General features: G+C 48.0%; 4 protein-coding genes, 1 long non-coding RNA gene and 1 pseudogene across 23 annotated transcripts; 4 read left to right on the top strand and 2 right to left on the bottom strand.

Moving 5' to 3' along the window:
* Positions 1 to 222: 222 nt before the first annotated feature.
* On the top strand, positions 223 to 1,885 carry GPR20 (G protein-coupled receptor 20). The gene has a single exon (XM_036922777.2). It carries the CDS (start codon positions 394 to 396, stop codon positions 1,435 to 1,437), a length of 1,044 nt encoding a protein of 347 aa, XP_036778672.2. The 5' UTR covers positions 223 to 393; the 3' UTR covers positions 1,438 to 1,885.
* Positions 1,886 to 37,935: 36,050 nt separating this feature from the next.
* SLC45A4 (solute carrier family 45 member 4) lies at positions 37,936 to 116,895 on the top strand. 3 transcript variants are annotated; one of them, XM_057497665.1, is made up of 8 exons: positions 37,937 to 38,182; positions 82,275 to 82,904; positions 107,288 to 107,476; positions 109,246 to 109,425; positions 109,994 to 110,997; positions 111,749 to 111,848; positions 112,389 to 112,600; positions 114,936 to 115,088. In XM_057497665.1, exons 2-8 carry the CDS (start codon positions 82,661 to 82,663, stop codon positions 114,957 to 114,959), a joined length of 1,953 nt encoding a protein of 650 aa, XP_057353648.1. In that variant the 5' UTR covers positions 37,937 to 38,182; positions 82,275 to 82,660; the 3' UTR covers positions 114,960 to 115,088. The 3 variants fall into 3 exon arrangements, with proteins under 3 accessions (XP_036778708.2, XP_057353648.1, XP_036778686.2); XM_036922791.2 differs by lacking the exon at positions 114,936 to 115,088 and adding an exon at positions 115,120 to 116,895 and having other exon boundaries at positions 37,938 to 38,182; XM_036922813.2 differs by lacking the exons at positions 112,389 to 112,600; positions 114,936 to 115,088 and adding an exon at positions 115,120 to 115,458 and having other exon boundaries at positions 37,936 to 38,182.
* A 14,308-nt stretch (positions 116,896 to 131,203) lies between these two features.
* DENND3 (DENN domain containing 3) lies at positions 131,204 to 186,295 on the bottom strand. 3 transcript variants are annotated; one of them, XM_057497664.1, is made up of 24 exons: positions 186,090 to 186,295; positions 178,879 to 179,158; positions 177,892 to 178,007; positions 175,627 to 175,769; positions 172,950 to 173,061; positions 168,906 to 169,025; positions 168,370 to 168,588; positions 165,095 to 165,210; positions 159,439 to 159,594; positions 157,878 to 157,974; positions 155,903 to 156,006; positions 155,231 to 155,430; positions 152,950 to 153,471; positions 150,326 to 150,585; positions 149,447 to 149,617; positions 148,090 to 148,219; positions 145,556 to 145,663; positions 143,237 to 143,376; positions 139,590 to 139,750; positions 138,238 to 138,371; positions 133,296 to 133,414; positions 133,085 to 133,222; positions 132,650 to 132,852; positions 131,204 to 132,367 (listed from the first exon to the last, which is right to left on the bottom strand). In XM_057497664.1, exons 1-23 carry the CDS (start codon positions 186,189 to 186,191, stop codon positions 132,652 to 132,654), a joined length of 3,849 nt encoding a protein of 1,282 aa, XP_057353647.1. In that variant the 5' UTR covers positions 186,192 to 186,295; the 3' UTR covers positions 131,204 to 132,367; positions 132,650 to 132,651. The 3 variants fall into 3 exon arrangements, with proteins under 3 accessions (XP_057353647.1, XP_036778718.2, XP_036778729.2); XM_036922823.2 differs by having other exon boundaries at positions 131,204 to 132,852; XM_036922834.2 differs by having other exon boundaries at positions 131,204 to 132,852; positions 133,085 to 133,219.
* On the top strand, positions 182,518 to 186,082 carry LOC118930844 (voltage-dependent anion-selective channel protein 3-like; annotated as a pseudogene).
* A 92,179-nt stretch (positions 186,296 to 278,474) lies between the features above and the next one.
* On the top strand, positions 278,475 to 572,714 carry PTK2 (protein tyrosine kinase 2). Of its 15 annotated transcripts, none has more exons than XM_057497652.1 (36): positions 278,475 to 278,670; positions 308,269 to 308,367; positions 357,493 to 357,813; positions 384,091 to 384,317; positions 394,412 to 394,578; positions 404,945 to 405,032; positions 423,567 to 423,646; positions 425,903 to 425,965; positions 444,235 to 444,289; positions 456,646 to 456,786; positions 457,306 to 457,383; positions 466,727 to 466,834; positions 468,466 to 468,583; positions 474,234 to 474,264; positions 477,837 to 477,889; positions 495,889 to 495,969; positions 497,106 to 497,123; positions 503,352 to 503,408; positions 504,791 to 504,811; positions 505,892 to 505,989; positions 509,042 to 509,126; positions 510,268 to 510,368; positions 512,132 to 512,247; positions 514,048 to 514,148; positions 517,739 to 517,828; positions 520,631 to 520,835; positions 534,029 to 534,140; positions 540,432 to 540,518; positions 543,931 to 544,068; positions 544,838 to 544,969; positions 552,666 to 552,728; positions 561,936 to 561,975; positions 562,301 to 562,407; positions 566,637 to 566,792; positions 568,026 to 568,106; positions 571,441 to 572,714. In XM_057497652.1, the coding sequence occupies exons 3-36, from the start codon at positions 357,714 to 357,716 to the stop codon at positions 571,651 to 571,653; spliced, it is 3,411 nt and encodes a 1,136-aa protein (XP_057353635.1). In that variant the 5' UTR covers positions 278,475 to 278,670; positions 308,269 to 308,367; positions 357,493 to 357,713; the 3' UTR covers positions 571,654 to 572,714. The 15 variants fall into 15 exon arrangements, with proteins under 15 accessions (XP_057353635.1, XP_057353641.1, XP_057353637.1 ...); XM_057497653.1 differs by lacking the exon at positions 357,493 to 357,813 and adding an exon at positions 373,118 to 373,272 and having other exon boundaries at positions 278,477 to 278,670; XM_057497654.1 differs by lacking the exon at positions 495,889 to 495,969 and having other exon boundaries at positions 278,476 to 278,670.
* LOC130682791 (uncharacterized) lies at positions 549,346 to 551,111 on the bottom strand. The gene is made up of 2 exons (XR_008996097.1): positions 551,028 to 551,111; positions 549,346 to 549,767 (listed from the first exon to the last, which is right to left on the bottom strand). It is a non-coding gene; the product is annotated as an uncharacterized LOC130682791 (long non-coding RNA).
* Positions 572,715 to 574,692: the final 1,978 nt, after the last annotated feature.

Raw genomic sequence — 574,692 nt, 5'->3', positions numbered from 1 at the left:
CTGCACAGTCAGTCAGGGAGGTGCCAGGATCACAGCCCAGCCTCAAACACCAGGTGCTTGGCCCCTCCTCTTAACCTGTACCTACAGCTCATCGCCTTTGTCTCCCCCTCAGTCCTGGCAAGAGAGTTCCTTCATGGCAAGGGGTTTTGCCTCCTGCTACTGTGAGGAACAGGCTCTGAGCTTTAGCCTCCTGCAAAAAGAAACTCCACACTGACAAGTGCCAGGCCCAGAGGGTGTAGGGAGAGCAGGTGGTTCAGGGCCCAGCCGGGAAGGAGCGCTGGGGCTCTCGGTGAGCAGTGAGTCCAGCCAGACCAGCCTCCAGGCAGGGCTCCTGTAAGCCTGGGGTAACCTGTCGACCTTCCTTCCAGGCCTGGGGCCGCGCTGGCCACTGCCATGCCCTCTGAGCCCCCCGCAGGGCCCTCGGCCGCGACAGTCCCCAATGCCACAGCAGAGGTGACCAACATGAGCATGCCAGAGACGCCCCTGTTCCACCTGTTTGCCCACATGGACGAGGAGCTGCACGCCACCTTCCCAGGCCTGTGGCTGGCGCTGATGGCGGTGCATGGCGTCATCTTCCTGGTAGGCCTGGTGCTCAACGGGCTGGCACTGTATGTCTTCTGCTGCCGCACCCAGGCCAAGACACCATCGGTCATCTACACCATCAACCTGGTGGTGACCGACCTGCTGGTGGGCCTGTCCCTGCCCATGCGCTTCGCTGTCTTCTACGGCACGCAGGGCTGCCTGCCATGCGCCTTCCCGCCCGTCTTCGGCTACTTCCTCAACATGCACTGCTCCATCCTCTTCCTCACCTGCATCTGCGTGGACCGCTACCTGGCCATCGTGCGGCCTGACGGGTCCCGCCGCTGGCGGCAGCCCGCCTGCGCCAGGGCCGTGTGCGCCTGCGTGTGGCTGGCCGCCGGTGCCGTGACCCTGTCCGTGCTGACGGCGGGCAGCGGGCCCTGCTGCCGCGTCTTCGCGCTGACCATCCTGGAGTTCCTGCTGCCCCTGCTGGTCATCAGCGTGTTCACGGGCCGCATTGTGTGCGCACTGTCGCGACCCGGCCTGCTGAGCCAGGGCCGCCAGCGCCGTGTGCGGGCCATGCAGCTGCTGCTCACTGTGCTCGTCATCTTCCTCATCTGCTTCACGCCCTTCCACGCCCGCCAAGTGGCTGTGGCGCTGTGGCCCAAAGTGCCTCGCCGCACCAGTCTCGTGGTCTACCACGTGGCCGTGACCCTCAGCAGCCTCAACAGCTGCATGGACCCCATCGTCTACTGCTTTGTCACCAGCAGCTTCCAAGCCACGGTCCGCGGCCTCTTCCAGCGGCACACGGCAGAGCGGGAGCCCGGCGGCAGCGCGGCCGGCATGCACAAAAGCTCCAAGGGCTCTGGCCTCCCGCTCGGCCTCTGCACTGGCCCTCGCACCCTCACCCAGGCCTAGGCTAAAGGGCCTGAGGCTCAGTCAGCAGGACCCTGCAAAGGGGTCAAAGGTCAGGAATGGGCTAGGCATGCCAGGTCAAGGACAGCATAGACATCTGCTTTGCCCCTATGGCAAATCAGATTCCCACTGATCAACTGGTGCTGGCTGCCCGGTGCGCTCCACGGGGAAAGACTCTCAGGCCGCTGAACTCGGGCTGATTCGCAGTGTCGGCCGTGAGCTCCAGGCTGGGTGGGTGGGCTGGATGCTGAGTGTCTGCCATCCCTAGGGTGTAGACTGTGGCTGCTGGACACTCAGAGGGGCAGCCAGGAGGCGCTCCCCACCCCCCACCCCCAGGCCTTTCTGCCCCCCAAAGGGCTTCCTAAGGAACAGGGATGAATTTTTTACCGGTAAAGAAAGTTTAAAAGACAACCTAAGGAGGTCCCCTCCTCTGCCCTCCGCCTCGCTCCCCTCCAGCACCCCGTCCAACGCAAGGAAGCTGGGACACAGACACCGTGGGAGCTGGGAGCAGGCCTGGGGGGCGCATGCTTCCGTGGGACCCCTGCAGGCCAAGGGGCTTGTGCCTCTGTGGGATCCCTGCAGGCCCGAGGGGCGCATGTCTTCATCCAAGCTCCCACAAGCCCTTTCTAGTCTGCTATATGAGGGTGGGAGGCACTGTGGGGAGAGGAGCTCTGGGCCAGGGTCATAGAGCGAATGCCTGGGTACTACAAGGCCAGTACTGTGTTTGCCAACTCCTACTGCAGCCCAGGGGCCAGGACCCCGTGGGGTTGCTGGGGTGGGGGATGTTGGCCCATGGCCCAGGGGAGCCCAAGGCTTGCTGGGTTTGGGGGTAACTGAGCCTCCCGCCCAGGGCTGCTTCCTGGGCCTGGATGCCCGAGAAGCAGTGGGCTTGGTCACCAGGATAGCCACCACCGCCATCCCAGCCCTGACTGAGTGCCAGGCTCAGGGCCCGAGCTTCCCCAGCCCCCGGCTCACAGAGGAAGTCCTACCAGAGACCCTGAGCTGCCTGGGGCAGAGGAGGGGCCTGGCTCTGGGGAAAGGAGGGAGCCGGGAGTGGGGAGCCACACGGCGAGAGCGAGACTGGCCCAGAGGAGCAGTGCCAGTGGCAGTCCAGGCAGGGCCTTGTCCCGTCTGGGCCTGTGGACCAGCACCAGACAGAAGAGGGAGGGTCAGCGTCAGGCGTGTGTCCCAGCCCAGCGTCACCTGCGGGCTGTCCTCGGGGGTTAGCAGTCCTAAGGCCCATTCCTGGTTCCCCCTCTAACTCACACAGAGTGTGTGGCCGACACTAGCTGAATGCTGTGCTGGGGCGGGGGGTTGTCACCTGTCCGGAGCAATCCCCTCCTCTGCGAGGAGGGGTCTTTAGGGCAGGTGAGCCAGCACAAGCCTGGGGAAGAGCTGGCTGGTACCTGCTGGGTCCCAGCTCCCCCAGCCCTGCGTCACACCCCTCACCTCATTACTCCACCCTGCTCATGGGGGAAAGAGCCCAGGGGCAGACCTGGGGCCCAAACCCAGGCAGGTGCCCAAGGCCCATCTCCTCGTCCCCAGTCTGAAATCCCACCATCCAACCTGACTTCTCCAGGGACTGCTCAACACTTGGGGGTGGGGAGACTGGGCCAGGGGGCCTCCCACGACCCCAGCCTAAGGGGTGGCCGCCCAGGGGGGAATGGGGGCGGGCCTCGCCCTGGAGAGCCCTTGCTAGGTGGGCCTCGGGATCCCCACTCTTCACCTCTCTTCCTCCTCTCCCTGCAGCTGGAGGGCTGGGCCCTGGGGAAGGGACTCACCCCACGGGACACTGGCCCCCCCTCCTGAGGCCGGCTCCCCCCGACCCTGGCCCCCTCGGTCAGCCTGTCCCTGGTCCTGCAGGAGCCAGTGTGTGAAGGGCCTGTATTCCCCTCCCCACAGCCTCCCCTCCGGGACTTTTTAAGGCCCCGGTGATGTGGGCATGTGTATTTATATCTGATGTAAACAGTCTCCTTAACGAGAAGTCCTCATCCTGAATTAAACCTGCTTATTCCCTTCATGCCCTGGACTCGGCGCCCTGGCTGGCAGGCAGGGGTCACTCGGGCGCCGAGCCAGGTGGGGGTCTACGTGTCCCCCTCCACTGCACTCCTGTCCTGTGGGCAGGCAGGGCTCCGCAGGAGGAGCCGCGACAGCGGGCCTGTAGTTCCACCACCACCGCCCGGGGCAGCTTTGGGGGCCTGGAGGGGAACCCCTGCGAGCAGGGGCTGGGGGCGCAGGTGGTGGGCCTGCGGAGAGGGTGCGCCCCAAGCAGCAGGGTGAGGGTCCATGCCCCGTTCTGGTCCCAGGGCCACCGGCACAGGGCGAGGGCGTGGAGGTGGGCAGGGCAGCCAGAACACCCCCAGCACCCTGGCATAGCACCAAAGGCTGATCTGGGGGGAGACGGAGGAGATGAGTGAGGGGCAGAGCCCCTCTCTCCGGGAACACGGTGCTACCTGTGGGCTCACGAAGTGCCGCTGCGCGGTCCGGTTCCCTGAACCTCCCCATCGGCCTGGGGGGTCAGCACTGTCGCCCCCATTTCACAGATGGGGAAACTGAGGTTCCGGGCACCCAGAAGGGGCTCGGATCTGAGCGCCCGGTTCCTGCCTCACACAGCCCGGTCTCTGCCCTCTGCCCAGGGAAGCACAGGGCGGGTGGGAGGGGGCGGCAACTGGCCGGGCTCATCACTCTCACTGTCTGGCGCCCTCTGAGGCCGGAGGCGTCTGGAGGTAAATATTAAGGTCTGTTTAGATTACGCTCCATTAATAGCAGGAGCTGTCACTGCGGCGCCCGCCCAGCTTCCTGGAGGCCTCTGAGGCGGGGGCAGGAGAGGGGACCTGTCAGAGAGGATGTCTAACCCTCACATCCTGGTGTAGACACCTCACTTCCCGCCTCTGCCTACTCCCGCTCCCCCTTCAAGAGGCTCTCTGTGGACCCCACCTGCCTTCCCCAGCCCAGGGTCAGGGAGACGGGAGGCGGAGGGACATCTGCCAGGCCAGTCACTGCACACGCCCTCCCGCCCTCCAAGTCTGAGGGGTCTGTGCTCCCCAGTTCACAGGGGAGGACGCTGAGGCTTGGCAATGCAGTGGGGCCGCTCCGAGGCTTTGCAAACCCTCCTACACCCACCCCACCTACACCCAACCCCTCCTACACCCACCCCACCTACACCCAACCCCTCCTACACCCAACCCCTCCTATACCCACCCCCTCCTACACCCAATGCCACCTGCACCCAACGCCACCTGCACCCAACCTCTCCTACACCCAACCCCTCCTACACCCAATGCCACCTGCACCCAACGCCACCTGCACCCACCCCCCCTACACCCACCCCTCCTACACCCACCCCACCTACACCCAACCCCTCCTACACCCACCCCACCTACACCCAACCCCTCCTACACCCAACCCCTCCTACACCCACCCCTCCTACACCCAACCCCTCCTACACCCACCCCTCCTATACCCACCCCACCTACACCCAACCCCTTCTGCACACAAACCCTCCTACACCCACCCCTCCTACACCCAACCCCTCCTACACCCACCCCACGTACACCCAACCCCTCCTACACCCAACCCCTCCTACACTCACCTCTCCTACACCCAACCCCACATACACCAAACCCCTCCTACACCCAACCCCACCTACACCCAAAGCCACCTGCACACAACCTCTCCTACACCCAATGCCTCCTACGCCCAACCCCACCTACACCCAAAGCCACCTGCACACAACCCTTCCTACACCAAACGCCAGCTGCACCCAACCCCTCCTACACCCAACCCCACTTACACCCAACTCCTCCTACCCCCAACCTCTCCTACACCCAACACCACCTAGACCCAGTGCCACATATACCCAAAACCTCCTAAACCCAATGCCACCTGAAAAAGGGGCTCAAATTCCTCACCCAGGCCTGCCAGACCCCAGGGACAAGGCACGTCTACCCTTAACTCCCTGACATGGGCCAGCGTTGGGCGGCACACCAGCAGAGAGGAGGGGGCACCCAGGTGCAGGAGGGGAGAGGGGAAGACGGGTGTCGGGGGGATGGGCTGCGGCATCAGGGCAGGACAGGCCTCGGACACGGCCCCACCCACGCACTCCTGCCCAGGCCTTGGCCTCTACCATTTCCCTGGGCCGCCCCCCATTTCCCCATGGCCACCTGCCCCTTGGAGTCCTCCAGGCCCCTCCCCACTCTGCTCTCAGGGTTCCCCACACCCTCACTTCAGGGCAGCTCAGTCTAACAGGCCTACCACCGGCCAGTCTGCCCAGCACCAGCCCAATGCCCCCTTTCAGGTCCCCCCTCGTCTCTCCAGGGCCGGCCTGATGAACTCCAATTTCCCCCCTTTCCTGCCCCCCAGCCAGGACAGACCACACGGCCCAGCGTGTCCCCAGACTGGATCCCTGCCCCACCAGCAGCCCTGGCCCTCGACGAGCCCTCAGGGACTGCCGTTTGTCTCCCCGTCTGCCCAGTTCTCATCTTCTCTGCAGGCCCCGGGGAGTCTGCAGCCTGGCGGCCCAGGTGGGGCGGGTGGCAACTCAGATCCCCCCACCGCACAAGCCAAGTGCGGCACACAGGAAGGCCTCGTGGGGGAGGAGGTGTTGGAGGCCCCTGCCTCCAGATCCTCACCCTGCCTACCCGGCTCCCAGCCCCTCCTGCCGGGCCTCTCCTTGAGGCTGTGGCTAAGAGCTCTTCGAACATCAGGTGCCCCTGGAGCCTGGACAGGGAGCAGGGCCACGGCGTTGCAGCCGCCTGTTCCAGATGAAGCAGCTGAGGACATGAGCCCAGGCCCCAGGCCCGCGCACACCAGTCCCAGCCTGGCTCACGTGCTGCCCCGCTGCTGGAGCCGTGGTGTAGGAGGGGCAGCAGGGCCTGATGGGGCAGGAGTCCCTCCGCGCCCCCGGGAGACCTCAGCCACATCCTTGCACCTCTTAGGGCCTCTGTTTCCTCAGCTGTAATCTTGAGCTTAGAACAGATGGTCCCTGAAGCCCGAGGTGTGGACCCTCAGCATCTAGTTAACAGCAAGGATCTAATGGGAGAAGCACTGTGTATGTTTATCAACTGGCCTGAGGCTCTGCCTCTCCGGCCCCCATACTCCCTCAACTTCCAGCTAGGGGGACAGGGATATCCTGGGCAGACAGGTAGCCTCACAAGACATGGGGTCCCTAGCCACACCCCAAGCCTGGGTCCCAGAGGGGAGAAGGGGTGGGGTGTAAACTGGGTGGGAGGAGTGGGCCAGGTGCACAGTCACTTGTCCTGCTCTGAAACTTCAGGGTCTAGGAAGGTGTCGGCTCATCCTCCTGGGCATGTACCAACATCCCAGCGTGTCACAGGACCCCAGCACCCTAGACCTTATTACACCCAGGGGCCATGAGGGGCGAAGGGCAGCTGACCCCCGTGTGCCCCATGTGTCCAGACTACACAGGTGGACCTGGGATCCTTTTCACGGAGGAGGCCTGGGACCTGTAAGAGTCTTCCTGCCCCACCTACCCCCAGGGGTGCCCCTCCTAGTGGCCTGTGGGGGTCAGGGAAGGCGTTTGAGGGTCAAGTTCTAGTCTACAGGGGTGAAGTCCAGGGCTCTGCATCCCCACTCCCCCCTGTCATCTCCAGAGCTGAGCCCTGAGGGTGGGTCTGGGGGCAGCCATTGGACCCTAATGCCAGAGGCTCGTGGAAAGGGTGTGGCAGCCCAGACAAGGGCAGGCAGGCCAGGGACAGAGCCCAGGCAGGGAACTGGAGCGTCCCACCCACGCCAGGCCCCTTCGGCCACACCAGCTTCTCCAGCCTTGAGCTGGTCACGTGTCGTCCCTGAGACTCAGTTTCCACTTTTGTCACGAGAGGATAACTGACATCCTCTGCCTATAGGTGCAGTGGTGAGAATTAAACGCTAGAGTGTGTGTGTATGTTATGTGTGCACATGTTGTTATGTATATGTGATGTTGTATTGTATGCACATGTGTATGTGTATATGTGTGTTATGTGTACATTATGTGTGCATGTGTGTATTGTGTGTATGTGCACACGTGCATGGTACTGCTACATGTGTAATATGTGTTGTGTGTTATGCATGTGTGCATGTGTTGTATTTTTGTACTTGTGTGTGCACATTACATGTGCATGTGTGCATATCTGTGTGTTGTGTGGTGTGCGCACGTGTTGTGTGTGTTATATGTATGCATGTGGTGTGTGCATATGTTGTATGTGTATGCATATCTGTGTTTGTGTGTGCGTGTGTGTCTTTCCATGGTGCTCAGCCTCAATAATCAGTGATCACGCTGAGCCACATAAACACACGTGCGTGGTCACCAAGACTGCAACCCCTCCATTCTCGCTCACTCCTCTGGGCTAGCCCCATCTTCAAGCTCTCCCCAGCACCTGCACACACCGGGGGCTGGCGGGCAGAGCTAAGGGGGCACGTTCCAGGCTCGGCCTCAGGTGCAGCATTCCTGAGTTCTCAAAGATGCCACGGAGCTTGGGCAAGCCTCCACCCCTCCACCAGCCCCCGCCCGGTCAGCTGATCCACCGGACAAAGGTGTCTGAGGGCCAGGAGCCACCAGGTGGCGCTGCTGTCCCGGGCGAGGCAGCTGAGGCGTCTAAGTCAGCCAGGCTCTGGGGACAGCAGCGACCTTCCAGGTCCCCTCCGCCACCTGACCTTCAGAGGGGCAGCCCCGGAACCAGCAATCCCAGAAGGCTGCTCGGGGGAGCTGCAGCTTCCTGACCCGCCTGGTAGGAGTGACACAGGCAGCCCCGAGCCCCTCTGACTCAGCCACTTTCCCGGCAGCCCCTTGCTCCACATCTGTCTCCTCCCCTGCCAGTGGGGGGCCCCGGTGGGGGTCCACAGAGTGCGAAGCGCAGGTGGTGAGCCAGCCCCTTCTCACAGGCTGTGGGACGAGGCCCGTGTCTCCATGACACACAGGAATGGTGGAATCTCTGAGCAGCTAGGGCCCCACGAGACACGGCCTCCTCCTTCCGGCTGCACAGGCTACATTTTTCAGGTGATTTAGGGGAGCTGAAAGCCCCAAGGCCACACGAGGCCCCCAGGTTAAAAGCCTCTTGGCCATCCCGTGAGGCCAGAGAAGGTCAGACAACTGTCCTGAGTCACACAGCTTGGCAGTGAGCCCACTATGTGGGCAGGAGAGAGAAACACGCCCCAGGGCTGGGACGTCCTGAGAAGCAGCGCCGTGCGTCTCATCCACAGTGCTGGCACCTGCCCCAAAGCCAGACAGTGAGGAGGCAGGAGACAGAGACAGACGGTGGGTGCCAGGGAAAGACTGGACTGGGTATGAGTTACTTGGTGGGCCCTGGCCTCTGGTCAGGCAGAGAGTCAGGCCCTACCTGTACTGGGCACAGAAAGAGACAGTAGACCCTGGCCCAGCAGTGAGGCTCTGATACTGCCCATGTGTCCATGTGCCCACTGTCCATGTCCATGGGGTCCATATCAGGGCAGGTGGCAGCTCCCCCCTTGCTCAGCTGAGGAGGGCAGCCTGGCATGGGTGGGGTGGGCACAAGGTCAACTCTAGTCAGCTCTGCCCAGGGCCTGGATTCCTGGAGAGAGTCCAGTGGGACTGGCCTCCCCCACACCCTCCCCACTGGGTGCCCCAGGGAGCTGACGTCCTGGGGCAGAGGGCCCTGGGCCCCTCTCAGCAGGCCCCTCCCAGAGCGAGGGCCAGGGCCCACTCCTCCCTTCCAGCCTGTTCCCTCCCTCTCACCCACCCCCCACTGGGGGGCCATGCACACCCAGGGCCCCTCTCATTCCCCCAAGCTGCCAAGCCTCTGTTGGGCAGGGGTGGCCACGGAGAGGGACACAGCACTGGAATCCTGGAACCTTAATTTTTTAAACCAGAATCTTGAGATCCTCTTTTACATTCTCCCTCACTGTAGTGGCTCTAGAAGCTTCCATCCACCCCCTTCTTCCCTGCTGGGGCCTTTGCCCCTGCAAGCTTCTCACAGGGATAGCCTCAGACATCAGTGCTTGCCAAGTACCCCCTTAAAGGGAAAGATAAGTGGGGGACCAACCTGAGAGAGGAATGTGGTTCACAGAGGTCCCCAGAACTCCCTGAGACAGCCGTGTGGGACCCCCAAACACGGACTTCTGTCAGAAATCACCAAGCCTTGCCTCCCTGTGCAAATAAACTTTTCCCAGGTCCCCCTGGTGGCTGCAGGTGGCACCTTCCAGGATCCGTGCTGAGAAGGCTGGTGCCGTGCTCCTGGGAACACATGTCCCCCCAGGCCTGGGAGGAGCCCTTGGGAGATGATGCCAGACACCCCCAGAGGGGGTGCTGGGTGTGAGGAAGGGCATTCAGAAGCCACACCTGAGCACCAGCCCAAGCAACAGCAGGGCCACAGGGTGCAGGGGGAGAAGGGAAGGGAGAGCTGGGCAGCAGACTGCTCACCCCTGAGTCCCACCCCAAAGCCTGGTGCCCGGCACACAGTGGACTCTCCAGAAAAATCCAGGCTTGCAGGGCTAGGGTCAAATCCCAGGCCCAGCCCTTAGCTGCTGTGTGACCTTTGGGCAGGTGAGTTCACCTCTCTGAGCCTCGTAAGTAAAACGGCCATACTAATGCTAACTTCTCAGGTTGTTGTGATGAGAATGCAGGGAAAGGGACAGGCATTCAACTTACCACCATTCACATGTTAGTGAGAACAGTCCGTCCACCAGTCATTCAACAGGCATTTACTAGCAAGGTGCTATCTAGCTGATTGGCCCAGAACTAGAGGATGCAGCAACGAATGAGGCACAATCCCTGCCTCAAGGAGCCCACTGCTCTAATTCAGTGTGGCAAGGTTCTGCCAGAGACCCCTGCCAGAGGCTAAGGAAGGCTTTCCAGAGGAAGCGATGCTCAGCGGGTTTTGAAGAATGAGTAGAAGTTTGCCTCTCTAGAAGCAGGCACCGTGAAAGTAGAAGCTCAAAGGTGTGGAGCTGCAGGCCACATGGGAGGGCAGGGGTCAAAGGCTGGGCTGAATGGCAGAAGAACCTCAGGCTGGTAACCTTCTATGGGCCTTAGTTCCCTTGTCTCTAAAAGTGAGGATAAAAGCACTGCCTCCCAATGAGATAATGACTGTGGAAAGTGCCAGGCAAATGCTAATGTTCGCTATTTAATTTTCCATGCTCTTTTTGAAGCCAGGGTTATTTCTGTCCATACTTGGCTATTTCCAGGCCCGGAGCTTGTCCTTTCCCACAGAGGACTCCCTGCTCCCAGGCCATGGTGGAAGGCCGGGGGCCAGGGGCCAGGGCACAAGCAGTGGAAGGGAATCCGTCTTCTGGGCAGAGAGCGCAGACCCCTCAGTGGGGCAGGAGCAGGCTAAGTCCTCTCCTGCCCCAGGTAGCCCAGGGCCCCACGAGCCCAGCTGGGAACTCCTGGGGCACACAGCTCCGGTTCCAAGCCCCTCTTTTCCCAGCGAGGTGGCACCAACGCCTGAGTGACATCAGGGGCAGGGGACAAGAAGCATCTATCTGCATGAGTGATTCCATCAGTGTGCCCAGAAACCACCCACGCTGCCTGGCCTGCAGAGGAGCCTCCCCACTGCCATGGCAACAGCCCTGCTGGGCCCAGTGGCTCCCCACTGACTGCCTAACACCCACCCTTGCTCCCTCAGCCCACCCCCATCTAGAGGACTTACCTGGGCAGTTGGCACCCGGAGAACAAGGTGAATGATTAGGGGAGGGGCTGAGCACAGGATGTCAGGACACCTGCAAAACCAGCCTTCGGGGCCATGCCAGAGCCGCATGGCTGCCCAGGGAGGGCGCACAGGGACCCTGCCCTCCGTCAGGTTCTCTGCTGCTGGCCAGGAAGGCTGGCACCCTGGACAGCCTCCCCCACCCTCCTGGGAAGCCCTCGTCTTGGCCATTTCTCCTGACACTGATTCCCTGAGGACCCTCCTGACAGCCCGTTCCCTTGGGGGGTTCTCCCTGTGGGTGCCATCCTGGCTGCCCATGGGCTCTGCCTCTGTGGAGAGAGCAGGACCCCCTGGGACTGAGATAGGAGGGGCAGGGAAGGGGTGTGCGTGTGAAGGAGGATGCAGGGTGGGGGTTGAGAGAGCGGAGGGGTCGGCTGGAGAAGGTTTGCGGGAGACAGGGGTGCTGCAGTAGCAGCCCCAGGCCCTCCCCCAGGCGCTAGGGCCCAGCCCGCTGAAGCTCCATTAGTGGCCGTTAGTGAAGTCTGCAGGCGAGGGGGTGGGGATATGCATGGTGCTCAGAACTCGGTCTCCAGGGACCCGCAGAGCTTAGTGTTGGAGAATCTTCAGACCCCAGGGCTCTGAGGCCTCGGAATTGTAGAAGTTGCCAATTCTGGACCTCAGGCGAGACCCCCTGCAGGATGTCTCCCCTGCTCCTGCAGCCCAGGGGGCCTCACCCGATCCCTGGCCAGCCCCTCCGCAGCCCAGCCTGCTGCTCTGGCCTCACTCTGGAGGGGCAGAAGTCACCAAGTCAAGGCTCCTGTCCCAAGAGGAGGCCATGCCTGGAGCAGTGGGCGTGGTAGGGAGCACACCAGGGACCCCACAAAAGAGGAGTTCAAAGCCCCGCTCCAACCCAAATGGCTCTGGGCTCCAGGCAGGCCACCTCCCTCTCTGCTTCAGTGCCTCACCCAGCTGTTCACCACAGCTGAAGGGGTAACAGCCAAACATCCATCAACAGATGAGCAGATAAACAACCATAAGATGGAATATTACTCAGCCATGAAAAGGAGTGGAGCACAGACGAGCCTGGGCAACTTTAGGCTGCGTGAAAGAAGCTGGACACAAAAGGGCCCATGTCGTATGACTCCACATACCAGAAACGTCCAGAACAGACAAGCCCAGAGACAGGAAGTACATTGGGGGTGGCCAGGGGCTCTGGGAGGACATGGGGGTGACAACGTAATGGGGACACGGTTCCTTTCAGGGGCATGGGATGTTCTGGAACTAGTTAGAGGTGGTGGTTGCAGGACATTGCGAGCATAGCAAGTGCCACCAAGTCATCCACTTTCACCTGGTTCATTTTATGTCATGTGAATTTCACCTCACTAGAATACCTATTAAAAAGTCCTTAAGTAGGGATAACAGCAGCACAAAGGATTGTTGAAAGGATTAACCACACGTACTGTGCATGCTGTCTGTGACTTGCCGACTGCTCACGAATGGCCAGCTATGGGTGGGGGACATGAGTCAATACGGCAAGTCTTCCAGAGTGGCCGCTGGGCCAGGTGCAGCCCTCACCGCTGGCTCCAGAGGCTTCCACGGAGATCCTAAAATATCCTAGAAACCGGTCAGTAGACTCCACCTACTTCCACGTCACCCCCGGCCCTGTCATTCCTGTAGGGACCCCACATCATGACCTGCCTTCAGAAGGGCCAGGGTACAGCCTGAGGGGTCACAGCCCTGGGACAGCCTGAGCCAAGCCCACCCCTCTCCACAGCCATGCCTGTGGACGGAGCCTGCTACGGGCTCCACGCGACCACCGCCAGGGCTTCGAGGATCAGCCCACCCCTGCTCTGTGATGGCAGCCAGTCAGGGCTCCAGCCAGACCAGCCTTGGCCATGGCTGGCCTTTGGCCCCAGAAAAGCCTGTCTTAGGCTCCTATGGCTACTGTACCAAATTACCACAAATTTAGTGCTTAAAACAACACACACGTCCGGAGGTCAGAGGTCCTACGATCAAGGTGCCCTGCCATTTCCCTCTCCCCCTGCCCCTCCACTCCTCCGTGCCTTGGGCCACAATGGCCCTTCTGCCCCATCTCCCCTCAGGGCCCATGCACGCTGCTGAGCAACCTGCCCCACCACATGGAGTCACATTGCTCCCTCTTCTCCTGCCTCCCTGTCAGACTGGGCTAGGGCCTGGCACCCAACAGACCCCTGACCAGGTGCCTGTGGAGGGGCGTCTGGGCACCTTCCCAGACCCGACCCCGGTGTCCCTGGCCCAGTCCTGGCAAAGGCTTCTTGACTTCCAAGACCTCGGCTGTGCCAGTCACTCCAATAAATTAATGTTCCCATCACTGCTGACTCACAGACAGGAACACCAAGGCCCCCGCAATGGCTGCCCGCCCCCACCTGCCAAGGAGCCACTCCTGGCCAAGTGAGGACAGGGCCATGAGCCTGAGAAGCTGCCAGCTCGCTGCTTCAGTGCTGCCTCAGTGTCCTTCCCGATGGACGGGTCTCCGTGCCCTGGCCAGTCTGTGGACAGGGAGGGGAGGAGCTGTGGGTCCGAGTTCCTTCCCAGCTCTGCCACTGTAGGAGCCGGCAGCAGGCCCCTTGCCCGGAGGCTGCTCTCTGGCCCCCAGCTAGTGCCCACGCCAGTCCCCCAGTCCCCTCCCTGCTACTGCCCCCCCCCACACCCTCACCTGTCCCCTCCCTCGGGAGAGAGGCTCCTGCTCAGACCTCTGGGCCTGGGGGAACCTCAAAGACCAGCCAGAGCTCCTCAACTTAGAACAGCCCAGGAGAGAACCAGCCCCCAGCGCCCAAGTCAGGGAGACCCCAGGGTCAGTGTTCTGGGGGACTGAGAGCCCAAGAATTCAGGAGCGACAGAGTAAGACTCCCAGGTTCTGGAAGGCCCTTAGTTCCCTTTGTCCCTGTCCTGCTCAGGGCCCTGCTGGGCAGGCCTGTGTCTGCAGCCCTCCCTGGGCCTGGGCGGGAGGGTGAGCTGCGCCTGCAGATGGCCCAGCATGACCCCCACTGTGGCAGGGGACAGCTTTCTTGGGCAGAGAGCTGGAGGAGGCACGCTGGGGACTAGCCAGCCTGCGGCTCTGACACGGCTCTGAGCCTCGGGAGGGACCACACCGGGCCTGTTTCCCCTCTAAAAAACGGGGAGAAACGTAGCTTGCACACAGGGCTCAGCGGTTAGGTGAGAGACAGACCAGCACCCTGCCCTGTGGCTGGACCCCGCAGCAGCAGGAGGAGCCCCACTTGGCTGGTCAGTTCCAGAGGCACAGCTCAGGGATCAGAGGCCAGCTCCAGAGGGCCCAGAGCCCACCCTGTACCTCTCCTCACACTGAGACAGAAATGGGAGCAAAGTCATGCTGTCTGGGCCACCCAGACCAGGGCCCAGGAACTTGGGTCTTCACGGATATTTTGCTGACTAAAACCTGTATTTAAAAAAAAATCATATTCTATGAAAATCTCTTTGGGGTATATTCTCATTTTTAACAAATATTTAAGATCTACAGTGGCACACCATGTTTACAAATGTTTTGACAGGAGTATTTTTAGCAAACATTTTATATTATCCCCTTTTGAATGAAAAGCTCCTGGACTCATCTGAGCAGCAGAGAAGGTGGGTAGAAAAGGGTAGGGAGGCGGGTCTCCCATCAGCCATCGCTCACAGACAGATGCTGGCTCCCGGGGGCGAGGGAGGGGTCGTCCTCTGTGAAATGTCAGTACAGACCTCCCCAGTGCTCTCAGATCTGGGGGTGCTCCCTAGCTTCAGTTGTTCTCCCCTCTGCTCTACCCAGGCGAGCGTCCCTGGGAGGGCGGAGTGGGGGCAGTTTTCTAGGTTACAGCGCTCAAACACGTGCTGTAAATATATGCTGTGAGAAGACAGGCCCTAGGGCCCTGCGTTCCCATGGGGTCGGCAGACCCTGCCAAGGACCAGGCTGATGTTCGGGCTGTAGAATGCTACTCTTGGGTCAAGCATTGCCCTCCATTTCAAAAACAGAAGTACTCCTGGGGGGGGAATCATAAAAGCCCCCAACACCCTGGTGATATCACCATGATATCCAAGAGGGCCACAGCAGGGGAGATGCGCGGGCGCTGAGGCTGGAGCCCCGGCCGCAGGAGCTGACTCCACTGGGTGGCAGCCGTCGCAGTGAAGCCAGATCCAGAGAGGGCCCGGCCTTTCCCCATCTCGGTGAGCTCCCTCTGCTGTGTGAGCCAGGGTGAACTGGCCCCCTCTCTGGGCTCTGCTTGCTCCCTGTAGAGTGAGAGAGTGAGCCTCAGGGATGCGCGCTAGAGGCGGCCACCGGAAGCAGGGACTCAGGCACGTCCCCAACCAGGCTCCGGGGGGGCGGGGGGCGCTGTCTGCCTGCTCTGCTTCTTCCCGATCGCCACCCACATTATACGCCGGTCGCCTTCCACTCCTGCAACATGCCTTTGCACCTGCTGTTCCTCTGCACCACATGCCTTTCCCCTGATGAACTCTCACTCATCCTTCAAGGTAGCTTGGCCCCATCTGGCTGGAGAGCTTTCTCCCGCTCTGGGCCTCTCCCAGCACAGGCAGCCCCTGGCCCTGCGTCCCAAGCTCCCACAGCACCCCGTCCTCACCTGCGTCACAGCTCTGAATGTGCTGCATGGTCAGCAGCCAGGCTCTCTCCTGTCTCTCCCAGAGCCCCATGCGCACCTTCTGTGAGGGCCCACGCCCAGTGAGTCCTCGTCCCCACGTGCCTGATTCAGGGCCCGCACAGAGGAGCTATTCATGGAGGCTCAGGCCCGAATACAGCAGCCTCCAACGTGGGGCTCTGAGGGGGACGACACAGGAAGGGACATGGGTGCAGGGTGTGGACAGTGTGGATATCATTCACATGCTGATCTTGTGTCATCCACACAAGACCCCGGGGAAAGGGCCCTTATCTTCATCCAGACTACAGATGGGGAATCCAAGGCTCAGAGAGATGAAAAGACCTGCGCAAGGTCCCACGGGTGTTAGCAGCCCGTCCACCCTGGCCTGCAGGATGCCTCACACCCTCTCCTGACCCTGGCTCCCCAGCACCCAGCTGAAGACAAACTGGACTTGGCCCTCGGCCGAGCACTGCTGCTCATCTGCAGCCCGGCCTGCTGCAGCTTCCGGTCTCCCTGTGCAGAAGCTGGCATGAGCACATGGCTATGTACACGTGTACACATGTGCATATGTTTCTTCGGTCCCCCAAACTCTCTCTCCAGCTGTGCCTGCCTACAACGTGGCCCAGGTGTGTGCCTGAGGGCTGGGACTGTGGAGCAGCCCAGAATGTGCAGGTTGGTCTGGTTCAGGGCCAGCTACATGCGCAACACAGCTGGCAGAATGGAGCCTGAGATTGTGTTATAATCCCCATGTCCCAATCCTTGCCGGCAGGTTAAAACATGGGTAAGAGGACACCTGGTGTGGCTGGCCCTGCTCCTTCAGGCCTCAGGTAGCATGCACCTGTGGCGCTGAACACCTGGCTTCCGATCCCGTATGAGCCAGCTGGACATGATTACACTCAGATGTCTAGCTTCAGAGATGCCCTGATCTCATTTACTTGCTGAGAGCTGACCTGGTCACACACTGCGTCCGATCCTGGTGCACACTGAACCCTAATGTTGATCACACACTGAGCCCCAGCCCCAATCACACACTGACCTTTGACTGTGGTCACAGGCTAAGCCCCAATCCTGGTCACTGACTGCACACTGCGCCTTGATCTCAGCCATACTCTGAGCAATAATCCTGTTCACATTCTGAGTCCTGATCCTGCTCACAAGCCCATCGGCCAGAAACAGTCATGTGGTCCATCTCCAGTTCAGGGATGAGAAGAAGAGGGAGAGGGGAAATGTCATCCTTCTGGGCCTAGAAAAGAGGAGAGCTGGGTCTCTTTTGAGGGGCCAAGCCTGTGAGCCCAAGGGCCTGTCTGCTCAGAGGAGGCACCTCTTCCTAACTCACGGGGAAGACTGTGAACCTAGAGGTGGGTCCCAACACAGCCTCCCAAATGCCTAGGGTCCCACTTGGGCCGTCTCAGAACGCTAATCCTGGCTCTGTGTCTCCCTTGCTAGGAATCGCTGTACAGGCTGGTGTAATATTTATTGTTAAATTAAATAGGACCCAGACTCCGGCAGGATTATCCCACTGAATTCTCACAACATGTATTTTAATTACATTTTGGTATTCCATTTGATGGAGGAGGACACTGAGACTCAGAGAGGTGAAGTGACTTGCCCAAAGGCACACAGCTCATTCAGAGCAGAGTTTGAATCCGGGACTGTGGGACCCCAAGAGCAGCCTTTCTTCCCGTCCGTCTCAGCTGCCTGTCTCATCAGCTTCATTCACCTGTTTGAGGGGCCTGCTGCTGTTTTTAGGGCTGGGTTGGGGGCTGTAAAGATGAATCAGGGTACCCCCCACCCCATCAGCACATAGGCAGGGCTCACTCCTACCTCTGCCACCCACAAGCTGGGTGACCTTGGGCAGATTATCTAACCTCTCTGAGCTGTTTCCTAGTCTGCCAATGGGCCGTTAAAAGGATTTATTTCCTGCATACATAAGAGATGAAAATTTTAAAAATAAAAATAAAGCTCAAAACAAAGTCTGCTACACAGGATGCCCTTAATAAGCATCAGCTGCTGGTAGCATCTCCTAAGTGTTTGCTTAACACTGAAAAATCTTTGAGGGTTATAGAATCAGAGCAATGTTGGGGTTTCAGGCACTGTAACAGGATTCAGGGGAGGGGGAAGCCCTGCAAAGGCCATGCCACAGCTCCTCACTGTCTGCTAGGTCACCAGCACGCTGATTACGGGGATCACAAGGCCCTCGGGTTGGACCTCGCTCTTACTGCCCATTTTATCCGATCAAGTGCTGCCCTCCACTCAGGGCATTCATCATGAGCTCTCGTTTCTGCCCAGCATTGTCCTGAGCATCTCCCAGAGTGGCGTGCCAGTCTCCCATCCCCCAACACCCCTGTCCAGAACCTTGGCTGTCAGCACTGTCACGGCACAATGATCCCCTTGTACATCAGAGTCCTGATGCTGACAACAGGCAGGTGCCAGCTCAGAGTCCACCACTTGCTCCTCACCCTGTCCCCAGCACCCCTTGCTTTGTCCCATGCCTGGATCTTTGGCCACAGTGCCCCTAAGTGTGGGCCCAGGCCTTGGAACTGGAAGGCTGGCCGAGTCTGGCTCCACAGTCCCTGCCAGGCAGGCAGGTAAGCACCATTGTCCCAGTTACATCTGGGGAAATGAAGTTCAGGGGATGAAGAGGGTGCCCCTGGCCCTCCAGGCTCAGGAAGAAAAGCCCGTGGAGCTACTTACCCTTTCCTAAATTTCCAGTCTGTTCCACCTGTGCCCACAGTCCAGCTGTGGTTGAGCCTCCAAAGGCTTGGCGGAGGCCCCATCCCCATCCCCATCCCCTGGTCCAACGCTTGTCTCGTGCAGGTTGAGCAAACACCACTCCGGGTAGTGGGTCCACCTTCCTCTGCTTTCTTTTCCCAAAAGGGCCAGTCTGGCTACAGACAGCTGAGAATAAGGGGGTGGAATAAAGTCTGATATATTTGAAATGGTAAGTAATTATCCCAGTCCCCAGGAGCTGGGGGGAGGGGTTAGGACAGTGGGAAGGTGGGCGCAGTGACACCAGGATGCATCAGGGTCTATAGCTTGTAGCGAAGTGCAAGAGTCCCGACGTGCAGCGGGAATTCTGGAACTTGAGGTGGGATAACAAGTTCTGGAGAATAACCTCCATCCCACCACCATGCTCTCCTCCAGCCCACCTGCCACGCAGGCCGGGTGGCTACTCATCACCACCCACCTGTGCCAAGACCTAGCAGGTGATGCCCCCCTTTTCCCCAACTCAGTTCCGCACTTAGTTCTCAACGCCGCACTTATTCCTGAGTAAGTGGATAATGGAGTGCGTGCTCAGGAGTACGGCCCCGGTGGGCTCTCGGTCTTCCTCGGAACTGGGCAAAGGACTGCGGGACGCAGGAGCTGCGAAGAGAGCACACCCCTTGCCGGCAGGGGTCCGAGGGCAGGTCCAGAGGGCGAGGCTCATGAAGCTAGGCATGCGCACAGGGCGCCTCGCCACCAGGCTGGGCTCCTGGGTGGGCATACGCAGACGGTGCACCGCCTGCGGGCTGAGCATGCGCGCGGCCTTTTCCAGCCCCACCAATCAGAGGAGGCCGGAGGAGCGCGCAGAGAGCGCCTCGCACGTGGGAGGACCCCAGAGTGGGGCGTGAACGCCTGCGAGCCCACGCACGCCAGCCCTCCCGGCCAGCCTGTCAGAAGCTTGGCGGTTCTTGCCTCCTGCATGCCGCAGCCACCCACTTCCCCCTCTCGGCCCCTGCGGTCCTGTGCAAGCTCCTGGCCTCACACGTGCTCCCTTCGCTCTCCCAGGAACCAGGCTGAGTGTTTAAATCAGGACGCACCATCCCTTGCTTAATCCCTTTCCTGGGGCTCCCGTTACCCTTGGGTGAGAAGTCCAGCATCCCCAGCCTTACCCAGGAGGCCTGCCTACACAGCGTTGCCCTTGTCTACAGCCTCCTCTCACAGCAGCCCTGCAGTGAGCTGCCACAGGACGTTTGCACTTGCTGCTCCTGCCCCACCTCCACCTTCCCAATCCACCCACTTCCTCATGCTTCTTGTAGTTACCAGTAGTCACTTCTCTGGCCCCCATCCTTCTGCTATTTGCCCTCCCAAGGCCAGCCATTAGGACCAAAGGCAGTCACAGTTTTGTATTTACAGTTGACCCTTGAACAACCCAGGTTTGAACTGTGCTGGTCCGCTTATACACAGATTGTTTTTTTCAATAAATATATTGGAATTTTTTTTGGAGATTTGGGGCAATTTGAAAAAACTTGCAGATGATGCACATAGCCGTAAATATCTTAAATTTTTTAAGAAAAAATTAGCTATGTTATGAATATATAAAATATATGTACATATTAGTCTAGTTTATAATTTACTACCAGGAAACCAACAGGAGGCTATTAGCAGTTAAGTATGGGGGAGTCAAAGTTGTACACTGACTTTTGACTGTGTGGGGGTCAGTGCCCCAACCGTGCCTGGTTCAAGGGTTGGCTGCACTATACATTCTAGTAACTAGTGTCCGCCCTCAGACTGCCAGGAGCGCAAGGCTCTGTCTGTCCCGTTCCCAGCTAAATCCCCAGTGCCTAGCATAGCCCCTGGCACATTGGAGGTGCTTGGTAAATAGCTGTGGGTTGGAGGAAGGAAGGAGAGAGAAAGATATCCTAAGGCCAGACACTGAGGGCTAGTTGGAGGACCCTGGGTACTTACTCAGAAGATGAACATGGAGCGTGAATGGGTTACTCCCAGATCCAGGTAGAGTTTACACCCTGAGACACAGCTTAGGTGCCAAGGAGGCCACACAGCAGAAATGAGTTGCTGGAACCCCAACTTTCATGACATGGCTGCAGATAGCTCTCTTGTGGGGCCTCACAGGCACATATGTGAGCTCATGGAATTCTTGCCCTGGCCTGTGAGAGAGGGGTCCCGATGCCCCCATTTCACAGAGGAGCGCCTGGAAGTCCTACACAGTGGAGCACCTCACCCAGGCCACGGAACTAGGATGTGCCCCTGACCATATTCTCTGCTGCCCAAGTGCTGGGGCAGAGGCCTGGGCTGGAGATAAAACTGGCCTGCTGCCTGTGTGTGTGTTCCCTGAGAGCCCTGGCTGCTGTGGCCACATCCCTGGGGTGCCCCTACATCCAGGTGCTGTGGGGAGGCCTTTAGGGGTCTCAGGTGTTGGGTGCTGGGCCTTCCTGCCCCAAGGCCCCTGCCTCTTTCAGCTGCAGGGGGCCGCCCTGGCTGAATGCCTGCCAGCGTGTGAAGTGCTTCCCCAAGGAGGCCCGGGGAAGTCCCTGCCAGACGCCTGCTGTGGAGTGCATCAAGGAGGAGGCCTTCCTTCCGGGCTCATCTGCCAGGGCCGCCAGGGTCAGGCCTGGGGTCACCCTCCAGCTGGGACAGGAAGCCTCACATTAGTCTGGAGTTGGGGGTGGGCAGGGGCCGGGAGGCTGACCCAGCGGGCTGGGGACACCAGCTGTCTGGGCTGACACTGGTCTGCTGCACTGCTGGCCCACCAGACACTTGTCAGAGCCCAGAGACAGTGCTGCCTTCTGTGTGAGCTGGAACCAGTCATGTTGGATATATTAGGTTAAGTAACATGTACCATTAAAATAAATTGCACCGATTTCTTTTTCTTTTTAATATCGTGACTACTGGAAAATTTAGAGTGACTTCTGTGGCTGGCACTGGAGAGCACTGTCTGCACCGCCAACAGAGGAGCTTTTCAAATCCAGGTCCGACCCATCCGTTCCTTGCTTAAAGCAGGTCACGGCACCCTAGTAGGAAGTCCTCACACCCAGTGTGGATTTTTCTCATGACTCAGTGCCATTTCTGGCTGCTAGCCCCGCCTCCCATCTACCCCCACTGTGCCACGTCTCCTCTGCCTCCAGGCCCTTGCATTCACTCTGCTGGGAATGCCCTGCCCTGGGCCCTTGTCGTCCTTTGCAGGGTCACCTCTTCCACAGGGCTTCTCTGCCACCGCCCCCGTCTTGGGCTTGAAGAAATGGTATGGTGGTGCCAGGGTCAGGCAGGGCTTGATCAGGTAACTGACTTCTGAGTTTCAGTTGCTCATCTGGAAAGTGGGAGCTCTACCAATGCGGCCCTCCGCCCAGAACCAGGGGGCGAACACTGGCATGGGATGGGGCCCACGGCAGGTGCTCTGGAGCCTTTGGTTGGAGGAGTTAGTGTAGGGGTCACCAAGGCAGTCGCCTGCAAACGGAACCAGTGAATTTCAAGAATGTCTCTAGAGCCTGCATCCTGTGCTGAGCCGGTGGTGGGGCGGCTCCTGTGGGGCCCCCAGCTGCTGCTGTCTGTCCCCACCCACAGGCTCCCTGACCTGCTGGGACTCAGGGTAACCCTTCAGCCCTGCTTTTCTCCAGGCGCTGAGTACTGAACGCAGCGTCTTGGCAGTTGTTTCGTTTCTTCAAGGGTGTGATGTGCTTTTCAATGTTAATGTAATGGTCTCCGCTCACTGGAGGCTAGACTTTGTGCTCAGCACATCATATGCATTAATCTAAATGATCCTAACCTCTCTGTATTAGTCAGCCCCGGCTGCCGTAACGCCACGGACTGGGCGGCTGAAACAGCGGTCTGTCACTGTCTCGTGGCTCCTGAGGTGGGAAGTCGGAGGTCAAGGGGCAGCAGGGTTGGCTCCAGAAGTCAACTGGAGGGAGGATCTGTTTCAGAGGCCAGCTGAGAATCCTCATGGCTTTCTCCCTGTGTACCTGTGTCCAAAGTTCCCCTCCTATGAGGACACCAGTCACAGCGGATCAGGGCCACCCAGAACCCCACCCCACCTAGATCATCTCTGTAAAGACCCCACCTCCTGAAGCTCATCTCTGAGGTCCTGGGGGTTGGGATCTGAACATAACAGTGAGGGGGGACACAATTCAACCCATAGCACCCCCAGCAGGGAAGACTCATGACCCCATTTCACAGATGAGGGAGGCGCAGGCAGGACCCTGCAGGGTTCATGGGCTGCAGTGTTACTGGAGCAGAGGAGTCTCCAGGCCCCAGAGAAGGTGGGTCCCAGCCTGTGGGTGAATCAAGTTCACCAGGGTGGTTGTCGAAGGCAAATTTCAAAATCTGGATTGTTGCAACAGCCTCCTCCTCCCTGACTAATTGGCCATGGGTGCCCACGTACTGAGGTTTCTCCTCCAGATCCCAGGCGATGGTTCCCACAGCCAGGCACAGGTCCCACCCTGCCTGTGGAGCAACCTGGGCACCTTCCCCCTGCCTCCGATCCCGGGGCCAGGGTGCTGTTTTCCTCAGGCTGTGACCCAGGCGAGCCTCCTCTCCCCTCAGTGCACCCACCTGTCCACCGAGCTGTTATGAGGAATGACAGCACCCAGGAGCACCCAGATGGGAAAGCAAATGGTCAGCACCCCCAGGAGCTTTGTGGGGAGTGAGGCACTGGAGACCCCACTGGGGATCGTTGTCTAGCTCTTCTGAGCTCAGGCCAGTCTCTCTAATACTTAAAAAAAAATCCTGCATGGGACTGATGAGCTGCTAACCTGAACAGGCACAGAGACAGGCAGAGCAGTGTTGATCTCGGGGCTGGCTGAGCCCAGCCTAGCAGCCCTTGGTCCCCAGCACCTCTCTGCCTCTGAATCCCAGTTGTGGAGTGGCGCACCCAGGGGAGGCTCTCCCAGGCCTCCCCCAGCTCCCTCAGCCTGGGGATCTTAAGCTGGTCCGAGTGGGCTTTGCTCCCACACTCACATTTGGGTGGGGGTGAGGAAAGCTGTGAGTGAGGGTGCATTTTAGCTCAGTTTGGATGGGGTGGAGAGCATGTGCAGGGCCACATGGCACTCTGGCAGACAGAGCATGGGGCACAGTTGGGAGGGTGGCTCACCACTGACAGTGACCCCCACCCCGGGCACCTCACAGTGCAGATGAGGAGCCTCCCACAGTCACCTGCACCCTCCCGGCCCCACCTAGTCAGGCTCCAGTTCCCCCAGGTGCCTGCCTGGCTGTGATCAGCTCTCCAGCATTTGATATTTTTGCTCATGCTGTTCCTTCATCTGGAACACTTTCCCCATCTTGTCCATTAACAGAGACCAGCCCTTCCTTACCCCCCGGCTCAAACACCACCCACACCAGGTTGCCTCAGTGAACCTGCGTTGGAGTAACACAAAATGCAGCAAGCTCTGGCTGGGCCCTTGCCTGGGCACTACAACCCTGCCCCATCTCACAGGTGAGGAAACTGAGGCACAGAGAACCGAGTCGCTCTCGGGCAGTAGCCAAGAGCTCACATGGACTGCATCAAAGCCCCATGACCTTCCTCCCTGGGCCCTTCACCTCCTGGAGCCAGTTTCCAACCTCACAGATGCTTGACCCTGCCTCACCCTCGCCACCTGGGAGGGTGTAGGGTCAGTGGGGCTCATGGGAGTGGAATCCTGGTGGATGGCAGGCCCCGCACTGCCACGAGAGGCTCAGAGCCAGGCCACGGCAGACAGTGGGGCCAGGCAGCTGGCTCAGCGGTGGGGCTCAGCCCCTCCTCTGGGAAGGGGGACGGCAGCAGCTCTGTTTCGGGTGTTACTGGGGTCACACGGGGGACTCGGGGGACGTTAGGTAGGGCTCAGGGCCAGGCTGGTTGTCTTTTTTACTGCTTTCCCTCCGCTCTTTTGAGCTCAACGAAGGCCTGCGAAGTGATGCACAGGACCACCCCCTGCCCCAAAGAACTCACAGTCAGACAAGGTGGGCCGCACACAGATGCCGTGGTGTGGCCACCAGGGGGCCACACTGTGCAGACCTGGGCCAAACACTCACATTTCCCAATCAGCCTCAAGGAGTGTGAGAAGCTTCCAGAAGGGGCTCTTGTCTCAGGGTTACCGTGGCCTTGGGGACAAAGTGTTTGTGTCTCACCCTGCTGTCTCCATCCTTGTCTTCTTTCATCAAGGGTGTCTCATGTAAACAACCTCTTACACACTACCCCAAGCCCTGTGGCCACAATGCCATCCCATCTTTCAGACGAGAATACTGAGGCTTGGCCAGGTGATGGCCAAAAGCCCAGATCGTGCATGTGGTCACAGTCACACCTGCTGTTGGCAGAGTCCTGGAGAAGGGGCATGGTGTCTTTGAAGAGGTCTCGAGGACAAGAAGAAGCCTCATTCCGGTGACCCCAGGATGCTTCTCTGACTTCAAAGCTGGCAACAATCCCACTGGGATCAGGAGGACCCCTGCCCTGTGTGGCCCCACTGTGTGACTGGGACTTGGTCCACTCATCTTCCCACCAGCCACAGGTGGGCACTATCAGTGTCACCATTTTACAGGTGAGGAGACTGTGTCGGAGGGAGCCCAAGGCCATACAGCGGTGAGTGTCAGAGCCAAGATCCCAGGCGGCAAAAGTAGTGTGGCTGCGTGTGCCTTGAAGAGAAGCAGGCCGGCACCCAGAAGGGAGGGGCTCCTGGAGACCCCTGGGGCTGCTGTGTGGCCCGGGGTTCCACAGGGCACCGGGTGCAGGCACACGGAGCCTCTGCCTGCCAATAGGCATTCTGCAGGGTTCACAGGTGGAGAACCACTGGAGGGGGCGACCTCAGTTTGTGGGGACCCCTCACTGGGTAGCAGGAAAGAGGGTCCTCACTCAGCACCTGGCTGGCTCCTATTTCTCTGCAGCTTCCTAAACCCTCTGGCCCAAGGTGGCTCTCAGGGGATCTGAGCTACAAAATCAGGCGTGCAGGAAAGTAGTGGGGACAGAAAGCAAAGCAGAAGCCTGTGCCAGCTTTCAGGCGTGCTGGAGGCTCCGGCGTGGGGGACCCAGGAGCCTGGTTGAGGGCGGGAGACAACGGGCATGTGTACCATGCATGCAGTGGGGGGCTGTGGGCACTCCCACGGGGCAGGGCATCTGGACTGGATCTGGGGGCACACGAAGGTGAGTGTGTGGCAGCCAAGCGTGGCACATGGTTGTGCATGCATTTGTGCATGCACACTCATGTGAGTATGTTCACCGAGAGGTCTAAGGGCAAAATGTGTACATGTGGATACAGATACCCTCCTCATGCCCCAGGGTACCCGCACCTGACAGGTCTCCCTTGGTGGCATCAGAGAATCAAATGCTCCCAACCACCTTTATGAGCACCAGCTGCTATTATGGGGAAACCAAGGCATGAGGAGGGGAAGCAGCTGTCTGCACAGCAAGTGGAGGGTGGAGGAGACTTGGACATCTGCACCTAATCTCAGCCCTTGCCCTTTGACTTCAACCCCAAAACTAGGGGGCTGGGCCTGCACACAGAGCCCATCACTGCACAGACCCTTTCCCCGGCCTCTATGAGGGCTGACCGCTACCTAAGCTGCAGATGTGGAACTGAGGCCCTGACTGCCGGCATGACCTGTCCATGTCACAGACGGAGCTCTGTGCCTCCCAAGCAGGGCTCCCCAGGACACACCTGCCTCGGGGGCTGTTGGGCCCTGGGTGGCCATCGCTGTACACCCGCTCTCTGGAGACTAAGAAGGGTATCCCAAGGGCCTGCACCCCCCCATGGGCACCGCCGACTCTGAAAGTCCCTTCTCTTAGAGCCATCGGGGAGGGTGGCATGGGCAGGCTCCCCAGGCGTGGGGCACTGGCAGGGCCAAACCAACCCAGCAAGTTGGGCAAGAAGTGGGTGGGCCTTGTTGCATCCCTGCACCCAAGCCCTGCAGGACGAGGGTGACCTTGTTCCTGGCCCTGAGGACAGCCTGGGGCACTGGGCAAAGGGGTCACAGCTCTGCTGTCACCCACAGTGGGGCCAGGCCACTGAACCGCTCTCAGCCTTGATTCTGCATCGACCCGTAGAGACCAGAACATGGGCCTCGGGTGACAGAGTGACGCTCAACAAGCAGGCGTGACCGAGCCCAGCACAGAGGGCATGCTCAGGGCCTGCCAGCTGTGGTTGATTCTGGCTGAAATGACACAATGTCCATGAGATAGCGGGTCGTGCCAGGGCCAGGTGCCTGAGCAGGAGTGGGGGCAGCAGGTAGGGCTCTCTGGGCACCTGGGAGAGGGCCGGGGCATGATCCCCATCCCCTTTATGGCGCACTCACCTCTGAAATCAGGCATGGTGCATGCACATCTGGCCCTTTGCACAGCACCAGGTTCCATTCTTGCTATCCTGACAGGTTTTGGGGTTTGGAGCTCCAGCTCCAGGGTCACCAGTCTGGAGTCTCACCCTGGTTCTGCCCAGTGGCTGGGGTGGATTTGGACATATCACTTAACTGCTCTGGGCCTCAGTTTCCTCATCTGAGCAAAGGGAATAATAGTAGTGCCAGGTCCAACGAAGTGGGCCCTTTGAGGATTGGTTGAGTGGTTGCTGCTGCCCAGCCCTGGCCCAGGGCACCCCAACCCCACCTGCACCTGCTGCTCCAGCCTGTCTGCGGGCTTGGGCCTCCTCCTCTGAGCCCACCACCTCCCCACCTGTGCCTGCACCCATAGCCCTCCCTGCTTTTGGGCCTCAGAGTTCTCCCTTCCCTGAGGCTGGTCCCAGAAACAGACCCCAACCCTCTGACAGCCCTGCTGTCACCCCTTGAGCCCTGCCTCGGGCCAGGGGCTGCCCTCAGGGGTGGGGTCACATGGGTCAGGCTGTGGGAGAGTTCCGGACTAGCTGGTGGCTGGGTTCAGGGGTCGGGGCAGGAGTGTAAAGCAGGGGCAGGACCCGGGGCTTGAAAATGATAGCTGTTCAGCTCTGTGATGGTGGATGCCAGGTGGGCCAGACCAGATGCCAAAGCTGCAGTTCTGAGGCGGGTGGGAGGCCTGGGCCCAGCACACGAGGAGGCCAGCCTCCCAGTCCCAAACACCCCACACAGGTGGCAGAGCAGAGGGCCAGGAGGTCCCCATGGCCAAGGCCTGCAAGCTCAAGGTGGGGAGGAGGCCCCCAGGCTGCAGGACATGGCCAGTCGGTCAAGTACTCAGAGATGAGGCCCCGCCGGCAGCCTTGCCACCAAGTTCCACTGGTTTCCCAGGCCCCCACTGTGTGTCCCTTGCTGTCTGTGGACCCCCAGGGCCGTCCACACACACCCTTGCCCGCTCTGCTGCCCTGGCCTCTACCTGCCCTTTCTCGCCCACCCACCCCCTCCTGCCAGCCAGGCCTGTGGCCTCACGCACTCCCATTCCTTTCCATTGTCTTCTGCATTCGGGTCCACCCAAGGTGGGTGGCCTCTGGGGCAGGGAGCACCCACCAAAGATATTGCTCTGTCCCCTGGTGGGAACAGGCTGGGCCGCCTCAACCTGTGTAAGCCTGGCTTCTAGCCTGAAATGTGCTCTTGGAAAACAGGCGGCCGCAGCCAGCCGAGAGCTCGCCTCAGCAGCCAGATGCCCCTGCTGAGCTGACCAGCGCCCACGGCTTTGCTCAAGCAGGGCTCCCTGCCTGGGATGCCCTCCTGCCCAGTCCCTCAAGGGCAGCAGCCTCACAGCCTTCTCTGGACCTCAGAACACCCGGAACTCCCTGCTGAGCCACTAGATGGCAGGTCCTTTAGGGCAGGGACTGCAGCAGAGAGACCCTGAGTCATGAGCCCCTACGGCTGTGCCTGGCACAGAGCAGGTAATTCTTCAGCGAAAGAGAGAGAGAGATGGATGGGGCTGAACACGCAAAGAGGAGGAACCTGTCACCCCTCACCGTGGGGCTCTGTCTGCCACATCAGCCAGACCAGCCCCAGCCCCAAGCCGAGTCCCATAGTCAGTCACAGACTGAGCCCTGATCCTCACTGAACTGAATCCTAGCGACACTCTAAACCCTGATTGCAGTCCCAGGCGGAACCTGACCTTGCTCGTGGACTGAGGCTTGACCCTTGTCACACCCTGCGCCCTGCTCCTTGCTTCCATTCCGAAACCTGACCTCGGTCAGACATTGAATCCTGACCCTGCTTATATGTTAGGCCCTGATCCTACCCTCCACGTATCACTGGCTCTAATTTTACTGACTGAACCCTGACTCTGTTTCTCTCTGACTGAGCCTGACCCTGTTTCCTAGTCGTGATCCTTTTGCACCTGCCCAACTCCTTCCTCACCGGGCAGCCTGGAGAAAGAGGCTTCTGCTTGTCCCACCCTGGCCAGCTCTGAGCCCAAACCGGAGGTGGATCTGGGAGTGGTGTCTAGGACTGCAGATTACGGGGGGTGGGGGGGACTGAGTGGCCCACTCCTCCCCTGTGGCTGTCCCTCCACCCTTCCCAGCTGGCCGCTGTTCAGTCATCCTCACTGCCCTCTCCCCGCCTCCCGGCGTGCTGTTGAGGGGACGACCCTGGGAACTGGGCCCAAGCACTCTAAGCTCCTTGGAGCTGGAGGAGCTCAGTAAACTCCACAGAAAACAGGCCTCCTGGCACTACTGCCTCAGAAACGGCGTCAGCCCTCCCTGCAGTGGGACGTTCTTGGCTCTGGACTCCAGTCAGCCCGGGAGACTTCTCTTAGGCTCTCCCACCTCAAGGTCAGATCATACCGACCCTGCCCCAGGCAGCCTCCAACAGGTTCCCTCCTGGGTCCAGCTGTTCTGCCCCCCAGTCTCCTCCCAGGGCCAGGTGGTCCCAGGCAGTCCTGGGGCTTCAGGGCTTAACCAGCATGCCCGGCCTTCTCCCTCACAGTCTTAGTGCACAGGCACCTCACAGCTCCCTGCCCAGCCTCCACCCCCTCAGGAGGCCTTCCCGGCCACCCACTGTGACAGAAGCACCCCTGTCCCCCTTCCTCGCCACGTCCCCCATTTTCTTGGTAGTATTGGTAGTTGGGGGGGATGCTGCTAACATTTATTGGTTACTTTTCTCTCCGCTAGAACATAAGCCCCTTGGGAGCAAGGACTCAAGTCTGCAGTCACACAGGCTCAGGGAGACCCTGGCACACCACAGCCCGCCCATATCACCCGAGGCTCGAGGATCTAGCAAATGCGCACGCTGGTGTGGGAACAGACAGACAGCAGAACCAGGGTCAGGCCCACCTGGGCTCCTGTCTGATGAGTGTGCTGTTTCCTATACACCTGGGGAGGCAGGTGAAGCCCTCTAATACTGACCCCTGCACCCTAGGCCAGGGTCACCTGCTTCCTGCCCCCACATGCTCCCGCCTGCTGCTCCTTCATGTGCTGGCCAGGTGTGCACATGTGCCAGGCCCAGCCCGGGAGCCCTGCCCCAGGAACTGACAGGGCAAGGTGGGTCCCACCCTCCTGCATGGCCCAGAGGGTCACAGGACAGGAGCCTGGCGCTAGAGCGAGGCTAAGGGCCCGACAGGTGAGCTGCCTTGAAGCATCCAGGGAGGCCCCTGTGTACTTTGGGAGGACACCCAGTCCCCAGAGGAGACCAGGCTGGCTTCCCGGGTGGATACCCTCAGGGTGCAGACCCTCAGGGTGCCCCCTCCCTCTTCAGGCTTCTCCTCTCCACAAGGGATCTTGCCTGCCCTGCCCCCCTGCACTTCCCCACCTTCCAGAGCTTTCCAGCATCTGCACCCCCTAACTGACCACATTATTTGCTCTTGTTTGTCTCCCCACTAGGTGCAGATTCCAGGAGGATGGGTCGAATTGGTCTGTTTTCTTTGTTGCTGCTTCCACAGCATCCTTGACCATGCCTGACACAGTAGCACCTTGGTCAACATTTACTGAATGAATGAATGAATGAATGAATGAATAGAAATCATGTCGGCCAGCCCATAGGAGGTCTCAGTATTAGCCATTGGTGCAACTGCACCCCCATGTGAGCTCAGGCTCTTCCACTGCCTCTCAGGTCCCCATCTACAAAATGGAGACAAAGACCATCTGACCCCATGGGGTTCCTGTGAGGCTCCAGTGAGACCATGGGCAGGGAAAGGGCCCTGTAAAGTGAAGGTGCTCTGTAGGTGGTGATTCAGGACACGATCAAAGTCCAGCTTTGTTTCTGCTGTGTTGCTGGGGGAGCCAAGGACTGCTGCGCCCTGGGTGGTGGAGGGGGTGCACATGGGACAGGTGCACCCAGGGAAGGGGAAGAGCATCACCAGTGGGAGGAACAGTGTGGGCAAAGGCAGGAGGAGAGAGAGCTGAGCTAGAGGGCCGCGGGGCTTCAGAGCAAGCAGGGGTGGTGTGGGAGTCCTGAGACAAACGCTTGGCTGAGGACCAGGACCTGGCCAGAGCACCCAGAGGTTCGTCCTGCCCTTGTTGACATCCGCAGGTGGGGCCTACGCCAGGTGCCCTGGGTGGGGTGGCCCCACGCATCACCTGCCTTCACCCTTCATTCTGGGAAGTCTTGCCAGATGCCCCTCCCTGCCACCTGCCGTGGGTGGCTGGCTCTCTGCCTCCCCTCCAGGTCACCCTGGTCATTTGGTTCATGGCTGGGCTGAAGGGACCCTGACCCTCGCTCCCTCCCTGTCCTGATGACGCCAAAGGGATGCTGTGGCCCCTCCACACTCTTCCAGGCTGGGTTAACCTTGAGCAGAGGGCACAAGGACACAGAGCCAGGCAGCCTAGGTTCAAATCGCAGCTCGGCCACTTGCCCACTGTATGTATGACACTGGGCCCGCCACCTTCCCTCTCTGTGCCTGCCTCCCCTTTTAGCAGACAGGAGCACTAGCATGCCGAGCACAGGGCCGCTGTGGGCAGGAGGTCCCTTGAGCAGGCTGGGCCCGAGGCCCCGTGCTGCTCGTTCTTCATCATTTCCCAGACTCTCGAGTCCAAGCCAGACGAGCATTAGCACTAAGCCCGTGCACCCATTTTGCGGATTAGACTGAGGCACAGAGGAGCAAAGAAATTAATTCACAGCATAACTTGTAGTCTCCACATAAAATGAAGACTCTGGTCCCCTTGTTCACAAGTTCGTAGGAATCACAAAGTGGCAACAGCAGAGCATTAAGCTGAGCACAGGTTCCTTCCGAGCGTGGGGCCTAGTGTGAGGCTGGCAAGGGAGGGGTAAAGCTGGGACCAGAGCCCAGGCAGGCTAAGGCCCAGCTGCCCCCGCTCACAGACTCCTGGACCCCCTCTAAAGGAGGTCCCTTGGCACCAGTGGCCCTTCCTCCAGCCCTTCGGCTGCCCCATATTTGGGGTATCCCACAGTGATTGCAGGCCACACAGGGGTTCAGACAGGAGGGAGCCCTGTTCTCCAACCATTCCTCAGGCCCACACCAGGAACCATTCCTCAGGCCCACACCTCAGGCCCAGACCTTGAGAGGCTGACACCCCAGCTGTGGGGTATGTGTAGGGGTCTGTGCCTGCCTTAGGGCTAAAGGAGGCTCCAACCCCCCCCAGGTAAATGACCTCCCTTATGACGGTGGGCTGCAGGGCCCAGAAAGCCCTCCTCAGCCATGTGCCTCTTTGGGGGTAAGCATTGCCCCTTGTGAAGAAGGAAAAGCCCTGCGGGAGACTGGGAGAGGGCCAGGCAGCTGCTTGTTTGAAGGTGCTGAGCGGGCTGGGAGGGGCCAGGAGGCAGTGGCCCTGGGACTGGAGGACAGCATGCTGGTCTTTGGCGACCGCAGGATGGGGGCCCCTTCCCCACCTCCTCCCCGGGGTGGGGCAGCTGCTGCCTTGCCAGGCTCTCTGGTCCAGCTGTTTCAAGACATCCCAGCTCTCCCTCACCCTCAGGAAGGAGGCCAAATTCCCTAGCTGGCATCTGAGGCCCTCCAGCCTAGCTGAAGCTGGTGTCTCGTTTTACTGTTTTATTTATTTACTCTTCAGGTTTAATTGCAGAACGTAAGTTGACTATAGAATAAGGCATTGCACAGAGACACACATGTGCCCTCCCCAAGCCAGAGTGCAACCTGCTGCCGCTTGCACACATGGCCTGCCACCCCCAACAAGTCAGGGATCTTCTGGCATCCGCCTTTCCTCTCCACTTCCAGGTGAAAACCTGCCCCAGCTCCCTTCTGGGGAAGCCACCCAGGCTGGCAGGGTGAGGGCTGAGCTGGCTACAGCTGGTTTTCTCTGGCAAGATTGCCCTGTGTGTCTGCAGGCCCCACACAATCATTTCCTCATATGCTCCTCACCCCAGTCCTGTGCTCTAGAAACATTCTGTCCACATCAAAGCTGTAGAGACTAAGGCTTGGGACGGCATGGGGCTCATTCAGGACACAGGTGGTAGAATGGCCTTGAAGGAGCCTGAACTTCCAACGAGACATACCAGTGACCCCAAGTGTCCATATGACCCAGGTAGCTATGTGATCCCCAGTGGCCATATGACACTGGGTCACCCTATGACCAGGTAGCCATGTAACTCCTGGCAGTTGTGTTACCACAGGCAATGGTGTGACCTCAGGTAGCCATAGCACCCTGAGAAGCCTCAAGACCCCAAGAAGCTATATGACCCCAGATGGCCACAAGACCCCCCCAAGAGGTCATACAACCCTGGAAGGCCATTTTGACCCAGAAAGCTGTATGACCCCAAGGGGCTGTGTGACCCTGGGATGCTGTGTGACCTTGATTGCTGTGTGACCTCAGGGGGCTGTGTGACTCCCAGCAGCCATATGACCCCAGGCACGTCTATAGGTCTGGGCTGCCATAGACCCTGGAGGAGCCTTAGGACCATAGGCACCTCTGTGACCCCAGAGAGCCTGTGCTTTCCTACCAGTTCCAGCACCTGGAGGTCCTGTCATGGGTCCATCACCCCCTCGGGGCTGAGGCTGCCCTGAAGGCCCCTCACTGCCCAGGGCACCTGCCAGGCATTGTCCTCTCAGGTCTCAGGTTCCACCATAGGTAACTGGGGGCTTGGCCTTGCTTAATAGCTGGGACCTTCAGGGCGTGGGCATTCCAGGACGTCTGCACCCCACCCTCTTTGAAGTCTGTCCTCTCCATTTTGCTGTGGCCTCACAGAGATTAGGTATTTTCCCCAAGGTCATACAGCCGGGAGTGGCAGAGCTGGAATTCTGCCCAGTGCTCCCCATTCTCTCTGCACACCCAAGCAGGGCTGACAGGGAGGCAGGAAGTGGGGGGGGGGGAAGGGCGGCTGTCAGGTAGACACAGCTGGAAATCAGAGGATGCCTGGGGAACCTGGCCTGGCTCAGAGCAGGTGCACGGAAATACCTGGTGATAAATGCACAAGCTCATTGAGATATTGGAGTTTTGCAAAAGAGTTTGTTTTAAAAAGCATTTGTTGCTTAAAAAACAAAGGAGAGTGAAACCTTCATAAGATTGTATACCAATGATACTTTAATAAAAAAACAATGGAGAGATTTGCTAATGAGCAGAGGAAGTGCCCTCCAAAGAGGCAGCCCCGCTGGGGTTGTGTCAGCTTCGGCTCTTTCCCCTCCTTGAGCTCTCCGACCCCGCGTAGTCTCAGGACAGACGTCCTCATCTCGGTTCTCCAAAGAGGCCAGCAGGTTGGGGAAGGGGCCTGGCACACAGCAGCCCTCAATTAATGAGCGGACTTATTGTCTGTCATCACAGAAAGGCCTGAACCAAAGGCCATTGCCTAGGCCACTAAGGTGGCGCTGGCTCACACTGACGGATACTAACTCATCCATTTCTCACAGCAGGAACTGTCATCCTCCCCTTCCAGGAGCCGAGGGGAGCTGCCCAAGGTCAGGGAGCTGCCCAAGGTCAGGGAGCTGGTCAGCAGCAGGGCCAGGTTTCCACCCAGGCAGGTGGGGCTCTGTCTGTGTCCTTGACCCCACCCTCTCCAGGCAAGGTCCACTCCACTTCACAGATTGAGGTTCATTTACAATGAAGTCAATTTCAAACCCAGGCCCTTTGACCCTCTCACATGTAGGCTGATCATGCCTCCATTTCCCAAACCCTGACATGCCCTGAGTCCTGCCCTTCCCTCCCACCTGTCTCAGGCCAGCGCCCCCATCCTCCACCTGCCTCTGGAACCAGGGGCAGGGGCACTAAAGATCACAGGGGCCTCATGTCTTCTGCTTCAGGTGTACTGAACCAGGGCAACAAGACAAAGATGAAATCCTTTGACCAGCGAAGGCACAGGACAGTGCTGGGCCCGGCCCTCAGCGACGTCAGCTCACTTCAGGGTCCATGGCCCTCCTACGGTCTCTTTCTTTCCATCCCACATGTCTACAGCCCTACTGTGGGCAGTCTCTGGGGTACAGCAGTGAACCTGACCAGGTACCAGCCCTTTGCACAGGGCTCGAAGACCCCCAGGGGGACAGACAATGCCCAATTATGGTGGGGAGTGATTTGCGAAGGGGCAGAGTACCTCAGAGCTCATGGGAGGGAGCCACACATTCCTCTAAGGCAGGACATCTAGGAGGGCTTCTGGCAGGAGGCGATTTCTGGCAACCCTTCAGAAATGGTCAAAGTACAGCCCTGGGGCCAAGGCTGAAAGGAACACATCCCTACCCCAAGGGTCCCCAGCTAAGGGGAGGAGAAGGCATGGTTGCACAACCAGCAGTGGAGATATTGTCGAGCCCAACTCCCCAAAAGTGGTCAGTGTGCTTACAAATGAGGACTCAGGATCAGCTCCATAATTTGATAGCAATTATTAAGAATTTAAAGACAGTGACAGCAATGCTGTAAACCAGGTGTGGAGCTCTTCCGGGCACAGGGCCTGTGCAACTGCCCAGGTTGCACACCTGTGACAGGTAAGTGCCCAGGCACGTTCTGCTCTGGAGCTAGGCTAGAGTCCAGGTCTTTCTGACTCTAGGGCAAGAGGGCATCCCAAGTGTCAAGTTCTTTCCTCACAAGACTGGGGCCCTAGCCAGTCAAGGACAGGGTGAGGAGAAGCCATGTGTGGGCCCTTTGGGCAGCTGGATGGAAGAGCCACAGCCCCCAGCACATTGTCTTTGTCTCCATTAGCTCAGGCTGCTCTAACAAGAGTGCAGCATACTGGGTGGCTCAAAGAATAAACACTTACTTCTCCCCAGTTCTAGACACTGGGAAATCTGAGATCAGGGTGCCCGTGCAGTGGGGCTCTGGGGAGGGCCCCCTCCTGGTTACATTGGTGAGCATGCACAGAGAAAGCAAGCTTTCTCAGTCCCTTTTTATAAGGGCACTAATCCCATCAGTAGGGCTCTACCCTCATGACCTAATTACCTCCCAAAGGCCCCACTTCCAATTATCATCCCACTGGTGGTTAGGGCTTCCACATGAATTCTGGGGGGACACAAACATTCAGTCCACAGCACCCTTCTTGGAAGCGGCAGCTGGATGAGGCTGCAGTGGGTTAGGCTGGGATGGAGGGCTGGCAGAGCAGCTGTGCCCCTGGACCTATGCTTATGTGTGTACATATGCAAGCATACACACATGTACACACATACATGCAACGTGGGGGCACGTGCCCAGAGGTGATGAGCTTTTCCTTAACCTCACTCTGTGCAGTCTCTCCAGATTGCAGAAGTAAAGTAATCTGATGATTCCACATCTCAGGCTTAGAAACAGCCTTCCAAATTTCATCACATGAAGCCTTATACATACACTTTTATATATGCACTCACTTTACTTTCAGAAGCATTTGTGGAGCACCCACTATGAGTCAGATCCTACCTTGGGGTCCATGGATGCAGCATCAGCTGGGAAGCATTCCCTCATCTGTATGTGTTGCCTACTTCACTATGGGACCCTTAAGCAGACAGAGTAGATCTTGTTGCCTTGTAGTCCTAGAACTGGCACAATACATGGCACATAGTAGGCAGTCACTGGTTGGTTGCTGAATGAATGAAAACGAAGATTCAATAAATACCAGCATTTAGTGTTTACTGGGTAAACAAATACTTATTCTGTGCTCGTTGTAACAAGTCCTTTTAAAAAGCATCATTAATCCTCACGACGTGTAAGTCACGTGTTATTAGAAGCCTCCTTTACCAATGAGGACTCTGAAAGGTTAAATAAGGTGTTCAAGGTCACACAATTGGCACAGAAACCAATTGGAATCGCCTTGCCTCCATTCTCTGGCCATAGGAGCCAAAGACCCAACAGAGGAGGTAGACAGGCCGTTATGAACACCCACAATGCATCAGATGATACTTTGGCTCATTATATATACACTACTGATGTTCTTATTAGTCCCTCGCTGAAGTATCACACACACACCCATGTAGCCAGCAGCCAGATCAAGAAACAAAATCTTACTAGCCCTCCAGACAGTCACTTCATGTCCCCTTCCTGGCTCTGTCACCCCTCCCTCTAGAGCGAACCAGTGGCCTGACTCACACCACTACATATATACTTCCACCACTTTATATACATGAAATCCTATGTGCTTTGGGATTTGGCTTTTTTCCCCACTCAGAATGGTTCAAGAGAGTCATCCATATGGCATCCATATTGTGTGTGGTTGTATTATTTATTTTCATTGCTGTCATTTCATTGTGTATTAACACAGTTTATGTATCTGTTCTATCGTTGGTGGGCATTTGGGTCATTTCCAGTTTTTGCTTATTACAAAGAGTGCTGCTGTGAAGAGAAATAGGATCATATAAGGTATGTATCTAGGAGGGGATTGCTAAATTATAGGGCTTGCATACAATCAAATACTTTTAAACAGATGTCCAAAGTGGTTGCATCCCTTTGCATTCCCACCAGAAGTGTATGAGAGTTCCAGTTGCTCCACTTCCTTGCCAACGCTTGATATTGTCAGATTTCCCCACTGGAACTGCTCCTGAGGCTGTGCTGGGTACCCTTTACTTCTGAATCCCTTCAGCAGTCCCATGAGATGGGTCTTGTGATCTCTATGTTACAGAGGACACCCAGGCTCTGTGAAGTAATTTGTCCAAAGCCACTTAAACCCTGGCAAGGGTGCAGAGCTGTCTGACCTTAGCCCATTATATCATCTGTTCTCTGTCAAGATGCCTCCCCCACGCCTAGTTCCCCTGGGTTCCCAGCAGCCCTATTCTAGGGATTATAGCCATTCTGTTTGCAGGGTGACACCAGATGGGTGCTCCTGGCATGGGTCATGGTGAGTGGGAGGCCCAGTCCGGCGCTGCCCAGCTCTCCAGGCCGCTCAGTGGCTGGAAGAGGGGGAGGACGCCGCAGGGCGCAGGAGATGGGAGGGGGGTGGGGAGCGGGAGGTAGGGGATTTGAGGAAGGAGACGGGGAGGTGGAGACCAGCAGAGTGCTTGCTGCGGCACCTGGGGCGGAGCCCGCACTGCGGGTACGGGCTGGGGAGGGGTGGTGGGAAGACGGGGCCCATCGAGGGGCTAGGCTGGTGGGGGGGCGACGCGGCTAGCCAGGCGCCTGTGCGAGCAGCGCGTTTGGCGAGAGGGAGGGAGAGGGTGATTGGGGCGGGGAGGAGGCCGAGCCCAGGAGCCAGTGCAGGGGGCGCTCGGGCGCCCCTCCCCCTAGGAGGGAGGCGGGACTCGGGGAATGGAGGGGCGGGGCATCGGCCGGTGGGGCGGGGGCGTAGCGGTGGGCGGGGTGAGACTCGGCCAATGGGCGCTCGTGGATCAGGCCCCGCCCCTGACCCCCGCGGCGGCTGCTGCATAATCATGAGCGCAGGCCGGCGCTGCGTCAGCGGAAGCGGCGCGCGGCGGCTGTTTCCGACCCGATAAAGCGGCGTTGTCCCAGCGCGCCGGCCGAAGCCTCGCAACGCTCCCTCTGCTCTCGCGTCGCCGCTGCCTGACTGCCCGGCCGGCCGGCCGAAGAGCAGCCGCAGCCGGGCACCCGTCGCTGTCGCCTCCCTGAGCGCCCGGGGCTCCGCGCCCCCACCGCCCCGCCCGGCCCGGCCGCGCCGCCGCCCCCGCGGCCCCGGCCGAGGAGACAGGTGAGCGGCCGGCCGCCCGCCCGCCCGCCACCCGGGCCCGCCTGGAGCGCCCCGCACCTGGGCGCAGGCACCTGCCGCCTCCCTCACCGCTGCGCGGCCGCGGCCTCGAGCCCCAGCTCGCCCCCGTCCGCCGGGGCATCTCCTCCCGGGTCAGGGGATCCCACAACCCCGCCTGGCGCCGCTTGCCCCCGGGACACCCGCCATCCTGGGACGTTCCCCTCTCTCCCCGACTGCACCTGCGCCTCCTTGTCCCGATCTGGGCAGCCTCCTGTAGCGTCCTGGGCCCCCTCCCCGCGGTGTGCACTTTCCCAGCGCCAGGTACCCCCGTCGCACCCCTCGGCATCCCCCACCCCCGCGTCCTCGGACCTCTCTACCCAGAGGGAAGACTGGCGCCTCGCCCCACTGCTCCCGACCCTGTCCTTGCTCCCTCGGCCTCCAGCTTCTGAGAGTTCAGCCTCTATCCCCTCTGCTTGGGCCTCTTCCCGCCAGCTCAGACTCCCCCAGCCAGGGCTCCACACCTCTGGACGCCGAGCTACCCCCTGGGCTGGGCCTGCGTTTTTGCCTTATCTGCACTGTCCTCTGGTCTGTCCCTTTGCAGATACCCTAATTTCCTATGGCCAAGCTTGTCCCTAGAGGAGAGGGGCCAGTACATGTGTGCGTCCAGGCCCACAGCCCCTGCCTTGCACAAGGCTCTGCTTCCCGGCCCTGCAGTCCCAGTCCCTGACGGCTCCTCCGGGTGCTCCTGAGCTTAACCCATTCTTCCCCAAGGTGTGGTGTTTCGGTTTGGGTTCTGGGTGAGCACATTCCAGCTGAGGGCTTTTCTAGGGGAGATATGTCAAAATGGGGGGTGGGGGTGGAAAAAACACAGCCTTCTGATTAGCAACTTGTGATTCCAGAAGGTCGGGAGTGGCTGGGAGTAGTGGGAAGGGGCATTTGATCTCCCAGGGAGTGTGAGATATTTTTGTTTTTCCACTTGGGGCACTGATGGGTTGGGCTGAGCCACCCAGCCCTGTCAAATCTCTCAGCAGATTCCAAGAGGGGTGTTGGGGCTCCTGGTTATTGGGGTGTCTCCTAGCCTAAGGTCTGGGAAGGGGGGAAGGTTTAGAAGATGAGTGAGTGAAGCAATTGTGGGGTCAAATGATTGTCAGAATCGAACCCTGCTTCTTGGTGAAGACCCAGCCTGCCCAGCACCGTGCTTGCGCCCAGCACTCTGTGTCACCCCCATCTTCCTGTTGTCAGCGGACAGGTAGGGTGTTGAGGAACCTTTCATCTCTATTTTTTGCTTGTAGGAGAAAAAGGAAGAAAATAAAACGCTGGAGGGTGGGTCACTGATTAAGAAGTGTGACAAATAATAGGGCATCAGAGACAGTAACCCTTAGCCTTCCTTAAGAAATGTGATTTCCTTACTTTCTGCCGGATCTAAATTACATATTTAAAGAAAGAGTAAGAGTTTGCTGTTTGGGAGAGGTTTTGCGAAGTCCCTTTAAAGATGGGATGAGGCAGTGATTGTGGCCCTGAGCTCTGCAGGCCCCAGGTGGAGAAACCCAGGCGGGAAAAGGAACTCAGGTGCTTTCTGGTGAGCGGGTGGGGTAAGAAAATTACCTGTATTGAAAATCGGGAACTTCAGTGCCATTCGGGCTAATTGTTTTCACGGGCGGCAGTTGTAAAGGAAAGAAGTGGCTCACTTGAGATGCACATTAGGTATTTAGTGGTGGGTTTGTGTGGACTGGGCCTCCCTCTGGGAGGCTTCTTGGGGCCCGGGAGAGTTGCCTGCATCCTGGCAGAGGTGTGCGGCTACTGCAGCCTGGGCCCGCGTCGCATCCTGCCAGCGGAGCCCCGTGGACCGGGTGACCTCCAAGGTGGCTCGCAGCTGTAACGTCCTGGAGCTCTCTGTGCTCTCCGACTTTGCTTATTGGAGAGAAGGGGCTGTCGGAAGGGGTGGGAGGAGCCTGGAAACGGGACCCTGCCCTCTGGGAGGCAAGAGGTCCCGCCCTGCAGGTCTGCAGGGGAGGAGGGGCTGTGGCCGCAGTGGCTGCCCCGCCCCCAGTAGAGAAGAGGAACCAGAGGTGTCTTAGCCGGTGTCTGAGTCGCTTGATGTGCTTTGGTTTTTCTGTGTTCTCAGGGGGACTGCTGGGGGGAGAGCGGAGCGCCGCACTGGCGTCCGGGCTGTGCCGTCATTTTCTGAGTGTGGTGCCCCCTGGTCCCCGTCACCCGCCTACACTCGGTGCCCTCCCTCCCGCGTGTCCTGAGGCCCCGAAGCCCACGCCTGTGTGGCCAGCAAGGGTGGGTGGTGACTAACAGCCGCCTGGCCTGGCTCGGAATGAGGGCAGCTGGTGAGCGCAGTAGGTGGCAGACAACCCCAAATTGCCAGTGCCCTCGCGGGGAACACCCCGTCAGAGCTGGGTCTGTAATTTGTGTAGCCGGAACGCACTGCAAGCCGCGTTCCTGCAGAAGGCGGTGAGGACGCCGCTCCACGCTCGCTTTCTCTGCGTCTCTAGTTCCCAGATTCTCGGATCACAACGTAATTCCGTTGATGAAGGTGCTCTCAGCGAGACCCCATTAGGATGGTTGCCTGACTCCGAGCCAGGAAACATGAGAGCATTTTCGCTTTGCTGAGTGGAAATCGGACCGGGGGAGAAAGCCTCCCAGTTGAAGAGCCGCACGGAGAGGAAGGGGTGGGAGGGACCGTCGGCAGGGCTCCGTGCAGAGACTGCCCGCCCCTGCGCCTCCCCCACCCCTGCCCAGACAAGGTCCCCTTGTTTAGATTAGCTTAATTACCCCACCAAAATCAATGAACAAGGACCTTTTTAAACATGGAGCTTCCAAAATGTGCCTCAAGTGGGCTTCCTTTTTTTTTTAAGGTATCAAATGCTAAGCCTTTGTGAAATAAGGCGGTTTCAGCAAACTGGGAGACTGGCCCTTCTTGCTGTGTGCAGAGGAAGAAGCTTCCCTTCCTCAAACCAGAAGGAAGCTTGCCAAAGTCAGGCTTTACCAGCTCCGCAGTACTCACTTCAGCCCGTTGCCATTTGGGTAGCGGTAACACTGAAAACGTTTAGTGGGGACCCACTAGTGTTTATGAGCCTGCTTCCTTGGCAAGTGAGTTTTAGAGGAGGCATTTTAGGAAGATTAGAACATCCACAGACTTGGAGGACAACAGCGTAGTCCACTTAGTTCTCCTCCTTTTAAACCTGTGTTCCCGCGGTGGCCCTGCCGCAGCCCAGGTACCAGGGCCCCCACCTCGGCCTCGCCGATGGCATGTCGGTGCCCAGAGGCTTGAGCAGTCATTCCGGGTCATGTGTTGAGTGCACTTGTTCTGAGCTGTCCTGAGCTAAGCACATTGCTAGTTTTTGTAGGAGAGATTATGAGAAATGAAACCGAACCCTAAAGCTGCAGACAAAGCCTCTGAGTTCTGTTGGGCTCACTGGGAACCGGAGATAAAGCAGGTCACATAGGGTCAATGGTAGGGTCTGTGGGGGGACATTGTGCTGGGCGTTTTCCCCAAGGGCAGGAAGGAGGTGCTGGCCATCGGAGGTGAGATGCCCTCGCAGCTGGCGGGTTTGCAGTTTTTTTGAGTTACTGAGCTTGGCTACTGTACCCTCCCACCTCTGCTTTGGCGTGAAGCCCAGGTTAAGGGAAGCATTGTTCAGACCTAGGTCGTTGGTGTTTTCATCCTCCCAAACCTGTTGAAGGATTTTGCTGGCAGTCAGAAGAAAACTGCATTCCTGAACCAGTGCCCGAGAGCTGCTTTCTTTTGCCACATCCAAAAAGTGCCTTCCAACCTGGGACTCTGGGGTTCAGCCTCTTTAGAAATCTTGGAGTTGGCTCTTCTGGGGTTCAGTCTTTGAATCCTGGAGCCAGTTGAACTGGCTCCCATTTCAAAGAAAGGAAAATCTGGAGCGCAGAATACATAGCAGACAATAAAGAAGAATCGGAGAGCATGATTACCTGGCCCACGTGTATTGGTCGCTGTACTTGCAGACATCTTATGGCACAATTTCGAGCAATCATTTGGACATGGAAAGGCCAAAAAACAACGTGTGGGCTCCTCATTGCCAACATTTAAGTCAGCATGTTAGGAAAAGGAAAATCCAAAAGAGTATGATTTTTGGTTTGGAATGGCTTGGCAAGGGCCTATTTTTCCATCCGCTATTTTGAGGGGAGGGGTTTCGACATCTATACTGGAGGTGAACTTGTTTAATGAGTACTCTGGACGTAACGGGGTAGAAGGCAGGGCTTTCATAATCATAACTGGCTAAATTAGTAATGTTTCAGGGTTCTATTGCCTTAAAGCAGAGGTCTTGGGACATTTTTGCTCATGCTCTCTAAGAAAACTTTGAAACCTGTGGGCATGTTATAAAGTTGAGATCTAAACTTTTCTTGCTAATTTTAAATAGCTGTAAAAGATGTAATTTATAGTATATTGTAAGTATAGGCCCTTAAAATAACTTCAGTTCCCCTTAAAGGGTATCCGATGTTAAATACTCCAATGATTCGATACCCACCCATCATCCTTTGAAAAACAGGAGCTGACTGGTCTGAACAATGTAGCATGTATGTCTTTTCCTTCTTCCTGAACTGCTGTGTCTGCTCTGTTTTCCCTCATGGAATATTATTCTAATGTCATCTGCTTTTATACTTGAAAGATTTTTAATGGTCATTCTTCACACATCTCTGTGACATAAATATACATAGAAGAATTTATATACATACAAATGTAAGACATTTCTGTGACCATAAGGCTATGTTGATCAGTTCAGAAGAAGTTTTTGTCCCTGTAATATTGGTACAAAATTGGTCACAGAGTATAAATGTATCATTGACCTTGATAAATAATTGCTCAGTGCACAACACAAAAATGCACTGGAAGGCCATGTCATAAAGAGCTGGGTGTGGGGTCCATCTAAGGGGCCTCAAATAGAGGAGCTGTTGAACTGCCCTCCATGCCAGGTAGGGCAAGCTGGACCCTTCCATGAGAGGAGTGCCTCCTCCCTGTGAGGGAGGAAGGGATAGTGCCCACTGGGGGCTGAGACTTCCACCCCTGGCTGTCTCTCAGGCAGTTCAGTTTAGGAATGAGTGTGGAAGGACATTGAGGATCTGTAAATTAAATTCAGTCTGAGTCACACACCTGTGAACCTGCAGACACCTGTGCATTTGCACACATTTTAAGGTGCATCCACTGTGTGGTGTGTGTGTGCTTGGTGGATGGGGGCGAAGCCCTTGCCACATCATTACATTAAATTATGACATCACTGCTCATCTGTGTGTCCTTTAATGGTGTTTTTTAGATGTGCTGTGTACAAGGGCCCAACAGGATGCATCTCAGCACACGTTTTGGTTAGTGGTAGTGTACTTCCTTTTGGTTGGGTTAACATTTAAGCCTGTGGAATTGTGCCCTGAGTTAAATGTTAATTTTCCAGAAAGATGTGTTCGAAGCAGTAAAGACAACTTGGCTAGGATTCTGGAGGGGTTTTTGCCCTGCAGGAATCCAGCAAACCTGCCCTGCTGGCCTCCCTTCTCATGAGTGCCTTCTGGGAGAAGGTGGGCAGCTGTCCACTCCTCTCTAGGGTGAGGGCCCCGGGTGGATGAGAGGCTCGGGGTACAGGAGCCTGCCTGCTTGGGGTTTGCTAAGCCCTGAGACGCTGGGGTGAAGTTGGTGTCTGTTCCCAGGGACTTCCTCCCACCTGTTGGGAAGTCCGGGCCTCATCTTCTCTTAGGCGAGCTGGGAGATGCACACAGAGCATAAACGTTTCCTATTTTTAGCCTGAAAGCCAATAGAAACTTGATATGAAAATAAGTTCAGTAAATAAAAAACAGCAACAAAATACCTTTCACACCCAGAAACAAAATGCTTTAAATGGAGAGCTGTAGAACTTTGTATTATGCAATAATTTTATGACAGATGGGGAGAGTCCAAGTAATTAGGAGTCTCTGGCTTAATCCAGCTTATGAGGACAGAGAGCTAGCTGCTCTCCCAACTCCGTTTGGGTGACACTGGTCAGCGTCAAGCTCGACCTGCCTTCTGTCCTCAGGGCTGGCCATTAAGAATCCACTTAAGAAGGCTTCACCGTGAATTCGGACTTGTAAAAATTCGGGGACAAGTCCTGTCCTCGGAGTATGAGGCTGTACTTTGTACCTAGGGATGAGTGACAATAGGAGTTGCTTCCAGGGTCATGTTCCAGGAACCCTGTGGTTTATCTGCAGAGTGAAGAATGGAACCCGGCAAGGCCGTGCAACCCCTTACCCCTGCGGAGAACAGGATGAGGTCGCTCTAAGGAAGGAGTCTCCATTGATCTCTAGAGCACAAATGAATCCTTATTTATACTTTCTTGGCATTTTGGACCTTGATATGGAAATCAAGTTTTCAGGCTCTTAAAGGCTCATAGAAAGGCTTAGGCTGCCGAGGCAGAGCGGGGCGTGCTGGTTCCAGTGGGGTTCAGTTCTAGGAACCGCACTCATGGGGCTTCACTCCAGTGCGCGAATCTCCCAGCCTGTCATGCTGAGTTGCCATTACGGGTTTTTTTTTCATTTTTTCATACCATTTATGTGAAATCGCCTGCAATAAAAGCCCAGAGCTGGAAGTGCTGCCCTTTTGGCCCTCTGCACCACCCTCTGCTGGATGGAGCCGGGCTTCCTGGCCACGCCCGGGCTGCTGCCCCCTCAGCCAGTGTGCCCTTTCGGAGGCAGCTCTGATTTAGTGCTGGGAATGGTGGGTTGCAGAGTGGAAGCTGTCGGGCTCTTTCATTTTCCAGCGTGGATTTGGTGAGCCAGGTGGGACAGGGAGGCTGAGGGAAGCTCAGGGCTGTTTAAAGCATGGCTGGCTCATTCCTGAATTATTCAGATGTCTGAAGTGTGAAGGGAGGACCCTTGTGCCTTTTATTCTGCAGTAGAAATGTTATAGAGCCTGGCGTCATGCAGGGAACATTTATATCCCAGGCTGGGCCATCCCAGGCTTTGTGACCTTGGCCCAGAAGCCACCTATTGCTCTGAGCTTTGGGTTCTGTGTTAAAACTTGAGGATTTTGGTGAGCGTTTGTTTCTGGCCCACGGCAGGTGCCTAGATGTAAATGTAAAAGTCCTGTACAGAGCAGTCAGCCTCATTCTCTACAGAAGCTGGTAACAGCTGTACTGTATTCCCTAGGATTTACAGAGAGGAAAAGGAAGCACAGAGAGGTTAAGTAACTTGCCCAGTACCACCCAGTAAGTGGCTGAGCCTGGGAGTGAGCTTTGGAGCCCACCCCACAGTATGGGACGCCGCTGCCTATATAAAAGCTGGGTTTATAGGTGTGCTGTGAATGTTTTTTGCAGATTGGGGTATTGTTTTTCTCATCAATACTATGACTATGAAAGTAACTTTTCACAAAATGAAGCGTTTAATACAAGTCATACATAAAATAAAATTGGGACTGATTTTTTACAAGTGAACTAAGCAGGCAGCAGGCATGCCAGTAACTCAGAACCGAGGAGAGAGAGGCTTTGTGCTGCTGGCAAGCAGAAGCATCTACAGGGCCGGTTCTTGGCCGCGGGGTCCCTCCGCCGGTTGTCAGGCCTTGGTTGACTCCTGACAGCAGCCTCCACAGCAGGGAGGCTGTAGCCGATAAGAGGCCCGTGGGTGACGCCTGTTTATGGTTGTGAAGTTTAGATAGCTTTTTGATTAAGTCTTACGGGTCTGGGAGAGTCTGGAAGCCAAGTAAAGGCAGGCCGTGGTTTCTGCCTGGTCATGATACGGTTTTGGAAAATAGCTTCTAACCAATTGCTTGTGGATTTCCCCGTGGTCCCCTCAGAACCCCATCCATCTGGGGATTTATTCTGGCCACACAGTCCGGCTGGGGCTTGGAGCCCTTCACGCTGGACAGGGGCCACAGGCCTGCCTTCCCCAAGGGCACCACTGGCTCCCCTGCAGGTGGGGCTCTGAGGGCTGCAGAGAGTTCCTGCCTCTGTGCCCACCTGTTCTCTTTCCGTGGTAACCCATGTGCCCTTGGCTTTGATAGCCTAGGTGGAGGGGCAGAGGGCAGCTCTGATGTGAATACTTTCTGAACACCCAGTGCATTGTATTGGGCAGGTCTGAAGGGAACCATTTCCAGCTTCTTACTGAGGCCGTTTCTGAACTGGGCGTTATTTCTGGTAGAGTGTGGTGGACGGAGTCACCATTGGAACCTGGTAGTGTTGCGCTTTGAGTGGGTGGGCCTGGGTGCCATCTGTCCTTCCTGTGTATGTGTGTGTGGGGCCTTCAGCCCCAAGGAATCCCACGGGCATCTTCCTCTCCACAGGCACCTGTGAGCATATACCAGGGGCCACCCAGGTCCAGAGTTCTGAATTTGCTGGCCACTGCACAGAAGTGGTGGGGTGCCTGTTTTCATAGACAAGAAAACTGATGCCCGGAGACCTTAAGGAACCTGTCTGGAATTCATCTCACGGCTCAATGTCTCTGCTAAAAAGTGTACTAGTGACAGTGGGAGAAGTACTCCCACTGTAATTGAGAAGTACAATTACAGAAGTAATTGTAGCCTAAGCAGAGAGGTGTGAGCTGAAAAATAATACACAAAGAATGATGATCTGCTCGTTGAACGCACAAGGTCATTATTACCGTCTTCAGGTGAAGCTATTCAGGGAGGACTTCTTTCATTTATTTATTTTATTAAGGTATCATTGATATACACTCTTATGAAGGTTTCACAAGAAAAACAATGTGGTTACTACACTCACCCTTATTATCGAGTTCCCCCCACACACCCCATTGCAGTCACTGTCCATCAGTGTAGTAAGATGCTAGAGTTCCTACTTGTCTTCTCTGTGCTACACTGCAGGGAGGACTTCTTGAAAGGGGAGGCTCTTATAACTGGCTTAGGAAGAAACAAAGCTAGGGCCTGAGGACAGGGTTGCTGCTATGGACAGTGTAGGTGGGGTGGGCCCTCAGCTGCATCTGTTTTAGTAGGTGAGGCAGCCAGGGACGGGGCCTTGCCACAGGCTGACCGACTGGACTGGTATCAGGAGCAGGGGCCCTGCGCCAGAGCCAGAGTGACACAGGTGGACCCCAGGCACGGCGCTGGCTGGTGTGCAGTCCTTGACTTGCTCGGAGCCTTTTGCGCGGGAGAGCTGCTCCGCACTGGCTGCCTGGACTGCATGGGGGAGGCTCTCGTGACCACCCTGCCGGCAGTGGCCTGGTCGATGGAAAAGGGCAGCTCGCAGCCCTGTGTGCACAGGGTGTGCATCTGACTAGATGTGACTTCAGTACATCTGCAGATGGATGGACCGCTCCTGCCTTGCTCAGGCTGTGTGCCCCCGGCGTCCCGCTGCCTTCCCTGTGCCCTCCATCCCCTTGGGCCTGCCCTCGCTTACCAGTGTGGGCGCTCGCTTGGCAGCTCGGAGATGTGCGACCTGTGCTGTTGCAGCTGCTGACTGAGGCCTGTTTGGTCCCCACCCTCTGGACACCCTCGGGTCACCGAGGGAAGGTTGGTACTGCAGACCAGCCTTCTGTCTGGGTTCCATCGCATGAGAGCAGGTGGGAGGGACTTCAGGCGTCCCATCAGCATGTGCTCTGCTGGGTGCCCTGTGGCCTTACACACAGATTCTGATGACATGCTGATGACATTTAAACTTGAAAGAGCACCTGTGATGAGTTACCTCCATTTTTAAAATGAGAAACTCTTATCTTTATTGGTGGGGTCAGGAGACAGGCTGCTGGTCACCTAACTGGAAAGTGGATCCCTGGGACTTCCGGCCTCGTGCCCTTGGGCCAGAACCCACCAGCGGATTGTAGCGAGGCAGCCGGGTGCCGTGGACTGGACCCTGCTGCCTGCCTGAGGCACTCTGACACGGGATCCGCTGCCAGACCTGTGGGCCCCTGGAAAACGGGCATATGATGGTCCTGGGTCTGCGTGGGCCACAGTGAGGACCGTGGTAGCTCAGGCACCACCATGACCCCTGAGAGTGAGTGCCCTTGCTGCCAGCCTGTGCTCCCCAGCTGACTCAGTGTGGCCCCCATGCTGTTGTCTGCATCTGAACCCCTCCATGGTCTGGGGCCTGGGGCCTAGTCCTGCTTCACTCCCTAGGATCCCAGCCCCCTTTGCCCATATAGGACACACCTCTGGGCCTGGAGCCCATGCAGAAAGACTCACTGTGGAGCCTGGCAGGCCTGGTGCCCCTGCTCTGTCGGGGGCCTGGGTCCCTTACCTGCTGTTTCCCCTCCTCCTTCCTCACTGAACCATGCCCTGGGAGACGGAGTGAGAGAGGCCTGCGTGTGGGCTGGCGTGGGAGGTGCTCAGCAAACAGCGACCTCGGAGGACATTCTTGTCTAGTGCTGCCCAGCCTTGGAAGCACCTGGCACCCTACATTCCTGGGTGCCCTAAGGAGTCTAAGAAGCAAGTCCAAACAGGCCATGAGCAGCCCCTCCACACGATGACCTGTGCCCTCTCAAGCCAGGCCTTGGGGGCAGTGACTCGCGGTCTGTGCCGTGTGCAGGTCTCCGGTACTGCTGGGAGGGGGGCGTGCCCACTAACTCCGGCTCCATTCAGTAAGCACTCTCCGTGCAAGATGCAGGTCATCCTGTCACACAGCTGCCCCCACTCCTGTGCTGCCCTGCCCCTCAGCACCTCATTGGCATCGATGAGCTCTTATCGTGTGCCGGGCACTGGGCCGGTGTGGGGGGTAACAGCCAGAGCAGACAGGCCCCTGCCCCTGCGGTGGGAGGCAGGCACTCTGGCCAGTGCTTCCTGATGGCTCACCTTTGGTTTCTGAGGGTGGCCTGTGTCCGGAGCCTGGGCAGGCCCTGCCTGTCCGCCCTGGAGCAATGCTGCGCTCAGGCCAAAGAAGAGAGGAGGGGCTGTGGGCTTGGGCCGCTTCCAGTCAGAGCCCGGCCTGGCTTCATTCCTCCTCCTGCCACAGCTGGTCAGGAGCCCTAAACCAGGATTCCTCATCCTTTTTCAAGTTATTCTTTCTCACTTTTTGATCTTCAGATTTTTTCTTGTTGTTGTTGTTATCATTAATCTACAATTACATGAAGAACATTATATTTACTAGGCTCCCCGCTTCACCAAGTCCTCCCCACAAACCCCATTACAGTCACTGTCCATCAGCCTAGTAAGATGCTGTAGAGTCACTACTTGTCTTCTCTGTGTTGCAGAGCCCTCCCCTTTCCCCCACCACCCACATTATACATGCTAATCGTAATGCCCCCTTTCTTCTCCCCCCCCTTATCCCTCCCTTCCCACCCATCTTCCCCAGTCCCTTTCCCTTTGGCAACTATTAGTCCATTCTTGGTTCTGTGATTCTGCTGCTGTTTTGTTACTTCAGTTTTTCTTTGTTCTTATACTCCACACATGAGTGAAATCATTTGGTACTTGTCTTTCTCTGCCTGGCTTATTTCACTGAGCATAATACCCTCTAGCTCCATCCATGTTGTTGCAAATGGTAGGATTTGTTTTCTTGTTATGGCTGAATAATATTCCATTGTGTATATGTACCACCTCTTCTTTATCCATTCATCTACTGATGGACACTTAGGTTGCTTCCATTTCTTGGCTATTGCAAATAGTGCTGCGATAAACATAGGGGTGCATCTGTCTTTTTCAAACTGGGCTGCTGCATTCTTAGGGTAAATTCCTAGAAGTGGAATTTCTGGGTCAAATGGTATTTCTATTTTGAGCTTTCTCAGGAACCTTCATACTGCTTTCCACAATGGTTGAACTAATTTACATTCCCACTAGCAGTGTAGGAGGGTTCCCCTTTCTCCACAACCTCACCAACATTTGTTGTTGTTTGTCTTTTGGATGGTGGTGATCCTTACTGGTGTGAGGTGATATCTCACTGTGGTTTTAATTTGCATTTCTCTGATGACTAGTGATGTGGAGCATCTTTTCATGTGTCCGTTGGCCATCTGAATTTCTTCTTTGGAGAACTGTCTGTTCAGCTCCTCTGCCCATTTTTTTATTGGATTATTTGCTTTTTGTTTGTTGAGGTAGATGAGCTCTTTATATATTTTGGATGTCAACCCTTTATCGGATCTGTCATTTATGAATATATTCTCCCATACTGTAGGGTACCTTTTTGTTCTATTGATGGTGTCCTTTGCTGTACAGAAGCTTTTTCAGCTTGATATAGTCCCACTTGTTCATTTTTGCTTTTGTTTCCCTTGCCTGGGGAGATATGTTCTTGAAGAAGTCACTAATGTTTATGTCCAAGAGATTTTTGCCTATGTTTTTTTCTAAGAGTTTTATGGTTTCATGACTTACATTCAGGTCTTTGATCAATTTTGAGTTTACTTTTGTGTATGGGGTTAGACAGTGATCCAGTTTTGTTCTCTTACATGTAGCTGTCCAGTTTTGCCAGCACCATCTGTTGAAGAGACTGTGATTTCCCCATTTATGTCCACGGCTCCTTTATCATATATTAATTGACCATATATGTTTGCATTAATGTCTGGAGTCTCTATTCTGTTCCACTGGTCTGTGGCTCTGTTGTTGTGCCAGTACCAAATTGTCTCGATTATTGTGGCTTTGTAGTAGAGCTTGAAGTTGGGGATTGAGATCCCCCCAACTTTATTCTTCCTTCTCAGGATTGCTTTGGCTATTTGGGGTCTTTGATATTTCCATATGAATTTTTGAACTATTTGTTCCAGGTCATTGAAGAATGCTGTTGGTAATTTTATAGGGATTGCATCAAATTTGTATATTGCTTTGGGCAGGATAGCCATTTTGATGATATTAATTCTTCCTAGCCAAAAGCATGGGATGAGTTTCCATTTGTTAGTGACCTCTTTAATTTCTCTTAAGAGTGTCTTATAGTTTTCAGGGTATAGGTCTTTCACTTCCTTGGTTAGGTTTATTCCTAGGTATTTTATTCTTTTTGATGCTATTGTGAATAGAATTGTTTTCCTGATTTCTCTTCCTATTAGTTCATTGTTAGTGTATAGGAAAGCCACAGATTTCATTGTGTTAATTTTGTATCCTGCAACTGTGCTGAATTCCGATATCAGTTCTAGTAGTTTTGGAGTGGAGTCTTTAGGGTTTTTTATGTACAATGTCATGTCATCTGCAAACAGTGACAGTTTGACTTCTTCTTTACTGATCTGGATTCCTTGTATTTCTTTGTTTTGTCTAATTGCTGTGGCTAGGACCTCCAGTACTATGTTAAATAACAGTGGGGAGGGTGGGCATCCCTGTCTTGTTCCCAATCTCAGAGGAAAAGCTTTCATCTTCTCACTGTTCAGTATGATGTTGGCTGTGGGTTTATCATAGATGGCCTTTATTATGTTGAGGTACTTGCCCTCTATACCCATTTTGTTGATAGTTTTCATCATGAATGGATGTTGAATTTTGTTGAATGCTTTTTCAGCATCTATGCAGATGATCTTGTGGTTTTTGTCCTCCTTTTTATTTATGTGGTGGATGATGTTGATGGATTTTCGAATGTTGTACCATCCTTGCATGCCTGGGATGAATCCCACTTGGTCATGGTGTATGATCCTTTTGATGTACTTTTGAATTCAGTTTGCTAATATTTTGTTGAGTATTTTTGCATCTACATTCATCAGGGATATTGGTCTGTAATTTTCTTTTTTGGTGGGGTCTTTGCCTGGTTTTGGTATTAGGGTGATGTTGGCTTCATAGAATGAGTTTGGGAGTATTCCCTCCTCTTCTATTTTTTGGAAAACTTTAAGGAGAATGGGTATTATATCTTCTCTGTATGTCTGATAAAATTCCAAGGTAAATCCATCTGGCCCAGGGGTTTTTGATTACCGATTCAATTTCTTTGATGGTAATTGGTTTGTTTAGATTTTCTGTTTCTTCCTTGGTCAGTCTTGGAAGGTTGTATTTTTCTAAGAAGTTGTCCATTTCTCTTTCCAGCTTGTTAGCATATAGGTTTTCATAGTATTCTCTAATAATTCTTTGTATTTCTGTGGGGTCCATCGTGATTTTTCCTTTCTCATTTCTGATTCTGTTGATGTGTGTTAATTCTCTTTTTCTCTTATTAAGTCTGGCTAGGGGCTTATATATTTTGTTTATTTTCTCAAAGAACCAGTTCTTGGTTTCATTGATTTTTTTCTATTGTTTTATTCTTCTCAATTTCATTGATTTCTTCTCTAATCTTTATTATGTCCCTCCTTCTGCTGACTTTAGGCCTCATTTGTTCTTCTTTTTCCAATTTTGGTAATTGTGACATTAGACTATTCACTTGGGATTGTTCTTCTTTAAATATGCCTGGATTGCTATATACTTTCTTCTTAAGACTGCTTTCGCTGCATCCCACAGAAGTTGGGGCTTTGTGTTGTTGTTGTCATTTGTTTCCATATATTGCTTGATCTCAATTTTAATTTGGTCATTGATCCATTGATTATTTGGGAGCATGTTGTTAAGCCTTCATGTGTTTATGAGCCTTTTTACTTTCTTTGTACAAGTTATTTCTAGTTTTATACCTTTGTGGTTTGAGAAGTTGGTTGATAGAATTTCAATCTTTGAATTTACTGAGGCTCTTTTTGTGGCCTAGTATGTGGTCTATTCTGGAGAATGTTCCATGTGCACTTGAGAAGAATGTGTATCCTGTTGCTTTTGGATGTAGAGTTCTATAGATGTCTATTAGGTCCATCTGTTCTAGTGTGTTGTTCAGTGCCTCTGTGTCCTTACTTATTTTCTCTCTGGTGGATCTATCCTTTGGAGTGAGTGGTGTGTTGAAGTCTGCTAAAATGAGTGCATTGCATTCTATTTCCTCCTTTAGTTCTGTTAGTATTTGTTTCACATATGCTTGTGCTCCTGTGTTGGGTACATATATATTTTTAATGGTTATATCCTCTTGTTGGACTGACCCCTTTATCGTTATGTAATGTCCTTCTTTATCTCTTGTTACTTTCTTTGTTTTGAAGTCTATTTTGTCTGATACTAGTACTGCAGCACCCGCTTTTTTCTCCTTGTTGTTTGCGTGAAATACCTTTTTCCATCCCTCGACTTTTAGTCTGTGCATGTCTTTGAGTTTGAGGTGAGTCTCTTGTAAGCAGCATATAGATGGGTCTTGCTTTTTTATCCATTCTGTTACTCTGTGTCTTTTGATTGGTGCATTCAGTCCATTTACATTTAGGGTGATTATTGAACGATATGTACTTATTGCCATTGCAGGCTTTAGATTTGTGGTTACCAAAGGTTCAAGGTTAGCTTCTTTACTATCTTACTGTCTAACTTAACTCACTTATTGAGCTGTTATAAACACTGTCTGATGATTCTTTATTTCTCTCCCTTCTTATTCCTCCTCCTCTATTCTTTATATGTTGGGTGTTTTATTCTGTGTTGTTTTGTGTTTCCTTTGACTGCTTTTGTGCGTAGTTGATTTTATTTTTTGCCTTTAGTTAGTATTTGGTTGGTCTGCTTTCTTTGCTGTGATTTTTCTCTGGTGACATCTATTTAGTCTTAGGAGTGCTCCCATCTAAAGCAGTCCCTCTAAAATACCCTGTAGAGGTGGTTTGTGGGAGGCAAATTCCCTCAACTTTTGCTTGTCTGGGAATTGTTTAATCTCTCCTTCATATTTAAATGATAATTGTGCTGGATATAGTATTCTTGGTTCAAGGCCCTTCTGTTTCATTGCATTAAATATATCATGCCTTTTTCTTCTGGCCTGTAAGGTTTCTGTTGAGAAGTCTGATGATAGCCTGATGGGTTTTCCTTTGTAGGTGACCTTTTTCCTCTAACTGCCTTTAAAACTCTGTCCTTGTCCTTGACCTTTGCCATTTTAATTATTATGTGTCTTGGTATTGTCCTCCTTGGGTCCCTTCTGTTGGGAGTTCTGTGGGCCTCCGTGGTCTGAGCGACTATTTCCTCCCCCAGTTAGGGGAAGTTATCAGCAATTATTTCTTCAAATACACTTTCTATCCCTGTTTCTCTCTTCTTCTTCTGGCACCCCTATAATGTGTATATTGTTCCTTTTGGATTGGTCACACAATTCTCTTAATATTGTTTCATTCCTGGAGATCCTTTTATCTCTCTCTGCCTCAGCTTCTCTGCGTTCCTGTTCTCTGGTTTCTAATCCATTAATGTCCTCTTGCATCTCGTCCATTCTGCTTTTAAATCCTTCCAGAGATTGTTTTATTTCTGTAGTTTCCCTCCCTACTTTGTCTGTTAGCTCTTGCATTTTTCTCTGTAGCTCCATCAGCATGGTTATGACCTTTATTTTGAAATCTTTTTCAGGGAGATTGGTTATGTCTCTCTCTCCAAGCTCCTTCTCAGGGGTTGTCTCTGTGATTTTGGTCTGGATCAAATTCTTCTGCCTTTTCATGGTGATAGAGGTAGTTGTGGGGAGCTGGCGCATGTGTTGGTTGGGAGAACATCCCTTCTTGTGGCCCTCCTCTCCTGGGAGAACGGCGACCCCTAGCAGCTTGTGCTGGGCAGCTGCACGCAGACGGGGTCTCTGATTCTTGCCCATACGCTGTGAAGGAAGCTCTGTGCGCGGTTGCTGTGGGCGTGGCCAGCCTCAGGCTGCTGCTCTGCTATGGCGGGGCCGTGCCGGAAGGGGAACGGGCGGGAGGCTGTTTATAACCGTGAGGGGCCTCAGAGCTGCGCTGCCGCCCAGGAGGTTAGGGCGCTCGGAGTTCCCCAGGATTCCCAGCTGCTGGGCTGACTGTCCCGGGATGCTTCCGTGCAGCTGTCTGGTCCCTGTCCCTTTAAGACTTTCAAAAAGCACTCGTCTTTCTTTGTCCCAGGGGCGCCAGCTGTGGGGACCCACTCGCAGGTCTTACTGTCCCGTTTCCCTAGTATCCAGCACCCCACACACTGTGTGTCTGTGCTCCCGTGCGGATGGCTGGGGCTGGGTGTTTAGCAGTCCTGGGCTCCCTCTGCCTCCCCGCTCCAACTCCTCTTCTCCCGCCAGGAACTGGGGTGAGGGGTGCTCGGGTTCCGCCGGGCCGGGACTTGTATCTTACCCCCTTCGCGAGGTGCTGGGTTCTTGCAGGTGTGGATGTGGTCTGGATGTTGTCCTGTGTCCTCTGGTCTCTCTTTTAGGGATAGTTGTATTTGTTGCTTTTTCAAATATATATATGGCTTTGGGAGGAGATTTCTGTTGCTTTACTCATGCCGCCATCTTGGCTCCTCCCCTTCTCATCTTCAGGTTTTTATACCAGTAAAGTCTTGTCTAGATTTACATTAATTAGTAGCAAAACTGTTCTATGCATGTTTCTAGGCCCGCATGCTCACACAGCACTGAGGCCAGAGGGGACACCCCGGCTGTTGTGCAGCTGGTGTCACACCTCAGACTCTGTAGAACCATGCAGGTTTCCTTCTTCTTGCTTCTATAAGCAGCTTGCTGTCTTCACAGTGAATTGCTAGTTAGGAGTCAGTAGGGCTCCTTGTCCAGCTTACATGGCATTGCCTTTACGTTCCATTTTCTCTGCAGGGAATGCAAACAACTGCACACATGTGGGCCTGGTTCCCATTTCTGATGGTTTGTGTGCACTTGGGTCTCTACAGGTTGTATGTGCACAGGCCTCTCCCTGAGTGGAATTTGCCTGCCCATCCTGCTGTCTTCTAGTGGAGAATCAGTTTCTAGTCTTGGTTTGATGAATTGATCAAGAATGTCATAAAGTCATTCCTTCATAATAAGTGGAGATCACAGCTCTTGCCATTGCCAGCTTTGGTGGCCCACGGTGGCCCATGTCCATGTGCACCAGTGTCATGGGGGGATGCTGGTCATTTGGTCCCTGTATCTGTTGTGTCTTGCTGTTGGCAGGAAGCAGATGGCTCCTGTGAGTAGAACAGAGTTAGAAAGGGCCATACAAAGGGTAGGGTTAAGGGACACCGGCAAAGAGGGTGACCCCACCTCGCCACCCCAGGGCCTGGCTCCAGCTCAGAGTCTTGGGCACAGGGGTACAGGGGAGGGCCACCCTATGGGGCAGGGAGGTGGGGGAAGGCTGTAGAGAGGGGATAGCCTTCCATGGAGGCCTGGTCATTGGATGGTGACCTGTCAGGGCAGGAGCCCTTGATACCATTGCCTGCTGTGCCCTCTCCTGCTCAGCCCCAGGGTGATTGTGCATGTGTGCGTGACTAGCTTCCTGGCCTTTTGGCCACCTGGCATGGTTCCCTGCTTAGTGGGAACCGATGTCTGTGAGTTTATGGTGATCTGGGTTCTCAGTGAGGTGGCAGAAGGCAGAAATTGCATCAGTCAGCGCAGTGGAGAAATAGGCTGAGTGAACTTCGCGGGTCCAGGGCACAGCTGTGAGCATGCTTGGATGTGTTAATTGCAAGTGGGTGGGCGTGGGCCACTCTGTCCTTTCCCAGGGTTGCAGATAGGCACCTGTTATCTGCAGGACGGCCTTGAAGCAACTTGGGGGCAGTCTAGACCCCCAGTGTGTGCACTGTAGGGGCTCAGTGAGAGGTGGCAATGAAGGGGAGGGAGTCTGGTCTGACGAGCACTGGCACACGGCAGCGCTGCCTCTAGAGCCAGACACGCCTCTCTGGGCCTGAGGCAGGGAGGCTGCGCACAGGCCCCTGTTTAAACCCCCGCCGGAGCACAGATCAGATTAAGGTTTTATCTGGAGCATGGCTTGTGTTTTGGTTATGAAATGTGAGACCATTGTTTTGCTGGCCTGTTTTTTCTGGTTTAGCCTTTCCTCAGCTCAGTCTGTCTTGGGTTACTTTTCAAAATGAATGAGCTAATACCAAATGCAGAAGGTTCAAAACAAGCTCATTACCACCCTGGCAGGCCGAGTGAGTAACGTTTGCCCAAGACTCAACTCCGGATGCCATGGCCTGACCGTTTTATTTGACAGGACGATAGCCATTCATTTGCAGGTGTTCATACTTTTGTCCATTCCTGTGGGATCAGGTCTAGGAATTATGGTGTGATCGTCACTTTCTGACATCAGGTGTTTGAACTCCAGAAAATCATCTGCTCTGATAATCTGGTTCAGCCCTTAGTTCTTCCTAAATTTAGAACCCATCTTTCTATTTTGCTTTGTTCCTGTCTGCCCTTCTTCTTTTGTATGACCCTGACTTCTAAAGGACACTGCAGAAGGAAGATGCGACTTGGAAGCTCCGCAGAGATGCAGTGGCAGCTGTGCCACAGCGCAGGTCCCTGTGGCCGGGTGAGGGGCTGTCCCCCACCTCCCATTTCTCGCACTGGGTTACTGAGTCTCTCGTAGGTCATGGATTCCTTTGAAAATCTAGTGAAAGCTGTGGACCACTTTCTCACAGAAGTGCAATAAGACACCATTTTGTAAATTTAGGGTCTCCTAACACCCATCCCAGGGTGGTCCCCCTCTGGCCCCCATCTCTGCATCCCTGCCGAGGAACCCCTGTGTGGAGCTGCGGCCGCAGACCTGCAGGGGGGCTGCCTGGTCAGCCTCCACAATGCCAAGGCCTGGGTGCACGGCCTGAGGTCTGTGAGCCTGCGCGGTTGGCCATTCCGGAAGCGGGCAGGCTGCTGGCCTCCCTGAGGAGCAGTCGTGGAGATAAACCCCCTAGGGGGGTGGTCTGTGTTTCCTTGTTGTGACCACTGCAGACACGGGGCCCCTCTGTGAGTCCCTCTGGCTTTCCGCCGTCTCGCGTGGCTCTGGGAGTGCAGTCACGGTGACATTGGGACACTCCGGTTTACTTTGTGGGGAAATGTAGGATAGTTAAAATTAGCAGTGAGAGCCGCAGAGAGTCAAGGGTGTCCCAGAGATTAAGCAGCGTCACACTGAGATAAGACTGGGGGTGCTGCAGTGGATCCTGACCCTGAGCCACGCCTCCGGGGAGAGGCCAGCTTGGGGCTGCCACAGCCCGGGAGCCTTGACACCAGCCGGATGGCCTGGCAGAGGACCCCCACGGTTAGCCTCTACCTTCGTGCTCATACCTAATCCCATAGCGAGACGTGTGTGTATGGCTGCATGGAGAGCACCCTGAATTTAAATGTGTTTTCGTGTATGTGGCATGATATTATGTCACAATATACAGATCAGTGCATTATTGTAACACATATGTATGTTAATCACAGTGAGTTTACCTATACAAAGTATTGTGTATAACATATACTATATGTTTTATTTAGTAAAGCTCTTTGGGGGTGATGCCCAATTATCAGGGTTTGGGTTCTCCACTAGTTCATTCTCATGAATGAAGTGAGGGAGGTGGCATGTTTCCCAGGAGCATGGTGATGGAGGGTGTGGAGCTGCAGAGCCAGGTGCCCCTGGCCCCCCTCTGCATCCTGAGCACACGGGCAGAGAGGGTGTGTGGCTGGCTCCTGGTCCAGAGCAGCTGAGTCCCGAGCCCCATTGCTCTGGCTGGGCTGGAGGACCCGGGGCTGCCGGCTCGCTCCCGCACTCAACAGCCAGCCTCTCTCAAGGCCCCTCTCCAGAGGCCGCAGCCACCACAGGCCCCATAGGTGTGTGGCCCTTTCCACTGTGGCTCCTGCTGTCGTGGCAGCCCACCTCTTGGCAGGTCAGCCCCGCTCTCCTAAGCAGAGAAGAGCCTGGAGTCCCACCCGTTTATAGAATCGTGTCTTCATACTCTTCCGATGAAGAGGACGTGGCTTTAGTATGAATAGACCGGTAGTAAAGATAGAATCCTGTGTCAGTGGGAAGCCGTGAGTCCAATGCCACCTGTGGGACGCTGCATGTTCCTGTAATGGTTGGTTGTTTTACGTGGAAGGTGCAGTAAAGGACCGTTTCATACTATGATTTTTGACAAAGCAGGTTTTAATTCTTCCATCGACGAGCACGCACAGCCCCTTCAGCCCAGCACAGCCCTGCTCTTCCTTAGATGGTTCCCACAGTGTGTGCACACTGCCTCGCCTTTGTCCCCGCTGGGCTTCTCCAGGCTGTGACTCAGATCTAACACAGACTGGACCATGCCTCGTGATTCCAGTCAGCGTCCGGCTGCCTGCCTGCCATCTTCATTTGGACAAAGAGGATTCCTGCAAAACAGGACCAGGATGGGACTCTTGCCCCTCCCCTCCGATTCCTGCTATCTTTCCCAGCCTGGGGGGTCACTGTGTTTAGCATCTCAAGCCAGCATGGGAGGACACACCCTGAGCACGGCTACTGTCCCATTTGCTGCGGGCCCAGCAGTTCCAATCCTGCATTTTTGGGCAAGTGGCTTAGTGCCTCAGTTTCTTCATGTGTCAGTGGGGCTGGTAATGGCATTCACTGCTCTGGACTATTGTGAAGACTGAGTTACTCCATAGGAAGAGTGTAGACTAGTCAGTGTCTCACAGGAAGTACTTTTGGAGTTTCAGCCACATTTAACGCACCTACACTAAGCAGTTGAAGATACAATATCTGTGCAGAGACCTTGCGGTTCACAAGGAAGGGGATACGGGGACAGCAGGGGAAACTGGAGGCATCCCGGAGGCAGGCCACACCTGTATGGGACGTTGGAGCGCATGCCCTAGTTCATGGGCAGAGCAGACCCGGCCTTGCAAATTGTGGGGCTGTCCCAGCCAAGCTGGGCTGGCGCAGAGGGAGGCAGGGCCAGAGGAGGCTGGTGGGGGGTGCCCGCAGCTGGCCCGGAGGGACTTGTTTGGCTGCCTGTCCTGGCAGGTGCTGTGGAATCCAGAAGGCTGTGAACAGAAAGCCCCAGTGTGAGCATGTGGTTCTGGCGGGCGTCGTTGCACGTTGGCTGCTTCTGTGTGCAAGCTGGGTACCCTGTGCTGTGCAGGGGGGCCTGGAGGAGGGAGTTGAAGTCTGGGTGGGAGAGCTGAAATTCTGGGAGTGGGGGGTGAGGGGCATCAGAAAGGAGCTGTGGAAATGGCGTGGGCCTGGAGTGGCCTGGGTGGGACCACGTGCTGGCCCAAGAGGGTGGGGACAGTGCCCGGCACTTCATGCCTTGCACCCTCGTGCACTGTGCCCTGGAAGCCTGTGGGCGCCTGTCTGCTGGTGCCACGGAAGCTGGAGGTGCTAGCAGTCCCGCTGGCTGTCAGTCTGAGTGCCTGGCACTGAGTAGCCCTGGCTGAGGGGCCTTCAGCCCAGCAGTGAGCCTGCTGCACCCAGCAGCCCTTGAGGAGGGTGGTGGGGTGAAAGGTGGCCCAGTGAGCCTTTTGTGGCTTCAGTTTTTTTCCTAATAGACTTACGAGAAGCCCCAGAGAGTAACCTCTTTAAGCAAATGCATAAATATTTTTCCTATTTGTAGTTCACTGCCTTTCATTGGCTGTTCAGCCAGCTAGGCCAGAAGGCCAGGGTCCTGGCCATGGGAATGTTTCCTGGAAGATTTTGGAAATCCTGGCATTCCATGAAGAGTATTTAATAGGGACCAGCCCAGGGCTCTGAGAGCTTTGGAGAGGTGGTTCCCTGGGGTCGGGGGTGGGGGTGGGGGGCTGTCCCCAGGGAAGGTCCACAGCCTGCTCTAATTGCCCCAGGTGGAGGACATTCCTTGGTGAAAACACCATTACACATCCAGGTGACCTCACCTGTCGGGCCGTTGGGGCAGCTGAGTCATGATGCTGTAAATTATGTCCTCAAGGAAAGTTTGTTAGCCACAGTTATGTCTTCTCCCTGTTAAAATTAGTCTTGAAGAAAGAGCAAGGTGTGTTGAGTTTATAGTGTGTCTATTACAGGTTTCCTGCCGGCCCTGCAGGCCCTTCTCCTGTAAGGATGATGCCCACAGCATGTGGTTTTAAACTGTAGGATCAAAGCTTGTGGACAGGAAGGTGCAGGTGCTCCGACCACACTGCCTCTTGCTCACAGCCTAGAAATGTAGGCGACCCTTAGGGTCATGTGAGGCTTTGGGGCCTTGCTGCACTGCCTGTGCCTTTCTGATGTTTGGAGTGCCCGGCGATCAAGTGTGAATGAAGGTGAAGCCTGTGGCAGACCAGTGATGCCCTGCTGGCACCGCTCCGTGGCTTGGGTTCAGCTGGCTTCGCTGCCGATGTAGAGAACAGCTCCTTTTGTCCTCCCGATAGTCCTCAGCTTGCTTGGGGGAGGGCAGGGGCAAGAGAGGGGCAGCTGTGTGGGTGTGGGGCCCCTAGTAAGTGGACAGTTAGGCCAGGGAGCCGCCTGGTTGCCGAGGTCGGTGTGAGCAGAACTGGGTCAGGTGCAGAGACTCAGTTTACTGTCCAAATGTGCCCCAATGGGGAAACTTGCTTTTGAACTGGTAGTTTACTCTGTTTTGGAAGAGATCTGAGGTGGGCAAATGGAGAATGTGTTCAGGAGGCTCTCAGTGGTACAAGATAGGTGGCCATGCGAGCCTGCCTCAGGCTGCCAGCTTCCCAGGGGTGCAGAGGGGCTCAGGGAGGGCTGGCTGGCGACATGGGCCGCAAGCCACCCCCGTTCTCCTGCCCTGTGCCCAAGAGAGATGGACAGGAAGAGGGGTCATGAGGGCAGACTCCGGCCTCCCGGGGGTGGGGTGGGGGCATGGGCACGCTGGGGGTCCCAGCACAGGCCCTCCAAGGGCCTGGGTCTTCCTGAGGCAGCTGTCACCCAGGAGAACCCTGGGACAGGGATCTGACTGGGGCTCCCCGGTGGGTAGCAGCTCTCCGGGCCAGTGCGGCTGGACACACAGTGACCCCCGCATGCACCGCCCTGCATGACACACCGCGCCTTCAGGCTGACAGCCTCGGCGGCTTCTTGAGGAGGCATCTCGCGGACTCCTGGCTTTGGACTGACGCTGGAGGTAAACAGCTCCCTCTGGTTCTGGCATATTAAGGATGCCCACATGGAACCATCGCTAAAACCCATCTGGCTCCTCTGGGGACTTCTGTGGGGAAGGCTGGGCTTGTGTTTGCCAACATCCTGGGCAGGAAAGGCTGCTCACTGGGGTTAGCCACCAGAAGTGAGCGTGTCTGCACACAGCCGCCCCTTCCTCCCCCTTTTCAGTGTCTTGTACCAGCTGTCGTGGGCTTCCCACCATGCATCCTCCTTCTGCCTCCCCATCTCGTCTGTTGGTCCTTGTTTTAGGGACAGTATTTTCCTAACGAGGGTGTGCCCAATGTCTTTGGAAAATACCTTAAGTGAGAACAGACTTAGGTGTGCAGTGACTAGATGCAGGCCTCCCAGGAGTTCTAAAGACACGTCTGTCGGGAGCTGGCTTGGTGGGCTTACCCCCAGAGGTGTCTTCAGTCTTCTGAAGTGGGTCCTTCTGCAGAAAATGGGCCACACTCTGGCCTGAGCTGAGCACAAGGCCTGTCACCCTGAGGTGGGGATTCACGGATGGTTTCATAAAAGGTTGTGCGAATGTATGTGAATGAAGGAGAAGCACCTGTAGTCCAGGACAGGCAGGGGCCTGGTGTGGCCGGAGGTGACGGACTCTAAGGAGTGAGGGAGGCAAGGAGGGAGTAAGTGGAAGCCTTTGAGGTGCTGTGGCCAGAGGACGGCCTGCTGAGGTGCTGTGTGTCATCGTTGCTCCAGGGGCTGCTGTCCCCGATGTCAGGCCGGGAATCTCGAGGCAGAGACAGGATCCGGTGTTTGCTCTCGCTGCCCGGGCCCCTGGCACCAGGGAGGGGCCGTCCTGGGGACGGTGGGAGGAAGCGCCTTTTGGAGCCTGTCCGCTTCTAGCCCTGTTTGTGGTCCTGCTCGGGCCCTCGCAGACCACCTGTTCTCTTGGAGTCAGCCTTGCTGAGTTGCTGGGTGCCCAGGTGGGTGTGTGGGGCAGGTACAGCTAAATGTGTGGTTATTTTCTCCCATATGATGCCAGGCTGGGGACAGAAGAGTATCTTGGGTTGGGGGGCCAGCACCCAGGAGCACCCACAGAGGGAGGGGAAGCTTCCTGCATCAGCCCTGCTTACAGAATCTAGACAAATGGAATTTAGGGCTGACTTGGTATTGAATTAGGTTTTTATCCCCCCGGAGAGTTCTGCTATAACCAAATAAACATAATACTTACTTTGGGCCACTGGCCAAATGAGAAATATTTTGGATCTGGTGACCTTTCTGTTTGGGTCACTGTTCACTGTAGAAGGTTTTGACCCGTATTCCATTTCAGAATTGGAAGAACAGCTTATTTTTCAGTGGCAAATAAGGAAAAGAATGAAAGTATCTTGGAGTCTCTGTTTCCAGCGTCTCCCCCGGGAGGAACGTTTTTATAGACACCAGACGTCCTCGCCAGCCCTCGCCAACTTTCCATCTGGGCCGGCGGGGCATGCTGCATGTGGCCCTCCTCCCCCGAGCCCATGGCCTCCAGGTGGCACCTACCCCAGCCTCAGCCGCGATCCGGCCCCACGCTCTGCCCGCTCAGCTTCCCTTGCAGTTGCCAGCTCTCCCGGGACTTGCCTTGCAGAGCACAAATGTCGGCATTGGCGAAGGTCACTGTGGTCACTGGCCTCAGGGTAAAGCAAGTGTCTACAGGCACAGCATAGGTAAAAGCCGGGCAAGAAGGTGTCACTCCAGCCGTTGTTAAAGCAAGTCCTGACTATTCATATCAACAGGAAAACATCCTGTGTCTGATGCTGCGCTCCTGGGAAGTGACGCTGGCTCCAGGGGAGTGTTGTTTGTGTCCCATGCAGCCGGGGCTCTGCATTACTGGGTGGGTGCAGGGCCCACGTGGGTGGTGTCCTGGCTGCTGTGTGGAATGCGGGTGCTTGGAGCTGCCACTCTGCGGTGCTCACCCCACTGCGGTGTCCTGCTGCAGCCGGGGCGGCTCAGCCAAGGGGTCTCCAGGCCAGAGTGCCAGCCGGACATGGCCTGTCTGCTCTGCTGCCCGTCTCCTGGACCTTCAGGCTGTGGAGCAGTGGCCTCAGGACAGTCCCTGCAGCTTTGTGCTTGGGCAGCCGAGAGCCAGCCGCCGTTTGGTGTGGGCCGGGTTGGCGCTGACAGGGATGCCTGGAATTTCTGGAGGAGCTGGGACATTCTAGCTGCAGTGTCAAGAGTGTCCTTGCTGTCTTCCATCCTGCCTTCTTTCCCACCAGCACCAGGGCTCCGGGCAGAAGCTGGAGGGAGGCCCAGAGCTGTCAGGCTGAGAGGGAATCTTCCATGACATTAGAAGGCAGGTTGTTTGGGGGCAGGCTGGCTGCTTGCCTGTGGAGAGAAGTCCTAGGTGCCCCCCCCCCACTTCCCCATCACCAAGGCTCTTGGTATTCTTGGGGTATCTTAGGCTTAGCTCCCCAGGCTCCCAAAGGCTCTGTGTAAGCTCAGGCCGAGGGGTTTCGTTTGGTGAGAGGCTGTGGGATGGGGTAGCAGTGGCCTCGACGAGTGCTGTTGCAGCTGACTGCGGCGGCACGGGCCTCCCGGCGGGGGTTGAACTGCTTCACCCGTGCTTCCCGCACCCGCAGCCTTGGCAGAGATGCCTGCAGGGAGGCGGCTGGGGTCTGCTGCCTCCCCCACCCCCATGCCCGGGCCCCCTGGGCCGGCCAATGTCAGGCAGAGCCTCTTCTGCATCTCCAGCTCCAGCCTCATCCACCCTGTGGTACTTCCAGGCCCTCAGACAGTGAAGAACCTTGGGGCTTAAGGAAGGAAACCAGCTCAGGCCTCGGTCCTGCGGGGGCTCTAAGGGGACACAGCACTCATGCGATGTCATCCCAAACCCACAGGGAGGTGGCTGGCATCTTGGAGGACATCTGTTACATGTAGCCAGGACCTTGGATGTGACCAAATACAAGTTTGGTGATTTGGAGAGGCAAGGAAGGTGGGAACGGGGGAGATACGAGGGGTGAGGTGTTGGGGGAGGAGGAGCTGGGCAGAGAGCGGTGTGCTCCAGGTAGAGGCGGGGACAGCCAAGAGCCAGGGGGACCGGCAGGCTAGGGGCCCAGGGTCAGTGGTCCCCAGAGCACAGCCTTGAGCTTACTTGTGAGTTCTCGTCAGGACAGGTGAGCACACAGGAGGGGCTGCCGGAGGTCTCCAGGCCTGCTCAGGGGCAGGGCCAGTTTCCAGGAGCTCTGAGCATTCCCAGCAAGGGGGCACCTGGGAGGGCAGGAGGAGCCTGTGTCAGGGTCACATTGCCCGTTGTCCCTGTTGCTGATGCCAGGAGTCCCTGGCTTCTCGGGCCCCATTTCTTCTGAGGTCGGGTGAGCCCAGACCATGTCTGAGCACCTTCCCAGTTTTCTGGCCTTGGACCTGAAGCCTGATAAATTTCAGGATGCGTGTCCCATTTCTAAAAGGGTTGCACGCCTGTTCTTTCATTTGCTGTGGGCTCCTTGGAGCCCTGTGAACCCCCCGCCCCAGGAGTCTGAGCTCCTGCTCCTCCCTACAGTGCCACTGTCTGCGGCAGAACTCCCACAGAACCTCTTCCCTCCCGGCCCTGTAGGGTGTTGTTGTGGGCTGAGCCCCTGCAGGGGCAGGTCCTGCTCTCCCAGTAGCTGAAAAATGCCTGGCACATAGCAGTGTGCACAGTGGAGTGAGCCAGTTGTCCCACTCCTGCTGAAGATCAAGTCTAAAACCTCTGGCCTCTGTCCACTGCCCGGTGCCTGGGTCCAGGCTGCCTGCTGCCCTCAGCTGTCACATGGACTCCTCCACCTCTGACACCCTGTGTCTCTGGAGAGGGGTCTCAGTGGCTTTCCTGGGCTATGCCTTCAGTGCGATGGCTTCCCTCCACGCCCTGCCATTCCCCATATTTAGGTGCCTTAAAGGGAGGGACTCTCTCCCAGGCCGTGAGGCAGTTTCTCTGTGTGCGTGTTGCCTGTCTGCTGGTGGGTGAGCTGCTGAGGGTAGCCCTGCGCACTGCCATGCGTCCTGCTCGCCGGTACACCTGTCTGCATAGCTGGCCTCCGTCCTCAGCGGTCAGTGTTCCTAGCCAGGGAGGCACTGTGCAAAATGAAGACAGACGGTGGTGTAGGGTTAAGTCACTCCATCTTCCTCACAGGGGAATTGCAGGATGCACTTTGTTTCTGATAACTGAGTAGAAACACTTACTAACCTAAATTTTAATTTTTCCAATAAATTTATCCCTCTTAGTGATGCCTCTGGGTAAAAATCCTCAGACCCAATGGAATGGAATTACCATTATTAGATTACTCTTTGGTTCTTCTGGGGCATCCCACCGAAAGTTAGACCATGTTCAGTAACTAAAATTCTGTTTGATTGTTTTGTTTGTTTCTCTTATTCATCTCATTTAGGGCTACGTACCTGAATGCTGTATCCTCTGCAATGGAGTTGAACAAAGGATTCAGTTCACCCAGGGAGTTTTCCTCACTCTGTGTGACTGTAATCAGAGGTGTCTCTTGTTCTGCTTCAGTTTTACAGCATGCAAGCAGCAGCCCCCATACCGAGGACTGCTGCATTCAGTTGCCATGGTGATCACCTGCATCATTAATCCTCAAAGCACTCTGCAGGTGGTGGGCCCCATTTACAGATGGGGAAGGTGAGGGCTGAGTGTCCAGTCCCCATTGTTATAGAGACTGCGCTTGGGACTCGACTTCGTTGTTCATTTCCCTGCAGTGAAGTTAGGAAGCTTAACTGGTTTCACTTTAATTCCTGAGATGCTAGGGGAGTGTGTCTCAGGTGGCATTGTTTCAGAAGGGGCAGGGTGGGGTCCTGAAAGCTGGCCCCGTGGAAGGTGACTGAGCTGCCTCTTCCTGAGCCTGTCTCCCTACCTGAACATGTGAGGCTGCATGTAGTAGTCCCTTAGGCCCTGCCTGCCCGCCTGCTCATGCGGCCCCACTGAGTGGGCTGCGTGTTGGGGAACGTCACAGTGCCCCTGTGCCACGGTCAAGTTCCCTCCCAGTACCCGTTGGGTTGGAGCTACTGTATAAAACAGAAGGACCCCCAGGTGAAGTGAAGGGTAAGTAGCATCTGGTGTGTGGTGAGGAATTGGCAGCACAGACTCACTGCACCCAGCCTGGTGTTTGGGGCGGCTGCTGGTGACAGGGTCACGTGGCTTCGGCAGCTGGTCCCTCTCCTTGCTCTTCTGCAGTTGGTTACCCAGGCTGCTTCGTTGTGTCTCAAGAAATTAAGTTTACATCAAACTTAAGCCATAAAGTGCTTTGTTCTCTTTCATCCCAATAGTCATCTTAAACCCTCTGCTTTCACTAACTCCACCTTCAGTCCCTCATGCCTGGTGGTTTATTTGTGGAGGGCCTGGTACCGAGTCCCCCATCAGGACACAGGGCTGCAGCCCTGCCCTCCTTTGCTGGGGGCATTGAGCTGCCCCTTGGCCCCCGTGGGGATTGCCGGCCAGCCGCTTACTACCCTCTGGCTGCTGCTCCTATTTTTTTTATCTCCGCGGCTGCTGGGTCAGCTCTCCCTTCTCATGTAGGCAAGTCCCAAGCTAATATTTATCCTGCAAAGCATCTTAAAAATGCTGGAGGGCTGAGTGTTTGCAGAGAACTTTATCAAGCTTTGAAAGAGAGTTATTGTTACATTGATAAACTGAGGCATTGTTTACAATAGCCAGATTGTGTTTGAACTTGCGACCTTTAATTCAACAGTTAGTTTTTGTTCACAGATGGAATTGTTTTGGACTTTCTTGTAAAGAGATCTTCATCCATGTGGTTTTTGTTGGTTACTGGCTAGCACTGGGCATGTGCAGGGGAGAGAAGACCTGGCACTGGGAGCGGCTCGTAATGCATTCAGGTGTTACTCAGTTTATGATTGGCAGGCTTTTCAGGAATGTGGGCTTTTGTACATGCAGCCCTACCTTTTTATTAATTGTCCCTTTAAAGCTGGAGGCACCTCCTTCCAGAGGGAAAGCTGGCCTCACCATGAAAGAAAAAGTACTGTAACAAGAACGCAGGGACAGTTTAGTTTATGTGTGATCAGGAGATTTCGGGTCTGGAGGAAAACAACACTGATAGTGAACTTACCAGAGAAAATAAAAATCTTTCTGGAGGGTGTTATTTTTTCAGAAAAAGCTACCTCCTGAATCTTTAGAACCTGTTTGTTCAACCAGGCAGCCCTCCAGACGCTTAGGTGGGTGGGTCAGAGGTAGAGATGCCTCCTGGGAGGGTGGGGACCGAGCCCACATCCGTTAGCCCCTGCCTGGGTGCCGTGACAAGAGTTGGGGGCGGAGGCTGGCCTTGGCAGTGGCCTTGGGCAGGAGTGGGTGAGAACTGCCAGCAGAGTCTGGAGACAGAGTCCTGCGGAGTGTCCACAGGGTGACCGCCCTCATTCGGGCATGGCCGGCGGGGGTTGGCCACTAGAGAGGGAGGTCTAGAGGTGAGGGAGACTCTCCCAGGGGCTGGGGGCCCAGGTGAGGGCGTTAGCCTGGGGGAGGGGGGGCTCATGTGCCTGGCCTTGTAGGGGCAGAGGGGCCAAAGTGGGCTGCCCTGAGGCTAGACAGTGAAGTGTGCTGTGGGCACTCAGCAAACAGGCCACCGGGACCCCTGCCTGAGCACAGGCGCCAGCAAGGCCCAGGGCCCACGTAGCCCCTGTGCAGTGGTGTTTGCGGCCTGTGGGGACCTAGTCGGGCCCAGCACTTCCTCCTGGGTCAGCTGACTTCACCGTCTGCTGGTTTGCTGTTCCTTCTCTGCCTGTGTCTCCCTGCCTTTGTCCTCACTCGTGCCCTGAGATGTGTGGGCCGCACTCTGAGCTACTGGTGACTGCAGTGTGCCCTGTGACTTCCTGCTGTCACTACACTGCCACACAGGTTTACATCCCTGTCCATGCCCCAGTGACCCTGTGGGTCTCCAAGTCTGTGCTTAAAAGATTGGCTGAGTTGTTTGGGGATGCACTGAGTTCCTCTTGGAACTTCCTTGTTAATACGATGTTGCAGATCATTTTCCAGATTAGTTCCTCATAACATGTTTTACTTTTTATTATGATTAAGTACACCTAGCATGAAAGTACCCTTTTAGCTTTTCTAAGGGTGTGATTCCATGGCATTACGTATACATTTCCAGTGCTCTGCAACCATCCCACCATTTGTCTCCAGAACTTGTTCATCTTCCCAAATGGAAACACTGCCCCTGAAATTCATTTGTAATGCATCTGAAAATTCATCATATCTAAGGTGCTTCCTGCTGCATGTTTGTAATTTAACACCTGTTGCCAAGATGCTGGAAGCACCTGCTGTCTGGTATCAGGGCTGTGGGAATGCAATGCCCCAAGCCGGCCGGCCTGGGGAGGCAGAAGTGTGCCCCCCCGCAGTGGTTCTGTGGGCTAAGTGAATGACTGTTTGTCTCCAGTAGAGGTGAAATTACCCTATTGAAATCCTGTTCCTTCCAGCTCCTGTGGTGCCTGCTTGTTATAGCACATTCGTTCCTGCTGACGTGCTGGGTTTACAGAAAGTAAATAGTGTATTTATGTACTGTTGAAGGACTCCATTGTGTCCAGAGTAGCTTGGCATTAATTACTTTTGTAAGTTTGGAGACTCATGTGCTCCAGTTCCATGAACTTTTGTCCAGCTTAGTGCTCAGGCATCACTGAGGAGAATCAGTGGGGATGCTTTGTACTAACGCTTGTACCTGTGGCCTCTGGTCGTATTGACATCCCAGTCATTTGACACTGGCACCAGACCTCCAGATGAGGTGAGCCTGGAGGGAGGCGCTCGCCAGTCTCCCAGGCGGTGGCTGCAGCTGGCTTGCTGGCTGTGGATTTGCGCCAACCAGTGTGGGGTGCTGTCTTGTAAGTGGGGCGTTGATTGTAGCCCCCGTGTGGGCATGCTCAGAACTGTCCAGCTCTGCCACACACTCACCTGGAGTGAGGTGCTGGGAACCCCGGACCCCCCACCCTGCCCTGGCCCAGGCTCTTTCCCTGTGGTTTGTGCTGGGGCACTGGCTGGCCGCAGCGTCTACCTGCTGGCTCCTGAGGGGTAACTGATGCCGGAGGGCAGTGCTTAGGCTGGGGGATGGCAGCACCCACATACTGATGAGTTGGAAAGGTCCTCGGTGTTGTCAGCTGAGAAACCCACCTGAGGCCTCCGGCCTTGGGAATCCACCCTGTTTGGGCTGCTGCTGGCAGGGGAGGATGTGCCTGTCCCTGGACAAGAAGAGCTGCTTACTCCCACTGGGCCTGTCAGCTGTTCAGACCTTGGACTAGGGCTCCCCCTTCTTGCCTCTCAACCTGAAGCCAAGAGCAGAGGTCAGTGGCTTCTCTTTCTCCTTGATGGACACCAGGCCCGGTACTGGAGGCTGACCCGTGGGCACCCCTGAGTGCAGCGCAGTGTGGGAGAATCCAGTGAACAAAGCAAGCCGCTTTGTCAGGGACGACTGCTTGACCCAGTCGGTGGGGAGCAGTGCCAAGCAAAATCTGGGCTACAGAAGGGTGAAGATGGGTGCTGCTGAAGGCAGAGCCTGTGATTGTGTTTGTGAGCTGAGGCAGGTGCCAAGGGAAGTGCCATGCCAGGGATACAGGAGGAATGACCAGCCTCCAGGTCCCAAACATGTGGGAGGCATCGGCTGCTTTCCTAGGTAGGACTGTGGAGCAGCCTGTCGCTTTAATGTTGCTGTCGGCTTGGGGAAGCTTTGGCAATGGCTCCTGGTGATCAGCTCGAGTCGGGGCCAGCCCCGTGGCTTGCCGGAAGCTCCCTGGTCCACAGGTGGCTCTGCAGAACGTCCTATTGCCCTCCCCCAGCCGCTCTGAGGGGCTGCTTGGCGTTGCAGGCCTCTGTTGGCACTGTCTGGGCCGCCGGAGATTCAACCCTGTCATCATGCCGCATATGGACATCTTACACATGATCTGTATAGGGCAGCCAGGAAATCGATTTTTAAAGATAATAACTGCTCTTATTCATTAGAAATGAAGTTTTGGTCAGATGGAGGCAGAAAGAATGTTAACTAGGAATCACCCAGAGATCACGCCTTTTTCCTGCATCAGCACTTCTAGAAAACACTTCGTGGGATCATAAGGTACCTGATTTATAACCTGCGTTTTGTACTTAATATTAGGCTGTTTCCATGTCACCAGGTAATGGCACAGCATGATTTTGTGTGTGGATACATCATACTTACTTTATTTTTTAGCTTAAATAACATGTATTTCTCACAGTTCAGAGGGCTGAAGTGTGTCGTCGGGGGCCAGCGTAACTGGGTTCTGGTGAGAGCCTCCCTCCACTTGCAGATGCACCCCCACGTGGCAGGGGGCAGACAGGCAGGCCCTCTGGTGTCTCACAGGGGAGTGTGCCGCCTTAAGACTTCGTCTGAACCTGATTGTCTCCCTACGTGTGCCGTACCTTTATTGGACAGTCTTCCTGGACCATACGTGCTTCTTGTACCCCTCAACATACAAACCTGGGGCTCCGTATTCTCAGGAAGAGGTCTTAAGACCCGAGTCGGATCGAAGGGAACTCACGGGTTAAGGCTTTGACCCGTATTGACCGGGACTGCAGTTTTTCAGAGGTCATTATTTGCAGGTGCCAGGACTGTCTGTTAACTCCACAGGTGACAGTCTTGCTTTAGCGAGACCATAATCCCAGGAAAGTACTGGTTCTGAATAGCTGAGTTTTCCAGATCGTGGGTGTTCGTTGTTCAGGTACGAAACTGGGCCTCTTCACCACTGAAACCGGGGCCTCCAGGTTAAGGGGTTACTTGTCTCCGTGGAGGCGGAGGAGAGATTCTGGGGTTTCTGGTGTGATTCGTGCTGTTCAGGAAACTTTGAGCAGGCACCCATCCCCCTTTCCCTTGTGCACGAGTGTCTCTGCCTGGGCTGAGAAAGTGGTGGTGGCCCAGCCCCATCCTGTCCCATGCGGGCAGGCCCCCGCTGGCCTTTAGGGGCCTCTAGACCGGGGCCAGAGGAACTGCGCTGGGGGCAGGTGGCTGCCCCTGGGGACTCTCTGGACCACCTTTTCCTCGTGGTAAAACCTCCTGTAGGTGAGTGAGGGGTCCATGAGGCTGAAGAGGGGCCTGTGAAGGTGTAGCACCTTCACAGAGTGTTGAGGGAGGTCTTTAGACTTGGTTGGCAACACTGTGCTGTCCTATAAATGGTGCAGACATGACTCATGCCATGGCTGAAGACCTCTGACCCGCAGCCGAGCCTCAGGCGTGTCAGGAGGGTGACTGAAGACTGCTGGGCTTGTTGTCTGTGCTTTTTGTCTTTTTAGAAAGTAAGAATAAACCCCAGGCTAAAGCCACCTATAAATTCTGTTCATTCACTAAAACTTTACCTTTTTTTAAAGAAAAAAAACTAGTTTTGGTTTTACTCTTCCTCAAGTACATTTCATACGTCCCTTCCTCAAAAACACTGCCATTCTGTGTTTTCCTGAGATGCCGCCTGCCGTCGCCTTGCCCGTGTGCTGAACCGCTGAGCCGTGTCCAGTCCTGCTCTTGTAGCGCCGACTCCTCTTTGGCCTTAGGATGAATTTAGAATCTGGAAACTGCTTTGATTTGGTTTATAAGTAAGTACCGTCAAAGGTTTCATTACATTGTGGCAGTCTTAGTGGTCGTCCTTAATTATGCCCCTGTCTTTGTGGTAGGTTCTCAATTATATGTATGTAGTGAGAGGAATTTTTATTGTTTATTACCATTTGGTTGTTAAGAGTGTCCCCTGCAGGTCCAGGCCTGCCTCTCTCTTCCAAAGGGAAGGGCCTGTTCGTACCTGGTCTTGCTGGCCGGTGGAACGGCTACAAGTTTATCCTAGAGCTGCGGGTGGTGGCCACTTGCTGGGCATCTGCTGAGCCAGAGCTTGCTTTGGGGACTTGCCGGGATTCCGTGTGTGCTTGAAGAGTGTGCTGCTGTTGCCCTGGCAGCCAGGCTTTATCCTGACCAGCAGATTAAACTTGCAAATCGATGCTGGGGACATTGACGAAGGGGAGGAGAAACCCTTGCTGCTTTTTAATTAAATAAACAAAAACAGCCCTACTCAGCTGATTGAGCAGATCATGAAAACTCTGCAAGGGTCAGAGGTTAAAACTTAAGTGACAAGTCTTGCCATACTTTAGCAGAAGGCAAATACCACACAGTGTTTTCTTCTGGGGGCAGTTTGTCCCTGTCTCGGTGCAGTTTCCTCCTGAATGAGCTGCGTTACATGTTTTCTGGATGCTGGGGGCTCTGTCTCCTTCGTGCTTGGTAACTGTTTCTTTACAAGATGAGGACCGATTCTGTATAAAGAGATGCTTGATTTCCATCCTGATACCTTAGCCCCTGCAATTTCGGGAGAGTAAGTACATTAATTTGACCTGAGGAGAGCCCACCTGTTCAGCTCCGTGTGCGTGCCGTTTTGCTGTTTTGTCTGGCGCCCTGCTTCTCCGTGGTCCTGAGCCACAGCTGCCCTGCAAGGGAGGGTGGGGTGGCCTGGAGCCCTGGTGGCCCTGGAGCTGTCACATTCCATGTCCACGTGGGTGGTGGGGTGTGTTTGTGGACTGTGGACTCACTGCACAGCTGGCATCAGAGCTGACCAGGGCCTCCCTGGCAGCTGTCAGGGTGCAGCAATAGCTGGGGGAGAGACACAGAGCTTCCCCCAGCTCCTGGTGTGGGTGGGAATGGGCTAGCCTAGCCTGGAGCTCCTGCTGGCTCCCATTTAATTCACCACTTCCGCTGTATGTTACCCAAGAGCTGCAGGTCTGGGTGTTGGGGCAGGCCTGCAGCTGTGCGGAGGCAACCGCTGTGTGCCTGTCCCGTGGCCCTAGGCTCCTGGCAGACTCCGAGGCTGTGTTGACAGTCTGCAGATGGAAGAGTGGCTCCAGATGTGGGTGCAGGCAGAGAGGACCTGGGCCCTGGAGTGGACAGCATTTATCTGCACAGCAGCCTTGCCATCAGCCTCTTGAACTTGGCCTGCGGCTTCAGTGATGGGGAGCCTCCCGGGGGCAGTGCTCCCAGTGCAGCCCTGCCGCTTGTGCTGGGCGAGGACGCGTGTGCTGCAGTTGTGGCACAGTGCCTGGGAAGACTTTACCTGTGCACTTCGGTCCCCTGTGTGCCATTGTTCCTGGGGTCACAGATCGTGCAGTAGGCCGGGGTGATGAGCACAGGTTTCCTGTGCCAGTCTGTGGGGACCAGCCGTGGGGGCAGACCGTTTGGTACTATAAGTCCAGGGAGATGAAATTCTGGGTTAAAATACCTCTAAAACCAAAATCAGTCAAAGGGAGAAATAAAGTTTAAAATCCCTTTATTGCTTCCAAACTGCAGTCCAGGACCTTCTCTCTTTCCTGCTCCAACAGAAGCAAAACTGTCCCTCCCCCTCCCCTCTCAGGTACAGAGAAGCCCTCTGTTGCCCAGGTAACTACCTGATGATATGGAGATGAACTTCTCTCCACCCCTGAGGAACGCAAATGCACTAGAGCTGTACTTCTCTCCACCCTTGAGCGCCTGTTGATACACAGATGTACTAAATAAAGCCAGGTGAGATATCCTGGAAATATTACAATTTTACCCACAGGTAGCTACAATTTACCACAGAGAAAGTGGCCCAACTGGACTATGCACTGGTCTGGCAGGTGGGCAGGTGATGGGGTGGAGGACACCGAGTGTGAAATGTAACATGCAGCACTTCATGCTCCAGGACAAGGTCACACACCAGAGCCACTGAACTTGTGCTCTGTGTCATTCAAGTGTAGTGACTGAGAAACTGCACGTAGGTGCGAAATTGTGAGTTGCTCTGATTTATCTTGAGGGCGTGGTGACTTTAAAAAAAAATTGTTGTCGAGTGTGTGTGTTTTGAAAGTGGGCTTAAATTGCGACATGCCATTTCTAAGGCGTTAAAGCAATCGTCCTGACTGCTTGAGCGTCAACACGCTGGCTTCTGCTCCTACTCAGAAGAGAAACGGGTTTTCTCTGAGCTCTGTGATTACCTTGCTCTCTAAAGGGCAGAATTTCTAAAAGTTCTGTTTTTTTAATGGAGTGACTATGGGTCAGCCTAGTCTTCACCTTCCATGCTCACTATTCATTTCCTTAAAGCCATCTGGGTGCTTATGTGGCAAGGTGCCCTTGGCACGGGGATGGAGCAGGTGGGCCACAGGGTGGCCCAGGCCTGCTTGCCCCTCACTAGAGTGCAGGGTGGGCAGTGGTAGAGTCCCTGGTGTTGGGTGCCCCCATCTGATGGGGCCTGAAGGGAAAGCAGAGGGGCCGGCCGCCTCAGGATCCCGCGCCCAGGGTCTTGTACCCTGGGCTCCGAGCTCTCCAATGGAGAGGCTGTAGCAAGGTCCAGTCTGGCCTGCAAATGCATGGGCTACATTGAGCGGTGGCCACAGGCCCTGCGATGAGCCCTGTGGCATGGCCTCCTGCCCCGGGGAGCAGCCTGGAGCGCAGTGTGCCTGGGACAGGCTGCTCCTGCCCATTGCTGGGATACTAGTCTTGAGAAACGTTTCAATGAGACTGGCTTGTTACAGTGTAGCAGTATGTTCATCCCCTGTTCCCTGGGGCCCTCTTCCAGACTTCCCTTGATTCAGTCTCTTAATACTCGGAATACCTTAGCATGCACACACAGATGTAGTGGGGTCTGATGCATGTCACGTTTGGCTCCTGAAGTGTCTTTGACTATGTCTTGTGACACAGATGGCCCAAAGGCTGGGTTGTTAAAAGACGTAAGTCACATTAGGCCTTCGCTCACTTGTCCACGTGGAAAGGGGCAGGGCCACATCTTGTCAGGGCAAGGCTGGCAGTCGGACCGGCCCAGGTGACGTGCTGTGTGGCCGCGGTACCTGCAGTGAGTCTCCTGCTTGGTCGTTGTGCCGAGAGCGCAGCAGGCCCTTGGGCCCTCCTCAGAGACCTGATGTGGAGGACAGGCCCTTCTCCCCAGTTCTGGAGGCTGCAGTGTCCCAGGTCAAGGTGCCGGCGGACCCACCAGCTTTCCATTGTTGAGGGCCTGCTTCCTGATTCTTTGCCATTTTCTCTTGGTGTCCTTGCCTGGCAGAAAGAGCCTGCCAAGCCCTCGGTGACGTCGGTGTTCTGGATTTTGGCCATTCTAACAGTTGTATGGTGGGAATCTCGCTGTTGTTTTAATTTGCATTTCCCTGATGATTTGTGACGGGTAGCATCTCTTCATGTGCTTATATGCCACCTGTGTATCTTTGGTGAGATACCTGTTCAGGTTTTCTGCCCATTTTTTAATCAAGTTGTTCATTTTCTTACTGTTGAGTTTGTTGTGTATTTTGGATACCAGTCCCTCATCAGATGTGTCTTTTGCAATATTTTCTCCCTGTCTATGGCTTGTCTTCTCATTCTCTTGACACAACATAGATTTTATGTTGGAAATCAATGGGCTTTCTTAAGTGCTTTCAGGAAACAGATTGACAGAATACTTTATTCATTCTTTGTCAAGGATGCTTTGGACTTGAGTCACGTTTACATCTGTTTGTGCTTTTGGTCCAAAGGCTGGTTTTTACTACCTGCTGCTGTTTCTCTGGCTTCCCTGGCTTCTGTGTGGTCCACAGTTTGGTGTTCCTTGGCCACTTGGCAAGTGGGAGAAGAGAGAGTGCCAGTGGTAATGGAGACTTTGTAGAAAACGTTAGACAGGGGTCCCTGAGGGCGCTGACAACGCTTGACAACATTTCAGGAGGAATGTTAGTAATTGTAGTGGGTTTTCTGGCGGCCGGGGATGCCTGTTGTTAAGTGGTGGGTGTACAGATCAAATAGCTGTTGCCACAGGCTGACCACCATAAAGCATATACTGCACACCTACAGTGCCCGGACACCATGGGTGCCTGCGTATGCGTGCGTGGGGGCTGTGAAAGGGGCAGGGCATATTGAAGTCCCATTGCAGACATGCGCTGGCACCTCTCAAACTGTTTTCCAGGAAGCGTAGATCACTGAATTCTGTAATTGCATTACTTTTGAATGTATGACTATTAAGTAGAATCTCAAACTTTAATTGAAGCTTGGGTGCCTGTCAAAAATTACTCTGCAGTTAACTTTTGATGACATCAAGTTTACAGCCAGCTTTTCCACATAGCAAATTGTAGGAAGTCACATGTTTTGGCATCAGTTGCCCTTAAATTAGAAGCAGGACAATAGAGGAAGTTGTTGATTGGAACACTTGTAGTTTCACTTGTCTGAGTGCATCTGCAGCTCACAACCCGATTGTTGTCGCCGGCACTCCCCACTCCCCGCTCCCCGCCGCCGGAGTAGGCAGCGCGCCGAGGCGATCTGTGTGAGCGAGCCTGTCTCAGCAGCTGCTCTGGTCTTTTGAATAGAAGATCCTGGAAGGAGTCACAACTTAAACTTCTCCATGCTTTCAACAAGTCGAGAGGAGGCTCTCAGGAATGCAGAGCTGCCCCACCTTTGGGAAGGAGCAGCCTCATCTTCCCTTGGTTGGGTCAGTGTGTGTTGTCATGTGTTAGCTTGGGCGTTTTAAATTAGGTTCTCAGAAGAACACATTTTAGTGTTTCTGGATGTTACAGCTAAATGCTCTGGCAGTTGTATGAAGTAAAGTAGCTTCCCTAATAAACATTTGCATGCCATACAAAGAGGACTTCACGGCTGTCCCTTGATGAGCAGTAAGCCTGGTTCACAACACCAGCAGGGGACTGACACGGCCAATGCCCAGGCGCTTGGCTGGCAGGAGAGCAGCCGTGGGTCCCGCCCTGCCCGCTGCTTCTCCTCTTCTCCAGCTTCATGTCTCTGCCTGTGGAACCCACTGGAAAGGGGCCCTGCAGGGAGGACGAGTCCGGGAGGCCATAAGGGGAAGGATCTCAGACGCCCTCAAGAGTCTTTGTGCCCAGGAAGGGTGCCCCCTAGGCCCTAGTTCTGTGCCTCTAAGCAAGCGGTTCAGACCAAGAGGGCCCCCAAGTCAGTCTGAAGAGGTTGAATGATCGAGTGGCAAGCAGTGCACAAGAGCTTCGGGACATGACCCTCCATTGGTCCAAGTTAGGGATGTGACATATTTTTGTCACAGATTTGTTAATTTGGCTGTAGCCTTCTTTTCATCCATTATCACTCCGATAGTTAAAGAGCTAGATTTTCAGATTACAATAGAAAAACCATTGGCCTTAGTTGGATGGGAAGGGACATGTAGGGTCTCTGCATGCTGTTGGAAATGTTCTGTGTCTTGACATGATTTAGTCAAAACTGAATGAATGGTACATTTTCACTGCATGTAAATTAAACTTGAAGAAACAAACACTAGCCTTCATTTAGGCAGACTAACCAGTTGGAAAATACAAGGGAAGAGAAAAATTCATGGACAGGGGCCACAAAAAAGATAATTTGGAAGAAGCTTAACAGAAAATACGCAAAACCTGTAGGAGAGCTTTGAAGTTCTCCTGAAAGGCACTGAGGTCTCTCCAATAGAGAGTCCTTCTAGGGCAGGGTGGCATGGGGGCCCCCAGAGGGTGGTTCTCCCTAAGCTAATTTATAAAATTGATGGAGTCACAGTAAACCACCAAAAAAATTTTTCCAGAGCTACTCAAGCTTTTAAAGTTCATATGCTCATATAGTTCTTGCAAATAAACATGCAAGAATAATGAGGAAAATTCTTGGAAAAGAAGAGATGAGAGGGAACTGCCTCAGCAGAGAGGAAACACAGTAAATATTCTTATAGCAGCATGTGTTGAACTTGAGCAGGTAGGTGCCCCAGTAGATCGGAGTTGGAAAGTGGGAAATAGATGGAAACTTGACATATGATACGGGGGAAATCTCAAAGTGCTGAGGACGGGCTTACAAACAGATCACATTGAGACAAATAATGACCCTGGGAAAAGCCAGCAGTAGATCCTTACCTCACACGGTACCCAAGGATACAGATGAGAGAGCGCATAAGTACCTACCAGGTTTTCACTGGGAACTAAGGGCCGAGCCGGATGTTCTATGGCCTGTGTGGGTGGCTTGGCCCAGAGTCTCCATGCAGCGTGCTCAGCACTCAGACTGCTCAGGACTTGCCTATACGTGTCCTACGTGCAGTGGGCTCGGGAGCCTGTCCTTAGAGTGTGTGTGGCTCTTGGGCAGAAGTGCTCGTGCTGGTCCTCTGGTCAGGAGTCGGTTTTGTTACTCAGTTCAGCCTTATTTTGGAAAGTGGCTTCAATTCTCAAAATCCTTTGCTTGCTCTTGGAAGCGTGCTGGCTTGTGTGGGCATTACCTCCCTGGCTTGAGAATGTGCTGTGGATAAGTTGGTAGGGCTACAAGCACGTGGTAGACTTCTGTAATTACTAACTGCTATTTAAAACCAGACTCAGTAAGGATGCTGATGGTATTTGTTGTTTCCATCAATTCAGATGACACTGTAGTTGCCTGTGGAAAATCTGTTCATGTAGCACTGCATTTGCCCAGCTTGAGGAGGGGACGCCAGCTGTTTTAATGCCCAGACTCCTGGAATGGTAGCGAAACCCCACGCCATACTTGTGCCGTTCCATGAGGACTTCCATGAGGCCTGACCCTGTAGCTGGCTACGGCGATCCCCTGGTGTGACTTTCCTGTGCAGAGAACCCGACTGAGTGGTCCACTGGTCCTCACCCTATTCATTTGCTCATTCATTATTGCAGGAACCACCCTGGTCTCCTGCTTGGTGGCCAGGACAGCAGGAGGTGTGAGAACAGACGAAAGCCAGGTGCTGGGGGCAGCTTTCTGCCCTGTGCAGGGTGTGGTACCCAAGGGTGGGAGGGATGTCAGTTCTGAGAGCCTGAGAAGAGTGCAGAGCCTCAGGGTGGCCTGCGCTGAAGCTGGGAGGGGCAAGGGGCAGAGCCGGGGGCTGCATGGCGTTTGCGTGGCCAGAGGGGTGGGTGCCCTCCCTGGGAGTGTTCCTTCCCTCTGCCACCCGGAAACAGCATCAGGAGAGAACTAGACTGCAGCTGAATCACCAGCTGCTGGCAGCAGCGCCCCAGGCAGGGCTGGGCTCCCTGGGTCCCCTCCAGAAAGATCAGCCACGGCCAGGCTGGAGTGGGGCTTGGGTGCACATCGGAGGCCTCCTTTTGCTTCCTTGCCCCACGGTCACTTGGGATGTTTCAGGCATTTGCAGGGAACCAGGGACACTGGAGAGCCGGCCGGAGGGGGAGCTTGCCTGCCACCCCAACAGACCCGCCTGCTGTGACCTACCGGCCCCGCAGCAGGCGTCAGTCCTCAGGGCGGAGGCGGCCCCTCTGCCATCAGGTCTGAACGCCCCTCCGCTTTGCCCAGGAGAGAGGAGACTGCTTGCGGGACCCTGGCAGCCTCCTCACAGCCCTCCGCACGTGTGGCCACAGGCCCTAGGGCTGCGTCCCAACACGCTGGGAGGAGGTCGTGGTGGCTGCTCAGGTTTCACTCTGCCTTCTTGGAAAATAAACTGCTAAGCAATGTCGGTGCTGCAGAGCAGGCCAGCTGACGGGAGGTGGACTAGCTCGTGACTTCCTGGTCCACCTGACCCTAGAGACCTCCTCGGGGTGCTGCTGTCTTGAGCTCACTGGCATTTTCCTGTTCTGCTTTGAACAAGGACTGATTTCCTGAAATAAAGGAGTGGGGAAGTTGAGTTTGCAACATCTGGGTTTCAGCGTTTTTAAAGAAGGCTCTCTTCTTATTTAAGAACAACCTTAGCTTCTCCCCTTTGGCACGGTTGGTTTTGCTTTATCGTGGGGCTGCCTGGGCACTCACTGCAGGTGTTGAGCAGCATCGCTGGCCTCCACCCACCAGAGGCACTGGCGCTCCCACCCCCAACCTGTGATGTCCCCGGATACTGCCCAGTGTCCCCAGAGGCAGCGTCACCCTTGACTGAGAACTGCTGCCTTAGAATAATTCAAGTGTACTTTCTGCAGAGCTTTACTGCCTGATTTCCAGCTGTTGATGAGGCAACTCTCAGCAGAGACTGCGTCATTTCAGGTGTGAGTCCCAGGATGCTGTGGCAGTGGGACAGGGATGGTGGGACAGAGCTGAAGGGTCTGGTGTTACCATTCAGTCATTAGGATTTCTTAGGAAGCTAATTACTGTCGCTCCTGCCAGGAACCCAGCTGATCAACTTAGGCTTTTAAAAACAGGTGTGATACACTTCTTCCCATAAAACTGAGCCACCTCATGGACAGTGACTGCACTGGGGTGTGGGTGGGGACTTGATGATGTGGGTGAAGGTAGTAACCACATTGTTTTTACATGTGAAACCTTCATAAGAGTATATATCAATGATACCTTAATAAAAATTTAAAAAGAAAAATAACAATACATAACAACCTGTCTAAATACCATGTATAAGAATAAAGCTCATTTAAAATACAAAAAATAAATAAATAAATAATACATTTTTAAAAAACTGAGCCATCTTACTTGGTGGGAAAAGGCATTTAAAGTTATTGACCCTATTTTGGTGTTATTCTGACAGGTTAATGGAAAGGAAGCTCATGACATTTTGTCCTGGGACAGGTATCACTAGTGGGGTAGGGATGAAGGACCGCAGAATGCTGGCCCTGGTTTTATACTATTTTATTTATTTTGTGTATGTTAGAAATAGTTTGATAAATCTTTTAAAAAGATTGTAGGAGGGCGGCAGTTTGGAAACACTGGTTTTGACGTGTTAGTTATATGGTGGAGGACACTTGGTAAATTTGACAGAAATCTCAAGTAAGAGTCACGGTGTGGGATGGCAGTGAATTCAGGGGGCACAGGAGGAAGTCAGCGCCAAGTGGAGACCGACCCTCTGTTCTGGTCTCTTTTGGGGAAAAAGGGAGAAGTAGCTAATTCCTTAGGTCATCTTTGGTTGTTTTTATTTAGACCAGTTGTTGAAAACTTTCGCTAAGGTACCTGCATGCAGACCTGCCTTCGTGTGGACTTACTGATGCGCTTCCGGGTGAACAGAAGCCCACATTTGGAGGCCTGAGTCTGGGGGCGCTGCACCCTTGACCTTGCCTTGCTGGGGGGCAGCCGGACCTCCTTTCCAAAGCTTTTCCTTTCTAAGGGGATACTTCTAGTGAAGATCCTAGGCAGTCCAAGGCTTTATTGGAGTGTGTTCATCAGGTCAAGAGTACCCCAAAGCTGGGGCAGGGTGCCATCGCCACCCGGGAATGCCATGTGTGGGTCGGGAGTCTGTAGGCCCAGATGTGGTAGTCAGAGTTTGATGCAAATGTACCTTTTTTCCAGAAGGCTAAACTTTCACTTGATTATCAAAAGGTTTAGAGCCTGAAAAGGTCACGGACCACCTCTGTAGGCAGCCCCCAACATGAATCCAGCTGCCTCTGGGGCTTTAACTTGCCCCCTTCCCGACCCCCAGCCTCCCACCTCCCTCTGCCCTCTCCAGGCCCGGCCGCCTCCACCTCCCCTGTGGGGGGCCCTGTACGTGCTCCCCAGAGCCGGCCTCTGAGCTCACTCTGTCACTTGATGGCCCCCGTCTTATTCTCCCACCAGATTGAAATGCCACCTGGGAGATTCTATAGAAACAAGGACTTGTTTTATTTCCACAGATGACCCAGAGAAAGCACCAGAGAACTGAAGTGGGCAGAGGCCAGGGCTCCTTGGGGTTGCTGGGGTGGGGGGGCTGCGAGCCAGTATCTCCGTCTGACTCTCCGGGGTGGTGTTTTCCTCTCTTGCAGGTCAGCCAGTCACTCGATGGGGAGCAACGGGGGACCTCCTTTTTGTGTCACCTTCCCACCTCTCTGTAGCAAGAAAAGTAACTTCAGCACCACTTCCGTGATAATGATGAAACTGGTATTAACTGAATGGCAATTATGGATTTTTAACTCTAATTCACAGTAAATCAGCCTTATGTATAAAATCCAACCAAAAAGCCTTCTGTTTTGCGGCATGTCTCTTCTGATGGTGAGAAGTCGTGAGCTGTGTGTACAAGGAGGAATATGAGGAGTACCAGTCGGAGGAGCACAACTGAAACAGAAAGAGAAGACGTCTAATTTATCCTTAAAGATAGCAGATAGTATTATTTATATAGATAGTGTGAAAACACATATATATTTTTGGTGGTATGAAAATGGCTCCACAGAATGCCGACTCAGAATCTATGCAAGTCCAAGAGTTCCCTGGGGGCCTGCCGGCCCTGCAGAAGCCGGGGAGCACGGAGGCGGAGGCCCACGAGGAGGCCCTCAGCGAGGGCTCCGTAGACCGCATCCCCGTGCGCCTATGGCTCATGCACGGGGCGGTGATGTTTGGCAGGGAGTTCTGTTACGCCATGGAGACGGCGCTGGTCACGCCGATCCTGCTGCAGATCGGTAAGTGCTGCCCCGCCACTGCCCAGCCCTGAGGCTTGGCGGCGGTGGTGTGAACACTGGCGCGGGGCTTGTGATGTTGGCCGAGAAATGTGGTGGGCCTGGAGCGGTGGTGTCCTGGTCCAGCCTGCTCTGATGGTCTTTCCTCCTGCTGCCAGCTGGGTGTGGGGTGGTCCTCGGACTGAGATGGAACTGCAGGTTTGGGCAAGGTGGTGGTGAGGCGTTGGGGGGCACGCAGTCTGCATCGGTAAGTTCTAGCCCCTCCCCTGCAGGACCGAACGCCACGCCCCAGGCCTCCTGGAACAGGCCACGGGCTGTATCATCTGGGCAGGCCATGTGCCTCCCTGAACCTCTCTTGGGCTCCTTCTTGCAAAGGCAAGGTAATTAATTGAGGTCCAGCCCTGGGTCAGTATGAGGCCAGTGCTTAAAACAGCACCTGGCTGTAGAGAACAGTGAGCCACACTTCCCTTAAAAAAGTCACTGTTGACTTAAATCTGAGTTTATTGTGGACTCATGGTGGCTGAATGACAGGTATTTCCAGAAACGCTGGAATTCAGTTACACTAGGGTTAGCGTTAGGAAGCCTGCTCTGTGAAAACACTGGAATCCCTCCCAGCCTACCACCAGGGGTGTCCAAGGCCCTAAAAATTTGGTCAATGTTTAATTTTCCGTGTTGTCTAAGGAAGTTACAAAATCTGTAATTTTCCAATTTATAAGAGATTGGGTTAGGGAACAAGCTATTTAAAAGCCTCAGTTTCATTCTAGCATTCCATATGGGCAGAGTATTTTTTTTCAATCTACTTATTTTGGTTGTTTTAAGAATGTTTCTTTCTCCAAAGTTAGTGTTTCTTGTTTGTTAAGCGCTAATTAAGCTCCTTTGTTGCCGGTCAGTTAGTTAAGCGTATGGGTCTGGAAATTGTGTTTCCCTTTTTTGTGAACAGAGGCAGCAACCCCAGAGCCCTCAGAGAGCACAGAGGTCATCACGCGTCCCAGCGGGAGCAGGTGTCTAGAAATACATTTAAGTCACAGTAGTAACTGTACCCAGCCCTGCATCTGGTCACTTAATACACTGATATTCTCTCAATATCCAGGTTGCTGTAATTCAACATGCTCTTCCTTTTGTAATCCGTGCTCAGTTTTATTGTCCCAGGAAGGCTCCACAAGGCTGCAGACGGGTTAAGAGCCAGGGTTACAAGGCGTCAGTGGCAGGTGGCATGCGTGTTCTTGCATCTCCTTGTTTATTTGCTCAGGTTCCTTGTATGCACGCCACGTGCCAGAGCACTGGGGGTGGACAGAACACCACGTTTGTCCTTCCAGGCTGGCGTGGAGGCCTCAGCTCAGGTGGCTCTGGATGGGCAGGTGGAGAGCTGGCAGAGGGCACCCTGGGGGAGAGGGGATCAGTGACTTTAAGAACCCAGAAGCCTGTTTTTGTGCCAGAGCCCAGGGAGGGGAAGTCCAGTGGCTGTTAATTTCACCAAACATTAATTATGTCCCTTCAGTGTATAAGGACTTGGGTTCATCACTGCAGTTTAGGTATTACAAAAGCAGTTGTAACTGAGGTAATGTGGTTAGAATTAGGAATTGGGTGCCTTTATTCAGTTTCTAGGCCACTTCTCATGTTATGGGGACAAATGCAAAATGGAGAACCTCTAGTTACTGAGAAATAAGTTGATACAGGAAGTGGAGATTTGGGAGCTTTCTCCCAAATTGTCTTTGTGGTAGGTTGTGTGTGTCATGGACTAAAACCCTAGCACCAGCAACTCCTTGGAGTTTACACTTTACAGGCTGTGAGTCTGGATTTCCATACAACTTAGTACATTTCCTTAACTTAGAGGGTATTGTTATAGGTGAAAGGAACAGACCTTAGTGAGAACAGCTCTTAGACAGCTTTCGCGCATCCAGACACGCGCTCTTGATGTATTTCTCGGGGCTGGGCTTGGGTCACTCTCACTGGGCAACAGTGATCACGATTCTCTAATTTGAATCTGAGCCTTTAATGTTGTCTGCCGTATCATTATTGGCCTTTGTTGATAATTATTGAAGCTGGTAACAAAAAAATACTCTTGCACAATCAGTGGACAGTTGGATTGCTGTGGAACCACCACAATCAGACCAGGATGTTTTCATCATCCCCAACCCCCTGGGGCCTCTCACATGAATCCACCCCTACCCCCGGCCACCACCAACCGGCCTCTGTCCTGGTTTTGCCCTTTGCAGGGTTCCGTATAAATGAAATCATGCAGCGTGTGGTCGGGAACCTCACGTGGCATACTGCTCATGTGACGACTCATCCCTCTGGTGCTTGGACCATACCTCATGCCTTCTTAATGCTGACTGGTTGCCCACTGAATGCACATCCCCCTTTGTCTATTCATCCACCTGATGGACTTCTGTGATTTCCATTTGAAAAAAGTTGCTCTGAATGCTCACCTACCAGTCCCTGTGGATACACATTTCATTTCTCACGAGTAGAGAGACCCAGGGGCAGGGCTGCATTTGCGTGTACATGCAGGTCGCTTGTGTGAGGACATGCCCTCCAGCAGAGGCGGCCCCCCCCCCCACAGCCCAGGCACGCCCTTGTCCCTGAGGATGCTGTGGTGAGCACGCCTTTATGTGCTTAGTGGGCACCCACATCTTTCTTGGGTAAAGCGTGTCTTCAGAGTTTGCACTGATATTTGAATCAGGTTTTGTCTTACTACATTGTGAGATTTTTTAAAAATATGCTTTTGATCAAAGTCCTTATCAGACTTGTTTGCAGATGTCTCCACCCCCCGTGGCTTTCCTTTATTTATCTTGGTATCTTAAGCAAATGCTTCTAATTCACATGAAATTTAGTATGTCCGTTTTTTTCTCTTATTGTTTTTTGTTTTAACTAAGAAATCTTTGCCTGGCCCCAAGTCATAATGATTTTTCTCTTGTGTTTTCTTCCATGTTTTATAGTTTTAGCTCTCACACTGAGGTGTCTGATCCATTTTGGACTAATTTTTTTGTACAGTTGAGTCACAGGCCCTCTCCCCTTCCCTTTGGCTTTGGAAAATCCAGTTTTTCCAGCATCATTTGTAAAAAAAAAAAAAAAAAATATCCTTTCCCTCTGAATTCCACAGCACTTGTGCTGACAGTTAACTGGCCGTCCGAGAGCCTGGTTCAGACTCCGTCCCGGTAACCGCGGCATCTGTCTTCAGCATCACAGGCCTCCACTACGGCAGCTTGGTGTGGCGCACCTTGAGATGAGGAAAGATATGCTCTCTGACTTCATGTTGCCTTTTAAAACTTGTTTTGGCTGTTTTGGGTCCTTCACACTTCCATATAAATTTTATAATTACTGATTTCTACAAGAAAAGCGTGCTGTGTTTCCCAGGATTACATGGAGTCTATGGATCACAGAGAATCGACACCTTCGCAGGGGGTCTTCCCATCCGTGGCGTATCTTCTCCGTGTATTTAGGACTCTGATTTCTTCTAGGACTGCTGTGAAGTTCTCAGTATGTAGGTGTCACACATACTTTGTAAAGTCCATCTCTAAGTGTTTATTTGTATTAATGCTACTGTACTATTTTAACTCCAGCTTCTGATTATAAATCGCTATATACAGAAGTGTGGAGACATTTTCATACATTGATTTTGTATCTTGCAGTCTTGGTAAACTCGCTCATCAGGTCTAGTAGCTTTTAATGTCTGTAAGATCTGTAGTTATGGTCCCTCTTTATTGGTAATAGTAATCTGTGTCACCTCTTTATTTCTTGATTAGTCTGGTTAAAGACTGACCAATTTTACTGATTTTTCAAAGACTCGGTGTTTTATTCATTTCTCTGTTGTTTTTCCCTTTCTTATTTCATTTTATGCTCATTTTTTTTCTTCTGTCTGCTTTGGTTTTAAATTTGGTTCTTTTTCTAGTTCTTTCCTAGTGAATGCCAGACATGGTGCCCTCCTCTGAGCAGTGGGGGACGGACATGGACACGTTCACTGTGCGGTGGCGCTCCCAGTGGGGGCTGAGTGTGCGGGGGCCCCACATTCCCAGTCCCCATAGTAGTTTTTACTGTGGTTCCCAACAAATGATGGAGGTGAGGGAGCTGGTTCCCTCCCTGCTGGCCACCACCACGCACAAGTCGGTGTCGGTAGAGAGGAGAAGTGGCACGCGGCTCTGGGTGCCGTGCCCTGTCGGAGGGACAGCGGACAGGCCTCACCAGCCAGCGGCCGCCCCGTTTGCAGAGCAGTTGCACTCACCTCCTTGGGAAGGGCTGCCGCACCCTCCCAGATCCTTGCCAGTCTCAGGCATCTGGCACGGCACCCTCTGTTGCCCGCACTCAGGACCCAGCCTTCACAGGTCTTGTGGGATTGATGTGATAATGTCGTGGCATGCTGAAGAACAGTGTTGTTTTAATGTGTTTTCTATTTGGATGAAGTAATTCTCAAAATTGAATGTGTCACTAGATCTAAGTAGCTTCTCTGGAGGCCTGATGTGCGTGACAGGTGTCAGGCACCTGAGGGGACCATCTCACAGTGGACGCGCTCGGCTCAGAAAGCCCACGTCTCTTGGGAGAAGTCCACGCTGCCTGGCCTGGGCCTGGGTGGGCTGCTGTGTGCGCTGCAACTTTGTGTCAGTGTTTCAAGATGAAATGATGGCAACTGGGACCCACATTTAAGTTAAACTCAGTCTCCTGCGGTGTCTGTCCTCTGCGTGCCCTCAGGCCAGGGGGCGGTGGGGTGGGGATACTGCGGAGCGCAGCCCCTAGTCCCGTGCTTAGGCTTCACAGACCCCCACAGTGGCCAAAGGCGCGGGGCCCTGCATTCTCCTCCCAGCAGCCCTGCGCGCCGGGCCTGGGAGACCAGACTGACTGACCAGGGAGCAGCCCTGAGCAGGCCGCGCACCCTGTTCTCCCGGGCCCCTGCTGCCATGCCATGGAGTGTGGGCACATGATGAACCAGGTGACTCGCATTCTGGTGAGAATCTCAAGTGTTTTCACTGAATCAGTGTCAATTCCCAGTTCCTGACTCCGAGGCACGTGGTGGTCATTTTTTCGGTGCTGGATCCCACGTTGTTAATCGCAGCTGTTTTTTCTTGTGCTGAGCATCCTCTGTAGGAAAATACTGTGGAAATGTCACAGGCAGGAGCCACATTTGTGGTGTGGTATGAAGTCAGCTGGGCGTGGCCTGTTACATTCCTAGGCTTTCGGAATTAAAAATAATCCCAGTGCTTTGTTTTAGCCCCGTTCTGTAGACGGGCTGGGTTGATGAGAAGAATCTAGGCCTCTCAGGAGTCCCCCAGTTGTCCCTTCTGGAAGTGCAGGATTTTGTTTCTCTTTTGCAGTAAATGTGAGTCCTGGGATTTACTTGGGGTTGCAGGTTATGTCCTGTGATCCTCAGCTAAATGCACACACGATGACAAAAAGACTTGGTAGCATGTGTCTGTTTCCAGGATTTGGGGACGGTGGAGCTGTTCTATTTCCACATCATTCTGGGAAGGCCGGGGTCTGTGTGCCCCGGCCTGCCTGCCTGGTGGCATCTGTTTTTGGCCCTAGAGCTGAGGTTCGGCGGGACCTGCCTGGCCCGTTTGCTGCTGCCTTGGACAGCGCCCTGAGCATCTCTGATAGGGTGTGAGATGGCCACACTTTCCTGAAGAGGAGAATGATTTTGACGAGTTCCAGTTTAAACCCAGATACTCTAAACCAATTGTGTTTGTGAAGTGTGTGCCACAGTGCTCTCAGCTCCCGGCCACCCTCCCCACGGGAGCCTCTGCCACAGCAAAGCTGTCGTCCCAGTTTACCTGGCCGGGTCTGGGGCCTGGATTCGGTTCTCTTGATTCCGAATGACTACCTCTTTCTAAAAGGAGCCTTTAGACTAGAAGTAAATGTCACTCTTCAGTGCATGAAAGGATGTCACCAAATTGCTGGGCTGAGCAGGAACAAAGGCTCAGAGATGGCAGAGGAGGCGGGAGAGCAAGGGCATGGTGGCCGTCGCTGCCCCCACCACCCTGGTTCTACACGCCAAGACCTCTGGTTGGTTGCAGAGGGGCAGAGCGTCAGCATAGAAGAGACATCGCCTCTGCCGGGAAGATGCGGCTGCAGTCTCTGAGCACAGAAAGAAAGCCGCAGCAGGCCGGCTCAGCGCATAAATGCGCCCACCGTGGTTCCGAACCTCACACCGAGGGGGCTTTCCTTAAAATATTTATTTTTATTTCTTGAATCAATAGCATTTTTACCAAGTTCAGAATTCAAAAGTCACAATAGTGTAGTCAGATGATTTCTCTCCTGCTGTCCCCCAACCACCTGGTTCGAACCTTGAAGCAGCTAGTTTCTTGAGCCGCCTTCCAGAAATGTCACGCATCCACAACACACTAGACAAGTGGCTTTGTGCCTTGGCACTGCCTGCAGCCCCGGCTCTTGGAGAGCGCCCAGAGCAGAGAACCCAGTCGCAGGCGGCATCAGGCCTGTCTGCCCCTGGGCAGGCTCCCATCCCCTGCCTGGCGGCTGGGCCTCCTTGGCTCCTGTGCAAGTTTTCCTGGCTGATCTCGGGGCCTGTCCCGCATACATGCCTTCACATCCTGTTACCACTTCCTCACCTGTCTGCAGGCCATTTGTTACAGACTAGATTCCCATATCATTTACTGAACAATTCAGCTTTTACAGGAATTGTAAAAAAAAAGTGCCTTCTTAGGCTCTAGGCTCAACAGTTCAAATAAGAAGATCAGAATAGTACCTAAAAACGGTGCCTTGGCTTTTATTTTGTTCATGCCCGCCCACAGAGGTCTGAGGGAAAAGGGGGCTGCCAGGTAGCCTCCGCCAGCCTGCTCCTGACGCATGCCCAGCGCACAGGCAAGGTGCTCCGTGTCTAGCTGATGAATCTGGCTTGTTAGTCAGAGTCATGGGAATGTGGGGCCTTTCTTAAAGTCTGGGCACCAGCTTGCCTCAGGGCCCCTGAAACAGGCAGCCCTCCTGGGCTTGGCTCCCCAGTGGGCGCGGTCTGTTCCGAGCAGCACTGCTCCCTTGGAAAGGGGAAGTCTGCCTCCCCTACCCCCCACTTACTGTTTTCCTCTGGGCTCAGGAAGAACCCTCAAGGGAGATGGAAAGCTCTAGAAAAGAGAAAAGCGTGTCTGTCCCAGTCTGTCAGGAGTCAGAGCCAGTTAAGCGCTGAGACCCTAGGCTCTACTGTTTGTCCAAAGCAGAAAATGCTGTGGCATCTGAGAGTGAGCAAAGGTGTCTGTCGATTTATAGGGAAAGTCAGATTTAACCTCCCATTCAGGAGGTGGGGTGAAGCTTAACATTCGTTTTGTACATAGCTATTTAATTTTAAAGAAACAGCAGACTTTTCCACTTTCTGCTGTGGCTTACAGTGACCCCCGGATTCCTAGGATATGATTTGCAAGAACTTGAGCTCACTTTTTCTTCCTGTGGGCAAAGCCTACCCTTTAGAAGCCATCTTAAAGAAAACACTACAGCATAAGTACCTTGAGAACGAGTCACTTCCCCCTACTCCCTGGGCTGTGCCAGGAAGTTGCCGTTGGAGGCGGGCACTTGTAGGAACCGGAGTAGGAACCGGAGAGACCCGCCAGCAGCCTCGCCCGAATCCTCTGCAGAATCAACACCTCCTGAAAGCCAAGCAGTGCAGGGGTGGGAGCCCTGGGAACCCTGCCCTTGCCGGAACTCAGCACCCGGCTCCAAGGCCGGCTGCCCTCTTGAGCTGCATGCTCAGTTTAATGTTTGAAACGCAGGTGCCTGTGAGCATAAGTCTTTGGTGAGATTCATGCTGTTTCCAGAGTGAAAATGCATCTCATTCCCCTAGGTGTGCGCGTGTGAGACACGTGCTCACAAGGACGCCGGCTGTGTGGTAACAGCACTTGTGCGTCCTGTACCTCCGCAGGGAGCGTGGTGTTGCTGGACAGGTGACTCAAGAGTTGTGTTGCCGTCTTTCTGCATCTAACTAGGAACTTCAGCAGGAGTGTTTAAAAGCCAGGAAGAAACTGGCTGTTACACTAACTCCTCTTTCCTGGGAGGTAGCAGGCTGTCCAGACACACTAGCCATCTTGCTCAGAACTCCCTTTGTGTATAATGACACGTTGAAACGGTCCAGTGAAGCCTTTGTATTTCGTCTGAGGGTGTTGGTGCCCCAAGGGCTATCAGCAGATAGCGCCCACAGGGTTTTCCGGTTTTGAGAAAGCGGGCCCAGCGGCTAGCTACCCCCAGAGTTTCCCTTGAGTGGGAAGAATTCCTGAGGCCTCTCTGCCTGGTTTCTGCAGCTCATGTGGCACCGCTTATTATGTCAGTGAGATTCTGTAGCGCTGAGGTGGGCCCTGCAGAAACCAGTGGTGTGCCTGCTCCCCAAGGCCGGGCAGCCGGACCGGGCTGCGTGGGCTCTTGCTCCTGCTGACTGGGGGCACCCTGGTTCGCAAAGTGCTCGTGGTGGCGGAGATGGGGGAAAATGATGCCATTTAAGGGACATTGCAAAGAACCTGCCGGCCTTGTCGGTTCTTTGAAGTACTGGCATCCCTGAAAACTCAGGCAAGTGCAGAGGCTTGAAACGGGACTTGGGAGCAGAGCCCAGGGGTAAGAGGCACATCGGCCAGCGCCGACCACACGCTGACCATAAAGTGATGCCCACAGGCTCTCCGGCTCCCAGGGCAGGAGGCTTTCAGGCAGGTGTCACCTGCCAGCACACACAGCATGAGGTGTCAGTGGGCAGGAAGTCCTGTGCCCTTCCACGCCCTTCCTCAGCACTGCCCTCTGAGTGTGTGGGACCCCCCTGTGTGGAGGGTTCATCCCCTGGGCTGAGAACAGGTTTAAATTTTGGGTTTTAACCTTGCATTCAACTCTTGTTTTTCAGTTAAAGAACGGACCAGGCTTGGCTGTTCTCCCCCAGGCAGTTGAGGCTTCTTTGCTGTGCTGCTTCTCTGACAGCTCTTAGATCGCTGGAAGCCACATGGTGCAGGCCTGGAGAGAGTTGTCATCAGGCTGCCCTGGGGTGGGTCTCCCCCAGGACCCACTGTGTGCCCAGTCCTGGGCTTAGCCTGGGGCTTATCTTCAGCTGGAGGGCTCGTCTACCCCTGAGGGCCGGGGGCGCTGTGCCGCCTGATCCCCATGGCACTGTGCTTGGTGCACGTACCCAGCATCCTCCTGGTGCTTGGCAGGGTCGCTTTGGCTGCGCCCAGCTGGGACATGGGGGACACTTGTCCAGCGGTCGGTCCTTCCCTGCAGAGAAAGGGCTGGTTCAGTGCTGTCCTGTCTCCCCCACCCCCAGGAGCTCCACTGAGTGAGGAGAGAGGTGTGCCCGGCACCACCTGCAAGGGCTGGGGGTGCCCAGGAGGATGGTGGCAAGTGGCTGGACCTCGCAGGCCCTGGAAAAGTCTACACAGATCCTGACTGTCCTGGACAGTCTGCACACAAATGAACAAATATCCCAGGTCCTAGAGCATTCAGTCCCACAGAGACAACACTGTGGGGGGGTGGGGGGGTTAGTGTTTAGTGGGGACTGAGATTCGGTTTTGTAAGATGAAAGAGTCCTGTGGGTGGGCGTGGTGATGGCTGTGACCATGCCCAGGGTCATGGAACTGGGCAGTTAAAAATGGTAAAACAGCAAGTTTACACTGTACCTATCTTACTGTGGTTTTAAATCATGAAAAAGAATTGGACGGACCCTGCAGAATACCCAAGTGGATTCCTGCTGATGAGAGACTGAGGAAGCCTGGGGAGTGACACCTGGCCCGTGAGGGGCTGGCAGGCTACCCGCTCTCACCCAGGGGGTGGGAGTCCGCGGCTCACGGGGCGGAGTCCCTGCCCGGAGTCCTGATGTGAACGCCCGGCACCATCAGGGACCTTCCCGTGCCTCCCACACAGTCAGAATTGGCTACAGAGAACAAGTGGTACTGCAGAAGGGTAGGCACGTATAGACAGGAGTTTGTGAAAACACCTGATTTTTGAGCAGAATAATTGAAAAAGTTTTTGTGTGAGGCTGTTTTGTTTGGATTGGGAAGTCTGGATTTCCTCACGTTTCAGATCATTGTATTTTAGAAACAATGAAATGTCAGCTGTCGTCATTTTCCCCAGGGACTCCTACTCCTGTTATTCTCTCATCAAACCCTGACTGAGGGCCTGCCAGCTGCCGGGCACGGCGCCACGTGCCGGAGGTGAGCTGCAGCGGCCTGCGGCCGAGGGTTCTGACAGGGACGCAGGCGTGCGACAGCACAGTTTGGTAAGGGAAGAGGTCTGGGAGCAAATGTGGGAGTGCTGGAGCCCCCGGCCCAGGCATCTCATGGTTCCCACCAGGGAAGGCCTGGAGGGGGGCTGTCTGTTGGGTGAGCCCGCAGCGGAGGGCGTTCCCCGTGCTGTGGGCTCTGCCAGGGCCTGGGGTGAAGGTCGCAATAGACGGCCTGGAAGGACAGTTAGAGCATGAGCCATTGCCTGTTCTGCTGAAGGCAAGCATAGAGCCCAAGGGGAACAGGGCAGGAGGTGCCCCAGCTGGGCACAGAAAGGGGACAGGGAGTCAGGAGGCTGTGTAGAGGTGGTGCTGGCCTCTTGTTGCAAAGAGTAAGCGGGGGTCAAATGAGTTGAGCGAAGAAGCGAGTCGGCACATTCCAGGGAGAGGTGCAGAAAAAGGTGTGGTGAGTTAGGGAAACCATGACTAAATCCAGCATGGCAGGAGCGCACAAGCTTGGTGCGGAGTGGTGTGAGAGGAGATCTGGCCCCTGGTAGGCAAGGGTCAGATCACAGGAGGCCTCCTGTGTCCCTCCAAGGAGGTGGTTTACAGAGAAACCTGGGCGATTCTGCCCTTTTTCAATGTTGTGCATACATACGAGCACTGGTAAAGCGGCAGCAGTTTTTAGAAGTCTTAACAGTGAGCAGTTTTGTCATTAAAAATTAACTCCTTAAACCCTAGACACACATTCATGTAAATTATGTAGTAGTATGTCGATAGGACTTATCTTTAGGTGCGGTATGGGCATTTCTGCCTTTTAAATGAAGAATGGGTATGGCTATGTCTTAGTGCTTGTAAACTATTTTGGGAACATCACAGGAAGAAACTAAAACTTGAACCCAATATGTTGAATCACAGGTGACTTTGTCAGGAAGGACCTACCTGCAGACCTAGATAGAGCCACATCAGCGTGGAAATCGGGACACTGTAAGTTGGAGTTTTAGTTTGAGGTGGTCTGGGCAGGACAGGACGGGGCCCAGGGGTGGCTTTCCGGGCACCTGTGTGGCAGGAAAGGCCTGAATTTCCCAGCCTGAGAGGTGGAGGCAGCAGCGGCAGGCTCTGCTGGGGGGGGCAAGTGGGTACCGAGTCTAGGGAGAGGTGACAGCATCTGACCAGGTCCGAGCAGGGGGCCTTTTGCTTTAAGTAGCCTTGGGCCTGCTCGCGTTGTTCACCAGCACCGATGGGAGCTGCTGCCGGGCGGCTCTGGAACTTCCTCTTCCTCTAGCAACTCCCGTTCTCGCGTGGGCCTGTGGCTCACTGCTCAGCAGTTCCTACAAAGAGGCTTCCGTCCACTGCAGCGTTACATTTTCTTCACCTTTTTCTTTGCTAAGTTGTGACAGCAAAGTGCAGCTTAACCACAGCCAGACGGGAAGTGTGGTCACGTGGCTGCAGTGGGGGTTCTGGGCCTGTAGTGCTTTGCAAGGCCCCTCTCTGAGACGACACTCATCATTTACCAGCAGGCCCCTGTGTCTCTCATGAGTCTCAATCTTTGCCCCTAATGAAGACCGGAGAGGCCTTTGGACAGAGTCGGTGTCTCCCGCTGTGCTGTCCTGTGGCTTGGTGTTGAGCAGTCTGCCGCGGGCCCGGGTTCCTCGTGTGCCTTCCTGGGGCATGCCCGGCCTTTGCCCCTGCATCTCACTGGGAAGTGAGGCAGCACACACAGGGCCCCACAGATGGTGAGACAGCTCCTGCTTTCAGGGGCAGGCCACCACTTCAAGGAGGGCACACACACTCGAGCAGCTCGTTCCACGGTCACCACATAGGACAGCCACCCCAGGCTGTGGCGCGGAAGCCCTGAGAGCCTGCTGCTGGGAGGAAGAGCCGAGCCTGGCACAGCAGAACAGGCCAGGAGAGCCAGCTGCCCTGTGTCCTCAGGTCTGGGGCAGCGTGGAGGCCACACTTGAACCCAATATGTTGACTAAATCCAGCATGGCAGGAGTTCACAAGCTTGGTGCAGAGTGGTGTGAGAGGAGATCTGGCCCCTGGCCTCAGTGGTGTTTGTGGAGGAGAATCATAGAGGCGAGCTGTCCACCTGGTCGGGACCTGGGGCCAGAAAGAGCAGGCACACCCCCTGACCATCTCTGAGTGAGCATGCCAGGCCACACGGGAACCAGTGTGGTTGGTGACAAGCCAAGAGTGGTAACAGGGTAGATGTCGAAATGGGGAATGGTAGGGCCTAAACCGGGCCATGGGGATGGAGCACCACGAGAGTGGCCACCTTCCACGCTGGCCCAGCGCCCCCCTGCCTCCCGGAGGTCCTAGACGAGGCCATGTGTGTACCAGTGCATCTGGTTCAGGAGGGCAGGCGTGCCCGGGGGCCTGTGGCCAGAAAGCATAGCATCAGAACTGGAGCCACTCTCTCCAAGCAGGCCTTCTCTGTCAGCACTGCACCGGGCCGGGCCTGAGCTGCAGGGGGCGGGGGCGGGCAGAGAAGTGCACACCACAGCGGCAGTTCCCCACCCCCACAAAGTAGATATGTGGACCCCAGTAATTTTTACTAATGATTTGTGCCAGTAGTGAGCTACTCCAGATGATAAAATTCCTAGGAAAGCCCAGAGGTGGTGCTATTTTACAGATTTTAGCAGGTGAGTAAATGGACTTGAGGAGGTAGCATGTGGAGGAGCTGGGATTCAGACGCAGGCCTTAGCCTCCGTGTGAAGCCACTGGGCTGCGCGCTGTCCACGTGCTGGACTTGAGAGCCTGCCATGGTGGGCAGAGGGGCCGCAAAGGGGGATGCATGCATTTGGAAGCTTTTTGTAAATACCAAGAATCTTCACTGATACCATGTAAGAGCAACTTTTAGTAAGAGTTTAATTACTCCTTTAATTTCCAGCCCCTTGCTAGTTTTCATTGAAGAGTGTTTTCAAGCCACTTCAAAATCTATCTGGTGGAAGGAGCCAGGGTATGATTAATTATATTAATAATTAATGGATCCCGAAGTTTCCAGCTGTCTGTAGCCCAGGGGCATGCGAGAGCTGGCTGTTAAATTTCCAGGAATTTTGTGAGCAGTGGTTAAGCACATCTGTTATTAAAACTTAATTACACACTTGCAATCACGTGCACAATGAAGGTGATGAATACTCATCTATCCTGGTTATTTCACTGCACCTTCCTGTCATCTGTGCCCCTGAGGTTATTTACATGTAACATCTCTGTACATGGAAGTGTGGTGGTAGGCTCTTCTCTTCCCAGCGCCTTGTCCACCCGTGTCACTTGGTAGTATGAGGTCAGCCATGGGGTGAGCATTTAAAGCCATAGAGATGGCCTGAGACTGCCAGCCCAGCCCAGCCCGTTTTTACCATTGCACGGGAGGGCTCCACGTGGTGGTACACAGACTTTGATCAACCAGCTCATGCCCACTTGAGCATTTGGGGTGTGTTGCATATAGGGTGGTGGTGGGTTCTTTTCCCTTGACCCGAACTCAAGTCATAGACCCAGAGGTGGAGGAGACCTGTGCTGTCCTGGAGTCCAAGCCTTGCATGGGAGTCGGCCCTGTGCAGAGTGTGCCGTGTGGTCATCGCGAGACTCGGAGGCCCGCATGTGGTAGGCAGGTGTGTTCCCCCGGCCCCTCCCGCCCCTGAGAGCCCTGTGACCTTGGCAGTGACCTGGCCTGCCGTCCTCCTCGGCCTCGGCAGCCCAGCCTTTGCCTCCATGACTCAGGCTCCACTTTTCAGCTCTCATCAGGGACGAGCAACTCCTTCCTGGAGGCTCTGGAGCAGCGCTGTCATCTGCAGCTTCCTGCGCCTTCTCTTTTCCTTCCTTTCAGAGGCGACTGCACTCGTGTCTCCATGAGAGGTTCACAGACCAGAACCAGGACCTCACGAGTGCAGCCAGCAGCTCCGGACCACACACCCTGAGAGCGTTTCCTACCTGGGCACTGGGTGTTGCAGGAAGGCTCCCACCTGTGCGCACTGCATTCTTCTGCAAGATGCAGGTGTGGGCAGCCCCAGCAACCGCGGCCTGACCCGGAGCTCCGTGGGTGGGGTCCCAGACTACATGTCGGCCTGCCTCCTGGCACCTTGGGCATTTCCCAGCATTGTGTCCGCACAGGGCAGCTGCGAGAGCAGCCTCTCCTGACCGCACTCCATTTATTTTACAACCTCATAATCCAGCATATCTGGCGTTTGACCTTGGAGATGCGGTCGATCCTCATCTGGGTGTTGGTGAGCCCCACGAGTCGGCCTCATACACCTGCCCTCCACCCACCCTCTGCACGAGATCTCGTCATCCTTCTTGGCCGCCTCCAGGGTGGGGTCAGCTTCCTTATCCTGACTTAGGCCTTTCCCACAAGGCCACACCTGCATCTGCCCAGCAGTGCCCTTGGCACCCTTCAGCCATCTCTCTGTTCACCACCCTCCTGCACCCAGCAGGCACTCTGTGCTAGGATACGTCCTTCAGCCTGCCTTCTGCACGGTCCCAGGAGGCCCTGCAGGTCTTTCTGTTCTGGGTGGCCTAGGAAGGTAAAAAGGGTGATCCTTCGGGAAGGCATGAAAGTATGCCTGGACAGTGAAGACGGAAGCTCGGGGAACTAGCCCAGATTGTAAATCACGACGGGCATCACCTCGTGAGCTGCGCTCCTGGGTCCTGCGAGTCCCCAGTGTGTGATCCACACTGCCCGGAGCTGCCGCTAGCTGAGGTGGTCTGGGCGTGTGCCCACACCCCCTAAATGGCTGCGTCTCGGCAGCCCCTTCTGGCCCTTGGCCTTGCTGGGCTGTGGGATGCTGTGCCAGGTGGCGGGGATGCCATCACAGCGGTGCCCTTAGAGCAGAAGTGCCCGCCGGCATGCCTATAGCATCGTACGTCTGTCGGCTCCCTCCAGGCATTAAGGAAGCATCAGCGTTCCAACCTGGGCGTCTGACTACACAGGAGAAGGCCAGGTGTGGAGCCCCAGCTAGGGGCCAGCTGTGGTCTGAGAGGCCAACCACCGTAGGCATGCTTGGAGGTGCAGGCATGGAGGCTGCTCCGGCTAGCACCCCTCTGCTCCCCACACAGCCTTTCTCACTGTTGCTTCAGGGCTCAGCTTGTCTGGGAGCTGGGCTCAAGTGGGGCCTCACAGGCACCCTCTCAGCTGTGTTTGTTCATGATCTGAGGTCCATCCTGTGGGTGTGGGGCCCTGCCCAGCCAATGCCAGGGGTCATCCAGTGGGACCTTCCCTAGGGACCGAGGCTGCTTCATTTTTGTGTCATTCTGGTAGCCTCCTGAAGGAACACTGGGTACCCTGGGCATGGCCTACAGCCAGCTGAGAGTGCCTGTCAGCAGCTGTAGCATAGAGGACGTGCTGGTCTGGTGCTGAAATGTCCCCTTGGGTCTTCCTGGAATTGGCGATGCAGAAATCGGGCTGTGCATCATTGCCTTCTGGGACACTGCCGAGTGGGCCCCTGGCTGGTGCTGTGGGCTGTGTGCAGGGTCGTCATGTCAGCTTTTGCCTGTGACCTGGTTTCAGAAAGCAGCTGCCCTGGGAACCTTCTTGAAATCATGTGACTGAGCCTTGGGTCATCTTCCTGAAGCTCTGAGCTCAGTGCCCACTGGAATGCTTAAGAGCTCTGTGGCCCCAGAAGGGCAAGGAGGGAAGCGTGTCCGTGGAGCAGCCTACGTGCTGAGCTGTGTTTGTGGTTCTCATTCAGTCCTCAGAACGCATCACTGTGCCCACGTTACACGGGGGACCGTGTGCTCGAGGCCAGTCTGGAGCCCTGCAGCTGGGGGTGGATGGAGTGCTTCTGCCTACAGGTCCCATGCGGCCCTCCGATGCTCACGGGCCCTGTGCCCCAGGCAGTGTGCTGTCAGAACCACCCACCTCACACAGAAAGGCTGCCGTTGTCTCTGCCTTTGGGGTCCCTGTCTAGTGAGAGTTGTGCCGGCCACACGTGTTCCTCACTCCACACACGTTTGCTGAGAGCCTTCCGCGGCAGGCAGTGGGCGCACCCTGACAGGCAGGAGCAAACGAGGAAGGCGGGTTGGGACAGCGATTGGCGCCATGGGTGGGAGCATCTGAACGACAAGGGGAGCAACCCCTGCACAGGGGAGCTTCGCACATGGGCAGTGGCCGTGGCTGGGAGCCTGCCGTTGTCTACATTTTCTAGAAACAGGAGATGGGGAGGGACAGCTGGAACCTAGTGAGGGGAGAGAGGAGTCTGGTGCGTGGCTGGCCTGGCCAGTGGGTAGGCAGGGCCTTCAGGCCACAGGCAGGCACTGGAAGAGGAGGAGGGTGTGAGAAGTCCAGAACATCCTCTCCTTCAGGGTTTTTAGAAGGTTGTTCTGGCTGCAAGGTGGTGGGTGGTGGAGAGATGACGGGGGGCAGGCGACCAGCTGGAGGCCTGTTGGGCTCAAAACCCTGCTCCTCAAAACAGCTCTCCAAGGCCACGAAGGAGCCAGGGGGCATCAGGGTGGGGGCAGAGGGAGTGGTGTGGCAGGAGGGACTGACAGGAAAGTGCTGGGGTGGGAGCAGGGGGCACATGCGGACGGCGGGGAGGTGGGGGTGGCTGCGCTGACGGCGCCTGGCCCTGGGTGGGGACGGGTGGGAGATGGCTCCCGGACTTCTGCCAGCATGACTGGGTGGATAGTGCTGTCTTTTTTCTGAGTTAGGGGACTCCAAAGCAGGTCTGAACCTGGAGTGACAGATCAAGAGGTAGGTTCTGGACACATCAGTTTTGAAGAACCTTTATCTTCCTCAAAGACCCAAGTCTCAGGAAAAGCAGCCCACTCCGTGGGTGGCTGTTGGCTCCTGAGACTGGCTAGGCTGCAGAGCTGTGAGAGGCAGCAGGGGCCTGCAGCTGATGGAGTGAGGCAGGCGCTGCGGGACTTACTATGCGTTTTGTGCTCTTAGGAAGCTTCTGGAATCTCAAGCCGGGAGCCACGCAGTTTCTGTACAAGGTGACATTGCTGTGTCATTAATAAGATGTTTGCTTATTCAGTGTCTAGTTTAAAGAGTGGTGATTGGAGGGCAGAGCAGCCAGAGCTCCAGCCTGCAGTGGGCCGCATGTGTGAGGTGCTGCGGGGAGGGAAGGGCTCTGGCAGTTAGGCACTGGAGAGGCAGGAGGTGCCCCCCACCCCACCCCAGCTTTCCTGAGGCCCAGCGTCCTGTTTGCATCTGGCCAAGTGTGTCCGGCTGGGCTGTGGAGGATCCTCCTTGTTTGAAAACACTAGCAGTGCCCCAGTCACCAGGGTTGGAAAGCCCCCAGTGCGGGGCTGGCGGGGGGTCTGAGCACTCTTATTCCCTGGAAACTAAGCCTGGCCTTAGGGCCAGCGTAGGGGGCTGCAGAATATTGATTTCACCAGAAGAAAGACCATCATGAGTCCACTGGAATTTAACTAATGGAGCCTTGAGCTCAAATGGCACCATTTCTAAACTGTTTTCTTCATCCTGTAACCCATTCTAAGGTGGCCCAGTAACCAGAGAGCCTTCGGGGCTGTCTTCACTAGCTGACCTGCAGGGAGCACCTAGGGAATAAACTGAATGAAGTCAGCCACTTGGCCACATCTGCACACACAGCTCCAGGGGACCCACCCAGGTGGGGACCACACCTTCTGTATCCTGCTCTCTGAAGCTGTGATGAGCAGTGCCGTGTGGGGCACACAGTGGGATGCCCCTCAGCCGGCCCGGGACTTCTCAGGGAAGGAGCTGGGCAGCTGGGCACCCAGGGGCCTGCGTACACACACTGGTTTCCACCCTTCCCACCCAAGAATGCCACAAATTGCTGTTCCCAGGGGAGCCCTAGATCAAAGCATCTGAACTTGACTCCTTTTTTCACCCTCTTCCCTAGCTCCCCAAGGCTCTGGGATTCTGGAATGTTCTTTGCAGCTCTGTGGCCCTCCATCCAGCTGGAGGAGGTGTGCACATCCTCTCGGCCAGGGGCCCTTTGCTCGGGGCCCTGTGCTATCCCTGGACTGCAGGAACCCTTTCCTATTCATGCCCACAGCCTTAGCGAGCCCCTTGGTAATGGGCTCCCACAGGGCCCCTTGACTTAACGTCATCAGAGGTCACTCAAGGCTGTTGAGTGTTTCCCACAAAGAACTCGTTCTCAGGAGCGTAGTGTTATCATGAAATTCTTGTCTAAGAATACAAACATATCTTGATGTGGAAAGCTTTGTCTATTGAAGGAAAGAATGTAAGTTCTAATTCCCACTTCAGATCTTTTGTTAAACATTTATAGGCAACTTTCCCATTCCCCTGGCCCCCTCCCCGCCAAGTACCAGTTTATCAAAAGAGACATCGTATTGAATGGGAGCCACTGCGCGTGACCGAGTGTGGCTGCCGTCGCCTGTGACCTCACACAGCCCCGGAGCAGCAGTGACACACTGAGTGTTTCCTGTGAACGGGGAGCCTTCCTGGTCCCACCATTGTTGTTCAGCTTTTGCCTGGAAGAAAACAAAAATTATTTACTAGGGGCCGGTGTTGTGTTTGTTTAGAGCCTTGCTGGGAAATGCCCTGTCAGAGGCGCCCCAGCGGCTGGCTGGGGGCACCAGGGACGCCGTTCCCACTGCTGTGCCGTGCCAGCTGCCTCACTTCGCCCTGGGGGGGCTGCCCTCGGGGTGAGTGGGAAATGTTCATTGTTCCTGCCGACAGGCAGCTGCTGCCCACTGCCCCCGGCCTCTGTGGTGTGCCCGGCGCTGGGTGCCTCCGACTGTCCCTGTGCCCTGACCATGGAGCATAGGCGCTTGCCGGTTCTCTGCGGACTGGACTTTCCCTTCAGGAGAACTGGGGAGAAGAAAGAGACGCTGCCGCAGGGCTGCCCCTCCTCCTGTGGCCGGACCAGCTCCTGGTCTCTGCAGCCTCTGCTCTCTGGCTCCCTCTGCAGGAGGCCTGTATGTGTAGACACTCTGGGGTGCCCAAGTAGGGGGGACAGATGGAGAACGAAGTCCAGAAGCTGCTGGACTTGGCAAGAGTTTCGCCTGAGGACCAGATCCAGCTGCCCCCCGATCCCAAGCTTTAAAGTCACGAGCCACCAAAGGCTGCTGAGCATGAGGAGCTCACTGGGCATTGGAGTGGGGGCCTCAGGGGGTGGCAGCACATGTGGAGGGACTGGTCCCCAGAACTGAGGCCTAGGGGGGGTGGGGGCCTCCGAAGCTCAGGCGGGCTGAGCACCGACCTGAAATAGAGGCGGGGAAATGGTGCGGAGCATCAGCGGGGGGCCTGCCCAGGTGGGATGAGAATGCCAGGCCTGGTGGTGCCTGGCGGGGGCTTGGGCACTGCTGCCCAGCGACAACCTCACCCAGCACATGGTTTTGGCACTGGCTGGAGGTGGGCACCTATGCTAGCACGCTGCCCACGTGGGGCTCTTGGCCAAGTCTGACACGCAGGGACCAGCTGGGCTGGCAGGTGGTGGCCCTGGTGACCTCTAGTGGGCAGTTTGGAGGGTGCTGTGGAGTAGGCCAGCCTGCAGCAGGTGGGGGACTCAGAGGTGGGGAGGAGTTCGTAGGGGCATGAAGAGGAGACAGAACTGCCCCATTTGGCAGGGGAGATACCCTGGCCCAGCACGGCAGCTGTTAGCTTTGCACAGGCAGGAGGGGAGGAGTGGCGGTGGGCTGGGTCCCAGGGACGCTGGAGCAGCAGGCGGGCTGAGGCGCTGACTCCCAGGCCAGGTGGCTTGCCCCTGTCCCTTTGCCTTGGTCCCTGAAGGATGAGAGTCACTGCCAAACCCCAGGCATGTGCCTCCTCGGCCTCATCCCTGTCCCGGAGCCGGTGGCCCGGAGCTGGAGCTTTCCTGTGTCGTGTCAGTTTGGAACAGTGGACAGTCAGCCCCTGCAGCCTTCCGCTCCCTCCTGAGGCTGGTCAGAGCTCCGGGCAGCATGATAACTGCCAACAGTGGTTTTTCTGGGCAAGTAGGACACAGGTATTTGGGGTGAATTGCTGACCAGCACCAGGCTTGACAAATTTCTTAATGTGTTTCTAAGATTTGGTTTAAATTGCATGAATTGTTTTTGTTCAGTTAGTTGCCTGTTTTCAGAAAGGAATGACAGACATTCCCAGGCTGTACCTGTCAGCCCTGTCCCTGGAAGCCGTCCTCAGTACCATCACTGAAGGCCAGAAGTTATCTGGACAGCTCGGGGCCTTGCCCCCCAGCACAGGCTATCTCAACAGACCCCACAAGCCGCTGCATGAGGCCCTGGTGCTTCTGCTCAGGAAGGTTACCTTTAGCAAGCTTAACACAGAGAGCAGCTCACCAAAAAGCTGTTTGGGGCAGAAGGCGCCTCCAGTCTGCAGGGGACTGCTACCCGGAGTCTCACTGGCTCCGGGATGCTACACTTGAGCTTGAGAAGCTGTTGCGTTGGGACGAGCGTGTTCTAGGCGTGCTCTACCTGCGCAGCCATGCCGGGGCGCCCAAAAGCATAAACATCGCTTCCCACAGCTCTGCTATGGCACGAGCTATGGCAGGATGAGCTATGGCAGGATGGCACCTTTGGGCCCAGGTGCCACCACCAGGCATTTCTGGGGTCTTTTGGGCACAGAGAGCTGTCCCACAGTCATGGCAGGCTTCTGCTCGTTCCAAGGTTCTGTTCACCTGGGAGCAAGAAACTTTGTTTCGGTTGGGGGGCGGCGCCTTTGGCAAAGATTGCTGTCTTCCCTGCCACCTTGCATGGTGGCAGCTTCTCCACACACATCCAGGTTGGAGCACGGACAGGGGAGGAGCCCGGGCTTTGCGCCAGCCAGACTCTGCCGTCCCATGATTGCCAGCCCTGCCTAGGACAGTGTCCTGGCCTCCTGTTGGGGAGGGGATGCAATGGACAGTTGCTGGGGCGGGGGTCAGGGCACATCTCCCACCACGGGGTGGCCTTCTGCACCGAGCCTTGCCCCTCCTCGACCCTCAGGGATGTCTGTGTGAGTCACCGAAGGGGTGGTGCTGGGCAGGTTGCACTGAGGTGATGACTGGCTGTGGCCACGGGGGCACTTGGCCACTGCTTAAGCCTCCCGCTGAGGCCATCTCCAAGGAACAGTTCTTTCCAGCAGTTTTTGCTGCCTCTCCTTTGCAGGGGAAACAGTTACCAGTTTGAGTCCAACCAGGTTAATTGTTTTTAAAATAAAAGTATCAGCACTCTTCAAAGGAATGTAATATAATGTAGAATCTCTGTAAGAAGTCATTGGCAATGTCTAGGGTACAACTCAGTATTATTAGACGTGTGAAAAAAGTGACCTTTACTCAAGAAAAGGCAACAATGTAGACACTGTTATGATGACTCAGGCTGGAATTACACAGTCATGTGTGACCTGCTCAAGGGCATAGAGGAAAGGAGGAGATCGCAATAGAAAGTAGACGCTATTAAAAAAGGATACCGAATGGAAATTCTGGAACTGCAAAGCACAGTATCTGAAATAGAAAATTAACAAGGTGGGGTTTAAGAGCAGATTGGAGATGCTGGCAGAAGGATTCAGTGGGCTGAGGGGACTGGTCAATAGAAATGTTTTAATATCAAGAAGAGAGAGAATGAAGCTGGAAAGGAAATGAATGGAGCTGCAGGAAACAGTGGAAAGGCGTCAGAGGTCTGGTGTGCATGTAAGTGGAGTCCCAGGAGAGAGGAAATTGAGAATGGGGCATAAAAAATTTGAAGAAATAATGGAGAATTTCCTAAATTTGGTGAAAGATTTAAGTCATGGAGTTCAGTGAACCCCAAGCGGGATAAATGTAAAGAAAACCTTGCTTGGACTCATCACAGCCAAACAGCTGCAGACGCCAAGAAAGAACGCCGTGAAAGCTCCCAGAGGGGAAAAGGCACGTTCTGCACCCACAGTCAGATGGGGTGTCACAGCCTTCTCCAGACAGGGAGGCCGGCAGACAGTGGGGGGACTTTGGGGAATAAAAGTAACCCAGAATTCTGTATCCAGCAAAGTTACCTTTAAAGAGTAGAAGTGAAACAGATTTTAGATAAAATCTGAGAGCATTTGTCATCAGATCTCTCTAAGAAATGCTGGAGAAACCAAAGATGACTCTTGAGGCTCCCAGGATGTGGTCCAGGTGAACAATCAGGTCTTCAGGGAGGAGGGGAGAGCCCTGGAGGTAAGCACACGGACGGGCGAGGACAGAAACCAGGCGCACTCATCTCACTGCAGAGAGTGGGTTTGTCAGGAAGGTGTGGTAACGGGGCAGACTGCAGGCTCTGTGATGAGGAGTCTCCAGGCATGACTGGGCCACTGCAGCCAGACTGGACCAAGGCAAGGTCAAGGGTCAGCGTCTCCAGCCCAGAGGTGGATCAGCAGGGGTCCGGGTTGTATCGTCCAGCTGGCCCTGCAGATGCGTCTCACGGTTTGATTCAGTTCGGGAAACGTGAGCCCCTCTGTGGGTCCTGTACCAGGCAGGGAGGAATAACCCAGGCCCTGTGTTCAGGGCTGCACCGTTTCTTAGGAAAGCATACAGGTTGTTCAGAAGGTGTAGAAATAGAGCAACAGTGGTGTGTGCCCAGGTGAGTGGGAGCCACAGGCACATGGGGGGGCCTCCTGAGTGGGTGACCCCTCAGAGTTCCAACAGGAACCAGGCAGGAGGCAGGAATTGGTGAGGGGCGCCCAGGAAAGACAGCACTCCGTGCCTGAGCAGAAGGCCAGGACCCGAGGACAGAAGGCAGGCACGGCAGGGAGTCAGTGGGCGTGCGCACGCACACCTGTGCTGCAGCTGTCACCAGGCCAGCCGGCGTTTGTCGGTCAAGTTGTAACGTGTTTAACAGTCTCAATAATAGTAAGATTGAACCTGGGCATAGGGGTGCTCTCTGTTCTCTCTGAAGCTGACTTCATCACACGCCCCAAGTGGTTTCGTTAGGAGCCATTTTGGAGGAACTCGGGGCTTGACAATGTGTGTTACTGGATGTGGCTAGTGTCAGTGTGGCCTGTCCCCACTGCCTGACTGATGATGAAAGACAAAGCAAGCAGGCTACCATGGAAACCACAGCTCACTGACGGGACCCTCAGCGGGCTTCTCATTTCCTGAAACATTATGTGTTCTGCTGACTTGAAGTAGGAAAGAATTCACCCTTCCTGCAGTCGTATGTGTGTAAAGGTGAAAACAGACACCTTATATTCCAGACTGTTTTAGTGGGCACATCAACAAGGATTTTGAAAGGTGCTTCCCTCCTCTTACGAAGTTTATCTTCCTTAGCAGTCCCACCGAGCCCCATTTCCCGGCGCCTTCAGCCTGCAGAGTGCTGGCCAGGTGACTGCCGGCGCGCTAGAGTGCCTCTCACGAGTAAGCCTCCCTCTGAGGGATGCGGGTGGGTATCCAAGCCTCTGGCTGGGCGAAGTATCACCACCGACCCTATCCAGATCGAGAATGGAATGTGCCGGCCCTGCCCCTCCCAAGGCCACTCGCAGCCTGGCTGCTGCCCGCAGAGACCCCTTAGCCCCTTTGGATGTCAAAGAAATGGAACAGTGGTGCGTGCGTGTGCAGGACTCAGCCCGTGCGTGCCCGTTTTGTGTTGTGCTCCAGCGCACGACTGTGCTGGACTCAGCTCTTGGCTCCCTGGCGATGTGCGTTGGGTTTGTGTGAGGGCAGCAGCACGGGTGTGCGGGGTGTGGACTTTGAGACCAGGCAGTGCTGGGTTCAAATCCTCGGGATCCCACATTCTCACTGTGACCCAGGGTGGATTACCTGGCCTGAGTCTCAGATTCCCTGTCCATAGGGTCAGGAAGAGTATATGAGAGTGATCATCAAGTGCCAGGTACGATCCCTTGGTTCCAGCTGGGGGCACGCTGGGGCTCCCCTCCTGCCACCCCTCGGCGCCTCAGAAGCCCACTGCCGGATCGTTCAGCATGTCAGGGGCTGCATGGCCCCTCCCTGGGACCCCCATGATGGATGCCGGCCAGTGGAGCCTGGGGTGCTGGCCGTGGTCCTCGTGCTCTCTGAACTGCAGTCCTTGTCCTGCCCTTGTTCTGGGTGACAGCTCAGAGCCTGCTGCCTGTGGGTTGATATCAAGTAGTCTGGGAGACCCTAGGTCCAGGTCTGCACCGGCAACAGGGTCTCAGCCTTGAGCCACCGCCACCTATGGGTGCCTGCTGTATGTGGGCCCTGGCTAACACCCTCCACATGTATGCAGCCTGTCTGAGATCCCTGTGCATAGTGTGTGCCTGTGGGCCTGCAGGTAGGAACGTTCACCCTGAGGACTCTTAACAGCACGCGTGTGCACACAGTGGCACCCTGTCTGTGCCGCCGGAGCAGACTGGGGTGGGTGGGTCTACAAGCGTGGGCGTCTGCATGCCTGCACCTGATGGCCACATGTCTTGCAGGCCTTCCGGAGCAGTACTACAGTCTCACCTGGTTCCTGAGCCCCATCCTCGGCCTCATCTTCACACCCCTCATCGGCTCTGCCAGCGACCGATGCACCCTGAGCTGGGGCCGCCGGCGGCCCTTCATCCTGGCCCTCTGTGTGGGCGTGCTCTTCGGCGTGGCCCTGTTCCTTAATGGCTCTGCCATCGGTAAGTGCCCTGCCAGCTGTGCACCCAGCAGAGTGTGACGTTGAGGGGCTCGGGGTGGCGTGGGGCTCCCGCGAGCCCAGCCCCCCTCGTCCCAGAGCCAGGCCCCACGTGGGAAAGCCGCAGGAACCTGTTCCCTGGGAAGCGCTTCCTGTTGTGACCCGTTTGTTTTTAATGCGTATCAGACACCACGTCCTGTTTCCAGCATTATTTCACAAATTATCTTTTCTTTCTTCTCCTTTCTTAGATTTGGCATTGAAAACATCCAGACTTCGTTCTATACTTGTTTTTCTTTTTCATTACTAACGTTTTGTTTTGCCTTTTTGTGGTGGTGTTCTTAATGAAAGCGACCATATGTGGGAAAATAGTTTTTGCCCTGAGGGTGCCCTTCAGAGTGTTAAGAAACAAAACCTTGCTTTCTGGCAGTGACATTTCGAGACCGGCTGGATCTTGGTGCTGCTCCCTGCCAGCTCACCCCGTCTGCGCCCTTCAGATGGAGGTCACAGTGCTGGACGCTCAGCAGCGGCCGCGGGTGACCTAGCATGGCAGGCGCCGCACTCGGCATCTGGGGGCCTGTGTGGGGACGCGCCGGAGCCAGGGGACTGCTGTCCCTCTCTGGCTGTCCCCTGGCCCTGGGGAGCAGCTGCCCCTTCCTGCTGGTACCTGGGGAGAATGGCGGCTTTCTCAAGGCTGTCCTCAGGGTGGTCCCATCCCGGTCGGGGCTTTCTGCTCAGGGTCAGGGTGGCCAGCAGAGAGCTCTGGTCAGAAGCCCCCTGCCTTGCACCCCATATGGGGTGGGTTTGTCTGCATGCCAACTGCTCTGTGGCACTTTGGGGCCGGCCCAGACTGTGGGCCCATGGGTGGCCGAGTCTAGTAAACCAGCTGTAGCTCAGCTTCTGGGCTTAATTAACAATTCAGCCTTGGATTCAGAGATGCTTCCTGCGGCAGGTGGGGCTTAGAGTGTGAACAGCTTCCTTTGGGGGTGCACAGCCTACTTACGGAGGAATTGTGCAAAAATTGAGGCTGTTTGCCTCTTCCTCTTTAGATGACATACTTCTGGACCTGAGCCGCTCAGACAGTTAGACTGGACAGCTCCCCGTGGAAGAGATGGGTCTAGGCCTTATTCCCTTCAGAGGCCGACCTCCCACAGAGAGGGAGTCGGGCGCAGGGCTGGGTGGATGCCGCCCACGCAGTCTGCCGCGCGGGATTGTGAGTGCCGGCCCTCCAGGGTTAATTCTCTGTGAAGCAGATTGGAAAATACACACATGCTCAGCAAGTAGCACCAATAAGACATTCAGGGTCGTCCTCGGGAAGGCCTGTGAAACCATGGTGTGTTGGCGGGGAGTGTGGCTTCCCCAACGTCAGCCTGGGGTCCTGCACGTGACCGGGTGGGTGCACCCTCCCTTGTGAGGCACCAGCGCGGAACCCCACACGCAGGGCGTGCTTGTTGGTGTGCGTGGTGGAATGTGTCACCGGTCACACTCCCTTGCTAATGCTCAGGCAGTGCCCCTGACACAGCCCCCGGCCCAGGCAAGGTGGGTAAAGTACCACTCTCCTCGTTTTAGACGCAAAATGTAAAGGTGAGTCAGCACTTTGAGGTTCATTGAATGTGATTAGGGAGGAAAAGCCTTGCAGACAGCAGATCTGGAGACAATGTCTCCTGTGCTGAGTCTGTGCCCAGAACGTGCCCAGACATTCTGATTGTCACCGGCCCCCCGGACGGGACCTGTGCTCAGGTCAGCCGAGACCCGACTGCTGCGTGTCTCCGTCAGGTCTGTCCCTCGGCGATGTCCCCACCCGGCAGCCCATTGGCATCGTCCTCACGGTGCTGGGAGTGGTGGTCCTGGATTTCAGTGCCGATGCCACCGAGGGGCCCATCCGTGCCTACCTGCTGGACGTGGTCGACAGCGAGGAGCAGGACATGGCCCTCAACATCCATGCCTTTTCTGCCGGTGAGAGCATACCCGCCGCCTAACACCCCTGCCCTCCCCTGGCTTGTCTAGGGACCACCGGCGTTGGGAAGCTGCTCCCAGGGCGAGCGTCCCCACGTCCCAGGGCCGGCCCCCCGACGATGTCCCTAGCATCCAGGACGTCCCCACAGCCTGCTGGGGCTCCACCTCCGGTGCCGGCGGTCGGGGCAGTGAGCAGGCCCTGTGCCAACCGCTTCCTGCAGCCGGCCCCTTCTCATCCATTGGGAGTGTCGCTTTCCTGAGCACAGGGGATGGCAGTCAGTACCACGAGGAGTCAGGGTAGCCACTTGTGCCCCATCCTGATGGTCGCCTGTTCCTAATTTACAGCGCAGGAATCTCTGAGGCCAGACAGTTTGCTTTCCTTTTCCGATCGTTTCCTCACTGTCCATCCCCAAATCTTGTGTCCCAATTCATGATGACGTAGCTAGTGCTGGCCCTGCTCCCACTTGAGGGTGAACTCCCCGCTAGGTCTTTCCTGGCCTGCCTTCCATGGGGGGTCGAGGTCCCTGCACCACTCACTGGCTGCTTCTGTCTCCTCCTGCCTGCCCAGGCCTTGGCGGGGCCATCGGCTATGTGCTGGGGGGCCTGGACTGGACGCAGACCTTTCTGGGCACCTGGTTCCACACGCAGAACCAAGTGCTCTTCTTCTTCGTGGCCATCGTCTTCACCGTGTCAGTGGCCCTGCACCTGCTGAGCATCGATGAGGAGCAGTACAGCCCCCAACAGGAGCGGAGCGGGGGGGTGGCTGCCACCCTGGCCCCCGCCGCCCGCCACAGCGCCTTGTTCCCCGACGAGGTGCAGTCGGAGCACGAGCTGCCCCTGGACTACCTGGACGTGGACATGGTGCGCAGCAAGAGCGACTCGGTGCTGCACGTGCCGGACGCCACCCTGGACCTGGGGCCTGAGCTGCTCTTCCTGCACAACATCGAGCCGTCCACCTTCCACGATGCCTCCTCCCCCAGCACCCCGCGCAGCACCAGCCAAGAGCTCGCCGAGGCCAAGCTGCCCTCACTGCTCAGGGAACCCGCCAAGGAGGATGAGACGCTGCTCGATAATCACTTGAATGAAACCAAAGTCCCGAATGGAAGTGGCTCCCCACCAAGAGATGGCCTCGGCAGCTGCTCCAGGGCCGACGGGAAGCCCTCGGCCACAGCCGGCACCATGAGGCGGCGAAGGCACATGTTCCGCCGGCAGGCCTCCAGCACCTTCTCCTACTATGGCAAGATCGGGTCCCACTGCTACCGCTACCGACGGGCCAACGCCGTGGTCCTCATCAAGCCCTCGCGCAGCATGAGTGACTTGCACGACCTACAGCAGCGCCAGCGGTGCCGGCGCCGGAACCAGAGCGGGGCCACCACGTCCAGTGGGGACACGGAGAGTGAGGAGGGCGAGGGTGAGACCACCGTGCGGCTGCTCTGGCTGTCCATGCTCAAGATGCCCAAGGAGCTGATGCGGCTGTGTCTCTGCCACCTGCTCACCTGGTTCTCCGTCATTGCCGAGGCCGTGTTCTACACTGATTTCATGGGCCAGGTCATCTTTGAAGGGAACCCCAAGGTGAGCCCCGGGCCCCGTTCCTGGCACTGGGGTGCAGGCTCGGCAGTGGTGACAGCTGGCACATCACAGGGTGGCCACTCCCAAGTCTGCTTCCTGCCACCCGCTGGAGCCCCAACACCCATGTGATACAGGGGTGGGAGGCGGACATGGGCAGCTGGCCAGCGCGTGCCCCGTTCGTGTGGCCAGAGGTCCATGGTGAACAGCAGAAACACCAAGGGCTTCATCCGGGGCAGCAGCGCTCTGAGGCTGCCACCAGGCATTGCTTCAGCTGTGCTGTTGTCCCACCTGCCCCTGAACTTGGTGGCTTCAACCAGGGACCTATTCTTCCTCGTGGCCGGGCTCAGCGGGGCGCTGCTGCTGTGTCCCGTGGTACTGGCCAGCTCACACCTGCGGCCCTGTGGGCGGTCGGGCCATGGAGCCACGGTGGCCTCACCATGTCTCAGGCCGCCTGCTCTGGCCCTCCCCTCGCCTCCTGGTCTGAGTTCCTTCATGTCCCCTTTGTGCTCCAGGAGGGCAGAGGCGGGAGCTTCGGGTCAAATCAGCCCAGACCCAGGGGAGGAGTGAGACTGAGGGGCAGCAGACATCTGCTCGGAGCCTGAGCCGATGGCCTGGTGGCCTCTTCAGTGTGGAGCTTATCAGCTCTCCTGGCACAAGCAGGTCACATGCAGTCGAGATATAAAGTGCTCTCTTTTGCCCAGAGGGTTGGCACATGGTCCCTGCCCCCTGAACCCTAGTGTCGTTTCTGGAACAGGCCCCCTCCAACTCGACTGCCTGGCAGGCCTACAACGCTGGCGTGAAGATGGGCTGCTGGGGCCTGGTCATCTATGCAGCTACGGGTGCAGTTTGCTCAGGTGAGTGACAGTGAGCCAGAACCACACAGCCCAGGAAACTCTCAGCGCCCAGGTACGGGCGAGGTCATCCTGCTGTCAGGCAGGCCCTGGCGACTAAACAGGGCCACCCGTCAGGGACAGAGGCTTGGGCACACGTGTGTCCTCATCTTAGGGAAAGGCCACCATTGCCTAATGCCAGAACTGGGTGTTCCATACCCCTGCCTGCCTGGGGGCTCTTCACCAGGGAGTTCTGACCAGGGGTGGGCTCAGGGCACCACAGGACTGCAGGACCTGTGCCTCTGAGCCCAGGACGGATCTGGCTGTCGGAGCCAGGAGGGCAGAAGAGGTGGCGTGGGTAGCTCGGGCCCTACGTGAGGGCACGTGGTACCTTTGGGGCCTGCCGACAGAGAGGCTGCGGGAGCAGTCAGCTGGGGAGAGACCCTCCCTTGAGGCACAGTTCTGTCCTGGGGGGTGTGGGTCAGGGCGACAGGAGAGGAGCGAGCACACTGCTTGGTGGGCTTGCCCGTCGGTCACTGTCCTGTGGCCATGCTCTCTCTGCAGCCCTGTTACAGAAGTACTTGGACAACTACGACCTGAGCATCAGGGTCATCTACGTGCTGGGGACACTGGGCTTCTCCATCGGCACGGCCGTGATGGCCATGTTCGCCAATGTCTACGTGGCCATGGTCATGATCGGCACCATGGGCATTGTCTCCATGAGCATCTCCTACTGCCCCTACACCCTGCTCGGGCAGTACCATGACACCAAGGAGGTGCGTGTGCAGCAGCTGGGAGCTGGGGGCTGGGCGCAAGGCAGCGGGGCACAGGGTCACCAGCTGGGAGCATACCCCAGGGCACATCATGAGGCACACCTGGCTCCTCCGCTCAGATCTAGGCATGGCTCCACGCCTTCTGCATGGGGGCATGCGAGACACAGATGGCCCCCCCGGAATGGCCAGCAGCACTGCCACCTCCCTGGCTCAGTCGAAGGCATGGGCTCCTGGCCACAGAGGGCCTGCACCTTCAGCCGCCCCCTGCTGGCTCCTGTCTGAAGGCTTGAGGTGCACTTCCCAGGCTTGGTTTGCAGGTGTGGGAGGCTGCCTGGCCTCTCTGGTCCCCTTCCCACTCAGCCACGCCCCGAAGGAGGGGATGTTGGACCGGCACTGTCCTGTGGGATAGAAGGCAGATCACTTTGCAAGGCCACACTTCAGTAGCTACATTTAAGAAGTGAAAAGACAGGTAAACTCAATTGTAGTAGAATATTTTATTTAACTCAATATTCAAAATTGAGGTGTTTTGCATTCTCAACCAAGTCCTTGAAATTCAGTGTTAATTTTATACCTGCAGCACCTCTCAATTCAGACCAACCACCTTTCAAAATGCTCAGTAGCCAAATATGACCCTTCAAAGGGAAAGAAACACAGAAAAGCCTATGTCTCTTTCTTTCTAAACCTAAACTATGTTTAATTTTCTAATCTCTTACACAGTCATTAAAGCAAAATAAATTTGCTGTGATTAGGTGCCTACCAAATACCAAACTAATGAATATCTAAATAATACCATTATTTTTTAAGTAAACTTTTTAATCAAAAGTATAACATGACTACAGAAAAGTACAGATTGTAAACAAACAGCTTGACAGATGTTTGGGGAACATTCTTGTAAAACCAGTGCAGACCCAGAAACAGCACGAGGGCTTCTTTGTCCTGACTTCTGACCCCACATGCCTGTCTCCCCGGCATTTGACCTGATGTGACTGGAAGTCTACTGCTTGTCCTGCACCTCCTGTCTGGTTCCCCTGTGCTTGCACATGGCATGCCATTCCTTTCCACATCCCACTGTGCGGCTGCCATTTGTTCATTATCCTGCGGCTGCTGGCGTTCAGGTTCTCCTTGTGGGGTCAGTGCCGATAGGGCTGCAGGGGGCATTCTCGCCACGTCCGCTGTGCGCTTGCAGCCCGGCTGGGGTAGATTATGTGTGCGCGTGTTGCAGTAGAAGCACATGACTTTGTTTCCCCATGTGGCCCTGTGCTGCTCATTGTAAGGGCACATGTTCCCCACCCTCACTGCCACACCATCTTTGTCAAAAGCCGGGTGTCCCTCTGTGGGGGCAGCATCTCTGGTCTCTGTGTTCTCTTCCATTGGTCGGTCTGTCCTGGGACACACATCCCACTGTCCTGAATAGTTTTATCATCAGACCTTGGAACCTGCTGTATGAGTCCTTCTACCTTGTCTTCGAGATTGTCTTGGCTGTCCTTGACCCTTTTCATCTAAATGTTATAATCAGCTTCTGGGCCTTTTTACTGAAAACACGTTGATTATACAGTGTATAGATCAAGTCAGGGAGAGTCACAAACTAGAGTACAGGCATACCTCAGAGGAGGTGTGGGCTCGGTTCCAGACTGCTGCCACAGAGTGGGTCAGAGGAGCATTTCGGTTTCCCAGGCCATATAAAAGTTAGGCTTTACTATGCTGTAGTCTGTTAAGTGTAGAATAGCATTATGTCTCAAAAATAATGTACATACTTTAATTAAAAGATACTTTATTGCTAAAAATTCTAACCATCATCTGAGTTATCAGCAAGTCATAATCTTTTGGTGGTAAAGGGTCTTGCCTTGATGTTGACGGCTTCTGATCAGGGTGGTGGTCTCTGTCATGCATGGGTGTGGTTCGTAGCGCCCCGGAACAGTTACAATAAGAGCAGCAAAGATTGCTAATCACAGATCACCAGAACAAATACAGTATTAATGAAAATAATTGAAATATTGTATGAATTACCAAAATGTGACGCAAAGTGAGCAAATGCTGTTGGAAAAATGGTTCCAATAGGCTTGCTTGACAAAGGATTGCCACAAGCCTTCAGTTTGTATTAAAAAAAAACAAAAACCAGTATCTGCAAAAGTGCAGTAAAATGAGGTATGCCTGTATTAAGCCTTCCTATCCATAAATACCAGGTATGTCCTTCTCTTAGTCCCAATAGCATGTCTGTAGATTCTTTTGCACTTTCTTACCTACACAGTCACATCATCCATGTATAATGACTTTTATTTCTTCCTTTCCAATCCTTAATATGTTTTATTTATTTTCCTTGCCTTATTGCAATGGCCAGAACCTCCAATACAGTGTTGAATAGAAGTGGGACGGGGTCGGGGAGACAGGCTGAGTGGTCGCCAAGCAGCTGAGTGGAAGGCAAGTTCTGTTTCCGGACTTCTGAGCTGATATTCAAACCACGGGAATACTGCCTGATGGCCCGACTGCCCGTGGTCCTCACCACATGCTCTCTTCTCTTGCAGTACGTTCACCACAGCCCCGGGAACTCCAAGCGTGGCTTTGGCATAGATTGCGCCATCCTCTCCTGCCAGGTCTACATCTCCCAGATCCTGGTGGCGTCCGCCCTGGGGGGCGTGGTTGATGCTGTTGGGACTGTGCATGTCATCCCGACCGTGGCCTCCGTCGGCTCTTTCTTGGGCTTCCTCACAGCCACGTTCCTGGTGATCTACCCAGAGGTGCCAGAAGAAACCAAGGAGGAGCAGAAAGGCCTGTCTTCCCAGGCCTCCGGGGAAGGCGGGGACAGCAGCGAGAAGCCCACCGTCCTGAGGCTGTCCCGGAAGGAGGGCCTGCGGGGGCCGGTGGAGACAGAGTCGATGGTCTGAGCCGCGCGCACACATTCCAGCGGGGCGGACGGGGCAGGCTGGCCGGCCTTGCTTTGCTGGCAGCACGAACCAGAGTTCTTCCACAGAGGGAGGGGAGGCCCCATAGTTGTAGGGTAGCTTTGAGCCACTAGGCAAAAATACCATGCTAATTACTTTTTCCATGAGTAAAACAATCATTTGAATTTTTTTTATTTGAAAATCTTTTACTTTCAGCTCTATATTTTATTCTGCATGTTTTTTAAATTGCAAACCAGATTTACAGTATAGACAATAAGCAATTTAGAAAATAAGATTTTGCATTTCCAAAGCTATAATTGAAAACAATACCTGGTGTCCTTTGCTACATCTCACCTGAACACTTGAGGTCCAGTGACGTTTCTGTCAGGTTTTCCCTCCGGACACCTCCAGGTGCTTGGGTGCTCGGTCAGGTCACGTCACAGCTCGCTGGTGCTGCAGCTGTTGGAGACTATTACGATTATTTAGGAAAAAATTTTTATAAACTGAAGCTTTCTTGGAAGAGTAGCATCTGCTCCTCTCCTCCGAGTCCCCGGGCAGCAGTGGGGGCTGCCACGCACCAAAGCTGGGGGGAGGCAGGGTCCCGGTGCCTCTCCTGGGTAGGAAGGGCGATCTGCAAGGGCCGGTCCCAGACACCCCACCCCGGGGGCACCAGGCAGGGACGCCACTTCAGGACTGGCGATCTCCATGCGTTCACCACGTGTGCGTGTCTGCGTCTGGGCCCCTGGCCCCACCGTCTTGTCTGAGGCTCCCGGAGAGGTTCTGGACTCCTCCATTGCACTTTGATTTGACTTAAGACCGTTTTTTGGGGAACTGTGAGGGCAGAGCTCGGAACTGCCTCTTGAGCCCCACCACCAGGCCTACCTCGGGCATGTGTGGAGCAGCAGCCCACACATGTGAACACACGCTGGAAGGCTTCTGAATGCTGACCTCTCCGCCTGCTCACCCTGCCTGGCGCCGCAGTCAAACAGGTGCATCATGAGGACCGCATCTGGGACAGGAGGGTCCGTGCGCCCAGCAATTCAGCACAGCATTCCCGGCTCCCAGAGAAGCCGGACTTGGGCTTTGGGGAGGTGCACTCATCAAATGCTGCGGCTACTGGGAAATGTCATTCAAACCACCACCTCTTCACAGCTGAGCGGTTTCTGCTTTTCTTATTTGGAGCCATCAGGCCAAGCTTACTGGTGTCAAGGAGCAGGTGGCCTGCGCGTCACCAAATGAGGTCAGACGGTTGTGATATTTTGCTGCCTCAAGCCAGTGTTTTCTTAAATAAAGTACTTTAAAATGCATGAAAATCATGCTGCAATATGGTCACTCTAATGCAAATATATATATATACATATATATATATATATTTCAAGATGAAATTAAGCAGTTTTTAAATAAATTACTTGAATTTTCTGGGTATCTGAAGGAATGACTGTGTCTAATGTCCTTGACCTGCCTCTGTCTTGCCATGTCTCTTAGCTGCTGGTGGCACTTTGTAGGCTGTGTTCTGTGTCTGGGGACCAGGGGCACCTGTCCACCTCAGACACATTCCACAAGCTGGGAATCCTCCCTGGAAGCCCAGCATCCCAGAGAACCAAGATATGAGCGTTTTCCGTACCTATGGAAAGTTGAGATGGCCGTGTGAGTCATGTGCTTGGCCAGGGGACATCCTTCCTCCTGACAGCCTCTCTGGCATTCCCACGCACCTCCAACCGCCCCCTGCCCGCGTGACCCACCCCTGGGCGTCTGCTCTGCCCACCCTCCCACCCCCAGAGGGCACCCTTGGCAGGTCACATAGGTGCAGCCCGGCCCCCTTAGTGGCTTCGTGAGGGTCCTCTTCTGCTCTGGTTCTCAGGACCACCGTCGGTCTCAAGTACCTGCCTCCATTTAGCTGGCCTAGTCCTCCAGGGGGTCTCCTCACTGCTGGGGACAGGGAGCCATGCACGTGGAGAACATGAGACGGGTTGGAACAGCCCCAGCCAAGATCTGAAAGGCCCCGACCACATCCTGCCCGAGCGGCCACCACTCTGGGGCTCGACCATGGCATGTGTAGGAAGCCTGTCCTGGGGCGGCCTTGACTTTAGGGGCAAGGACCAGCAGTGGAAGAGTGCATTAACCCTTGAGATCCCAGTCTTAACCCTGTCATGACCTGAAATAGCAAGGACATCAAGGCATGCCGTGTGGGGACATGGGTGCCAGGACCTAGGGGTGCCCGGCGCCCTGTGCTGCTCACAGCACAGCCACCGCATCACTCCCCGCCCCAGCACCAAAGTCAGTAGATGTGTTTTGAAGTTTCCAAGATTTTAAACCTTTTTGGATGTTGCTGACCGAAGTCTGCTTCGCTGTGCGTCTGGTCAGTGTACAGACCCAGAAGCCGGGGCACGTGCCCTGTGGTTTGGATCTGAGGGTGACCCATGGTCGAGCTTCGGGGGCTGCGCCCGGGCCGAGCACGGCTCCAGGAGCCCTGAGTAGCAGGATCCTGGCACCCAGACCTGTCCTTGCAGTGAGGTGGTTTCAAGGTTGCACTGACTTGAGGCTTGGGGTGTCATCACGTTATGTCTTAAGCTGAGAGGAAGGGCTGGCTATTGGCACAGCAAGGTTGTGATGGGCTTGGGCGGGTCTGTTTTCAAGCTCTGTGCCGGACCAGTGGGGGTGCAGGAGAGCTGTCTGGACACGTGTGCTGCCTGGTTACGTGGAAGCTTCTCTGCAGCTGGGCTCGTGTTGGTTGCTGTGTGGCATAAGTGGATTTAAGCACAGACAGGGTGACACTGGTCTGACTGGCATCTTTTGTTCCCTGTAGAAGTCCACTAAGTAAGGAACCTTCTCAAGATGCCCCAGCCCTACGTGGCGCAACTGACCTGCACAGGCGTGTGTGTGGTGGCAGGGACGTCAGAGGCTGTGCTGTGAGGCCAGGCAAGCCTGCCTGGCAGCCTTTCTGCCCTGCTCTGCAAGGGGGTGGCATAGTGATGCTCTGCGGTGGTAGAGGGGTGGCACTGGTGGCAGGTGGCTTGCACTGAGCATGCCAGACACCATCACTGCCCTCAACACAGGCGGGGCCCTGCAAGGGCCAGGCCAAGGAAGTGCTGGGACCAGCAGGGTCTGTGCCCTGAGGGTCAGAGGCTCCAGCAATCCTCAGGGGCTTTTTTTTTTCTCATTATTATTTTTTTTTTTATTCATTTCATTATCATTAATCTACAATTACATGATGAACATTATCTTTACTAGACTCCCCCTTCACCAAGTCCCCCCCACAAGTCCCATTATAGTCACTGTCCATCAGCATAGTAAGATGCTGTAGAATCACTACGTGTCTTCTCTGTGTTGCACAGCCCTCCCCGTGCCTCCCCCCACATTATACGTGCCAATCTTAATGCCCCCTTTCTTCTTCCCCACCCGTATCCCTCCCTTCCCACCCACCCTCCCCAGTCCCTTTCCCTTTGGTAACTGTTAGTCCATTCTTGGGTTCTGTGAGTCTGCTGCTGTTTTGTTCCTTCAGTTTTTCTTTGTTCTTATACTCCACACATGAGTGAAATCATTTGGTACTTGTCTCTCTCTGCCTGGCTTATTTCACTGAGCATAATACCCTCTAGCTCCATCCATGTTGTTGCAAATGGTAGGATTTGTTTCCTTCTTATGGCTGAATAATATTCCATTGTGTATATGTGCCACATCTTCTTTATCCATTCATCTACTGATGGACACTTAGGTTGCTTCCATTTCTTGCCTATTGTAAATAGTGCTGCGATAAACATAGGGGAGCACCTGTCTTTTTCAAACTGGGCTGCTGCATTCTTAGGGTAACTTCCTAGAAGTGGAATTCCTGGGTCAAATGGTATTTCTATTTTGAGCATTTGGAGGAACCTCCATACTGCTTTCCACAATGGTTGAACTAATTTACATTCCCACCAGCAGTGTAGGAGGGTTCCCCTTTCTCCACAGCCTCGCCAACATTTGTTGTAGTTTGTCTTTGAATGGTGGCCATCCTGACTGGTGTGAGGTGATACCTCATTGTAGTTTTAATTTGCATTTCTCTGATGACTAGAGATGTGGAGCATCTTTTCATGTGCCTGTTGGCCATCTGGATTTCTTCTTTGGAGAACTGTCTGTTCAGCTCCTCTGCCCATTTTTTTATTGGATTATTTGCTTTTTGTTTGTTGAGGTGCGTGAGCTCTTCATATATTTTGGATGTCAACCCTTTATCGGATCTGTCATTTAGGAATATATTCTCCCATACTGTAGGGTACCTTTTTGTTCTATTGATGGTGTCCTTTGCTGTACAGAAGCTTTTCAGCTTGATATAGTCCCACTTGTTCATTTTTGCTTTTGTTTCCCTTGCCCGGGGAGATATGTTCATGAAGAAGTCGCTCATGTTTATGCCCAAGAGATTTTTGCCTATGTTTTTTTCTAAGAGTTTTATGGTTTCATGACTTACATTCAGGTCTTTGATCCATTTCGAATTTACTTTTGTGTGTGGGGTTAGACAATGGTCCAGTTTCATTCTCCTACATGTAGCTGTCCAGTTTTGCCAGCACCACCTGTTGAAGAGACTGTCATTTCCCCATTGTATGTCCATGGCTCCTTTATCGAATATTAATTGACCATATATGTTTGGGTTAATGTTTGGAGTCTCTATTCTGTTCCATTGGTCTGTGGCTCTGTTCTTGTGCCAGTACCAAATTGTCTTGATTACTGTGGCTTTGTAGTAGAGCTTGAAGTTGGGGAGCAAGATCCCTCCCCCCACTTTATTCTTCCTTCTCAGGATTGCTTTGGCTATTCGCGGTCTTTGGTGTTTCCATATGAATTTTTGAACTATTTGTTCCAGGTCATTGAAGAATGCTGTTGGTAATTTGACAGGGATTGCATTGAATCTGTATATTGCTTTGGGCAGGATGGCCATTTTGACGATATTAATTCTTCCTAGCCACGAGCATGGGAGGAGTTTCCATCTGTTAGTGTCCCCTTTAATTTCTCTTAAGAGTGACTTGTAGTTTTCAGAGTATAAGTCTTTCACTTCCTTGGTTAGGTTTATTCCTAAGTATTTTATTCTTTTTGATGCTATTGTGAATGGAACTGTTTTCCTGATTTCTCTTCCTATTAGTTCATTGTTAGTGTATAGGAAAGCCGCAGATTTCTGTGTGTTAATTTTGTATCCTGCAACTTTGCTGTATTCCGTTATCAGTTCTAGTAGTTTTGGGGTGGAGTCTTTAGGGTTTTTTATGTACAATATCATGTCATCTGCAAATAGTGACAGTTTAACTTCTTCTTTACCAATCTGGATTCCTTGTATTTCTTTGTTTTGTCTGATTGCCGTGGCTAGGACCTCCAGTACTATGTTAAATAACAGTGGGGAGAGTGGGCATCCCTGTCTAGTTCCCGATCTCAGAGGAAATGCTTTCAGCTTCTCGCTGTTCAATATAATGTTGGCTGTGGGTTTATCATAGATGGCCTTTATTATGCTGAGGTACTTGCCCTCTATTCCCATTTTGTTGAGAGTTTTTATCATGAATGGATGTTGAATTTTGTCGAATGCTTTTTCAGCATCTATGGAGATGATCATGTGGTTTTTGTCTTTCTTTTTGTTGATGTGGTGGATGATGTTGATGGACTTTCGAATGTTGTACCATCCTTGCATCCCTGGGATGAATCCCACTTGGTCATGGTGTATGATCCTTTTGATGTATTTTTGAATTCGGTTTGCTAATATTTTGTTGAGTATTTTAGCATCTACATTCATCAGGGATATTGGTCTGTAGTTTTCTTTTTTGGTGGGGTCTTTGCCTGGTTTTGGTATTAGGGTGATGTTGGCTTCATAGAATGAGTTTGGGAGTATTCCCTCCTCTTCTATTTTTTGGAAAACTTTAAGGAGAATGGGTATTATGTCTTCTCTGTATGTCTGATAAAATTCCGAGGTAAATCCATCTGGCCCGGGGGTTTTGTTCTTGGTTAGGTTTTTGATTACCGCTTCAATTTCTTTGCTGGTAATTGGTTTGTTTAGATTTTGTGTTTCTTCCTTGGTCAGTCTTGGAAAGTTGTATTTTTCTAGGAAGTTGTCTCAGGGGCTTTTCTTAAAGGTATCTGTGTGAAGAAGTGGGTCTCTGGCCTCCCCGAACCCCGAAGTAGAGCCCTGGGGGAGCTGCAGGAAGGAGTGGCACTGCTCTTCTCTCCAGCCCCGCGGGTGCCTTAGGCCTCTGTGGTCTGTGATATGGGGGGCGTGTTTGGAAAATGCTCTGAAAGGGCCCAGCTGTCTCCCTCCTGTGGCCAGCAGTTCATGTGGGGACAGCGAGGGCCTGTCACAGACCAAGTTTGTAAAGCACACCGGTTCACACCAGGCAGACCCACTTCAGGGAAGACCACCACATTCCTTTCCCAAGCTCCTGGCTTCTTCCTAAGCTGCTTTCTGTCACTAGCCCCAGATCTGTGCATGAAACCCGGGGTGGTCGCTGCTGGAAACAGACACACGCCTGTCTCTTTGTGTTCCATATGCAAGCCGCTGCTTTTGAGCTGAACCATCCATCTTTCCCCGAGCCTGGGGCCTGGGGGACTGCCCCAGGGTACCCTTCCTGAATGCTCCTGGTGTGTGACTGTGGGGGACTCCCCAGGAGTGTTGTCGGTTCAGCATGGCCCTGGGACACGCGGCCAGTTTGGAGGCCCAGCCACCGCTGTGCTCTGAACCCTCAACCTTGAGAGAGAGCCCCTGGGCCAGCCCATCCCCAGGAGCGGGCTGGACCCCGGAACCTCCAAGAACGTGGAGTGCCCACCCCCACCTGCCGCTGGGCTGTCAGAGGCACATGTGTACCGTGGACCAAGACCTCCTCGTGGGGACAGAACAGTCCATTTGTCAGCAGTTTACTTGTCACCAGAGAAATTCCCCAGGCGTCTTGGAACAAAGTGATTTAGTTCCCCTGTGGACTGGCCACAGGACAATTTTATCGGCTAATGCAGTTGGGCCACCATAGTAGCTCACTGATTTTAGCAGCGGTGTACGTGTGTGTTACGTATTGTTGTATGCAGAAAGGGGATTACAAGGAGGAGAATACAGCACAACTTAGTCTTTTATTAGGTGGGCGGCAGTGCTGCATGTGTGTCTGTGCGTGCAGCCCTTGGTCGGCGTTCGGCTCTGGTGACGTAGCTGTGTGAGCCTCCGCTTCCCTCGGGGGGGGCGGTGTACGCGGCCTGCGTGCACGATGCCCTCACCTCCATGCAAACAGCCTGGACTGAGACCAGGGTCCCCGTGTCTGCCTCTGAGTGTGTGGCTGAACCTGAATAAACCTTGCCCTACCAAGTGACAGCATGGTGTCTGTCACTGCCTCAGCTCTTCCCTCTGCTGTGGCTGGGCTGGGCCCCAGGCCCCGTCCCTTCCCTGCTGGAGCCTGGGTGGGTCCAGTGGGGGGAGGGCAGAGACCTGGCTGTGACCAAGGCTTGCCAGTAGGAGTGAACTAAGTATGGGCTCTGAAGTCTCCCCAGAGGCCTCCCCTGCTCACAAACCTGAGGGCCCATGTGTGAACCCCAGCACCAGCCTCCTTCAGCCATGGCCCCTCTGCCTGCCAGAGGTGAGGGCGTCTCAGCTGGCTTCAAAAGGGAATGATGCACCCCCCCTCATGCTGGCAACCCATCACTGGCCCTCCCAGAGCTGGACCCCAGGCCCAGTGTGGCCCAGTATCCAGCAGGCCCTCCCAGGGACTTCAGAGTGTAGGCCTGGGTACCTCCAAGCAGGAGACCAGGAATGGCCCAGCTGGGGTTAGGCATCGGACGTGTTCCCCATGGCCTGGGCAGGGCCCCACACTGGAGGCTGCTGGCACCCCCACCACACCCGTTGGCAGCAGAGGAAATGAAGAGGGTTGGAATGTGCCAGGTCGCAGCTAGTGAGCTCTGAACCCGGAATGGGTTACCTTGTTCAAATCCTGTCATGGAGGAGCCACTTGGGGATGGAGGTGGGAGAAGGGGCTGCCTTGGACGGCCAGGGAGGTGGGGGCACAGGGTCACCATGGGGCCCAGGGGCTACCCTGAGCATTGCTGCCGAGCCCCTGGAGCTGGGTGGTGTGCTGTGACAAGGCCGCCCCCAGGCAGATGCGGGTGCACTTCCCTGTCCGGATGGGGTCCATGCCATCCCCTCCTGCAGCCCGCAGCTCACCGACACAGGCACCTCTCCCCTGGTCCTGCTCCGAGAAGCAGGTGCGGCAGGCCCTGGCTATGGAGTAGCCGCGAAAATGAGAGGCCCCACATGTGCTAATGCAAAAGCAATCTTTCTTCGCAAAAATTGGATGTTGCATACTAAGCAGAGGTTGCATACGAAGTGGGGGTTGCAGTTTACATTTTTTGTTTAGCAAAAAATTTGGTTGGTTTTCCTTCTTTGTACCTGTAGGTCTACAGTATTCTTTTAACACTATGTACAGAGGTTTTTTGTTTTGAGGGGTGTTTTTATTAGAAAATAGAAAACACTTCACTTAATCTATTTTATCTGGCATCTACCTGTCTACCATCTATCTAAAAATGCAACACTAATTTGCCTTTCTGGGAATGCACTTTAGGATTTCACAGGGAAGAATGGGACATAGGTCGATAAGGGGAATTTATTCACAAAGTTAAATTCTTAATGAGAAATCCCATGTTTGGCCTTTAACTCAGTCTAGAGGGCACACTGGCTTTAATTAAAAGTCTTTTATTTTCCATGTGCACGGTTCTTACAGTTATTTTGGTCACCCAACAAAATGGAGAGAAGACTGTATTACAGTTTTTAGATCAGGAAATAGCCCTGAGAGATGCCAGGTGGATATATGTTCTGTTCCAGGCCTTTGAGAAGTGATAGCACACACACACACACACACACACACACACACACACACACGCACGCACGCACGCACGCACACGCGTCGTCCCAGTGGACCACACGGGAACCCTGGAAGGGTGGGAAGCAGAATCCCTGGAGACAGGAACCCAGTAGGAGATGCTCACGGAGTGCTTCGGAAGCAAGGGGTCGGAGAGGTGGACACCTGAGGAGCAGGGAGGGGAGGCACTGACCCGCCCATGCCCGTCTGCTGGTGGGTGATGGTGCCCAGAGTGAACCTAGGCGGCCCGGAGGCTCTGACTTAGCCAGGTCTACCCAGCACAGAGTGAGTAGAGATGTGGCAGCATCTTAATTTAAGGACTGTGCATTGGCAAAGTCTCGTTTAGGATTGATCATGATTTTTTTTTCTTCCTGTTTGATTTCAATGTTTTTTTTGCTTTAAAAATTACCTTGAGACAAGTAGGGACTCTGGGGCATCTTACTCCGCTGATGTACACCAACAGCAGTGGCATGGGGGTGGGGGGGGACTCGATAATATGGGTGACTATAGTAACCACAATGTTTTTCATGTGAAACCTTTATATATATGAGTGTGTATCAGCGATACCTTAATTTAAAAATTAGCTTTAAGGTATAACTTAAAACATTAGGTATACAGTTGGGTGAGTTCCGCTAATGCAGTTTACCAACCCTTGCAACCACCATATACGGTTCCTCTGAAACTAAACTGCACACAGTTACAATACAGCCCAGCAGTTCCAGGGGTGGACGCAAGAGAAGGAGACCGTGTCCACACGCCCACGTCACCCCGCACACTCCCTTTCCGTCACTGTAGTTTTTGCCTTGAGTTTCACCTAAACTAATCACACAGCAGCATGCATTTTTGTGATCAGTTTCTCGTTTTGCATAAACTTTTGAGACCCATCCACATTACTGCAGGTATCAATTTGGTCTTATTGGTGATTAGTATCTGCTAACCGATATGCTAGCGTTTATTCATTCAACAGTTGATGGGTATTGGGTAGTTTCTGATTTGGGTCATGATGAATGAAATGGCTATGAACATTTGAGTAAGACTGTAGAAATGTACATTATAATTTCTCTTCAATAAATACCCGAAAGGGATTTTGCCAAGTCATGTGAATGTTCGTAACTACACTAAACTGCCCGACGCCTCCCACTGGGGCTCTGCCACTGGGCACCCGCAGGGCAGTGCCTGGGCCCCTGATCAGCGTTCCCGTCAGCAGTTTCAAGATCTTTAGCTGTTCTAGGGCTTGGCAATAGTGTCTCACTGTAGTTTTAATGTGTATTTCCTTGGAGGTTGGCCATCTTTTCCTGTTTATTTGCCATTTGTGTATCTTCAGTGAACCATCTAAACTAATTTTTGTCCAGTTTTTTAGTTTTGTTTTTCTCACTGAGTCTTGAGAAAACCCTTTACATTTCGTAGAAATTTTCTCCCAGTCTGAGGTAAAGAAGTCTGCCTTGTTCTCGCTTTCAGGACAGTGTTCAGTCTGCTGCCACTAAGCACGATGTTTGCTGTCAACAGCTGCCCTCTATCCAGTTGAGGCGCTTTCTGTTCCTTTGCCAAAACGTTATCATGAGTGAATGAGGAATTATGTCAAATGCTCTTTCTGGATCTACTGAGATGAATGTGGGGTTTCTCTCTTCCAGTTTCTTAGTGTGGTGAGTGAGGTCAACTGGACTTGAATGTTGTACAACCTTCCATTCCTGGAAAGAATCCCACTTGGTCATAAGGTAATTACCCTTCTTATGTATTGCTGGATTTGATTTTCTAAGACTTTGTTAAAGATTTTAATGTTTATGTTCATGATGGAAACTGGCATCTTTTCTTTGTAATACCTGGTCTGGTTTGGGCAGAAGGTAATGTTGGTCTCATAAAATGAGACAAGCAAGCCCCGCTTCATTTTTAAGGGGAAAATTAGCATACAATTTGTATAATTTATTCCTTGTATGTCTGGAGAAATTCATCAGTGGATTCTCTATGTTTTCTTCATGTGGAAGTTTTAAACTCTGGATTAGATTTCATTATTTAAATTTAATAGTAAATAAGGCTATTCAGGTTATTTCTTCTTGAATGAGTTTTGGTTGGTTATGTCTTTCAGATAAATTTTCCATTTCACCTAAGTTGTCAAATTTATTGGCATCAAATTCAAAATGTCCCCTTGTCATCTCTCTTGACCGCTTCCAGCTCAGTCCACCCCCTGGAAGCAACACCGACAAGCATCCCACCACCGCGGATTCGTTTTGTCTGTTTTGAACTTCATGTAACTGGAAGAATAGTTTGTAGCTTTCGTGTCTGGCTAGTCTTGCTCACAGTGATGCTCCTGAGAGTCACGGACATCGCTGTGCACAGTCCGGCCTCCTCTCCCTGATGCCTGGTATTCATTCCACTGTGGGGATGTATCACATCCTTTTTCCAGTTGCTAGGTGTTTCCAGTTTAGGACTATTACATATAAAGATGGTGTGAACATTTTCATAAACGTCTCCATAGACACGTTTTCATTTCTCTTCAGTGAAACACTATGTGAAATTGAGTTGTAGGGTAGGTACGTGTCTATAAGAAACTGACAAACAGTTCTCCCAAAGTAGTTATGCGATTTCTATTCAGAAGTGTATGAGAGTTATATTCATTCCATATCATCTGTTTGCTATTGTGAATCTTTAACATTAGCCATTCCAGTGAGCATCAGGTGGTATTTCATTGTGGTTTAATATGTATTTCCCTGATGACTGATGATTTTAACCACCTTTTCAAAGTGCCTATCCTTATCTCTTCATTGGTGAAGTATCTTTTGCCATTTTTTAATTGAGCTGTTTGTCCTTACTGTGATTTGTGGGCATTCTTTATGTATTTTGAACACAAGTTTTTGCCGAAGATAGCATTGTAAAAGTTTTCTCCCAGTCTCTGTTTTCTCTTTTAGCTTCTTAATGATGTATTTTGATGAAGTCCAGTTTATCCAATTGTTTTCTTTTGTATTCAGCATTTTGTGTCCTCTCTAAAAAATCTTTGTCTATACCAAGATTGCAAAGACACTCTCCTATACCTGTTTCTAGAACTTAAAGCTTATGATCTACCTTGAATTGTTTGTGAATATCAATTTAATTTTAACCACCTAAAATTGTGGTATCAGGGTTGAGCTTCTCTTTTCCATGCATTTATTCAGTTGTTGCAGCACTATTTGTTGAAAAGACTTCCTTATGAATTCTTAGAATTTTTGTTGAATATCAAATGTACACTTGTGTCAAGACACATTGTGTTCCACTAATCTGTTTATCCTTATACAAAATTCCACACCCTTATAATCTTAATTATTGTAGCTTTTTAGTAAAGCTTTCAGTCACATAGTGAGTCCTCCAGTTTTTCCATATATATATGGGAAATACCTGGTAGAGTCAAGATAACCTATATATAACCAAATTGTCAGTATATACACACACACACACACACACACACACACACACACAGATGATGTTGGGATAGGGATTAAAGTGAATGCACTGGGTTAACTTGGAGAGAACGTCTCTACAGTATTTAATTTTCCAATCCATGAACATGGTATATCTTTTATTTAAGTCTTTTAAAATTTCTCTCAGCAAAGCTTTGAGTTATCAAGTGTCCAGGTTTAGCACATATTTCATTAATCTATTAATCTATTCCCTATTCCCATTTGATGTACTTTAATTCTATTGTATTTTCCAATTGTTTGCTATTAGAATGTAGAAATGATTATTTTATATTGACCCTGTATCTTTAAATTTGCTTACTCTAGTAATCTTAAAAAAACATTACTTAGAATTTGTATACACAATTGTGCTGTTTGTGAAGTAAGATAGTTCTGCCTGTTCCAGTCCAATCTTTTATTTTCCCTGCCTTATGGCCATGACTAGAACCTCCAGTCAAGTGTGGAATAGGAAGGATGAAAGTGGACGTCCTTGCCTTGTCCCCAATCTTAGGGAGTAAGCAGTTCGACTTTCCCCATCAAGCTCGCTACAGGTTACTTGTAGATGCTCTTAATCAGTTTGAAGACATTCCTTTCTATTCTTAGTTTGCTGAGATTTTTATCATGAATGAGTATCTTATTTTGCCAGATTTCTCTATCGAGATGATGACCATTAAGGCTTTTATCCTTTGTTCTACTACTATACTGAATGATACAGATTGATTTTCAAATGTTAAGTTAACCTTGCATTCCCAGAACAAACCCCACTTGGTCGTGCTGTATTACCTTTTAAACTACTGCTAGATTCAATCTGCAAATAGTTTGTTCAGGAACTCTGCATCCGTGTTCCTGAGGAATATGGTGCATGACTCTGTCTTCCTGTAAGAGCTTTGCTGGGCCTTAGTACAGGGTCATGCTGGTCTGAAATGAGCTGGGAGGCTTTCTCCTCTTCAGATGGAGTTTCTCTGGAGTTCTCTTATTTCATCATTAATGAAATCAACTGGGCCTAGGATTTTCTTTGTGGGAAGATTTATGACTAAAATAAATTTCCTTAATAGATAAAGGACTACAGAACTTCTACTTCCTCTTGCACTGGCTTCTTAAAGTAGTTTTTAAAGAAACACGTACATTTCAACTAAGCTGTCAAATTTATTGCCATTAAGTTGTCCTCTCACTGCTGATATTGATAACTTATGTTCTTTTTTTTTCCTTGACCAATCTTGCTAGAGTTTATGGATTACTTTAAAGAACAAGTATTTGGCTTTGTTGTTTTCCATTTCACTGATTATTGGTCTTTATCATTTCTCTTCTTATTTTGGATTAAATGTGCTTTTACTTTTCTATATTCTATGATGGAAATGTACTAATTTTAACCCTTTTTTCTAATAGAGGCAGTTAAAAATACAATTTTTCTTCTAAGCACTGCATTAACTGTATCCCACAAATTCTGTTTTCTAATTTCCCTTGTGATTTTTTTCTTTGACCCTTCGATTATTTGGAAGGATGTTTAATTTTCAACATAATTTTCATTTGGTGAATTTTAGGTGATTGTTGCTATTGATTTCTAGTCTGTGATATGGCCTGAGGGCATATCCTGTAAGATTTCAATCTTTTCAAGCTTATTTTATGGCCCAGCACATGGTCTAGCTGGACGGACACTCCTGTGTGCACTTGGAGAACGTGCTTGCCGCGTAGCGGGCCTGCAGGGCTGTCTTCTGTAACAGGAGGCCACGGCCATTGGCAGTGTTGACCTTCCAGATCCTTGCCAGTTCTGTTACTTGTTCCATCGGTTAGTGAGAGAAAGGTGTTGGAATCTCCAACTACGGGTGTGCATTTGTCCCCCTGCTCCTGTAGTCCTACCAGGTTCGCTTCATTGACCTTGGTTCTCTATTAAGTACATTCACATATGGGATAATGTCATTTTCCTGATGAACTGGACTTTTAAGCATTATTTGTAATCCCTGTTTGTTTCCTGGCTGATACCAACAGCTATACCAGCTTGTTAATGCTTACTGTTTGCATGGCATACTGGTTTTCATCCTTTTGTCCCATTTGTATTTTGATACTTAAAGTGCATCTCCTGTAGGTGACATGTAATTTGGCATCTCCCCCAGTGTCGTCTTGGTGTCTTCTCTTCTAAGGACACTGGTCATTGGATTTAGGGTCCACCCTAATCCTGGGTAATCTCATTTTGGGAGCAGGAAGGTCATGATCTGCAGTTAGAGGTGGTTCCCGTCCTTAGAGCCACTGGGCAGCCCACTGCAGCAGCTCACACACCTTTATTTGCCCTTTCTTGATGTTCTCACAAGAGCCCAGCAGGCCCAGCTGGGGATGGGATGTACTCTGAGCTCTGGCAGGCCTGGCGGTGGGGCGCTCTGCTCTTTCTCCAAGCCACCCCCATAGGAAGGAACCATCTCCACCTCACAGGGGGTCAGGTCACATGGGCGGGTCTCCAGCTATGCCTGCCTTGGGCGCCAGCCCCCCTGCCTCATGCAGAGCCCCAGGCTGCCTCTGTTCCAGGGCACAGAAACCCAGAGCTCCCGGAGTCCTGTGCACGCTCAAGGTCACACGGCAGCTGAGCTGCAGCAAGAGTGAGAAACCAGCTCTCAAGTGTGCACAAGCCTCTGCCTCACCTCTGGGGATCCCAAGGCATCCCTGCAGGAGACAAACATCTGCAGGCGGCAGACAGTGGGCACCTCTGCCTGGCTTCCAGTCATGCTTTTCCCAGCCATGTGGAGGAAGCACTCCACCTTCCTACGAATCTTCTAGAAGTGGACAAAAGTCACGCACTTTTAATTCAGATGTTACAATCACATTCAATGCCAAGAACATCATTTGAGAGCAGTAATGCATTCACGTCTTCTGAGAACAAACCATAAAAATGGTGCCCTGTGATCATCTTTATGACTTCAACAGTGATAATGGGGATGGGGGCTTTGATTGGCACTGTGGAGTGGCACCAGGACCCAAAAGCAAGTTTTCTTTCCTGTTGTATGAAACAGCTGGAGAGCTGAAACGGTGTTAGATTGGCTTCTAGTTCAAGATAAACGCTTTTTTGGTACCAGTTTAATTCAGGTTTCTGAAGCTGAGGCAAGGAAGGCATCATCTGTGTAATGAATTCTGGCACATTCGGGGTCTTCCCATGACAAATCATCCATCCTGGAGGAAGTGCCGATGGTATGAAAGCGCCCTTTGCGTTCCCACAAGCCCCACGGGCCAGCCACTGTGTGCAATGCCCTGCCTGGCCTGCTGCCCTCTCCTAACCCCACTGCTTACCACTCCCGTGTTCAGTATATAAATGGCCATTTCCTAAAAGCACTGTTTTCAATGCAATCACTGTCAAATGGATCAGGATGTTCACAAAAGGAAATGAACCACAAGCAAGTCCAGGTCCTGCATTATCGTAAGGATCTCTCCCACCAGTTAACACTGCGTAAAGTAAGGAAAGTGGACAGTGTTGTTTACTAAACTGAATTAACTGAAACTAAAAAAATTCTTTATTATTGACAAGGGAAAATACCTGGTTACCTGTGGACTGGCATTAAATAAGGATGTGTATGCCTTTTACTGTAACTTTTCATGTGTTTACAAAAGCAGAATCCAACCTTCCCCCCTCTGCTGCTGGCTCCGCTTCCTTGCAGACCCTCCAAAGCACAGACCTGGGGGACCAGGCGCCTGGCTGTCCTCCACACTGCATTCCGAGAACACCCTGAAACGTCCCATCTGCACCTCCCAAAACGCTTGGCCCGCTGCAGGACCAAAGCCGCTTCTGGAGACACTGAAGAGGCTCTGGGAAGGTTGGCCCTGCCGGGGGGCCAGACAGAAGCCCCTCAGGAGACCTCTCAGGGTGAGCCAGGCCTGGCATGGTGTCTCTGTCCTGGAAACCCAGGGCAGGCCCAGCAGCCCCTCTGCAGCTGAGCTTATAGTGGGGCTACAGGCCGCGGGCCCCCACGTGTGCTTAGCAGGGTGCCCCCCACCACCACATCCAGCAAGCCCACCCGGACATTCCTTTGCTGAGCAGTTAGGAAATGAAATCTCTATGTAGTAAATATGTGCAAAAGGTCTCCTCTTACCAATATTTAGTTATTTATAGCCAGTAAGATCATCTTTGGTTGATGATAAGGCACTGCCTACAAAAACATGGGGTGTGCACACAGGAGCAAGCGTGGCTGGAATGGACATCATATCTGGCCAAGGGGCTTTATGTAGCAGCAACTTTACTGGAAAACTAGGTCACACATCTGTGATCTTTGGCTGAAAAAGTCTTCCTAGGTGTCTTCATTATAAAAATTCTACACTGATTAAAAAGAACAGAAGACAGAGCTCACGCAGCTGGCCCAACCCCTGTCCAGACAGCCTCGCTGTCCAGTCAGTCACACTGATGTCCCCCTCCCTGGGCAGGCCTTGGTCACCTGCTCTGATGGGGGACAGCAAGGGCAGGTGCAAATGTGTCCAGCCACAAGCGGCCACTTTAAAATGCCCTTTTCTGCAAGCCTGGAGCTTCATGCACATTTGTTCAATGAACAGAGTAGAGGAAAGGCTAAACCAGAGTCCTGAGGTCTGCGGTCACGTGTGATTAGGCAGCGTTGCTCCCAGCTGGCTGCGGTGCTGGTCCCTGGACGTGGATTCTGGAATTTTCTAGACAACACACAGGGTGACTCCTCAGCAGAGGTTATCACAAAGCTGATCCAGCTGCCTGCCTGAGACACACCCAACCTGAAACACTGTTGGTACAGTTTGATCAGGTGAGTCCAGGAGAGGAAGGGCCTTACTGTCGGTTTCTTAACTGAAGCCGGAAGCCCATACACCTGCAGGGGTCCCCCACCCTTGGCTGACTGTCTCCCGACCCCACCCCACTGGGATGGCCGGCTGCAGGCATGCAAGTCTCTCTCAGCACAGCACTGTTCACAATTTACCCACAGTTATTCAACTTTCCAGATGGCGATCTTTCCTTCCTCACTGCCTGACCCACTCAGCACGTATCTGTCCTCCGCCGAACAGAGAGTCTTCACTGCGTCCAGGTGGGCCACCAGCTCCTTCTCCACCGTCTTCCTCTCAGCATCAATCACGTAGATTTTACCTTTTGATTTCCCCTGCGACAGCCCTGTGCCGCCCACCCAGATCTGCCGAGGAGAAACGGGGCATCAGCCACACAGCCTCACTTAGCCTGGGAAAGGGGGCCCCTTGTAGGTGTGCTGAACTTGACCCATGACCTGGGTGGGGTGATAGACCCCCAAACCCAGGTCCCTCCCAGACAGGGCTGCCAGCCAGGACAGGGCCTCTGGTGGACAGGGCCAGCACAGGACCCGAGCCAGATGGGCACACTATCTGGGGAGGCAGGGCACCTCGCCGTACCTGCCTCTTCACCCTGATCAGGCAGCTGACTGCAGAGCAGTCCTGAAGGTGGATCCTCGTCGGGGGCTGGGCCAGGTCCTGCAGGCTCCAGACGCAGATGTCCTCGCAGCCAGCACGCGCCACCCAGAGCTGCTCCTGCTGCAACAGAAATGACTATGCGGGCGCTGGTGGCCTGGGGCCATGCGTGTGGCACCGACGGGCACTGGGATACCTCGGGGAGGAGCTGGAAGCTGAGGAAGGAGGTGCTCTGCTCTTTAAAGTTCTCATTCAGCTTCAGTTCTTGATGAAGAAGTCCATCCGTTGTTACGACCACAATACTGTCGCTGGTACCTGCAGTAAAAAGCAGCCGGAATGAGGGACAGGCAGCCGGGCTCATGGTGTAGGAATGAGATGCCTGGAAAAATCACAGAGACTGACAGGGCCCCCGGCTCCCTCCCCAGGCTCTGGCCAAGATGCTGGCATGTGGACCTGGAGAGCCACGTGGTGCTTCCAGCCACTCCCCACCTGTCCCTATGGCCATGCTCACGCCACAGAGCAAACCCCTCGCTGAGGCTTCACAGGACACGGCTGCCTTCAGGGTGTTCCCTGCACAGTCATTCTGGATGTTCTATCACTGGAAGCAACGGTGCCCTGACCCCGTGGGTGGCCACAGAACTCAAGGCGGCAGACCTGCGCCTGTGGATGCGTGTCGGGCACCGCGCTCCATCTGCTCCTGTCGGCCGCTCGAGGGAAGCGCTCTGCAAGCCGACAGTTCTGCGCCGTGAGAGCTGCAGCCACAACGCTGGTGCCCAGAGGGCTGCACAACCAGGTCTGCGTGGCAGGCAGACCGCGGGCGCCAGCGGCTGTCCGTCCTGGTGTCCTGGCACATGCCCCATGCCCAGACGCTAAAGCCGGCTCACCAGCATCGTGGGGACAAGGACGGACAACACAGCCTGTCTGTGGGGAGTGCTGGCCACACGGATGGGCCTGCGGCATGCCAGCTGGTTTTCAGTCACGGAAAGCAAGTGCCTGCCACATCTCCCTGTGCCCGTGCCCGGCTAAGTGGGGCTTTTCCTGAGACCCGACGGGCGAACACTAAGCATTCTGCAGGAAGCTCTTTATCCAGATGCGTGTGCCACTGTCTGCCTGCACTAGCCAGCAGCCCCTCCAGATGCTGCTGTGTTAGCAGAGCACAAGCTCTCCCCACGGGGCACCTCTGCCCCTGGGCCCGTGGGGCTGCCCGCGGCTCCAAGCTGCTCCAGGCCCCATGAAGTGCACCAGACACACTAAGCCCACCTGGCCCCACTCGCAGAGTTCAAATACCGACTGTGGTGGTGCAAACATAGGGGTCTGACCACTGTCCCTGACGTAGGCCCAGCTCACAGGGGAAGGGGCTCCCCTCTGGTGGAGGCGAGGCCCCCGCCTCACATGGAAGAAAGACCTGGATCCTGTCCGGGCAGTCCTCGTGGAGGTGGCCCTCCCCTGCTGCCCCACTGCCCACCCCCGTTCACACCGCGCCTGTCTGGGCCAGCGCTGCCACAGGGCTACCGCTGCTAGCCACATGCAGGTCAGCACTGAGGAGGGGGGATTCGCCTCTTGCAGTTCTTCGCTGTGAGTGGCCTCTCCCACGGGAAGGGTGGCACTCCATCTCACCTTCCACGTGAAGAGACTCCGAGGGCATGAGAACGAGCCCACAGCGACCAACCGACTGGCAACAAAGCCTGGATTTGAAGCCTAATGCACCCCAAGGCCACAGCCTGAGCCACGGGCACACGTATGACCTCACAGATGCGAACCCCTGACCACAGATGCAGGGAACAGGGCTCCACTTCCTTCCTAGGAAACCCAAGCTCACATCCTGAAGGGCACTCCGGCCGGCGGCCCGAGCCAGGGCAGCATCCCGGCCAGCCCTGGAATAGCACGGCTGGACTGGCAAGTCGGGGGCCCCCAGCTCGCCTCTCCATGGGAGGACTTAGAGGCACTGCCCAGCCCACCCCACACGCTCCTTCAGGCTGTGCCCACAGACATCTGGGTGGGAAGGGAGAAACCCAGTGGGATCCCAACGTCCGGACCAATGAGATCTTTGAGTGACCAGGGTTTGCCTGCTGACATAAGGACTCTGAAAGTACTGAACAGGCAGTTCTTTGTTACCTGGGGAAACCCTACTTTGCTCTTGCATTTCTCATTGTTCAGCAGGAAGACAACTTACCGTTTTCTATTACCTTGTGAAATAAAAGGGGCTCCAGCCTTACAGCACAGCTGCCCACCCCCATTCTAACCTTGGTGGTCCCCCCTGCTGTGTTCAACGGGCCCTTCTGAGCCCAGGGTTTGGTTGGCTCTGTGAGTACACAAGGTGTCCACGGGGGGCACCCCCCCGCCCCCCACCCCACAGACTCATCCGACCACTGCAGACAAACCAAAGCTGGTCTTTGAAGGCAAAGAAACCCAGCAGGCTGCCCCAGCACTGTTTTTCCCAACAGTACTTCCAGGTGTGTGGGGCACCGAGCAGCAAAAGTCACAGCAGGATGTGGCCGTCCAGCTTGGCTAAGGCTGCCAGCATGGCTGGAAAGAAGGGAAGTACCCCCAGATTTTATGTATAAATTCTCCTCAACTCTGGCTGAATCCTAAGCTGTGTGTAACACAAGGAACTGGACTGTTCAAGGTGAGATGTCAGTGCCTCAGGGCCAGAGAGAGGAGTTACAGAGCTCTAACTCATCTCGCTGCAAAGGGCTGCATATACCTCAGGCGTGCCCTTAAAACCCCAAGAGGGTGATGCTATTGGAGCAGAGGCACAGCAGAACTAGGGGTCACGCTCTAGGATCGAGGTCAAAACTGACATACACTCACTGCAAAAAAGCCCAAAGCCAAGTTTCTACACACAATCAAGATGCCCAGCCAGTAATTTAATGGCCTTCTAGAACAAAACATGATGCCCTTTAAAGGACATAATCCAGTCTCCTTGATCTGTCACCAACATGCACAGTACCTAGTAAATCAAACCCTTGAAGCATAAGATGCGACTGAAAACCAAGAGAAGAAACAGCAGACAGAAGTAGAGCCACAGATGATCCCATGTCCAGCAGACTAGGACTTTAGACCAACAGTTACAAATAATTGTTAAAACTTAAAGGAGGAGAGGGAGGGGATGGGTAAAGAGATGAAGAAATTAGGGGAGAAATGGAAATTTTTTTTAAGTTAAATAAATAGAGGTTCTAGACCTAAAGTGGAAATTTGTTTGATAGATTTAACAGCAGATGAAGAAAGATGCGTATCTTAGCCAGACTACAGCCAGAGAGGAAAGAATGAAAAGATGATAGCTGTGCCTGTGACCTGTGGGCATCACTAAATGGCCTGGCATATATAATGAGAATCCCAGGAGACGTGCAGAGGAAGAGATACTGGAGGAGAGACTGGTTCGAAGTGTGCCCCAAATTCATGAAAGTAAACCAGAATCAAGGTAAACACAAAGGCCTTCCTAGCTAAGCACACTGTAGTCCAACTCACAAAAACCAAAGACTGAACCTTACAAACATCCAGGGAAACCGGAGACCTTATGTTCAGCACAGCACTAGGGGCTGGGGTGGGCTTCTTACCAGGAACAAAGCCAGAAGACAGTGGGGTAGTATTTCTAAAGCATGTGGGAGGAATAAACCCTCAGCCTAGGATTGTGTACAGCAGACTCAGAGTGAGAATCACCACAGGAAATTCCTAAGGCTGAGGGCAAACGATGCCGGAGGGAAGCCTGGATTTTAAGAAGGAATGGTGCTCACAGGAATGGTAATTACATGGGCAAAAATCGTTTCATTTCCTTGAAAGACCATTGACTGCATGAGCAAAAATTTTATGAAGCTTCTCACAGTTGTAGAAATAAAATGCTAACATCTGACACCAGCGCAGGAGCAGAAAGGAACACGGACTAACTGTGCTGTTGCGAGCGGCCTACATGATAGCAGAAGCAGGGCAGTGGTTAGGGCCGAATGTACAGCCAAAAAGACAACAGAGGAAATTAAACTGAGTATAAAAATAGTCCAAAAGAAGGCAGAAGAAGAGAAAACAAGAACAGATGGGGAAAATGGAAAAGAAGTAAGGATTATACCCACCATGTCATTAGTGGCACTAAAAGTGAGTAGGCAGGGAAAGGGTCTGAGCAGACCCTCCTGCAGAGAGGACACAGAGACTGACGCCACCATGGGTCCCGGGGCAGCGCGGTCAGACCCGTGGGACCACATCACAACTGCCGGGGCTGCTGCAGCACAACCCCGATCCAGAGTGTCGGGGAGGGACAGGAACCTCGCACGCTGCTGGTGGGAACGTGGTGCAGTGCAGCCTGGAAAAGGGCCTGGCGGTTTCTCACGTGGGTCAGCCGTTAACCCGCGTCCGCCCACGGGAGAACAGCTAACCAAACCGTAGCGTAGTCTTACAGTGAGGTACTGCTCAGCGATAAGATGAACGAGCTGCTGGTACGCAAGTATCAGATGGGTCCTGAGCACACTGTGGGCTGGGGAGAGCCGGACAGAGAGCATGCACTGTAGCATCTGCCCCCGAGCGTCCAGGAACAGGCACACAGATCCACGGCGACGGCACTCGGAACCCTCGGAGCGCGCCTTTGGTGGGGCCACAGAGGCACGGGAGCTCTCAGCTGTGTGCACATGCTCGTCTGGGCCCTGGATGGCCCCCCACCCCCGCCGTATGCTTTCACCAAAACAGCAAACTGTGCACTGATGCCTGTGCGTTGTAACATGAAATATGCTTCAATTAAAAAATATACCTGTGACCATTACCCGTGTGCCCTGGCACACACCAGGGAGACCTCCGTGTGTGGTCCACTGCGGCAGTCTAGGAGGCTCAGAAGTGCAGAGCCTGCATCACCAGGCACGGGCCCACAGGGACCTCCCGGAAGGAGCAACGACGGCTCAGGGGCCATCCGGGCTGGGTGTGAGCAGGGCAGTGACAGCCACCATGAGGAGGGGCTGGCACATGCAGGATGGCAGGCACCCCGCTGGCTGTGGGACAGAGGCCCAGGGGTGGCATGCCAACTGGGGAGGCAGCCCACTCAGGAGGGGAGCATGGAGTGGGGAGCACGGAGTAGGAAAGTGGTACAGCAGCGGGAACGGGCTTTCAGCACAGGGCAGGGGTCAGGTTCCTGCTTTGATGGTGGAGGGCAGAGGACTTACAGCACCACAAGTGGCCGCTGTGCAGTCTGAGGGATGAAAGCCGCCCGCTCGGCAGCTGGAGCCTGCTGGTCACCCGCAGCGTGCGCACGTTCCACACCAGGACCGTCCCATCCGCACTGCACGAGTACACCTCACTGGTGGTGCAAACACACGCATTTAAATTTTGGCTCCTGAAAACTGTACACTTTAATCCAGAGAAGAACAAAGTTACCGTCAGACACAGCATACCCAACATGGAGAGTAAGTGACATGCAAACACTATCACGCCGCGAGAACAAGGCTGAGCTAGGAACAGCCCAGACGGCAGGAGAGGCAAGTTCCTGAGGGCGCCCCTCATCTCCCAAGCACGGTTTGCTGTCTGCGCCCCTCCACACTGGTGAGTGGAGTGTGAACATAGGGACTACTGGCTAAGGTCTGGCCTCTCACACGGGTGCTCCCCAGGCAGGACAAGTCTGCACCAGGGGGCTGGCGGCTGCAGGGGAGGGGCTGCAGCCAGTGTAGCGTGTCGCTCCCTCCCCGTCTGACCGTCATTTCCAGGTCAGCACCTTACATCCTCCTGAACCGCCAGGCTGAGCACAGAGGGTGCCGTGACACCGGGGGGAAGGGGCAAGGGGGGCAGCTTGGGGGCCACAGGAAAACTTCAGAGCCATGCCCTCATCCAGGGCTGGGGCGGCCCGTCCCCACACTCTGAGCCTCTCAACACTCTGAGCTTCCTCAACAGAGGGAAATGGGGACCCACCTCCCCCTCGTCTCCCCTGGGCACCTGCTGTGGGCCAGGCTCTGTTCTAAGTGTGGGGTGCACAGCAGAGAGCGGAACAGATACGCTGCCTGCCCACAGGGAGCTGACAGTCTTCATATGGTAAAGGAGTGGGCGAATGAGGCAGATGCGCTGAACGGGCTGAACGGTGCCCCAGAAAAAGCCCTGCTGGGGTCCAGGCCCCAGTCCCGTGAGTGCAGCCTTATTTGTAAGTACGGCCTTTACAGAAATCTGGTTAAAATGAGGACTGCATGGCAGACCGAATCCACTCTGCCTGGCACCTTTATAGGAAGGGGACATGTGGACAAGCAGCACACAGGGGGTGGGGGACACCGTGTGAGAGTGTCTGCGGGCCAAGGACTGGGGGCCAGGCAGGAAGGCTGAGTGCCAGCCGCCCCGACGAGCACGCTTACCTGGAGCTGGTCTGCAGGAGACGCCCCTCTGCACCCATGACCGGAGACAGACGAGAACCTCAGCTGACTTACTCTAGTGCTACCTGGCCCCTGCACGCGCTCGCCCACAGCCACGGGAGCCCTTCCCTCTGGAACCAGGCCCCCCAGCCATGTGGTCCCTCCCCCCAGGGACGCAGCCACACCTGGGCGCCCGCGTCCTGTCCCGCACAGCCAGGCCCGTGACGCTGGAGCGGTGGTCGGTGAGCTGCTTGTTGCAGGACATGCTGTGGGTGCTGATGATGTAGATGACTGAGTCCTCTGAGCCGGCCCACACCTGGTTCTGCTCCACCATCACCATGCAGTTCTGACGGGAGCAGGAAAACGAGAGCCACGTCAGGCCTCCGTATTCGTGGCCAGTATGTCCTATAAAGTCACCGCAAGTACTGAGTCGGCAAATCCTGGCCCTGCTCCATGGGGACATCCTGGGGTAGGTCCTGAAACCGGAAATTAGGGGTTCGAACTCTGAGGAGTTACAAAAGCCCCCTGTCACATGAATCTTGTTTCATGTTCAAGGTGTTTTTGCTTAAAGACATCGCACACGTACCATAACGCTGAATAGCACCATGCCTGAGCAGAGCTCCTCTTTACAGTTTCCTTGGCGAGGCCTGGCACAGGCTTCGTGCGCTTAGAACGCGAGCCTAGACAGCACCTCAGCTCTACTCCAGAGGCCAGAATGTGAACAGCGTGTGCTGAACAGGCTGCGGAGAGGACACTTCCTACAGTACAGACTCAAGCAGCACGGCGGGCATGGCCTCGTCCACCCTCAGCCAGGGGCTGCTCGGCCTCCCTGCTAGTGCACATGCGTCTGGATGATCGTGAAAGCACGGTGAAAACTGGTTTTGGAGTTACAAATACATTTTAGCAAGTAGGCAAATTTGGAAATATGGAGCCTGCGAATGCCGAGGACAGACAGCAAACAAGACTGCCAGGGATCTGAGGCCAGAGTCCCAGGGAGCCCCACAGCGATTATCTATAGACTTTGTGAAACTGGAAATTAGGGGTTCGAACACTGAGGAGTTACAGAATCACATAGTATGTGGAACCCAGCCCCGTTGTCTGTCCATCATAACCCCACCGCGTCACTAAGACGACGCTTCTGACACCTTCCCTACCTGACACTTGCCAGTGAGCCACTTCATTTTGTTTTATGACCATCTTTCCTGTCCTCACCTATGATGTGGACATTTTCCTGGTAACCGAACAAATGTCTCCAATTTGCAAATACAAAGTTTCAAAGAGTAAAAGGTCTGTGGGTTGAAGGGCCGAGGCTAGTCTAATCCAGACGTGATCAGTGTGGTCGGTGGTGAAGCATTACTTCAAGTCAGAAGAAAGATCTTATAAAGAGGGATGTTTCTAATTTTACCGTGGAGTATTCCCGTAAGTTAGAAAAAGATGCTAACTTGCTAATTCCAGAATGAATGAATCATTTAGAAAAGCACTTTCTTTTGAGGCATCTATTTGAGAATGAGTGTAATTTTAGTTTGGTGGCCCCAAGAAATTGTAGATTATTCAGAGGCAGCATTTTCTTGATATAATTATCCAACTGTCTTGTTCATTGGTAAAAAACACCTCTGTGAAACTAGTAGGTATTTTCATGTAATTGAGATAACTTGTTGCTTTAATTAGATGTTACCTTGCCTCACTGGGGGACAGTAGCGATGGCCAGCAAATGCAGCTTTTTTTTATTTTACTTCAACTGGGGTTTTAAAAGTTATTCTTGAAGGGCCCCCACCCATAAGATGGCGAACCTCCTGCTTCTCTCCCGGGTCCTCGGTTCCCGCCGGCGCCACCTGAAGCCCAATCACCCCTTGCCCCCCTAATCCCAGCACCTAGCCAATAGCCACCAGCCCCGTAGAAGTGACACCTCAATCACCCCATGCCCCTTCCTATATAACCCAGCACCTTTCCCCAATAAAGCGGAATTCTCCGGTGAATTGCTGCTGTGTGTCGCTCCTTTCCTTTCAATTCTATTATTAAAGTCTTTGTGATGCTAGTAACTGGGAATCAACAGAAGAAAACTAAATTGAGAATGACTTCCTTAACTTCTCCCTGTTTTTCTGTTTGGTCTAAAGCATTATTCGATTTCTGTATATTTCTTCACTTAATGGATCTTGGATTCTATTGCTTCATCACCTGAGGCTCATTATTTGAATATGGGAGAAAATGATTTAAGGACTTACTATCTTGCTGACATGTAAAGCCCGCCATGCAGGCATTTAAGAGTGACCCCTATCCTCCCAGCAACGTGTGTTTGAATTCATAGTATGTGTTTCACAGCAGTTTTGAAAGCATAAACTGTACCACAGATTGTCACATTGTTTTTAGATGATGGAACACAGCAGTCGAAGCTGATGCTGACTGACACTTAGGTATGTGAACTTCAGGAGATATTAAACATGAAAGAAACAGTTTTGTGTTAAAGGAGTTGGGCGTGAGGATTTCTCGAGCATGACCCCTTGGGACAGTGACTTTTTATACCCTCAGAGGGTCTTAAACAGGATGAAGCCCACCAGAGGGTAGATGTGAAAAGTTTTGAATCACAGGATGACATCGTAATAAAAGATGCCCCGAGTCACTGAGTTGAAGGTGAGGTAGCCCTGCCAGAAAGGCCATACCTCCTGGTCCCAGGTTACCTCCTGCCTGGAAACACCAGCATTCACGTAGAACATTCCAGCGTGGTTCATTTTGAGGCCCTGGTGAGTGGGGGTAACTGACACATGGGATGGAATATGGGAAGTGGTTTTCACAAGGCAGTGTCAAGCCTCAAGAAGTCTCCAGATAGCAGTGAGCTGACGTCCCTAGAGCATATGTCATGCCATAGGTCTGACGGTCACAGGTCTACAATACGACCCTGGATTTGTGGGCGTTGTGGGGGGCGGGGGGAGTTGTTTTGCACAAATGTAGTTGACTTAAAAAAGCAATCAGTCTAGGGGCTCTCTTGTCCCCTCCTGGCGTGAGCCGGGAGCTCTGTCCTGTCACTTTATTTCTAAATAAAAGCCTGTACCTTGCTCTCCTACCTTGGGTGTTTGCTAAGTTCATTCTTCAACTCTGCAAACAAGAACCCCGGCATCATCAGACCGTGCGATCAATCAAGTGGTGGGCCCTAGGCAGCCCCTTGCCTCACCTGGTCACTCCCACCCCCTCAGGTGCCCTGACCCCGGGGCTCTGCAGGGAGCTGCATCCTCTCACAGGCTACTAGTCCCAGCACCTGCTCCCTGGTTTTCATTTCTGCCTTCCTCACGCACCCCTGCCCTTATTTCTATCTACGTGGCTTCTTTGTAGCCTGGTGCCTGGGAACAAATGGCCTTCCCAGGCTTCCGTCCCTAGGGATATCCAAAAAAAAAAAAGCAATCAGTCTGAAAGCTCAAAGAATTACGATTTCTCAACCACGAGGTAATCCTATCAAGCAAATCTGATTTACAGTGTTCATAGTTTCCAACCGCAAATATGTTAAAATAATTACAAGTGTCTGTTTTAGGTCACGACACGTAAATGTGAGAATACAGCGCTGTACTTCACTTTACAGAAATCCATTTTTGTGTTTCAGAGGGCAGAGTGGCTAAAACCATTACCTACTCGCTTGAGGACTTTTAAGTAAAAGACAGAACAAGCTTACATTTAATTTAAAAACTCAAGATAAAAATTAAAGACCCATTATTTACCGAATTGCTTTCCAGATACATGCTGTGGACTCGCATGGAACCTGTTAGCCCGTACTGCATACAGACTGACATGTTCATCATTTTCCCAAAAGCACAGCTTAGCCTGGAAGCTCACACTGCTCACTCACCAGTTTGGAGGCGCCCACTTTGATGCAGTGCTGGTGAGCGGTCCAGGAGGAAGCGTCGAACACGGCCACTTTACCTTGGCTTAGAGCGCACCACAGCTTTGGGTGGGCGTCTCCAGCCCTCTCCGCTGGGTCAAGATGCCCTGGAGAGGCAAGAATGCAGAAATATTTAACGGAAACCCTTCAACACAAAAGCATGTGATGCCTGCCGTCACTCAGACCCCGCCTGGGTACCGGCTGGGGGCCTGGAACACAAAGGTGAGCACACGGGAGCCGCGGCGCCTCCTGGAGCTAACAGCCTTGGGAGCAGGCTGGCTCCGATCAGAGAACCGTGCCCTCCAGAGGGTGCCCGGCCAGGGGCTCAGCATGGAGACTGGGGCAGGAGCCCCGGTGCTTGGACAAGGCACCCCCCCAACCCCGGGAGCGCAGGCGAGAGTCCGACTCCACACCTGCACCGGCGTGTGGGGCTGTTGCCTCTCATTTTGGCCATTCTATGGGTATGAAGTTTTTGGCTTTTTAACTGTGGTTTGATTGCATTTCCCAAAGTGCTTGTGAGGCTGATGCTTTAACTGGCCGTGTGGACATCCTCTGCTGTGAGCTGTGTGTGTCTCCTGTCATTTGGAGTCGGGCTGCCTTGATCCGTAGCCCTTCTGTGTCTGTTGGTAGGAGCTCCTCCTCGTGTTGCCAATAACCTTTCCCAGTCTGTGGCTACCATTTTCATTCTCTTCTAAGTGTCTTTAAAATCCTTATTGTAGTCAAATTCATCAATCTTTTCTTTATGGTTGGTATGTTTTTCATATAATTTTTTTCTTTGTCCTGAGGTCATGAAGACGTCATCCTAGACTATCTCCTAGGAGTTCACATGCTTCATTCATTCGCCCTTGTTTCGGCCTCTGCCTTCACCTTTAGAGTTCAGTCCGCTTGGAAGTGACGGTGTGTGATCGGAGGCAGGGCCAGCTTCACTTTCTCCAAGCGGATGCAGTGGCCCAGCGCCATTCACAGTAAAGACTGTCCTTCCCCTGCACGCCTGCCGTGTGGTGGCCACCCCCACCCCACCCCGCCCAGCCATGGATCAGGGAGTATGGATCGGAGAGTCTCCCAGGACGTTTACTCCGTGGTCTCCTGGCCCCCTAGGGGCAGATCCTGCCCCACCGAGATGCACCCCTCAGCCCCACCAGACCCAGAGGCTCCGAAGGGGCCGCGAGTGCCTGAGGGCCGGTCCCCCGATCCCTGGGCCCCGTGCCAAGGGGCCTGACCGGTTTTCCGTCTGACTCCACAGGGCTGGCCGGAGCTCTGCTCAGCGGAGCTTCTCGGCCACATCTTCCAGAGCTGGCAGCCGCCCCACAGGAGGGCCCCCCATCCACACGGCGGTTCTTTACTTTGGCCCCTCCGACGTTGTCAGAGGACGGCTGGCCTCGGTTCCCTAGCCCATCATGACAGGCAGCCCAGGTCTCAGCAGTTTTAATCTACAGGAAACGAATTCAGATTTAGAAAGAATCACGTATTCAGATGCCACGATGAAAAGTGTCCTGGTCTGGGGGTCGCCACCTAGCGAGCTGACAAGCCGTCCTGGTCGAACAGACGAGGCGCGTGCCAGGGTGAGTGTGCCCGGGGCCCCAGGACGGTCTCTCAGGAGGCAAGGCTGTCCTCCGGCGGGCAAGCGGCTTTGCGGCAGGGCGTCGATGTGCCATCTGAACTGTGGGCTGCCGGGCTGCGAGCTGAGGCTGTGCGAAGCCGTGACCCCGAGTGCGGGCGAGGGCGGCGCCCCGGGGCACCCCCTGGCAGCGGCTGCCAGCACCGGTGAGGCCGCAGCAAAGCCGCAGGACCTCAGGCTCTTCGGCCCGGAAGCACGTCTCGGCTCCCCGTGCTGCGGGCCCTCAGAACCACCCTGCGGCAGCTCTTCAAAGCCACAGCCGAGTAGCGCCCAGGCCAGTTTCAGAGCTGCGACTTGCGGGCCGTGCCAGGCCCCTCCTGGCCCTCACCCGCCCGCGGGCCGGGGAGCCGAGAGCTGGGAGGAGGGCTGCCGCCCGCCCCAGTGGGAGGCCCCAGGCCCCCTGTTTTTAGCATGAGATCTCGAGGGGTGCTTTCCTGCGGTGACCACGGGATCAAACACCCACATGGGGGCAAGGCAGGCGCAGCCCTATGAACCGACGGCTCACCGGGGGGCCTGCACGGCTCGGGGTCTCAGAAGGCAGAAGCCCACCGGGTGCCCTGTCACCCTGCACCAGCCCATGTCCCCCTCCGCACCCGGGCTGACTGCACCCAATCCGAGCGCAGCACGCCGCCGTACACGGCAGCAGCCAACGCGGGGGCGTCACCTACCCGGCGTGTACAGCAGGACGTCCACGGCCCGCGGGGCCGTCTCTCCCGCCGAGGGGTTGATCCTGTGCTTCAGCGTCTCCGAGGTCGTCTTTGGAACTGCCATGGGCGCTGGGGGGCAAGCACACCGACGGTCAGCCTCCCGGGCCCCAGGGGGCCCACGCAGCTCCGCAGCCTCCTACGTGCCGCGTTCATTTCTAGTTCTGAGGTAGGACTTCCTAATTGGTGAAGAGGGGTTCTCTTTGAAACCCGACCTCAAAGCAAGGCCGTGCCTGTTCGGCGTCCCTTTTCCCACTCGCGTCTGTTGAGCAAAGCCCTGGCGGGGATGAGCATTTACAGGCATCGGGCCCTCTTCTCACGAGGCAGATGGACGGCCTGACCCTCCTCACACCCGGTCCTTCCGTGCATCCTGGCAGGGAAGATGCGAGCCATCTTTCAGCTGAATATTCCCAGGACGAAACTGGAAGGACTGACCCACAAACGCAGGTCCTGGCTCGGACGCCGGACGTCTGGTCGCAGCCACCGTAGGGTGTCTGTCCTGTGCTCTGCAGGATTTTTAGCGGCATCCCTGGCCTTACCCAGTAGATACCAGTAGCCCCCCCAACACGAGCAAATATGTCTCCAGGCGTTGCCAAATGCCTCCCCTCAGGATGGGGTGCAAAACTTCAGAACTCTAATTTTAGGCCATCCATCATGAACTAGCCCTAAGCTTTAAACTGAGCCCAGGCTGTGCACCTTTACCTCGTGAGGCTTCACAGCAAACAAGGGATCAGAACAGAGCTCAGACCACCCCTGCTTTGCAACAGGTGGATGGCAGTTACAAGTGGCTGTCATTTTCAGGTGCCACCAGGGTGTCTCTACCATTTACAGGGGAGTTAGAAGGCTTCTCTGTGAACTCTGACAAAGATTAGGTATGAGTTTGGAGTGATGCAAACAGCTGAAGTGTAGTGTTTAATTTTGTTCCTAATTAAGGGAAAAAAAACAACAATCAACACCTGTTTCCAGGACTGCTGACGAGAGCTATCCCAAATCCTCCCAGCAGGTCTTGTTAGTGAAGCATCCTGACCGCTAGGAGGAGAGAGGGGGACAAGGGGGGAGGTGGGGGGGTCATGATGGGGGTGGGGACACAAGAGGGGGGTGGGACATGGGTGTGGGACACGGAAGAAGATATGGGGTATGGGACACGGGGCGTGGGACACAGGGTGTGGGGACACGGGAAGAGGGGTGGGACCAGGAAGCATCAGGGATCTCAACAGTGACAGATGTGAAAAAAAGCAAAACATGCTCAAGTGACTGAACATGTAGTTGAGGTTTGTTTTTCCTAATGCTGGGAAAAAATTTAAAAACCAGAGTCTCCTAGCTGTGTATCCACAAGAAATGAAAACATCTCTCTAAACCAAAGCCTGTAAGTGTTCACAGCAGCATTATTAGTAACCAAAGAGCAGAAACCATCAGAGAGCCGCCCGGCGGGGGAGTAAACACACCCTGCAGCCACTCGGGGATGCTGTCCGGCCGCAGAGAGAAGTGCGGTGTGGGCTCTGCCGCCGGGGGGACCTCTGACACGGCGCTAAGTGAAGGAAGCCTGCCACAAGACGACACACACCGTAGGATCCACCTGCGTGAAGAGCCCAGGGCGGGCGGCCCCGCCAGGACGCACCGAGGAGGTCGGGGCTGCTCAGGGGCTGGGGGCGATGACAGTGCTCTAGAATCCACGGTGCTGACGGCTGCCCTTTGAGTGGGTATGCAAGTACTGACCCACTAACTGGCGGTAATGTTAACAGTGGCAAGTCCCCTACATTCCCCACTTCGTTATGCAAATCAAAGGCAAATAGTTTTAGGAGGTCGCTTAAGAGTCAAAACAAAACAGAAGTAGCCACAGTGATGCATAAAGTTACCCTTATCCATCGCCATTTCCTTGACCTGAGCTCTCCACCAGCCTCTGTACGGTTCCCACAGTGGAAGCCAGATTTAAAGTATATGAAGGAAATCAGGGAACTCCCACGGGGAAAACTGACCAAATCAAGAAAGGACGACAACAATCGGGACACCCAGGGGCCTCCCCTCCTCCTGCAGCGGCGACACCCAGCTGTCAACAGGCCCGCTGTGCACAGGCCCCTACAGCTCTCCCAGGGGGGAGGGGTGCCTGCCTGCGGTCGGGGTGACCATGCCCCAGGGACCGTGCCAGAGAGTCCACGGGCCACTCAACAGCCTTCCACAGATTTCTATTCCACTCAAACCAGCAAGTGGAAACTCTGTTGTGGCCATGAAGAATCATGACAAACGCTGTCCAGCGTAAAGTGGACTGTCACTCAGACGTCACAGCTGTGCGGACCTCCATGTCCCTGCTTAGCAGAGAGCTCCGAGGTGTGAGAAAGGGAAGACACAGGATGACATGTGACATTCATATGTAAATTTGAAGGCATCAGAGAAAAACGTTTGAGAAATTTGGGATCGGTTCTAATTGATAAATTAACAACCGGATAAAAATCAGGAGGTATTTAAGACCCGTGACTTTGTCAAATAGGTGCTTATCTTACTTTCAGTCTTCATCTTATCAAAATATGATAATTTGGAAGCAGCATAAATGGCACCAGGTGACTGCAGTGTGCCGACGACGGCGTCCATCAACAAGACGTGGGTCAGCGCCTGCTGGACATACTGAGGGTCCTGCCGGAGAGACAAGTTCCACTTTAACAAGACCAGTCACTGAACTCACTTTACTGTCAGCCTCTATTACGATACGTCAAACACTGCTTTTCTCATTTTTATTTTTTTAACAATATTTTAAAAGATGCATGTTTTTCCAAAGCACTAGGAAAAGTTTAGATTTGATGTCATCATCATTTTTCTCGGTTATGATAAATGTTGTCATTTAAGCCAGAGGTCAGCAAACATTTTTGTAAAGGGCCGGGTAGTAAGTACTAGAGGCTCTGTGGGCCATATGACCTTCACTGCGACCACGCAGCTTGAAGGCAGCTGCGGACCTGTGTAACTAGTGGGCGCAGATGTGGGCGACAAAGCCTCCCGTACGGGGCGGTCTGCAGGCAGGGTTGTGCTAAATAAAGCAGGGCGCACAAGACCAGACGGCTAGTCCAGAGGTCACAGAATGCCAGAGCATCAGGAAGGACCCGGCACCCCTCCCCCTCCCAACAGCAACCGCGCTCAGTCAGTGCCCACACCTGGGGCCCCTCCCGCAGCGGGATTCCCGCCCCCAGGGGAGCTGTCCTGCCGCCAGGCAGGCTGGCCTAACGTCTGCCACCGTCGGGGGTGCTCCTCCCACACCCTCCGGAGGTCCCATGGGCAGTACCTCTAATGGTGAGAGTCCTGTTACAGGGCCCCCTGCCTCACCTGCCACTCAGATACCCCGCACTACGCCCCCCACCCTGACCACTTTCTGACTGCCCATGGTGTCCTTCACGTCTGAATCTTAGCTTGACCCAAAGTACTTGAAGGTACAGAAGCCCCTAGGTTATAAACGTAAACCCGCCGAAGGAATCTGACATACCACTTGCCAACACACTCATCCCGTGAAGTGGTGGAGTGGAGAGCCACAGCGGGGTTTGTCTGGACAGCCACGCACACTGGCAGGGCCCGGCCACCACCCGTCCACTGTGGCATGCCACCAGAACGGAGAGGGCAGAGCAGCCCCCCTCTCGGCCCCCCCCACCGCCCTGCCGGGGACATGGTGGCCACCCCCTCACCCCCCAACATGGCCCTGCTGGCTTGCTCACCACGGCCTCCCCAAACGCCCACAGGCAGACCCCATCTACTTCCACTCATTCTGCTCCCAGGACCCCCGAGTCCCCTGAGCACCAAGGGCTGAGCATCACTACAGGGGCAGGTGTGCGGCGAGACGAGCTTTGGGCGAGAAGGAAGGGCAGCCCCAGGCCCCACCTTGTGGTCATCGGCCAGCTTCCGTCCGGCCCACATCTCCTTCACCAGCAGGTGCCACAGGTCACACTCCGTTTTTAGATTAGCTTCAAAGGTTTCTTTCTTGGACGCCACTTTGATTTTTAAGGTGGGTATTCTCAGGAGCAGAAAAGCTACTGTGGTGCTTCTGACTTCCTGGAAGAGGCAGAGAAAGACGAAGGTCACCGCAGTGACACCCCGAAGGGCACAGGTTCGCGAGGCAAGGCCGCAGCGAAGGACCCGGCCTCCGCTGTCCATCCTCATGAGCCACGGGCAGATCAGGCTCGGGGCTGCGAGGGCACGCGGCCAGCGCCCTCCATGAGGGTAGGCCCTGAGGGATGGGACGCTGTCCCCGGGAGCCCAGACAGAGCCCCTGGTGCCGGGCCCAGAGCTGGGGCAGGTCGGGGTGCAGCAGGGTGGAGGTGGAGGGTCCCAGCAGGACACGGGAAGACCCTGGGTGACCCAAAGCTGAGCCGTGTCCCAGGTGGGAGGAGAGGAACGGGGCCACGGGGGTCTCCATGTGACTCTGGTCTCAGAAACATCAAATGGAGTCAGAGCTGCAGGCCTTCCTGGCAGACCAGAGGTTCACGCTGTCAGCAGCTACGCAGGTGGGGGGGGCAAGCTGAGCAGCCCGCGGCGGGATCCGGCAGCCCAACTCCCACGGGGCCCCCCCAGCCTCACGGCCTCTCCTTTCCTCATTCAGTCTAGACGCCACTAACACGCCTCTTGAACATAAGGCTTAAGATGAGTCACAGCGACAGGGCAGATTTCCTCCGTGGGGAAGGGACCACCTTTAGAGAAGAACAGGTGTCTGACGCTGTTGCGAAGCGAACAAGGTGTGCCAGGTGGCCGTGAGCCTCTCACCTCTATGTTTCTGAAGGTGGAAATCTCCACGTATCCAGGTCTCCCTTCGGTGAGGAGGAACAGGCGCTTCTGGGTCAGAGCGATCTTGCCCACGCCACGGTTCGTCTTGACAGAGCTCGACAGCTTATAGACACACTCATTTTTATCCAGGTGTTCCACCACCGACGAAGGCAGGCTGACCTCTTGGGCCTCCGCTTCTGCCTCCTTCCAGCAGTTGTAGAACTCTCTGAATGTCTCCGGGTCGATTTGTTTCTGTTGTCCTTAGAGTCACAAAGAAAAAAGAGATCCCTCACAGCCACATTCACAGCGGAGTCGGAGCTCGCGCTACCGGGAGGGGCCGCGCGCTGCCCGACGGAGGCAGCAGGTGGCGCCAGCACACACTCCCCGGGTGGGAGAGCCGGAGAGGCACTGGCCAGCCCGGCGCCTGATCTGGGCAGGGCCCGTCTGCCCTCTCCAGCCGGGCTCTGGGATTCGGATGGCTGTGTGACCTACGCCAGGTCGTCACACCGGCTTAGAATGCAGGTGGGAGCGTCGGACAAGGGCGCTTCTTCCTGGTGGCAGCCTCCTGGGGCCACGAGGGGAGCCAGTCCTTGGGCGATGCTTGGGGACGCTTACCACTGGGCCAAGACTCGCCTGAAGCCAGCTATCAGTATTCTTTGGTTACATGAGCAAATTCCTTTATTATTTGTAACCAAGAAGACCTTAACTGAAGCAGTAACCTTCCCAAACAGCCGATATTTGTGGGCTCCAGAGGTGCACAGACACCAGGTGCGAGACCCAGCTCTGCTCAGGTGACTGACGTGACTTCAGGCAAAGCGGTAGCCCCGCTTCCTTATCTGTGAACAGAGGTGGGGCCCCCACCTGCATGCACCTGCCAGCCAGTCAGCCCTTTCCCACCCCAGTGTTCCCCTGTACCCCAGTGTTCCCCTGTACCTGCTCCTGCCTTGGCCCTGCTCTGCTGCTCCACATCCTGCATCCATCTGTCCTCTCTCTGCCCTCCATCCTGCACAGGAAGACAGCCCTAAATGGCCCTACCTTCAGGGCCACCCCTACTCGCAGCCTGCTTGCCTGGTGACCTTTCTAAGACACAGTGTGGGCTCTTTCTCCCTTGTTCAGGGATTGCAGGCTCCTGCTCTACACCAGGCCCCACATTCCTCCGGGACCCACCTTCGCCTGCACATCCCCACATTCCAGGCACACCAAGCGTGTCCTGAAACAGGCCGGGTTGCATGGCTCCGCCCACACCAGACCACAGCGCTCAGGCCAGGAAACTGCCCATCCTTCAGGACCCGAGGAAACACCTGGGCAGCCTTCCCTGAGAAAGTTGTTATTCTGACCAGGTGGCTCCCAAGCCACGCACACACCCCTTGCAGCGCCACGGCAGAAGTCTCCAGCTGGTGGCAGGCCTCTGGGATAGTTCTTTAGCGTCACTCATCTGTACTTCCTAGTCAGTTTATTTCCTAGTCAGTTTACGATGACTGCATATTTGCTTAAAGCTTTAAAGTCACTGGGTCCAAACAGAAACACAATGTGAGATATCCATATGTACCTGTGTAATCAGTCACTGAAGCAGCACAGGTGTACACCCTGGTGGACAGGGCCTGGGTCCCCCGAGCTGGGCAGCCAGCACCAGAGAGGGCGCAGGTTGTGCACCTGACCTCACACAGCTGTTGGCGGAAATGCCACTCAACGTAGCCATCTGCCCAGCTTTGAGCCTGACTTCTTGGTGGTTCTGGGTGACCGTGCTCCCATGAAAGCATTTGCCACCTCAGTTCTCACTGGACCACCACACAAGGAAAGGTCTACAGGGAGAGGCACACACCCGTTACTCCCCAGACGCTGCAGTCGAGGGCTGACCCAAGTGTCCTGTCCCCTCTGCCACTCCGGACAAACCCTCCTGGTCCCGGGCCCTGGCAGAATCGCTGAAGCCACACAGAGCAAAGCATGTCAGCAGAGCCGGGACAGCACCCTCACACAGACGTGCAGGGCCTTGGACATGAGGCGGCTGAAGGTTGCCAGAAAGCCCCGGTAGTGGAGGGCAGAGAGCAGGGACACCCCTGCAGGGAAACTGCGCCACTGCACTCCAGCTGGCTGTGGACACGGCACCCCCAGGCTGCTGCAGAACTGAGCAGTGCAAACCCGAGAGGCTACCGTGCACACCCACGGCCACCCACACGCACCTGTGGCCACTGCACACATCCACAACACCCATTCTCCATTTGTCTCCAATTCTGCACAAAAATGCCAACTGCTCACTTGGCACCCTGCCACCCACACTCCAGCACGACCCCTCCAGCCTGTGTTAGGGCGAGGCGGTGTCTGAAGCATCCAACAGAAGCCACAGCCCTGCGCACAGGGGAAGAGATCACAGGGACAGAGCCCAGCGGACAGGGGAGGCCCTGCGGCAGCTTCCTGGTCTCCTGGCCCCAGAGAGCATGGTTTGTGGGGGGGCAGCCAGGGCGGGCATCCACACGGTTCGCAAGGCTGACCTGGGGTTGGGCGCCCGCTCCAGTTCCTGCAGACGCCCAGAGAGGTGGGCAGCCCTCACTCACCCACCTCCCCAGACCGCTGGCTGACTTGTCCTTAGGCGTGTAAGTCACGCGACCCCGGCGCCTGCCTCTTACCCACGGTCAGTGCCTCAAACAGCCGGTTTATGGTGCGGGCGTCCTTCACGATGCCCGATTCCTGAACCCTCTTCACAAAGTCGTCCAGCCGCATGTGCGTCTTTGGGAGCTCAAAGTTCTTCACGCGGTCGTCGGCCTTGGGCGCCTCCCCTGGCTTGTCCGTGACCTCGCTGATGAGCCGCCTCAGCTCGGGTTTCTGCTCGGCCTGGGCGCGCTGGGGGGCCGACAGGGACCCCACGGTCCTCCTCACGAGATCGGCAGGGAAGATCCTTATGTCGGTTTTGTACAGACTCTGGAAATCCAGGAGGGCTTCCAGCAGCTGCCCCTCCATCAGGTGGATGAAGCCGCGCAGGTAGAAGTACCTCGCCAGGAGCACCGAGTTATCGGGCGCCAGGAAGCTCATGGCTTTGCTGAGCAGGGAGATGCAGTCGGCGTAGTAGGCCTGCACGCACTGGCTCACCAGGGGAAAGTGCACCTCCGGGATCTTGAAGGTGTACGTCGCTTGACGGGTCACACTAGGGTCTGAGGAGTTAAGGCAAGGAAAGCATATCAGCAGCACAGACCTAAAAATAAACACGGGTCCCCCACCATCAACGCGTCCCGCTCAACGTTTCTGTGCCTTGGGTGCACCGCACAGGGAGAACCTGAGCACCTCCCCCAGAAAGCACCAGGCCTCCAGCTGAACGGGGGCCTCACTTCGCTTCCATGGCTCCCGGAGAATGCTGATTAAGTTTACTTCCTAAAACTATTCATGCTAACTTGAAACATTTGGTTGTGAGTCTTTACGGAGCACTAAGCTATTAACCTAAGCCAGGGAGTCTCGGTAGGCACGGCTGAGTCTACGCAGTCACTGGCTCGTTTACCCATCATTTACATCGAACAGCATCTCTGCGAGGTGGGCGCTGTTGTCACTCCCATCGTACAGACGTGCAAACTGAGGCTTCTGCTTGTCCAGGCACACAGCTATCAAGTGCCAGAGCCAAACCTCAGCCAGGTGTGTCCCATCAATCCCTTCACCAAATACCACCTGAGGGCCTCTCGGGAAGCCAGGAGACCACAGGCCAGGCCTGCAGGTCGCAGTTCATCCTGGCAGGTGGGGTCTCAGCCAGGAAGCCTGGATGGGGCGGGAGGGTCCTGGGAGGGGCAGGGGGGCTCCAGGGGGAGGCTCAGAGGGCAGAGAGCAGAAGGCATGCCCACCATAGTGAACAATGAGAGGAGGGGGCATCCCTGGGTTTTACAGAAAAGCAGTGAGCTCAGAGGGGTGACGCAACCCGCCCAGGGTCACACAGCCATAAAGTGGCTGTGCAGGGGACTTGGACCCAGCAACGGCCTCCAGGATGTTTCCCGTCTTCAGGCCTTTGTTTAAACCCAGGGCCCTTCCCAGGGCCAGCACGGTGCGCTGCTCATTCGGCCTCCAGCTGTCCCTGCATTCGGCAGGAGGCACCGGTCAGCAGCCACAGGGGGCCCATGTCTCCCCACCACTTCTCCCACCCCAGGGTCAGGAACTGCAGGGTGAAGGGCCCTGAATATAAATAACTGATGTCACATGTGATGTGCTTTGCTGTGGCTCCCATGGAAATGAGACATGAGCAACACACATCGAGGCGTGTTTTAGAGCCATTTCTGTGCTGAGGAGCTCCAAGCCAACATGTCACAGGTCAGCCGCACCTCTCAACACAGGAGGGGCTCTCGCCAGCCCCGCCTGGAACACGCCTGCCCCAGCGCGCAGCCTCAGTGTTCACCTGATTCACCTGCTCCTCTGCTGACATGTCGCATCAACACCCAGAGCCCCATCGCCACCCCGGACGCTGCTGCCTTCCTGCCAAGACCCTGAATGACCCCAGGTGCCATGTCTATCACCTCCCTTCATCCCAGCAATGTCAGCTCCTGGGCTCCTTTGCCCCCAGGACCTAGAAAGAGCTTGCACTCACTGGGGGCCTCAGAGTCAGCGTATCCCATTAGACGGTGGTATCTGGACACAGGTATTGTATGTAAGCACATAGATACATACGTGTACACACACACACACACATATGTACAGGTGAAGGACACCAAACCTGTAAAGCTATTGTCTTTAGTGGTGAGATGGGACGATGGAAAACACGGATAAGAAACAATTTTCTATAACGGACAGTTTGCAAAATAAATATTCTAAAAATATTTCAAATTATTAAACTGCTAAAAAAACCCAGTCCTTTCTAGGGATATGGTTTCTTTCAATGACTTGCAACATTAGAACCAAGTTCTGGGGGGGAAACAGCAGAGTAACAGGTGATTTTACCAACTATGCTGCTCCCGTACTCCACAGTGTCTACTTCCCGAAGTGACAAGTTCCTGGGCAGCAGGTCGGGCACCGTGATGCCCTGCAGGTTGGGCATGCTGACCACCATGCGCCTGTGGGCGACTTGCAAGGGCGAAGGTTTTCGCGAGACCATTTTCTCAGTGGTTGGTCTTCTTGGACTTATGGGTATCCCATTTATTCTGGTGTGAGAAGAGAAACCAAGGCTTTATCTTACAGATACAATAATGATTGGAGAGTGAGCCTCGAGTGGGCATCATCCCTGATGTGACTGGCATCCGATGTTCTCGTGCACACATGGATGACAGGGCATGTCCGAGTGTCCCCACGTGTAGCTGGAGGCTGAAGGAGACAGTCTGTGCCCCCAGAAGAAACCACGGCATAAAGGCCGTGTGAGGAGTGTCAGGAAAAGCACCCCAGAGGAGGTGGGCAGGAAGAGGCCTCGAGGACAGGAGAACACGTGGCAGAGAGAGGGCAGCCTAGCCCCGGGGCCTGCGGCCTGGCGAGCATCCAGAGCACCCCAAGCAGAAGGACACGGAGGGGCCCACTCAGAGATTTCTAAACAGGGAGCTTTTCCCCCCAAATAAAACTATGCTCCCGGGAGCACGTGGGGCCCCAAGGATTGGTGCGTCCGAAAAGCAGCGACCAGAGTACCTGTCCTCCTCTGCCTGCATGTTAAGGTCCGCCTGAGCGAAGGCGTCCATCCTTCTGCTGAGCCGGGCTTTGAGAAAAGAGTGAAACATGTAGGTGCCCAAAACCTGGAACAGACGACAGAGGCAGGTCACCACGATGGGCGCGTTCCCCTGGCTGCAGGGCTCCTGCAGAGCTGCAGCAGGACCTCAAAGCCTCTCACCAACACTGGCCTCAGGACAGAAGCTCCTACACACAGGTAGCTTTCTGATTCCTCGTAAGCCACCAAGACCCTCCTCCAGTTCCTCACCAGCCAATCAGAAGAAGTAGGCCACTCTTTGCACTTTGAAAATCACAGAAAATTCAAAAGCCCAAACCACCTTCCCCCTCACAACAGCGGCAGCAGTGATCTGAGTTTCGTCACGGACTCTTTCGCCTCTGGGGACCTCAGTCCTCGAGGCCACACATTCTGTCTGCTACCGACTGCTGCTGGGCAGCCCGGCTTCTCTGATACCCTCGGCTGCTGGCTTCTCATTTCAAAAAGTGAACTCCTGACGGCCAGCCTGTTTCCTTCGTGATTCCTGTGTGTGGGGAGCAGCCCAGCAGGAGAGGGGGGCCAGGCGTGGGAACACTGTGGGCATCACGGGAGGCAGGTCACAGAGCCAACCAGAGGGAGGAGGCGACCCAGGAGCCCAGGCAGGCCTGGCACATCATTCAGCAGGCCAGAGCTGTGTTCCGGACATTTCTCTGACCTGGTGTCCCCACCCCGCAGCCTGGAATCCTGGGGCTCCTCTGCTGGGCCTCCTTGGGGTGGGGTGCATGCTGACGACACCTGACAGGCACCACTCACAGTGCTGATGGCCATTCACAGGCACAGGCACCTGCCTGGGTCCGCAGGAGCGGGGGAAGGCAAACCGGAAATGTGGGAGGACGCCACAGAGGCGGTGACACAGACAGGCGAGAAGCCAGTGGCTGCTCCACTTTACACCTGCATTAGGGGACTCGCACTACCACGTGGCCAGGACGGCTCAGATGGGTCCCCAGGCCCTTCCCCTACATAGCCTACAGGGAGGCTAGGGGAGACCGCCCCTGGACGAGGCGGCCCAGCTCTGCCTGCAGGCGGGATCCGGGGTGGGGAGGAGACCCCGGGCGAGGACACAGCCCAGAGCTCTCAGGCCCGGGCCGCCGGGAGTCACGGGCAGGGTTCCAGAGGGAGGGCCTCCTGCAGAGTTCTGGAAGTCTGCACAGGGCGCTCACGCTCCTGCTGAGCTGAGGCACATGTGGTGAAAGCACACAGAGCAGGCAGAGACGAACGAGGAGCTCCCCGACTGCCGGGAGATGGGTGAGCCCGGCACAGCCCACGTGGAGTCGCCTGCAGCCCAGGGTCACTGTCACACAGTGGGAGGCCAAGCCAGCCTCAAGAAAAGGCTGCTGTCGCCCACCAGGAAGCGTGAGAACAGCCCCACCGACCGAGCCCTGCATGTGGCTGAGTCACCTGCCAAAACAAAGTCCTGGAACGCCGACGCTCATGGACAAGAACTGAAACCCCACACACACACACCCCCGGAGCATCCGTCACAGGGACAGAAACAAGGGTGCCACCTCCCAACCCTGGAGGCGACTGGCCAAGAAAAGGAGCAGAGTGCCAGCACAGGCCAGCAGGGCAGACAGCCCCGGCGACGGGAGGGCACGCCAGCTGCTTGGGGTGATGGCAGGTTCTAGATCCAGACGAGGTGGTTACCCGGGCACAAACAGTTATCAAAACTGACAGCACTCTATATTTACAATGCGTGCATTTTACTGTGTGAAAATCACACTCTAAAAAGCTGATTAAAAAATGAGAGATGGCCAAGGGATCAGAAGGAGCCACACTGAAACAGACTTTGGAAAGCTAATACACTTAATGAGACATTGACAGATGCCGAGAATACTCCATGGTTTAAATACAGAGAAGCATAAAGGACAGAACACACACACACAAACCCCACACGCCTCCTACCTGTTTATAGAACAGCTGGTCCCCTGGAGCTCTTGTTTTGAGAAACTCTTCACTATTAAATACTCTGTGTTCATAATTCAGGTGATTCTTTACTTCCCTGACAAAGAGAAAGACATCCTACTGTTGAAATACATAAAAACATATTAGCAGACAAATGATGGGAAGTACGCACTTTGCAGAGCCCTGTTCTGCAGACAGATCATTCTGACCCCGAGTGGCACGGTTTGGGCACATTTGGGGCAGGCTGTTTTGTTACTTCGAGCACAGCTCTTCCAGAAGGAACATCACTGTTGTCTTCTCTCCAGGCCCTCCAGCTCTTTACACCAATGGAAATGCAATAATCAACAACCACTTGTACAAATAAAATGTAGAGTCCAGGGTGCTGACGTGAAGGGGCAGCTGCACTCGAGGGCTGTGCTGCTCGGCAGCCGGCCTGACCCCCACGGCCCACTTCACCTCTTTGCATCCCATTTACTTACCTGTAAATCTCTGGGCACTTCGGCCGACCTGTGGTCTCCCAGATCTAGATTAATGGTCTGAAATCCAAATCAGCAACCTTACAGGGCATGTTCAGTATGTAACACATCACTGTTTTCCTTCGGTCAGGAGGAAAAAAGTATTGCATCGAAGGGAGATCAAGTTTTATAATCTATAACCATATTTTCTGCTTTTCAATGAATTCACCAAGCTTGTAAAGTGTCCAAAAAAAAAAAAACTTGTTGGTGAGCTTTTTTTTAAAGAAAAGGAAAACATACTTACATCCACACAAATTACACTGTTTTGAGAAGAGATAACACAGCCTGTGTGTAATACACTCCATTTTTTCCTAGTTATTTGCTTTATGTAAGTACATACACCAAAAGAATGCAGCCACTAAAGTCTGGGACTTGGAATAGTCATGGTGCCATCAGGTCAGCTAGCAAGGGTCTAAGCTCGCAGGTGGAGGGTCCCTGCAGTGCCTCCCCGCAGGCTCGGGGAGAAGGCAGCGGGGAGGGATGGGGCAGACCGAAGGCTTCTTCCTAAGACTAACTTCACCAAAGTTACACATTCTCATACGTTCCTTAAATGACTGTGTATTTAGGCCAGAAATAGCAAGTCAGTCACTGAAATAAACACACTTTACTAGCTCCTTAACCGACTCTAGCACGAATGTAAGCTCCCGATAGCGCACGGCAGACAGCAGACAGCAGACAATGAAAACCACAGGAATCCGGAGAAAGAAACATCTGTCCGACGGGCTGCATCCTGAGAGCCCCAGCCCAGCGGCTCCCCCGGGGGTGGACTTCATTCCCGAAATGGTCTGTCCACCCCCCACCCTGGACCGCCTGGCCTTCCACAGCACCATCACACACAAGGGGTCACCTGCAGGAGAGGCCTGGGCAGGGTCTGAGTAAGTACAGGCTCCTGGTGACCTGCCGATAGGCGACCATCACAAGGAAAGAACTGGCGGTGGTGGGGGCGCCTCTCGCCTCCTGGTTCCCTGAGCTTCGGGGGCTGCACCACTGTGGAGCTGCGAGTCGGCTGGGCACCTTTCACAGACACTAGAAATGGCCCCACATACCTGAGGATGCTGACCAGCAGCTGCAGGGTGATCTGCTGTATCTGGCTGTTGAGGCGCTGCTGCCAGGCCCGCCTGCGGGCTCGCCCACTGTTTGGATCCGTGCTGGCACAGAGGTGGGCAAGGTCCAGCTCATGGTGCAGCTGCAGGCTCTGGACCCTGGAAGGGGCACACAGACGCTGACCACAGGCACTATGTTACGGGACCAGTTTACTGGCAGGGAACGCTGGGAAGGGCACTCGCTCTCACCAGGCAGGTCGGCACTTTCAGGAGGCTCAGGTACCTTTCCTTAACTTTTGGGGGTCATAAAAAGGCATCCACCTCCCAGCGTAAATAGCTTATTGGTGCAGAAATCACAAAGGCCTTGACTTTGGACCATGCGCATTTTTATCACGGCCGAATCATTCCACCCGCCTTGCTCTAACTGGGCTTCCAGGACAGCCAAGAGCTTCTAGCTCGGGCCACCTCTCGGCTGGCAAGGTCAGGGCTGCCGCAGAAGGATGGTGCCTCTCCCCAGCAGCTTCCTGTGCCCACGCCCTGCAGGCAGGACCTGATGTACCAAGCGTCCTGTGTCACCACTCTTGACCCACCAGGGGACGGCCACTTTCTCTTCGGGAGGCACTTGGAGACAGGGATCCAGCCACCTCTGTAACCATGAGCCAGCACCTAACAGAGCCCAGCCTCCCAGCACCACCCACAGCCACACCTTCAGACAAGACTCTGGAAGGGAGGCAAACAGGTCTGCAGTTTTGTTTTGTTTTGTTTTTTTAAAGACCATTTATAAACAAATATCTAAGCTTGGATTGACTGTTCTGAAGAAATGGTGAATAAAATGTTACAGAGACCAGTTTACAAAGTTAAAAAGTTTTTGTTAAGAAACCATAACTTCTAAAAATCAAGGAATGCACTATCTCCACTGTTCTAAATAATTCTTTTATTATTTATCTGTTAATGAAGAGTTTCCTTTTTCCTGGCAAAAATTTGGAAAACTTATAACTGCCAGTTGTAATATTCTGCTCTTAAACACATTTTGTTATTGAGTGAGATATTTCTGAAAGCTGGCTTCTCTTGTTTTCTTTTGACTGACTTTTAAGTTGCTTAATTGCAATATGTGTTTTGTCTCACAGTGATTCTCAATAGTCTGCTTCTTGAAAAAAGAAAGAAAGATACTTTTTCTTTGCAAAGAACAAAACTAAAAAAAAATTCTTTTGGAAATTTCAAATATGCGTGAGAGATAGAACAGTGAATCTCCATTAATCTGTCACCCAGTTTCATCATCTACCAAGATTTTGCCCTATTGGCAATATTTACCCCTCCTTTGTTTTCCTTTGATAAAGTATTTAAAGGCAAACTTTGCACATGGTGTTGTTCCACTCATACATCTTTCAATATCTTTCTCTTAAAATATAGACACAATATAATCACAGTCTTGCTACCGTATCTGTCAGAATTCCTGATATTATGTGATAGCCTCTCCACAATCAGGCTTCTCCAGTTGTCACTAAAGGTCATTTGACAGTTGGTTTCGATTGAATCAGGACTCAGACAAATTCCATATAGTAATTTGGTTGTTCTTGTCCTTAAATCTCTTTTAATCTGAAGTAGTCTTCTTGCTCCTTCCATTTTACCTTCTGACTTGATGCAGAAACTGCGTTCATTCCTTAGAATGTTTTCCTTCAGATTTCTCTGTTTCCTTTGTGGTGATGTCTAATTTGTTCTTCTATTCCTTTCTTTCAGTAAATGAGAGCTGTCTCCAGGCTTGTTTTCATTCTTTTGCCTGTTTTGGCAAGAACACTTCATGGGGGGACTATGTTCTCCATGTTGCTCGTTGCCTCCCATTGTGCAGCACATGGTGTCTGCTTTTCTCATTTGTAAGGATGTGAAGATTGATCACTGGTTCTGATGGTAACAGCCTGTCTCTCCATTGTTCTGCTCTCCATTGTCCTTTTACCTAATGCCTTTATCCATTGATGATGTTGGGTGGGATTGCAAAATGTTGATTATCTAGTTCTACTTTTACTTTCCCATCAGTTAGCTTGAATTCTTTGGCAAAGTTAACATTTCTCTTCTTAAACAGACTATATAGTTAGCATACATGTATTTCTTCCAGGAAAGGTAGAGTAAGCGTTTAATTATTTGCTTTAATTGCCAACCATCACTCCTTTAGCCCAAAGTCCAGTTTACTGTTAATAATTCCTTGAAAAACCCATAGCTGGCTGTCAGGCAAAGTTACTCACTGACCAACCTCCCCTTTGTCAGTTACACCCAGGCAGCTGGCGCTTGATTTAAACATTGCCGTCGGGTTCTTGAGCCTAATGGATCGAGACCAACCCTCTCTGAAAAGGTTTCTGAAAGCATACTCCAGGTCAGATTGCAAACCTGAAAAGGTGTGCAGATTGCGCAGCCAATGCGTTAAGGTTTGTTTTCATAGCATGCCGACCATCTATGTGAAGTGTTAAAGTCTATGTCACACTCCTTCATGGTTCTTCACAGCTTGAAACCACAGATTTGCTTATCATTTGATTAATGTTTTCTCCAACTAGACTGTCATGTCAGGAGACAGACTGGGTCTGTCTGGTCTCCTAGTTTAAGCAGCCACAACATTTTTGGTTTTAAGAGACAGAAACTCCAGTTCACTATAGTAACAGAAGGAGAAATTATTTGAAAGGTTGTGGGGTATGTCCTTGCTTGACTGATACTTGAAGAACCTCCAACTGCTCTAGGGATTTCAAGGACTTCAGTGAGGCTCAGATGTCTTCAGCACTCTGCGTCCTTTCTTCTTGCCTCTGATTGACAGCTTTGTTCTCCCAAACACTTCCATGTGGTGGTAGTCATGACAACCAGCTGCGCGAAGAGATGTTTTAACATCAAGACTCTGGCCCATCCTGAGATGTGTGTTCATTTTTAGACCAGTTACCATCTTCAGGGAAGTGGGTATTCTTGTCAGGTCTGCAGTTTTAAACACACAAATAAGCACGCCCAGCACATATCCCTCCTGCCAGTATTTCCAGAGCCCCTGCTACATGCCAGGCACTGTCCAGGTGTGGGATGAAAAGCAAACATGCAAAGTCCCGGTGTGGGGCTTGCATCTGAACAGAAGAAACAGAAAAGCAGAAAATGCACACACTGTGACGTAACGGGGAGGGGAGGCAGGGAGACGGCTGGGAAATGGCCAGGCTGGTGGGTGGAGAGGCCCGTGCCAAGGACCCTAGACCTGGCAGGTGAAAAGCAGGGCCCACAGGCCCATAAGCAGACGGGGTGGGTGCTGGCAGGCTTGCTGGGCCCAACTGGCTGGAACAGGGAAGCTGCCGCTGGCACCAGGATGTCTCAGCCGAGACCAGTGCAGGTGACCACTCGCTGGGGGCGGTGTGAGCCACCGCAGTGCTCTCTCTCAGCCCCTGCTGGCCACTCACCCGCAGAACACAGGGTGCCACGGGGACTGGGCTTCAGTGAAACGCCACCGAACTGGGGACAATCCATCAGCTGACGGCTGTCCTCTGCCTGGAGCCCTGCTTCCCTCCCACCTGCGCATTCAGCCAGGCAGCCTGAGCTGGCCTCTGCCCGTCAGCGGCAAGGGTCCCTGTCCCTGCCCCCCCGGGTAGGGAAGGGCAGGGAGGACACAGCCAACATACTTCTGATCCAGCTGAGGCAGAGACTGCAGAGAGGGTGACAGGGAGCAGGATGGTGGGCGTGGAGCACACAAGTACGCAGGTTTCACCTTCTAAGTTCATGCAGGCAGACATTCCTACCAGGAAGAGGGGCGGGGCTCCTTGTCCCTCCAGCCAGACACCACGTGTGAGTGGACACTGGCCGTGCCTGGGTCACAGTCTCGGCCTTTTATAGCCACGCCCCTGACTGCACACGGGCTAGTTCATGTTTATAAAACAGTCTCCCAGGCGAGACAGTAAGACACAACACCCACCATTGTGGGGTCTAGCCAGTGGGAATACAACCCGCTGTGCATATTCTCAACTGCTGACACTAACCATGGACAAAGCGAGACCCCCGTCTTACTGGGGACGCCCCACCACGCGAGCACTTGACAAGTGGCGCCAGACGCTGCCAAGCACCAGCCCTAGACCGTCACACTCCCAGAGTCAGGCGGGACACCCATGCTTATCAGAAAGTAAACAGGCAGCAGGAATGCAGGTTTCGCCTTCGAAGTTCATGCAGGAAGACATTCCTACCAGGATGCCTTGCGCGGGTCCCCTGAGCACAAGCCAGCAAGTGGCCACAGAGGAGACCCTGTGCGCCCCATGCCCACGCCCGCCGGAGGACAGGCCTCGCATCTGTGCTCTGGCTGTGCGGCCTCGTGAATTTTTTTAAGATGGAAGGCACAATAAAGGTTGCACTTCTACATAATTTGAAGAAACCATCCAGGCAGAATAGATAGCAAGGGGTTATGGGTCGAGTTGTGTCCCCCAAATTCATATGTTGAGTCCTAACCCCCAGCACTGTGCATGGAGAGTGAGTCTTCACAGAGATGAGTAAGGGAACTGAGGTCACATGGGAGGCCCTGACCTACTCTGCCTGGTGCCCTTACGAGAAGAGATCAGAACACAGACCCGCCCAGAGGGACGAGCAGTCGAGGACATAGGAGAATATGCCACCTGCCACCAAGGAGCGAGGCCTCGGGGGAGCAGGCCCTGCCCCGGCCTGACCGTGGGCCCCCAGCCTCCAGCACTGTGTTTCAGTGGTGTTTGTGTCGGCTGTCCCCAGCTGACTAACACAGAGTTAAGTGTCAGAGATCAGAAAAGGGAAGCCTGCAAGCCTGTCTATGGCTTGCCCATCCTCAGGGACTTCCTCGGCTCCCTCACCTGATCCCCCAACAAGCAATGAAGGGAAAGGTCATTTGCTGATGCGCTTCAAATGGCATCCAGGCATCTCCCAGAACAGCACAGCCGCTGTGCGGGGAACGCCGCGAGCAGCCTGCAGGCCAGGCCCAGGACCTCGGGTATCCCCGTGCAGACCGCCAGGCCGTCTGCAGTGCCAGGGAGGCCTGAAAGCAGGCTCTCCCCCACTATCAGATCGGATTCCCAAGGGGACAGTGCCTGCGGAGCAGCCCCAGGGCCCATCTCGCCAGGCTGAGCGGGTCGTCGCCCTCCTCCAGAGAAAGCAGCCAGCCTGGCCCTTTGGAAGAAGTCTGCTGATGCCTGATCAGGGCCAGTGAAGCCTAGCAGTAGGGATGGAGCACCAGGAACGGTGTGAGGTGAGACAGGAGAGTCAGAGCTCCAACGGAGCCCCGGAGGGCGGAGGGACAACAGGACAGAGGCGCTCACCCTCAGGGCCGGCTGACGGCTCCCGGCAGAGCGGCCTTGTCTGCTCTGCGCCTCAGCCCACTGTCCTGCCCCGGGGGAGGGCGTAATCGAGAGCTCGAGGGAGGCAGGGGAGGCAGGGGCGGAGCACGTCCCAGACCTGGGATCCTGGGGCACAGTTGGTGCGGGAGGTTTCCCGGGGCATGTGTCTGCCACCTGACTCTGTGGGATCGTAATCAGTATTTAGAAAAGATCAGAGTGAAGACAAATGACTTTCATTTTTAAACATTCACAAGTAATTTCCAAAATGATAAGTACACAAAGCACCTATCAGCAACATAAGATTGGAAAAGAGCCTGAGAACTGAAGAGACACTGCCACACACACACCACTTCTGCATTTACCTCTGAATGAACGTCTGCGCTGCCGCGAGGGGGACGTCAGGAATGCCGATGTCATCGTCACTGGAGCAGCTGATGCTTCCATTATCGATATTTATCAGAATTAAACCATCAGCTTCCTACAAAATAAGTTTGTAAAGATTGATGTAAGACTCTAAATTTGCATATGTGTTTGAAAACACATTTTGCAATGATGAAAATAGTGTTACTATTAATTAAATCACCCTATGTAATATGCACACAAAGCCTTGTAATATCTCTGCTAAACCATGCAGTACATACCTTGAGTTAGGTTAACAAGATAAATTTGATTAAATAACATTTCTCTGAGTCAGGATTCCAATGCATGCTGTCAGGCTCTCAATTACCCTGGTGCAAACACACTGCACATACTACTTGAGGGAGCCTGGAGAGAACATTCCAGAACTCCAATGAGAGCACCCCTGACTTTCAACACATAGCGTGTCTACTTAGCTGCCCAGCCAGCTCCACCCCTCTAAGAACTGGTGACCACACACACTTGGCATTTTTGAAATATATATGGGTCACTTGAAAGGTCTTATCTATGACAAAATACACATAAGTCACACACTTGAGTTCTGTAATCCAACAGTTCCCGGAATGTGATGCTGGTGCCCCTCTGAAGGCCTCCATTGCCCACTTCATCCCTGATGCGCAAACACACAGACGGCCACCTGGGCAGGGCGCACGGCCTGCCTCGTAAAGCAGCAGGCCGAACATTTGCAAGTCTGGCACAAACACCCTACAGGGCACCTCCAAGATCCCAGTACCACTGACGAAAACCTCCAAACCCCAAAGCCCACACAAGTCTGCGGCTTGTCCTGAAATCTACCAGAACAGGTAAATCCCTGAAAAGGCTCCCCTCCTAACTGCTGGCTGGAGCTGCAAATGTGCCCAACAGGTTCCCTTCCGGAGGACCTGAAACAAGATGGCTTTCTCCCTAATGACTAAAAGAAGAGACACAGTTTTAAACCTCAGAGCATGGCCTGCATTTTCCTTGTTTGCAAAGCAGAGGGGGTTGTGTTTTTCCCTTCCTTCCATAAAGGGCTGAACGGCCTCTTCCCGGTTTGTCGCTTGGTGAGTCACTCACTGTGGCAAGAACAGGGAGAAGCCCGGCTCCTCCGCAGCAGGGGCCCTGGGCCAAGCACAGAGCTCCCCACTGCTCCAGGGATTTGCTCTAAAATGCTCCGGGGCCAGCGGGGCTGCACCTGATGACTGATGATGGCAGAAGTCGGGAGACAGCATGCATGCCTCTCATTTTTGTGCTCACTTAGAAATTTTCACAATGAAAAGCTACTTGGAACTGCCAACAGCACACGGAAAGGTCCTCACCCTTGCTGTCACTGGGGAAACACACATCCAAATTACAAGATACCACCTCTCACATCCCAGGATGGCTAGAGTCAAAAACAGATAATAACAAGTGCTCATAAGGAGGTGTAGAAGTCAGAACTCTCCTACATTGATAGTGGGAATGTAAAATGGTGCAACTGCTGTAAAACAGCGTGGCCACTTCTCAGACCCTTCAGCACCGGGCAACCACCTGGCCCAGCCGTTCCATTCCTAGGTATGTGCCCGAGGTAAACGAAACATATATCCACACAAGAACTTGTACATGAATGCTCACAGCTGCATTACAACAGTCAAGAGGCAGAAAGAACTCAAATGTCCACCAGCTGATGAAGGGATAAACAAAATGGCAGATTCATATGATCGGAACCTATTCGGCAACAGAGATAAAGTCCTGCTACTTGCTCAAAAATAGTATGCTACACGAAAGACGCCAGACACAAAAGACTACATATTGGATGGCCCCATTCACATAAATAACACGTATATGGAACAGACACACCCAGAGACAGAAAGGAGTCATGGTTCCAGGCGTGGGGGGAGGACAGAACGAGGTGACCACCAGTGTACACAGGGTTTCTTTGTGGGCTGATGAAAATATCTAAAACTGGTTGACACACCTGTATGAAGTACGAAAAGCCACTGAACTGTCCATTTTAATAGGGTAAACTCTGTCATGTGTTCCTTGTGTCTGAATAAAGCTACTGTAAAAAACCAAACGTGCTCTGCCTGCTGCAAAATCACAATATTTACTACAAACCCATGACATCAGCCCACCATCTAAATGTAGGCCACCTCCAGCCATCTTTACAGAACAGCTGCCTCTTACTAAGCACTTACTGTATGCCACGTGCTGTCCGACTCCTCCAATCCTTGCCCTATTAACGATGCTGGCACACTGCACGGGTCCACTTATACATGGACTGTTTTCAATAAATACTGTACAGATACTATAAATGTATTTTCTCTTCCTTACAATTTTCTTAACATTTTCTTTAGCTTAACTGTAAGAATACAGTATACAACACATATAACATGCAAAACACGTGTTCTTCAACTGTGTGTGGCAGCAGTAAGGCTCCCGGGCAACAGCAAGCTATTAGACGTAAGTTTCTGGGGAGTCTGAAGTTATATGCCGATGTTCGGCCGCATGGGTCAGTCCCTGACCCTACAGCTGTTCAAGGATCAACTGTATGCCTTCTTATGACTGGGACACTGAAGGGTTTAACATGATCCCAGGTCAGTCACTCAGGGAGTGGACAGCCACTGAAGGCGGCAGGACCCACAAGCTGACAACAGACTGCACGTCCACACGTGTCCCGGGAGGAAGGCCAGTCCACGGTATTAATGAACAGCAGAAGCGTCATCAAGAAAAAAGGAAAGAAAAATATGAGACTGTACCGAAGCAGCTCCATCCACCACGCCCCAGCCATGTGCCCAGCACTAGCAGTGGCCGCCCTCGGCTCACAGTACTGCCCAGGAGGACGTGCCAGGCCCACTTCACAGAGGCAGCCACGGAGGCTCAGCGAGTAACTCACTCAGGGCTGCAGACCCAGGAAGCGGTGGGGGCGAGGCTTGAAGCCGGATCCGTGCACTCTGACCCCTGCAGCCTCCTCACTGAAAATGTGCAGGAAACCGTGCGAGCTGGGGTGAATTTAAGTGGACTGAGCGACACGGGGTGCTGGCCCTCAGGACGCCACGGCCATGAACACCACCCCCCAACGGCCCACCGGGAATGGCACAGGGACAAGGAGATGCTCCGCCATGTGCGTGTGGCGCCTGGAGCACGAAGGCACTGTGACTGCCCTCTCCCCACGTCCCTTCAGGGCACCACCAAGTAAACACCCAGCAGTTTCGCCAGGCGCTCACAAGAACCTAACGTTGTAACCCCAACGGCGACGCCTCACCTTGCTGACCTCCTCAAAGTGGTCGAGGTGGCAGCCCATGAGGAAGGACGTGGGCGCCATGACGAAGTCCAGCATCTGCCGGGACAGGATGGGCACAAAGGGGTGCTGCCACTGCAGAGGGTGCAGGTAGACCATGAAGCACTCGGCCACCAGCGTCAGCAGCGCCCAGCTGCGGGAGAAGAACACGACCCGCTGCTCCGTGAGAAGGCAGGTGAGGACCTGGGGGGCCAAGGAGACCATGTGCACACTCCAGGCACCCCCGCAGTGTGCCACCAGCAAGACCAGGAGCCCTGCAGGTGTCACCCTGCTCTCCCTGCTCCACCTGCCAAACGAAGGCCACCCTGCCCCACAGAAAACCCTGTTCACAAACAGTGTACACTGGCAGTGGACATCAGCTTTAAGCAAAACAATAAACATCCCCGGTACACTGCACCCTGTGGGGCATGCCTGCATGTGACTCCCCTCTGATACGACAGGAGCTCTGATGCCCCAGTGAGACGGCAGCATGAGGCACTCTCAGGTGGGGGGGTGCCTACCTGCAGCACCTTCTCGGCGCTGAGGCACAGCAGCGGCAGGTGGAGGTCCAGGTCGATGATCGGGCTTTCGGGGTCCGCCCTTGAGGGAAACACGATCTGTAGTGGTTTCATGTTGAATATCTGCCATGGCCAATTTCTATAATTAGTTCCAGTGGAGGCTGAAATGCACTAACATTCATTATTTGGACACAGAAAGCACCTGACTTAGAAAACTTTTTTGAAGATGCGTGCTGTCGCCTTCTAAGTCACAGAATAACCAAACAGTCTAGAGACACAGAGCTGCCGAGTATGGTTCATACATAGAGTGCTTCCCATCTTTTTCAGCCAAACTTCCTTAAATTCTTCCATTAATTAGCAAACTGTTTGTTGGCAAAACAAAGAAAAAATGACACCTAGATAATACGTCCCAATTAGCACAAATTCTACATCAAGCCTGTTCAAATTCATCTTAGCTGGTATACATTATTCTCAGTTACTACTTATGTATTCTCTAAGTATTTTCAATTTAATAGAGCTCCTTAAAAACATTTAATTCACAAAAATTTGAAGAAAGGCACTTGATTTTTCTAAATGATACTATTTTAAGATGACACTTCAAATTCGATACCCACAGAACAGGCTCCATGTTCAAGGGCGCAGCAGCCCCTCCACAGAGGGGCCGGACCAGGGGCCAGAGCTAGGGCAGCAGGCTGGTGCCCCCGGGGCCCGCCCAGCCCTGGGCCGCCCAGAGCGGGCAGAGGGGAGTGAGCTCAGTGGGGGCACAGCACTGGGGAGAAGGAAGGGAAGGGAGAGCCCGGGCCGGCCACCCGCGGGTGGGCGGCCCTCCCCAGAGAGACAGAGCCCCGGGGTGCGGGCTGCGGGGGCTGCCGAGCGCCACACTCACTGCTCACACATCCTCACGGTCTGCCAAGGCATGGTTCTAAGTGTATTCTCATGCCAAAAACATACTGAAAACAACAGAATATGCTTTCCGATAGCAAGGACGCTTCCAAGGGCCTCCCAGCATACCTGGGGCCTCTCTGCCTCCTTGTCACCCATTTGTCTACAGAAGTAAGACCCATGGAAAGGCAGGCGGAGTCACTCAACAATGAGAGCCTATATTTTCAAAAATAAAACAAAATAGAGTTAAATGTCCAAGTTGTGATGAACTATTTATAAATGTGAAGTTTAATGAAAAACCCTCCTCAACATTTCAAAAGTAAATGTGCCTGCCAGCCGCCCAATCAAAGATAAGAACCAAGCATGGGAGCTGACCACCCGCCCGGGACGCCGGTGAGCCCTGGACGGCTCGGACCCAGGGGTGGTGTTCATGGCATGAAGACGCACACCCTCTGAGATGGGTTCCATTGTTCCACCCACTTCACAGACAGAAAAAGTGAGAAGAGAGGATATCTTTCAGGTAAATCCTTTCCAAATTTCAGCTTGACTGGAGCCCCAGAAAAATAACAAGCTCCAGCTTGACTGGAATCCACATACAAAGCAACATAGAAATGGCTGAGGCACAGTAAGAGGGAAGGTGTGCGTCTCATGGGGCACAGCCAGCAGTGCCCGTGCCTGGGAAGCAAGGGGAATCAGACCGTTAGTGGGCAGCCAAGCAGAGAGGCCCAGGGAAGAGGGGCCCGGATGCCTTTGCTGTCGTGCTGAACTGGGCCCCTCACCCCCGTCAGCGCCGTCGGCGATGACCGGGAATGGGAGGTAACAGAGCTGCAGCAGGGCGCGTGCACGCCGGGCAGACACCAGAACTCAGGGCCGTTCTCTACGACGGCCTCTAAACGGACATTCGCTTCCGCGGGCTCTGGGAAATACTGCCGCACGGGCTCCTGATCAGATGAGGACCTTGGCTTCCACTGACCTCACAGATGTCTTCAAAACAGTAAACAGTAAACACAATATCCCCTAAAACAGATCGTGACCATTATATCAACTCGGACCCAACAGCTGACTGGGCTTCTCAAGAGAGGGTCACTGTGACAAGCTGACCCAGACCCGGCTCATTCAGACCGACTCACCAGACCTTCGTGCAGAGTCGGGTTTAATGGACGCTACTGGCTAATACTGAAGCCTGGTTCGACTTTTCACCCACTCACTGAACAGCTGCTGGAGCGGTCACGTGCCGGCCACGGTAGAAAGCCCCAGATGCACAGCTCCAAAGAGTCTCTGCCCTCATGCAGCTCAGTGTTCAATGAAGAAAACGGACATTGAACAAAAACACAAACACAAGCCTTAACTACAGACTGCGCCGAGTGTGCAGGAGGAGCGCTGGCTGGGAGACGGCTCGGAGGCCTTTCCAAGAACAGGAGGCAGATGGTCCGGGAGACGAGGAGCCGGCCAAGAGAAAACGAGCAGGGTGGTCCTTCTGGGAACAGGCGCAAGAGCCACACGCCAGCACCTGTGAGGGACTCACAGCCACCCATGCGCCCCGAGAACAGTGAGCGAGGGGTGAGCGACCCAACACAGAGCTGCATGGTGACAGGGCCAGGGGCACAGGGCTGGGTGAAGGCACACAGCGAGAACCACTGTGGGGTGTTAGGCATAAAAGGAGAGCCCAACTGGTAGATTTAATAGTCTTTCCAGCCACTGTGCAAACGATGAACTAATGAAAGGTCAGGAGTGGAAGTGGACAGAGCAGTGGCTCCCCCAGTCACGCATGTGGGAGAAGCCGGCAGCCAGAACACGTGGGGGCAGCGGCCGTGAGCACTGGAAGTAAATGCTGGAGGTAGGTCGGTCCCATGGGAGCAGTGGGGTGAGCGTGGAGTGAAGAGAAGGGGGTCAGGAGCGACCCCCAGTGAACTTTCCAACTGGGGATGTGAGAGAGGAAGGGACCAAATAGTAATTCAAGATTTGAGATACAGAAAGCTGGCACCATTACTTATGTTCAAAGGCAGACCCCAACACATCACAGTCACCCCAAAACCACTCGGACCTCTGTGGTGCTCCCCGCTGCATCGGGCACTCAGTGGGCACTTGCCGACTTTACAGAGCAAGAATGCAAACTTTGATGACTTCACTGCACAGTAAAAAGTTACCAATTATCCACATAATAAAGTTGTGTACCTCGCGCAAAACAAGAATCCAATGTTTCCTACACAGGCTTCTGGGAGTGGAGCCACGCAGGCAGGCAACCTGCTCTGCCCTGGGCCTAGAACGTGTCTGGCAGGATGCTCCCCCAACAGACTTCAGGATTTAAGATAATATTTAAAATACACATTTTAAGTTCATATCACATGTCTCCTGATAAACAAAATTAATGTTTCAACTGCCAATAATAAAGTGTAGAGAACCAAGATTTATACATAGAATCCTCCAGAAGGGACTAAGGTAATGAAACCAACTCAACAATTACTATACATTTCAGTGTTTATTTAATGGGTGTCTGATCTTTAAAAATGGAAGCATCCTGTGGTTAAGCTAGTTTGGAAAATGTTGAGCAAAGCATGTTCCTTCACACAGCTTAGCCGTCTGACCTGTTACTTAAAAGGGGGATGTGGGCTGACTTTTCCTCTGACTTTCCTTGACCCTAAAGCCCTCGTGTCGTGAACAGCCAGGAACAGCTGAGCACCAGTCTTCCACAAGGCCCAGTTTGGGAAATACTCGTTTATTAATTAAATACCACAGTGGTGCTGTGGCAACAAAAGATATAAAACCAGATACTTTTCAAGAATCACACTGGATAGGAGAAAATACTAACAAATTAAATATAATTCCCAATATTCCAGACAAATAAACAAAAGGTAAATTTGTAATTCAAGTGAATTCTGTGTGTTTTCCACTTACCAAGTAATGCACTGACATGTTAACTACTAAAAGGCCTATTACTACTCACGCCGTAACTATTTATCATGAGGCATTCCGCAGAATTCAAGCCTACATATTTGACTCTTCACCTTCAGAAAAAAAAAAGCATATAAAATGCCTCTCTCAGGAACTTGATAAGAGTAATTTAAGCAAAGCTAGAACTTAAGAAATAGTTTAAAACACTTAAACCATCTTCATCGTATCACTCTCACTATTAGCAAAGAAAAACGTAATTCCAGATTTAATTACCAGATGCAGCGGTCCAGGTGGCGGACTAGGTATGAGAGATAATTTTGCAGCAAAATCTCTGATATGATTGTCAACTTCAAAATCTTTACAGAACTTCAGATGAGTCAATAAACTGAAATTTAAAAAGAAAAAAAAAAACATGAAATAAGATGTTAGAATCCAGTTATCGTCCTTAGGATTTCTAATCAAAGCTGAAACCTCTGTAAGGGGCACACCAGCAATGCTGGATTTTCCATCAATGGCAGAAAAATCTGGATGTCGGACTTACAGGAGCCTGGCTGCTGGGGACAGAGAGGCAGAGGGGTGGGGGGCGGGGTGCTGCCTGTTCTGCTTCTTGACCTAGATGTTTACAAAGGTGCATTCAATTTGCAGAGTCACTGAAATTGACACACTTTACTACATGTGTCATACTTCAATAGGAAGTAAACATTTCAAAGTGTATGAGAAAATCTGTTTCTACAATGTGTTGACTTTTTACGTATATAAATTTTAAGACACCGTGGGTGAGTGGTTGCCTGGGGACAGAGGGACTGGGAACTCAAAGGGGACATGAGGGACCCTTGGGGGGTGATGAAATGTCCCATATCTTGAGGGCGGTGAGGTTCCTCAGGTTGTCTTTGGTTGGTGAAGCAGCCAAGCATACACTCAAAGCGGGTGGGTTCTACTGAATGTCAATTACACCTCAGTACAGGTGACTTTTAGGACTTTAAATGTGAAACTACACATAAAAGTGTGCACACACATAAAGGAAAAGCCCTAGGAACACTACTTTTCTAAGATTACAAAAGCAGACAGTCTTGTGAGTTCTCCAAAAAAATTATTTGTCCACTCATTTGCCTTATTTGTTCACCTGACAGATATTTTTGACGATTTACTATATATGGCAGGTCCTGGGCTGGCCCCGGGGTCCGGTGCAATGGGGGCCAATGAGATGCAGCTCACCCCTCAGCCAGGGAGTCCTGATGGGGAAGGAGGGGCGCACTAGGCCGGACGCTGCCACCGTGCCTGCCCAGGGCAGCCGTGGAACTGACAGAAGGCCCAGCAGATCCCCCGGTCAGGCAGTCCCAGGGGCTGCCCAGGACCCCCACCTTTCACTCCTCCCAAGGTAGACTGGACACGGCCACCACCCCCAGCAGGAGACAATGAAAAACATGCCCAGCACGCAGAGTCCTCCATATCTGCATCTATTATAAAAATATAATAGCATGAAGATAAGTTTTAAAAGGAAAAAAAATCTGCTGATCTAATTCCCCAAAAGACTAAATACATTCTTTCCCAATTTTTGACATTAGGAAGGCATAGTTTTTACATTATCACTATAGTGGAACGAATTTTTGAAAGCATATAGTTTATGTTTCTTTACGGCACTTATAATTTCTGCCATTGCAGTTCTCTAGCAGAATTTTCTAGTCCTCATTATTTAGCAATGACCATTAAAAGAGAAAAAACTCAAGAAGCATGAAAAATTAACACACTTTTCAAGTTAAATATACGTTTGCAATAATGTCACACAGGAAGATGTCTGCTGCCAATCACACTACAAAAGGTCAGTCACTGAATGAGCACATTTCAGAAAGACCAGGAAGGTGGGCAGCCACCTCCATCCCACCTGCCTGGTAAGGGCGGAAGCCACCTGGCTCTTCCCCATTCATTGCATTTGATAAAGCCTGGGCTAACCCGGGGTCAACTCCCTCTGGAGCAGGACCATGTCAGCTCTGTTCTCCCAGATCTTGGAGGTCTATGTCAAGAAAACACAGACTAGACCAAAACTATGTCCAAACACCAGCCACGTTTTCAAAAATAAAACCTTTCGAGGCTGGAATTTGACTTTCAGCTTGTCAGTCGGATCAGGAAGGGCTCCCGCTCGGTTCACATGGTTATCTGCTCGCCCCTGCGACCAAGGCGTGAGGTCCAACAGGATCGTCCTCTGCGGACAGCCCCCAGGGGCGGCAGTGGCTGTCGTCCAGGTCATGGCAGCAAGAGGAACCTCTGCTGCCTGCCCTTCTCTTTAATCCATCCACCACAAGCTGAGACCACTCCCTGTGAGAACCGGAGGGCAGTGCACACACCCAGTGGGGCTGGACCGTGTCTGTACTGGGGGCCTCCACGTGCCGCAACCACACCCCCAACAGGCCACAATCACACCCGACACCACCACCATCGCCCTCTGACACCACATCCAGACTCCAAGACCACAGCCACACACCCCAAACGGTATCACAGTCACACCCCAAAACACCACAATCACACTCCCCGACATTACAATCACACCCCAGACAATAGGAGTTGCTTGGGTTCAGTGCAACGTTCCCAATTTTTAAAAAATTCTCTACCGCCTCAGGCCCTCTACTCAGTATCAGCATTTAGACAGTAAAAAATTCTACCTAGAAAATGTCGATAAACTCATTAGAGTAACATAGCAGCCTCTGACTTTCTCATCCAGGAAAATAATTTTTCCTGATTTACGTCACCTAAAGCAACAATTAAACCATCCACACACGAACTTCACGGCCAATGGTCTGACTTCATCTTTCCTTTCCTGTCTACCCGTTCCCTGCAGCATCATTTACAAAAGAGTCTGGGTTTTCACAAGAGCTGCCGCGCCAAACCTGGGCCCGCGCGATCCCCCACTGCAGGTGGCGGCCAAGGACCGAGAGGGCGCCGGGTGGCGGCTCACCAGGAGAGGCAGTCCTTGAGGGCGCTGTAGTAGGGGGACCTGGAGACCACGCACACCGCGAAGGGCACGAAGCCGCCCACCACGCCCGGAGGCGGCTGCAGCATCTCCCGGTGCGCGCTGCCGTTGTAAAAGCAGCACTCGTCCTGCGGGAGAGACCACTCATCAGCTCCTGAGCTGGGAGACCCCCCTGCCCACCCTCCGAGGTGCCAGCGTCCAGGCAGGGGGGCTGCAGGGGCTTGGCAGAGCCCTTGCCCCCCACACGCCCGGCCACGCTCCCCCAGGTAGGTTCCCCGCCACGAGGAGCAGTGGGCCTTCCCCTCAAGGCCGAGGAGCCCCACCACGTGCCTGCTCCGCTCTGGGCACTGAGCCAACAGATGGTAGGCCACGTCCCCGCCCCAGGGCGGCCTGCAGCCCGGGAGATGCAGCACCCCAAATCGGACGGTCGGACCCAAGCATAGGGCACAGCTTGCTGTGGGGCCCCCAATCCGGACCCCAGTGGGGGACTCTGTGGGGTGCTTCACAGTATGTACGGCCTGACAATAGCTTCAGCTGAGGACTGTGTGACCTTTGGGTCTTTGTGAGCCAGGCAGGTTAAAGGAGACCCCAGAAACAGCGGCTGCATCACAGTCGCCCCACCACCGGTCCATGAATGCCCACGGCTCCCCAGTGGCTGCTGTGACCTTAGGCGAGTCACTTTACCTCTCTGCCACTGCCTTCTCATCTGTAAAACGGGATACGCTAACAGTTCCCAGCCTCACTTGCCGTGCATATGCGTTAGTGTGGTACTGGACCTGTGGCTTACAAACGTGGGCTGCTGTTATGATTACTACAATCCCTGTTCCCAGGAGGGGCTGGGTCAGAGAGCCAGTGGAAGGACAGGTAAAGGGCAGGGTGGGCCTCAGTCAGAACAGACCAAGTGAGCAGCAGGATACCCAAGAGGAAGGAGCAGTGCACATGTGGGGCACAGGGCACACCCAAAACTGTGCAGGCACGGGGACAGGCAGGAAAGGGGCTGTGCACACCCCAGACAGGGACATGTACAGGGAACAGCCACATCTGGTGATGTAATGCAAAATCGAGCTCTTGCTTTGTTTTTAAATATATTTAATGATAATAAAAATAACATGCACATTTCTCCTTATAACAGGTATTTCACAAATTGCAGAAGTACTTTTCTGAATGATCCAACATTTCTGGGTCCTTCCTCAGCTGAAAGCGTTGGTTATGTGGGGGCAGGAGCTCTGCTCTCTCCTGACTCCCACCCAACACGACCCAGGAGGGAAGCCAGGCCATCACCGCTGGCCCCTCAGCGCACCACTGTCCCAGAGGCAACGGCCTGCACACTGGGCTGCAAGGCATGGACTCCCTGCTCTCCGTACACTGCAGAGGGTGACCTAGTCCAGAAGGGTGTAGATGTGCGCTCAGAGCACGTAAAGCACACAGTGGTACTCCTGCACATTCATAAAGGATGTCTGCAGGTATTTCCCCTACTCCACAAGCATAAGGGGAAGAAACCCATCTAATTAATTACATCTTCGACCTCCCAACACCTAAAGTGATAAATGTTCAGGTATTCTACCCTAAAATAACTGCCCCAGGCTCGAAGGCAACGCAGAGAGAATGCAGGCAGCCCTTCTCTCTGGTGGGGCTTGGGGACCGCCCCCAATGTACCACCAGGGTGCAAGGTCAAGTCCACCAGTTCGCCTTTTGCTTCTGGAAACCCTCAGCGGACACAGGCAGCTGATCACCTGTACCTTCAGGCCCACCACCTCCCTGATGGGCTCCTGCAAAGGCTGGCTGGCTCACACACAGCAGCCCTGCCCAGAGACACTCCCCAGATCACCAACTGCGGTTACACACACCGTGGAAGCTCCTTGGCCGTGAGAAGGATGGCCAGGTGGGCCAGAAGGACCCAGGGTGGGTGAGCTTTCAATATCACACTGTATGTAAGAAGCCAGACATGGAAGGACGCACGCTGCATGTTCCCACTTACATGAAATGTCTGGGGGAGGCAGAACACAGACAAGTGGGGGCTGGGGGCTGGCAGGGGCGACTGCTGACGCGTATGGGGTGTCCTTTTCAGGTGACAGACATCTTTCGGAAACAGACAGTGGTAGGGGCTGCACGGCACTGTGAATGCACTCAATGTCACTGAACTGTACACTTTAAAATGGTTAAAATGGGGACTGTTACGTTATGCATATTTCACCACAATAAAGAAATACCTAAAGCTACTTTCAGAGGCAACCCATGGGAATCACATACATGCAGGGGCCGGTAGTACTGAGCCACCACGCCATACGTTCTGTTCCCACAGACATCGGTCAGCACCAGAAAATGGACACAATCCTCCTTGGGTTCAGAGGCCACACACACGCCCCCTGTAGACAGAAGAGAAGAGAAGAAATCTGATCACCGTTACGTGGTATCCAGTTTAAGGCCTGAGCCACCTGTGAACCAACTTCCACTGCATTCAAGACATTCCTGTGACTGTCAGCTGTGGCATTTTGATGCCAAGATGTGCTAATTCTTGGGATCCAGGCCTGCCAGCTCCACCCACCTCTATCCCCTGGGTCTGTGCTCTGAAGGATCTAGAGAGGAACATGGGGACCACCTGTAGACAAACCCTTACCTAGAGGTGGTGACTTTTTTAAACACAGCAGGAGGCAAGGGGTGTCCAGGCCCATTCCCAGTTTGTAATCCCTGAGCCCAGGAAATGTCGTCGATTTCTCCAGGGGAGCCACCAGACAGGCATTTAGAACAAGCCTGGGTTTCCTACACCAGTTGCTTTATCACCCCTGAAAGCCCGCTGAAACATGAAACCCTGAAAGACCAGCCTGCCCATATGAGGAGCAGGCCTGTTTGGGTAAAAACCACAAGCCTGGGCTTCTGGTCCTCGGAACACAGAAAACAGGGTGCAGCAGGGAGAAGCAGTCTCCAGGTCAGAACCGTGGCAGGCTAACTGACATACTTTTAATCCATCTGCCAAGCCTCTGGAAGACCAGAGTAAATCAAAGCTAAATCCTTGGAAAACACCATGCACAAACTGTGCAACCCAGCCCCTCATCTAGGACTCAGCTTTCCCAAAAGCAGGGAATGCACTAAATCATGCATGCTTGTCATTAGCTTCCAAAGCCCCAAGTTAAGAAAACTCAACCCCATGACAGGCAGCTGGCCCGCCTCTGTCGCACTTTCTTGACTGCCACTTCTAGAACCCAGTGCTGGTCCCCGAGGCCCACGGGCAGGGTGTACCTGGGAAGCACAGCTGCGGCAGGGCAAGCAGGTCCACGCCATTGGGGATGCTGACGTCCGCAGAGTCGGGCCCTCTCGGGGCCACCGGGAGGCCTTTCCTGGGTTCCGCCCAGGGCTTCTCCCGCTTCTTTCTGAAGGAGCGCCGGTGAGCCTTGCTCAGATGCCCACAGCTCGCCCCCGCCACGTGACTGTCCTCCTGACTGACGAAAGGAGGCACAAAAACAGACAGGACCTCCGGATCGAGAGAGGAAAGGCTTCTGACTTCCTTCCTCTGGGCAACCTGAAGAGGCAGGAGTAGTGTTAAAGCGACTCCTTGTCCTGCTGTATCCCGCCCGTCTTGAGCATCTACTACTCGTTTTCATGGTCCCCCCTTCCGACCCGCAAACACAACACCAGCGGTTTTGCTCTGCCACGTGTAAGGCTTCCCCCACCAGTGGCTTGGGACGGTGAGGACCGCCCGGAAGGTGCCGTTGGGAACTTCTCCAGCCCTATGCTGCTCCGGCAAGTCACACACGGCTCAGTGCCAGGTGCCCAGACAGCAACCTGCCCCCCGGCACAGAGCGGCAGCCCAGAGCCGGTCCGTGGGGGTCAGACGCAGCTGCGTCTGAGCTTCGCTCTCAAGGGCTGAGCGTGGGGAGAGATGCAGGGCAAGGGCGCAGACGCGCTGTGCCCCCAGAAGCCCCGCACCCCCTCACAGGCTGTGGGGAAGGCAAGTGCAGCGAAGGGCTCTGAGTGTTGTCACAGTGGACAGACACGTCTGCCGCCGTCGCGCGCTCCACGCCGGCTGGGCACTGGCATGCTGGTTCTGCCCACCGCTGCTCAGGAAGCGTGGGCAGACGAGTGGATTCTGAGAAGAGACGCATCCTTCCTCACGACCAAATGGTCCCCTGGGCTCTACAAAAGGGGGTCATTTAGCTTGAATTCTTTTACACTTCAACTTGATACTAATTTTTTTCAAACCTTTGTATTTTCATTTTCCGTTAAACTAACATAAAGAACATGGGCTCTGCCTTCCATCTCTGTTCTAACTACAGTGCCCGAGTTACATGCTACAGACTTAGGGCAAAGCACGTTCTGCTACCAGAATGACTTCAGATCTTTCAAAGGAACATGAACAATCTGAGAGAGAAGGAAGTGGCTTCGGTGCCAAGCGAGCTGAAAACAGACAAATCTAACACAGTCTCTGGGCACAGAAGGTTTGGGAGGAGAGAGGCAGCCAGGTGGGGTAGGCAAGGGGAACCAACGATCTTCGAGGGACCTCAGAAGGGCACAGGAAGGACACCACTGTCACCAGGAGAAATGAGACCTTGACCGCAGAAAGGAGCAGCTGACATCAGCATTTCAGTAAGAACCAGTGGTACCCAAGGGGAGCTCACCCTTTTAAAAGGCCTTCCAAAGTGACAGCATTTTCTGTCAGCAAATACATCCCAAACTCAATATGCTTACTTTTATGCTATATAATTTGGTTAATTTATACCTGGGGGGAAATTTTAATACCACTAGGAACCATGATCCAACACAGGAAATCCGTATTGTTGTGTAATTAAAAACCTTCTGTGTATCATATATGGATGGCATCCCTTTCTTCAGGTATATGAAACTTTCTAAGATTTTCCTATCCACACCCAGCAGCTCAGACCTAATCAACTGTGAAAATGCGCTGGTCAGTCTCTTCTTCACGTAGAACGTTACATCCACAAAGACCACACTGTGAACAATCTGATAGAAACTACAGTCGGAGGCGCAAATGAGTGACTCCAGGCGACACCCGGACAGCGGATGGGCCCTCTTGCTGACACCTCCCTGAGCCCCCTGCAGACCTTCCTGGCTGTGGCCCCTCAGGGCTGAGTCCTTGCCCCCCAGTCCCTGCTCACCCACCCACCTGCCTGGCCACGTGGAGGTTCTGCGGGCACACACGGGGCCAGGTCCAGAAGTCCTGCTCCCAGTTCAGATCTCTTTCCTGACATGACTACAGCCAACTGCCTCCTGAGCAGGTCCCTATAACCCAGCTTCAAAACTGGATCCTGTGCTGTTTCAGCCTTCTGCCTGCAGGCTCCTGGGCAATGCAGACGGCACAGAGCTGCGGGCTCTGCCCCAGGGCCCCATCAGCAAACCCAAAGCACCCCACTGTCCCTTCAGCACCTGCCACCACCATGCACCACAGTGGCATGCCCTAAGGCTCAGGTAGGCATGGATTCACCACTAACGCTTCCTTCCAGGCTTCTGCTGGGGAACCCTGCCTCCACCCACCTGGTCCAGGGTTCCCTACGGGCATCTCTGTCCACTCTCACAGAGGGGCCTCCCTGTCTAAGGAGCACACATGACCTTCTCTCCCCTGCCCCCACAGGCAGTGTGGCTCCTGCCCTCTGGGGCCATCCACCTACCCGAGCAGACCAGGCCCTTCCGTGGGCCCAGACGAGCCCACAGGCCATCTATGTCCCTCCGCAGGGCCAAAGGGCACTGGTTTCTAGGTTAACATTACTGTTATATGCTCCCACGTGAGTTTCTCACAGGGAAATGACACCCCCACCCACACCCCGCCTAGCGCCCTCCTCCCCCCTCCCCTCCCCCCACCTCCTGGAGCCCCACCTCCCCCCTCCCTCCCCTCTACTCTCCTTCCCCTCCCCCACACTTCCTGGAGGGCCAGCTCCCCACTTCCCTCCCTTCCCCTCACCCCTCCCCTCTCCCCACCTCCTGGAGTGCCACCTACCCCCTTCCCTCCCCCCTCCTCCCTTCCCCCTCCCCTCCCACCACTTCCTGAAGCCCCACCTCCTACCTTCCCTCCCCCACTCCCCTCCCTTCCCCTGCCCCCCACCCCCTGGAGCACTAATGCCATCATCACCTTCCGAGTTGTGTGGCGAGGTGAGGTAGGGTGTACTGTGTTCCTCTGGGTCCCCACACTGAGCACCCAGAACGGCTCTTAGTGGGTGCTGCGCAGCCGCTCTGGGCCCCGGGATCTGTTGGACACCGTCAGCCGGGACTGAATACTGGTCCTCACACTAAAGCCAATAAACTGCTTCTCATTTCCCCTATTTATTTTTAGTCACTTAAAGTAATGGGGCTAAAATTCAGCCAACTTGGCACTCAGCAGTCCATTACACATGTTTTTTCTCAATATAGCCCTGTTGCCTTTTCTAATTTGATAAGCAATACAGTCCTATTTTTTTTACATAACATAAAAATAATAAACGAAATAGTAACAGAAAGGGAAGGCCCTCCCCTTAATTCCATGACTCAAAGGGAACACCTTTTGCACAGTGTGGGGTACATTCCTCCCATTTTTACGCATATATACTCTTTTTCATAAATACAAGCATCCTATCTAACCTATCCCACCAGCTTCGTTTTCCCCTGCCTACCCACACAGTGTGGCTGACTTCCCTGTTCACAGCTATGTGGTGTCTCACTACGACAATTCAATAATGAATTTGCCCCATCACCTACTGAGGGACGGCTGGGTTTCTCTCAAATCTGTATCGTGCTGAATCTGAGCAAAAGTAGCAACGATTAGTCTAATTTGCACATGTCCAACTCTTTAATTAGAGTAAACCCCCTAAATGTAACGCTGGATCTGGATCCCAGTGCTATGTTACTCTCTGGTACATGTTGCGAACGCCCCTCACTCACCTACAGGGTAAGATGAAATCCAGCTCTGCAGCCTGGTGAGTTATTTCTTGCTATTTCTAGATGCTGATTTGCTAACTCCCCCACCCAATAACCACCATTTCTGCCCAAAAAAACCCAGAGCTAATTAAAAAGTTAAAAGCACAACAAACCGGGCGAGGGTGTGGAGAGCGGGCAGGGAGGGACACGCAGGCACTGCAGGGGAAGCAAGCCGCGCAGGCGCGGACGGCGTCGGTGTGAGGAAGACCTTCAGCGTTTCTCTAGCCGAGAGGGGTCAGGCCCTCTGGTTGGAGATATGTGTAACGCACAGACTTACTGTGACCTAGGAAAGGCCACCAAGGATGTCCTCCACAAAGGATATGGGTTTGGCATGGTTAAAATAGACCTGAAAACAAAACCTTGTAGTGGAGTGGAATTTTCTACTTCCCGTCACGCCTACACTTATACAGGGAAAACGTCAGGCAACCTAGAGACCAAATATAAGGTCCGTAACTATGGACTTACCTTCACCCAAAATGGAACACAGACAATACTCTTGGAACAGAAATCTCTTTGGAGAATAAGTTGGCTGAAGGGTTGAAACTGACTCTTGATACCATATTTGTACCGAACACAGGAAAGAAGAGTGGGAAATTAAAGGTTTCCTATAAGCGAGAGTTTCAGTCTTGGCAGTAATGTTGATACAGATTTTTCTGGACCAACCATCTATGACTGGGCTGTGTTAGCTTTTGAAGGCTGGCTTAATGGCTATCAGATGAGTTTTGACACAGCCAAATCCAAACTGTCACAGAATAATTTTGCCATGGGTTGCAAGGCTGCAGATTTCCAGCTGCACACTCACGCGAACGACGGCACTGAATTTGGAGGGTTATCTACCAGAAGGTTAATGAGAAGATAGAAACGTCAATAAACCCTGGATGGCTGGCAGTAACAACACCCGTTTTGGCATCACTGCTAAATACAAGCTGGATTGTAGAACTTCTCTGTCTGCTAAAGTAAATAATGCCAGCCCGATCGGACCGGGTTACACTCAGACCCTTCGACCAGGCGTCCAAACTGACCCTGTCAGCTTTAATCAATGGAAAGAACTTCAATGCAGGAGGTCACAAGGTTGGCTTGGGCTTTGAACTAGAAGCTTAATGTGGTTCTGAGTAAAGCAGATTTGTCCCTGGAGGTGAAGAGAAATGAACCCACTATGTTTGGGCCTTAAAATTTTGTGAAATTTCAGAAGTGTGAACTTTTTATTCTTCCAAAGAATTGTAATCCTCCTCACACTGAAGTCTAAAGATCCCAGGACCATCCTAAGGGAGGTGCTTGAAGTCATGCCTGGAAGTTGTCACATTTGTGCCACATTTCAGTTGAGTTCTGCCGTGTTTTTTTAATGTGTTCCTCAGCGACAACATAGTGTCACGTTACAAAGGAAACTACCCGATCCTCCCGTTTGTACATCACGCCCTGCATGTCCCACCAAAAAAAAAAACACAACCTAATTCATCTGAGTCACAGATTTACTTCAGTTAGATGATATAGAGGCACTGATCTCACAGGATCAGCCATCATTTGTGAAATAAAATAAATACTTTTTAAATGCTCTCGTACTACACGGTCCAACACAACTGCCAGTAGCAGCATGTGGCTATTTAAATCTAAATTAATTAAAGTTATACGAAGTGTAAAATCCAGTTCCTCAGCAGCACTAGCTCCACTTCACACACCCAGGAGCCATATGGGGCTAGCGGCTTCCGTACTGGAAGGCACAGATAAAGAACACTGGTTGTCACCATCCAGAAAGTTCTGCTGGATGGTGCTACTCTGGCAATTGAAAGCTAGGATGCTCACCACAAAAAGCCATTAAAACATGCCTTCACACACGAGAATTATGTTAGTGACCTTTCCACTCCTCTGCAATGGATGTGGTGGATCCCTTTACACCCTGTAGCTGGTCTCCATAGCAACCTAGAAGTGGAGGGGATGTACAGAACCACAGCGGCTCACACGGGGACAGGACGGCATTCTTGACTTATCACTATTCTCACAAAATGCCATCTGAGAAACAATACAAAAAGTTAAGACATTACAGTATCCTAACATTAGGTTGGGTTACTTCTCCTATCTCCAGGCTTCCATGTTCACATGCCACCAAAGAAGAATGCCTGAACCACACAGAAATGGTGATTTTAAGAAGTACAATTAAAAGTTATCAAAAAGCCTGGGACATCCAAAATAGAACTACTATAATAATAAAACTAAACAAATCCTATCTTGGTTCATTGTAACATCAACATATACCTTAAAAAGATCACTCCAGGGGGTTCGTCCTAATTATATTTTCCTGCTCCTTCAACTTGTTTTTCTCTCCACCGTCTGCCAAGCCCCTTACAGAATCGGAGTACAGAATAAAGAAGATAAACATTAAAATACAGAGTAACAACCTGCCCACTCCGTAAGGGAAAATGCTGCAGGCTGTTTAGTCTAGGAAAGTACCACTGTCAGTATTAACACTGATTCATCCTGCTCTCAAGACATGTCAAACATCGGGGCCGCTAATAGTGTCGTAATCACCCAAGAAGCAACCGAAACCAGGTCATTTCCTATTAGAAGAAAAAGGAGGAAATGCATTTGGCAAATGAGAGGCAGGGAGACGACCCAAGAGGGCTGGGAGAGACAACTCTAAGGGCATCTGGCATTACGGGGGTTCAGAGAGCAGGAGAGCCGGAGGGAAAGGCAGAGACCACGCGAACTGGCTCTGCACTGGGCCCGAGTACTGGCGACCGAGGCATTCACAGCCGTCTGTCCTGTGAATCTTGGCGCCATTTAGCTTCTCTGACGGACGTCCGTCCAACCCCGCCGTCTCGGATACTCGAATGCCTGCCTCCGCCCTTCCCTGCGGCCGTCTGCAACCAGCTCAAAGGACGCGCCCGGATCGCCGGCTGGTGAATCGGGAACTCTCCGGGCATTGCCGCTAACCGGGAGAACAAGACAGTCATGCACATCCCGGGCCAAGGGGGAAAGAGCGCCACACGGCGACTCACAAGCAGGCGGGCTCCAGGGCTGAGAAAAAGTGAGAACGAGGGGAAAGAAGAGAAAAGGTCCTGAGTTTGTCGCTTTGGCTACTAGGGTGCAGACACCGGGCTGGGGTGCGGGGGGAGGGGAGGCCTTTACCGCAAGTGAGAAAACAGCTAGGTTTCATCGCAAAACGACGGAATTCAGAATACTGCAAGGCGCTCTTAAACCTAGCACTTAACAGCCTCACTGGCTGTGTCTAGAACGTGGCCACCACCTGGGGGCAGTGGCTCAGTTCTGCCCACGGGAGCGCCCTCGGCAGCGGGCGGGAGCCGGCCGCGCGCCCTCGCTCCGGCGCGTGCTCACCTGGTAGGAGCCCTCGGGGCGCAGGAGCCCGGAGACAAGGCTCGGGGGGCGCGCGGATGCTGCGCCCGGACGCCGCACAAGGCAGGAGAGCGACCCTGAGCGGGCAGTGAGCCGGCCAGGCCGTCCGCGGGCGCCCCGCCCGCTCCGCAGACGCCCAGGAGCGTGGCTCCAGGCCCGGCCTCCGCCGTGGCCGCCTCGGTCTCCCAGCCCGGCCTTACCTGCTCAGGACGGCGGAGGCTCTCCCGGGACGCCCCCAGCAGCGCGCACAGCTCCAAAAGCCCCGCGGGCAGCGCCAGGCGCTGCGCCGCCTCCTCCGCCATGGCCGCCCTGCCGCCGCCTCCAGGCGCACCGGCCGCTTGGCGCCCGGACCCCGAGCAGGGTTCCAGATGCCCGCGCCGTGCCACCCGCAGCCAGCCCGCCGGGCGCGTCGCGAGGCGGGGCGGGGCCTGAAGGGGCGGGCCCGTGGGTGGGGCTCCCTTGGGGCGGTCCCTGCTGGGGCGGGCACTGGGCCCCGCGTGAGGTCGTCACTTCCGAACCTGCCCGCGGGTCCAGACGCGTGCGCGCCATCTGCACGCGCGGTCATTTCAGTCGGCCCCGCCTTACTGGCCGGCCTGCAGTCCCCTCCCCGGGCACTGGAGGAGGGCAGGCAGCCAACACCCCTGCCCGGAGGCGGCAGGGTCCCCTGTTCCCGCCAGCCGCCGGGCCCACCCGGGAGGGCGTGGAGGGACCAAGTCCGGGCGCTCCCCCAGCCACCGCCTCCTCCTCCAGGAAGCCCTCGGCACCCCGGGCCGCGCGAAGTTGACCGCCCGTGGACTGCAGGAAAGGCCGCGCGGTGGAAAGAGCCATTCCTGGTTAATAACCGCGCGGTTAACCTAAGGCTAGCCGTGTCCAGCAAGAGGCTGAGCGAAATTCAGCAGGAAACCGGGCGGGATGGGCGCCGCTGGGATGAGCCCCGGGAGTGCAGGAGTGAGGAGGGCGGGAGGGGACAGGGCTCTTTCCCCAGCAGCCCCAGGCCTGGCCTGATCCTTATGGGCTGTGGGATTGATTTTTTTTTTTTTGAGTCTTAAATGCTTAATACTAGTGTATCAGCCTAAGAAAATAAATAATAACTACAAAGCAATGTCAAATCAAAAGGGGGAAGGGGTGGGCCTGGGTCTGGAGGCCAGAGAAACCATCCTTTCTAGGCAGGTAGGTCCCCACTGACAGCATCCTGCCTCTTGGGATTTGTGGTTCACTTAGGAAGTCACCAAACCATCTTGAGCCCCAGCTGGCTGTTGCTCAGGTCTGAAGGCCACTGGCCTCCGTGGCTTACACTGGTGAGCTGCGGCAAGACCATATCTGCCCATACTTGTGCGGCTCTCTCCACTATGGCCTTGCTGTTGGCGGCCTCTGCAGAGGGCAGGGCAGAGATGACACCTGGGCAGCCTCACTGCCCAGGAGGGGGGCCCGCAGATGCCTGTAGGAGGCATGAGCCACTCCCTGAGACGTAGCAAGGCCTTAGGCTTGCAGAGACCCTGAAGTCTGGCTCCTGTGGGCTTGGGACCGCCAAGCTCCTCAACCGCCCTGGGCCTCTGCTACCTGTTTGTTCATTCACCGCAGGCGTGGTCAGGATTCAGGGAGGTAAACACTGGGCAGCGGCTGCTGTGGAGACCCAGTAAGGCCCAGGTAGCGCAGGCAGGCGGAGGGCTTAAGGAAGGGAGCACAGGAGTGTGGCCCAGCCTGCCTCCAGCTGTGCGGACTACGGGTCCCCCCCCTCCAGCCCTCCCTCCCCATCCGACCACTAGGGAGGGGCCAGACGACCTCCCCTGGACTGCTGCCTCCCCCCTGTCTGCTTCTTGGTAAGTCCCCAGAGCTCTCGATGCAGAGACTTAAAAAGCACGGACAGCCAGCCTTGCCGCGCCCTTGAGGCAGTGCTAACAGGATTGGAGATGGAAGTGGAGATAACCAGAAATCAAAATTACAGGTGGAAAAGCCAGGCGAGGGTCACCTAGAGACAGATGGTGCGTGTCAGGGGACCCAGAGGAGGGAGTACATGAACCTGGTTAACAAGGGGACATCAACAAACACCTCACAGGAGAGTCAGAGAAGCGAAGCTGAGACCGGCTGCAGGACAGACTGCAGGACAAGCAGGCGCAGCGCCCACACACGTGGACCCCCACGGCAGAGACCCTCCCCTCCGCGTGGAGCAGGTGTGCTGCGCGGCCTGGCTCTCAGGACAGCCGTGAAGATCAAATGAGAAAATGGAAATGAAAACAGTTTGTAAACCGTGAAACACTGAGGCAGAACTCAGGGACAAGCACGGCACTGTGAATATACTAAGTGACACTAAATTGTTCTCTTTGAAATTGTTAATTTTATGCCATGGAATTTCAGCTCAAATTATTTTTTAATGGAGTTTATGAGGACTCCAGTCTCAACCTGCAGTATATCAGTACTCCTTTGCACATTTTACCAGGGCGTTAGGTACTGAATAAAATTGTTTTTTAAAATGTAGGGGCTGAGGGGGAAAACTGCATGAATTCTGAAACCCTCTGAGCCCAGCACAGAACAGGCAGATCCCGTGTGGACCAGGCAGGCAGGGGGCAGTGGGGCCTCAGAGGGATGATGACCCTGACAGGCCTGTGGACATCTAGATGGGACACCCTCAGGCTGCTTCTGTGTGTTCACGTGAGTGTGTGTGCGTGTGTGTGCACGCACGCACACATGCCTGTGTTCAGCAGCCTGTGTACTGTCATGTTTAGGTCTGGGCTCTTCCTTCCTTCTCCTGTGGTGGGGAGAGATGGGGGAACTGTAAGAGAGCCAGAGTGCAGCCAGATGGTCCATAACTCTGGGCAGTGGGCATCAAGGGACAAGCCCAAGCCGTCATCCCAAGAGGCGGAAACGTGATGTCACAGCAGAGGGCACAGGTGCTGCTAGACATCCCAGGAGCCGCACCAAGGGAGGGCCACCTTGGCCAATGCCCTCAGACTGCCCCAACCGCCTACCCCTGCCCTAACCAGCTGTAACCCCACTGTTAGAAGTTGTTCTGCTTTAAAAATTTAATAAATAAGAGGAAGCTACATGTTGGTAAATGCCAACCAGGGCTCATGGGGAAACTGCAGTCTCTGAGGTCAGTATTGCGCAGGACTTCGAGAGGCGCAAACAGTGGGCCTGCACACTGGCCACAGATTCCACAAACCCCTCTGCCAGGCCCTGCCCTGGGCAAGGAGGACCCGGTGAAGGGCTGGGCCTGGGCAGCTCTGGTCCCACAAGCAACCCAAACCATTCTAAGGAAAAGCCAGGCTTCAAAACCACGAGGCTCATGCTACATTTTGTCAGTTGCAAAACAGAATAGTACTTCCCTCCCCTCAACAAAAACATATGGTTCTGCTCAACAAACATCTCTGGAGCGCCTGTCACGTGGTGGCCGCTGCCAAGCCCCACATTTCTGGTGTGTGGGGATATTGAATTCAGACAGAAATGACACTCTGCCCCCACATAGACCTGGCACAGCCTGGCAGGCTGACGGACCCCAAGCACACTGCACTCTGTGCACGTCAGTTCCCAGGGCCCATGCCTGTGTCTGGCACAAAGTAACAGGTGCATGAATGAAGAATAAAGATCAATTCCACTGTCAGCTTCGAAGAGGGTGCTATTCAGCAGTGGGTCACTAGCCTAACACTTGGTAAATAAAGTCATAGGAGAATACACACTGTGAAACCATTTAACAGAGTCCAAGCTGGGACAAAACATACATAAGTAAGGAACAGTAGGGGATGGTGATGCCAGGTTCGGGACAGGAGCAGAGGCCCTCGGAGCCTTCAGCGGGCGGGACAGGATGTCCATGTTACAGCGTTTAGGCCCATCCTTTGTAAATGCGAAATATTTTATCAGAGAAAAAGAGAAAGGCAGCGGTCTCGTCTATTTCTGGAACGTGATTGTGTGTAAAACAATGCAATTGCATGAAGATGCTTCCCCTACTTCAAATACCAAGCAGTTGTCCCTGACCCCAATACCCAAGAAATGGATTAGATTTGGAAAAAGTCAGGCAGAGAGAGAGAGCGACAGTGCACAAGAACACATGATTTCAAGGAAAATGGGAGGTAGCCCATCCCTGGAGGTCTGACAGCTGGAAAAATGTCTCGGACCAGGGCTGCTCCCCACTCAGTGGCTGCCCAATCTGAAAACCGACTGCCCCTAAGAGGGGTCTCACTTAAAGAAAAATTCTAGGAGGGGAAGGATGGCGAAAGGGAGAGGCTGAGGGCTGAGGGAGACCCCCAGCCCCTTTGGCCCCTGGCAGCAGGAGCTGCAGACACTTGTGGCTTGGGGGCCAGTGGGAGCCTCAGGGCAGAGCAGCAGGGAGGCGAAGGTCAGGCCGTGGGTCGGGCGGCCACACTCATCCTCAGACAGGAAGCTGCGGTCTGGGTGCTGCTGGGTGCTCTGGTGGGAGGGAGGAGACAGGCAGGGGAACTATCTTAACCATGCACACTGGGAATCAAGACAAATAAAAAGAGGCAGCTGACAGTAAATGGGCGGGAAAGGGGAAGTCAGGTATCAACCTGCTCTTGCTCTCGAGGGTCCAAGAGGGAAGCCCAAGGTTATTCAAGGGTGTTTTCCTCTGCACTTGCTGTTCCTGCTGGCTTGGAGTGCTCTTTCCCCTTTCCTCCCAAATAACTCTGACTTACCTCTAACCAGCTTGGATATCACCTCCTCCAGGAAGCCCTCCCTCACCTGTCTCCCTGTTTTCCCCACCCAGACTGGCCTGGCCCTCTCCACCCCATCACACCTGGTGGGCCCTTATCATGTCCCTCTGACTGTGAGGCCCATGACCTCTGTGCCTGCCCTTGGGCCTCCAGCCTATCATCAAGCCTGATCCCTCGCTTACGTCTGCTCCCGAGCCTCAGCTCAGGTCCCCTCTCATGGGTACTTTACAGGAAATAGGGTCCTGCCCTATGCCCCTGCGGTGTAAAAGGCACCAGCTTTGGAGGCCAAAAGACCCACTACAAACCCCAGCTCCACCCTTCACCAGCTGCTGGGGCAGAGGGCCAAGCAGACCCTGAGAGGGTGGTGTGGGGTTCCAGACATTCCCTGTTCCACCTCACCTTGGACTCTCTCCGCCCTGGGCCCCTCTGCGTGCTGCAAAGCCTGCCCAGGGCAGACAGAGGGGAGGGGCCGGCCATACTAATGACCGCAGTGCCTGCTGATTGCTCACGTGTGGGTGCTTTATGTATTTTCCTATTGATCATCTCTAAAACCCTGTCATCACGGGCCACCTCAGGGCCTGAGGCTCAGCGAGGTAAGCCACTTACCCAAGGGCCCAGAGCAGTGTGGGGACACAGATGTCCACCTGGCAGTCTGCTGCCAAAGCCCAGGCCCCGCCCCCGGCAGGCCTGCTTCTCCAGCACTGCCAGAGCCTCCCAGGCTGGAAGGCCACCCCGCAGGCCCCCCTGCCTCTGTGTGGACCCTGCCTCACCAAGCCCTATCACCCCCGTGCAAGTGGTTCTGATCATACAGAGGGGTCTCAGGGACTCAGAGGGTGCCCCCAAAGCCAGACTGGAAACACCATCTTCCCACTACAAAAGCACATTTCTGAGCATGGGAACAATCTTCTGAGCGTCCTTGGAGGAGCTCTGTGGAGGCCAGTCCTGAGCAGCCCACCAGCCCCCCACAGAGTAGGGCCCAGCCTCACAGAGGCCCCAGCCGGGTAGTGGGGGTGGGGGCTGGGGCTGGGGTCCAGCCCAGGCAGCTCTGGCCTCTCCCTCAAGTGATCTGGGTCCCTCGGGCCAGCTCAGGTCAGAGCAGCCGCTGGGCTCTCCCATCCTGTCTCTGTCCCTCTTCCCCTGCAAAGACGAAGCCAAGCCCACTCCAGGGTGAAGGAGAGGCACAGGCCTGGACGCCCAGCTGCTGCCCTGCCCACTGCTCCATTCCAGCTGGCCACCAACAGAGCCACCGACTGCACGTCCAGTGTGCGGGCACGTGTGTGTGAGTGAGTGAGAGTGGTGGGGCGGGAGTGAGGGCCATCCGGTAGAGCGTGACTGGGGCCAGAGCAGGCCCTGGGACCCAGGTGGCCACCTGGACAGGCCGGGACATCTTCTCAAGCGCCAGAGGCTTTCCAAGAACGGCGGGCAGTCTCCACAGAGGAAGGAGCCGCTCCCACTTCCCGGCCTGTCTAGGAACACTTGCACAGACAGTGGAGGTCACAGGCCTGAGCTGGGGGCTGGGGGGTGAGATTCCTGCAGGGGATGGACACTGACGTCGGCCTTCGGTGAATCCCATCAGAGGATCCGGGAAGGCCTGGTGGGGAGAGCTGGCCAAGGGTGGATTTGTTTTAAAACAACGCAAACTTTGGGCCCCAGACATTTTCACTACCTGAAAGACAGCCCTCGCCCTGCGAACGGGGTCAGAGCTGAGGTTTCTGTTCCAGGAACTCTTTCGTGCCCCTGCAGGGGAGCCTCAGCCTGGAGAAGGGGGGCCGCCAGGCCACAGCACCCTGCGCGCCGCTCCTCACTTGCCACCGGCCCAGGCTGGGGTTCTCCCCTGCCGGGTGGGGCACCATGGCAGGGTGGGGTCTATCTGCTCCCCTTCACACCTTATTTTACTTGCTCTGACTGTGCCCATCACAGGGGGCATGGGACCCTTTGGGGGTCCTTGCAGCTCTACCCCAAAAAGCTCCCCACAGTCTTCGCCTCTGGCCAACCCCCACTGGCCTAACCTTTCTCTGCTCCTCTCCTGCCCAAGTCCCCGCTGCACTGGCTGTTCCTGGTTCTGACCCAGACCTCCACACCTGGCCTTTGGTCAGCACCATCAACCCGGGTCCCATGAGAGTGGAACCGGCTCCAGGCACTGTACACCTTCAGGGCCTCAGGCTCCAGACTGGGGAACTGTGAGGTCAGGGGCCAGCCCGGTCTCCTGCAATGACCCCCCAGTCCCCAGGACATCTCCTTGGGCATGTTTAGCACCCCAACCTAGTTGCATCCCTTCCTGCAAACCTGCCCCCACTGAGTTCCCAGGTCAGGGACCACAGGTTCCCTACTGGCTGCTCAAGCCATGCACCTGGACCCAGCTGCCACCCCCTGCTCACCCCTGACCCGGCAGCCAGCCTCAGCACCCAGCTACTCCTGGGTGCCCATGCCCACCAGCCTCTCCATCCCCACAGCCCCAGCCCCTCAGGCCTGACAGCTCTGCTCCTGTGTCAGCCTGGGTCCCCTAGGGAAGCAAACATCAGATGGGATCAAACAGGCAAGACATACGTCGGGGGGGTGACTGTGAGGTAACAGGGTGCAGGGGCTGGGGGACCTGTCAGGCTCTGAGCTGGAGTGAGTAGCGTCCCCCAGAACCCCAGACTGTGACCTTATTTGGAAAGAACATCTTTGCAGGTGTTATTGGCTGAGCTGAGACATCGTCCTAGATTGGGGGGTCCCTAAATCCAACGATTCCTCATGAGGAAAGGAGAGGCACAGGGGAGAGGCCAGTGAAGACAGGGCAGAGATGGGGGTGCTGCAGCCACCAGCCGAGGGGCGCCCCAAGCCAGCACAAGCAGGGAGGGCCTGGATGGACCTGCCTGGAGCTGTGGTGCTGCCACCCCTGGGGTGCTGCCTGGGGGTTCAGCACATGGTCCATGCTTAATAGCATTGCTTGGGGAAGGAAGGGATGAGTGGGGGAGGGAGGGAGGGAGGGAGAAAGCAGTCCTGTCACCCTGCAGCGCTGCATGTCACAGTGGGAGCAATGCGTTCACTCAGCAGCTAGGGGTCCCCGGAAGCCGGGCCCTGGGCACACAGATGAGCAGGGAGGCCCCAGTGTACGGTCAGGGCCCAGAGCACTGGCAGGGCAGGTGAGGCCCGTTCAGCCCGGTGCTTCCTCCTGCCCCCAGTGCCTGGGCTTCTCCGCCACCCCCTACCCACGCATCAGTGTCTCTGCCTTGCGATGCAGTGGGCATCCTGGCCCAGTGCTGCGCCCACACACGCCCCACCCCACCCCGGGGCAGGATTCCATCTCCCCCCCACCATGACCTGGCACCCGGGAAACTCGCCTTTTTCTCACTCTCATAGCCCACTGCCGTAGCCCCAGGCACCCTGCCACGCTGCCCACACAGGGCCTTGCCAGCCTTGCGGAGCATTCCCTGGGTGCTCAGCTCTGGACACCCTAGCCCTGCACTGCCCAGCACGGGAAACCTGATACTCGTGGCTGCCAGCACTGGCCTGGCCGGCCCAGGTGGGGCCACGCTCTGCATTCAGACAGCAGGCAAGAAGGACAGGTGGCATCTCGACTGATGTGCACATTGATGACATGCCAGCATGGTAATATCTTAGATATATGGAGTTAAGCATATTGTTAAAATTAGTTTCACCCATTTCTTTTCACGCTTTTTTAACGTCCCTACTCAAATTACATCTGTGGCTTGCATTTGCTTTCTTTTGCACAGCACGAGTCCATCTTTGATGGGTCTTTGGATGGGAAGTCTAGGAGACAAATTCACAAGTGCACCTGCGCTGACATTCCTGAGCATCTCCCATGTGTTGGGGCTGCAGAGACAAGTTAGGAGTTCAGCCCTCTGGGACCGCTGTAGGGGTCAGGGACCCTGCACCAGGCCATGCTCCATGGTAGCCGGGAGGCAGGCCTCACACCTGAGCTGGGAAGCTGTTCCATGTGCTTCCTAAGCGTGAGTGTCCATCTGTCCTTGGAGGAGACATGTCGTTTTGGGGTGACTGGTGCAGAGAGGCACAGTGCGTGGAGCCACCCCAGCATGGGGCTTGGTGGCAGCTGCTTCTCCTCCCTCTGCCTGAGGGACTGTCTTGTGCCACTGTGTTTCTGTATAAGTCAAACGGGGGTGGTCATTCCCGGGGTGACCAAGGGGAACACTGAACTGGGGTGGGTCACACACCCAGCAGCCTCTGGGGTCATGGTTCCAAGCCCACCCGACCCCAGACACGGAAGTTGGAGGTAGATTCATGAAGAGGACTTCTATGGTTTAGTAAGTCCTGTGGGGGTTTTCTCACACTCATTTTGAACCTATTTTTGTTAAACCCTTTTTAAAGAAATGCAAATGAAAATGTTAAGTCAACTTGTAATTCTGTTCTTTCCCTTAATGAGACATCTTTCTTTAGACTAAAATTCATTTATGTAAAATAACCTTTCCTTGAATAGACCAAGTGTGTCTTGTGTCCTGATCTCCCCACGAGGCATCCATCCCCAACTAGTCAGAAAGGCTATTCTGTTATTTGCCATACTCGCCACCACCCAATGATATGCTGAAATGGGGGGGCGGAGGGGGGTCAGCTTCCCTGAGAGCACTTTCATTCTCAGCCTGATTTTCACCACTTTCTCTAGAAACCAAGCGCCTGCCCTCTCAAAATCCATATTCTGGCTTAGACTTCCCGGCTCATCCATACTTGATATATTTGACAAATGCTCAATTGATGCTTCTAATTGCATTAAAAAAAAACAACCCAGAGAATCATATAAGTGACATGCCGGGCAGCACTTGGCTTACCCACAACTTGCAGAACTTAGCAGAGCTCTTGTTTTAAATGCTGGCATTTGCAGAGATACCTGTAGATTGGCAGTTGTGCCCTTTGCTGAGTTCCAGAATTATCTCCATGCTTTGTTACCTCGTCCTAACTACACTTGATGAGATAAGAATGAATACCCCACTTACACAAGATAGAGCCCGGAGCTGGTCAGCAGCTCACCGCAGTGACGGCACCAGCCGAGGTGTGCCGGATGCCTACTTCGCTGGAGGACCTCTGGTCAGGCTTCCCCATTGCCTTCCCACGCCCTCGGGCTGGGACTCCCCTTGGGCCTGCTTATAAAACTCAGGCCTGTAGGAGCCCCACGGTGGGTCTGGAGCTGGGAGCCAGGCCCCCATGTCGGCTCCTCCCAAGAGCTCCAGTGAGCCCCCGGCTGCAGGAGCTCCTCTGCTGCCAAAGCGTGGTCCCCACCACTCACCCCCGCCTTAGCTTGGAGCAGCTCTGTTGTCCCAGCTTTCTGGGAGGTCCCCTACCAGCCTCTTGTCCATGGCTACTGGTGACCACCCTCAGGCTGCCCTCCATGCCCAGCCTGGCGCCCCCCTGCCTGGGGCCTTGGCCTGACCTCAACTGCCCTCCTGAGCTGATGCTGTAGCCACAGGGAGTTGGCCGGGGCCCCTAGGAGCAGTTTCCCTGGACAGCCACATGCTAGCAGAGGGGAAGAGGCCCTTGGTGTGGACGAGCAGAGCAGAAGGCCGGTGAGCGCAGCCCCGTGCTCCCCACCCCCTTTGAGTTTGGCAAGGCCTCCCCGCTGCTCTCCCACCGCAGCACAAGACTGAAGGGCATCACCACCCCGTCCCTGGCTGCCCAGCCCTCTCTCCCCGCCCTAGCCACCCTGGCCTCCTGGCGCCCCGTCCACCCGCCTAGGGGTTTGCATATGCTGTTGTCTCTGTCTAGACGCTGTCCATGCATTAATACCTGCATGCTTCCCTCCCTCACTTCCTTCTGTTTTTACTCAAATGTCACCTGTTCAGGGATGTTTTCCAGAACCACCTGACCCAAAATCCCAACCTCCTCGCCACCTCACCCTCCGTGACCGTGCCCGCTGTGGTGTCCTTCCCTGGCTATATCACACTCTCCGCCCATTACTCCTGGACTGCATTTGTCACCTGTCTCCCTGTCCAGAGGGTCCAAAAGACAGTCATTTGAGTCTCTTGTTCTCGGCTGTGTCCCCAGTATCCCTGCGCTGGGAGCACAATAGACCCTCAGCGAGAATTCTCAGGATGGAGCTGAAAGAGTCTCCTTGAATCCTCAAAACAACCCCACAAAAGTCCCTCTCGGCACAATCCTGCCGTGTATGCCTCTTTTGTCCTTGTTTGTTGACCCACTGTGCCTCAGGACTCTCCTTTGGCAAGAGGAAGGCCTCCACTGGGGAAGCTCGAGGGATGGCAGGGGTGGGAACCGTGGCTGTGGGCAGGATGTGGGTGGGCATCAGTCGCTCCCACCACCGCCCGGTGGTGTCCCAACGGACAGGGAGCTGGGAGAGGTCCCCTCCTCGCCTCGCCACTCTTCTGGGCCACTTGCAAACTCTTTAGGTTGGGTCTTTTCCTTACAGTGAGTGTTTATGTGTCTAGACTCAGTGCAGGCGATCCCCGTTTCGGCAACATCCAGAGCATCACAGTCTGGGGCCAGTCAGATGCGCGCCTCCCCTGATCAGGCACGCGTCTCCTCTGAAGGAACACGCGCCTCCTCTCTCTGTCAGGGTGCCAGCCTCCGCCACGTGACGTCACGGGGCACCTTCCAGCCTGGGTGACCTACTGCTGGCGGCCTCGGCCCCACATGGAGCACGTGAGTCCTGTCTCCATCACGGCCGACCCTGTGGCTGGGGCAGCATGATGAGGGCACAGCGCTCAGGCTCGCTACTCCTGGGGCTCCCTTCCAAGGATCCTTCCAAGGATCTCTGGGCAGCTGGAGGTGGGTGACGCAGATCTTCCTTCTCTTTGTGGCCGTGACACCTCTTAGCACTGCCTTCTTGGCCTTCACATCTTTGGCTTTAGCCTTGGTTGGGGGCAGGGGCTTCCTTCTTCACTTTCAGCACCATCTTTGTGAAAAAGGGGTCACTTTATAAAACCTATTTTCATTTTACTTTTTCTGATACTCTGATAACAGTGCCTTATATTTGATTAATGATCACAGGTAATCAAAAAACCACTCTGTGGGGAGAGAGTGTAGGAGACTGTTGGTGTCCTACCTAATATCCGTTTCCCCCTTCTCCCTTATTCATAGAACCTTTATATTATTGCGCCGGCAATGTGCCCAGCAAAAAAGTGACATTCCTCAGCCCTCCCTGAAAATAAGGGTCAGTGAGGAGCCACTGGGTGAGGCTTCTAGGAAAGCTCTTAGGCATTACCCTCTTCCTTCTTCCTCCTTCCTGTTTCCTAGAGCTGGGATGCAAAGGCTGGGTCTCTAGCAACCATTTTGCATTATAAGGTGATAAGGATGGCAGAGCAGACAGATAGAGGGCACCTGTGTCTTTGATGACTATAGAGTTCCACACCAACCCTGGACTGTATAGTGCCAGCTCTTTCTAATGTGAGAGAGAAACAAATTTTTATCTTGCTTAAGCTACTGTTATTTGAGGTTTTCTGTCATATGTTGCCTAATCTACTCCTGATGGCTGCAAAAGGTACAATCCTTATCTCTCTTTTATAGAAAACAGTACTAAGTATCTACTAGGGGCCCGACTCCAACCTGGATTTGTAAATCTACTGTCTCAGTATTCCTCACTGTGCTCTGTGAGGTGGGTGCCATTATCACATTTGATGGGGAGGATACTGAGATCAGAGAGGGCAAATACCCTGCCGCAGTAGATGGCCAAGGAGAACTGAAGCTCTGCTAACTTCAGTTTCTTTCCTGCTCCAGCCCAGATGCCCCAAGGAGCAAATGTTCAGGGGTGGAAATGCAGGCCTCTGCAACAGAGCAGCAGGAAAACAATTTGGGGGTGAGTAGAACCTTCTGACCCCACCCAAAGCCACAGTGTTGAGGGCTTGTCTGTTCTTGGTGGTAACAAATCGTCTGCTCAGGACTCAGTTAAACCCTTTGAGGCTTGGTTTTCTCACCCATAAAGTGGGGTTGGGTAGGGTGGAGCTGGTGTCAGCCATCAAAAGCCCTCCCAGTTCTCACCTCTGGGATTCTAGCACCATCCGCTCTAGGACTTCCCAACTGCTTTGTTTTTCGCCTTCTCCTCCCCAGAAAGTGGGAATCCGCAGAAGAGCTCACCAAGCCCCTACCCAGGCTGGCAGGGAAACTTCTCCGTAGTTTGAGAGCCCTCTGGATAGGAAGGAGCCTGCGGAAGAGGAAGTGTCCCTCTGCGGGCCGCCCTCTGGTGACATGCGCTTCCTTGCTTTGTGCAGAGCCTGCGGCCGTGCCCCTCCCGTCCCCTGGGAGCACCTTGCTCAGCTACTGCTCCGGAAGGGCGCAGACACAGCCCCTGGTTAGCTTCCCGGGAAACAGGAAGCGCTTGTGTGGGGCCCGCGGGCCCTTCAGAGGGTTTTCTTTTCTCTTTAAAGCAGACCTGGCTGCCTTTGGGGGCTGCTCCTTGGTTTCAGATCCCATCCATCAACACATCCCGCAGTGGGGGTGGGGGCCCTCCGTGCAGTGGAGGGAGGCAAGGCTGGAGGGCACTGCAGATGGGAGGCCTCGAGGGGCTTCAGGGAGGCGGAGAGGGAACAGGGTGCAGCCCCATCTCTGCACGTACAAGCCGAGTGAGCCTGGGCACGTCGCTTGCCTCTCAGGAGCTGCACGTCCCATCAGGAAGAGGGAGTCAGATGGCCCCGGTGGCCCTGGGTTGATCCTGGAGCCACCGCTCATCAGCGCCCCAGCCTCAGGTAGATCACAGCCGTGGTCTCTCCATCTGGCAAGCGAACGGGCCGAAGCAGCTTGGACCAGGGTGAAACAGCAGCATGAGCTCGGAGGTCCCTCTAGCTCCAAAACCGTACGTGTTCTAGCTGAATCCAGTAACAAATACACATAAATCTTCCGCTCTGGTCTGCACACAGTAGGCATGCAGTGAATGGAGGCCCTCAGGGCAGAAGCGCAGAATCGCCCAGTGGCAGAGCGGCTGGGCGCCGAGTCAGATGCTCACACACTCACTCACTCACCTGTATTCACTGAGCGTCTGCTATGCACCAGGCCCGGGCGAGGTGCTGACGGACGGACTGCCAGGAGGGAGAAAGGCGCTGTGTCCTCTCTCCTGGACCCCACATCCCAGCCAGCAGAGGCCAACAATCAAACAAATATGTCAGGGAAGTCATCTGGATTGTGTCAAGGGCTGCGATGCAGTGGGGAGTGACCAAGGGAGGGACCCACAAGGTGACCCGAGAGGATGAGAAGGGGCAGGGGGAAGATCTGCGGAGAGGGTCCCAGGAGGAGGGGGCTGCAGGCAAAGACCCCGAGGGGCTGCTCATCATGTCCAGTGTGGCTGGAGACTGATGGGCAGAAGGAATGGGACAAGTTATGCCCAGTGACTGCAGGGCCAGATGACGCAAGGCCTACCAGTCAGGGCAGGGGAGCTGTGTTTATTCTAAGCGCAGTGGGCAGAAATAGGTAGTTTTCAGCTAAGGGAGTGACATGGGTCAGGACATGGCCTCTTCTCTTTACCAGCCTTGCTCTAGACCATCCTTAACCTCTCTGTGCCACGGTTCCCTCTTCTGCAAGATGGGACCATTTTCAGAAACCACTTCCAGTGGTTTTAGTGAGCATGACCTGGGATTAGGCGGGTCATGCGTTACACAGTGCCTAGCACAGAGCAGGTGCTCAATACATGTCAACGTGTGGTTTTGCAAAAATGACTATAGAATCTTTGGCACCCCTCCTGTCGGCGGCAGGAGACTGTATCCCCTCCCCTGGGATCCAGCTGTTTGGTGAGCACGCTGACCGCTGCATAGCACAGGTCACGCCGCATGGCTGCGACTGCCAGGACGTCGCTGGCATGCTGCTCTCGATGCTCCCCTTGGGGTGCTCCCTGTGGAATGTGGCTGCCATGTTGTGAGGAAGCCCAGGCTCCACAGGGAGTCCCACATGAGGGCCTCCAACCAGCAGTCCTAGAGGAGCCATCTTCAAGGCACCCCAACCCGGGTGCAGGCCCGGGGGGAGAAGGCCTCCAGTCGCAGCCTCAGCTGTCTGAACCGTCCCCCGTCTTTGGAGTTGCCCCAGCCAAGGCTGCGGACATAATGGAGCAGAAATGAGCTGCCCCCAGAGTCCCTGAGCACAGCAGCACGGTGGCCGGCTCTGGGTGGTTCGTGCAGCCCCCGGTGGTCAGCCAGCCAGCCATTACACTCATTCCCTCCGCCTGCCCCAGGTGTCCTCATGTGCCAGATGGCCCGAGGGAGTTGTTTCCTCTAACAAACACGCCTTCTGGTCCTTGATCATAGATAATGTAGATTTGTGGTTTGAGAAGTTTTTTAAACAATAGAATTCTTTGTTTCAAATGGAATCTTAGGCAAACCCAAGTGGAACTGGGGTGGGGAGCCAGAGTGACCTTCCCGTGCCCTTCCTGCCATGGCTGCCCTCGGATGGGGCCCCAAGGATACAGTTCTCCCTGGTCTGGTCTTGTGCATCTCTCCTAAAACCGTCAATGACCTCAGCAAGGGCCTTGGCTGTCTGTCACCTCGCCACTTACTTCATGCCCACCTCTGGTCTGCAGTCTGTCCAGGGTGCTGTCACCCTCCCCTCTGGTCCTCTGCCCTTACAAGGAACCTCCACATGGGGCTCAACAGAATTCAGTGAAGTGGTGTAGAGATGGGTCTGAGCCCAGGGCTAAGCATCTGGAGATGTTCAACAATGGCTAACAGAAGAAACTTCTTAGGATACAGTAGGTGCCTGATAATGATTCAGAGTCCCATTTTGCACAGGAGTCAGTTCTGGGGGTAACCAGCCAGGTGCTCCCCCTCCCCTGTCTCAGTTTCCCCTCCAGCGAAATGAGGGGCCTGAGCTTGGTGCTCTGAGAGGCCCTCCGGCACAGAGGCTGCGCTCCCCGCTGTCATACATGGGTTCTGTGGGGTGGGGGTCAGGAGGCACCGGTTCTGGCTCGTCTCTGTGTGGCTGCAGGCAGGACACTTCCCTCCCCCACCAGGTTCCCCTCCAGCTGGCAAGGCTGGGGTCATGCACTCTGACCCTGGGTGACCCTCCTGCATCCGGACTCAGGCCACAGCCAGGGCCATGGGTCTCACAGGAGATGGGCCCCAGCCTGGGCTCTGGCAGCCTGCAGGAGGGCCCAGGGTCGGGCAGGAAACAGACTCCTGTGGGGCCTGGGTCTGCAGCACCCCCCACACCCCACCTTTCCTGGCTGTGGATCTAAGGGAAGGAGAGGCGGCCCTCCAGAAGTCCTGGCTGTCAGTTCATTTCTGACCTGCTCAAGGTTCCTGAAGCCAGTGTTACGCCGCTGGGGGAGCAGCGCCACTGGCCTCTGGTGGATACAGATCAGGGCGCTGTCGGACATCCTGCAGTGTGTGGGGCAGCCCCCACCACAGAGAATTCTCTTCGTGTCAAGGGGGAGAAAACCTGGTCTAAACCAAAGCCCATCCACCCTGCAGAGCCTGTTTCAATTCCACCTCCTCCAGGAAGCCACCCCTGCTCTGCTGTCAGTCATTATTTATTCCTATGGACCTTCAATCAGGTCTTCCAATGTTCTCGGAAGTCGTTAGAGCAGCGACCCTCTCCCAAGGGGAAGAGCATCTACCCGTGTCATTCCTTTATTTGGTCACCTTTGTATTGTAAGATGAAAACCCATCTGCAGAGAAACACCAAACCCAAGTGCAGCCCTGTGACTGTCAGGGAGCAGCCCCCTCACTGCCCTCTGTCCCCCTGGAGCCACCCGATGTGCTGCAGGACAGAAGGGCCCTACGTGCCCTTATAGGACCGCGACCCAAACCTCTACAGACGTAACTTCACTGGGTTTTGTTTTCCACAGCTGACACTTGAATAACATGGGTTTGAACCACTTGGTGACACTTAAAGTGGATTTTTATTATAAATGCATTGGAAATTTTTTGAAGATTTGCAACAATTTGAAAACCCTTTTCTCTAACTTATGTTATTGTAAGAACACAATATATAATACATACAACATGCAAAGTATTTGTTGATCAATAATGTTATCACTAGGGCTTTGGGTCAACAGCAGGCCATCAGGTGAAGTGAGCCGGAGGGCCTGGGACACCCCACGCGGCTGGTCCCCTGCTCCTGCTCCAGCGCAGGCAGCTCACTTTACGATCTACAGGCCCTGGCCCCCTCCCCCACCTTTACCCGGCCCTGCTCTTTCTTGTCTCTGTTACCAGTACCCTGCTCCACTCTGACTTTACTCCCACCCTCCTCCCAGTGTGGGCCCTGTCCTGGTGGTTTGGAGGATCTGCGGGGTCTCAGCCCTGACACCTCCCTGCAGCCGCTGCACACGCCGCCTTCCAGTGGGTGAGTCCAGGCGGCCATCGGTGGCTGCCCATCCTGCCAGGGCACCCCTGTGGCCACCTGGGGCTCTCCTGTCTCAGGTCCCTCCGCTGCCCCAGGGTGACTTGTTGCCTCCCACAGATGTAGGTACTTGATATGCAGGTCTGAAACTCCCTGGGGTGGCCTGGCCTGGCCTACTCACCCTGAAGGCCGGGGCCCACAAAGGTAGGTGGGTAACTTGGGATACTGGGATCAGTAGGATGTGAACCCCTTTCCTGGGTAGAACCTGAAACCCTAGATTTAGCACCACCTCCTTGTATTTGGGGTTCATGGGGTGCCTCTAGCCGAGTTGTGTCATAAATGCTGTTCCTGGTTTTGCTACTCATTCTTTCTTATGCAGGGACTCAGGGGTACTTAACCTGTGCTGCCCTCACAGCCGCCATCCTCCCAGAATTCTCCAAACCGTTGTGTCTGCTCGCCTCTCCCCTTTCAGCTTCCCAGCAGCCTTGGGAGGCTGGGACCGTCTTACCATGTGACAGGCCAGAGCAGTGAAGGAGCTTGCCCAGGGGCCCTGTGCCGGGACATGGCAGGTGGGGTCGGTCTCCTGAGATGGCACCTGCGCCGTGAAGGCACCTGGCACAGGGCCTGACACCAGGGAGCAGCGGCCTCCCTCACGTGCTGAGCACCCACACATGCCAGGTGCTGTGTTGCGGCGGGGGTAAGGAAGGCTCCGATTCTCCCAGGCTGGGGCTCCCACCTCCTGCCTATTCTGCACGCAGTCACCCAGTTGACCACCACTGCCCAGGTTCGGGTCTGCACCGCCTCTCCCGGGATGGAATCATGCGCGCACTTTCCCCGACACCCACCCAAGCCCATGGCAGCCAGAGCCCTCCAGGTCTCCCCACCCTGGCAGGAGCAGGCCAGTGCCTTGGCCCTGTGTTCAGACTCTCTCACCTGCTTCCATCCCTCTGGTTGCAGCAGAGCTAGTGCAGAGCGGGTAGATGTTCTTGAGATAGGAGCTACTGTGGGTTTCCCCAGACTTGCTGCCGCCCCCAACACTTCACAGATCCAGCCCCAGCGGGGCTGAGTGTTAGGAGCTCCTGGCCGGGGAAAGGTGACGGAGCAATTCAAAGGATGGAAGAGCCAAATCCGAGCTGTTTCCCATCTCCAGGCTACGGTAGCGACCTGTGATGAGAGGCAGCCCCTGCCACGCTCCAAGCCCACACCCACACGGTGCTCGACAGAGGGAGGGCAGCCCTGCCCTCACCCCCAACCATGTGCCCTGGGACAGGGGGGCAGGAGGATGGAACCCTAGACAACTTGGAGAAATTGAGGGCAGGGTGGACTAGAGCCCCCACTCCAGGCCCAGCACAGCCTCAGGGAGACCTCTGCATCAGGATGTGGCGAAGCAGGCTCCCGGCGGGCCCCAGAGTGGCACAGCAGCAGGCAGACCTGCAGGAAGACGGAGCACACAGTCATTCCTTGCACAGCTGATGCCCAGATGTGATGGGAATGGGCCACCTCTGTCAGCACAGACAGGGGACAACTGGAGGGTCACATGCAGCCCACAGCCTGGGTCCGCACAGAGCCCAGGACAGAGGGGTGGCCCCGGAGGAACTGAGAGCAAGCCAGATAGTTAGGCTCTGGAGCTCTAGAGCCTGGTGAAGGTTTGCAGAGCTAGAAACCCCCGCTGGTTTAACAGAAGAGTGGGCTTGCTGTGCTTGACAGACCAAGAAGCGGAGTGATGTGCTCAGGTCGCCCAGCAAGATTGTGGGGGCACTGATGTCTGAGCCAGGGATTCCCTGAGCCTAGAACTTAGCCCATGAGCCCCAGGCCACCCTCCTGGCTGGTCCAGATGTGGCAATAAGTTCTGGACAGCCCCAGGGGCTCTGAGGCCAAGAGAAGGTGCTGGCTACTATCGGGAGGATACTTCCTGGGGAGGCCTGGGCCCTCGCTGGAGCAGGGGGTGGGACTGAGGCCTGGTGAGCTCTGAGAGGCCCTGCCTCCCAGGGTTCCAGAAGGGAAGGACGTACAGCCCCCACCCTCCCCTCCCTCCACCTGCTGTAGCACCCCTGGGCCGGCCCACCCACCCTCACACCTGGAAGAGGAAGAGCCGGCCCCTTGTCTCCACTGCCTGAGACGCAGGAGGAGACTGGGAGCCAGGGTGCTCTCATCAGAACCCACCCCACTGGCACCCAGCCTCTAGACCGTGAGGAATAGATGTTTGTGGTCTCAGCTGCCCAGGGCTACCCTGTATTGCAGCAGCGTGAGCTGACAGAGACAGTGGCCAAGCCAGGCAATAAAGCCGGGAAGTCTGAACCCAGTCTGTGACTGACATGACATGAATAGTGTGCAGGATGGTGAAAAGTGCAGAGTCACAGCACAGGGGAGTGTGCATACGTGTTACCTATTTGTGTCTATGTGTACATGTATGTGTGTCCCCGAGGGTGTGTGAGTGTACATACGTGTATATATGTGTGTCTGCATGTGTTGCCGAGCGTGGGTCTTGGGGCTAGACTCTGCTCCCCAGGGGACTTGCCTTGACTCGTTGCACCTGGGGTCCTTCTCGGCACGTGAGGCAGGCTCGAGTCTCCTCTGTCTTGCTCCTCTGGCCCCAGGAGCCACGAGGCCTGGCCAGGCCCTTGGAGACCACGCTGGGCAGCAAGGGAACCGATGAGCACCAGACCTCAGCAAGCACCTGCGGGGCCTCCTGCACGCCGGGCACTGTGCTGGGGCCGTGGAGGCATCCCACTCAATCCTCCCGAGAGCCCAGGAAGCCTTGTCATGCCCACGTGACAGATGAGGACTCCAGGGCCAGAGGAAGTAGGGTGACGTGACTAGGGTCTCAGAGAACAGGTCCCCACCTCAGTGTCCACAACCACCACCACCAAATTGGGAACTGGCTGGCCTGAGGGCACACGGACTGGCAGCCACAGTCTGTGACGTACACGAGATAAATATTATGTTGGATGGTGACCAGTGCAGAGTGACAGGAGGCGAGGAGAGTCGTTCTCCTACTGCCATCTTCCTGCTGAGCCTCCGCAGACGGGCCCAGAGATGGCCCATTCGTTCATCCCTTCATTCATTCTCCTAGACGGGGTGGCAGCGGTGCACCAGCCCAGGAGGGACCATATAGTCAGGGACTCGGGACCCCGGCTCCAAGTCTACATCTGCACAGAGAGAACCGAAGTGCCTCGCTCAGAAGCTGCCGTGGGGCTGGGGGGCTCCCTACAAGCACACGAGCTGCCTCCTACCCAGAAAAACTGCACACCCCTCCCCGGCTGCCCTTTGTTCATCCGCCTCCCCGATATCTGCCAGAGCCTTGGTCCTCAGGGCTGGCCTTCACCACGCGCACCCTGCCAGGCTGAGCCAGGGACTGTTCTGCCGGGGGAGCCCAGGAAGCCCACTGTGTGTGAAGATGAAGCACTTGGCCGCAGAAACAGGCCAGGCAAGAGAGGCAGTGCCCCTCTGGTAGGCAGAGCAGGGAAGGGCCAGGATGGGCAGCTGGGGCCCAGAGAGTGGGCAGTCAGCCCCCATCAGCTGCACACCAGACTCGCCCTGGCGGCCAAGCTTCTGCTCCGGGCTGGATGTAGGGATGTATTTCGTGGGCTCAGCCAGAAAATTTGCAGTATGGACAGCCTCTTTACCCCTGTCTAAATGGCATTCATGAGGGACGCCCTGGAGGGGTGCTATTTGGAGATACCCCAGTGTAGACAGCCACACCGCAACTTGCTGGGGGTGAGCAGGGGATGGAGCCTCAGGCATGAAGCTCATCCATCTCTGCAAACTCTTGTTTTGCTCATGTTCATCCCCGGGGTCTCACATTGCCTGGCACACAGTAGGTGCTCAACAAATAAATGAACAAAGGATATCTGCTGGGGGTGCACAGAGGTGACTTCTTTTTGCTTGTTTTTTTATTTTTCTGCCATAATTATATAGAATTTCTAATACAAGGAAAAAAAAGTTATTTCAAAACCTTTTCAGTCCGCAGGGAAATGAAGGGGCTTTTGGCCGAAAGCAGCCGTGAGCCTCCCCTGGGGCCACACTGAGCAGCATGACATCTACAAGTGGCCACCCTGTGGATGGGTCCTGGAAAGAACCAGGCCGGGCGGCTGGGGGTGGGACTTTCTTCTTTCGTTTCCCTCTGGTTATCACGCTGCTGGGGCAATCGATCAAATTCAGGAAGGTGGGTGCGGTGAGGGTGGGGCTGGTCACAGAGGTGGGCGTGGAGGTGCCAGGACTGCAGAGCAGCTCACTTTGCCTCCCGGAGCCTCGGTTTGCCCGTCTGTAAAATGGGGTGATGGCCCAGACCTCTGGCTGTCGTGAGAAGTGACTGCTGCTCTCCCCGGGCCTGGCACCGCCGTGTGCTGGGACGGCCTCATTTCCTTCCCTTTCTGCTGCCCGGCAGCTTGCAGGGTTAAGCAAGACTTTGCTAATGTGTGTTTACTGTCAGTGAGGTCGGAGCCTGGAGCGCCCAGCCCCCAGGGAGGGACCTTCTGACCCCCCTGAAGCCGGCCTCAGGGCTCTCAGAGGGAGTGAGGGTCCTCGCCAAACAAGGCTTGATCCCCTGGCCTGGGCTGGGTCTTAGCTCAGCCGCTCAGCTATGGGCACCCCCCTACCCATAACGTGGGCACAGCAGGGCGCCCCCCAGTGTTCTTGAGGGGGCTCACTCTTTGGATGGACAGCTGTGCCCAGGGGACCTCAGCCTCAGCCCCTCCCCCTGCGGGGGCCTCCAGCTCTGCCTCCAGCCTCCGCTGCCCTTTCTTCCCTCCCCCAGCCCCCTGGTGGCAGGCCCTGAGCTGCTGTTCTTTCACGAAGCAAACACCCACAACTTGAGCCATGGCAGTGCCTGCTTTATCTCTTCGTGACTTGGGAGAAGAGGGTAAAACTGAAGCAGAACTTCGGAGTTTGGGCCCATTACATGTCAAACTCCTGCTGTGTGCCAGACATCTTACAAATGTAACCTTGTCATAATGTTGCAAGTAAGTCCTCCTGTTCCTGCAGACGAGACCACGTTTACCACACGGTCGCCACAGTCTGGCTCCTGGTAGACTTCAAAAAATATTGGTTGGATGGATGGATGGACAGACGGGACGGATGGGTGGGTAGATGACTGAATGGATTGATGATGGATGCATGGATATGGACGGAAGGATGGAAAGGTGGGTGGGCGGCTGGCTGGCTGGCTGGTAGATGCTGGATGCTGGATGGATGGATGAGTGGGTGGATGGGTGAGATAGGTGAATCAGTAGATAGAGGGGTGGTTGAGTAAATGGGTGAGAGTTTAAGTTGCCTATTCAGAACTTGTCAGTGGCCGAGCCAGCAAGGGTCTGACTTCAAGTCCAGGCTCTTCCTGCTTCTCTGTGCTCTGTGCCTTTCTTCACACACATGCAACATACCTGCCTTCCCTGAAACTAGATGTTAGCAGATCCCACATCTATATCCCTACCCTGTGCCTTCCCCTGACTCCTAGCACCTTCTGTCTTGGGAATGTTGACCACCCCTCTGGACATTGCAAGGGTGGGGCCAGTGGCATAGGCACCAGTGTGTGCGGTCATGCAGACCTGCCCTCATAAGGGCCCCCTGCTTGATTAATGCTCTTCTGTCACCATCATGAAATTGCCAATAATTTATCTTTAAACTTGTGTTTTATATGTGGAGACTGATGGGACAGTGAAGGAGCACATGAACAGTGGAGACCAGGGCAATGCCCATGTCCTGTGTGCGCATGGGCTACATGATGCCACGGGAGAGCAGAGGCTGGCACACCCACTCAGAGAGTCCAGGTGAGCACCAGGTGCGTCACTACGATGACACTGTAGCTCCTGTGGACGACTGCTGAAATGTGCACACCTCAAGGGTGACACAGAAACAGCCGAGCCAGGTTGGGCCAGTCATCTGTTCCCTGCTGAGAGCCAAGTGCGTCCACGCGTACAAACCACCAGGTATGAACTGTGTAGTCTGTGAGTCCTTATACAAGCCAAATGCTTTGCATATAAAACTGGCACTACACGATATAAAGGTGAACAACAAAATTCAGAAGTTTGTTTTATTAGTATTATTAATTATATTAATTTTTATTCAAAATACCAATGAAAAATACTTGCAAGATGGAGGCATGAGTAGAGCAGCGGAAATCTCCTCCCAAAACCATATATATTTTTGAAAATACAACAAATACAACTAATCCTAAAAGAGAGACCAGAAGACACAGGACAACAGCCAGACCACATCCACACCTGCGAGAACCCAGCGCCTCACGAAGGGGGTGAGATACAAGCCGCGGCCCGGGGGGACCCGAGCGCCCCTCCCCCCAGCTCCCGGCGGGAGGAGAGGAGTCAGAGCAGGGAGGGGGAGGGAGCCCAGGACTGCTGAACACCCAGCCCTAGCCATCCGCGCCAGAGCACAGACACGTGGGGTGCTGGAAACTAGGGAAGCAGGACAGTAAGACCTGTGAGCAGGTCCCACAGCCGGCGGTCCTGAGACAAAGAATAGCGAGTGCTTTTTGAAAGTCTTAAAGGGACAGGGACCCCTCAGCTGGATGGAAGCATCCAGGGACACTTAGCCCAGCAGCTGGGAATCCTGGGGAACTCTGGGCACCCTAACTCCCTGGGCAGCAGGGAGCTCAGAGGCCCCTCATGGAGATAAACAGCCTCCCAGCCGTTTCCCCTCCAACGCGGCTCTGCCATATCGGAGCAGCAGCCTGAGGCCGGCCACGCCCACAGCAACTGCAGCACTAAACTCCATAGCGGCTGGGCAAGATCAGAAGCCCTGTCTGCGCGCAGCTGCCCAGCACAAGCCGCTAGAGGCCGCTGTTCTCCCAGGAGAGGAAGGCCATAAACTGGCAAGAAGGGACTTTCTCTTACCCAACACACACGCCAGCTCCCCACAAATATATCTATCACCATGAAAAGGCAGAAGAAATTGATACAGACCAAGATCACAGAGGCAAACCCTGAGAAGGAGATAGACCTAACCAGCCTTCCTGAAAAAGAATTAAAAATAAAGCTCATAACCATGATGATGGAGCTGCAGAGAAATATGCAAGAGCTAAGGGATGAAGTCCGGAGGGAGATTACAGAAATGAAACAATCTCTGGAAGGATTTATAAACAGAATGGATAGGATACAAGAGGCCATTGATGGAACAGAAACCAGAGAACAGGAACGCATAGAAGCTGACGCAGAGAGAGATAAAAGGATCTCCAGGAATGAAACAATGTTAAGAGAACTGTGTGACCAATCCAAATGGATCAATATACGCATTATAGGGGTACCAGAAGAAGAAGAAGAGAGAGAAAGGGATAGAAAGTATATTTGAAGAAATAATTGCTGAAAACTTCCCCAAACTAGGGGAGGAAATAATCGATCAGACCATGGAAGTGTACAGAACTCCCAACAGAAAGGACCCAAGGAGGACAACACCAAGACACATAATAATTAAAATGGCAAAGATCAAGGACAAGGACAGAGTTTTAAGGGCAGCTAGAGAGAAAAAGGTCACCTACAAGGAAAACCCATCAGGCTATCATCAGACTTCTCAACAGAAACCTTACAGGCCAGAAGAGAATGGCATGATATACTTAACGCAATGAAAGAGAAGGGCCTTGAACCAAGGATACTGTATCCAGCATGATTATCATTTAAATATGAAGGAGGGATTAAACAATTGCCAGACAAGCAAAAGTTGAGGGAATTTGCCTCCCACAAACCACCTCTACAGGGTATTTTAGAGGGACTGCTCTAGATGGGAGCACTCCTAAGACTAAATAGATGTCACCAGAGAAAATAAAATCACAGCAAAGAAAGCAGACCAACCAAATATGAACTAAAGGCAAAAAATAAAATCAACTACCCACAAAAGCAGTTAAAAGAAGCACAAAAGAGCACAGAATTAAACAACCAACATATAAAGAACGGAGGAGGAGGAATAAGAAGGGAGAAAAATAAAGAATGACCAGACACTCTTTAAAATAGCTCAATAAGTGAGTTAAGTTAGACAGTAAGATACTAAAGAGGCTAACCTTGAACCTTTGGCAACCACGAATCTAAAGCCTGCAATGGCAATAAGTACATATCTTTCAATAATCACCCTAAATGTAAATGGACTGAATGCACCAATCAAAAGACACAGAATAATAAAATGGATAAAAAAGCAAGGCCCATCTCTATGCTGCTTACAAGAGACTCGCCTCAAACCCAAAGACTATAGGAACAAAGAAAGACTGAAGGAACAAAACAGCAGCAGAATCACAGAACCCAAGAATGGACTAACAGTTACCAAAGGGAAAGGGACTGGGGAGGATGGGTGGGAAGGGATAGATAAGGCCAGGGAAGAAGAAAGGGGGCATTACGATTAGCATGTATACGTGGTGGGGGGGCACGGGGAGGGCTGTGCAACACAGAGAAGACAAGTAGTGACTCTACAGCACCTTACTATGCAGATGGACAGTGACTGTAATGGGGTTTGTGGGGGGGATTTGGTGAAGGGGGACCCTAGTAAACATAATATTCTTCATGTAATTGTTGATTAATGAAAACAAAATAAATTGATTAATTTTAAAAAATACCAATGATATGTTTTAAATAATTTTTTTTTTTAATTCAGAATGACATTAACTAGCAAACCAAAAACACCATGCCAAGCCAGCAGGAGTGAAAGGCCTGGGACGAGCCCCCGCGAGCCCTCAGACCCTGAGTCCAGACACCCCCGGGGGGCAGGAAGACCCGGCTGCTCTTGGCCATTTTAGCTCACTCACAACAGACCACCGATGGTGGCTGGGCTATTCCTCTGTACATTCGTTCATCAGCCTCACACGCAGCCCACCGTCAGCACACCCTGGAGAGGACACTGAAGAGATCAAGGTCAAGATGGAGGCCAGGAAGGTCATCGCAGGAGAGACAACAGCCTGGGCTGCATGTGACGTTAAGAGGCTCGTGTCACAGGCGTGGGCAGTGCAGGAAATCAGAACACAGACACAGAAAGTCCCTTCGCCCTGTGCCTCAGTTTCCCCATGTGAAAACTAAGTGCATCCCCTCCCTGCTCTGACCTTCCAGGCTCCAGGCCTCGACTTCCCACAACCGGAACCCTGGAGCCCTCCCCGCTCTCCCGCGCAGCGTGCTGTGTGCGCCCCCTTGAGGAAGCCAGGGGAAGGGTTCCAGGGAGGGACGCTCGGGCCCCCCTGAAGCCGGCCTCAGGGCTCTCGGTTACCTCCACGCCCCTTAACAAGCTGTTTCTGCCTGTTTGTCTCTACCTACCAGGCGTTCTCCGCAGAGGTAACAACGTGTTCGGCTACACGGGCACGTGCCCCCTGACCCTGACATTTCGCTTCTAGCAATTTAAACACATCCAAGCACACATGCGCGAGACGGTGAATTGACATAGGTATGTTATCCACTGATTAAATAAATGATGCCAAATGATCTAATGGATATAACAGGAATGCTAGGCAGTCCGAAGAAGTGAGCAAGCTCGTCTGGAACTGGGCTGGAGGGAGCTGTGCTGAGTTGTTGTCTTAGCTCGGGTCCCAGCAGCCGTCCCAGATGAGGATTCCTGGGAGAGCGGATGGGGCGCGCCCTGCAGGGAGGGCTGTCAGGTCAGGCTGCGGGAGGAAGCTGGTCCTGACCCTGTAAGGACTCTGCAGGGTAAGTCATGCTCCCCCTCTGGCAAAGGAGCAGGGCATTCATCCCCCCATCTCTTGGTCATTGGCTAAGGGTGGCTCTGGGAACATGTGACTTCCTAGCCACGTCTGACACAAAGCTGACCCTGGTAGCCCAAGGTCAGGTCTACAAGAGCCTCAGGTGCCTGCTCCTGAGAGAGAAAGCACCCCAAGGCCAAAAAGAGGTGCATGCACCCACCTCACAGTCTGAAAGGACTGGGGCAGAGCAGCAATACTGTCTGTTACAGTCGTTATGGGAAACATGCCAGTGTGGAACCACGTGCAGAGATGCCCTCTGGGCCAGAGGAAGGCAACTGAATACATACCGGAACAGCTCACTTCTAGGGAGCACAGTGACTCTGACATGGGTGGCTGCCTTCGCAGGAGGCCCCAGGAAGCAGGGACAGGGGAAGGGACTTACCTCCTTGTCACCCTTCTATACTTTCTCTTAAACATTTCCACCATGTACACCTTTTACCTACTCAAAAAATAAGATGACACTAAAATCAATCTTGCCATGTACATGGATCAGACCACTTAACATTGTTAGGATGCCAACACTCTGAGTTGGTCTACAGATTCTATACAGTTGCTATCCAAAACCCCTGGCCAAGGGAGTCCTTTGGCCCCTGAGGCTGCTTTGCCTACACGTGTAGAGCGTCAGAAATGGCTAGGAACTCACACCTCCCAGAGCTACCTTCTTTGCAGACATTAACAAGCTGATTCAAAAATTCACATGGAAATTGAAGTGACCCAATAGAGCTAAAACAATCTTGAAAACAGAAGGACACACATTCTCTATTTCAAAAGTTACTATAAAGTTATGGTAATCCTGGCTGTGTGGTACTGGCGTAAGGAGAGAGGAATAGGCCAAGGAAACAGAACTGGCAGCCCAGAGGTAAGCCTCCCATTCGCAGTTGGTTGGTTTGGTAAGGGTGCCAAAACGGTCCAATGAGGGAAAGAGTGATCTTCACCCAATGGGCTGGGACCACTGGGTATCCACAGGCAAATGAATGAGGTTGGATCCCCTACCTAACGCCATATGCAAAAATTAGCTCAAAATGGATCACAGATCTAAATGTAAGGGCTAAAACTATAAAATTCTTAGAAGAAAACATAGAGGTGAATCTATGATACTGGAGTCAGCGATAGGTTCTTAACCCCAAAAGTACAGGCAATAAAAGAAAAGAATAGGTAAATGGGACTTCATTAAAAGTAAAAACTTTTATTCTTCAAAGGACACCATCAAGAAAGTAAAAAGACAACCTGCAGAACAGGAAAGAATATTTGCAAGCCATATATCTGATAAAGACTTACATCCGGAGCATATAAAGAACACTTAAATTAAAAAATTTAAAGGCAAATAACGCAATTTAAAAATGGGCAAAGGATACGGAAATGGCAAACAGCACATGGGAAGATGCTCAACATCACAGTCATCAAGGAAATGTAAGTACAGACCTCAATGAGACGCAGCTGTGTCCGTCGGTCCGCTAGGGCTGCCATCACAGGCTGGGCTGGGGGCAGCTAAACAACAGAAATTCACTTTCTCACAGTTCTGGAGGCTGGAAGTCTGAGACAGAGATGTCAATAGGATCGAGATGCGTGCAGAGGAAGGAGAGAGGAAAAGAGAGCCACTCCAGGGCCAGTCACTGAACACATTTATTTAGTCATGCATTCACTCAACAAACATTTACTGGGCAGCCTTTGCACTGACTTGTTCACCAGAACGTGGCCCCAGGGGCAGGACAGAACCTCATCTTTCTCTGGTGGGGCCCCCTGGTCCCCAGGAGCCCCTCGCAGCCCTGGCCCAGGCTCAACGGGTACATGTCCAGCCAAGGTTTGTGACTCAAAGGTGTTTTCCCGGGGTGGGTGGGGCTTGGGGCTGGGAGCATTTGGCAGGAGGGAGGGCGGAGAAGGGGACTAGAGCCCATCCGTGGGGACCACGCTGTGTTGAAATACGTCAGCTGGGGACACAGTCTTGATTCCAGATCCAGGCTCTGCTGCTTTCCAGCGGAGCGGCCCGGAAGTGCTGAGCCCTGGTTCTGTACCTGTGAAATGGGGGCTCCAGGGGGCACTTGTTGGGCAGGAGCTGCCGCTCTCCCTCATGCAGTAACGACACCGGCCAGCAGGGGGCGGACACTGCCGCCTCCGAAGCGGCAGGCGGAGCCTCGGCGGTGCAAAGCCGCGCCCGGTTGATGATGCGTCCTGTAGCCGGCAGGAGGCTGAGTAGGCCTGGTCGCCAGGTGCTGCCAGCTGCTCTGGGAGGCCCCACTCCGCCTCTCCACTGCCCACGGGTGCCCCAGCAGAGCTCCAGAACAGGGCCAGCCTGGGCTGGGAGGCTGCGTGCTGAGCAGGCCCAGGCCCAGGCGCTGGGGACGGCGCTGGGTGGTTCTGGTTTCTGCCCCCAGGGAGGTCACTGTTCAGGGGCTTCTTGCAGAGCCACAAGCAGCGCTAGCCAAGGCCGTGCGGCTCTGATGGTGATGGGACCTCCTGCCTTTCAGATCTCCCCGTGTCCTAGATTGACCCACTCAATCCTCCCAGCAGCCCCTGCTGCCCAGGAGGGAATGGAGACACAGGGAACATCAGGGGCTCACCTGAGGTCACACAGCTGGAAGTGGCAGAGGGACGAGAGCCCTGGTGATGTGGCAACAGCTGCTCTCTCTCCGCCATGCCCTACACCGGGATAGAGTCCCCTGGCATCCTGGCTGGGCAGGGTGATACCCAAGCAGAAGTTGTCAGATGAAAGGGAGAGGAAGGGAACTGCATGAACGGAGGCCCAGAGGCGTGGGCGTATGGGCAGGCAGGCAGAGGGGCAGTTGTTCAGAGGAGCTTCAGAGGAAGGAGGGTGCAGGGGCCAATAGGGGCCAGATGGAGGGGAACCACGGAGGGCTGAGCACAGGACTGGCAAGGTCAGGTCTGCGTTTGCACCTTCCCTGTGGCCTTGGACAGGGAGGCAGGAAAGCCAGCAAAGAGGCCAGCAGAAGGCCCAGGCCACTGCGACCAGGCTCCCCGGCCAGCCTCCCTGTGGGGCCCGTAACAGAAGTCTGCACAGGCCATTCGGTGGAGACTCCAGGAATGCCTCCTCCAGGGAAGCCAGGGTGTGGAACGCCAATAGGACCCCCTCTCTCTGTCCTGTCTGCTTCTCCTGGTCAGGACTTTCTCTCTCTCTCTCTCCCTACAAAGCTGTTCACCACCTGGCAGTAAAAGTGGCCCCTTCACCTCCCCGGTGCTGGTGTAAAAGACCCAGCTTCCAGTATATGCCCATCCCAGACCATCTCACTGTGGCTGGGGGCAGGGTGTGCAAAACCGTGGCAGGTCCCAGTCCCCAAGAACCATGTGGATGTGACTGGGATTAGTGGCTCCCAGAAGGAAGGAGTGGCCCCAGACCTTTGGAGCCAGGAGGCCCTGCCCTGGCCTGGTCCTGGAGGCACTGGGTATAAAAGACTAACTCCTCCTAGTGTGGGTGGATGTTCGTGAGCTGGATGGGACAATCCTAGGCACGCCTTCCAGGGTCAGCTTACTTGTCTCTCTGACGTCTTTGCACAGGACAGCTTAACGGGGTCAGAACAATGTGGGTTCCAGGCCTGCGTCAGTCGCCATAGTAGATTAAAGATGGCCACAAATGCTTTGACATTCTTTCTTTGAGAGGCAGGCCGCTGTCTGCCTGACCGGTAGAATGTGGCAGGAGGGACGCTGTCCTTTCTGCGTCTGGGTTTTCAGAAGGCTTCTTGTGTCCTGCAGCGCGCTTGCTCTTTGGAACTAGGCTGCCATACTCCAAGGAAGCCGAAGCAATAGGATCCCGTCCCCAGCCAGCACGTGGCGGCGAGGGAGTGCGTCAGCTTGGCCGTAGCTGACACCGTGCAGCGCAGGTGAGCCTTCCTTGCTGAGTGCGGGAAAAATGCATGTTCCTGTAGCCAGGATTCTCACCTGGCCCTGGTCTCCTTGCTCACTGCGCATATGTGGGCAACACATTACTACTGACTCTATATAAAGAGCTCTGCCCAGGGCTCTGGGCTGCAAGGCTGCAGGAGAGCAGAGGCTGGAGTGGTGGCAACGCCGAGGACAGAGACTGAGACGGCTGTTGGGGCGGGGAGGCCCAGAGGCAGAGACGGGCTTGCTGCACGCAGACTCGCTCTGAGTGGGTGGGATTCTGGCGCTTGACCTGCCACGGTGGGAATAAAGTTGGGAATAAACCCTCTCACCCCAAGAACGTTCCATTGTCATTTTTCAGTCTACCAAATCAAGAGTGAAGATGCCTGGGGGTGAAACCCATTGGCAAGACAGTGAGTCTTGCCACAAGTGCAGATTTGGGAACAAAATAAAATGACTTATAAAATGTTTTAAGCCCCTGAGCTGTGTGGTGGTCTGTTATGCACCAACAGATCATTTTTTTAAAAACTTAGCACCTGTGTGACCCTGGGCAAAATATTTAAGTTCTCTGAAACCCATCTCCTCATCTGAAAAGTGGAGATAATATGTACCTTTCAGGGTAAAAGTAAAAACACCCAGAACACTGAGTGTGCTCACCCACTGGACCGTGAGCCTGGGTCTGTTCTTGCCCGGCTTGCTGCTGTACCCCACCATCTAAAACCGTGCTGAGTTAGCAAGCCTCCATTTCATAGGCATGGAGACCACGGAGAGCTGAGGACACATGCCCAGGCTCTCGCGCTTGTGTGGCAGAACAAATACTTGAACCCAGGGTGCGGTAACAGTGCAGCCCCAGAACTTTCTCGGCACGGCACTTCTCCGCAAAGCACACTCCCCAAGACAGCCTTCCTCCTTTATCCCCTCCCGTCTCCTGGTCCTGATGCATTGGCTTCTTTTTCCAGAAGCTGCCTTCTTCCTTTTCAAGAAATCAATTTCCCCAAGAATGGCTAAAAGTAATGCTTTCTCCCAAAAGTCGAAGGGCAAATGGGCAGACCCCAGGACCAAGATTGAACTTGACCTGTGACCTCAGGACAGCCCAGCCTCCCTGGCCTGTTGTCCCTGACACAGGGGTGCTGGTGGCCTCCTCCCAGGGCTGCTGTGAAGGTCAACGAGACTGAGAAGTGGCAGCGCTTGCATACCCTAGGGACACAGCCTGGGCCCCTGTTGGGGGCCTGTTCTTCCTTGGCCAGAAGAAAGGCTGCTCCTGAGGGCTTCTCCTCCATGTCTCTCCAGCACCCACCCTCACCTATGAGATGGGCATCCCTCTTCATAGTGCCCAGTACACAGGTGGACCCAGCTGAATCCCAGGCCTTAGGGGAGCAGGAATGTCAGCCTGGCTAGAGGTTTGTCACCATGTTGATCTACAGAACCAGCTTTGCTTCCTGTGAGCATGACTCTCTCGATGTCAGTTCTGATCCCATCACTGGGCATCCCGACCTAAAGGTCACGCCTGGCCACGGAGCCAGCTGGACATTGCCTGGAGCAGCCTCAGCATAGTGTTGACACACAGGTCTCGAATGTCCCAGACCCTTTCCTTGGAGAGATGGGGAATGGGCATGGGCCAGAGCCATGGGTGTGGCTCAGGTCCCTCCGTCTAGGGAGAGGGGGACAACTGCCAGCACCCACCCTTACAGGAGGGCATGGCAGAGAGCTCTGCTCTCAGTCAGTCACTTATCTGGGCCCACGGCAGTCCCATGGCATTGGTGTTATTACTAGCCCCTTGGTACTGATGGGGAAACTGGGGCACTGAGAGGTAAGCAATCTGACCAGGGTTCCAGCAGGGGAGCTAGATCCAACCCCAGGGGGGCTGTAACCCAGGCTGCGGGGTCCTCTGTGGAAGTGGGATGCATTGCCACCCTACCCATCGCCAGGCCTCACTCACGCCCCCTGTTCCCTCCACTGGGTCCTGCCCCCAGACCCTGCCCCTCGCCCTCCCATCCGTGGGGCAGCTACAGTGCCTTTCAGATGACCAACCATCCCCTCCTCCCTTTCCCTGACGAATTTGCAGGCCACATGTACCCCCAGGTAAGGTGGCCCTGACCCCCCTGACCCTCAGCCTCTCCCCAGCCACCAGCAGCTCCCCACACCTGTGGGCACCTACAGGTGATTCTGTGCTCTGGCTACACCTGCCGTGACTTCCCTGAGGTCCCCAGCACACAGAGCTCAGCCTGAAATGTTGACAGGACCCTTCTGGATTGGGTTCCTTCGGGTACCCCCCCACTTCGGAGTCCCCTCCCCTGCACCCATTCTCACACTGGGGATCCTGGCCCACTACCTGTCAATGTCAGAGCCCCCCAGCCCATGTCCTGACCACTCTCTCCCCAGTGACTACACTGCAGCTAGCAGTGCCTTCCAGGGCTGTCCGCAGCTCAAGGGGTTCTGGGGGGCTGTGTGCCCACCTGGCATCAGCACCCCTGTGTCTAACAGGCCTCCGCACTGCCCCTCCCAGACTGGCTTGAGGACACAGGGGCCATAGGCAGGACTTGGGCAGCTGGGGACAGGACGGGGTTCAGGGGTCAGCAGGGTCCTTCAGGCTGCAGAGGGAGTCGTGGGGGGCTCTGTGCACTCAGGGAGGTCCTCCCTCCAGGGGGCGCTGCTGCGGAGGCCAGCCACGTCAGGGAGCTGGTATCAGGCGGCACCCCGCCCCACAGTTCCATTACTTACCGAGTTAGGGGAGGAAATCAGTTGGGTGGTTTGCAGAACCCTGAATCAATTTTCTTTTCAAGGTAAAAAAAGAAACATTTGCTAAGGAAGGAAGGCGGGCGGCAGCCAGACAAAGAATGAATCATGGCGCTCTGTCATCAACGCCACAGACGGCGAGGGAAGGCCCCCGGTACAGCATGACCCCTCCAAGGCCGCAGGCTGGGGAAGAGGGTGCCAGGGTGGGGGGCCCCTGCAGGGCCCAGGGCAAGGCACGCTCCAACCCAGAGCCCCGGCGCTTCTGAACCTGACCGGTTAGGACAGAACACAGGGCTCATCTTGATCTGACCGTGCTCTCTCCGGAGGTTAAGTCAGGGTCACACGCTCAGTGGTTGGGGAGACCAGGGGACAGGAGGGTGCACTGGGGTAATGACAGGGCCTGTATCTGTGCTGGGGGGTGGGGGTGCTGCCGTCAGAGCGAGCAGCTGCAGGTGCCAGAGCATTTGTCCAGAGATAACCAGGAAAGGCCACACGGGCCACAGGCAGGGCAGGTTCCATTCCCAGTTCTGCCCTTTCCTGCTGTGTGCTCTCGGGGAAGTCACTTTCCCTCTCTGTGCTGAAGTGGCCTCCCCTATAAAATGGGCCACAGTGCTCCTGAAGGGAGCGCGGGTGATTCTGTGTGTCCCGCCTGCCCTAAGGGCCTTCCCCTCCCTAGTCACAGCCCCCCTTCTGTGCTCCCTTGAGCCCTGCGGGGCTGCAGACGGCGCCCCACTGCACGTCCTCCGTCAGGCTCTGGGCCTGGCCTCTGCTCTCCTCATGGTCCCAGCAGGAAGCAGACGGCGCGCGCAAATGGTTTTCTGGATGGACTTTGGCAAAGGGACTGCTGACAAGTGTGAGAAGCTGGTTAGAAGAGCAGATGGGGGAGGCGGCATCCCCGAAACAGAGACCCTCGAGGCCACCCAAGCTGGGCCTCACTTCAGGCGCGAAGACGCAGCTGTCGGTGGGCATTCTCCACTGAACGTGCAATATGGCTTTTGGAATACACACGGGCTGCTTCTGCGTGTCCGTCGGCTCTGGGGCGCAATGAAGGGCCTGACTCAGTTCAGACTGTGCACCGAATGAAGGCTTTTCCTGGGGTCAGGTGCCCTCTGGTGTGTCTTATGAGGATACCTGAGATTGCATTTAAGGCCGGTCTGGACAATCTAGGATGATCCTCCCATCTCAAGACCCTTAACGGAATCACATCTACACGTCTCTTTTGCTAAAGGTAGTGCTCACGGGTTTCAGGGATTAGGACCTGGCACCAGCCTACCACAGTGCACGGAGCAGGGCCGCGCTGCCCTTGCCTGTGGCTGTCCTGTGTGACAAAACGCAGCGCTTGGTCCGCTGAGCCTGCACGTGGCCTCAGAAGCCTTCTTACTCCTGCACTCTGGGCAGCCGCCACCGAAGGTCAGAGTTGGTGCACAAGGTGAAACAGGTGCCTTCCCCACAGTAGGCATTTGAACTCACTTAGTTAGCTTGAGCTGGTAAAGAATTCACTAGGTAATTTTTTTCCAAAGGCTTTTTTTACTATAAAAAATATTTTAATGCACAACAAATGCTGGTGAGGATGTGGAGAAAGGGGAACCCTCCTACACTGCTGGTGGGAATGTAGATTAGTTCAACCATTGTGGAAAACAATATGGAGGTTCCTCAAAAAACTAAAAGTAGAAATACCATTTGACCCAGTAATCCCATTTCTAGCTCTAGGAATATACCCCGAGAAAACAAGATCCCTGGCTTGAAAAGACATATGCACCCCTATTCACAATATCACAGCACTATTTACAATAGCCAAGAAATGGAAGCAACCTAAGTGTCCATCAGTAGATGAATGGATAAAGAAGAAGTGGTACATATACACAATGGAATATTATTCAGCCATAAGAAGAGAACAGATCCTACCATTTGCAACAACATGGATGGAGCTAGAGGGTATTATGCTCAGTGAAATAAGCCGGGTGGAGAAAGACAAGTACCAAATGATTTCACTCATCTACAGAGTATAAGAACAAAGGAAAAACTGAAGGAACAAAACAGCAGCAGAATCACAGAACCCAAGAATGGACTCACAGTTACCAAAGGGAAAGGGACTGGGGAGGGTGGGTGGGAAGGGAGGGAGAAGGGGATTAAGGGGCATTAAAACAATATAGGTAGGTCATGGGGAAGGCGGTACAGCACAGAGAAGACAAGTAGTGACTCAACAGCATCTTACTACACTGATGGACAGTGACTGTAATGGGGTGGGGGGGACTTGATTATATGGGTGAATGTTGGAACCACAATGTTGCTATGTGAAACCTTCATAAGATTATAGATCAATGATACTGTAATAAAAAAATATTTTAATACATCCTTTCAGCAAAAAGTTGGATAAAAGTGGAATTCTTTTCCATGTACCTCCTGCAAGGAGGATGTTCAAGCCCATGTATCTTAAAGGTCATTCACCAGGACATGTGCCACGTCAGTGTAGGGACGGGGTGGGTGACTGGATTGGACCTCTCCTGATGCCAGCTCACATCTCAGCCCCGCCTCTCTCACTCCAGCCACTGCTGGTGACCAGTCCTGTGCAGGTGCCCAGCTGAAGGTGTGATCTGACAGCCCATCACCTGGGCGGGCCCGGGCTGCATGCCTCCTGTTTCCTCCCCAAGGCTTTTTCCAGGGTGGGCGGCCTTGGGATGAGCTCCATACAAAGCATGTCACATATCACTAGACCCATGTCAGTCTAGAACCTCAGGGGAGGTGTGTGCACGTGGCCACCCTTGACCGCTTGGCCAGAGGAGAAGCCAGCGGGTAAATGCTGCCCTCTCGTCCCCAAGCAGGTACATTCAGAGGCTCCAGGGGAGCTGCGGCTGGACAGAGACCCAGACGTTCACCATGCAGCCATTCGGGACACTGGTTCTGCTGCACCCCTGCCCCCTGAGATCAGGTGCCAAGAGCTGCCTGTCCCCAGTTCAGCGCCACAGGCCCTGCCTCCAGGACCCTGCCAAATCATCTCCCAGCATGCTCTGGGCACCTCCACACCGCGCTGGCAGTCGCGGAACAGATTATTCTTGGTTCCTTGGCTTAGAGCCACCATTCGGTCCAGTTGAAATCAGAATACAGTGAAGACAAGAATAGCAGCAATTTCTCTTGTGGACACCCACACAAGGTGGGCCCATTGGGGTGCTGTATCCAGGGGAATACTGTTCAGGAGCAATTTTCCTGGAATTAGTGGAAAAGTGATAATGGAATCTACATGTATTAGTTGTCTGTTGCTGTGTAACAAACTACCCCAACAATAAGCATTTATCTCCTATTTCCAAGATTCAGGAATTTGGGAGCAACCCAGCTGGGGGCTCCTGGCTCAAGGTCAATCATGTGTTGAGTCCAAATGTCAGGCAGGGCGGCATCGTCTGAAGGCCTGACTGGGCCTGGAGGATCCTCTTTCAAGCTGTCCCACACATGTGGCTGCTGGCAGGAGGCCTCAGTTTCTCTTCAAGTGACCCTCTCCATAGAGATGCGCGAGCATCCTCACAGCGTGGCAACTGGCTTCCCCAAGAGCAGCGATGCAGGAGAGCAAGACAAAGCCAGTACGTCATGCCTTGGCATTAGAAGTCACGTCATTTCCCCAGCATCCTAACGGATGAGTAGTCAGCCTGCTCCACATGGGTGAGACTACAGGCTGTGAGTATCAGGAAGCAGGGACAATTGGAGGTCATCTTGGAGGCTGAGAAATTTATGTGACCCAGATGTCTGAATCAAATATCAAAACAAGTTGGTTTTTATGCAGTGTTACCTTTTCCTGTATAACCACCAGAACCGTATTTCATCAGATCCTTTTCCTAAGTCACTGTGAGTGCCTTCCTTTGTCTCCTTGAGCCGCCTTGCTCGGTCAGCTCTTCTGGGGAGACCCCGGGACGAGCAGGAGGGCATCCCGGGCTGGTGTGGTGTTTGCCAGGTTCTGTGCCTGCAGGTGAAGGGCGCCTCAACTGCCCCATGGCCAGGATGTGAGCTCAGAGGTGGGTGTGGGAGTGGGACCTGGGCCTGGGCTTCCACAGGCCATCCCTCCTTGCACAGGAGCAACAGAGAGTGGCTTTCAGGACGAGAAGGTGCCACCAGCCCACAGGATGGTGGTGGGCCCAGGGCCCGAATGGCAGACACCTGGTGAGGCGCTGTCCTGCTCACTGAAGGATAACTGGGACCCTGGACCAGGGGAGGGGGCATCTGTCCATAAGGAGCAGGGAGTGGGGAGGGGACAAGGGGACATCTGCTTAGAACCTGGGGCGCCCCTGCCTCCCCAAATAAACTCAACCCAGGAGGGGCCTGGCAGCCAAGAGCTGGGCCCCTGAGGCCCTACCGCTGTGTGCTGGCCTCTGTCTCTGCCCGGCTCCATCCTGCTGCCACGCTGGTCTCCCTCTACCTGGTTCCCCAACCTTCTGGGGAAAGGCAGGTGGATGGGCCTGCCTGTTGTCTGAGCTCCATTGGAATGACCCATAAACTGGGGCAGGGGAGAGGGTGGGAGGCCCAGACAGAGAGGAGGAGGTGGGGGGAGGGGCAGGGAGGCCTGGTGTCCAGGAAAGGGCTGTGTCTATACTCGCTGCCTGGGGGTCTGGCCTGAATGGCTCCAGGGAGTGGTCAGTGTGGGTGTGTGGCCACAGGGAATGGTGAGCACGTGGGTGGGAGCATGTAAGGGTGTGTTTGACAGTGTGTAAGAAGTGTGAGTCTGTGTGTATGTGAGCAGGTGTGTGTGGAGTCCAGGGGGTTAGGAGCTGGCACAGGCCAGGAGGCCAACTCCAGGGCAAGTCAGGCTTGCCCGAGGGGCCCTGGAGCCCAGAGCAGGGCTCCGCCCCTCCTCCCAGGTGCTGGGCGACCCCACCCCTGCCCTCCGGCCATTCGTTCCTCATAGCCCATCCCACCTTAGCCGCTCCTGGGCTGAGCCAGGGGACAGCCCATGGGCCCAGCACTGGGGTCATGCCCCTTCACAGCCTTGTGGCCGGCTGGGTTACCCCATTTCTCTGAGGCAGACACTGACGCTCCGAGAGGGCAGCTGGGGGCCAGTGAGAGTGCAGCTGAGATGGAGCCTCGCCCCATCACCCACCATCCGCCCAGTGCAGGTGAGAGTGCCGAGGCCACCAGGCTAGGGAAGCCCACATTTCTGAGGCCCAGGGATGCTGGGAAGGACCTTCTGCAGGCACTGGGTCCTGGGAGAAGGCCAGAGGGACAGCAGGACTGAGACCTGGGGGGGATGGGCAGCTGGGACCCTGATCACCAGGCTCAGTACCATCTGCCTTCTGCCAATTCTCCCCGACACTGACCCACAGCCACCTGAGGCCACAAACCCAGCCAGCCCTCTGGGACCCCTGATTGCCACCCCAATACCCCTCCCCAGGGTCCTCTCTTAACACTAACCCACTCCCCCATCCAAACTGCCCAAACGGCTTGTGTGAGTTGAAGGATGTCTCCCAAAATTCATGTTGATCACAACCCCGGAATGTGCCCTTCCCTGCAAACAGGCTCTTTGCAGATGTGATTCACCAAGAGGTCATCCTGGAGTAGGGGGTCCCTATTCCAATGGCTGGTGTCCTGGTAGGAAGAGGGGACTCAGAGAGGCGGGGAGAGGCCTCATGAGTACGGAGGCAGAGATTGAAGGGTGCGGCCACAAGCCCAGGGACACCTGGGGCTCCCAGAAGCTAGAAGAGGTGGGAAGGACCCTCCCCTAGAGCCTGCGGAGGGAGCTGAAAGGAAAGGAGCGACACACAGCAGCAATTCACCGGAGAACTCCACTTTATTAGGGAAAGGTGCTGGGTTATACAGGAAGGGGCATGGGGTGATTGAGGTGTCACTTCTGTGTGGCTGGTGGCTGTTGGCTCGGTGCTGGGATTAGGGGGGCGAGGGGTGATTGGGGTTCAGGTGGCGCCGGCGGGAACCGAGGACCCGGGAGAGAAGCAGGAGGTTCGCCATCTTATGGGTGGGGGCCCTTCATTCCCCCCTTTCTCCTCTATGGGGTTGTGGACGTTGCTTTCTCTCTGACTGCTTCCTGCTGAACGGGGGCGGAGAAGGGAGTGAGGGCTTGAGGACCGGGAGGAAAGGGCTGATAGGACTCCCCACAGTAAGGACGAGTAGATGTGGACTTCTTCAGGTTGGAGATCAGTGAAGGTTCCCTGTAATCATAGGTCGAGGACTTGTTGATTCTAATGGTGCCAAGAGGATACGGGTGCCAGAAGCCAGGCGTCTGCGGCCATTGTTTCCAGGAACAGTTTCCAGCGGAGAGAGGGGCCCATCTCAGCGTGTGGTGAGGAGGTCACGTGAGGGTGAGGGATCTTCTGTGGCTAAAAGCTGGTAGTTCCTGAGTAAAAGCTGGTTGAAAGTTTGATTAGAGATTTTACCGATTTGGGATTTGATAAACTTTACTATACAAGGCAAGAAGAGACAGGCGAGGAGAATGATTATTATGGGGCCTCCAATGGGCCACAGCCAGGTGAGGAAGGGGTTTGTTAGTATTGAAGAGAATGGGTTGGAGGAGTAACACTGTGGGTACCGGGAGTTACCCGTGTAGTGAATGGCGCAAGACCAGTAGGGACATTCTTCATAGGTGTCTGGCCATCGCCTGCAACAGGCTTGTCTTTGGTCATAGAGGAAGCAGAGGTAGGAGAATAAAGGTAGCTGCTAGAGAACACTTTGGTGGAGGGAGGAAAGTGGAGGTATGAAGGCTCGGAGCAGCCTTTCAGAGGGCAGTCTGATGTGGCAACGAAGGCAGTAACTTTTGTTTGATGCTGTGTGTAAGTCTGTCTGACTTTGAATCGCCATACAAAGGAGGCTGGGGTGGCGGGGAAGACAATAGGAATGAGGAAAAAAAGCGAGAGAGCAGTAAAGGAGGAAAAAGTCATGATTCGGGTATGGATGGCAAAGGGGGCGAACAGGATTTTGGAGGAAAGAGGACAGTAAGGTCAGGAGTCTGGAGGGAGGGAGAGTCTGTAAACTTTTGTAGGTTAAGAGATCCTTTAGGTGATGTGGGGACAGAATGGTAAGGGGCGCCCCGAATGTCAGGTTATGAGCTTCCTTCTGCAAGAGCTGTCCAGCGGCTAATGCCCGTAGGCAGGGGGCCCATCCCTGAACTGTGGGGTCTAATTGCTTGGAAAGATAAGTTACTGGGGCAAAGGATGGGCCATAATGTTGGCCTAGGACTCCTAGAGCGTGACTGGACCTCTCATGAATGTATAACGAGAAGGGCTTCGACAAATCAGGAAGATGGAGAGCTGGGGCTTCCACAAGGGCTCCACGGAGCTTAATGAAGGAGTGTCGGGGTGAGGAGGATAATGGTTCTTCAGGGGGGCCCTTGCTGAGGTCGTATAGGGGTCTTGCCAACAGGGAGAAGTTAGGGATCCACACTCTAAAATACCCAGCCAGGCCTAGAAAGGAAAGGATTTCTGTCTTGGTTTTGGGAACGGGCAGGTCAGAGAGGAGCCGTTTTCTGTCTAAGGTAATGGACTTTCTTTGTTGAGATAGAAGAAATCCGAGGTAAGTGACAGAAGGGGAAGAGATTTGAGCTTTGACAGGGGATACCCGGTAACCTCTGGAAGCTAGAAGGTTAAGGAGGGAGGCAGTGTCAAGTTGAGACTGTTCCCACGAGGGACTGCAGAGTAGAAGATCGTCTACATATTGTAATAAGGTGGACTCAGAGTGATCACGATGAAACTGTTTGAGGCCCTGAGCTAGGACCTGTCCAAAAATATGGGGACTATCTCGGAAGCCTTGTGGCAAAACTGTCCAAGCGAGTTGTTCAGAATGTCTTGTGTATGGGTCCGTCCAGGTGAAGGCGAAAAAATCTTGGGAGGAGGGGTCCAGAGGGATAGAAAAAAAAATGCGTCCTTGAGATCTAGGACTGAGAAGTGGGAGGCTGAGGCAGGGATCTGCAATAAAAGGGTGTATGGATTTGGAACTAAGGGATGGATAGGGACGATGGCCATGTTGATGAGGCGAAGGTCTTGGACGAGGCGGAAAGATCCGTTGGTTTTTTTAACAGCTAATATGGGGGTATTAAATGGGGAGTGAGTGGGTCTGAGGTCATTTTTGTTTAAAAGATCTTGAATGATGGGTTGGAGGCCTATGAGGGCCGAAGTGGTTGGGGGGTATTGGGCCTGACAGATATACTGAGAGGGGTCACGTAATTTGATAGAGGCAGGAGGACATAGAGCCACGGAGGGGCTTGTAATGTCCCAAATTTTGGGATTTACAGGGTGTATGAGGGCGGAACTGGAGCTTTCTTTGGGTAGAGGGGGGTCGTCGGCTATGAGGGCCATCAGAAAGGGAGTACTGGGGGCTGTGGGAGTGGATATAGTTATGGAAACATGGAGGAGAGAAAGGATGTCCTGTCCTAGTAAGGGGATGGGACACTGGGGCATAACTAGGAAGGAGTGGGAGAAAGGTATGGGATTGTCTTGGATTGTGCATAAAAGGCGGGGGGTTTTTAATGGGAAAATCTGTTTGCCTCCTACCCCGACTATAGGAGTAATGGCAGGCGTGGTAGGGCCCCGGTATTCTCGCAAGACTGAGAAGGTGGCTCCTGTATCTAGGAGGAAGGAGATGGGGCGACCGTCTACTATTAAGGTAACCCTGGGCTCCTGTTTGGTGATGGAAATGGTCGGGAGAAAAGCCCCCGGGGCCCCATCAATCTTCTTCTGCCAGCCCCACTACGGCGGGCTTAGGATGGGGGTTGTTCGTCCAGCCTCCCCTTCGGGTGGCTGGGCAATCAGACCCCCAGTGGCCCTTTTTGTGGCATCTGGGGCATGGGGTGGTAGGAGATCTGGGGGAGGGGCACGCCCTTGACCAGTGTCCCTCTTGTCCGCACTTGAAACAAGCTCCTGGGGGGGGCTTGTTTGTAGAGGGGCACCCAGGTTGTGGTTTTATCAGCTGGGCCAACATTTGGAAATTGGCCTGATCAGCCTTTTGTTCATGGCGTTCTTTCTCCTCCTCCTGGTTATGGAAGACTTTAAAGGCCACTGTTAGGATCTCAGTCTGTGGGGTAGCGGGGCCCTGTTCTAACTTTTTGAGTTTAGCTTTAATGTCGGGGTGGCTTTGAGCCAGGAAGTATGTCATAAGGACACGTCTCCCGTCAGGCGTTTCTGGGTCCAGGCTGGTAACTGTAACAGGGCTTGAGTGAGTCTGTCTAAGAACTCGGAGGGAGTTTCATCTCTTTTTTGAATTATGTCTTGGAGCTTTTGAAAATTGACTACTTTACGAGCTGCCTTTTTCAGACCTGCTATTAAGCAGGAGGCAAAAATATCTCGAGAGCGGAGACTCACAGTGCTGTTATAATCTCAGTGTGGGTCTTGTTCGGGGACAGCGGTGGGGCCAGGGGGGTAGGTGGGGTCAGTCCTGTGGGTTTCGGTGGCGTGCGTTCTCGTATACGCTCTTCAGGAAGGAGGGTGTTGGCCAGGAGGATGAAAATGTCATGATGTATGAGGCTGTATGACTGGAGGGTCCATTGAAACTCCCTGATATATGTCGTGGGATCAGTGGAAAAGGAATGTAGGCGTTTCTCAAGTTTGGCTAAATCTCCTAAGGAGAAAGGGACGTGAATGCGCACGATGCCTTCGGATCCTGCTACCTCCTGGAGGGGGACGATAATTTTGGGAGCCCCTCGGGACCGAGTCTGAGGGGGACTGGAGGGTTCTGGCTCAGTCTGTGGGGGAGAAACAGGTGATGGGGGCAAAGGCGGAGGAGGCTCCTGGGACTTAGTTAGAGGGGGGCTGAAAGGCTCAGGCCTGATCTGCAGGGGGGTGAGGTGGGGGAGGAGATGGTGGTGGAGGAAGGGGGAGGGGCTGTTGTAGGAGAGGAGGGGGAGGGGAGTGGGCGGGAGGCTTCTGCCTGGGAGACGGCTCGCAGGCTGGGAGAACTTGGGGGGAGGCGGGGGAAGGAGGAGGCAGAAAGCCTCGGTGTAGGGAATCTCCTTCCATTTTTTCAGGCGCTGGCAGTAGTTAAAGGACCGCGAGTGACGTCAGGATCAAGAGCTCCCCCTGCCGGCCGTTGGTTGTGATTGTCTAGGGGGCATGTCGGCCAATCTTGGGAGCAGTATTTGCGGAGAAGTTTTGGTTTTATATCAGGCGTCAGGCAGAGGGTGGCTAGATACTTGAGCAGGCATTCAAGAGGTGAGCTTCCAGGGAGGGACGAGGAGGCTCCCATGGCTAAAGGACAGAGAAGGAGACACACAGGGGAAGACGAACGGAGACCCTCGGACTGGGAGCAGACGGCAAGGAGACAGAGGGCGTCCCCGATGGTCCTTGGGGGTCTGCGGAAACTCGTATACGAGTCGGTTTCTCAGGAAGTGTGGGTCGTCACCCCGACTTCTCGAAGAAGGCAGAGTGCCGGAGTCCGAGGTACCTAGTCTAGGAATTTTCGGCAGAAGGAACGGAAGGCGGGGGAAGGGAGCGCTCTCATCCGCAAAGGAGTCACCTCGTTTATGGCTGTCGGAGGGGGGCCTGAGGGTCCCCCGCAGCCGTGAAGGCCTGAGGCGGGGAGAGCTCCCCCCTCGTCCCCGAGCGTCAGGGCCTTGCTGGACGATCACGGTCAATGGCGCTGCGATAGCTCGGGGAAGAGCGGCCCACCCGGGGGAAAACTTACCCAAAGGCCAGAGAGGAGTGGTGAGTGTGAGGAGCCAGCGCCGGAAAAAGAGGACGAGGGCAAGCTGCTGCTGGTGTCGGGGGAAGACGGGGCCCAGTTGGGGTGTCCCGTCTCCCGGGTTTCCGCACCAATGAAAGGAAGGGAGCAACACACAGCAGCAATTCACTGGAGAATTCCACTTTATTAGGGAAAGGTGCTGGGTTATATAGGAAGGGGCATGGGGTGATTGTGGTGTTACTTCTACGGGGCTGGTGGCTATTGGCTAGGTGCTGGGATTAGGGGGGCGAGGGGTGATTGGGCTTCAGATGGTGCCGGCGGGAACCGAGGACCCAGAAGAGAAACAGGAAGTTTGCCATCTTATGGGTGGGGGCCCTTCAGGAGCACAGCCCTGCCACACCCCGATTTCAGAGTCTGGCCCCCAGGACTGGGGGAGAGTATATTTCCTTATTTTGTAAAAGCCTGTTGTGTTCACAGCAGCCCCAGCTAACAGACACAAGGCTCACCCCCCTTCCTTATGTCCCCTCAGCTCTTTGCTGAGTTCTGGCAATAGCAGAGCCCAGGTACGTTGGCAGAGGGAGGGGGATTTGTGCAGGGGGGTGGCCCCAGACCTGCACTCAGACCTCCAGCCAGGGGTGCTGACTAAGGCCCTGGCTACCTGCCCTGGAACCCGTCCCTGCGTTCCGGCCGCTGCCCTCTCTCCTCTAGGTGCTCCCGGGCAGTGACTGAGCTGCCAGGAAGGCCTGTTGGTGAGAGGTGCAGGCCGCCCAGACGGGCCGCTGGCTCGAGGACTTCCCGACGGCCTTGCTGGACCCGCGGCTGCAGGGTTTCGGGAGGCTGGCCCAGCCCCTCCCCGTGTCCCAGCCCTAACCGAGAGTAATCCTGCCTGGCATCTGCTTCTGAGGACCTGGGCTGGCAGCAGCTTCCAGTCCCGCTGGTGCTGCATGGTAACCCGACATGACAGATGCCCGAACTGAGGCTCCCAGCGGGGGGCGGCTTGCCCAGGGCCAGAGCTGGGCTGGGCAGCTGGAAGTGAACAAGAGATCTGCACCCTGGGTGACCCCTCAGCTCCGCAGCTCTCTGGGGCTCCCAGCGGCCGGCCGCAGGACAGCCATGATGGAGGAGGGCAGATTCCTGAGTCACATCCAAAAATACGCCCGTCCACCCCTCCCTCCCGCATTGAAGCCTCCTTCTGTGGGCCCAAGGCCAGGGCCAGGTCAGCAGCCGGGGAGCAGGAGAGTTCACGGAGGCAGAGGGTCCAGGAAGTGACGGACGGGACCCCAGCCCCCAAGCTTCCTGGACCTCCGTCCTCCCACGGGGAAGGGCCCTGCTGTTCTCAGACCAGGCAGGTGCTTCCCTGCCCCCGAGCCTCCTCTCACGCAGTTCCCTCCACCTGGAATGTCCTCCATCAGCCTTGGGGCCCCAGCTCTGGCTTTGAGCCCACTGGGATGCCTTCCCCGAGTCTTCGGGGCCCCCGGACTCTGCACCTGCCCTTATCACAGCCATCTTCTTCCTGGTGCCCTCCCTCAGGGGCTGTGAGGTCTTGGGGTACAAACTTCACCTTTCCACCCCTGTGTCCCCAGTGCCTGGATGAGGCCGATGCTCAGTAAATAGAGAAGGGAGGGAGCTGATGAGATGTGAGCCCGCACGGTCATCCTCCCGCCTTCGCAACGGACCCAGCACCTCGCCCCTCTCACCACCGGCTTCCCAGCGCAGACCCCGGCCCTGGGTGGCCTACCAGACTCCTGGCCTATGACAGGCTCCTTCCCCAGGGTCCGTCTCACTGGGCTCTGCTCTCTGAGGGTCCAGAGTGGGTGATCAGAGCACGGGTAGTAAGGAAACAGGGAAGGCAGGCAGGGAGGTGGGAAGGACGGAGGAAAGGGTTGGATGGATGGATGGATGAATAAACTAATGAACAACAGGTTCTTTTTGGATTCAGGAATCTTTAATAATGACATCACTCATGGAAACTTCTCCAGGAGTCTGAGCATAGGCAAGCCTGCTTCTAAGCCTGTCCCAGGGTGGAGTTGAGGTGGATAAAGGGGGTAAAGTATGAATATTTCTCAAGGCCCTGAGCTGGGTGTTTATGCCCACACCTCAGTCAGCCCCATGACCACCCTGGCAGTCAAGTTGAAGAGCTACAGATGAAAGAACTAAAGAGACTGAGGGTCAGGGAGGCGATGTTGGTGGCCCGGGCCGACTCTGTGCTGCCACGGGGCCAGTCTGCCTGGGCCAGGCACCCAGAGCAGAGTGCCCAGAGCCCGCAAGTGTGGGGCTGGCAGCCGGGACAGGGGGCTGAGAGGACCCCAGCTGGAGGGCAATGGTGCTGTGGCGAAAGGTCACTGCCTGTTCCCCTTGATGGCCCCCAGAAGCTGTGCCCCAGCTCAAGTGGGGGAAAAACCAGTCAGACCCGTCAGGCTCCCAAAACTTTCCACTGAAAACAAATATCCCCAGTGGAGTCACTTCTGAAACCAGAGAGTGGATTGTAGGCAGGACTGTCCATGCAAAGGGCTCACAGGGCTCAACTTCCTGATTAATGAATTTTTACCATGTGCATGAATTATATATACATATTTTTTTATTTTTAATGAAAAGAAAATTATTATCTGATGACCCCAAGGTCTCTGCCTTCCCTGGAACCTTCTGCACCATTGAGTGGTGGTGACAAAGCCCCCAGAAACTCCGTCTTCTGTCAGCCTTCAGCCCACCTTTTGAACACATCCCACAGGCAGGCCCTGCACTTGAAGGTGGCCATGTGTCCATTCAGTCACTCCTTTGTACAGTACTCTGTGTGAGGCCTGTGCCCCCCTGAAAACTTCCATCTAATAGGAAGACAGGTGTGAGGACCACACACCACATTAAAAAATGGTCAGTATGGAGGAACAATGTGGTATACAAGTGTGGATATGTGAGCAATCAGGGAGGGCTTCACAGAGGAGGTGACCTTTGACTAGGACCTTGGAGCATGAAGAGGAGTTTGTCAGAAGGAAAGTGGCAGGGGGAGGATGTCCAGGTGGCAGGAAGAGTGTGAGCTCCAATGTGGTATGTGATCCTGGTGCCAGGAGGAGTTTGGGGTCAATGAAATGTGGGTGTGGGGCAGGGCTGGAGGCAGCACATCAGGCCAGATGTGGGGGAGGAACCCAATCATAAAGTGCCTGGATGCCAAGCTAGGGACTCACAGATTTCCTTTGGGCCAATGATTTTGGGCTTGCTTACCAAGGGCATGACTTTTGGCTCTGGGCTCTGACCCATAAGCCAGCACTGAAAAGCTCCCAGCTGGTTCTGAGGGACCCCAGGGTTGGCATCACTGCTGAATCTGGGGGTTACTGACAGTGTGAGAGCAGGAGAGTGACAGGGTCCAGCTGAGCCCAGTGTGAGAATGAGGTGGGGTCAGGGAGGAGGACGTGGTGGCCGAGTAGGGCAGGAGGGGGTGGAGAGAAGGGGCTGGGCTGGGCCTAGCTTGGGGGGAGCCCCAGCGTCCGGGCTGGGAACAGGCAGGGACCAGTGGCTGAACCATGCCATCTAGTTCTGCCCCTCTGTGCCTCCAAGTGCCAGCTCAGGGGACTCCACCTCAGGGCCTCCTGCATCCGGGCAGGATGGGGTGCTGGCCTGCCTGGAGCTCCTCTGTCCTTGGCCCACCATGCAGTTTCTTATGCCTCTGGAATGTGTCTGCTGCACAAGGCTGCACTGTGTCGCCTACGACCTGTGTCCGGATCACTGCGGCGGGATGGGCCTCTCCCGGAGGAGCTGGGGTGGAGGGCACATGGGAGCCGTCTGATGTCTCAGTCATGCTGCCACCAACCTGCAGGCCTTCCCTTCTGGGCGTGAGGCATGGCTGAGCACCACTGGCCCCCTTTTCCCTCATCCCACTCCCGGCCACATCGGTGTGTTTGGCTACTTGAGAGTGCCCCCAGGTTCTGTGGGGACCCACACCACTGAGGTCATAGGCCACAGGGCTTTAGCGCCCCACCCCCCAAGCTCCAGCCCAGGCTGTGGGTTTGGCTTGTTCTTGCTCTGGCCCATCTCTCACCCCTTACTCCTCCCAGACTACCTGTCCTGTGGGCGTAGGGCTCCAGCATCAGACTTAGGGCAGTGTCGTAGAGGCTGCCAGCTGGCCCCTTGGCTGGGTGAGGTCGGATGCCCGTGACCATCCCTTGTTTGTATCTGTTTCTCTGGGTAAATCCCGCCTCAGGGCTTCTCCCCTTCCACACTCAGGGGCAGAGCTGAGGTTGCTGGGTGGGGCAGTTAGACATCCCTCCCCACCCTGACACACACATGCGCGCGCGCGCGCACAGCACCCAGGCACTCATGCTTAGCTTGGGGAAAAAGAGTAAACAGAAGCCCAACTTGCCAAGTTTCCAGGCCCAAAAAATAATGACCGTTGCCCCTGGCTGAGTCCCTGCTGGGGGTACAGGATGCACCCGCTGACCACTGCCATGGTACAGAGGGAAGCTGAAGCTCTGAGAGGACAGTGACCTGCCCGAGGCCACAGAGATCAGGGGCAGAGCTGGGACCATCCCTGCCTCTGTCAGCACAGGCTGGGGTTGATCCTCCCCAAAGTCCCTCCACTCATCCACCCACGACCTCCAGTGCTCACCACACTCAGGGACCCAAAGGCACGGGGTCACGTTTCCAGGTGCTTGCCTCCAAGAGTCGGCATGAAGGCGAGCCCTGTGTCCCTGGCTCCAGTCCCTGCCTCTGGCCCTCATGCCTTTCCCTGCCCCCCACCCCCGTGCAGAACAGGGTGCCTACAGAGGCCTGCCACAGGCAGCGGGGAATAAGACACACCTGGGCTCACATCCAGGCTGCCCGAGGACTCGCAGGGGTCTCGGGCAAGCACGTGCTTCTGTAAGCCTCCGTTTCCTGTCTGTGAGCCAGAGGACACCTCTCACAGTATCCGAGGAAGTCCAGGCACAGGGCAGGTGCGGAGCCAGAGCCCCAGCAGAGCTCACTTCCGTCCTGCCGCCTCCCTGAGCCTGGGCGGGCCACCTTCTGCCTCATCCTATTTGGAGCCAACTCACAGAGGAGTTTCCATACTCGAAGGTCTGTGTGTCTGCTGCCAACGAAGATCAAGGTAATTGCACTGAGATTACAGACGTGCACTTTGACTTCTTAATAAGCTCTGCATGCATGCTTAGGCAGCAGGGTCTCTGTTCTCTGAGACTCAGGACATACACACTGCATGGGCCTGAGGGCTAACCTGGACCTGTGGTCTTTAAACTGTGTTCAACCCCCCTGGTTGCTGAATAGTTTCTTCAAACAGCCCCTTATGTGGATGTCCAGCAAATCAGACAGATAAAAGCTGAGCTACTTTGCTTGAAGCAGCGTGTGGTGAAGGTGGCCTGAGGGAAGGGCCCAGAGTCCCTTTGCCCTGCAGCTCTGGACCCTGGGGAGATGGCCACTGGGGCTGGTCCTGGCAGGTGAATCAGGGAGAGTCCTGGGGAGAGAGTCTAGAAGCTGGTATTCGCCAACTTGTACGGTGGGATTTCAGTATATTCAAAACTCTATGTTCATGCCAGTGCAGTTGGGCCAATTAACTCATCTTTCACAGCAAACAGTCTGTATAAAAAAAAATTAAAATAAGTCCTTGAAAAAAAATCATAATTTTTATATTCCCACAGTTTCTTTTCTAAACTTGAAGGGGTATTTCAGGGAAAATATCTCTTGTATAGAAGAAATATTTATATGAATTCAGCAATTCCACAAACTTCCATTTTTTGCTTCTGTTAAATTTAAGTAAAATTAAATTTAAAAAAGTATCCCAAATTGGATTCTTCTGTTTTTATAAAAGTATTTCTATCCATCTGCTCCTCACCTATCCTTCTGTTTGTGTATTTGCATATAGGGTCGGCAAAGTGATGTTCACCTAATGTTACTGGTTATTTCTGGCTGATGAGATTTGGGCTGGTTTTTCACTTCCATCTTTGGGATTTTCAGCATGTTTTCAATTCTTTATAATCAACAGGTATCACTTTAATTTTTTTAATGTGATTTTTTTTTCCTTAAAAAGATAGAAAGAAAACATATAAGATTGTTAACCAGAGTTAATTCTGGAAACTGAGTACTGAAACCATGGATGATTGTTTTTTCTACTTTATTAATTTCTAAAAGCAAGGGAAAGCAACTTTACTTTTAAAATAAGATGAAAAAAATCATGGAGATATGGGACAATAGCAGCTTACAGAACAGCTTGGCAATAATTCATTCAAGAAAGGTTTGTTGAGCAAGAAAGATTTAGGCTACTGTCATCCTGTAACTTAAGAGCTTTGACTACTACACTTCATAAACTTCCTCGGTTCTTATACTTTCTCTGCAATTATTATATTCTGCCACTAGGTGGCAGTAGGCATATCGCTATTCTTGGAAGTATGCATTTTGCCATGTCTCAGAGATTTTTACTACAGAGTAGTAAATTCTCTTATCTATGTTTATGTCTATAGATACAGATATACATAAAAAGTGGGAATATTACAATTGATTACCTAATCAAGGCTATGTTTTTGTCATATTCAAATAAATACTTCAGACACAAGTCAACTCAATAAGGAAACATGATGCCTCCACAAGAGTCAGGGGGGCCTAGTAAAACACTCAGGCTTTGCAAGCAGACAGACCTGAGTCCAAATCTGAGGTCCATCATTCATTGGCTTTATCATCTTAGTCAAACTTCTTCACCTCTTTTGGCCTCAGTATATGCTGGGGATTTAACGGAGCCCACATAACAGGATTGTTGTAAGAGTTGAGTGAAATGAGGTAGTTAAGGAAATCAGGAAGTACTAGTTCTTACTATTCCTGCTGCCGTTTCCACCTAGAAAACTTCTACTCATTCTTGAAGACTCAACTGAAATGTCTCCTCTTCAGTGAAGCCCCTGTTAACTTCCTAGCAGTAATCAGTTGCTGGCCCCTCTGACCTATATTATAGGCCTTAACCAAGTCAGTTGTCAGTTTTTGCTTTATATCTTTTGAAGCTATCTTACCAAATGAGTGAAAATTTAGGATTTTATATCTTATTGTTGGAATCTCCTTTTTATTATTTTGAAATGTCCCTCTTTATCTCTTAAGGCCAATATTGATAACATAATCAAGTCTGCTTAACTTTCTGTCTCATAGTTTAACTACATCACCTTCTTTGTTTTTTCTGTATGTGTATGTGTTTGAATGGAACATTTTTTCAATTTTTTACTTTCAATCTTTGTCTTTAAATTTAAAATGTGTCTCTTAAAAGTAGCCTATAGTTAGCTTTTTTAAAATCTAGTCTGGCAATCTTTATCTTTTCGTTGGAATATTTAGTCCATTTACATTTAGTGCAATTACTGATACATTTGAGTTTAAATTTACCATATTATTACTCATTTTCTATTTGTCCCATCTGTTCTTTCTCCCCTTTTTCTCTTTCTTGCCTTTGATTTGATTATTTAAATATTTTTATTATTTTATTTCTCCTTTATTATGCTTATTATTAATTCTACCATTTACCTTTTAGCAGTTACTCTAGGAATTACAACATGAATCTTTGACTTTTTAGAGTTTACTATAATTTTTTCATGTATCACTTCCCAGACAATAGAAGAACTCCATGAGCCCTTTTCCTGACTTTTACACTGTTCTAATTATTTGTATTCTATGTATCTTTTAAACTCCATAAGAAATTATCATTATAATTTTAAACAGTCTAAATTTATTTAGTTTTGTTTACTTATTTGCATTTTCTAACACTCTTTATTCATTGCTACATTACTACTTCATCTGGGATAATTTTCCTTCTTTCTGATGAAGTACCTTTAGTGTTTCTTTGATTGTGGGTCTGCTAGTGACAGACCATGGCAGATTTTATTAATCTGAAAACATTTTAATTTCATATTCACTTGTGAAGGATATTTCAGCCTACTATAACACTCTAGGCTGTAAATAGTTGGGTTTCAGAAATCTGAAGACTGTCTTCTGGCTTCTATCGTTTAGTTTGAGAAGTTACCCCTTGTTCTATTCTTGTTCCATTTAAAGTAATTGCACCTTTTTCACTAGCTATTTTTAAAATTTTCTCGTTAACTTTGTTTGTCACCAGTTTGGCAATGATGTGCCTAGGTATGATCATCTTTTTATTCTCCTGATTTGGGTTATTAGAATTTCTTGAATATGTGGCTTGATGCCTTCTGTCAGGTTGGAAATGCCCAGCCGTTTCTTCAAGTAATGCTTCCGGCGTATTTTCTCCTTCCCTTTTAGGGGTGCAATTTCACATTTGTTAACACCATGCCTCAGATGTCTCTAATGTCCTTTTCTGTATTTTCCATCCTATTTCTTCCTTCTATGCTTTAGCCTGAGCATTTCCTACAAACCTAAATTCTTGTCACTAATCTTCTGCTGTATCTACCTGCTTTTATTTATTTATTTATTTATTTTGTTTTGTTTTAAATGCCCAATATGTTTTTATTGTTTTTTTTTTTAACCTTCATAATCAAGTTTAATACATTTCTACTAACATTACAAAATATTATACAATAATTAGTTGTAATATTAAACATGCGTTTATACTACATAAGACTTCTTCCAACCCCCAATTCCCAACTATGTACCCTTTAAGCAATTCTTAAGTCTTAACAATCTGTTAAGAGAAAACTGAGTTTGGGTTATTTCAAGAGAAAGAAGTATGACAATTAGAAAATGCTGTATATGAAAAGGTGCAATTAAAGTAGAATATTTATTAGAAGACTAGGGATTTAAATATCTGCCTGACTTTTTTTTTTTTTTAAATAACTATTTTTTATTGAAGGGTAGTTGACGCACAGCATTACATTACATTAGTTTCAAGTGTACAACACAGTGGTAGAACATTTATATACATAATTCTAGGTTCCAGCTATCACCCTACCAAGCTGTTACAATATCTTGACTATATTCCTTATGCTATACATTACATCCCAGTTACTTATTTATTTTACCATTGGAATTCTGTCCTTTTTTTTTTTTTTTTTTTTTTTTTGTGAGGGCATCTCTCATATTTATTGATGAAATGGTTGTTAACAACAATAAAATTCTGTATAGGGGAGTCAATGCTCAATGCACAATCATTAATCCACCCCAAGCCTAATTTTCGTCAGTCTCCAATCTTCTGAGGCATAACAAACAAGTTCTTACATGGAGAACAAATTCTTACATAATGAATAAGTTACATGGTGAACAGTACAAGGGCAGTCATCACAGAAACTTTCGGTTTTGCTCATGCATTATGAACTCTAAACAGTCAGTTCAAATATGAATACTCATTTGGTTTTTATACTTGATTTATATGTGGATACCACATTTCTCTCTTTATTATTATTAATTTTAATAAAATGCTGAAGTGGTAGATAGATACAAGATAAAGGTAGAAAACATAGTTTAGTGTTGTAAGAGAGCACATGTAGATGATCAGGTGTGTGCCTGTAGACTAGGTGTTAATCCAAGCTAGACCAGGGCAATAAAACATCCACGTATGCAGAAGATTTCTCTCAGAACGGGGGGGTGAGGTTCTAAGCTTCACCTCTGTTGATCCCCCATTTCTCACCTGATGGCCCCCCTGCGACTGTGCCTGTCTTAGGTTGTTCCTCCCTTGAGGAATCTTACCCGTCTCTGGCTAACCAGTCATCTTCCGGGGCCATACAGGGAAATGTGAAGTTGGTAAGTGAGAGGGAAGCATTATTGTTTGAAAAGGTTAGCTTTTTACTTCTTTGCATATTTATGCCCTGTGGCTTCTATGCCCAGCATTTGTCTTGAGGTATCTTTACCACTTGGAGGAGTTATGATACTCGATAAATTTGATATGAGGCACGAATTCTATTTAAGGGTTGTAGTTAGGAAGGAAGAAGAAAAGCTATAGAAGTAGCAGGCGGAAGAAAACATGGGAAGATTGATTATTTCTTTGACATATCTTCTTGTAGAGTAACTTCAGCCTATATAGGTTTTAAGCCACTACTTAAATTGCACACACACATTAACATAATAGGAGTATAGTTACATAACCAAAGCATATCTGTAATTACCAGCCATCTCCAGTGAAACCAAGAAAACCATTAAGGCACCTTAGGCATTTGTGAAAACTTATCTATGATATGGTGGATATTGTCCAACTGAACTTGAACAGTCTGAGAGAAATCAGACAAATTAAAACAACCCATTCCTGGGACTGTTCACATGCCATATGTTCTTTTAACAGTAAATAGTCTGTAGTTGTAAGACTTTGGAGCGCTACAATTTGCACTTCTCCAAATTCTTGGTTGAGTTCCAACAGTATAGATCCAGTCAAATTTGTTGTTTTACTGTATGCACAGGCCAGCTTAGATATCTCCTTCCTCATTCCCATGGCAAGTCCAGGAGCTGGTGGGATGGGTGCATCTACAGCTGTAGCAGTGCGTGGATCTTTGTTGGTGTTTTTTGATGATCATCTTCTGGCATGAGTCTTCCAGAGAGTGCAGATGTTGGAAGTTCTTTTTCATATCGTATCTTAGTTCATTTTCGGGGTAGCCCAATTAGGCTTTGATCCTTTGTATAAACACAAACAGACCCTTTGCCTACACTTTTATATGCCCTTTATACCCTTGTGTAGCACTCGTTGGAGGTTACCACACAGGAACTGCCCTTTTTTTTTTTGCTTTGTTTTTGGTATCACTATTCTACACTTACATGACGAATATTATGTTAACTAGGCTCTCCCCTATACCAGGTCTCCCCTATAAACCCCTTTACAGTCACTGTCCATCAGCATAGCAAAATGTTGAAGAATCACTACTTGTCTTCTCTGTGTTGTACAGTCCTCCCTTTTCTCCTACCCCCCCATGCATGTTAACCTTAATACCCCCCTACTTCTCCCCCCCTTATCCCTCCCTACCCACCCATCCTCCCCAGTCCCTTTCCCTTTGGTACCTGTTAGTCCATTCTTGAGTTCTGTGATTCTGCTGCTGTTTTGTTCCTTCAGTTTTTCCTTTGTTCTTATATTCCACAGATAAGTGAAATCATTTGGTATTTCTCTTTCTCCGCTTGGCTTGTTTCACTGAGCATAATACCCTCCAGCTCCATCCATGTTGCTGCAAATGATTGGATTTGCCCTTTTCTTATGGCTGAGTAGTATTCCATTGTGTATATGTACCACATCTTCTTTATCCATTCATCTATTGATGGACATTTAGGTTGCTTCCAATTCTTGGCTATTGTAAATAGTGCTGCAATAAACATAGGGGTGCATCTGTCTTTCTCAAACTTGATTGCTGCATTCTTAGGGTAAATTCCTAGGAGTGCAATTCCTGGGTCAAATGGTAAGTCTGTTTTGAGCATTTTGATATACCTCCATACTGCTTTCCACAATGGTTGAACTAACTTACATTCCCACCAGCAGTGTAGGAGGGTTCCCCTTTCTCCACAGCCTCGCCAACATTTGTTGTTGTTTGTCTTTTGGATGGCAGCCATCCTTACTGGTGTGAGGTGATACCTCATTGTAGTTTAAATTTGCATTTCTCTGATAATTAGCGATGTGGAGCATCTTTTCATGTGTCTGTTGGCCATCTGTATTTCTTTTTTGGAGAACTGTCTGTTCAGTTCCTCTGCCCATTTTTTAATTGGGTTATTTGTTTTTTGTTTGTTGAGGCGTGTGAGCTCCTTATATATTCTGGACGTCAAGCCTTTATCGGATGTGTCATTTTCAAATATATTCTCCCATACTGTAGGGATCCTTCTTGTTCTATTGATGGTGTCTTTTGCTGTACAGAAGCTTTTCAGCTTAATATAGTCCCACTTACTCATTTTTGCTGTTGTTTTCCTTGCCCGGGGAGATATGTTCAAGAAGAGGTCACTCATGTTTATGTCTAAGAGGTTTTCGCCTATGTTTTCTTCCAAGAGTTTAATGGTTTCATGGCTTACATTCAGGTCTTTGATCCATTTTGAGTTTACTTTTGTATATGGGGTTAGACAATGGTCCAGTTTCATTCTCCTACATGTAGCTGTCCAGTTTTGCCAGCACCACCTGTTGAAGAGACTGTCATTTCGCCATTGTATGTCCATGGCTCCTTAATCAAATATTAATTGACCATATATGTCTGGGTTAATGTCTGGATTCTCTAGTCTGTTCCATTGGTCTGTGGCTCTGCTCTTGTGCCAGTACCAAATTGTCTTGATTACTATGGCTTTATAGTAGAGCTTGAAGTTGGGGAGTGAGATCTCCCCTACTTTATTCTTCTTTCTCAGGATTGCTTTGGCTATTCGGGGTCTTTGGTGTTTCCATATGAATTTTTGAATTATTTGTTCCAGTTCATTGAAGAATGTTGCTGGTAGTTTCATAGGGATTGCATCAAATCTGTATATTGCTTTGGGCAGGATGGCCATTTTAACGATATTAATTCTTCCTAGCCACGAGCATGGGATGAGTTTCCATCTGTTAGTGTCCCCTTTAATTTCTCTTAAGAGTGACTTGTAGTTTTCAGAGTATAAGTCTTTCACTTCTTTGGTTAGGTTTATTCCTAGGTATTTTATTTTTTTTGATGCAATTGTGAATGGAGTTGTTTTCCTGATTTCTCTTTCTGTTGGTTCATTGTTAGTATATAGGAAAGCCACAGATTTCTGTGTGTTGATTTTGTATCCTGCAACTTTGCTGTATTCCGATATCAGTTCTAGTAGTTTTGGGTTGGAGTCTTTAGGGTTTTTTATGTACAGTATCATGTCATCTGCAAATAGTGACAGTTTAACTTCTTCTTTACCAATCTGGATTCCTTGTATTTCTTTATTTTGTCTGATTGCCGTGGCTAGGACCTCCAGTACTATGTTAAATAACAGTGGAGAGAGTGGGCATCCCTGTCTAGTTCCCGATCTCAGAGGAAATGCTTTCAGCTTCTCGCTGTTCAATATAATGTTGGCTGTGGGTTTATCATAGATGGCCTCTATTATGTTGAGGTACTTGCCCTCTATTCCCATTTTGCTGAGAGTTTTTAACATGAATGGATGTTGAACTTTGTCAAATGCTTTTTCAGCATCTATGGAGATGATCATGTGGTTTCTGTCTTTCTTTTTGTTGATGTGGTGGATGATGTTGATGGACTTTCGAATGTTGTACCATCCTTGCATCCCTGGGATGAATCCCACTTGGTCATGGTGTATGATCCTTTTGATGTATTTTTGAATTCGGTTTGCTAATATTTTGTTGAGTATTTTTGCATCTACGTTCATCAGGGATATTGGTCTGTAGTTTTCTTTTTCGGTGGGGTCTTTGCCTGGTTTTGGTATTAGGGTGATGTTAGCTTCATAGAATGAGTTTGGGAGTATCCCCTCCTCCTCTATTTTTTGGAAAACTTTAAGGAGAATGGGTATTATGTCTTCCCTGTATGTCTGATAAAATTCCGAGGTAAATCCATCTGGCCCGGGGGTTTTGTTCTTTGGTAGTTTTTGGATTACCGCTTCAATTTCGTTGCTGGTAATTGGTCTGTTTAGATTTTCTGTTTCTTCCTGGGTCAATCTTGGAAGGTTATATTTTTCTAGGAAGTTGTCCATTTCTCCTAGGTTTCCCAGCTTGTTAGCATATAGGTTTTCATAGTATTCTCCAATAATTCTTTGCATTTCCGTGGGGTCCGTCGTGATTTTTCCTTTCTCGTTTCTGATACTGTTGATTTGTGTTGACTCTCTTTTCTTCTTAATAAGTCTGGCTAGAGGCTTATCTATTTTGTTTATTTTCTCGAAGAACCAGCTCTTGGTTTCATTGATTTTTGCTATTGTTTTATTCTTCTCAATTTTATTTATTTCTTCTCTGATCTTTATTATGTTCCTCCTTCTGCTGACCTTAGGCCTCATCTGTTCTTCTTTTTCCAATTTCGATAATTGTGACATTAGACCATTCATTTGGGATTGCTCTTCCTTTTTTAAATATGCTTGGATTGCTATATACTTTCCTCTTAAGACTGCTTTTGCTGTGTCCCACAGAAGTTGGGGCTTAGTGTTGTTGTTGTCATTTGTTTCCATATATTGCTGGATCTCCATTTTGATTTGGTCATTGATCCATTGATTATTTAGGAGCGTGTTGTTAAGCCTCCATGTGTTTGTGAGCCTCTTTGCTTTCTTTGTACAGTTTATTTCTAGTTTTATGCCTTTGTGGTCTGAAAAGTTGGTTGGTAGGATTTCAATCTTTTGGAATTTTCTGAGGCTCTTTTTGTGGCCTAGTATGTGGTCTATTCTGGAGAATGTTCCATGTGCACTTGAGAAGAATGTATATCCCGCTGCTTTTGGATGTAGAGTTCTATAGATGTCTATTAGGTCCATCTGCTCTACTGTGTTGTTCAGTGCTTCCGTGTCCTTACTTATTTTCTGCCCAGTGGATCTATCCTTTGGGGTGAGTGGTGTGTTGAAGTCTCCTAGAATGAATGCATTGCAGTCTATATCCCCCTTTAGTTCTGTTAGTATTTGTTTCACATATGCTGGTGCTCCTGTGTTGGGTGCATATATATTTAGAATGGTTATATCCTCTTGTTTGACTGAGCCCTTTATCATTATGTAGTGTCCTTCTTTATCTCTTGTTACTTTCTTTGTTTTGAAGTCTATTTTGTCTGATATTAGTACTGCAACCCCTGCTTTCTTCTCACTGTTGTTTGCTTGAAATATGTTTTTCCATCCCTTGACTTTTAGTCTGTACATGTCTTTGGGTTTGAGGTGAGTTTCTTGTAAGCAGCATATAGATGGGTCTTGCTTTTTTATCCATCCTGTTACTCTGTGTCTTTTGATTGGTGCATTCAACCCATTAACATTTAGGGTGACTATTGAAAGATATGTACTTATTGCCATTGCAGGCTTTAAATTCGTGGTTACCAAAGGTTCAAGGTTAGCCTCTTTAGTATCTTACTGCCTAACTTAGCTCGCTTATTGAGCTGTTATATACACTGTCTGGAGATTCTTTTCTTCTCTCCCTTCTTGATCCTCCTCCTCGATTCTTCATATGTTGGGTGTTTTGTGCTGTGCTCTTTCTAGGAGTGCTCCCATCTAGAGCAGTCCCTGTAAGATGTTCTGTAGAGGTGGTTTGTGGAAAGCAAATTCCCTCAGCTTTTGTTTGTCTGGGAATTGTTTAATCCCACCGTCATATTTGAATGATAGTCGTGCTGGATACAGTATCCTTGGTTCAAGGCCCTTCTGTTTCATTGTATTAAATATATCATGCCATTCTCTTCTGGCCTGTAGGGTTTCTGTTGAGAAATCTGACGTTAGCCTGATGGGTTTCCCTTTATAGGTGACCTTTTTCTCTCTAGCTGCCTTTAACACTCTTTCCTTGTCCTTGATCTTTGCCATTTTAATTATTATGTGTCTTGGTGTTGCCCTTCTTGGATCCTTTCTGTTCGGGGTTCTGTGTATTTCCGTGGTCGGTCTGTTCGATTACTTCCTCCCCCAGTTTGGGGAAGTTTTCAGCAATTATTTCTTCTAAGATACTTTCCATCTCTTTTCCTCTCTCTTCTTCTTCTGGGACCCCTATAATACGGATATTTTTCCTTTTGGATTGGTCACACAGTTCTCTTAATATTGTTTCATTCCTGGAGATCCTTTTGTCTCTCTCTCTGTCAGCTTCTATGCGTTCCTGTTCTCTGATTTCAATTCCATCTATGGCCTCTTGCATCCTATCCATTCTGCTTATAAACCCTTCCAGAGTTTGTTTCATTTCTGCAATCTCCTTTCTGGCATCTGTGATCTCCTTCCGGACTTCATCCCATTTCTCTTGCGTATTTCTCTGCATCTCTGTCAGCATGTTTATGATTCTTATTTTGAATTCTTTGTCAGGAAGACTGGTTAGGTCTGTCTCCTTCTCTGGTGTTGTCTCTGTGATCTTTGTCTGCCTGTAGCTTTGCCTTTTCATGGTGATAGGAATAGTCTGCAGAACTGGGACGAGTGACGGCTGGAAGGACTTCCTTTCTTGTTGGTTTGTGGCCCTCCTCTCCTGGGAGAACAGCGGCCTCTAGTGGCTTGTGCTGCGCAGCTGCGCGCAGACAGGGTTTCTGCTTCCTGCCCGGCTGCTATGGAGTTAATCTCCGCTGTTGCTGTGGGCGTGGCCTGGCTCGGGCAGCTACTCCAAAATGGTGGAGTCGCGTTGGAGCAGGAGCTGCTGGGAGGCTATTTATCTCCGTAAGGGGCCTCCCTGCTCCCTGCAGCCCAGGGCTTAGGGTGCCCAGAGATCCCGGATTCCCTACCTCTGGATTAAGTGACCCGCCCTGCCCCTTTAAGACTTCCAAAAAGCACCCGCCAAAAACAAAACAACGCCCACCAAAAAGAAAAAAGAAAAAAAAAATTTTTTTAATTAAAAAAAAAAAAAGTTTTTAATTAAAAAAAAAAAAAAAAAAAAGGTGGTCGTTCGTTTTTCTTTATTCTCCGGTGCCAGCCTCAGGCCTCTGCTCACCGGTCTTTCTGCCCTGTTTCCCTAGTATTGGGGTCCCTGTCCCTTTAAGACTTCCAAAATGCGCTCGCCAAAACAAAACAGCAAAAAAGCAAAAAAAAAATGGTCGCGCGCTTTTCTTATGTCCTCTGTCACCCAGCCTCCAGTGCCTGCTCACTGTTCTTGCTGCCCTGTTTTCCCAGTATCGAGGGCCCTGCACTCTGGCCCGGATGGCGGGGGCTGGGTGCTCGGCAGTCCTGGGCTCCGTCTCCCTCCCGCTCTGCCTGCTCTTCTCCCACCGGGAGCTGGGGGGAGGGGCGCTCGGCTCCCGCGGGGCCGGGGCTTGTATCTCACCCCCTTTGCGAGGCGCTGGGTTCTCTCAGGTGCGGATGTGGTCTGGATATTGTCCTGTGTCCTCTGGTCTTTATTCTAGGAAGGGTTGTCTTTGTTATATTTTCATAGATATATGTTGTTTTGGGAGGAGATTTCCGCTGCTCTACTCACGCCGCCATCTTCCGCCCCCTCCTCTACCTGCTTTTAAATCATCTATTGACCCATTAGCTTTAGTTATGATGTTGTTCAGTTCTGTGACTTCTCCTTGGTTCTTTTTTGTAAGTTCCAGTTCTCTGAAATTCTCCATGTTGATATCTGTATGTCAACAATTTTAATCACATTTTCAAATCCAGTATTTGCATCACCTGTGGGTTTCTTGCTATTGTCCACATTTCTTGTTTTGCTTTGTTTCTTCTTTCATAGTGTCCATTCACCAATGATGTCATGCCTGGTTATTTTGGTATTAAGTGCCAGACTTTATGTTTCAGACTTGAAATATCTCAGAGACTCTGCAGGATTTCATTTTCCTCCAGAGAGGGTTTGGTTTTCTTCTGTCTGGCAGCGAGAGTAGGACAAACCATTTGGTACCATAAGGAACTGAAAGAAACTAAGACTGGATTCAAGCTCTGACCCCTCTGCAGGGGTCAGAAATTAAAACTGGGAGTGTTCACCTAGGCCCATCTTTCCCGATTGGCTTTAAACTCCGTTTTTTTCTCCCTCGGCATCTAGAGACTGCTGAAAGCTCAGCTTATCCTCTTAGCCTCTTATCTGCCTCCTTTTTCCTGGTTTCCTAGCCTCTCACCTCTGAGCAGCTCAGGATTCGGCAAACATCTTGAGAGCAACAGCCACACGAAATGTCAGGCTCCTTTCTCTTCAGCTTCCTTTCCTCGGGGCCCTTTGAGCCCCAGCTGCCTTGGTAGCCCTGGGCTCGGTACCATCATGAGGCTGCAGAAGCTGTAGGGGCGTAATGTCCAGCGTGATGTGTCCCACTTTGAACTGGCTTATGCAGGGCAGGGGCAGGGGCAGGGGAGCAGGCAAGGTCTCGCTACTTCCGCATGTTCCTTGCTTTCTAGGATCATGGCCCCGAATCCCACATGGTCTTAGTTCTGCTGCACAGCTCTCAGCTCGATTTCATTTTGTATTTTTTCCAGGCTCCCTAGTTGTTCTCTGCAGGGGCGCTGTTTAGATGCAAGCTACCCCACACAGTGTTGTAGACGCCTGCGTCCCCCCCTGGACTGTTGGGCCCCTAGGGGCAGGCTCTGAGTCCCTCAGGAAGTCTCCTCTGAGCTTAAGGCTGGGTTAGGCGCCCTCCCACCAGCAAGCCCCACTGTGGCACTCACCCAGCTGACTGCCTTTATGCTGTACACCCTGGCCAGCCTCTTGGATTTTGTATGAATGACCCTTAGAAATGACATCTCAGGGCATTCTGGCCAGGGTCCAGCCGGCCACCCCAGCTTCAGAGCAGTGGCTCAGGGATTCCCAGGCCCAAGGGCTCACTCATCCTGCCTGCAGGAGGGGGATCACAAGCTTGCGCCTGGGCATACGGCATGCACGTGGGCCTGCAGAAGAGCAGGCAGGACAACGCCTCAAAACAAACCGTGAGTGAAAATGGGGCCTTTGCATCCCTCTTATCATGCTAGCATTTACTCAGTGCTTGCTCAGTGCCCATCACTGCTCATGGAATGTCATCTGCATCCTCTGTGTGTTGGCAAACTGATTACTTCTGCTTTGCACACGAAGAGAATAAGGCACAGAGAATTAGATGACTAGCCATGGATGACGTGGCAGAGCTGCAACTGGAACCTAGGCAGCCTGACCCCAAGGCCACAGGTTTGGCAGCCTTGCCATCCTGTCTCCCCGGCCACCTGCAAGAAAGACGCCTGGGTCCTCCTACCTGGGGCCACACTTCTGAGGGCGCTATTGGTGGCGTTCAGTTTGTGGCTCTGACCTGCCCCATCCTAACAGCCCCCTCACCGGTCTCCTGGCTGCAGGCCTCTCTTCCTCTCAGTCTCACATGCTGCCCTTAAGGCCCCCCAGAGATGGTGGGTGGCACTTGGAATGGAATCAGCCTGCCCTCTCAAGGCCTTCACAGCAGAGCCCATCATTCCTCATCCCCACCAGTCACCAGCCCCTCACGGCAACGTGCACATGTGTGCACACACTCACACTCGTATGTGTGCACATACAGTCACACATATGCACAGAAATGCCCATCCCTCTGACCACAATGAACCACCTCCTATTCCCAGGGAGTCACCTGCACCCCTCCCTCTCCCATCACCTGGGCTCCAGACTCTGCCTGTCACCTGCCAACTGACTGCTGAGTTCCCCCAACTCACCCTTCAATGCCCTCTCCATATCCCCCTCCCCTCCACCTTACTGAGGGGGCCCAGACGCTTTCCGGGGGGACCGTGTGCCAAGAGAAAACTCCTTTGCAGCAAGGGTGGCCAGGCTCTGTTTGGAAGGCGGCTGTGGGGCCCCCAAGCACCCCTTTGCTCCCGATAGGAAGAGCTGGCTTCCCCCCCCAACCGCCCCCCGTATGCACCTTCTGCTCTTTGACCACCACGCTTCCCCTCTTCCTTCCTGGACTGGACACAAAGCTTGGAGACAGAGCTTCTGTCTTGCAACAAGGAAGATGGACTCCGTGCTCTGAAGACGGCAGAGCAGGACGCCAGACGGAGCTCGGTGAAGGCCCCACGTGGCTGCTCCCTCCCTGGGCTGCCTCCTCCCAGCCCTCTTGTTCTGGGAGGAAGATAAACCCCTACTGGTGAAGCTGCTATGACTGCTTGCTGGTACCCACAACTGATAGAAATCCTAATTAGCACAAAGACCAGTTCATGGGACACCTCCTTCAGCAAGCCTTCCTGGATTCCCTGGCACATTCAAGCTGGGCTCTGTGTTCTTACACAGGGTTGGCTCTCTCCTTGCCACAGTTAACACTCACTGTCTCCCCAGAGAATCAGGTGCACCCATCCATTGCCCTGTTTCTCAGCCGAGCAACTGGAAGGATGTTTCTGCACAGTGTGCAAGAAAGAGCAGCCGGGCTCCAAAGCTTGTCCAGCGTGATGTGCTCCCGGCCTGACCGCCATGTCCCAGCACCATGATGTGAACCTAGCTCTTTAAGCTGCTGTTCTCCATCCACAAACCCTCGATGACAGCCCCGTCCTGAGGCTGTGATGCTCCAGTTAGGTAATCAACACGGAAAGGGTTTGGACGTGGGAAAGCCCCACCTACTGGGAGCTGCCTCGTGTCTGGTGAGTGGGGTGGAATCAGAGCCTTGCTGTTCCCTGTGGGCCACAAACAGCCACACACAGCACACATACACACACCACACACAACACCATAACATACACACGTACCACACATTCACGCACACACACAGGCCATGCACTCACGTACTCTACACACAAACACACAGACCATAACACACAAACACACACATCACACATACATCTCGCACAGTCCATGCACTCACACACACACATGCACAGAGGCACGAGCACATCTCTTAAGCCGAACAACTTGAGCTCCGTGGAAGCTGCCCAGACCTTAGCCACAAGAGTTCACAGGTGACCACATGGTGCTGATCTGACACCCAGCCGGCTTCTCTAGGTTGTTTTCTCTGCACCAAACCCAGTGTCATCACATTGTATCCCACACTGAGACCCCTGCCTCCCACCCCAGAGGCATAGATGGGGTCTTTTTATAGTTTAACAAGTGAAGGAGCTGAAAACCAAAGGTCCTTCCCACCGAGGCTGACGAGCTCGGCCCGGAGCAGGCAGAGGCCCCCCTCCGTCCCTCTCGGACTGCTCAGCGCCCAGCCGGTCTCTGTCTCTCTCTCTCCCTCTTCCACCACCTCTCTCTGCGCCTGGGGCCAGGCAGGAGCTCAAAAACCAGGCCTGGCTCCAGGTGGGCACCCGGGGCCCCAGATCCTCCCCACTGGATTGGGAAATGGTCAGGGCCCAGGCTGCCTGCGGCTGGGCTCTGGGAGCGCAGACCGGACTCGCCAGCTACTGGGGGCCGAGAGAAGCAACGGAAAGGACACACGTCTGCTGGGCGCCCCTCGAGCCAGGACTGGTTCACACTCTCCACATTTTAATTAATAATTCTTATACCAACGTGTAAGGTATTTATTTATCTAAACAGTTTTGACCAACTTTACCAGCTTAAGGTAAAAACAAGGCCTGTTTTTAATATTAAAATTACTCTCTCACCATCACCTCCCAAGTCAACAGGAAGGGCACCATCTGTCTGTCTGTGTTTCTCTCTGTCTGTCTCTCTCTCTGTGTCCTGTCTGTCTCTCTTCTGTTTGTGTGTGTGTGTGTGTCTCTCCCTTTCTCTATCTCTAATTCATCTCTGTCCATTTCTCTCTCTGTGTCTTACTCTGTTTCTCTCTCCATCTTTGTTTCTGTCTCTATTTCTCCCCCAGGCCCAGCAATCCTGCTGATGGGTATATATACTCAAAAGAAGTAACGGCAGAGTCTGAAAGAGACATTTGCACACCTGCATTCAGAACCTTATTGTTCACAGTAGCTACAGGTGGAAGCAGCCCACATGTCTGTGGACGGATGGATAATACCACATGTGGTCCATCTAAATGAAGGAATATTATTCAGCCTTAAAAAGGAGGGACATTCTGACACCTGCTCCAACATGGAGGCGACTGGCGGACATTATGCTCAGTGATAAAAGCCAGGAGCAGTGAGGCAGGGCGGGGACACAGGACAAGCATCATGACTGACTTTTCCTGCCTCTGATGAAAAATGTGAGCTATAAACAGTATGGTAAGAACAGGAGGGACCCCATCTTAAGGCCAAGATTCCATTTTAAAAGCCAGGAGGTTAGGAGGTAAGATTCCTAACATATTCTTTGGTAATCAGCCAATGACCTATGTTAAGGCAAGGCAAGCAGCCCTAACTGATGTGTTCCCAGTGCTGGAGGGAAACTAAATCTTGGAGAAGAACAGGATCAGTAAATTCTTTGTTTATCTTAGAGAATTATCTATGGGACTGATTGTGGATGGTGACATAATGTCTCTCACTGGAGAGACATCATGAGACCACATGTCAAGCCCACAACTCCCCCCCCCACCCTATGTCCCGTTCTTGAGAGCCTTAAATGACAGAATCCTAAACCCTTAAGTGCACCTCCTCTTTGAGGTTGCCCGCACTCCCCTTTCTTCGAGTGTGTACTTCTTAAATAAAGACTTCTCTCTGCTCAACTTCCTGCATTTGGTCTCTGTGCTCTTTCAGCAATAAGTGTCTTTGTTACTTTGTTATTTCATTCTATTTCCTAGACTTAAGCACAAGTCTTCACTCTGTCTTTGTTCTAGTCCAGATAAGCAGGGAAGGGCTGCTGAGAGCTCTGATTTGGGCCTGCAAGTTCCCGTTACGGGGTGACCTGCACAGGACTGCAGCTGTATGATCATGCTCCTTATTGGCCTGCCCAAACATCTCCTTTCTTTGCTTTGTAAGTTCTCAAAACATAATCTCACTCCATCCAGTGCTCTGTGGCTCCCCCAAATCCTGGGGTGGGAGGAACTTTGTTCTGACACTGTGCAGATTCAAGCAGACACTGGACCCCAGGTGAGCCTGGCTTCAGGAGTTGGCAGGGCATCTGCCCTCTGCTGACCAAGAGCTCAGTGAGCTTCCCTCCCCTCCCTCTGCTCCTCCTCACGCTCTGCTGCCTGCACAGCTGCTGCCATTCCCTGATACTCTTGCTTTAATGAATTCCTTCCTCACCTACACTCGTCTGTCCTGCTTGAGAATTCTTTCTCGCTCAGAGTCAGGAACCCTCCCCTGCCCAGTGGAGGTTCCACCCGGTCTGCAGGGAGAGCCCTTCCCAGACACAGCTGCCCAACAACAGCAACAGGACGAATACTGTTTGATCCCACTTACATGCTGTCCCTAGAGAAGTCAGGTTCATAGAGACAGAAGGGAGAAGGGTGCGTGCCAGGGCCTGGCGAGTTGGCGTTTAGTGGGGACAGAAGTTCGGTTTGGGAAGATAACGTTTTGGAGAGGATGGCTATAGTGGCTACACAAGTATGTCAATGTGCCTAATGCCACAGAACTCTGCTCTTAAAACATGGTTAAGATGGCACATTTTATGCTATTTGTATTTTACCACAGTTAAAACAAAAACCACAACTATTTCATTACCTCTTAGTTTCCTTGGTGTGGAGTTCAGGAAGGGCCAGTGGGGTGGTTCTGGGTGGTTCTGCGTGGCCTGGCTGGGGTGCCTCACCACACCCATACCTCCTTGGGGGCAGGAACTGAGTCATGGAGATCTCAGAGCCCCCTTGAGGATCTGACTGGCTGGCTGGCTGCTTCTGCAGTACAATCCCAGCCCTGGGCCTCTGGGAGAGCCCAGACCCCGGTAGCCCAGCAGGGGAGGAGGCAGGAGGCGGTGGGTGTGGCTCTGGAACCAGGGCCCACTGCCAGGAAGGAAGTGCCAGACAATAGCCCCCAAGAGGCCAGCCGGCTCCCAGCCAGGTTTACACTTCCAGGGACAATGGAGGTTTCCTCCAGAGGAAGTGATACCCAGCAGGGGCTTCCGAAGGAGCCAGCGGGGGAGGGGCTGGGAAGGACAAGGGCAGGGGGAAGGGAGTCCTGGACCCCCTCCATGCCGCTGGGCCCCTAGGCACCAAAGGCCACGGGGTTGGGGGGGACCACCCAGCCACTAGAACCGGCCTGTCCAGTAGGAAGCCCTGATTCTTTGAGCCGTTGCACCCCGGCTCCCCACCTGTGGCATGCGACCTTGAGCCTCCGTGTCTGTCATTCCATGATCATCAAGGAGCCCAGGGCAGTGCAACCCACCCAGACGCAGACCCTCACTGCCTCATTGCTCTCCTGTGGAGAAAGACCATGATAAACAGAGACAAACGAAAATAAGCCACCCCGAATCCCAGCGTGGGGCGGTTGAGGGTGTGCATGTATCTCACCCCGCCCATCTTTGTTCTGAGTCAATTTATAAATCAGGTCAGGAGGCAGGTAAGGACCAGAATGTCACCTCTGTTGCTGGAGAGTGAAATGAGAAGCTGAAGGGGCAGTTCGGAGTCAGAACCAGACAGTGCCCCTGCATTCTGCGTAGCCACCCCCCAGGGAAGGAGAGTCTGCCTGGGGCCCCCAGCAGGGAGCACGTGCGCCTGCTGCCCAGGGAGGCAGTGGAGGGACGCTCAGGCCACACCCCAACGTCGGAATCACTTGCCTCCATGGACCCTGAGGAGCCGGGAGAGGCTTCCCACCAGCAACAGGGGGCTGAGGACTGGAGGGGGCAGGGGCAGGGGGAGGTGGGAACAGGGCGACAGAGCAGAACCTGGGGCGTGCAGGGGGCCTTCTCCAGAGAGAGGGTGCGGACCGAGGGAGGAGCCTCCATGGAGGACTGGTGTGCAGGCTAAGGCAGGACGTGAGGTCACTGTGGCAGCTGCCAAGTCGATGGCAGAGGGGCAGGCTGGGAGCTCGGCCCCACACGGGGTCATCCCAGGGAGCTGGCGACCAGGTGTGGCCTCCTCTGTGGAGGAGGCTCAGGAGGGGGTGCTTTCTGGCCATCCTTCACTGCCATTTGGGGGTCCTCCCAAGAGGGAACCTAGCAGATGGCTATCACCCTCTGCTTGGAGCTAGAAAGAGGGGAAAGGCCAGGAAGAGGAGCCAGAAAATGTTGGGGCACAGGGAAGAGAGGGGCAGCTGAGGAGAGGAGAGAAGGGAGAGAGCCCAGGGATGCAGCGCCTGGTGAGCCTGAGTGAGGGAGGAGGGGCGAGGTGAGAGCCGGAGCAGCTGGGGGGCTGGGGCTCCTGTGCGCCCGGGTGGAGGTGGGGACACCGGGCCAGCTGTGAGATGCACCCGCAGGGACTGTGCTCTCCCTGCACAGACACACAGGAGGAAGGAGGCAGACAGGCCTCCAGGGCAGGTGACCCCTGTGCCTGTGGGCCCCTGAGAGTGCTCCCTGTGAGCTGGGCAGCTGCTGCAGGGGGATGGAGCCCCTTCTCCCCAACCCCTGCAGCAGCAGAGCAGCCACTAGGCCCCCCTGAGTCTCCACCCCACTCCCTTCCTCCAACCAGGAGGCTAGGTCAGATCACTGTCTCCTTGCAGTGGGAAGGATTGTGTCCCCCCAAAAGTAGGTTCAGGTCCCAAGCTCCTGTGAAAGTGACCTTATTTGGAAAAAGTCTTTGCAGATGTAAGTTAAGGATCTGGAGTGAGATCGTCCTGGGTTCAGGGTGAGACTGAAATTCAGTGACAGGTGTCCCTGTAAGAAGAGGGAGGACACAGAGGAGAAGCCACCTGGGGATGGGGGCAGAGACTGGGGAAAAGACACCACCCCACGCCAAGGACCGAGGACAGCCAGGAGCCCGCAGGCGCTGGAAGGGGCGGGCAGGACGCCCCCCGAGAGCCCCCGGGCAGCCCAGGCCTGGCCCCTGGGGCTGAGGGAGAGGACCTCCCTGCTGTTTTAAGCCCCCGTTGGCGGTCCTTCCTTAGGGCCACGCTGAGCTCCTCGCCTCCACTTCTGGCTTCTGGCGCCCCTTCCTCTGGGCCAGGGGGCAGGCCTTGGGGAGTAGAAGGAGGGGCGACGGGTATTGTGCACCCTGCTGGCCTGGCCGGTGGGGCCGCAGCCCTGCCCCGGAGAAAGCCGGGCTGCTCAGGCCGCGTGCTGCGCCTCCTCAGACCCGCGAACACAAGGGGAAGCAATCTTGGGGGGAAAGTGCTCTCTGCGGTCAGCGGTCAGAGCCAGGAGGAAGTGGGGAGGTACGACAGCGGCTAAGTGCCCGTGACCAGCGCTGGGGCCCTCTGGGGCACTCCTCTTTGCAACTGAACGCACAGCTTTGCTTTCCCAAGGTGAGTACGCCCTGATGCTGATGGAGCTGCAGCACCCCTCACTCGGGCAGACCTCAGCGAAAACCCCTGTACCTGCTTTTGTATTCTTTTCCTTAAAGGACACCGTCCCTCAGATTGTGAAAGCATTGGGCAGGTGACCATGTGCTGTGGGCCCCACATGTGCTCTCTCTGGGCTGGGCAGCTGCTGCAAGGGGATTGAGCCCCGTCCCCCCAGCCCCTGTATCCACAGAGGAGCTGCTAGGCCCCCTGCGCCTCCTCATCCCCCCTCCCTCCCTCTGGGAGGCTAGGTCGGATCACTGTCCCCCCTCCCTGCTGATACCAGGGCACAGCACAGAGCCCACTGCTCACAGAGCCACTTGCGGTGAGAGGTCCCTGCGTTCTCTGTCATCTGACCAGCCACCGGCCCTCTGTGCATTCAACCAACCTAGGTTACAGAGGCCCCGCCAGGGGATGGAGTCCTTGCTCTCGGGGCCCAGGCTTAGAGTCGGAGGAAGAGATACATAGAAAAACGAGCAATTAAACTGGCTGCAGCACAAAACTGTGAAGGAAGAGGTGAGCTGAGAGGACGGATTGTGGCAGGAATGGTGGGCTTTACTCCTAAGTCATGGTCCCAGTAAGGAGATGACCTTTGCTCTGGGTTTTTAAGGATGAGGAGGAGTTCTCCAAGGGGGAGGGCAGTGCAAGCAGAGTTAATAGTGTGGGCAAAGGTGTGGGACAGCCCAGAGCCCTTGGGTGCACCCAGGGGACAGCCTGCTGGCCTTGCAGGGTTGCAGGTTGGAAGGAGAGAGGGAAGGCCAGCTGCAGCGGGGAGTTCTGGGGCGGGGATGGAAACAGATGTGGATTTCCCCACCTCCTGGGGCTGCCCTAACAAAGCGCCACACACCTGGCTGCTTAAAATAACAGAAATTTATCATCTCACGGTTTTGGAGGCCATAAGTCTGATACATGGGTGTTGGTAGGGAGGCGCTCACTCTGCTGAAGGCTCTGGGTGCACGGGGGTGCTAGGGGTGGGGGGCATTTCCTGCCTCTTCTGGTTTCAGCCATGTGACAACCCTGGCATTTCTTGGCTTACAGCTGTGTCACTCCAACCTCTGCCCCTGGTGTCACATGACATTCTCCCTGAGCATCTGTGTCTCTTCTAAGGACACCAGTCATATTGCACCGCGACCCACCCTACTCAAGCCACCTGATTCGGTCTGCAGATACTATTTCCAAATAAGGTCTCATTCACAGGTGCCTGGAGGACCATTTCAGCTGCCAACAGAGAGGCAGACCAACAGCACTTATTACTGCTCAGATGGGGAGTCGTGGGCTGACTGTGTGCCCCTCAAAATCGCATGTAGAGCCCTAAACCCCATGCAGTGGAGGCAGGGCCTTTAAGGAGATGAGAGAGTTAAGAGAGGTCATACGGGTCAAGCTCTGACCTGACAGAACTAGTGTCTTCATAAGAAGAGGAAGAGACCCCAGAGCTCTCTCTGCCTGTGAGGACGTGGCGGGAAGCGGGCTGTCCGCAGGCCAGGAAGAGGCCCGCGCCAGAGGCCGAACACTGCTAACACCTTGATGTGGGGCCTTCCAGCCCCCATAGCTGTGAGAAATAAATACCTGTTTTTAAGCTGCCCAGGCTACGACATTTTGTGACGGCCACTGAGCTAAGACAGTGAATGGGTCGGGCCTGGGTGAGCAGGAAGCAAGGAGCTGTTGGGGAGCCCCAGTGCCTGGGAGAGGCCCCCATGCATGCTGCGGCCAGTGGCCCAGCCAGGAGCTGAGGTTGCAGAGATGGACTGGATGCAGCCCAAGGCGTCCAGGAGCTCCAGGTCAAGCAGGGAGGAGGGAAAGAGGCCCAGGCCTGCCCTGTACATGATGAGTGTGTCTTGGGAACGTGGGGCTGGGACAACTGACCCCGCCTGGAGGGGCAGGGCAGGCCCCAGGAGTTCTTCGGAGAGCCGTCAAGAACACCTGTCGTCACCTTGGACCGACGTCTCCTGGCCCCATCTGACCTCTCTCCTGAGCACCCAGGGCACACACACAGCCATGGGCTCGGTCCCCTCTGCCACCTCAGTCAAATCCATAGCGTCATTCTCCCGTCCCTGTCACTGGCCCTTCTGACAGGGCCCGCCCCTGCCCTGCCCCCTACCCTCAGGGCAGCCCTCCCTCTAACCCTTGTCTTGAGCTTTACTTTCATGTGCCCCCAAGTGTGTCCTCTCAAAGTCTTTGTGGATTTAGGCAGCAGATAAAAGAAAACTCATTTCTCTCTCTCCTTTCTCCATCAAGCTCTGAGCCTGTGATTCTCATGACCTTTGACCCCCAGGCTTCACTTGGCCTTGGGGTGGCTATTGGGCCCCAGGTCCCCAAGGGGCTCTGGATGGCTGTCCCACCCACACTTGGCACCCAGAGGTGGACCCCCCCCAGACGCTCCTCCACCTCCACACCCCTCAGGACCCTGCCGGACCTCAGACCCTGGTCGTCCTCCAGGTGGGGTGGGGGAGGCCAGGTCCTTCCCCACCCCCTGCTCTGAACCTCGGTGTCCAGTTTCCATATATGTTGACTGGCCCTCTGCAGTGCTTCTCCCATTCAGGTCCGGGGCCATATTCCCGGTGGGTGGGTCACAGTGCATTCAAAGGTCACACACAGAAGTGTGACTCTCCCCCTGTGATGGTCCCCCACCCATTTTGCATAAGAAGTAAATTGAGCCTGGAGCTCGCATCTTCCTCTCACCTTCTTCCCTTCTCAGCGAGGCAGCTGGTAGTAGGACTCAGACTGGAGAAAGGTGACGGGAGAGACTCCACGTAGGCCCTGGGCCGTGGGCTCCAGGAGAGCTGTGTGCAGAATGACAGGTGGGCAGAAGGAGCTTGCAGCACAACGTTGGGGCAACAAATGCTGGGGATCGTGCCATGAACGTGTTCCAGCCGACCCTCCTCCACAGCGTTCTTGCTCTGACCCTTTACGATATGTGCCAGGGCCTCATGGTCTATTAGGCTGGGCTTCAAGACCTCTGGACCAGAGCAGGCCCCCCTGGGTGGCACTTAGTACCTAGTGTGAGAGCCCCACAGAGCTCACAGGAGGGAGCCAGCGTTTGACCCAGTGCATCAGTCAGGCTGCTTTGACCTTTTAGTGAAGATGGACAGCTGTCGGCTGGCTGCATCACCTGCTAGCTGGAGGACCCTGGGCACCTAACATCTCTCAGCACCTTTTCTCTTCCTTGTAAAGAAAACAATTGTGGTACTTCCTTCTAAGTTTGTAGCAAAGAGTAAATGAGATCATACACATGAAAGGCTCAGCATAGTTCCTAGTAGAGGTTATATGTTCTGTAAGAAAACTATCATCATCATTATTATTAGAATGAAAGGCGAGCCAATGAAAATCCAAGCCCTAGAGGGTTAAATTGATCCAGGCCTTCGATTCAAATATACACAGATTTTTGCCTCTGTTCAAAGTAGGCTTCTAAAAGATTGGTGGGTTTGAAAATGGAACCACGGATGTAAACTAACTGGACCATTTTTCATACGGAGGCTGTGTCCTCTAATGGATGATGTAACGGTCCCATCACTGAAACTTACCTCACCCGCCAGCTCACATCTAGGTCCTTTTGCTTCTTTTCCTTGGTCACTTTGGGGAAGAAAAATACACACTTTAAAGAGATTTCATGTGTACCCACGATTTGTTCTTATGTCACTTAGGTGTCACCTCTGCTGTGTGCCAAAGCTGGGCTGAGACGAGCACTGAGAACAGGCAATGTTTGCGCAGTTCTGTGCAGCCTCACAGACGGGCGGCGCTTTGGGCTGCCAGATTCGAGGCTGGCTTCATTTGCTGTTGTCACGGAGTTGCTGTTGTCACGGAGTTGCCGTTGCCATGGCGTTGGTGCATGTGCCAAGACAATCGTGCTTCTCGCCAGCTTCTGGAGCACCCCTCCAGAGCCTCGCAGAAGGAGGCGGGAAGACTGTGGCAGAGAGAATAAAGGAGGTTGCAGAACGTGGGCGGGTGGGGCTGGGCTCTGCACCTGCTCTGGGGGCTGGGGCGGACAGGGGCATCCTGCATAGCGCACATTGGGTGGGGGTGGCTCACAGCATGCGGGGGCCTCAGCAGCACAGGTCAGATGAGCAGGGGAGCAGATGGTCGGCCTTCTGCCTAGCCTCCTACCGTCCGTGCCTGCCCCTCCCCAGCAGCCAGAGCACCCCATGCAGTCAGGTTGTGTGTTTAAACCACAAATAACATTACATCTCTCCTCCATTCAATGGCCTCTACAATGGCCTCCAATTGCCTCCAAAATACAACCCAGACTCCCTCCCCTGGCTCCATCTGCAAAGCTGTGACCCGCAAACCCAGTCGCAGACGTGCATCATGGCCGCAAGAGCACAGGCCAGCCTCCACTGGCAGTTTCACTCCACTACAGCCATTTACTTGTGTTTGTCACATAGCAGGAAGGTGCCCCAGAGCTTGTGGCTGTGCTTCTGAAAGCCGCCTTCTCTTCCTCTCCTCTCCTGCCCTCACCCCCGGAGGCTGTTGTGTTACCTGTGCTCAACCCTCTTCCTGCCTGCCTGCCTCTTCCTGCTTGCCCTTCTCATTTTCATCTGACTCTGGAAAGCCTTAAGGACTCCATCTGGTTAGAGAATGTCTGCCTTGAGGGTGGGGAAGGAGAACAGAGTACATGGGCCAAGGGAGAATTCTCCCTAGTGGGTAGGGGAGGTGGTGGGCTGGCAACTCTCCGAAGCCAGTAATTTTGGTGCTATTGGATACGCGTTTACATGTCCGTGTTACAGTGCGATCCTGCTTTGCGAATGTTTCTAGACACTTCCTACCACTGTCCCAGAGTCAGTGTACATGCAGCCCAGGAATTCAACACTGCTCATTTCACACTGTGCCTCTAATAAGTAAGTGTGTACATGGCTAACAGCCTGCCTGTGAGGTTCTCTCTGCACGTTTACATGGCTGGCTCATTCTCAGCATTCTGGCTTCTGCTCAAAAGCTATCTTTTCAGAGAGGCTTTTCCTGACCCCTACTTAGCCCCTACAGTCCATCACCATTACAAGGCCCTATGTTGTTTCCTTCTAGGGCTTGGCAGGGTCTGAAACAATGTACACAAGCTCCCTAGTGTGTATGTGACATGCATGTATCTCCACGCCCAGCTCACTGTAGGTGCTAGTAATAGTGGAGAAAGAAATTAGCGACTAGGTATATTCTGAAATCGTGGTGGAGTTTCAGAGCAGGTCGGTTGCAGGGAGAGTTGTTCCCTGCCATGTGGCCCTGGGAAGGTGGCCCAGCCCAACTTCCTAGCCTGTAACTTGGGGATGGTGATAATTACCCGGAAAAGGCAGCTCTGAAGCATCCCCAAGGTCCCCATTCACGCTTTATTCGGGGGATGCCTGGTCAGCTGGCTCCTGCTGCTCGACTCTGGGGGTACTGCTTGCAGCTACCAGGCGTGGAGGACAGCCAGGAGCCAGAGGAGTGGGCGAGGGGGTGGACGTAAGCTCACTGGCCCATTTTTGATGTGGAGAGTCTGTCCAGAGAGGTAGCCAGGGGTCACTGGATGGAGCTGGAAGGGGCTTGTCTGAGAGGCAAGCTGGTGAGGCCCATGCCAGCTGCTCCCTGCCCACCTGTTGGCCGCTCCCCTGTCCATGGCCAGCAGTCCCCCATTCCTCAGTCCCCGGCCTCATGGGCACTCAGGGTCACTCCCAGGGGGCCTGCAGCCCTCAGCCAGCTCGGAGCTTTGGCTGCCGCATACCTGGGCTGCCCACAGTGTCCTCTTGCCCGCTCAGAACTCTTGTCCCCTCCGCAAGCCTGGCCCCTCCTGCTTCAGGGCTTCTTCCTGTGTGTCCCTGAACTTCTGCTCCCACCAGCACCTCCAGGATTCTCTCCGGTGTATCCCAGTCCAAATTCCTGGCATGGATCAGCTGGCCGATCGTGAGGGCTCCCCCCGCTTCTCCGGTGCAGCCAGGGCGTCAGCACGGCCAGCCCACGGGCTTGTCTCCCCAGCTGGGGCCTTGGTGAGGCCAGGGCCCTCCTGCTGTGAGGGGCACCTGCGACAGTGTCCCTGGGAAGGGAAGGGGGTTGCAGGCACCATGATGGGTGTGTCTATGCCCGATGTACCAGTCAACACCTCAACCCCCACAGCACGCTGGCCTTCCCTGCCTCAGCACCCCTTTTCGTGGCTGCCTTCTGCCTGGAATGCTCCCCGCTCTGTCATCCCAGCTGAGGTGCCACCTCCTTGATGGGGTGCTACCAGATCACCACAGTCAAATGTCACCTGTCCCTTCTTGGACCACTAAATCCCATTGTCCCACTTTGGCACTTTGACTTGTAATGATGAGTGTGGTAAACAAAGTACGGTCCCTCAAAGCTGTCCATGCCCTAATCCCTGGATCCTGTGAATGTGTGACCTTCCATGGCAAAAGGGACTTGCAGATGTGATTAAATTAAGGACCTTGAGGGGCAGATCACCCTGGCTTAGCTAGTGTGCCCATGTAGTCACAGGGGTCCTTGTAAGATGGAGACAGAAGGGCCAGAGTCAGAGCGGGCAGGTGAGGACAGCATCAGAAGCTGGGGGATGCCTTTTGGGGTTAGAAGAGGGGCTCTAAGCCAAGGAGGGTGGCACCTCTGGAGGCCGGAAGGCCAAGGAAAGATGCTCCCCTGGAGCCTCCAGAAGGGATCAGCTCTGCCAACACCTTGATTTCCGCCCATGGGATCCATGTCAGACCTCTGACCCCCGGACCTGTAAGGGAACAAATTCGTATTGTTTTAAGCCACCACATTTGTGGCTCTCTGTTGAGAAACTGTGGGAACTAACAGAACCAGCATATATGGGGTTGTTCCTTTACTAGAAGTGAGAGTTCCAAGGGGGTTTGTGTCTTGTACGTCTTTGCACATCTGTGTAGGTGTTTTAAAATGCCTGTTTATGACTGCACTGCTTCCTAACTGATCAAGCATTCATTTGCCTCCCTCCCCTGCCCTTCTCTGGGCTCCTCCCCCCTGGACCAGCCCTAGGAGAAGATGTTTCACAGAAGAAGGGACACATCAGCATCTGGTCCTGGATGTCTTCTGAAATATTTTCATAAAGTTAAACATAACTCCCCTGCACAACGCTGTTCACATATATTGTAAGGAAATGATAAGACACTTCAAGGAAATGTCTTGCTTCAGTAAAGCAACTTTGGCCTCTTTTCTTGGCTGCCCTGTACAGTTTGAGGGCTGGCCAAAAAGATAAAATGCACACTTCTGTGGCTCTTGTGCAAGGCTATTCTGGCCCTGTTCTCCTCCAGTCCCTCAGCTGCAGCCAAACCTTCATTCTCAGCCTGCCCTACACCCAAATCCCCTGAACATCAAGATAGTTCAATGCTTAGGAATCTTAGCAAAGGCTATTTCTCCTGCACAAAGTGCAGTGCCCAGCCCTGCTCGTCCTGGGAGATTCTGCTTTGTTGCCATATCCTCTAGGAAATATCCTCTGCATGTGGACATTGGTGGATTGGGTCCAAGCAGAGGCTGGGGTTTTGTGGGATGAGCCACATGGTCTCCATACCATGCAGTTGCCCTGAAGAAAGGCAAAGGGGCCTAGGAGAGCTGTCCCCTCCTGCAGGGGGACAGTTGAAGGTTGTGACCCGTCTGGGAGGGCAAGGGTGGAGAGCTGCAGCCCCAGGGGTTTGCAGAGAGGCTGACTGGACCCAGGGTAGAGGAGGCAGGGAGCTGGAAGTGATAGTGGGGATGGCATGTGTCAGCAGAGGCTCCAAGCTCCCTGTCAAGAGTGCTGCACTGTGCCTGGACTTCACTTAACACAGATTCGAAGACAGAATTATTAAGAATTTCAAGACGGTGACCGCAGATCAGTGAACCCCAATCACAGGGTCCCCTTCTGGGGGCTCAGGCCCTCTGTGACGGGACCAGGAAGCCGGCCCTCTGCCCAGACAGGGTGGGCCTGAGCCTGGCTGGCCGCACCCTGGGAGCATGGCCCTGCTCATCCATCAGGGCGGCCGGAGCAGGCCAGGGGCCAGTCCCCAGAGGAGTGCACTACAGCGTCTGTGAGCGCTTGCCCAGCACAGGCAGGCACCCGGCGTTGCCTTGGCCTCTCTGGCCCCTGGAAAACAACCCTCAAGTCTGAGGCCCTCCTGGAAATTCTTCTTCTGCCCCCACCCCAGTCTGACCAGATTCCACCCCACCCTACACACCAGTACACCCTCAAGACCTGAAGGAACAGCTTGTGGTCACAGTGACGACCAGTCTTGACGGGGAGCAGCTGCCACATGCCCGCAGGCCCTTCATGCCAGATGGGGAAATAGGGGTCCTGAGCGTCGAGGCCACCGAGCCGGTGCTGGGTGGAGCCGGGCCGTCCCCTGAAGCGGGCAGGGCGCAGACGCTCCTGCAGCTGACGGCGGGCCCTTCGCTGCCAGGGTTACAAGGCCCCAGCTTGGAGGCTTCCCTGGCCAGACACACCTGCTCACTAAACTCACGTTAATTATTTAAGAGAAAAAGGAGCAAGTGCTTCTGAATAGCTAATCTGTTCCCTCCTGCACTGGGCCCTCTGCCATGTGCGTCCTTCAGGGCAAGCAGCAGTGGCAGGGCACTGACTTAGACTACCTGTCTGACTTAGGTTTGTAGCTACATTCGACCCTGGTCCTCTTGTGGTGTGTTTCCACGTGTCTATTCCATGTAGTCCCATGGCGTGTGTATTCTGATGGCCAGTCAGTAGTTTCCACGTGCCAGTGTGCAGATGGGAAGGGAGCTGGCCCCAGGGGCCCCTGGACCTCTTTCACGCTTCACCCATCTTGCCCTGATCCATGCTGATGGGGGTTCTGCAGATCCAGGCTCCAGGCAGCACAAATTCTTTATCTATTTCCTCCCAGCCACTGCTTAGCCTTAAAATAGGAACCCAGGGAATATACTGTACAGGTCAGATGCCCTCCGGTTTGAAGAAGTAGCCCCAACAGAGGCAGCAGTGTAGCGGTGATGAGGGGGTCTTGAGCTGGGCCACTTGAGTTCACCTCTCACTGCCGCTTACTAGCTCTGCGCCGTCGGGCTGGTTACCCTCTCTGGTCCTCAGTGTCCTCACTGGTAAAATGGGGTGATAGTAATAACTGTCTCCTAGAGCTGCTATAAGGCTTAAATGGGTTAAGATTGGTAAAGCCCTGAGGATAGGGCCTAGCACAAGTAAGTGCTATTCAAGTATTTGCTAAATAAGTGACTCTTCCCTCTTTCCCTCCTAAGTTCCAGACCAAATGAGAAAGACACGGGAGATGCAAATAGCAGCTTTACTATGGGTGAAGGCTGACCTTAAGCACCATATACCCCAGTGAGAATGAAATCCGCCTCCGCCCCAGGCTTGCCAGGGCCTGTCCTGTGAGCTCCTGCTTCCGCCCCTCACCCAGGCTGAGACCAGAGGGCAGGGCAGGCCAGCAGGGGAAGGAGGGGTGGAACCTGCCTGCTCCCCGTGCAGAGAAGACAGGGGCAGGGGGGCCAGCACTGCCCTGCCCCTTCCTTCAAACATGTGGACAGAGGGTGATGGGGAGGTGGGAGCGCATTCCCACCTGTCAAGGACCACGAACAGTTGTCATTGGCCAAACACCTCCTGTGTGCCTCGTATGTGTTACATGGCTCCCTCCCCTATAACAATCTTACAGGGAAGAATCATTGTAACTTCCCAGATAAAGTGACTAGGACTCAGAGATGTTACGTGACTTGTCCAGGGTCACACAGCGAGGAAGCAGCCACGCTGAGATGTAAGCCCATTCAGTGCTCTGAGGCACGTGCTCTCTCCCCTCCGCTACACCAGCTTTGGTTCCCTTTGAGCAACTATAAAGTGAGGTTTAGTTCCGGGGTAGGGCAGGGACACAGTTACAAGCACGGTTCATTTTTCCCGCCTCTAATGAAAATGCCAAGATGAAAACAGTACAGTAAGAACAGGAGGGACCCATCTTAAGGCTAAGATTCCATCTTAAAAATCAGGGAGTTAGGAGGTAAGATTCTTAACATGTTTTATGGTAATCAGTCAACAACTGACGCTGTCTTGGGCAGGGCGAGCAGTCCTAGATGGTATGTTCCGCTGCTTGAGGGCAACCACTGTCTTGGAGAAGAAGAACAGGATCAATAAATTCCTTATGCTAAGTTTATCTTACCGAATATCCAGAGGACAGACTCTAGAAGATGACATAATGTCTCTCACCAGAGACACACATCATGAGACCACACGCCAAGCCTACGCCGCCCACCTACCCCACCCTCCCGGCCATTGCCCCCTTCTTGAAAGACTTAAAAGACAGGACCCTAAGCCTTTGAATGCACTTCCTCCAAGAGTCTGCCCACACTCCCCTTTCTTCAACTGTCTACTTTGCCATAAATGAAGCCTTCTCACTGCATGACTTCCTGTGTTTGTCTCTGCACTTTTCCAGTGGTAAGCATCTTTGTTACTTCGTTATTTCATTCTATTTTCTAGACTTAAACACAAGTCTTCATTGTCTTTGCTCTAGTCCAGATAAGGAGGGAAGGGCTACTGAGATCTCTGATTTGGGCTTGCAAATTCCCATTGCCAGGTGACTTGGACAGGACTGCAGCTGTATACAATCATGCTCTTTATTAACTTGCAGGAAAATCTCCTTCCTTTGCTTTGGAAGTTTTCAAAACATAATCTCACTCCATCCAGTGCTCTGTGGTTCCCCCAAATCCTGAGGTGGTTGGGACTTAGTTCCTATGCTGTGCAGATTCAAACAGACACTGGATGCCGTGTGACCCTGGCTTCAGGGGTTGGCAGGGGATCTGCCCTGTGCAGAGCAGGAGTTCAGTGAGCTTCCCTTTCTTCCCTCTGCTCTTCCTTGCTCTCTGCTGCCTTCATGGCTGCTGCCATTCTCTGATATTCTTGCTTTAATGAATTCCTTCCTCACCTACACTCGTCCGACCCGTTCAGGAATCCTTTCTTGATCAGAGTCAAGGACCCTTCCCCACCCAGGTTGAAGTTCCACCTAGCACGGAGGGAGAGACCTCGCCAGATGCAGCCGCCCAACGACAGTTCTGGGAAGAGGAAGCAGAGTTGTTAACAGGCAGTGAGAAGTGCCCCCGTCCTTTGGAGAGAATGTGCCTTGGCACTGGTGCTCTGCTGAGGGTCCAGACGCCCTGGGGTGGAGGGAGTGGTGTTTATCTCCCACCTCCTGTATTCGATGTGTCTGGGCACAGGCTGGAGAGGGGCATCCTTGCAAGCTCTGCCACTGTGCACCTCAGAAAAGCCCAGGAGATGAGGGAGACAGTCCTTGCATTGAGCTCACCAGGTTCAAGGTCCCAGGAGCCTTCATGCCACCCAGTAGGACCGGCACAAGGGCAAGGAGCATGTGGGGGGAGGGGAAGTTCTGGTTATCTTGGTGCAGGCAAAGAGCACAAGAGGAAGGTGCTGGATGGCTACAGATTGGCCCTCTTGGTCAGGGGGAGACAAAAAGACCCAGGCCCCAGGCAGGTTGGGAACTAGGGAGGGCCAGGAGAACCAGGCAGGTGATACCTCGGGGTGGAGATGGTAGGGTGGAGTAGAAAAGATTTAGCAGGTAAGCAAAACAGAAATGGGTAGCGGGTTGGATGGAGAGAGTGGGGGCAGAGGGAGGAGCTGGGGTCCAGCTTCCAGGAGCAAGGACAGCTTGTGGGAGGGGAGGCCTTCCGTCTGGCGTACTTTGATCTTGATGTGCCCACTGGACCCCAGTCTGGAGCTCCAGGCAGAGGCCTGGCCAAAGTTCAGACCTGGGGGCCATCGGCGCTCAGAGACCATGGAGAGGGGGTGAGAATCTGCAGGAACAGCAGGAGCTTCAGCGAGGAGCTGGTCAAGGAAGAGCCCCGGCCACCCCCGCAGCCCTTCCTCAGTCTGTGCAGGCCAGCTGGCACCTGTTCATGCCCTGCAGGCCACCACAGCCCAGGTGACTTCCGCCTCTTTGCCCTTCCGTGGCACTGGGGTCTGGCATCTTGCACACAGCTGGTGCTCAGCAAGTATTTGTAGCCTGATGTGCCTATTGGAAGGAGACCGCTGCATGCAGAGGTGCCCCAGTGTGCTGGAGTGCACACATGCTCCAGGGTGATGTGGAAGGCAGTGTCCACAGAGGTGCATGGGGTCACCCTAAGTCACAGAATCTTATAACTGACTGTTTAGGGCAAACGACTGTTTACTGGAACAAGAATCTTTGACTTTGCATATTGGTGAGTAGAAAGGAAATGCAGGATGACGCATCCCTCTGGCTCTCAAACTCCATGTTCTCTTGAGAAATACAAACAAATCCACATATTTAAATATAGGCCACCTACTTGCATCAAAGGGGGTGGATTCCAGAGTGACAGGTACACACAGTTCTGGCTGGATTTAGACTGAAGGCTTCTTCCACAAGCCCTCATTCATGGATGCCTTGGCCTGACACAATCCAAATCCAGCATCCTTTGCTCCACAGGCCCTTGTCCACAGGGCTGCCTTCCGGAACCTGCTCCCCGCAGACTGGTTTGGAGCCCCCGTCTAATCTACATAAAACCTCCGCTGTTCCAGCACCAAGTGCCCTGCAGTCGTCTGTCCTCAAAATCTGCCCCTGTCATGAGTCAATCTGTCCAGGGTGGGGGCACTGTCCTGAAGAAGTGTTTGAAAGCAGGCAAAATAATTTATTTATGGAGTGCTCACTGCTGGCCTGGCAGTCTGTGTGAGAATAAGGCTTTGCCCTTGTGCTCCGAGAGCTCCCGCTGAGGATGCTTAGAGCCTGTCACAGACTAAACGTGACCCTTTTGTGAGTTCATAGGATTTCAGAGCTAAAGGAGCTCCCCAACCAGGATCTCCCTGAAGTCCTCTGTCCTCCCACAGACCAGGAGCTCGAGGCTGAGGAGGGCGAAGTGACCGCCAGGCGGGAGAGGCAGCCTGTGGTTCCCAGTTGCGTGTTCTTCCCAGCAAGGCAAGTGAGAACCCACATTGGCTTTCTGCTGGGAGCCAGCAAGCTGCCTCCTTGTTATGGCTGGCGGAGGTCCCAGCGCTTTTCCTGTCCCGGAGGCATAGGTGTCATCTCCACCCAGCTGAGTCACTGGGTTTTTTCCAGGTGGAGACAGTAATTACCATCTAACTTGGGCCTGGAGTTCCTTCGTTCCCTGCGGAGGCGGCTCAGGCTGCTGGTTTAGAAACAAGCCTCTCTGCATATGTGTGTGTCCTTGAAGCCCATTTATGGAATGTGTGGAGAAGCTGGGACACTGCTGGACACACCAGATGAATTACAAACTATGGACTTGAGCTAAAAGGAAGAATGATGGCCGCAAGCATTTCTGCACTGCTGTGTCTGACCAGCAGATACTCTAAGTGCCTCAGATGAATGTCTGTGCAAGAAGGAGGCACCAGGAGCAAGATGCCAGCTCCTCCCATGCACACGCCGTCCACTCCTCAGGACAACCCTCCGAGGCAGGTTTTACAATGATGTCCAGTGAAAAGACAGAGGAACTCAGTTTCAAGGAGTTCAAGTCACTTTGTTTCTTACCCTAAAGAGTTTGTAGGGTAGGTACAAGAAATACAAAACAAAGTCAGGGTGTCAAAGGTAGCACGCTGCGTACACAATCATGGGGAGGAGAGAGGAGTCAGGGAAACCTTCATTCTGTCAGTCAGCATTGGATTCAACACAAAATATTCTTCGTTCTTGGTTGGGTTCCACCCAAAACTCCTATTTCCCACATGCCTCTGGTGCTGATTTGCTGATGCCCTGGGGGAATCACTGCCTTGCCTGGCCCCAGTTTCCCCCTTGGGGTGACCACACTGATCGCCAACACGGTTGATGAGGATGTTGTGAGAACAAGGAGGGGCCAGCTGCAGAGGGTGAGTTTTTGGGTGGTTGGGTGCAGCTGTGCCCCCGTAGCTGCTTTCTAGCTGTGGTGCTTGTGAAGTGCTCTCGGCCCTGCTGCTGAAGTATGTGCAATGCCTGTGTGGGCTGTCACGTGCATTAATTACCTGGGGAAGGTTATAAGCTACCACTTGCTTTGGCTAGATGGCTAGACTCAGAGTCAGGAAGAGATGCACATTAGCTTGTCTTTACACTATTTCCACCATATACATAACATGAGACAAGGGCATAGTTAATTGTAATATGTAGTAAATTAGGGATGATGATTTCAGGGTATTTATTACCTCTGTTTTTGATAAGATTTACTTAATTGTAAGTTTATATCATTTGATTTTTAATAAAAATGACTGTGTTTAACAATCATCTCACAAAATCCTGAAATTTAGCAGGCTGCATAGCTGGCTCCAGCACACCACTGCATACAGAGCACCTAGTGTTGAGTCTGGTATACAATAACCAGACTCACATACGTTCATCTCTTTTCCCCGGCTCTGACCTGGTCTCATTGACTTCTACCTCAGTATAACTGAGCATAGAAAAGTCTAGAAGGGTAAGAGGGGACAAGCAGAGGGGAAGAGAAGGTGGAAGAGAACACAATAGAAGCTGGGGTAAGACATGAGCTGGGTGTGGGGGCTCTGGACCTTTTAGAGCCAGAGACTTTCTGCAGGAGGAATCAAAGTGTGGGTCCATGGGGATGTCTGTCTTTTGTGGCTGCCCAACACCAGGCCCCTTCCCACGGCATGAGACTCCCAGCAAGTGGACAGGACTCCACCTCCCAGCAGAGAAACGGAGGGCGACTCCCCACTGCCTCCCCACGGCAGCCAGGCACAGTCACAGGACCACCTGGCCATCTGGATGTGCCTCCCTGGGAGTCTGAACCTTGGACAAGTGGTAGTATAGGATCACTGTAAGAACAGTGGTTCCTAGGGATATGTGGCAAGGCGGTGAGGTCCTTCTGCGATTGTTTCTCCTGCCTGGTCCCCAGAAGGCCCCTGGATCCTGCCGATATCCATCCTGCTTCTCTGGCTTCTCTTTGGCTCACTGAGCCCCTGGTATCCTTCTGTGGCAGACTGTTCTGGTTGCCTCCTCAATTTCATTCTCTCTATTTGTTTTCAGAGTTGTGATTTGTGGGCTAAAAGACTTCATTTCCCAGCCTCTCTTCAAGCTTGTGTGGCCATATGAGTAGGTCTCTGACAAAGAGATGTATACACAAGTACTGTGGGACTTTCAGGAGACAGTGCCATTTGGTACCTTCCCCTTCTTCCTTTTGCTGGTTGGAATGTGGAAATAATGTCTGGAGCTTTAGAAGCTATCCTAGACTGCAAGATGACCTTAGAATGAAAGTCATATACAGCAGAGTAGAAACAGAGGGAGCCTGGGGCTCTGATGAATTTAGGGAGTCTCCATATCAGTTCTCCTCTTCCTACCTCTAGACTTTGCTTTTGTGACAGAACAAACCCCTGTTGCAGTAGGGTTATTGCTAGTCACAGCTGAAGCTAATGGGGCAGGTACCCTTTCTAGAAAACTCATTTGCCTTAAGACCACTGGGTCAGTGTCTATTGCTAATAGCCTCTTAGCTGAGTCCTGACAGACTCACATTCCCATTTATTCTCCCCCCCACAACCTCAAGCCCCACATTCAGGTCCCAAATGCCTTGTCTGCCTTGTCAATGACCCAGCTGAGCCTGTGTTCCTCCCCAAAGGACGGGTCCTCTCATACTCTGCCCAGGTGGCACCCTCTCCAGGGATGTCCTTCCCTGACCTTGTCTGCTTTTAAGACCCAACTCAATCATTGTCCCTGTGACAGCACAGCTTGCATGGCTGTGTTGTAATGACCTGTTTGCTTGTCTGCTCCTACTGACCCACAATGACCTGGCATTTAGGATGCTGTGCACCCATCCCACGGGCTCAGAGAAAGTGGTTAAATGTGGAAATAAGGGTTACAGGTATGGGAAGTGGGTTCAAGCTTTATAACTAGATCTCTTTCCACAAGTCTGCTGCCTACCTGGCTTTTCTCATGCATGGAGATTTCTATGCATCATTTGGGCAGATTTCCTGCCCTGAGGTAGCTCTAATCCATGCCAAGCACGGGCCTGGTTCTGAATGGATGATGTCAGACTTGAAGGTGTTTTCAGATACTAACAATGTCCTCCTCATGAGCAACAAAATACGTAAAGTGGTAATAGATTATAACCCAAAGTGAAAACATAAATATCCATGTCTCCATATTGATGTAAAAGATTTAATGAGTTAATAAATGGGGGAGATGAGACAAATTCCCCATACAGAACAACTACAAATAATTTATGTGGATGAGCAGCCCTCACGGAAGGGGAGTGTAACTCCCTGCCCTCTAGGTGTGAACTATCCGTGGGGAGTTTCTCCCCAAATGTACAGTCTTGAGAGGTGGTTAGGGAGGATGGCTTTACAGTGGAGAAACTTGACCAGGGCTGCCCCTGCCAGGAGCTCAGGGCTGACACCCACAAGGGCAAGTCATGACAACTGTGAGAACTCCTGCTGTGATGACAGGGCCTTCGTCCAGAAACCCCAAGCCCCTCCTGATCGCAGGAACGACGTCACAAGTCACAACAGCAGGATGTTCTGCCCAACCTGTCTTCCTCAAAACCTTCAGGGCCATCCAACCAAGGCGAATCTGAGAGATGGTCACAGTCCAAGGAGACAAGGTGACTCAGTGTCATGTGGTGTCCTTGGGAGGGGTCTTGGAACAGGACGTGAGGTTGAAACAAAGCCAATCTGCACACACTGTGGGTTAGTTAACAACGCCTCAGTGTAGGTTACTTAACTGTAATAACTACAGCATGATGATGTAGGGTGCCAACCGTGGGGGAAAGTGGGCATGGGGTACGGGACCCTGGACAATTATCCCAACCTTTCTGTAAATCAAAAACTGTTCTAAAAAATAAGCCTATTAAGAAGAAAAATAATGTTGCCAAGACACTTGGAGGAGAAAGAACAATAATAATCCCTGTTGGTAACTGAGGGCTTCCTGCTTGTCCATAACTGTATACACTGTTATTGTGTATACACAATATATAACAGACTCTGTTACTCGAGGGAACCAGAAAGGGAGGGCGCCCACCCGAGGCGCCAAAAAGGGGCAGCGGCCGGGTCAGCTCTGAGTGTCCTGCAGGGAGGTCACCGGCAAACTCTGGGCCCCCCCACCCCCCCACCACAAATGCCTGGCTCCCACAGCCTTCTCTCTGTGACACTCCAGAGCTCCCCCTGGGAGAGAGCCAGCTGCCCAGGAAGGAGGGCACCCCACCCCATTGCAACCCGGTGAAATGGGCGAGGCCTGTGCTGAGGGGGCAGTGGGGGCCTGTTCCCGGAGGACGGGGGAGAGCGGAACACCTGCTGTTTGGGCTGTCCTCCAGCCGTCCCTGCCACTGGCAGCTGCTCTCTGGTGGCTTTGGTTTGGGGGAGGCGGATGCTACTCCCCAGTTCTGGCATGGGACCTCAGTCTGGCTAATGAGAGCCAGTGAGGCTTTGGCTGAATGTAGGAGAAAAGTGGCAGGCCAGCTTCCAGAGGCGGCTGAGGGCCGGGAGAGAGTCACTTTGCCATCACAAGGGGAGAGCTCTGTGAGGCTGGGCCTCAGAGTGGCAGGACAGAGCACCTCGCCGGGAGACAGGCCTCCACCAGCCTGAACCTGGAGTGCCGTGAGTGAGCCAGCTCCCTCTTTTTTGCGTGTGTGAAAAAAAGTACAATTTGATGATTTTCAGTATATTCAGGGTTGTTGTGTAACCATTACCACTATCTCAGTTAGCATAGGATTTATGACAGTTGCAAATACCTGTTGAAGAATCTCTTGGGATATTTGTCAATTCCTATTACTCTCAATGTGTACGTGTATATATGCAGAAATTATATACATTGCATATATGTAAAAGCAACATGTATGAAGAGAGATACCAATTCTTTGTATTGGCAGCTGGAAGACTACTGAATACTCGAATGAAACCATTTTATTGTTCTAAGAAAGACTTAATTACATCTTCAAAACATGAAGTTAAAAATATTTCAGCCTTATTTAGTTTTGATATAAAATGTTGATACTCATTAAGGATAGTTTGTAGTTAACTTTTCATCTGATATAACATTTGGAAGAGCCGTAAAACAACAGAAACAAAATGATGATTTTATAAACATTGAAGATATTCATTTTTAATGTTCACATTGTCTTTACTGTATACTTTTTTGGGGAGAGCATATTCAGATGTGTAACTTTGAGTGCAATTACATCTTAATTAAATTAAAATTTTAACCTTAAAGGTTCAACCTTTTCTACCTGGGCTGCTGGTGGTGTGGGGAGTGGGGTGTGGAATCCCAGCTGTGTACTGTTACTAGTCCACAGGGAGATAAGTACAGGAACCAAGAGTTTAGAAGCTTTCAAGGTCATTTGACAGTTGTCTTATGTCTTTTAAATCTAATAATAAAAAATTGGGGTTTATATTTTGTATGCCTCTGCTTTTAAAAAATCTCATTTATTTCTAATAATTCCTTTTTATTGCATTTCAGAAAAAGTACCAGTTAGAAATGGATGGGAGGAAAAAGGTGCTGGTTTTTCCCCATGGCCGTCTGGGGAGCACAGTCCCAGATCCTTGACCATCAGCACCGTTAAGGCCATGATGAAAACAGAAAATGTGAAAATCAAGTTCAGGAAAGAAGAAACAAAGCTGAGAAGATGAAGCAAACAGGAAGTCTTCAACAGCAGTTTGCTTAAATTTTAGAAACTACAAACAATGAAGGGGAACGGGCCTCTGTGCTGACTGTGCCCCGCAAAATGTGCCGAGAGGACATTGCTGTGATGAGGTTTGCTACTGATCAAAACAATGACAATGATTACAAAAGCGGTTTTCATCAATTCTACAACTGAAATGGGCCCAGTGGAGTCCCTGAAGCTGCCGTCTTTATGAAACAGGTGTGTGCTGACCCGTCCCCTCGGGAGAGTGCATGTGAGCCTCATTTGGACTCTGGACCCACTCCCCTTGCATCTGGCACAGGATGCCCAGCTGCTGAGAGCACAATTTTGGAGCCACACAGCTGGGTTTCAATCCTGCCTCGGCCACTTATTTAGTGGGCAGACTTAAGCTGGGTAGCCATCACCTTCTGGCCACAGTTTACCCTGTAAAATGCACTTAACAGTACTTATCCAAGGTGGTTATGAAAATTAAATGATAACAAATGGTTTGGGGCAGAATTTCCCAGAAAACATGGACCTTTTTTTCTCTAGAGGCTGGGCAGGGGCTGCAGCGGGTGTGGGGTACACGGGAGCTCTGGGAGGACTCCGATTGGAACCTGAGCTGCAAGTTCTGGACCAAAGGGTGTTCCAGGTCGCTCTGATAAGGGGCATTAGTTGGACCTCTTCCAGGTGCCACTTGCTCCCAGTGCCCAGGTCCCCAGTGAAAGTGACTGGATGCCAAGCTGCCAACAACAGGAGGCACAGGCCCTTACACAGGCCCTGTGGGGCTGTCCCAGGGATACTGCTCCCAGGTCTGGGCCCCAGGCCTACTGCCCAACACCCCCAAACCCCCCACCCCCCACAGAGGAAACCTTCCTTATACAGTGCTTTGTTCCAGACCAGGGACAACCCTCCACCCCTCAACCTGAGATAGCTGTTTGGTCCGGCTCCGGCGGGGGATGCGCCCCCACCTGGGGTGCACTGTTCCCATATCCCCACAGGAGAGGTGTGCTCACTGCAGGCAGTACCGGGAGGTGTGGCCCTTCCTCCCCACCCTTGAAGGTGTTAATAGCCCCACATCTCTATATCCCTACATTAAATTCCTGTGGAAAGTGAAATTTCAAATGGGTAGTAAAACCTGTATAAAGAGCCTAGTCACCCTGAGGCCAGAATGTTCCCTTCTGGGCAAGCTGCATGTGGTGCTTGTGGCCCATGTGTCTTCACGCTGGCCAGTTTGAAGGCAGGAGCTGTCTTCCAGGCCTCATACTGTCCCCGCTCTCCTTGTTTCCCCCTTGGCCGTTTCCCTAGGGGTATCTTCTGCCCTTTTCCCTTCTGCTTTTGCAGCCTGCCCCTCCTCCTCTCCCCAGTCCACAGATAAGGAAGTCTAAGAGAAGTTGAGATGCCTGCCTGGTGGGGCCGGGGGGCTGGGATTTGAGCCCGGGTCTGTAAGACTCCTTTCTCCGTTCTACTGCTCACGCCTCCTTCTTCCCTGACCAGTCTCCTGGTTCTTAACACGTAAGGGCCAGGACCCCTTTGAGGCCATGTGGTACCCCCACATCTCCCAGGGCACATTTTTCTGGATCCAGAATGCCACAGGTATCAGTCTCCTGGGTCTCATTTTCTGTCACTTTTTCTGTAGGCAGAGCTGCAGGCTGGCAGTGCCATGATATGGACAGTAACCTGGGCCTCAGTGTCTCCTTGGTGACATCAGCTTTGGCGCCCTCATTTCTGCACATCCACCTGCTGGCCCTGAGCGTGTTTCTGCTTCCTTGCCATGAGCACGTCCCTCCTGGGGGTGAGCTCTCACCAGACTTGGGAGGTGATGGGGGTGCTTTTGGGCTCCCAGGGTCCCTGCAGCTGTTTCTCCGACACACAGGAAGCCCCTCCTGAGAGCTTCCCACACAAGGTCAGTGCTGGGCCATCTGGCACAGGGCAGGAAGGGGAGAAGCCAAATGGTGTTCTGTGTTTTGTTTTCTGTGTGGAGTTTGAGTGCAGCCCAGGCTGTGCGGGAGAGGGAGGTGCGCAGACTTTGCAGTCTGGCACACCGTGGCTTTGAATTCTAGCCCTGCTGCTTCATTGCTTCTCTTTTTTCCGAGTCACAGTTTTCACATCAATAAAATGGGGAAGATGGCAACAGTATCTATGCTGCACGGTTCCCTCGAGTTTTGGAGACAGTGTATATAGGATCTGACCCACAGAACCAGCAAAATCAGCCTTTGTTAAGACCTGTTATGCTCTGGGTGGTCCTTTGAATGCCTCTCCATGATCCTGAAGATTAAGAGGAGTCCATACGGCAATGCTAGAGCTAATCAATAGCACTTACTGAGGGATTCTACCAAGCACTCACTGTTTTGCAGGGATGCTTCATTTCCTCCCAACAACCTGATTTTATGGAGGTTCTTTATAAGCTCCCTTTTACAGTTGAGGAATGAGGCTCAGAGGTGTTACTCCACTTGCCCAGAGTTGGAGGCGGTAAAGAATCACAAAGTATGCTCAAGAGATAAGGTGGGTCTGTTAGACAACCCTAGGCTGGTCTACGCTTTCTTCTGTTTGTATCTCTGTCCTTCTCATTTACTTTACTTCTTCCTGTTCTTTTCTTTCTTCTTTTATTCAGCAGAACAATAATGGAAGCTGCCCTCCAGAACATGTTTCAAATGTATCCAGGAAATTGACTGTATCAGTTATCTATGACTGTGTAACAAAGTATCCCCAAACCTGGGGACTTAAAACCCACAAGTATTCTATTCGCTTCTCATTCTCTGGCTTGGCAGTTTGCGCTGGGTGCAGCTGGCAGCTCTGCTGGTCGCTCTGGGTCCCATGTGGCTGCAGTTGGCTGAAGGCTTGACTGGGGCCAGGTGGTCCTGTGCAGCCTCATTCGCACACCTGGCAGCCAGCAGCTTGTTAGGTCCTCTGCACAGCCTCCTCATGCAGCTAACTTGGTCTTGTTTGAAAGGTGGAAAGGAAACCACACAGCCTCCTGAGGCCGCAGCTACCACATCACTTGTGACACATTTTATTGGTCAAAGAGTTACAAGATCTGTTCAGATTCAAGGGCTGAATAATTAGATCTCTCTTGTTGGGAGTTGCGTCAAAGAGTTGGTGGCCCTTCTTGGTCTTCTGCACACACTAACTGCAACCCCCTCCTCCAAAGATAGCCTTAATGTAACCTCTTTTGTCTCTCCCTCCTCGGACTCCCATTCCTTTCTTACACTTATAACAATAATTTCTTACGTCCCATCACCAAAAGCTTCATTCACTCAGTCAACAGATATTTTATTATGTGCCGGGGACCCACACACGAACAAAGTCCCTGCTCTAATGAATCTAATGTTCTAGTGGAGGGACAATCAAGAAATAAGTATGCAATATTGGACTGCCATGAACAATAGGTGCTTTGGAGAACAACGGAGCAGAAAGGGGTGGGGACTGTGTGTGAAAGGATGGAGGATGATGGGTGGCTCCTATTATGCAGAGTGCTCAGCTGACACCTAAGCAGGTGACACCCAAGCCTGAAATAAATGAAGGAGTGAGAAATTCCAAGCAGAGGGAGGAGTTCTGAGTAGCGCACACACGGAGGGCAAAGGCCCTGGGTCTGACACGCAGAGACAATGCCTTACAATGTGAAATGTAGTTAAAAAACCCCCAAATAACCATAATACATTTCTTTAGAGAACAATAAAAAAGAAAACATTTAGATAGGGTAAAACTCCTGCTACACAAAAGCATTTTATTTTACCTAATTCTGTTATAACTGGAGTCAAATTATAGCTCCTGAGAACAGAATGGCAGGTCTCCTCTTTGAGCTTCAGGGACTTTGCCTTTCAAAGAGTATGTGCCTATTCTGCCTCCTGGCTTGTGGGGAACATCAAAGCGACACCATTGAAGTTAAAGTTGCTTTGCTTCTGATTTCGTTTCCTACCGCAAGGTTGTCAGTGATTTTTTTTTTAAAAGAACACAAATCAGCTATCACTTCCTGCTTCAAGCCCTCCAAAGGCTCCCTGCTGCCTGCAGAAGAAAGTCCAGACTCCTAGGCACGATTTAGGAGTGCCCTGGCCATTCCTTTTTTTTTTTTTTTACACTCTTCTACCCCCACCTCTACCCACCATCCAGTCATAACCAATCAGCTCCTATTCCAAACTGGCTCTCGTCTCAGCCGCCCTCTGCCTGGGGAACGCCAGATCCCGCGGATCCTCCTCCCCCTTCTCAAGCCGGAGACCTAGGGGACCAGCACCCTGGGGGTTAATGGCCCCAGATCGGTGATCTGCCGGCGCTCCTGTTCTGTCTCTAGCCGATTTCTAAAGCTCCTTTCAGACCATCTTTCAAGACCAAATCTTGGGACAGTCCAGCATTAGTTATGACGCCAATAAATAAATCCCTGAGGCTGTTTCCCTATCTGCAAAGGGGCTCAGGGCCCCTTACTCGTTAGGGTGGGCGTTAAGTCTGGGGAGGGGATGATCGGCCAGCCCGGGTACACCGCTCGGGCCCAACAGCTCTGACTGCGACTCTGGCCGTAGGGCCGCGAACGAGGGAAGTCCTGCAGAAGGGCTTCCCAGAGGTCCGTCCAACCCCGCGGGCCCGGGCCGCTGCCGGTGGGACCCCGGGAGCGTCAGCTCGGCGGGGCCGGGGTTTCCCCGGGGCCGCAGCTACGCCCGCACGCCACGCCCGGCTACCCCGAAAGCCCGGCCCGGTGCCCCTAGCGATCTCGGAAGCGGAGCCCGGCCGCGTGCTGGGCATGCGCGGGCCGCGGCGCGCAAGGCCGGGCCTCCCGGCAGGCGGAAGCTCGCGGCGCAGACGCGGCCGGCCGCGCGCAGCGGCGTGGGGCGCGCGCTTCGGCCGGCCGCCGCGCACGCGCGGCCCGCGCCGACGCAGCACGGCCCTGAGAGCGCGAGCTCGCCGCCGCCGCCGCCGCCGCCGGGCCGGGACCGCTGAGTGCCCGCGGCGTGAGGCGTGGGAGGGAGGCCCGTCGGCCCGCCGGCGGCGCCGCCCCGTCGTCGACTTTCTCGCCGCCCAGCGCCGACCGCGGTCCGAGTAAGTGCCGGGCCGGGGCCTTGCCGGGGCCGGGGCGCGGGCGGGCCGACTCCCGGGACCGGTGGCGGGCAAGGCCGCGGCCCGAGGGCGGAGGGCCGAGCGGGGCCGGACCGGCCAGCCCCGGCGGCGGATGCGGCGGAGACCGGCCCCTCCCGCTTCGCCCGCCTGCCCGTCGTCCGGCCGGCAGCGCCTCGGGGAGGCCGGGGGCGCGGGGAGGCCCGGGAATGTGGTGGTGGGGGGCCGCGGCGAGGCTGGGGGCTGTGGGGAGGCCGAAGTCTCGGGGAAGTGGGGTTTTGGGGGGACGAGAGGAGGCCCAGGGCTCGGGGAGACCGGGCGCTCGGAGAGTCTGAGGGACTCGAGGCCGGAGCGCAGGGGGAGGCCAGGGACTCGGGGAGCACGGCCCGCCTGCCTCCACCGGAGCCGGGCGATTGCCTCAAAAACAAAAGGAGAGCGAGAGGAAGGAGGAGGAAGAGGGAAATCCGCGGGCACCGAATGGAGAGTCTTCAGCCCTGGGCCGGGAAGGGGGGGGGGGGCCGAGGGCCTGCGGGGGGTGAGCTTCGAACCCGCGTCCGGGTCGGCTCCTTGCCCGGCTGCGGGCTCCCAAGTTTTCTGCGGCGCCGTGGTTTCCTCTACGCTGGCCCTCCAAGCCCTCGTTTGATTCATTGTGCTTCCCAAGTTTCCTCCTCTTCTCGGCCCAGCCCCCAACTTTGCAGCGCCGGCTTAGGTGGGAGAAGTCCCTTCCTCGGTCCCTTTCCTAGCACCCAGTCACCCGGAGGAGGGCTGTGTGTGTGTGTGTGTGTGTGTGTTTACTTGGTTTTATTTAATTGTTGCAGGATGTTGTAACTTAATGAACTAAGGGTGAATTTTTTTTTAAAGCCATTTCAACAGTGTCTCATTCTTGCATAGCTTGCAGCTGGGTTTTTGGCAGAGACTAAGATAATAGTAATATTGTAGTAATTATGGGAATTGCTTGAAATACGTTCAAGCTGAAGGCGATGTAAGAATTTTGGGGATTTGTGTTTAAGACAACTGTCATTGGGATCCTCACATGTAAGTATTTTCATGGTTGGAAAAATAGGCCATTACTATTTGAAATGAAATACCGGAGCCTCACCCGTAATATTTTATTTGTAAACGGGTAATGAAAATAGTCTCTCCTCTTGGAAGTGACACAGCTAAGCACTTTGGTCGGCTGTCTCATCTTTGAAACTCTATGAAAAGTGAGAGGAGAGTGTGTGGATGAAGTGACCAAAGGATAACTAACAAATTAACATCAACTTATTTCTGTAGAAGCACGATGTCCATAATACTTTAATCCATTTGTACTATTCAGTTAATTTTTAAAACCCTGCAATATTTAAACATACGAGACTTTTAAAGGAAGTTTGTGTTCCAGTATATTGTTTTATATTTCTGGCTACCCTTGGAAGAGAAAAACCAGCTATCATAGTTTCTTTCAAACACTTTTATGTACTAAATGTATAAGAAACAGCAAGATCAAGTATTACAGATTTCACTCCAAAGATTTTCTTTTAGGTCGTTATCAAATGATCCAATTTCATAATGAACATTGGGAAAAGATTGTTTAAACCACAGGTTCCCTTTTAAAGGAACCCACAGCCAATGTAAGGCTTCAGCAAAGGCACTGATTAGAAGGACCTATACGTGGTTCAGAGGAGTTGCATCAGATAAAGACGTTGAATCCAAAACTTAGTGTTTAACGTTTGGGGCAAAGAATGGGGGGTTGACTCCTGGAGGAGATGTGACTTAAGCCTCCTTTGAGGCTGGCAGCCCACTGAAAATGAGTAAGATTAGGAATGACGTTCCATGAATGCAGGACTGATGAGGTGTTTATAAACTACAGCGAGGATCATTAGAATTGTTTCTGTAACACTCCATGCCCACTGTTGGAAATTACAGAACTTTTATGTCCCAGTTCTCAAAGCTGGGTTCTTATATATATAACTCCCTGCTAGGAAGGTGGAGAAAGTGTCTAAATAACAAAATTGTATTGCTAAAGCTGGCCCCTTTAAAAAAATATTGAGTAGCTCCTGCAGCAGAAATTATTCTATATTATATTGAGTATACTATATATATATTCTATAATGTAGTAAAAAAGTGATTTTGAAAATTACTGTCCTTTCTTGGGGAGTTATTTTGAGTTAAAGGAAACCCCTTTTTCCTGTCTTTTAAGGTGTCTTAGTTTTGAGGAAATAGTTTTAAATTTTGAGGAAATAGTCTTAAACAATTCAGTGTTAATATAATATGTAGATGTTTAACTTGTGAAATTAAACATTTTCAGTTTAGACAAATTTTCAACTAGAATAAATCTTATTTTAAATTTCAATAGCGTTAGAAGTTATTCTTGTATTTGTGAGATGAGGTGGTTTTTTATTTTTTGCCAGTAAATCAGTAGTTTAGCCTCTGTAGTACTTTATTTTGCCTTAAAGCTCTAGTTTAAGAACATATTTTCATTTGTTTCTCCTTCCTAAACTCCCTTAAATAATTAGTCAAAAATTTCTCTGAGTGTTTTTGAGAATTTTTACTGATGTCCATATAAATTATTTAAATGCAAATTAAAAAAATTTGGGCAAACTAAATGACCTTATTTTAGTCAGTAGTAATAAACTCCAGGAAGTTTATGCATGCAAATAAGCATTCAAATGTGAAGTTGTTTATCAATCCTTAGATCCTTGGAATGGAACAGGATGGAGGGCTGTTCCAGCTCATCCTTGGGTGCACCCATGTTTCACTATTTCACCAGCATTGAGAAATTATTATTTTACTTCTCTTCTGTAAACAATGTTTAGTAGTGGATTATTTGAGCCCTTTATTCCTTTTTTTCTCTACCAACATTTTGGCAACGTTTTTTTTCCTTCATTGCATGACTACCAAAAACAAATCTAGTGTAAGAGAGATGAAATATATGTGTACCAGTTTCTGGCTTTAATTTCTAGAAATAGTGCCAAATTTTAACTGTTCAAAATTGCGTAAATGTGTTTCTCATTATAAAGCAGCAAAGAAACCCTCCTCTGCTCCTGTCTATAACAATTTTTTTTTTTTTTTTTACTAATCTCTGTGATGGAAAAAAAATTTCAGATAAGCATATATAGTTCAACTTTCAGTTTAAATGGAGTTTTTATCAAATGTTGTTAATGATAGTCTGATTTACATAAAAACTAATGAAACGGTTTATAGACAAAAATAGGAAATAGATGTTTTTGTCTGAGTGATACTATTCCCACTCTAGCAGTAGGAAGCTTCTGAGAAAATTATATTTGGAGTGCCACAAAGTTTACTTATTTTTAAGAACATGAAGGTGTTTCCTTACAAACTTTGTATTAATTAAAATAATCCTACCTAAATCTTACTGATGTAGATCGCTGTTTAAGCTCACTTTTCAGAATAAGAAAAGTGACTGTAGTTACACGTTTGAATATTTTTCAATGATGGGGAAGAACTGTAACATTACAGGTTTCCTATGTGGGTACCATGTGGTGTTGGTAGATGCCTTATTACCTTTTTACAAATGAAATACATCTGGGAGAAGCTCGGTACTCTGTTACGTTTGTTAAACACTATGTGCCAGAGCTGAGCTGAGAACTTTAATGCTCTATCTCCTTTATTCCTCACAGGAACTATTGAGTTGTAGTGCTATTTATATCCTTATTTTATAGATGAAACACTGGATGTAGAGTTAGAGTAGCTTGCCCTGGGTCTCTCAGCCCACAAGTGGCAGATCCTGGTTGGCCAAGCGCACAGGACTCTCCGGGGGAGTGCGAGCTCCTGAACAGCATGTGGCCTCCAAGACAGGAGAGGAGCAATCTTTAAAATCTTTACCTAGTTTACTGAGTAGGAGTAAATTGTGTGCCCGTGTAATTATGGTGTCTGGAAAGTTTATGTAATTTTATTTTCCATTTGAATCTGACACTTTATCATATGATTCTCATCTGGCCAATATAGTGTCGGTAAACATTTTAATGAATATACCAAAATTGTTTAATTATTTTAAATTAATTTAGAATTAAATAAAAATGTATAATGCATGGCACAGTGATTGATGCTTATTAAAGGATATGCTTTAGTAACTTCCACGTTTACAGTTTTTTCATCAGATACTTCTTTTGGTCGATGATGTTTATGAATACTGTTTTGTGGGAACAAGGGGTAACTTAAGGGGAAAACAAATCACACATTTCTCATACAGGTGTAAGCCCCACTGTAGTAAGTTCTAGTAGTTATAATCTCTAACACATTACTGCTCTATAAATGTTTCTGAAATGAATGTGCTCATTCTCACTGACCTAGAATTTTCCATCCTGCTTTGAGGAGTTGACATACTCTTTCCTCCTTTATTTGGAGTCAGTGGACCAAAACCAAGGTTCACAAGAACCTAAAAAGTTGTGTCTGTGGGCCGTCCGTGCCCATGATCTCCTTTCCGCCTCCATGTTCTGTATTAAAAGTCCTGCCAGTGGGTATTTGGATACTGCTGTGAACTGTAGGTGCTTGTCGGGTCTGCTCATGACCAAGCACCATGCATTTGTCCGCTGGGCTGAAGAAAGAGCTTAAAGGATTTTAGACATTGTATATTTTCAGTGGATTATGTGTTTTAGGAGAATTTAAGCACCAAGAGGGCAGAAACATTTTTGTATACACTGTTGCATCCCAGTGTCTGGCACAATAAATATTTATTGATTGAAAGAACCCAGCTGCATTATTAGTTATTGGAGAACTGTTATTGCATCATTCAGCTGTCTCCTGTTTTGTTTACCTCTGTAAAGAACCTCATTTAAAGGCTTCATAGAATTGGATACCGGGGAGAATTTGGATTATCTGTATTTTCACCGTGGTCTACTTTATTTTAGATTATTAGTACTGTCAGACTTGGGCCAGGGAAAAAGTATTGCTCTGCCCCTTTACAATTATGAAAAATTCTTTTTTTTTTTTTCCTAGAAATTGATCTCGTAGGAATTGATCTTGTGTTCATTAGGACTCATCCTAAGTTCTGAAGACAGAAAATTGCTCAAGGTGACACAAATGAGTGGGATTTATAAAAGATCCTTGATTACTGTCCAGAAGCTATAATGTATCTTTTACTAAGCAGCTGGATTCATTGGATGCTTTTCAAGGGTTTAATATTATGCCCTGAAACCATTTTTAAAAACCCATCTTCCTAATACTACAGCCCTAATTATACAATATGCCAGCTTTCCCTTGACCTGCTCAAAGGGTCTTTTATTGTCATACTGTTGTTCAGATAAAACATTTTGAGAAAGGCAAGTCACTTACCTTCATGTTTGGGTAAAAAGTCAGTGTTTGGGTAAAAAAGAGCAGTTCGTTGTTCCCCAGCAAGTTCCTCTTAGTCTTGCTATGCAGTGAGGGGAAACAGGCGCGTGCGCGCTACAGGTTGTGCGCAGTGGTTCTCACAGTCAGTCATCCGACGGTAGCATCGCTGTCACCTGGAGCTGGTTAGAAATGCAAATAGTCACGCTACACCTCTGACCTTCTGAATCAGACCCTGATGGGTGGGGCCAGCACTCTGTTTTAACGTGTTGTCCTGGGGCTTTTGATGCGTGCTCTTTGTGAACCACTGTTTTAGAGTGTTTTAAATAGAAATGCAAGTTGTAGCAGGCAGAACTGGGTCATAAATGGCAGAGGTATGTGTATAGTCTCTTGTCCACTTTTTGTTGAAGAGATTGCCTTCACTTCAGGACTTTTAAACATGCTTTTCAGGATCTTTAGAGTCTTGGGAAAACTCACAACTACTTTAGGGATTTTGGATATTTTGTGCTGAGAACACTTACTTCTTTTGAATCTTGGTTTTGGTTTTAAATTAACAATTTTATGTTGAAGTAGCAGCTTGTATGGCTTCTAACTGGTGGTTTTTGGCAGTGGGAGAGCATGTAAGTGCGAGTGCGTAAGCCACACATTTTTGTTTTGGTGCTGAAAAACTGGCTAGCTTATACTAGAGTCAGGGTGATTGCCAAGTCTTGTGGTGACTAATGAAGTGTATTGTGTGAATTGATCCTGTGCCTAGCATTAGATTCATACCTAAACTTAATACATTTTGTTTTGCTTTTTGTCCTTTCCTTTTTTCCTAAGAAAACAACCAAGTAAGTTAGACAGTATACAAAGATGGGATTGGTGATGTGCCCTGTGTCTGTTATGTCTGATGCAGGATTGGATGCGTCCGTCTGCTAGTAGAATATTGTAAGCTCAGATGCAAGGATTCCTTATTATATTTACATGTCTTTGGATCCCCCACAGCTTCCTTATGCTTCCATCAGTGATTTGTTTAACGATTGAAGAAGGGTCTCCTCCTGCTGAGGTCCTGAAAGGAGCCAATTGCAAAGAATAAAATGACTTTTTTGAGGGGGCTTTGTGGTAATAGGTCTCTTTTAAGTATATGAAACTTTTTACAAGATGGAGAGGAAGAAATAGGGATAGGCCCATGGAATTAAGTGTAATGTAATCCCGTCCCGTCGAACTTTGAGTCAACTGCGCATCTGGATGAAGGTAAAAACAATAGAAATGAGCTGGTGGGAAAAAGCAATCTGGAACAGTATCTACTTAAAATTGGTCAAGTGAAGTTAGAGTTTATGGTCAGTTACAGACTGTGATTTCCTTTAGATGTACTTTGGAGTGCCTGGCCCTGAATGGCTTCTCAGTAAGTATCAGTGATTCTCCTGTTACTCCTTGCTAAGCTGTTAGGCAGGGGTTAGGCTCCAGCCATTGACTAGTCCTCTCTGATTACCTCTTCAGCTCCTCCCTCTGGCCTTGTGTCAGTCTCCCCTTCCCTCCCCTTTTGGGGTTTCTGTAGTATTATCACCTTGTGGCTTAAAATAGCCTTTTCCTGGTTATAATGAGGTTGCACATCTTTATACATTTACTGGCCATTTGGCTTCACTGTATTGTGAAGTGCCCCTATTTTTCTTTAAGGTTTTTAAAAATTGATTTGTAGATTTCTATATATATTCAGAACAGAAGTTTTTTGTTGGTTGTATGTTTTGCCCTGTCTCTTCCCACTTTGTCATATGCGGTGCTATTTTTTTTGAGCAGAAGTTTAGTGTTTTTTTCCTTTGTAGTTGATGCTTTTGTGCCTTTCCCTACCCTCAGGTCATGAACTAATTTCTCTAGTATTTTCTAAACGTTTTATAGTTTTGCCTTTCACCTGTAACTTTATAGTTCTCTTGTAATTGTTTTTGGTGTGTAGTATGAAGAGAGATGCAATTTCATTAACATGTGGCCATCCAGGTGTCCCACCACCACTTATTGGAAAGGGCATCCTTTTGGCAGTGCTCCGCCATGCCATCTTTGTTGTAAATGAAAGGTCTGTATGTGTATGTGCATCTGGTTTTGGATTCTGTTCAGTTCCACTGGTACTAAGCTGCCTGGTAGTTCTACAGGAAGTCTTATCTCATGTGGAAGTCTTCCCACTCGGATCCCCCTCGAGTGTACCTTGGCTGTCCTGGACCCTTTACAGATCTGTATGTGTTTTGGAATCACTTTTTAACTCAGAAAAATTCTTCTGGATGTTGTTTGGGATGACATTGAATGTGCTCAATGTGTAGCAAGTCGTTTCTAGTTTTGGATTATTACAAATAAATGTCTATGAATATTTTTGTACAAGTTTTGTGTGGACATAGGCTTTCTTTGTCCTGGGAATGTTGGGTCTAGGACTGTAATGGCAGGATCATATGGTAGGTGTATGTTTAGTTCTTTAAGAAAGTGCCATGCTGTGTTCTAGAGTAGTGTATGCCATTTTACATGCCTACCAGCAGTGTGTGAGAGTTCCAGTTGCTGTGTATCATTGAGGTAGTTCTTAGGCTGTTTAATTTTAACCATTCTAATAGGTGTGTAGTGGCATTTCATTGTGGTTTTCATTTACATTTCTCAAATGCTTAATAATATTGAGCCTCTCTTCGTATGTTAATTTGCTGACCATGTATCGTTGGTGTTCAAATCTTTGCCCATTTAAAAATTATTTTTTCTTATTGGTGAGATCTGTATGTATTATGGGTACAAGGCTTTATCAGCTGCATGTTATGCTTTTCTCTAATGCTGTGGCTTATTTTTTCATTCCCTTACCAGTGTCTTGAAGCGCAGAAGTTACAGATTTTGATGATGTCCTTTTATCAGTTTGTTTTATAGATTTTCTGCTTTCACGGTGTCACAAAAGTTTTCTCCCATTTTTTTCCCCCCTCCAGAAGTTTTATAGTTTTAGCTTTTGCATTTAGGTCTGTGATTCATTTTGAGATACTTTATTTATATGTAGTGTGGGATATTATTTGTAGATTGTTGATTTGATCCAAATTATTTGTAGGACTTTTTTGGGGTCTAGGATGAAGGTAGCTGCCCCCAGAACATATTTGTTTTTGCTTCGACCAGTCTGGGATTACCTTGAGCCAAATTCAAGGCCTGAGGTTCTTTGGACCTCCAGGAGCTGTAATTCTACTGGTCAGGTGATTTCCTTTCTGTTTACTCTCATCCTAAAATATTAGCCTTTAGAGTTCTGCTTATTGAGATGACATTTTTTGGTTAGAAACTCTGGGGGATCCAACCTTGATTCCTATTCCTCTTTCCCTTCACTGTTGTAAAAATGAAAGTTGAAAATGTTCAGAATTGGCAGAGGTGGTTTTTATGCTCATTTCTCTCTTTGGTTCCTAGTCTCACTTTAATTTTGGCCTGGCGTTTCTTTATTGTCAGTTTCTGGTTGCATTAAGATTTTTAAAGTATTCTATCCATCTTTTTCAGTCTTTTTTTTTTTTTTTTTTGTGGGGGTTGTGGGGTTGGACCAAATAATATAGCCTGCAGTCAAGGAGCCAAGGGACTCATTTCACAGTTAAGACTTGGGCCTGCTCCCTCCTGTAGTAGCTACCAGTCACAAGTGACTATTTAAATGATGAATAAAATTTAAAGTCTGTTCCATAGTCATGCAAGCCCCATTTGAGTGCTTCCTACCCACATGTAGTTACTGACCACGACATTGGACAGTGCAAATTTTGAACATTTTCACCATCACAGAAAGTGCTCTTGGACAGTGCTGGCTAACTCTGAGAGCCTCATTTGGGCCATGTTGCAGTCTGTGGGTCTGCAGTAGAGAACCACTAATACAGTGACCCTCGCTGCTTAAAGTTTGACTTTTGCTGGGGTCTTTCTGCAGCTAAAACAGCTGGACAGATGATTGAGTCCCTTTAATAGGCATGTTGTGAAGCCTGTCCTTAAGATACCTTGTAGGTTCTCAGACTGGCATAGGTGGGGTGATGAGAAACTGTGGGTGCTGAGTAGAAAACCACTCAGTTTTTACTTACTGGATGTCTAATTTACAGGTGTATGCCCACTGCTTGCTTTGGTTGTCCATTTCATTTTTGTTTGGTTTACAAAAATAGCATTAACTTGATTCAAAATTAAATGAATCAGAAATGAAATTTTATTCCTCCCCTAAAGTCTCAGATATTAATTAGTATAGTTGGCCCTTGAACAATGTGGAGAGTAAGGGCACCGCCCCCCTCCCCCAACCCCTCACCCAGTCAGAAATCCATGAGTAACCTTTGACTCCCTAAAAGCTTAACTACTAATTGCCTGCTGTTGACCAGAAGCCTTACTGATAACATAAGCAGTCAGTTAACACATATTTTGTATGTTACATGTATTATATACTGTATTCTTACAATAAAGTAAGAGAAAATGTTTTTTCAAATTGTCTCAAATAGCCAAAAAATTTTCCGATGTACTTATTGAAAAAAATCACATGTAAGTGGATGTGTGCAGTTCAAAGCCATGTTGTCCAAGGGTCAACTGTAACCGAAGGTGTCTAGGTATCATAGTTTGTGTAGAGAGGCAGGTATTTTTAATAGAAGGAGCATCTTGTCTAGAAAGCAGAAGACCTAGGTCAAATACTAACATTCTGCCTTTAGTCATGTCACTTGTGACAGTTTGTCTTTCTGTGATTCTCAGTGTCCTTAGCTATAAGGTCAGGCAGTCATAATTGCAACCTCTGAGCTGTGTGTGCAGTTCCGTGTAAAGTAGTGCTCAAATGTTAAATGCTAGTCTCAGGATTTTAACAGACTCACATAATCCTGGACTATTAAAGGCCCATTTACAGCTTTCCCTAGTTTGGTCCTGAGCTGGTCCATTCAGTTAATTCTTTTGTTCAGCATTTATTAGATAGCTGTCCTGTGCCTGGTACAGTATTTAGCCCCATGGTACAGACAAGAGGGAAATGAGGCTGTTAGGTTCAAGGGCCTGCGGTGCTAATGTCATGACAGGGCTCTCTAAGGACCTGGAGGGCATGTCCCCAGTGATGGTCAAGATGAGGGATTGGCAGACTTTCTCTGTTAAAGACTAGACAGTAAACACCTCAGGCTCTGCAGGGTGCTTGTGGGCTGTCACATATTCTTCTCTTTTAACAACCTTTAAAAAGGTAAAAACACCACGGAGTGGCTGTGGGCCACAAGTGGTGACCTCTGCAGGTTCTAGCTGTCTCAAAGTTTCTGTAGAAATTCAGTGGAAGATGAGAAGCAGGAAGAACCTTCCAGACAGAAGACATACCCTGTGCAAAGGAGCAGAGGTGTGTGAGGCTAGGGTTTGTGGAACTGAATGTTTTTACCAAGTTTGGAGTGCACGGTGGGTTGGTTAGAGAAGGAGGGAAGTTGATATAGGCAGGATCAAAGCAGTTTGTCCTTGACTCTGCTATAGCATATTTATATGGCAGGCAGATGGCTGGGCTAGTGTTGCAAGGTCAGTGAAGGAGATATTACAGTAATACAACACGTGAAAGGGGAGGAACCAAGCCTTTGTCGTTAAGGAAATGACTGCTTGGTGTCGCCTAGCTAGGAAAGTGATGGGCAGAGTTCAGATAGTCTGATCTAACAGCCTGGGTTCTTTTAATTATTTAATTATGTTGTACAAATAAATGAAGCCTTAATTAAGAGTGTGATTGAGGAACTGGAATGAAGAGGATGATTTGAAGCCCATTTCTGAGTTAATCTCTGACCAGGCTGGTGAAATGGTAGGGCCCAGAGAGGGGGAGTCCGAAGGAATTCTATAATGGCCCCCAGATTTCTCCTTTGGTGACAAGTTCCACAGAGCTCTTTTTGCTCAAGTATACTTAATGGTCAAACAGTTGCTTTGAGGAGGAAATGTTCTCTTCTAAGTCTATGACCCCCAGAAATGGTAAGCAGGATTGTGTGTGAATGTGAGCTGCTTTCCTGAGGAGAAGACTCTAGGGTTTTCATCAGATTATCAGAAGGGAGCCTAACCCCGTGGGGGAGCCCTTCCTTACTAGACTGTAGACATCTGGCACCCTGTGAAGGTTGGAGGTGGTAAGGGAAGGCTAGTCATCCAAATCACCTGAATTTTGCTTTAAATGTAATACATTCCAAACCCAGTGACACATGCAGCTGTCTCCTAAATTGAACCTAAATTGAACTGTACCAACTTGCAATTACAATGTTTCCCCTGGCCTCCCTTTCCCCTACAAAAGATAAAACAAGACACATTTTTGCTACATAGAAGGCCAGCCAGGTGTTTGGGACTCTAATTGGCATGGAATGTTTTCAACATGCTATATCGTTCATTAGCCAAAGCTAAAGTTTTATATTGTTGGAGATATTTGTGACGTCCATTAAGGGCAGAGTGTTGTCAGTGGCAAAGATAGAAGAAATGATGGAATTCAGTAATGGTGTAGAAGTCAAATATGAAAACCTGAATGTTTAAGAGATCTCTGACCACAAGCGTGGAGGCTGGGATAGTTGTGATTCCAATGTAGCAGAAAGTAGGGAATCTCCTTGACTGGGTTGTGGCAAAGTTTAGATGGCAGGCTTTGCTTTCTGCTTTGGAAAAGCAGTGTTAGTGGTGTTCTGGGAATTGACTTGGTAGAGCAGGTAGCAGGAGGACAGGTTGTCTACATATCAAGGTCACAGTTGATTTTTGGTTGGTGAAGAGTTGATATCTTTGATTTTCATCCATCCTGTGAATCTACCCTCTCAGCCTTTTCATTGGAAAACATTCATACTTTTCCACTGGGTTTTTGCTCCTTTTGCTCTTACTATTTTAGATAGTCTAGAATTTTAAAGGTTGACCTAAATTTAGGGATCATCTGGTCCAGGGCTTTCGCTTTAGAGATGAGGAAATAACCTAGACGAGGCAGATGACTCTTTAGCCGTGAATAGAGAGAGCTCTCAAGAGTCTTAGTTGTCTTGACTTTCAGTTCAGTGGTGATCCTTTTAGTTAGGTGAGACTGTGTGACCATAGTTTATAAAACTCAACTTCCTGCTAATTGGCAGAGAGGAGATTGAAACAGTTGAGTTATTGACAAATTGGTATAAAAAGCATCACTGATTCTATTGCCCAGACTATTTGCAGGTAACTTGTGGTTTCCATTATGTTATCAGTAAGGCTTTCCGTCAGTAATAGGCTGTAATAGTTAAGCTTTTAGGGAGTCAAAAGTTATACATGGATTTTTTACTGCATGGGTAGGGGTCAGTGTCTCTAACCCTCATGTTATTCAAGGGTCAACTGTATTGTGAATTTTAAAAGACTGGTATGATAGTTCTTCTCACTTATTAACCTTAAAAGGGTTTTCATGAGGTGCTTTTGAGTGTCTACCCTGTGGTAAATAAACACTGTGCTAGGTGATGGGGATCATTGAAAAAGAGACAGTTCCTGCCCTCATGGAGCTTTTAAGGGATGTCAGTGGTTCTGAAAGTATGTGCTTAAGAATCACTAAGGAGAGTGTATTAAAAGATGCTTGGTGTTACCTCCAGAGTTGTTGAATGATTGTGCCTGATGTAGAGTCCAGTCACCTGCATTTTAAACTACCTAGCATCCCTACATGTTGAGCAGCACTGTATTGGTGAAAATATGTTATCAGTCACAAAGAGCTGGAGTTTGGGAGGTTTCCAAGGCCACCTGCAGGTTCAGTGATTCACTAGAGGGACTCACAGAACTCATAAAGCCCATTATACTCATGGTATGGTTTAGTACAGTGAAAGGATGAAGACAAAAAAATCAGCAAAGGAAAGGTGCACAGGGCTGAGTGCAGGAGAGACCAAGCATGAGTTTCCAGTTGCCATCTCTCCGTGGAGCTGTGCTTGTTTCTCCCAGCAATGATACGTGGATATTCCTCTCAGCACTGAGTATTGCCAACTAGAGCCTTGGTGTCCACGCTATTCAGGGTGGAGGGTGTGATAATGACATAGGTGCTCTTCCGGCACGGCAGAGCTTAGTCTCTAACCCCTCCAGAGATCGAGCTGGTGTCGTGTGGTGTGAGGCTTTGCTGTTAGCATGGACTCTTGGGTTGTGGCCCAAGGCCCTCAGCTAAACAAAGACAGCCTAGTCAGGCAGGAGATTCCAAGAGTCAGAACTTATTATTGGCAAGGTTAATCATTTGCTGTGTGATGCCTAAAAAAGTAAATTATTATTTGTCATTATTGGGAATTTAAGAAATTTTGCTTTTAGGTAGAAGATAGGTTGCAACCATGTGCAGTATAATTCCCCACAAACTAAAAAGTCAGAATTTCTGCACTTAAGATGTTGCCAGAAGTGTGTCATACTTGACATCTGTCCTAATGTTTTTATCAAGAATCTGAATAAAGATCGGGAGTTATGTTGGGAGATAGATCATTTTTAGAATCAGAATTTTAAAATATTTTGAGAGGTTGTAATGAAGTGCTAAATTTATCAGGAGTAAAAGTAAAGTGAGATTTAAGTTAAAAAGGAAAAATCAGCCAAGGAAGTTGAAGATGGTTGAAGTATGCCCAGCATGCCGGTGTTGGAAGATTTGGTGTTGAGATGACTAAAGCAGGGACTGGCAAACTTTTCTGTACAGGGGCAGATGGTAGATATTTTAGATTTTGCAGACTAATAGGTAAAATGAAGGATATTATGTAAGTGCTTACATAACAAGAGAGAACACAGATTTCTACGAAATTTTCATTGACAGAATTCAAAATAATAATTGAGTAAAATTTTAAAAATATAATTACAGGTCTAATGAGAAGAATGGAATTATTTTTGAGGGGAGGAGGGGGATAACATTTTCTTAATTGGAGTTCAAAGTTAGTGTTTCCTATCATCAAAATCAGTTACAAATGTTAATCTTTTAATGCTGACCTATAAGGAAGCTTTATGTATTTTCATCTTTGAAAGTATCTTTATGTGATAGGGACTCCCAGGTACTGATACCAGTGCAGGAGTAGTATATCATTTTAATCTAGCATATTCATTGCTTGGAAGATGTTTATAGAATTGTATTAGATTTTTCCTGATATTTACCTTTTAACATGTCATTATAATGTGGATAAATCAGTTCCAGTTGATGATTAGATGGAAGTGCCTAAATTGCATAGTTAACTGGGTTTTGAAATATATAAATTTCAATTGTATTTGTATCATGGTTCAAAAAATGCTGCTGAAACTATGGTTTGAACTCAGAAAATATATTGCTGCAAATTTGTGTGGGGGTGGAAATCTCACTTCTTGTTTTACCTTTTGATGGCACGGGAAGTGAAAAAGAAGCTTGACATTACTTGTGATTGAAACATGTGCTGTCATTGAAATGACTTCACAGTGATAGAGGAGCCATTCAAGAGCACTGTTGTGCTTTGTAAATTTAGGGTAACTTCATTAAGAAATGTTACCAGGTATGCCTCAAAAGATAATTTCCAAAGTTATTCAGCCTTTGACAATAGTGATAACTGAAGGAGGGTCTTTTTGTTTGGAAAAATTTCAGTCTTGACTCTGAGGTCAAAAAATCACCAAAACCTACCACAAACCAAGTTTGGTCAAGTCAGAGTATTTTTCTGAAGTTTAATGTTGATGTTGCTGGTTCAGTAACACATAATAGATTGAAATGCTTTCCATGAATTACATATTGATGACTAGTACAAAGAATAATCATAGTTTAAATAACCATATTTAAATGTTTTAAACATATTACATTTTTGTAATTGTAGATTTGTCTAGTAAACCTTCTCCCATATACTTCACTGTCATCAAGTGTAATACATCTTAGTAGATTCTATCTCAGGTTGTGCTAAGTTAGTGTTTTTTTAAGTTCTTTGAAAATACTCTCACAGTCTATTCTTAGAGGTCAGTTCTTCAGTCACCTTGACTCTGTGAATAGACAGCTGAGCAATGGCGGGTAACCACTGAAATCCACTCAAAATCCCTTTCCTGGGTTCTATGACTGACTGATACTGTTGCTGATGTCAGCTCTGAGCACCTGTTCTTGCTAAAAGGCCAGTATTCTTAAACAAGTAAACTTTTTCTCAGCATGTTTCTTTGGCAGTGCAAACACATTTTAATTAACTCCTTGTCATCACCCATATAAACCAAGACACCAAATTTTAGGGTTTTGAGCAAAGGAGTGACACTGTTGGATTTAGATTTTGCGTCAGCCTTCTCTGTTGAGGACAGCACTTGAGTGGCAAGGGTAGAAGCAGGGAGACTTGTTCCGTGGCTCAAGTCAGGGTGGTGTTGGTATGTCAGGGGGATAGTTTCTGGGCTTATTTTGCAGGAAGAGCCAACATTGTTGGCTGACACAATTGGATGTGTCAGGAAGGAAGGATGTATGGGAGGAAGAGAAGAGTCAAGAATGACATCCATCCATCCATCCAACATCCATTAGCTTTAGCAGTTGGAAGGTGGGGGTCGTCATAAACAAAAGACTGTGTGTAAAGAAGGTTTGTAGAGGAGAAGAGCAATCAGTATCTCTGTTGGACATTTTATTCAGTTGTCTTTGGTGATGTTTCACTTCTCTAAGGGATCTAAGCTGGTCCCAGCATAGCGTGTATCCATCAGGGTTTGGTCAGGAAAACAGAAGTCACTCCAGACACTGTTTTAATACAAGGTATTAGAATCCGTCACTGCTGTTGGAAGGGCTGGCAGAGTTGAAGTTCAAGGAAACAGCTATTAGAATGGGTGGGTGCTTTGCTGGAGCTCATCTGAAATCAACAGTGATCTTGTCATTTGGAGTTGATCTCAGTGGGTGAAACAGGTGGTTCCTGGTGCCTTTTTTAGGAGCCACTGGGAATTCTCAATAGAAACCACTCTAGGTCTTAACTGCCAAAGTTGTTGAATTCTTTTTTCTCCCTTTGCGTCTACCAACAGCTATGTTTCTGCCTGCACCTGCCTCCAGAAAATAATGTTCTCTTTCATTTCACCAGTCTTGCATGAGTGCCTTTTATTAGCTAACTCCACTGTGAGTTGTAGCCAGTTCTGGCTTCTCCCCTGTGATGCTCAGGAGAATGGAGAAGGTGATGGCTGTGATGCAGATTGACAGCCACAGTCTGGCACAAAGCCAGGCCACTGACTGGAGCTAGAGATACAAGTTTTAAAGTTATTGGGATCAAGACAGCATTTAAAGTGAGCTTGTCTGGGAGGTAAACAGAACTAAGAGGAGAAAGGAAAGTCTTGGGGGACTAGAATTAACTGGCTTGGAGGAGGAGGATAAAGCACCTGCGAGGTAAGAAGACCAGGAGAAGACGGCATCCTGAAAACAGAAGGGAAGTGGGGTGACCAGCTCTTGCCAGTTGCTGCTGAAAGGCCTAGACTTAAGTGCTACCCACCGGATTGAGCAGTTTCAAGGTCATTTATAATCTTGGACAGAGACATTTCAGGGCTGAGGGGACAAAGCCAGTGGGTTTAAGAGAGATAAGGAAAAGAATTTGTGGTTTAGAGTGTGTTTGGTGTGTGTCAGTCTCTAGGAGTATTTGTGTAATAGCTGTTCGTGGGTTCACTTTAACGTTTGTTTCATCTTGGTATTGGCTTATCTTGATTGTCTTTTCCCACGGGAATTGAGGTTTTCCTGGTTCTTCCTATGCTGAAAAAGTTTGGTGTGTAGCCTCCACATTTGGGATATCATGTTAGAGGAGACTCTCTGTTTAAATCTGATTTTGTGGTTTGAATTCCAGTTTTCTTTGTTAATCCCTCTGCTACCCGCTTTCCACAGTCACCAGGGAGCTTCTGCAGTTACTCTGTCCAGGTTTTCTAGTTCTTTTCCGAGAGAGACAGGATCGAGTGTACCTCATCTTCCTGACCCAGACCTGGGATGCTTTCACTCTGCAGACTCCTTCCATTATCCAGGCAGTGGTCTCCAGTTTACCGTGGGTCACTGATGCCCAAATGGCTGTGTCCTTTGAACAGCTCTTTCCTCCAGTCCCCGTGGGAGGTGCTCCTTCTAATTGCTTCTTGAATTTGGTTCAGAGGTCCTTCTTTTAGTGTCTCAGGTAGATTAGAAGACCCTTAGATACACCATAATAGCTGTTTGTTCTTTTGAGTGTGATTGAAAGGTTGCCTTGTCTTGAATATATGAACTGTGCCTATGAATTAATTAAAGTGCAATAGTGTTTCTTTAACATTTTAAAGCCTTTTCACAATAGAATGTTCTGGAGATATTTATAGCGCAGAATAGAACAGAATAGAACAGCAGGGTCTCTGGACAGGTCTTGTTTTGAGTCTCACTTCTGATCCTTGCTCCCTGTGTGAGGTTGACCAGTTTACTTAAGCTCTAAATCTGTTGAGAATTCCCATCTGTTTGGTAGAGATTATTGTAATTTATAAATGTGAGATGACATAGTTCTTATACATGGCTAGTTATATAAATAAGTAAAAACTTACTTTTTAGGGAAGAATCAACCTGATGGTCAGCAAATACTGTTCCTAACAATGATTGTTTCTGTTGTGGAAATGTTGCAGTTAGGGACTAGTCTGTCATTCCTTGGAGTTAGATCAGTTTGTCTGTGAACTGGAAAGCAGTTTATATTCGTCATTTAGTCCGCACACATAACAGGCAACTTGTTAATACTGATTTTCAAAATTTAGTAATCTTACCTGTTCTTTACCCTTGATGTATGCTTTTAGTCTGTAGCTTAGTACCAGTTGGATGGCATACGTGTACCAAGCACTGGCACAGGGATGAATGAGACTACAGTATCCCCACCTAGGAGCAGCTCCACAGTCTAGAATTAGAATATTTTTGGCTGGAAAATTATTTTGAAGCATAGAGAAGCTTTTGTTTGCCCAGATGACTTTTATAATCATATTCACATTCTATATATATTTTAGTTTTTCCGAAAGTTACTTTCTGACCTGGTCTTTTAGAATACAGGTTACAGCTTGCCCAAGTGCAGAAACTATTGGTAGCCTGAACTTAGAGGAAGGGAAACCTGTGAGAAGTGGTTGTACATTTTGGACATTAGAGACCTTTACAAATAACTGTTAGGATGTTATGGGTTAAGAAATAGTGGGTTTGGGTCTTATGTAGTAGTTAGACTTTCTTTTCCAGGGGCTCAGCCTACTTGCTTAACTCAAGCCAGATATCTTATACTTTGTCAAAATGTCGGGTTAGCTGTTACTTAGCTTTAGGAAGGGCTTTTTTGTCATGCTTGCTTTGGAAAGTCCAAATTCTGTTCATTGTTTTAACAAATACTGATCTGGTTAATTTGGGAAGGCCAGAATAGCATCATGATTTTCAGAGTGCTGATAAGCCAGTATTTGAATCTCTGATCTCTCCCTAGTTTGCTGTGTGACCTTGGGAAATTTCTTAATTTCTTTAAGACTTCGCTTCCTTCTGTGTAAAATGGGAATAGTAATAGTAACCAGTTAGTGCTGTGAGGTTTAAGGGGCTGTGCTTGTCGAGCACTGAGAAGAATGAATAGCCAAATGATCCACAAGGGGAGGTTGTCATCCTTGCAACGGTTAGGATCGCAGCGTGGAGTTAGTGAAGACGGGTGTTAGAAAGTGGTGCAAGTTGAAATGTGCTTTGAAACGAGAGCATTGTAAGGAAGGTGAAGCATTCTGTGTTAGGAAGCACAAATTTAGAGTGTGTTGTGATGGTGGGAGATGTTAGTTTGCATGTTAGAAAGGGAAAAGGTTCAGAGCAGCACAAGCATCTGTTTGTACTTGTCCTAAAATATGCCCATCCATGCCAGAAAGGTGGAGGGTATATCCATCTTACACAGATCTTTGGGGAGCCATCAATACACTTCATTAGTTAATGAGCCAAATTTAATTGTTCTTTTTACTCTTGAGTAAAAGAATTGAAGCATTTTAATCACCCAGTTTGGGAAATACCTAGTTTTCTGCCCTAAAAAACCTGTTCACAATTTTTATGCTTATATTTTATTAGTTTCATAGTTAAGATGTGTAGATTCATATTACTAGTAAAGACAGGTTAAATTATGGGATAAACAGGAGTGCTGGAATGCAGCATTCATTAAGTTGCCTCCTGCTAAAATGACAAGCAAGCAGTAGGCCTGATGTTGATAAAAATAGAATGTTGCTGTTAGCTTGAACTCTTTTTAAAATACACAACAAAGCAAAGAAAATTGTATGGCACTCAAAGCCAGTGTATGTGTTCATTTATTTATCATTCATGCATTCATGTATAAGTACTCGTTTATTGTTTATGTGCTCTCGGTGTTTGACGCAGGGCACAGAGCTGGGTGTACAGTGGTGAACAACAACCAGACATGGGGAGTAAGCCTTTGCACTAAGCAAGGAGAAAGTCAGTTCCAAGACACTTGCAAGATTTCAGTGAATGATGTTTGCAGGTTTGTCCTTAAACAGAAGAGAGGCAAAACCAAACCAAAACAAAACACAAACACCCAAAGAAACTGGAAAAGTCGAAGGGCCTCTAAAGAGTGTGTGTTACTTTTACCTACTACAACCATCGGGGGTTTTTTGGCCCACACTTTGCTTTATTTAACAGTGCTTAAGTTACCTGGTGTGGAGGACCTGAGGCTGCAGATCAAAAAGAGGTTGTCATTGTCCCTAGAATCTTGGTGGAGGAAGACATAGGTCAAATTTAACATCCACTTTAGTGAGTATGTTAAACAGGAAGCTACACCACAAGAGTCCTCTGGTGCAGGGCTGTGTCTCTCTTGTTCACTGTTTGTGTATTCTAGTGCCTAGTACAGTGCACGGCATGTGCCAGTCACTCCATAACTACGTCCAGTGAAGGAATGCTGTGGAGATGCAGGAGAGAGACATCTGATCTGGGGGGAGGGACGTGGCTCCTTCCAGTTGTGCATCCAGTTCAGCCAGGGGTGGAAGTTCGAGGTGACAGAGAGGGGTGACAGAGGGCGCTAGTTGTTTTATAAACTGAGACGAGCTTAATTTTGTTGGAGTGTAGGATTCTTTGGAAATAATAGAGATGTTAGGCTGGAGAGTTAACTGGCCTTGATCAGTAAGGGCCTGACAGGTCATATTAAGGAATTTGGATTTTCTTTGCTTCAAAAGTAATAATTCTGATGTGCCGAAAGCCAAGTTTCCCAGCGTTCAGACTGCACTCTTCATGTCCCACTGTGCTGGTAATATCAGAAAGCATCATCAGGCCTTGTATTTCATAGCTGCTAGTGACGGCTGGACTATTAAAGCACTGTGAATTTTCATCTTTCGGGGAGAATGAGGATATAGGATACATATGTTTTCTCAGGAATAAAAAACAGCTTGAACTCTTTAAGGGCAAGCAAGGTATCTGAATTCTAGTTTCCTAGAAGGATGTTAAGTATGTAGAGTAGATACTCAGTACATGAATAAATGCAAAAAACCCATGGCTTTTGTGTATATTACTGTAGCAAGCATTGCTGGATGCCTAAAATGATAGCTAGTTGAGAAATGGCACTTCACCAGGTCTTCCAGTCCAGTGAGGGGAGAAGTGAGTCACTGATGGTCGTACCATGGGATGAGCCCCGTGATGGAAATAGGCACAGGGTAGTGTGATGGGTCTTCTTTGACTGCCCACTCCCCTGTATCCTTAGCTCTTTTTATACCTCTTGCTTATATTTCCCATACTATCTGGTAGCCTCTTAGTAAATTTCCCACATGGTCAGTCACACAGACTCATCTATTCTTCACATTTTATTTCTGGGAGACAATTCCTGGATATGTCTGTTCTCTTCTTTTCCAAAGTGGTTGCACCTTACTCCTTGTACTGCATTGCCCTTAGACGTTCTCTTATCCTTTGGCTGTTCTCAAGAGTTGGACTTTGGTTTCCTGGTATCTCTTGTTTCTGTCTTTTTTTAAAAAAATTTAATTTAATTTAAATTTTTTATTAATGTATGATTGATATACACTCTTATGAATGTTTCACATGAAAAAACAATGTGATTACTACATTTACCCATATTATTAAGTCCCCACCCGTACCCCAAATGCAGTCACTGTCCATTAGTGCAGCAGGATGCCAGAGATTCACTATGTGCCTTCTCTGTGCTACACTGTTCTCCCCGTGACCCCTCACACCATTTGTACTAAACATAATACCCCTCAATCCCCTTCTCCCTCCCTCCCCACCCGCCCTCCCACACCCCTCCCCTTTCATAACCACTAGTTCATTCTTGGAGTCTCTGAGTCTGCTGTCATTTTGTTCCTTCAGTTTTGCTTCATTGTTATACTCCACAAATGAGGGAAATCATTTGGCATTTGTCTTTCTCTGCCTGGCTTTTTTCACTGAGCATAATATCCTCCAACTCCATCCATGTTGTTTCAAATGGTAGGATTTGTTTCTTTCTTATGGCCAAATAGTATTCTATTGTGTATATGTACCAAATCTTCTTTATCCATTCATCTACTGATGGACACTTAGGGTGCTTCCATATCTTGGCTATTGTAAACAGTGCTGCAATAAACATAGGGGTGCATATGTCTTTTTGAATCTGAGAAGTTGTATTCTTTGGGTAAATTCCAAGGAATGGGATTCCTGGGTCAAATGGTATTTCTATTTTTAGTTTTTTGAGGAACCTCCATATTGCTTTCCACAATGGTTGAACTAGTTTACATTCCCACCAGCAGTGTATGAGGGTTCCCCTTACTCTGCATGCTCGTCAGCATTTGTTGTTCTTAGTCTTTTACATGCTGGCCATCCTTACTGGTGTGAGGTGATATCTCATTGTGGTTTTAATTTGCATTTCCCTGATGATTAGTGATATGGAGCATCTTTTCATATGTCTGTTGGCCGTCTGAATTTCTTCTTTGGAGAACTGTCTCTTCATATCCTTTGCCCATTTGTTAATTGGGTTATTTGCCTTTTGGGTGTTAAGGCGTGTAAGTTCTTTATATATTTTGGATGTTAACCCTTTGTCGGATATGTCATTTACAAATATATTCTCCCATACTGTAGGATGCCTTTTTGTTCTGTTGATGGTGTCCTTTGCCATACAGAAAATTTTTAGTTTGATGTAGTCCCATGAGTTCATTTTTGCTTTTGTTTCCCTTTCTTGAGGAGATGCGTTCAGGAAGAAGTTGCTCATGCTTATATTCAGGAGATGTTTGCCTATGTTGTCTTCTGAGAGTTTTATGGTTTCATGACTTACATTCAAGTCTTTAATCCATTTTGAATTTACTTTTGTGTATGGGGTTAAACAACAATCCAGTTTCATTCTCTTGCATGTAGCTGTCCAGTTTTGCTGGCACCAGCTGTTGAAGAGGCTGTCATTTCCCCATTGTATGTCCATGGCTCATTTATCATATATTAATTGGCCATATATGGTTGGCTTTATATCAGGGCTCTCTAGTCTGTTCCATTGGTCTTTGGGTCTGTTCTTGTGCCAGTACCACATTGTCTTGATTACTGTGGCTTTGTAGTAGAGCTTGAAGTTGGGGAGCATAATGCCCCCAGCTTTATTCTTCCTTCTCAGAATTGCTTTGGCTATACAAGGTCTTTTGTGGTTCCATATGAATTTTAGGACGATTTTCTCTAGTTCACTGAAGAATGCTCTTGGCATTTTGGTAGGAATTGCATTGAATCTATAGATTGCTTTATGCAGGATGGCCATTTTGACAATATTCTTCCTATCCATGAACATGGGATGTGTTCCCATTTATTGGTATCTTCTTTAATTTCTCTCATGAGTGTCTTGTAGTTTTCAGAGTATAGGTCTTTCACTTCCTTGGTTAGGTTTATTCCTAGGTATTTTATTCTTTTTGATGCAATTGTGAATGGAATTGTTTTCTTGATTTCTCACTCTGCTAGTTCATCGTTAGTGTATAGGAATGCCACATATTTCTGTGTATTAATTTTGTATCCTCCAACATTGCTGAATTCAGGTATTAGATCTGATAGTTTTGTAGTGAATTCTTTAGGGTTTTTTAATGTACAATATCATGTCATCTGCAAACAGGGACAGTTTAACTTCTTTCTTGCCAATCTGGATGCCTTTTATTTCTTTGTGTTGTCTGATTGCCGAGGCTAGGACCCCCAGTACTATGTTAAATGTAAGTGGGGAAAGTAGACATCCTTGTCTTGTTCCTGATCTTAAAGGAAAAGCTTTCAGCCTGTCGCTGTTAAGTATAATGTTGGCTGTGGGTTTGTCAAACATGGCCTTTATTATGTTGAGGCACTTGCCCTCTATACCCATTTTGTTGAGGGTTTTTATCATGAATGGATGTTGAATTTTGTCAAATGCTTTTTCAGCATCTATGGAGATGACCATGTGTTTTTGTCATTCTTTTTGTTGATGTGGTGGATGATGTTGATGGATTTTCTAATGTTGTACCATCCTTGCATCCCTGGAATAAATCCTACTTGATCATGATGGATGATCTTTTTGATGTATTTTTTAATTCGATTTGCTAATATTTTCTTGAGTATTTTAGCTTCTATGTTCATCAGGGTTATTGGTCTGTAATTTTCTTTTTTGATGGGGTCTTTGCCTGGTTTTGGTATTAGAGTGATGCTGGCCTCATAGAATGAGTTTGGAAGTATTCCCTCTTCTACTCTTTGGAAAACTTTAAGGAGGATGGGTATTAGGTCTTCACTAAATGTTTGATAAAATTCAGCAGTGAAGCTATCTGGACCAGGGTTTTTGTTCTTAGGTAGTTTTTTGATTACCAGTTCAATTTTGTTGCTGGTAATTGGTCTGTTCATATTTTCTGTTTTTTCCTTGGTCAGCCTTGGAAGGTTGTATTTTTCTAGAAAGTTGTCCATTTCTTCTAGGTTATCCAGTTTGTTAGCATATAATTTTTCATAGTATTCTCTAATAATTCTTTGTATTTCTGTAGTGTCTGTCGTGATTTTTCCTTTCTTATTTCTGATTCTGTTTATGTGTGTAGACTCTCTTTTTTTCTTGCTAAGTCTGGCTAGGGGTTTATCTATTTTGTTTATTTTCTCGAAGAACCAGCTCCTGCTTTCATTGATTTTTTTTTTCTATTATTTTATTCTTCTCGATTTTATTTATTTCTGCTTTAATCTTTATTATGTCCCTCCTTCTACTAACTTTGGGCCTCATTTGTTCTTCTTTTCCTAGTTTCATTGATGGTGAGTTTAGACTGCTCATATGGCACGGTTCTTCTTTCCTGAGGTAGGCCTGTATTGCAATATACTTTCCTCTCAGCATCGCCTTGGCTGCATCCCACACATTTTGCGTTGTTGAATTATTGTTGTCATTTGTCTCCATATATTGCTTGATCTCTGTTTTTATTTTGTCATTGTCCATTGGTTATTTAGGAGCATGTTGTGAAGCCTGCATGTGTTTGTGGGCTTTTTCATTTTCTTTTCATTATTTTTTCTAGTTTCGTACCTTTGTGGTCTGAGAAACTGTTTGGTACAATTTCAGTCTTTTTGAATTTACTGAGGCTCTTTTTGTGGCTCTCCTTTGTGCTCTTCAATGATTGGATCTCCGACTGGAATTCATTCCTGAGTTCTTGAATATCTTTCTGTACCTCCATTACCTCCATTAGCATGTTAATGATTTTTATTTTGAACTCCCTTTCAGGTAGAGTCATGAGGTCCATGTCATCTTTCTCAGGAGTTATATTAATTTTACATTGAATTTAATGATCTATTCTTGAAAATGTTCCTTGTGCACTTGAGAAGAATGTGTGTTCTACTGCTTTTGCGTGTAGAGTTCTGTGTATGTCTGTTAGGTCCATCTGTTCTAATGTGTTGTTCAGTGCCTCTGCCTCCTTACTTATTTTCTGTCTGGTTGATCTGTCCTTTGAAGTGAGTGGTTCAAGTCTCCTAGAATGAATGCATTGCATTCTATTTCCCCCTTTAATTCAGTTAGTATTTGTTTCACATTTGTAGGTGCTCCTTTGTTGGGAACATAGATATTTATAATGGTTATATCTTCTTGTTGGATTGACCCCTTTATCATTATGTGATGTCCTTCTTTGTCTCTTGTGACTTTGTTTTGAAGTCTATTTGTCTGATACAAGTACTGCAACTCCTGCTTTTTTCTCTCTATTAGTTACATGAAATATCTTTTTCCATCCCTTCACTTTTAGTCTGTGTATGTCTTTGGGTTTAAAGTGAGTCTGTTGTAGGCAGCGTGTAGATGGGTCTTGTTTTTTTATCCATTCAGTGACTCTGTGTCTTTTGATTGGTGCATTCAGTCCATTTACATTTAGGGTGATTATCGATAGGTATGTACTTATTGCCATTGCAGACTTTAGATTCATGGTTACCAAAGGTTCAAGCTTAACTTCCTTACTATCTACGAGTCTAACTTAACTCACTTAATATGCTATTACAAACACAATCTAAAGGTTCTTTTCTTTCTCCTCCTTTTTATTCCTCCTCCATTATTTATATATTAGGTATCATATTCTGTACTTTTTGTCTATCCCTTGATTGACTTTGGGGGTAGTTAATTTAATTCTGCATTTGCTTAGTAATTAGCTGTTCTACTTTCTTTACCGTGGTTTTATTACCTCTGGTGACAGCTATTAAACCTTAGGAACATTTCCATCTATAGCAGCCCCTTCAAAATAGACTGTAGAGATGATTTGTGGGAGGTAAACTCTCTCAGCTTTTGCTTATCTGGAAATTGTTTAATCCCTCCATCAAATTTAAATGATAATGTTGCCAGATAAAGTAATCTTGGTTCCAGGCCCTTCTGCTTCATTGCATTAAATACATCATGCGACTCTCTACTGGCTTGTAAGGTTTCTGCTGAAAAGTCTGATGGTAGCCTGATGGGCTTTCCTTTCTTTGTATGTGATCTTATTTCTCTCTCTGGCTGCTTTTAATAGTCTGTCCGTATCCTTGATCTTTGCCATTTTAATTACTATATGTCTTGGTGTTGTCCTCCTTGGGTCCCTTGTGTTGGGAGATCTGTGGATTTCCATGGCTTGACAGACTATTTCCTTCCCAAGATTGGGGACGTTTTCAGCCGTTACTTCCTCAAAGACACTTTCTATCCCTTTCTCTTTCTCTTCTTCTTCTGATAGCCCTATAATGCGTATATTGTTACATTTGGATTGGTCACACAGTTCTCTCAATAGTCTTTCATTCTTAGAGATCCTTTTTTCTCTCTGTGCCTCAGCTTCTTTGTATTCCTTCCTAGTTTCTGTTTCATTTATTGTCTCCTTCACCGTATCCAATCTGCTTTTAGTACCCTCCTTTGTGTTCTTCAATGATTGGATCTCTGACTGGAATTCATTCCTGAGTTCTTGAATATCTTTCCATACCTCCATTAGCATGTTAATGATTTTTATTTTGAACTCCCTTTCAGGAAGAGTCATGAGGTCCGTGTCATCTTTCTCAGGAGTTATATTAATTTTACTCTGAACCAGGTTCCTTTGTTGTTTCATGTTTGTGTATAGCACCCTCTAGTGTCCAGAAGCTCTACTCTCTGGAGCTGCTCAGCCCCTGAAGCAATGTTGGGGGTTGCAGGGAAGTGGTATTGGTGCTTGGGGTGAGGAAAGAGCTGTTTCCTGCTTCCTGGTGGCTATGCCTGTCTCCACTGCCTGAACCAGTGGGCCGAGCACACAGGTACAAGCCTCTGTGCTTTGCGTTTCTGGTTGCTGTAGATAGATCTTCCCTCTGGCTGGCTTAACACTAGGGTAGGGTTTACCGGTTTGCGAGCCAGGTGGGGCTTGCCAGGAGAAAGGCAGAGTAGGCTGCCTATTGCAGAGGGGGTCCCTGGAGCTGTGTAGCCAGCCAGGGAGCTGGAGCACCTGGAAATCGTGAAAACTCCCAACCTGCTGGGCAGAGTGCACTCAGACATTTTGTCTACCTGTCCTTTCTCCTGAGCAGTAAGCTCTGTGCAATCCTTGTCTGTTTAGCAGCCCTCTTGCTAAGGGCTTCCTTGTTAGGACGTCTCTCAGCCTGCCTGCCTTTCTTTTGTTGCAGAGCAGCCAAGTATGGATCCCTGCTTTCCACAAGTGGCTGGAATCTCAGTCTCTCCAGGAATTCTGCCTGCCTTAGCTTTCCAACCCCCTAATCACAAGAGTATCATGAAAGCACCATGAAATGTAGGTTTGTGCTCCCACAGCAGGTCTCCAGAGCTAGGTATTCAGCAGTCCCAGGCCTCCACTCCCTCCCTGCTCTGTTTCTCTTCCTCCTGCTGGTGAGCTGGGGTGGGAGAAGGGCTTGGATCCCGCTGGGCCACAGCTCTGGTATGTTACTCTGTTCCTTGAGGTCTGCTCTTTTCTCCAGGTGTGTGCAGTCTGGTGCAGTCCTCTTTCCTGTTGCTCTCTCAGGGTTAGTTGTATTAATTATATTTTCATATTATATGTGGTTTTAGGAGGAAGCCTCTGTCTCTTCTCTCATGCTGCCATCTTTAATCCTGCTGAGTTGTTTCTGTCTTTCTTGACCAACTTCTTCATTTTGGCTTTTTGGTGGAGTACATCTTCCAGAGGTTAATCACCTTAAAAAGACAGAGCAGTGTCTTTGGGTGAGGTGAAGACAGCCTTCAGTAATCCCTCTCATGAGCTGCACTGCTCTAACTTGGACTCAGCCCCCCGCCCCCGCCCCGGTACAGCTCTCACTCTGGGGTTGCCCTGCACCATCGCCGTTGGGGGATTCCTTTATCCCTCTTCATTGAAGCTCATGTCTTCCTCATTGTTTGTTCATGCTCATATTTTGGTGAGGAATCTCTCCAGTGGCTTTTGAGATGGGATGCTCAGGAGGTAAATGTTTGAGACCATGCATGACTGAAACTTGGATCAGTAATTTGGCTAGGTATAGAGTTCGGTATGGCATTCTTTTTTCCTTAAATTCAAAGATCCACTCCATTGCTGCCTTGTCACGTTACTGTTTCTTAATTCCGAAGCTATTCTCATTTTCTATTCTATGTATGTAACTTTTATCCTGACATCTTTAGAAGCTTGTGGGAGTTCTAAATTTGTTCATGTCTTTTGAAATATCATGATTGTGTCTTGTGTGGGTCTGTTTTCATGTACTGTTCTTCATATTTAGTGGGGCCCTTCATTCTGGCAACTTAGATTTTTCAGTTCTGGGAAAATTTTTTTGGAATTATTGTACTGAAGATTTTCTTCCTTTGTCTTCTTATTCTGGAATTCTTTTCATGTAGGACTTGGCTGTCCAAGTAGCTATTTAATTTTCTTAGATTTTCACTCTAATATGTTTTTCTTTTGACCTTCCTTTATCTTTTCTTTTTTTGGCCTTTTTGTTTTCCTTTCAGGGAGACATCTTCAATTTGACTTAGTATTCTTTAGTTTTCTTCTTTATAGTTTTTTATTTCTGTTCCAGATTCTTTAATTTTGAGAGTTCTTCTTTTGTTCTTTTAAAAAAGCATCCTGTTCTTTATTGATTGCAGTGTCTTCTGTAGGTTATTGATAATGTATGTACTTTCTGTTTCTTTCAAGTTGTTTCCTTCCTTCCTTTGCTTCCTTGTATCAACACGGGTGAGGTGTTTTGACTTTTACATCACAACATTCTGGATGGCCATTTGTTGGGGAATCCCCAGTGTTGGTATCTTTAGGTCTTTCTTCTTGAACTGATCAGATTCTCCAAGAATATTCTTCAGTCTCTTTACTGCAGAATTTTGGGAGCTAGGTGGGTGGGTTGGGGTAGGGGATCTGGAAATTCACCATTCAGTGTGTGTACGATGTTTAAGTCCACCTCTGTTTAGTATAGGGCAGGATAGCTCAAGCCTAGAGATGCTGTGCTTTTTCCACTGGGAGACCCTCCAGTCTTCTGTCATGTGGAGGTATGGTGTTGAGATTCTACTGCGGCCTAAACAGCCTTCACCCATTGCTCTGTATTCAGGCCTCCACCTTCCTTCCCCCCAGCTCTGCCTGCATTGATGCTGCTGGTTCTGAGCCTTCTAGGATACTGCTGAGTCAACAAAAGTGGTTCTTGGTTTTTTTCCACTGCTGGCTTAGGATCTGGGTTTCTTGGGCCTGTGGGGTTGTTTACAATGCTTCCAATCTTGTATAGTTTCTGTTTCCTCCAAGTTTTTCTTTTTCCTATTTGTTTTGGTCTCTGTCTTGCATGTTGGAAACTTTCCTCACAGCTTCCAAAATTTTATTACTTTTTCTCCATTCAGTTCTCTCTGTGCTTGTTTTTTTTGTTGTTGTTGTTTTAATCTCCTTAGTATAAATTTAGTGGGAGGGGGTGAAATAAATGCGTATGTTAATCATTTTACCCAGAACTCATTAGCTAACATCATGCCATATTAATTTAGGACTGTTAGGTTTTACATTTTCAGTTGTTCCATGTGCATCTTCTTAACTGGAATGTAGATGTGAAGATGGTCTTGGTATCATTTTCATCCCTTGCTACGAGACCAGCACAATAGGCATGGTAGGCCACAAAGTTGACTGAGGTGGTGAACATAGCAGAGCTTTGAAAAAGTAGTGAAGTAAAGGTGGTTTTATTTATACGTGTCGTCTTTTTCTTGGCAGGTTCTCTCTGCTATAGGAAGAGGAAAGAGAAACCAGGAGTATTTCCTTTTGATCATTGACTTCTTCACAGAGTCAGGAGTCATTGTGGCCTTCTGAACTGTAAGTGTAATCCTCTTGACTAAGCATGCATCTTGCTGTTTTATTTCGTTTTGATTTTTCTTTCACCTGTCTTACGGTTTCTTTGACATACAGTGGAAACAAATAAAAGGTAGTTGATTTTGCAGAATAGGTGAGGGAATATACCTCAGTGTACTCCAAATATTAGTTGTTTAGTGCCTTTTATGTGTAGATCTTTATATATTTTTCTGAGATAGGCAACCCGTGTAGTAATAATGGTTAATAATAATATGCAGTACAACACATACTTCAGAATAGCCCTTGGTACACTATAAACACTAAGTTACAACTACTGACTGAATCCTCACAGTCACTCAATATCATGGCTCTAAGTTCAGATGTTGGCTTAGCTACTTATTAACTCTTTACTAGCTACTTAAGTCTAGCTTTCTTATCTGACAAATAGGATGTTCTTCCCAGGGTTGTGATGAAGATGCTGTGAAAGATGTATAATGTGCTTAACACTCACAAATGTCAGCGATTTATTCAGTGGTATTTCCCACTTTAGTGAGAGGAAATCTGAGCCCTAGAGAGATGGAGTTATTTGTAATTTGTTAATTCGTAACTTTGGAGCTTGTTCTGTGTTCCACAGTCAGGAGGTTGTGTAGCTGGGATTTTGTCCCCATTTGTCTTATGTCCAGAGGGTGCTCTTTCTGGTGAGTGTAGTGGTACATCAAAGACAGGCAGTTGATTTGTGAATCTCTCTTGGGGCTCTGGCATTGGGAAGCATTTTGTTTTTCCAGTATGTTGTTTTGGTAAAAGCCTCATGAACTTGGACTTCATGAATTCAGATTTTATGGTAATTTATAACTATGTTGACTTTGACTTTGGCAAATGTGTTTATCTTAGATATCCAAGGGGCAGGACCCTGGATTGTTTTCCCATTTCCTTCCAAGGGTTAGTTCACTTTCCTGCTTTGTTCTCCTTTCTCCCCCAAACCCAGCTTCTATTTCTACAGAGATTAGGTATGAAGGAGGGGATATTATTTCATGCAGTTTCAATTTCCTGGCAGGGCCTGGAAGTCTTGTTCCTGTTCCCGTTGTGCCTGCTCTTTACTGGCTGCAAGAGGAGCCTGGCCTTTGTATGTGGTTCCAGGTGTGAGGAGGCACAGCCCTGCTGTGGTGCCTCTTATTTAGCTCACCTTCCCAGTCTGTATTCTGTGTTTGTCCCTCTAACAGTACATTGTGTTTATTTGGGTGCAAATCTGTTTCTGACTTTCTGAAGGCAAAGATTTTGTCAAGTTAGCTGTGCATCTTTTCTGTTTAACCTGTACTTAGGTAGTTTCCACTGAATGCTGAATGAAGTGGTGCTTAATGCCTACCACAGAGTAAGCTCTCTTTTCTTAGTAGATCTGGAAAAGAGGGAGTGTATCAAGTAGAACTCAGCAACATTAGTTACTAACCATACTTCATCTCGGTGGAGCACAGGACAGTTTCATGGGGAGGCCATATTTAGCAAAAATTACACAAATTTTCCTTCTTAGTGTCATGTGCAGTGGAATAAAGGCCTGGCAGGGGGTGGAAAGATGCCAGGCCAGCTATTGATGAACCAAGAGCAGTACTTTTAACTTGGTTCATTGGAACTGTTATCATTGGGACATAGTCTTGTTCTGGTTTGGCTTTTTTTTCACCCCTCAGTTATGAAAATACATAAACCCAGGAAAATAACCTTATAACCAGTGGCCCTATAATTGTTTCCCAAATTCTGGACAAATGGTCAGGCCACATGAGTAAGTCTGGCTTTCCACAAAGTAAATTTAGTGGTGTTATACTGAGGTCCAGGTTTTCTGATTTACCTGAGTGCCCCATCGTAAGTCCCGTGCTCCAGCTGAGTGTCTGGTAATGAAGCTGGCTTTTCCAGAGTTGGTTTTTGGTTCTTGTTTTATTTTGGGATGTTGCATTAGAAGGCAGAAACTTAGGATATAGGTTTTTTAAAACCAGAACTCTAGGAAAGCAAAGTTTTGCGGGGGCTAAAATTGCTAGAATATGTATGGAGATCTTTTTCAGGACTAATGGGGTCTGGGAAGGTGGTAAACAGAATGGAAGACTTTCCTGAGGCCCTTCTGAAAGCCCCCATTTTGTGAGTAAGCATGTCCTTTTTAGCATTAGGGCAGCTTTATACAATCGAAATAGATTGGGCTCTCATGTTAAATATTTTTTAAGTGTCTAGAATTCTAGGCTTTGTGCTAGGTGCTGAGACGTTACCATTTGAGCAAAATGGACAGTGTTCTCATAAAAAGTAGATTTTCCTGGGGAACAGAGAGTACGAGACAACTTGATACCAGCTAGTTACTGTCGTGGTTGGACAACATGCAGACTGCCTTGGGAGTGTTCACAGGGCCACGTGACCAGCTAGGTCAGCAGGAACTTCCCCGGGGAAGTGATGTCTATGTTGAACCCTGAAGAGTGAGCGTGCGGCGGCCTGGCATGGGAGAGATGGGGGAAGAAAGAGTGCTCGACACAGAGAGTGTCGCGTGAAAAGGCACAGTGGCAAGAAAGCCTGGTGTTGGGGATATCTGACTGTACAGCTGACCCTTGAACAGCATGGGTTTGAGCTATGTAGGGTCTACTTGTATGTGATTCTTTTTAGTAAATTCAGTAAATCACATTGGAAAATTGGAGATTTGTGATAATCTGAGAAAATATTTTTTCTCTAGCTTTCTTTATTGTAAGAATATAGTATATAATACATATAATATATAAAATATATGTTGATCAACTGATCATGCTATTGGTAAGGCTTCCAGTCAACAACAGATTATTAAGTTTTTGGGGAGTGAAAAGTTACACATGGGTTTTCAATGCCCCTAACCCCAGCTGTAGTTCACTGTGGTTAGAGCAGTGATTGCCGGATGGGATAGGGAGGGCGGTGGGGGGCTTAGAAATGGTGCTGGAGCATCAGTGGTGGTCTGACTGTGAGAAGGGGTCTGCTCAGCCCTGGTGAGGAGTGTGTGCTCTAATGTGAGGGCAGTGGGGAAGAACTAAAAGGTGTGTTTTTATTTATTTGTATAATTAAAAAGCAAGAGAGATGGAGTGGATGAGTCTATATGACAAGAGCGATTTTCCCAGCCTCCCCAACACTGAGTTCAGCTCTCCACAGTCTTCTCTAACCATTTTCATTCAGTCTTTCTGATTGTTACTCCCGAAACACTGTATTGCATGTTAAAACCATTTGTGATTTCAGTTTTAAATAATTGTTGATTTTCTGATTTGGGATCTGAGTGAGGGCTTATTAGCCTATTTATTCATTTCCCACATCTCTTCTTGTATGCATCACTGCTGGATAGTGTGTCTGTTGTAATTCTAATAATATCCTTTTGTGTGGTCAGTGATTTTTGTCAGTGTCTTGGCTCCTTTGTAGGATGAAGATAGTAATGCCCTAAATAATGGCTCTTCCCTTCTAGTTCTGCATGTTTGTCCCTCCTTTGTCATACTTCTATGTTTTTGTCATTACTTTCACATTGTAAGGGTTTTCGCCTTTGCATTCCATCTGCCATCCCAACCAAGTGTTCTGGGCAGTTCATGGGTTGAACTCTAAAAATTAGAAATCCACTATTTTATTGATTTTAATTTTAGGACTCGTTTTGTTATCTTGGTTTCCTTTTTCAAGAGAACCTGTTCTTGTTTTAAGGATTCACAAATCTTTCCAGATGTGCTTAGAAGATTTTTACTTATTTAAGTGTTCTTCAGCTTTTCCAACTTAGCTCTTTCTTCCAAGGTCATTGTTTCTCTTAGTATTTATTTCTCTTTCATTCAGATGGTATTCCTGAACGTTTAGCAAGCCTGGTTGGTGATCATATGTTGGGTGATCTTTGGTTGTCGATAAATACATTAGAAATAAGGACTGGCTACTTACCTGAGTTGGACTTGTCCCCTGATGGAATCAGAACTGGAATGATTGCCTCAGAGTGCATTCAGGCTGTGAGCCCCTAATTCAAAATGGGGATGGGGAGAGATTTACCTAAGGATATCAACACTTATACCAGAAACCTCTGCTTTATGGTTTTAGAGAGATACCCCTTGGATTTTTTTTGTTTGAGGGTAAATGCTGGGTTGCTGAGTATCTGCTGGTGTAGAGTCAGGTACTAGAAGGTACTAGAGATGTGGGGTGCTGACAGGCTCAGCCTTCCTGTGTGCAATTAGTCACCCCCATTCTTAGTTGGCCCTCAGAATACCTCCTGAACTGAGTCCCATCACCTCTTTCAGATGCACCGAGTCTGTCCTATCACACCTGCGCTTCCTGTGGTGTCTTACTTTTCTTGTTACAGATTCACCTTTTTTTTGCTTCCATACTTTAGTTTCACCATAGTCTTCTAGAAGAACAAAACCATCTTGAACTTAAGTCACTGAGGATTTTAAGAGTTGGGGTGCTCTGCTGGTGTGTCATGGCTTAGGGGGTCAGGTTTGGAGTCAGGCTGTCCTGAGGTTAAACTTGGTGCTGCCACTATTAACTGTGGGACTTTAGGCAAAGCATTCTACTTTTCTGTCCTCAGTTTCCTCATTTTTTCAACAAATATTTATCAAGGTGTTGCTGTGTTTGTAGCAAGAGGATGGGGGACAGTCAAGGTAGTTCTGGGGTTAAGTCAAGGCATTGCTGGGGTTGAGTATGATGACACTTGTGAGGAGGGAGGTTTGAAAAGCAGTGGTGAAGTGAGGACAGCACCAAGAGGTGAGGGAGAAGGTTTGTCTGGGAAGCGTGGCTTAGCTGAGAGTGGTGACAGATTAGAATGCATGGGGTTTCAAGGTTATGACATTTTTGTTTAGTGCTAGTTCTTAGAAGCCCAGGTATACTCTGGAAGAAGTCCAATATTCATATTGAACAGTGAAATGGGTCTATTTCTAGGCTTGTTTAGTGGAAGTACAGTTGGAGTTGATAATATTTGTAAATGATTGGTTTAAAGTGCAGACATTTCAATTATATTCAAGAAATATTTGTTGAGCTTCTACTAAGTGCCAGACAGACATGGCTGTAAGTGCTTCAGATGGCCACACCAATAAGCAAATATTCCTGTTCTGAGGAGCATACATTAAGCAGAGAAGCAGATGGTAAACAGTATAAACATAATAGGTAAATTACGTAATCTTTTGGAAGGTGGGAAGTCCGGTGGGAAAGAAAATAGTGCTGTAGTATGAGTGAGTTTAGTTCCAGTGTAGTTAAAATAAGCCTCGTGGCAAAGGTGAGTTTTTTTTGTTTTTTTATTTTTTATTTTGGTATCATTAATCTACAATTACAGGAGGAACATTGTGTTTACTAGACTCCCCCCATCACCAAGTTCCCCCCCCACCCCATTGCAGTCACTGTCCATCAGCATAGTAAAATGCTGTAGAATCACTACTTGTCTTCTCTGTGTTGCACAGCCCTCCCTGTGCCCCCCCACATTATACATGCTAGTCATAATGCCCCCTTTCCGCCCCCGCCTTATCTCTCCTTTCCCACCCATCCTCCCCAGTCCCTTTCCCTTTGGTAACTGTTAGTCCATTCTTGGGTTCTGTGAGTCTGCTGCTGTTTTGCTCCTTCAGTTTTTCTTTGTTCCTATGCTCCACATATAAGTGAAATCATTTGGTACTTGTCTTTCTCCGTCTGGCTTCTTTCACTGAGCATAATACCCTCTAGCTCCATCCATGTTGTTGCAAAGGGTAGGATTTGTTTTCTTCTTAATGGCTGAATAATATTCCATTGTGTATATGTACCACATCTTCTTTATCCATTCATCTACTGATGGACACTTAGGTTGCTTCCATTTCTTGGCTATTGTAAACAGTGCTATGATAAACATAGGGGTGCATATGTCTTTTTCAAACTGGGCTCCTGCTGCATTCTTAGGGTAAATTCCTAGAAGTGGAATTCCTGGGTCAAATGGTATTTCTATTTTTAGTTTTTTGAGGAACTTCCATACTGCTTTCCACAATGGTTGAACTAATTTACCTTCCCACCAGCAGTGTAGGAGGGTTCCCCTTTCTCCACAACCGTGCCAACATTTGTTGTTGTTTGTCTTTTGGATGGTGGCCATCCTTACTGGTGTGAGGTGTTATCTCATTGTGATTTTAATTTGCATTTCTCTGATGACTAGTGATGTGGAGCATCTTTTCATGTGTCTGTTGGCCATCTGAATTTCTTCTTTGGAGAACTGTCTGTTCAGCTCGTCTGCCCATTTTTTTAATTGGGTTGTTTGCTTTTTGTTTGTTGAGGTGTGTGAGCTCTTTATATATTTTGGATGTCAACCCTTTATCGGATCTGTCATTTATGAATATATTCTCCCATACTGTAGGATGCCTTTTTGTTCTACTGATGGTGTCCTTTGCTGTACAGAAGCTTTTCAGCTTGATATAGTCTCACTTGTTCATTTTTGCTTTTGTTTCCCTTGCCTGGGGAGATATGTTCATGAAGAAGTTGCTCATGTTTATGTCCAAGAGATTTTTGCCTATGTTTTTTTCTAAGAGTTTTATGGTTTCATGACTTATATTCAGGTCTTTGATCCATTTCAAATTTACTTTTGTGAATGGGTTAGACAGTGGTCCAGTTTCATTCTATTACATGTAGCTGTCCAGTTTTGCCAACACCAGCTGTTGAAGAGGCTGTCTTTTCCCCATTGTATGTCCATGGCTCCTTTATCGTATATTAATTGACCATATATGTTTGGGTTAATATCTGGACTCTCTATTCTGTTCCACTGGTCTGTGGCTCTGTTCTTGTGCCAGTACCAAATTGTCTTGATTACTGTGGCTTTGTAGTAGAGCTTGAAGTTGGGAAGCGAGATCCCCCCTACTTTATTCTTCCTCCTTAGGATTGCTTTGGCTATTTGGGGTTTTTTTGTGGTTCCATATAATAACACTATTTGTTCCAGTTCATTGAAGAATGCTGTTGGTATTTTGATAGGGATTGCATTGAATCTGTAGCAAAGGTGAGTTTTGAGCCAGATACGAAGGGCAAGAGTGTTTGCGCAAACATCTTGGAGAAGGAGTATTCTGGGCGAGAGCATAGTCAGTGCAAATGAAAAAGGCGGGCAGTGCAACTGACAAGGGTGGAGTGATGGCAGAGGAGTGGAGGTAATTTGGTGGACCAGAGAGCATCAGCCTTTATAGGTAGGACAGGGCAGCAGGAGGTGTTGGCCTGTTGTTGTGGGGTGAGTTCAGCAACGACATTTGACTTAGGTTTAGAAAGCTTCTGTGTTGGGAATAGACCTGGGGAGAGAGCCAGGAGTAGGAACAGGAGCCCTGTTGGGAGGCTGTTGATATAAGCAGGTGGATTGGATGGGGCAGTAGTTTAGAGGTGGTGAGAAGTAGTTGGGCCCTGGATCTATTTTGAAGGTAGAACCAATCAGATATGCTGACAGATAGGATGAGGGGGCAACGAGAGAGGAGTTGAGTTGACCATAGGCTTTTGGTCTGGGCATCTAGAAGGATGGAGGGCTGTGGGTGGAATTTGGTGTTGAGGGGGCAGATGAAGAATTTACTTTTAAGGCATTTCTAAGTTTGAGATGTCTGTTAGGGATCCAAGGAGAGATGTCATGTAGGCAGTTAGAAATAGGAATTTGGAACTTGGAAGAGAAGTCTGGAAGTGAAAATGAAAGCTAAGAAACATTATGTGAGCATTGAGGGAGTGAGCACAGAGAAGAGAAGACAGCCAGAACCTGAGCCAGGGTCCTCTACCATGAAGCGGTCAAGGAGGATGGGGGCCGTGGTAGCCACAGAGCAGGTGCAAGGAAGCCTGGAACATTGGCTACTGTGGAAGGTATAGGAAGATGTTTCAAGGAGCAGGGTGTGATTAACTGTCAAATGCAGCTGAAAGGTCAAGGTGAGGACTGAGGCTTGACCTTTGGATTTGGCAAGTTGGAGGGCATTCTGGTGGTGTTCAGAGCAGTTTTGAGAGAGTGGTGAGAATGAAAGCCTGGCTGAGCGAGGCTCTGAGGTAGAAAGAAAGTGTCAAAAGCAACTGCATCTGGTCGACTGGGTCTAAGGACGTACCAGTCGTCAGCACGCTTCCCCCTCTGGGCACTCAATTATTTCAGCTGCGTCCCAGGTGCTGCCCAGCCCAGCCGGCTATAAAGGTGGGGGTGGTATGGTTTTCATGGAAGGTGCGAAGACTAAGGTTCAGAGGTTACAGCTGCATTCTCAAGAATATGGAGCTCTCAAACGTTGGTGCCAGGAGTTGAAGTCAGGTCTCCAATCCATGAGCTGCCCAGAACACTTGGTTGCAGATAGAATGCAAATATGAAAACCCTTACAGTGTGAAAGTAATGACGAAAACGTGAAAGTATGACAAAGGAGGGACAGACATGCAGAACTGGAAGGGAAGAGCCATTATTTAGGGCATTACTATGTTTATCTTACAAACAAAGGAGCCCAGTCACTGACAACAGTCACTCTTGTCCTCCACTGCTCTTTCTGCTGAGGGCTTGGAGCTGCACATGCAGCAGATGCTCCCTACCATTAACTGCCCAAGAGACTTTAAAAAAAAGAAAAACTAATATGATTTAAAGGTTCTAGAAAACACTTGTGTACTGCTGAAATAGAGATTGAACAGAGATTCTATTTTTTATTAACTAGAAATTTCACTTTTATCAAAGAGTGGTACATGTATATGGTTCAAAAGCAAAATAGTGCTGAAAGGTTGAAGCAGGAAGCAGCAGGCTCCTGTCACCCTCCACCATTTGCTCCCCAGAGTTGCCTGTAGTCATCTGTTTTATGAGTTTCTTTTAGCCGTTATATCCACATTTCCTAACAATATCTGTGTACTAGTCAGGAGTCACTGATGTATCAATTTTAGAAAAAGTTACATTTTGAACTCCTCTGTCTTTCCTATATAGTTGTGTCTCACTTTTTGTTTATTTAGCTCCCTATTTTGGCTTTTAGTTGTTTTGACTTTGTAAACATTGCTCACTACTGAGCAATTAATGTAGCATGATTACATTTCCTCTCTTGTTCAACTTCTTGTTTTCTTGGACTTATAATTGGCACAGTTTTTCCTGTTTGCTTATAACTATTCTTAAGTCCAAAAGTTCTCATCGTTAAGAACTCTGCAAGTAAGGCCTCTCTGTAAAATTTTCCATATGATGAAGTATATTAATTCTGCCTTCATCCCCAGGCATATACCTCTTTTTTCCTACCTGAGTCTAGACAGGTTGCTCCCTCTGCTTGCTAGGTACGAGGGTTACAGAACATAGGGTAGATAAGACAGGAACAGGCAACATAAGGTAGACAATGCTGATTGAGAAAACTGTGATTAGAGGTTCAGAGGGAAGGAGAGAATTTCTTCTGGGGGAGTCTGTCAGGGAAGGGTGAGAAGGGTTGGCTGTAGTTGGGAGGGGCATTTTAGGTAGAGAGAGTGTGCCAGAGTAAGCACAGAGATGGAAGCAATCAATTTCTTTTTGGTAACTTAAAAAGCCTGGTTTGTAGGATCTTGCTCCATTGTACATATTAACATTGGTAGAGACTCTACTCTTAAAAGCTTAAAACAGATTATGTGGGTAATATGACATTCAGATCGTTAAACAGCTGTTATCCATTTTTAATGTCTTAAAACCTGAAAATAGGCTCTGTCAGGACACCTGAATCCAAGTGATGATCTTAGTGTTGTTTCATGCATTGATTCATGGAAGAAATGCTTATAGAACATACATCACAAAAATGTAATAAAATGGGCACATGGCTCTCCAGGCCAATCACTGGTGCAGAAATGGAGTTCAGCAGCACTCCATTTGTCAGGAAAGGATGGGGTGAATGACCCCAAGAAATACAAGAAGCTGCTCTGTGTTGAGCAGAAGTGGGGAGATGGCGAAAGGGGATTCAAGATGGTGGCATGGAGGTGAGATGGAAAACTCCTCCCAAAACCACAAATAGTACGAGAATATAGTTAATTAATACAACTAACCCTAAAACAGCAACATGAAAGAAGGCTGAACCAGACTGCATACAGACCTCACGAAGCAGGGTAACGTATGGAAGCCTTAATCCGGCGGGACCCAAGCCCTTCCCCCACCCCAGCTCACCAGCGGGAGGAAGAGAAACCGAGCGGGGAGGGAGTGGAAGCCTGGGCCTGCTGACACCCAGCCCTGGAGGTCAGCTTTGGGAGCAAAAGCCTACACTGTGTGGTGCTCTGGACATTGGGGAGCTTGAACAGGTGGAGTGCTTGAGAGACTGAAACTCTGGCCATTTGTGGAGGAGAGGTTCCACACCCGGCTGCTCTGTGTCAGAGGAAAGGCAGGCGCTCTGAGAGGCTTCCTAGCAGCGAGAGGGCTGCTGATGGGGCGGGGTTTGCACAGAGCTTGCTGCCTGGGAGAAGGGATGGCTGGACAAGGTCGTCTGGGCGCGCTCTGCCCAGCTGGTTGGGAACTTTGAGGAGCTTCAGGCGCTTCATCCCCCTGACTGCCTGCTCAGGTCCGAGGTCCCCCGCTGTGACACACAGCCTGCCGAGCCTCCCTCCTACCTGCTGGCACTGGCTCGCACACCTGCAGTCATGGTGCTGGCGTCAGGCCAGCCAGAGGGAGGCCCCGCCCACAAGAGCTGGAGACGCGGAGCACAGAGGCTCACACCTGGGTGCTCGGCCCACGGGCTCCGACCCCGGAAACAGGCACCACAGACGGGAGCCAGGAGACAGCTCTCTCCTCCCCCAGGCACCAGCTCTGCTCCCCTATGACCCCCAACCTCCCTCTAGGGGCTGAGCAGCTCCAGAGACTGGAGCCTCTGGGCACTAGTGGGCACCACACAGAAATATGAAACGTCAAAAGAATATGGTTCAGACCGAAATCTCACAAACCCCAGAAAAAGGATCAAATGAAACTGAACTCACTAATCTTCCTGAAAGAGTTCAAATAAAAATTAAAAACATGCTTATTGAGGTACAGAAAAATATTCAAGAACTCAGGAACAAATTTAAGACACAGATTCAATCATTAAGAAATTCCATATCTGAAACGAAACATATAATGGAGGGATTTAAAAGCAGATTAGATGTAGTAGAAGAGACGGTAAATGGAATAGAAATTAGAGAAGAGGAATACAAAGAAGCTGAGACACAGAGAGAAAAAAGGATCTCTAAGAATGAAAGAATATTGAGAGAACTGTGTGACCAAAAGGAACAATATTCGCATTATAGGGGTACCAGAAGAAGAGGAGAGAGGAAAAGGGATAGAAAGTGTCATTGAGGAGATAATTGCTGAAAATTTCCCCAATCTGGGGAAGAAGATAGTCTCTCAGGCCATGGAGGTGCTCAGATCTCCCAACACAAGCGACCCAAGGAAGACAACATCAAGACATATAGTAATTAAAATGGCAAAGATCAAGGATAAAGACAGACTTAAAAGCAGCTAGACAGAGAAAAAAGATCACATACAAAGGAAAACCCATTGGGCTATCATCAGACTTCTCAGCAGAAACCTTACAGGCCAGAAGGGAGTGGCATGATGTATTTAATGCAATGAAACAGAAGGGCCTTGAACCAAGAATACTCTACCCGGCAAGGTTATCATTTAAATTTGAAGGAGGGATTAAACAATTTTCAGATTAGCAAAAGCTGAGAGAATTTACCTCTCACAAACCACCTCTACAGTGCATTTTGGAGGGAACTCCTGTAGATTAAAGTATCCCTAAGGCTAAATAGATGTCACCCAAGTGATAGATAAAGAGTACAGAGTATGATTCATAACATACAAAGAATGGAGGAGGAAGAAAAAGGAGGGAAAAAAAGAACCTTTAGATTGTGTTTGTAATAGCATATGAAGTGAGTTAAATGAGACTGTTAGATAGTAAGAGAATTACCCTTGAACCTTTGGTAACCACAAATCTAAAGCCTGCAGTGGCAATAAGTACATACCTATCGATAATCGCCCTAAATGTAAATGTTCTGAATGCACCAACCAAAAAGAGTTACTGAATGGATAAAAAAAAAAGACCCATCTATATGCTGCCTACAAGAGACTCACTTCAAACCCAAAGACATACACAGACTGAAAGTGAAAGGATGGAAAAAGATATTTCATGCAACTAATAGTGAGAAAAAAGCAGGAGTTGCAGTACTTATATCAGACAAAATAGACTTAAAAACAAAGAAAGTAACAAGAGACAAAGAAGGACATTACATAATGATAAAAGGGTCAGTCCAACAAGAGGATATAACTATTATAAATATCTGTGCACCCAACACAGGATCACCTACATATGTGAAACAAATGCAAACAGAATTAAAGGGGGAAATAGAATGCAATGCATTCATTTTAGGAGACTCCAACACACCACTCACTCCAAAGGACAGATCAACCAGACAGAAAATAAGTAAAGAGACAGAGGCACTGAACAACAAATTAAAACAGATGGACCTAACGGACATCTACAGAACACTCCATCCAAAAGCAACAGGATACACATTCTTCTCAAGTGCACATGGAACATTTTCAAGAATAGATCATATACTAGGCCACAAAAAGAGCCTCAGTAAATTCAAAAAGATTGAAATTGTACCAACCAGATTCTCAGATCAGAAAGATATGAAACTAGAAATAAATTACACAAAGAAAACAAAAAAACCTACAGACAACATGGAGGCTTAATAACATGCTTCTAAATAATCAATGGATCAATGACCAAATAAAAACAAAGATCCTGTGATATGTGGAGACAAATGACAACAATAATTCAACACCACAAAATCTGTGGGACGCAGCGAAGGCCGTGCTAAGAGGGAAATATATAGAAGGAGGGACATAATAAAGATTAAAGCAGAAATAAATAAAATTGAGAAGAAAAAAACAATAGAAAAAAATCAATGAAAGCAGGAGCTGGTTCTTTGAGAAAATAAACAAAGTAGATAAACCCCTAGCCAGACTTACCAAGAAAAAAAGAGAGTCTACACACATAAACAGAATCAGAAATGAGAAAGGAAAAATCACTATGGACACCACAGAAATACAGAAGTGGGGAGATGGCAAGCCAGAGGGGTGGGAAAATGTCACTGAGGCAACTTTTATCTACATGGCATAGCATCAGAATCCCAGAGGAAAGTAAGCCATCAAAAATGACACAGTTCAAAACCAAGAGCCAACAGATTGGTTCCTTTTGAAAAGAAGAATCACTTGGTTTGAAATACTGAGGCTGAATTTATAAGAAATAAGGTCCATAAATGACTTTCATGATGGTCAACTCCAAGGCATCTTTTATGTAAATGTGTTTCACCTTTTATGTAAATCCCTGGCAGTTCTCACGGTTAGTTTAGCTGATCTGCTGTGTGCAAACGTTACCTGCTGCCTGCAGATTCAACTTTATACTCAGAGCTTTGTGATGAACACATTTTTATCTTTCTAGTCTTATTTATTACATTTGTGGTTCAGTAATTAAGGGTGAAGGAAATAGTTATATTGTAATAGATGCCATTTATGTCATTGAGTGAGTTTGAATCTCACTTAATTTTTTACAGCAACTCAGTGAGTTAGAGATTAATACTCCCATGTTATAGGTGAGAAACTGGATTTGGAGACGTTAAGAAATTTGCCCAAGGTCCCATGTGGTGGTACCAAGTTCTTAAATCAGTTTATGTTAAAGCTTGCCTTACTCTTAACTGTAGGTCATATACTTAATAGAGAGTAGTGCTGCCTGCTGAACAGCCAGCAGCCCCTTTTCCTCAGTGTTCGACTCCCTTGTAGCATGCAGCAACCATGTGTCAGGGTCCACGGGTTGCCTTTGAGGTTTTGGGGCAATGCAAAGAGCAAAGAAGGCAGCGGGAGTCATCATGGAGGGTGCTCGAAAGAGGCCACTTTATTCTGCATAAAGCTTTACTTCTTAACTGCTATACTGCTTATTGATGGTTATGTAAGTGTTGAAGATGCACATGCATGTGGCTGCATGGCCAGGTATCTGGCCTTCAAGGCCCTTATCTAGCTCCTTTCTCATGGGTACGACACGCTGTGTTTTGCGGGTTTCTCCTGTCTGGGGTGAAGCAGGGGACAGCTGTCCTCGTGGAGCGGTAGGGAAAGTGAGGGGGAGGCCTTCCCTACATCTCATGCCTTTCAATAGGACAGCAGCCTTCTGCTCCTTTCTTGCACACAAAACAGAGCTCTGTGCCCAGAGCCCACAGAAACAATATAAAGAGCAACAACAGACAAGGAGGCCACATGCCCCAGCAGCCACTATGGTTAGGAACCACTGACAAGTGGGGCCAGACTGTGACCACCAAGTAGACGGGATCTTGGGATAAGGCTTGTCTCTGAGACATTTCATCATCTACTTCCTGGAGCGCAGCTTGTATGTGCTGCTGGTGGTCTGGGATATAAACACAGCAGTCAACGTGCAGTAGAGCAGAAGTGCCCCCTTGTGCGGCTGTGAGTATATCCAGAGCAATTCTGTTTGGTAAGATCACCGTCTGCATTTGGGTGACTTCATCTAGCAATAGAGCTGGTGAGGATCTTGTTACATTCAAGGCACGAGCAACGTGCTGTGCCAGGGCTTCTGTTTGTAATTCTACATCTATAGTGCTGGCTCCTGGAAGGAAGATAGCCATGGGGTAAAACCACCCTGCTGCCTGTTTGGGATGATGCCACGGTAATATACAGCATAGTTCCCAATTATGCATGGACCGTGGCAAGGTTTGTAGTACCTGTCCTGATATGTATGGGCAGCCTCAAGAACAACAGCCTGTCCAATTTGCAGGGAGATAGGACCAGCCATATTCCCCACATATCCAAATGTTTTCTCTCAGCAGGGGGTCAGTTGGTACAGTGCCCACAGTGCCCTCATGGGTGTGACTGTCCCACCAGCGCTTAAGGGTGTGATTAACACTGACATTGGCACACAGTTCTCTGGGTGACCAGCCAACCTTGCGACTGGGTTTGGAACCCTGCTGTTTAATGCACAGCGGAGCTATGGTTTGCAAGATTACATGTATACTAGACAACCATCCCTGCCCATTATACACAGTACCCTCCCCAGGTGGAGTGTGTGCTGATTGTCAGATCAACTGCTTGGTTGCACGCATTTTGCTTCACCTTCGGCATCACTGCGATTCCACGCTCAAAGGTGTTCCATGCAGACAGGTTGGCAGGAGCAATTTTCCATGGCAGTCCAGCAGTGATTTCCGTGGGCAATTCCATACACACCCAGCAGTGGGAGACATTATGTACCTGGGCTGAGATATGGGCCCATGCCACCATACTATCGCTCTCTGTCAACCTAGGCAGAAAGAGCAGACAAAGACACATCAATGGCAAGTCCTGGTTCTCTGGGAGGATACGAGTGACCTTTTCATCTTGTGACAAAACAGTGGCTTCCAGGGCGGCTTTCCTGGTCTCTGATACCAGACCATAGAGCCCGAGGACTCTGGCAGAGCATCAGGTTCAGCCTTCAATAGAAATGGTGGTATTGGCTACACTCTCATGACCGAAGTCCCTGCCAATATGGCTGTTGCCGTCTCCGGCAAGGAGGCAGTCAGTTTACAAGGCCACCTTCCTATCCATGGGATAACTTGTAATCCATGGGTTAGCCCCTTACCCCTTATCTCATAACAAGGCAACCTATGCATGTCCTTCAAACACCAAGTCCATGGCCACATCCACTCCTTGGTATGGCCAGGAGACAGCGTATTTGGGGCGGGAAGGAGCAATGTTTCTTCCAGCAACTGTGGCTGCAACCCACTGAGGCCTTGTTTCAAATATTTCAAGACGTATGGGTGAGCCACCAACCTCTCTATGGGACTTTCCTCCGTTTTCCGTGGTTGCTCGTTCAGCAAGCCTATTGCTGCACGTTAAGTGCTTCACCCACTGCGTCCATCCTAAATGTTTCAGTCCCTTTTGCGTGGGTACCCGATGACGGTGCAGGTAAAAGTGAGTGCATTGAGCACAAGCTTACACCACTTGTTTTTTGCCAGCAAATGTCAGTGGAATGTGCCATCTCTGGGCAACTTTACACATGGTTCTAAGGCCTACGTGTCCTAGTTTCTCATGCAACCATGGCTCCATGTCTGTAGGGGGCAGTTCCTGGAGCATACGAGCCCTGGCCAAGGTGTTGGCCACGTCATTCCCATGGTTTAATGCTAGGCAGTGTCCTGACACATGATGTATCAGGGCACCTTCCTTTAACCCACGGGTCAACAGGTCTTTCCACATAATTTGTCCCCATGGGGGGGCAATGGCTGATTTCCCAGTCCTGTGCTGCCCACTGAGGCAACCAGACAGTGAGGCCACAAAACACAGCCCAACTGTCAGTACCAGTGGTTATCTGACCTGATTCCCTAGTCAAAACAACCCACATCACCTGTAATTCAGCCCATTGACTGGATTGCCCTACTCCAGACTCATACCAGAACTCTTCCTGTAAGGGCTGAATGGTGACAGCCACCCATGTTGGTGGGTGGCCCTTTGTAGATACGTCTGTATACCAGGCCTCCGCTGGTGGCGTCCCTGTCCCCTCCTCATAGGGGCTTTCCATTGGCACTTCCATGTTCAGTAAGGTGGGAGCGGGTTCAACCGCAAAGAGTAGTGGTCCTAGGACTTGCTGCAATTCCTGTGAGAGAGGGCTTTTGGAGAATCTAGCCCATTGTTCTAAATAGGCTCCCCACTTGGTCAGGGTGGGTGTCTGGGCAACGCCAGTCCGGGAGCTGTGGCCCAGGCTTGCAGCCACCCCTCAATCTGGAGGGCAGTAATGACCTGTACTGGTTGTGTTCCTGTTATTCCTTCAGTAGCCAGGAAGGCAGCATACACTGCTGCCAGCTGTTTTTCCAATAGCGAATAGCGAGTCTCTGCTCCCTTCCACAACTGAGACCAAAACCTTACTGGGACTTTGCAGGCCCGTGCTTCTGCCATAATCCCCACCAATACCCATCCGTGCTGGCAGACACCGTCAGCAGGAACGGTATGGAGGGGACAGTGACTCACAGCACCTGGGCCTGAGCCACTATTCCAGATAACACCTTTGTCTTATCTGACCAGACAATACCCAAGAACCTGACTGAATAATCAGGTCCCTGCACCTTGTCTTTATTGATGGCCCATCCCCACCCCTGGAGGGCCTGGTGCAAACTGCAAGCCGCAGCTTTTAGATCTGGAAGAGAATCAGAAGTCAACATTATATCATCTATATAATGGAACACTTGAACTGAGGGTGGATGGGACCAGGTGGCCGGGTCACTAGCCACCAAGCCATGACACAAAGTAGGACTGTGCAACTATCCTTGTGGGAGGACAGTGAATGTCCATTGCCAGCCTTCCCATGTGAAGGCAAACCGATCCTGGCTTTCTGGTGCAATATCAGTGGAAAAGAAGGCATTAGCCAAGTCCAGCACAAAGTGATAAATCCCCAAAGTCACAGTCAGTTTGTCCATCAGATCAGTAATGTTTGGTACTGCAGCATGCAGCCCGGGTGTCACTTTGTTTAGTTCCCAATAGTCCACTGTCATTCTCCAGGTGCCACCTGGCTTCTTAACTGGCCACATGGGCAAATTAAAAGGGGCTGTGTGCTGGGTAGATGATGTGTGCTTCCTCTAACCGCCACCTGTATCCACCAGCACCAACACCTGGTGTTCATTCTGTGGGAGCCAGTGAATGGCGAGTTTAACATATAGCCTCCGGTGTCTGGTGTCTCAATATGCTGGGTACCGTGGCCCCACCCCTAGTTGGGGAGCAAATCAGTCAGTTTTGTGAGTCGTGAGTTCCTGGTCCGCCATAGCACTCCCCCGCACCTGCTGCGGGGGCAGTGGGCGATAGCGTTGGTCTGGACCCAGCTGTTTCCACAGCTCTATCAAGACGTCTAACGGCTGTCCACCAAGCTTTTCATGAGCCAAACCAGCAGCCGAAAGGTCAGTGCATACCTGTCTGCGGGCCATCTCCGGCACCCTTTTCAATGTGTCTTTTTTATAATTTTTTTTCTCGTGTGGCTTCACCATGGTAGTTCTCACTTTGGTTGCTCGAGGTCGCTCTACTTCTCCGTCTCCCAAGCGAGCTAACACTGACACTTTGTGTCCTCAGCGCCCTCATCTCACAGTCACAACAGCCAGGCAGGCACAGATTCCCCCAAATGTTGCTTACACAGCTTGGCCAAATTCTGCAATTCCATGGCCATGTACGTCAGTTGCCGGGTAGCTATGGTGGGGGCCACCCGGCGGCCCCCCTCTGCTATGGGTTCCTGCATATCCACGCTTTGCCACCCAGTGGGGTGAGCATACAAAACCAATGAAGCTGTGCCGCACTCAGGGTTCCCACCCGCGCCGAGTACGGTGCAGCACTCACCAATCTCTGTAACATGTTCGGCAGCTGCCAGCCATGGCTCAAAGTCCTCCTCCTTTCCTTAGAGACTCTGCACTAGCTACTGAAACTCTGCAGTTCTGGGAGCAGCATGGCGGACGACGGTCAGGAACATCTGCACCATTCGCCTAACTGATTCCCGGTGGGCTGGAGGGACTGTGGGCTCGAGTGTCTCCAGCACTGTCCGTTTAGCCTCAGGGGTCGGGGGTATGGACTTCCAGTCCTCGGGCACTGCCTAAGCAGTCAAGTATGCTGCCACCGGGTACCAAATAGAGGCTGGGGCCACATCTCCTCCACCCGCCCCTGCATGTCCAGGGGAGCCAAAGGACCATTGCTCTCGCGACCACCTACCTCATCCTGCTCACAGCGCCAAGTGTTGGGGTCTGGGGATTGCCTTTGAAGTTTTGGGGCAATGTGAAGAGCAAAAAAGGCAGCAGGAGTTGTCATGGAGGGTGCTCAAAAGAGGCCACTTTATTCTGCATAAAGCTGTACTTCTTATACTGCTATAGTGCTAATTCATGGTTACATAAGTGCTGAAGACACGCATGTGTGTGGCCTGCATGGCCAGGTGTCTGGCCTTCAAGGTCCTTATCTAGCTCCTTTCTCATGGGTACAACACACTGTGTTTTCAGGTTTCTCAAGGCCAGACATATTTGGGGTGAAGCAGTGGACAGCTGTCCTCATAGAACAGTAGGGTAAGTGAGGCAGGGCTTCCCTACACCATGTCACTGCACTGTCACTGTTTCTGCAGAGCATTGCAAACAGTTCTCAGTTGTTGGTGTTCCTGGCTCATACTGAAGAAAGAATTGGTTTCTTTAAATACTTGTGAAAACAGGGAAATTGGTCCATTCTCGACCCTAGAAGTAGGCAGGCAACTTTTCTTGGGATTCTTAGTTCGCAGTAAGGGAAGGGTGTTTCTTTTTTCGGCCTTGGCATGTTATAGATACTTTTATGGGGGCAGATAGGGTATTGGGAGTTGGGATGGCAAGAAAGCGTTTCAGATTTTTGTCTACTCATAAATTCTAAGTGGCTTACAAAATACACAAAATTTTCAGCATTTCTTCTTTGATAAATGGTTTGTCAAAAAGAATAGGTGTCAAAGTAAAAATTTTATTTGAAAAAATAGCCAAAGGATTTGAATAGATATTTCATCCATTTTATATGGATAATAATAAGCACACAGAGATACCACCTCACACCAGTAAGGATTGCCACCATCCAAAAGACAAACAACAACAAATGTTGGTGAGGTTGTGGAGAAAGGGGAACCCTCCTGCACTGTTGGTGGGAAGGTAAATTAGTTCAACCATTGTGGAAAGCAGTATGGAGGTTCCTCAAAATGCTCAAAATAGACTTACCATTTGACCCAGGAATTCCACTTCTAGGAATTTACCCTAAGAATGCAGCACTCCAGTTTGTAAAAGACAGATGCACCCCTATGTTTATCGCGGCACTATTTACAATAGCCAAGATATGGAAGCAACCTAAGTGTCCATCAGTAGATGAATGGATAAAGAAGATGTGGTACATATACACAATGGAATATTACTCAGCCATAAGAAGAAAACAAATCCTACAATTTGCAACAACATGGATGGAGCTAGAGGTTATTATGCTCAGTGAAATAAGCCAGGTGGAGAAAGACAAATACCAAATGATTTCACTCATATGTGGAGTATAAGAACAAAGGAAAAACTGAAGGAACAAAACAGCAGCAGAATCACAGAACCCAAGAATGGACTAACAGTTACCAAAGGGAAAGAGACTGGGGAGAATGGGAGGGTAGAGAGGGATAAGGGCAGGGAAAAAGAAAGGGGGTATTATGATTAGCATGTATAATGTGGGTGGTGGGGGAAAGGGGAGGGCTCTGCAACACAGAGAAGACAAGTAGTGATTCTACAACATCTTACTATGCTGATGGATAGTGACTGTAATGGGGTTTGTGGGGGGGACTTGGGGTACGGGAGAGCCTAGTAAACATAATGTTCTTCATGTAATTGTAGATTAATGATAACAAAATTTAAAAAAAAAAGCACACAAAAAGATGCTCACCATCATTAATCATTAGGGAAATGCAAGTGGCGACCACAGTGAGATAACATTGCAACCCTATTAGAATGGCTAACATAACAACAAAATAAGACAACAAAAAATGACATAAACAGTGTGCCCAGTGACAAAGATATGGGACAGCTGTAGTTGTTATGCTTTGTGTTATAACCATTTGGGAAAATAGTTTGGCAGCTCCTTAAAAGGTTAGATGTATACTTATCCATATAATCCAGCAATCCCACATGGAAGTTTTTACCTAAGAGAAACAAAAATTTATGTCCACATTGCATATGCATGATTATAGCAACTTTATTCATAACTCAAAAAGTGGACACCTCAGATGGCTGTTGGCTGGGAAATGGTTGGACAGATTATGATGGAATCCTCTTTGAAAGCATTCTAAGTAAAAACACAAAACTTTATATTAACTGCAATTCTATTTATCTTAACATTTTGATAAACATAACAAAACTATAAAAACATAAATCAGTGGTTGCCTGGAGCTGAGAGAGAGAGGGAGGAGAGAATGGAATACACTTTGGACATAAGACAGTATCTTCTGTGTGGTGGTAGGTAACAGCTGAATGTTTGTCCAGCTTTGAATGTTTACACTGTATGTAAACACACCTCAGTAAACCGGACTTCTAAAAAAGATATGTGACGTATATATACACACATAGATGTTAAACACACACTTGAGCTCATTTTTTTTTTCCAGTTGGATTAATTTTCTTTTTGACTAGGTGTCATGGAAGTTTAAGGGAAGTAGATTTTAGTATAGATGCTGCTTCTGAAAACATCTTGGAGTTTTTGGTTGATTTTTATATTCTTACTTATGACTTAAAGGCTTTATAAAGTGGTTTGTCTTTGTATAATGTGATTATATGTTATAGATGTCATGTTATTAGCATAAATAAAGATGTTTTAAAAGTTAAAGTATTTTTGGACTCCTTCCATGTTCAAGCTCTTGTAGCTCTGAAGAATAGTTTTACCAGCTTTAAAATTAATAAAAAATGTTTTCTCTGATTGATGAGACACATTTAATTATGTAGTCTTCAGTTATGTTGTTGAACTAATCAGCTGTAGTTGTAGGGTACGATTATATTTTAACTGCTAGAAATAATTTAATGTACACAAAATCATACGTGTTAGCGTCATTGAGCTACGACGTCACTGTGGTTGTAAATAAAGTCTCCTGAGTGAGTGCGGGAGAGCTGTTACTGCTTTCCGGGTGCTTTCTGATGTCCTGTGGAGCAGCTGAATGTTTTCCCAGGAAGCCCTTGGTTAGGAAAGTCACCACAGTGGGCAGAGAGGGGTTAAAGTGGAAAGTTTTATGTGTGTTTCAATTTTCACTTAAAAATCAAAATTTGACTTTAGAAAATAAGAAGGCCATTGTTAGAAGTAATAAACTCTTCCTTATTTTATGATTGGAGGATATTGCAATGTGTGGTTCTAATAGGGTTAGTGCTATAATGACTTGCTTTATAATAGGACTTCCCTGAACTGGTTTTGTCTCTTTAGTGCTCCTGCTCCTCTGTGTTCCTGAGGTAGACTATGTGCCCAGACCTGCTTCTTGCATGGTGACCTTTAGGTGGCGATCATACAGTAAATACCTACTGTGGCTTCCCTGACCATTGTATTTCGGAGCAGAAGAGAGATTAGAATTGTTCTGCCTTGCGTTTTTTATTGCCTGACTGTCCTTGTGTTTTCCCTGGGAATTGCCATTACCTCAGCCCTCACCTGGAAGGCTGAGGAGAGCGCTGGGCCGCTCCTCGGGGCGGCGGGGATGGGATGCTCCTCGGGTGGCGGGAGGCCAGCTGCAGGTGCTGCTGTCATAGCTGCAGCTGCGGGGACGTGGGCAGCTGTCCGCACAGTGTTCATTCCCACTGGAGTTATGGGTGTTGCTCTACTACATGTCTGAGGTGACAATGTGCCTGGAGATTCCACTGTGAAGTTACTGTTCATGCTGAATAGAACAAAAATAGAGGTGGAGCATATGTTTAAAAAAACGCTTTCTGTATTTCTTTTATTTTTCAAAAGGATTCTTAACAGGTTTTTTAAAGTAGAATGTACTAAAAGATATTAAACTTACTTTTAGCTTTTCAGGATGACTCAGGATCCTGTCATTTTCAATATGTAATAACACAACTTTTGCTTTTTTCATCAATATCAGGCGTTCAGCTGCCTACCTCTGGCTCTGAAAGCACTTCAGCTCCCTTCCCATTTGCTGCTGCTTGTTTTTGTTTTTAATGAGAATTTCTTTCTGTTTTTGAAAAGTTGGCAAGAAGTACAGATACCCTTCACCTGGACTTCACCACTTGTCAGCACTTGGTCATGCCACCTTTGCTGCGCCTCTGCCCGCCCTGCCCTCTGCCTCCATATGTGCCCTCACACCATGTATGTGTACCCACACACACATACTTCTTTTTTACTGAACACTTTGAGAGTTTAAGTTTTAGGCATTATGCCCTTTACTCTAAATACTTGAGTATTTACTAAGAACAAGGAAGTTTTTACATAACCACAATATAGTGAATGTAATTATCAAATGCACAGAATTGGACATTGCCACATTTTGTAAGCTGGTATACAGTTCGTGTTCACATTTTTCCAGTTACCCCTTTAAGAATAGCAGTTTTCCTGTTGCAGAACCCAATCTAAAATTACATGTGTTTAGCCCTGTCTCTTTAGTCTTTAAGTCTGGATATGTTTCTCAGCCCTTCTCTTTCATGATATTGTCATTTTTAAAGGGTACAGACTCATTTTGTAGGTTGTATTTCAGTTGAGTTCCTATGAGGTTTTCTCATTAAATTCAGGTTATGCATTTTGGGGGAAGAACCATTACAGAAGTGATCCTGTGTCTTTCTCAAGGGCATCACAGCCTTTCTCAAATCCATCCTTTCCATCTGAGAATGGCACATGGTGCCAGTGCATTCTGTTATTGGTGACACTAACTCTAATGACTTTAATGATGTAAATTGGTGCTTTTCAAGGTGTGGTCCTTTGATCAGCGTCATCACCATTAGCACCTAGGAATTTGTTAGACTTGGAGATTCTTGGGCCTACTCTTTACTGGCTGAATCAGAAACGTAGGGCTTGGGGCTGTGTCTTTAACAAGCCCTCAAAATGATTTTTGATGTGTTCTAACAGTTGGGAATTACCGATTGTAGGTCATCGGGTTAGGATGGTGTCTGCCAAATTTGTCCACTCTAAAATTAGCGTTTATTCTTTGTAATTAATGAGTGATTTGTAGGGAAATGTTGGAGGCTAAGTGGCCTTTCAAACCTTCAGACCAATAGTTTGGTCACTGATGATTCTGGCTTCAATTACTACTAGTCAGTTGTGAGCTGGTGATTTTCTAACACTGCTTTTCCTTCTCAGATGCCAGTTGGAATTCTGTAAGGAAGAGTTCCCTCCTCTGGTCACTCATTCATTCATTCACCTGTTCAGTATCAGTTTGGCATCCTCATGGATTCTTACTTAGCTTTTAATGGCTTGTAATCCGTTGCTAGCATTCATTTTGATGCTAGAATTCTCCTCAATTTGGTCACCCCCTCAGATCATCTCCTGTGTCCTTTTGACATGTCTCTATTATTTTTGAAATAAATTATTCAAATAAGTAATTTACTTGAAACAAATTATTTACTATTGAAATAAAAATTATTTTCTTCCTTTTGGCACAATAAGATATTTCCACCCTTTCTTGTAGTTTTCATTCTGTCATGGAATCAGCTATTTCTCCAAGTAGCCCTGGTTCCCTTTAGTGGGAAATGGAATTTAGAGACCAAGATCTTGGTGCGTGGCTGCTCACCTGCCACCAAGGGGTGGTGGGTCACTGCTTCTGGCCCTTCTGTGTGTGTGCACGTGTGCATGCACATCTCTACTCAAGATGCAAAAATCTTATATTCAGTGATGATGTCTCTGATCAGATTTATTGGCTCCCAACTGCTCATTTTTTTTGGCCTCCTGGGGGTTTCACATGCATCTTTGTACTTTGGTGGTCAGTCAAAGGTTGGGGTAGAATTTATCCTCAGATTTTGGGGTTTATATTGAGGTGTCCCTGCTTCCAGCATCCCTTCTCTAAATTTTATTTGGTTTGTCATTTCTTTGTTTTGAGACCTCATGCCAGTACGGTTTTTGCTTCTTGCCATCTAAGCTAGCCCTGGGTTCGGAAACATCAGCCAGAGGAGCAGCAAATTCAACTTAACGTGACCAGGGCAAGCCTATTTTTCAGGATAAGGTCCCCCCTCCTAGTCTATGCCTCCAGACTTTCTGGTTCTCCGGCATTTGAGTAGTTTGACAGGCTTTCAGGGATTTGGGCAGTGTTTATACTCAAGATTTGGATCTCAGCATTTTGCAGTCCTGTTGTTTTCAAAATTTCCCCCTTAAATTTACAGCTCTGTGCTACACATTAGGATGGTGCAGGAAGGCTGCAGTCCTGCTCTTGCACACCTGGGGCCCAGAGAGTGTTCCCAGTGGGAAAATGACAAACTCACAGTTTGTACCAGATGGAAGAGCAGTTTTGAGTAAATTCTTCTCAAGTTCTTGCCTGCCTTTGATCATTTTCCTATTCCTTCAAATAGTTGTTTTTAATGAATTGGTCTGAATTTTATAATGATGTATTGGAAAAAGTGCTGGGTTCTCTTCATGTAGCCATTATTGAAGGCTCAAATACCCTTCTGCCTTTATTATTTTACCCTCTGAAATCTAGTTTATTCCTTATTTTTGCACCCAACATTTCATTGAGATAATTTTCAAAGAGCAGAGTTATAAGAATTAACAGTTACTACCCCTATACCCACCCCCAGAATCTCTCCATAATGTTACTATGCATGCTTTATGTTTATCCATCCCTCTATACAGTAATCCATCTAATTTTTTATGGTGCATTCCAGAGCAATTTGAGATATGAATATACTTCATCCTGAGTACTTGAGCACACATATTATTTATTAGAGTTCATTGTTGACAGTGTTTTTCCTTTTAGTATGAAATGTATATCCTAGATGCACAGAACTCAAGTATACATTGAGGTGTACTCAGGTGTACATTCAGGTGAGCCCAGATATACATCAGGTGTACTCAGGTGTCCATTCATGTGAACTCAGGTGTACATTCAGTTGAGCCCAGGTATACATTCAGGTGAGCCCAGGTGTACATTCAGGTGAACTCAGGTGTACATTCAAGTGAGCTCAGGTATACATGAGTTGTGACAAGTACATTGCCTTTGCAGTCCAAAACACTTACCAAAGTATAGGCCATTATCATCCCCAGCAAGTTCCTTCATGCCGCATCATGCTCATAGTTCCCCCACCCACCCCCAACCCCAGGGACAACTACTCTTTTTTAACACCACAAATCAGCTTTGCCTGTTCCTGGATTTCACGTCAACAGAATCATACAGTATGTGTGATTGTGTAAGGCTTTTTAAAAGCATAGTATTGTTGAGATTCATCTGTGTTGTGTATATCCATAACTTGTTCTTTTTTATTGTGGGGTAGTATTTCACTGTGTGAGTCTGTCATCTTGTTTACCCATTCTTTTCTTGATAAACACCTTCATTTTTGAAAAAAATTATTGCTGGGTGTACACAATTCTAAATTAACAGTTTTTTCTTTCAGAATGCTAAATGTATTATTCCATTGTCTTCTGGCTCTTTGTGCAGATTTCTGAAACTCATTTTCTGTATCTTTTCCATCTCCTGTTACTGCCTTGCAGATTTCAACTCACTCAGCTTCCAAACTTAGCGGTTTCTCTCCTCAGCTTTCTGCGGCTGCTGTGCTCTGCTGGATTCCCCTTCCTGTGCCATGGTCCAAGGTTGCTTCCAGCCACACAAGGTGATGGGGCTCATCTTTTGTGTCTTTCTCAAGGATTATAGCCCTGCATTGTCCAGTGTCTCAAGATCTGAAAAAAAGTAGTTTCATGGATTTTGTCCATTTTTCTTTTTGTTTACCATGGAAGGGCATTTTCCATGGTTATTCATGGTTGAAGTGGATTTCCCTAGGTTAATGCTATTTAATGACAAATAGTTCATATGCTTTATTTCTAAATTTCCTGGAAAGCAATGTGATAAAATTGTACTTGTTTTAATACTAGTTTAGCTACTGATTTTGTTATCTAGATGATCTCAGGTACTTTGTTTTGACAGAAGGAAATGTTATTATGGCAAAATTTTCATTTAGGTTATTATTTAACTGCATTATATTTAATGTAAAATGGCATTTCTTGCCTGGTTTTCCAAATACTGTGCTCTTTCTCATGAACATAACTATCAGTCCTGACTCCTTCAAGCAAGTTTGTTTCTTTAGTCACTTGCTCATCCTCTCAGTGATGTGTTAGTATATATGGAGGTAAGTCCAGCTGGGCCTAGTGATGAGTGAGGAGAAGGAAACATGGGAGGATTTAGTGGCACATAGTACACAGTTGAGCTCTGGGGTGACCCAGGCCCTGTGCTCTGTGCTGTTGATATTCATTTATTCCGTCTGATTTTTCAGATGATGGGTTGGAGATTTTGAATTGCAGGGCCTTCTGATTTTTTATGTAAATTCTAGCAATTCACTCTCTCCCCTTGTTAGTTTATGAAATTGAGATTATCATTAATAGTTAATGCTAGAACAGTACATGTATTAACTGATATAATTTTTGATTGTGTAAACCTTTTATGAAATGATACACCATAAAATGAATAAATGTGTACACACCATATAGTTTTTATCTACTAGTGACAGCTGCTTTGAAATAAAAAGTCCAGTAGAGTAATGGCATTTGGGTATATGTATGACATTTGCTCATAATCCCTACGTGACATAGGTTAGGACATACTCTAGAAAGAGGAACTGAATGTGACTTGTAGGTTACATGGCTAGACTAGTACTTAAGACTTAACTGAGAAGGATCCGGGCATCCTAAAATGACAGGTTTGTTCTGGACCTGTTGTGTTGATGAAGGGTACATGTTGCATTTATGTGAAAGCTCTCCATCCTAAATTTGCCATCTTTTGTGGATTGAGAGCAGATGAGACTTGGGACAGACTTACAGCTGAACTTGCAGTGTACAGACCTGAACTTTATAGCACAGATGTTAATAACAGTGATATGTGTGGGAAAACCTTGAAAATTCTGTTGTTGATTTCTTGAATGAAAAATTTTGAATTAGTGGATATGTAAAAGATTTTTAAATTAATAAATTATTGGTTTCTTGAGTGACCTACTCTTTAGAATAAATCTTAAGATTTAAAGGTTAAGATGTACTTCTGTTTATTAGCCAATGAAGGTAATTTTGTCTTATAGTATATATATCTGGAAGATTGTCCGGACAGTTGAACAAAATGTATCCTCCTTGGTGTTTCTCCAGCCTCACCTTTTTCCCCACCCTACTTTTATTCAAGTAAGAATATGGGAAAGGGAAGTGTGGATAAAATGAAAGTTCCTGTGGCCAGGATTCTCACCTGGCCTTGGCTAACTAAATAAAGAGCTCCGCCCAGTGCTCTGGGTGACATGGTGGCATGGCTGCAAGGCTGCAGGAGAGCAGAGCAGAAGCTGGAGTAGTAGCAGCACTGAGGACAGAGGCCCAGAGGACGGCTGTGCAGGTAGAGGGGCCCAGAGGACGGCTGTGCAGACAGAGGGGCCCAGAGGATGGCTGTGCAGGTAGAGAGGCCCAGAGGACGGCTGTGCAGACAGAGGGGCCCAGAGGACGGCTGTGCAGGTAGAGGGGCCCAGAGGACGGCTGTGCAGGTAGAGAGGCCCAGAGGACGGCTGTGCAGACAGAGGGGCCCAGAGGACGGCTGTGCAGACAGAGGGGCCCAGAGGATGGCTGTGCAGGCAGAGAGGCCCAGAGGATGGCTGTGCAGGCAGAGAGACCCAGAGGCAGAGACCAGCTTGCTGCACGCAGACTCACTCTGAGCGAACAGGATTTTAGTGATTGACCTGCCACCATAGAAATGAGGTTGGGTATACCCCTTTCACCCCAAGAACGTTCTACTGTCATTTCTTTGGTCACACTGAATCCACAGTGCACTTGCGCGGGGTTGAAACCCATTGGCAAGACAATTGGTGGCAGTTGGCAGGGTTCATTGGTGACCAAGGAAAAAGAACAGGCTGCCCACGTGGAAGAAGTGTTTCAGCGGCTGCACCTGTGGACGGGGAGACATTCGAGTGTCCCCTGTGGACATGTGGTACTGTGTAGGGGTGGAGGGCTGGGGTCCACCCCGAGAGAAAGCTGCTGAAATGGTGTCACTAGGAACTGCTGTGGCCCGAGAGGAAGCAGCACGAGAAGGAGCAGTGGCCCGAGAGGAAGCAGTGTGGGCGTGCAGGCTGCCAGGTGCCCTGGGGCAGGTGAGGGCAGAGGCAGCCCGAGAAGCAGCAGCACGCAGGCTGCCAGGTGCCATGGGGCAAGAGAAGGATGTAGTGGAGCCGTCAGCCCCAGAAATGGAGGAGCGGAGGTCTGACGAACAGGTGGGGGTGGCGGCCCTGCCAGTGCCAGAGGCATCAGCCCCTCCTCGGTGGAGACCCCACCTGGTTGGAAGCTGGTGGAGAGCCAGAAGGACTCGGTAACTGTGGGTTCCTCCAGGAGAGGTGCAGCCCCCTCCTCAGGCTGTGGGGCGCTCCATGCCCTGCTTCTGTCCTCAGGCTCAAGCACAAAAGGAAATATGGTCTGCTTCTCGAAGGAAGAACTTAAAGGGCCCTGTGAAGGCCCTGAGGACCCAGGTGTAGGTTGGTTTGAACAGGAAGGAGCAGACAGAAAGAAACTGGACTGGAGCTGTGGCAACTGAGACCGGAACAGTGGGTTCAGCCGCTGAGGACAAAGCAGAGGCAGAGATAAAGCAACAAGATCGGCCTGTGTGTCTGCAAGACTTTTTGCTGGAGAGGCTGGAGAAGGTGGGTATTGTAAGGCCCACCCACGGTCCTTTTGGGTAACTCCTTTGAGTAGAACTGGTTTGAAAACAGCTAGGATCACCACTTGGTGGCAATGGATCTCCTCAAGCTTGAGGGTTATTATAATTTGTTAGAACTGGTTTGAATACAGCCAGGATGCAGTGAATCTCCTCAGGTTTGAGGGTTATAATTTGTTGTGATTTTTATTATTTGTATATTATTGTAGCCTCTTGTTATTATTGAATTTGATTACAGTGCTCCAGCTTTCTTGCACAGGGACCATTGCAGAGAATTGAGGGCACATAGATTGAGAGGAGAGAATCCTGGAGGGGTGGAGTGTGGATAAAATGAGAGTTCCTGTGGCCAGGATTCTCACCTGGCCCTGGTTGGCTAGCTCACTACACACATGTGGGTAATATATTGCTATTGACTCTATATAAAGAGCTCCACCCAGTGCTTTGGGTGACATGATGGCACAGCTGCAAGGCTGCAAGAGAGCAGAGCAGAGGCTGGAGTGGTGGCAGCCCCGAGGACAGAGGCCCAGAGGACGGCTGTGTGGGATGACTGTGCAGAGAGGCCCAGAGGACGGCTGTGCAGATAGAGAGGCCCAGAGGCAGAGACCAGCTTGCTGCATGCAGACTTGCTCTGAGCGAACAGGATTTTAGTGATTGACCTGCCACCATGGAAATAAAGTTGGGTATAACCCTTTCACCCCAAGAACGTTCTATTGTCATTTCTTGGTCATACTGAATCCATAGTGAACTTGCCCAGGACTGAAACCCATTGGCAAGACAGGGAAGAAGGTAGTGTGTAGCTTTTCATGCAAAAATACTCTGATTATAGAAATGGAGTTAGTTTATAAGTATATTTTATCAAGAAGAGGACGCTAAAAAGCATGGTCAAATTTTTTTGCATGACGTTTGCACAGTCGTCATGATGGCTGTTTTTAGGACATACATAACTGCTGCCAAGGATTTTCCCAGTGCCAGTGTAGATGGGCAGTGGACCCAGTGACCATGCCTGCCGTTTACAGTGCTGGCCTATGGAAGGAGGGACAAAGAAATGCAGTAATTATGGATTGTGATAGATGCACACAGGAGAAGAGTGTATCATCTTTGTAGATACCTGTTAGTTTGAGGTAGAGATGAGCTAAGTTTGAGGATATGAAAACTACTAAGTATACTTTTCAACAGAAGAAATAATTTCAACTACTATAGGGAAAGTTTGTATTTTAGTAAGTCTGAACTGTACTTTTGAGGTCACATATAAACAACTGTAAATGGACTTGATGTATTTTGGGACTAGGAATATGTAGTTACATTTTACATTAAACCCTACAGGTGGGAGTGCTGTTATTTTTTGTTCTTTTACTCTTTTTAGATTAATTGGCATTTCTGTGGTTTACTTAAAGATAGTTTATGATTTCCATAACAAGCCGGGGAAAGACATATTAGGAAATACCTATACTCCAAGCTGGTTCTTAGTTGGTAATTCAAGGATGTCATGAAAGGCACATGCTTTAAGCCACCTGGAACTATATCCAGACTCGATATGTATTTATAGCAAAAAGTAAACATGCATTCTCTCATAAAGAATTTAAACGTATTTTATATAAACAGATTCATGCCATAGCTATTTTCAGTAAAATCAGGTGTGGAAATATGTAAAAGCTACAGTTGAAGTAAATTACAGTTCCCCCAGGAAATGAGTATAAAAGTATGCAGTAATGATCATAAAAAGAAATTTAAATACTTTAAAGTATTTTTTCAGTTTTTTTGGCCCTTTTTCCAGTCACTTGATAGGAAGTAAAATGGATTTTTTAAAGTATGAAAATCAGGTATATATATGTCTTAAGTACCTCCTGTACTACAGAAGACCCAGGTTCCTGTATTTTATAATTAGGTATTTTTTTCCCCTAGGATCAGAATTTGTTTTCAGTTGTTGCTATTAATCTTTTCATCTGTTTTTGATGGTTAGTTTTCCTGTTTTTGCATGCACAATTTTATTAGCTGTAAGATGCATGGAAAGGCCACATCCCCAAAGAGCAATTGTCAGTATAATAGCCCTATTTACAATTTACTGAAAAACTTTTTTTTCCTAAAAGGTTGTCTTTGTAGGAAGTTAAAAAATGTCGTTCTGTGGAATATCTTGTATCTTAATGGATTGAAGAGCTGTAGGTAAAGGTAAATTTTTTAGTTTTAAAACTTTTTTGGGACTTGTTGAGAATTTTATGTGGTATTGTGCTTACAACTTTGCCTCCTTTTAAAATACAACATGCTGAAGGCTAACATGGACAGGGACTGACGAGGCCTGAGATGATGCTTTGCCTTGGCTCCAGGAGTTGTGCAGAGGCTAATGAGTTTCAGTTTGAGAATTAGTTACAGACTGTCCTTGAGGTTGATGAAGATCTGATCTTTTTCTCAGACCAACCAAAGGTCCCTGGAGTGTGACAGTAGGAGGCAAGAAGGTCCCCACAGTTGGCATCCCAGGTGAGGTGGGCCCCAACCAGTTGTCCCTTTTACTTTGGTTCAGGGTTTCTTTGGAACAATGGTGTTCCCTGATCAGTGTATTTTAAGAATTGAGGATGGTGTTATTTACTTACATATATATGCCTTTCTTTTCTTAGATATGTAAAAATTAAAATGTTTATTGCTCCTCCTGCTTTGCCCACATTTGATGCTACTAGTTAAAAAAAGATCTGAATTCAGGAAAACCGTAAGGTTTTGACCTGCTCTTAAAAAAATAAGGACATGCTGAGAAGATTACATCTGTGATCAGCACATTTTTAAAAAAGTCTTCACTTTTATGGGTTTCAAATAATAGAGTGAATCTCAGGTAAAGGGTTTTGGAAGCCATTGTAGAACTGGACCTTGGCTTTGAGTCCCTCCCTGTCTCCAGTAAAGGATAACCCTGTTTATAAGCAGGTGAGGTAGTTTTCTTTTGGGAAGACCTGTCCACTGTCAGTGGGTCCTGTGGCCATAGAGCCACAAACACATCTGAGCCTAGGTATTATTTATGCTAAGAATCTATCAGGATAAGTTATGATGAGACATACGTGCTTATGTTTAGACTAGGGAATATACTTTTGGGGAATTGTAGTCCCAATTCTTGATCCTTTCTCAAGTGGTTAATGTGATCATTTATTTCCAGAATAGCCTCTGCTAAATTGTGTGCTGGAGTAATCTCCCAGACATGTCACAGGTGGAGAGTGGCTCTCCCGGATATGTCACAGGTCAGGAGTGGCTCTTCAGGACATGTCATGGATCAGGAGTGGCTCTTCCGGACATGTCATGGGTGGGGAGTCACTCTCCCAGACATGTCACGGGTGGAGAGTGGCTCTCTCAGTGGCTCTCCCAGACATGTCACAGGTCAGGAGTGGCTCTCCTGGACGTGTCACGGGTGGGGAGTGGCTCTCTCGGACATGTCACGGGTGGGGAGTGTTGGCTTTTCTTTCCATTTTGGTTGTATGATTTATGGGTGGCTTGCCTATCAGGTATACAGTAAACATTTACTTTAACTTACTTTAAAGTAAGTATTAATTTTACTTAATTTTAAGTTATACCTTAAAAGTTGTTTCAACCTCTCCTTTTCTTTAAAACCCTCACAGTTCTGGTTAGCTGTGCATGTTTAGTAGCCATGACTGTGACTAACTTCTGATTGATTACAGCCTGTGAAGATGTCTCATTTTAGAATGTGGTTGCAATGCTGCAGCATTGGCTCAGCTTGGCTCTCAGAAAAATTAATTTGTGTGGCAAATTTTCTTTCAGTTCTCTTTAAAATTTTTTTATTGTGGAAAATTTGAAGTGTACATGAAAGTAGAGAGAATCAGATAATGGATAATGAACCCTGATTCCAACCTCCTGCTCTTCTTGTTTGTGTTTCCTTGGTCCCAGACTTTTCTTTCTGCTGGAGTATTTTAAAGCTCATCCCAGATATCATGTAATCATAAAATTTCAACCATAGAAGTTCAGATAAGAAATATTATACCTTTTCCATACCTTACATAATTAAAGTAATTAAAATTTTTTTCTCTAATAAAACTAGGTAACTTTTAATTTTTTTCAATTACTTAAAAAAAGGGGCTTTTACCTGCTAGTTGGCATATCTCTAAAGTCTCTCAATCTTTAACATTTCCTACTCTCTGCTTTATACCCTTTCATTTTCATTTTTTTTTTTTTTTTTTTTTTTTTATTAATAATTATTTTTTATTGAAGGGTAGTTGACACACAGTATTACATTACATGAGTTTCAAGTGTACAACACAGTGGTAGAACATTTATATACATAATTCTAGGTTCCAACTATCACCCTACCAGGCTGTTACAATATCTTGACTATATTCCTTATGCTATACATTACATCCCGGTTACTAATTTATTTTACCATTGGAAGTCTGTCCTTTTTTTTTTGTGAGGGCATCTCTCATATTTATTGATCAAATGGTTGTTAGCGACAATAAAATTCTGTATAGGGGAGTCAATGCTCAATGCACAATCATTATTCCACCCCAAGCCTAATTTTTGTCAGTCTCCAATCTTCTGAGGCATAACAAACAAGTTTTTACATGTAGAACAAATTCTTACATAATGAATAAGTTACATAGTGAACAGTACAAGGGCAGTCATCACAGAAACTTTCGGTTTTGCTCATGCATTATGAACTCTAAACAGTCAGTTCAAATATGAATACTCATTTGGTTTTTATACTTGATTTATATGTGGATACCACATTTCTCTATTATTATTATTTTTAATAAAATGCTGAAGTGGTAGGTAGATACAAGATAAAGGTAGAAAACATAGTTTAGTGTTGTAAGAGAGCAAATGTAGATGATCAGGTGTGTGCCTGTAGACTATGTGTTAATCCAAGCTAGACCAGGGCAATAAAACATCCACGTATGCAGAAGATTTCTCTCAGAACGGGGGGGTGAGGTTCTAAGCCTCACCTCTGTTGATCCCCAATTTCTCACCTGATGGCCCCCCTGCGACTGTGCCTGTCTTAGGTTGTTCCTCCCTTGAGGAATCTTACCCGTCTCTGGCTAACCAGTCATCTTCCGGGGCCATACAGGGAAATGTTAAGTTGGTAAGTGAGAGAGAAGCCTTATTGTTTGAAAAGGTTAGCTTTTTACTTCTTTGCATATTTATGCCCTGTGGCTTCTATGCCCAGCATTTGTCTTGAGGTATCTTTACCACTTGGAAGAATTATGATACTCGGTAAATTTGATATGAGGCACGAATTCTATTTAAGGGTTGTAATTAGGAAGGAAGAAGAAAAGCTATAGAAGTAGCAGGCGGAAGAAAACATGGGAAGATTGATTATTTCTTTGATATATCTTCTTGTAGAGTAACTTCAGCATGTATAGGTTTTAAGCTACTACTTAAATTGCACACACACATTAACATAATAGGAGTATAGTTACATAACCAAAGCATATCTGTAATTACCAGCCATCTGCAGTGAAACCAAGAAAACCAGTTAGGCACCTTAGGCATTTGTGAAAACTTATCTATGATATGGTGGATATTGTGCAACTGAACTTGAACCGTCTGAGAGAAATCAGACAAATTAAAACAACCCATTCCTGGGGACTGTTCACATGCCATATGTTCTTTTAACAGTAAATAGTCTGTAGTTGTAAGACTTTGGAGCGCTACAATTTGCACTTCTCCAAATTCTTGGTTGAGTTCCAACAGTATAGATCCAGTCCAATTTTGTTGTTTTACTGTATGCACAGGCCAGCTTAGATATCTCCTTCCTCATTCCCATGGCAAGTCCAGGAACTGGTGGGATGAGTGCATCTACAGCTGTAGCAGTGCGTGGATCGTTGTTGGGGTTTTTTGATGATCATCTTCTGGCATGAGTCTTCCAGAGAGTGCAGATGTTGGAAGTTCTTTTTCATATCGTATCTTAGTTCATTTTCGGGGTAGCCCAATTAGGCTTTGATCCTCTGTATAAACACAAACAGACCCTTTGCCTACACTTTTATATGCCCTTTATACCCTTGTGTAGAACTCGTTGGAGGTTACCACACAGGAACTGCCCTTTTTTTTTTCTTTGCTATCACTAATCTACACTTACATGACGAATATTATGTTTACTAGGCTCTCCCCTATACCAGGTCTCCCCTATAAACCCCTTTACAGTCACTGTCCATCAGCATAGCAAAATGTTGTAGAATCACTACTTGCCTTCTCTGTGTTGTACAGCCCTCCCTTTTCTCCTACCCCCCCCATGCATGTTAATCTTAATACCCCCCTACTTCTCCCCACCTTATCCCTCCCTACCCACCCATCCTCCCCAGTCCCTTTCCCTTTGGTACCTGTTAGTCCATTCTTGGGTTCTGTGATTCTGCTGCTGTTTTGTTCCTTCAGTTTTTCCTTTGTTCTTATATTCCACAGATAAGTGAAATCATTTGGTATTTCTCTTTCTCCGCTTGGCTTGTTTCACTGAGCATAATACCCTCCAGCTCCATCCATGTTGCTGCAAATGATTGGATTTGCCCTTTTCTTATGGCTGAGTAGTATTCCATTGTGTATATGTACCACATCTTCTTTATCCATTCATCTATTGATGGACATTTAGGTTGCTTCCAATTCTTGGCTATTGTAAATAGTGCTGCAATAAACATAGGGGTGCATCTGTCTTTCTCAAACTTGATTGCTGCGTTCTTAGGGTAAATTCCTAGGAGTGGAATTCCTGGGTCAAATGGTAAGTCTGTTTTGAGCATTTTGATGTACCTCCATACTGCTTTCCGCAATGGTTGAACTAACTTACATTCCCACCAGCAGTGTAGGAGGGTTCCCCTTTCTCCACAGCCTCGCCAACATTTGTTGTTGTTTGTCTTTTGGATGGCAGCTATCCTTACTGGTGTGAGGTGATACCTCATTGTAGTTTTAATTTGCATTTCTCTGATAATTAGCGATGTGGAGCATCTTTTCATGTGTCTGTTGGCCATCTGTATTTCTTTTTTGGAGAACTGTCTGTTCAGTTCCTCTGCCCATTTTTTAATTTGGTTATTTGTTCATTTTCATTTTTAAATAACAGTTTTTGTTGGTGTTCTTGAAGAAACCATCATTTGTCCTGTAGAATTTACACATTCTGAGTTTGTCTTTTAATTCAAAAGTTTCTTGAAGCTCGTTGCTGGAGGCTTTGTTAGCTTTGGGGGCCAGGGTACCTGTTCTTGGCTTCACCCCCCAGCAGCAGGGACATTAATCATTTGTTCAAACGGTGGTGTGATTCTTGCAGCTGGTGGTGTTTGCACTCATTGGTGGTTGCCTACATTGTATTGGAGTTGCAAAAATGGTGATGATCTGAGTGTATCCTGCCTTTTGCGCTTAATTGCTGGGGTTTTGTTTTAAGAAAGCTATTTGGATATCCTTAAATATAACCCATGCAAAGAAGGCAGGATAAATGCATAATTCCTTTATTTGCCAGTTTTCAGAATGTGTTTCTTGGTGCATTAGCAGTATCTATCCATTGGTGACTGATAAGTGAGAATTGTTTTTTAGTATCATAGACTCAGATTTTAAGATGATCTGTATCTTAATTTACTGCAGTCCTTACTCCTTTTGGTGGCTAAATTGCCCTCTGTAGATGGTTTCTGTATTCTTTGGAAATGACTCTAATTTTGTGTAGTTTTCCTAAATATTTATAGTTACTATAAGATGTTACTGGCTCAGTTTGTACATTTCTTGCCAAACCTGAAATCAGCCATTTCTCTAGGGAGACTTGATAGTGGGAAATGGTATTTGGAGACTATAATCTGGGTACTATGGTAGTTAATACTAGGATGTTATTACTTCTTGGTGTTTTTAGGATAAGATATGAAACATGCATTTTTAAGAAAGAGATAGATAAATTATGAGCTTATCTTGATACTCCCAGTTTTTACTTCTTTGATTTTGTATTTGTATCTCATTTCTCTTATGCTTAAAATCTTGGTTCTTAACATTAGCTTATATTTTCTCATTCATATATACAAAACTTATATGTGATTTCAGAATAGCAGTGCCACTGCTAGCCAGGACCTCTAAATGCATTTGAAAATTGCTTCTTTGCTTCATCTCGTTTGATTTATGTTATTAAAAACAGTTTAAGATGTCAGTATTGCTTTTTTCCCATAGGATATATCACACCTGGGATGTGCAGATTACTGTGTTTTAAATCACTTCAAAATCCTCTCTGTGGTTATACCACCACTTAACAGATAGGTTCATTTCACTTTTGCTTTTGACAGAGCAGTGGCAATCCTCAAACACAATTGATGGGAGTGTAAATTTTGTGCATTCACTTCCTATAGTAGTTTGGCAGTACTTAACTGAAGTCAGCCATACCTGCTGACCTAGTGGTTCCATTCCTAGGTACACACGACAGCGGTGTGTGCACATGTGCACCGAGAGAATATGTACAAGACTGGGTGTGACAGAGTAATTTGCAATAGTCCCAGACTAGAAACAGCCCACTGCTCATCTTGAGTAATTGTGGTACATCCATGTAGTGGAGTGCTACCTCGCAGTGAGTGTGAAGCTCCATGCCATAGCATGGATGCTTGTCACAGCCTAGTTTTTGAGAAAGGCTGAGCCCCAGAGAGTACATACTATGTGGTTCTCTTTTACATTTCAAAAATGGGTGGTTTTGAATTTCATATTCAAATACATATGTGCATATATTAGTGTGGCTCATCTTGATCACCTTATTTAATGTTGGAACCTGCACTCCACTGTGTGCATGCTCCCTATACCTCATACCAAGCTGAACTTAGTAATCTTCCAATATACTGTGTAATTTAATCAGTTATGACTTTATTGTTGTAGGTCTCCCCCAATAGAGTGTTAACTCCATAAGGGTAGAAAAATGGAGGGGGAGAGGAGAGTGAGTGTGTGTGAGTGTGAATGTGTGTTACACAGAAGCTAGTGAAAGTTAGTTGATAACCATACTGGGAGCTTGAAACCCATTATGGTGGGTATATTTATACCACAGAAATGAATAAATGCCACAAACTGGGGCTTCTACCCCACATTCCCCACAGAGCCAGTGGTAAATATTAACCAGCACATCCCTATCTTTGTACACATGCTGAGGTGTTCAAGTATCCAGAACAATGTGACCTGTGTAATTCTTAGACGAATGAATGATAGAATAATTCTGACTTCATGCCCACCTCATAGGCTCTAAAAGTTAAAAAAAAAAAAGTTTAATGTAATTTGGAATATATTTAACAAATATAAGCCACCATTTGGTATCTGGAAATAAATCTCTAGAAAATCAAACAAGAGAATGAAGTCCAAATAAATACTAAAATTCCTAAAGGAACTATAACTGCTATGGAAAATAAGTGATACATCTAATAATTCCTTATTTTAATGACAAGAAATGAAAAATAAACTTGTTTCCTCCCAAGCTCCATGTCCATTAGCTTCAGTCCTCCTTACCCAAGCCCTAGTCAGACAGAAAGGTCTTACTACAGATTTGCGTTCTCTGGACATTTTATACATTCCAGTAGGTGGCCTTTTGTGACTGGCTCCTTCCTGTTAGTGAATGTTTCAGGGTTCGTTCCCAGTGTGTCCTGTGCCAGCGTGGCTGGTTTTTACTGTTGAGAGTGGCGTTGGGCAGTCTGTTCACTGCATGTGCTCTTAGGACTTAGCCTGCGAAACCCTGCCTGCTGTTCAGTCCTGGGCAGTAGTCTTCTGTGGATGCAGAGCCCCATTCTCAGCCTTCTCCCGCCCAGCACGGGCACACAGGTAAAAGCACCTGCCAAAGATGAGCGCAGTTCTGCCAGTGTTTGGCCTCTGGTTCCCACTGCCCCAAAGCACCCTGGCAATGGTATTTTATGTACCTGTCACGTTTTTCCAGGAAATGCTATTCCGCCAGCTGTTGCATGTGTTTTACATTCAGAAATTCCAACTGTTTTTTATTATCATTACAATTATTAGAGATTCATTTCCTGGTTTAAAGTAAAAGGAAGGTGGGAACTTGCAATAGGTCAGCTGTTTACAAACTCTTCTTTTCTGTATGTGTCCTGTCAGTGTGGCTTGTGGGTTTGAGTCGTGGCTGCTGTTATTCAGGACCTTTGGACAGGCATAAGAAGAAACAAACATAGGGTTTCCTGTTTATCATGGGGGGCCAATATCCATAACCAAGCATTGATTTTGCTGACCAGTTTTTAGGGCTTGCTTCCTTTACTTAAGTTCATATATTCATGAATCCAGAAGTTGCTGGTCTAGTGCAAAAGTGCTTTGTAACTGCATAAGTGAAATAAGATAAGGCTTTGACAGTTTAGTTAGTGTGGTTCTGGTTCTTGAAAAATGAAGCTTTAAATACGTTTATTGTTCTCAGAAGGAAACTTAAAATTGAGTGATTGTATTTAATGTGCTTTGGGTAGAAGTGTTTCTAGTTTCGCAAATTCCCTAGTGGATAATCCTGTGTATGAGTTTCCTTGGGGTTGAGGTGGATGAGGCCATTGGAAGAGAGTAGAATGTAGGAATAGGTGCGTGTGGGCAGGGTTGGGGCTCTGGTGAGGCATTTGTGGGGCTGCCAAAAAACTCAGTAATCAAGATAAGTAATAGTATAATGCAGTATTTTAAAAAATAAAACTAATGTGCAAAGTCCGTGATGAAAAAGATGCCAGCATTGGAGCTGCAGCTGGGCAGGTTGTGCTCCCCTCCTTCTGCCTCTCGTGCTGATGTGCAGCGGTCCCTTATTCTGGCTGTACTTCCCTTACTTTGCATTTAATTTGCTTGTGTGTTTCTTATTTCTTAAGGTAAAGACATAAACAGCTGATGCTTTTACCTTTAAATATAATCACTTCAGGTTATAGATTTCCTTCTAAGTACTCTTAGCTTCATCCTTATGATTTTGATGTTTTATTTCTATTGTCACTCTGTTATAAACATTTTCTACTTTCTTTTTTGATTTGGTATTTGACCACAGTGTTATTTAGAAAGGACTGTTTACTTGCTGCTAAATATTGGGGACTATACTAGGTACTGTTTCTTTAAAATAATTAATTTTTATTTTGAGCAGAAATACCCAAGGTAAAATTCAGATGGTAGGTAGGGAATCATAAGTGTCTCCCTCTTTCTCTGGAAGAATAACTCTTCATAACTGACCTTCTAGAGGTGTCCCATGCATATTCAAGGAAATGCAAATGTACATCTATTTTCTTTTGCTTTACACCAAAATATCACACTCTAATATTCTGCATATCTTTTCTCAGTACTTAAAATACAAATCCTGAAAAATCTTTGCATTTTAGGACTGGGAGTTGCCTCCTTCTATGTTGTGTTGCTTTTTTCATTAGTATTTTCCAGTGTCAAAAATTTTTAGCAAACACCATTTTCCAAATTTTATTTACTCATTTCCCTTCTACTGAACATGTAGGCTGTTCTAGTTTTTCAGGATTACAAATATATCCATGAATCAGTTAAGCCTTACACTGCATTATACCTTAAAGGAGATTATTGGAGGTTTCTCAGACCCACATGCCAGATGCTGGGACTGGGGGTTTGGGGACACTCGCACTTTTCTTCTCACAGGCTCCGGACTCTTCAGGGGCTGGAACTCTGTCCCAATTTGGGGATCCCTAGTGCTTAATTTGTTGCACCAGAGCAGAAGATGCAGGGCAATGCTCTAATAATGGCTCTCCAAGCCCTTTATGTTTATCAGACTTAATTGTTCTTAACTGTGAAAGGCAGATGCTGCTTTTAACTTAATTCAAAACTGATGAGAAAACTAAGTTATAGAGAGAGGTTTTTGAAAAGTACCCATGGTCACATATGTGGTATGCAGCCTGTTTGGGATTCAGGGAGTACTTGAAGTAAACTGGGTGGACAACACTAGGCTTCCAGGTTAAGGGGAAGATGAAATCATCTGGGTGTTGGTGCCATGTGTGGCTTTGACTTACAGAGTCTGATTTTATCCCAAGGCTTTCACCTGTTTAAGCCTGGGTTTCCTACTTCCTTGGCAGTGGCATATTGGTAATTATCTCAAAGTTTCTTAGGGAATTAATTTCTTTTTTAAAGCCACATAAAGCCCCCATGTAGGGCTAGACAGAATTATATCATGTTTGCTGTTCGTTGTAAAATATAAATGAGATTCATTCTTTTAAAATGGTTCTAATGTTCTTTAAAATTAGTTGTATTGTGACAAAAATACATAACAAACTTTACTGTCTTGACCATTTTTAAGTGTACAGTTCAGTAGTGTTAAGTATATTCACATTGTTGTGAAATAGATCTCCAGACCTTTTTATTTTGCAAATCTGAAACTCTGTTCCCATTAAACAGTTCCAGTCTCTCCCTCCTGCAGCCTTGGCACCCAACTTCTTTCCGTCTGGGGACGACTGCTCGCAGAACCTCATATAGGTGGAGTCATACAGGATTTGTGCTTATTTCACTTAACAGAGTGTCCTTGGTTCATCCAGGTTGTGGCATGTGACAGGATTTCCTTCCTCTCAAAGACTGAGTAATAGTCCATTGTATACACACCACATTTTATTCACCCATTCAGCCGTCATAGGTACTTGGTTTTCTTTCACTTTTTGACAGGTCTGAGTGAATAATGCTGCTGTGAACACGGGTGTGTAAATACCTTTTCCAAGTCCCTGCTTTCTGTTCTTTGGGATGTACCTTGAAGTGGAAGTGCTGGATGACATCGTAGTTCTATTTTTTATTTTTTTGAGGAGCCGCTGTACTGTTTTCCATAGTGGATGTACCATCGCTTCCCACATTTTACATCCCCACCAGTAGTGCACAAGATTTCCGTTTCTCCACATCCTGGCCTCCTTGTTATTTCAGTAGTAATCATCTCGATAGGTGTGAGGTTGGTTTTAACATTTTTTGGGGGCTAAAAAATTTTAGGAAGAATTGGAAAAGTGACTCCATACATTTCTTGCTAAGTTGGAATAGTATCTATTGATACCAGTGTGTTAAAACCCAAAGCCCAAGGGAGGAAAATCGACAGAAAACCAGCCTCTAGGTAGCTGTATTTGAGAAGAAAAGAAACTGTCTTGGTCATGTTTCTACTCCGAATATAACCAGAGTAAGGGATGGATCCATACTAGGTGCTATTGATACTGAAAATGGAGTGCAGAATCAAATTGTAGCACTGTTTTCTCTTTTGGGCCATAATGAGGGATATTTAAAACCTAAGTTGTTGATCTTCTACTGATGGCTGAGGAAGGCAGATCGTGGAAGAGATTCGCACTCACCACTAGGGGTTGTCCTGACACAGCGGACTTCCTCCTGTGGCTGTGCATGACTGGCACTGCTCAGCCTGTCCATCAGGCAACCCAGGGCTTTCTCTACTCAGTTATCTCACATGGCAAGGCTGTGCTTTGATACTATTGCAATTTACTAAATGAGATGAGTGATCAAACTAAGGGTGAATTGGACTTACAGCGTAAAAAAAATCATGGTGATGAAATGATGAAGTATGTTGGATATGTATGTCATGTTCAATGTTATTCGGGTACCAGGTACATGTCTACCAGGTACAGGTGATGGTGTGGATAAAATTGTAACATTTCCAGAATATCTCGCTTGGCTTTGGTACATCTGCACGCATTCAGAGGTAGAAAGAAGTATGGCTTTAGTACATTTGCATCTTTCCTCAGGGGTGGAGTAGTTCATCTCCATATCAGTGGGTAATTACCTGGGCAACGGAGGACTTATCTGTACCTGAGAGGTGAGGGGGAGGGCCGGTTTTGCTGCTGCTTGAGCAGGAGAGAGAGATGGGCCGGACTGTAGTTTGTAAGCAATAAACGTATTTTAAACTTTATTTCTCCCTTTGACTGATTTTGGTTTTTAGAGGCATTTTGTCCCGGGATTTCCTCTCCCCGGACTTACAGATGGGTTTTATCTGAATTTGAACTGGGGCAGGATTGCCGACACCAGATAACTTGGTGAGCTGCAGGATTTGGTGAATTAGAGGATTAGGCAATGACTTCAGTGTGGTCTGGCTGGTGTACAAGCTTTGGTGCATATCCCAGTTCTGCCCCTGACTATTTAGCTCTGATATTGATGCCGGGGTTCTTGTTTGCGGAGCCGAAGAATGAGCTTCACAAACAGTCAAGGTAGGAGAGCAAGGTACAGGCTTTTATTTAGAGATAAAGTGAAGGGACAGAGCTCCCAGCTCACGCTAAGAGTCCGCAGTGGTGCGTTGCCTCGGGGGTTTTATAGGCAGTTGAGGATTTTTCGAGAACATGAAAAAACTTAGGGGTGGGGACTTGTTAAGTGGTCCCTGAATATTAAAAATTAACTTACCTGTAAGGAATTTCCTGCCTTGATTTCTCTCTGGGACACCGGAGCCTTGGTCTGGGAGCACATCAAAAGGCTGCCTGCCCAGCGCCCAAGGTGGGCTGAGGTATTTGTCTACTTGCTAAAGAATCTTGCCTCTTGAACTTCCTGGGTGTTAAAATGCAGTCTTATCTTTAAGATGGAATTCTTCCTGCCCTTTACTATGCCGTTTATAGCTGGGTCCGCATGCTAAGTTAGTTGCTCAGTGGAAAGACAGCACATAGGCCTGGGCCTTTTAGTATGCTAAAGTGAATCTTCTACATGGTTACAAATGTTTAGCATAATAAAACATGTGCTACTCTTCTTTATCTGGGGAGCATTAACTGATTTCACTGAAGAATGATTCTAGAGCTCAATGTTAAACATAGAGTTTTAGCAGGGGGGTTTCCTTGCATGTAGTTACATTGCTCTGACTGCAAATATCTCGCCCTGCCCCCTCCAGAGGCCCTCACCCTACTCTGACTACATCCATGGTCCCTATCTCAATATTAGGTATGTTACTTAATTTTTGCTCCTCAGTTTGTTCAGGGATCACATGTGGATTGTAACATCATCTACCTCAATTATTAATTGAGAAGACAGGTGTAAACTAGTGCAGTGGATCAGTGAGGAACACGGACTGTGGAGCCTGACTGCCTGAGTCTGATTTCAAGCTTTGCTCCTTAGAAACTTTGTGACCTTGAACAAGTTACTTAGCTTTCTGTGCTTCGATTGCTTCATCTGTGAAGTGGAGTAAGAGAATCTGTCTCCTGGGGTTGTTTGTTGATAACTGAGTGAGTCAGTACTATAGAAGTTCTTAGAATAGAGCCTTGTGCATAGAAAGCATTAATTCAGTATCACCATTATGTCATCATTATTGTATTGCCATTATTTTTAGTGTTGCTGTTACGCTGATTTGTGACTGGCACATAGTCAGTACTCTGTAATGGTAGGTTTTGTCATCCTGGCTTTACAGATGAACAGACTGAAGTGCAGAATGCTGAAATGGGACTTTCTCTATCTCACAGAAAACTGTGACTCCTTTGCATCTTCTAGGTGCAAATTCAGTGCCTTTCTCAGCTTTCCCAGAGTTCCGCCAGAGTAATAGAAGGGAGGTATAGTAATTACAAAACTTTGCTAGGAAAGCAAATATACCAATACCATCACCTTTTGGACTGTGATGTGTTTCGAGACCTATTATCTGTGTTTTCAGAAAGTGAATCATATCTTTGCTTATGTCTAAATTTCTTTAGTCCTTACCAAGTCTTAATTTTTGTTGCTAGATTACAACTTTCAAAAAACTGTTTCTGTTTTTGGGTGGAAACTGAATACAGTGACATAGAAGTGATCATTCTATGGAAGTTAGCTTATCGTAGGTAGGATACCTGACTTCCAGAAGTTAGTGTACATTGTAATGGAGGTACTATATTGTAAATGCGTTGATCCTCTTTAAATCTGTAACTCTAGTTAATGCAAACATAAAAGGGAAGGGAAGTTGGATTTTTAATTATGGATATATATGAGTTTTCTTTCATAGCCTTTCTGTTCGCGGACATAAACTCATTTACCAGGGCTTTACTCTTCCAGGAAGTACTGCCCTGCAGTTTGGTGTTACTACTTAAGGTAAAAATAAACAAAGCCATGAAAACTGCATGAGGAATGTGAAAGTCAGATTTGCATGTTTGTGGTCTGCCATTGCTGGCATTTATAAGCAGTTTGTTTCTGAATGGTTCTTTCCTAGTAACTTTCTCAGTTTCTGTAGGGAAGCCAGATTGGATGACATTGTACAGTGTATGAGTGGCGTTAGAATTCCCCTTTCTGCTTGCTCATAGCATTGCTTGCTAGTCTTCTAATGATTTTTCTCTAGTCTCAACACGGTTTTAATTTTTGCTCCACTAAAATTGTCAGTGGAAGTTCTGAGAGGAGTGTCATCATACTACAGTTACATGATTTATTTTTTATGTGGGATGGGGAGAGGCAGTACTTATGGTTTTCCTAGATTTTAGGTCAATTTTTCTTTTTCCATTCTTACATTCTTGAAAAAGCAAGGTTTTCATACTGTTTAATTCACTTACCCAGCAGCTACTTAGCAAGCCCCTGAGCAGTACTGGGTCTTAGAAGTGAAGTGGTACTCAAGACCAAGGCAGGCAGTGCCGTCACTGAACTGTGTCAGGTCCTGACATCTAGAGCATCTTAGGGTACCTTCTCTGTGGCTGGGGCCTCTAAATAGGACAGAGATTCCCTCTGCCATCTCATTACCTGAAGGTGATAGAGGGAGGTGTGGAATATGGCCTACCATCTTAACTATCTTAGCAATAAGTCCCTGGGGACAGTATGTGCAGAGCAGACAAATTCCTTCGTGCCATGGAGATTGTATTGTAGTGAGGGCAGCTGGCCAGCAAGAAGACAGATCGTGAGGTCCTGTAGGAAGTGTAAGTGCTGGGGGAGAGTGAAGCAGGGCAAGGGCATGGGCTGCATGAGTGCAGATGAGGTGGTCGGGGTAGGCCTGTGGATAGGTGACGTCTGAGCGAAGATGGGCAGAGGAAAGTGAGTGAGCCTTGTGGATATCTGGGGCAAAGTGTCCTGCCTAGAGGGACAGGCTGCGCCAGGGCCCAGAGGTGGGTGCATGCCTAGTATGGGCAGAGAATGGCAGGGAGGTCAGTGTGGCTGGAGTTGAGAAAACCTGGGGAAGGAGTGGGAGGTGAGCAGATGATGACATGTAGGATGTAGACCTGAGAGGAGCCCCCTCTTGCAGGCCCAGCAGACCATGTGAAGTGTCCAAGTGCCTGCTCTGGGAGAGTTGGGGTGCTACAGGTGAGTTTTATCAGAGGAGAGCAGTGGTGTGATTGGTGTTTTGACAGGGTCAGTGCAGCTGCTGGTTAGTATAGGGCAGGAGAGAAGCAGAGAAACCAGGAGGTGGCATTTGGCTGTAGCCTGAGTGGCACAGCCTGGGCCAGCATGGGGTAGTGGGTGTGGAGACAAGTACACTGTTGGGATGTATTTTGAAGGATGATGGATTTTGCTGATGGATTTCTTTGAGGTAAGAGACAGGGGGGAGTCAAGGGTGACTAAGGTTTGGGGTCTGAGCAAATAGTATTTTGTAAATTTTAATTAAAAGTTTACTTATTAAGCAGGACTTAGCAGAGTCAGCTTTTAAGTGTCCTGATACTCTGAAGAGGGTTTAAAAAATGCCAGAACTCTTTAATGAATGATGGCTTTTACAGTAGTATACAGAAAACATAAAGGTACTTTTCCCTTTTGTTGCCCTTTCCTGTAGGATATTGCTATGCTTTTCAAGGTGTTGCTGGATTGGGAATGTAAAAGAATAATTTGTTTTAAATATTTAGCAAGAAGAAAATAGCGGTAACAATATCACCAAATTAGCGAGTACTCCTGTAATTTCTTAGCTTTTTGGCCTGAGGCAAACTGCTCCACCTTTCCGTCCTGTGAAAACAGGGAAGGAGCTGAGTGGTTGTGATGGTGTTAAGGATGAGGCTGGGTGCGTCTGCCGGAGCAGCTAGCACAGAAGCGCACTGTGCTGCCCATCCCCTCGCCTACTCTCAGGCCGCCTGCCTGCTTCTCAGTGGCCGGCTGGTTCTGAGCTCTGTGTAGCTGCTGCTCTTCCATCTGCGCCTTGCTTGTGACCTGGAGGGATTTATGCATCTTTGTTTCTTGTCTTTTATATCTGGGCAACTTTGCCTATCAGGAGGTGATGCTTGATATTGAAATAAAATATAGATTAGCTTAACTGGGTGGGAGAGAAAGCTGGCATCCTCTGGTTACTTCAAAGGCAGAAACTTGGCTTCCCTCCCTCACTCTCCATGCTCACTTTCTATGTCCTAAAAAGCTCCCAAGTCTGTCCTCTTATCTATTCCTCCATGGCTGGGCATTAGCTTCAGCCTCTGTCACCACTGCCTATACCAGCCCCTCTCTTTTCTGGGCAGGTGGTGCTGTGGCATCTATGAAGTCTGGCTTGAAAACCTTTTCTGGGGTATGTGTATGTGAAGACTTGTGGCTCCCTGGGTGGATGACAGGTGGGCTCAGGGATGGTGTGCCTCTTCCTAGGTGTATGACCCTGTCTTTACTTACCTTCAGATGTGTTAGCACTGATTTTGCTCAGAAAATGTGAAAATTACATATGACCAGTGTTTAGTATGTAGAACATTATACCTAGTAAAGGTAGCTTTATTTTTTTAACTTTTTTGAGTTTCAAGTTCCAAGAGAGATTCAGCATTTTGCTTGGGTTGTTTGTACAGTCTGTTAGCTGATGGTTCAGATCAAACCCCAAGCCATTCTCCGGGATCTGAGTCAGGTATCTGACTCGCTCATGGTGCTTGGATCCTTCTTCCCATGACAGCAGGAGGCATTCTGTCCTAGGCCCTCTCATCTGTCAGTGGAAGCTGAGGGTATTTCCTATGTATCCTCATTGATGTGTCTGCTCGTTCCTCTTCTAGCTGGCTTGCCTGTGTTTTTCTGGAGTCCTTTTCTTCCTAGTGTTGCCTAGGGTCAGAGTTCACTCTGGTGAATGATGTATTTTCACTGGGGCATAGAAGAGGTCACGTGAGCTCCGGCTGCTGTTAAGATCCTGAATGCTACGCACAGAGACAAAGCCATCGCCAAGAGCGGTGTGTTAGAAATGAAACACACTGTCCTGGGATGTCACTGGACAGATAGGCCTCTTGTTCTCTTCAGCCTTTTTCAGCTCTTGTTTTCAGTAGTTAGTGAATTCATAAAGCCTCAGTCATGATCGCAGTTAAATAAAGTACTTGATTTTTTATTAGTTTATGGAATTTACTACTAACAAAATTACCCATATATCAGGAAAGCTATAATAATATACAGGGCTTGAATGTGTATTAAATATGCTCAGACAGCAAGGCTCCAGGAGCCTCTTATTATCTTATTGCTAGAATGGAATGTGTTCAGAGAGCTAAATTTTTAAGATGACCTTGACTATCTCTCAGTTTGAGTGGAAAACTAAGTAGCTTTGCATTAAAAACAAAGTTACTGGTACAGAGCATTTTCTGTCCTACTTCAGTAGGAGTTTGTTACCCACTTATATTTTGAAGCTAAGAAATCATGCATATTGGATCCCTCAGGATTCCCTAAGCTAATTTAAAAAGAATCTAGCAACCTCATATTCTTTTTATATGCTTAATGTGTTTTCTAGATAGTTTTATACATTTGCAAACTTCCTACGAAAATACCTATTTGGAAAAATATTTTACCTCAGAAATATTTGGGTTCTTACACACATTTTTTTTTTTTTACAGACTTGTTTTTAAGGATTTTTTTCCCCCCAAATTATTCATAGTTCATCAAGGTAATTATTTTAACTCGAACGTCAGAATTAGATTGGTAAGAAGCCAAAGGCATGACTTTAAAAACAAAAATAGTTGGAGGAGCCATCTACAGACATCTGGGTCAGACCTGATTTGTAGCTCACTCAATTTTAGAGTCGCCTGTCAGTTTTGTAAACACAAGTCTGCCAGATGAATTGAACAGAAGGGTGGGATTAGCATGTTAAAAAGGTGCTGGCTACTGGCCTTCTTTTTCTCCACCCTCTGTCCCCTCGTCTCCTCCCTCTCTCTCCTGAATGAATCTAGGAACACAGACCCGTGGGGTCACATTACGAGCTGGTTTCATTCTGTTCTGTAGCTTAATCTGGCCAGGATGGTCTGTGTTTCAGATTGCGGAAACATGAGAAGATTCTGTAACTGAGAGTCATTCTTCAAGCTGCTGGAAAATATTGCAGAAGGAACACCTTCCAAATTTTGCTTCGAGCTCTGAAAAAAAAAGGAGCACACAGGGGAGCCTGGTCCTGCTTGTGGATGGAAGCAAACCCTGTGGGAGCGATGAACCAGGACTTAGCGTGCGGACGCCTGGCCTGATCCCTGTAGGACTGAGTCTATGTTGTTGGAACTGGCGGGCCGAGAGGCCCTGAGGCCAGCAGGTGCCATCTGTATGGAGAAGAGTGGCTGTAGTCCGTTTCCAATGTGTTGGGCTAAAGGTATAAATTACTTAAGAATACGTTTGGTTTAAATTTTATTCGGATTCATGCCTTTGCATTAAAAAGGTGGATAAGTTTTTCAGAATTTATTTCAAATAGAGTTATAATTACATTTACAGAAAAATGGAAGTTGATGTGGTTTGCAACTATTGGCATAAAACCTAGATAGCTTTTCAAATAGTAAATAAAGTACTTTTATGAAAGTGCATTTTAAGTGAGTAAACTGTTATGCTCTGTCCTGTGTCTCTTAAATTTCTATGCTTTATTTTGTTTTAAGATGTTCATATCCATTCTGCGATACAGAACTTTTTCAAGAATGAAATGCTAACTTTAACTTACATAAGACTGTATGAAAAAAGAGTAATGTGGATTTTCTTATTTAAGAAATTGGTTTCCTTTACCCACTATAAAGGTTGTATATTAATTTGAAACTCCATATTGTAAGATGGTCTTATTGCTAAGGGTCAGCAATACTCTGAATAAATAATTTTCTAGTTTAATGTTAAGATTTTTATTCATATAAAAGTATAAATACCAGATACATTCACTGTAATGTTCAAGATAGTGTTTGGGAATCATGGTTAGAAGTTAAAAATGCCATGTAATTCATGTGTGAATAAAACCAAAACATTTAGCTGCTTTCCTTATGTACTAATGAATATTAAACTTGGGAGATAGAATCCTCAATGAAGAATTTAATAAAAATATTTCTTATTTAAAATATATAAATCTAAATATCATGTTACTGGCACTGGGTAAAGACCTACAGTATTGTGAGTAGAGTTTTAGACTGATTCAGTTTGGTGTCTGGGTCAAACATTGTAGTGGCCCCAGGATACTGGTGCATTGGCACAAACGGCAGTTTCCCGGTCAAACCGGCTTTCCTTAGGAAGTTGTCAGCATCTCTTAATTCTTGTCTAGGCTTTCAGACATTTTTGACATGTGATATTGGAGCTCTTGGTATGATGTTCTCTAAACAAAGCACCTGCCACTTATTAACATAATTAGATATTTAGAGTAAATATTTTTGTGAGTTAAATTCAAACTCTTGAATTTTAAAGAACATTAGAGTATGGGAACTTTTAAAAACTGCAGTTTCTCATCTCAGGACTGAATCGTATAACTGAATATAATCAATAATGAGTGCTCAGAGGCAGAGTTCCGTACTTATTGAAAATTTTGATCTTTTCCTAGACTTGTCTGGGATTCATTTATTTATATCACTGTACCCTCTATTGTATGATAGCTCTCTGTTCGCACTGATCCTTAACAATAAGGCTTTGACTTCACTCACAGTCTAGGCTAGATTCAAGATCTGTGAGTCAAGAAGCAGTGGGATATTAAATAGCGACTGGATTTTTTAAAAATTCAAAGTGATTTTAGAAATAATGAACTTTGGAAGAAGAGCAAGGCTGTAGTGTTTTTGCTCATCCCGAAGCAATTGATTGAAGCACTTTATTTTCCATTGTGTTTGCCGACAGGAAGAGCAAATGAGTAGAGGCCTTTTTAATTGAAATACCATCTTGATAGAGGTCAGGGTTGGGCAAGAGAGCAGAGCCCCACACATATGGGGGACAGAGGAAAAGGTAGGGACAGCATCAAGCTCAGAATCAGTCTCTTTGCAGGGCCAGAGCAGGCTGTCCTCTCAGATGAATGGTTTTGCTCTTAGATTGTTTAAGAAGAGGTTTTGGCAACACTAAGGAGCATGTCACCCTGTCCCCTTCTCAGGGCTGAGCACAGTGCTTCTGAAATGAGTGCGGTGTGCAGGCAGCTTGGTGCAGTTCCTCTCCGCCGCCTTGGCTTGCTTGCTTGCTCCAAGATAGGAAGATTTTTATTCTGATTAATTTTTTCTGTGTGATAAAGACAAAGATGTTGGTGTATAGGAATTAGCTGAATTGGTTATTTTCGAGTATAAAAGTTACTACTTTTAGATAAAGACAAAGTAAAAAGCACAAATCCAAAAAATATCCAGATCACGTTTGTAGTTAGACATTCTAAACGTCAGATTTGATGTTATCAGTCACGTTAACCTCAAAACCCAGTAGTGTCCCAATTTAGGTGACATAAAATACTTACTAGAACAGGCTAAAAATAATAGAACAGACCTATATTTGTATACTTTAAACTGAAACTTTCTTTTTCTTTTTTCTTTTTAATTTTTTATTAAGGTATGATTGATATACACTCTTATGAAGGTTTCACATGAAAAAACTATGTGGTTACTACATTTACCCATATTATCAAGTCCCCACCCACACCCCAGTGCAGTCACTGTCCATCAGTGCAGCAAGATGTCAGAGATCCACTATGTCCCTTCTCTGTGATACACTGTTCTCCCCGTAACCCCCCCACACCATGTGTACTAAACATAATACCCCTCAGACCCCTTCTCCCTCCCCACCCGCCCTCCCACACCCCTCCCCTTTGGTAACCACTAGTTCATTCTTGGAGTCTCTGAGTCTTCTGCCATTTTGTTCCTTCAGTTTTGCTTCATCGTTATACTCCACAAGTGAGGGAAATTATTTGGCACTTGTCTTTCTCCGCCTGGCTTATTTCACTGAGTATAATGTCCTCCAGCTCCTTCCGTGTTGTTGCAAATGGTAGGATTTGTTTCTTTCTTATGGCTGAATAGTATTCCATTGTATATATGTTTGAACTGAAACTTTTAAGGTATCCTTAAAACACTGGGGTCTTTTCTATTTAATAAAGTTTATTGTACTGTTGAATTTGGTATGAAGAATCCACTATAGGTCCCACCCACAGAAGATTACATCTTAAAATATTTAAAAATAAGTTACATATGTGTGTTTTGTTATAACATGTGATCAACTCTACCATGATTTTCTAGGCTTGAGGGCAGTTTTAATTCAGAATATTGAAATAAATGTAAGTGTTCACAGTGCCATCTTTGATTGCCAGGCTATTGAGTCCAGAAAATCCTACTTGGAAAGTTCTTTGATTGTATCATATGTGCATTATTTGTTTCATCTTTTTAAAAGACTGGGAAGGATGAAAGAGATGTCAGAGATTTGGTTTTTAGGAATAAGTGTTTGTTAATTTTTTTCTATGTCTTTCAGTAGTAGACTGAAATTGAATGTACTATTAATAGTTCATTTGTATGATTTGGGTCCTGTGGTTCAAGTCATGCTTTTTCTGTATCAGTATTTTAAGCTGCGTCCACCCACACCCGCCCCACCTCCATCCACCCATCTAGATAGCTCTGTGTGTAGCCCGTCTTCTCTTCTGCATCTCAGACTCCAATGGTGGATCAGCTGGCTCTTGATACCTACATTTGTATTTTTCATAAGCATCTTATACTTACCTGCCAGAAGTGAACCTCTGAATTGTTGCCCATGAAATCTGTTCTCCCCAAATCCTCCCTGTTTAATAAATATATTGGAGCCCCTCCCAGCCTTGCCCCACACGCCATCACTTGTTCATGCTACAGACCTGGGATGCCTTCTGTGACACCTCCTTCTGTGTATAATGAATCCATCTTTTTATGCTGATGATGCTATCTCCAAAATATATCTTGAATTCCTCACCTTCTCTTCCTGTCTGTGGCATCCCCTCTGACCCAAGCAACCCTTATCTTTCTCTGGGCCATGGGAGTTGCTTCTGGTCTGATCTTCTTTTTTCCTCCTATGTTCATCCTTCACACAGCTGTCAAAGTGAATTTGTAAAAACGTAAATCCTATGTTATTCTCCTTCAAACTCCCCAGTAGCTTCTCATTAGAATAGGGTAAAATTGCAGATCCTTAATGTGGCCTCCAGGGCCTCACCTGATCTGGCTTCCCACTGTCTCCAGCCTCAGGCCATTGGCTTCTTACTCAGCCGTGGGGCAGTTATTTTGACTTTTCAGTGCCTCAGACACCCACAGCTCTTTGCTCTCAGCACTTTTGCACCTGTGGCTGCCTCTTCTGGAACTGTCTCCTCTTCTGTTTCTGCCCAGCCAGCTCCTGCTTCTCCATCAAGCTCAGCTTGCGTGACGTCTTCTCTCTCTCAGCCTACACCAGTTTCTCTGATGTTTTTCCCTCCCTTCAGGTGTTCATGCCCGAGAACAGATTTCATGGGCAACAATTCAGAGGTTCACAAGTAATTGGCACAAATGACTATTGCCTTAATGGATAGATACATTCTGTATAGGCTTAGCTAATCCACATGCCTTAAAATCAGCTCAGGAGAGGAATGACCTGGTCTTTGAGTTTCCTCTTACAGCAACACATGTACTATATTCTTGCTCTTTCAACAGATGTTTTAGTTGGGTTTCCAGGGTCTGATAGCTTCCTTGGGAAATACTTTGCTGGTCCCCTGCCACTCTTGGGATCATGGCCGTCCAGTCTGATAATTTGAGGGTTAATTGACTTATGGTCATGATGTCTGTCTTTATGCACTGTCTGGACCCACTCTCATGGATGTCATGATGCTGAGACAGGAGTTAGGAGGTGGGAAGTAAGTAAACAGACTAAAGAAAATTTATTTATAAGTATATACATTTATCTTGTAATTATATAAATGCCTAGATATCTATAAATCCATACCAGAAGGTACTAAATGCTTTTCAGAGGAGTGACCACATCTTTTGAGTGCACAGCCCAGGGAACAACTTAGACATCAGTAAGAATGGTACTGAGTGGAGTTCCATTCCATTCTTTTCCTGCCCTGAAACTAGAGTGATGTGGTACGTGACTTCCCCCTCCCCCCCTTTCATCTCTCTCCCGTCCCACCCTGGTAAGTGCCAGCCCACAGCAGTCTGTGCAGTTTTCTGAAAGGAGCCTGCCTGGGTTATGCCTCTTCTGCCCCTTTTCTCAACGCAGTTGAGTCAGTTCTTATTCTTGTGGCTCCTGATAGCTCTCAAATCTTAAACACCTCTCAGCGGTAGTCATCCTGCCTGGAGTAGTACAACCAAAGCCTCTGACTGGTCTGAATGGGCTCAGTGCTGTCCAGCTGCACACCTGACCCCAGCCAGGCTACTCACCTGCTTCTGGAGCTGGGCCTCCCTGCTTCCCTGCATGTGGTTTTTGCACTGGCTGCTTGGATCACTCTCATCTCCACCGCAGCTATGTCTTCTTGGGTATGACATTTGATATGCCCTTTCTGAGGACTCTGCCTCAGACCTCAGTCTGCGGAGCCTGGCCATGCCCAAGTCTGGGTGATGTGTGTGTTTGCCAGCATCCCCCCAACCACTTAGTGTACTTGTCTGTGGTGGTCTTTCTTAAGGGGACAGAAGTGCAGGGGCTGTTTCCTGTTTTCCACTTGGTCCTGTTATCAGTCTATCCTGCCTGCCTAGGAGAGTGCCTTCTATGGAGTCTAATGCAGTGTGGGGAAGGGTGCAAATTAGTGGTGGGAAGTAAGTAAATAGACTAAAGAAAATTCTGACATAACTTGGTCATTTTGATGTAGGTGGCCCAGTGTATGGTTCCCCAAGTTTGTGTGTAGGGACTGCAGTGATCTTGTTAAAGTGCAGGTGCTGCTAACTGGGTTGGCCGTGGGGCTCTCAGGTGGCGCCTCCTCCTCAATACATGGGGTGGCAGGAGTCTGGTGTGGAAGGGAAAACACACTTTGGAGCCAACACTGGCAGCTGTGTAATTTCAGGCAGATTACTTAACCTCTCAGTACCTCAGGGTCCTTACTGGTAAATGAGATTACTAATAGGACCTACCATACAGGATTGGTGCGTGGATCAGTAGATCCTGTCACATAGTGACTGGTGTACAGATGTGTGCTGCATAATCATTGGCGGCTGCATCATTATAAAGCAAACTGTAGATCTCATCGTCTTTTACATGTACATTTATATTTAATCCTTGTGGTAGTCCTGCAAGATCAGTGCTATTACTATACTGTTTGCAAATTCAAAAATAGAGAGTCAGGTTAAAAGACTTGTTGAAATGTTAACAGAGCTGAATATAAAGCCAGTCCTCCTAAGTCCTGTCTGAGCATCATGACACCGTAACTACTCCCAACTTAATTTTTTAAAATTGTATTATTATTATTATTATTTTGGTATCATTAATCTACAATTAAGAAGAACATTATGTTTACTAGACTTCCCCCATCACAAGTCCCTCCCACAAACCCCATTACAGTCACTGTCCATCAGCGTGTAGTAAGATGCTGTAGAATCACTACTTGTCTTCTCTGTGTTGCACAGCCCTCCCCATACATCCCCCTATATTATACATGCTAATCGTAATGCCCCCTTTCTTTTTCGCCGCCCTTATCCCTCCCTTCCCACCCATCCTCCCCAGTCCCTTTCCCTTTGGTAACTGTTAGTCCAATCTTGGGTTCTGTGATTCTGCTACTGTTTTGTTCCTTCAGTTTTTCTTTGTTCTTATACTCCACATATGAGTGAAATCATTTGGTACTTGTCTTTCTCCACCTGGCTTATTTCACTGAGCATAATACCCTCTAGTTCCATCCATGTTGTTGCAAATGGTAGGATCTGTTTTTTTCTTATGGCTGAATAATATTCCATTGTGTATATGTACCACATCTTCTTTATCCATTCATCTACTGATGGACACTTAGGTTGCTTCCATATCTTGGCTATTGTAAATAGTGCTGCGATAAACACAGGGGTGCATATGTCTTTTTCAAACTGGGCTGCTGCATTCTTAGGGTAAATTCCTGTAAGTGGTATTCCTGGGTCTAATGGTATTTCTATTTTGAGCTCTTTGAGGAACTTCCATACTGCTTTCCACAATGGTTGAACTAATTTACATTCCCGCCAACAGTGTAGGAGGGTTCCCCTTTCTCCACAACCGTGCCAACATTTGTTGTTGTTTGTCTTTTGGATGGTGGCCATCCTTACTGGTGTGAGGTGATATCTCATTGTGGTTTTAATTTGCATTTCTCTGATGACTAGCGATGTGGAGCATCTTTTCATGTGTCTGTTGACCATCTGAATTTCTTCTTTAGAGAACTGTCTATTCAGCATCTCTGCCCATTTTTTAATTGGATTATTTGCTTTTTGTTTGTTGAGGTGCATGAGCTCTTTATGTATTTTAAATGTCAACCCTTTATCAGATCTGTCATTTACGAATATATTCTTCCATACTGTAGGATACCTTTTGTTCTATTCATGGTGTCCTTTGCTGTACAGAAGCTTTTCAGCTTGATATAGTCCCATTTGTTCATTTTTGCGTTTGTTTCCCTTGCCTGGGGAGATATGTTCAAGAAGAGGTCACTCATGATTATGTCTAAGAGATTTTTGCCTATGTTTTTTTCTAAGAGTTTTATGGTTTCATGACTTACATTCAAGTCTTTGCTCCATTTCGAATTTACTTTTGTGTATGGGGTTAGACAGTGTTCCAGTTTCATTCTCTTACATGTAGCTGTCCAGTTTTGCTAGCACCATCTGTTGAAGAGACTGTCATTTCCCCATTGTATGTCCATGGCTCCTTTATCGTATATTAATTGACCATATACGTTTGGGTTAATGTCTGGAGTATCTGTTCTGTTCCACTGGTCTGTGGCTCTGTTCTTGTGCTGGTACCAAATTGTCTCGATTACTATGGCTTTGTAGTAGAGCTTGAAGTTGGGTAGCGAGATCCCCCACACTTTATTCTTCCTTCTCAGGGTTGCGTTGGCTATTTGGGGTCTTTGGTGTTTCCATATGAATTTTTGAACTATTTGTTCCAGTTTGTTGAAGAATGTTGTTGGTAATTTGATAGGGATTGCATCAAATCTGTATTGCTTTGGGCAGGACAGGCATTTTGACGATATTAATTCTGCCTAGCCAAGAGCATGGGATGAGTTTCCATTTGTTAGTGTCCTCTTTAATTTCTCTTAAGACTGTCTTGTAGTTTTCAGTGTATAGGTCTTTCACTTCCTTGGTTAGGTTTATTCCTAGGTATTTTATTCTTTTTGGTTTTTTTAAAATTAATTAATTTATTTTATTGTCATTAATCTACAATTACATGAAGAATATTATGTTCCCCCCTTCACCAAATCCCGCCCACAAACCCCATTACAGTCACTGTCCATCAGCCTAGTAAGATGCTGTAGAATCACTAGTTGTCTTCTCTGTGTTGCACAGCCCTCCCCATGCACCCCCCTACACTATACATGCTAATCATAATGTCCCCTTTCTTTTTCCCCATCCTTATCCCTCTCTTCCCTCCCTTTCTCCCCAGTCCCTTTCCCTTTGGTAACTGTTAGTCCATTCTTAGGTTCTATGATTCTGCTGCTGTTTTGTTCCTTCAGTCTTTCTTTGTTCCTATAGTCTTTGGGTTTGAGGTGAGTCTCTTGTAAGCAGCATAGAGATGGGTCTTGCTTTTTCATCCATTCTATTATTCTGTGTCTTTTGATTGGTGCATTCAGTCCATTTACATTTAGGGTGATTATTGAAAGATATGTACTTATTGCCATTGCAGGCTTTAGATTCATGGTTACCAAAGGTTCAAGGTTAGCTTCTTTAGTATCTTACTGTCTAACTTAACTCACTTATTGAGCTATTTTAGACACTGTCTGGTCATTTTTAATTTTTCTCCCTTCTTATTCCTCCTCCTCTGTTCTTTATATGTTGGTTGTTTTATTCTGTGCTCTTTTGTGCTTCCTTTAACTGCTTTTGTGGGTAGTTGATTTTATTTTTTGCCTTTAGTTAGTATTTGGTTGGTCTGCTTTCTTTGCTGTGATTTTATTTTCTCTGGTGACATCTATTTAGTTTTAGAAGTGCTCCCATCTAGAGCAGTCCCTCTAAAATACCCTGTAGAGGTGGTTTGTGGGAGGCAAATTCCCTCAACTTTTGCTTGTCTGGCAATTGTTTAATCCCTCCTTCATATTTAAATGATAATCATGCTGGATACAGTATTCTTGGTTCAAGGCCCTTCTGTTTCATTGCGTTAAGTATATCATGCCATTCTCTTCTGGCCTGTAAGGTTTCTGTTGAGAAGTCTGATGATAGCCTGGTGGGTTTTCCTTTTGTAGGTGACCTTTTCCCTCTCTCTAGCTGACCTTAAAACTCTGTCCTTGTTCTTGATCTTTGCCATTTTAATTATTATGTGTCTTGGTGTTGTCCTCCTTGGATCCTTTCTGTTGGGAGTTCTGTACACTTCCATGGCGTGATCGATTATTTCCTCTGCCAGTTTGGGGAAGTTTTCAGCAATTATTTCTTCAAATACTCTTTCTATTCCTTTCTTCTTCTTCTGGTACCCCTATAATGCGGATATTGTTCCTTTTGGATTGGTCACACGGTTCTCTTAATATTGTTTCATTCCTGAAGATCCTTTTATCTCTCTCTGCGTCAGCTTCTATGCGTTCTTGTTCTCTGGTTTCTGTTCCATCAATGGCCTCTTGCATCTTATCCATTCTGTTTATAAATCCTTCCAGAGATTGTTTCATTTCTGTAATCTCCCTCCAGACATCTGTAATCTCCCTCCGGACTTCATCCCTTAGCTCTTGCATATTTCTCTGCATCTCCATCAGCGTGGTTATGAGCTTTATTTTTAATTCTTTTTCAGGAAGACTGGTTAGGTCTATCTCCTTCTCAGGGTTTGCCTCTGTGATCTTGGTCTGTATCAATTTCTTCTGCCTTTTCATGGTGATAGATATATTTGTGGGGAGTTGGCATGTGTGTTGGGTAAGAGAAAGTCCCTTCTTGCCAGTTTATGGCCTTCCTCTCCTGGGAGAACAGCGGCCTCTAGCAGCTTGTGCTGGGCATCTGCGCGCAGACGGGGCTTCTGATCTTCCCAGCCGCTATGGAGTTTATTTAGCTCTGCAGTTGCTGTGGGCGTGGCCGGCCTCAGGCTGCTGCTCCAATGTGGCGGAGCCGCGTCGGAGTGGGAAGAGGCGGGAGGCTGTTTATTGCGGTGAGGGGCCTCCAAGCTGCGCTGTGGGGCTTCGGGCACCCAGATCTCCCTGAGGTTCGCAGCTACTGGGCGAAGTGTCCCAGGGCTCTTCTGTCCAGCTGTGCGGTCCCTGTCCCTTTAAGACTTCCAAAAAGCACTCGCTTTTCTTTGTCCCAGGTGTGCTGGCTGCAGGTACCCACTCACAGGTCTTGCTGCCCTATTTCCCTAGTTTCCAGCACCCCATGCATGCACTGTGTCTGCGCTCTGGTGCGGATGCCTGGGGCTGGCTACTTAGCAGTCCTGGGCTCCCTCCCCCTCCCCACTCCGACTCCTCTCCTCCCGCCCGGAGCTGGGGTGAGGGGCGCTCGGGTCCCCCCGGGCCGGGGCTTGTATCTTACCCCCTTCGCGAGGTGCTGGGTTCTCGCAGGTGTGGATGTGGTCTGGCTGTTGTCCTGTGTCTTCTGGTCTCTCTTTTAGGATTAGTTGTATTTGTTGTATTTTCAAAAATATATATGGTTTTGGGAGGAGATTGCCGCTGCTCTACTCACACTGCCCTACTCACACTGCCATCTTGGTTCTCTCCTCAGGTATTTTATTCTTTTTGATGCAGTTGTGAATGAAATTGTTTTCCTGATTTTTCTTTCTATTAGTTCATTGTTAATGTATAGGAAAGCTGCAGATTTCTGTGTATTAATTTTGTATACTGCAACTTTGCTGAATTCTGATATTAGTTCTAGTAGTTTTGGAGTGGAGTCTTAAGGGTTTTTTATGTACAATATCATGTCATCTGCAAATAGTGACAGTTTGACCTCTTCTTTACCAATCTGGATTCCTTTTATTTCTTTGTTTTGTCTAATTGCCGTGGCTAGGACCTCCAGTACTATGTTGAATAACAGTGGGGAGAGTGGGCATCCCTGTCTTATTCCCAATCTCAGGGGAAAAGCTTTCAGCTTCTTGCTGTTCAGTATGATGTTGGCTGTGGGTTTATCATACATGGGCTTTATTATGTTGAGATACTTGACGTCTATACCCATTTTGTTGAGAGTTTTTATGAATTGATGTTGAATTTTGTCGAATGCTTTTTCAGCATCTATGGAGATGATCATGTGGTTTTTGTCTTTTTATTTATGTGCTGGATGATGTTGATGGATTTTCGAATATTGTACCATCCTTGCATGCCTGGGATGAATCCCACTTGGTCATGGTGTATGATCCTCTTGATGTATTCTTTAATTTGGTTTGCTAATATTTTGTTGAGTATTTTTGCATCTACGTTCATCAGGGATATTGGTCTCTAATTTTCTTTTTTGGTGGGGTCTTTGCCTGGTTTTGGTATTAGGGTGATGTTGGCCTCATAGAATGAGGTTGGGAGTATTCCCTCCTCTTCTGTTTTTTTGGAAAACTTTAAGGAGAATGGGTATTATGTCTTCTCCGTATGTCTGATAAAATTCTGAGGTAAATCCATCTGGCCCGGGGGTTTTGTTCTTGGGTAGTTTTTTCATTACCGCTTCAATTTCGTTGCTGGTAATTGGTCTGTTTAGATTTTCTGTTTCTTCCTTGGTCAGTCTTGGAAGGTTGTATTTTTCTGGGAAGTTGTTCATTTCTTCTAGGTTTTCCAGCATGTTAGCATATAAGTTTTCATAGTATTCTCTAATAATTCTTTGTATTTCTGTGGGGTCCGTCGTAATTTTTCCTTTCTCGTTTCTGATACTGTTGATTTGTGTTGACTCTCTTTTCTTCTTAATAAGTCTGGCTAGAGGCTTATCTATTATGTTTATTTTCTCGAAGAACCAGCTCTTGGTTTCATTGATTTTTGCTATTGTTTTATTCTTCTCAATTTTATTTATTTCTTCTCTGATCTTTATTATGTCCCTCCTTCTGCTGACCTTAGGCCTCATCTGTTCTTCTTTTTCCAATTTCGATAATTGTGACATTAGACCATTCATTTGGGATTGCTCTTCCTTTTTTAAATATGCTTGGATTGCTATATACTTTCCTCTTAAGACTGCTTTTGCTGTGTCTCACAGAAGTTGGGGCTTAGTGTTGTTGTTGTCATTTGTTTCCATATATTGCTGGATCTCCATTTTGATTTGGTCATTGATCCATTGATTATTTAGGAGCGTGTTGTTAAGCCTCCATGTGTTTGTGAGCCTCTTTGCTTTCTTTGTACAGTTTATTTCTAGTTTTATGCCTTTGTGGTCTGAAAAGTTGGTTGGTAGGATTTCAATCTTTTGGAATTTTCTGAGGCTCTTTTTGTGGCCTAGTATGTGGTCTATTCTGGAGAATGTTCCATGTGCACTTGAGAAGAATGTGTATCCTGTTGCTTTTGGGTGTAGAGTTCTATAGATGTCTATTAGGTCCATCTGTTCTAGTGTGTTGTTCAGAGCCTCTGTGTCCTTACTTATTTTCTGTCTGGTGTATCTATCCTGAGTGGTGTGTTGGAGTCTCCTAAAATGAATGCATTGCCCTCTATTTCCTCCTTCCGTTCTGTGAGTATTTGTTTCACATATGCTGGTGCTCCTGTATTGGGTGCATATATATTTATAATGGTTATATCCTCTTGTTGGACTGACCCCTTTATCATTATGTAATGTCCTTCTTTATCTCTTGTTACTCTCTTTGTTTTGAGGTCTATTTTGTCTGATACCAGTACTGCACCACCTGCTTTTTTCTCCCTGTTGTTTGCATGAAATATCTTTTTCCTTCCCTTGACTTTTAGTCTGCGCATGTCTTTGGGTTTGAGGTGAATCTCTTGAAAGCAGCGTATAGATGGGTCTTGCTTTTTTATCCAATCTATTACTCTGTGTCTTTTGATTGGTGCATTCAGTCCATTTACATTTAGGGTGATTATTGAAAGATATGTACTTATTGCCACTGCAGGCTTTAGATTTGTGGTTACCGAAGGTTCAAGGTTAATTTCCTTACTATCTAAGAGTCTAACTTAACTCACTTAATATGCTATTACAAACAGAATCTAAAGGTTCTTTTTTTTTTCCTCCTCCTTTTTCTTCCTCCTCCATTCTTTATATGTTAGGTATCATATTCTGTATTCTTTGTCTATCCCGTGATTAACTTTGGGGATAGTTATTTTAATTTTGCATTTGCTTAGTAATTAGCTGTCCTACTTTCTTTACTGTGGTTTCATTTCCTGTGGTGACAGCTATTAAACTTTAGGAACACTTCCATCTGTAGCAGTCCCTCCAAAATAGACTGTAGAGATGATTAGTGGGAGGTAAATTCTCCCAGCTTTTGCTTATCTGGAAATTGTTTAATCCTCCCTTCAAATTTAAATGATAATCATGCCAAATAAAGTGATCTTGGTTCCAGGCCCTTCTGCTTCATTGCGTTAAATACATCATGCCACTCCCTTCTGGCCTGTAAGGTTTCTGCTGAGAAGTCTGATGTTAGCCTGATGGGCTTTCCTTTGTATGTGATCTTATTTCTCTCTCTGGCTGCTTTTAATAGTCTGTCGTTACCCTTTATCTTTGAATGTTATTGTTATATGCTTGATGTTGTCTTCCTTGGTTCCCTTATGTTCGGAGATCTGTGGATCTCCATAGCCTGAGAGACTATCTCCTTCCCCATATTGGAGAAGTTTTCAGCAACTACCTCCTCAAAGACACTGTGTATCCCTTTCTCTCTTTGTTCTTCTTCTGGTGTCACTGTAATGTGAATATTGTTCTGTTTGAATTGGTCACACAGTTCTGTCAATATTCTTTCATTCTTAGAGGTCCTTTTTTCCTCTCTGTGCCTCAGCTTCTTTGTATTCCTCTTCTCTAGTTTCTATTTGATTTATCATCTCCTCCACCATATCCAATCTGCTTTTAATATCCTCCATCGTGCATCTCAAGGATTGGATCTCCGTCCTGAATTCATTCCTGAGTTCTTGGATGTCTTTCCATACCTCCATTAGGATGTTGATGATTTTTATTTTGAACTCCCTTTCAGGAAGAGTCATGAGGTCCATGTCATTTAAATCTTTCTTGGGGGTTGTGTTAATAATTTTACTCTGGACCAGGTTTCTTTGGAGTTTCATATTTGCATATGGCGCCCTCTCGTGTCCAGAAGCTCTACTCTTGAGCTGCTTAGCCTCTGAAGCAATGTTGGGGGTCGCAGGGGAGCAGTATTGGTGCCTGTGGGGAGGAAAGAGCTGTTTCCTGCTTCCCAGCTGCTGTGCTTATCTCCACTGCCTGAGCCAGTGGGCCGGGCACACAGGTATAAGCTTTTGTCCCAGAGCAGCTGGATATGGATCCCTGCTTTCCACAAGTGGCTGGAATCTCAGTCTCTCCTGGAATTCTGCCTGTATTAGCTTTCCAACCCCATAATCACACGAGTATCATGAAAGCACCATGAAATGTAGGTTTGTGCTCCCAGAGCAGATCTCTGGAGCTAGGTATTCAGCAGTCCCAGGCCTTCCACTCCCTCCCTGCTCCGTTTCTCTTACTCCCACCGGTGAGCTGAGGTGGGGGAAGGGCTTGGGTCCCCCTGAGCCACAGCTTTGGTTCGTTACCCTGTTCCATGAGGTCTGCTCTTTTCTCCAGGTGTGTGCATTCTGGCGCCGTCCTCTTTCCTATTGCTCTCTCAGGATTAGTTGCACCAACTATATTTTCTAATTGTATACAGTTTTAGGAGGAAGCCTCTGTCTCTTCTCTCACGCAGCCATCTTTAATCCACCTCTCAACTTAATTTTTTAAAACCGTACACTGGAGTTAGTTTTAGAGTTTAAGAGACTAAAATATGATGATCAAAGCCCATTAAAAAATATTTGGCAGCTGTTAGTTTTTCATTGTGGACCAGTAGAAAAGAGTATTTAATGAACTAATGAATTTAAATACCCAGATATTCAAGAGGAGCTTCACGGAGGACTTGGAACTTTGCCTCTGCATGACTCCTGGCAGATTCGAGCTGCCCTGCCTCCCGGTTCTTCTTGAGCTCACTGGGCTCTGTTTGGGTTGCCCTCTCTGCACTGCAGGCAGAAGTTTCCTCCTGGTCTCTCTTCGTCTGCTTTCCCACTCGAGGGGTCACAGTCATATACCACCTATGTCCAAAATGTTTCCTCCATTTTGTGCACCTTTCTAGTTCCTTATTGGTGGTGGTGGGTTGTAAATCCAGATGCTGTTACTTCCTCATTTTGAAGTCTCATTGATTCTCTCCTGTATGTTGGGGTTAATGCCTACTTCTTTGGATTCATATCAATTAAATGGGATAGTGTGTAAAACAAACCGACTTAGGTACGTAACACACTGGCAATATTCAGTAAAAGACTTTTCATTTGTGTTTTTGTCTTCTACCTTGTAACACTTGACTCAGTTCTGTTTCATTTAATAGAGGTTAGGTATTTGCTATCTTTGAGTAAATTTGGATTTTAATTATGTACTTAGTGAGCATTCTGCCAAATTGCCTGACCTGGGTTCTAGTTGTGTACTTTTTTGACCTTCATGTGCCAGATGTCAGGTACAGTGGGAAGACTACATTCTCTTGAGGTGGGCCTCTGTCTTTGCTTCTCTTTGCAGCAGAGTACCATGAACGCTTTGTATTTCCTGTCTACACCACCTGTCTTTATGCACTGTCTGGACCCACTCTCATCAGACTTTTCTCCCCACCATCCGCTGCACTGAAACCATCATCTTTGAAGTTAACTAAATGCAGATGGTCTCCTTTTGTCCAGGTACGCATGTGATACCTCTTTTCTTCTGGAAACATTTCCTTGACTTGGATTTTAAGCGATCACTCTTGGTTTACCTCCTAATCTACTGACTACAGCTTCTTAGTTTCCTCCGCTAGCTCTTCCTATCTCTCTTAACTTTAAACATTACAGAGAGTAGACTCAGTTTTCAAACTTCCTTCCAGTTGGAAAGTGGCCCTATGAGGGAACAGATGGAAAAGAGTTAAGAGGCATGGAGGGATGGAGGCATGGTTGACCATCTCTCTGTCCCAGGGTTCTGAGGCCCATTACAGAGTGCAGTGCCTGGAGGAGATCATTACAGTGGGTCAGGGAGTCGGGTTTGAAAGAATACTAAGAGTGGAAGGTACCAGGGAAGTTTGTAAAGAATGGGTACTCTTTCCAAATAGGCAAGACTGCTGTGGAACATGATAAGAAGAACACAGAAGCTTTGAAGGTTGTGTAGGCCATGTACTCACATGTGTAAAGAAGAGGTATAGAAGCACCCCTCCCCCCAGCTAAAAATTTCGTGATTTTTCTACTGTTTGAAGGACTCTTATTGTGGTAGAGTCTAAGGAAAGCTTTTTGATGCTATATGCAGTATATTAGATGTAAACTTAGAAGTACTTAAGTGCTGAAAAATTCCATGTAGATTTTCTACATTCATTTTAAACATCTGTGTTAAGAAATTCTTCTTAATATATAATTTAACTATAAAATCATAGTACAGAAAAATATTTTAACCATGCTTCTTTCACCTGGGAGACTTATAGTTAGTAACAAAGAGGTGTCTGAGAAAGTATATCATGATTAATGTGCTAGAAGCAATTAGGAATCAAGGACTGTCTTAATCTGGCTCCAGGGAGAAAGTCCTTATTATTGTGTTTTCCAGGAGACCTGGCAGTGCATGCCATGACACACAGATTTACCCAGCTGTCCAAGCAGCCATTCCATCTAGCCACACTTCTGTCCATGCTCTTTGATCACATTAGCTACCATTTATTGAATGACACCAGGAATGATAAGGAAGCAGACCTCTACCATCTCACTTCCCCCATTGCCAGTCAATCCCAGAAAAGTTGGAGAAGGGTCTGTTACATGACGTGGCAGGCCCATCACATTCCCTGTGCAGAGCTCACAGAGTCTGCTTCAGACAGCATCCTTCCTTTCATGCATTTATCCATTAGTATACATTTAGTTATTCCTAGTATTTTGACTACCGTGGTGAATAATTCTGTGTGCATCCCTGTATTGAGTAACGGGGACTGCTTCACTGAGCTTTAGGATTTTAGGGGCAGAAGTCAAGACAATTTGGTACTGGCGTAAGAACAGACCCATAGATCAATGTAGCAGACTAGAGAGCCCAGATATAAACCCAAGCATATATGGTCAATTAATATACAGTAAAGGAGCCATGGGCATACAGTGGGGAAATGACAGCCTCTTTAACCAATGGTGTTGGCAAAACTGGACAGCTAAATGTAAGGGAATGAAACTGGTTATTGTCTAACTCCATACACAAGAATAAACTAGAAATGGATTAAAGAGCTGAATGTAAGTCATGAAACCATAAAACCCATAGAAGAAAACATGCAAAAATCTCTTGAATATAAGCATGAGCAACTTTTTCCTGAACATATCTCCTTGGGCAAGGGAGAGAAACTCAATAATGAACAAGTAGGACTACGTCAAACTAAAAAGCTTCTGTATAGCAAAAGGACACCATTGGCAGAACAAAAAGGTGTCCTAGAGTATGGGAGAATATATTTGTAAACGAATTATCTGATAAGGGGTTAATAATATCCAGAATACACAATGAGCTCACACACCTAAACACCCAAAAAGCAAATAACCCCATTAAAAAAGGGATGGAGGATCTGAACAGACACTTCTCCAAAGAAGAAATACAGATGGCCAACAGGCACATGAAAAGAAGCTCCACATCACTAATCATCAGGGAAATTCAAATCAGAACTACAATGTGATATCACCTCATAGTAGTTAGGATTGCCAACATCCAAAAGTCAAGAAACAACAAATGCTGGCAAGGATGCGGAGAAAGGGGAACCCTTTCTACCCTACTACACTGCTGGTGGGAATGTAAGTTCGTTCAACCATTGTGGAATGCAATATGGAACTTTCTCAAAAAACTAAAAATAGAACTTGACTCAGGAATTCCACTTCGAGGAATTTACCAAAAAAAAAAAACCAAAAAAAGATCCCAGATTCAAGAAGACACATGGACCCCTATGTTTATCGCAACACTATTTACAGTAGCCAAGATACAGAGGCAACCTAAATGTCCATCAGTAGATGAATGGATAAAGTAGTTGTGATACATATACAGAATGGAATATTATTCAGCCATAAGAAAAAAACAAATCCTACCATTTGCAACAATATGGTCTGAGCTAGAAGGTATTACGCTCAGTGAAATAAGCCAGGCAGAGAAAGACAACTACCAAATGATTTCTGTCATTTGTGGAGCATAACAATGAAGCAAAACTGAAGGAACAAAAAAGCAGCAGACTTACAGACTCCAAGAATGGTCTAGTGGTTACCAAAGGGAAAGGGGGGAGGGAGGAAGAAGGGGATTAAGGGGCATTACGATTATCACACATACTGTTAGGGAGGATATGGGGAAAGGCAGTACAGAGAAGACAAGTAGTGACTCTATAGCATCTTACTACGCTGATGGATAGTGACTGCAGTTGGGTGTGGGGGGGGACTTGATAATATGGGTGAATGTTGTAACCACAGTGCTGCTCATGTGAAACATTCATAACATTGTATATAAATGATACCTTAATAAAAAAAAGTTATTGCAGTTACCGTATTAAGAAAGGAAAAGATCTGTTCTCTGTCTGGATCCCAAAAGATCTCTTCAACATTTGTTTTAGGAATGGTGTTGTTAAATATATAGAAAAGATTATTTCTAATTATTTCTAGGTTTTCCTCCTTTTATGTAAGGGGACAGATTGCAGTGTTGTCCAGTGGCCATCAGTGGACTATCACAGGTAGCTGGTATATATCAAGTCTTTTGAACTGTTGTTTTTCCTTATTATTATTCATAGCCTTTTCTTTTTTAGTAATTTTAATATACCTCTATGTGTCTGAGTTTAGATATATACAAGTAGGTTATGATAGTTTTAACTTTTGATTGAAAATCCATTTGTCTTATCAGCACTTTAGTATGGCTTTATAAAATATAAGTATGCATAAATAGGCAATAATATAAGTGAGACTATGAGTAGTAATTCAGTATAATTGCCTCTTTATATTTTGCCATTCTTGATTTCTTTAGGATTTTTTAAGTCTTAAAAATTTGTTCACCAATTACTTTTAAGGTTTGAATGTTAATTAGAAATAATACCCATACTGTCAAAATACAATGTTAACATTCAGTGATGATTCAAATAAAATGTAGATTTACATAATTTGTCATATCTGGTTAATTTAAAAACAATATATTTTATAAAGACACTAATTGAATTGTTACAAAGATGGTCCATGCTTTGCTTGCTTCTATTCTGCACAAATTTTAGTTTTCATGGGTCAGTTAAATAATACTAGTCCTTGAACAGAAACGTTCAAATTTCAGTTACCATGTATATGAACTGGGATGACTAGGGTACAAACTCTCTCCAGATGACTGCAGAAATAATGGACGGGAATTGTGATCAGTGACCAGTCATGTCATTTATTTTAAAAGTCGGTTGGTCACAGAGACTGGTCACTGTGCACCTGTTACTCAGTTTATACACAGACAGCATAGTGCATAGTTGTGTTGCCTCCTTGTTTGACAGTGATAAGCCCATGTCGCATTATTACAGAAATGGATAACTAAGAGGGAATTGGCCAAAATAGATGAAATGCAGAATTGAAACAGAAAGCAATTAACACTCAAAGTGAAATTGGATGTGATTAGATTTGAAAATGGTAACTGAGTAACAAAAATGAGAGGAGACCTCGTTTGCATGAAGCTATGGTATTAACCAACAAACAGAATTTCACTACTTCAGCAAGTGGGCCAAGGAGTTATTTCAACTTTTAAATACTATGGGTGGTCTTTGGACAGGCTAATAATGCTACATCTGGAGATGATGCAAATGAAAAAATTGAGTCATCATGGCAGTAAGTAACACAGTAGTAAGTGTGCATTGGGGCAGAAATTTCTGCTACATTGAGGAAATAACTCTGCAGGATTCTAACTGAACATAAATGGAGTTTACAGGAAAAAAGAGCTGGCTGCAGGAATGTTGACTTGTTGATCCAGACATCTAGATATGAAGCCAAAGGAACTTAGTAAAGGTGAACTTACTGACATAAATGAAGAAGATAGTTAAGACAAAAAAGCTGTCCCTGAGGAAGTAACATGGTAAGAATGTTACTGTCAGAGGAGCTTTTAGGTATTTCATGTCATTGAATGTACAAAGGATAAAATGTTGGAAGCCACCCATGTAGGACTGAGTGTGATGGTTTGCCAAGGCAATGAAAACATGCTCATTCTGTGTCTTCAGTTAATGCAGTGGGGCCAAGAAGGCAGGCACTGTTCAGACTACTTGTTAGTGGGTTATCTTACGGTCCTCCTCACCTGTGCAAAGCAAGAGCCAAGAATGTTCTGTTTGTTCAGATCTTTCATCTGGACAGGGCTCAATAGGGACAGCTTGTTTCTCTGCGTGTGGTGTTAGCTGGGGTAGCACAACTAGGAGTCGGTGCGCTTTCAGGGTGCTGTGTCACCCAGCTCAGCGGGTGATGCCGGCTGTCAGCCCGAAGCCCAGCTCTGGCTTTGGTTCTTGGAGCTTGGAGCTCGGTTCTCAGGGGGCTCGAGCCCCTGTGCTGTGTGCTGCTGGTTGGAACGCATTGGAACGCATGCGTGAGCGCTCTCAGAGAACCACAGGGCCCCAGGTTGCCTTTTCTTTCTTTTTTCTTGGTACCAGCTTTCATGACCTAAGTTAGGATGGTTCTTGCCTAGTCGGAAGACCACCTGGATTCCAGGGAAAGGAACACAGACTCCACCTCTTGAAAAGTTATCAAAGCCATATTAGAAGAAGTACTTTGAGAATGGGAGATACTGTTATAGCTACTTTTGGAAAGTATTAATACACTGCCACACATTGATATTGTACCATTAAACATTTAAGTAATTTGATGTTAGGCTCTCTGTTGAATAAAATCAATATAGGAAATTTAGAATATTTGGGTTAGACTTTTCATGAGAAAATAAACCCAAATCTGTGTAAAAGAACAAAACTTGGGAGAAGAAAACTTTTACACCAGTCTAGTTTAAAGATTTACTTTAGGATCATTACCAAGTTCTTAAAAACTCTTCCGAACAGGCTTATAATTTTTAATAAGATGAGCTGCACCAGTTTGCAGTCTTTGCTTCTCTTGTATGCTGACAAGCATCTCAAGTTTTATTAAACGGCCAGCAGTTGAGCATTATTGAGGTTGCTTTCTTGGTGGGATCTTAGTATGTTCAGTGAGTATAAACTAGGAAGTTCTGGAGTAAGAGTTTGTTATGTCCTCATACTTCTCTCCTTTTTTATGGAGCATTTCCATCAGACTGTGGGGTGAGACTCGGAGTCAACTCCAAGGTTTGCTGACACCTTGTTTGCTTGCAGCCTTACTTAGGACTGCCTTACTTCTTCCAGGAGAAGAAACAGGTGCCAGGAACCTTTGAGGTATTTCTGGTGTTACTCAGAGGAGCCCTGCAGCTCTGGGTGGGCTGTGTGGTCTGTATCCCCGGTCCGTGCAGTGCTTGCACTCTTGGCAGCAGTGGTGCTTGAAGCTGGGCAGTGTTGCTGGGAAGTCAGTGCTCAGGGGCCTGAGCCAGGACTTGGCCCAGTGCGGTCAGCAGGCTGGCCTGGGTGTGGGAACTGTTAACAGTCCAGGACAAATAGTATTTGGGTAGAATCTGGTGTAAGCATTGAGAAACCGGCATTGCAATTTGACAGTGATTTTAGTTAACTGACTAATAACAGAAGTTTTGTGCTTGGCTTTTGTATGTCTTTTATTTTGAAATTTCATGGTTTTAGAAATTCCTTTTCACTGTTTTACTAAAGTGTTGGTCTATGTGTGACACGTTAAAGATGAAAATAAAACAGACTGGTCCTTTACCACAGATAGTTTGAGGAGGATGGGTCTATGTCATTTAAAAACAGTTTGTTTTTTAAATCTTTTATTTCCTCCACTTTGATAGTTTTTTTTTAAAAAAAAAGACATTCTGTAGTATGTACAAGTGGCAGAAGCCTATGACTGGTTAATCTTGAAAAGTTTTAAAATATACAACTGGCTATGGGAAAATATATATTCATAAATGACATATCTGATAAGGGGTTGACATCCAAAATATGTAAAGAGCTCACACACCTCAACAAACAAAAAGCAAACAATCCAATTAAAAAATGGGCAGAGGATTTGAACAGACACTTCTCCACAGAAGAAATTCAGATGGCCAATAGGCACATGAAAAGATCCTGCACATTGCTAATCATCAGGGAAATGCAAATTAAAACCACAATGAGATATATCACCTCACACCAGTTGGGATGACCATCATCCAAAAGACAAACAGCAAAAAATGTTGGTGACGATGTGGAGAAAGGGGAACCTCCTACACTGCTGGTGGGAATGTAAATTAGTTCAACCATTTTGGAAAGTAGTATGGAGGTTCCTCAAAAAACTAAAAATAGAAATACCATTTGACCTGGGAATTCTACTCCTAGGAATTTACCCTAAGAATGCAGGAGCCCAGTTTAAAAAAGACATATGCATCCCTATGTTTATCGCAGCACTATTTGCAATAGCCAAGAAATGGAAGCAACCTAAGTGTCCATCAGTAGATGAATGGATAAAGAAGATGTGGTACATATACACAATGGGATATTGTTCATAAGAAGAAAACAAATCCTGCCTTTTGTAACAACATGGATGGAGCTAGAGGGTATTATGCTCAGTGAAATAAGCCGGGTGGAGAAAGACAAATACCAAATGATTTCACTCATCTACAGAGTATAAGAACAAAGCAAAAACTGAAGGAACAAAACAGCAGCAGGCTCACAGAACCCAAGAATGGACTAACAGTTACCAAAGGGAAGGGGATTGGGGAGGGTGGGTGGGTAGGGAGGGAGAAGGGAATGAGGGGCATTGCGATTAGCACACATAATGTAGACGGGGGCACAGGGAAGGCAGTATAGCACAGAGAAGATAAGTAGTGACTCTGTAGCATCTTACTATGCTGATGGACAGTGACTGTAATGGGGTATGTGGGGGAGACTTGATAATGGGGGGAATCTAGTAACCACAATGTTGCTCATGTAACTATATATTAATGAAACCAAAATAAAAAAAATAAAGAAAAAGCAAAAAAAAAAAGTACAACTGGCTTCAGATTATTGCTACAATTACAAAACCCTGTAAAAGCCTGCCTTTCATGATGAGGAGAGTGAGGTGCTTTTTTTCATGTAGAGACACACAGAATTGGCAGTCCCAATTGTATAACTTTAGCCATGGGTCACAAACAAGTACAGAACCACACAGTTCCATTGTTTGGAAGCAGGATAGTCAGTGTAGCAGAAAGCAGCTCCCTTGGGACTTCTCATTTCGTAGTTGAGACCACCCCTCACAGTGGCCAGACTATTGCTTTGTGACTTCCAAAGAGGTGACCCAGATGCTGGGATCTCAAACTCCTCAAGACTAATAAAAAAGACAGATAGGAATACCACCAGCAGGGGAGGGGGGTTGTTGTTAATGGAATGAGATGTAGATGGTTTGGAAAGTCCAGGAAGACTCGGTGGAAAAGTTGCACAAATAGGGTTTTGATGAAAGCACTGAACTGTAGCACTGAATAATATTCCATTATCTGGATGGGCTGCAGTTTGTTTATTCACTTGCTGAAGGGCATCTCCATTGTTTCCAAGTTTTGGCTGTGATGAATAAAGCTGCTCTAAACATTATTGCTTTTTGAATGTTTAACCACTTTTGTCCTCCTCAAATGAATTCCTCTTGGTCATAATACATTATTTTTACATATTGCCTGATTAAATTTGTTAATACTTCATTACAATTTTTACTTGTGTTTATCAGAAACACTGATTTGTGCCCTTTATGACTCATGTTGTCCTCAGATTTTGTGTCACTGTTTTTTGCTGGTCTCATAAAACAAATCAGGAATGTTTCCTATTCTCTGGAAGAATTTCTGTAAGGTTAATGTACTTCTTTTTTAAAATATTGGAAGAATTCATATATTTTGTAGGAAGAATTTTTATTACAAACTGACTTTTTAATAGAATTGGTCTATTTAGATTTTATATTGTTTCAGTTTTTGCTTAAACTTCGCAAGGAATTGTGCATGCATGTAAATTTTTAGATTCATTGGCATAAAGTTGTCCGTAATATTCTGTTATTAATATTTTGATATTCTATATTATCTCTTATTATATTATAATATTCTCTTATCTGTTCTCCTTCATCCTTAATATTGCCAGTTTGTGCCTTTTCTCTTTTTTTCCTTGCTTAGTCTTGCCATAGGTCTATCAGTTGCGTTATTATTTTTAAAGAAATAACTTGATTTTATTCAGCTTCTAAATTGTACTGTTTGATATGGATATTTAGATCACTGATTGCCAATCTTCATTTCTAGTACATGTACATAAGTGTGTAGCTTTTAATCTGCACACACCCCCTGTCCATCTAGTTCTGGTGTTCTCTCTTATTGCGTCATTCCATTCAGAACACTTCAGGTTCCTTTTTGGCCAATGGGCTACTTGAAATGCAGCGCTTAATTTTCAGGCAGCTGGGGGTTTTCTAGTTATCTTGTCCAGCCTAATGCCAGACACAGAACATACTTTGAACAATTTTTGTCCTTTGGTATTTATTGAATCTTAATCTTCCACCCGGCATGTGGTCAATCATAGTAAATATTTCACTTGGAAAGGAAGAGTTGGGTGACGTGTCTGGTGTGGCGGTCAGACCAAGCTCAATGGCCGCGCTTTCCCACCCCGTCCACAGTGTGCATCTGGCTCCTGCACTGTTTGGGTGGTTTTTAATCTGTGTTTCTGAGTTATCACAGTGAGAGTTGTAACCTTGCCCAAGTTTTCCCTCACATTCAAGTGGAGTCCTTTCACCCCACTGAAACACTTCGCTATTGATGCTGTTTGTGCTTGTTTGTTATGTGGCATGTCTGACTCCTCTACTAAGTGACTGAGCAAGAGGACCTTGTTTTTTTTTTGTTTTTTTTTGTTTTTAAATAATTATTTTTTATTGAAGGGTAGTTGACGCACAGTATTACATTACATTAGTTTCAAGTGTACAACACAGTGATAAAACATTTATATACATAATTCTAGGTTCCAGCTATCACCCTACCAAGCTGTTACAATAACTTGACTATATTCCTTATGCTATACATTACATCCCGGTTACTTATTTATTTTACCATTGGAAGTCTGTCCTTTTTTTTTTTTTTTTTTTTTGTGTGTGTGAGGGCATCTCTCATATTTATTGATCAAATGGTTGTTAACGACAATAAAATTCTGTATAGGGGAGTCAATGCTCAATGCACAATCATTAATCCACCCCAAGCCTAATTTTCGTCAGTCTCCAATCTTCTGAGGCATAACAAACAAGTTCTTACATGGAGAACAAATTCTTACATAGTGAATAAGTTCTTACATGGTGAACAGTACAAGGGCAGTCAACATAGAAACTTTCGGTTTTGCTCATGCATTATGAACTATACACAGTCAGTTCAAATATGAATACTCATTTGGTTTTTATACTTGATTTATATGTGGATACCACATTTCTCTCTTTATTATTATTATTTTTAATAAAATGCTGAAGTGGTAGGTAGATACAAGATAAAGGTAGAAAACATAGTTTAGTGTTGTAAGAGAGCAAATGTAGATGATCAGGTGTGTGCCTGTAGACTATGTGTTAATCCAAGCTAGACAAGGGCAATAAAACATCCACGTATGCAGAAGATTTCTCTCAGAACAGGGGGGATGAGGTTCTAAGCCTCACCTCTGTTGATCCCCAATTTCTCTCCTGATGGCCCCCCTGCGACTGTGCCTGTCTTAGGTTGTTCCTCCCTTGAGGAATCTTACCCATCTCTGGCTAACCAGTCATCTTCCGGGGCCATACAGGGAAATGTAAAGTTGGTAAGTGAGAGAGAAGCCTTATTGTTTGAAATGGTTAGCTTTTTATTTCTTTGCATATTTATGCCCTGTAGCTTCTATGCCCAGCATTTGTCTTGAGGTATCTTTACCACTTGGAAGAATTATGATACTCGGTAAATTTGATATGAGGCACAAGAGGACCTTGTTTTAACTTTTTTCATTACCAGTGCCTCGTACATTTAACGACTACTCATTGAATTTTTGTCATATGAAGAAAGAACTTGTATCTCATGTAAAAGTTTTTCAAAATAAGCAACAAAATCAACATTTTGTCTTTCCTGTGAGATTTCCCCACAAATTTACAGGCTATGATTTAAAGTGGTTGGAGAGGGAGGGGTGGTTAAGTTACATTGTTTATAGCTAACACAGTGAATTTTCCACAGGGCTGAAATAGGACTCCTGGTTTTTTAATAGTCAGTTTAACAAATGTTTATTTTATTTGCTACCTTGAGCCAGGTGGTGCTTTGGGTGCTGGGGAAGACTGATTATCTTGGTAGTTGGGTCCCACTCAGGCTCACCTTCTGCATATATCATACCACAGGGAGGGAACATAGAACAGGTTATTAATATCAGTATCAGTGTATCACATTTTAATGGTAGATTTCAAATATTGTACACTGAAATTTATTTTTTTCTCTTACAGAATATGACAGATACCTAGCATCTAGCAAAATAATGGCAGCTGCTTACCTTGATCCAAACTTGAATCACACACCGAATTCCAGTACCAAGACTCACCTGGGTACAGGGGTGGAACGTTCCCCTGGGGCGATGGAGCGTGTGTTAAAGGTCTTTCATTATTTTGAAAGCAACAGTGAGCCAGCTACTTGGGCCAGTATTATCAGGCATGGAGACGCTACTGACGTCAGGGTAAGTTAAGTTTTCCTAGGAGGCACCCCCAGCGTATATTTAGGTTAAATGTTAATGGCCCATACCAAAAAAGATACAGTAATCATTTTTGCTCCCACATTGCAGAGATGTTAACTTTTAAAAAGTAGTATTTGTTCTGCTAATATGTGAGTGACCAGTTTTAACTGTTGTAAAATTCAGAGAAAGGTAACTGAATAATGTTATTCACATAGTGCCATTGACATGTGCTTCTGTCCTGTTTTTCTTTTTCTTAACTCTTTGAGGGACCAAAGAAACAAAGCAATTAAAATAGTTTAATATTTATGAAATAAGAAACTATTTTCTAGAAAGTGTAATTTTGAAGGTATTTGCATGACTTCAAATAGGATAAGATTCTTAAGAAACAGATGAATACATTCTATATAGCAGATACTTGGCAAGGTTCTGGAGATGTAGAAGGTCCCTGCTTGTACAGCTTACAGTCTTATTGGGAGAGACACCCATGGCCTTCAGTGCACTACAACCCAGAGAGCTTCCTGGGGTATTCCTGATGACAAGGAGGCCGGGGGCTAGCTCCCAGCGGAGGCACTGGCCTGGGAGCGGTGGGTCAGAGCTCGAGGTAAAGAACTGTGGGAGAAGAACATGGGAAACAAAGGTTGCAGAGAGGGAGCAGAGGCAGCACTGTGAGTTCAGAATGTAAGTTTTCACTTGGATCAGTGTTAAAGAAACCCCTCCTCCCCCCACCTTACTTAGTCCATACTGATCTTTAAGGAGGACAAGTGTCCAGTGATCAGGATGAACAGATATGTCTTTTCTACCCTTTGTTTTTATAATAATGAAACTAATTAATTTGCTCCTCTTTAACTTAATATGCCTTAATAATTTTTAGGCAAAATAGAGAGTTCAGTAGAATTTAAACTTAAGAATACAATATTATGTTTGAATTATATGTAATTTCCTGTGAATTATATGTAATTTCCTGTTATGTCTGTAATACTGCAATCCTGATTATTCAAATGGGATTAATTATTAAGAGGAGAATCATTCATTATTAAACAATGTACTCATGTGCTATAATCAAAACATAATAGTCTCCTTTTTATGAAGCTTACTGGAATTATCTAGTTTTCCTATAGTTCTGTTTTATATTTAATCTTGCAAACACAGTCAACTTTGTAGAAAGGCCAGCAGCCAGTATTCCACCTTAACATTAATCAGAACTCACATTTTAATGGTATATTTCAAATATTGTACACTGAAAAACCTTGCAAATGTAACCTTTATGGGAAGATTCTTGTAGTCTTTTCTAGTCTTTGTAAAATGAGTGAGGAAATTCTTTAAACCATTGCATCAGCCTTAATAAACTTCAGAGCATTTGTACAGGAGAGGAACCTGTCAAAGATTATGAATTTGACAATACATTTAGAAAATGTTCAAGATACATTGTATCAGAAAATTCACCTTGGAAAGACTCCATGACAGATGTGTTTTAGTATCAGATTTACTGCACATGAGGATTTATACCCTGGAGAGATGCGGTGATCACTGGACACATGTGAGCTTAAGCCAATGTTAAAAATTTACCAGACATCAAAACATTGATATTATGAAGAAAAATTTAAACCAAATAGAAATACATAAATTATGAAAACATACTTGTCAAACTTTTATGAAGATCAATATGAACAAATCTTTATGCCCAAAAAGCAGGTTGTTTTATTTCATAGTAATTGACAAATGTTTGAAATTTAGTAACCTTAGCAGTTGATGATATTCAGCTTGAGACAGAGAAATCTCAGTTGGCATTGATTCACCTTTCCTAGAGTAGCATAAAATCCGCATGATACTGGGTCACTGTGACAGAAGGTGGGTATTACTCTAACCCACTTTCATTTAATACTGTGATGTGTGAAAATGCAGTATTTTAATTATAAATTAATGGATGGATCTGTACATCTGAACAAAATAGTACTAAAGAACATGTCTGTGACATTTTTCTCCCCAAGAAGAAGCATCAAATAAAGGACAGTTCTGGACCCACAAACTAGCATATATTGCTGGGTAGGAATAAGATCATGGCAGCACTGAGGGCCTGATGACTTTAGAACAGAAACGGGGTTGGGAGATAAGTAAGAGTGGAAGTGCAGTCAATTGGCAGAAAGAGGTGGACCATTTAATAGTAGCAAAGAGCAAGCCACACCAACCATGTCACAAACGGGAGTGGCCTTTCATTACCCAGAGTTACTGCTGGGTAATTAATCCAGTCTTAGACTCTCTATTGCTCCACTGCCTGATAGGGTGGCCATGCCCAGCTATTGAACATTTGAATGTAGCTACTCTGAATTGATGTTTTTTAAGTATAAAAATACACAGTAGATTTCAGAGATTAATAAGACAAAGAATGTAAGATATCTCAAATTTGTTATGATTTCATGTTGAACAGATGATGTTCCTGACATAATAGGTTAAATAAAATATAAAATTGAATTCACCTGTTCTCCTTTTCCTTTTTCTTAATGTCACTATTAGAAATTTTAAATGTGTGGCATTCCTTATATTTCTGCTGGACAGTTGTGCTGTGCAGAGAGTAATTATTACAGAGACTGCTGACTCAGAAGAACCAAAACCTCTGGAGGGGTTGAGAGATTAAGGAAATGTCCGGTTTCTGGCACTGATTTACTTAGAGGTTTTATTTTGCATGATCCAATTAATAAATGTCATTCCTTTCACATATATGTGCTAATTATACATTAGTTAGCTTCATTGCTGCAAAGATTCATAGGACTCCTGTTCATGGGCAAGTGTGCAACTGCAGCGGTACAGAAGCGACACTTGCAGAGGGACCTCTTCTCAGGTGCTGGTCTCATGCTGGCCTTGGATACTCACAGGCAGCCACTGGCCCATGAGTGCAGCACCTGGGCCTGAAGAGATCTAAAGCCCTTTCATGGTGGGATCTGGAAGATGGGCGTGCAGCCACGTTCCATCTACAGAACCAGCCGCGAGTGTGGAACTGCCCACTCCCCACCAAAATTGCAAGTCCTGAATCCAATTATGATTACTGACCACTGCTGACAGGCTGGAATGTTCTGCCTAAATAATCATCAGCCCATGGTTGAGGACTTCACTTCTTTTGGCCATAGCTTCAGCTGACTGTTGGTGTCATGCTCCAGGCATCTCGAGATAAATATGGGGTCAATCCAGAAGGGCCAAAATGAACCCATGCTGGATAATAGTCACGAAGATTGGACATCTGTAAACATTGTGGTGATACTTCAGAATAATAAGAGTGTAGAGAAAATTCCAAATTCTACAGAGAAGTCCCCCACTTGGGAATAAGAATGCCATTTACCCCAGATTCCTCATCAGCGATGCCAGATGCAGGAACACGTTGGCACATCTTCAGAGGCCTTGGGCAAGTAGCCAGTGCCTCAGAAGTCTGCACCAGATAAGCCACTAACCACGAAAACTGGAATGGACTCATCTGTAGAGAAATAAGGCTGTGGAAAGCTAACACCATAGGCCTTCTTTGAAGGGACGATTACACAGTGGAACATGGAAAACAGCGATCCCAGAAGGAGGCGCTGTTGTAGGATGCAAGAGGCAGCGGCCCTCCACTCCTCTGGCTGCCTGTCATCTCCCTTGCGTCTCTCCTACGTCTTCCTGGTCTCTGAAATCTGTGACCATAAAATCCATCTCTGCCTTTTCCACACTTGTATCCCCATTCCAGTTGGTTTCATTCTCAACTTAAGAGCAGTGCCACATCACTGCATCTGACCTCTGTCTTTATTATTCTTACTCCCAAAGAACCATCTAGTACTTGTCTAAGGGTTTCCCCTTCTTTTCTGCACTCAGGGCCCTTGGAAGAGTCTTTCACTCCTCTTTTACTTATATTCTGCATCGAACATGTTAGCTAATCCTGTCCACATTATCTTCAAATATCTTCAAAATCTACCTAGAATCCACCTACTTCATATGGCCTCCACTGCTGTACCTCCCTTTGAGTTACCACCATCTCGTGTGATTATCATATGGTCTCCTGCCATCCTGCCATCCCTGCTTAACCCTTCCATCTGTTCACAACTTAGCAGCTGTAACAAATCTGTTAAAAAGAGAGCCAGATCTCATCCCTCCTCCACTCAGAACCTTGCTGTGACTTGCTTGTCTCACTTAGAACATTCAAGAGACCCTAACCCTCTTCTCCCCATCATGCCCTGTGACCTTTTGGCCTGCAGGTCACTCACTGTTACTTCTTGCTTTCTGGACTGTTTCTCTAATATGTCAGTCTTGTAATCAATAATTTGCTCAAAACCTCCAGGAGCTCCCCATTTCTCTCAGAGGAAAGCCAGATTCCTTCAGATGTCTGCTAGGAGCCACAGGATCTGTCTCGTTGCTCACCATCCTCATCTGATTTCCCATGCCCACCCTTATTCACTGCCTTGCATGTCTGTGTAGCCCAAGTGCTCCCTCTCGTCCACCTTTCCTGCTCACCACCGCCCTGTTTTGTTGTATTTTCTTCAGATATTCTCTCCTTATTGAAATTGTCTTGTTTCTTGATTTGTTTGCTCATTTATTACCTGCTTCCGACTAGACTGGGACCGTCCTGCCTCATGGTATCATCACCAACATCTTCAGCAGTGGCTAGCAGGCACACAAGATGGGATCGGCCAGTACCTTTTCAAACAAAATCCTAGATGAAATGGAGTAGTTCTGACAGAAATATAAATTAGGAGAATTGGTTGCAGAAGTAGAAAGTCTTAACAGGCTAATGAACACCAAAAAATTGAATAGTCAAAGATTATACCTATCCAGTCCATACCTGTACTTACTGAGATTTCTGTTCAACCTTCATTCCTACTTTATAATTGTTATTTTTAAGTCTTAAGGCCTAGAGTAACTAATTTTATAACCATATACCAAATCTAGGCAAGTGCAGCATAATGTTCTGCCAAAGATTAAGTAGCTACTGAGTTCTTGGACAATATTCTTGTCACATTGAAAGCATCTTAAAATTGACTAATAGCCTCAATGAACTTCTCTAAATACACAGCACACTCAACTTTCAGTCCCCATCAGGAGCCACTAGAAAAAGGTGACATCATCACATGAATCTCTTAATAGGAAGTAAACGACATTAATGTGGCCCATGTAGTTTGCTGAAAGGTGAATATCCTTGGCTGGATTGTACTGATTATCGTTACCAAGCTTGTAATGGGAAGAATAGCACTGGAGAGTAATAGGATCAATTCAAAAGTCAGCTTTCTGACTGGAATGGGAAAACACAGGGGCGTTTGGGATTCTGTGAGTGTGGAAGTTATGTGTTCTGGGAGCAGAGCTTCCTGTACTAAGAATGGCTACTAGCTGTAAAGGAAGGAATCCTTCAGGCACCTCTCCATGAGGTTAGCCTTGGACACTTGCCTAGAGGACTTTGTCTGCACCAGCCCCCAGGTCATTAGTGTTTGCTGTCAGATGTTGTCACTCAAAGCTGCATGTGTTTTGTAAATGTAAGCTTTTCTGTCTGATAGAGGATCAGGTGAATGTGCATTTAGAAACCTGAACACTGATTACAGATTCAAATAATTTTGGTGCATGAAAGGACTACAGAGGTCTTAGAAAGTTAAAATATTCCTTTAATGGATAGAGAGTATCACCCACAAAGAAGCCTAGGGAGGAAAAAGAATCAAAGGTGGTGTTGAGGGGAATGCGAGGCAGGAGAGCTTGAGGAGGAAGAACCTTTACCACCAAATGCTCGAAATGATGAGTGTGGCAGGCAGAATATGGCCACAGAAGATGCCCACATTGTAGTCCCTTTTGTCACCTTATGTGGCAGACATGACTAAGGTTACAGATCTTGAAATGGGAAGATTAGAAGTCTGTAAAAGCAGCAGACCTTTTCTGGCTGTGGTCCAAGGAAGGTTAGTGGAAGAGGGTCAGATGCAGTGCTTCTGGCTTTGAAGATGGAGGAAGGGGAAGAGACGCCAAGGACTGCAGGTGTCTTCAGCAGCCGGAAAAGGCCATCTTAGAGCCTCCAGAAAGCAGCACATTTAAGCTGACACCTTAATTTTAGCCCTGTGAAAGCCATTTCAGACTTGGAATCTGCAAAACTGGAAAGTAATATATTTGTGTTATTTTAGGCCCATAAGCGTGTGGTCATTTGCTACAGCAGCAATAGGGCACCAGTAGAGTGACATGACCCAGAGAGAGACAAAAGGGCATGCTTTGTCTCGGTGACTTTTAGGAGGACTACCGATCTGCTGCTGAACCAGGAGGAGGCGATGTACTAGTTGTTGGAGAACAAGACTTAGATTTTCTATTTTTTTGGTAACAGTGACAGTAGGTTCCCACGAGTACAAGTACAATCAAAGAACAGTAAGGCCCTGTTCCTTTTCTAATGTGAGAAGTATCTGAAAGAGAAACAGAAAAATAGCCACTGGACATTTATAAAAGACATATCAATAAGGATGTTTGTTCTTGATAGTTCTTAGGAGCAAAAGAGATGAACAGAGTTAAGAACAGTATGTGTGGCCTCAGATATCTCTCATAATTAATGAATCTTGAAAATTACTTGGAGGAGCTAGCTAAAAATATCAATACCCTCACATTTCCTACAGACTCTTAACCCCTTTGCATGGATTCATTATCATATCTTTCTCCTATTAGATGCTATGGATTTTGAGGGTAAGGATTAGGTCTTAACCATCAGTGTATTGCTAGCACCATGCATGAGTGGGCATTTAGATGTTCATTGAACGAGTAAGTAAGTGCACATTTTTGAATGAATGAACATGAAGGAAGGGTTGCAGGACGTCTACCAGTGGAAAAGGTCATTTCTTTTCAAAGACTGTCCAGAAAATAAGTAACCAAGCAAAATCATAAAAATTTTAGAAACGAAATTACAGCCTTATCTCACTACTAAGTAATCAGGGAAATGTAAATTATAACAACAGCAAAATGCTCTCCTCCCTTTTTTTTTTGTTCCATCAAATCGAAAAACACTTTAAGACTGATTTTCCAGCACTGGCATGGGATGAAGGATAGGCTTTAGCACCGTTTGTCTTGTGTAATTGGCCTAGTTTTGTTTTTGGACATTTTGGCTGTACTTACAAAATGTCACATTTTAAGTAGCTTTGGACCCAGCATGCCTATTTCTAAACAGTGCTTCTAGAAATATGTGTGACCACAGCTAGAATGATGCTAATAGTAGTATTACTGACATTTCCAGTTCCCTTTTTCCCCCCAAACAAGGAAGTAAACATGAAAATAACTATTCACAATAGTAAAATGGCTCTGTATGCTGAATGCTATGTTTTTGATAAGATGAAAGTACGATGCAGACACTGCCTCTTTTATTTTTAACCTTAAGAAGAACTCTTTTACTCTGAATGTCTAATATCAGACTTGAGGAAAACTGTATATTTCCAAAGCCTGGGATTATGATATAAATTGATAAATGGAGAGTAGCTAGGTTTGACTTTGTATACTGTAGGATGAGATTTTCATGAGCATTCAAAGCCAGGATGAGAAATTGAAATTTAATTCAGCTACCGTGAATGGTATATTATAAATCTTTGTCTTACTATTTCTACAGACATCACTTTTCTAAATGCATGTTAATAATATATACATATATTTCCATATCATAGCAATGTAGTATTTTTTGAGTATGCATTCTTCACTAAATATTTAGTTCTCAGTTATTTTTCAGTTACACAGAACCGAATATTTGACTCTCAAAATTCTTTAAGTTACTCAATATATGCATTCAGCATCAAATATTTAAGTACCTTGTATGTATATTTATAATCTCAGCTGCTGTCTGAACTGAGTCAGAGATGAGGTTTGTAAGAGTACTAGAGATTGAGAAATAGGATTGAACATGCTGTGGAAGTTTAATAAAAAAGCAAAACGTGAGATAAAAGGAAACACCTGTGTGTTTATTACTTTTAATTTTTTGGTGGAGAGTGAAAGTTGAGCTTTGTTGAATCAGGAAGTTTTACAGTATGGGAGCTCATTGTTACACTAAGCCAAACTTGACATCGTTCTGGGTGTCTTCCAGCAGTGTGATCAAGCTGACTAAAATTCTGTCTACTCCATGAAACTCCAAGACAAGGAACCTGCTTTTCCACTAATAAGCACCACAGTTCTGGACAAAACCTCTTTAACTGGTCCTGCTGCTCTGCAGGTGGGCCCCTTTGTGCGTCCCTTAGTTCAGAGGACAGGAAGGTTACCTTTGCTAGGGGTCATCAGGGAAGGCACCCAGAGAAGGTGGGGTATTTCCTAGGCTGTTGAAGCAAATGGTCGTAGAAGAAACGGTCTGTGCCTTGCACCTACACTCTGTGGCATGGGAGGAGAGACCAAATGTACAAAGACAGACGTCTAGATACAGACGTGAGTTGTAGCCCCAACAGCAGAGAGGCTGCTCTATAGTCTTATTAGCAGTGAGCTGGTTTGAGGCTGAGAGAGGACATGCTCAAGACTGGGCGTTAGCAAGGGTAACTGATGTTGGTGTGCATGGCGTAGTGAACTGGCAGAGCTGGGACAGGGAGGCAAAGGTGCTTTTGTGGGAATTTGGAAGACGTGCCAGCTCCTGCAGTTTGCCAGGGATTTGTGTGTTGGCAAGGAGAAGCTGCAGGAGTCACCTTTGAGAGAATCACTAGTAAAAGAGGCTCCCTCCTCTGAGCAGATTCCCCACCCTTCAAGATTTGAAGGCTGGAGCTCAGGATGAATTTTGGCTCCCTTGGCTGGGTGCCCTTGGGTAGGGCAAAACCTACAGCATCATTCACAGGGGTCCTGCCAGAATTGAGGCCTTAAATCCAAAAGCCAGAAAGGGTATTTTATGCCTCTCTCAGGTCCACCCAGAGCCTTTGTAGGCTGTAAACATCCTGTCCTACTGAGACTTCGGCTGCTATATGAAGCTGTCTTTGCCTCCTGCATCCTGGCCCTCTGTTCATGTGTTCTGTCTGATGCCATGTTTACTCCCTTCATCTCCCATGCTCAATGCACAGCCTTGTCCTGGGGACTGAGTAAGTCTAAAAGCCAATATATGTTGTTATGTCTATGAGTCAGGCTGGGAACATCCTTAATTGTATTATCAACAGCAGCCTGCTGTAATAACGGAAGTGTGTGCAGGAACTTTGGAAGTGTCTTCTAAGTTCTGTGACAGCTTCTATGATAGTTCTGTGATAAATAGTTAATTGCTGTTTCTTAAAAACCAGTGATAATGTTAGTAGATGTTTTCATGTTAATATCAACATCACTTAAAAAACGTATTAATGGTCTTAAAGATGGAGAAGACAGCAGTGGGTGTGATCAGCATACCCTCATGTGGGACCAGCAGGCAGTTGCTGCTGTTTTCCCAAGCATGTCTTCACGTCTGCTGCCTGTTCACAAGTACACACACGACTTTGATACCTGTGCAGGTACAGAGGAAGAAACAGATGGAATGCTTCCCTTTCCACAGCTCCTGGATAATCTTCACACTCTCGAGGGATTTCCCCTGATTTCCTCTGCCAGAGTCTGCCCTCATCTCAGAACCCATGGGGCACACATGTTAGAAGCATTAGATCCAGGACTATTTTAGATTGCTGTGTATTAGTCTAGATAGAGAGCAAGTAGCAGATTGGGTAGGCCCAGCTTCAAGTAATTGGTGATCCATTTACCACCAGTATTATCAGAAATGTAGCCTCAATTGAATGTTTCTAAATGTGTGTTTTTAGGAAATGGTATTAAGTTTGCAGCCTGGTGTCAAACAATATGCTGTCCTTGGTTCAGAAAATGTAACCCCCCAGGTGTAGTCCTCAGCAAGTGACACCGGTGGGTGGCCTTAGCAAGCTCTGGGGGTCACGCCGGGGTGGAGCAACAGAAGCGTGTTCTAGTTCCCATGCCTTGTGTGTCAGTAAAGAAAAGAGAAGAGCCTCTTTTTGTGTTTTCTTCAAAACTTTCTTGCTCATAAAAATACTTTCTGAGAAAAAGATTCCTAAGTAAAGTTAAGTAATTTATTTAACTTGATACACTTTTACCAAAGATTTCTAATTAACTAATAGAAATGAACATTGCATTAATTTTAGCATGCAGTTTTTTTGTTTATAACAGTCGTTTTTGTGGGGGGTATGTTTTAGGGCATCATTCAGAAGATAGTGGACAGTCACAAAGTAAAGCACGTGGCCTGCTATGGATTCCGCCTCAGTCACCTGCGGTCAGAGGAGGTTCACTGGCTCCATTTGGATATGGGTGTCTCCAATGTGAGGGAGAAGTATGAACTTGCACACCCACCAGAGGAGTGGAAGTAAGAATACAAACCTACTTTGGTGTGACTCACACTTGATTTGTTTTGCATATAAACCACACACAAGGGGATGAATATCTTTGCTTAATTTTCACACTGATTGTCATTATGACTCCTGTGTAAATAAAGTGGGAATCATTAACCAGGGATCTTTTCTAGACTTTAGTCTGTCTTCTGGGTGCCACTGACTTGGATGGCTTGAGCCATCAAATTTTGTGATGGGCTTTTGGTAGTCACACTTCTCTTGTCTGTGCTACTTGGTTCCAACCTCTGTTTCTTGCTTTTAGCCTCTGTTCTAAGAAGTCAAGCCCTGATTCTTGAACCTTCTGTTCTGTCAGCTTCCTTCTGTGCAGTGGGACTTGATGGACCCTGACAAGACCATACCAGTTATCTCACTGATGGGCTGTATGGCATGCTTTACTGGGCCAGCATCTACTTGCCTGAAGAACATGGGGTAGATTCAATATGCACATACAACATTCAATTAGGAAGTGATCTCCTAGTAATTCTGATACCCCCCTTAACAAGGCTGAAATAGTTTGAGGTGAATTAAAAGAATCCCTATAATTGTCCTTTCTCTGGTTCTCTCCGAATATTTTTTCCACTATTAAGTAGGTCAATATGTTAGTGGAAGATGGCACGGCAAAAACACCTTTGCAGGAAGTACAACCTGTCAAGACGGGCTTCTTGCACAGATCCTCTTGTTTGTAGTGACACTGCTGCAAGAAAGGCAGTGGCAGGCCATGTTCAGTTGTTAGCAACCTTCAGTCCAAGGATCTAAATCAGAGTAGACCTTTTTTTTAAAATTGAAGTATTGTTGATATACAATCTTATATTGGTTTCAGATATATAACACAGTTGTTCACCAATTACCCACATTTTAAATCCTCACCCCCTCTAGTGTGGCTAATACCTGTCAACACAGCAAGATGTTACAGAATCATTGGCTGTATTCTCCATGCTGTACTACCTACCATCCCTGTGACCAACTTCTATTACAATTGAGAATTTTTGTGCCCCTTTATCCCCCTCATCCCCTCCACCCACCCCAACTCTTCCCCCATGGCAACCACCAGTCACTTCCCAGCAAAATGTTTGGGTTAATAAATCTCTAATTGAAAATAATCTTGTCCCAGTTAAAGAGTTCAGCAAGGAAATATACTTCTATTTTTAGATTTATCAAATAGCTCAAACAGAGCTAACAAAATATTGCATGAAGAAGTAATTTGATTGGGTTGCATCAATGGCTAGTGAAGATTTGACCTCCAGCAATTTAGCCAGTTAATCAATTAAGTGTTTAAAAAGTAAGAATATCTTAAAGTTTGTTTAAAATACCAGTAGGTATTTTTACTTAACATGCTTCTATTCTTAATTTATGTAGACATGTCAGAGGCACATTTCATTTTAATGATAGTCTTAGCGTTCAATACATATTTATTGAATGTAAGCATCTGAGTGTAGGAGCTTTCTTTATGTTCTTTTAAGCTAGTCTCTTTTACCTTATTTCAAGTAAAATTGAGTAGACACTTCTTCACTTCATGGAGCCTGAATCCTTAAAAATACAATAAATTTAGCCTGAGTCAGGTGGACAGGGTCACACAGGCTGACCCTGCTCACCTGAAGGGTGGTGCAGATCCTGCTGTGATACTAACGCAGGTGATGAAGACCCTGTTGAGGCATCTCCGCCGCTGAGTGGCTGTAAGAGCCAGGTGATGCCCCTGCTGTTTATAATTGGCATAGGTGGAATTTGTGTATTTCATTTAATTCTCCCTAAACTTCATGAGATAAAGATGACTGTTATCCCTATTTCGCAGTTGGAAACTGAGGCTCAGCAAGATCGGTTAAGGCTGCATTCACACAGATAGTGTGTGACACAGCTTTGACTTTAATCTAGCTGTCTGACCTCATATTCAACATGTCCATCTCAGCAGGGCTCATGTAATGTTAAAAACGAGAACGTAGCTAGGCTTGTAAGATTAGCTGAGGTTGCTTGGATAGTAGGTGGAAGTGATGAAGGAGAGATATAATTGATGCATGTGATATTTTCAGGAGTGTGAGGGTTAATACTGATTGTTCTGTACTTAAAAGGAGAGGCAATTTTAGGTGTCAGAAAGGACAGGAGACTTTAAAATAACCAGGTAGCTTTGAAAAAGAACCAAACAAGTTCTAGAAATCACTGGATAGGTAAAACAGCAGATTAGATACAGCTAAAAAATTAGTAAACAGGAATGTGGATCTGAGATTATTTGCCCAGAATATAGCACAGAGAGATGAAGAGCTGGAAAATATGAAATCAAGTTTATGTAACATGATGAATGAGAAAGTCAGCCCATTTCTGATAGGAACTTTGAAGAAGAGATTAAAAAGAATGAGGAAGAGGATATAATCCAAAGAAATCATGGCTGAGAATTTTCTAGAATCAATGACATGAGTCCTCAAATAGAGGATTAACATAAAATCCCAAGCAGGACTAATAACCTATATAATTTTGTTTTATTTGGCAGATTATAGTAAAATAGTGTACAAAAGAAAAAGATGGTGATAAAAGCAACCAGAGAAAAATTCAGACTAATATGCAGCAAGAATAGATGATAAGAAAATAGTGGGTTGATGTTCAAAGTGAAGAGAAAAAGTGACTGGCAACCTGTATTTGATCAGTTAAATTACCATTCAAGAACAGAATGATCTAGACATGTTTTCCTCACAGGTTACCACCACAGGCACCTCCTATAAGTATACTCCAGGAAATAGGAAAATGATTTCTGAAGGAGGGTTTGTTTCAGTGCAGGAAGGCATGCTAGCCAAAAACCTGAGCAGATCTAAATAGACATTGGCTCTAAAAACAGAAGGATGATAACTGATTTTTATCTTACAAAAGTAGGGGTCAAATACTGGATGCATGTTGGAAGAGAGGTAGAGCTGAATCTGTCTCAGCTAAGCTTTAAAATTATATATTAGGGCAACAGCTAACACATTAGAAGTAGATTTTATAATTTAAACAGTAGGTGGGTCAGAAGGTATAGAGAAATGCATAACCTAAAGAAGGCAAGAAATGGAGGCCAAGAAAGCTTGGGAAAACAGGATAACTAGAGGTTACAAACAAGGGCTTAGAAATAACTGCAGGTATACAAACAGTAAATGGTCAGAAATTATCTGTGTGTGATTAAAAAAATTATTCCAACTATCTGCTCTTTGTCAGAGAGATCTACAACAGCGATGTTCAGACATTTTCATTTGACTTATAGGAAGAATGTATTTTACCTGAAGATCCAGTACACAGGTACACATGTGTCTATCTCAGAACTCTTTGTATTTGAGGCCTGTATAAATATTACACAAAACCACACTCAGCCTTACTGTTTAACACTAAAATCTGAGGTCCTCTCTTGGCATTGTTCTGTTCTGTTCTACTTCAGATGGAGAAATAGTAAAAAGAATTTCACTACCCACTAACCAGGGGTGAGAGGGATTGGTATTGTTCTATTAATATCCTCAAATGCCTAAAAATGCTTTCTAAGGCAGAAAAGCATTATTGCAGATACAGAGGGCAACTTCATAATAAATTGAGTCTCATTTCACCAATATTGTAGGAAGGATAGAAATAGATATAATTCTTAGACTTATAAATTCCTAAAGACACTCCTCAAACTGTATAAAGCAAAAATAATAAAACTTACCTCTCAATAATTAAAACATACAAACAACAGTAAACCATTTTTAAATTATGTAATTCTAATGTAGACATGTAGATGCCTGCACATAACAGTATATTAATCAGTTTAAAAACACATTCCCAAATAACTCATGGTTGAAAGTAAGCACCGAGCTCGCTGAGGGACTGGCCTTAATGCTTTATTCTAAACAGCCACTGGGCTCTTTGCCCTCCAGTCCCCCTCTCTTCAGTAGCTGAGCAGCCAGTCACTTCCTCCCATCTAAATCCTTCCTTCACTTAGCCTCCGGGATACCAGATGCCTCTCCATTGGAGGTTCTCCTGTCTGCTCCTCGCTTAGCCTTTACATTTTGGGCTGTTCCAGTGACCTCTTTCTCTCTCTCTAGACCTGCATTTGGCATTAAATTCACACTTTAATTGCATACAAACAGCAAATCAATAAACAAGTTACTGTGATAACCCAGGCCAAAACCATAAGATGTGGTAGACATGGGAAGCAGAAATAGGAGTGAGAAACAGCCATACAGGGGTGGGTTTTTAAGGAGGAGCTCACAGGATGTGCTCATGGAGCTTCTGAAATGTAAACATCCAATGAAATGTGTCCATGACTTCTGCTCAGAAACTTCCAGTAGCTCCTCATTACTCAGAGCCAGTCCCAAAGTTTTTGATTACCTCTCAGTCCTTATCTCCTTCTGCTGTTCCTCCCCTTCCTCCATTCTAGTGAGTTTCCCTTTGAAAATTCAGTTTTCTGTTTTCATGGGTACTTGGGCAGGGATCCACTTTGATGACCTCTTCTTTGCTGCCAGCTCTCTCGACATTGAAGAGTGCAGCCCTCCATCTCCCATCTGTTCCTGCCTTCATCTTTTAGAACTTGCTGCTTGCTTGACCCTACGTGTACTGGCTCTCTTACTGGTTCTCAAACGAGCCAAGCATATTGCTCTCTGGGGCCTCTGAGCTTCTGTGACTCCGCCAAGTGTGCTCCTCTGCCATTTCCAGCAGGCTTGGCCCTCCCTCCATTCAGAACAAGTGTCCCACGGTCTCTTCTTCCCCATGGCCTTCTCTGGCCATTCTGCCTCTAGTTCCCACTGCCTACCTGATACAGTCTTTCTGCTGTAGGGACTTTGTCTTACTCACTGCTCTATTCCTGGTTTCTAGACGTGCCTGGCAGTAGGCACCCAGTAAGACATGTTTATGTGAAAATTGCATCAGTGGTAATGATTGTAAAATAAGCCAAGAGGCAAAACAGTATGATGCTGTAGTAACTTATATCCCACTAAGAGCTGAACAATACTGGTTTATGTTAGTGCCAGTGTTCTGTATTTCCCTGGGCTGCTGACTGTGAGGAGACATTGTGCTGACAAAGAAGCACTTGACATATTTTATCAAATTAAGATAGTCCTGTCAAGCAGGTACTCTCCCTTGCCTTTTGACTTGTGAGGAAGCTGTGGTTTAGAGTGGCTTAGTGACTCCTGAGGTCATACAGCTTGTTCGGGTGGCATACTGAAAATGGGGTCCACAGACTCAGGTGTTTTCTTTCTACAGTTTTGAGAGATTTCCATCAAACAGATTTAAGCTTTTCAGGTTTAAACTTAGATAATTAAATTCTAGTTAACCAGATCTTGGTAACTAAATTTTAGTTATCTGGGATCACCTACATGGAGTTTGGTGTCTGAATGGGTTAATCAGATATCATCAGGCTGGAAGAGTGTTTGGGGAAAAGCCCCAGTCAGGTTTTGTGTTCAGGGCTTTGAGAGCCAGGTCTCAAGACATTTGAGAAAGTACCGTGGAGTTTTTACAGAGCAAGGGAACAGGAAAACCCTTCTTGTTATCAAGATGTGGTTCACAGTCAACTGCTGAGCACCTCTCTGTCCTCTGCTGCTCAACAGCTCCTCACTCTGCAAAGAGATCATTTTCCCCCCAGACCTTTGCAGGAGAAAAAGTCTTTTGTCTAGAGGAAAGGTGTCTTTTTTCAAAGATGACAAAAGAAAATGAATAATGATAGTTTAGGAAGTTTTAGGTGTATTTTGACAGTTTTTTATTTATTGTGAAGTGACACTCCATATAAATACACCTTAATTTGAAAAGCCAGTCTTTCAGTATAATACCAAATTCAACAAGGGTTCTTAAGAAAATTTCCAGCAGTAAGAGTAAAACAGAGGAACATTCTGACAGGTTTGGAAATGACATCTTTAAGAAACAGGATAGACTTCCAGATTGGCTGGTTTATTAATTTAAACTTCACTGGCTGCTTCTGCTCCAGATACCAACAGTACTAAGATGAGTAAGTCTGTGGCTGTACAGCTGATGAGTGACAAGTTGGTTCGAAACTGGCACTGGTGGGTATTCGTCACCACAGCTACAGGACAGTCAGTCTTAGGAATACAGGAATTTCTCTTTATTCTCAATATGTATCAAAGGTTGCAAAAATGATACACAAAGCCCTGTGTAGCTTCCCTAAATGTTAAAATCTTACATAAGTATAGTACAGTTATTGAAGCCAGGAAATTAGCACTGATACGATACTACAGTTAATCTATAGACACTATTCAAATGTTCCAGTTGTCCCACTCAGTTGTCCCAGCTTTTCTGGTCTGGGACCCAGTCCAGAATTCCATGTTGCTGCTCTCTATCGGGCCTCCTAGGTCTTATCTAATCTGGGACAGTTTCTCAGGCTGTCTTTGTCCTTTGTGACTGTGACACTTTTTGAAGAATACTGGCTGGTTATTTGTACCTTGTCACTCAATTTGGGTTGTCTGGTATTGTTTTTTGTGGTTGTATTGAGGTTATGCCTTTCTGGCAAGAATCCCATACCCAAGATGTGTCTCCTCACTGCATTTTATCAGGAAGTCCCTAATGACACTGTGACTCACTTTACTGTGGTTTTAACTTGGGTCATGTGGTTAAGGTAGTGGGTAGGTTTCTCCACTATAAATTTCTATTTTTCCCCTTTGTAACTGAGAAACAGCCTCTGAGGGGTATCCTGAAACTATGCCAATACCCTGTTTCTCGTTGTATTTTCACCACTAACCTTAGCATCATTGATGACTCTTTCTTGCAACTGTTATTACCATAATTTTTGCCAAATGATAAACTTCTATTCCCCTTCTTCTAGGTTTTTAAAATTTAAAGTCTATTTTAAGAAAGAGCCATCCACATCACATTATTTAGGAGGGTCTGTGTTGTTTCTTGAAGCTGTACTTTATTTATTTCACTACACACAAACTGGCCAGCTAATCCTTCTCTGTGTCGGGGTGATCAATTCTTCACCCAATTAAACTTTTCAAAAACACCTCCACCTTTTCCTTCTCCTTCCACCATTAGTTGGTTAGTTTGTGGGCATCTTGGTGCTCATCACTGGTGGTAAGGCTGGGGTTCGAGGTCAGTGTCATTAACAGGAGTAGAAGCAAAAGGATGATGGGGGTGTTGTATTCAGCTGCTATTCAGAAATGTATGGAGTGGCATATAGCAGAGAAGTGCAAATGTGTATCAGGATGCAGCAGGCTCTCGGAATAGTAACCAAAGTGTAAGGAACCTGGCAAGCTTCATGAAAGAGTAGGGGGAGTGGGGGCGTCAGCACTCACGGGCCAGTGGGCTGTGGAGTTGGGTGCTGTGGGTTAGGGACTGAGGTGACGTGATGGACTGGGCTTAAATTAGGCAACTTGAGCAGAGTTTCAGTAGAGCTGGGAGGGGAAATATGTTAGACCATAGTGGGTTGAAGCAGAGCCCCAAATCCTTAGCAGTATCTAAAGACCTGCCTGCCTCCACCAGAAGCAAGATCAGTTGGTTTTCTGCTCTGTTTTTAAGCCAGAGGTGCCTTCTCTTAGTTTCTGTTCTGCTCTTTGATTCAGGCATGTGCTTGCAGAGGACTCCCATGACTCCCTCTTAATTCCCATGGGGCTTTGGTTGGCTTTATTACATGATTCCCAGAGCTTTTTCTCCATCAACAAAAATGGAGTGGAATGTCAGCCTGGTCATGATTCCTACTCACAGGGTTGCACACCTCCTTCTTCCTTTGGCCCCTGTTCTCTGTTCTGCATAGTATCATCTGACTAATCCTTAGAAATGCACGTCGTGTGGTGACGCTGCTCCGCTCACAGTGCTCCAGTGGCCCCTCTTCTCACTGACAACGAGCCCCACATTATACCATGTAGGCCCTCCGTGGTCTGCCACCTGCTGATTCCAGCTCTCTCTGAAGCCCTTCTACTCACTGCCCTTGCTCAGGGGATCTAGTGCATTTGGCACCCCACGTGTCTTCCAGCCTCATTCTTTACACGGTCTTTTCCATCTAATCCGAACCCTTTTCCCTGCACATAACTGCATAACTCCCTTCCTCATTCCTTTACACATCACCGGATCAGAGTCCTTCACCACCTGCCCTTTATGAAATAATACTGTACAACTTCCTTATTCCCTTTACCTTGCTTATTTGCTTTTATATAACATTTACTACCACCTAACAGATATTTGTATATTTGCTGTTTGGTTTACTTGTGTAGGGCCAGCACTAGGCCTGCATTATTCACTGACCCCTAGAAATGTGCCTGCTATGGAATCAGTACTGAAATAAATAATTGTTGAGTAATTACTAAAGTATTAAATAACTCTTAGTGACCATTACTATAATGTACCAGTGGCTGTTCTAGGCATTGACAAACTCATTTTTATTTCCAACAACATCGTGAGGAAATTGAGGCTCAACACAGTGAGTATGTAATGGAGGATTCTAGCCTAGGGGTTTTTGATCCAGAGCCACATTCTTTCTGCGTCTCATAGGGCTGTTGCTGATTGAAAGGACTCATCCTATCCCAGCCTTTCACGTGCTGATGTCCTGAGGGTGGTGTCTTCACCAGCATCACTGGCACTGTGCTGGGTGTTAGAGTCCCAGGCGTGGGGCCAGATGCCACATGTTGACTTTCTACCTGTTTCTCTACCATTAGTACTGAAAGCGTCCCGTGTCCTGTTTGATTCTGGAACAGCCTTGGAACTGATTCTTAATCTTGCTGAACATCATTTTCCTCATCTTCTAGATGCAAATAACTATACCTCTGTTCTCTGATTATTATGTTGATTAAGAGAAATAGTGCACATAAAGTGCCTGGTAAGTCCTAAATTAAAATAAATGAAATCTATTTTGCTTCTATAAATAATTACAAAGTAGAGCATCTGCAGTAAGTTATTAAACTCCTTCTAAGAGTAAAAGTGAAATGGAACCTAATTGTTTAGCACCTATGTATTTTTATAAGATGGACACAAAAATCTCAGCAGAACTCATGTGTGTATATCTTGCATTTTTTCCATCCTTAACAGAACCAAGAGAGTCATATTCATTACTTTGTATTTTCTTCCTTGTGAGCATGTCACATTTTGTAAAAGTCAGTTACAAAAACTTTAGAAAAAATAGATGTCTTTATAATCTTAAGTAGCCAGATATTTTATAAGTAAAACGCTGAAAGAATTTACTGAAAAGGAAAAGAATAGGACTGTATAAAAATAATGAACTTCTACCTCAAAAGATAATACTAAAGTAAAAAGATTAAAAAAAAAAATTTTAAAGATATCATTAAGAGAGTGAAAGGCAATCAATCCATAGAGTGGAAGAGAGTATTCCCTAGGTCTAACGAGGCCTCGCATCCAGAATACATAAAGAAAGCCTACAGGTCATTCGGGGTGGGGGTGGGAAAGGCAGGTGGCCCAATAGAAAACAGGACAAAAATGTCAACAAACACATCACAAGAGAAGGTACCCAAAATGGCCATCACTGTATGAAGTAATGCCAAATTCATTATTTATCAAGGAAATGCCAATTAAAACCACTGTGTACTATTGCAGTAAATATCAGAGTGACTAAATCAAAAAGTTAAAAATACCAAGTGGAGGTGACGATACAGAGGAGGCAGAACACCCCGTGCTGCTGGCGGGGGTGCCTGTGGGCACCATGTTTGGGCTTCCTGACTGATTCAGGCCACAGCTAATGTGTGCCTATATGATCCAGTGGTTCCACTTCCTGTATTCCCAACAGAAGTGCATACACATGCTTCCCAGAACCCATGCGTAGGAGTGTTTGAATGTGTGTGCACACAGAGAGAACAGGAAAGGTACAGGAGAATGTTCTGATGAAATTTGTTTTGACGATTCCGCAACCTTGGCTTCCTGAGCAAATAAATTACTGTTTATGATCAGAGGAAAAAGAAAAGAGTGCTCATAGCAGTGTCATTCCTAATAGCCAGAAAGTGGAAATCAAATGGCCCCCAACAGTAACATGGGTAAATTTTTGGGTGTTCAGCTATGAGTGAACTTCAGGTACTAGAAATTGATGAATTTCATGAGCATATTGGTGAATGAAAAGAGCCAGACATAGGAGCCCATTGGGTGTGGCGCAGGTGAAGTCAGCCATGGGGATGGGTCTCAGGCGGCTCTGCCGACGGCACTGGTGGGACTGACCGGACACCTTCTGGTCTTTTCCTCGTGCCCCAGTCCCTAGTAGAATCACTGAGCTCTAGACACTTGTGGGTGCTTGGTTTGCTGAAAGATAAAAAAATCAACATTGGAAAATTAATTGGTTATATTTTAACTTGTTTTTTAGATAATATTTTGGAGTAGTTGGCTATGCTACACTCAAAATAATATTGTAATTACAGACTATAAATTGAGAAAATTACTTATTTCTAATTGTTCTATTTGTGAATTATTTTTTAGATATGAATTGAGAATTCGTTATTTGCCAAAAGGATTTCTAAACCAGTTTACTGAAGACAAGCCAACTCTGAATTTCTTCTACCAACAGGTATAGAAGGTTGCTTTAATATGCTGTTTTCTTCATTTCTTTGACTCCTATTCATTACATGGTTTTCTTCTAGAATTACATTGAATTTGACTTTTGGGAGAATAGGAATTTGTGACTGTATGGCAGAGAGAATCTTTTAACCAGTGAGAAATGATGAATTTTTGTATGCTTGACCAAATCTTAAGATACTACTTTAATGTGGAGACAGTAATTTTGAAGTGACACAATTATTGTGGCATCTTTAATTCAAGTATTATTATCATGCCTTAATAGCAACATATGTGTCAGATGTAGAATTTATTATCAGAGCCTGCTATACCCATATAACCTAAATAGCATTTGCATGATAAAGCCAGAATGACTAAGAGTAGTGTGCTCTTTACCCCTTAAAGTATTACTTAAGCAGTAAGTATGTGTGGCATAAATGAACCAACACCATTTTATGATCAAATAAATGTCACTTATTAGTGAAGTGTCAAAAAAAAATGTTTACTTAATATTAAAGAGGCATTTGTACATACACTTTTGTAATTAAATGCACTTAGCAGTTTTTTGTCTTAATAAAAATACTCATTAAATATCTATTGTGGATCAAGAATGCAGCATTAAATGATACAGTCTTGTGCCTTCAGAGTCCTCAGGCTAGTGGAGCCTACCCTGTGAGCAGTTAGCTTTGTGTTCGGTCTGTGCTGCCAGCAGGCCCAGATGCTGTGAGTGTGCATAGGAAGGCCTGCTGGCCCCATGGAGGTTCGCAGCCAAGGGGGCTACCCTGGAAAGTGTCATCTGAGGAGCCTCCCCCTTTGCAGATGAGGAGAAATGTACTTTAGAAAGCGTGGTACATTCACGTCTGAGCTCAAATGGTTTGAGAAGAAATGGGTGAGAGAGAGGTAAGACCACCTCATATGAAGAGAAGATCTTAGATCCTCTCCTGCAGACTGATGGGAGCCGCTCAGAGGGCTTAGTGGATGTCTTGGTCAGAATGGTTTGTTTTGGGTAAGGCTACCTGCTGTGACGGCAAACCCAGGGGTAGACTGGGTCCTAAGAAGGCTGCAGGCAAGGTGTAGGAGGCTCTTCAGCCATTTAGGCAAGAAATGAGAAAAATATAAGGTGTAACTGGTTAGGAAGCAATTTAAAGGGTAGATTTACTATAACTCATAGACAGCCAAAATGGAGATGAAAACGAAGAGAGGCCAGTTGTGCAAGTCCAGGCCCCTGGTGTCAAGAAAAGAGAAAAAGCAGCTTAGATTCAGAAGGAAGGTGGTAAGAAGGTAAATTGTTTTATTTCCCTATGTGACGAACCTGGATACTCCTGCTTACAGGATCCAAAGTGTGAGAGCAGGAAGTGAAGGAAGCTGTTTTCAGCTGTTGGACCTGTTTTGTCATCTGTGACGTTACAGTTCTGTAGGAAGTGGAAGGGGCTTGGTGGAAACTTGTGAAGATTTCCTGTAACACGGAGTTCAGTGGGAGAGGGAGTTACATTGGAGAAGGGAATGTTGCTAGACTCCAGCTGAGATTGTTGGAGGCCTGCTCATTGCAAAACTGCTTCCAGTTTGTAAACGGCTGCTCATTTACATGATAGCACCTCATCAGCAATCTGGTGAGCTTCGTATTTTGGTGAAGGAGGTGACAGGAGACTTCAGTTAATTGACATGTTTATATTGTCTCTCTCTTGTACATGATCTGTATCACTATTGGCATCATTTCTTTGAAAAGAATCCACCCACTGAGGAAATCTGTGACTGCTTTAGTGACAGTGATTTCCAGAAGGCATAATACAGGCCAAAATAGCTCGCAGTTACTCCTTTTTATCATTTCCAGGCCAGCCTAGAAGTCAGCAACTTTGTGTTTTTCTCATGCTGTTACTAGGTTGTCCTCTCAGAAGACTTCTCTTCTGTCTTCATGATTCGCAGCTAGTACTGCACATACCAGTGTTCCCAGAGTCCTTCTGCTAATGGGACATAGCTCACTGCAGTCTGCGTAATTCAGCTGAGGAATCTTTGTAAAACCCACGAGGATGTGAAGTGTAATGAGCACGTGTACTGGAGCATATTTATTCTGTGTCTGACAGCTCTGTGACTCTAGGCACCTAGCTGAGCCTCTTCACCCTTAATTGTCTCATCTACTAAAATACAGATATGTAACACCTATCCCATAGCATCATTATGTTGATTACATGAGATAAGATTGTCTACCATTTAATTGCATATCGTGGTACAAATATAAGCTGCCCAGTGTGAATCGTTCATGTCTCTTCCTACTGTTCTGTGTGACCTCCCAGCCCTCTACCCTACCTTCTGCTTTCACCCATTTCTACAGTTTCTGTTCTTCACCCTATGAATTGATGAATCATACAGTACATTTTATTTTTACTTATTTATTTATTTAAAATTTTTTATTAAGGTATGATTGATATACACTCTTATGAAGGTTTCAAATGAAAAAACAATGTGGTTACTACATTTACCCATATTATCAAGTCCCCACCTGTACCTCAATGCAGTCACTGTCCATCAGTGTAGTAACATGCAACAGATCCACTATGTGCCTTCTCTGTGCTACACTGTTCTCCCCGTGATCCCCCACACCATGTGTACTAAACATAATACCCCTCAATCCCCTTCTCCCTCCCTCCCCACCTGCCCTCCCACACCCCTCCCCTTTGGTAACCACTGGTTCATTCTTGGAGTCTCTGAGTCTGCTGCCATTTTGTTCCATCAGTTTTGCTTTGTTGTTATGCTCCACAAATGAGGGAAATCATTTGGCATTTGTCTTTCTCCACCTGGCTTATTTCACTGAACATAATATCCTCCAACTCCATCCATGTTGTTGCGAATGGTAGGATTTGTTTTCTTCTTATGGTTGAATAGTATTCCATTGTGTATATGTACCACATCTTCTTTATCCATTCATCTACTGATGGACACTTAGGTTGCTTCCATATCTTGGCTATTGTAAATAGTGCTGCGATAAACATAGGGGTGCATATGTCTTTTTGAATCTGAGAAGTTGTATTCTTTGGGTAAATTCCAAAGAGTGGGATTCCGGGATCATATAGTATTTCTATTTTTAGTTTTTTGAGGAACCTCCATATTGCTTTCCACAATGGCTGAACTAGTTTACATTCCCACCAGCAGTGTAGGAGGGTTCCCCTTTCTCTGCCTCCTCGCCAGAATTTGTTGTTCTTAGTCTTTTCCATGCTGGCCATCCTTACTGGTGTGAGGTGATATCTCATTGTGGTTTTAATTTGCATTTCCCTGATGATTAGTGATGTGGAGCATCTTTTCATGTGTCTGTTGGCCGTCTGAATTTCTTCTTTGGAGAACTGTCTTTTCATATCCTCTGCCCATTTGTTAATCAGGTTATTTGCTTTTTGGGTGTTGAGGCATGTAAGTTCTTCATATATTTTGGATGTTAGCCCCTTGTTGGATATGTCATTCACAAATATATTCTCCCATACTGTAGGATGCCTTTTTGTTTTGTTGATGATGTCCCTTGCCATTCATACAGTACATTTTAGAAAGTACAGAAAATATTCTAAAATCACTTAAATTACCTCTGTCCAAATAACTACTTTCATACTGTATATACTTGTGTAAAACTCTACCAAGTACCTGTATTTTAAAGAAATGCAACCACTATCAAAGTGGCAGCCCTTTCCCATGTTAATTGCCTGTGTCACTGCTTACCTATGCTGGTGTCTCAGGCTTAAGTGACAGTGACAGGAAGGAGGGACATCAAGGCAGAAAAGCTACACAGGAGGGGAGGGAGAAGGAAAAGCCTGTGATTCGTTAGAACTGGTGAATTGGCACTTATACTCAGAGCCTGGTAGATGTTTACATCCTTCAGCCTTGTATGCGGCACCATCAGCATTGACAACTTTGTTAAACCATATGCTTTGGAACAAAGGAGTTGTATGCTGATGACTTCATATGATTTGAGCTAATAATTGTGTTTCTAGGGATTTTTCCTAAAGAAATAAGATCAACACATATGTGTGTGCAAGGATGTTCACAGGAACATTACAGGGACAAAAGGAAACTGGCAGCATTACAAATGTCTGTCAGTAATAGGTTGTTAAATTCTGCTGAGTTTCATATCCATCAAAATGAGTGATGTACAGCTCTGTTCCTAGACCAGAAGGCATTACATTAAATCCTGTTTTAACATGTATATAACCCCATGGGTGTGAAAAAAATGTATATATTTTAATTTTTACCCTGATCTGACAAGAAAGTTTTGAAAATAGTATTTTTGCTTTGCTGCTTTGGCAAGTAATTATATATTTATTTGAAAAGTTACTCTTCTGATGATCTGTCCATGCAGAACCTGTCCTGGTCCATGTATAGAAATTCTGCAGCCATTAGAGATGATCCATATGTTATCCTACCAAGGCAGTACCCAACTTGGGAACAGGTTTAATTCCAAGGTTGAAAAATCAGTTAGGAAGTAAGAACTTTATCTTATTTCAGCATACATGCAAAGGGGAAGAAAAGATAAAAGTAAAAATTAGCCCTTCAGCTATTTATAGCCCAAGTCTATATAAGTGAGAATGCAGCTGAAATATTTTGTAAGAACTTGAGTGTGGAAATTTTCACTGAATTCGGAGGTAAATTATTTTATAGTGGCCTCTGAGTTTAATGACACCCACTCTAGAATTTTTAAAATCTTTACTGCTTGATGCAAGTTTATAAGATGTAGACATATATGCAGATGTATATTTCACTGAATTTCAAGCTAAATGAATCCATATTTAAGGACTCAGAATTTAATGACATTGATTCTTTTTAATTGTTTAGATTCTGTATTATCAGATACATGCATCCTTTTGTAAGGTGTGATACTTACTATACCTAATAATAAAATGAGTACCTATGACCCACTGCCCAGAGGAAGAGCATATACCTGATGTTTCCTAGTCCCATGTCTCTGTGACCTATCCCACCCCTCACTCCAGGCAGGTAACCATTGTCCTGAATTGTGTATTGATCATGCCCTTGCTTACTTTTGGTTTCTGGGTATCAGGTTTTACAACATGTGTGTGTATTTGTTGGCTCTGGCCTCAGGGTAAAGCTGACTCTAGTTCTCTCCTGAGCTCTCTGTTCTGCCATGGGCCTGAGTAGGTTTTTAGTTCAGTTTTGTTTCGTTGTTATCCAGCTCACTGAGCATTCCAGAAGATTTTTAAGAAGAGGTTTTATTCAGCATTTTCAGTTGTTTTCAATGAGCAGATTGGTCAGAACAGTTGGTCCACTTTATTGGTTAGAAATGGAAGTGATCACATGGGGATTGAAAAATGTGTCTTTTTGGTTCATTTCTGGATAGAGAACAGTTCATTTGATACTAGTTTTTCATACTTGTTGAAAGTTGTCTGCAGTCTTACACATACTGAGACTTGGGCTCCAGCTTTGTGTGAGGAAGATATATCTTCTCTAGTTGTTCCATGCAGAGCATGATCAATTCCTGTGAGTTCCAGATTGTTAATTGTGTTGATCATCTCTTTTGTGTCATTAGTATTATTTTTTTCCTTTTACAAAAGTCAGGGTAGGCAGATGTGTTCTCTCAGATGTTTGATTTTTATTGTGGTCATTGAAAAGTTGGTTTTTATACTGTCTGTCTGTAGGTGATCTGTCTCTTCTCTCTGCTTGGCTCTAAGACCGTTTTTTTGTCTTTGGTGTTTGTAGTTTTATTGCCAATAAGGTATAGATTTCCACTTATTTTTTCCTGCTTGATCTGCAGTGTACAACCTGTACCTATGGATTGATGTCTTTTTCATCAATTCAGGAAATGTCTTAGTTGATACCTATTCATATACTGCCTTTTCTCCATTTGTTACTCCTCCTGGGATTTCACTTTAGATCTACTTAGTACTTCTCATCTGTGCCTCCATATCTATTAATTTCTCTTCCCTGTTTTCAGCTCCATGTTTCTCTGGGGTCTGTGATTCAGATAAATCTGTTATAAGAGATAAAAAGCTCTCCTCCTCAGCTGGGACCAGTTTGATGTGCACCTGTTGAATTTTCACTTACTTTTTGTTAAAGCTTTATCCCCCAGTCTTTTAAAAAAATCAGTCAGGTCTTGTTTTATGGCCCTTATTATTTATTAATCTTTCTGCCTTTTATTCCTTATCAGTACATATAAAGTTAATATCTCTATTTTGGGTTACAACATCTGGAATCCCTGGGCTTTATACCCGTTGGTGGTGGCCTGCACTGACTTGTTGCTATGTGTGTGTGTTATAAAGTATTATTTTGTTGAACTTCATACGTGGGAATCTGAAGATCTAGATGGGGGAATACTGAGCACTCCTGAGTGTTATCTGTTACTATTTCTGTTTTAGAAAAATCAGTATTTTCATTATTTTGGCTCTTTTATCAGGGTAGAAATGAAAGAATCATGTTTAGGTGCTCTCTGCCACCACTCCTACCCCATGAGAGAGAGAACTTACAGTAAATTAATTTAATTTTATTAATCCTTGTTTTGGATGGTGTCATGAGGAAAACAGCATGTCAGTGAATATATTGAGTGTCAGGTTACTAATTGGAGATTATTCTATGGATGCACATAGTTTCATTTAAAGATGTCCTAAATGTGACTACCAATATGAGATAATCACAAATGATGCATGAAATTTTTTTTACCTATTTTAGAATAGTCTGAAAAGTTCTAATCAGCACACTCTAAAAATAAACTAAGAACCTTGTTATAAAATTCCATTCACTGTAGGGCAGGAGTTTTGGTACTAAAGCTAATGGTTCATTATAAAGCAAGAACAGTATGTTCTACCCTGAAATCAAATTTTCCCTGTCCTATAATATATAATATCTATTCTTCTTTATCTCTCCTAATTTTCATTTGTTGCAGGTATATTTGATCATAATCAATCAAATAACAGTGGCATTAGTCTGAAGGGCTATGTTTGTTTAGTCAAGAAGTTGTCATACTAGCTAAATTTGCATTGATGTTGCCAAACTTGTACAGAAACCATTTGGCACTGTTGAAAGTTTCAGCTCTTAAGATGTCTGGATCTGGCACTATTTTTTTCCTACAAATATCTTAAGATTTAAACTGAGTATACGCACCTGTTCTCTCCTAAAAAACATTAAATGTAACAAAAAGAAGCCAGTAAGAAGAAGTTGAAGAAGATACTGAGTGCAGATCCATGACTTAATTCTGTGGTATAAAATGTAAACGTACTGCCTGTAGAAATGTGTGAGATCCTGGGCATACTGTTTCTTGTTGATTGATTTTTCTGTTATTTTTATTACAATTTTTTATTTTTACAAGTTTTTATTCAGATTAATTCTTTTTCCAGAAATTGGTTTCTTTATCTGTATTTTCTTAGCCTTTAAAACCTTCTGTCAGTTAAAATATTTTAAAATTGCAGCTCCAAATGGGAAATTCTAGTTTAAAACTTGATGTTTTCATTGTGGAAATCATAAGGTGTCCTTTTCTACAAAGAAACTAAAATAGAGGTCTAAGTCTGACTTACTAGAAGTTACATTTTCCATCCTTAAGTAGATTAGTAATGTACATTTCTTCTGTTTTTCCATTCCTAAATATTTTTGATAATGCAAGAAGCACTCACGTTATTGCGGACTTAGGTAATCTGTCATTATTTATACTTTTCTGTATAAAAACTTCAGAAATGGGAAGGCAGAAATGGTTATATCCTAATAGTTTACTTTTTCCTGTTGATATTTTATTTGCCTATGGTCTATCTCAGGGCCTTTGATAGACTCTCACTTTGGTAGGAATACTCCTCTCTTATTAGGGCCCTCCCTCCAACCACTCTTAAGCTCATTCATTCATTAGATAGATTTATAGGACTCTGAGGATATTATACTTGTGGCTATAATTTATTATAGCAAAAGGATGTAGAGAAAAATCAGCAAAAGGAAAAGGTATATGGGGCAAAATCCAGAGGAAGCTTCTAGGTGTCATAAGGGACATGCTTTATTTCTCCCATAGTGATGTGTGACAACATGTGCAAAGAGTCACCAACATGGGACTCCTGATTGAGTGTTTAAAGTTTTTGTTAGAGGTCAGTCTTCTAGGCATACACACCTGTGTGATCTCAGGTATTCAAGCTCCAGTCCTCAGAGAGAGAGCAGGTGTTCATCATAGTTATATTGTTCTAATAAATTATCTGGTCAAAATGGTACAGTGTGGTCCAAGGTTTTAGGTATGCAAAGTCACTCTTTATCAGATAGAATGTTTCAGGAGTTCAGTTTCTGAGAGGCTAAGGGCCAGTCATAAACACAGGCCTTCTTTGGAATGTGCAGGATTTGAGCAGCCCAAGCCTGCTGGGTTAACATTTTCCTGCATAACTCCCCTTTCCTTTCCTGGACCTAGATAATTTCTACTCAGTCATTAACTCATAATTTTAAATGGTGTTTTCTCTATAAAGCTTTTCATAGCACTGCTCATTTCCCATATAACATATACACATTTTGTCATATTTTAAAATTTGTCTTATTGAGGTATAATTTTACATACAATAAAAATCACCAATTTTAATGTACAGTTCAGTGAGTTCTGACAAATGTATATAATCAAGTAATTTCCATCACAGTCATGAGAAAGTACAGTATAAAAATAGGGAAATTGACATTTGCATACTGTCAAATAGACTGCAGGCCATTTTCAGATTTCATCGCTTTTTACATAGTGTGTGTGTGTGTGTGTGTGTGTGCACGCGTGTGCGCGCACGCAACTTTATCACAGATCTAGATGCATATAACCACACCATAATCAAGACACAGCACTGTCCCATCAACACAGAAACTCCCTGTTGCCTTATAATCACACTCTTTCCCATCCCAAACCTGTTGGCAACCACTGCTCTGTCCTCTGCACATCATATTTAGTGTTGCTACCTGTTGTACCCACTGATGGGTGTGCATCCAGGGGGAGCAAACATAGATCGGCCTCCTCACGGGTGTGTCCCAGCGCAGGAGGACATGGGTTTTAGGTGCGCAGTTTATTCTCTTGAATGACTTATTAGTAAGGGTTGAGTTTTAATATTAATACCTGATACTCAAAATTTCTTGATGAGACTTACTAGAAGATGTCAAGAAAAAATCCAATAAATAATGGAACTATATGCCTTTGGCATTTCAGAAATCAGATTGTGTGTGTGTGTGTGTGTACACTTAGTTGATATAATTCTTCAATTATTGCTAGGATAATTTGTGGTTGCTTTTCCATTGTAAGTGGGCAAAAAAAAAAAAACCCAGTGGAGACACTTGTTGTCATGCAGTCTTCTCGTTTTATAGTCTGTTCTCAGCATAACATCCAGAGCAATCCTTTGCAAATCAAATTTTACCCCCGTTACTTCTCTGTAAGTTCCATGAATATGTTTTATTCACTGTTGTATCCTGATACATGGTAGGCATTTGATAAATATTTTTTTAATGTATAAATTAAATGCTACATTAAATGCTGTAATGGATAATGGAAAAAGTATATGATTCATTAAGATAGCATAATCCTCCTTTCTATATTTTTATAGCTTAAGTGTACAGGAGAAAAATTAAAAGGTTTATTTTCATTGGGACCTGCCATTGAGTTCCTTCTATATACAGATTTTCCACTCTGATCTGACAAAGCTCAGGGAAGTAGGCTCTGGAAATGAGAGTCCTTGCCTTAGATCCTTGGCAGTGGGTGGTTATCTGCTCAGTCAGTGTCACCTTTATCTGCCTTCAGCCTTCTTTACACACACCACCCAGGACTTTTGGGGCTAGTTGTCAAATTTGTGTAGCTGACAAAGCATTCAGAAGAAACCAAAACAAAACACAAAACTCCAAAGCGTTGGGTTGATGTGTGGAATGAGGTACGGAGTAATTTAGGATTAATACTTTCTGTTAGAGATGGGAGCAGTGTTTATATTAAAACCTGTGCTTAGTTCCATTGCAGAGTTAAGGTGAAAAACTCTTGTTAATACAGTTCTTAGGCACAGAAAGAAGTCCAAATACATTCTGCTTTTTAAGTAGGAATTTGATATCAACATGTAAACAAATTAATTAAAAAAAACAACTTTCAAAGGTCTTTCCTTGAAATTCTTGCAAATTTGCTGGGACTGGAATTAATGAACAGTGGTGAGCCATGGTATGAAAAGAATACAACACAATGGTAGTGTAAAACTGGGAATGCATGAGAAGCCATTTGGTTAATCCTGGGGTTACCAGGGCAATGAGATGTGGTCCCCACTCATTGTCAGCCTTCCTTCAGGTAGAGAGTCTACACCATTCAGGAGCCATAACAACATGTAAGAACCTGAGTTGAAGGGGCGACAAATGGTGGTTTTGAATCCTAACTTCAACACTTACAGTGTGACCTTGGGTAAATTAACTTTCTGCTTTATGTATAAAACAGGACTACTAAAATCTTCCTTGAAAAGTTACTGTAAAGATTATAAATAAAGTATGTAAAATACTTAGCATACTACCTAGCCCTGGTGGATACTCCATAAATAGGCACTTTCTCTGCTCTCATCTTCATTCTTTTTAGTCTTTTCCTAAGTTATAAATTGGGGGTGATGGTAGTGTCCAACTCACAGTGATGCTGTAAGGATTCAGTGAGATACTAAGTATAAATCTGCCTGACATGGCACTGAGTATATATACTTAAAGCAATTATACATACATAAACACACTTAAATGCTCAATAAGTTGCATTTATTTCAGAAATAAAAGCAATGGATTTTCCTGAGAGATAGTAGGATATGAAAGGTAGATATGAAATGTTTTATTAAAGAAATGAACACTGAGTATAAAGAATCCTGAGTCTTGAGGGAAGATGCCTGAGTACAACAGCAAGGCTCAGAGAACATTGCTAGAGCCTCGGTACTCAGGTGTGGTTTGTCCTCTGTCCTGCAGAGGGAAGCTAACGCAGGCTTGTGAGGATGAGGGGAGGGGAGGATCTGTTGGGATGGCTTCTTCTGGCTGGAACCAATGTACCTGGCAGAATACGTAAGTCACTTGAGACCCTGAATGATTAGGCCATGGTCACACAGCTCTGAGAAGCAAGATCAGCACATTGTTGCTGTAGGAAAAACCATTCTCAGAACTTTTGAGTCACATTCATAAATAAGATTTTCTATAAAGATTGTTTAATTATAATTCTCCCTTTTTGCAACTAATATGAATTTGGTTTTGATGAATGAAATAAAGCATGTAATTACATTTTCCCACCTGTGAATAGTGTTTAAGAATTATGGCAATTAGTCTTTAAGACAGTTTTGTAATGATGCATTTTCCTCAACATGTAATTGATACTCTGCTTGGTTTCTTCTAAGCCTGCACCAGAACGTAAGCTAAGATGCACTGAGTGTTTACACTGGAAGAACACATGGTATTTCTTTAACTCATATAAATACGGGTCTTGAGTAAACTCTTGTGCCTTCATTTTTCTGTCCAGTACTAAACCTACTTATAATGCAAAACTTAGTTTTTAAATTTGAATTTTTTTTGCTGTATAGGAGAAGGAGCCAATTGAAGTGCATAGTGATTCTAGGATTAAAGCTTTTTACTTAGTGTAGTGGATCCACCGAATTGGTCTTAAAGCCTACTATGTGTAAAAATACAAATTATTACTGCTGGTAAGTCATACATGGGAAATAATATTTACACACAGAGGTTTCCAAACCCCAGTTTGGTGACTGTTTATTTATTCATTCACTCATTTTCTCACTCATTCAGTCAAAAAATATTTCTTGACCACCTAGGTCTAGGTGCTAATGCAGAAAATAAAGCAAAGGTTTTGAGAGGCAATGGCATTTAGATCAGAAATAGCAGGTGAGCTGGTGAATGCACACATGTTAGGCTCTGTCTAGGCTCTGGCATGGTAAAGACAGTATTTCCATCTGAAGACTCTTATTTACTCTGTAAGAAAGAAATGTGGCAGAATGACTGGAGAAAGTGTGAATCAGTGTGTTGGCAGATTTCCTAGGCATCTTGGTTGATTTTATGGTGTCAACTGACCATTTCAGGTTTGTCATCATGAATCCAAAGCAAAGCTTGTACTCTAGTTCCTCCAGTTGCTCGGCAGTGAGCGTGGGGAGGGGAGTGTATGGCTCGTTTCCAGAGTGTGACAATTTTGCCAGGCAATTGAAATAAAGGGAGATGGAGAGGGGATTTGGGGGTCTTTGCCAGGGAAGGTCATAATGATGAACTCCCCAGTGTAAGGCAGACCAAGTAATTAACTGGGAATAGAAACCTTTTGAGCAAGTGTAAATGTTGAAGAGCAGGATTTTTGGAATTTTTTCTAGAGTAGAGGTCTAGATACTTTCTCCATAAAGGGCCAGAGAGTAAATACGTTAGGGTTGAGGACCATGAAACAAAATCTGTGCTACTATAAAATACTTACACAAAAAAGAAACAAGATAAACTTCCACAACAATTTTTTTTTTTGGTGAAATTCATGATGTAATAATTGAGTGCAGTCTCTTGTAATACAAATGTACTGATGAGAAGAATGGAGTTCCTTTTTGGGGGAGGGATGACATTTTGTTTCGTTGAGCTTCAAAGTGAGTGCTCCCTGTCATCAAAATCAGTTGTAGATGTTGCTGTCCTAATGGAAACGTGTGAGATTCACATATTTCATCTTGGCAAACACCTTCACACTGACGGGACACCAGCCCATCGGTTATTTTGGTTGAGCATAATCACTGCTTGGAAGGCGCTCACAGAATCCCACTGGGTTCTTTATGTTAGACTCATGCATCTATTTGCAGACTGATCCCTTACAGGTGATGGTTGCATGGAAGCGTGACCATTGCAGAGTTAAGTGGATTTGGAAATATGTAAATTGTCTGCTTTGAAGTACAAACAGTGCTGCTGGGACTGTAGTTTGAGTTCAGAAAATATATACACTGCAAATTTGCCTGGAAATGGAGATCTCTCTTGTTTTCACTTTTGACAGCATGGGAAGAGTATAAAACAGCTTGACATTACTGTGATTCAGATGATGTTAGTTATTTCTTGAAGTCCTGTTTAAATTCTTATAGCTTATATAAACTCTCTTGGTAGGAAACCATTGTTTTCTTTTTTTTTCTTTTTTTTTTTTTTTTTTGTGAGGGCATCTCTCATATTTATTGATCAAATGGTTGTTAACGACAATAAAATTCTGTATAGGGGAGTCAATGCTCAATGCACAATCATTAATCCACCCCAAGCCTAATTTTCGTCAGTCTCCAATCTTCTGAGGCATAACAAACAAGTTCTTACATGGAGAACAAATTCTTGCATAATGAATAAGTTACATAGTGAACAGTTCAAGGGCAGTCATCACAGAAACTTTCGGTTTTGCTCATGCATTATGAACTATAAACAGTCAGTTCAAATATGAATACTTATTTGGTTTTTATACTTGATTTATATGTGGATACCACATTTCTCTCTTTATTATTATTATTTTTAATAAAATGCTGAAGTGGTAGGTAGATACAAGATAAAGGTAGAAAACATAGTTTAGTGTTGTAAGAGAGCAAATGTAGATGATCAGGTGTGTGCCTGTAGACTAGGTGTTAATCCAAGCTAGACAAGGGCAATAAAACATCAACGTATGCAGAAGATTTCTCTCAGAACGGGGGGGTGAGGTTCTAAGCCTCACCTCTGCTGATCCCCAATTTCTCACCTGATGGCCACCCTGCGACTGTGCCTGTCTTAGGTTGTTCCTCCCTTGAGGAATCTTACCCGTCTCTGGCTAACCAGTCATCTTCCGGGGCCATACAGGGAAATGTAAAGTTGGTAAGTGAGAGAGAAGCCTTATTGTTTGAAATGGTTAGCTTTCTATTTCTTTGCATTTTTATGCCCTGTAGCATCTATGCCCAGCATTTGTCTTGAGGTATCTTTACCACTTGGAAGAATTATGATACTCGGTAAATTTGATATGAGGCACGAATTCTATTTAAGGGTTGTAATTAGGAAGGAAGAAGAAAAGCTATAGAAGTAGCAGGCGGAAGAAAACATGGGAAGATTGATTATTTCTTTGACATATCTTCTTGTAGAGTAACTTCAGCATGTATAGGTTTTAAGCCACTACTTAAATTGCACACACACATTAACATAATAGGAGTATAGTTACATAACCAAAGCATATCTGTAATTACCAGCCATCTCCAGTGAAACCAAGAAAACCAGTTAGGCACCTTAGGCATTTGTGAAAACTTATCTATGATATGGTGGATATTGTCCAACTGAACTTGAACCGTCTGAGAGAAATCAGACAAATTAAAACAACCCATTCCTGGGGAATGTCCACATCCCTTATGTTCTTTTAACAGTAAATAGTCTGTAGTTGTAAGATTTTGGAGCGCTACAATTTGCACTTCTCCTAATTCTTGGTTGAGTTCCAACCGTATAGATCCAGTCAAATTTGTTGTTTCACTGTATGCACAGGCCAGCTTAGATATCTCCTTCCTCATTCCCATGGCAAGTCCAGGAACTGGTGGGATGAGTGCATCTACAGCTGTAGCAGTGTGTTGATCTTTGTTGGGATTTCTTGATGACCATCTTCTGGCATGAGTCTTCCAGAGAGTGCTGATGTTGGAAGTTCTCTTTCATATCGTATCTTAGTTCATTTTCAGGGTCGTCCAATTAGGCTTTGATTTCTGTATAAACGCAAACAGACCCTTTGCCTACACTTGTATATGCCCTTTATACTCTTGTGTAGAACTCATTGGAGGTTACCACACAGGAACTGCCCTTTTTTGTTTGTTTGTTTTGTTTTGTTTTGTTTTTGGTATCACTAATCTACACTACATGACGAATATTATGTTTACTAGGCTCTCCCCTATATCAGGTCTCCCCTATAAACCCCTTTACAGTCACTGTCCATCAGCATAGCAAAATGTTGTAGAATCACTACTTGCCTTCTCTGTGTTGTACAGCCCTCCGTTTTCTCCTACCCCCCCCCCATGCATGTTAATCTTAATACCCCCCTAGTTCTCCCCCTCCTTATCCCTCCCTACCCACCCATCCTCCCCAGTCCCTTTCCCTTTGGTACCTGTTAGTCCATTCTTGAGTTCTGTGATTCTGGTGCTGTTTTGTTCCTTCAGTTTTTCCTTTGTTCTTATATTCCACAGATAAGTGAAATCATTTGGTATTTCTCTTTCTCCGCTTGGCTTGTTTCACTGAGCATAATACCCTCCAGCTCCATCCATGTTGCTGCAAATGGTTGGATTTGCCCTTTTCTTATGGCTGAGTAGTATTCCATTGTGTATATGTACCACATCTTCTTTATCCATTCATCTATTGATGGACATTTAGGTTGCTTCCAATTCTTGGCTATTGTAAATAGTGCTGCGATAAACATAGGGGTGCACTGATCTTTCTCATACTTGATTGCTGCATTCTTAGGGTAAATTCCTAGGAGTGCAATTCCTGGGTCAAATGGTAAGTCTGTTTTGAGCATTCTGATGTACCTCCATACTGCTTTCCACAATGGTTGAACTAACTTACATTCCCACCAGCAGTGTAGGAGGGTTCCCCTTTCTCCACAGCCTCGCCAACATTTGTTGTTGTTTGTCTTTTGGATGGCAGCCATCCTTACTGGTGTGAGGTGATACCTCATTGTAGTTTAAATTTGCATTTCTCTGATAATTAGCGATGTGGAGCATCTTTTCATGTGTCTGTTGGCCATCTGTATTTCTTTTTTGGAGAACTGTCTGTTCAGTTCCTCTGCCCATTTTTTAATTGGGTTATTTGTTTTTTGTTTGTTGAGGCGTGTGAGCTCTTTATATATTCTGGACGTCAAGCCTTTATCGGATGTGTCATTTTCAAATATATTCTCCCATACTGTAGGGATCCTTGTCTTCCCTGTATGTCTGATAAAATTCCGAGGTAAATCCATCTGGCCCGGGGGTTTTGTTCTTTGGTAGGTTTTTGATTACCGCTTCAATTTCGTTGCTGGTAATTGGTCTGTTTAGATTTTCTGTTTCTTCCTGGGTCAATCTTGGAAGGTTGTATTTTTCCAGGAAGTTGTCCATTTCTCCTAGGTTTCCCAGTTTGTTAGCATATAGGTTTTCATAGTATTCTCTAATAATTCTTTGTATTTCTGTGGGGTCCGTCGTAATTTTTCCTTTCTCGTTTCTGATACTGTTGATTTGTGTTGACTCTCTTTTCTTCTTAATAAGTCTGGCTAGAGGCTTATCTATTTTGTTTATTTTCTCGAAGAACCAGCTCTTGGTTTCATTGATTTTTGCTATTGTTTTATTCTTCTCAATTTTATTTATTTCTTCTCTGATCTTTATTATGTCCCTCCTTCTGCTGACCTTAGGCCTCATCTGTTCTTCTTTTTCCAATTTCGATAATTGTGACATTAGACCATTCATTTGGGATTGCTCTTCCTTTTTTAAATATGCTTGGATTGCTATATACTTTCCTCTTAAGACTGCTTTTGCTGTGTCTCACAGAAGTTGGGGCTTAGTGTTGTTGTTGTCATTTGTTTCCATATATTGCTGGATCTCCATTTTGATTTGGTCATTGATCCATTGATTATTTAGGAGCGTGTTGTTAAGCCTCCATGTGTTTGTGAGCCTCTTTGCTTTCTTTGTACAGTTTATTTCTAGTTTTATGCCTTTGTGGTCTGAAAAGTTGGTTGGTAGGATTTCAATCTTTTGGAATTTTCTGAGGCTCTTTTTGTGGCCTAGTATGTGGTCTATTCTGGAGAATGTTCCATGTGCACTTGAGAAGAATGTATATCCCGCTGCTTTTGGATGTAGAGTTCTATAGATGTCTATTAGGTCCATCTGCTCTACTGTGTTATTCAGTGCTTCCGTGTCCTTACTTATTTTCTGCCCAGTGGATCTATCCTTTGGGGTGAGTGGTGTGTTGAAGTCTCCTAGAATGAATGCATTGCAGTCTATTTCCCCCTTTAGTTCTGTTAGTATTATTTCTTCTAAGATACTTTCCATCTCTTTTCCTCTCTCTTCTTCTTCTGGGACCCCTATAATACGGATATTGTTCCTTTTGGATTGGTCACACAGTTCTCTAAATATTGTTTCATTCCTGGAGATCCTTTTGTCTCTCTCTATGTCAGCTTCTATGTGTTCCTGTTCTCTGATTTCAATTCCATCAATGGCCTCTTGCATCCTATCCATTCTGCTTATAAACCCTTCCAGAGTTTGTTTCATTTCTGCGATCTCCTTTCTGGCATCTGTGATCTCCTTCCGGACTTCATCCCATTTCTCTTGCGTATTTCTCTGCATCTCTGTCAGCATGTTTATGATTCTTATTTTGAATTCTTTGTCAGGAAGACTGGTTAGGTCTGTCTCCTTCTCTGGTGTTGTCTCTGTGATCTTTGTCAGCCTGTAGCTTTGCCTTTTCATGGTGATAGGAATAGTCTGCAGAACTGGGACGAGTGACGGCTGGAAGGACTCCCTTTCTTGTTGGTTTGTGGCCCTCCTCTCCTGGGAGAACAGCGACCTCTAGTGGCTTGTGCTGCGCAGCTGCGCGCAGACAGGGCTTCTGCTTCCTGCCCGGCTGCTATGGAGTTAATCTCCGCTGTTGCTGTGGGCGTGGCCTGGCTCGGGCAGCTGCTCCAAAATGGTGGAATCGCGTTGGAGCAGGAGCTGCTGGGAGGCTATTTATCTCCGTAAGGGGCCTCCCTGCTCCCTGCAGCCCAGGGGTTAGGGTGCCCAGAGATCCCGGATTCCCTACCTCTGGATTAAGTGACCCGCCCTGCCCCTTTAAGACTTCCAAAAAGCACCCGCCAAAACAAAACAACGACCACCAAAAAAAAAAAAAAAAAGAAAAAAAAGAAAAAAAATTTTTTAATTAAAAAAAAAAAGGTGCTCGCTCGTTTGTCTTTATTCTCCGGTGCCAGCCTCGGGCCTCTGCTCACCGGTCTTGCTGCCCTGTTTCCCTAGTATTGGGGTCCCTATCCCTTTAAGACTTCCAAAAAGCGCTCGCCAAACCAAAACAGCAAAAAAGCAAAAAAAAAAAAAAAGAAAATGGTCTCGTGCTTTTCTTATGTCCTCCAGCACCCGGCCTCCAGTGCCCGCTCACTGTTCTTGCTGCCCTGTTTTCCTAGTATCGAGCGCCCTGCACTCTGGCCCAGATGGCTGGGGCTGGGTGTTCGGCAGTCCTGGGCTCCGTCTCCCTCCCGCTCTGCCTATTCTTCTCCCGCCGGGAGCTGGGGGGAGGGGCACTCTGCTCCCGCGGGGTTGGGGCTTATATCTCACCCCCTTCGCGAGGCGCTGGGTTCTCTCAGGTCCGGATGTGGTCTGGATGGTGTCCTGTGTCCTCTGGTCTTTATTGTAGGAAGGGTTGTCTTTGTTATATTTTCATAGATATATGTTGTTTTGGGAGGAGATTTCCGCTGCTCTACTCACGCCGCCATCTTCCGCCCCTGCCCCATTGTTTTCTTTAACTATTTTTTTGGTATCACTCATTTTTATGTCTAGAATCTAGCATGATTACTGTCAGAGTATGTATGAAGTGTGTAAAAGGCACCCAGTAAACAGTTTTTGAACGATGAAGTCTAAAATGTATTCTTTTAAAACAGCATTATTTTTCTCATAACTTTTTATTGTAGGTGAAGAGCGATTATATGTTAGAGATAGCTGATCATGTGGACCAGGACATTGCCTTGAAATTGGGTTGTCTGGAAATACGGTAAGGTGGTAACTATACATTGAACTCATTATTTATCTATATTTTTCATTATTTTTTGGAAATTATCCAGGTACTTTCCTTTCCTTTATAAAGATTATCAATAAAATATTGAATAAAACTTGAGAAGATTCTGAATTAAATTGATATATTAATTTTAGAAATCTTAGGCTTGTTGAAAAATGATATTTCATTGTAAAGTCAACCCTGGAAAAACGCAGGGGTTAGGAATACCAACCCCTATGCCGTCAAAAATCCACTTGTAATATACTCCCCAAAACTTTACTGGTAGTCTACTGTTGACCAGAAAGAAGCCTTACCAATAACATAAACAGATGACTAACACATACTTTGTATGTTATATGTACTATGTGCTATATTCTTATAATTAAATTAGAGAAAAGGAAATGTTCTTCAAATTCTCACAAATCCCAAAAAAACTTTCCAGTATAATTATTGAAAAAAATCTGCATATAACTGGACCCATACATCTCAAACCCATAGTATTCAAGGGTCAACTGTATTTAAAATGTAATGATTTATTACATAGCATAAGTATGTGAAAAAGTCTAATAAGACAACATTCCCCAATAGAATCTTTTGTGATAATGGAAATGTCCTGTGTCTTTGTGATCCTGTAGGTTAGCCACTAGGCAGACGTGGATACTGAGTACTTAAGTGTTCCTAATGTACATTAATTTAAATTTAAACAAAAATAGCCACATATAGCTGGTGGCTACCATGCTACACAAAACAGGTTTAAGAGAAATGGAAATCTGAGAATACATTTCTTATTTCTGATAACATTTGTCACCATTTAAAATTCTGAATAAACAATATTTTACTTTTGTCAGCTGTAATTTTAAGTAAAATTTACGTTGGGCTACTAGTTTAAGATGAGTTGGTTAAAGTAGCTAAAATTTGATTATGTGTACTCAAAGCAGTTAGTGATAATTTTCCCTTATGATCACTATTTTTTATATTGCATAAGGCTTTAAATAACAATACAAGGACCAAAAGATTATTAAGCATACCTCAACTCTTCATTAAAATTTGTTTTCAACCTTAGTTATATATCCCAATCATAAAAGTCATCTCTCACTAGTCTCTTGACATTCCTGCCTCCTCTCCTGGCCTTCTGTACAGCTAGCTGTAGCCTAGAAAGCATACTTGGACACTCTTTTCTTAATACCACCTCCTCTCTTGGTTCTAGTGACTTTGTTCTTCCGTCTGTCTCTGGCCTCGCCCATATTACGTTGACCCTTTTTCTCTTCTTCCCTATTTGGTACTCCTGAGTTTTGGACTTAGAAGGAAAAAGCTTGACAAATACGTCACCTTCTATCCCCCATCTCAGTCCCTACCCCCCACCCCATGAATAGAAAGCAAGAGAACAACCTAAGTGACCTTTTGGGGGCTCTTTTTACTTTTCATCTGAATCTACTGCTTCCCATTTTAAACAGGCCAAAGAAAAAGTCAAATTTAAAAAAGTAAAACCAGTATTCATATCACTACAGATAGAAACAAAGTGTCATTGATTGTACTTCTCCTATAAAATTACTTCAGATGATGTGTAATATAATGAATCCCAAAGCAGCTCAAGCCAGACCTTGTCCTTTTGTGAGATGCTGTGTACATGCAGACAGAATCCCACCCAACTGTGGCAGGTTTTGTAGAGAAAGGTCTTGGTCCCAGTAGGCCCTGAAACTGCTTGAACATGTAATTTGTACTAAGAAGGTAAAATTCAGATCAAACATTCAGAATGGTTGGGCAGCTTTTATGATCCAGGAGCCTGACCCCTCTGTCATGGGGACCAGCTTTTATTGTTCTGTTAGGTGTCTGATCCAGTCACCCTAGTGGCACATGTGCTTCCTCAGGAGTAGTTGTGGTGCACACCTGGGCACAGTAGCAGTCTGATGTCTGCTTTTAGATGCTGCCTCTTGAGAAAAGATGAAGTGCAAGTCATGAATGTAGCTGATCTGTTTTACAACTGGAATCTTGTGTCTAATCTTTGTAAAGAGCCAGACCTGCTTCAAATTAAAAGGGAACATGCGATTGTTTAATATAGATAAGGTCTGTGTTAACGTCCTTTGGATATAGAAGTAATGCTGTGAATTAAATTATTTATTTATTCATAGTTTATCAGAATGTTTGTGTCTAAACCTCATTGTATTTGGGTAACCCCTCCCCACAGTTGTTGTCACTTAAGAACATAGATATTCCTCATACATGTATATAAATTTACATCTTCCCTAATTTTAGGCGATCATACTGGGAGATGCGGGGCAACGCACTGGAAAAGAAGTCCAACTATGAAGTATTAGAGTAAGTATTTCATGACCAAGCTGTACCTGCACACGCTCAGAGCTCAGTCATCTTCAAACGAAACTTTTCTTAGTTCATCTTCATGTAACGTTAGATATTAAATCTGGAGTACTATGTTTCTAAAGCTTTTATGTTTGGAAAAAAAGTTTTATTAAGAGAATTCTTAATGACATTAATTGTGCTAGCAAACAATATATTTTTTGATAATGTATTAATGCTAGTAACATCTCTGACATGAGATATGTAATAACCTTTTTGTCTTTGTAGGTTTAATTTTATTGGGGTGAAATTTTGTTTCTGATGTACATTGAATGCTAAAATTACCTTTAAATTATTACCTGTGTTCTCTGCATATGTTTACTGAGGATTTTTTTCACAAGTGGGGATTTGTGAATTAGTTTGTTGCTCATTGTTAGAAAATTTTGAATAACTAAAATTTTTTTCTGATAATGACATTAATTTGTGTTTTAGACTTAGATTGTGTTAAATACATATATGCCACACTGGAGTTTGTTTCAGGAGGCTAGAAGTTTTACACTTTGAACTTTTTTGATAATTAATTCAGCAAAAGATAGTTGGTATTTATTATATCCTAGTAAAGGTCAGTTTTATTTTCATTAGCAATAGTACAACATTTTTCCAACACTTACTTTTCTGGCTATATTAGTACTGATATTCTTGGGGTATTTTAAAGTATGTATTGCAAAATAAAGGGAAGGCTTGTCCATAGCTGCTGTGCTGTAATGGAAAACTGAAGTGGCTTTAGAGTTTACTTGGACTTTCTAGATCAGCCCAACTCCTGTCATACTGTGACACGTAATACCCCACCATTTTGAAAATAAGCTTTTGCAGGGGAGGTATGTTCATTTAAAAATAGAAGTAGGAATAAATATTTTTAGAAATTAGTTACAAAGTAAGTACAATTATTTGAAATAGTAACTGGTAATGGTAGGAATGATAGTTTTATTTTTTGTATCTATACAAACGTCCTCCGTGACAAGTTGGGTCAAGTGAAATAGTACCACCTGGACCGCCTGCCTTGTCTCAGGGTGCTGAAAGCTGACTCATCACTCGACTTCTGAGAGTGATGCATTGGTGCAGCAAGGCCCGTGGCAGTGCGCAGCACAGAAGACATTCAGCGTTGGTGACAGTGTGTCACCATGGGTAGCTTTATGGGTCTCTGTTTTGTTATGTTGTGCCTCTGAACAGATTGGGCAGGAAAAAGAGGAATTGACTGAAGTTGAGTGAAAAATTGTAGAGATCCACTAGGGTATCTTACTAGGCAGGATTATTTCATGTAGAATTTTCCCTGCCCTTCAGTTGATAACAAAGAAGTAAGGGTACCATTAACATCATTAAAAAAACCAAACAACTAGTAGTCACTGATTACCACATTCTTTAGCCTGAAAGGCTCTTCTTACTGCTTAAAATATAAATTACCAGAATCTGAGGACCATTGAAGGTCTTGACTTAGGTGAATACTGGGTTTGTCCTCAGTTCACAGGGAGGTTCAGGAAAAATAGGATTAGTTTTACCTATTTGGCTGATATCTGTTCCATTGTTCATTTATTTCTTCCTTCAGTAGTTCATTTAACAAACATAGACCATCTGCTGAGCCATTGGCGGCTGAGTGCTGGAGATTCAATAATTAATAATATAAGCTTTTCACCCTTTGGAAGCTTACAACTAGCAGACATGTAAGCCAAGCTATAAAACAATGCCCTGGGAACGGAAGTAGAAGTATCTAGAGGGTGTGTGGTGGAGGGTGGTACTTGACGTCTGAGATTGTTGATGAGGAGATACTGTCTACCCTGAGTCTTGAAGAAGGAATGTGGGTAGGTGGGGCTGCTGTGCGCGAGCTGACCCAGTCCAGAAGAGCAGCATTGTGTGTGTGTGTGTGTGTGTGTGTGTGTGTAGGACTTGGCCCTTTAGCATTGCTGACTCATTGAACTGTGTTAAGCAGACAATGATACGAGGAGACTGGTGGTTGAGAATTCCATATTAAATAAGTTTAACAATTGAAGCAGCGAACCAAGAAACCATTACATCTTTCCTTCCATTTGAGAAAGAATGAGGCTGTGTTGTGGACACAGGGGCAGTCGGAGTTGGAGATAACCAGAGTCAGAGTCTGTGTGACCGGCTGGCTGTTAAATCTGGGGAAAGAAGTCCATGGAGAAAGAAGGACTCCCTTGGTTTTCTGTCCTGGACCATGAGGGATGTCAGTCACAGAGAATTTCATGTTTGAGGGGGAAGAGGATGGATTGTTTGGAGAATGTTGATTTTAAGTATTTGCTGTATTTTTGTGTCCTATGTGATTTTGGGAGGAAGTTTTTGCCTGATTCCTCAAAACCAGTTTGAGGAAACATGTATGTTTTTTAAATGAAAAAGGAAATCGAAATGTTGGTTTATTTCATATATTATAAAATCACTACCAGCATTAAAAATCTATAATGAACACAGTGCCCAGATCTTGGTTTCTGATATCATTTTTCAATAAAAGCAACCAGGAAACTTGGGAAAAGGACTTATTTTAGTGAGGAGAGGGAAAATATAAAAGGAGCCTCTTAGAGCATCTTTTAATGCCCTAAAGAAACCAAACAGTGGGGGTTTGTCAAAGCATCACAGGAGCCAACACTGCAAAGTTAAAACAATTTGAGCAACACGTGAATGACATACTTTTAGAATATAACCCACAGTGTAAAATAAATAGCCATGAGTTCATACTAATATAAATGACTGACTAAATAAATATATGGAAGAGAAGTGATTAATCTCCCATACAAGAATTCCAAACATTTTGTGTAAATACAACATTGAAGAGGCAGAGCATAAAATCCCACCTCTGAAGTATGGACTCTACTTAGTGACTTATTTCTAAAGAGTACAGTATGGAAAGAGGGTGTGGGGAGAAACCTGGAAGACTCCGCCTCAGCCAGCTGATCAGGGTCACCATCCGCAGTGCTGACTCATGTTGATGGCATATACCCTTGGTATGAACTGTTGAGAAGGCACTTCACCTCTGTTGGCTTCATCCCAAAACCCGTAACTCCAGTGTAACCATGAGAAAAACACAATTCCGAGTTGAGTGACATTTTGCAAAATACCAAACCAGTACTCCTCAAAATATGAAGAGCATAAAAAACAAGGAAAATCTGAGAAATTGACACAGGCAAGCGGAGCCTAAGGAGATGTAATGAATATATTGGATCCTGAAACACAAAATACTTTTAGGGAAAAACTAATAGAATCTGAACAAAATACAGACTTGTTAATAACATGTCAACCTTGATTTACTGGTGTGACATGTACTAGTAATGCAAGATATTAACAGTTGGGAAGCCTGGGTATGGAGTATTTGAGGAACTCTCTGTTCTGTCTTTGCAACTTTTCTGTAAATCAAACTATTTTAAATTAAAGATTTAGGTCAGGGTGGTTTTTTTTTTGTGATGATAGAATTGAAGAGGCCAAAAGACAGTAGGTCTTTAGAGATGATGATCTAGAAGGTCCAGTGCATGGCAGATAGTTCTGTGAGATCAGAAGGGGAGACTAGGTCTGGCTGGGAGGATGCCCCCCTGTCAGTTAGAGTGGGTGTGCCTGGGGAAGCTTGTCCTGCTGCGGTGGCCTTGGGGAGAGTGTCAGAGTTTTGCGCTGCCCTGTCGCTGCGTGAAGCCAAGGTGGAATGTGAGACATGACGAAAAGAGTGTTTGTGAGAGCCCGGGGGCCACAGAAACGCAGGGAGGACGCCAAACCACAGGCAACAGGTGCCTGAATGCATCTCCATGGAGAATGTGTGGGCATGCTTTTGGCAGTGAGACCAGGTGGTTAAAAGAAAATGAAGAGGATTCTGGGGGAAAAAAGATGGCAGTGTAGGAAGACAAGGCAAAAACCTCCTCCCCAAATCACATAGAACACAAAAATACAACAAATACAAGTAGCCCTGAAATCAACCTGAAGACTGCAGAATTGACCACCTACATCTCGGGAAGAAGAGAAGACCCAACAGAAAAGGATAAAGTGACAAAATCATGATCCAGCAGGACCCAAGCACTCCCCAGACCCCAGCCCACAGGTGGGAGGAAGATGAATGGAGAGGGGAGGGAATAGAAGCCCAGGACCACTGAACACATGACCCTGGACATCTGCACTGGCAACATGAGCCCACATTGCCTGGTGCCCTGGTAACTGGTGGGGCTGGACAGCAGAGACGGGCAGAACACTCAGGGAGGCTCAGTTCCCAGCTGCCTGTGGAGTGCAGGTGCACTCTACTGGACCCCCTGAGAAAGAAAGCAGAGCGGGCAGTTTGAAAGACTTCACAGCAGTGAGGGGGCACCAGAGGGGAAAGGAGTGCACAGTGCTCTCTGTTGAGGGGAAAAGTCAGGTGGACAATACTTCCCAGCCTGCCCTCAGCCTAACAGGTTGGGAGCCCTCAGGAGCTTCAGAAGCTCCATCCCCCTCACTGGCAACACAGCTTGGAGAATTCTCACAGTGGTGCATGGCCTGCCGGCTGGCAGAGAAACCAAACTTTACTCTCAATTAGGCAGGGGGAGAACCCCCAGCCTGCTGAGCCCTATTTTGGGCCAGCTGGGGAGATGTGTGCAAGAGCCAGCACCGGGAGGCTCTTTCCTCCTGGCAGGCACCAGTCCTGTTTACCAGCACCCCCTGCCATCTCAGTAGGCCACATGGAGGGCAGCTCAAGCCCTGCAGCCCGGCACACGTGTGCCGCCCAGTCCCGGGAGCTCTTTCCACCCGGCATGTGCTGGTGCTGCTTGCCTGCACCCCCACCATTGCAGCAGGCTGGAGGGAGAGCAGCTACAGAGAGTATTCTCCCCATTCCCGTGGTCAGCTGACAGCCCACACAGCCCACCTGACATCAGAACACCAGGAACAAGGCAGGCAGGTGCCACACCCACTGCACGCCAACAGCTGGGGCTCCCACACAAGAAATTGAACTTCTGGGCACTAGAGGGCTCCTCCTACACAAATCTGTTACCCCATAAGAAACACTAAAAAAAAAAAAATGAAGAGAATTTGGTCCAAACAAAAATCCAAGGAAAAAACGCCAGAAAGAGAGCTTAGTGAAACTGAAATTGCTAATCTTCTTGATAAAGATTTCAAAATAAAAGTCATAAAAAGGCTCACAGAGCTTCAGAAAAATATTTAAGATCTCAGGGAGGACTTCAACAAAGAGAAATTTTGAAATATACGCTATCTGAAAAGAAACATACAATGGAGGGATTTAAAAGTAGATTAGATAAGGTAGAGGAGGCAGTAAATGAAATAGAAATTAGAAAACAGGAAAACAAAGAAGCCGAGAAACAGAGACAAAAAGGGGTCTGTAGGAAAGAAAGAATATTAACAGACCTGTGTGACCAATCCAAATGGAACAATATGCACATTATAGGGGTTCCAGAAGAAGAGACGAAGAGAAAGTCTCTTTGAGGAAATAATTGTTAAAAACATACCCAGTCTGAGGAAGGAAATAGTCACACAGGTCATGGAAGTGCAGAGCTCTCTCAACACAAGGAACCCTAGAAAGACACCACCAGGAGATACAATAATTAAAATGGCAAAGATCAAAGACAAGGAGAGAGTATTGAAAGCAGCCAGAGAGAGAAAAAACATCACTTATAAAGGAAAGCCCATCAGGCTATCAGCAGACTTCTCAGTAGAAACCTTACAGGCCAGAAGGGAGTGGTATGATACATTTAATGCAGTGAAACAGATAGGCCTCCAGCCAAAAATACCCTACTTGGCAAGATTATCATTTAAGTTTGAAGCAGGGAATAAACAATTTCCAGATAAGCAAAAGTTGAGGGAATTTACCTTCCACAAACTCTCTACAGCATATTTTGGATAGACTGCTATACATGGAAGTGTTCCTAAGGCTAAATAGTTGTCACCAGAGACAATAAAACCATAGTAAAGGAAGTAGACCAGTTAATTACTAAGCAAATGTAAAGTTAAATCAACTACCTACAAAGTCAGTCAAGAGATCCACAAAGTATAGAATATGACACAAAATATAGAGTGGAGGAGGAAGAAGGAGGGGAGGGGAAAAGTAAACCTTTAGATTATATTTGCAATAGAGTAATAAGCGATTTAAGCTAGACTGTTAGACAGTAAGGAAGATATCCTTGAACCTTTGGTAACCCTGAATCCAGAGCCTGGAATGGCAATAAGTACATATCTGTTGATAATCACCCTAACTGTAAATGGACTGAACACACCAGTCAAAAGACATAGAGTTACAGAATGGATAAAAAACAAGACCTGTCTATATGCTGCCTACAAGAGACTCAACTTCAGACCCAAAGATGTACACAGACTGAAAGTGAAGGGATGGAAAAGATATTTCATGCAAATAATAGGGAGAAAAAAGCAGGAGCAGTACTTGCATCAGACAAAAAAGACTTGAAAACAAAGAAAGAAACGAGACAAAGAGGACATTGCGTAATAATAAAGGGGTCAGGGTCAGTCCAACAAGAGGATATAACCATTATAAATATCAATGCACCCAATACAGGAGCATCTAAATATGTGAAACAAATACTAGCAGAATTAAAGGGGGAAATAGAATGCAACACATTCACTTTAGGAGACAACACACCGCTCAAACCAAAAGACAGATCAACCAGACAGAAAATAAATAAGGAGACAGAGGCACTGAATAATACACTTGAACTGATGGACCTGGAAGACATCTACAGAACTCTCCACCCAAAAGCAGCAGGATACACATTCTTCTCAAGTGTACACGGAACATTTTCAAGAATAGATCACATACTAGGCCACAAAAAGAACCTCAGTAAATTCAGAAAGATTGAAATTGTGTCAACCAGCTTCTCAGACCATAAAGGTATGAAACTAGAAATAAATTATGCAAAGAAAACAAAAAAAACCCACAAACACATGGAGGTCTAACAACATGCTCCTAAATAATCAAAGGATCAATAACCAAATGAAAACAGATTAAACAATATATGGAGACAAATGAAAACAACAACTCAACACCCCAAAACCTGTGGAATGCAGCAAAGGCAGTTCTAAGAGGAAAGTATATAACAATACAGGCTTACCTCAAGGAAGAAGAACAATCCCAAATGAATAGTCTAAACTCACAAGTAGTGAAAGTAGAAAAAGAAGAACAAATGAAGCCCAAAGTCAGTAGAAGGAGGGACATAATAAAGATAAGAGCAGAAGTAAATAAAATTGAGAAGAATAAAATAGAATGAATGAAAGCAGGAGCTGGTTCTTTGAGAAAATAAAATAGATAACCTCCTAGCCAGACTTATCAAGAAAACAAGAGAGTACACACATAAACAGTCAGAAATGAAAAAGAAAAAATCACAATGGATACCATGAAAATACAAAGAATTATTAGAGGATGCTCTGAAAAATTATATGCCAACAAGTTGGACAATGTAGAAGAAATGGACAACTTTCTAGAAAAATACAACCTTCCAAGACTGACCCAGGAAGAAACAGAAAATCTGAACAGACCAATTACCACCAATGAAATTGAATTGGTAGACAAAAAACTACCTAAGAACAAAACTCCTGGACCAGATGGTTTCACCACTGAATTTTATCAAACATTTAGTGAAGACCTAATACCCAGCCTCCAAACTCATTCTGTGAGGCCAGCATCACTCTAATGCCAAAATCAGGGAAAGACACCACACACAAAAAAAATTACAGAACAATATGTCTGATGTACGTAGATGTGGAAATACTTAACAAAATATTAGCAAACTGAATTCAAAAATACATCAAAAAGATCATTCATCATGATCAAGTAGGGTTTATTCCAGGGATGCAAGGATGGTACAATATTTGAAAATCCATCAACATCAGCCACTAATTCAACAGAAAGAAGGGCAAAAACCACATGTTCATCTCCATAGATGCTGAAAAAGCATTTGACATAATTCAACATCCATTCATAATTAAAACTCTCAAAAAAATGGATACAGAGGGCAAGTACCTCAATGTAATAGAGGTTATATATGGCAAACCCACAGCCAACATCATACTTAACAGCGAGAAGCTGAAAGCTTTTCCTTTAAAATCGGGAACAAGACAAGGATGGCCACTCTCCCCACTTTTATTCAACATAGTTTTGGAGGTCCTAGCCACAGCAATCAGACAATACAAAGAAAGAAAAGGCATCCAGATTGGTAAGGAAGAAGTTAAACTGTCACTCTTTGAAGATGACGTGATATCGTATATAGAAAACTCTTAAGTCCTAGTTCCACCATTGACTAGCTCTTCCACTGCTGTCCTTAGATTAGTAAAGCTCTTTGCTTCTGATTACAAAATAGCTTTACAAAGGTAATACATTTTAGCTGAAGAAAATTGAGACTATACTAAGAAAACTTAGAAAGAAATCAAATCCCATCAGTGTTAACCACCTTCACAGTCTTGGTAAATATAGCACCCCTCTAAATAGACATGTGCGCACAATGCAACATGTGGTCCAGTAGAAAAGTAACAATACTGTACATGCATCCTACATTTTTTAAATTGTATTTATTTATTTTTTATTTTGGTATCATTAATATACAATCACATGAGCAACAGTGTGGTTACTAGATTCTCCCCATTATCAAGTCCCCACCACATACCCCATTACAGTCACCGTCCATCAGTGTAGTAAGATGCCATAGAGTCACTGCTTGTCTTCTCTGTGCTATACGGCCTTCTTCGTGCCCCCCTGCTACATTATGTGTGCTAATCATAATGCCCCTTATTCCCCTTCTCCTTCCCTTCTCACGCACCCTCCCCAGTCCCTTTCCCTTTGGTAACTGTTAGTCCATTCATGGGTTCTGTGAGTCTGCTGCTGTTTTGTTCCTTCAGTTTTTGCTTTGTTCTTATACTCCATAGATGAGTGAAATCATTTGGTACTTGTCTTTCTCTCTGGCTTATTTCACTGAGCATAAGACCCTCTAGCTCCATCCATGTTGTTGCAAATGGTAGGATTTTTTTTCTTCTGACACCCTGCATTTTTTATTCAGCCTTATTCTGCAAAGATGTTTCCATGTGACTGAATATATATTAGCATATTAGTCTATCAAATTGGTGTATAAATACTGTGTTTTAACCAGTCACCTAATGGCAGACATTCAGGTTAATAATAGTGTAAGGCAAAGTCACCATTTTTCATTGTTTTTGCCTGTCTGATAGGCAACAAATAATAGCTTGTTTTATTTACATTAGTTTGATTGTTGTTGATATTAAACACCTTCCCATTATAGGCCATTTTATATTCCTTTTGTAAATTGGCTGTATTTTTCATTAGTTATTCCATGTTTATTATTTTCTTATTAAGAGATCTTTGTCATATTAACCATGTTTGTAATATTTGTTCTATATATTCTTTACAATTTGTCTTTGTTTCTCAACCATGATTATATGGCTTTTCATTATGTAGTTTTTCTTTTTTTAAGTAGCGAAATCTGTCAGTTGTTTTCATTTTGGTTTTGAGTTTCAAGACCTGATATTCTAAAACTTTAGTGGAATTATTTCTATTTTTACATTTCCCAATGTGTGGCTATTTTGTAAAAGTTGTCCTTTTTCAGTTAACTTTCAGCTTATCACATTTTGGTCAGAGTGCTCTGTGTGATAATAGCTTCCTTGGCTCTTGTTGAGACTCTTTTTGGACTAGTATAAGATCATTTCCAGTAATTTCTTATGAAAAAATTTCAAACATACAAAAAGTTGAAAGAATTGTGCAGTGAACGTGTATCTGCTACCTAGAATCCTAAGCTATTAACATCTTGCTATATTTGCTTATTTTATCAGTTTTTATAAATGTTTTAGCATGGTTTTAAAAATGCGTTTTCTAATCAAGCTTGTTAATATCTTTTACTGGTATTTTGCCTCTTGACATGTCAGTAACTAAGAAGGTAGGTATCTCCCTCTGTGATAATGGTTATGCCAATTTCTTTGTGTAGGTCTTATTTTTTTTGCTTTATATCTTGGGCTTTTTAAACTCAGCATATACACAGAATGATTGTATCTTCTTGGTAAATTGAATCTTGTGTCATAGTGATCCTGAGTATGACCAACATTTTTTTGATTTTTAGGGTTTTTTCCCTCAAAGTCTGTTTTGCCTTCTTTAGGTTAGCAGTGGCCTAGTTTATATTTTCCATTTTTTCCTTTCAATTTTTTTTCCTATGTCCTCACACTTTTTAGATGTGTCTCTTAGAAAACATCATAGAGCAAGATTTCCCAAGCCTGGTTTGCTGAGTCTTTCTTTTAACTGATAGGTTTAATTTTGTTTTCTTTTTTCAGGGTGGGGTGTGTATGTGTGTGGGTTTTTTCTATTTCTTAATTGGTTTTCATATTCCAAATTTTCTTCTCTAATGACTTAAAAATGTATAAACTATTTCTACTCTCTTATTAGTTACTCTTACATTTTACCCTTTATATTAGCTGAACCAAATCTAATTTTAGAAGTCTTTTAAACAATACAGGGACCTTGGGACATCTTAAGTCTCTCTGCCTCCTTGTATCTTAACCCTCCAGTTCCCCAGTGATTTTAGCTCTTTCTTACTTGAACCCCAAATATTAGACATTATTTTAATTATATATGGACATTGTTTATTTAACTTTATAATTTTTGTTACTTGATTTCTTAAACATTCTTTTGTCCATCTCATACTACCCTTCTGGTGTCCTTTCCCTTCAAATATATTGATCAGATCTTGTATTTTCTCCACATTCTCAAGATAACATGGCTGTTGATGAATCTGTTGGTGTTTCTTTGTGGCTGACCTTTCTTCTAAGATCTCCGTGGTTTTGGTCTTTTCCAGGTGCACTCACGTCTTAGGCTTGGGTTTCTTTTTATAAGCCCAGCTTGAAACACGATGTGCTTCTTGACTCTGTAAATTCATGTTTTACAACTGGAAAATATATGCCATTATCTCTTTAATTGTCCACTAGATGTATTTTTGACCTCTAAATCTCTTAACATCTTCAGTATTTTACATTTGTATTTTTCTCTGTGGCAGGGTGTGTGTACTTTAGTTAGATTTTTCTTCTAAATACTTAATTCCTGTCATACCCTGTCCATTCAGTTTTCATTTCCCCATTTATATCTTTGCCTCCTGGAGGTCCCTTTCCTGCAGTGTAATCTGCTCTTCATCCCCTGTAACCCCTTGTTGCATGCTTATGGGTGGGATTGTGCCATATTTCTTGTAGCCTTTCATGCATAGCTGTTTGGTGTTGTCTGACAACGCCTGCGGGGTGCTGGGGTGTCTCAGTCTGCTGTTACTCTGACTCACCCCCCGGTGTCTTGAAGCAGAGCCTGGTGACATGATATTGGGCAAGCAGGACTCCAGAGGGGCTTCGTTTGTGCTGCTCCGGCTTCTTTGAGAGCTGGGGAATGAGTGGCACAGCTCCAGCCTCCAGGCCCTGTGCCAGACTGCCCGGTCCTCACCCCACCGTCAGACAGCGTCGAGTCCAGACCGCCAGGCGGCTCCCACTGCAGCAGACTGGGAAGTCGCTGTGCCCTCCTGCAGCCCACGGCTGAGTAGGCAGGGTCTGCCTGCCTGCCTGCCTATCGTCACTCTGTTGGCGAGACCTTCTTCGTTGGAGCTCAACCTGGCTTTTTGGTCTCAGTTTTCCTTTTTCTTAAAGTATATATTTAGAAATTTTTAAAAATATGACTTTGATGGTAAAATTCTGTTTCTGTCATTTTCTCCATTTCTTTATTTCACCCTTGGTTTTGAAAGGTGGTTTTACTCAGTGAACAATTGTAGATTAATCATTATTTTTTCTTAAGACTTTTAAGATTTTTAAAGCGATTCCTTTGGTTCTGTCTCCCACCACAGGTTGGAAAGGATAATGCCAGGGCTTTGCAGTGGTGCCGGCTGACAGGTGGTGTGGCTGTGTGCAGAGCCTGGCTCTCCTTCCAGTGGGCTCAGCATTTCCATTCCTAGTAACCTGGAGCCATTTAGAAATGTATACATTTCCCCATTATGGAAAAGAATTACACAAGAATGCTAAATGTTACCTGTTCCTTATTAGTTTATTTTAGGATTCTTTTTCTTGCCAGTAAAGAGAAAAATTATGAAATAATCTATATAGTTGCTTGGTTTATACCAGAAAATTTAAAGATAGTCTCAGTTATTTAAAGTTGAATGAAGAATACCCTGCAACTTTACCATGTGTCAAAACAATTATTTTGAATTACGCTAAAAATAATGAGGCCCAACTTCTGAGGGTGAGAAAAAGTGCTTTCTAGAAGCTTCTGTATTTTTTCTTCAAACCACCTGGAAGAACTGATCAGTCTTTCTTCCCATGCCTTTCCAGCCTTGGTAGAAACAAGGCACCTTTTCTTAGGCAAAGAGGAGGTATGTTGCTGTGAATTCACCCTGTTTCTGTCCCTAGAACCTCACCTCGTGGGAACTAGCCAGAGCGCAAACAAATGAGACTTTTATTTACATCTTTTGTAGATCAGAGGTAAAGGGAAGAGAAGAAGGCAGCCATAGAGGGTCAGATAAAATATTTTAGGAAACTTGTTTTTTTATCAAGCTTAAGAACTACATTGCTGACAATGACAAATTAACCAAAATAAGCTAATAATACAGTGTTCAGATTATGGCTCATGATGTGATATTGTAGAAGGAAGAATTTTACGTACCCATGATTCTTTTTCAAACTATTGAATTTATTGTGAAATTATTATAAATGAACCACTTTTTGATTCTGCTTATTTCCTGTTAGGTGGTTTGCTTTTTTTTAGTAATTTGTTTTTAATCATCTTTGCATTTAATGAATTTTGCTGCTGTTTGTAAAATTGTCTCTCTTTTCTATGGGAATGTAAGCTGCATTGATGTGGGGACCTCCTGGTATTTTCAGTCCTTAGCTGAGTCTGACATGAATCAAATTTAAAATTAGCTGAGGTTAATTGTGCTTCTCCTCTTCCATTGTCTTGTCAGTCATAGTCATGTTTTCTTGGCACCTGTAACAGTGTATCAGAGGAGAGGATGCAGGCAGATTTTGCATGAATTGACAGTGGTTCACTGAGATACAAGGTCAATTCTCTTTCATACAAAACAAGTCCTAGGGAGTCAGTGTTCCTCCCCACCAGGGTGCCAGGCCATCCCATCCTCGACAGCATGCCATCTCATGGCCTAGCACGGTGTGCACATTTGTATTCCAGACCCAAGGAAGAGGAAGAAGTGGACATTCGCTCCGACCCTGTCCCCACTTCAAGGACACATCGTATTATATTACTTTTCTCTTAGAGGAACATGGCTGAGTCATAGCCAAGTGGCCCCACCTGGCCAGCATCAGGGAGGAATGCAGTGTATACCTGGGAAGAAAAAGAACAGCAGGATGAAACAGAGAGCAGTCTCTACTGTAGGGAGAGAACTTGAGCACTTTCCAGTTTTTAAGAGGCTTAAGGTACCATTTTAGAAGTAAAGTACCTTCGTACTTTTAAATTAATACTCAATTCTCAGAGTTTGGAGGCAAGGATAAGATAGATACTATATGAAAATGCACGTTTTAGTTATATTTTGGAGTCGATTTTGGTTGCTTTTTGCCTCTAAACCTTGGAAGAATCATGTCCACAAAGTATTAAAAAAAGTTAACAGATAAAATCAGGTCTTCTCAGAAGTAGTGCCAAAGGAGAAGTAAATTTATCCTTGATGCAAGAATTCACTTACAGTAAGCTTAATTGCTTTTTAATGTGTAAGTAAAGCCAGTTCCCCCCTCAGGCCTCCCAGGCCCATTGTGCGTGGGTTTGTGGACATGATACCCCGGGCCGGACAAGGCCGCAGGCTGGGCTCATCGAGGAGGTATCTTGCACACCCCTGAGATCACCCGCGCCAGCCGCTGTGGTGTGTGGTGGGAGGGGCGGGCGGCCTCATCAGTCCGACCGAACGTGGTGAGACTGTTTCCTTTGAAGGACATGGTTAAACATCAGTTAAGAAAAATCTGGCTTAAAATTAATCATCAATACAAATTTTAAGCTCCAGAAACCCTAATCTCAATATTTGAAGGCTTGTTATCTGAGGCACCTCTCGCGCCCTGTGCTGGTACCTGGGGCACGCCTTGCGCCCTGTGCCGGTACCTGGGGCACCTCTCGCGCCCTGTGCTGGTACCTGGGGCACCCCTCACGCCCTGTGCCGGTACCTGGGGCACCCCTCACGCCCTGTGCTGGTACCTGGGGCACCCCTTGCGCCCTGTGCCGGTACCTGGGGCACCCCTTGCGCCCTGTGCCAGTACCTGGGGCACCCCTCGCGCCCTGTGCCGGTACCTGGGGCACCCCTTGCACTCCTCTGCTGGTACCTGAGGCACCTCCCCGGCTCCTGTACAGGTACTTGAGATGCTGTGTTCTCACTTGAGAAGAGGGAATATGTTGTAATGGTTTCTCTGCCCCATTGTCTAATGTGGGGCCTCATATGAGTGAGTAAATGAGTACAGTCTTGCTTTCTTTGAAACTTAAAGCAAACTAGTTTGAATCTTAGAGTCTAGGTGACAGAAACCCTTTTGCTGCTAAGAGAAAAGTAAGAACTAGTAACTGCAGCACATGGACAGGCAGCCCCAGCCGAAGGGCTGGGTTGTCGAACAACTCACAGCTGCCCCCTCCCTGTAAGACCCGCTGTGTCACTGTGGCAGGATGCCCTCCGTGCCACCCTGGCTTCTTCCCCCGTCCTCATGAGCAGCTCATGGGAACACTGTGTGCTCGCGCTGTGCAAGCGGGACCCAACCTCCCTGCATTTCACCCACCCCTGCCCTTACTGAGGAGCTCTAGAGAGTCAGGGTGGATGCCTGGGTTCATTGTTCTAACCCAGCACTGACACTACAGCTTTCTCTGATGATGGAAATGCCCCGTCTGCCCCAGCCAGTATGGTAGCCATTAGCCCCATGAGGCTCCTGAGCACTTGAAATGTAACTAATGCAACTGGGTGCTAGATTTTTAATTTAACTAAGTTGAGTGTAAACAGCTTCTTGTGGCTATGTAGTGGGCAACACAGCTCTCACCTAATAGTAATACCTTGTTAGCTGTGCATGGATTAAAAAGCTTCCTTGGAACCCATAAGCGAGTCTAACAACCTAATGCTTGTAGAAATTAGGGTTTGGCAATACTCTGAAAGTTTCGTGTAAGCTGTTTTTTTTGTCAAATGAGTCTACATGCATTTCGGATACCCTTTGACAATTATTTATATAGTAAAGAATTACTTTACAATAAAGGCCAGTAGTTGTATTTTGTTTATGAAGCATAAGTAGTATTTATTGGCTTATTCACATTATCTGACAGTTGTGGAGTTTGGGCTCAAATGAGTTTTATGTCACATAAAGCTTAAAGCTGAACTACTACAGGTAAGCATATGTATTGTAATCCAGTGCTGGGTATGCAGCTTGGAAAGAGGCTGTCTCATATTAAAAATGGGACAGGCTACATGTCCCTGCTGGTTTCCTAAGAGGATTTAAATCTGGATAATAGGTGTTCCCTGAAACTTTGAATGTAGCACCTTAAGTGCTCCCCAGAGTTTCTCAGCATCCTCCACCATGAAGCCTGGAGTCGACTGGCTTCTTGATGAGATTAACAAAATGTGTAAGGGTGTCATAATTGGATTTTTCCAGTGATTTTGTGTGCTTTGGCCTCTTTTTTTTTAAGGTATCATTGATAATCTTATGAAGGTTTCACGTGAGCAACATGTAGTTTCTACATTCACCCCTATTACCGAGTTCCCCCCCACACACCCCACCTCAATCACTGTCCGTCAGCGTAGTAAGATATTTTGGCCTCATTTTTATTTTCTCACTTGTCAGATGCCCCATTTAAAAGAGTTCTAATGTATAGACAAATGTTACAAATTCATATTACTTAAAAGTATTACTTTTAAGTAAAAACTAAAATTAAATTGGAATTTAATTTAGTAGGAAAAAACTAAATTGCCCACTTGCTAAGCATTAGTTGGCCTCAGCTTTTTTTCCCAGATGTAGTTGTCTTCACCTTGAAAGTAAAACAACTAGTAATAGACTTTGTTTTCACAAAGAAATATGTTCTGTCTCATTTTTCTTGATACATACACACTCTTGGCCCATCTTTAATTTTCCCATCTTTGACAGGTGAGTATGATAAATTCTTCACTTTCTACTTGACTCTAAGAAAAACAGTTGTATAACTGGCTGACTAATGGCAGTGGACAATTCACAGTTGGGAAAAGGACATGCCCTGCCCTGCCCTGGTCTTTCCCTTCATCCAAATACTTCTGTGACCAGCCGCCTCCTTGAAATCCCCACTAAGAGGTTGCCTATGCACGGTTCCAGCCCAACATGTCTGAGGCAGGCCTGGCACTCATACCCTCCTGTCTCAGGACATGGTGTCAGTGTTTCCTCGCCATCTTCATTCTGTCTCTCTCTCCTGTCCCACCATTGAGCACTGTTGGCTCTGTGTCTGAAACATCGCATCTCTCCACTTCTCACTGCCTCTGCTGCCCACCCTCCCACTGTCTGTTCCCTGGGTCACCTGCTCTTCCAGCTTGTATCCTCCTCTCCTCCCCCGCCCTACCCCTGCCCTCTAGTATATTGTACTATGGCAGAATCTGCTCAAAACAATAGGTCATCAGGCAGGTGGACCAAACTCTCACCAGACAGGAGAGATGTCTGTGGAATTTCTGGAGGCAAGAAAACTACGCCTTAGAGTTCTACAGACCTGACACACCCCAGTTCCATCCTCAGCAGCACTGTATGCAGGAAGGGTAGGCACCCCCGTTTTACACACAGATAACCTGGCACTTACAGGTGTTAGTAGCCAGATCCATCCTTTGACAAAGCAGAGATGCCAGTCCAGGACTCTGTTTGGAAATAAGTGCTTTTTATTAAGGAATAGTTGCCTTACAAGGAAAATAGGGAAGAAAATGCTTAGGACAATGTCTTAAAGATTCTAGGGTGTTTTTCTTTCATGTGTTTATTTTCGTACTTCCCATAGTGATTAGCACCAAAACCCTTAAAATGCAAAGTCCTCACTGGTTAGGAGACAACAAGAAAAGGAAGAACTTGGGTGATCAATCTCCCTCTTCATATCCTGAAAAGCAGAGTAGGTGCTGCAGATCTGAAAAGATAAGGAAGGGAGGTTACAAATAAAAGTGGTTAGAAAATTAAATGGAAAACCAATGTACTATGACTCAAGTGGTAGTTAAAATCAGAACAGTTATGTCATTGAAGCTGAGGAAGAATTGTATAAGGATGTAGTGAACATAATAACAGAACAAAAAAGAATGAGAACCAAGACCAGTTTTGGATTTAGCAAGGAGGTCGCTAGTTTAGGCACTAACTAGTAATCAGATTGTAGAAAAGGAGATGAAAATGTTTGGATGTAGGATGGACCATATAAACTTTGACATCTTTGGTTTTGTTTATAATGCTAGCTAAGTTACAGACGAAGAAGTCCTTGTTTTATTTATTATTTGATATTTTATATTCAGTTTATTATTTCCTTTTATAATTCTGAAAAGGTACCTGTATTCACTTTTCTCCTCCTTTATCCTTTTGTATTTGCCACGTAGTCTCCTGACCTTCCTTAATGTCTAGGGGCCTTGTTCTATCTCACTAGCACTGACTGCCATCTAGTGGCCAAACCTGGGTCACTTAGAACCCAAAGCAGCAGGAAAAAAGCATGAGCTATTCTTGCCCATCGATTTTCTCAGCCAGACAGTTTTGAGGCTCGACTTTTGGCAAATCACTTGATTTTGTTTTATTTTTTTGTTTCCTATGTGAAACTGAGATGATAAACCTTGATTAGATAAATGAATTCCTTAATCAAAGAAGTTTCTTTTAAGAAAAAGAGTCAACTTTTATGTTTAATCCAAGGGATTTTTTTTCAACTTCCATGGTATATCCTTGATCTTTTCCTAATCAGGCCAGTCTACTTTCTCTGCGAATATATTATTACAAGGTTGTACCTGATGTTTGTAAGGCTAATCTTCAAGCAGTGTCTGAAAAAGAACAGTTTGTTTATACATTGTAATTTGCAAAGAGGCAATATTTTAGAAGGGTTTTCATCATAAGGGTTAAAAAAAGAAAGGCTTTTTACTATTTAAGCCAACTCGCATTGCTGTTTTCTGTACAAATCTAGAAAAGGACTTGTCTTACCCTTTTGTGACTATGCTGGTAAATTGGGGCTTTCGTGGATCTAGTTCTTCCTGTGTAATGTGTGGACGGTAAACGGACTGCCTTTATGTTCTTGCAACAGTGTCATTAACTGATTAGTGCTGTTACTTGTTAATATGCTGCTTTTTATATTTCAGAAAAGATGTTGGTTTGAAGCGGTTTTTTCCTCGGAGTTTACTGGATTCTGTCAAGGTAACTAATCTGCTTTATTGTAATCAGATGACCACATTATGCAAATACTTCCTTCGTGGTATGTGGTTTTTCTCACTTACATGTAAAATTTATAATACAAAAAGCTGAGTTATTCTAATCATATTTATGGCAAGTAGCTCTTTATAAAATATAGCTTTCTCTCAAAAAACATAGCTCCACTTCTTGATTGTGTGTAATACTCAGTTAAGTACAAATCTAAGAAAGTTGCATGTACAATAATTGCAACACCTTGTCATGTAGGTCTTTATGGTCTCAGGTATTTTGACACACACAGGTAAAGAAGCAGAATGTGCAGGAATCACAGTGGTGGCTGAATGTGTGTGCAAGTGCATTCTGAAGACCTGTCTTCTTGCTGCGACCATGTGGACTCTCCTGCTCACTACTAACTTGTGAAGAGCACCATCTTATCCCTTCCTGAACTTCCCACTGCAGGGAGAACGCCCAGAGACTGGGAAAGGTGCTTCCTCGCCCAACCCAGAACACATGCCAGGACAATCAAGTGCAGTGGGAGGACCCTGACTGGGTCAAGGCAGAGTCCGGCTCAGAGGACCTCTGCCATTTACTAGCCTCATACTCTTGGGCCTGGTTTCTTATTTCCACAATGAAGAAAATAATATTTTGTAGAGTTGGTGTGACTATTTAACAGATTTATGTGTATGTGTGTGTGTGTATGTACATATATATATATACACACATATATATATATATATATTAATACAGTACCTGTTACAGTGCAGTTCATAAAAGGTGGCTGTTACTGCTCTTTTTATCACAAAGGTTATGTTCTACACCAGAACAGCCATATGGAAGACTCCCTCATCACCTGAGGCCCAAGCAGGATAAGATGTGTGTTATGAGAGAATGTAGCATAATGGTTAAGAAAACTGGTTCTGAACCAGACTGCCTTGGTGTGAATTCTGACTTCTTCAAATTGAATTGCATGGGAATTTGGCCAAGTTACTGCAGCTTCCTGTATTTCAGTCTCCACATCTGTAAATGGGGATAAGACCACTTTCTAAAACACAGAGTTCACACAAAGATTAAATGGGTAAATAGGTAAAGTCTCAGAACAGTGAGTGTCGAAAGAACTGACTGGGTGTTATCCATAATGAAGTGAAGAGTGAGCATCGTGTTATCACTAGTAGCAATAAAATGCCAAATCATCTTTTATTGCATAATCTGAGATGCATTTCCACACAGGAGTTTCTTGGTGGTTGTAGAGTCGGCTCCGGGTTTGTTGCCTGTCACTGGGTCACAGTGTTGGTTCAGTCCATCAGATGCAACCCTTGACAGAAGTCCTGTGTCCAGCTCTCCAGTCCTGCTTGCTCTCTATCCTGTCAGGAGCAGGGCCGCCGGGGCTGGGACTGATTTCTCCTAGTCCGTCTTCTCAGCCTAAATGGGGAGGCAGTGATGGCCCTCCCATCCTCACGTGGCTGCTTGATAATCTAGGGAAATGAGTACACAGTGTCTGTTGTGAAGTGGAAAGTGCTCTGTGAACATGAGAAGGTGTGTTGGAGCGGTAGAGAAGTGTACTCCTTAGTGTTCCCAGTGCTGCCACTTTGTTTTGTTTTCATTGACGTTTCCTGATCTGTTAATGAACTTCTGGGATGAATGGTGGGGAAGCCCAGTCCGGCAGCACTCTCCACATGGTGAAGGCAGGACAGCGGGGGTTGGACCCTGCTGCCACTGACAGGTAGCCCGCAGCCCATTGACATGAGTAAACTGGCTCTGGTGTGGCAGTCAGAGGACCAAGAGCTTTATGTGGAGCTTGTCATGGGGAAAGGGGTTGGAGGCAAAATCCAGGGTCCGTGGAGGTATGTGAGGATGGTAGAGTTGTGTTGTTCTGGAGGCTTATTAGGTGTGGTTGGTCATCCTCTTGTGGACGGGAGGATAGGAGACTCAGTTTGTCCTGGAGAGGCCTGGCGTGAGCACCAAGAAGACATGGGAAGATCTTGAGTGGAAGGGATGCTTCTGCGCTTAAATCTGTAGTTTACTGAGGAGCATGGGGGGAGTTCAAACAAGTATAAGACACCATTCATTACTGAGTTTACATTGTCATTGGACAGAAAAGTGCACTGCCCAACATGAAATGAAAAAGCAGGAAACCATATGGAAATAGTGCATCACGTTAGCAGTGTCATCAGCAGTTCTCAGTTGCGGAGGCCGCAGAACTACTGTAAAGCCTCCCTAAAGCTGTATGTAGGTGAGCACTTATATAAGAGGTCTGACTGCTATCATTTGGGAGTCCAAGAAATTATTCTACATTTAAAAAGGATTGTCATACTCAAAGCAGGGAGCCCTGGGTACAGGTCACAGGTGCCACGGTGTCATTGTAGCCTAGGTGACACAGAATGCCCAAGGAGGTTCAGTGGAGGACTAGCCCACTCCTCCCCCACAGCCCCAGCCCCCCACGATGAGCCCTTCTCAACCCCAGCTTAAGACCCTCTTCTTTCTGTTCTCACCCCACCATCCTAAGAAGAGATGGGGAAACGCTCTTTTCTATCTTAAGACCCTGCTCAGTATCTTAATTGTTAATTTCACTTTCTCAGATTTCAGTTACGTAGTTACTTACCTGTTTGTATCTTGTCTGCTTACCCTCACTGTATTTGGGGATTCATGTGGGCAAAGGTCTGCTGCATTCTCTGCTCTAAACCCTGTTTGGCGTAATACCTGGCATACCGTAATGTTTGATAAATCACTGTTTAAACAAAAGAATAAACAACTTGAGCAGCAGTTTGACAGATGAATAGAATTGGAGGAGACACTTTCTCGGCAGAGGGACACTGAGAAAGGCATGAAGACAGTAGGACTCTGAAAAGCTGGAGAAGCTTGTTCTCCTGGGTGTGTGTGCGCCGCTGCAGCCATGCTCAGAAGGAGTCCTTCCCTGCCGAGGGTGTGTTCTCTGCAGGCTTCCTCCGGGACATCCCTTGGAGTCCACTGTTGTGAGCTGCCCTGTCCTGACATCGGTGCTGTCCATCTGAGCTCCACCGCAGAGGCAGGCCAAGCCCTGTTTGTGCTCAGGGGCATGTGAGGTCACTGTGGGTGAAGAGTCGCTGTGTATGGGTTCAAACACTGACCTAAGGGCGCTTAGGAACACTGGGGATTCAGTGCAGATTTCACAGCAGGGCAGGGACAGGATCAGTTTTTGGATTATAGAATATAAATCTGACCACAGGATGGAGGGCAGATTGAAAGGCAGAGTGATCGGGCCAGGGTGCAGAGGCTGTCCTGGGGATACAGAGGGAAGGGACTGACCTTGGAGAACTTGAGAAAATTTCTTATGAGCCTGACAAATAGCGGTTGTGTTTTTTGAGTTCAGTTGCTGCTGATTTTGATATAAGCAGTAGAGATTATAAAGTTCAGCTACTGTTAGGTATGGATTTATCTAATGATTCATACACATATTTGTTAGAACTCATTTCTTGCATACTTTCTAATAAAAAGGGAATCAGTGTAACTGTAAAACAAATTATGTATATTTGGCTTCTTAAATCACTTAATTACTGGTTCCTGTCCGCAGGCCAAAATTTCTTCACCTTTATATAAATTCTTCCAACATTGCGCTGATTGTCATCCAGTTGTTGAGAGAGATGTACTGCTGTAAACATATGCCTGTGCAGTATACAGCAACTGCAGTACAAATTGGGCTGTGTTCAGACAGTCCCTTCTTCAAAACTACTGCTATGAAATGAAGCTTCAACTAACAGGAAATTCACATCAGCTTGCTGTTTCTTCCAGAAGAGCCCTATGGAATAGCTAGACCAAGCAATACTTTGCTTTTCCCAAAGCAGGCTATGTCAGTATTTTTGCTTTCCCAGAAGCCTTTTTGTTTTACATGTCTTTTTCCTTCACATCTAGATTTCTAAAGGATTGTTTATAGTGAATGTTCATGCTAAAGGGCCCTGTAAAGTAGAGGGTGTTGGGGGCAAACTGGTGAGATCTGAATTAAGTCTGTAGTTCAGTGAATAGTGTTGTCCCAGTGTTGGTGTCTTACAAGCAGATGTGCTAATGCCATGGAAGGTGTCACCTTTAAGGGGATCTGGGTGAGGGACATTAAGTTCTTTCCCTTATCTTTGCAGATCTTTTGTAAATCTAAAATCAGGTAGCAAGTAAGATAGCCAAATTTCAATTTATTTGAATATAATTCACAGTGGAAATCTAATTTCAGAAGGAGGTATGTTCAGAAATCAACAGTTAACCAGGCTTCTGATCTATACAATTCTCAATAAAATAAAGTTTCTTAGTGTACTGTCAGGAACACTTTATTTTATTCTTAGAGGAAATAGTCATCACTCTTATTTCTGTGATTAGCAGTTGACCATTGCGGGCTTAACATCTTGTCAAGCACAGAAGTGCCTGCCTTAGTAGACATTTAGCATCAGTGCCAGGCCTCTGCTCTGTGCCCAAACTGGTTGCTGAGTGGGGGTGCCCGGGAGAGTGAGACCTGGGGCCTGAATGGGGAGTTACACCGAGAAAGGCCCCTGTAGCTGGATGAGAAAGAAGCTCCCCATGTTCACTGCAACATTATTCACAAAGCCAGGACATGGAAGCAACCTAAGTGTCCATCCACAGATGAACAGATAAAGATGTGGCGTGTATATACATGTACACAATAGAATATTATTCAGCCATAAAAAATGAGCAAATCGTGCCATTTTCAACAACCTGGATTGAACTTGAGGGCATTACGCTAAGTGAAATAAGTCAGAGAAAGACATATGCTATTTAATCTCACTTATGTGTAGAATCTTTAGGAAAAGCAAACAAACAAAAAATCAAGCTCATGGATACAGAGAACAGATTGGGATTGCCAGAGTGGGGCATGGGGTATGGGTGACGGGAGTCAGAAGGTGCAAACTTCCAGTTATAAGACATATAAATCAGGAATACTATATTGCATATTTCAAAGTTGCTAAGAGAGTAGGTCCTAAAAGTTCTCATCTTAAGAAAAAAAGTGGTTTTTGACTATATGAGGTGATTGATGCTAAGCAGACTTACTGCAGTGATCATGTAACATAAAGCTATCAAATCATGTTATACTCCAGAAGCGAATTTTGTTATGTATCAATTGTATCTCAGTTTTTAAAAAGCTGCTTTGCATGTACCATTAATATATTGATATTTAGCATTTGGTTCGTGGATAAATAATTCAGTGTATTCTCAGCTTATTATTATTTTGTTGCAGATTTTCTTATAACCTTTCCATCTGGGAAATCCTTTGAGTTCATTGTTGCCAGCAGCATGTGATAAAATTTGGTGCAGTAATATAAAATGGCTGAATAATAACAGCAGTCTCTGATGATTCAGCCTAATAGTGCTGCTTCATTTTGAAGCTGTCACATTCTGAGTAGTTTTCTGTCTGTGTGTGAATCGGTTTAACATTGAAGAGCATGCATAGATAGATGCCTTGTTTCCTGAGCCTCGGTCAACACAAAGCAGATGTTGAAGCTCTCCGTACGGAGCCAGCATGTGCACAACAGTCTTGCTTGTTCCTGCTAGTTCTGGAGGAGTGTTAATGCCTATCAAGAAAGTCCAGGAAGTTAGGTTTTATGGAGTATTTTCCTCACCAAGGAAGTAGGAAAGAGCTGATGCTTTCCAAGAGACCTCTCTTAGATAAGCAGGGCCCCTTTCAGACTGCAAGGATTTTCTAGCTCTTGTTCAGCTTTGGACACTGGGTTTGGAGCCACATTTTAAAAGAGCGTGGCTCCTCACTCCTGGCCCGGTGCCCCCTTCTAGCTGGGGGGAGCCTGAGCTGTTTCTGTGACTGCAGGAAACTAGCCATGAATGAATGGGTCTTGTTTCTCTGCCAGCTGCTTGAGCTCCTTGGTTTTTTTGCTGCCGTTCATCCCCGTGACTTCCTGCTGCTGAGCCCAGTAACGTGCACACTCAAAATGAGCCAGGCAACATACAGGAAACTAACACATGTCCCCCAGACTCAACTGGATGAGACAGACAAAAAACTACAGCTCAGACTGTCTGTGACACTGCAAAGTTAGTACTTTCATACATTTTTACAGCAAATTAAATGATCAGGGTGTGCAGTTTAGTTCTTCATCCCAAGACACTGTTGCAAGGAGAAGCGATGATGAGTGCTGGGATGGGAAGGGGTGGAGGTGGCGTGCTGGGCCCCCCAGGGGTGGTAGAGTGGAGAGTCTAATGGAAGGTACCTGTTGGCCTGCTGTGGGCTGGGCGGGGGGGCGGAGAAGCTGAACCAGGCGGCAGATTTCTGCCTTGTGCCCTGCAGTGGTCACTACAGGGGGCAAAATACTAAAGAATTGGAATTGAGAGCAGTTATGTCAGGGGATCAATAAGAAAATGAAGATCACCAGGGACTGTGAGGTGTTACATTTTATTTACACACACACACACACACACACACACACACACACACACACGTTTACCTGTCACATGTGGGTTTGTTTTTATCATCAGCTCTGTAATGTAAAAAAAAAACAAAACTGATAAACTATGAACTGATGTGATTGAATTTGGTTTAATACAGAACTAATTAATGATTAACTACAGGGAAGGCTCACAGTCACAGATATTTCCCTTTCCTCATTTTTTGCCAGTTTCTCTTCAACCAAAATTTTTGGCTACGATTGATTCACAGTGCTGCCTAGAAAGTGAAGGACAGCGTGATGGGACAGCCCGTCCTTTCCCTTTAACCTGCCCACCCTTGTAAAACACTTGCCAGGTGCCCCCTTAGCCACCCAGTGTGCGCTGACTGGGCTCCTGTTTCCCTGGAGGTTGTTTCCGTGCTGGGGTTTCCTCCAGAGCCCTCTCCTCACGCCACACTCCCCCCAACCCCGGGTGCTCCGGTTCACCGCCTTGCTTCAGCCCCCGCACCAAGGGCTTCTGGGGTGGGGCGATTGCTGGTTAGGCCCACATCCCTAGAGCCAGACCGCTCCGACTTCAGTCCGACTGTGCTGTGCGGCTCCGAGGTTCTGCATCTGTGATGCATCAGTGCCCCCTTTGCAACATGGGGGTACTAGCAGAGCTGCCCTCAGAGCCATTGCGGAGGCAAAGGGGAGCTTGAGACAGGCCACAGCGGTACTGCTCCGAGCCTCCCTGACTGGCCTGTGAGGACACGCAGCCCCTGGCAGCCGCCGCATCCACGGAGCTTCCTCCCGGCCCCCACGGCCTTACAGCGCCCCAGGCTCAGCACCTACGCTGCTGAAGGATTGTTATCCTAAGAACCCAGAAGTTTAAGCCCCAGTGGGAGCTGATCTAGTTCGGGTTTTAAAAAGAGCGGTTGGTGGCAGTAAGCTGTGTCCCCAGGAGCGCAGGTAGAAGTCCAGGCCAGAGCGGAGCTGGTGTGGTGGGAAGCACCCGAGAGCGTGGCATGGTTTCTGGAGAAGCGTGTACAAGCCTCCGGGGTGCTGTGCATTTTGAGGGGCTAGGGGAATGGAGTCAAGGTCAACACCTGGGTCTCTGCCCTCAAGAACTGGAAGATTTGCTGAGGTGGGAGGGCCGGGCCTGGGTTGTGATCAGTTCTCTGAGCAGGGTGTCAGGTTTCAGAAGTCCGGGAACTCTGGAAATGGGTAGGCGGGGGTGGGGGGTGGGGGGGGGGGTGGGGGGGGTGGGGGGGTGAGTCTGATGCTAGGGAGGAGACTAGTTCCTCGCAGCTTCACCCAGTAACACCGTTTAGGTGATGCACTTTTTAAAGCTCTAAGCTAATGAACAGATTTAAGTGTAGAGTATTACTGCTTATAAGCAAGCATCTGGTTGGCAATTAGGTAAAAAGCAGAGAATTGACTTCTGACCTCTTTTATATAGTTTTTAATTGTTGCACGGCACTACTTACCTGAGTTAAAATATTTCTCTTAGAGTCATGAATGAATATATCAACTTTTATTAATGTTAATAAAATTGATTCGTCACTGTGTTTGGTCCCCATGCTCTTGACAGCTGTTCTTTGCAGTTGCTACCACAGTCTAATTTGCGGTGTCATACGTGCCTAGAAAGGGTTAGAAGGCCTTCCAGGGCATTCTCTGGACTTGGGTTCTACTTACGGGAGGCTCATGACCACACCGAGGCAGCATGCCCTACCACAGCCTACTGGGACCAAGGACGTCTGAACTGCCTTCCCTCTCACCTGCTAGAAAGTGAACAGACATTCAGTTATAGGACAGACCAGTCTTCATTCATCCATTTTGCCAGAATCCATGTGGTTATGGTAGAGTCCTGCTGTTATTTATTTTAAACATGTAATTGAGTTTCAGCTGTGGGCCACACACTTTCCTTACACTCATAGGAATAACAGGGCTCCTTCTCACCTATAAGGATCTTACCTGAGGGCCTGGTTTAAAAATACATTCAAGGTCGGAGGATATGAACAGACAGTTCTCCAAAGAAGAAATTCAGATATCCAATAGGCACATGAAAAGATGCTCCACACTGCTAATTATCAGGGAAATGCAAATTAAAACCACAATGAGATATCACCTTGCGCCTGTTAGGATGGCCAACATAGAAAAGAATAGGAACAACAAATGCTGGCGAGGAGGCAGAGAAAGGGGAACCCTCCTACACTGTTGGTGGGAATGTAAACTAGTTCAACCATTGTGGAAAGCAGTATGGAGGTTCCTCAAAAAACTAAAAATAGAAATACCATTTGACCCAGGAATTCCACTCCTAGGAATTTGCCCTAAGAATGCATGAGCCCAGTCTCAAAAAGACATATGCCCACCTATGTTTATCGCAGCACTAATTATAATAGCCAAGAAATGGAAGCAACCTAAGTGTCCATCAGTAGATGAATGGATAAAGAAGATGTGGTACATATACGCAATGGAGTATTATTCAGCCATAAGAAGAAAACAAGCCCTACCATTTGCAACAACATGGATGGAGCTAGAGGGTATTATGCTCAGTGAAATAAGCCAGGTGGAGAAAGACAAGTATCAAATGGTTTTGCTCATTTGTGGAGCACAAAAACAAGGCAAAACTGAAGGAACAAAACAGCAGCAGACTTAGAGAACCCAAGAAGGAACTAGTGGTTACCAAAGGGAAGGGGTTGAGAAGGGTGGGTGGGGAGGGAGGGAGAAGGGCATTAAGGGGCATTATAATTAGCACTCACAATATGGGTAGGTCACAAGGAAGGCAGTATAGCACAGAAAAGACAAGTAATGGCTCTGTAGCATCTTACTACGCTGATAGTGATTGCAATGGGGTGGGGGGGGACTTGATAATATGGGTGAATGTTGAAACAACAGCGTTGCTCATGTGAATCCTTCATAAGGTTGTATATCAGTGAAACCTTAATTAAAAAAAAAATACATTCAAGGTGAGGCAAGACCCAAAGGATGTAGTGGTCTCTTCCCAGTGCTGTTTGGAATGGCATCAGAGAAGAGTTACATGAGCTGCCACGTAGCTGGTCAGGAGAACTCCAGCCATTCTGGACTTGACTGACAGTTGCTCTGCCCCCGCCTGGTTACCTGTCCTCTCTGAGCCTCCATTTCTTCACTAATCTATGGAAAACATCTGCCTCGCAGGGTCATGGTGAAGGTCTGGGTTTACTTCCATTGAAGGGTCTGCAGACGTCTTCTCGGGCACCATTTTTTTTGTCTGTGTGTGTTTGCCACAAACTTGAATTTATTTATTCATGAATATATTTATATCTTGTCGGGCACCATTTTTTAAAATGTGTTTTGTTTTAATCAAAACCTAACACTATGCTCCCAAAATTGTACTCTGTAACCATGGGTAAAGATCAGAAAGGTTTTTCTCCAGCTGAACTTGAGTTTCTTGAGGATAAGGTATCTGTTCTGATTCTGAAGTGTATTCTAAGAGTCAGGCACAGAACAGAATTTCCTTAAGCAGATTCATCCTGAGTCCTAAGTGGAGTGTACCTCCTTTTCGGGGATATGTTTGCACTTGGCAGAATCCCAGGATGCTGTGTTCATTTGTAAGAGGAAAATGTCTTGCACGTGTCCTCATATCTCCACGGCCAGTCCACGTGCTCCTGGTGGACAGTTGGACGCACACAGGCTGTCAGGGTCAGCATGTTTGCAAAGCCTAGAGTCTGAATGACCAGTAGATGCTGTCTTAGTCCGTGGTCCGTGTGGCCTTTTCAGTCCCTTGACTTGTGGCCAGTGCTTAGATGGGCATTCCCAACATACGCCTCCCAGACTCCTCTATACAGAGCGTCCAAGGCCGGCCACTCATTTTCTATCGGAACATGTGGTAGTCAAGTGCTGCTGACCTTGAGCCCATTTTACTTTCCTTCAGTTAGATGCTGTGACCTGACCCTCATCCTCTTCAGAAGGCCTGCAATTCCACACTGTCAGGATCACCCGTTGGAAGCCCACCCCTGGTCAAAACCAACTCTTGGCTTGCCAACTTGGCTGTGGCCCTGTCTTCTTTGTCTCCACTTTGTTTGCAGGAGCCATCCAGTCCCACATCTGTAAATACATTGGCTGGCAGCGCTAATATTTCTGTCTGTAACCCTGCCCTCCTGATCCCTAAATCTGTATCCAGCTGTCTACTTTTGATTCAGGTCAGAAGACTTAAGGATCACAGATGTGTCCAGAAGTCATGTGACTTTGTTTTCACCAAGCCTTCCCTTTTAATCAAAACCAAAGCCATTCGTTATGTCCAGAAATGTAGTCATGCTCTGTTGCTTACTGTCCCTACCACCCCACGTTCAATCATTCAGATGCCCAGAGGTGCCCAGCTCTCTGCCACCACCTCAAGATCTGTGCCACGAGTATTTCATGCTTGGCCATCTTTCTGATCTCCAGGAAGTTCAGCCATTTTTACTGAGTATTCTACTCCTGGAACACAGCTTGTAGCTGTCCAGCTCACTCCCTGTGGTTCCACACCTGGTAATCCTTTGACTTCACTGGGACCTAAAAGCCACTCCAGACAGGCTACCACCTCTTTAACCACGCTAAAGCAGGCCCCTCCCCTGTGGTCACCACCTCCTACCCGCTTTGGCAGCCACACCTCCCTGACCTGGGAGACAGGCGTGCTGCTGCAGGCTGAGGGCCTCTCCCCCGCTCTCTGTCTCTCCAGCGCATCTGCGGTCTCCTCGCCTGGATTCCTGTCTGCGTATACCTCATACTGAGGTCCAGTACGTGCTCCTTGTCCCTGAGACCTTCACCCACCCACCTGCTTCTCCCACATGATAACTCGTAGTATTGGTACATCTTGTGCAAATGCATCACCTTGCACCTTGATTATCTTGGCAGCCACCTCCTGGGCCTTTCTAGTCCCTTCATACCATTGACAACACAGCAGCGAAGTATCTGTCTTAAAATCTAAGTCAGACACATCAGTTCTGCTTGGGCTGCCCAAGGACCTGGCCTCCAGGGTGAGATTCAAGTGCTGACCTTGGCCGATGTCCCCTCTCCCTCAGACCTCATCGGCATCCTGAGCCCACCAGCCTCCCTGGGCTTCTCTAACACACCGCCGGCTGTGGACTTGCTGCCTGGGGTCTCTTCCTTCCACTGCAAATGCTCATGGTGTATCAATAGAACACTCATAGGCAAAAGAGGACTGGAGATCCCCTGTGGTCCCACTGCACAGGAAACGGGCATAGTTGGTTCCCCTCCTTCATTTGTGTCGATGATGTGTGCACCTGTGCTCACTGTGTGTGTGTGTGTGTGTGTGTGTCATCTTTGGTGCTTTCCTTTTAAAGGCATCCTACTTTTTCATGGTAGCACTATGAAAGCGATTTTAATGTCAAGAAGTTAGTTCCACACAGTCTTTAGTGCTGATAAGAGCATTGGGTAGACACACCACGTGCAGGTACTGCAGTGCAGGTACCGTGAAGTGGGTATGCCATCCAAGGGTCACTGCAAGCAGTTCCCCATCAACTCTCCGAATTGCTGACTTCTCTGCATAGTTCTTGTAATCATTTCTAAAGAATAATGATCTAGAATTCCAGTTTCTGGAACAAGAGTTACGGTTTGTAAGGTTTTTTATTTGTGTTATCAAATTGCCCGTGAGAAGGTTGTATTGACTGCACTCTACCTTTTGCCAGCGCCCTGCTGTGTGTGTGTGGAGCATGAACTCCTAAATGCATAACCTCTCACCATATATCCTAATGAGCAGGGTATAGCCTTGCAAATCTCTATCTAGAAATAAGGCTTGAAACCATTGAACTGTATGCTTAAAAATGATTAAGATGGTAAATTTTATGTTATTTGTATTTTATTAGAGTTATTTTTGAAAAGAAATAACGATGTGATAAATAGGACACACCTCGTGTGAACATAGGTAGTATTAAATGGCGGGAGGAAAGATGTCTTCGACGCTATTACAGTATTATTGCTGTGGTCTTTACTCAGTACTGACTCTAAGAAGGTTTTTGTAATTTTATCATGCAGGCCAAAACACTAAGAAAATTGATCCAACAAACGTTTAGACAGTTTGCCAACCTTAATAGAGAAGAAAGTATTCTGAAATTCTTTGAGATCCTCTCTCCAGTGTACAGATTTGATAAAGAATGCTTCAAATGTGCCCTTGGTGTAAGTATGGGGACATGGGAAATAGCGGACTAGGTTTAATATCTTTTGGTTTTTCTTACTCATTTACATCTAAATTTCTGATTAAAATCTATCTTGTCTCATGTTTAACAACATGAGAATGTAATTTTTTCATGTTACAGGGGGAAAACTGCAAGAAAAATGTATCAATGTGAAAATAAAATAATCTTTTTAAAAATAGCCTCTGTGCATAAATAGATTTTTTCATTCTGGCCCAGTAATTCATTGACTAATTGTTCTTTCAGGGCTAGTTTGCCTAGTCATATAACCTTCCCAAAGGCAGTGTTAGCTTTGAACCCACTGGAATCAGTACCGTGTGTCTCAGTCTAGGCTCAGCAGACTCTGGATCAGTGAAGTCACAAATATTTTATATTATTTAGTTCGATAGATTAATAACAAGCTAAGCCAGTCCCCCTTTGGTTCTTTAATTAAAGTGCCTATGGCTCTTTGTCTAAAATATTTCCTTTTCCTTCTGGTACCTTTGTGTTTCACCTTCAAAAGTCAAGCTGGATCATTTCTGTGGAGCTGGCAATCGGCCCAGAAGAAGGGATCAGTTACCTCACAGACAAGGGCTGCAATGTAAGTCTGCTTCGGTGGCATCTCAGAACTGCCTGTTCGCTGACATACCTCACGGTGGACTTGGCTGTAGACAGAGGAGTCAAGTTAAGGAAATGGCACCCTTTTGGAAAAGACATCATTGTGCAATTAAATCTTTCCGTTTCATAGTGTTTGTTGCTCAAGGAGGAGAGAGGAAAAGGAAGTCTAGGCCACTGTTGAAATTCTTAAGAATCCTTTAGTTTTGGAAGGAAATGATCATACAAATATGTGTTCATGCGATTTGAATGGATTGTTACGGATTACCTGGAAAAATTTGAAATACTGATTTCTTCATTCAGTTCTATATTTGATTTAAAGATGTCTGTACTTGCATCATATCCTTTCAAACAGCCTCTTCTGGCCATTTCCAGGAAAAAATGCTCACGCTTTCATGCTGCTGCTCAAATCCCTCCTGCCCCCACTCCCCCTGCCTAGGAAAGCATCTGCTGGAAGGGAGCCCACCGCTTGCCCCCCAGCCGCCTCAGAGCTGCCCTCCTGGGATTTCTGCCCTTCTTGCTTCCTGTGTGCTCTCTCGAGGAGGCCAGGTGCTGCCCAGGGGCTCGAGATGCACCAGTACAGACTGGCAGAGGTCCTGACCTCCTGAGTTTGTACCAGGGGCCCAGGGTCAGGTGTTGGGGGCACCTGGGTGGCTCCAGTGCTGGTGCCAGAGCTGTGGCAGGTGGGGCCGACGAGCGCGATTCCCAGCGGCCTCACTCCACAGGCCCTCTTTGTCACTCAGCTTACCCAGAGGTGCACCCATACACGTGATTTCCCATAAACACATGAACGTGGCCAAACCGTGTGGTAGAATACCTGCTTTTCCCAGGTGCATCTGTTCCCATTTGTGTCTGTGTCTGGCTCCTGCCTCCCCTGTTTGCTCCCTGGCACCTTTCCCTGGGCCCTCCCAGCACTCCTTCCTTCCCTGTGCTCTCAGGGAAATGGCAGTAATTATTCTTCTGTGTTTTGTTATTCAAAAATTGGATCATCTTGGGGCATCCTGAGCCCCATCTTGTTTCTCACTCAGCAAAACCTGGTCAGAGTCCCTACAGGTCTGAGGGTGGGAGCTCGCAGAGGGCTCTGACTTCCCTTACAGATGTCTGCTCCACGGAGGGGACGTGACAAACATCCTTTTATGTATTTATCTCTCCATACCTACTGCTTTTCCTCCTTATGGAAGAGATTGCCAGGTACAGAACTGTGGGATCCCTTCAAATAGGTTTAACGTTAAAAGCTGCTGCGAGATGGCTTCTTGGGCAGGCTAAGAAACTTGTTCCCACTGGCGGTGTGTAGCCCTGGCGGTGTGTGGCCCTGGCGGTGTGTGACCCTGCTGCTTCCGCTCACTTGCTAGCAGCCGTTCTAAAAGCTCTTTTAATCTTTCCCTAGGTGTAAAGTGACATTTTCTTGTTACTTTTTTGCTCAAGTTGATGCAGAGTGAACATCTAATAAACTTACACATCTTTTCCCGTTCTGGCCATTTTGATTCTTACTTCTCTGGGTTGACTGTTTATATTGTATCCTTTGCCTACTTTACTAACATGATTGTCTTTTTGGCGGGGGACTCAATACGGACACTTGTTAACTCATGGAACGTGAAGTCGGGTGCTAGACATGTTGCAGGGTGAGTCGTCCGTGCTCGGTCGCCTCCCCACGGCGGAAGTTCCCTCTTTGCCATTCTCAGCAAGTCGCCCAGGCCTGTTTTGCCTTGTCATCCTCAGGACTCCAGAATAGCTGAGAGACTCAGGTATCATTTCAAACATTGATGTCCTGGGGTAGCAAAGGGTGTGTGTGTGTGTCAAAGGACTTTTTTTCAAAGTCCCTTAGGTATACATATGTTTACATATTTTATTTAAAGACTTATTTTTTTTAGAGCAGTTTTAGGTTCACAGTGAAATTGAGGGGAAGGCACTGAGATTTGCCCATATGCCCTCAGACACAGTTGTCTTTTTCTTTTCAATTTGTAAGTCTCTTTACACATCGAGGAAATCAGTGTGTTTTTGTTCATCTGTGTTACAAATTTTTATAAATCTCTCATTGGCTATTTTGACTTAAAGTAGATTGATCTGTGTCCCCTCATGCCCTTTCTAGTCACTAGTCCCATACCCCAAGGGTGACTGCTATCCTGATTTCTAGTGTCATTAATTTTTCAGTAAATGCTGTTGAGTCAGGTGGCTATTCACATAGGAAGACAATGAACTTTGACCGCTGTCAGATATCACAGTAAAAATCCATTCCAGATAAAGTATTAATCTACAGGTGAAAGGTAAAACAATAAAGTTTTAGAAGAAAACAAAAGAGACTCCAGGCCAAGCAGACATTCCTTAAACAGGACATAATAAGGGCTAACTCTAAAAAAAATTTTGGTAAATTTCTACATTGAAATTAAGAACAACTTTTCTTCAAAAGGTAGAAAGGCAAGCCATATATTGGCAGTAAATGCATGGGATAATAGACTCTTAATCCAGGATAAAAAGTGGCAGTGCGTCATCAGGGAAAGGTCAGACAGCCCAATAGAGAATATCTAGATAATATGTGAAAAGGTGTTTGGCCTCAGTCATAGACAGATGCTCTATGTGATGCTCTTACACATCTGCCAGTGTGGCTGAAACGAATAGGCAGGGAATGCCTGGCATTGGCAGGGGTGTGGAACAACAGGAACCTCCATGCCCTGCTGGTAAGAGTATAATAGGTATAGCCTCTTAGGGACTTTTGTCATAGCCATTAGGTTAGATTTGCCTTCTCATATATTCTTGTAAGATTTTCTCTGTCTTTTACAGTTAAGTCTTTAGCCCATCTCTAATTGTGCTATAGGGTACAAAATGGGAACCCACGTAGAGTCCTTGAGGGAGAAGATTAAAGGCAGGGCCTGTGCCATGGTCAGGAGGCCAGGCTCTGGGGTGCAGGCTAGGTTTCCGTCTTGAGCCACTTCGCACTAGCACTGTGACTTTGGGTCCATTCCTCCGCAGCCAGCTTGTGTTTCCTTATCAGTAAAATGGCAGCTATAATTGCAGCTTCCCACTGGGGTTGGTAAGAACCAAATGCACCAGCAAATTTGAAGCATTTCGGTCATGGCCTAGGATACCAGAAAGGAAGCTCTTAGAAAATGTTGGCTGTCATCCTTGTTACTTTGTGGCTATTCATGTCCATATTCCAGGTGAGCGGCCGACCGTGTCAGCACCATTTATTAAGCCAGCCAATGTTTTACCTCTGAATTGTCCCGCTGCCTTTGTCAGTACTCCTGGACCCTCCGCTTGGCTCTTTTAGTCCAGTTGTCCCCGGGTGGGGCTTTGTGGACTGGGTTGCTATGGCTCGGTGCTACGTTGCAGTGTCATCTTTCTTTGTATACTTTCGTTGTGTATCACCTTCTTTTGTATACTTCACTGGCTGTTTCTGGTTATTTAGTCTTTCAAAACCAAATTTATAAAATTCTGTTGGGACTCCACTTGAATGCTAATTTTGTGTTATTTTGTGAAGGTGTATATTTTTAGATATTAATCTATTCAAGAATATGGTATGTCTCTATTTGTTCAGTACTTCTTATATGTCCTTACAAGATTTCATAGTCTTTTTCATATAGATCTTTGATACTAAATTAATTTACCAGTATTTTGCAGTTTGGGGCCTTACTATAAATGGACTTTTTTTTTTGCCATTTCCAATAGAAAATTCATACCGTTAGCTTAGCAGAACATACTTGATTGTTGTTTATCATATATTCAACAACCTTACCGTTGGTTTAATAAATCGTTTTTTATTAGAATCTTAGATTTTATGGGTATATAATCATGTAATCTGATAAAAAAGAATTGTTTTAACTTTTTCCTCTAATCTACAGTTTTTTCCTTTTCTCATATTCCTGGTTACCTCAAAGACCATGTTTAATAATGGGTTGTAAAGGCTATCCCTGTCTTGTTTTAGATCTTAATTTATCACTTGAAAGTGTGTCATCATTTAGAATAATTGTTGTGTTTTAGTAAATTGTCTTTAATATTAGTGTTGAAATTATACCTTTCTGCACGTAGAATTTTTATTAGGAGTGGCTGCTAACTTTAATCCATGGTTTTTTCAGCTTTTATGGATAAGATCATGGTTTTTTCCTCCCTGAACTTGTTATTTTCTTGTATTGATAGATGTGCTGATACTGAGCCATTAAATAACTCCCACTTGCTTATTCTATATTACTATTTTGATAGAGTGATTTATCATATTTGCTAATGCTAATATGTAGAATTTTTGCATCTGTTTATGAGTTTAACTTGGTCATCTCTTTTTTATATTAGCTTTGTAAGGATATGATATTTAAAATTATGCCAATTTCATCAGGTAAATTAGGGGGCTTTTCATGATGTTGTGACCTGAAGTATTTTAAGTTGATTTGGAATTCCATATTCTTTAAAGTCTGGTAGAATTGATCTGTATAACCACATGGTGTCTTTTTCAATGATAGATTTTTAACCACCCTTTCTGACTTTTAAGCAGTAAATAGATTTGTTCAGGTTTCCCTCTTCTTGTGTCAATTTCAGTGATTGATGTTTGGTTGGCGTATCATCAGCCTCTCTGCACTTTCAAGCTGTCGTCATAGGCTGCATCTCACAATCCTCTTATAATCTTTCCCGTGACTTTGTTTCTGTGTCCTGTCTCCTTCCCAAGCTGGTCTGTTTGGGTTGGCTTCTTTCCAGATTTGCAAAGAGTTTATCTGTTTAGGTGACTTTAAGGACAAGCCTAGGGACTAGGGTTATAGCATGTCTATTCGTTTTCATAAATTTCAGCATTTACCTTCATAGATTCCCTTTCCCTAATGTCTTTTGTTCATTTGTATATTTTCTCCTGGACTTACCTTTGACTACTTCTTTAAAATTGCTTCCTGTATACTTTGGAGGTGATTTTCTTGTATGACTTGTAATGTGTTCTGGCAGTTTAGGCAGGTGGTATTCTTTTCGTTGTATTTCTATATTGTTGACATTTTTGTTTCTACCTTTCATTTTTACATTATTTAGGAGAAAGTTAATTTTCAGGCAGCTCTGGAAGGTTTGGATCTCACTTTTATTATTTCTAATGTTATTGGATTATGAGCAGATAATATAGTTTTTTAAACATTAATTATTTTGAATTTATTAGTCATCTTTATAGCCAAGCACATGGTTGATTTTTGTAACCTGAAAAGAAATGTGTGTATTCTATTTGAGATGGCAAGCCCCTCTATACCTCTGCAGTAAGAGCTGCTAGTTGTGTAAAGGAGAAGGAGACTAGTATGGGAGCCATCGGGACAGAGCCTCCAGAGGCCCCAGAGCACTGCCCGCCCCACCCACCCTCCTCCTTGTCTTCCCCCTCCTGGGAAGACAACCCCTCTCTTCTGTACACCTCCACCCACCTCACCTGCTATCTTTCCCGTGTCAGTAAATGCTTCTCACTGACTCAGGCATTCCTGTCAGCATACTAAAATATATGATTTCTCTGATCCTAAAAATGTCATCTTTCAGCACCACATCATTCTCCCTCCCGGGTACTTCATGTTTCCTCCTCCTTCTATTGCAGACCTTGACACGTGGCTGCTGCGCCCCTGGTGGTACCTGGCTGGTCCAAACCGCGATGATCTAGGTGCCCCGTCTGTGATTCTTCCATTGTCCCTTCGACCTGCTCCCCTCAGGCTTTCCCTGCCTTCACCATCACACCCCCGCCACCCACCTACACGGCTTTGGTAGGGAGCGGCAGGGGTGCCTGGGCAGCTAAACCCATGGGCCCTGAGACCTTATCTACTTACTTGACTTCTGGGTCACCTGTTCACCAGCACTGTCTGGTGGAAATAGTAAGGACACAGGCCTCATGTGATTTTAAATGTTGTGGTGACTGCATTTAAAAAGGCAAAAAGATGGGTGAAATTTGTTTTAATAATGTCTTAGCCCAGTAGGTCTAGAGTACCATCATTTCAAGGTTAATCCACATGAAGATTATTGAGGTATCTGACACTAAGTCTTTGAAATCGGCATGTATTCTACATCGCCTGCGCATCGCAGTTGGGACCAGCTGTGGCCCACCAGGCGCCAAGCAGCCACCACGTCAGGCAGTGCAGCCGTATCCAGCTCTCCTCAGGCACCTGCCCTTTCCTCTCTCTGGACAACAGCCACAGGTGTGCCTCGTGGGAGTGTTGCGTACCTGACCCACACGCATGTGCAGCTGCTTTGTGCTGGGCCAGATTCAGTGGCCTGGCACAGTGAGGTCTGTGCGGTCCTGACTTACCGAGCCCCGTCTTACTCTCTTATTCCCAGTGAGACTTTCCCTGAAGCCCTTGCTGTTTCCTCCCTTGCCTGCTCCCCAAACAAGTAGCTGTGTTTTCATTTGGGGCCCTCACTGTCTCTTCCTCCCCATACAAGTAGATGTGTTTTTATACAGGACCACCCGCCGCTCTGCTGTGGTCCTCCTCTCACTGTGATTGGATGCTTGCTCACGTGCTCATTTGCATAGTTTGGGTCCACGCAGCCCTTGCTCACTACTGTACCCCTGACTCACTCGGCGCCCAGCACCTCCTAAGTTCTGAGCCCATCATTCACTCCTTCTCGTGCCAGGCACCGTCCTACTTCAGTGGGATACGCTTGTGGCAAGATGCTCAGCCACCATCCACGGCACTTGTGGGTTCTTCATTCTGGTTGTGAGGTCGAGTGTAAGGAAGGAGATAAGCAATAGGAATGATCTGATAGTGGGAAGAGCTACAGTGGGATGACGTGAGAGAGGGTCTGAGAGGTTTAGAGTGGGCATCAGGGTCGGCCCCTCCCAGCCCTTTCCGCCTTACACGGGTATGTTTATAATACACTTTTGCTGTCCTGAAATTAAGTTACGAGTGTATTTTGCACATTCAATTTCAAGAAATCTATTTCAGTGTCAACATACAACACACACCTTTGCAGACATTATGGAATAGCCAGATACTTACTAATGAAAGTCATACTTTGAGAGAGGGCAACCAGAAGTCCTGCCTTACACACAGTACAAGGAAATGATAAGGAAAGAAAGGGATCTGGCTGACCTCGGGGGGCTAATGTCAGAATGAGGTGGAAAAACACTGGTTAAAAAAAGGAATGAAAGGTAATCTCCACAATTAAATTTCCTATTGTGCTTCAGAAAATAGAAAAATGTTTTAACTTACAAGATGACAGTGATAGGAATATTTAATGTAATTGTTCAGTGAAGCTGAGATACCCCTTGTTTCAAGCGTCACAGCCAAGGTGACCTTACCTGGCTGCCTCCTATGTCCTGTCACAAGCGAGTGTTCAGCAGCTCAGCCCCCAGACAGGCGCTGCTCCCAGGGAGGCTGTTCTCCAACACAGTGAGCGACCGTTAGGAAAATCCCAGACAGCAAAGTGTAGTATTCCCTGAGCCACACAGAGGTTCACTCCTGGAAAAGTCAGAGCAGAGCACACTTCGTTTTCAGAGTAGACATGGGTTCTAGAAGCGCAGTTCTCACCAGTGCGAATACACCTGGGGCATTTGAAAGCCACTTGGGACACCTCATTGGGAGGGCATTTCCTGCACATTGTGACGTCTTGCACCCTGGTCCTCGTTCACGTCCCTCATTCTCTGGCCAACCACACCGCCCACCGTGGAGGGGCCCTGCCCAAAGACACGAGAGCCCCTCCCGTTCGCGGTGCTGGGAAATGCATCAGGGGCAGGCAGAGGTCGGGGCATTTGATTCCTTTTTTGTAGGCCCCTCCCCTTTGTAAGCACGGAGCTGATAGGACCTGATTTACATTGTATAGTTCCTCCTCAGCTTCAGGGAGGGGTGGGCCATTGTAGGGGCACAAACATGGATGAAGGGAAGTGGGTTGGGAAATGATGGCAGGATTGACTATAAGCACCGTACAATACGAGACTTGGACAAGAGTAGGAGCTGTGAAGACAGAAGGAAAACACCCGAATTCCAGGTGTTTGGAGCTAGGCTGGATATGTGCTGAGGAAGCAAGGAGTTGGCAGTGACGCCTTCATTTTTTGGCCCATGACCCAGGCTGAGTGGTAAAGTGTCCTCCTGAAGCGAAGAAGACTGGAGGAGGAGGGACATATTCTCAGGGAGGACCTTGGGTCTGTGCGGAGCTCTCAGTACCCCCAGGGCCCGCGTGGGGGTGTCATGTAGGGGGTTGGCTACATGAGTCCAAGCTTAGGCTGGAGATGGTACTCGTGCCACAGGACTTGATGCGCTTTCTGGGCTGTGCATGGCTGTGGGGAAGGTGGGGGCCCAGCACAGAACCCTGAGGCACGTGAACTTTATAGACTGAGTTGGGGGAAGCCAGTAAGAGGAACTGTGACAGGCAGTCAGTGAGGTAGGGAGAAACCCCATAAGGGCAGGTACCCCAAAAGCCAAGAAAGGAGAATAGGCTTCAGGGCTGTGCTTTGTGTGCCCAGAGGCCAAGGACGGGGAGAAGGGAACTGGGCAGTGGGCAGCCCGTGTGGAAGCAGGACTCAGAAAATGCACCTGTGCCTGAGAACAAAGCTGGAAAAGATGATCTGCTGTGAGGGGAACTGAGTGTGGGCCGCTTTCTGGACCATAATTCTGGCTCACTCTCCATGGCATGATCTGTGTTCAGTGGGCAGGGAGGGGCTAACACCTCATGATGTGTAAGAGAAAGAGGCCTTAGCCAGGTAGCTGTTTTGAATAAATGTGTAGGAATCTTTACATGCAAAGGGGTCAGCCATGAAGCAATAGGATAGAAGACAGGTAGATGGGCAGGGGGCATATTTTGTCTTCATGAGGAGAGAAAAGAGTTCATTCTACTTGGGAACATGAGCAGTCTCTCTTGGCATGTCTCTATGGGGAAGGTTCTTAGGGTACTACTGACTCCCTAGCTCCATTACACTCTGGAGCTCCGTAAGTTTCAGAGACTTCTAGCTCAGGACACACTGGGAGTAAGTGCAGGCCCCGCTCTGTGGAAAGGGAAGCGAATGTTCATTTCAAGCAGGTCTTCGCCTGGTTTCTCCAGGCCAGCAAGTAACTCAGTTCGGGGACTCCCTTCTGCTCCCTTCTGCTCCCTTCTTCTCTCTCTGTAGTACCTGTAACCCACTCGCCCAGCTCCTGCGAACCGAGTGCCCCTTGTTGGCCATCAGGAGCCCAGAGAGTAGGCATATCCCTAACCTTGAAATGAGCAGTTCCAGACTCCTCCAAAGGAGAAAGTCCCACGGGGCCCCAGGGACATCCAGTCTTAGAGGGAAGATGTCTTTAGAAGGGGTGGGCGGGACCACGAGAATCCCACAGGATTGCTGATGTGAGTCTTCATAAGTCATTATGAACAAATGACATGCTAATAATGACGTGAGTCCAAAGTTTTTATCTTTCTTTCCAAAGCCCACACATCTGGCCGACTTCAATCAAGTGCAGACCATTCAATATTCAAACAGTGAAGACAAGGACAGAAAAGGGATGCTACAGCTAAAAATAGCGGGGGCACCCGAGGTAAGGCAAGCTCACATTCATCATTGGGGAAACTAGATGGAGTGGCATCATGAAGGTGGTGGTGTTCTTTTTAGGATAAGGATGAAGTTTCCATGCTTCATCAGAATCACAGCTTTCTCTTACTTAGTAAGTGTTGCATTACAAATGATAATGATTAAATGCCCCTAAGAACGGAACAGGAAACAAGAGCATTATCACGAAGGTAGTTAATTACTGTGAATTACCAAGGAAATGAACTTCTTAGAATTTTATAAAAATGTAAATATATTCCATAAACTATGTTATTTCCCAGACTATTGTAAGTGACATTCCCAAGGTGGTGGGAATCACAGCTGTTAGCACCGCAGCAGCGGCTGATGCTTCTGCCGCTGTGACACCCACCATCCTGACACATCGCACAGAAGCCAAGAGCAGGATGTGTCGACTCTTAGAACCCAGTGAAAGAGGCACTTTGAGATCCTTTCATTATTCCTGTTCTTAGCGGGAGAAACCGTACACGAGAGGCTGACCAAAGTCCTAGTAAGGGTGGACACGGGGTTCGTCCAGACAGCTGGACCCTCGTTACACACAGCAGAGTGTCTCAGGCACAAGGCGTGGTATGTGGAATGACCGCGTGGCAAACACTACCTAAGATGACCCTCCTGAAAGGCGGGCAAAGCTAATCCCCTCCTAAGGGATCCGAACGGCCTGGCAGCGCCACCTTGCCCTGTGCACCCTGCGTGTCTGTGGGAGTGTGTCTGTCCCACTCAGCACCCAGGGCTCTTGGGCACTCAGTGGCCCCTCCAGGGTGAGCTAAGTGCAGCCCGACCCACTTCTTGTTCCTTTCTCTGTTGGGGTCAGTGACATTTCTGAGGCTCTAGGAAGGACATTTGATTCTCAGAATTAAACAAATGATACCTAAAAATACAGAAACCTATTGCAAGTTAAAATTTCCTGCAAATATCCTAGCGGTGTTTTTGGCACCATTGTTTCCGGCTGTCCTCTTTTGTGCTTTCTGCCCAAGTAATATTTAGCTTCGTGCAGGTAAGCTGCTCGTTGCGGAGATTATGAATTAGCAGGTGTGTGTATTTGAAAGTACAACACAACACAGCTCTGATTATCTCCTAGATTACATTTAACAATAAGTCTTTAAGAAGTTTATCAAAATTGCATGTTTTATATTGAAAAGACTAATTTCTGAGCCCTTGGGCAGAATGTGCTTGAAATTTTATTTTTATTTAATATTAGAAAACTTTTAATGGACAGTGGATAAAAGCTGCTCCACATTATTAGTCTAGTCTTTAAAATATGCCACTCTCGAACTTAGTGCTTTCCTGAATCCCCCTCTTCACCAGAGTGCTCCAGAGGGCCAGACACTCTGAAAGAAAACATTTTTTCATCTTGTGTTCTAGAAGGGGAATCTCAGGCTAAGTGGCTTTTCAGTTTTCATCTGGGTTTGCCTTCTGTCACATTCTAGGAATACCTTCCTCAAATACCAGACTTCCTTTTTCACTCAGACCCTCTGACGAATCTTGCTTCACTCCCACTCGTCTGTTGCCAAGTGTGTCCAGAGACCTGATGTCATAGCACAGCTGCCCCTTTGAATATTGGGAAGAACAATGACGGCTCTTTCTTGGTCTTTCCCCTTTTAGCCTCTGACGGTGACAGCGCCGTCCCTGACCATTGCCGAGAACATGGCTGACTTGATAGATGGATACTGCCGGCTGGTGAATGGAGCCACACAGTCTTTCATCATCCGACCCCAGAAAGGTGAGGTTCTCTTTCTGTTTGAGCAGTCCCACTGAACTGTGCGGCAGGCTCACTCCCAAAAGCCTGTACTTCTCTAGAATAACTGTACACACACAGACCAAAGGAGCAATTCAGCCCAGTAAATTGTATTCTGGTTTCTCCAGGGAAGCGATGCAACTCACAGCCTAGGATCTGGGTTTGAATAGAGCTTAAAGAAAACATCGTTTTTGTTTAGACTATTGTGTTTTGAGCAACATACATAGAGTATTTTCTACATTACCGTTAGTATTTTCAAATAAACTTTTGCGTAAGTATTTTTTTTTTAAGTGTCCCTTGTAACTCATGTTAAAGTCTCTTTCCTGTTTTTTTCCTATAGTTCTCAAAAGCTCAGAACAATCAGGGAGCACAGTTAGTTCTAGGTCATGATGTAAGGCTAACGATTAGGAAGAATAACTGCTCTAGGAACAGGCTGTGCATGGGGTGTATGTGTGGCTTTGCAAGGCAGTAAGAGGCCATGTTCCAGGAATTTGGGTTTCTGGGATAGTCAAGTGAGAGTACTCCCAGCAGGACAATAGCATGGACAAGAGGGAAAAACTGGTCTTTGAAATTGTGTAACTTGGGAGTTCAAATCATGGGTCCTCTGTGCTGCCGTCTGTAAATCACTCACCCTTTCTGTGCCTCAGTTCTTGCATCTCTGAAACACGAGAGGGGCGCCTGCCTTCTGTGATGTGTGGAAACGTGAATGGCCTTGTACATGTAAAGGGCCTGGCACATACTGTGTTCATAAACTTTAGCAATGGTGGTATTCCCATTGCTACAGCTCGTAGGATGTGATCCCAACACTGTGAACCTTGACTTTGAGATTCCGCCTCTGTAAGGAGGAATGCTGCCTGCCTTACCGTGTGCTAGATGGGCCCACAGCAGTGCCCCAGACCAGCCGGCTCTGTGCCAGATAGGCACAGGCCCTCTCCTCGCTTCCCCCCGTGCCACAGATGAGTACAGAGGCAAGAGCCCTGAGGGCTGAGAGGCGTGTGTCCAGGTGAGTGACTGAATGTTGTGCAGAGGATGCAGACAAGCCTGAGGACAGCAGGCAAGTGCCGAGCGCCTGGTGGATGCAGCAGGTAGCCCACTGCTCAGCAGGCACGGGCTCTGCTGACAAGGCAGCTTGAGGGAGAGGCAGGTGGGGTGTGTTTAGCAGAGGAATCATCAGAACCTTTGCTTACAAGTTAGTGTCATACTGTGCTCTGAAAACAAGAGCTGACACTGTAAGCCAGAAGGCTAGTATGTAAATGTACAGAGCCCGGGACATGGCTAATTTAGCAGTGGTTTCTCACTGTGATCAGACCAATAAAGCCTACTCATTTGTTTTTTTTCTGAAATAGTGTATATTTATCATAGCTGTCTTATATGAAATAGAGCAGTGAAGTTGCTTTTTGAAATGTCTGAAGGCTCTCGCAGTAAAGATTTTTGCAACCACAAGCTCTTGATTTTTCATTTCGTGCTTTAAATATATGCCTTGCAAATATTATTTAAATGTCTTGGGAGAATTACTTCACATAGAGTAGTATTTTGTGAAAAATGTTAAATGTGACATACTGCCTGTCTCCTTTTTGGTAAATGATTTCTTTTATTTCATCCTAATTTACCAAAATGTTTTTAATCATCTTGTTGGTATGCATAAAAAAACCCAGCATTCAGATGTGAGGCATTAAACGAGCTATTCCATGTTTAAAGCTGCAGCATCTCACCGCATTGGTTTTTAATTGGCTCTTTTTTTTCCGGTAGGGATAAACATTTGATACCAAATCTCGTAATGAGAAGCATTAATTAAGTTCTTCACTCAGATGGAAAGAGCATAAATGAAAGTGCTTATCATAAAAACTGAGTAGGGCATTAAAAGTTTTTATGTCATTCTTACTGAATGAATTACTAAGTTTGATAATTTACTTATTCTAAATCATAGCATATTTATTTATTATGTGACTGTTGTATAGTGATACCTAAAGTGAAGATACATTGCCTTATTATTGAAATACTTTAAGTCAAACATTTGTAATGGATTATAGTCAGAGATATAAGTGGACAAGAGCACATGTGAATTTTTGTAATTAAGATTTTTTTCTTAATTTCAAATAAATGAAAAATAGTGTTTCTACAAACCTGATGTACCAATTTCCTGGTAATGTGCTTTAAATAACAATTATATATGTACCCATCTGTCTTCTCTAGATTATAAACTGCTTCATGGTATGTAACATATACATGTTTACATATATAACAGATCATAGCAGTTTAAGTCATCTGTAAGTGCGTGTGAGTGCTGACTACACTCAGATGCACTTTGTTAGTTCTGTGATCTACCATGATTACCGTGCATTTATAAAGTGCGTTTAAATATGGTATTTATTGGGGGCAGAAAATGCAATGAGAGCCACAAGCTAAATGTCCTGAGCCAAATCCCACGAGAGCTCTCAGGTGTTCTCGGTCCTTACTATAGGGCATTATCAGTCCTACCCCTTACCCTCACAAAGCTCAGTAGCCATTCATCAATTATAATAAAATTCTCCTCAGAAGAAAGAATTATGCAAATTAATGTCATAATTTCAATGCTTCTGAAGTAGATTTTTTATATGTAGGACGAGAGTAAATAGATCCTGCGGGGGTTGCCTGCTTCTGAGCATGACACAAAACCCAGAAGATACGGAACAGAATGGATAGAGTTCATTACGTAAACATAGAAACATTTCTGTTAGAAAAAGAAACATGTAAAGCTGTGACACAGAAAGGAAAGCCCTTGTAACACATAAAGAATTGAAACCTCTTAATTTTCTAGTGTTCTTCCAACTCACTGGGACAACCTAGTGTAAAAGTGACACCTCATAGAAGAGTGTTTGTACACATGTCCAGTGAGCATATGGATGCAGTGACAGTCACCTTGTGTGCTTATTAGATGGGAAAATGACTGCTAATATCCATTCTTGGCAAGACTACTGGGAAATGGACCCTCCTGCTTGGGTATGGCACTTACAGAGGCATTTTTGGCAGTAGTTCCCTGCGCAGTGGGCCACATCTTAAAAACCTGCCCTGCTGAGCTGCTGACAGGGGGTCCCCATGGCACACAACTGAAAGTAACCTGCGTGCCCACAAGATGGGAATCGGTAAATGGCGTGCACACATGATCAGTACAGTGTGGGGTGGCTGCCGACAGTGATGAGGTAGCGCTCTTTTTGTGTTTAAACACCTACATGCACATATGGAAATACAGCCAAACCTGTGCATGCATTCATAAGCATAACAGAAGGGAGGGAGTCTGGGAAGGTAAGTGCCCACTCTGGATGGTTAGCCTAAGAAAGCTGGAATTGTATTTGAAGTGAACAGGAGGCCTTCACCTTTTGCGCTTCTTTTCTGCATTGTGTATCTTTATGATTTACAATTTGTTACAATCTGTTGTAATTGTTTAATTAAAAAAACAGATTAAAACTTTTCAGAAATTAAAAGTCTCAATTCTAAAAATGAAAATATAGGTTACTACAAAGACATATCCTTATTCCTAAAAGATTTATTCAGAGAAATAAGATGCAAGTTATGTGAGTGACATGAGAACTCATTCAACTTAAAAATTTAAAGGTGTGTTAAAAATTAACTCCTGGCCTTGGGCATTTTAGTTGGTGAGTACTTAATTTTTATAATGCTGCTGATAATAGTGTCTGTGGCTATTTTTCTCAGTATTCTATTACTTTCTTACTTCCTAAAACTTTACTCTCTTAATATCCTTCATTTGCAGCCTTCTCTACTCCAGCCCACCTACTTAGGAAGTCTATATTAACAAAATAGTTAATAACGGCTTTCTTTTTCTCTCCAAGGAGGGAGAAATTTCAACAGAAAGTACAAACAAATCACAGATATGTCATTTAAAAGGCCATATTATTAAATGACGGCATTGGGTGTGGGTAAGGTGGTGTTGGTGGCATTCATGGGATAATGAACTACTGACAAAATTTTTCGATTATTCTAAGTTTGGTCTTCATAGTGTAACTTGGTTATTCTGCTTGAAATTTGGATGTCAAAACGTCAAAGAGTGAGGGAGTTTGGATGGAGCACTGCTGCACCTCTGTGCTGGGCAGTGGCCACACACCATGTGTCATCAAGCCTCACAGCCACCCCTGCACATTGGGCAACGTGGACTCTGTTCATAGGCAGGTAAATGGTGGCCAGGAGGAGTCATTCCTTGGGCCCCAAGGCTGATTCAGTTCCTCATTTATCAAGCAGTGGTTTGGGAGCCTCTGGAGTGCCAGGCACTCTGCTAATCAGACCCCAGGGGCTGGTTGCCTAGCCTTCAAGAATTCTGATCCATGACAAGAACTCTATTAATGCAGCAGAGGCACCGCAGGGCCATCCTGAGCCTCTTGGGGTTTCCTGTGAAAGGCTCCTTTAAGGGGACTGTGCTTGGATTGAGTTTGGAAGTATTGAGCAATGATTCTTCCACCAGAAGGAAGGGCATGTTTATCTTTGACTGAATGGAATGTGTGCAGGTGGCATGACGTGTTCAGGGAAACACAGTGCGACCACGTAGGATCCGGGAATGGTAGAGGATGAGACTGGAGGGACCGTAACAAGGGTGGCTTCGGTGGCCGGGTGAAGGGAAGTGAGGTGGAGTTGAAGGGCGGGTGGAGGTGCCTGTGAGGGTGCCAGGAGGGTGGCTGGTGGGCAGGCACCCACGACCTGCATGTGGCCTTGGCCCACAGACACACCAAGGATGGAGACGGAGCAGCACTGTTCACCAATAGAAACGAAGCTGTGCTTTGTGGGTTCAGGAGGCACTTGCATGTCCTAAAAGCTGTCAGTAGACACTACAATTTAAGCAGGGGAATGACTTGAATTTGTATTTGAGGGAGATTATCCTTGATAGTAATTTAGCCCAGGAATGGATTAGGAGAGAGGATCAGTTGGTCTGTTAGATTAGTCCATATAAAAGAGATGGAATTAGGAGGGCTCCGTGCTTCCTGGTTCATGAAAGGAGGTATAGGGAGAGCAGGTCTCCTCCAGTCGATGAGCAGGGTCCTGATGCTCACTGCAGTGAAAGCGGCAGGAGCTGGTCACTGCACCCACAGCCCCGAGCCCAGCCCAGCCACTGGTGGGAGAGACACCCACCCCCAGTAAGAGGGCTTCCTGGCACCCTGTCCTCCCCGTCATGCTCTGCAGGCCTTTTGGGTCCTAGGCTCCTATGTGCATCAGTCCCTCCACAGCCGTAAGGCCTGTGCATTGTTTCCTTTGTGTTTCTGGGGTTCCTGCACAGTTTTTGGTGTTACTGCTAGTGGGCATTTTTATCAAAATGCAGAATCTTCAGTGCTTTGGCAAGGAGTACTGACTTTGACAGTGAGACATCCCTTCATCTTTAGCTGCTCCTGGGAGGGCGTCCTTCACCAGTTTATCAGCATAGTGCTTTGTTCTGATCACGCAGTACTTTTTAAACAATGTGCACCTACAGTCACTGGATGTTTGTTATAAATATTAAAAATAAGACCATGATAGCCTAAGAGGGACTATGTAATAATTTCCTTAAAGGGTTATTGCTGCAGTGCTGGACTAGGGCCCATCCTCCCCTGATCGCTACAAGTAATCTTTTCAGAAGGAACAGGATACTCATCTCTCTCCTCCCTTTTTTCCCCAGAAGGAGAACGGGCTTTGCCATCAATACCAAAGTAAGTGCTGTTCTGTGCATGTTGTTAACTCTGTTGTTTTAGAAACTGTAAGAAGTAACTATGCTTTATTATCCATTTGCCTGAATAATCAAATCTCTACATCTGTGATTGGGGAATGAGAAAAGTATTTCCAGAAAGAAATCAAATCGACTGTAACTCATGTATTTAGGTTTAATCTAAAGTTTAAAGTTAATTTTCTCCTTTAAGTTCAGTAGGAGATTCAAGAAGAGGTACAAACATCCAGTTACAAAGTAAACTAGGCACGGGGATCAAAGTCCAGTCCAGGAATATGGTCAATAATACTGTAATAGCTTCCTGTGTTGATAGATGGTAACTGCCCTTAGAGTGGTGAGCTTTCAGTAGTGTATATAACTCTCAAGTCACTATGTTGTGCACCTGAAACCAATATAATATGTATATCAACTATACTTCAATTAAAAATAAAATCTGTATGTATTGTTGGGAGGAAAATAGTCATAGTGATAACACTGAAGGCCTGTGGTTAAATAGCCACTTGATAGTCATTGCTGATCTTTGTAAAAATCTGAAAATAGGTAGCATTCTGGCTATTTTACATAGGAGAAAATTAAAAATAAGTAATTTATGTAGTTGTTTTACTTGTTTATATCATGAATTTCATCGTTGATGTACTGGCTTATAAAATTAAAAGAATAGTAGGGCCAAAATAATTTATTTCATAACTTCCCACTTCTCGGCCAATGTGCTAGGAACTGGGGCCCAAATAACAGTTACAATCTAGATATGCAATACACAGTGACTGAACAATCAGGGCTGTGTGCAGGGGTGCAGGGAGGGGTTTGAACAGAATCCTAGGACACTGGCAGAGAAATACTTCTGGGAGGCCCCTGGGTAAAGGATGAAGAGAGTGAACCTGGGGAATCATCTTTGTTCTGTCACTGTCTCTCTTCTCCATAGCCATTCCATCACTAAATTCCTTCAGATCCATCTATTTCTCCACCTTCCCACACCCCTTCCCCTGTTCTTAGCTGCTGTCGTCACCTGTCTGGGCTACTCCAGTAGTCTCCTTTGCCAGAGTCCCCAAGACCAGCCCCATGCTCAGTGATTCTCTGAAAAGTACTCCCAGGACTCAATGCACAGTCCCACTCCTGGCTCTGATGCATTACGTATTACAGAGGGCACAAAGCGAGCAGCGCTGGGAGGAGGCGTGTGGGTGAAGTCCAGAGGGGACCGGGGCAAACTCCCAGGAGCCCTCTCCCAGTACACCCAGGGCGGACACATCTCGCTCCTCTAGCAGTGAGCTGTGCCGTGAAATCCTACCTGGGAAGCTCATCAGAGATACAGGGCCCAGGGTTTCTTTGGGGGCCCTATCATGTACAAACTGCCTGGCATGTGCCAAACTTTCAGGACTTCTAGAAGGAAAGCAGGAGTCCAGCATGAACCTCATGGTTTGTATAGTTTAGGCACAGCAAACCACCTTTATTTAAGGGATAGTGAGGACCCCCTGAAACACAGGTTCCCAAACAACCAACCACAGGCTGGCCTCAAGGGATGCAGTCTCAGGCCTGTTAGGGTGACTTTTTTTTCCCTGCACATCTCCTACCCATCTCCATCTGTCTGGTTTGCCATCGTCCTCCCATTCTCTGTACCACCATGTGAGGGAACTTCCCTGATCCAAGATCTTGCATGACTTGCTCTGAGGATAAATGCCAGCATCCTCAGCTAACTGGCTGGGCCCACAGTTGTTTCCTGCCAGCTCCCCTGGCCTCATTTGCCCACTCTTTACACTGGGCTCTTCAGCTCCACTGAACGTATTTTCAGTCACTGGAATAAACTGTTCTTGCGTTCCCTCCAGGCCTTTGCAAGTGCTCTTCCCCCTCAGGACCTCCACCTCCCTATCCAGTTGCCTTGTCCCCAGCAACGCCCTGCTCACCTCTCTGGTCTCACCCACACCATTTCCTCTAGAAACCTCCCACGATCCCCCAGTCTTACAGGGCATCCCTGGGTGTTTTCCCATAACACCGTCTACTTCACCATAGTACTTCCCCCACTTTAAAATAGTACCTCTTTGCTTGTCTGTGACACCCCTGTAACCTTTATGGCAGGCTCATGTGGCGTCCACCACACATTGTAGGTGCACAGGAGCTATGCAGGTGAATGGAGGGGTGGGTGTGACCAGCTTTCTCTTAGCTTTTAGGCAGTTTGTTTCACAAACCCAGCAATATTTAATGGATACTTATGTCCCACATCAGGCCAGGGGACTCATGCTCAGAGTATCTTCAATTGTATAATGTCTTTAAGGGATGACTTTGAGGATTAAAACATATAGGAATCACAAACAGAAACGTGAATGAAGAAGGTAGCAGATTAGAAGTAGAAACATACTATAAACAATGAATAAATAAACTTTAGAAGAGGGAAATTTCCACAAATCATAGAGCAGCAAACACTTACTGTTGTTGATCAGAAGGTGGTAATATCCACACAGCTGTAAGAAAGTTGATTTGCAACAGCATACACAAACAGTGTAGTAAAGGGAGACCACAAGGTTTTGGCAACAGAATATGGAAGCAAATGGCATAGCCTGTTGTTGTGAGCGTGCACCCTGTGGCTTCCTAGTAAACAGAGTCCAAGGTAATTGTGATAAACTGTGTGGCTGCAATGGAAGAGAAACTGATCACTTGTTGGAAAACAACTTCAGTTAAGCTTAAAAGATACCGTAAGATTTCAAATAATCAGATAATTCAATAAAAGGAACTCAATTCTATGGCTTTATGCTAATAACATTAATTGCAGAGGTTATACAGTTGAATAGTTCTAGTTCTCAAAAATGTATATTATTTTAAGTTCCAGTATTTCCTAGTATAAATACTGTATACAAGGAAAATTTTCCATTCAGCACTTCTATAGTAAATGTTTATGTATCTGGAGAAAGTTTTCCTTTACAAAAAAAATCAAAGGAACTTTGACGTCTAAGGACTATGGGGTTCCTTTTTCTGTGTTTTGCACTTTCAAAAAATCTTTAACTGAGCTTTACTTGCATTTTGTCACTAAAACTCTTGGGCAGAATTTTATGTGGGTAAATACCTAAAACACTAATGTTGTTGAGCCATTTCATGTAACAACCCTTTTTCAGTCTGTAAATAAAATAATAAATATTAAGGTGATACCTGCTTTTTTACATGCTCTAAATTTAAGAAGGAAGAATACTTCAAATTGAGTTTTGAGAGCAGATTTCAATTCCAGGTATTTTCTTCCATCTATTTCATCCCTCACAGTCTAGTGTTTAAGTCACAATCCTCCATGTGCACACTGAGCCGTATCGCCATGTCTCAGTCACTGTGGGGAGTCGCTCTCTCCAAGCAGCCGAGTGCCCCTTTGGCTGTGTTTGAAGTTCTTGTCTTTAAGACAGTCGGAGTATTTTAAGTGCCTTAGATGGTAGAACCGACTTTGCTAAGAGCTCCCCCTCTGAAATTCAGTCTCTGCAAGAAATGACATAGTCCTGACACTGGGCAGCTCTGCGTTTGAGCGCATTGTGCCCATCTGGTCCCGAAGGGCATGTGTTCACCGCTTTGCCACTCTTTTTGTTACAGGCTAGCCAACAGCGAAAAGCAAGGCGTGAGGACACACGCAGTCTCCATGTCAGGTAAGAGGCCCAACGTTGAAAGTCCTACAGTGCAGGCTGCCAGACAGAAGCGTTTGTGGTATTGTGGAAGGGGGGCCATTGTACGTCAGATGTCTGCTCAGTGTGGTTACGATTGCTCATTCTAGAATAGCTTGAAAAAATTATAGTCTGCATACCCAAAGGTGCATAATTGTACCATCATTGAATAGGTTCAAATATGGCTCATAGATTGGTTTAGATGAGACTGTAATACCAAGTTACTCACAAGATTATGTAGAATTTCAAGTTATTTTTCAGTTTTAATGTCATGTTAATCATATTTGGAGTGAATATTTTCACTGTTGAAGTTGCCATTATAATTTATCTTTGCAGTTCAACAGAATTTAATGGAATATACTCTGTATATTTATTGCCTTTAGAGTCCAAGAAATGTGAAACATTTTTAAACAGTTTTTGTCTTTCACAATTAACATTAAAATGGTGTCTGAATATTGCTTTTTAAAAACTACAGTTAAGATACTGGCAAAGATATGGCTTACGCCAGTACCCTAACTAGTGCTGGTGTCACGTGTTGTACTTCATTGGTATGTTTTCAAAATATGTGTTATCTTTTTCCCCATTTAAAATTGTGGAAAATAGAGGAACGGGGGAAAAAGGAAAAGATTCTTGTACGGACCCAAGTTTGGTGTCTTAAAATACATTCACTGTATATACATACATATGTGTGTCTGCATATATGTATACATGCACATGTAATCTGTTCTTAGATATGTTACATTCCCAAAATAACAGCTTCCTAATGACTCTAGCAGGTGACAGTCTTAGAAGAAACCTAATTCCTGTTAGTTTTAATATATCTTGAGTTAATTTTTCTTGAAATCTGGTTGTGTATTCTTACCTAGTTGACTGGAATCTTCTTTAGTTTTCCAATGGACCAATGTAATTGCTTATTTCTTATTGTGTACTAACAGTTCACAAGCCCGCCCTCAAGAAATATTTGTGCTTGTTGTCATACACGTGGCAAAGACACTCTAAGGATGGGTTATGTGGAACAGATGTGTCAGAGGACCACAACTTCCCATTACTGATCACTTCCTGACGGGGAGGAGAGGAGGTTTGGGTGTCAGAGCGTGCACTCAAGGACAGTGTCAGATGCCTGGCAGGTTGTGGGGCTGCCGGCATGTTCTGGACTGGACGCTAGTTCGGCTTGTGCACTGCTTCCCCAATGGGCTCTCCTGACACCCGCTGTGATGCTGGGGTGCTGAGGTGCTCGGCAGTTGTCCTTGTTGGGCACAATGCTTACCCAGTCCGTGGTGGGAACAGGAGATGTGGCAGATGTACCCCAGGCCCTCAGAAAGCTTGCAATCTGATCGGAGAGAGATGGCCATCGTGTGCCAAAGTGGTACTGCGGTGAAGAATCCTGTCGGTGTGCCCTGAGTCCAGAGTGGGAGCAGTCGCTGGGCATTGAAGGATGTTCCCTAGAATAGGTGAGAGTTGAGCTAGCTTTGAGTAATTCATAAGCAGGCTGGTCTGTCTTCCTTGCCAGACGAAAAGCAGTGTTCGGAGTGACCCTGGCAGTGTGCACCAGCTGCCGTTTGCCACGCGTGCATGCTGAGGAGAGAGCTGAGCCGTCCTGCTAATTCACTGGGCCCTTCACCTGGTGACAGAACAAAACAGGTCCTCATAGGACCTTTACATCTTGTTTGTTCTCCTGTTTGCCTAATCCCCTTTAATCAGTGACCTCAGTTCAGTTGTTAAACCTTGGCGTCATTTGAGCAACTGATCATCATCAAACCTCTGGGTTTAGCCTGTCCCAGCCAGCCCCTCCTTTATGTTTCTGCCTTCCTTCATTTCTTCCTATTTATGTATCTTAACTTGGAGTTCATACATCTGTCCCTTTTCTGTTAATTAACTTGATTGCTATCACATGATTTGACTTAAATAGGCAGTTCTCTGATCAGGAACTCCCAGGGATAAAGTGCTGTCCATCAGATGAAGTGGAGGATGCCAGCTCGGCCATCAGAGGCCTTCCATCTCCTGCCCATGGCTGCCTCTCCCTCGCTCCCCTCCCTGTCTCCTCCATGTCATTTTTCACTCAGATACAGTCGGGGCTTGTGCCCCTCCACCCAGCTCCTTACCTCTAGCTCTGATCGATCTGCCCCAGGAGCTGGGACGCTCTGGCGTGGTCGCAGGCCGGTCTTTGCTTTCCTCAGAGTGAGTCATTAGTGCTGCTTCTTGGAGGCCCAGCCCTCTGATGATCACGGGGCAGGTGAAGCGCGCTCAGCATTGGGTGGGTGGCACAGCCCTGAGATTCTGGATTCCTAGCCTTGGTCATGCCTCTCACTGCTTTCTCATGCCAGTGGCACTGGGCTGACTGGTGTGGTCTGTTCAGAGCATCTACGAAAACTATGAAACGTGACAGCATACCAGCATGGCCAGCTGGAGCTCTGCCTTAAACTTAGCCCATAAGCTGCTAAGTTGATACTTAGAAAACCCATGTTTTTACCAGAACCTAACCTTTTCTGGGTCCTGCAGCCTGGGGACTTTTGCACCCTGCCACTCCTGGATCCCCATGCAACTGTATCTCTGTTTCTGCTTCCCCCCTAGCGAGCCCGTTCCATCTTCAGGCTGGTGGGGCGAGGCTGCACTCTCTATGCCACCTTGCTTATTGGCTTTTCTGTCATGTGCCATCTCAGTGAAAACCCTGCAAGATAGGTATTATTCCAGTTTTAACATCATCTTATCTTAATTCAGTCAACACATACTGTGTGCCCACTGTGTGCAGGAGCTGTTCTGACTGCTGAGGTATGATCGGGAACAAAGCCAAGTCTCTTCCTTTTTGGAGTTGGCATTGTGTGGAGGAGGCAGTCCAGAGGCACTGAGTAAAACAAAGCAGGAAAGAGCGATGGTGAGGAGGCCAGTTAAAACTGTGGTCAAGAAAAGTCCCTCTGAGCAGGTGACACGTAGTCAGGCAGCTGAATGAAGTGAGAGGTGTAGGCTTTCAGACTTGGAGGGACAGTGGCTCTGAACCGCAAAGCAGGAGCTTGGCAAACCCAGGCAGGTCCCAGCCTAGACAGCAGAGAGCAGGGTAGAGGGCTAGGGGATGCAGTGAGCAGGGTGGTCAAGACTCAGGAGCGTGGCCAGGGTCACACACAGCTACATGGCTCGGAGGGGACGGGACTCTTCTTGGGAGGTGTTCAGGGTGGTGTGCACAGCATCAAACCTTCACGTGCGCTAGACATTGCGGAATTCCTGGGACAGCCTTACCAGGCCATCATGCCCCATTTCTCAGGTATGAGAAGAGACAGTAAACAGTGTTCCCCGCCACACAGCTTGATGGTGGAGCTAGCATAGGAACTTGGGCCACTGTTGCCCTGTGGGCGATATGGCCTCTCTATACCAATTAAAGGGAGTTTACCTCAAGTGCATATGAAGAAGCACTTGGGAAGATGGAGAGAGTGAGACTTGTCTGACTCCCCCGTCTGAAAAGTTCTTAGCTGATCTTCAAGACCAGGTTCAAATGTCACCACCTCCTAGAAGCCTTCCTGACTGCTCCAGGACTCCTTTGGAGTATTGTACTCCAGTGTACCTCTTTCTATTAAGGATAATCTTTAAAGGGGTGTAATTATTTTGGAAACCATCTTGTCCACTAGTCCACAACCCCATCTTAGGTAAAGACGTTCTAATTAACTGTTTTCTGGCACTTAAGTGCTTAGTAACTGTTTTTAAATGAATCATTGAATCACTGGACTGAAGTAATTCCCTATGAGCTCTTCACTAAATTGTCCTGGAAGCTTTCTGTGGAGGTTTTGGGCAGGGGCTTAGAGGCTGGCCGAGAAGGATGAGGATCTAGATAACCTTAGGCAGTTTTCAGGTCTTGATGGATCCCTCGTTGGGAAACAGCAATATTCTTACATTCCAGAGGGGAAATGCCAGGCACTCATTCATATTTCATTGCAAAGTAAATGTAGTTATCAGATTATATTCAATAAGATCATATTAGAGTTGATGTTGAATATATGGAGAGTTTAGTTTTTAAATCTAGACAGTTTCTCTAAAAAAAATTGTAAGATTAACAGATTTAAAAAATAACAAGCACATTGCCCTGGGCACATTGTTCTCAGGGCCTAAAGTAAATTTTCAGCGTAATGATTAAGTGTATAGGATACTTGTGAACTTAGAGGCGGATGCTTGTAGTGAGGTGTCAACTTGCGTGGGCCAGATCAGGCACCAGAGCTTGTGTAGGGGCAGGTTCCCCAGAGATGGTGCTGTTTCAACGGACAGTCAGTAAATAAAGGTAAATTGTAAATGTTTCAAAGGCATAAACTCTGGATTTTTTTTGTTTGCTTGGTTTTTAATAGCCAGGCCCTTACTCAGGCAGTAAGACCTTAAGCGTAGCCAGGAACACAAGATTGGCATGATGGCGACACCACTAACACCAGGCCCATCACTCTTGTTCTGGGTGCGGATCACACATGATGAGGCAGAGAGTGTAAGACAGCTTTCTCTTTTGTGTCTCTGTCATGAAAAACAATGCAATGACCTTTCTCTATCAGTAGAAAGATTTACTTGGCTTGACTGCTTCTGCTGAGCCCTTTTTAATGATACTTCTTCAGTATTTATTACAATTTTTAAAAATGTTTAACTTTGTAACAGATTCTTTTAGTTTAGTTGTTACGCAGCATCATGTCCTCTTACTACTTGTAGGTTTCTCAAGTTGGTAACTAAAAATTATTCTAAATTAAAATATGTTCAATGAAATAAATGTTATTTACATTAAACTGCTTCATTATAAATTCTCCAACTAATTTATATATGCAAAAGTGGTTTATAAAGTGTAAAGATCTGTAAAATATAAGATGGCATGTATATAGTCCATGATAATTATTGTGCTCTTTCTCTTTTTTCCCATGGTCTCTGAAATACTAGGTCTGTTACTAATCTGTTGCTGTTCTGCTCTGTAAATACAAGTGGGTAGTGCATGTGAATGAGGGTCAGAGATGATGCCTGACACGTTCTCGTGCGTTGTGTCAAACCTCGGGACAGTCTTCCTCATTATATTTCCACCTGACATGAGGAAATGAAGCCTCAGAGCTGAGGTGGCATAGCCTGGGTTACGACTGCTCAGTAGTAGGGCAGTAGAGAACCTGACTGAAGCCCAGGCCCATCGTCTTTCCGTCCGACCGCGCTGCAGTCATGGGGGAAGCCTGAGGACGTGCGCGTGTGGAGGGGCGGAGCCATTCCGAAGCGTCTGAGCGCGCTTCCCCGGGGTCCCCGCCAGCACTTCCAGGAACGGCGTAGTGCCGACGCATCTCTGACACTCTTCCGTTAAAATTCAAGAATCTCTATTCACGTTTGAAAGAGTTTCTTTTGTCTGGTTCACATCCTAGTTTCGTTTTTGATAACTGTAGCTTGTGAGGGAGTCTCTGTCTACTGCTCAAGGTTTGATGTAAATACTTTTAGGAATTAAAAAAAATTTAAGTGCCCTAATTTAGAGTATTGTCACCTAGTACATATGAAGTTAAATTTGTAAATTACACTCTGTGACATAATTTAATCAAATTAATGCTACTGATTATATTTATGTGCACAAAGTGGTGAATAGATGTTATTGATTTGTTCCTAGTACCTGGCTTACTGGAAATTCTTCTGATTTCAACAGTCTTGATAGGGTTCTGTAATCAGTTTGGTGTTAGACGTTTGGCCGTGGGAGGCCTACTGTCGTCTCTCCCTGGGCATGGGCGGGGTGCCGGTCGTGTCGTGTGAGTGATCAGTCGCAGTGCCCCGTTGAGCTGCCTTCCCTCTCCCATCACTGTTGCTTCATCTGAGCTCTGCCTCTGTTGAGATTTGTGCTGCTTAACATAGCCTTCACCTCGTTTCTAAAGGAGTTGAGAAAAATACTCTGGAGCCACATAGGTACTTGTGAAGAAATGTCTGTGTCATGTATATTAAAGTGGTACACTGAGGAAGGACCTGGAGCAAAACAGCCTCTGGCTCCTCTTCCTGAGTCGGACCCAGCCCCTCAGCCACAGCCGTGGAGAGAGGACTCACAGGCCCTCTGGCAGGGAGCAGCCAGAGACACTTGCAAATGGAAAAATCCCCAAATGACGAGCAGAGCAATGAGTGCAACAAAATTTAATGAGAATATTTACTTGTACTAACTCTTTCCAGGCCACACAGATCTGTTCTCTTAGCCCTGTTAGCATGGTTTCCAGAAAAGAGAGCATGCCCGTCTTCTCCCAGTCACCTCCCTGTCAGGGGGCAGTGCAATGCTTCATGAGAGACTTCGAACACACTTTCATTTTTATAGAATTGTGCCCCATGACCGGCAGTGTTTGAGGGTACTTGGCTCATGAACCTTTTCAGTCCTCTAACTAAGCTTGTTAACACAGCAGGGAGTACGTTTTAATCATTGTTTCTAAATTTATTACTAAAATAAAAGAACCCCAAGTATCATCTTGCTAAATTTAAAAACAAATAGTGCTAACATCAAAAAGCCCCATTTTTTTCTTAACTGAGAAAAATTTTAAAAGAAGGCATGAAACTTGTAAAATATGCATTCTATAGTTGGACCAAAGGCCTTCTCCTCTTAGTTTGTAGCATGTTGTGGCTATGTAATACTTGTGGAATTATTAAATTCAAACTGCATGAGTCAAGACAAAATACATTTAATACTTTTACAAGCAAGAAACCATATGAGTGAATGGATATAGTTATGCTTTTGAATTTTGAAGTTATTAAATTCTTTATCATAGATTTCAAACACATTCGGAAATTTATATACAAACACAGACAGAGAATGGGATTTCCTGATGGTCCTCCAAGTACTCATCACCCAGATTCTGTAACTGGGAACTTATAGCCAGTCTAACTTTGTCTGCCTGTGCCCACTTCCACAAACACGTACTCCCCAGCAATTATTTTAAAGGAAATCTAAGGCAAGTTTCATCTATAACTATTTCTAAAAGATAAGGACATCTTTTTTAACAATGTTACTATATTGTAAAAAATTAACAGCAGTTCCTTACTGCCAACTGTCCAGTCATTGTTCAGCTTTCTGTAATTACCACTTTCACCCTTGGTGTTGCCCAGTCAAGAGTCAGACAAGCAGGACTGGCTGAACTTGGCTGCATCTCCTGTCTCCTCCTGTGTTTCCTCCTTGTTTGCAAGGCCTCCTCTTTTTTTATTTTCCTTTCTTTTTTTTAATTGCAGTTTATCTGTTGAAGAAATTCTTCCTTATGCTGGCCCCCTCTCTGGACCTGGCTGATTGTACCTCTGTGACGTGTGTTGAGTGCATTCCTCCGTGGCCTTGTCTTCCTGTACTTCCTATTGAGAGAGCATTGATCAGATTGGAGCTCCGTGGTTTGGGGCTTGCTTTATTTGGTTTTTAACAAGAATACACCATAGGTGATACACATACCACCTGGCTGTCTCTCCTTGTGACATTAAGTCCCGTCGGTGTATTTGACCCATTCCTTATAAAGTTCCTGTGAGCGTTTTACCTGCTGGAGGTCCCTGCTATTGATGCTCATGCCTGGGTCTCATTAGAGCCTACAGAATGGTGACATGTAAAATCTGTGGTGCTTCTTCACTTATTTAGCTGTTATACATCAAAAGACAACTCCCTCACCAGCTGTTCAGGTGCCCCGAGGAACGGTTCCTACTACAATGACAAGAGAACGGCCTTTTCCCGCTATTTGCTGGTTTTTAAAATAACGAGATGCTTCCCCAGTCAGATATTGTTTTTCTCTGGAGCTTTCTTTTTTGAGGATCTTTATGAATTCATTGAATTTTAACATTGTGTGGGTGGGGTGGGGAGGTGGGGAACAGAGGCTTCCCATGACCATCGCAGGTTGGATGATTTGCTAAAAGGCCTATTTTCCCAGAACGCAGGGCTCAAATGAAGTTCAGAATCATCAGGAATAAACTGTAAGTCTGAGGACAGGAATGATACTGAGAGGTCTGTGGTCAAAGGGAGCTATTACTTTATTTGTGTAAGTAAAGATGAACAGGAAAGTTCTGACCACTCCAAGTAACCTCCTTAGGCCTTTATCCCCGTTGATACCAACTCATCGAGAGGCCCCAGACTCCCATGTCAGGGCCACACCCTGCTCTGTCCTCACCTGCCGCCTTCCCCCATAGCTGCTGGACTCCTGCAGCCACAGCCTCTCCTCAGAGCCTGGGGGCCCCTTCCTCAGGCCAGAACTGGCCGTCAGAGCCATGGCTGTGGTTTTCTTCCGCTCAGCCATTGGAGCACAGGACTGGACGGGAGCTGAGTAGCCTTGGCTTCTCCTTGCCCCTTCCAGACCGTCGTCCCTCAAACCTGCTGTGACTTTCAGGTCTCAGAGCCAGACCCCGCTGCTCTCTCCAGCCCCCAACCCCTCAGTTCCACCGATGGTCACTAGCTGAATGCCCTCCTGCTTCTCTCCCATATGCTCTTGAGCACCACCTCCAACATTGCTTTGAGTCCACCTCCACCACCTGTGCCCGGCTCTTAATTTGTTTTTTTCTTTTTTGAGGTATCATTGATATACACTCTTGTGAAGGTTTCACATGAAAAACAATGTGGTTATTACATTCACCCATATTATCCAATCCCCCCATACCCCATTGCAGTCACTGTCCATCACTGTAGTAAGATGGCCACAGAGTCACTACTTGTCTTCTCTGAGCTATACTGTCTTCCCCATGATCCCCCCACACCATGTGTATTAAACATCATACCTCTCAATCCCCTTCTCCCTCCCCCCACCTGCCCTCCCCCACCCCTCCCCTTTGGTAATCACTAGTCCCTTCTTAGAGACTGTGAGTCTGCTGCTGTTTTGTTCCTTCAATTTTGATTCATTGTTATACTCCCCAAATGAGGGAAATCACTTGGTACTTGTCTTTCTCTGCCTGTCTTATTCCATTGAGCATAATATCCTCTAGCTCCATCCATGTCAAATGGTAGGATTTGTTTCTTTCTTATGGCTGAGTAGTATTCCATTGTGTATATGTACCACATCTTCTTCATCCATTCATCTACTGATGGACACTTAGGTTGCTTCCACTTCTTGCCTATTGTAAATAGTGCTGTTTTAAACATAGGGGTGCATCTGTCTTTTTGAATCTGAGAACTTGTATTCTTTGGGTAAATTCCTAGGAGTAGAATTTCCAGGTCAAATGGTATTTCTGGTTTTAGTTTTTTGAGGAACCTCCATATTGCTTTCCACAACGGTTGAATTAGCTTAAATTCCCACCAGCAGTATAGGAGGGTTCCCCTTTCTCTGCATCCTCACCAGCATTTGTTGTTGATATTTTTTTAGATACTGGCTATCCTAACTGGTGTGAGGTGATATCTCATTGTGGTTTTTATTTGCATTTCCCTGATAATTAGTGATGTGGAGCATCTTTTCATGTGCCTGTTGGCCACCTGATTCTTGTTTGGAGAATTGTCTGTTCATATTCTCCACCCATTTTTTAATTGGGTTTTTGGTTTTTGGTTGTTGAGGAGTGTGAGTTCTTTATATGTTTTGGATGTTGACCACTTGTCGGATATGTCATTTACAAATATATTCTCCCATACTGTAGGATGCCTTTTTGTTCTGCTGATGGTGTCCTTTGCTGAAGCTTTTTTGCTTGTTGTAGTCCCATTTGTTCATTTTTGCTTTTGTTTCCCTTGCCTGAGGAGATGTGTTCGGAAAAAAGTTGCTCATGTTTATATTCAGGAGATTTTTGCCTATGTTGTCTTCTAAGAGTTTTATGAGACTTACATTCAGGTCTTCAATCCATTTTGAATTTACTTTTGTGTATGGGGTTAAACAGTGATCCAGTTTCATTCTCTTGCATGTAGCTGTCCAGTTTTGCCAACACTAGTTGAAGAGGCTGTTCTTTCCCCATTGTATATCCATGGCTCCTTTATTGTATATTAATTGACCGTATATACTGGGCTCTCTAGTCTGTTCCATTGGTCAATGGGTCTGTTCTTGTGCCAATACCATATTGTCTTGATTATTGTGGGTTTGTAATAGAGCTTAAAGTCAGGGAGCATATTTCCCCTAGCTTTATTTTTCCTTCTCAGGATTGCTTTGGCTATTCAGGGTCTTTTGTGATTCCATATGAATTTTAGAACTATTTGCTATAGTTTGTTGAGGAATGCTGTTGGTATTTTGTTAGGGATTGCATTGAATCTGTAGATTGCTTTAGGCAGGATGGCCATTTTGACAATACTAATTCTTCCTATCTATGAGCACAGGATGTGTTTCCATTTATTGGTGTCTTCTTGAATTTCTCTCATGAGTGCCTTGTAGTTTTCAGTGTATAGGTCTTTCACTTCCTTGGTTAGGTTTGTTCCTAGGTATTTTATTCTTTCTGATGCAATTGTGAATGGAATTGTTTTCCTGATTTCTCTTTCTGCTAGTTCATTGTTAGTGTATAGGAATGCAACAGACTTCTGCGTATTAATTTTGTATCGCAGAACAAATTTGCTGAATTCAGACATTAGTTCTAGTAGTTTTGGAGTGGATTCTTTAGTGTTTTTTATGTACAACATCATGTCATCTGCAAGCAGGAACAGTTTGACTTCTTCCTTGCCAATCTGGAGGCCTTTTATTTCTTTGTGTTGTCTGATTGCCATGGCGAGGACCTCCAGTGCTATGCTGAATAAAAGTGCAGAGAGTGGGCATCCTTGTCTTGTTCCTGATCTTAAAGGAAAGGCTTTCAGCTTCTCACTGTTCAGTATGATGTTAGCTGTGGGTTTGTCATATATGACCTTTATTATGTTGAGGTACTTGCCCTCTATACCCATTTTCTTGAGAGTTTTTATCATGAATGGATGTTGAGTTGAATTTTTTCAAATGCTTTTCAACATCTATGGAGATGATCATGTGGTTTTTGTCCTTCTTTTTGTTGATCTGCTGGATGATGATCTTGGATTTTCGAATATTGTACCATCCTTGCATCCTTGGAATAAATCCTACTTGATCATGATGCATGATCTTTTTGATGTATTTTTGAAATCGATTCGCTAATATTTTGTTGAGTATTTCTGCATCTATGTTCATCAGGGATGTTGGTCTGTAATTTTCTTTTTTTGTGGTGTCTTTGTCTGGTTTTGGTGTTAGAGTGATGTTGGCCTCATAGAATGAGTTTGGAAGTATTCATTCCTCTTCTATTTTTTGAAGAACTTTTAGGAGGCTGGGTATTAGGTTCTCACTAAATGTTTGATAAAATTCAGCAGTGAAGCCATCTGGTCCAGGTTCTTATGTAGTTTTTAAATTACCAATTCAATTTCGTTGCTGGTAATTGGTCTGTTCAGATTTTCTGTTTCTTCCTTGTTTAGCCTTGGAAGGTTGTATTTTTCTAGAAAGTTGTCCATTTCTTCTAGGTTATCCAGTTTGTTATCATATAATTTTTCATAGTATTCTCTAATAATTCTTTGTGTTTCAGTGCTGTCCATAGTGACTTTTCCTTTCTCATTTCTGATTCTGTTTATGTGTGTAGACATAACTTGATATGTCTGGCTAGGAGTTTGTTTGTTTTCTTTATTTTCTCAAAGAACCAGCTCCTGCTTTCATTGATTCTTTCTATTGTTTTATTCTTCTCGACTTATTTCTTTCTGCTCTAGTCTTTAATATACTATATCCCTCCTCCTACTGACTTTGGGCCTCATTTGTTCTTCTGTTTCTAGTTTCATTAATTGTGAGTTTAGGTGTTCATATGGAATTGTTCTTCTTTCCTGAGGTAGGCCTGTACTGCAGTATACTTCCCTCTTAGCATGGCCTTCACTGCATCCCACAGATTTTGCATTGTTGAATTATTGTTGTCATTTGTCTCCATATATTGCTTGATCTCTGTTTTTATTTGGTCATTGATCCATTAATTATTTAGAAGCATGTTCTTAAGCCTCTATGTGTTTGTGGGCTTTTTTGTTTTCTTTGAATAATTTATTTCTAGTTTCATACCTTTGTGGTCTGGGAAGCTTTTTGGTACAATTTCAATGTTTTTGAATTTACTGAGGCTCTTTTTGTGCCTAGTATGTGATCTATTGTTGAAAATGTTCCATGTGCACTTGAGAAGAATATGTATCCTGCTGCTTTGGATGGAGTATTCTGTAGATGTCCATTAGGTCCATCTGTTCTAGTGTTGTGTTCAGTGCATCTGTCTCCTTACTTATTTTCTGTCTGGTTGATATGTCCTTTGGAGTGAGTGGTGTGTTGAAGTCTCCTAAATTGAATGCACTGCATTCTATTTTCCCCTTCAATTCTGTTAATATTTGTTTTACATATGTAGGTGCTCCTGTGTTGGGTGCATAGGTATTTACAATGGTTATATCCTCTTGTTGGACTGACCCCTTTATCATTATCTAATGCCCTTCTTTGTCTCTTGTGACTTTCTTTGTTTTAAAGTCTATTTTGTCTGATACAAGTACTGCAACTCCTGCTTTTCTCTCTCGATTAGTTGCATGAAATATCTTTTTCCATTCCTTCACTTTTAGTCTTTATATGTCTTTGGGTTTGAAGTGAATCTCTTGTAGGCAGCATATAGATGGGTCTTGTTTTTTTATCCATTCAGTGACTCTGTGTCTTTTCATTGGTGCACTCAGACCATTTACACTTAGGGTGATTAGCAGTAGGTATGTACTTATTGCCACTGCAGGCTTTAGATTCGTGGTTACCACAGGTTCAAGGGTAACTTCCTTACTATCTAACAGTCTAATTTAACTCACTTAGTATGCTATTGCAAACACAACCTAAAGGGTTTTTTCCCCTCCTTTTTCTTCCTCCTCCTTTCTTTATATATTAGGTGTCATATTCTGTACTTGTTGTCTGTCCCTTGATTGACTTTGGGGGTAGTTGATTTGATTTTGCATCTGTTTAGGAATTAATTGTTCGACTTTCTTTTCTGTGGTTTTATTTCCTCTGGTGGCAGCTATTTAGCCTTAGGAACACTTCCATCTATAGCAGTCCCTCCAAAATAGTTTTTGAAAGGTAAATTCTCTCAACTTTTGCTTATCTGGAAATTGTTGTGCTCCTTCAAATTTAAATGATAATCTTGCTGGGTAAAGTAATCTTGGTTCAAGGTCCTTCTGCTTCATTGTTTTAAATACATCATGCCCCTCCCTTCTGGCCTGTAAGGTTTCTGTTGAGAAGTCTGATGATAGCCTGATGGGTTTTCCTTGTAGGTGACCTTTTTTCTCTCTCTAGCTGCCTTTAAGACTCTGTCCTTGTCCTTGATCTTTGCCATTTTAATTATTATGTGTCTTGGTGTTGTCTTCCTTGGGTCCCTTGTGTTGGGAGATCTGTGCACCTCCATGGCCTGAGAATCTATCTCCTTCCTCTGACTGGGGAAGTTTCCAGGAATTACCTCCTCAAAGATAATTTCTATCCCTTTTTCTCTCTCTTCTTCTGTTACCCTTATAATGAGAATATTGTTCCTTTTGGAATGGTCACACAGTTCTCTCAATATTGTTTCATTCCTAGAGATCCTTTTTTTCTCTCTGTGCCTCATCTTCTTTGAATTCCTCTTCTCTAATTTCTATTCCATTTACCATCTCCTCTACTATATCTATCTGCTTTTAAATCCCTCCATTGTATTTTTCATTTCAGGTATTGCATTCCTTAATGATTGAATCTCCATCCGGAATTCATCCCTGAGTTCTTGAATATTTTTCTAACCTCTTTAAGCATGTTTATGATTTTTATTTTGAAATTTCTTTCAGCAAGATTGATAAGTTCAGTTTCACTTGGCTCTTTTTCTGGTGTTTGCGGGATTTTGGTTTGAGCTAGGTTCCTTTGAGATTTCATATTTGTGTGTGGCACCCTCTGTTGCCTAGAACCTCTACTCTCTTGAGCTGCTCAGCCCCTGGAGCGTTGTCGGGGTTGAAGGGGAGTGGCACTGGTGCCTGGGGGAAGGAAAGATCTGTTTCTTGCTTCCGGCTGCTGTGCCTGTCTCCACTGCCAGAACCAGTGGGCTGAGTGCATAAGTGTAAGCCTCTATGCTTTGTATTTGTAGCTGCTGTAGGCAGGGCCTCCCTCTGGCTGGCCTGATGCCAGGGCAGGGGCTGCTGGTTTGTGAGCCAGTGTGGGCTGGCATGGAGGAAGGCCCAGTGGGCTGTGTTTCATGGTGGGGGTCCTGGGAGCTGCATAGCCAGCCAAGGGGATGGAGCACCTGAAGCTCTGAAAGTTCCCAATCTTCTGGACAGAGTGCCCAGACAATTTTGTCCCCGTCCTTTCTCCTGTGCAGTGAGCTCTGTGCAGTCCTTGCCCCTTTAGCAGCCGTCTTGCTGTTAGGAAGTCTCAGACTATCTGCCTTTCTTTTGTCCCAGAGCAGCCGGGTGTGGATTCCTGTTTTCCACAAGCTGCTAGAATCTCAGTCTCTTCAAGTGTTCTGCCTGTCCTAGCTTTCAACCCCACTAATCTCCAGAGCACCATGCAGTGTAGGTTTGTGCTCCCAGAGTAGATCTCCAGGGCTGGGTGTCCAGCAGTCCTAGGCCTCCACCCTGTCCCCACTCCATTTCTCTTCTTCCCACCGGTGAGCTGGGGTGTACAGAGGGCTTGGGTCCCACCAGGTCACAGCTTTGGTACGTTACCCTCTTCCATGAGGTCTGTTCTTTTCTCCAGGTGTATGCAGTCTGGTACAGCCTTCTTTTCTGTTGTTCTTTCAGAATCAGTTGTATTAATTTTGTTTTTATATTATATGTGTTTTTGAGAGGAGGTCTCTGTCTTACCTCTCATGCTGCCATCTTTAATCCGGATCTGGCTCTTGCTTTCTTTTACGTATCTGGCAAAACCCAGCTCTGTTTGCCCTGTGCCCGCTCTAGTGCAGCTAAACCTTAATGGCAAAAACAGCCACATTGCTTTGGTCTCTCTTTAAATCCCTGACCATATGCCTCAGGTGGGGCCCTGATGCTGCCCATTGTGTTGTGCTTTCCTGTCCACTCTCACTGCCACTGACCCAGATGGCCACTTAAACCTTCTCTTCTGAAAGCGCAGACCCTTCACTCTAAGCTGGGAAAATACGCAGTCAGCTGGGAGCCTCTGCGAGCATCTTGTCCTTACGTCTTGCCTGCCCCTGTCTCATGGTACATGAATTGTCCCACCTACCCAGACTTTTCCTGCCCTCCTGGTATCAGGGTTCCTCTCCCTCTCTGGGTCTTTCTGTCAGCACATCACACGCTGTGGTTTCCCCACCCTGAAAGACCCCTCTGACCCCACCCCCACCCCACTGGCTCCTTCAGAGGAGTGGTTGCTGCTCAGTCTTCGTCCTTTGGGAAGTTGTCCGTGTCTTGGTTCCAGGCTTCCCCTCCTCTGCTTTCCTTCCTGCCTCCCTCCCTCTGGCTGTCCCACCCCTCCATGTCTGAGGACCTGGGACTCAGTCCTTGGGCCTCTACCCTGCCAGCTGCAGGCACCCCATAAGGAATCCTTGCATTTCATGCCTCATTTATGCTTGTGACTCCCAGCTTTTCATCTCAACCCCAGATTCTTCCCTGAACTCCACTCTTGCAGCCAAATGCCTCCCTACAATACCAGCTCTGATGACCAATAAGCGTCTCACACTTATATCCCAAACTGACCAGCTGGGCTTCCTGCCGGTCCCTTTCTTCTGGTGATCAGACCAAAATCTTTGGGTGATTCTCGGTGCTACTCTTTTCTCCTCCCATATCCAGTCCATGCAAATCCTGATTGGTTTAGTCCCCCAGATAGATTCACGGTCCTGCTTTCCGTGCAGTGTCCTTGCCCAGGTCCTGTCACTCCCTCACTCCATGGGCCGTTCCAGAAGTCCTGCGGTTCTCCCTGCCGCTCCCATCTGCCTGATGCGGGAGCCCTCACCGCGGGTACTAGGTCTCTTCTGCCACAGCCACCTCTGTTGCTCAGTGCCGCAGGCTCACTTCTGCAGAGCTTGGCTGCTTGCTCTGCCCAGGCCTTCTTCCCAGTGCTTGCACCACCCTCTGCCTATGCAGATGGCTCTTTCTGTATTCAAAGTGGCAGCCCCACAAGCAAACACCCCCTGCCCCACTTGCGCTTGTTTCTGTCTATAGCACTTGTTGACGTACCACATATTTACTTTTCTGTTTATTGTCTTTTCCCTATACCAGAACACAAGGTCAGTGAGGTAGGAGTTGGGGGCCCATTTCAGTGGTGTCCCCCTTGTACTTGTGCAGTGCGCCTAGCTCATGGTAGGTGCTCAACAAATGTACTTCAAGTAATCATCTGGAGTAAAAGGTGCCTAACACATTTTTTAATGATGTGGGGTAATATTCTTGCTGTTACTCAAGAAAACTTGTACTTACATTTTTAAAAAATTGCTTACATTTTAAGCCTAAAAAAAGAATCTTCAGTTTATAAATAAAATAAAACAATAGAAAAGTAGGGATAGCTAGCCCCTAAGGGGTGGTGTCCCTGTGCAAGGTGCCCAGGGAGTCCCGTGGAATCTCTCTCAGCTTGTATCTCAGGACACTTCTGTTGCTACCTCATCTTCCAAATAAGAACCCAGGTACAGAAGCTGGGAGACGCTTCCGAGGTTGGGGAGTGAGTAGTGAACCCAGTGTCTGAATCCAAATACATGTTCTTGTGTTTTTTTGTTTCCGTAATTTCATGCTCAGAGAATGGTTGTGAGAGTAGTAAACTGAAGTCTCATACATTCTTTGCTCGAATTATTATGTTTATGTTTTGGCCCACTTACTCGGTCCTTCAGTCTATTTTGTCCCCATGAACCTTTTGGAAGCACGTTGCAGGCATGGTGTTCCTTTTCACTTATAAATATTTTGGTGTGTGTTTCCGAAGACCAAGCTTAACATGTTACACAATCACAGTACAATTACTGAAATCGGGAAGTTTCATACTGACAGGATGCTCTTCTCTTTCCCACAGTCCACTTCCTATTTCATCCCTGTTGACACCCCCATCCCTCCCCAGGTAGGAATTCCATCCAGCCTGACCCAGTACATTCAGTTTTCACATCAGGCCCATGTTCTTAACCTATGAACCAGAGAGCTCCACTCTCTAGGGTCGCCACCCAAAAGTCCAGAAATTTGGTACATAGTAAGGGTGGAAGACGGAACACTCGGCAAATGTTGGAATTCCAGCAAGTTTGAAAATGCCGCTAAATGGTACGCTTCAGTTCTTGTTCTGCTCTGTCATGTCAGTGATGCCCGCAAGTCCTGACATGCTGCCCTGGGCCCACATCTCAGGTCCTCACCTTTCTTTCCTGGACCATATTGGTCTGTGGATAAGTTTTGCATGACACCTGTGTCTGGTGGGCCACGTTATCACTGCTGAGTCTTAAAGGGCTGCACACCATTGTTTCTGGCATGTGTCTGCTGTGCCTTTACCATGAGGTGTTGTGCTGCTCTGCTTTACCTTGCTCTGTGCTCCTGGTGAGCTGGGCTGTGTCTCGTTGATCTGCAAGTGCCTAATACGGAGAGAGCTGACTTTCAAATGAACTTGAAGGATATGAACGAGGGAGTGAATGATCAGATGACACCAGTAAAGAGGGGGGCTCTGCCACCTGCATATTCATATGTGGCCAGCTTTTTATGTGAAGGTGATTTCTTTTAGATACACACTTAAAGTGTCTTTGCTGATGATTTGGGAAAAATTGCTTGTAAAGCTCTTTCACAAATCAAGCTCTGCTGGTTTCTACAATTGTTTGTTTATTTGAATGTGTGATGTTCACAAGATTCTTGAATCCTTTACTAGCGTTTGTTTTTTGTCTTGTTTGATTTTTTACCATTTTGTTACTTGTAATGCTATCTGTACCTTCACTCGGCTGGCTCTTCAGAGCTAGGAGACTCGTATGATTGGCTGAAAGTTTCTGTATATAGTGCTAATCTTTGCTGATAAAGGAAATTGCATTTTAAAGTACTAGTATGTTTTTTGAAACTCAGTTAAATCATGGTAACAAAGTGTGCCCTTAGTCAAATGAAAGCATTGCAATTTGTATTTGTGTTTATAGATTGCCTTAAAATGTAATGACTTTTTTTTTGTATTGAAATAATGTGTTTCTGTTTTTCTCTTTCCTCTGCTTGCCTCTTTATAAAGGAGTCAGTCACTGCCAACATAAAGCCAAGAGAGCTAGGCGCTTTCTCCCTTTGGTCTTCTGTTCCCATGAAGCTCCTTCGGGTACTGCACCCTGTTTGCGCCTCATTAGCAGCGGGGTCTGCAGCGGATCTGACCAGACGCTTGTAGACGGCTGAGCGCTGCACGCCGTGGTCGGGTGTCTGTGTGTGTGCCAGACGCTTGTATATGGCTGAGCGCTGCACATTGTGGTCGGGTGTGTGTGTGTGTGTGTGTGCCAGACGCTTGTAGACGGCTGAGCGCTGCACGCCGTGGTCGGGTGTCTTGTGTGTGTGCCAGACGCTTGTATATGGCTGAGCGCTGCACATTGTGGTCGGGTGTCTGTGTGCTCTGTCCACTGCCCAGCAGTGGTGCCTGGGGCAAGCTCTTCCATTGACTGTCTTTGGGCAGCTCTCCTGACAGACACCTCTTTGTTTGCCTGTTTGGGGGTTTTAAATGCATGCCGGGGTGAGAAGTAGCTTGCCGGTTTCGTCTGCAGGGTCTTAGTGTTACCATAGGGGCCAGTGATACCATGTTTCTGCACTGTGGGTCCCTAATACAGAACTTGGTCATGACAAGCTCCAGTGGTAGCTTTTCATGCTTTGGGAGCAGATACTCAGGAATGCCTTAAAGTAGAGGCAGCCAGGCCACCTGGAGAGTTTTCTAGGAAAGCAAAGATTGTAGTAATCAGAACAGGAATTTTTGCAGACACTAAACGAACCTGACTGTCCATCCGTAGTGCTCCTCACGAGTGTGCTGGGCCTGGTAGGAGCTCACACATGACAGCACGAGTGGCTCCTGGGAGGGCCAGACTGCACTGTCCCCTGCTTTTCCTTCCTGTACACATTAATGACTAGTTTTCATTTTAGCTAAGCAGGTACAAATCCCCTCTGAGGAAAGTAGAGCCATTTTTAATGCTTAATTGTGAGAGGCAATCAAACTAATATTGCTCAGTGCATAGAATCCAGTGTGAACTCTACAGGGCTGCTGTGTAGCTTTGTATAATGTTAACAGCTGAAAACTTGGCCTGATGACCTTAAATCAAGTAAATACACTTAATTGCTACCACCTCTCTTTTATCTTTTGGGGATAATTTTTGTTTTCCTTGCCCTGTGATGACTTGTCATTTTAATAGTGTGTTTCCCTCTCTCCCCTCCCTTGTTTCTGCTCCCCCTTTCTTTGCACGCCACCTGGATCTGCAGATGAAATTAGTGGGGACGGTAATACTTATTTTCACGTTTGTGTTACAAGTATGGGATATCTATTGATATAAATATAGTTCAGTATTTAATGAAAGGCAGAATGTGGTTTTGATCCAACAAGCTTGAAAAAATGATGGTGGAACAAATGATCTCCTAAAAATTAGGGATTTGTCATGGAAAAGGTAACTGTCCATTTCTTTATCACGTCTCAGTGATATGTTTGAGTTGTGTATGTTCATAGTGAATTTTCTAGATTCCATTATTAGAACTTAAGACTTCTAGAAAAGTTGTCAAAATGTTATTCAACAAGATTAATCATACTTGAAAGTAGTAAGTGATGGAGGTCCACACACTGCTCCCCAGTACAGGATATACATGTACATGTAACAGTTCTTAGTGGGAAATGAGGTAGTGGGGGAGAAGAAGAAAAGGTGATTTTTAAGAGTTGTGTGAAGTAATCGGAGAAACATCAGCAATAGTGATAATGATTATTTTTTAAGCAGCTAAGGATAGTTTTTAATAAACTAGAAATTTAAAAGTCACCAGTTGTGTCTTACGTTTCCCATTTATTTGGTGTACTTCCTGCCTGAAACTTTATACTCTTTTACACTAAAGGACTTAGATTTTATAAACTGAAATTAAGTGGGGAGGCTGCATTTTTCATCAGTAAATGGAAGAATGCTTTTACTGAAGGTGTCTGCTGGCGCTAAGAGTCCATAATTTGAGCACAATGAGCAAAGCCCTTGCAGTGAAAGATCTTGACTAAACATGACTTTGGAAAAGCGCATCTTCTTCCTGGGACTTGGAGGCAGGAGATCAGAGCTTCCCTTTGAGACTGACTCCTTGGTGGTGTCTAGGTGGCCGGTTCTGCATGGAGAGCTTCCTGTGTGCTGGCACTTGGCTAGTGTCACTCCTGATTCTCACAGCAGTGACTCAGACTGTCACTGCATTGTCCACATTGTTGGGCCAGTGGGGGACTAATGATTGGGGGCTGAGATATAGACTAGTCCCAGCTGCTAGAAGACACATGGTCAGGCCTCAGGCTCCAGCCTGGCTATTTCCCTGCTGGTCCTGTCATGACTGACAGCAGAATGATCCTGAGCCAACTGCTTCGTTGATTGTGTCTTCACTGTAAAAGGCCCTGTGCTGTTGTGACAATTACTGTGAAGCATACACACACACACATTTATGCACAGGTGCTTCCTGCCATGTGCTTGTGTATGGAGATGCCTCTGTGCATGACCTGCCTGACACAATGGGGTGGACAGGGCAAGTAGTCTTACCCCCTTTTTATAGGCAAGCAAGCTGAGTCTCAAGGGTTGATCACTTGGTCTAGGTCAGGGGTCCACAAACGAAGGCCCTGGGCCAAACAGCCTACCTCCTGTTGCCCCTGTGCTACCTCTGGAGCTAAGGAGGGTTATTACAATTTCTAATGATTAGAGAGACAATCAAAAGAAGAATAGTATTAGTGGCATCAAAACTGTACGAAACTCAGATTCCAGTGTCCATCTGTGAGGTTTTACTGGGGCACAGCTGTGCCCATTTGTTCATGTAGCATCTGGCTGCTTACCATCTGTAACTGGGCAGCACAGTTGCGTAGCTGCAGCACAGACTGTGTGACTAGCAGAGTTCTAAAATTTTTACCGTCTGACCTTTTACAGAAGTTTGCTGACCCCTGTCTAGGTTTATGCAGCTGGTTGATACTAGAGAACAGTCAGGCCCTTCCTGGCTGCCTGTGCTTCTCCATGCCTACAGGGTCAGTGGCCCGCCCCAGTCATCTGGGTGGGATGAGAAGCTAAGAAAGTGATGAGTCGCACTGAAGTATGTAAGTCATCTCATCATGGTAGGGGCGTTGCTGTGTGGGGATGGCTTGTCCGGCTTCCCAAGGAGGCCAGTCAGGAGCAGGTTGTCAGAGGCACAGGTGTCCGAGCCGAGGCACACATGCCCAGGGAGAAAAGGGTCACGTCTCCTGACAGACAAGGAGAGGAGGTGTGGCGACAGAATCACAGTGTCTTCCCCCTCTTCCCTGGGAAATTCAGCAGGTTGTCAGCACTTGAGAAGTTTGTGAGCCTGGAGGCTTTTGTGTACTTCCAGTAGTTCACAACCAAGTGATGTTAGCTGCCGTCCACTGGCTGTCTTGCCCAGGCTCCAGACTGACCCTTCACAGCGACACTGGTGGCATCAGCCTCCTCACTGGCAGAGCATCAGCCTTTGACGTGCACTTGTGTCAACATTGTCAGTAGTGAAGTCACTGTGTCTCTTCTACCTTTTGCTTTAAAACTTGAACTCCATACTTTTCTTTCAAAATTTCTGAGCTGTCAGTTTCTGTCCTGTTAACACATCTTCATGTCATTTTAATTTTCCCACCAAATTACATACCAAACCTTTCAAATCAAAATGTTCTCCAAGGTTTTAGACATCTCCATTTATAAAAATGTTTATTTTGAAATATTTCACTCACAGGCCAGGCATCCTGAAACTGTCTCCCAGGTGTGCAGGCCCAGGTATGAAACCGTGGCCATGCTGGTGTGGGGAGGGGCATGTCCCAAAGAGCCCAGGGACAATCCGGGGCTTCATAGCATAGGGAATCTGGTCTCACAAATTAGAGTCCCCATAAGTGTTGTGGAAGATAATGAAGAATGAAGCTGGGAGCTTCGCAGCCCAGGCTCTGTGCCACACGCTGTCTGAAGACCAGCCCCCACTGATCGGCTCTTAGGAACACTGAAAAACATATCCTCTGGGTGCTTCCGTTGCCTACCTGGGAAACAGGGATTCGTGGTAACAGAGCCACCTGATGGGATTTCCTGAGCTTCAGAAGACAGCAGCCGTGGTTGTCAATGACAGCGTCTGGCATATGGTGAGCTCTCGGTGACGTCAGTTGTCATCGCCATGAAGTGGAGAACGCAGCTCTGGCTTCCTTTATTGGTGCCCAGATCTTTAAGCCTCTTTCCTTTTTTCCTTCAAATTTTGCTCTATCGTGCCATTATTTGGGGGACCCAGGCAGTTTCAGCCTGGGGTCCAGTATTTCAGGGGCCCCCAATTATGCAAAAATACTGTCAGATCAGTGTAGTGCTATCCTGTTATCCTAAAAGGCAGGGAGAAAATAGGAAATAGAACCAAATCCATGTCAACAATCCTTAGGGAAACAAGCCCGGGGTTGGCACCTGAGGACTTGGTCCAGGCACCATCAGTGCCTCCCGTGCTTCACGAGGAGGCAGCGAGTGCCGCTAACTGCAGTGGGCGTGCTCTGCACGCTCCATCGCCACGCACATCCGCGCCCCGGACACTGCCATGAGTCGCTCCCGGTGCCTTTGATGGTCCCCACAGGTTTTACGGAGACTTCATATGGCATCAGAAGAATAAATGCAGGCTTTCTCGTGAATGTGTGAATTAATTGAAGTGTACACACCCTGATTTTTCCCAGGTCAGTTTTGGTGTGTATTAGCCATTCTATTTTTACTCCTTCAGAATCGTAGGAGGCACTAAAAAGAGGCAGTCCCTGGAGCCAGTGTAGTCAAACCAGGAAGGCTGACCAAGGGTCACAGCAGGCAGGAACCCCAGCAGCCTCAGCTGCCAGATTCCTATCAGAGAACCTCAGGTGATGCAGAACCAGGAGCTGTAACCACTCGACCACCTGTTGTATGGGGGGGCCACACCTAGCGCTCTGCGCATCCCCTGTAATCCTTGTAACAACTCCGAAGGCAGACGTGTTCTCATTTTATACATGAGGGCTCAACTAAAGCCTGGGCAGGTGAGGCAACTTCTTGGGGTCAGGTAGGCCCCCACACACACATGGGCTGCGTGTGCAGCCATGTCCTGCAGCCCTGCCCCCTCTGTGCCCAGGCCACGCACCTTTCTTGCGTTGGCTTTGTGGGGCTATGTTGTTGCAGTATATGCATTCTTTAGGGTTAGTGTTTCTGAGCACCTTCTCTGCCAGGTACTGTTTTAGGTGCTGAGAACAGAGTGATAAGCAAGACACAAGGGCTCTGCTGCCATGGGGGTCTCTGTTCTGAAGGGGGGGCCAGGCAAGTGGACAGGAAGCAGAGGACTGTCAGGTAGTGGGTAGTGACAGGTACTGAAGACAGTGAAACAGGCAGCCTGACAAAGAGTCACGGGGGCCAGGGGGCGAATGAGCCTGAGGGGGTCTCTGAATAGGTGACACTCGCTGGAACCAAATTGGCCCTGAGCCAGCATGAGCTTTAGCTCGTGGTAAGCCCTCAACAAGAGGCCCTGCTTTGTCACCAGCAGTTTCCTACCCTCGCGGCTCTGGTAGCAGGCACCTGTCACCAGGAGGCTTACGCCCAGGCAGGCAGTGACCCCAGCAGCGCAGGAAGCCTCTGTGCCTGCTGGGCACTGGCCCATGGCACCTCCCTAGCGAGGCTGAGAGCCGAGCACAGGGCCCTGCGGGATTCTGAGCAGTGCTGGTGACGGGGCAGCTGGAAGGGAAGCAGAGGGGACGTCTGAGCACTTTCACAGCCAGAGTCCTCGCCCTCCTCCGCCAGTGTGCTCCTTCTCTGATGGCGGGTGTTTTGGTCTAAGGACGGCGGGAAGGGCAGAGGCTGTGCGGGCTGTGCGCCTGGGCAGTGAGCTTGCCCTGGGGAGGGGCGCAAAGCTGAGCTGGAGCATCACGGCCTCCGGGGCATCAGTGGCCAGCGGGTGTGTCTGTGTGACCTGGGTCACCGCCCTGCCTCAAGCTCCCCCAGCAGATTCCTCCCCACTTAGTCCTCTGTCCCCCACACGCACCTTCGAATCTCCTTCCATCTCCGGATCTTATTTCATAGGGTCTCTTGTTTAAGCCATCTTACACAAAATGAAAGCTTTTGGTCTAAAAATGCCAATTTACTGTTCTTAGTGTTTACTGGGAACAGGGTAAGAAGGAGAAACACAGAAATAAAAGACTGTTAAGATTAGATTTTCCTTCAATTGGAGCAGTATTATTTATAAGCATGTAAGAATAATACAGATCGCCCACCTGTCACAGGACTTAACTGAGTTTACATACCTTTGCTAAATGTCTTAAGAGAATACATTTATTGATTTTACATTCACCAACTGAAATTTTTTTTAACTTTAATCACTTTTAATGATCATTACAAAGTAAATGAATTCTTCCATTTACTCAGGTTTGATCTCAATCGTCATCATAGCAATATGTGGAACGATTAATTCCTAGACTATAAACTATGTATATTCTCTGTTTTCTTTGATTTCTATCATTTTAATACCTGAATGAACTAAAATTGCGGCACAGAAAAAATAACTTCTAGCTTTTAGTTTCTCTGGCGTTGAAGGTTAATGCCAGGTCAAATTTTCCAAGTAGAGCTTTTTCAAATGGTAGTTCAGAAAGTATTGCCTCTCCTCTCCTCACCTGTCAGCTTGAGTCCTTACACTTGGAGACCACAGGTTTTCCTCTTCCCACAAAGAGAAAACAGATAAGACTTGTGTGATTTTTTCAGTGTAATTGTTAATCTGTGTTGTTTAAGTGAGTGGTTATTTCTTGAAATGGGTTTCCCCCGTTGATATGGTGTTGGATTTTTAAGTTACTGTGTTACTGAAGGAATAAGTCGAAACATTGGCGCCCCCTGGCTTTATCTGAAAACACCTCGTTTTGGTATGCCGTTTCTTCTCACTTCATGTTTTTGGTAGTCTTTTACCCTTAGGACATTATCTGATATCTGATACTATCTGAGTGAAAAAGTTGTAAGAGATAAATTTTGGGGTTGCTTTCACCCTGAATAAATGAAATAAGTTGGCACAGTTAATCTCTTCAAAAATCGGGCTGCCATCTTTGTTTTCTAATGGAGAACATTCAGGTTACGCTGTGGAGTCTTAATTTTGAAAAATGTGAGATACCAAGTTTCTGAGATACCAGTCCTGTCTGGAGAAACCCCAGTAGACAACAGTATGGTTTTAAACATGTATTTGGTATATAGCTGAGGGAGAGTTTTGCAGTTAGTGCAGATTGGTGGATTTTAATAATATATATAGTTGTTTCACATCTTTCTATTTTCCATAAGGGCTTTTGCGTTAGCTCTGTTTGCTCCCAGAAACACGTCTGTGTGTCACAACACAATGCACTTCTGTTTCCATAAATGACTGATGTGAAGCGAAAATTGAGTAATAGTGTTTTAAGAATATGTCAGCATAGTAGAGGATTTAGGCAGATCATTTTGCCTTTTCAAATTATATAAAGGCCAGGAGGTCAAGTATTTAACCTCTTCCAACGTATCTGTTTCCTTCCTACAGAGACAGACGATTATGCTGAGATTATAGATGAAGAAGATACTTACACCATGCCCTCAAGTAAGTAGACTTCTGATTTGGTTCTCATGCAGATTTGACAGATATTTAACTTTTAAATATCTCCCATGTTAAAGTTTCAGATATTTATTGCCCTTTTAGAACTATTTAATACCTTTTTGAGTGTGTAACATAAATATTCTTTTCAGCCTTTAGTGTTGTTTATTGTATGTGCCCACTCTAAGGTCAGAAGCTGAAAACACAAATGTGTGTAGTAAGTCAGTTTTGTGATGAAGTTTTTGTTATCTTGTTTTCTGGCTCTGTGATAATATAACCTTTATTGGTTAGAGTGTTTCTTCTCCATAGAAAATTAGTATTATTTAAATGTATGTACATATATAGATTCAATTCTTTGAATACATAGATTCAGTGAATTGTATTTCCCCTTTGAAATTGTGTTCTTTACTGCCCTTGACTAACCAGTTGCAAAGAGCTTCCTGCATTTGTCCATACATCTTGGGGTGGGAGGTGTGAGGAGAGAAACAGACTCTTCAGTGACCTTCCTGAGCCTAGAGGCATCAACCTTCACTTCTCTCTGTCATGGGCTATGTGTTGACTGGGGAGAATCTGAAAGCCCTCTGGGCTGAACTGGAGTACATAGTCCCAGATCTTGAATTGTGGACACCCTAAGAATTTCATTTGCATAAAATAATTTTTAAACTTACCTCTTAAAGAGGCTCGGTTATGAGTCCATATGACAGCCTCAGAGGCCTTAATAATTAAATATCTGATGTTCTGATTTCACTAGAGCTGTTATATACTTATAAAATGTTTCGGTTGCTTTACTTCAGTTGTGTGAATACTTTAAGGGACACTCTCATGAGACTTACTGTATACATTGAGGAGACAGTACCAAAATAAAGAGAAGGGATGCACCCCTCTCAGGCATGTGCTGTCCTGGGTGGACTCCTGGGTCCCCTTTTAAGAGCTTCTTTATTAGAGGGTGATTCAAAACAAAGGCAAGAGCTGAAACTTAAGTGTGTACATTTTGACTTGCAGTAGCAACTTAAAAAAAGGTTTAAATTTCTGGTGAGGCATTTGTGCATTCCTGCAGAAAATCCACATTCTTGTTTGTATATTTATTATTGGAGTTAAGTAGTAAATGTCTAACATGGCAACTTTTATCCAGACTACACAGAAATGAGTTATCAATAGGAATTTATGATATAAAAAATTTAAAGTATTGTTTATGTCACACTGAGTTAACTTGTGAAAAGTTAGTTTTTACTTGTGTCTAGTCCTCTTTTTACTCATATTTGTGGTCAAAATATTTGACACAGTAACTGTTACTGAAATGTACTCCTCAAGTTTGTTGTTGTGAACCTAATGCTATCAGTTATTTCTAAGCAAGGTCTTCGATTTTTTCTCTCCTCATGGCCATGCAGAAAGCTATGGGATAGATGAAGGTAACAGGGTTCTCTACCATACCCGCCTTTGCTTGCAATTGCAACCCGTGGAGTGACACGAGATGTTTCAGTTTTCAGTTAACTTTTATTTTTAAACTGTTTTTCATTGGTTTACTCTTGTTGTTAAACCAATGGAACTACTAGCTAAGTGATTTTAAAGAGGGAAATAACCATTTAAACTTCAGGTTGAATTTTCTGTATGATTATACTCTGATAAACCAAGGAGAAAAGTTACAATGTTTGGCTATTGTCGTATTCCATTGGTGGTTATACTAATGGCATACATATGGGGATGAGTTTCCTGATGGAAAAAACCAAATGCTCAGTAATTAATTGGATTAGAATCAATCTGCTTGATTCCTAGTGGGAATTTTCTCTCCATGTGCCTCATAAAGCCTACTCAATAGTTGATTTTATATAAATCACAATTGAATACATTCTTTTGAGGCAAATGCTATCAAAAATATACTCATGATTTATTATGTGATGTGTTTGATCTTGATTCCAAGTCATCTAATTTTGAAATTCGTTTTTAGAAACTACCTCTTTAAACTCTTTTAGCTCCATGAATAATATAGAGATAGGATTTTAAGGAAGTGGAAAACTCTTAAACTTTTAAAATGTAAATTTACTCATGACACAATTTTTGTTGCCTCTATATCTATAAACTTCAGTTATTTGTAAGATAATTGCTTTGTTGTTTAGCCTTCATGTATTAATACTTGAACTAATAATAATAATAGCACTTATTAATTAAAGCATATAATTTAATACTTGGAGAGGATATTTGGAAAACCATCAAGTAGATATAAACTGAATCAGATATTTAAAAATGTGAAAAAAACTGCCTTTAGTAGAACTCATCATTTTGGTAGCTTAACCAATGCCCTAACAGTTACATAAATTCCTTTTAAAATACTGTTTAAGAGAATTCCACTCTGTTTAAAGTATTTTCCTAGAATGATATGCCACCAGTGACATTTTTACTCATGGGGTGATAATGAAATGTGTCAGACATTATTTCAACATTTGGAATATTGTGCTTAAAATATTTTTTGATATATGGATCATGTTTTGCAGCCAGGGATTATGAGATTCAAAGAGAAAGAATAGAGCTTGGACGATGTATTGGAGAAGGCCAATTTGGGGATGTACATCAAGGCGTTTATATGAGCCCAGTAAGTCCTTTAAGACTGACAAAACTCTGGACTACTTTTTGGCTGTTTAAGCTTAAATTGCCTGGTTTGTCTTCACGAGTCCTAGTTCTTTGAAGTTTTTGTGGTTGTCTTTTCTGTAGCTCATCATAGATGCCAACTTAGTTGGTATATTCAGGAACCTAAAAATGGCAAAGCTAGTTCCTAGAGGGCTGGGTCTTTATCTAATTATTTATTTTAGTCTTTCAGTCTCTGTCACCAGTAGATTCCATAGATGATTGTTCCACTGGATGGAGTTGACAAATAGACGACCAAAGTCATAGCAGTTAGTCAGTATTCCCACTTAGCTGTGTTTTCAAGAACAGAGCATTAATTTGCCCCAAATGGCCTCCAAAAGAGATGAGTTTTAAAAACTGTATACACACACACACACACACGTAATTATATAATTCACATACTATACTATAAAATTCATTATTTTAAAGTATATAATTCAGTGTGTTTTTAGTATATTGAGACTTATGCAACCGTCACACAGTTTGCCTCTTTGGACATTTTATGTGAATCAGGCCTTTTGTGTTTAGTTTCCTCTAGTAGCATAATGTGTTCGAGATTCATCCATATTGTGTCACGTAGCAGTACTTCATTTTTTTATTGCCAAATAACATGCCATTGTGTGGCTGTATCATTCTTTGCTTATCTATTATCAGTTGATGGGCATTTGGGTAGTCACCACCTCTTGGCTGTTACGAATAAATCTGCTGTGAACATTCATGCACAAGTTTGTGTGTTTACATAGCTTTTAGCCCTCTTGAGCGTATGTCTAGGAATGGAATTGCTGGGTCATATTGGAACTATTTAACTTTTTGTCTAATGCTGAACTGTTTTCCAAAGAAGCAGCACCATTGTCCATTCCTAGCAGCAGTGTGGAAGAGTGCCCTGTTATCCACAGCCCCACTGACACTTGGTATTTTGTGTCTTTTTTTATTAGATCAGTAATTTTAAAACAATAGTGCATGCTCGCTCAAGAAATCTTTTTTTTAACTAGCATAACAACAGGTGTCCAAAGATAAAGATACATAAATTATCCCTGACTTAAAATAGTCCAACTTGTAATATTTTTTTAACTTTATGATAGTGCAGAACCAGTACACATTCACTAGAAAGCATGCTTGGAATTCTGAATTTGGATAATTTTCTGGGCTACTGACATGTGGTCCAATCCTCTTTCTGATGCTGGGCAGGGCAGTGAGTGCAGCTCCCAGTCAGGTACACGATCACGAGGGTCAATGGCTGGTGCACTGGCAACCATTCTACCCCTGTGCAGCCATCCTGTTTTTAATTTCAGTACAGTGTTCAATACATTGCATGAAATAGTCAACACTTCATTATAAAATAGGCTTTGTGTTGGAGGATTTTGCCAACTGTTGGCTAATGTTAGTGTCTGAACACATTTAAGGGTTGCTAGGCTGTGATGTTCTCTAGGTTGGGTGTATTAGATGCATTTTCAATGTTTTGAAGTTTTTACCCTTGTACTTATGTAAAATTAAATCATTTATTATATATTTCTAGCTGTTAACTCCTCTTCCAATTAGTATTCACTGTATCTGTATTATTCATCTTCTTAATTTTCTTAACTCTGCTCTTTGAGGCAAAATGCAATAGTAAGAACCCTAGATCTAAATTTGGTCAAAGACCTAAATTTTAGACCTGCCTCTACCTGCCTGTGGAACATAAGGTTGGTGAGGTTTCTTAACTAAATTATTACAGTTGAACCCAATGGTCTCTAAGCTTCTTTCAGTATCTAAAATACTTGGTAGGCAAGCATTCTGAAGTTCCCACAGTACAGTGACTTACCAGGATTGCACAGATAATAGTGGGATTGGTAGACTTTATTTCATTCCCCTTTAATGTAAGTAATCCATTTTAGTTGTGAAAATACAAGAGAATAATTTCTTTTAATATCCATAGTCCAGGGTTTACTAAGTATTTGTTGGTGGAATCCCAGACCCTAGAAAAATAGCAGGATTCACATTTTTTGTTGAGTATCTTTCTGGTATCTATCATATGTATTTATTCTGTTTTCAATGTGGGAGTCTAATTTTATAGTGTGAAGGAGTCTGTTCTTTTCTCTGGGCTCCTATTAAAAATCCTTTTTCCAGATGATGCTCTTTAGTGTTCTATAAGATCAAGTAACATTCTATCAAGGATTCTTATTAGTGGGTCAAAATGTAACTCAGCATAGATTTCATGGGCAAGAGGAGGTGGTCGGAAAAGCCCTCTGGTAGGGGGACATGTGAGCAGAGACTGGCGCAAGGAAGAGAGCAACCCAGAGTGCCCCATGGGGAAGCCCTTTTCTCAGGAGCCCTGTGGCATGACCCTCAGCAAGGTTGGCCGTGGCACTCTGCTGCCCAAACACTCCACTGGCCCCGGTCCCCGTCTCAGTGAAAGCCGCATCTTTCTACTGACCTAAAAGGCCCTGCGTGGCCCGGCCCTCCGTTGCCTCAGCCCTCCTCCAGCTGCATGCGGTGTCGCCAGGCAGCTGCTGCCTCAGCTCCTTGACTGGAGCTGTCCCCTGGGCTGCCCCGGCAGCCTCTCGCTCCCCTCCTCCAGCTCTGGCTGTAGCCTCTTCTCCACTCAGGCAGGTCTGCCTGGCATGCAGCCCCACCCACCTGGCCAGCACCCCCTGCACACCTTCCCTGGGGCACATCACGTGATTAGCGTGGTTATTGTCTGCCCTTCACTAGAACCTGAGTTTGAGATCTCTGCCTCTTGTTCGCTAATGTAACCTAAGCATACATCCTAAAAGTGCCTGGCATATAGGCAGAAAACAAATGCTTGTAGAACAAATGAATCAGTGAATTGCCTGAAGCATTTTACTTGCATGTCCATCTTTGCTGGGGATTTTATGCTGAGTATTTTAAGTGTCCTCTTACTCTCCAGATTTTATAGTGCTGATTCTGCCTAGTCCAGATTTCGCATACTTGCAAAACAAACAGCTTTTCATGAATGTATGCAGATTTATGTAGAGAACCTCTTTTTACATGTGTGTGTGATTCTGTAATTTCCCTGACAGGAGAATCCAGCTTTGGCAGTTGCAATTAAAACATGTAAAAACTGTACTTCAGACAGCGTGAGAGAGAAATTCCTTCAAGAAGCCTGTAAGTTTCTAGAAATTGCTGTGGAACTTCATTTGACTTTTTACCTATAAAATCCAAACTGTCTCTGAAGAATTAAAAGAATGTTTTTACTTTAACAAGATAATTACATTTATTATCTTGCCTTGCAAATTAGTATCTCTGTTTGTAGATGTACTTATCTACACATTATTCCAGGTAAGCCATGATGTTTGGGGTATTTCTGGTAAAAAGGTAGATTAATGTACTGTCCCTTTATCCTTGGTACCTGTAACACTACATGTCTTTGCACTGGAATTGGGCAGATGTAGAAACAGTCTTGGCCCAGATGCTGCCAGGCCCTACAGTTGGGGGAGCAGGACAGACGCCACCCCTGCCCTCACGGAGCTCACAGACTAGTGAAGGGACAAGCCCTGCTACAGAGTCGCGACCCTCCGGCTCTCAGCCCGCACACCCCATGGGGAAGCTGCCTTGGGGGGTCGTGTGTGCGGGGGCCGTCTCTGCTGAGTGCGGACCTCGAGAGCCAGCCCGGTCTTGGGCACTCGTGTCATCGGGCTCTTTCCCGCTGCCCTCAGCTTCCATGCGGCTCGTCCCTTCTTATTTGACCACATACTTAAAACATTCCCTCCTGGGGAGGCTTCTTCACAGGGCTGTATTCTTTCCTTCCTAAGTTTTCATAATTAAGTACACATTGCTTAAAAATTGTTACTGTCTCTCCCTCCTCTAGACTTTAAGCATCCTGGGAACAAGGACCATGTCCGTTTTGCTCACTGCTCAGACCCTACGCCCAGCTCAGGGCTTAATCTGTGAAGGGTACTCAGTAGACAGACATTGGTCATACAGATGGGTCTTGGCGTCCTTCCTTACGTGTACTAGAGTGAACATCTTTTACATCCTATTTCAGTAAATATTTACCACCCAACAGTCCAATAAATCAGGAAGTCAAAGAGTAAATCATATTGTATCTTCATCAGTGAAGTCTAAGTGTATCCTTAATGCTATTACTACATCTCTGGCTTAAGTACAAGACAAGACCTGGCAATGACTTCTGTCTCAACTAGCTTATTTCTACAGAGCAGCCAGGCCAAGAAAACACAGAAGGCATGAGCCACCATTATCTTGCACCTTATCAAAAAAGTAACTGTGGACAACTGTTTTTCCCTAGTAACGATGCGTCAGTTTGACCACCCTCATATTGTGAAGCTGATTGGAGTCATCACAGAGAACCCTGTCTGGATAATCATGGAGCTGTGCACACTTGGAGAGGTACCATGACCCTTAGCCCCGAGCCGTTCGGGTGGACCGCCAGCCCTTTGGATCCAATGGGTAGTAGCGGTCACGCGCCTAGTTATCATCCAGCCTTCGCCCAGTGTTTGATATCCTTTGTTTAAGAAAAAAAAGTGTATGATGTACCCTTGTGGTTTTGGTTCAGAGAATATGGATAGACGTCTTCACCATTGATTCCCGAGTAATCCCCTGGCTCAGTCCTGGCAGCAGCTGTCTTCTGCAGCCGAAACTTTTACCAGGACTGGAACAACAGGTGACCAAGGGACTCTTTTTTTTTTTCCCCCTCTGGTGCTATTACCAACATCATTAGCCCAGTGGTTTGAGGATGAAAGAAACAATGTTAATAGAGGGTGGGTAAATCAACGCTGAATTTAGGTAAATCTAAGCAGTTGCTTAGCCTCTTGGAAATTTTGCTCTGCAGTGTCTTTCAGACCAACTGGCACCAGTCAGTTTCTTTTTGAAATGTGAATAACAGAACATGAACAGATCTCCTTATTGACTTCTCCCAAACACAGAAACCCCTTTATCAGTGCATCACCAGCACCTGGAAACTTGCTAGAAGGGCAGATTACAGGCCCCTCGCCCACCGCCTGCCCAATCAGACCCACGGTCAGGGCAGGCATAGACCTGGCACCGTTCCCATCTGCAGGCCGCCCTGTAGCCTGCCTGGTTGGGGACAAACAGGAGTTGATTTTCCAGATGCCGACACCTGACTTTATGATAGGAAGACTTAGTTTAAGTTTAAACTTCTACAATGTTATACACATTCCTTCTTTCCTAAAGGACACCAAAGACAGTTTCGCTTGTAATGGGTACTTTATTTCCAGCTACCAGGGCAGAGAGTAGTTTGGGTCCTTCCTTGCTTTGTGGCAGCACCAGCCTCCCTTCCTTTGAAAGCCTCCCGCCGAATGGTTCCCGCTGTTCCTCTCCGCATCTGATCTCATAGCTTGGTGGTGAAGTATCTTAAGGCCTCTACAGCGTCTTTTCTCCCTCTGCCCTACTTTTCCAAATAAAATGGGGTGTGTATATGTATTCATTATTCACAGTATCTTTCTGCTTTTGCTTTTGGAGAATTTGCTAATTCTTCTGGCTTAGAATGTTGCTTAATGTCCTTTATGTGTTGATTTTTGTAGAATTAGTGTATTAAATTCATCTGCCTTTCTTTACTATGTTAGCATTTAGCTCAGTTAATCATGACAGTGGAAGTAAGGGCCAGTAAGCCCAGTGGGGCAAATACCCAACAATGACCATTTCATCCTCTGCACCCAAAGTGGCATGTGGGGGAAGAGAAACTGCTGCTTGCTTCCCCTTCCGCCTCATCACCTTGTCCTCAGGTCCACCCAGATGCAGCGAGGCTTGGAGTGTGGGTGTGCTGGGGTGGGTGCTGGGCTTGTTTGAATCCTAATAAGGTTTCTTGTTTCCCAGCTATTACTGTGCAGCAGTATTTTAAACTAGGCTTTCGTTCATTCCCTTGAAGCATCTTTCTGTATTTTTTAAAAAATTTGTCTGTACTCAAGAAGATTCTGCTTTCACAAGAGGACTTCAAATAAAGGATGATTAACCATAATTAGTGAGCTAACATGTTTCATTTATTATGCTCTTTTTTTCTTAGGAGAGAATTGAAGCCACTCAACGTGTGCTTGGAAAGGGCAGCGTGAATGTGGAGTGCAGCCCCTTTGTTGTTGATAGGTATTCTCTGTCCCTAATTCTTTTCTGTTTTGTCTTGGTCACTGTTCCAACAGCTGAGGTCATTTCTGCAAGTGAGGAAATACAGTTTGGATCTAGCATCTCTGATCCTATATGCCTATCAGCTCAGCACAGCTCTTGCATATCTCGAGAGCAAAAGATTTGTGCACAGGTAAGGTCCAGTGTTGTGCCTTCTGAGTTGGGGAGTGGGGAGTGGAGGGCTCAGAGGGAAAGGTACGTGATCACTGTGCCTTGAGACCCCTAACACTGCTTGACTGTTTCATGTGGACAGTACTAGGAAGGTGTGCTGGCTGTCCTGGCCAAGTGAGGGGCCCTGGCATGTTAACACAACATGTTTAAAAGACTTTTCCTCACATGGAGTTGGAAACATTTTTTTGTTCCCTGAAAAAAATGTTCCTTCCTAGAGAGCCTGCACGTGACACCAGAACAGTTAACATGTGGGCCTGAAAAATAAGCTGCCCTGGTTCTCTCTCACTTACCAACTTTACATTTCCCTGTATGGCCCCGGAAGATGACTGGTTAGCCAGAGACGGGTAAGATTCCTCAAGGGAGGAACAACCTAAGACAGGCACAGTCGCAGGGTGGCCATCAGGTGAGAAATTGGGGATCAACAGAGGTGAGGCTTAGAACCTCACCCCCCCTGTTCTGAGAGAAATCTTCTGCATACGTGGATGTTTTATTGCCCTTGTCTAGCTTGGATTAACACATAGTCTACAGGCACACACCTGATCATCTACATTTGCTCTCTTACAACACTAAACTATGTTTTCTACCTTTATCTTGTATCTACCTACCACTTCAGCATTTTATTAAAAATAATAATAATAAAGAGAGAAATGTGATATCCACATATAAATCAAGTATAAAAACCAAATGAGTATTCGTATTTGAACTGACTGTTTATAGTTCATAATGCATGAGCAAAACCGAAAGTTTCTGTGATGACTGCCCTTGTACTGTTCACTATGTAACTTACTCATTATGTAAGAATTTGTTCTCCATGTAAGAACTTGTTTGTTATGCCTCAGAAGATTGGAGACTGACGAAAATTAGGCTTGGGGTGGATTAATGATTGTGCATTGAGCATTGACCCCCCCTATACAGAATTTTATTGTCGTTAACAACCATTTGATCAATAAATATGAGAGATGCCCTCACAAAAAAAAAAAAAAGGACAGACTTCCAATGGTAAAATAAATAAGTAACTGGGATGTAATGTATAGCATAAGGAATATAGTCAAGATATTGTAACAGCTTGGTAGGGTGATAGCTGGAACCTAGAATTATGTATATAAATGTTTTATCACTGTGTTGTACACTTGAAACTAATGTAATGTAATACTGTGCGTCAACTACCCTTCAATAAAAAATAATTATCTAAAAAATAATAATAATAATAAGCTGCCCTGAGACTCTGGGACACGTGTCATGAGCGCATCTGTTGGCGTTGTGCTGCATTTCTCTTTATAATCTGAGCCTTCGGTTCCAATGTAATGAAAGCCTTCAGCAGTGTGTTTGCCAGATTTTGTGTTGAGTTTTTTTATCCAGCATTAAACTGTATCAGCAAAGCAATTTTAGAGAAGATAGCTTTTATTTAATGACTCCCCTAGTAATAGCAGGGACATAGACCCCAGTCATGTATGACTGTCTATCTGTTAATGCAGTTGGTAATGTGATTGTACGAAAAGTAACAAATGGTTTCATTGTTTGAGAATATACTCTGCCATCTTTCAAAATACTAATCATCATATTAATGAGTAAATATATGCTGAACTATTATTTTAAGTAAATTAATAAAAGTGTCCTTTTTTTCAGTGTATAATCTCCTGTTTGCAATGTGTATAAGCTATCTTTCAAAGTATCTGTCAGCATGTTTTTATATAATATAGATGAGTTTGTGGGATTGTTTTCCTTGTAGTAAAATTTACTGTCTCACATTCTTCCTTCTCAGGGACATTGCTGCTCGGAATGTTCTGGTGTCCTCAAATGATTGTGTGAAATTAGGAGACTTTGGATTATCCCGATATATGGAAGACAGTACTTACTACAAAGGTAAGAAATCAGAGCAATAAATAAGAAATTGGCTCAACATTTTTAATGATTTTTATTTTTTAAAAAGGTCTGTTCTAATGTCTTCAGCTGGTTTTTGACAGAGATGTAAAATCATTTCAGTGGAGGAAGGACAGCCTTTCCAACAAATGGTGCTGGCGATTCACAGGCAAAAAGTGGACCTCGGCCTGACCTCACTCTGAGTGAACTCAAAGGGCATCATAGACTGGATTACAAAACAGAAAACAGAAAAACTTTTCTGTGTTATAGAGAAAACAGAGGAATAAACCTTTGGGATCTAGGACCAGGCAGAGAGAGTCCTTAGCTATGACACCAAAAACATCCATAAAAGTAAAAATTAATACATTGGACCTCATCAAAATTAAAAATTTTTGTTCTGCCAAAGAACCCTGTTAGGATGAAAAGACAAGCTACAGAATGAGAGAAAATACTTGCCAACCACATATCCTACAAGGGACTAGTATCTGTCATATAAAAAGAACTATTAAAAGTTAATAGTAAAAAAGAAACAGTATAGTTAGAAAATGGGCAAAAGATGGCTGATAAGCACATGAGGAGATATTCTTACATCTTATGCATTAGGGAAATGTAAATTAAGACCACAATGAGATGCCTTTGCATACCTGTCAGAACAGCTAAAAGAAAAAATAGTGCTAATGCCAAGTGCTGACAAAGATGCAGAGAAGCTAAATTACATACATTGCTTGTGAGAATGTAAAATGGTACAGTCAGTCTGGAAAAGAGTTTTGCTCAGATTCTTAAGAAACTAAACATACAAGTACCGTATGATCTAGTAGTGTACTACTCCAGGCGTTTCTCCCAGAGAAAGAAGAACTTACATTCACACAAAATCTGTATTCAGATGTTCACTGCAGCTTTATTTTTAGTAGCCAAACACTGGCCTCTGCCCAGATGTCCTTCTGCTGGTGGACACCAACGCATCACAGCAGACTGGCTTGAGTGTCCTGGCTGGGTGAAGGCAGCCTGACTTTAGAGAACGGGAGACTGATGTCTAGCACACACGATTTTCCTTTAATATTGCCAACTTGGAATCAGATTGATTTGATCCTTCAAATTATTACTGAATAAATATTTTTGTTAATAGGTTTTCATATTCCTAGTGCTTCAGCTAAGGTTTGTGTTGTAAATCCATATTATGCTATCAGCATACATTCTGATTATTACTGCTGTTTTACAAAGGCCAGTTTTTTCTCAGTTTGATTTTCATATTACAGCAAAATGGGCCTGAATTTCTACGTATAAAACTAGTCTCTTTGGTTTTATACTACAGCTTGTGACTGTTCTCTTCCCATAGGCTTTCTGTATACTACAGCCTAATCCTTTATTATGTGAAAAGGAAGTTCTTGGTTATTTTTTCATTTTAGTTATTTGTTCATTTAACTTAAAAATAACCTAATCAGCTTCCTGCTGTTCTAAAATGCATTTCATATCCACCTCAAATCCTAGCTAGTCCAAGTCCTAGAACTCCAGTGAAGAGCTAACCCCAGCCAGTACACCACCAAGGCGCCGCACCCTTTAGCACTTAAAACGGGCAGTTGACATGCAGTAGCCAAGATTCAGAAGCAACCCAAATGCCCATGAAAAGAATAATGGATAAAGAAGAGGTGGTATATATACACATGGAATATTACTCAGCCATCAAAAAGAAGGACCTCTTGCCATTTGCGACAACATGGGTGGACCTAGAGCATATCATGCTAAGTGAAGTAAGCCAGGCAGAGAAAGACAAATACCATATGATTTCACTTACATGTGGAATCTAAAAAGACAGAACAAACAAAAAGGAAATAGACCCATAAATATTAACAGACTGTTGATTACCATAGGGAGGGGGTGGGGAAATGGGTAAAATAGGTAAAGGGGATAAAGAGGTATAAATTTCAAATTAAAAAATAAATTAGTCATAGGAATGAGAGTACAGCATAAAGAATAGAACCAATAATGCTGTAATACCTGGTGTGGTAACAGGGTAACTACACTTACTGTGGCGAGCTCTAGTAATGAGTATAACTATCATGTCACTATGTTGTTCTGTGTGTTGGAAACCAATGTAAATTGTTAATCAACTTTATTCCAACTATGAATAAAATAGGCAGTTGACAAATTCACATATATATTGTTATCTCAGAAAGATAGTAAATATAGATTCCATTAGGTTTCAGAAAACCAACCCCTAAAAGTTAGGGATTCTTCAATTCAAAACAGTGTATGGAGTAGTTTGTTTTGAACGAAACAAACAGGATTTGATCTCAGTTGTTATGAAGGTACTTGAAATTAAATAGAAAAAAATAAATGAACTACTCTCCTGATTAAAGTTTTCTGACGCACTCATGGCTTACAGAAGAAAGTCCAGACCCTTGCTGCCACTGGCAGGGCTCAGGTGCCCCTGACCCAGCCCATTTGCCCTGGGGACTCACTCCCTGCTCCTGTGTCCCTGCCCTACAGCTTCCCTGACACATCTCAGCATTGTTCTCTCTACTTCAGGGGCAAGTGGCATTTATTCACTATCTCCATACACCCTGTACCCTATATGAGTAGATTCCATTTCTTTTAGAATTTGAATTCCTTGAAGAAAGATACTCTGGGTTGTTCATCTTGTAACCCACAAATGAAGGAATGATTAGTGGAGTGGTGAACTGTTTTTCCTTTGTGACACAAAGGAAAGTTTTTAGGCCTCAAAAGAGGGACAATTTCAGGTTTTCGTAAGAAATATCCTTTTTCCTTCCATTGCTTGCTCGTGCTCTGCATATACTGATGAAGGTATAGTCAGCCCTCATTTTTGTGGATTCCGTATTTGCACTTTGGCCTATTCGGTAGAACCTGTAACTCCCCAAGTCTTGCGATGCTCTTATAAGCCATGGACATGACTGGGGCAGTGGAAAATCTGTGTCGGATTCAGCTGGAGGATAGGGACAGGGGGCAGTGCAGCAGCAGGCAGGCACCTCTGCCTCTGGGCCACATGGATGGGTTTAAATCCCAGCCCTGGCGCCTCTTACTGCAGTGGGCTCAGGCAAGTCACCTACACATGGTGAACCTCACTTTCAAGAAAGCAGAACCTACCAGGATTTAAGATTGTAATCTATGAGAGATGTGTGTGAGTGTACACATTTCTCCCTGGAGCAGTGACCCAGTGTTCAAGGAGTCTTTATGGAACTCAGGTACCATGAATGGGAATAAACTGTGTGTCGTTAGGAGGCCATTTCTAGAGCAAGCATTCCAACCAAAGATCAGGACCTGTTTGGGGAAATCGTGAAGCTCTGCACAGCAGCTGCAAGCTAGTGCTTCCGGCTGACGCGCTCCCGCTCCCTGCTCTGCCCCCACCGCTCCTCAGACAGAAGCGTGTCGGTGCTGTACTTGCCGTCCCTGTCTAACCGCTCATCACTTCCAAATGACCTCAGAACGTCGAGGAAACAAAAACAGCTCTGCCAGAGAAACAAAGTCCAAGCGTCCAATACTTAAAGCCTTTTATTTTAATACCAAAATGTCAGCTGCTCTGTTAGATTCTTCAGCAGATGACAAGGAAAATTCACTCTCTGAAATTAATCTTCTAGCTTCCAAAGGAAAACTGCCTATTAAATGGATGGCTCCAGAGTCCATCAATTTTCGTCGTTTTACCTCAGCTAGTGACGTGTGGATGTTTGGTGAGTATTTTGAAAAGTTTTGTGTTTGAGTGCATTTCATATATTCTACAAAATAAACTCAGCGTGATCTCTTTACAGAATATGTGGGTCAGTTTACCTCCCCTTGCCTGGCCATCTCCTTCATTAGACTTGCTCTTTGGTCCGCTGGACAGAGTCGAGGACGCTCGTGCGCCGGGTTCTGGGCTGTCCGCTGTGCGGGTCTGCAGCTCCTCTTCCTGTCCCTCCCATTCCCCCTCGCCGGCTCTTCCTCCCACACGGCGTCCATCTCGCCAGCCCCATCGCTCTCTCCTCTCCCTCTGCCATCTCAGTCGTTACTTTTTTGCATGACTTTAAACAGTTAACCTTCCGTCTGGCTCTCTGAGAGCCCCTCAAACTGAGTATCTAAAATTGTGCTTCATCTCTTTATTCTGGAATCTGACTTTCAAAAAGTTTGACCCTTTGTCTTCTGTGGCTCCTGCTTCTTTGATGCCTGCCCCACCCCTCTGCACCTGCCCCACGCCAGTCGCTGCTGTCCTCCGCCTGCTGCACTCCGTGTCCTTGCCGTGCTCCCACCTAGGGTGAGAGGGTGGCTTTCAGGCTACACTGTTCGCTTCAACTGCTGTATCCAAATTCTAAAATTACCCTTTTTAATATGGATGACATTCCTCTCCTGCCCCACTCTTCCTGCTGTCACTCCCTCTACCTGGAACAGTGTACCCTGTACTCTCTCTTCCACGTGAATGTCTGACCTCCTGAAGTGTCCCCCTCCATGAAGCCCGTGCACAGGTGCGTCAGCCCGGCATCACTTCCCTTCTCTGATCCCTGCACTTTCTCGCTCTGCCGTGACACTCACGTGGGACCTTGTGAACGAATAGTCTTGTGTGGGTGTTTTCTCTGCTAGATTTTAAATGCCTTCAGAGGAGATGCCCCATTAAGTTTATGTGCCTTTTTTCTGTAATATAAATACCTTTATGTGCAGCAAATATGTGCTCTTTCCTTCCTTCTGCTTACTTGCCGTTGATTTTTAATACTCATTTAGTGCCCTGACTGGTACTTAGTAAAGGAAGGAACTTCTCAGTAAAATAGGAAGTAGCGCGACATAACTGGAAAAGGCTCTGAGTCCAAATGACATGGCTTCAAACCCCAGGACCTCACTTACTCGCTGTGTGACCCTCAGCGCCAAGCCATCGATCCCCTCAAGGAAGTTCCATATTTCAAAGGTTCTAAGATGCCTGTTTTTTTCACATTTTCACATATCTGGGACTGCAGTGTGTCATAAGCCTGGCATCTTACAGTCGGTGTCAGTTGACAGCGTGTTTTATGGGGTCACCTTACTCTCATGTGGACTTTGTTTTGTTAATATTGGTGTTACTTTCTTGTCTGAATGAGTTTAAAAGAGCTCTTTAGTAAGAATAAAGTAATTCTAAGAGGTAACAAAGGATCATATCATAATTTAGTTTGCAGCATTTTCCTCGTTTTGGTCATATAAAATAATGGCGTATCTTATAATCAGTGGCATCTTAGATTTTACACATTATTGGAAGAAATGTAAGGTGAGAAGATTAAGAATAATATATGTAAATTTCAAGGAAGGGTGCCAGAGACATAGTAGGTCTCAAGAGAAGATGCCTGGGGTCATTATTAATAATGTTATAATTTCTGGTGAGAAGAGCAGGACTATGGCATTATTTCTGTCATGCACACTTTACTTTGAAATCAGGTGACTGTGGCTAATTTCAGAATCTAATTCACGTTAATGTGATAATATGCCTTGCCCCCTTTGAGGCACATACTGTGATAGGTACTGAAGAGACAAAATCAAGTCTAGTGCCTCTCCCCAAGGCTCTGCCTGCACGGTGCCCCTGTACAACGGGAGGGGGGAATGGGAGATGCAGGAAGGGTGTTATAGAGAAACTCACAAACGTACTTAAAAAGAGAGCTTGTGAAGGGGAAAAGAAAATGGCATTACATATAGAGAATTCTAACACAAGCTAAGGTACATTTGTGGCATGTTGAGGGTGCGGCAGGACCTCCAGAGCAGACAGAGTGCCAAGTGGTGGTCAGAAGCACCTAGGAGGGAACCATGCACCATCTGTGCTGGCCCACCTTCTCGGTCCTCTTGTCATTCTCCACTGCAGGTTTTGTGTGCTTGTTTATTTTAAAGTGTCATTCAGAAGAGACTGAGAAGCTTGTGATTTCCAGGGGCAGAGCAGGAGAAAGGTTTGTGAGGTTCATCGTGGAGTTTGTGGGCAGGATTGCTGCTACCCAGAGAAGCCCAAAACAGTGGATACAACAGAAAATAATGCCATTGGGCCCCCTCAGCAAGGATGAGCCAACTTCTTTAAGGGACATCTGTAAAGGAATCTGAGTATTCTAAAAGTGTAAGACTTAAATTTTAGGATTTTCTTTGTGAGGCCCTAGGTCAGTTGCTGTACTCATAAGCAGTTTGGACTGAAGTGGGTGGTGGTGGGGTCTAAAATTCATTCAGCTCTTTTTGTACTGGTTCATTAAGTCATGAGTTACCACTGTAGCTAGTGGGCCATTTTCTAATGTAGGATTTTTAGAGAAATACATTTCTTAGAAAAATTATGGTTTTTTTCTTGGTAATAATTCAGTGTTTCATTATTGGCATCATATAAGTAGTTTTTAAAATTAGTTTTGCTGTTTTTATTTTATAACAGTTAATCGAATGCTGCTTTATTTAGCAGATTTACCAAAATCGCACAGCTGGCGGCCTTGTGCCGGCTGTGTAGGGATTCCTGAGACATGGGGTCACCCTCTTCCTGCCGAGTTCACTGTGATGTTTTCATTCCCACTTCACAGGTGTATGTATGTGGGAGATACTGATGCATGGTGTGAAGCCTTTTCAAGGAGTGAAGAACAATGATGTGATCGGTCGAATTGAGAATGGGGAAAGATTACCAATGCCTCCAAATTGCCCTCCTACCCTCTACAGCCTTATGACGAAATGCTGGGCCTATGACCCCAGCAGGCGGCCCCGGTTCACTGAGCTCAAAGCTCAGCTCAGGTAGGAGTGGAGGGAGAGAGGGCCCGGGGCTGGGGCAGGCTTGTGCTGCTTCTCCTCCCTTGCAGAAATAGCGTTTCGAGGTCATTTATCAGTACATCTAAGGCTAACCTACTCCTGCGCAACATAAAGACGTGCAATTGATTTGTATTTATTTATATCTTACTAGAGTCTTAAGTAGACTATATTGTAACATCTTAATAAACTTCAAATTGTCATCAAATCTCTCTCCCCTAACTTCTAACTGACTTGGCATGGCTTACAAGGTAAAGATGCATCAGTGGCTTCATCCCTCCCTCCTCTCCAGCCGCTTCCCAGCCCCCCTTCATCTCCCTGGTGCTTCCACTCCAGCAACACCTGTCTGCCTATGATTCTCCCAGCCTGGCTCACTGCCGTTCCACCTGCCTTTTTCTTTCCCAGAAATGCTTTCCCCACTCTGCCAACTGATAAGCTCCCACTCAGCCTTCAGAATCCAGCTCAGATTTCACCTCCTTCAGGAAACTCCCCTAATCAACCCTACCCCCAAAGAGAGAGCCACTTCCCGGACACCTTTTCAACACTTCTGTTATTATAGTTAGAATATCCACACTGCCGCTCAGCTATCATTTTGTCCCAGGTACTGGCAGACCCAAACTTATAGTGGCTCCCAGTTCTCTGGATGGAACACACAGGGACTTGGTTTGCTGAGCCCCTCAGAAGGTCAGCCCAGAGGCAGCCCTGCCGAGTTTCTCGTCTGCTTATGTGCCCCCAGCCAGACCCAGAGCTTGGTGGGCCCTGCTGTGTCTGTCTTACTTCTGTGCAGAGCCTAGGATCAGGTACCTAGTAAGTGCTCAGTGAACAGTTGTTGTATTGAATTGGACTCAAGATATTGTAATATAATACATATGCATGGGGAGATTCATTTTATAACCAACCAACTGGCCAACGCCATGGGGTAATGTATGCTGTATTACCTGTTCTCATATTTTGGGGGTTTCCCTGCTTGTGAGGTTATTTTTTAATTTCCTGTATTGTAGTCTTTTTTCATAAAATTATCAGGTATCAGGATCTTAACAGACCCTCACTGCTCGTGTAGCCCAGGCTTGTACCCCAGGGCGGGACCCCCCTCAGCCACTCTAGCCTCACTTCACCCTCACGCAGCTCACCTGCTGGACAGGTTTCCCGACAAGGAAGAATCAGAGAGAGTGGGTACAGACATAAGAGACGCGTCCAGTTAACAGCTGTCTGCTAAGTGCCCACGTTGCTCTAACTAGGGATTCCACAGTGAACAAAGCACAGACCTGCCCCCAGAGTGGGAAGTCCTGTGGAGGGGGAGGCGTCGGCAGGTAGCCACCCTCCAGCGAGAGCACCTCTAGCGCGGGCTCTTCCAGGGCCCTGCTGCTCCCCCAGGGCTGGGCTCCACTTGCTAGAGCCGCACGGCAGCTCTGCTCTGCCTTTCAAATGAGAGGCCTCCAAGTATTCGTAGACAGCTGTCTTCAAGCTAAAAACCTCCAGGGTCTTAATTTTTACACGACCTAGTTATATGTGCTCTCACTGTTAGAGCAGGATTTTGAACAAGCTTAATTTCATGAATTTTTTTTGTTCCTCTTTTATCTTTCCTCAGAATTTGAGGTTCTGTTCTTGAAATTTCTCCCCTCTCTGATACCGCCACCCGCCCGCGCCCTGACAGCTCTCCCGCTCACCTGCTATTCCTCTGACGTTACTGTGAGTGTGGGCCACATTTCTGTTCCCAGCTGCCTCCTTGCCTCTGTTCCCCTTCTGGACTATCTGAACCTCTCACGTCTGTCTGTCTTGAGCTTCCATCCTGCGCTTTTCTCACGCGTCCCGAACCTGCGATCGGAATTGCCACTGGACATCATGTTCATCCTACAGCGAGTCTGTTATCTTCTCTCGGCCAGCTCTTGCCACTCACCATCCGTAGGCCTCAGTGGTACCATTATCTTCATCTTCATCTTGGGATCATCAGTAACTCTTTGCCCACCCCCCCAGCTGACCAGCTGGGGCACTCCCTCCCCTGCTCCTGCACCCTGACTCTTCCTGTCTGTTGGTCCTACTCGTTAGACAGGCTCCTGAAGCATCATTATGGGAGAAGAACACCCTTGTTCCAAACAACTTCTGGTGGGTTCCTGTTAGGCCCGTGTTTGGTAGAGGCTTCCAGAGTGGCACCGAAGACTCCTTGCACTATGGCCTGACAGTATCTTCCCGCCCGTCCCTCACACCAGGGCCAAACTAAGCCCACCTTCTGGCCGGAGTGCCTCCTTCCCCACTTGTTGGCATCCTTCCATCTTTCTGAGCTTCACCACGAGCTGGCCATCCATGGTTTCGCAGCTGGCTCTCCTCCACCCTTAGGTCCCAGAGCTCTCTGTCCCTGTAGTGCCCACCCTACGCTTCCCAGATGGCTGCGTGTGTGCCCCTGAGTCCCCAGAGCTGTGAGCACCACAGCGGCTGAGCCTGGTGTTGGTCCCTGGGGCAAGATGACCAAGACACTTCTCCTGCCCTCGAGGAGCTCACAGTCTAGTATGTCTCCTCCCTACTAGACTGAGGCTCCTTGAGGACAGGGGTCGTCATACTCAGCTCTGTGCGGCCGCACCTCCAGGCCAGGAGCCGGACCCAGCACGGGATCAGACAGCTGTGGAAGTCACTGCTTAGCTCTTATTATAAGTTCATGTGGAAGTTAGTTTAAGAACTGTTTCATTAAGGTCATTTAGCTCCAAAAATGACCCTAAATGAATTTTTATAACTAAATATAATTATTTATACACACACACACATATATACATATAAATGTAATGTACCCATACTATAATTTATGGGTATCTTCTTGTGCACATTTAACACAGGTCATTGAGTATTAATTTATTCTGTATTGCTCTGTTTTAGTCAGAAATAGAGTTTAACTTTGCATTCTGAACATGTGTAATATGACTACAAACTAGGCCAATAAAATTTAACCTTATAATGTAATAGCTTGTATGTAACAGTGCAACACAATAACTAGGTTAATTATCTAGTTTTTACAAAATTTTTATTACATCCAAGATTTTAACAAAGTAACACATTTTTAAATAGCCATTATCCCAGAGCAGTTAAGAATGTTTCCCAAAGCCCATTCTCCTTGTCTACCTTAAAAAAAAAACTGCAAATGGACTCAATTTACTGTGGGATTCTCCTCATCTTTGGGCTATGTATTTGTCTTTTACTGTATTATAAGTTGGGAAAAGTGGTTTTCAGGATGAATCTTGTTAGGCAGAGTCATATAATACTTGGATCATACTTTTGTCGGTTGATTTCTTTGACTCAGAGTCTGTCCTCCTTATATCCTGTTTTCTTATTCATAGATGTGAATTCTTTCAGAACTAGAAGGAGACTAACCTGTAGGTGGCGTTTCATCAAGTGTGAATAGTCCTCACTGGGAATACTTCACAGCAGTCTGTAATCAGAAGGCGCATAATGTGTACCCTGGCATTTTTGGACTGTAGGACTGCCAAGCTGTAAGAGTGCACTAAGTAGTTTCTGAGTGAAAAAATCATTTAATCCCTGGTTAATTCAGTTCTTTGGTAGATACTTTGCCAAGGAATTTACAATAAACAGCTTTAGTATTTTTGCTCTTTTAGAGTTTATGTTCAGAAATACTGTTTCCTAGCAGTACTCTGCTTGACTAAGGTATTTGTGCCACTATAAAAAAAGATTCAGTTTTATTTAAGCTTATGGAAATTTTTAAGTTTCTTAAATCCTTTTTTGACAAATAAGGGCACTAAACAAACAAACAAAAATGATCAGTTTAAAGTTTTGTGCCATAAATTTTGTTTTTTAACTATTGGTGCACAAGGATGTGACTGTATGAACATGCCAAGAAGCACAAACTCCCTGGCTTTTCGTAAGTTGGACCCACCCATGTAACCAGTATCCAGAAAGAGAAAACAGCACTGCCGTCACCCCAGAAGCCCCAGATGCCCCTTCCCAGTTGGCTCTGTGCCCTCCCAGGGTAACCACCAATGGTAGATGGCCTCTGCCTATTTCTGAGCTTTATGTAAGTGGTATCATTCAGTATGTACCTTTTCATCTATGGCTTACTTTGCTCAACATTCAATTTCAGATCATTCAGATTGTACAGGTAGTCATGCCGCATTCTCACTGCTGCACAGTGCTCATTTGTGATATGCCATAGTTTATGCTGGTGGAACTCTGGGTACTGCACAGTTTGGAGCTATCAGGACTGTTGCTGTGTGAGCATAATAAGCAAGTGCCTTTTGATGAGCACATGAACAAGAATTCCATTTGGGTGCATATCCAAGTGCCGGCGGGCACGCCCAGCGCAGTGTCAGCTGATGGAACAGCTTTCCAGAGCGGATGTGTGAATATGGTGCTGCCAGCAGGGAGTGAAAACTCCAGTTGCTCCAACCATAGTCTTTTTAAACCTTTGGAAATTACTTCTCATTTCTAAGCTCACCATTTTCACATATGAAAATTAGACAAAAGAATATAAGCGGTATGTAAACAACTCACCTGAACTTTTCTTTGCGAAAGCACACTTGCCTAGTACATATCACGTTGAAATGCAATCCCTGGTTTGGAGTTGATCTTCCATCACCACGCTTGTTAGGAAGACCTGAGAGCCAGTAGCATGTTTGTTGATAGCAAGTCTCCATGTTTTGCGGTTAACCTTGCTAGTTACAATTAAAAGCCACCGCTACTGAGCACTTCCTACTGCCAGGCATTGTGCCATGAGCTTTCACACATTTCCCCGGAATCCTCACAGTCTTTGGAAGGATAGATAGTGTTGTCATCATGAGTTTACAAATGACGAGGTTGGCAGCTGACCCGAGGTCACAAAGCTGGGATTCAGGGTGAGTGCACTTGAGCCCAGGGCTGGGCTGTGGGCCATCACAGTCTACACCTTGATCTGGTTAGAAGTCGCTCAGAGTTCCTATCTCATGATATGACTGGTGAGCAAGTTGTTAATATTGTGTAGTTAAAAAGGAAACAAGAAAAGAAAGAAAAGAAACCATACATTCCATTACAAGGAATTCCTGCAGCTGGATTTCTTAACATTTGTTTGAGCATCAACCCAAGAAAGTCCCCAAGAAGAATGGCAGCATTGCTGGCTTGTGCACAGATGTCCCTACCCACAGACCTTGAAGGGTGACACGTTCCAGTGGGGTAGCTTCAAAACATCTGTCTTATTCATTGTGTTTCATTGTCATACTTGAGTGTGTTGCCTTTTGTCTGTGGCCCTCTGGAATCCCAGATGAAATGGAGAACAGTTTGGGACATTTTCAGTGAGTCTGAGTCTCTCTAGGCGTGACTGAGGCAGTAGATAGGCTGTGCATGGAGGTTGTGTGGGCTGGAGCCTGTAGTCACCTGACATGGGCTCGTGCTGTGCGTGTGAGCCGTGGCCTCGTCTTCAGCTTGGGTCTTGTTGGAGAGCAGTGAATGGGGATGTAGTTTGTGTGTTATTTTAACTTGATAGTATCATGTTTGCTCAACTGGATCATACAAAGCTGGCCTTTAAGAGACCTGTTGGTCAGGACTCTAACCTAGCTTGGAGGGGCTGTAACCACAAATTTTTTTCTCACTGCATCTCAGTATCATATCCAAATGAAGTTATAAAGCATCTCAGGGCACAAACTGTACTTAGTTGATCTGTGAGGCTGCCATTCAAGCTAGCCGGCAATATCTTTAGAGTAAATTGGCGGGGGTGGGGGGCCTACATAAGCACAGGCACAGAACACACATCAGTTTGGAGACATGTAGCCTGGTGTTTAGAGTTATTCTGTGTTACAAAGATCAGAGCTCAGAAGGAAGCTTTAAAAGACTGTGTGGCCTTGGGTAAGTGGCTTAGCCTCCCTGTAAGAGTGGGATCACAAATACTACCTACATTCCAGTGTTCAGGATTAAATGAGATCATCTCAAACACTTCCAGTCATCGTGGCTCGTGGTAGGCACGCACCGTAATGGCTGCTTTAGGAGGAGGGGTGACGACACAGCTTTTCCTGCAGACCCAGAAGGACCTGGGGATCTTAGGGTAGAGGAAAGGTATCAGTCACATTGAAAAAAAAACAACAATTATTTGAATTTAAATGTGTTACCTATTATTATCCAGATACCAAAATACAGAGCACATCTTTTTGACATTTTATAAATGTTCTATGGAAACATGGAGCATGTTTAAAAATTTTTTTTATCTGTGAACAGCATCTTTGCAAGTTTTTAAAATCTTTTTTGGTTCTTCATTTATCTGAAAATGTGAACTCTGAGGTTAAAAGCTTTAGGTTTGATCAGTGACCCTGAGTCACTTGTGCTTCCTCACTGTGTTTTGTACAGTTGTGTTGTATTTGCTTCCAGAATTCCTTTCCGATGTGGTGTCTGCATCCCTCCCCGTCTTCGTCCCAGTGTTTTCCTTCTCGCTGCTGTCCTGTTGGATGTACACATGATCTAGGGGAGTGATCTCTTTCTCAGCTATCTCTGTGTATGTCTTAAAATGTCACTGCATCTGAACTTCAAGGGTTTGTTTTGTTTCTTTGGGGTCCTTAGCCTTTCCAGTAATAAAAAGTAAATAGTAAATCTAAATTTAATAGGAACTTAATGTAAAGTTTAAACTGTTTCCACTGAAAATTATGTCCACTGTTGCTTTTCTAAGGGTAATTCTTAACCTTCATTGGTTGCCACCCACACACAGATGTTCAGAGCTTTACCATGTGCATCTCTTTTATCATTACACCCCCAGAATTTGGTTTTGTGTGGTGTGGATAAACTAGCATTTCATAAAAGCCAGCCTTGTACACTTGCCTGGGTGGCTTTGTGGCCATTCTCACGCGCAGTGCCTTGTTTCACCTCACTGGAGTTCTTGAGGGTGAGTAACTAGTGCCTGTCACTTAAGGAGCCTGAGGTCAGTGTGGCCCTCTGGCTTGTCCAGGGCTGTGCAGCCAGCAGAGGGCCGACCCCCGATCCTGGCCCCTCTCCAGCTCGTCTGTTTACCGCGGTGTGGCCCCCTCCCTCGCTGTGTCCCCGTGCTCTGTTCACCACCCCTCACTTGTCTTACTTGTAAGGAGAGACCTCTGATTAGATGAAGCCCACATTTCAGTCGTGACCCATCTACTTACTGTTTATAGGCTGAACCCCACCCTTAGAACCCACCGTGAACCCCTCAGACTTAACGCAGTAGCTGCCCCTGGAACCTCCCTTCCGTTCTGTCTTTGCCATCATTTGGTTTTCTCTCTAGTTACGCTCGAGCCTCCTTCCCTGAATGTGCTGTCCAGGGGTATCATCCCTAGAGACCCAAGGAAGAGTAGAGCGGGCATCGTCCTCTCCGGGCAGGGAAGGACTGCTGGCCCCGGGGCTCCTCCTCCACTTCCGTCCACAGAGGGAAACGTAGCTGGATGGAGGGACGCCAGAAACAAATGGAGCAACACTGGCTGCACACCTGCTGCAGATCAGCACGTGCACCTATGGCCAAGGCGGGGGAGAAGCAGAGGCCGCTGGGTTCAGTTCGTTTGTTAGTTCTTGGCTAAGAGGGTCTCGGGCTTTGAAGCCCCAGCTGATCTACACCTTTTTCTCAACCCCCAAATTTTCATTTTAGCAATACTTTTACATTATATTTTTAGTGCCTGTTCTAGGGATTACAATATACAGTCTTTAAGTTTTCATAGTCTACTTAGAGTTAATGATTGTACTTTACTTAAAATGTAGAAACCTTGCAACCATGCAAAACATGGTCTGTTTACCAGCACCTCGGTCCTTTACGTTCTGGATGTCATACATACTGCATTCATGTATGTTAGTAACCTCGCAAAATAAGGTAATATTTTATATTTAAATAGTATTTTAAGGAAAGTGAGGGTAAAAAATATTTTAGGTTTAACCCAAACAGGGCTCTTCTTTCTTTCCTGAAGCTCTTTCTTTCCCTTGGTTCCCATCTGTGTGGAGAACTTAGCATGTCTTGTGGCCTAGGTCTGTGGGTGGTGAATTCCTCTACTTTTTTTCATCTGAACATGAACTGAACTTAAGCTCACTGGATATAGAATTCTGAATTGACAGCACTTTAAAGCTGTTCTTCCCCTGTCCTCTGACCTCTTGTTTTAATGAGAAGTTTCTGGCCTTTCAAATTATTTTTCGTCTGATGTAACATGTCATTTTTCTCCTGGCTGCTTCCACAATTTTCTCTTTATTTTTTGATTTCAGCACTTTAAATAGGATGTACTTGGGTGCAGCCTTCTTTGTATTCATTCAGCTTGAGGCTCACTGAACCTCTTGAATCTGTAAGTGTGTGTCTTTGGCCGTTACTTCCTCAGATACTTTTCTGCTCAATTTTGTCTTAGGAAACCCCACTTCCAGGCGTGCTAAGCCTTTTGAGAGTGTCCTTCCGATCACAGAGGCTCTGTTCTCTTTCTCTTTTTTCCTCAACCCTTTTTCTCTTAAATCCTTCAGATTGGATAATTTTTTATGATTTATCTTCAAGTACCCTGACTCTTCTGGCATCTGTGTCTTACTGATCGTCCTGTCCTATGGGGATTTTATTTCAGATATTATGTTTTTCATTATAGAATTTTCATTTGGCTCTTTTTTATAGTTTCTATTTCTCTGTTGACATTTCCTATCTTTTCACTAATTATGAACAAATTATCTTTCATGTCCTTGAATATAATAGCTTTTTAAAGTTTTTGTTTGCTAATTCTGCCTTCTGAGTCATATTTCGAGCTGGCCTCCTTTAGATTATTTTTTCCTCTTGAGAACGGGTCACATTTTCATGTTTACTTGTGTATTGAGTAATTTTAGAATATGTCCTGGACACTGTGACTGTTATGTTGCAGAAACTCTGAGTTAGACTGTATTCCTCTGAAGGGTAGTCAGCCGGCGGTCAGCCGGCCTGTTGGTTGTAGCAGGCATTTAACTTCCCTGGTCCCAAATTGCACACTCCGTCCATGCTGAGGGTCGTAGCTCCAGGCTTAACTCACTTCCGCCAGCCTGAGCTGGGTGTGTGGAGGCTGCCCTTCTGTGCATGTGGTTCTGGTCAGCTGGAGATTTAGGCAGAGTTGATAGGATTTGAGATACACCCTCCTTAGCACTCCCCTTGGGCCTCCCCCACACCCCACTTTCCTCAGTCGTCTGGTTCTTCAAACCAGTAAGACTGGGGCCTGCTCTCTGGCAAACGGCCATTAAAGAGTGGGGACCCCCCTGTGCTGTTCCCTCCCTCCAGGTCAGCCCCCCCCAGAACATGGCTGCTGTAGGTCACCCCTGTGCTACCACGGTGTTTCTTACGTCCATCGTCCATAGTTTCTTTCTGCAGGAGGGCTGGTCAAATAGTAGCTACTCCGACTTGCCAGAAAGAGAAAGAGATCACCAGTTTTAAAGTACGGTTTTAGTGGAAGTCACTTTTTGTATAATTTGGAGACGAGTAATGCCACAACTAAGCAAATCGTATTATTTCCTGCAGTTTGAGATACATAATAAGTCAAAAGACAAATGTGGTTGTGTTGTGTTGAAGAAACTAGATGTCCAGTCTGTGGCACCAGGTTACAAGAGAGGAAGAACAGAGGCGCCCCCTTTAACCCTGGTTGTGGCATCCAGACACCAGGTCAGACAGTTACACATGGACCATCCCCAGCACCATATCAAGTCACTAGACTTGTTTTCTGCAAAGATACCAGGGTTTTTTGTTGTTACTAAAATATCAATTCCATTCTTCTGTGGTGAGGCACTTTTGGGTAATTATGAGGGATCATGTTTCAAAAACTGGTATTCCCATGAACTTGCCAAAACAAGCCTATTCCCTCTGGGCTCCTCTTCCAGTTTCTTACTGCTCTTTCTCTGGGTATTTTCCAGATTAGCTTAAGAAGCTATGAACCCAGACTGATTTCATGTCCAAAGCAAATTTTATGATGTTATTGTAAAAGTATTATGTTCAGGTGGTCAAACTCCAATTGTTAAAGAAAAAGTTACTCAGAGTACTTCTCAAAAGAAGAAATGTTTTGTAGAGAATAGTAGTATAATCACTCTCAGGAAAGATACAGCAGAAATGAAGTAAATTAAAAAGAAACCCTCACTTCTGTCCTAGTAGTATTTAAGGCAGGTAAACATACAGAGCTAAGATATACTTTAAAGTTTTACTGGCTTTTTAAGATGCTTTCTCTACGTCCTGACAGTGGGCCAGACACACCGTAGTGTTCTCATTTCACGATGTGGAAGCGAGGCGGCGAAGGCAGGGCTGCCGCGGCCCAGAGCTCAGCGGAGGGGCTCAGAGCTGTTGCCCTTACTTCTGGGGCAGCTTGAACGGCTTGATTATCAGCCTCCCAAGACTGGTTGCCCTTTTCCACTTGAAAATTTGTCTGTGTTGGAGATTATTTTTGTACCTTAGCTCAGTACTGAAAACGAGGAATCAGACCACTTTCTTGCTTTCCATGAAATACCTCGGACATGAAATCACATTCTGTCACTCCAAAGCAGAAATGTCCTAAGGCTTCCCCTTCCCAGTGCATAGAGGCCAGGGGACCGAGTTCACAGGGTGCTGCGGACCACGAGATAACAGCGCAGAGCAACCCTCCGAGCTCACTTCTTTTCATGGCTTTTTCTGTTAAAAGTGAGGAGGTAGAAAACTAACATAAAATAAAGCACTCCTTCCCCCTCCTCACAGTTCTCTCCTGTGTGGGACTCGTGTACAAAGACATGATAATCACATACTCCAGTGTTTGTTAAGTGAAAAGTCTTAGCTTTTATTGTTCGTCTATTTGCAAGTTGCAGACTTAGGAACCACCCTCCCAGGAAAAACATGAGGGCTCCTTGCCAGCTCACGTCAGGCAGGCAGAGCTTTCAGATGGAATGTATTGCTACTAAAAATATTTGTAGTTTGGGAAAATATGTTTAAATTTGACCTCCTTGACACACTGCACATTCTAGCTCATTGCTCTGGGTTCTTCAGCAGCTGTTAAAAGAGAAGTTCAGAAATGTTTCTGTATGTAATCTTTATCCTTCTGCAGAACAGTCTTCCTGCTGTAAAAACAGGTACTTTATGAGTTAGTTATGTTCTTGACAAGTCATGGTTTCTCAGAAGCATCTTGACATGCTGTTTTTGGTATGAGAATGCAGTCCTGAGATTGGAAGGCCCTGGTTATCACCGCATTCCTTGAGGCACAAGAGTGGCTTGCTCAGTTGGAGACACTGCTGTGCCTACCGTGCGCAAACGCTCTACAGCTGGCAAGAGAAACCGCATCCAGGCTGACAGCCATGGGAAGCTTCCGGTTTAAATCCCCAAGAGCAGGCAGATAGCACACATGGGAAGTTTGTAATGAAGGGTTCAGACAGTGAATTCAGTAGGTCAGAGAATAGGGGAAAGTGAGTGGGTGGGTGGAAGAGTCAGGACGGACAGCCTGGCAGGGTCTCCTTGTGGCAAAGGATCTCACAGGACCCGTGGGGAGGTTTTTGTGGGGAATGGTCACTCTAAAATCAGGGTGGTCCATTTCATAATCAACCCGTGTGAGGTAAATTGCCTTAAGGGGACTCTTGGCCTTCTCATAGCTCCTTGTATTTCAATTATGTGAAGAACTTGGAAAAAAGGACAGACTCTTGTGATTTTTCTTGATTTTTATGGGCTTTTCAGTTTTAGAAATTCTGATTCAGGGTCTGCTATTTGCTATTTCTTTTGAAGGTCAGGTAATTGAGAACAGGGCACTGAACAACTCACCAGAGTTGGCTCCACTCTGAGGCCCCTGGTCTCAGCTGACTGCTCCCGGCGGCCCTCTCAGAGGAAGGGGCCCGTAGCCCTCCCCATGGAAGGCACAGGCCCCCTGTGATCCAGGACCTGTACTGACTGCAGGGGTGCGAGGATGGGTCGCCAGGGAGCAGCCCGCGGGAGCGAACCGCAAGCAAGCAGATGTTCCGGGTGCACTTTGACGAGGGCGTAGTGGTCTGACCTGGGCCCAGTTCCCAGCGGGGCTGACCAGCGTGCACCTGGCCAGTCTGGAGCGCGACCCTGAATCCTGAAGTATCATTAAAGTTGCATGTCGTTTCCTCACCCACGGTCACCAGCTGGAGGAAGAAGAAGACCAAAATCACACTTAGAGGCGGGGTGGAATCTTCTGACTAAAACTTTTCTCTGAAGTGCTGATATGACCATTGAGGAAAACATTCCCTTTCCTTTAGAAAAAAAAAGCCCTTCCATCTATAGTAATGGTTTGCTGACTCAGGGCACTTATGAGATGACTCCTGTCTGTCTGTCTCTTGATTGGAAGGTGATCGCGTGAGTTAGGTTGTGTGAGAACCAGCACGCGCCAGCCTCCAGTCAGGCAGGAATGTCTTCCCACATTAGAAGAGGTCTGGAGCGGCTGACCTCACCCTTTCATGAGTAATTCTGGGTGGGTATTTGCTGCACTCTCTTAGGAGGCTGGAAACTGAATGAGCTGCATTATTAGAACTCCGGAGCTGGAGGCATGTAGGAAAGAGCCGCTTGCCTCGGTGAGGACGAGGGTTCCCACTGGGCCCCAGGGACTCTGTGTGGAACAGGAAGTTATAGCAAGGGGGCCACTGGCTGCCTTCTGGGCCGCTGGTGTGATGGCAGACGGCCCGGACTAAAGCCGCATAGCAGGCCCCGAGGAGCGGCGGCCGCGGGAGTATGTGGGACGGCAGATAGACTCTGAGTGGACAGGCAGTGGTAAGTAGCGGGGTTACCAGCTCCGGTGTTGCCAGGGTAAAGCAACCAGGATTTTCAGAAGCACTGGTAAATACTGTTGCATATTTCCTGTGTACCTGGTAAGAGTAAAGTTACTGGTTAAGCTGAAAGTTAGTAGGAAGATCACAGTGAGCAGTCTATTGGTCCAGTTGGTAGTTTGTCACATGTGCTGATGTGGTCACAGCATGGGGGCCTGTGTTCATGTGAACACGTCTGTGCTTGGAACTCAGGGTGATTCTGTTCTGCTCAAAATTAACTTAGCACACAAGCATTCCATCTTGGCTCGCCTCTGGTTTTCCACAGCTTCTCCTTGTCTTAACCAGCTGTCTTCTTCTTACCAGTGGCTGGGCCGAGGATGGTCTGACCGTTAGGACCAAGCTAGAGTCATTTGTGAGAGGTTTAGAAACCTGGTCCTTACTCCCTGCTTTATTGGGACCATCTGTCAGCACCCGGCGCCCGTGGATAAGTATGGGTGGGGTCTGATGTGTGCGCACTCTGTTGTCAGCCCCCCTTGAACAATGTATTGTTTCTCTAGCACAATCCTGGAGGAAGAGAAGGCTCAGCAAGAAGAGCGGATGAGGATGGAGTCCAGAAGACAGGCCACAGTGTCCTGGGACTCCGGAGGGTCAGACGAAGCACCACCCAAGGTAGCAAAGGCCCCAGCCTGGCCCTGGCGCCCCTCCTCCCGACTTCTGGGGTCTGTGGCATAGGCAGCTGCTGTCTGGGGGAGGGGGACGGACCCAGTACCAGGTTACTCTGAGTGTGATCATCACAGCAGCAACTCTCATCTCTTCTTTGCCGCGCTGCCTAGTACCCACGTGTGCACGTGTTTTCCCAGTGTGCTTTTCAGCTATAGGCTGTTTTAAGCCATGAGCAATTGGATCAGACGTGATCTTGAAATGCTCTTCCTCTCCCCTCCTCCACATCGTCAGACTCGGGGAGGTTTTCCTTGTTGGTTCTCAGGGCCTTTGCTAAGGACAAGTCAAGATTCAAACATCGGATGGATTAAAACTAGACCATGAATGCCTTACTTTTTGCTTTCTTTTAAAATGAGTCTAACTCTACCTGCCCCTGTTCCTTTGGGTTTGGTCTGGTTTGGTTCTGAACCTTGTGCACATTTCCTGCCTTTTTCTTGTCTGGCTGCTGGCTGCGCTGTCGGTGTGGGAACTGGGGACACACGGCATTTGCTTCTTCCAATCCGCTGCCTCCTCTGCCCCGCCTGCCATTCCCTTTCCATCCTCCACCTCTGGGAGGCGGCCAGAGCGTCCCTACTAGCTGCTGGGCTGTGCCTGGGGGGTTGGGGCCCCCTGGGCCTCTAGACACTCTCCTGAGATCAGGAATTCTTTGTATACCTTTTGCCTTTGACGGGAAGATTGTTTCACAGACTTACTTACTTGCCTGAATAATCTACTTCAGATCATCTGAAATGCAAATAGATAGCAGGGTTTTTTGCAATTCCTAGTTAATCTGCTATTTAGTATTTGATTAGCTAAAAGTATATTAAGAAACTTTGACAATTCTTCTCTTTTCAAAAAATGTTCATTAATCTGTTAGCAGAAAGTACTGTTTAAATATCATACCACTTGTTTTATCGATGCCTGAAGGCTTCTGTTTTCCTGGCCAGTGTTTTAATCTGTGTAACGCTAAATATTATCGTGCATTTAAAGTGAATCCAGGTGCGTGACATGGTTCTCCAGAATTTCAGAGGTGAAGTGTTCCCTAGCCCAGCCTCCTCAGCAGGTAGAAAGCTGAGGCCCAGAGCAGGCGGCCCCGCCTTCTGCCGCTGGCTGTTCGCTTGAACAAGTTAGTGATGAAACCAGAAGATTTCTCTGTCTCTCTTAGTTTTAACAACATAACAACAAATCCTTAGTACCCACATAAAAACTGGGAAGCCCTCATCCCAGCATTTAATACCATCCACTTCATACAGACAAGTTTGCCTGTTCTTAACTCAGTAACAATTGCAGACTCATCCAGGACCAGGAAGGGGAGGCCCAGGTAATTCCTCAGGCCTAGAAGCCAAGGGGCTCTGTTGGCGTAGGCTCTGATGACTGGGAAGTGATGTGCCTATTCCCTGTCTCTGGTGTTGTGAAGGCCACATGAGGTAATACGTTGGCCACGCCTGATTTAGTCACAAAATGCAAGGCACCATACTTCTTTGCTGATGAACACCAAATAGTGGTGCACCCCTAAAACTTAGAGAGTTAAAGAAAGAACTTTTTCCATGTAAACATTCTTCTATAACTCAGTCTTTAGTATTTTTAATAATTTCCACTGGACTGGGTTGTGAAAGCTATAGTATTAGGTTCATGGACAAATGGTTAGGCTTTTTATGTTGTGGAATACAAAGGTGAGTTCTAAATTTTTAACTATCCTTACATCTCTTTTTCTGAGATGTTTTCAAAGTGCTGTCTTTGAAAGATTGTCTTTCAAAGACAGTCTCAGTAATAATCTTTGGAGAGAGCCAGCATGGCAGGCCTTTGCCCTGTAGGTGCCCATTAGATCAGTGGGGTGCCTCAAAGTACAATCCTTCCTTGGGCCTCTGGGGCCCCCAAGACCATTTCAGATTGCCGCGAATCAAAACCCATTCTGTAGAATGTGAAGACGTCAGATGCCTCGTGCACTGTGTTGCTCTTTGCGCTGATGTTGCCAGCATAACCGCGATAAAGCTGCTGTCACCTGGGCACAAGTCAGGCAGCGACCAACTGCCTCCTGTCACTGCGTTCTTCCCCAGCGCTCACACAGTGAGGAAAGGTGCAATTGCTTAAGGTGGATGAAAGTTGTCGTCAGTGAAGCAACGGAGAGTGTCCTGGGTGAGGAAACAGCACGTGTTAGCACTTCTGACTTACAGCAGGTACGCGTGTCCAGAGAAGGCACCCGCTGGATGGCACAGGCATGCTGGGCCAATGGCCATTTTCACGGCAGACCAGTGTGACATGAAGGACAACCAGCAGGCACACTGCAGTTGTTACCTTCTCAAGAAAGAAGCAAGACTTTCTCAGCAAGGAAAACAACTGATAGTATCTGTGCCAGTTGTAAAATTGGAGTTTTCAAGCAAAATTAAAATTCTGAAAAAGTTAAATCCATCACTGTGACCTTGACAGCTTCCTAATTCTTAGACCTTTCTGATGAGCTCAAGGTGATATTACAAATGCAATTTTTTTTTTCATATTATATATTGAAATGTCTCTACATTGGGCAGCTCTGCATAACCCAGTGGCCCGTATTTCCCAGATGATCAGTGCAGGATCTTACCAAACCTCACAGGGGTGAAGGTTCAGCCGCAGTGTAAGGTAGAGTAATGGTTTTGATGTGGCGGTACCACTGTGGGCTCAGGTTCCACATTGCAAGTCACCCTGAAGAAACTACCACTTGTTGAGTTTTGGTGTGGTATCAAAAAACAACATCCACGGTAGTGCCAAGAGACTATTAAAACACCCCTCCCTTTCCCGCTTGCACAGCTGTGTGAATCTGGGGTGTCCTTATAGACTGCACAAGGTGGCACATCACCCCAGCCTGAGTCCCGAAGCAGGTCGGGGATGCAGTGCTTCCATTCAGTCTGACTCCTCAGGAAGAGAGACAAACATGAAAGGTGCCACTTCTCTCACTGGCTTTTTGTTTTGTTTTGAAAAAATTGTTATTTTTTTTAACCTGTTCTAGTTTGTCATTTTGAAGTGTCTGTTTTAATTTCTAATAATGTTAATACTGGTAGATACATTCTACATAAACAAAAGCTCTTGGAGTCCTCAGTAACTTTTGAGAATGTAAAGGGGCCCTGAAAATAGAATGTCTGCAAGTGCTGCCTAGAACAGCGTTCCTGAGCCCCGATAAGACCCTGCACTCTGTTCACATAAGCAGTACCGTAACATGTCCCACGTACTGATCCTGAAATAAAGTACATAGGTAATAAAATAATTCACTAATTTCAGAATACTAATACTGCCAGGAGACTGCTAACTATGCAGGAGAAATAAAAGTGATTTTTAATAACACGCACGCACCTGTGTAGAACAGCAGGTATGAGGACACCAGGACGCACGGCGAGCCGGCCAGGTTCCTGAGCCTGTGCAGGGACGCACACGACCCACAGCCACAGCCACAGGCGTCGGATTGGGCTTGGTGGAATGGGGGAAGAGCTTGGTAACAAAGTAAAATTGGCCGTCAATATATACAGTATTGGCTATCCTGGGAAGTTTAGTTTCTGATGGACTGTGCATAATATCATTTGTGTTCGTGTAAAATGGAGTTGGTTCTGGGTTCAGCATTCAGATGTTGGCCATCGTTTTACGTGTGTAAGATAGACAGACATCTGGAGGTGGAGTAGGTCCTGCTTGGGCCCGGCACCTCCTTCCTGGGAGCCTCTGGTTCAGGGTTTATCAGCTTTCCCTTTGTCTCCGCCTCACTGGGAGAATTTCCCCAGAAATTTCCTCAGCAAGCTGGTCTTGCTTTGTTAAAAATCCCAGTTTCCAGTGTCGAGGAGGCCATGTAGTGACCCTGCTGAATCACAGTACTTACTAGCAGGCGACACCCTTGGGTACTGACATGGAAGCCATCCTCAGCATGTCATATGTTAGCTTATTCAGCCTCCGTGACAGCCCTGTCCCCACATCCTCGCTGCAGCCCTTGAGACATAGAGAGGGGACTTGCCCTGACAGTAAACACTGCTGTCTGGCACAGAGTCGGCCCTCGTGGAGCTCGTGTGTGCAGAGCCCAGAAGCACAGCTGTTCTCTGCGGCTGCTGGTGGCAAGTCTGCCTTCCGGTGTTCCTTGTACAGCAGCTTTGCCGACCACACAGGTTTCATCTTCTCATCTGTTTCTTTTATTCTGAAATAGAACCTTATGGGTGTTATCATTTGCCACCCATGTAAGTATTTGAGTCCTGGGGGGATGCTGTTTAGAGGTTTTGCCACTCTGATCATGTTGTACTTTCCTTTTTATTTAGTGAGTCAGAAGTATACTTGTCACAGAGCATCACAGCACAGCAAGTTTGGAGTCAGGCAGCTCTACCATTGCCTTCTCTGCAGCCTATTCATATTGCCTGACTTATCTGAGCCTCGGTTTTATCCTCTAGAAGATGGGGTGGTCATATTACTTGGTAGCATAGGTCTCAGATGATCAAATTCTATGTAAAGCAACTAGCTCAGTGCACACAGAGGACACACCGAATGCACACTGTCTGGGTTACTTCTGTGCCACTTCCATAGTTTAAGCCACAAGTCCCTCAGCTAGCTGTACACCTGACAGCTCTGCTTGCTGTCCTGATTCTTGGCTCTGCGTTCTTCTGCACTTGGACTCCAGGAAGCCTTTCCCGTACAACGATTACAGTGCATACACACGAACACATACCTTTAAAATGACTGCTGCCACTCAACTGTCAGACTAGAGATAACCTCTTTTTAACTATTTGTTCCAATGAAACCTTTAAAAATACAAACCTGAAAGGTAGTCCCTTGGGCTTCATGGAACACACTTTGGAAATTGCCACCCTAGTGCACAGAGTAAAGCTTATGATGACCCTCTGTGCCACTTCCCTGTTTCAGGGGGCCTTGGGGACCTATCCTCACATGTAGGTTTGGAGTAGATGACATCTGGGACACTGAAACGTGACAGGTGATGGGATAAGGAAGCACTTCTCAGCCTCAGTTGGCAGGCCCACAGCAGGGCAAGCCCAGGTTAACCGCAGCCCACCTCAGAATTTGAAGACGTGCCACAGGGGGGAGCAGAGGACTTAGGTTTGTGTCAGGTGGGAGGAATCAGGAGCACCGTGTGAGAAGCTCACAGGATGGGTGTTGTGCTGGTTGAGGTAAGAAACACGCCAGGCAGGGGGACAGTGAGGCTGCTCTTAGAGACTTGGATTTACTCAGAACCTAACTTGAGCAAAGCATGTATTCGTCACACATGGACCACGTGGGACCATGGGAAAGAGACACAGGAACTAGGTATTCCCTTCCCTAGGCTTGCTGGGGCCCAAGTCCATTTCCTTTTTTTCTGGTCTTGGCAGATAATAATGGGTTTCCACCTTGTGAAGTCCCTGAGGTCCAGAAAGCTTTGCTGACTTATTTTCTACTTCAGACTAAAGCGTCCTTTGGCTGTGAACTTGGAATGCACATGTCTCATCAACAGCATGAGAATTTTAGAGCTGGAAATGGTAGTAGAGTTCCTCAAAGTTCAGCTCCCCCTTATTGGTGAGGAAATAGAAGCTGGGGGGCTCACTCCGCTGCCTGCAGCTGCACGGCCCATAGGCAGCAGGCCAGACCGGGGTCCAGCCTCTCAGGCTCCAGCTCACTGCACAGATCGCATTTCCTTGATGCCAAGTGGCGCTGAGCATCTTTTCATGTACTTGTTAGCAGTTGGTATGTCTTCTTTGGGTCTGCTCAAGTCCTTTGGCCACTGTTTAATTAGATTGTCACTTACTGTCGTATTACAGAGTAATTTATATATTCTGTATATGATCTCTTATCAGATACATGATTTGCAAATACTTCCATTCTGTGGGTTGTCATCTCAGGGTCTCTGTGTCATCTGCAATACAAAAGCTTTTATACTGATGAAGTTCAATCTTTTTTTTTCCTTGTTGATCAAGCTTTTGGTTCATATCTAACATTGCCTAACCTAAGGTCACAAAGATTTGCTCCTATATTTTCCTGTCAGAATTTTATAGTTTTAGCTCTTACATTAAGATCTATGATCCTTTTGGAGTTATTTGTGTCTTCTGTGGGGATGAGATCCAACTTCCTTTTCTCACGTGTGGCTATCCTGCTGCCCCAGCATCTCCTGTTGAGGACTATTTCCCCCATTGAAATGTCATGACACCCTTTATGATTCTTTCCAGCTAAGCCCTTTTAGAGAAATATCTTTCTGTTCTTTTCAATAAAACATAGATTTACCAAAATAATCAGAATGCTTATTCATGTAATCCTCTGTTGATTTGTTCACAGCCCAGCAGACCTGGTTATCCTAGTCCAAGGTCCAGCGAAGGATTTTATCCCAGCCCCCAGCACATGGTACAAACCAATCATTACCAGGTATGCCAGTCATTACAGATACAAGATGGGTATTTTATTCTTTAGCACATATGGGGGTGGGGGAGGCACATTGTGCACTTACTTGTTTTTTATTTCTTGACTCACAAGTACAATTTGGTGACAGGAAGCTCTCAGAGACGGTTGTTTCGGCATCCCCAGGCAGAGGGGACTATAGTATCTCGGTCTTAAAGCAGCTGAGCAGCTGTCATCTCCCCCTGCTGTCAGGTCCATGCCTGCCTGTCCTGGTAAAGTGCAGGGTGCGCCCTGCAGAGGTGCTTCTACACTGGGAAGTTTCTGGAAGGCAAGAATAAAATTTAGAATTTCCTTACAAACCAGATGCAGTGTCATGTGGGTGAGCATGGAAAGACTATTAGACTTACAGGCAGATACCCTGTGCACGTTAGATAAGACCATTCTTGGAAGGAAAGGCCCAGAAGCAAAGTCAGTCGTTTTTGTTTGCCTGATGTTGAGGGAAGAGTATTAGCTTTTGGGGGTATAACTTACTTAACTGTGAAATGAACAGATCTTAGTTCTGACAGACGCACACCCCAGCGCGCCCACACCCACATCAAATACAGAACACTCCTCTAACTGCAGAAAGCTCCCTCCTGCCCCCCTGTCAGCCGCCTGCAGCCCAGACGCAGCCACTGTCCGAGCTGATGGAGGCTCTGCCGCTGCGAAATCCTGGCAGCGGACCCTGCAGTGGCCCCCAGCGCAGCCTCTCCCACGGTGCGCTGCCTTGGGGGCCAACGTCCTGCTGGGGGTGTCAGCAGTTCATTCCTTTTTAATGTGGAGAAGTATTGTATTGTATGACTCTATCATAGATGGTTTATCCACAATAATGTCGTTCTGATAATTTTTAAAAGTTTGTCAAATAATTCCCAAGAAATAAAGTAGTCTCTTGTGATTGGTCTGGGTTATGGCTTTATTATAGCCATGTCTTTTATATAACTGGGCTTCCCACCCATTGATATTCACAGCTGCTCGACTAGGTTAGTTGTGATGACCAGACTTCAATAGAAAGTGGCTAATTGGAGAACAGCTAAAATACAAAACAAAAACCCTGTAGGTCTGGAGAGGAAAGCCAAAGACCCCCTCACTTGCCGCCCTCCTCAGGGGTCTCAGCATATGGGGGGGGGACGCCCTCCTTCCTGCTCCTTCCCCAGGTGATGGAGAGTCAAATGGCAGTGTTGGTGTCCCTTACGTGCCACTAAAATATGGCTTAATTTAAGGCTTCTCAGATCAGTATAGACAGAAATTCTTCACTGTTGGTCTAGGGTCCTTGGCGGTGGGGGGAGACAAGCACATGTTGGTGGCAGTTTAGATCAGTGAGACCCTGCTTCGCTATCTCCGGATCCCAGACCCCGATTCTGAAGTGGAGTCCAGGAATGCGGCATCATTAGTGAGCCCTGTGGGGGATGCTGTTCTGGGATAGCCACTGCCTGGAGGAAGGCTCGAGTCACTGGGCTGTCCAGGGCAGATCTTCATAGCAAGCTGGCCCAACTCCTGGCAAGCATCCAGCCCCTCTGCCCAGCACTGTTCTAGGCACTGGGAGCATGGAGATGAGTGTGGGCTCCCTTCCCATGGTGGGAGGTGCTCACAGGGCCCCTCTGCCACCACACGTCTGGATTGCTGATCCCCTCATACTGTGGCTCATTATGTGGCATGAAGGATCCAGAACTCTGATGCAGGACTGTGGTCAGGACAGCTGGAGGGGTGTGAGGCTAAGGAAAGAAGACCCACATGTGCCACTGCCCTGGCTGATAGCGGAGGGCCCTGGGGCAGCCCAGCATCTGTGCCTGGCCAGTAAGGAAGTCAGAGTTGAGTAGCAGTGTGTGGTTCCAGAATGGTTCAGAGAAAACATGACAGTGCCTGATAGTAAGACAGTGAACATGGTGAGGGTCCTGGCAGGCCTCTGCGGGTTGCAGCCCAGTGGCTGGGGCATGGTCGTGCACAGCACTTCTGTGGCTTAGGGTTCTGGAATGTGTTTATTATTATTAAAAGTCTGTCCCCTAGAGTGGAAGCCCCTGAGGGCAGGGACTTATGTCTCCTTTAAGTGCCTAGAACAGTGTGTGGCACAGAGCAAGGGGTCAGTGAATGAATGAAAACATTCTTTTTTTCTTTTCTCATGAAACGAATGATTAACCTCACTCAGCCTCAAGTTCCTTTATCTTGTAAACAAGAACAGCTACAGGACATTTCCTGGTGTTATTTCATGTTCCTTTTTAGCCTAAAACGCTCATCTGATCCTTTCACATGCTTGGTGTTTTATAGAAAACTATTGTAGGTTATTTGAAATCTTAGTTGTGAAATTCCTGCATGTCCTCTAGCAGTATATCCCTCCTGACCAAAAACAGTGAAACTGCATTTTATGTGTAGTAGAATTATTACTAAAATATTTGCATTCAAGGAAACTAAAAACTATCTCTACATCTTATTTGAAAGTTACTTACTTATTGTCAGTGTGGAATTTTAGTATTAATCAGTGGCTAGAGTCCTAACAAAAGCACAAAATCTCCATTGAAGGGTGTGTTAATATTTGGAAATGTAGATCTGGCTGTGCTTTACCTCATTAAAAAATTAACTGACAGCCCTGGCCATCCAGTGCTAGCCTCATGAGTCATGGAAGCAAATACTGATTCCATGTGCTCTCCTGACTGAGGAAGGGCACCAGGTGAAGAAACTCTTACTTTACTTCTGCCCTGAAGCGTTTGTCTGTGTCCAGCTGCAGGTCTTCTGTGTCTCAGTCATCATTAGTCCACGAAGGCATGGCCTCTCTGCCATCAGCCCTAGTTCCTTAGTGGACACGCATCTGCGAGGAATGTTTGGTTGGGGGAGCAGGAGTGGGTTGGGGAGAAAGGGGGTTCTGGAGCCCTGCCTTGCTTCGCCATGTCTGTGGCCTCTGTTGCTTTTGCATCCAAGGGTGACCTGCTCTTAGCACCGGAGTAAGTGTAAAATTCCAGAGTAAGTGACGTCCAATTTTCTCATGTGCATTTGTGTAGTTGTCTAATGCAGCCGTAACTGATTGCCTTTCTTGAGGCGTTAGTTGAGAGTCTGTTTCCTTGCCTTAGCAGCTTCCGGAGGTCTCCCACATTCCTCGGCTTATGACCCCTCCTCTACCTGCAAGGGCAGCAGTGTTGTGCCTCTGACCTTTCTGGTCACGTGGAGTCCACTCAGATACCCGAGGATAGTCTCTCCACATCCAGATTTCTAATATAACCCTGTAGCCAGTGCCTGCCACGTAAGGGACCATATTCACAGGTTTGGGAGTAGGATGCGGACGGACCTCTTGGGGAGCCAATTCCCCACTGTGGTGTTTTCTGTGATCTTGTGGTGACCTCTCACATGGGAGGCAGAACTGTGCAGAAGACACGTGTGTCAGACATGGCCCTGCCTCCTCACTCATTTTCAGGTCTCTGGCTACCCTGGCTCACATGGGATCCCAGCCCTGGCTGGCAGCATCTACCCAGGTCAGGCATCTCTTTCGGACCAAACAGATTCGTGGAATCACAGGCCACAGGAGATGTCGGCGTGGCAGTCCAGTGTGGAGGTAAATGGGATGTTCTAAGGCTTCCAGTTTGTTAACTGAGGAAGCCTGGCCCAAGGTGCCTTTGATTCTAAATCTAGATTATGATGACCTATTTCTCACATCAAGATACTACATTTACTCAAATGCTTCCTGGTTCTGTGAATCTTCTCTACTAAAAGGAGAGATATCAGTGGCCCATTCATTTGAAAGGCAGAGCCCTGAGTTTAATATAATCACCATCTACATGAGGCCAAGGAATAAACAGGAAGACAGAGCCTCCATTCTATGGACCTTGTTTAACTTCTACTAAATTTTCCTGGTAAAACCAAGAACCATTCTTGTAATATTGGAAGTTATTTCTTTGAATCCAAGAGCATCTATAGTTGTCTGCTATTTATGTTCTTTTCCTTGGAGTAAACATGTTTAATAACTGCTTGATATTCAATAGTATACATGTATCATATTTAATCCTCCTCCTACTATTTTATTTTCCAGATTGTTTCCATCTTTTTACTGTAACTAATGATGCATTCTTTGCACCTATCTTGGAGTATTTCTTTAGAATAATTCCCTGCAAGTAGAGCTGTGAGCTGAACACTTGTATACTTTTTAAAGGTGCTTGGCACATACTGACTTGCAGCTCGCAGAGAAGTTGCTCCCACAAGCAGAGCCTGAGAGTCCATTTCTACCACTCTCACGATTTTGCTTAATTTTTAGAAAGATGCACAGAAAAAAAGGAAGAGCATCATAAGTAGACTTCTGAGAGTGGGTGTGCTGTTTTAACTCCTAGGACTCTGCAGCTCTGGACCTTCGTGGAATGGGGCAAGTGTTGCCACCCCACCTGATGGAAGAGCGACTGATCCGACAGCAGCAGGAGATGGAAGAAGATCAGCGCTGGCTGGAAAAAGAGGAGAGATTTCTGGTAATTGTGTTTCAGAAAGGTCTCCTCCACTTTTTAAGTCCTGCTAGAGTTGACTACATTGCAAATCATTGCAAACATTCATCTGTAACAGTTAAAGTAAGAGTTATAGGTTTATATGTGATCCCTAAAACTAGCAGTAGTGTGTTAACTTTTCTTGAATTACTTCTTCAGGATAAATTTTTAAGATTTTGGAAGTGTCATCATGGGCACAGAGTGAGTGTCTCTGTGGTCACATGTCCCTGCAGCGTGTGCACGGAAGTGGTCCCCGTTTGAGTGTCAGCTCGCACACAGACTTTGCATCGTGCTTCTGCAGGACGTGTGGCTCCGGGCAGGAGTCCCAGAGCTTGCTGGGCCTCACTCCCCTTTCTCAGGCTGACAGATACAGGTCTCTTCCCACATGTATGTGGGGTTGTGGGTGGGAAGTGTCAGGCAGCTCTTGCCAACCACCCCCTCCACAGTCTCCTGGGGACAGAGAGGAGGTGGCGACGCAGAGCGGTCTCTGTGTGTCACTTGTCCCGAGGACCCTTTAGGACTTGTGGCACCACTACCAGTACTCTGTGCTGTCAGCCTCAGGGCTGCCTCGCCTGTCACCCTGAACAGCTATTTCAGCCTTCCCGAACTAGTCTGGGAAGAAAGGACAGCTGAGTGGGGCCCGGACTCACAACATTCCCACAAATTCCCGATCAGTGACCCTGCCTGGGTTGTCCAAAGCCAGTCCCCTCGTGCTGTAATTCAGTAAGCATTCCCCAAGGCCAGCTTTGTGCTGAGCTCTATCCTGAGGGCCTGGATGTCAGTAAGGGAGGATTCAGCCCTGTTCATAAACCGCATAAAGTCTTACAGGCAGAGAAATGTTTAAATCAACAATTAGTGATATTTTTAGACAGTGGTTTCAAATGGTATTCTATAGAATTTATCACCGTGTGATTCTGTTGTCATTCTTTATACATGGCTTTCATTTTTTAAACTAGTTTAAGCAAGCCACCTGCATGCTCAAGTTCGGGGAAGCACATTTCAGACTGTTGGAGAGGCCCGGGCCCTCACTGCAGCAGCACCATGCTGGCCTCAGGAATCCTGCCGTCCCGGGGCACACGTGTAAACTTGGAAATGGATCATGTTAGAAAGGAGCTTGCCTCTTTCTTCTTTTTTTTAAATTTAGGCCCGCAAATATCATACACACTCCACACTCGTTCTAGTCTGAAAAGTAAATGTTACCAGTTCTCCAAACTAGAGTTAATATGTTTAGATAGTGATGAAGATGCTGGGGTCGGATTGCTTTGGAACAAAGGGTTGGCTGTGAGAGTTGTGGGGAGGCGTGGCTGTGGCGGTGCTCGGTGGGGCACAGCCTGTCCCTGGGGCCAGAGAGGAGTCCAGGGATGCCCTGGAGCCAAGGCTTTGGGGTTCATTGGAATTTGAGAGGCGAACAGGCTAAGAAATACATTCTAGACAGAGAAGCACACCTGTAAGGACACGGTAGAAGCCTGCGCTCAGGGCTGCCTGGGCTGGATGTCAGTGGGGAGCAGCCCACGAGCTCAGGTGCTGCCGTGGTCTCCCAGGGGGCTGGGTGTGCTGGGTGGAAGGCGCGAGGCGCGCAGAGGCCCTGCCGGCTGCCCCATTGGTTCTCCCTTTGCGTTGAGCCGCTGCGTGCAGTGGGCTGCACAGAGCTTGAGCGTGCCATTCAAAGAGTTTGGACAGAGGCATAAGTCCACGTCGCCTGTACCCCATTTTTTAGTTGTATGTTTCTGTGTGTGCATATGCAATTGATATTTAGGAATTTATCTTGGATTTTCCAGTACCTATCACATGAAATCTTTGTGACTGATTTCCTTGGATTTTCTGAATGCAGAGTTGTCCCTTTTTTCCCCATACATACATGTCTCTTTTTAAAAAACATTTTTTTCTTCATTTTCAGTATCTCTTAACATACCTCATTTCTCTTCTGAAGTATTTACCAACTTTTATAGTAATGACATAGGTCCTCGCCTGTTTGTACTTTTAAAGATAAGTCTATAATGGTTTTCTCCATTAAGTGTAATGTTGGCTCTATATTTTAAATATCTTATGTTTTAAAAAAACTTTTAAAAGATTTAACATGATGAATTATGTGAAACTTTTTGCCTGGGGTTATGCCAGTCCTATACTCCAGAGATAAGTCTTTTAAAATCATAGTATATTTTGTCTCTGATGTTCCGTTGCAATTTAGTATTGATGTTCATAAGCAGAGTGATTGATTTATTGTTGTTTGTTTCAAGATAAAAATAAGGCTGGTGTCATGGGTGGAATGAACCCAACCCGTCTGTGACTTGGGTATCCGTTAGGTAGATATGTAGGCTGTGGGCTGAGAGCCAGCCAGCAGTCTGGATGGGCCACCTCCAGCACACCTCTGGGTGGGTGAGTCACAGTGTCACCGACAGAGTCACTCCCAGGGAATTTTCATTCAGATCGCACTGAAATACTGTCTGCTCCAAGCTGCATTTCATGCTGCAGCCACAGTGCTGTTTCTAAAAGGCGAATCTGACCCTACCATCCTCTGACTTAAAATCTGCCAGGGCTACCGCAGATGACCCACCGGGCCTCCAGGCCTGCAAGCTGACCCTCCCTCTCCCTGCACGCAGTGAGCCCTGATTTTGACAGGACTTAAGCACATGAGGGGAGGTGTAGCATACAGGCCCAGTGAGGAAGGCTGAGCAGCTGGAACGATAGGAGGGACCAGCCAGGAAGATCTGCGGAAGCATCCCAGGGAGAGACAGATTTGCAAGACCCAAGGCAAGGAGGGTGTGAGGATCAGAAAGACGACCTCAGTGGAAGAGCGCAGTGGGAAGGGGGACAGACAGCATGGGCCCCTTGGGCCACGGTTGGGTTGTTGGAACAGGGCACAGGTGGTGGCAGGGAAAGGAAAGGAGGCTGCTGCTGGGCACTCAGAACCATCCTTCCAGCCTCGGCTTTGCTTCCAAGAGGGCATCGCTTGAAAGAACCTGGACTGCAGAATCAGCCAAATAAAAATCAATGCAGGTTATTATGGCCTACGTGAACTGTTTAACCTCTTTGTGCTATTGTTTCCTAATCTGTAAAATAATCATATCGTCTGTCAGACGACCCTTCCTCATGGGGAGGGCACAGGAGCGAGGACGGAGTGTGTCGGCGGCGGCGGGGGAGGGGAGCACAGCACCGCTCGGCTGGAGGGCCGTGCTCTCTTGCCCCCTTGTTCTCCACGGCCGCCTGAGAGCTGCCCCGGAGAGAACTGGGAATCCTAGATCATAGCCATCGCACGACACAGGTTCCCACAGACAATCCCACGGTACATTTGGGTTGCTTCTGACTAGTAGATCCCCTGAGAGATTATAGCCGCTTTCAAAGGGATTCTGCAACGGAGCATTGCAAGAATCGCTCAGGAGCTAGACATCGTTTTACTGGATTTATTTGTCATTATAAATAGACCTTAATTTGTTTTCGCTATTGTAAGGGCTCCCTTAAGTAGCTGGTTTTTAGCCGTCAGCCAGCAAGGCTCTGGCTGTGTTTGAATGCAGGGTTTCCCCAGGATGAGGAACCTGGGGGGCCCTCTATGCAGGCTGCTCAAGCTACCAGGGAGCAAGTGCCCATTTCTATTTTTCCTAAACCATCATAGACCCAATAGTCTTGTAAAATAAAAATCAGTTACTAGAAAAAGGAAGTTTTTAAAAAGATGTACAAAATATAAGCCAAACTTTTTTTATTGCAAACTCTAACAAACCTAGAAATCACTGTTTCATATTTACCGCAGAAATTTCTAAGGACACTTGCCTTCTGGTAACAAATTATTCCTGCCCTGCCCTGGTCCCCTGACTATGCTGGGAGCAGCCCTCCACTCCTTTCCGTGAGGCCATCTGTGCACCTGACAGAAGAGGAGGCATGTCTTGTTTGAAAAGTTAACTCTGTAAGGTTGCTTTGTCTGTAATATTACCCAGAGGCTTTCTAATAGATCAGGATTCTCAACTGCTTTCTGGGGCCTTCTGTTTTCAGGACTTCCATCACTGTGTGTGGTCACTGTGAGTAACAGCCACTGTGTTCTCGTGTGCACCTCGGTGAGCTGGGACCTGCCACACGTGCCTCCTTCAGCACACATGAAGAGCAGCAGGCTGTGGTCCACAGCCACCTACCCATGACCTGCAGCTCATGCTCCTTCTCTTACCCGGTTCAGTTTATGGCCTTTCCAAGGGTGCTCTGTGCCTGAGAATATACTGCGCAGAGCTCTCCTGCAAATGGGCCGAGGGCCTGCAGCCCGGACACGAGCCTCAGTCTGTTCAGAGGACGTTCCTTTCTGTTGGACGCCGCTTAAAGATAGAGTAAATTTGTTACTTGCTAATTTTTATCCCTGTATGCACAGTAATTTTCCAGTGCAGTACTGTGCTAAAGACAGGGCTTTAATTTTAAAATGAGAAGCTCTTGTCTACATAAAGCCAACTTTGTGTTCTGAGAAAGGAAATAGATGTTTGAGCTGTTCTTCCTCTCAGACAGATCCAGTCGGTCTGATGAGAGGTGAATGCCAAGACAGGGTCAAAGAGCATGGCCAGGATTGCTTACAGAAGCCCGCTTCTGGTTCTATTCCTGCTTCTGAGCCAGGCCACCTCCCTCCCATATTGCCGTCTCATGCCAGAGTCCAGATTTGAAGACAGGATAGTATAGTCAATTGGAAAGGGCTGGAGTTGAAAGCCATTAGTCTTCAGTTTTCTGGAGTGATGGCAGTGTGAGAGTTGAATCCAAAGCTGACCTGCTAGGCACTGTGTCCGTAGAACCTGAAACAGTGCTCCCACCCATCTGCTGCCTGAGAGAATGGAAGATACATGCCCACACATAAAAGTATGTTTATAGCAGCATTTCTTTGTGATATCAGGAACCAGAAACAACCCACTTGCCCACTGACAGCAGAATGGAGACACCCACACAGTGGGACACTGCATAGCCCCTGCATGCGAGCTCAGGGCAACTTGCACGGAGTTTGTGGGAGAGCATGTGAACAGGACCTGCAGGGACAGTCCCCATGGGCCAGATGCCAGAGCAGTGGGCCCTTGGCGAGCTGGGGGCAGAGCTCAGCCGGGCCTGTGAGGTGGTTTGCTTTGTGTCTTGACCTGGGTGGTGTGTCAGGCAGATGCACACATATGTAAAAATGTGTTTGAGCTTTTTGCCTTAGATTTGTGAACTTTGTTGTGTGTAAGTTATACCTAAATTTTTTTAATGCACACCCGATAGGGAAAATAATCAAATAGCCCCAAACATTTTACTTCTGTTATCATTTGTTTTTAAGATTTTAAATATAAATTGTCTGATGTTATCTGTGATATTACTGTCTTCACATCTAGAATATTCTGTAAGGGGAAAAAGGAGAACTTAGCTTCACCCAGTAGCAAAAACAATAGAACTCTCCTCTTTCTGGTGGGCTCTCTTGGCCATATCACTCTTTAATTCCCCACGTTGGTAGTCGTCTTTCATTCAGGCAGGCTGTCAGCTACATGAGGAAAAGGCTTAAAATTTTCATTCATGGAACATAAATGGATTTTAAATAGGTCAAATTAAAACCCTATCTTTGAGAAAGTATGGCATAAGGGCTTTACTATATGCATGAAGAGAAATCATATGATTTATATGGAAATAAAAATTCATGTAGGTACATGAAACAGCACTTTACTGTATAAGCAGACAATAATTGTGAATTGCTTTTAAGTAAAAAAGCCAATAAGATATTTCATGCATACAAAAGGTGCTCACTAAATATTTACTTCCTGACTGAACCCACCTTAAGTTACCTCAAACAATTAATTCTACCTTTCTAAACTTCAAGTTCCTCATAAAATGTCTTTTCAGTATTGCACTTTTATTAAACAGCTCTATCAGCTGGTATTTACTAAACATCTAATATGTGTACATTAACTGTGCCAACCACTTATTTCATCTTTGTAATAATTTATGGAATGGGCATTAGTCTACCCATTTTATAGGTGAGGGAAATGGGTTTAGAGAGAGTAAGTGCCTTATCCAAAGGGGTGTTGACAGTTCCCAGGAAACTCAGGCGGTCATTCATTTCCACCTGTTTGTCTTGTTCTCCAAGGTATAGTGGACTACAGTGGGGAAGCAGACGGCCCACGGCCCCTGTCCTCACGGGGCGCTGCATCTAATGAGGAAAAAGAAATGTTTGTTATTTGTGAGTGGGAGGAGGGCAGATCACAACAGGAGAAAGCATTTTGTTTACTTAGATGGCCAGGCCTCAGCGCCTGTGCAGAGGTGCTGGCCAACACCACCCAGAGACCCAGAGAAATGACCACAGGCAAACTGGGCAGCCATGAGCAGTTTGGCAGCTGGGTGCAGAACTTCTCAAAGGTTCGAATCCTCTAACTCAGTAATCCCGTTCTTAGAAGTATGTCCCAGGAAAAAATAATCAGGGATTTAGGCAAAGGTTTGTATACAAAGGCCACTGCCTATTTATACCTATTTATAGCCACTGCTTAGTTATACAGTCGAAATTTTGAAAGTGGCCCAAATGTTGAACAAACAGCAAGAGAACTCTTTATTTTATTTGACACTTACAAGCACTGACTTAGTACTTTGTCAGTATTAATTCATTTAATCCTCCTAGCAAGCCTGGCAGCAGTCACTGATGCTACCCATTTTAGAAATTAAGAAATTGAAGCTCAGGTCACACAGCTTAAAAGGGTTGGAGCCTCCTCACTGTGGGTGTCTGTGGCAGCATTTGTGCTGCAAAACGGTGTGCAGCCTTATAGCATTTGTTTACCAGTTTCCACCATGTGATACTATGTGAAGGTCATGAAATTATGTGACTTGATTTCATTTTTGTGGACATGCCTTTCAAAGAAGGGAGAGACGGAGCTCATTTCTGTCTCCCTGCCTCAGCGAGTGGTGTGGACTGTCTTCAGTGCCAGGCCCTTGCAGGTGTAGGAAATGCAAAGACAGATCTGAGGGAAGTGGTCCTGCCAACTTCTGCTAAGTGGAAGGTCCCCACAAGACCTGGCGGACTGGCCTAGACTAAAAAATGATGGGCTCTGCCCGGAGCACAGCCCTCGAAGGCGTGTGCACACAGCGAGGCACGGATCTGCCCAGCTGCCTGCTTGCTCCTGGGACCCGGCATGGGGCGTGGGGAGCAGGCTGGGAGCCACCATACAGACTGGTGTTCATGAGAAGAAAACTGCCCACCAACTTTTGCGCCATGACAGCAGGTGGTCTACTGTGCTTATTCCAGAATGAGTGACATTTGTGTACTCTTATGGTAAATCCACGCTTCTCTGGATGCACTGTGGGGGGAAATCTTGTAATGGGACCACTTGCTGCTTTCCAGACAGCCAAGAATACATAAGCCTTACTCTGCCCAGAAGCAGGAATTATGCCCCTGTTTTCCTCCTGGGGTGAAGGTTCTCAGTCAAGAAAACTCCATTTGCTACGGAGGGGGTGGGGCGCAGGTTTTCTGTTGGTGTGCGGGGCTGTGGCCCAGGCACAGGTCCTTTGCACCTCGCATGTATGGAGAGAAGGGGCTTTGCTGGGGCAGCAGACCTGGGTTTGTCATCACTGGGTTTTGAGAATTTTTCTGAAACTAGGGAACTCTCAACTCTTCTTTTAGAGGACAATTGTGTAACAAAAGGAAAGAACTTAGTATAGAATAATGTCTGTGATTTTCAAACCAAGAGTGAAAATGGCTTTGTTTGCATTTCTTTAGAAACCTGATGTGCGGCTCTCCCGAGGGAGTGTGGACAGGGAGGATGGATGTCTTCAGGGCCCGGTAAGCAGCTCTTGAGCTTCCCCAGGACTTATTTGGACCATCCTTTTTATGTTATAAGATATCCAAGTCAGTTTATATAGGTGATACTTAACATGATAATCCAGTCTATAAGTAAAGTGAATGTTTTAGCCAAGATCATAAAACAAAGCACACAGCCCAGCACTCTATCAGACACAGAAGGGTTCTATCTCAATACTAGTACAGTAGTTTCAACAGTAAGCTGAACTCTGTGCTCCATAAAGAAATCTGCAGCCATGTTAACTGTCCATAGGCACAAGTTGTCTTTTGCTAAATCGTTATGCTCTTATTGCATGGTTACAAGTTTCAGCCACAGAAAGCTTGTTCCAGCAAAAAAGATGTTTTTGTTGTTGCAAGGGAGATGCTTGAAACTCTATAAAGAGCCAGCTTATGGTTATTCCAAATATGTTTAAAGCCTGCTAGAACTATTCCTGTCATTTGGGCAGTTAAAACTGTTTTGTTAGGATTTCCATCAGCAGACGTCTGGCTAAAATGAATGCAGATTTCTTTAAACACTTACAGAAATTCCAGTAAAAAAGGGAGAGCTGAGGAAGAGAAACAGAGTGGGGAGGGAGTGGAGGCCTGGGACTGCTGAACACCCAGCCCTGGAGGTCTCTGGGAGCATGAACCTACATTGCCTGGTACTCTGGTGAATAGTGGGGTAGGAAAGCTAAGATAGGCGGAATACCTGGAGAGACAGAGATTCCAGCTGCTTGTGGAAAACAGGGATTTCATATCTGGCTGATCTGAGCAGGCAGTCTGAGAGACTTCCTAACAGCAAGACGGCTGCTAAAGGGGCAAGAATGACACAGAGCTTACTGCTCAGGAGAAAGGACAGGTAGACAAAATTGTCTGGGTGCACTTTGCCCAGCAGGTTGGGAACTTAAACGATCTTCAGGCACTCCATCCCCCTGGCTGGCTACGAAGCTCGAAGGCCGCCCACCGTGATATGCAGCCTGCTGTGTCTTCTTCCCGGCCACCTGCACCTGGCTCGCAAACCGGCAGCCCCTGCCCTGGCATCAGGCCAGCCAGAGGGAAGCCCCGCCTACAGCAGCTACAAATGCAAAGCATAGAGGCTTACACCTGTGTGTTTGGCCCACTGGTTCTGGCAGTGGACACAGGCATAACAGCCAGGAAAGAGGAAACAACTCTTTCCTCCCCAGGCACCAGCACTGCTCCCCTGCAGCTCCCGACACTGCTCCAGAGGCTGAGCAGCTCCAGAGAGCAGAGCTTCAGGGTGCTGGAGGGCACCACATACAAATATGAAATGTCAAAGGAACCTGGTTCAAAGCAAAATCTCAACACCAGAGAAAGGACCAAGTGAGACTGAATTAATAAATCTCCCTGAAAAAGATTTCAAAATAAAAATCATGAACATGCTCATGGAGGTACAGAAAAATATTCAAGAAGTCAGGAACAAATTTAGGGCAGAGATTTAGTCATTGAAGAGCGCGATGGAAGGTATTAAAAGCAGATTAGATACGGTGGAGGAGACGATAAATGAAATACAAACTAGGAAAGAGGAATACAAAGAAGCTGAGGCACAGAGAGAAAAAAGGATCTCTAAGAATGAAAGAATATTGAGAGAACTGTGTGACCAATCCAAATGGAACAGTACTGGTATTATAGGGATACCAGAAGAAGAGAGAGAGAGAAAGTGTTTTTTGAGGAAGTAATTGCTGAAAACTTCACCAATCTCGTAAGGAGATAGTCGCTCAGGCCATGGAGGTGCACAGATCTCCCAACACAAGGGACCCAAGGAGGACAATAGCAAGACATATAATAATTAAAATGACAAAGAGCAAGGATAAGGACAGACTATTAAAAGCAGCCAGAGAGAGAAATAATAAGATCACATACAAAGGAAAACCCATCAGGCTATCATCAGACTTCTCAGCAGAAACCTTACAGGCCAGAAGGGAGTGGGATGATGTATTTAACGCAATGAAGCAGAAGGGCCTGGAACCAAGATTACTGTATCCAGCAAGATTATCATTTAAATTTGAAGGACAAAGTAAACAATTTCCAGATATGCAAAAGCTGAGAGAATTTAGCTCCCACAAACCATCTCTACAGTGTATTGTGGAGGGACTGCTATAGATGGAAGTGTTCCTATGGTTAAATAGCTGTCACCAGAGGTAATAAAAAAGGATAGACAAAGAGTACAGAATATGATGCTATTATATAAAGAATGGAGGACGAAGAAAAAAGAGGGGGGAAAAAAAGAACCTTTAGACTGTGTTTCTAACAGCATACTAAGAGAGTTAAGTAAGACTCTTAGATAGTAAGGAAGTTACCCTCAACCTTTCGTAACCACGAATCTAAAGCCTGCAATGACAATAAATACATACCTGTTGATAATCACCCTTAATGTAAATGGACTGAATGCACCAATCAAAAGACATAGAGTCACTAAATGGATAATAAAACAAGACCCATCTATATGCTGCCTACAAGAGACTCACTTCAAACTCAAAGACATACACAGACTAAAAGTGAAGGGATAGAAAAAGATATTTCATGCACCTAATAGGGAGAAAAAAGCAGGTGTTGCAGTACTTTTGTTAGGCAAAATAGACTTCAAAACAAAGAAAGTCACAAGAGACAAAGATGGATATTATGTAATGATAAATGAGTCAATCTAACAAGAGGATAAAACTATTATAAATATCTATGCACCCAATACAGGAGCACCAGCATATGTGAAATGAATACTAACAGAATTAAAAGGGGAAATAGACTGCAGTGCATTCATTCTAGGAGACTTCAACAGTCCACTCACTCCAAAGGACAGATCCACCAGAAAGAAAATAAGTAAGGACACAGAGGCACTGAACAACACACTAGAACAGATGGACCTAATAGACATCTACAGAACTCTACACCCAACAGCAGTAGAATACACATTCTTCTCAAGTGCACACAGAACATTTTCAAGAATAGACCATATACTAGGCCACAAAAAGAGCCTCAGTAAATTCTAAAAGATTGAAATTGTACCAACCAGCTTCTCAGACCACAAGGATATGAAACTAGAAATAAATTACTCCAAGAAAACGAAAAATTCTACAAATGCATGGAGGCTTAACAACATGCTCCTAAATAACCAACGGATCAATGATCAAATAAAAACAGAGATCAAAGAATATATGGAGACAAATGACAACAATAATTTAACAACACAAAATCTGTGGGATGCAGCGAAGACGGTGCTAAGAGGGAAGTATATTGCAATACAGGCCCACCTCAGGAAAGAAGAACAATCCCATATGAGCAGTCTAAACTCAACAATTAACAAAACTAGAAAAAGAAGAACAAATGAGACCCAAAGTCAGTAGAAAGAGGGACATAATAAAGATTAGAGCAGAAATAAATAAAATTGAGAAGAATAAAACAATAGAATTAATGAAAGCAAGAGCTGGTTCTTCGAGAAAATAAACAAAATAGATAAACCCCTAGCCAGACTTAACAAGAAAAAAAGAGAGTCTACACACATAAACAGAATCAGAAATGAGAAAGGAAAAATCACCTCAGACACCACTGAAATACAAAGAATTATTAGAGAATACTATGAAAAATATATGCTGACAAACTGCATAACCTAGAAGAAATGGACAACTTTCTAGAAAAATACAACCTTCCAAGGTTGACCCAGAAAGAAACAGAAAATCTGAACAGACCAATTACTAACAATGAAATTGAATTGGTAATCAAAAAACTACCTAAGAACAAAATCCCTACACCAAATGGCTTCACCGCTGAATTTTATCAAACATTTAGTGAAGATCTAATATCCATCCTCAAAAGTTTTCCAAAAAGAAGAGGAGGAGTGAATACTTCCAAACTCATTCTATGAGCCCAGCATCACCCTAATAACAAAACCAGGCAAAGACACCACAGAAAAAGAAAATTACAGACCAATATCCCTGATGAACATAGATGCAAAAATACTCAACAAAATATTAGCAAACCGAATTCAAAAATAGATCAAGAAGATCATCCATCATGATCAAGTAGGATTTATTCCAGGGATGCAAGGATGGTATAGTATTCGAAAATCCATCAACATCATCTACCACATCAACAAAAAGAAGGACAAAAACCACATGGTCATCCCCATAGATGCCAAAAAAGCATTTGACAAAATTCAATGTCCATTCATGCTAAAAACTCTCAAGAAAATAGGTATAGAAGGCAAGGTACCTCAACATAATAAAGGCCATATATGACAACCCACAGCCAACATCATACTTAACAGCAAGAAGCTGAAAGCCTTTCCTTTAAGATCGGGAACAAGACAGGGATGCCCACTCTCCCCACTTTTATTCAACATAGTTCTGGAGGTCCTCGCCATGGCAATCAGACAACACAAAGAAAGAAAAGACATCCAGATTGGCAAGAAGAAGTTAAACTGTCCCTGTTTGCAGATGACGTGATATTGTACATAAAAAACCCTAAAGAATCCTCTCCAAAACTGCTAGATCTAATATCTGAATTCAACAATGTTGCAGGATACAAAATTAATACACAGAAATCTGTTGAACTCTTATACACTAATTATGAACTAACAGAGAAATCAGGAAAACAATTCCATTCACAATAGCATCAAAAAGAATAAAATACCTAGGAATAAACCTAACCAAGGAAGTGAAAGACCTATACCCTGAAAACTATAAGACACTCTTAAGAGAAATTAAAGAGGACACTAACAAATGGAAACTCATCCCATGCTCCAGGCTAGGAAGAATTAATATTGTCAAAATGGCCATCCTGCCCAAAACAATAATACAAATCCGATGCAATGCCTATCAAATTACCAACAGTATTCTTCAATGAACTGGAACAAATAGTTCAAAAACTCATAAGGAAACACCAAAGACCCCGAATAGGAAAAGCAATCCTGAGAAGGAAGAATAAAGTCAGGGGGGGATCTCACTCCCCAACTTCAAGCTCTACTACAAAGCCACAGTAATCAAGACAATTTGGTACTGGCACAAGAACAGAGCCACAGACCAATGAAACAGAATAGAGACTCCAAACATTAACCCAAACATATATGGTCAACTAATATTTGATAAAGGAGCCATGGACATACAATGGGGAAATGACAGTCTCTTCAACAGATGGTGCTGGCAAAACTGTACAGCTCCATATAAGAGAACGAAACTGGATCACTGTCTAACCCCATACACAAAAGTAAATTCGAAATGGATCAAAGACTTGAACTTAAGTCATGAAACCATAAAACTCTTAGAAAAAAATATAGGCAAAAATCTCTTAGACATAAACATGAGTGACCTCTTCTTGAACATATCTCCCTGGGCAAGGGAAACAAAAGCAAAAATGAACAAGTGGGACTATATCAAGCTGAAAAGCTTCTGTACAGCAAAGGACACCATGAATAGAACAAAAAGGTATCCTACAGTATGGGAGAATATATTCATAAATGACAGATCCGATAAAGGGTTGACATCCAAAATATATAAAGAGCTCACGCACCTCAACAAACAAAAAGAAAATAATCCAATTAAAAAATGGGCAGAGGATCTGAGCAGACACCTCTCCAAAGAAATTCAGATGGCCAACAGGCACATGAAAAGATGCTCCACATCACTTGTCATCAGAGAAATGCAAATTAAAACTACAATGAGATATCACCTCACACCAGTAAGGTTGGCTACCATCCAAAAGACAAACAACAACAAATGTTAGCAAGGTTGTGGAGAAAGAGGAACCCTCCTACACTGCTGGTGGGAATGTAAACTAGTTCAACCATTGTGGAAAGCAGTATGGAGGGAGGTTCCTCAAAATGCTCAAAATAGAAATACCATTTGACCCAGGAATTCCACTTCCAGTAATTTGCCCTAAGAATGCAGCACTCCAGGTTGAAAAAGACAGATGCACCCCTATGTTTATCGCTGCACTATTTACAATAGCCAAGATATGGAAGCAACCTAAGTGTCCATTAGTAGATGAATGGATAAAGAAGATGCGGTACATACACACAATGGAATATTACTCAGCCGTAAGAAAAAAACAGATCCTACCATTTGCAACAACATGGATGGAGCTAGAGGGTATTATGCTCAGTGAAATAAGCCAGGCGGAGAAAGACAAGTACCAAATGATTTCACTCATATGTGGAATATAAGAAAAAAGGAAAACTGAAGGAACAAAACAGCAGCGGAATCACAGAACCCAAGAATGGACTAACAGTTACCAAAGGGAGAGGGACTGGGGAGGATGGGTGGGAAGGGAGGGATAAGGGAGGGGGAGAAGAAAGGGGACATTCCAATTAGCATGTATAATGTTGGGGGGGCACGGGGAGGGCTGTGCAGCACAGAGAAGACAAGTAGTGATTTTACAGCATCTTACTACGCTGATGGACAGTGACTGTAAAGGGGTATGTGGGGGGGACTTGGTGAAGGGGGAGCCTAGTAAACATAATGCCTTTCATGTAATTGTAGATTAATGATACCAAAATTAAAAAAAAAAAAGACATATGCACCTCTGTGTTTACTGCAGCAGTATTTACAATAGCTAAGATATAGAAGCAACCTAAGTGTCCATCAGTAGATGAATGGATAAAGAAGAGGTGGTACATATACACAATGGAATATTATTTGGCCATAAGAAAGAAACAAATCCTACCATTTGAAACAACATGGATGGAGTTGGAGGATATTATGCTCAGTGAAATAAGCCAGGCAGAGAAAGACAAGTACCAAATGATTTCTCTCATTTGTGGAGTGTAACAACGAAGCAAAACTGAAGGAACAAAACAGCAACAGACTCACAGACTCCAAGGAGGGATTAGCGGTTACCAAAGGGGAGGGGTGTGGGAGGGTGGGCGGGGAGGAGGGAGAAGGGGATTCAGGGGTATTGTGATTGGCCCACATGGTGTGAGGGGGATCAGGGGGAAGACAGTGTAGCTCAGGGAAGACAAATGGTGGCTCTGTGGCATCTCACTACACTGATAGGCAGTGACTGCAATGGAGTGTGGGGGCCACAATAACAGGGGTGAATGTAGTAACCATATTGTTTTTGTATGTGAAACCTTCATAAGAGTGTATATCAATAACACCTTTATAAAATAAATAAAGAAAAGAAAAGAAAAAAAGGGAAAGCTAAGCCTGCGAGGTAACAAACTTGTGGGGATAGATGCCCACCTTTATAAAGCTTCTGAGTTGGAGTTAACCCCCAGTTCACTTGCAGACACATGTGCGTACACATGTACATGAGATTGTCATCGAGCGGCGTACTATAGCTTGACCCTCCCGGGGGTTTTCCTGACCTGTGCTCTGAAGTCCAGCTGCCCTGGTGTTGGCCTGTGGGAGATGTCCTCCGCCGCCAGCACACGGAGGTGGTGTCTCCCATCAGAATGGGCCGGCGCGGTGGGCTCTGAGGTGTCAGGCACCCTGAGTTCACAGGCCCATCACATCATCCACCTTTGACATCCCCACACACAGAGTTCCTTCCTTATGTTGAAAAGATTGATGTGTAACAGTCTGTCCTAAACTGTTAAGAAGAAGCAGTGAGTCTCAGCCTGAAAATAAACCCTATTCAAGGGACCAGCTAGGTGGGACATTATTAATGGGAAATGTAGTAGAAAGGAAGCCTCCGCCTGTTCCAGTGAGCGGCATGTAGGAGGCACCCGGAAGTAAGTGGGAGGGACGGATGGATGAGTGAGTGAGACGCGGGCAGGGTCGTTCAGGAGCATGCGAGCCCGCTGACTCATGACGGCCCCACTGCCACAGCCGCCCGCCGGCCCGGTGGGGAGCCACTCATCGTGCTGACAGAGAAGGTGCCTCGTGCTGCAAGGCGCCAGGTCCGCTTCCTTTCCTCGCGTCCCTCCTGGGGTCCTCAGCACACCTGTCAGCTGGGCTCTCTCGCCATCCTCACCCCACAAAGCGTCAGGCTCCGGAATGCTCACCGGGCTGCTCTCCTCCCAGACTGCTTCATGCTTCCTCTACTTCAGGTCTGTGCTCAGACATCAACTTGTTCTCAAAAGCCCTGCTTTTCCTGCTGGAAACCAGCTTCCTTGCTTTCCACTGCATTTCCGCCCTGCTTTCACTGGACACGGCCCCCCTGACACGCCTTACGATGTGCGTCACGGGTGTTTACGTGCATCCTCTCTCCCTCCACAAATCCGTCAGCTCTGCGGGGCCTGGAACAAAACAGGCACTCACAGCTGTCAAATAAATAAATGACAGGCGAATGGTAAAGAGCTACACAACAGTAAGTTGTCGGGGATTCTCGTTTCCGCACTTGCCAGCCCTGAGGATTTTGCAAGTCGATTTAAAGTCAAGAGTGGCAAGCGGCATGTTGAAAGTGGCCCGGTTCTGGGGGAGGAGCGGTTCTAATTGTGTGTGGCATCTCACAGTCCTCAGATGTGGAGAAGGGGACCTCCTCTTAGCAGCAAACATACTTATATATAAGTATGCTTAAAGCATGTATAGTCTAACCAGTTGATCTTAAAATAAGCAAGGGAAGTCTCTCCTCTCAGAAACAGATTTTAGTTCTAAAAGTACTTCACCAGTTTGACCAGGATACATTGTTTTACATGCAATCTCAGTCAGGGCTGGTCTTTAGTGGAACTGTCTTCTGTGCCGTCCGTGGGGCAGGATCCAGGGCGATGGTCTGGCTGCTTGGCTCGACCTGGAAGTGACGTGATGTGACACGGTCCTGACACTGGGCTCCGGGTCACTGAGACACAGGCACGTGGAGCACCCAGATGCCTCAGCGCTTCTGTGTCCCTCCTGACCCTCACTCTTCCTCAGTGCCTCTCCTCTTACCTACACGTGGCCAGGAGGGTGGGAGGGGCCTTCCAGAGCACAGGACACAGGCTCGGGGAAGGCCTGGATTCCACACTCTTGAAAGGGCAGCTGGAGACATCTGTGGGCACAATTTCTTCTAAGCGAACTTTAAATGGGTCATGACCTCCCCTCCCTGTGACCCCACGATGCCCCGTGCTGCTCCCCTCTCAGCCCTCATCCCAGCCCTGTTGGCATTATTTACTTATTTGCCTGAGTCCTCTACCCCCAACCAGATCCTTGAAGGCAGCCCCCCAAGTTGGTCTTTGAATCCAGCATTTAGTGCAGAGGTTCAGGGTGGACAGAGAGGGTCAGCAGGGAGGCCATTTCCCCGCTGCGCACACAGCTGCACTGACCAAACTCTTCTTCTCCACAGACTGGAAACCAACACATTTATCAGCCTGTCGGCAAACCAGGTAAGTGAAGAAATGGATTGTGTGTCAGGAAGTTTATATTATTTGGAGGGAGCAGGTTTCAAATGTATATAGTTTCTTATCTTTGGAATAAATACCTCATGATTTTTTAACACTTTTCCCTGTACAAACCATAACAACCATGATGTTTACCAAATTCCATCTGTGATTAGAATATTGGGGCACAGAATTTATTGCTGTAATACATCAAAAATGCCCCCAGAGGAGCCCTCTCCAAGATCAGTGTCTGTTATAGTAACACAAGTCCATGCTTGGTGCTGGTCTGGGGCTGTTTACTTTCTCTTAATGGGGCTCATTCTCTTAACAGATCCCGCAGCCCCACCAAAGAAGCCCCCGCGCCCCGGGGCCCCCAGCCACCTGAGTGGCCTCGCCAGTCTCAGCAGCCCCGGCGACAGTTACAATGAAGGTGTCAAGGTGAGCGTCCTCTGTAGAGCCCTTTCCCTGTGGCATGAAGTGGATTTTGTCAGGGCTGAGGGTGGGACTGCCGAGGGATCTTGGCATCAGCGGGGTCTGGCCTGAGCCCCTCTGAGGGTCAGGAACAAGCTTTACAGGAAAATTCTTCTCTACTTTGCTCTCACATGATGAATTCTAGGGCCTCAGTCAGACCCCAACCTACTATATACATCTTCCTCTTGTCAGGCAGGGTGTTTCTCTGGAATACAGTGCTGGGATAGCTTCTGGTTTTAAAAATGAATTAAACCAGGATGCCTGGGGAGAGGGAGACCTTCGGTAGGCTCACTGTCCCCAGATTTGTCAGTGTGGCTTAGTGGAAAACGGCCATCACTTCCACCTAGGGCCAGAGTCACATAAAAGTGGCATGCAACGTCCAAGTGGTATGCTGTCTGGGGCCGGCCCTCACATGAGGAAGCACGTGGCTCAGGTGCAGGCGACTGGAGCTTCTCCTTGGCTTGGGGCACTTCAGTGACACTGCCCTGGGCGGGTGTGAGCAGGGCCAGCGGGGCCCCTGACCCACCTAGGTCCCCACCAAGTGTACTGGTCACTGGGGCACCTTGGGAGCGGCTGCCCTCTGTCACGCCCGTTCCAGGTAAGGGGCTCTCCACTTCCCATTGGACGTCAGTTACTCTCAGAATGAGTCCTGGCTCTCAATTCTGATGCACTTTGTTTTTTACATTTTAATGTCTCTAAAATCAGGATGGTGTGTTGGTTTAACTGGCAGTGTATTTTTTCTTTCTTAGAGGCACATGAAAAAGGTGCGTATTAATCGTGGTGGTGCTTAGAATCAGTAACTGTGAGACCAGCTAAGACAAACTGTTCACTAATAACCGTTGTATGTCGAGGGCCTGCCCTGTGCCAGTCGCTGTGACAGAACCTGCCCCGTATATTTTAAATCCTCACATTGGTCTCAGAGGATTGATGGTGGTACTGTTACTCCCACTTCTCACCTGAGATGGCCAAGGGTCACAGATGTTAAAGGGCATTTTCTAGGTTATGGCCTCCCCTAGCTGAGCCAGCATTTAGCTGTGGGCCCGGCTGTCTAGATGTTTCTGGTCCAAGGCTCCCTTCCAAAGCCGATGGGTAAATTCCTGCATTGAAGTGGGCATAGGGCCATCTCAGAGTCAGGCAGTCTTAGACGAGGACTGCCATCTCCGGGCACCAGCCCAGCGTACGGCGATCGTGGAGCGAGCGGGCTGGCACTGGTGAGACCAGCCTGTAGCCTGCAGGCTGAAGCACAGGGGCCAGGGGCCAGGGCGCCAGCTCCTGGGAATGAGTGCGGGTCCTGTGGCGGGGCCCGTTCTCCAGGCCCAGGGTGCCCCCCGGCAGCTCCCCCAGCACACACAGGGTGCCCTCTGGGTGGGCGCGGTAGTGTTTTGACATGAGTCAGAAAGGGAGGAGGGAGGAACTAAGTTAATGGGCTTTTTTCATTTTTATAAGCCACAAGATCAAACTTTAAACATGGCTTGTATTACAATGAAAAGCCAACTTAGAAGTAGATCGGATACCAGTTTAGAATTGTGAACATTCATTTTTTACAGTTAGAATGACATAAATAAATATAATTGTGATATACCATAATATAGGGTATTAAGCAGATAGAAATCTTAGTAGAAGTAGTATATAAGATGTGTTAAGGAAAGATATTTTAGTAATTAAAAAGTATGAGGTATATGTCTCTGTGTTTGGTAGAGGTTATCAAATCCAGCCAAAAGAACTAGACTGTTAATACAGAAATACTTACCTTTAGCTTGGTATAGCCACGGTGATTTATCCCACGACATTCAGCCAGAAACCAGCCTGTTTTTCCTTGGTGACTGTGCGTGTTGTTCTGAATTACCTGAGTCTTTCCGCACCCTCCTGAGTGGCTGCTGTTGGCTGCCTCCATACCAGGTGGTGACTTACCGTATTGACAAAGGGTCTCCGAGTCATCAAGCTCCAGAAGATAGGAAAAGAGGAACAAATGTCTCTCCAAAGCCATTTCACTCGGAGAGTGTCACTGTGACTGTCCCTGGAAGCACCGTGGCAGGGTTCTCAGGACAAGAGCTGGGTAAAGGGTCAGTAAAAGAGCAGAGGCTTTCAACAGGCCGGGACCCTTGACCTCCTGGAGTCTGGAGTTGTAGGTCTTCCTGTTGGGCTGTGCCTGTGCCCGTCGTCAGGGAGCCCCTGCCCTTTACGTTGACCTAGTCTGAACCGGCATATCGTGCCGTGCTGAACCAGGACTGCACCTGGCTCTCAGTGCTGCAAGTCAAATCTAGGGACTTCATCTCTTGGAAATGATGAGGAGGCTGCAAATGACCTCCCTCTTTCTAGTGCACAGGAGAAACAAATTTCCAAGGCCTCAAGATTTCAGATTCTGCTAAGCTTACATACCAAAAGGGATACTTTCTTCAGAAAATTTTAAGGAGAGGAAAAGATGGCCACAGTTCTCCCAATCGGTTTTCCCTTTTCAGTTATATTGGAATAGCCTTGGTTTAAACAACAGAGAAAAAAAACACTGAATAAAACTTGTAAGTTTAAAGGAAGCTAACCCTAAAAACTGGTTCAAGAGAAGGGGTTTTTTTAGTTTGTTTTGTTTTTTAAAATAAGCTCCTATTGTTTTAAACACAGTTACAAGCCAGGATCTTTATGGTGGCACTCTGGCTAATGACAAGCCTGCATCCCTAAGTGCTGGGCCTGGAAGCCAGGGACGCAGGCAGCAGGTCTCTCCTGAGCCACTCGGGAGTCCGGTGGGCGGCCTCCGGTGGTGACAAGCATATATACGCCTTCTTTCTTTTTGAAGACCTATACAGCTGCCAGATTGTCACTCTTGGGCTTTGCATGTCATTTTCCTCATGTATTTCATGAACACAAGCATGGTGCATGTCAGGCATCTTCACTGAGAGTCTGGGCACCCTGACTGGGTGGCCCTGCAGCTACACTTCGGTGGCCAGCCAACTGAGAACTGATGGGCAGCTTTGAACCGCTCTCCTTTTTGTTCTGCTCATGTGTTTTTATGGGGGTTTTGTCTGCTGCCTTTATTAATATTGTTTTTCTTTTTTCCCTTTCTCTGATAAATTTCTTTAACTTTTCCTCACCTTCTGCTCAACAATAGCCATGGAGGGTAAGCACATTGTGTCTGTGTGTCTGTCTAGCTCTTTATCACTCCCAGCACTCTGCATGTGACTCGGGACCAAAAATTGGGAAGCCTGGGGGAGGGTGCTCTTGCCGGCTTCCTCGCCAGAACCAGCATTGACGTTGGCCAGAGGGAGGTGTGACTGTCTTGCTGTGGTGGAACTGTTCTTGTCCCTTCCCGTCTCACCCCCGACATGGAACACCCAGGTTGCAGGTTCCTTGGGCAGAGTCAGCCTGAGGGGTCAAGAATAGGCGCTTAGCATCTTAGAGGGAGCCCTGGCAGCAGATTCATGAATGAGTATGGTCTGTGCTGCTGTGTGGTCTTCTTAAGACGTGCACACACTGTTCTTGTTTGCTAGCGTAGCCAACTGGGATTGTGATGCTGCTGGAGACTTTCTGCAGGCCTTGTGTGCTTCCCTCAGTGCTCAGATCATCCTGGGTTACATTTGCCGGTGTCTCGGTGCCGGCCTGTGGGGAGCTGGGGCCCCGCCACCAGGAAGCGCGGTGCAGGGCCCCTGATGGCACTTCAGCAGTGTTATGCAACAAACGGTGTCCGCCTACAAAGACCCGCATTTGTCAGCTTTCTGTAATCCTAAAAGGAGCGCAGTCCCATACAGTGATTTGAAGGCAGCTAAGCTGAGCCATACAATTTTTCGCTGCATTATTCAAACTAAGTGGAAACTTTTGGAGTCTTGACATAGAACACTTAGCCCCTTAAGCCAGCTTTCTCTAATAGTGTCAGAAGGATATAAAATATGTGGGTTCTTTCTCTTGGTGGATGATTCTGGGGGGACATGGAATCACTTCTTTAAAAGAATCTGGGGCTTCTAGTATAATGTGTATGATTCCATCTCATTTCCTCTAACTGAGCTCAAAGTTAGAAAAAATTACTGCCTCATTGATTTGTCATTTGGATGAATTACTGTCATCCTCAAACTGAACAATAGCCTGTGTAGACAAGAAAATCAATTGTGTGATCTGCTTTGATCTCTCTTAAAGTCTCTTTCTAAGCTCGCTGCAGTGCTGGGCCGCCATCTGCTGGGGAATAGAAAGGTAACTGGCTTCTGTGTTGGCAGCTGCAGCCCCAGGAAATCAGCCCCCCTCCCACTGCCAACCTGGACCGCTCCAATGACAGGGTGTACGAGAACGTGACCGGCCTGGTAAAAGCTGTCATCGAAATGTCCAGCAAGATCCAGCCAGCCCCGCCGGAGGAGTACGTCCCCATGGTGAAGGTAAAGCGCAGCCCCGCACCTGCAGAGAAGGCTCCCGTTAGCGGGGAAGCTGTGTTGCCCGCAGTCAGGCCCGATGCTTCAGCAGCCGTGCTCAGAGTCCCCCCTGTGGCCACATCAGGCCAGAACCATGATCAGGGGACTTGCTGCTCCTGACCCTGACTCCAGGCTGGGCATGTCCCGGAGCAGCAGAGGTTTAGTGATTCTGGCTCACACACAGCCTGGGGTGAAGACAGCAAACGGCAAGAGAGTGCTTGCTGTTTGACGCTGTCCGTGCAGACAGCAGCGTCTCGCAGACGGCCTTGTGAGGCCGGTGGTGAGCTCAGCGGGACAGGCCGGGCGCGGTCCACCAGGTCAGACGCTGCACTCTGAGCGAGGGGCAGCAGCAGACAGGCCTGCCGCAGGTCACCTGTCCTGCTTTTCTTCAGCTGAGGGGTGGGTTCATGGGGCTCACTGAAGAATTTGAATAAGGGTAGAAAGACAGAAATGAAAATATCATGCCACCAGACTGACCCTCCCAAGCTGTGTTTGTGGAACGGTGTCCTGGCAGACAGCAGGGTGCTGTGAGACCAGAGGCGAGGGTCAGGGTCAGGCTGGCAGTGGCCCCTGCTGATTGTGCCCTGGCTGCACAGGAGCCTGGAGGTGTGCGGCGTGCCAGGGCGCTCGGACTGCTTTAAGCCAGCGTATCTGAAACATACTTGAACATGCTTTTTTGAAATTGTGGTAAAATACATAGAGCATTAGATTTACCATCCTGACCACTTTCACTGCTGAACTACAGCTCAGGGGCATTAAGTACATACACACTGTTACGCAGTGAATCTTCAGAGCCCTCCGCCTTACAAAACTGAAACCCGGTCCATTAAACAACTCCTGGCCCCCAGCCCACTCCTTTCTGTCTCTATGAACTTGACTGCCCCCCAGGCACCTTAAGGAAGTGGGATCATGCAGTATCTGTCTGTTGAGCATAATGTCCTTAAGGTCCATCCATGTCGTACCTGTGTTGAGAGCCTCCTCCTCTTTAAGGCTGAATATTCCATTGTATGGATGGGCCGCATTTTGAGTATTCAGAGATCTGGATCTTTGGGGGAAATTGCCTGATAACTGACAGGATTGGGCTGAGGAAGAAAAACACAGAAACCTTCCTTAAAGTGGTGAAGAGGAAACGCGCACAAGTTGTGGCTCTGCCCGGAGCTCCTCGTGTGCACTCACGCTGGGTGTGGTCTTGTCTGCTAGGAAGTCGGCTTGGCCCTGAGGACGTTACTAGCCACTGTGGACGAGACCATTCCCGCCCTGCCAGCCAGCACTCACCGAGAGGTAGGCCTCGGCTCCCTTCCTGCCTGGTCAGGGCGGGGGTGGGGGGACAGCCCCGGGGCAGGTCCCTGGTCCATCCTGAGTGCAGTTTGACGCTGAGGCTGGTGTCAGCACCTTGCCCGACCAGCCAAGGCAGCTCTGCCTGCTCTCCGGGGTGTGACCCCCTGGCCGCTGCTGACAGGCCCAGCCCCAGGTCGAGGGCGCCCGGGCATGCAGCTGCCTGCCGGGACTTAAGAGGCAGTGTGGAGCGGCACTGACGGGGGTCAGATCCTTTGGGCCACTGCAGGGTGACCATGTGGATGAGCGCGAGTACCGCGCTAGTGCCGGCAATGTGAGCCTCTGGCACCTCCACTAGTCGGGGCTGGAACAAGGCCACCTGCCCTCCTGCCTTGGATTCTTCTGGAAAAACCAGAGTTCACAAGCTGGTGGCCCAAAGTGGTAACACAAAACTTTTACATTAATACATGTGTTTTGAAGTATTTTTGAGGTATTAGAGTTTATCCAAAATACTGTCTCCCAGCAACAATCAGTATTTTTGCACCTTTGGCCATTTGTGTTCTAACAAATGAGAGGACCTGCCTGCTCTGCTCTCAAGAGGCTGCACGCTCACGGCTGCCCCTGGACTCCAGGGCCTGTGCCCGGCCCTTCCTCCACCACCTCCCCCCCCGATGCCACTTGCTGTCTGTAGAGGGACATGGTCTGTCCTTCAGCACAACAGGCAGGATTCTCGTTTGCTTTGCTTTTTAATGATTTTTAAAGACTAGGACAGAGACTTCCCTAGGACCTTGACCCAGTTCCCCACCTTCCACTTTCACAGCAGGTGCGTTCTCATTCTCCCTCCCGGGCCATCCGTACCCACGTTCCCTTTGGCCGGTGGAAAGCAGTGTGTGTGCACCACACCCTCCTGCCCTCTAGTGCTTCCTGAGGTCCCGCTCACATCCTAGGAGCTGAGCGCTGCGTCAGTGTGCTCTTCCAGTCCACGGGTCCTGTGGGAGTGACCAGCGTCCCGGGCACGCTTTCCCACTAGTGCAGGACCACGAAGGTGACGTCACATGTCGTGTCTGTCCGTCTCTTTTCCTCTGGAGCATTTCCCGGCACTCATTGTCTGACACAGCTGCGGGGCGTTCTGTAACGGCTGCGGTTCGCTCCTGGTCCGACCGGGCTGCCCGTCTAGAGTGGTGTCGCATCTCTCCCAGAGCAGCTCTGCCTCCGAGGCACGTCGTGGGCAAGTGATGGAGGCTCATGTTAACAGACCGATCATAGCCCGTCAGTGGTCCCGTTGTAAATGGCATCAGTGCACCTCCACAAAACCACTTAAATCATTTTGGAAAATGCCTCTGACTGCCTGTAAAGTATAACTTTATATTCCTAGCTAATAGGGGATTAGCTAGTTTACCTACTTTATTGGGACTTTAATTGGTGTTTCACAATGAGCAAGAATTCTGCTAGAAAGTGGAGAAGTTCCATATACCAGGGGAAAGGAAGTGGTACCCTAACAAATGAATATTTTGACAGGACCATTTCTAAATTCCTACTTACGGTGATAAAGCCTGAAGTAATCTCTTTATCCACCCTGATTCTTCTACACAAAGATTGCTCCCTTCTATGTGCATATATATTTTTAATTTTTTTTTTTAAAGAAGAGGAGCCTTACTGTGATCCTGCTGACCCCTCCACACGTGCTGGGCCAGCTCCTCCTGGGCTCCAGGCATCCCTAATCTCGCTGCTGGAAGTGTTCTTGGGTCTCCAAAGGCTGTGCCCCCCTAGTCTTGCCCTCAGTGAGATGCCCCCACTTGGCTTCAGGGCCTTCCTCTCTCATGGCTCTGGCCGACACCCTCTTCTGGTTTTTCTGTGTGCCCTGAGTGTGACCTTCCCAAGCTGCTACCCACTGTGTTTTACAGGACGCTTGTTTTCCTTGCCATTTCTCCCCTGCTTGCTTCTACAGCTCCAAATATTTGCTGCCTTCCAACTGTGCTTTAGAGGGACCTCTGGCCACCAGCCGTCTGTTGGCTGTCATTCTGCTATTCCCGGCTTGCTTCCACAGGCACAGGGACTGCCCCGCACTTGCTGACCCTGCCCCCAGGAGCCCCCTTCTCTCACACACAAGTCTGCACACCTGCTCACTCACCTTCCAGGGCTCATCCAGCCTCCGGTGGGGCCTTGCTCCTCCATCCTCACTGCGTCATACCCCCTCCCTGAATCAGCACAGCAGCCTCTCAGCTGCTGTCTCTGACTCTGGCCTCTCCGCTCCTCCCCATTCAGCCTCCACACTGCCACCATAGCCATCTTTCTAGAACACCTCTCTAGATCATGTAATTCCTGTTCCTCAAAATTTCTTGGACCTCTCCATTATCATTAGGGCAAAGGTTGACTTGGTAGGGCACATGAGGCCCCTCAGAGTTGAAGCCAGCTTGCTTTTACAGTCTAGGCCAAATTCAGGTGAGTTCTCCTCTGTCAAGTCTTTCTGACCATCTCAGAATGGATGAATTGCTCTCTTCTCTGGCTGTTTCTATTGTGTAAGTCACTCCAGAGTGTTACAGGAGGTTCCATGCATGCCCCCTCCACACTGGACTGAGCATGAACCCGTCTGTCCATGCTGTGTCCACACCACCAAGGGCCTTGTACATCTCAAGCACTCAGGAAATGTTAAAAGAACAAACGGTGAATCCTTATTGGCTGAACAAACAGATAAGCACCCCTAAGACGAGCCTTCTAATCCTGTAGGGTGACAGTCATGTTCTGCAGCTGCTTCCAGCACTGCTGCCCCACTTCCAACCCCTGTTCAGTTTGGAAGAGTCTAGAGTTTACATCAGAGTGGGGTGAGTGTCTCGTGCCATCCTTTGTGTAGCAGAGGCGTGTCTGAGGCATAGGTGGTATAGTGGAAAGAGCGCTAGACTGGAAGTCAAGACCCAGATTTTTGTCTTAAACTGGAAACTAGCTGCCTGGGTGACTTAGAAAATCACTTACGTCCTCAGCTAGCCACTCTGATGTGAGGGGCTCTCACCTGGATGACCTCTGAGGTTCTGTCACATTCTGTGATTCAGTTAAGAAACAGAGAAAAGCCCTGCCAGTCACCGAGGTCGGTGACGTCTAAGTAACAGCCACAGAATGGAGGGCACAGTGTCACCGAGGCTGTCCGTGGAAGCAACAGAGGGGTGCTGACGCTGTCTTGGCTGACTTTCTAGAGGGAACATTGGTTTTACATCCTGTTGTCTTTCAGGAAGATTTGTTTACGGGGAAGAAAGTTTCTTCCCCTGGAGGCTCCTGGGAAGGTACATGGAAACTCTGCGGAGCTCGTTGAAAAGCAGCTCGCCTGACCTGTCTCTTGTCCTTCCAGATTGAGATGGCCCAGAAGCTGTTGAACTCCGACCTAGGTGAGCTCATCAACAAGATGAAGCTGGCCCAGCAGTATGTCATGACCAGCCTGCAGCAGGAGTACAAGAAGCAGATGCTGACCGCCGCTCACGCCCTGGCCGTGGACGCCAAGAACTTACTGGACGTCATCGACCAGGCAAGACTGAAAGTGCTCGGGCAGCCGCGGCCGCACTGAGCCTGCCTGCGGAGCCCTCCCCCACCCCCCGCTGAGGAGGTCCTACGGCACCCCAGCCGCCAGGAGCCCGCCGTCCTCGGTCGCCAGCACTTAGGGCACCAGCTCTTTTGACTGACAGCTGGTGGAGACTCATCTTTCTCACATAAGTTTAACCACATTTTGATTTGAGTCTGATTTTTGCTTTGCCTTGCTTTTTGAATCATGGTCTTCAGAAAAGTTCAGGATCCAAAACGTGGCACTTTTCCAAGAATGGAAATTGTACGTGGGGAAGCTTGTAAGAATCATGAAGAACAGATTATGTTCACATTAGGGTATGTTTTTGTGGAAATGGCCAAGGCAGCGACCCCGCTGGTCCTGAACCAGCCTGGCTGCAGTGGGGAGAACGGGCGAGGCGGAGTCCTGGGGAGCCCGTGGGGCTCAGGGTCCTTTTTCTGCCGCAGAATCATTATCCAGACTGGAATTTTTGTTGTTGAAACACTCTTCAGTTGCAATATGCTAATACCACTTTACAAAGAAAGAATATAAAAGCTGTATTTTGAAGACATGAGTCATTTCAGAAGAACAGCAGCCTGTCTTCCCCGCCTCCACTTCCATGTGGATATGTGGAGCATTTTGGTTGGAAACTAGCTGTAGAACAACACTAGAAACCTTTCGTCTTTTTCACCAGAATAATGTGCCAGTTTTTTGTAACTATGTTATTTCTCTTGGAAGCTGAAATGCTTTGTACGAGAGCACCTCCAGACTGCACTGAGGAGACGTTCTGGAACCATCCCCATTTTCCATTTTTATATAATTTATAAAGAAAGATTAAAGCCATGTTGACTGTTTTACAGCCACTGGAGTTAACTAACCCTTCATTGTGTCTGTCTTCCCAGGAGAGAATTAAACAAAGCAGAGAGATTTGGTTTTCTTCTGATGTCCGGTTATACCATCCATTCTGTTAAATAATTTTGAAAAGTATACCCTCCCTTTAGTTTGTTGGGGGATATAAATTATTCTCAGGAAGAATATAATGAACTGTACAGTTACTTTGGCCTATTAAAAAGGTGTTACCAGTAAAATTCTTGGTGTATTATTCTTTCTCTTGGTTCTAGTCCTTCAAACCATTTAAAACTTTTTCAGGCAACTTATCAGATAAAACATAAAGGAAGGTACTTAATAATTATTTCTTTTCTTTCTTTGTCTTTTAGACAAGTTGCACCAGCACCCCAAGGATATTGTGGCCTGGCATAAGTTAACCTTTTGGTTCTGTCTTGTTAAATGCAGAAGTTGAGACAGAACTTCATCTATGAAAGCACTCCCTTCACAGTCTTCATGATGTCACAGTATTGATGTCGTCAATCATTTCAGCCCAAGAAAACTGTGCCTACAAAGTAGCCTTGTTAAGGGAGTGGTTAGACCACTCTAATCTTGTCAGAATCTCCGAGCTACAGAGCTGGAGCAAACAGAACCTGCAGCCCTGGGGACTCAGAAGGAGAGCAGCTGGGAGCAGGGTTGAGCAGCAGAGGGTTGACGGGATGTTCCAGATAATTACATATTCTCGTGTGCATAAACCAGTTTCTCCTGCGGCTGCGTGGCAGTCACTGTGTCTGAACAAAAGTCAAGGCCATCCTCTCTCTCATCTCTGTGTTCATTCTTTGGTCTCATGGATGTTAGCTCCTCATCTTTTCGATGGCGGTGAGATGAAATAAGCTGAGACGGTATGAATGGCAACGGGCTCCACGGGCTTGGCTATCAGGCTGCCTGGGCGCTTCGAGATGCTTTGCAGCATCCCTGGTCTCCACCATGAGAAGTCAGTCATGCTCCTCTCCCAGCTGTGACAACAGAGCAGTCCCAGACTTTGCCCAGTATCCTGAGGGAGGGGGACCAAATCACCCTGAGTTGAGAAAACCTGCTTTGGAGTGACAACCTCAACTGGTACCTGAAATTAATGCCCTTTGCCTCCTTACCTGACCTTTCCTCTAGTACAGAGAGTTGCAGGTGAGTGTCACGTCTCCTAAGTAGGTGGAAAAAAACTACATTTGGGATGAGAACGCATGGAGACGGCTAATGGCGGTGGCGCATCAACTTGTGAGTCGTGGACAGGTGAGCTGCCCAGCAGGGGCCGCGGCCCAGGGTGTGCTTGCTCAGCAGGCCGAGCGCCCCACAAAGGGCCTCTAGGCGACTGGGCTTTACTGTCCCACAGCTAAGACCTGCCTGGGGAGGCAGACCACCACTGCAGCTTCGCACACTCGGGTGGTGTGGGAGAAGCAGGAAGCGAATCTGAGCCTGTTCACGGCATTGCCCTCCATCTCTCAGACTGAGTACTTTCAATTGGACTTTATTTAATTAAAGAGTAATTTAAATAAAAGGCACATAAACATAGAGCTTACAGAATTTTTCACAAAGGAATACACTTGTAACTGAGATTCAGAAACAGAATAGTGCCAGCACCCCCAAAACATGTCTCCCCATCACTGCTCCAGAAGGGTGGCAACCCCAATTTATCTTTTGTCAACTATATTAATATCTAACTGACATAAAGAACCCACTGAAAGAACAGTTGGGTGACTTCGTGTGCCTACCTGCAGTTCTTGGGGAGTGCGGTCGGTTGAGCGCCCCACCGGCAGCAGGGCGTCCGCACCCAGCTTGGTCCCCACTCTCATCCCTGGCACCGCAGGGTCTGAAACCAGATTGCCCCCAGAGCTGCAGTCTCACGCTCCTGGATGTATGACTCTCACTTGGCGGGAGTTTGGGCTGCCCACGCTGACGCGTGTATCGGTCCACTATGCTTATTCCTGATGGTTTTCCGTGGGATTGACTAACAGCCACTTTCCCGGCTCACCTGTTGATGACTGTGGGTCACTGGAGTTGTTTCCACTGTTTGTACTAATGAAGTAACTGTGGGAATTTATGTGCAAATAACACATTTCCATTTCTCGTGGGCAAACAGCTAAGAGTGAGGGACTTAGGACCGTACGTGTATGTCTAAAGTTTGCCAAGCCATTTCCCACAGTGGTTACACCATTGCTACTCCGAGCAGCAGTGTGTCAACCTCCC

The sequence above is a fragment of the Manis pentadactyla genome, chromosome 3 (assembly GCF_030020395.1).
Source record: "Manis pentadactyla isolate mManPen7 chromosome 3, mManPen7.hap1, whole genome shotgun sequence".
Taxonomy (NCBI): domain Eukaryota; kingdom Metazoa; phylum Chordata; class Mammalia; order Pholidota; family Manidae; genus Manis; species Manis pentadactyla.
This window is presented reverse-complemented; position numbering and strand designations above follow the sequence as displayed.

What these genes read in the sequence shown, in the direction of transcription:
- SLC45A4 (XM_036922791.2), top strand. Translation starts at nt 82,661, where the DNA reads ATGAAAATGGCTCCACAGAATGCCGACTCAGAATCTATGCAAGTCCAA. An exon ending in CATCCATGCCTTTTCTGCCG is followed by an intron (nt 109,426 to 109,993) that starts GTGAGAGCATAC and finishes CTGCCTGCCCAG; the next exon opens with GCCTTGGCGGGGCCATCGGC. An exon ending in AGTACCATGACACCAAGGAG is followed by an intron (nt 112,601 to 115,119) that starts GTGCGTGTGCAG and finishes CTTCTCTTGCAG; the next exon opens with TACGTTCACCACAGCCCCGG.
- DENND3 (XM_036922823.2), bottom strand. Translation starts at nt 186,191, where the DNA reads ATGGCGGAGGAGGCGGCGCAGCGCCTGGCGCTGCCCGCGGGGCTTTTG. An exon ending in ATGCAGGCAGAGGAGGACAG is followed by an intron (nt 155,431 to 155,902) that starts GTACTCTGGTCG and finishes TTCTCACACCAG; the next exon opens with AATAAATGGGATACCCATAA. An exon ending in AAGTGGGCGCCTCCAAACTG is followed by an intron (nt 139,751 to 143,236) that starts GTGAGTGAGCAG and finishes TGCTCCCGTCAG; the next exon opens with AACTGCATGGTGATGGTGGA.
- PTK2 (XM_057497652.1), top strand. Translation starts at nt 357,714, where the DNA reads ATGTTGTTGGAACTGGCGGGCCGAGAGGCCCTGAGGCCAGCAGGTGCC. An exon ending in GAAATTCCTTCAAGAAGCCT is followed by an intron (nt 509,127 to 510,267) that starts GTAAGTTTCTAG and finishes GTTTTTCCCTAG; the next exon opens with TAACGATGCGTCAGTTTGAC. An exon ending in AGACAGTACTTACTACAAAG is followed by an intron (nt 514,149 to 517,738) that starts GTAAGAAATCAG and finishes TTAATCTTCTAG; the next exon opens with CTTCCAAAGGAAAACTGCCT.
- GPR20 (XM_036922777.2), top strand. Translation starts at nt 394, where the DNA reads ATGCCCTCTGAGCCCCCCGCAGGGCCCTCGGCCGCGACAGTCCCCAAT.